General features: G+C 41.7%; 22 protein-coding genes, 8 long non-coding RNA genes and 2 pseudogenes across 45 annotated transcripts; 13 read left to right on the forward strand and 19 right to left on the reverse strand.

Moving 5' to 3' along the window:
• The first annotated feature begins 4,908 nt into the window (after positions 1-4,908).
• LOC134218155 (uncharacterized) lies at positions 4,909-6,734 on the forward strand. Its single transcript, XM_062697049.1, has 2 exons — positions 4,909-5,548; positions 5,608-6,734. The coding sequence occupies exon 2, from the start codon at positions 6,033-6,035 to the stop codon at positions 6,732-6,734; it is 702 nt and encodes a 233-aa protein (XP_062553033.1). The 5' UTR covers positions 4,909-5,548; positions 5,608-6,032.
• A 20,980-nt stretch (positions 6,735-27,714) lies between these two features.
• Positions 27,715-29,216, forward strand: LOC134203026 (transmembrane protease serine 11D-like). The gene is made up of 4 exons (XM_062678014.1): positions 27,715-28,057; positions 28,115-28,219; positions 28,497-28,881; positions 28,943-29,216. The coding sequence occupies exons 1-4, from the start codon at positions 27,780-27,782 to the stop codon at positions 29,138-29,140; spliced, it is 966 nt and encodes a 321-aa protein (XP_062533998.1). The 5' UTR covers positions 27,715-27,779; the 3' UTR covers positions 29,141-29,216.
• Positions 29,217-29,248: 32 nt separating this feature from the next.
• LOC134203004 (organic cation transporter protein) lies at positions 29,249-56,735 on the reverse strand. The gene is made up of 5 exons (XM_062678002.1): positions 55,740-56,735; positions 38,550-38,711; positions 38,046-38,491; positions 37,811-37,979; positions 29,249-30,093 (listed from the first exon to the last, which is right to left on the reverse strand). The coding sequence occupies exons 1-5, from the start codon at positions 55,913-55,915 to the stop codon at positions 29,259-29,261; spliced, it is 1,788 nt and encodes a 595-aa protein (XP_062533986.1). The 5' UTR covers positions 55,916-56,735; the 3' UTR covers positions 29,249-29,258.
• Positions 56,736-70,308: 13,573 nt separating this feature from the next.
• Positions 70,309-189,599, reverse strand: LOC134202906 (GIGYF family protein Gyf). Of its 2 annotated transcripts, none has more exons than XM_062677904.1 (9): positions 189,434-189,599; positions 110,641-110,902; positions 110,013-110,534; positions 109,785-109,940; positions 102,440-104,576; positions 99,979-102,207; positions 99,845-99,919; positions 99,626-99,780; positions 70,309-81,277 (listed from the first exon to the last, which is right to left on the reverse strand). In XM_062677904.1, exons 3-9 carry the CDS (start codon positions 110,484-110,486, stop codon positions 81,152-81,154), a joined length of 5,352 nt encoding a protein of 1,783 aa, XP_062533888.1. In that variant the 5' UTR covers positions 110,487-110,534; positions 110,641-110,902; positions 189,434-189,599; the 3' UTR covers positions 70,309-81,151. The 2 variants fall into 2 exon arrangements, with proteins under 2 accessions (XP_062533888.1, XP_062533899.1); XM_062677915.1 differs by having other exon boundaries at positions 110,013-110,518; positions 110,583-110,902.
• On the reverse strand, positions 95,817-99,615 carry LOC134202913 (uncharacterized). Its single transcript, XR_009977374.1, has 2 exons — positions 99,227-99,615; positions 95,817-97,225 (listed from the first exon to the last, which is right to left on the reverse strand). It is a non-coding gene; the product is annotated as an uncharacterized LOC134202913 (long non-coding RNA).
• On the reverse strand, positions 128,762-137,623 carry LOC134202903 (organic cation transporter protein-like). The gene has a single exon (XM_062677889.1). The coding sequence runs from the start codon at positions 137,180-137,182 to the stop codon at positions 135,452-135,454; it is 1,731 nt and encodes a 576-aa protein (XP_062533873.1). The 5' UTR covers positions 137,183-137,623; the 3' UTR covers positions 128,762-135,451.
• Positions 189,600-191,446: 1,847 nt separating the features above from the next.
• On the reverse strand, positions 191,447-192,682 carry LOC134206351 (uncharacterized). Its single transcript, XM_062682054.1, has one exon. It carries the CDS (start codon positions 192,680-192,682, stop codon positions 191,447-191,449), a length of 1,236 nt encoding a protein of 411 aa, XP_062538038.1.
• A 3,574-nt stretch (positions 192,683-196,256) lies between these two features.
• Positions 196,257-197,666, reverse strand: LOC134206352 (uncharacterized). Its single transcript, XM_062682056.1, has one exon. It carries the CDS (start codon positions 197,664-197,666, stop codon positions 196,257-196,259), a length of 1,410 nt encoding a protein of 469 aa, XP_062538040.1.
• A 2,359-nt stretch (positions 197,667-200,025) lies between these two features.
• LOC134206353 (DNA helicase MCM8-like) lies at positions 200,026-211,190 on the forward strand (annotated as a pseudogene).
• On the forward strand, positions 201,090-216,290 carry LOC134206354 (RNA-binding protein spenito-like). The gene is made up of 2 exons (XM_062682057.1): positions 201,090-201,230; positions 215,264-216,290. Exons 1-2 carry the CDS (start codon positions 201,090-201,092, stop codon positions 216,110-216,112), a joined length of 990 nt encoding a protein of 329 aa, XP_062538041.1. The 3' UTR covers positions 216,113-216,290.
• A 31-nt stretch (positions 216,291-216,321) lies between these two features.
• On the forward strand, positions 216,322-227,623 carry LOC134202919 (uncharacterized). Of its 2 annotated transcripts, none has more exons than XR_009977377.1 (3): positions 216,322-216,456; positions 217,103-217,539; positions 227,486-227,623. It is a non-coding gene; the product is annotated as an uncharacterized LOC134202919 (long non-coding RNA). The 2 variants fall into 2 exon arrangements; XR_009977375.1 differs by having other exon boundaries at positions 216,333-216,456; positions 217,061-217,539.
• LOC134202929 (uncharacterized) lies at positions 227,389-229,531 on the reverse strand. Its single transcript, XR_009977382.1, has 3 exons — positions 229,509-229,531; positions 228,044-228,607; positions 227,389-227,990 (listed from the first exon to the last, which is right to left on the reverse strand). It is a non-coding gene; the product is annotated as an uncharacterized LOC134202929 (long non-coding RNA).
• Positions 229,532-229,641: 110 nt separating this feature from the next.
• LOC134206355 (uncharacterized) lies at positions 229,642-230,546 on the reverse strand (annotated as a pseudogene).
• A 913-nt stretch (positions 230,547-231,459) lies between these two features.
• Positions 231,460-232,401, reverse strand: LOC134206356 (uncharacterized). Its single transcript, XM_062682058.1, has one exon. It carries the CDS (start codon positions 232,399-232,401, stop codon positions 231,460-231,462), a length of 942 nt encoding a protein of 313 aa, XP_062538042.1.
• A 7,155-nt stretch (positions 232,402-239,556) lies between these two features.
• Positions 239,557-241,200, forward strand: LOC134225338 (uncharacterized). Its single transcript, XR_009983228.1, has 4 exons — positions 239,557-239,664; positions 239,742-239,826; positions 239,899-240,294; positions 240,484-241,200. It is a non-coding gene; the product is annotated as an uncharacterized LOC134225338 (long non-coding RNA).
• Positions 241,201-252,755: 11,555 nt separating this feature from the next.
• Positions 252,756-253,989, forward strand: LOC134225380 (transcriptional adapter 1-like). Its single transcript, XM_062705443.1, has 2 exons — positions 252,756-253,724; positions 253,786-253,989. The coding sequence occupies exons 1-2, from the start codon at positions 252,928-252,930 to the stop codon at positions 253,910-253,912; spliced, it is 924 nt and encodes a 307-aa protein (XP_062561427.1). The 5' UTR covers positions 252,756-252,927; the 3' UTR covers positions 253,913-253,989.
• Positions 253,990-254,737: 748 nt separating this feature from the next.
• On the reverse strand, positions 254,738-266,424 carry LOC134202934 (delta(3,5)-Delta(2,4)-dienoyl-CoA isomerase, mitochondrial). Of its 2 annotated transcripts, XM_062677944.1 has the most exons (4): positions 266,305-266,424; positions 266,145-266,229; positions 266,032-266,076; positions 254,738-255,636 (listed from the first exon to the last, which is right to left on the reverse strand). In XM_062677944.1, exons 2-4 carry the CDS (start codon positions 266,191-266,193, stop codon positions 254,777-254,779), a joined length of 954 nt encoding a protein of 317 aa, XP_062533928.1. In that variant the 5' UTR covers positions 266,194-266,229; positions 266,305-266,424; the 3' UTR covers positions 254,738-254,776. The 2 variants fall into 2 exon arrangements, with proteins under 2 accessions (XP_062533928.1, XP_062533925.1); XM_062677941.1 differs by having other exon boundaries at positions 266,145-266,336.
• Positions 266,425-273,071: 6,647 nt separating this feature from the next.
• LOC134202951 (ileal sodium/bile acid cotransporter-like) lies at positions 273,072-292,131 on the forward strand. 5 transcript variants are annotated; one of them, XM_062677972.1, is made up of 4 exons: positions 273,072-273,492; positions 273,559-273,663; positions 290,437-291,817; positions 291,926-292,131. In XM_062677972.1, exons 3-4 carry the CDS (start codon positions 290,502-290,504, stop codon positions 292,005-292,007), a joined length of 1,398 nt encoding a protein of 465 aa, XP_062533956.1. In that variant the 5' UTR covers positions 273,072-273,492; positions 273,559-273,663; positions 290,437-290,501; the 3' UTR covers positions 292,008-292,131. The 5 variants fall into 5 exon arrangements, with proteins under 5 accessions (XP_062533956.1, XP_062533951.1, XP_062533945.1 ...); XM_062677967.1 differs by having other exon boundaries at positions 290,462-291,817; XM_062677961.1 differs by having other exon boundaries at positions 273,072-273,663.
• Positions 275,486-279,681, forward strand: LOC134225441 (uncharacterized). Its single transcript, XR_009983251.1, has 3 exons — positions 275,486-278,290; positions 278,353-278,899; positions 279,023-279,681. It is a non-coding gene; the product is annotated as an uncharacterized LOC134225441 (long non-coding RNA).
• LOC134225492 (uncharacterized) lies at positions 280,520-282,265 on the reverse strand. Of its 2 annotated transcripts, XR_009983267.1 has the most exons (4): positions 282,157-282,265; positions 281,759-282,014; positions 281,444-281,696; positions 280,520-281,349 (listed from the first exon to the last, which is right to left on the reverse strand). It is a non-coding gene; the product is annotated as an uncharacterized LOC134225492 (long non-coding RNA). The 2 variants fall into 2 exon arrangements; XR_009983261.1 differs by having other exon boundaries at positions 281,759-282,262.
• A 12,869-nt stretch (positions 292,132-305,000) lies between the features above and the next one.
• LOC134225552 (small nuclear ribonucleoprotein F) lies at positions 305,001-305,631 on the reverse strand. Of its 2 annotated transcripts, none has more exons than XM_062705851.1 (2): positions 305,511-305,631; positions 305,001-305,387 (listed from the first exon to the last, which is right to left on the reverse strand). In XM_062705851.1, the coding sequence occupies exon 2, from the start codon at positions 305,360-305,362 to the stop codon at positions 305,096-305,098; it is 267 nt and encodes an 88-aa protein (XP_062561835.1). In that variant the 5' UTR covers positions 305,363-305,387; positions 305,511-305,631; the 3' UTR covers positions 305,001-305,095. The 2 variants fall into 2 exon arrangements, with proteins under 2 accessions (XP_062561835.1, XP_062561755.1); XM_062705771.1 differs by having other exon boundaries at positions 305,460-305,618.
• Positions 305,632-308,304: 2,673 nt separating this feature from the next.
• LOC134202985 (uncharacterized) lies at positions 308,305-309,579 on the forward strand. The gene is made up of 3 exons (XM_062677987.1): positions 308,305-308,612; positions 308,704-309,059; positions 309,120-309,579. The coding sequence occupies exons 1-3, from the start codon at positions 308,418-308,420 to the stop codon at positions 309,145-309,147; spliced, it is 579 nt and encodes a 192-aa protein (XP_062533971.1). The 5' UTR covers positions 308,305-308,417; the 3' UTR covers positions 309,148-309,579.
• Positions 309,580-330,713: 21,134 nt separating this feature from the next.
• Positions 330,714-332,331, forward strand: LOC134203017 (TIP41-like protein). Its single transcript, XM_062678008.1, has 4 exons — positions 330,714-330,916; positions 331,069-331,238; positions 331,396-331,795; positions 331,865-332,331. The coding sequence occupies exons 1-4, from the start codon at positions 330,899-330,901 to the stop codon at positions 332,159-332,161; spliced, it is 885 nt and encodes a 294-aa protein (XP_062533992.1). The 5' UTR covers positions 330,714-330,898; the 3' UTR covers positions 332,162-332,331.
• On the reverse strand, positions 332,181-367,119 carry LOC134202994 (general transcription factor 3C polypeptide 1). Its single transcript, XM_062677997.1, has 7 exons — positions 366,953-367,119; positions 366,545-366,878; positions 365,619-366,485; positions 345,766-350,178; positions 332,746-332,938; positions 332,590-332,680; positions 332,181-332,529 (listed from the first exon to the last, which is right to left on the reverse strand). The coding sequence occupies exons 1-7, from the start codon at positions 367,029-367,031 to the stop codon at positions 332,363-332,365; spliced, it is 6,144 nt and encodes a 2,047-aa protein (XP_062533981.1). The 5' UTR covers positions 367,032-367,119; the 3' UTR covers positions 332,181-332,362.
• LOC134203037 (uncharacterized) lies at positions 352,081-352,563 on the reverse strand. The gene is made up of 3 exons (XR_009977410.1): positions 352,486-352,563; positions 352,331-352,410; positions 352,081-352,267 (listed from the first exon to the last, which is right to left on the reverse strand). It is a non-coding gene; the product is annotated as an uncharacterized LOC134203037 (long non-coding RNA).
• A 6,212-nt stretch (positions 367,120-373,331) lies between the features above and the next one.
• On the reverse strand, positions 373,332-441,029 carry LOC134203045 (baculoviral IAP repeat-containing protein 6). Of its 3 annotated transcripts, XM_062678032.1 has the most exons (22): positions 440,761-441,028; positions 439,470-439,824; positions 420,172-420,482; positions 417,455-419,895; positions 417,168-417,394; positions 416,875-417,096; positions 416,262-416,465; positions 402,779-403,202; positions 399,388-402,720; positions 398,642-399,317; positions 398,337-398,580; positions 377,756-381,223; positions 377,522-377,688; positions 376,373-377,056; positions 376,108-376,311; positions 375,872-376,046; positions 375,632-375,812; positions 375,327-375,568; positions 374,803-375,257; positions 374,543-374,731; positions 373,917-374,467; positions 373,332-373,735 (listed from the first exon to the last, which is right to left on the reverse strand). In XM_062678032.1, coding segments are annotated over exons 2-22 (14,580 nt in total). In that variant the 5' UTR covers positions 439,651-439,824; positions 440,761-441,028; the 3' UTR covers positions 373,332-373,734. The 3 variants fall into 3 exon arrangements, with proteins under 3 accessions (XP_062534016.1, XP_062534012.1, XP_062534022.1); XM_062678028.1 differs by having other exon boundaries at positions 373,332-374,467; positions 440,761-441,029; XM_062678038.1 differs by lacking the exon at positions 416,262-416,465 and having other exon boundaries at positions 373,332-374,467; positions 440,761-441,029.
• Positions 441,030-441,634: 605 nt separating this feature from the next.
• LOC134203089 (mediator of RNA polymerase II transcription subunit 27) lies at positions 441,635-442,946 on the reverse strand. The gene is made up of 4 exons (XM_062678068.1): positions 442,398-442,946; positions 442,255-442,342; positions 441,975-442,196; positions 441,635-441,910 (listed from the first exon to the last, which is right to left on the reverse strand). Exons 1-4 carry the CDS (start codon positions 442,838-442,840, stop codon positions 441,776-441,778), a joined length of 888 nt encoding a protein of 295 aa, XP_062534052.1. The 5' UTR covers positions 442,841-442,946; the 3' UTR covers positions 441,635-441,775.
• Positions 442,947-443,097: 151 nt separating this feature from the next.
• LOC134203067 (protein transport protein Sec23A) lies at positions 443,098-466,229 on the forward strand. Of its 2 annotated transcripts, XM_062678049.1 has the most exons (4): positions 443,099-443,283; positions 443,346-445,573; positions 445,796-445,813; positions 465,757-466,229. In XM_062678049.1, the coding sequence occupies exons 2-4, from the start codon at positions 443,348-443,350 to the stop codon at positions 465,844-465,846; spliced, it is 2,334 nt and encodes a 777-aa protein (XP_062534033.1). In that variant the 5' UTR covers positions 443,099-443,283; positions 443,346-443,347; the 3' UTR covers positions 465,847-466,229. The 2 variants fall into 2 exon arrangements, with proteins under 2 accessions (XP_062534038.1, XP_062534033.1); XM_062678054.1 differs by lacking the exon at positions 445,796-445,813 and having other exon boundaries at positions 443,098-443,283.
• Positions 466,230-466,267: 38 nt separating this feature from the next.
• On the reverse strand, positions 466,268-468,079 carry LOC134203101 (calcineurin B homologous protein 1). Its single transcript, XM_062678073.1, has 2 exons — positions 467,815-468,079; positions 466,268-467,111 (listed from the first exon to the last, which is right to left on the reverse strand). Exons 1-2 carry the CDS (start codon positions 467,879-467,881, stop codon positions 466,609-466,611), a joined length of 570 nt encoding a protein of 189 aa, XP_062534057.1. The 5' UTR covers positions 467,882-468,079; the 3' UTR covers positions 466,268-466,608.
• Positions 468,080-476,824: 8,745 nt separating this feature from the next.
• Positions 476,825-477,632, reverse strand: LOC134203196 (uncharacterized). Its single transcript, XR_009977529.1, has 3 exons — positions 477,421-477,632; positions 477,133-477,345; positions 476,825-477,075 (listed from the first exon to the last, which is right to left on the reverse strand). It is a non-coding gene; the product is annotated as an uncharacterized LOC134203196 (long non-coding RNA).
• A 78-nt stretch (positions 477,633-477,710) lies between these two features.
• On the forward strand, positions 477,711-499,109 carry LOC134203134 (prolyl 3-hydroxylase sudestada1-like). 3 transcript variants are annotated; one of them, XM_062678075.1, is made up of 6 exons: positions 477,711-477,952; positions 497,101-497,331; positions 497,399-497,599; positions 497,665-497,880; positions 497,933-498,408; positions 498,478-499,109. In XM_062678075.1, exons 1-6 carry the CDS (start codon positions 477,853-477,855, stop codon positions 498,943-498,945), a joined length of 1,692 nt encoding a protein of 563 aa, XP_062534059.1. In that variant the 5' UTR covers positions 477,711-477,852; the 3' UTR covers positions 498,946-499,109. The 3 variants fall into 3 exon arrangements, with proteins under 3 accessions (XP_062534059.1, XP_062534060.1, XP_062534061.1); XM_062678076.1 differs by lacking the exons at positions 497,101-497,331; positions 497,399-497,599; positions 497,665-497,880; positions 497,933-498,408; positions 498,478-499,109 and adding an exon at positions 478,282-479,841 and having other exon boundaries at positions 477,719-477,952; XM_062678077.1 differs by lacking the exons at positions 477,711-477,952; positions 497,101-497,331; positions 497,399-497,599; ... (1 more) ...; positions 497,933-498,408; positions 498,478-499,109 and adding exons at positions 478,020-478,216; positions 478,282-479,841.
• Positions 499,110-499,233: 124 nt separating this feature from the next.
• On the reverse strand, positions 499,234-516,456 carry LOC134203170 (uncharacterized). 2 transcript variants are annotated; one of them, XM_062678080.1, is made up of 5 exons: positions 516,275-516,456; positions 516,106-516,183; positions 499,654-499,737; positions 499,439-499,595; positions 499,234-499,377 (listed from the first exon to the last, which is right to left on the reverse strand). In XM_062678080.1, exons 1-5 carry the CDS (start codon positions 516,387-516,389, stop codon positions 499,323-499,325), a joined length of 489 nt encoding a protein of 162 aa, XP_062534064.1. In that variant the 5' UTR covers positions 516,390-516,456; the 3' UTR covers positions 499,234-499,322. The 2 variants fall into 2 exon arrangements, with proteins under 2 accessions (XP_062534064.1, XP_062534063.1); XM_062678079.1 differs by having other exon boundaries at positions 516,106-516,186.
• Between the last annotated feature and the right edge of the window lie 13,142 nt (positions 516,457-529,598).

The raw sequence follows: 529,598 nt of genomic DNA on the forward strand, positions 1-529,598 counted from the left end.
TCTCGTAATCAATGGTGTTGTCGACGCACTGCTGGAACCGCTGCCAGTTCACTCGATGGTAGTTTCGCCGTAACTGCTGGTGCCGATTGACCGAGGAGCCCACTTCCGCCACCACCGGATAGTGATCCGAACTGAGCTCCTGGTAGACGACCGGCTGCGAGACGTGATCATTCATGTTCGTTATGTATAGGTCGAGGGTTGCGTGGATACCGGACCGACTCAGCCGAGTGGGGGAATCCGGGCTCAAGATCGTGTAGTGGCCTTTCTCCATATCGTTGCTCCAGATGGTGCCGTTTCGATTGCCGCGACTGTTGCCCCAGGCTTGATGTTTGGCATTCAAGTCGCCGGCAATGATATACTGGCCTTGCCTCCGCGTCAGTTTGACGATGTCCCTCCGAAGGGCAGCCGATGACCCATCGCCGGCTTTGGCTTGCGTTGGACAGTACGCCGCGATGAGCGCGATTGTGCCGACAGAAGTGGTGATTTCGACACCGATGGCCTCGATGACACTGAGCTGGAAGCTTGGAAGCAGACGACAGTTGATGTTGTAGCGAAAAGCGATGGCCACACCGCCTCCCCTGGTCGGCCGGTAGTCGCACGATGCGGAAGTCCAGCTCAATTATTTTGCTCTTTAGCGAACAAGCGTTTTAGTTGACCAGCCCCACCCTAGCAGCCATTTTAAATGATGAACATGACAAGAGTTAAGACCTGGTCGAAGCGGGTTTTGCAGCCGCACAGCAGAGTGCGCGAAGATCGGCATCAGTTGCTCCGGAGTGTACAGCGGGGCAGATTCTTCCGGTGGAACGGCTTCGTTCTCCGACTGCCGACGGAACCCAGGAGGAGGGAGCGGGGGCCATTCGCTGGTGGATGGTGCCGACGATGCTGGAGCTTGGACCGATGCAGCTGCCGCTACCAGTCGCTTGTGCGGCTGTAGCGATGGGAGTATTGGAATCACACGACGGGGAGCCAGAATGGCTGGAAACTTCACCTCGTTGATTACAGAAACGCGGTTCTTCTTCGGAATGGTCCTGGTAGAAGCCTTCTTCCGGATTTCCAGGAACTCGACTCGCTTTGGGCAGCCCTTTGTGGTGCCCCGATGTTTATCGCCACAGTTGGCGCAGTTGGGATCGGCCACCTCCATTTTGTCGCACTTGTCAGTCGGATAGGGTTCGCCACACTTGTTGCAGCGCGGCTTCATGCGGCAGTTCATGGTGCCGTGCCCGAAATTGAAGCAGTTGGTACATTGCGTGACATCGCGGTGCACTGGCCGATATCGCTCCCAGTCAACGACTGTGTAATTTATAACGCCAACCAGCTTCAGGTCCTTCCAGGTAGTGGAGCCGTGCTCCAGATGAATCAGGTAAAGCTGGTCGCGGTATCTCCTCGCCTTGTCGTGACGAGCTTGAAGCTCTTCCTCTTTCATGTCGTGGAGTCCTCGCAGCAAACCCTTGAGCGGCTTCGTGCCGGAGTGGTCATGAGTGTAGTACTCATACTTGTGGACCTCGAGAAACTCCACGACGGATTGATGATGGTCCTTGTTTGCCGGTATCACTTTCACGCCCTCGCTGCGAATTTTTGGGCGTAAATCCTGCGGATCGCCCTTCACAAACACGGGCGGTTCCGCTCCGGTTGCACCTGTGGCAGCTGCGATTGCTGCTTCTTCCTCTTTTTCGGCGGATTGCCGGCGTCATCAAGCGGCCACAGCGAGAGCACGTTGCTCTGCAAAAGCTGCTTGGAGGGGTTACCCACACTTCCAAGAGCAGTGCGCTTAGGCACCTCTCCCGCGACTGAATCGGCCACTGAGTCTCCCATGACGGGTCCGGGAGAAAATAACGCCAACGCGATGAAGCGAAAACGTAAACACAGCAAACTAACGAGAAAAAACACTTGGAAAAAATGCGCGATCAAAAAACACGTCCGCACTATAGATAGTAGAATCTATAGATGAGCGAAAGCATGGCTGAGTCGAATTTTTTGCCCGTGCACACGCGCATATGACGTCACAGCCCTTAATGTTTCCATTGAAATCGTGACGTCATGCTCGTTTGGAGACACGTTTGACAGTTCGTATTCCACTATCTATAGTCCGCACGTGCTACTATCTCGAACTGGAATGCGTGTCTGCTCCTGTCCCCACACTGGTTCAAATGTCCCCAAAACGTGCGTTTTATAGTTTTAGACCTGAAAACTACGTTTTAGATAGAGTAGAGTGGGGCAAGAGTACGCGTGGGGTAAGAGTACGTTTTCGATTTTTTGAAGTAAGAAAAAAAGTTAAACTAGCACCACTGCTTCAGTTTGATAGGTATTCTGGTCAACTATTATCATGTGTAATTGTGAACGATTTGAATAAACAACATGGAAGATATGGAGTTAGATAACTTTTTGATCATTTTGCTAAAAATAATTGGATTTCCGCAACTAGTATTTCATTACCATATATACGTTCAATCAGGTGAACATTATAACATTTCGATAACCTATTGTATAGAGTACTTTATGGTACAGAACACCAATCCGGTTGGTTTTCCAAAAAGTCAAAACCATTACTTGAATAATTTTTGGGACTGTGGGGTAAAAGTACGCAGAACCGGTGGGGCAAGAGTACGCATATGAATCTTCAAGTTATGATGTCAAACCCGTATCTCCGGCTGAAATAAGACTTCTTCCAAAGCGTAAAGATCCACAACTAAGAAAAAAGGGACAGAATTCGAAATTATCACAAGTTTTTAGGATAAGTTGAAGTAATTCGGTGTTAGAAAGGACTTGGCGAACAAAGCACTGAAGCGAAATAATGAAATTGTATTAGGACTTGTTGTACACCTAAACATAGTACGAAAACACAATTTCATCTAAATGATAATTTAATTTAATCAAATTCATAAATTACGCAACGTTTAGCTGGGAGGGGTTGCGAGGTGTGTGACGATCCATATATTTTTTAGAGGATTCATACAAATAGTGTAAGATAGGGGGGAGGGGTGATGAAATAGCCAAATTTTACGTTACGTGATTGGTGGACTTTCTTTAAGGAAAATGCCTTTGTATACGCCACGCGAAACCTGATATATATTTTTACATCTGTAGTTTTTTTGTATATATAAAAAAACAATGTTTTTTCGTATACAAGTGCACATTTTTAGGACCCCCTCCCCCTTTAAGAGTTACGTAATCTTTAAACATTCCCTAATATGTGCTCATTAAACATCAATTAAATGTTATTAAATCTTATTTGTGTTAATATATACTTAAAGCACATGATTGGATAAATGCGTACTTTTACCCCACCCGATGCGCACTTTTACCCCACCGGTGGGGTAAGAGTGCGTTTTTCACTTGTCTTGCAATAAGGGTTCTACTAAAACGAATTTTTATAATTTCAATATTTTTTCCACTGGGTAACATAAAGGAAAAGTATATAAATCATCGACACAGATTTGATATGCAGAAGCTTGCTTCATAAGGGCCACATGATCGATTGAAAACTAAGTGCGTACTCTTGCCCCACTCTACTCTACATGGTGTCTTCAGAAGAGTTGAAGGATATTTCATGGGCTTTCTTTTGATAAGAAAACATCAATGATCTATCCTCCTTAAAGGGTGGTATGAAATTAAAAAAAATACGCAGATGTACAAAAGCAGTAGTTGTCCTCTAGAGATGGTCGGGTTTCACATTTTGTAAACCCGAACCCGACCCGAACCCGATTTGGAAATTCCTTTCAAACCCGGACCCAACCCGAACCCGGAATGATAAATCTTATCGAACCCGAACCCGACCCGTACCCGACAATTTTTGCAGTCTTAAACCCGAGCTGGACCCGAACTATGTTTTAGATGGAAAATTCAAACTAGATATTTTATATTTCTCCTTACACCCAAAAGGGTATAGGCCCAAACAACGAACAAGCCTTAAAATTACCAGAAACGAATAAAAAAAATTAAATACTTTATTTCTCAAACTCGTACCCGACCCAGACCCGACATTTTATCATCTCACAAACCCGTACCCGACCCGAACCCGACATTGTTCTAATTTTCCAAACCCGAACCCGACCCGAACCCGTCGGGTTCGGGTTCGGGTCGGGTTTCGGGTTTGAAAACCCGAAACCCGACCATCTCTATGTCCTCGGCAATGTTATAAAGAATGTGAATTGGAACATCTTTTGACACATCTGAAGACACAATATTGGAATAACGGTTTTGTAATAAGTTAGAGCACGTTTTGTATGAATAACCCCCAAAAATCATATTTTGAACCTAAATTTTTCGAAAATGATTTTAGCAGTATGGTTTATTCTAGAAAGTTGTTCATAATGACAAAAAACATGTTTGTCTAGAAGACTACTTTGATCTATCTTGAAACCTGTCAAAGTTATTGAGGAATCTTTAGAAAAAATAGTCAATTTTCACATCAACACACCATGAAAAGCGGCAAGAAGCGGCAAGCCAAACAGCCACCATCTGAAAGATTTGGTTTTAAGCTACCGAATGCACAATGTTTTGTTTAGTTCCGCCGTGTTCCACTATTATTTTGAATCAACTTAAAATAGTCCTTAATGTACGTTTTTCAGTACAACTGTTACGTAAACAATTAAAAAGTGGCCAAGATGATTAGTTATGTATTTATTGCATGGTTATTTTTTTTTGGCATACAAGCCAAATGTAACAAATATATTAAGTGGATATAACTAGTTGCTGCAATACCGGAAAGAAGGCACTCCAGAGGATTCAAAATAAAATTTTGAAAATGATTCTGAAGTTGCCTCCGTGGTATAGTACCAATGAACTTCATAGAATTTCTAATATTGAGACATTGCAACAAATATCCAACAAAATAATTTCCAATTTTAGACAAAAATCGTTGCGATTCTCTATTGCTCGATTAGCACTTTGTACCTGTTCGATCCATCCGTCACGAATAAAATATTTTGTGAGTGTATCGTTCAACGACAGTCTGCTGCTCTTTGTCTAACAACACGCAGCTGCACGAAGGATGCATCCTTCAACGCAACCACAACGCAGCAGCACGAAACGAGCGCGCAAGGAGCGCATCAAAGAAGAATACGCGATGGTTTTTTCCAACCGAGAAGGAAGACGCCATCACTGTACGCCGTGCCTTCAACTCGTTTAGACTTGTTACATATAATAAGCTTGAAGTGAATTCGATAACAAAGAAAATGTAATTAGTGTAAATATATTGTTTTCAACTAAGCAAAGGACTTCTTTATCCGGTATCCGAACTTCGTGGTTGGTTTTCCCAGAGAGTTCCGTCGGTCCGCCTATGTTGAGTTTTTTAAATACAGTCCACTCTCGAACATAATTTTGGTCCAGTCGAACCGGATCGTGCATAATGTAGTATCTCCTGTTCCGGAGCCGGAAGAAGAACCGTAAAGTGCAAAACTCAAAGTGTATTCCAAAAAAGTCGGAAAATTCAAACGATAATGGTGTGAGCAAGATGGCCGCCATCGAGGAAGTACAGTACTAGAGTGACGCCGCCATTTTGTGAAGTTTAAATATCGGTGTGCGGTCGCCATTTTGAAAAGTGATGATGGTAAAACCATAAGAGAAGTGAAATAAGCTAATAATTAAGTGCTTAACACGTGGGGTAAGGAAACCCGAAATAAGTGAAGATAGTTGCTTCGAAGCTAGTGATCTGGTTTGCCCACTTGGATCAGCAAGTGACCGGTTGCGTGAACATAGACTTGGCTGTGTTCCCAACCACCGTCGAGCATAAGGCTTGGCTTGATGTAGTGTCTACAGTGGCATGCCGGAAGAAAGTGTTTCGAAGCAGCAAAAAGCCGGAGACTCTGGAGCTAGTTCTGCACTTGGGCAGTCTACTCTAGATTCCTCCACTCCGTTAAGTAAGAAGCAGAAGAGAAAACTGAAATTGGTGGAAAAGTTAACTGCCATGGAGAACATCCAACGACTCGTCCGCCGTCGTGGGGCAGCGAAAGGTAAGGTGTCGCATTCTCAATACTATCCGCCCAAATGGAGATGAAGTGGTTCAGCTAACGGAAGCTGAGGTAAAGGTCTATATGACGAAATTGGAAGCAGCGTATAAGGACTACAATGATGCACACGATAAAATCATGGATGTAGTAGTGGACGATGAATACGAACAGCATGTGCCACAGTACGAAGAGTTCGATATTCTTCACGACACTGTTTCCATTTTGTTGGAGGAGCAGCTCAACAAGATTAAAGCAGCTACGGCGGTCATTGATGCTGCCACAAACGTAGGGCGTAGTAATCAAAACCAGCAAGCACCGATTGTTGTGCATCAACCGCTTCGTATGCCGGTTCCCACATTCGATGGCCGTTATGAGAGCTGGCCAAAGTTCAAGGCTATGTTCAAAGATCTCGTGGACAAGGGTCCAGATCAGCCGGCTGTTAAGTTATACCATCTGGATAAGGCTCTGGTTGGTAGTGCAGCGGGTCTTATCGACGCCAGGACGATCAACGAGGGCAATTACGCTCATGCGTGGCAAATATTGGAAGAGAGGTTCGAAAATAATCGTCACGCTATCGACTGTCATATTCATGGCTTGCTGAACCTTAAACGCATGACGAAGAAGAGCCATTTGGAGTTACGGAGTTTGGTGGATGAGTGCAGCAAGCATGTGGAAGGCCTTAAGTTTCTGGAGCGGGAGTTCGAGGGATTTCGTCATCCATCTGTTGGCTGCAGCATTGCACAACGATATACGCCACATGTGGGAGTCCACTATAAAACACGGTGAGCTCCCCGATTACGATGAGATGCTGACGTTCCTGAAGGAGCAAACGTTCATCTTGGAGAGAGTCGAAGCAAGCAACCCGAAGTCATCCTCGATGTCCGTTAAGTCGGTGCCTGCAGCCAATAAGCCGGCACAGAAAGTCCATGCAACCGTTTCATCAATTGAGACGGAAATGAAGTGTGATTTTTGCGGAAATTCACACGCTAATTACCATTGCGCTGCGTTCAAGGCGCTCTCGATTCCGCAAAGATTGGTCAAGGTAAGAGAGCGAAATGTGTGCTTTAATTGCTTGCGAAAAGGTCATCGAAGTGCCGAATGCTCGTCGGACAGATGCTGCCAAAGGTGCAAACGTCGGCATCATAGTCTACTACACGCCGAAGAAAAATGCAAGTCAGTTACAGATCAGTCAAGCAAGCCGTCCTCGAAGCCAGCGACTGAGCAAGAAGATTCACCATCGGAATCGACGCCGGCTACGTGTTCAAGCGTGGCTACCAAAACGCAACAAGTGTTGTTACTCACGGCGGTGATGTATGTATTGGACAAGACCTATAAACCCCATCCATGTAGAGTTCTATTGGATAGTGGATCCCAAGTCAATTTGGTTACACGAGCCGTAGCTGATAAATTGGGCTTGAAGCTGGATTCGTCGAATGTCACGATGTTCGGGGTGAACAAAACGAAGACCCAGTCATCGAGTTGCGGTGTGATTCATCTTTCGTCGAGGTACAGGGATTTCCGCGCTAAAGTCAAGTGTCTGGTAACTGACCAGGTGACAGCAGATCTCCCATCATCGGTTATCAATATCAGTGCATTGGAACTTCCCTGCTGGTGTTCAGCTAGCAGATCCGGAGTTGTTTCATCCAAGCAAGGTGGATATTCTCCTGGGTAACGAAGGGTTCCTCAAATTGTTGCTTCCCGGAGAGATTGCATTGTCCTGGGTCCTCCCATCCTGCGCGAAACTCAATTTCGTTGGGTTGTTGGTGGAGTGTTTGAAGAAGGTGCGTTTTCTGATGGAGTAGTTTATTCGCACACAGTCACGATGGATAATTTGAGCCAGTCTATTCAACGCTTCTGGGAAGTTGAAGATATCGCTGATGCCGATCAGCGTGACAGTGAAGAAGAGGAATGTGAAAGGCATTTCCAGACGACTCATCGTAGAGATGCTTCTGGTCGTTACATCGTAGAGCTGCCTCTAAAGGAGTGTGTCAGCGAGTTGGGAGATTCCAGGCCGTTGGCACTACGAAGATTTCATGCACTGGAGCGAAAGCTTTCGCAGCACCCGGATTTGAAGAAACAATATCAGGAGTTTATGAACGAGTACGAAGTTCTTGGTCACTGTGAAGAAGTTGATGTTAGTAAGGATAAGGCAGATATCATCACCTGGTATTTACCTCACCATGCCGTCCTGCGGCCATCGAATACCACTACTAAGTGTCGTGTGGTGTTTGATGCATCGGCGAAAGTGTCAGGGTTGTCGCTTAACGATGTGATGAAGATTGGTACCATCATTCAAAGTGATCTGCAATCCATCACGTGGCAAAAATGTACATGCAAGTCCTCGTCGATCGGCGGCATACGTCGCTATCTCGTGTGTTCTGGAGGAAGAATCCTTCCGATCCGCTGCGTGTCTTAGAGCTGACAACGGTCACTTATGGCACAGCTTCCGCCCCGTTTTTGGCAACGCGGGCACTTTTGCAACTGGCTATCGACGAAGGTTCCAAGTATCCTGTGGCAGCAGACATCTTGAAGAAGAGTTTCTACGTGGACAACGCATTGTTCGGGTTTGATGACTTGAATGAAGCAAGCGAAGCTCAGGTGCAGTTAATTGGTCTGCTCAAGGAGGGTGGATTTCATCTGCATAAATGGGCTTCCAACAATCCTGCATTGCTGGAACGGATTCCAGAAGGCGATCGTGACGAGTTGGTTAGCATCGACGATGAAGGCTCTAAAGAAATAATAAAATCGTTGGGACTAATGTGGAATCCAATTTTGGACGCATTGCAATTCATCTCCATTCGAACAGTGTGTGAAACCAGTACAACCAAGCGACAAATACTGTCACTTATATCAAGAATGTTCGACCCCTTGGGTCTTGTGGGGCCGGTTATCGTGATCGGTAAACTTTTACTGAAGAGCATCTGGCAGGAAGAGTTGGAATGGGATGAAGAGCTCAAGGGAGAGCTGAAGAAAAGGTGTGACAAATTCCTAAGCGCGTTGAGTGGTGTTACTATGCTTCGGATTCCTCGTCGCGTGGTGGCCACTGGGGCCATTGCATTTGAGTTACATGGATTTGGTGATGCAACATTAGAAGCTTATGGTGCCTGCGTGTACATCAGGTCGATTGTACCTGGTCAAGCTGCAGTACTGAAGTTATTGTGCGCAAAGTCGAAGATCGTTCCGAAGACTGTATTGACTATACCAAGAAAGGAACTTCTAGCAGCCCTTTTGCTGCACCGATTGGTGAAGAAGGTACTTGCAGCATTAGCGTTGTGCTTTCGAGACATTTTGTCATGGTCGGACAATCAAGTGGTGCTAGCTTGGCTAGCGAAGAACCCGGAACATTTAGAAGTGTTTGTTCGGAACCGGGTTAGTGAGATTAACTCTACTGGACATCAATTTAAGTGGAAATATGTAAGTACGCTGGAAAATCCAGCCGATGTAGTGTCGCGCGGCCAATCTGCCGACGCTCTTCAAAGGAACGATCTATGGTGGAATGGTCCGTTGTTTTTGCGCAGTGAAGATTATCAGATGGTGGTCCCGAAACCACTATCCGAGGAAGATGTTCCTGAGTTGCGGCAGACCACTGTATCTTCTTCGGTGGTTTCATTGGAGAAACTGCCGATGTTCTACAAGTACGAGTCATTCAGGAAGCTGCAGCGAGTTCTGGCATACGTCTTGCGTTTTTGCCAAAATGCCAAGAAGAAGGTGCATAACAGGAGAATTACTGAGCGATTTCCCACCGTTCTGGAAATGCGCCACTCGTTGGAGGTAATCGTCAGGGTGATACAATTACAGCATTTTGGTAACGAGGTAGCCATCATCAAGTCCGGTGAGTACTGTAAAAGATTCAAAACGTTAAATCCCTTTTTGGACGATGGAATGATTCGTGTCGGTGGACGACTACGACATTCAAGTTTGCCTTATGGTGTAAAGCATCAATGGATCTTACCTAAGAACGATGAAACCGTCCAACGGTTGATTCAAACTGTGCATCGAGAGAACCTGCATATAGGACCGTCGGCGCTGCTCGCCCAGCTTCGCCGGCAATTTTGGATTCTGGGAGCCCGTTCTGCTGTTCGCAAGGTGACACGAAATTGTGTGCGGTGTTTCCGGCTCAACCCTCCGTGCGCCAGTCAATTCATGGGGGATCTTCCCGTCGCAAGGTGCGACCAGGCTTCCTCATTCATGAAGGTTGGAGTTGACTTTGCGGGTCCCATTCTCATTAAACAAAGAGGAAGAAAGATGGCTCCTGTAAAGGGTTACGTGAGTGTTTTTGTTTGCATGGTCACCAAGGGCATTCACTTGGAGGTAGTAGAAGACCTTTCTACAGATGCGTTCATCGCCGCCCTGCAGCGATTCGTCTCTCGTCGTGGTGTCCCTGAGCAGATATTTTCCGACAATGGGACAAATTTCATCGGTGCTCGCAACGAGCTGAACGAGCTTTATCGGCTTTTCAAGCAGCAAGCCACCGAACTCAAGATTTTTGAATTCTGTCAACCTCGGCAGATTCAATGGAAGATGATTCCACCGAATTCCCCACACATGGGTGGGATCTGGGAGGCAGGTGTTAAGAGCGTCAAGACCATCCTTAAGAAGAAATGTCAGTCAAGCCTCCTAACGATGTCCGAGTTTTCGACTCTGCTTTGCCTGATCGAGGCTCAACTCAACTCTCGGCCGTTGTACGCTCCATCTGAAGATCCTTCGAATTTGAGCCGCTAACTCCGGCGCATTTTTTAATCGATCGTCCTCTGACTGCCACCCCGGACCCAAGCCATGCAGGAATCCCGGAACATCGTCTTTCCAGATGGCAGTATGTCCAGCGCCTGCGTCGAGAATTCTGGAAGCGCTGGTCCGATGAATATCTGCTGGAGTTGCAGGTACGACACAAGTGGAATAGGAAGAAAGAGAACATTCTACCTGGAACGGTGGTAGTTATAAAAAATGATAACTTACCGCCCCAACAATGGAAGTTGGGTAAGGTCGAGGCAAACTACACTGGATCGGATGGATTGGTCCGTGTGGTGGACGTTCGAACTAAAGCTGGTCTTCTGAAGCGTCCGATCCACAAGCTGGCCCCGCTACCTATACTGGACAACGAGCGCAAAGAACCCGTGGGGGAGGATGTTCGAGCCATCCGTCACGAATAAAATATTTTGTGAGTGTATCGTACAACGACAGTCTGCTGCTCTTGTCTAACAACACGCAGCTGCACGAAGGATACATCCTTCAACGCAACCACAACGCAGCAGCACGAAACGAGCGCGCAAGGAGCGCATCAAAGAAGAGTACGCGATGGTTTTTTCCAACCGAGAAGGAAGACGCCATCACTGTACGCCGTGCCTTCAACTCGTTTAGACTTGTTACATATAATAAGCTTGAAGTGAATTCGATAACAAAGAAAATGTAATTAGTGTAAATATATTGTTTTAAACTAAGCAAAGGACTTCTTTATCCGGTATCCGAACTTCGTGGTTGGTTTTCCCAGAGAGTTCCGTCGGTCCGCCTATGTTGAGTTTTTTAAATACAGTCCACTCTCGAACAGTACCCTTAGTATAAATTAGGTTAGGTTTAGTTTAAGTTTAAAACATTGTAATTCCTACATGGTTCAATTTAACCAGAGGAAAAATCCTAACTGCCAGAGGCAATTGAAATGTATTAATAATAACTAAAAATGTAACATAGCAAATAAGGATGATAGTGTTAAGAAAACACGGAACACCTAGTCTAAAAGATGAATGCATGTATTAGATAATTAGCGAATAAAAATAGTTAAAAAAAGTCTAAATCACTAACCATTTTCCACCGGTCTTCCAGACGCGCATTGTGATTTTGCAAACCACAAACCGATTTCCTAGGGGGTCCCGTAGCGTGATAGGCTGCACGTTTGCCTTACAAGCGGATGGTCATGTGTTCGAGTCCCAGCCTCTCCACCAAAACCTCGTCAGTTACCGGATACGCAGCCGATACGGTGGCGTTTTTGGGTACGTCACGGCTGCCTGATGACGACTGACAACTTGTCCTTCTCGGAAGCATTTCTCAAACGTTACCCGGATGAATGGCAACCGAACAATGTAACGATCATTGGATACATGATATGGACAAACGGACAAAATGGATTCACGATGAGAAGGGTGTCGTTGCTAGACAACAATAATAAGTAATGGAAATCTAAAAAAATAGATTTTGTGTGGATTCTGTACAGCAGATCTCGGCACAATAGCGGTCTTCCAGACGAGCCTTGTGATTTTGCAACTAAAATAATATCACTCTTTACAATTTAACCACTTGAACTACTCACCTCATGAAATCAGCGACAGGATCCAAAAAGTAGACTGGCAGGATCGCCAAAATGTGTGGCCCTAAACGGCCAGAACTAAATTATGAAAGAGACTCTCCGCGGATGCGTGTGCACTTCGCGAAGATCTGACCAGAAGAGGCAGAGTCATGGCTTGCTGCTGAAGGCATTTTACTCAAACCCCACAGCCCTGATGTTGGGAATTTGAACTCATCAGTACCCGCTGAGCTACGGAGAACGACGAAGGTTCTTCGCAGCTTAGTAGGTAAAGCACCTGTCTAGCGTACTGGGATCGTGGGATCAAACTGCACCGAAGGAAGTGGTTACCCTCTAATACATTTTTCAAATTAAATCTCTCACATGTAGGGTAACCGTACCCTTAGTGGAGGTAGCACCAATAGTGGAGGTAGTGAGGTTTTAATGAGATTTATCATATTTATACACTTTACGATGGTTTCAGTTGATGCGTCGTGTTTTAAATATCCTGTTAAATGCAACTTATCCTAAGATTTCGCTTCGAAAACTATTGAAAACAATGATTTTCCTTAACGAAATTGACTCTCTTGCACCTATAGTGGTGCAACTGTACCTCCACTAAAGGAACAGTGTACCCATAGTGGTGCAAGCAATATTCGGTAATTGTTAATGTTAAATGACATCTATCTCATTTTTGTTAGCAAATTTATTAGTTTATCTATTAGATAAGATATTAAAGCTGTAAATTTCCCATAATTATCAATTTTTAAAAAATATTTTCTTTCGTAGATCTACTAATACCTCCACTATTGGTACCGTTACCCTAGTGCAATTCGTTTCGGACATATAGTAATTAATTATCACTCCGGGTGGCTTATACCCGGAATATAGGCATTTAACTTTGATTGTACTGATAAAAATATAGGTCGGCAAACCTTACGGATACTGTAAGCCATGTAAACAGTTTGGAATACCTACCTGGATTTTCGAGAAATTGTTAAAATTAAACCAATATCAAACAATAAGAAATTGCGTAGTTATTCAAATATAATTTAATTTATAGTGAATATGTTTGAAGTGATGCTGAGTTGTGAAGCGAATTTCAAAACGATAAATCTGTTTTATCTTGAATTTGAGTAGAGTAATAATGTTTTCTAATTTTGTTCCTATTATTTTGAGTCTTGTGAATTCCCTCCCCTTGGATATGTTACCTTGCCGCGGTGAGTGGGCTTACGCCATTAGCACTGATATGGCAACCAAAGACATATCCTGTCGTGGTGGTATCACATGTTGACTATTTTTGTTTAATGCCGCGTTATAATCTGGCATTGATGCACTGATCGTACGGATGTGATCCAACGGACGTCAAGTCTTGGAACCTTGAATGGTAGTGCAGTCAGGCAGATCTCACCCCTCAGTGATAATGGTGGTAGATCTCTTCTTTTCTGCAATACTTTTCTGAAGCGTTCCCTGATTATGATGAGTCGTAGCCGCGCTTAATTCTAGCTAGATAGGTACAATTTTTTATTGAGTGTGATCAATTTTATCGACGGTAATAGGGAATTGACTGTTGGATTCACTGAGTAGAAGTTTTATCAAAACTAGGAACGTGGCGCCTTTTTTTGTTATGGCTCACTTTGAAGAACCATAATTGAAAATACCACAAATTAGGGTAAGGGAGGTATTTTGGACCACCAGTTCGACGGCTCATATTTTGGACCACTGAGTGCAAATTCCTCTTGGTGGTCCAAAATAAGAGCCCTCGTAAGGGTGGTCCAAAATACATCCTTTACCCTATAGCGATGGTATGCAAACAATATTATAATAGCTTCATTCTCGATAATTTTTACTAAAAGATAGGGAATAGGCGTGATGAAGCCTTACTTTGCCACCGAAAAGTGAATCTATAGCTCTGACCACGACCCACACAATTAAAGTTACGCTTGCTTTTAAGGCTTTAGGACAATTAGACAACTTAGGGACCATTTCTTCATCTTCGCATAACGCTTTAACTAGGTTTTTCGTCTAAGCAAAGCTAACCTTTAGTGATAAACAAATGGAGGCAATTTACTGACAGCTATACGCAACATAATCTACAACTAGCATAGATTTAAACTGAATAACGTAGGAAACATGTAATAACTAAGACAGACAAAATGATAGTAGAATTAAACATTGTAAGACGATATGACACCGTACTAAACATTTGACATAATTATGACTGAGGATACGAAAAGATTGACAATAGAAACATAGACGTGGAGATCAATCATAAGACTTCCTAAGCCCATCATCAAATTGAAGCTCATGAACTGTCGAATCTTGTTTGGAGGCAATTCCGATGCTGTCGAGGACTATCGTAGCCCACAATGATAGTATTCGGAGTTTTCTCGAAATGAAGTTCAGAATATGTAGTGATTAAAATTATGAGTAGAGAATTTTTGATGATTGCTTGATGAACGGTTCTAAACTGCGGCCCGCTTTGCCCTTTTAATGCAGTTTTAGAGGCTTTCACTAAATAATCTTCAAAATCTAATGCAACATTATAGTTAAAATACGTTTTCATTAGAGTTTCCTACTTCATCATCAATATCATTATATTTAGACTGAAACACGTGCGATTGATGATTAACTAATAATTTTTTAACGTACTTTTCGAGCTTCTGTTGCTTGATAGGAACATGACCCCAACGCTATTAATTTTAATTAGAACTAAATGTAAAACATATAATCATATATAATAACTGACATTTCTCCGCAGCTTAAGTATTCATCATAAAACTATCCCCAACCTGCCCCAACTCCTTAGACAGCGATATACTATGAGTATATCCCGCAAAACTTAAAACCCCCATGGTTAAAGATGTTGTGAAGCCTTATCCTTAAGTCCATGGTGTATCATGGACGATATGAATTCCAAATTCACATCGGTGACTTGGCCCCTGGCCCCCTTATAGATCAATGAAATTATATAAAATAAATAAAAAAAAATATTTTGAGTCTTGTGAATTAATACATTACTTAAACAAAGTTTCAAATAATATTCTGAACTATGAAGAATGTGTTCCATTCGTTATTGTGTATACATTCGATGCGAAATATTGGAATTAAATCTATTTTCAATTGGGTATATCGACGGTTGAGATGAATATACGGGCTGTTATTCAAATGGGGTATTTACTAATATGTAATCAATTAACACCGTATTGAATGACAACAGCCAACGATGCATGAACTTTGCATTCTCACACGGCATGATACTGCATCTTTTTTTCCCGCAAAAATGACACTAAGGTGCATCGAGATCAAGGAATCAAAAACACAAGAACAAATCGACAACGTTCTAATTGACAGTAATTAATTCTCTGACATCACGAGCGTTCAATCTGGGTGTGTTTCGCAGTTGATACAAATATTAATTCCCTCTTTTTTGTTGTTCTTTTATTTTTATCTCCAACTAACAAAGCAAGACATGCTGAAGGTGGCTGAATTCGATTCCCGGTCCGGTCCAGAAAACTTTCTCAACTTCCCTGGACATGATATACGAATGCAAAAAAATGGTAACATGGCTTAGAAACCTCGCAGTTAATAACTGTGCAAGTGCTTAGAGAACACTATACCCGTAATTCTGGGTAGACATCTTTAGGGTGAGACGGTATAATATGCCCACCCCCCCTAAGGCAACTCCTTGATAACTTTTTACTTTTCAACGCAATTTATGCAAACTTTAGGTTATTTGGTAGTACAGGAAGTCGCAAATGCATTGCCCGTGAGTAGTCATATAAAAATATTACAGATAACACGTAATAAAGCTTTTTTGAAAAGTCGTAAGAAAATGGATTTCAAAAGGTGCCTGGGCAATACGCCCCACCTTAACCAAAGACGTTTCATAGCCCTTCATTAGTATTTTATCAATCACATAATAGAAAGGTTACAAATTCTTATGTGCTTGACAATAAAAAAACCACATAAGTCCATTTAAGCAGGTTGGAATTACATTTCAATAGTTTCCATATAATTTGGAAGCAACTGATGCAAGCTCGCCGCGCTTGCGTCCAGTTGGTAAGGGCATATTGTCCTGCCTACACTGGGGCGTTTTGATCAGTGAAACATGTTTTTGGAAAACGTTACATTTTTGAAGATGGAAGCAATTTTATATTAGGATTAACCACTGAGAAAAGTTATTTTGTTGCCCAACTGAGTGTTCCAGTGCAAGTTTTACGGACAGTATGCTAGTGTCGCTCCAGAATGTTGAACAAACAAACATTAAAAGTTACATCAAAACTGTGACTTTTTGTATTTTGCAAATATTTTCATTATGTAATACAAAAATACTCCCATATTCACATAGGATGATGGTTTTATAAATATTTATAGGTACAAACTGAATTTGACCCTTAGTTATAGTTTTCTAGAAATCATAGTGGGGCGTTTTGGCCAGGTGGGGCGCATTATACCGTCTTACCCTACGTGGTATGTTACAGGCAAATCCTGACCTAATACTAAGGACACACCTGTGGTACTTGTACCATGGTACTAGAGGACAAGAAAATTATTTTAAGACTATGTTTAATAAAGACAATAATTGGTATGGTACTCATTTCAAGATTCTTGTACCATGGTAGTTATACCACCAGTGTTTTTTTTTTCTTCCTAAGTAATGGAGGGGGAATCTGCTCAACAGACATCCTGGGTTGTCCAGGAAGTGCGGGGTTAGGAACCACCTCCAATAACAAACGAGGGAGGCAGAACTACATCCCCGACCCGCTAAACCGTTTCTATTGCCGCCAACCCCATAGTCCCCCCCAACCAGAAAGTAATGCTTCAAAGGGGGGGGGGGCAGTGCACGACGCACCTTCAAGGTTAGCTGCGTGTCCTTGCAGCATCGAACATCGTGACTCGCTTTTTTAGAAGAACACCATGGTATCGTGCCAGCGCATTGCCGGCTTTTCCTATGTCCTCGAAAGGTGGGAAGGGTCGACTTCGCGCCTGCTTCCCTCTGCACGACTGGTATCAAGAATGATGATGCCGCGTGCACCCCAAATTGACCTCTCTGCGATAGAGTCTGTTCGCCAACATACAGAGTTACTTGCCGACGTGGTGCCTACGCCTGCCCCAGCCTTGACGAGGACCTCTTTCCGTCCTCGGGCTCGAAACCCGCCCAGTTGACCAACGCCGCGAAAGCGACGATACCATGTTGTTCTTCGCGCGGCCACTTGTTCGATAAAAGGATCGAGTTCGACCACAGGGCATGACCACCGGTATGACCCATGAAGCCGACTCCGAACCCTTGGACCACCTCTTGTTTGCGCCTGAACTAGCCATCCTTGAGTCCACGTGCCACCTAGCTCCGAGACGATTTGGACGATAGCCGATAAAACGGCGTTCCAGCCAACTTCATCTTTACACATCCTCCGAACTAGGTTGTCCGGGGTAGTGTCCAGACCACATGTGGCAAGCATGTGGTCACGCATTACGCGAAAACGTGGGCACACTAACAACACGTGTTCCGCCGTTTCCTCTAAACCTGCGCACACCAAACCAGCTATGGGAAAACTCACTCACTCACACGAATCACGCAGATTTTAAATCCCTATCCATCAGCGAACACACGATTGCAAAATGAATGCTACTCAACCCAGCAGCGAACCAACAAACGATTCATACCTACTGAGTGCCTCCCCAGCAGGAATAAGTGAAACCAAAGACAGTGCGAAAAGAAATCGAGAGATGAGGATAAACCGATGTGTAGTGAGTGCAGCAGAAAATACTGAGTTGGACTCAGAAGATTGATTCCATTTAGACTCAATGATTCGTTTTGCGGGCTGAATCTTTCTGCCGAATCCTCACTCACCACTCAATTGCGATTTCATTCGTTTACGAACCGAATGTAAACAAATACTCGGCTATGCATCATTTGCTATCTGTGGGAAAGATTCGGTGATGAATTTTGTCTGTTTGTTTTTGGCACGATTCGTTACTAACTGAAGCCAAACGGTAGACAATCGAAATCGAAAATATTGGAAGGGCTCGTGTACGTTTGTCTAATTTGCGATTGTGTGTAGAGGTGAGTGAAAGATTAACGCTAAATGAACCGATTTTTCCCATACCTGCACCAAACACTCGGGCGACGCCGAGCAAGCCAGCTGCGTTACCTGCACTGTGAATTTGCAGCACGCTTAAACGCCGGGCACTTCAAACCCCCCATGGGGTGCTTGCTGTTCACAGCTTTGCTGGAACAAATCAAACAATTGGGAGGGTTCGTGCAACATTGTGCCATATGTCCCTCCAATCCGCAGCGTCGACAGAGCTTGCTTCTGTCAGGGCATTCGTAGTCCCATTGTTTGTGCCCCGGTTCCAGGCACTTGAAGCGGATTGCTCGTTTATGCCCACAGGGCACACCGACCATCCCACCTTGTCGCTCCCTAACTTGACTACCTTGGAGGCATCCGCTGCAGATAGCCGAACCAATGCTACCTGCGCCCCTCCCGGACCTTTCCGTAGCCGAACGGCTGCGGTGGGCGTCTCCACTTCACACTGTCGCCGCAGTGCCGTGACGAGCTCTTCTACTTCGGTGATCTCGTCCAGGTCTTTAACCCTTAGATTCACCTCCGTCGTGAGTGTCCTCACCTTGACCGTCTCGCCTAGGACTTCCTCCGCAAACTTATTGTAGGCGGCGCCCTTTTGCGAGACGCCCCGCTTCAGCTCGAGGATCATCTCGCCCATCCGGGTACGTCTTATTCAACGTACGTCGGCGCCGTGTTCACCGAGCTTGACGTCACTCCTCATCGCCTTCAAGACGTCCGAGTACTTAGCCTCGTCCGCCGTGATGACTAGGGCATCGCCCCTGGAGCGATTGGCGCCTACCCTAGACTTCTTGCTACCCTCATTCGCCTGGACCTTCTTTTCGGCCCTTGACGTCTTGGGTTTCCTCTTGTTCTTGACCAGGGTCCAGGAGGCGTCATCCCCCTCTATTCCCCTGGTCTGGGGCGGCTGAGAGTTCTCAGCCTGCCGTAACCCCTTACCACCGTTTTTCCTGGGTGGACGAACCATTCCAGGTCCTTCCTCCCCCGGTTTGGGAGGTACCTGGCCGGGGTTCAGCTTCCCAGCCCCACTACCCTTGTTCGGGGTAGTAACCCTCCGCGTTTTGGAGCGGCCCCCAGGGAGCTCATCCCCTGGAGACTGTTTCCCCCGTTTTTGTGTCTGTTCCGTCGCCACCTCGCGGTTCATCGCCTTTACAAGCCATGGGCCGTCTATAACCTCTACCGGCGTAGCCTGGGAGATGGTTAAGTGACCCACGCTGGCGCTGCGCACCGAGCTGCCGACTATTGCTTCTGGCCTCCTAGGCGAAGACCTGAACAACCTACCTCTTGTGAAGGGTAATCGCCTAACTATTACCATTAATTGAAGAATTGCCTTGGTTTTCCATTTTGGTGCCACGAGTTGCTCGGGAAAAGAGGTCCACCACGCCAGAGCCCAGCATGACGCGGTAAGGGACAATTACTGTGAAGGGTGCCCAGATACCCCACAGGCTCCGTTAAAGGCCTAGCTCATTATTTCACCCCTGGCCATGCATCCCCTCGGCACGGGTCGCTTAACGCCTTGGGATTAGGGGTTTGGGACGATGGTCCCTTTGGTCGCACCCCCTCACTCTAGCTGATGTCAGAAGGACAACAGTGCCCAGGCTGCACTACCAGCTAAGTACAAAACCCTTAGCTGGCGGTCGATTGCCATCGGAAGACCCGTGGAAGCGTTAAATTGGAACTTGTGAGGACCAGAGCTGTGTAGGTCGCTCCTTCCCAGATGTCAACTCACCATTTCGCAGCCCATCATACCATCAGTGTGTCATTAGTATAACGAATACCTTCCCAATATCCAACTCCGTGGTACTTAGCAGGGTGTCGCTGAGTCAAGAGCCTCTATTTAAGTTTCCCATCAATATTTACTTCCTTCCCTTACTTTAGTTGCGGTACAGGTCCCCTCCTTTAGTTGCGGCGTCATCAAAAGTAATAATACAATTTATGGGTCCCGTTACGCTGGGATATGGATACTCTGAAGTAATGCGTAACGGTGTAAATCCGGTCATATCGACAGGCTCGGTTCGACTGATCATATGACGTACCAAAAACTCCAAGGCGAATGGGATTGGGGCTGTCCCTAGTTCGGTAGGGTAGTGCGTGGGCTGCTTCGGTAGTAGAGCGAGTGATCTTCTTGTGCCGAGGTAGGAGTGTAGGGGCTAAATGCATGGCAGAAGTTTTAGTGTGGACTGTGCATGCTGAGACAGGAGTGTCGTAGCGTAGTATCGTTGATTGCGTGATCGGCTTGTGCTGAGGAAGGACAGCTATCGTCACCCCGAGGCATGGCTAAAGTTTGTGCATATACTACACCTGCAGAGGTAGGAGTGTCTTAGCGTAGTATCTGTTAAAGTGAGCATCCAAGTAAGTCTCAAATGGTGTAAGTGCCTGTGTGAATGATTACATTAAGTACAGCCTATCCCCCAGAAGGCGTCAGCACCAGTGGTGGTAAAATCACTCATAAATCTCAATCAACGAGCGCTCCCGTGCGAACGAAATCGTCTGCGGTTTTAAAGGAATGCATCACGCTTGAATTTTTCATGCTAAAACGCATCATTTCACTCATTTGCTAAAAAATCATTTTGGTTCAAAAACACATTTGAAATCAATTTGGGGGCAATTTATTGCTTATATATAAAAGAGTGTCTAATATTTTCTGCGACAGATGTCAATTCACTGTTTTTAACGAAAGAGAACAAAAGAAAACTTACGATGATTCAAATGGATGATTCAACTCATCAATGAGTTTTTAGGTGCTGAGTTGGGTGCGTTTCAACTCACGCTTGATTTGATTCATCCATGAGTTTTGAGATTTTGAGTTTTTACCAACACTGGTCAGCACTACGAAGCTGATGTGGCAGACACCGGTGGTGGTATGGTAAAAAACCTAGGAGCACGCGCGCAGGACATACGACTTCCAGCTCCGAATCTCCAGGAAATCCAGGAGGCGATCGGCCGGCTGAAAAACAACAAAACCCCTGGAGTTGACCAACTACCAGAAGAGCTAGAGCGCTACACTGGGTAATTACCAACGTTTGGGAGGATTATGTTCTGCCGCAGGAGTGGATGGAAGGTGTCGTGTGTCCCATCTACAAAAAGGGTGATAAGCTGGATTGTAGCAACTACCGCGCAATCAAATTGCTGAACGCCGCCTACGGTACTCTCCCAAATTATATGCCGTCGACTAGCACCGATTGCAAGAGAGTTCGTGGGGCAGTATCAGGCGGGTTTTGTGGGCTAACGCTCCACCACCACGGACAAAGTGCCCACACATAATCTATTCATCGACTTCAGAGCCACATAGCAGCTAATGCACGAGCACGGATTTCCGGATAAACTGACACGGTTGATCAAAGCGACGATGGATCGGGTGATGTGCGTAGTTCGAGTTTCAGGGGCATTCTCGAGTCCCTTCGAAACGCGCAGAAGGTTACGGTAAGGTGATGGTATTTCGTGTCTGCTATTAAACATCGCTTTGGAGGGAGTAATACGAAGGGCAAGGATTGGCACGAGTGGTACGATTTTCACGAAGAACGTCCAGTTATTAGGTTTCGCAGACGACATTGATATTATGGCACGTAACATTAAGAGGGTGGAAGCAGCCTACATCAGACTGAAAAGCGAAGCTAAACGGATTGGACTGGTCATCAACACGTCGAAAACGAAGTACATGATAGGAAGAGGCTCAAGAGAGGTCAATGTGAGCCACCCACCACGAGTTTGTATTGGTGGTGACGAAATCGAGGTGGTTGAAGAATTCGTTTATATGGGCTCACTGGTGACCGCCGATAACGATACCAGCAGAGAAATTCGGATACGCATCATGGCAGGAAACCGTACGTACTTTGGACTCCGCAAAACGCTTTGTTCGAATAGAGTTCGCCGGCGCACCAAACTGACTATCTACAAAACGCTTATTAGATCGATAGATCTCTACAGGCACGAGACCTGGACGATGCTCGTAGAGGATCAACGCGCACTGGGAGTTTTCGAAAGGAAAGTGCTGCGTACCATCTATGGTGGGGTGCAGATAGCGGATGGTACGTGGAGGAGGCGAATGAATCACAATTTGCATCAGCTGTTGGGAGAACCATCCATCGTTCACACCGCTAAAATCAGAAGACTGCGGTGCGCCGGGCACGTAGCCAGAAAGTCGGACAGTAATCCGATGAAAATGGTTCTCGACAACGATCCGGCGGGAACATGAAGCCGAGGTGCACAGCGGGCAAGGTGGATCGATCAGGTGGAGGACGATTTGCGGACTCTCCACAGACTGCGTGGTTGGCGACGTGCAGCCATGGACCGAGTTGAATGGAGAAGACTTGTACAGCACAGGCCACTCCGTATTCTTTCATTATCGGATTCTTGAACAAATTGATGTTTCGGAAACAGTATGTTGTTGGCCCAAGGTTCCCTATCCACCGGGATAGGGCTGCCATCTTAGCCGGGGAATAGCATTTCATACTCAGCCGCTGGATGCCAGAACAGACGCTGTTGGAGCCGCACCTCCTTGGTGAACAGACGCTCGACCAGTCGGGTCAAATTTGTGTAAAGTCCCACCCAACACCAGGACTAGGCTAGTGCGCTTTGAGCGGCACACGCTTTGACGCTTTGACAGGGCCTACTTGGAGACACATGCAGCTTTTTATAGAAGTTCAACAGAGCCCACTGTCGAACCCCACCACATCCTAGGCAGACCCCACAGGACGCACCCTCTCACTCTAGCTGATGTCAGAAGGACAACAGTGCCCAGGCTACACTACCAGCTAAGTACGCAACCCTTAGCTGGCGGTCAATTGTCATCAGAAGACCCGTGGAAGCGTGAGTATTGGAACTTGGGCAAAGCGTGGGCAGACTCTCTGGCCGACGAAGAAGAGAGAGCCGCAGCAACCGGGGACATTCGCCTACTCTACGATATCTCACGACGCTTAAGCGGGGCGAAGATGAATGCAACGATGCCTGTGAAAGACGCGAATGATCAGTTATTGACCGACACAACTGACCAGCTGAAACGCTGGTTCGAGCACTTCGACCACCTTTTCAATTGCCAGCCAGGCTACCACCACCTCGGCATGATCTGCCTCGGATCCGACGTATAACACGCGTCAATATCGACGCGTGTAATACCAAAGGAAAAGTTGTTTCCAAATTCGTGGAAATCCCCTTAAAATCATTCTCTTAACTTAAACTATTTCTAATGATTTTTCACATTTTCCGTCTCTTCTACAAAGCAAATTTGTGAAATTTGCGACTTTTTGCAATTAAGGGAGTAATCACAAGTGGAAATATCTCTAAAAATATGTATAATTTAAAGATAACTTTTGTTGTATGTGAGATGGAATGTTACAATGTTCAGCAAAAACATGTAACTTTGCTTGTTCAACAACTTTGTAGAAGAAACGGAAAATGGGAAAAATCATTGGAAAGAGTTAGAATGAGAAATAAGATGTTTATGGGGTTTTTACGTAAATCGTCTTAAGTTTGTTATATATATAAGAGATAGAAACTCGGGATGTTCAGCAAAGTTGCTCGTATTAACATTTGCTACAACTTTACGGAATACTACGTGTCTATCTCATTCTGGAGGAAAAATAAATTTCTCAACTCACTTTTAGGGGGATTAATCATCAAACTCTTTTTATCGAAAGATGCGCTCATAAATATCTTGAAACTTCTGTGAATACCCTATATCCGAAATCAACACTTTACGAGTTTTTGTATTTCGATCGTGAAAATGACGAAATAAAACACTGTGCACCGGAGGTGTATAGGATCCATAAGTAAGTAAGTAACAGGCCACTCCGACCTTAGTCTGGAAATAAATAAATGAGTTGAATTGAGGACCATTGTCCGAAATGAGTATCTCTGGAACACCGAATTGTAAAATAATAATATTTTCTATCCAGCTTTCCACTTTCACCATACTGGCGGCTGCTATAAATAATTTTGACAGTAACTGCTTCCGGGCACTGAACTGGAATTTGACTCCAAGCAAACCATGATTCTGTGTAACTAGCGACTTGTTTATTATTTACTAGCAGACCCGACGAACTTCGTTTCGCCTAAAATTGATTTATTTTCTGATTAGATCTCGAGTTATGAAGAAATTGGTGTTTCATTTGTATGGGAGCCCCCCTTTCCAAAGCGGGGAGGGGTCTCGAACCATCTTAAGAACCTTCCCCGGCCCCAAAAACCTCTACTTACAAATTTTCACGTCGATCGGTTCAGTAGTTTCCGAGTCTATAAGGCACAGACAGACAGAAATTCATTTTTATGTATATAGAAGAAGATAAACAAGAAACCTTTTGCAGACGTAGAAGGGCCTCAAATTATATTCCAAATTTCAATGATTAAAAACAATTATATCTTTACAGGCCAACATCTTTGGTGAAGATCATAAGTCTCAACTATTGACATTCAAACGAAATTACGATTTTGTAAATCAAGATTGTATAAAACTACAACATTCTACACAAAAGTTATATTCGTTAACACCTTTTTTCTCATGGAACGTGGAGGCGGAACTCTAAACCTCATAAAAGAGTATTGTAGTAACGGTCTGCCGTTGATGAGCTGCAACATGCAAAATTCCGAAAACGCCGAATGGCTCGCAATACACAATTTGCATTTTTGAAATCTAATGCAGATAGCATATTCACGTAATAATCTTTTTTTGAAATTAATGACGAAATACTTATTCATCGAACCAATATTTTATTAAGAATACTGTAAATAAAAGAGACAAAGAAGAATGTTGGAACATCTGTTCTAATATTCGTTCAATTGTTTCGTGAATAATGTGATTCAATGAACGGCATTCAAGACATGATGTCTGATTCTCCCTGGATGAGATGTTTCATGTTCAGACAATCTACGAGAGTCATTTATTCAATGCAACTAAAACCTTGGAATCTGAAGAATAAAAGACAGCCTGGACACACTTCAGAGGGCGGTTATGATGACTACGAAGCTTCGAAGGGTTTATATGAGGAATCGAGCAGTTGCGGGCAAAATTATCCTCAAAATGTTCTAAGCCTCCATATCTTCATAAACTTCGCTATTGCCTGTAAGAAAATAATGGGTTTATCATTTAAAAATAAGATTTGCAATAAGTTTTGATTCTTTTGTACGTATGAAGTTAATCGAAACTTTTCATGTTCATAAATAACAAACAAATGCCTAGATACATACAATCATGGATTGCTGGGAGCTAAATTTCAGTTCAGTGTCTGGAAGCAGTTACTGTCAAAATTGTTTATAGCAGCCGCCATTATGGTGAGCGTGGAAAGCTGGATAAAGTTAATGAGTGTTGTAGTCTTTGTCTCTCTCATAGGTTGAATAACAACGAATTTTGAGAAAAGATCTGTGATTACGGAAATGGGCCGAGATGAGTTGCCACGGCATATCCGCGATTTTCTGTTTCCCCATGACCGAGGTTTGGTTTCTGTTAGGATGCTTCGACAATCGACATTTTACATATATCACAAGCTGCACAATATCTTCTGATTTCCGTACTCATTTTGGGCCAAAAGTATTTTTCTGGAATTTACCAAATTATGTTCGGCTTCTAAAATTGCGATTCTCTCTGAACTTGGTGGATAATATTTCCATATGAATCGTGGGTCAACCTGCACATCCTTAGCTAATATATCTACCACATAAATCCTTGACAATGCATCTTGTTCATGTTTAAACCTCCCTTTCTGTATTTCAGCTCAAAATCACGTTACTGAAGTTTGATTGCCCAGCGGACCAACCGTGCTGACTTTCCTTCTACGGAGACTTGATTGAGCCATTTTAATGACTGCGCATCCGTTATAACCTTGAACACTGTCCCTTCAATATAGTGTCGGAATCGCTCGGTGGCCAGAATTAATCTTATGCATTCTCGTTCTGTGACTGAATATTTTTGCTGAGCCGTTGATAATTTCTTTGCATAGAACGTAGTTGGTCTCTTAATGCCGTCTTGTATTTGCATAAGAACGGCCCCGACTGCATGCTCTGACGCATCCGAGTCTATGATGAATGTTTTTTTGAATTCTGGATGTGCTAGTATCGAAGGCGAAGTAAGTACACTCTTCAATTTTCTCAAAGCTAATTCTGCTTCCTTAGTCCATTTTAATTTAGTTTTTTTTTAACAGATCAGTTATGGGCGATAGAATCTCATTATAGTTAGGAATAAATTGTTTGAAGAATCCTATCATTCCTATTAAACTACGGATTTCCCTCATTGTTTTTGGAATCGGTAACTCAATATCGGGTCTTGTTTCTACTGTCTACACGCAAAAAAAGCGTTCCCGAATTCGTGATCAAGCAAAAATACACCTTGATTTAATTCATGGATTCGGGAACACCAGTCACGTTTTCCAGAACGTTCCAGAAAACGTGACTTAGTTCCCGAATCCGTGGCTGTTGTTCACGAAAAAATACACCGTGAACTTGTTAATTCACGAATTCATGAACGCTTTTTTTTGCGTGTATAGAGAGCCCCTCCTCTGAAATTACGTAACCTAGATATTGGACCTGCTTTTTGGCATATCTTCGAATTGTCTAGACTTATAGTCAGTCCAGCTTTTTTGATTCTCTGCTCGATTATTTCAAGTAATCTGAAGTGTTCTTGTAATGAGTTAGTTAAAATAATTATGTCGTCCATGTATATGAATACTGCAGGTTCTAAATCGAAACCTATTGCCTTATGCATTAGCTTCGTTTGTGTCGTTGGAGCACCTTTTAAACCAAAGGGCATCACGTTACTCCATTGATAGATTTCTCTTCAATATTTTCCTCTTATCAATGCACTAAATTTTTGGAGCTTACAGTAGATTTTCTGGTGGTAGCAACAATCACGGTTGTAACCTTTTAACCAGTTAAGTATTAACGAAACAAATACAATCTCATGCAGTTTCAAAAAACAAATAGTTCGATTGGATCCCCGTTTCTAACAAACGCATAAACTAAACCACAAGCCTATAAAAGGGAGTAGGGACCAGCAGAATCCAAACATGGTCCCTTTTGTATCTCACAACCAACCTTACGCTTTTTTAATAGCACTAAACTGTGACTGAACTCTATGATTCTTCAATCAATATAGTCTTAATTTTGTTTTACGTTTCCTTGACGAGTTTATTTATAAAATAAAGGGTTTACAGTTTTCCGTTGAACTTGAAATATGATCAGCTTGGCTTCTGAACAGTGTCACCTCGTTGACTAGCGGCAACATAGCGTTTTGATGATTTGATTACTTTGCCAACGCAATTTCGTTACACAGTAGGTACAAATAAACAGGTGATATTACAATACTTATTATAAACTGGATTGGATCGATCTACAAATATTTCACCCTACACGTGAGTAACTAGGTGAATGTTGCTATACCTGCCACAAAACGGTACCATTGTTTAAACAGCCGTTACAGCTTTCGTATTTTTGTTTTGTCTGAAATCGATACCAAATGGAAGTATATCCATGAAATAGACAAGTACAATGTACATACAACAACAATTTTGGAATTACTCGCGATCGTTTGCGGGGCAGCACTTACCCAAAATGGTTCGATCTTTTTATATTTTTATTTTACTCTCAATCAAAACTATATCTGGTCATCCGATTGTGCATGGTGAGCTTCCAGAAAATCCGTCGCAGTTCAGTTTCGCTGTTTCACTTCAACGAGCCCTCAACAATGGAACACTGGTGCATTTCTGTGGGGGTACCTATCTCGGCACAGGATGGATCCTGACCGCTAATCACTGCATCATTGGAAGGTAGGATTAGATTTTTTTTGTCATAAAATATTTTTAACTGCAAATGCGCTTTTTAAGTCAGAGAAATTCCGAAATCTATGCCTACATTGGAGGACATCCTATACCGAGTGTAGCAACCGTACATCGCATCCGGGAAGTGTTTTCCCACCCGAATTACAATAGGTGAGTTTTGACGCGAAGATTTTAAAATGTTCCTTTCTTATGTCGATTATACTACCAATACTACTACGAGTTTTGTTGAAAGTGAAATATTCGAAGGATGGGATTTCAATAATTATTAAACTTTTTATGTTTCAATTTTGACTTTCCGTTAAGTACGTGAAGGCTATATGATCAATCGTGATCGTTGGTAGGGAGTCTAAACCTTTCTATATTATTATTTAAAACTATTTAACTATTTAACTAATAATTGCCTATAACATTGTTTCAAAATCGGCAGCGTGACTCTGGGCGGTGATATCGCTCTACTACGATTCAACGTTGATGCATCTATTCAACAATTAGACAAGTTGGTCCACAGTACGCTTTTATTGCCCGCCAAAAGTAATCCAAACAGCGACAATGCGGCGATTGTCATTGGCGTCAGTGGCGACGAGCTAAATCTAGTGCTTGGTAACAGTAATCCAATCGATGCGATGGAGGAGTGTCATATTTTCGGGTACGGTTCTGGTTCATTCTACGGACCTACTAGCAACCGACTTCAATACGGACCCGTACAACCGCTCTCGTTTGATCGGTGCTTGAAAATGCTGGGACCGGTGGTAGCTCCGACCACGCCCAATTCTGGAATGTTTTGTGCGATCGGTTTAGCTGATGCATGTAGGGTGGGTGTCATTTTTAAATAAACTTAGAAATAATTCATAATTGCCGTTACATTATCAATAGGGAGATTCCGGTGGCGGAATGGTATGCCGACGGAAGAAACATTTAGGATCCTTTGGAGACGAAGCGAGACCGTACACATTGCAGGGAATTATTTCATATGGAGCAGGTTGCGGAGCTCCAGCTTCACCCGGGGTCTATACTAACGTAGGTTTCTACAAGACGTGGATTGACAAAATAATCGCAGCGACCAACTTATGATCACTCATGGTGAAATGCTGAATATTACGTCAACTGTTTTGATATACATGATAATTCTTCTTATTCTAAGTATAAATTTTGGCACACATTGGATCTGTACACGATAATATCACCCACCCTACGCTTTCATTGGCTCTCGGTCCTCGCTGGGATCCCCTTCTTGTTTGGCGTGGTCCTTCAGCACAGCATCCTTCGTTTCTGGATGCAACAAAGTCAAAAATCCGGCCAACAAAATCGTTATGCCACAGATTGTCGTTGGGATCCACCAGGCCAGCTGGCCCAGTAAATCCACAATATAGGGAGCGGCGATCGATCCGACATGTGCCATTGTCGAGCAGATTCCGAGAGCTGTGTTTCGGATTTCCGTTGGGAACAGTTCTGCTGTGTGAAGTGTGACCACCGCATAAACCGCTGTTATTCCTAACCGACCCAACATAGCTAACGTAACCAGCAGCGTTGTGTTTTCTTTAGAAATCGCCAATACCACAAGAAGGCAAACTCCGGCATAGAGGAAGAAGCAGAATGAAGTGCTTTTCCGGCCATAGTACGCGAGCACTATCATTGAAATAATGTATGCCAAAATATCCACTGAACCGGTTGTTGCGACGTACACGTTACGATTGGCGGCAAAGTTATCCGCGTTCAAAGCAGTTACGTAATAACACAACGAAGTAACGCACCACGTGAAGTGGCAAATCAACGCTCGCCGACAGAGGGTCGGTGTCCCGTACAGTTTGGTGAACTCGCTGAAAGATCGCTTTATGCGCGTCCCTAGCGGCACTTTTACCGGTTGGGCGTCCTTAGCTAGAACCGCAGCCACTTCCGCCGAACTAACTTGGTTCTTCTCTGCGCTATCACATAACTCCTTGGGGGCTTTTCGTCCGAACACCATCTGATACGCTTGACATTCACGCCCCTTACTCAGTAGCCATCGGGGTGATTCCACAAGGAAGCTGGAAAGGAGATAAAATATGTTTATTTTTATTACATTCAATACTAAGAAAATCCCTCATTCATTTATTGGTGATACTGTTTCCTAATTATTACCAAAAGTTTCTTAGATCTGAATAATTTCAAAAGTTTACAATATTAACACAGGCTACAAAGCTAATTAGCCATTAGAATTTCAACCATGGGTCACGTCATTGTAGGCACTATTCATGAGCTCAAGATTTAAGTGTTGATTATACCACGAACATGCTGGCTACACCTTAGGATGATTTTCGATGATAGATAGATGACTGAATAATATTTCGGCAATTATTTTTCCAACAGCATTCGGTTACACATCAATAGTATCAGCTACACGAAATCATTCGAATAGGAACAATTAACGGTTTTAACCCTAGCCCAGCAGGGTAAATTGGCACAACTTGCCAATGAGGCACGGCGCATGAAGCTTGAGATCCTGGGACTGAGTGAAGTCCGTTGGCCAAACTTTGGAGAACACAGAACGCCGTCGGGACAAGTTCTGCTATACTCGAGGTTTACGAGGTGAACACGCTCCCCGGCATCGCGGAGTTGGCTTCCTACTAAGCGCCCAGGCACAATCTGCGCTTATGGAGTGGGAACCTATAAGTGAAAGGATAATCGTTGCCAGATTTAGAAAACGGGCCCGAAACCTCCCAAGTAACTAAAAGCTGCTTAAGCGAAAAACGTACTCTTAAAGGAACTTTTGGTTGCTTGGGCTTATAATCCAATGTTATGCGCCAACCGATGCTGCCGATCTGCAAGACAAAGAGAACTTCTAAAGCCAACTCAATGCCGCCGTAGATAGAATTCCGAAGAGTGATATCAATATCTGTATAGGCGACTTTAATGCGAAGATCGGATCCGACAGCTCAAACTATGGGCGCATAATGGGACGGCATGGTCTCTTCCCTCATCGACCGGTTCACAAGGTCACGTGGGTCTCCCGTGACGGCTTTAAAGAAAATCAAATCGACCACATCTGCGTCAGCCGAAAATGAAAACGGAGCCTTGTACATACGGAATAAACGTAGTGCCGATATCGCGTCTGATCATCACGTCGTCATCGGCGAAATACGCCAGCGCGGATTCATCGGCAGGAGGAAAGAGTTGGACGACGGTTCAACACACGCCGACTGGAAGATGCCACGGTGAATGAAACGGTCCTTCGTTGAAGAACTGGAGAATCGTGCTGTGGATATTCGGTAAGGTGGCAGCGTGGAAGACCAGCGGGCCCCCATACAAAGGCCGGACAAAACCTAATATGTTGCTCGAATCTTTCATCAATGAGTAATTTTGGGACGCTAAATTCATTTTGAGGTTAGAATTGTTATCCAACATGTACTATGCTACTCGAGTACTTCTGGAGGCGCAAGCCTTAAGGTCTAAAGCATTAACAGCGTCCTCATTTTAGCATTGAAGCAGTCAATTTCCAGCTTTGGAGCAGCTATGAGCAAATCACCATCAAAATTTGTTCGGGAGATGCTTTACACTTACAGTATTAACTTCAATAAACCACCAAAAATTAAATTTACAAGCTACAATCATCAAATTTTGGAATCAGTTCATTCAATATATGTGTTAAAATTTAAAAAAATATGAGTTTTATTATGTTTTGTCCGGGTTTCCGCTATTTTGCGCCATCAAGAATGCCTTCATCGCCATCAGCGAGAATAATCTGAAGGAATAATCGATGAGACCTGGAGAAAGATAGAGGAGCGAAGAGAAGCCAAAGCCGCGATAGAGCGATCGAAAACCAGAGGAGCCAAAGTCTTAGCCCGTCAACGATACGCGGCTCTTGAGAAGGAAGTAAAACGCTCATGTCGACGGGACAAGCGAGCGTGGGCAGACTCTCTGGCCGACGAAGGAGAGAGAGCCGCCGCAACCGGGGACATTCGCCTCCTCTACGATATCTCACGACGCTTAAGCGGGGCGGAGATGAATGCAACGATGCCTGTGAAAGACGCGAATGATCAGTTATTGACCGACCCAACTGACCAGCTGAAACGCTGGTTCGAGCACTTCGAACAACTTTTTCAAGTGCCAGCCACGCCATCACCACCTCGGCATGATCTGCCTAGGATCCGACGTATAACACGCGTCAATACCAAAGCTCCATCACTGCTAGAGATTTAAACAGCCATCCAAAGCATGAAATCGAATAAAGCCCCAGGGGTCGATCGCATATCAGCCTAGATGCTTAAAGCTGACCCCATGGCATCCGCTCAACTACTGCATCGTTTATTTCGTAATATCTGGGACACCGCAACTTTCCCGGTCGACTGGATGCAAGGTATCTTAGTGAAGGTGCCCAAAAAGGGTGACCTGACTGTATGCGATAACTGGCGAGGCATTATGTTGCTGTGTACCGTTCTCAAAGTTCTGTGCAAAATTATCCTAGCCCGGATTCAGGAGAAGATCGATGCGACTCTCCGGCGGCAGCAAGCCGGATTCCGTGCCGGAAGATCCTGTGTGGACCATATTGTCACGCTCCGCATCATTCTGGAGCAGGTCAACGAATTCCAAGAGTCCCTTTGCTTGGTATTCATTGACTACGAAAAAGCTTTCGACCGTCTCAATCACGAGAATCACTGAGACGCAAGGGAGTTCCTGAGAAAATCATCGGCCTCATCGAGGCACAGTACAAGGCCTTCTCGTGTAGAGTGCTGCACACACTAAGTTTTTGTTACTCGAGCTCGGCAAAATCGGGCACCGCTGTAGCTCAGTAAATTCCAGAACTGAACTTCGGCAGAAAATTTGGTTTATTACTGATTTTCGGCAAAATATTTACCGTATCTCGGCAAATGAAACGTCACTTTTACTGAGATCTCGGCGGTGCCCACCTCGGGAAAATAAACAAAAAATGCTGAGATCTCGGCGAAAATTTTTAAGTGTGCACAATGGGGTCTTGTCCGACCCTATCCGGGTCGTAGCTGGTGTGAGGCAAGGATGTATTCTATCACCGTTACTGTTCCTCATCGTAATCGACGAGATTCTGGTAGATGCGATTGACCGTGTACCAAACCGCGGGCTGTTATGGCAGCCTATAACCATGGAGCACCTAAACGACTTCGAATTGGCGGATGATGTTGCACTCCTCGCGCAACGGCGCTCTAATATGCAGAGTAAGCTCAACGACCTTGCTGAGCGCTCCTCTTCGACCAAATCGTTGGATGTAAACACGGTGACCCCTTCCAGTTTTACAGTAGCCGGGCAACCAGTGGAGAATGTTGAAAGCTTCCAATATCTTGGTAGCCAAATGGCGTCAGACGGCAGTACCAAGATCGACATAGGCACACGCATCAAGAAAGCAAGAGCTGCTTTTGCGAGTTTGAAAAAATATCTGGAAAAACAGGCAGATAAGTGATCGCAGCAAAATAAGAATTTTCAACCCTAACGTGAAATCTGTGCTGTTATACGCTAGCGAAACATGGTGTGTATCAGCTGCTGCAGGTGTTCATCAACAGATGCCTGCGGTATATAATTCGGGCCTGGTGGCCTCACAACTGGATCTCAAACAACGAGGTTCATCGTCATTGTCACCAGAGGCCGATAGCAACAAAAATTCGGGATCGAAAGTGGGGCTGGGTCGGCCACACTCTACGTAGGGGAGGAAACGAAATTTGTAAAATTATTTATTTGTTATCACCGTCTCCAAAGTATTAAAAACTATTCTACAGACTGCACCTTAACGTAGATCCTTAATCCTATTTTTAAACACATTTTTTGACATATTGAAATCAAAAACATCGTTGAACAAACGAAGACATTGATCAAATGGATTGTTGTAACCATACACGGTTCTGCGGAGTCTAACGAATAATAGCTACGTTATCCAATAATTCAATGCAGTCGAGATTTCCGCTCAACAAGTCGTAGATGAAAACTCGTTGCATATTGGTCCGCCTTGCAGCGTCTCCAATGCAATGAGTTTGCAGCGGGCCGTGCCGTCGGGCAAATTATCTGGGTTCGACCATGTTAGTTTACGAAGGGCGTATCGGATAAAGGTACGTTGGACTCTCTCAATCCGAATATTCTGCGTTGTGTGATATGGGGACCACACGCATGCTGCATACTCCAAGATGCTGCGTACGTATGAACAATACAGCGCTTTAACTGCGTAGATATCATTAAAGCTACTGGTAATGTGTCGAACAAACCCAAGAGCTGCGAAAGCCTTTGCGATAGTAGTGCTCACATGTGTATTAAACCGAAGCTTGCTGCCAATCATTACTCCAAGGTCACGAATAGTCTCGACGCGTTCCAAGCTATCCAATCCGACTGAATATTCAAAATCAACGCGATACTGTCGACGAGTAAATGTGATTGACTTACACTTTTTGATGTTCAATCGATATACAACAACCTTAACTCCTCGATGTCAGCTTGCAGCGCGCAGCAGTCTAGGTGAGACTTTATGACTTTTCAGCTTTTAATCGAAAACATAGATCGTTAATAAACGAAACAAAAATAAAGTGGTCCCAAAATGCTGCCCTGGGGTACACCAGATGTAATAGCAAAAGTGCGAGAATTCGTGCCATTGATGTTAACGAACGCCTTACGCCCAGTCAGATAGGAGTGCAACCACTCGGTTATCCAGTGTGGAAAACCCAAATGCTTGAGTTTTGCAACCGTCAGCTCATGCGGAACTTTATCGAAAGCTTTGGAGAAATAAAAGTATATAGCGTCCACTTGCTGTTTGCTCTCGATTTCCGATGTTAGAAAATTGGCATGGGGATGACAAGCTAAGTTATCTTTGTCACATCTTTTCTGAGTCACCAATACGAGTGCACTGCGAATGAAACATAAACAATAGGACACTGCACGGACTGCTTTGTCTCTTTCTCGCTGCAAAGAAATTAGAAAACAACAAGGCCAGTAAACGTCAAAATGTATGAGGAACGAAAGAGAAAGAGATGTTTCCGTGCAGTGCCCTATTCCTAGGGTGAAAATTATATAAAACGAACAAAGGCATAGACAGTACCTTGTGCAAGTAGCATTCTGAATTATTGAGCAAATAAGGTGAACATTCTTAAGTTTAAAGCATGGAATCGAGTTCAAAATAGTTTGAATTTATAGTCCGTTAATTTTTTTCTCCATTTTCTCATGATTGTATCATGTTGCGTTATTGAGTGGTATGGGCGTTTTGCATCATATTCTCCTGTAAAAACGTAAACATTCAAAATTCGCGCACATACTATTGCAAAATAATACAGTATTGGGGTAGTTTGACACTGGGGAATAAATTTATCCCCCAAAAAAGAACGAGGCAAACCTGTCAAAATCCATAGTAAAAAAGTGGATGTCGGTGCTCTGAAAATTGGTGAACGCCATGAGATTCGTTGTTGTTGAGCGCTTCTTGCCAAAACCATATTGCATCCAAAAGGAACAGTAGCGCAGCATTGTAGAGAAACTTGTGAACAATTTCTTCAAACACTTTAGCCAGTCTTCATAGTATGGAAACTTCACGGTAGTTCTCAACAGCGTGGTTTGACCCGTTTTTGAAAATCGGACAGATGGAGGCGGTCTTCCACAGCGTCGGGAAAGTGTGATGACGGAGCGATTTATTGAAAATCAACGTCAACGGCATTTGCAGAGATTCGGCGCATTCCCGGACCCTTGGAAACATCCAGCTTACTCAATATGGACGAGACGTCATCGTGAGTAATGTCGAAAAGCGGAATATTTAAATTCAAAGTTGGGCAGTCTTTCAGCTTATCAGGTGAGAAAACTGGAGTGTTAGTGCTGTACACATTTTCGAAAAAATCGGCAAACAGGTTTTCTAGTCCACCCGGAGAATCTGTCGTCCTTTCGTCAAAAGTCATCTCAGCTGGGAATTGACTTGACCGCTTTTGGTTACGCACAAACTTCCAAAAAGAGGAAGGATCTTGCTTCGCTGTCGTCTCCATACGGAAAATGTAATGTAATTGTAATTGAGAGTGGCGACCTGGGAGCTGCGGACTCGATCGAATCAAATTTTCAAGATATTTTGCTTGAAACTCGCAAATTTCCTCCCAGTGTTCACTGTACACGTTAAGATTTTCTCACGTTGAATTATCATTACGTTTATCTTTATAAATTTAATTACAAAGATTCCGTCAATTTACCGCATCGTATATATTAACGTGTCGAATGTTAAATTAACTCATACCCTCTAGTTATGTTGAATCCGTCGATATATTTAAAATGACGCCAGTAAATTGATATTTGTTGAAAATGAGCTATATTTAGTATGAGTTGATTTATGCGTGTACTCTCTCGTCTACGCTCAAAATGCACAAAACCTCTCTCGGTGCGATGGATACTTTTTGACAGCTTACTTTGGAGATTCTTTGACATTCGTTTCGACTCTATCCGCAGCTCCCAGGTGGCGACATGTGCCGCATTTGACAGGTCTCCTGCTCGTTTGGAACACGATTTTTTATGGGAATGACAGATGAATTTTGTTCCAATTCTGACAGTGTCGCCACTCTTAATTACATACACTCTGGCTACGGTATGATTCGAGCTGGCGTTCATTGTAATGGGCTTCAATTGAACGAAGATTATCGCGGTGAACGGTGAAAGTGAACGCGCCCGAAAATAACGTTTACGAGACTTGCGAACAACGTTGCGAAGGTGCTGCAACTCTGCAGACCACCACAGCTGCTTGAATGAGTTTCGTCTGCGACGCCTACGTGGAACATGTGCATCCAGAATGCCATACAAAACGTCGTATAAAGTACATACAGTGTCAACAGTGTCTTTGTTGCGGAACAGTGCATCCCGATCGATGTTTGAAATGGCACTATTCAACTCTAGAAAGTTAAAGTCGTTTAAAGTCGAACTTTTCAATCCGATTCTGTGTCGAGGTGGGAAACTGCCTGTCCGTACCACCAAAGTCGATGCGAAGAACGAACGGTTTATGGTGGCTGTCAATACGTAGAAAAGGTAACGGCAGCTCAATTAGCTCAACTTCGCTTGGTTCGTTAACGAAAGCTAAACCTAAAAGAAAGTTAGATCACTAGACAACACACACACAAGCATTAGACTGGAACCCAGCGGGACATCGCAGCAGAGGCAGAACCAGAGGCTCTTGGTGGCGAAGCCTCAATAAAGAAATAAAAGAAGTGGACCGAAATCTAACCTGGCAACAGGTTAAAACGATAGCTGGGCAACGCTCAGGATAGAGATATTTCAAGTCGGCCCTTTGCACCTCTCCGGTGGTCATAAGTCAAAGTAAAAAGTCATAAGTAAAAAGTAAGTGATACGTCAACTAAGAAATCATGGACAGTCTAGGCAGTATACGAGAAAGGCAAAAAACTGACAAGTGCGGAACGCTGAAATAATTTCTAGTCTGGTCTAGTCTGGAAAGATCTGTGGCGAAATTAAAGGTTTTAGAGGTCGGCGGTATAGCTGAAGTGGACATCAAGCAATAGGATCGTGGATTATTTGATTACAAACAGACATCACCTAAGTTAGCCGAGCCTAGTTGATTGATAACACTATGGGACTCCTATGAAAAGGTCATTTTAGAAAGGTCATTCGTACACGTTGACGAACAGGCAAACAATTTTATTATTTCGCTCCGATTCATGTGAAATTGAGCAAGCTTGCAAACATTTTGTGTAGGATTTTTTAACACGGGTGTGTAAAAAAAATCCGTGGGATAACAATATCGGGTGGTACAGATTATTGCAAGTTAATGAAATAAATACTCACTATAGATGAATCACCAGGAAGAATGATGGAATCGTTAACGCGAGCGAAAGGTCTCTCCAAGGATGAATGTAGTAAGCTGCCAGCGCCAGAATCAACATTCCAATCGGATAGGAAAAATTGAATGCAATACTCATCCATGATCGATGGCGATTTCCGATGTTTTCCGTTACTAAAATAGGCACAATAAATATCAGATCAACAACAGTGGTTAAAATTGATTTAAAATTGAACTTACAAAGAGCAAAGGCGGGATAAAACACCCCCGACGCGGAAGAACCCAATCCAATCCGTCCAAGAAGCAGTAGAATATAAAACGGAGAAAATGTGGTCAACAAACTCGATACCACATAGAGTAGTGCCGCAATGGTAAAACTGCTCTTGCGTCCAAACTTATCAGACAGTATGCCGAACGTGGACGCTCCGAAGAATTTTCCCAGCGATAGCGCCACCTGCACTGTGGACCGCAAAGCGGTCCGTTCACAAATCAGATCCCACTCTGGAACGATGGAAATCCCTTCCGCCTGATGGTAGTACATTTCGAGATCGGGTTCTCGCAAGCAGGACACCGCACCGGGTTGCGGTTTATCTGCCACATATGCGAGCGCTTCCTGGTAGTTCATTTCACCCAGCTGGTTGTAGTCCCAGTTGAGCAAGGTACATGTGCCATTTTTCGTGATGCCTCTGGAATACAAATGAATAGTCAAATAGGTGCTATAATTAGGAGGTGATTTAAGCTTACGCAACGGTGGAAATGTTTCGGATCTCCTCGTGTGTCCACCCTCGCTGGACAAGGGTCGGCACGATGCAGTAATAGTTTTCCGGCATCTGACCGAGAAAGACATACGAAGACACGTGGAAACCATTGAGGATGTTTGGTGTGAGGCATAGGATGAACAGCACCCTGTAAAAAAGATAAAAATCGCAGATTATCATACACTGCACACATGCATTACACATTTAAAATGCCATCCATAACTGGTTTGAGGTAGGACAAGGTCGAGCAGTAATCGGCGCAATGTGATCGTCCGTTTACCTAAAAGCAAATAGCACTCAGACAATGCGTGAACTGCACCGGGTCGAATTGGCCGTGGGAAACTGCACTTCAAGTTCAAGTACATCAAGCCATTTTCAAGTGTCGTTTATTCTGATAATAAGTGAAGTTACTGTTAGGCATTGCAAACCCGGGAAATTTACATCACTTTGTGCGTTTTTGTTATCTTTGTGAATATAACAAAGACAGCCAAAGAAACATTTCTGATTTCATAACGGTCCTGGAAGCCATTATTGGCTTGATAAGACTTCTGTAAACCTAAATATTAGTAGAGAGTACCTACGCCAGCCCTTAAACGGATACTTTTATTATATTCGATCATATTGTTCAGTACAATGACAAATACAGTGCTTTAAATTGGTCAGATTAATCAAGAATAGTACATATTGTGATCTTAGTATAAGAATCAATATGTAGTCTTGTTTTTAACAATCTAGAGCGAGAAGGAAAAAAAAAATCAAATTTTAGTTGAACGAATTTGCCAACTATCGGCATAAATTTAAGAATAGATCTTAAATGTATGTCGATAGTCACTGTACTACGAGGTTCGTTCAATTATTTGCAAAACCAGGAAAATCATATAATCATTTGTTTTTATTTGGCAATCAAGAAAGCTTGGCGAACAGGTTTGATACAGTAGATTTATAGCTTTATTCAACATGAAACTGCAGTCAATAAACATTTAATTACTGTCGAACCTTTTATCACGCGTCGTAGACAGGCCTGTTATCTGTCGGGAATTGGGATTAAATTATACACGATGGCATTCTCTCGTTATCTGCTGCCTCTGGTCAGTTTTGAAAGTCGGTTTGTATGATGCCTATTGTAAAGCCAATAGCTCAGACATGAGACGCTCAGACTTGGACTAAACTGGAACGATTCTGAAATTACTTACAGTGGTAATTCCAGGAAGCGTAGTGCTTACTGCTTATTACTTAAAAAGTCATAAAAAACAACTGGTTTTAGAATACGTATGGGAGCTATGAAATGAAAAACCGGAACCGAAACCTTAAAGAAACCCAGCTGGTGCCAGAATTTCTTACAATGCTATCAGCCTTACAAAACATATAGGGTTTTGTGTGGCCTAAATCCGCCGAACGAGCTATCCGTTGATTTGATCGCTTGTGTGCTGTCTCCTCGAACGTGCAACTCCGGGCGTGCCCGACGAGGAAAGAGGCAAAGTCGTGGCCTGCTATTCACTAGTCAATGTTGGCAACCGAACCGTTATACGGATGATATTGACATGTCTGTCATCAATGCACGCTCAAAGTGGATTACCCAATTTCTATTAAATCTCACCCTCACATTCCCCTTCTTCTCTCATCAAAAAAGAGAAAAAAAAACGTTGACTTGCGATTTTCATAAAACAACTATTAAGGGTTTCTTACCCCATTCCCGGCCTAACATGCATACGACTGCATTGTTTAATTGACATTTATGACAGGCAGCAACTTTTCCTGAATTTCGTGGGCCGTGCAATACTGCAAAGGGGTTCACTTCTGGTTAAAAATAGCTTTTATTGGGAAACATCTTTTGAAAAACTTTTCTTTTGATTTAAATTAACGATGTACAGCACTCATTTCAGTCATAGCGATTGCATATCCGGCCCACTTCCAGACCAGTTCCCGGCCTAAGCAAAATATCACTCATAACTCAACACATTAAAATTAGCTACCCTATAACCAGAGACCGGCGGAGTGAAAAACTGTCGAAATGGCAACGTATGAAAATGCATGAAATCGTGACAATGATACTGGCAGCACTTGAACTTTTTGCTTGCTTCTTATGGATGCAAAAAGTAAACAAGTCGAAATGGAACCGCTTATGACGGTTTAATTGGAAACAAGATGGCGTCTTATTCTAGTATTTCTAATTAAAATCATTCTCTCTCGAGACGGTAGAAAATGCGACGTAAACAAAAATATGCACGTTCAACGCCGACATGATGCCAGATGGTATTATTTATAATTATTTTTATTTGGTTGAAAAGATATATTCACTCATCCAAATTACTTCCAAACGCTGTAAAAAACTATATTTTTTTCACTTTTTGAAATCGAGAGAATTATAAATAACATGATAGCGTCACCGATTAGATAGTTTTCCTATAAACGATGAAGGATTTTTTTCATACTAAAAAAGACTCCTGGCCTTTTGGCAGCACGGTGCGGCTAGAAGTTCTTAAGCCGAGGTGAAATTTTGTTCGGTTTGAGGATACATTTTTAAATGTATTTTAATATGTTTATATTAGTTCTAGTGAAACGAACAAATAGAAAAGATTAGAGTGCGTGAGTTTAGAAATATTGTGTGGTGATTAACAGCTTCAAGCAATGATTGTATCGAGAACTGTGACGATTTTCAGGTAGGTGTTTATATGAAAATACCGTTTTGTAAAAGTGGAAAGATTCACTCCGGCTCAGTGGTGTAGCAACGGAGACCAAATGTTCGGAATGTACATTTATATTTTCTATAATTGGACCAATTAGGAGTGAAATAAATAGTTGGAAAATATTGAGTATTGTGCGAAATAAATGGGAGACTTTTTAAAAATTATCAATCTTAACCTACGGCTTCCAAAAAGTATAAATCCGTAGTTTTCTGTGCAGTGAGCCGGGAATCGGGTCCATAGGCCCAAGTAGTGATTTACCCTACATAATTTTTTTTTCACGCATTTTTTTTTTACATTACAGCCAAATTTAATTTTACAATTCAGTATCCAATATACGTACTCAATTCCCTTATTCAAAATCATCCTAATTCAAATATTTCAATCCTACGTTTGATACGATTATCCAATCCATATGCAAATCCATATTTACTAAACAAATTAATCCAGCCTTTTTTCTGAGCCTTCTGAACTATCAACTTTTTTTTAATGTTCATGATCCTCTATCTGTATTCCTTCTTATTTTGTTTTGCAAATATATCCAGCATTGCAATCCAAAACCAAATAGAATTCGAGCCGGCAGACCATATCCAATACAATTTTGATGGCCTTCCAACAGGAAAAGTCAAAAACAATATCGGTGTCTCTCCAAACATACTCTGTATTGGTCCTTCAAGCTCAAGCCAATCAGTCCGGAACTCTCGCACAACACTTTTGAAATTCAAATTTGAAACGTTGCGCTCTAGTCCACCGCATTAAGATTTCTTTTACACGAACAATCCGCCCCTCTTCTACACAACCTTTACCATCAAAAGCTGCAACAATCCGATACTCTTCAAGAACACCTTTGGCAACACAATCAGAAAACCGATGATAAATCAAATAATTTATTCCGAAAACAATCATGTTTAATCGGACCCGATAAGAACAACAAATCATTCAATCTGGTACCTTCAACATTAGGGTGAAATCAGGAGTGATTCAGTTTGATTCTAAATTTTCGACCACTATTCTAGTTTGCATCTGGAGCAAAATAGAACAAACTCGCTGGTTTCCCCAGCAGTGTTCTATTCATGTTTTTCAAATTTTCAATTAATTGAAATCATTATGTTACTGCCAAGAAAGGCGCCGGAATTGCAAAGTGGATTGATCCGTAGATAAAATGACGCATCCATACACCAAAACAATTGAAAAATATTTGAATCTCGTGATTCAATCGTGGTTCAAATCTGCAGAAAATAGAACGGAGCGTTATACCAGTTTTATTTTTTGACAGTTGACTGGTATAAAAACTGAATCTAGAACAGCTGCTGGGAAGATTAATGTTTCAGATTCATATTCAAACTGACAGCCCCGAACGATTTGAATCACTGCTGATTTTACTCTTACAAGTGGAAACCGATGAGAAAACGAATCATTTGCTTCGACGCTATTTTAGAGTTTTTTCTTGATATTTAAACACGTTTAAGTCAAACCGATAAGAAAACAAATAAATTATTTCAGCGCTCTTCCAGAGCGTCTTTGAAGTCACAAGCCAAAACTGATGGGCAAATCATTCAATCCGGTGCTCTACCACAGCAGCTTATCACATCACATATAAAAACCGATGAGAAAATAAATCATTTATGCTGGCGCTCTTCCACAGCGCCTTCGACTGTTTTAAGTCGAAACCGTTGAGAAACAACTCATTTTTCAATCCAAAGTGGCTTCGACATCACAAACCAAAACCGACGAGCAAATCATTCAATGCGACGCACTTCCAGAGCGTCTTCGACATCTCAAGTCAAAACCGATAAAAAAAACATTCAATCCAACGCTCTTCCAGAGCGCCTTAGACACTACAAGTCGAAACCGATGAACAAATAATTTAAGCTGATGCCGTTCCAGAGCGTCTTTGACATCACAACTCGAAACCGATGAGACAATCATTCTATTCGACGCCATTCCAGAGCTTCTTTGACATCACATGCCGAAACCGATGAACAAATCATTCAATCCGATGCTCTTCCAGAGCTTCTTCGATATCACAAGTCGAAACCGATGAGCAAATCATTCAATCCGACGCTCTTCCAGAGCGTCTTCGACATCACAAGTCGAAACCGATGAGACAATCATTCAATCCGACGCTCTTCCAGAGCGTCTTCGATATTACAAGTCGAAACCGATGAGCAAATTATTCAATCCGACGCTCTTCCAGAGCGTCTTCGACATTACAAGTCGAAACCGATGGACAAATCATTCAATTTGACGCTCTTCCAGAGCTTCTTCGACATCACAAGTCGAAACCGATAAGCAAATCATTCAATTCGACACTCTTCCAGAGCGTCTTCGACATCACAAGTCGAAACCGATGAACAAATCATTCAATTCGACGCTCTTCCAGAGCGTCTTCGACATTACAAGTCGAAACCGATGAGCAAATCATTCAATCCGACGCTCTTCCAGAGCGTCTTCGACATCACAATTCGAAACCGATGAGAAAATTAATCAATCCGACGCTCTTCCAGAGCGTCTTCGACATTACAAGCCGAAACCGACGAGAAAACAATTAATTTATTCCGGCGATCTTCCCTTCGACATCACAAGTCGAAACCGAAGAAAAAAAATGTCCCAATCACGCCCACAGGATACTTACAGAACAATAATTTCCAACCAGGAACAACCTGGCAGGATCGCCAAATGTGTGGCCTAATTCCGCCGAACGAGCTATCCGTTGATTTGATCGCTTGTGTGCTGTCTCCTCGAGCGTGCAACTCCGGGCGTGCCCGACGAGGAAAGAGGCAAAGTCGTGGCTAGAGATGTCGCAAATTAATCGATTACTTCGATTAATCGATTCATCGTTGTGATAATCGATTAATTTTGAATCGATTATTACCCAACGATTAATCGATTCAATAATCGAGATGAATCGTGAGTAATCGATTAGTTACTAATCGATTAATCAGAATTTTACGACATCATAAGGATGTCGAAAATTAATTGATTATTTCAATTAATCGATTCATCGTTGTGATAATCGATTAATTTTGAATCGATTACTATACAATGATTAATCGATTCAATAATCGACAAGAATCAAGAGTAATCGATTAGTAACTAATCGATTAATCGGGATTTTACGACATCTCTAGTCGTGGCCTGCTATTCACTATAGTCAATGTTGGCAACCGAACCGTTATACGGATGATATTGACATGTCTGTCATCAATGCACGCTCAAAGTGGATTACCCAATTTCTATTAAATCTCACCCTCACAGGTTTGAGTGCTATTATGTATTTATTTTATATATTCAGACTAAGGCCGCAGTGGCATCTACAGTACACATCGTCTCCCTAGTCCCTTCAGTTCTGATCATGTCTACATGTTGCCATCCACGCAGTCTACGGGGGTCTGCAAATAGTCTTTCATCTGATCGATTTACCTTACTCGCTGCGCACCGTCGCGCTGCGGTCGGATATCATGAAATCATGGCGTTAATAAATAACTCCTTACACACTTAAAATAAATCGCCGAATTCGGTAAAATTTTACCGAAATCTCAACAGCAGAACAGTTCGGTAAATAATTTAACTGATTTTCGGTGATTTTGACAGTTGAGCAATGGAAAAAATTACAAAAAATCTGTAAAATAAATTACCGAACAGTTCTGCTGTTGAGATTTCGGTAAAATTTACCGAATACGGTGAAATGAGGTAAGTGTGTAGGGTTGCCTCATAGAAGTTTGATGTCTTCTACAAAGTTGTTGCATGATAAGTAGGCCTTGATATGTTGATAAAAAATAGTTCGGAACTCTCCCGCTAGGGCGGCGCTTCAGCTAACTTTTTATATGAGCATGATAGGATGATGATGTCTTCTGCAAAGTTTAAGAATTTAGTATTATGAGCAACTCTTGCGAAGGAACCATCTTTGAAAAGGTTTTTGATTCTGAGATACAATGCCTTTTTTGTAAAAAATGTACTTATATTCCCAAAATTTGACTATTTTTAGCTTATTTTGCATATGTGTACAATATTTATTGTCTTATTGTCTTGACCATCTTTGAAAAGGTTTTTGATTCTGAGATACAATGCCTTTTTTGTAAAAAATGTACTTATATTCCCAAAATTTGACTATTTTTAGCTTATTTTGCATATGTGTACAATATTTATTGTCACTTAAACTTTACGTATTCCAAAGAGTAGTATATGGTAGTGTCTGACCCGATTGAACCGACAAACAACCTAAAAAATGCCTCAATTATTGTAAAATATTTAAAATATATAGAAAAATTGGTTTATTTTCTCACTCCCTCAACCGAATTCGTGTGCGATACATTCTTTATAGCCCAAAGATTCTATCCGAGATAAAATTTAAGTGGGAAGTGAAGGGAGTAGAAAAATAAATCATATTTTTGAATATTTTACAAAAATAAAGGCACTCTCCAAGTTATTTAACGGTCAAATCGGCTCAGACACTACTATATATTACTCTCCGAGATACAGAAAAAAAATGTGAAAATAAATATTTCATATAGATACAGGAAGTTAGGGATGCCATTCAACAGTTAAAGACCAATAAAGCAGATGGGCCCGGAAAAGCTGGCCACTTTCCTGCACAAACTGATAGTGAGAATCTGGGAAACCGAACAGCTACCGGAGGAGTGGAAGGAAGGGGTTATATGCTCCATCTACAAGAAAGGCGACAAACTGGAGTGTGAGAACTTTCGAGCGATCACCATCCTTAATGCCGCCTACAAAGTGATATCCCAGATCGTCTTCCGTCTTCTGTCACCATTAGTGAACGAGTTCGTGGGAAGTTATCAAGCCGGCTTCGTTGGCATACGACAATATAGACCGCGTAGAGCTATGGAAAATTATGGACGAGAACAGCTTCCCTGGGAAGCTTACCAGACTGATCAAAGGAACGGTGGATGGTGTGCAAAACTGTGTGAAGATTTCGGGCGAACACTCCAGTTCGTTCGAATCGCGCCGGGAACTAAGACAAGGTGATGGACTTTCGTGCCTGTTGTTCAACATTGCGCTAGAAGGTGTCATGCGGAGAGCCGGGTGTAACAGCCGGGGTACGATTTTCAACAGATCCAGTCAATTTATTTGCTTCGCGGATGACATGAACATTGTCGGCCGAACATTTGCAAAGGTGACAGAACTGTACACCCGCCTGAAACGTGAAGCAACAAAAGTTGGACTGGTGGTGAATGCGTCAAAGACAAAATACATGCTTGTGGGCGGAACCGAGCGCGACAGGACCCGCCTGGGAAGCAGTGTTACGATAGGCGGGGATACCTTCGAGGTGGTCGAGGAGTTCGTCTACCTCGGATCCTTGCTAACGGCTGACAACAACGTTAGTCGTGAAATACGAAGGCGCATCATCTGTGGAAGTCGGGCCTACTACGGGCTCTAGAAGAAACTGCGGTCGAAAAAGATTCGCCACCGCACCAAATGTGTCATGTACAAGGCGCTTATCAGACCGGTTGTCCTCTACGGACATGAAACATGGACAATGCTCGAGGAGGACTTGCAAGCACTCGGAGTATTCGAGAGACGGGTGCTTAGGACCATCTTTGGCGGTGTGCAAGAAGACGGTGTGTGGCGGCGAAGAATGAACCATGAGCTCGCCCAACTCTACGGCGAACCCAGTATCCAGAAGGTAGCTAAAGCCGGAAGGGTACGATGGGCAGGACATGTTGCAAGAATGTCGGACAGCAACCCTGCAAAGATGGTGTTCGCTCCGATCCGGCAGGTACGAGACGGCGTGGAGCGCAGCGAGCGAGATGGGCAGACCAGGTGCAGAACGACTTGGCGAGCGTGGGGCGTATCCGAGGATGGAGAGATGCGGCTTCGAACCGTGTATTGTGGCGTCAAATTGTTGATTCGGTGTTATCTGTTTAGATGTTAACTAAATAAATGAAATGACATAGATACAAACTTAAACTAAAAATAATCAAATGTTTGATATAAACTAAAGCGTTTTGTAGATACTCAGTTTGGTACGGCGGCGAATTCTATTTGATCGGAGCGTCTTGCGGAGTACAAATGTGGGATGCCGTTATATGGGAAATACTATAGTCAAGATTTATGTGTGCCACACATAATGAATATGATTAAATTTTTGTCAGTGTTGGTTTGGCAAACTCCATGTGGCCATATGGATGTTCATGCGGGGTAAGAAATAAAGATGTCGTAACTAATCGATTACTCTCGATGCTTCTCGATTATTGAATCGATTAATCGCTGGGTAGTAACCGATTCAAAATTAATCGATTATTACAACGGTGAATCGATTAATCGAAGTTATCGATTAATTTGCGACATCTCTAGGAAGAAAGTGGTTCGGACCATACTGCGGGAGGCTGTAAAGTTTATGCATCGTTGACCGCAATATAAACCCGTCGGAAATTATAACGAACGTATCTGCTGAAGGGTCTTCAGTTGGCCTTTCAAGCAACGGCGCAGGATTGCCAATCCGGAGATGGCGAGTTTGATTTTCGATCCGACCTACACTGTGTCAAAAAATTGTCCGAAGAGCGATGGCTCGAATATAAAACCATTTATAAAACAATTGGGAAAATGACGGCTTCTGCAGGTTTTGTTCTATTTTTGTCAGGGGCACTAAAAATTCGTTGCATATCAAAGAATATTGTGGCCAAATTTAATAAAATTTGGTCAACAAAAAACCCCCCTGACAATAATATAACAAAACCTGCTGTTCGCGCGGACCAACCACTGTTATCGGATCGCTAAGTTAGAAATTATCATTATTGCCTTCAATCGTATTATTCGTATTCTATCTAATACCGTCGTGCGGGGCTTCCTTTGACTACGGGGGCTATACTTTGGATTTCTGATTTTCTAAAATAACTAAAAAAAATGCCAAATTTAAAACAGAAAGCTCCCATCCAACTATTAACAAGACACCTGAATGGTGGGCAGCAAAACAGCAGGGACTATGTCCAAGGGCTTGATAATCCATCCCCAGGCCATCTGCGAGTTGTGGTGCTTGCCTAGGATGTGGTGGGGTTTGAAGTGGGCCCTGTTAAGCTTCTATAAAAAGATGCATGTATCCGCAAGTAGGCTCCACCAAAGCGACCGTTTGTCGCTCAAAGCGCACAAGCACAAGTCCTGGTGTTATGTGGCACGCTAAACAGTCCTGACACGACGGCCCTCCGACGAGACAGGAGGTTTGCGCAGGCCCAATAAGCCGCCTTTACCACTACGAACGACATAGAAGATAATACGACTCGATACAATCGGCAACGATCAAGGCGACGAATATTTAAAGAATCACGATTGGAAGCTTGGAACATGGAACTGCAAGTCACTAGGCTTCGCAGGTTGCGACAGGATAATCTACGATGAATTACATCCCAGCAACTTCGACGTCGTAGCGCTGCAGGAAATCTGCTGGACAGGACAGAAACTGTGGAAAAGCGGGCATCGAGCGGCTACCTTCTACCAAAGATGTGGCACCACCAACGAGCTGGGAACCAGCTTCATAGTGCTGCTGGGAATAATGCGCCAACGCGTGATTGGGTGGCAGCCAATCAACGCAAGGATGTGCAAGCTGAAGATAAAAGGCCGATTCTTCAACTCAGCGTTTCTCAACCTTTTAATTGTGTGGTACCCCTTCAGGCCTTGGCATTGCTTGAGGTACCCCTAGGTATATTTGTTGGGAATTCGTTGAAATATTTTACTTTAAATAAGTGAAATTTTTTTTACAGTTGTTCTACATACAATGGCTTAACGTAAAAAGATTTAAAACAATACATGAATAATTGAATGCAATGCAATCAGCTTATATAAATTCCCATTGGACACATACCAGGGTACATTTAATATGGGACAAGGTTTGTTTGGTATTTTTTCACATTTCTCCCAAACAAAGTCTTATTAGTTCGGTTCCCTTCGTACGTTTTCCTAAACATGTTATGTAGTACATAACTGTCAAAACTAATGAATTTAGGGTTGTTTGGGAGATTTCATCACCGTGAGATGCTTGTTTGAATTATTCTTTGGCTTTTATCGAAGAACGACCAGTGACGCCAGCGGCAATCTTTCTCTTTGGCTTGTAACTTCTTTTCTCCAGGTTTATAGAGAGTAGTATTTTCAAACTTTTAGCAAACTTAAACATTTATGAAGCTTAAGCTTAAGAAATTCATGTTCCTCCACATATCATGAAATTGATCAGATTTTTTTCAAGAATCAGTTTTTGCAGGATACCTTAATATTTAAAATTGTTCAGCCAGAATTTACACAATTTTATGGTTGTTTATCGAAATTATTTTGATTTACTAAAAAATTCAATCGCAAATTTATATTGAAAGATCCTTTTGGAATGCCTAATAGTAGAAAAGTTTCCCCACTACTTTGTTCTGTAGATCAAAAGATATTTTAGTTACTAGATAAAGATTGTCGCTTCGGTTCCCTTTGTTCTGCTGTCCGAAACATGTGTGGTACATACCTGTCAAATCGTATGGATTTTCCTTCTTTGACATTTAGCTCCCCTATCCTCGCCAGCAAAAGATGTTCCGGACAGCGACGACAGCGACAATCTTTATCTAGTAACTAAAATATCTTTTTTTAGATCCTCTATGGTTTCTTTGGAAAAATCTTCCATCCAAAAATTTACCTAGAATTCTTCTAAATTTCCTCTAAAATGGGAAAGAAATTCTCTAATAAGGTTTCCAAAGAGCTCCTCTAAACAAATATGACCTTGAGCTTCTCAAAAGATTTGTGAGGAAGTGAAAACACTGAACAAGCTGCTGAGACTCGTTTAATAATGTATAAACCGATTTTCAGATTCCACTCGAAATATTATCCTATAAATATTTCTATAAAGATGCAGCCAAAAACTTTTTTAGATTCATCAATTAATTTCGTCAGATGTTTCTCTTGAAGCTTCTTCTTCAGCAATTTTTTCTTCAGTAAACTTCATCCAAAAATTCTTGTTTTCTGCAGCTTGCTTCGTAAATTACTTTAGATCGTGTTACAATTCTCGCGCTTAGTTTCATAGGGGCGTAACTGTATTGATCGATTTCTCTTAATCGATTTTATATTTGGTTAATAACTCAATTGTTTCAAAAGCTACAACCGTGATTATTGATTCTGGTGCAAGTTACATTCATCCTTTATCGCACCAAACTATTAAATCATCGACAAACTAGCGCAATTCGCTACAATAATAAAAAGAAAAAATCGACGAAAAGAAATCGATCAATACAGTTACGCCCCTATGAAACTAAGCGCGAGAATTCATCTCAAATGCTAATTTTGCAATAAGATATATCGAAATGTTTGGTGAACAAGTACATATCTGCAGAATGGAAGAAAGTTCTACCCAAAATAATATTATTAACTTATTCGGAAGCTACTGCGGGCTTTTTGTTTCCTAGCAGAAATTTTCATCATGGTTGTTAGCTACGGTCTAAAATCTGTGTCACTCGTAACATGCACAATAAGAAGAGGCAGATAACCGTGGTTTTGTGGTCCTCTATTAAACATTTTCTATGATCAGTAAATAGATCAGTAAAATGAAAAAAAGATCTGACCTGTTCAACAGCAGAATTCCTTTCGCCCATCCAGTCAACAAGCATAATTACAGAGTCAACATTCATCAATTTGTTTTTTGATACAACATCCGCCATTACGCGTTTCTGTCATAGGTACCCCCTGAGACCAGCGAAGGTACCCCCAGGGGTACATGTACCCCAGGTTGAGAACCGCTGAACTATAGCATCATCAACGTGCACAGGCCACACGAAGGGAGAATATCCACAAAGCCACATGGAAATCACCGTATCAGTTGTTAGCCGTCGCTCGTACTAATAAGACGTATAGTTATTTTGCTACCGTGCTTCATATCGTAGAAAATGAGTATTCGGGAAAATACATTGGTGGTGGACTTTAGTGTTCTTCCAGTGCGGCCTGACGTTGGCAAAGTGCATAAATTTCTGGAGAGCGAAATAAATTTGAATCTCGCAGACGTTCAAAGCAAGGATGTTAACGATCATTCAGTAAGGCGGCCCATCAAAAAATTTGAAAAAGTGTTTTTTGAGCCACCTTAATCCACATACACGGGAATCTTGAAACGCTTCTCATTACAAATGAAAACTCGCTTTATGTTATGCGCTTTTCGTAGCGCTGCGCAGTACCGTTGTCCACCATTTCAATAAATACACAATTGTGTGTATTGTGGAGTTGAATATTTTGATTCAAAGTATTCAACTCCACAATACACACAATTGTGTATTTATTGAAGTGGTGGACAGCTGTACTGCGCAGCGCTACGAAAAGCGCATAACATAAAGCGAGTTTTCATTTGTAATGAGAAGCGTTTCAAGATTCCCGTGTATGTGGATTAAGGTGGTTTCAAAAACTCAATTTTTTGATGGGCCGCCCTTTATTCGGTTCTATTTGATGCCTGATTTGACAATTTCAGCCAAAAAACTGTTAAATGTATGCAGAAATATCCTAAAACAGTGATTTGCAGTTGGACGGCACAATTTACGATCAAGAACCATGATACTCATTCAGGTCTTGTAGAATTAAATACAGAATGTTATGCTGATAACCGCGAGAAGATTAGAGTTTGTTAGGCAAAGATATTAGTATTTTACTGGAGTGTTGTAGGGGTGAATTTATTTCTTTTCAAAGGTAAAGAAACGAAATTTGCTCAAATCCCACTTCAGAGAAATGCTAATAACTTAGCCGGGCAAACTCTAATCTTCTCGTTGTTTTCATCATAACATTATGTATTAAATTCTTCAAGATCTGAATGAGTATCATAGTTCTTCAACGTAAGTTGTGACGTCCAACTGCAATTCACTGTTTTTGGATGTTTCTGCATACATTTTTGCATATAAACTTCCAACGAGTTTAGCACCGCCCAAATGTTGATCGATTTGGCTGAAATTTTGTCCAGAGCATCAGAGCATCAAATAGAACTGAATTAGTGGGCCCATCAAAAAAATTGAAAAAAGTTTTTCCCATACTAATTTGAGCCACCCTAATGTGGATAGTGAGGCAGTAACCGTCCGGGTGCACGATCTCCCTCCTTCCACACCACACGCGTCTATCGGCGAATTTATGAGACAGTTTGGTTATGTCATTTCAATTTAAAGTGAACGTTGGAAGCACTACTTCCCCGGAGTTCCAAATGGTGCACGAGTGCTGCAAATGAGGCTCAAACAGCCGTCCTTTATCACATTCGGCACAGACGCATCCGAATCAGCCGAAAACTTGTAGACGGTGTTCTAGACCAGTACATCTACAGCAAACTGAATAGGATCGAAACTGCAACACCACAAACAGCCCCCTCACCTTAAAGGAAAAACCATTCTCTGACGCAGATTTTCCCCCGGTTTAAAGCAATAAGGCATTTTATGAGACGTTTCGCGGTGGCCCGACTATTTACTTCTAATGTTTTGTTTTGGTATGATTCTGCGTGAACATTCCATTAGGTCCGAACACAAAATAATGTTTGTAACGTTTTACTTTTCATTCGTGTTTTCGTCAGCATTTCATGCTTAGAATGCAATGGTATGAATAATTCAACGACATGTTTTAAGAATCATATGAAAAACTTTGTTCTAAAGCCCTGGTAGACGAAAAGTTAAATAGGCAGAATTGATGATGGGACCCATCGGAATGTTCAGCGCGAAATTACCAAACAAACGGGCTCCCACTGATTGTCAAAGTAGATAAACACGAGAAAAACAGCTGTTTCGATCTGTCTCATAAAATGCCTTTACGTATAGTATACTACCTCCCAAGCAACCAGAAGTTCAGATTTTACTTAAATTTACTCTTAACCGAACTAATTGGTTCATTATGGTTCACATCAAGTTCCAAGCATCCTTAACGGAACTTTAAAGTTCCCTTAAAGTTCCGTTACATACAAAAAATTACTTAAAATGAGAGCTGATTAAGCCAAAATAGCCCTTCTTATCCGAACTTCTGGTTGCTTGGGCTTTCTCTGATTCGAGTGATGGGTGATGGACTCTCGTCAACGAGCAAAGGCGCGCTTGCTAAAGCAGACAATACCAACGACGACGATGACGACGATAAAGCATCCAGCTCAACGACAGAATCTGATTTCATCGAAGCGACAAACAAAAGGCGACTATCAAAGCGAATAGCAAACTTAAACAAGAAAGCACCGACAAACCGACGTGCCTTCCCATATACAGTTCTTCAAATTTCTTGGCAATTACTCTCCTTTCATTACCTAGCTCCATCTGTGCGATCTGTGTGACACAACACCCAACAAACAACGACAAGCTACAAATAAGCATCTAAGTTGAATTATTGTTTATTTGTAATCTTCATAGCAGAATAAAATGGATGCTGAATAATTCGCTAGACAGATTACATCTCAGCATTTGATCCAACTAATATTGGCCTATTTATTTGTTTATCACCTTTATTTAAGGTCGAACTAACGTTTTAGTTTTATAATATTTCAGCACATTGGGAAAGTTTATCAATGTGCTGAACTAATGATTTTCAAAATTCTCTGTTCGACTATGATGTGATGCTCTAAAAGTGTGGTCGAATTGAGTTTGAATAGTAGATTAATAAGCAAGCATTAGACATCCTTCTTAACCGTTGTTGGCACGAAAAAGTGCTGCAGTGATAAATAAATTTTGTTTACAACTGGGGTGGGTGGAAATGGGGTGTTAAAAATATGCCAGCTGACACATAATGTTGCCAGACTTGACGAAATGTTCATTTAATATCATAAGGGCATCTTTAGTAGAGTTATAAATCGTATGGGAGTTAGGAAATGAAATTGAAACTGTAAAAATGCCATCTTCAACAGACGTTATAGTTTTAAAAATTCGAACAGTTTCGTCGGGAAATTTATAACTGTAATACTGCTCAGTTGTATTTTCGCACGAATTTGCAACAGAATTTTCTCGAGTTTTATTTCGTTCAAAACAATAGAAGATGACGTCATCAGCTACAAAAAATACTATTTTATCGACATCATAACAGTTTTACATTTGAATTGGCCTCGGAAGACTATTTTTTTGTTTTCCAGTATAAAACATGTGCAGCTTATAACTGCTACTGAAGATGCATTTCATGTTTTATATCTTTGACAGTTATAAGATGTAAAACTCGGGAAATAAATGTAACTATAACTGTAACATTAGTAAAGATGCCCTAACACATGTTCACGGTGTATCAAATATAAAGGTATTTATCAGTTTAAAAAATTTTATACACTACATGAGCCGATTAAATAAATAAGAATTTAAACTTGTCATAAGACGAGTTAATACAATCGCATTGAATTCCACCACTTAACTGTATCTTGACAGATATGTATTTCGACCTCAACAGTAAGGCCGTCTTCAATGTCTCGTACTTGACTTGCTGGCTAGCAATTTGTTTGATTTGTGTTGTTTTAATTTCAAAGCCTACTTTTCATTTCCTTGACCGCAAAGCTTATTTTGAAGTATGTATATGGAACAGGATCAGGTATTTTTTTATAAATTATTTACCCTAAAACATTGATATGTCATGAGAGTCTCCAGTTAGCCTTGCGAGCAAAGGCGTAGGAGTGCCGTTTCCGGAGATGGCGAGTTCAATTCTCGGTCCGGTCTAGGATGTTTTCGGGTGGAAAACATTTTCGACTCCTTGGGCATAGTGTCTCCAGTGTACTTGCCACACAAGATACATACTCATGCATTGGCGGGCATAGAAAGCTTTCAATTAATAACTGAGGAAATGCCAATAGAATACTAGAATAATAGAAGTTGAAAAGCAGGTCAAGTTAAAGTTGGAATGTAGAGCCATTGAAGAAGAAGATGTAATATCGAAGACTTTGTACATAACTGATGTCAAATGCTTTTTGCCTTTCTCGTATACCATGGGGGCCCAAAATCCGATATTACATCTACCAAAGACCCCATATAGATTCAATAAAGATTACTACTGGTGTGCCGCTGTAAGCATGTTCAAAGCAGCTTATTTAACGCTTATGTTGCGAGTTATATGCGGCATACAAATTCTTGCCGTTGATGAGGTCTCCGTATCCCCCCAATGATCACAAATCGGCACGAAATAAACTGCTTTGGTAGCATTCTATTCCAAAACCCATTATTTTACTTTGTTCCAACCACTAATTGAGATGAACAAATGTATACATAATTAAACCACGACCTTGTGCACCAAGCATGAGTATAAAGCAATCATTTGTTGTCGGTGTCGCAACATAGTTAATGTCACTATGGTTGAATACTCCCGCCACGTTCCCTACTGGCAACGTCACGCCTTGCAAGCTCTTTCAGTCGTGCGTTTCCCTCGTATGTACTCGCTACAGTCTGTTCTAAATTTAAAAACATTCATTCCTTCCTGCTATTTACCCGATTTCTACATTCTAGCGTTCACATCTGTCGTCTATTCCGAACGTTTCCTTGACCGCGTGAACATGTGCGCGACCGCTCTTCGCCTCTACCTTGGCGCCTATAAAACAACATCCTACTCACCACAACCAGAGTCCTCGGTCGCCTTTCTTTTCCAAACCATCCAACACGATCTGCTTGAGATCCCCGGGTACCGATTGGATGTGCACTTTCTCTATCACCCCTCCGTTTTGCTGCTGCCCCGTCGCGCCATTCTCCACCTCCGGCAACGCATCCTTTTTCGACTCGTCTCCACTCATTGCTATGACAACGGTCCTGTCTAACTACGCACAATTTACAAACTTCGACTTTACCGAATTCTAGCGACGACACTGCAGATGTTCTCCGTTGCTTCTCGCAGGTGCCAGTGGACTAATCTAATCCTATTTTCGGATTATTTTCAAAACCATACAAAGAAGCCGTTCTTTGCATCTAGTTTGAAACATTAACCCCTAACACGCCATAGGAGCACCCGCCTTAGATATTAAACTGATATCTTCAACACTCCCGAATCACGCGATTTTCTCACAGGCTCACTAATCGCTGGAGGATTATCGATAATAATTGAGAAGCAATGCGTTTTATCAATCAGCTGTGCTGTAGCGAAAGATGGTGAATGTATTTCACTGTCGGACGACAGCTGCCACAACACTGTTGGCTCAACATATGATATGGTGCTCTCTACAAGCTTGTTGATAAAGGCGCACCTCGCGACGCGATGAGACGCTGAATAGCCGTTGTCCGTTCTTATCAGCTTCAGGATTCTACTGTCCCATGATTTCTGTTCTTTTATTTACCATGCAGCACTGTTTTGCTGGCGTCAATCACTATCATTTTAATCACTGAAAACAGCATTTAAAAATAGCTAAGAGCGAGGTTAATGAATTCATATTAACTTCGCGTTCCACAACGGTCGGACCGGTTGTATTGTATTTATGAATGCAGTGTCGATTGCGAAATATGTGGTTCTGGCTTTAAACTGGTGATTATTTCAAGAAAATCACTTTACTGTATCGACAGTAATGCGAGCAACCGCGAAAACGTTCACACGATCCGTTCGCGACGAGTACTGAATGGCCACTAACTAACTGATGTTGATGGACGTCGACTGATTTGGGTTTGTCGGTAGAGGGAATCTCGCGTATCGATCGATTCTACGCGCAAAAGCAGCGAGCGACGCTCCGCGGCGCCAACGAAGTTTCATTGATAAGAATCGTAAACAACAGTTTCTCACGCTCTCACGCACGCTGCTTCATTTGCTGCTAAGTGGGGGCGCATGGTATTTCAATTATGCTCATGTTCTGTAATACTCATTTTGACCAAAACCGGTAGCTACAGTGAGTATAGGATGACATATTGGCTCATCTTGTAAATGAATATAAAATTCAGCGATTATACATCGTTTTGTAAAGAAATATTTATCACTGCTGCTTCAAAAAAGTATATCAAGCACATTTTAGCTACATAGATGATTAAGGCAATAAACTTGCATGAAAAACCAAATCCAAAAAACTACTAGGAAAATGCTTCCTCTTTATCAATGTCATCAAAATAAAAAAAAAGTTCCACAAATTTTAAGAACATTCCAAATACGACCTGTCGCATGTTCAAAATAAATGCATGACAGTCTCACATGTGATGAATATATAAAATGCAATCTAAAATATAAAAATATTCGATCTATCCACTCATTGCAATGCCTAAAATGAAAATAACTTTTGGATGATTAATTCAAATATAATCATTGAAAATGATTACTCATTGTATAATCGAATGAAGAATGAATGCGTTTTATTCTGTAAAGCGTTCTATCACAAAGCAAAATAAAAACAATGTTTCAATTCAATCAACAAAAACTCATAGAATGCATGGCAGAACACGAAAACCGGCGTGACTCCGTTGTCGTTTCGTGCGTTCCACGCCAACGATCGCTGTTTTCATATATGTAGCATCTTGGTAATAAGCCCATATGATCACAAACCATGTTATTGTGTAACGCCATGAATAAACACCACAATATTTTTTTTATTTGATTGTTAGAAAACGCGATGAAAAACATTATTTATTATTGGCTCGCAGAACTTGAGGCAAAAGGAGTTAATATTTTTGACAAGTTCCAAGAATATTATTGAAGATATGAAAATCAATTTAGTGAATATATTTCACAAAAACATTCCAATACTTAAAATAGGGCATATTTTGACGTAAACTACGTCTAAGGGGAAGACTCGGATACAGGGTGTAAAATGAAAATTTCAAAATTGAGGACCGTCACGAAATCATGTAAGATTTGTAACATTAATAGGTCTTTTATCTTTCAATGAATTTTAATGATTTATATATCAATCGATTCATAAACTCTCCACCAATTTGCCAGTACTATTGAAACTTTTGAGTATCAACGCTAAACTATTGAAAATTTCAGTTCTTTCATGCATCATGCATTAGGGCAGTTCAAATTTCAAAAATGTTCGAAAATTCCAACTCCCACATGTCTATTAGCATCATTTTGATAATATAGGAGTCCTGGCAAAATTTCAAGCAATTCGGTGGCCATTTAGGGGTGGCGCGAAGTCAATTAATGTTTATATGGAAATTTGTATGGGAAAAACTTAAAATTTATTCAAGTCTCCCTACAATTGTCAAATTGGGATAAATTCAAATAAACATCCCCAACCTCCCTTTTTGGAATCTATATAAAGGAGACCTCCGGATAACACATTAGTTATGAGTGGATTGAACGGTTCTATTGACAGTATGAATATGATATAAATGGCTAAAATGGTGTAATTAGCCTCAACGTAGCAGTGGAAATATAAATCAAAATTAATGAGTTATCCACTGGTTGAGCTCAAATAGACTCCAAAAATGGAGGTTGGGGATGTTTATTTGAATTCATCACGATTTAAGAGTTGTAGGGGGATTTGAATAAATTTTAATCCTTTTCCATACAAATTTCCATATAAACATAAATTGACTTCGCGCCACCCCCAAATGGCCACCGAATTGCCTGAAATTTTGCCGTGACTCCTAAATTATCAAAATGATGCTAATAGACATATGGGAGTTGGAATTTTCGAACATTTTTGAAATGTGAACTGCCCTAATCATGCATCCTTTATGCAGCGCGTTTCAATCTTTGGTAATTGCCTACTTTTAGGGTATTATTAATTGTTGAACTGGGGTTGAACTGAACTGCTAGACAGTGGGGATCCTACTCCCTCACAGAGTGGGAGATGCGGCTAAAGCGGGGTAGTAGTGTCGGTGGGAATGTTCCTTCTCTTCTATATAGAGAGGAATAATTGGTTCAGTTTAATATATTTGGTTTTACGTAGTTTACGTCGAGCGGTCGTGTCTTGTATACAACCCCAACATTTTTTAATCATTGGAAAGAATAAAATTTGAAAATTTTCAGAAAGGATTAAACAGAAAGCTAATTATCTTTTTCACTTTCTCCGTGAGAAGAATATTCTTATATTTTCTTATTTCTGTCACACGGAATAAGACATAAGTGATTCGTTAAAATTTATCAGTTCAGTGGATATTTTCCCATACGGGTTAAAATGTTTGAAATTTTGAGTTTTGACAGATTGATAGTTATTTGGAACAAATTAGGTTTGGCGCCAATTTTTTCGCGAACAAGTTTAACTATCAAACTGTCAAACCATGCCCCGGAGCAGGGTTATTTTCAATTATTAATTAGAGAAATCGCCATCGAAAGTCAAATTTTAACTGAAATTTAAACTATTCGCTGGAATGTTTTACAGCCTTAAAAGATTTTTAAAGAAATTCAAGAATTATTCATTTGTTCTCATCGGTATCGGACGTCTCCTTCTCTGCCAGCGTTTTTCAATACTCTTTCTTGTCCTCTTCAATTACTGGGGGAATCACCTTCAATAATGCTGTTGTACGTTTTATATCGATCCCTCGCGGAAGCTGTTTGAAATGTAAATCTTGAAGCAGACCGAAACCGGTAGAGGACACCACTTTAAGTTGTTTAAGTATATTCCCGCTATACTGGGGATATAGATGTTGTAGTTACTTGCGCACTAGAGTGATTCAAATTTTGACTTTTTTGCCCCCCGATGTTTAAACGATTACATTTGCCATTTTAATAATCCTCTGAAATTTTTATCAATTTTGGATGCAATTTGACTGTGCACACGTTATTTAAAGTGACTTGCGGTGGCACTCCAATCTCTTTGTAGTTGTATTTAACTCCGTGAGGTTATTAATAATGATCGTAATGATCGACGATAAGCTCAATTTTACGAGCCACGTCTATTATGTATGCCAAACCCAACTAACAATTTCGGTGCTAAAAGCTTCAACTTCTAGCCTTTGGCTGTGTAATATTTGAAAAAAGCAGTCAGTGCTGAATAAAAGAAAAGCCTCCGCAAATAATCTCTTAAACTTCACCCACTATTACCCAAATATCTATCAGCTAGTCAGTTTGTGCCGAATATATTTCATCTTTTATCGTTTATGCAGCTTTCAAGTTCTTGGGCCGAGGTGAATTTTTGTTCGGTTTGAGAATACATTTTCAAATGTATTCTAGTATGTTTATATAAGTTCTAGTGATAAGAATGAAGTGCGTGTGTTTAGAATTATGGTGTGGTAATTAAAAGCTTGAAGCAATGATTGTATCGAGCACTGTGACGATTTCCAGGTAGGGACACGGCAGGTATTTCCGTCCATCGTCGTAAGGACTATAACCAACGAAAGCAACGTACATTTGCTAGAACTCCACTATTATTTAGGCTATCCATGAGGACATTCAGCGATAGGACTGACAATCGAAATCAGTTGTATGCAGTTGAACGGAACTCACTTCTGGTGTAAACCGCGCTTAACAATTTCTTTTGAATTGTTCTGTCAGTCCGTTCAGAATCTGTCAAAAAATCAATGTAAACAAAAATCGTCAGCTGTTCGCAGCTGTCTTATGGATTGCCTTATAGCAGAACGTTTCTCCTGAGCTTACAATTTGGTACGTATGAGTTTTACAAAAAAAAGCGTCTCTTATATTGGTTTTCGAGACTATGACGAACAGACGAAAATACCTGCTGTGTCCCTATCCCTAGGTGTTTATTCGATGATACCGTTTTGTAAAAGTGGAAAGAATCACTCCGGCTCAGTGGTGTGCCATCGGAGAGCGAAATTTTGAAATCTAAATTTTTATTTTTTACAATTGGATCAATCAGGAGTAAAACCAGTGATGGAAAAGTATTGAGTATTGTGAAAAATAAATTGGAGACTTTTTAAAAATTATCAATCATAAACCTACGGCTTCCAAACAGTATAAATCATTAGTTTTTTGTGCAGTGAGCCGGGAACCGGGTCCATAGGCCCAAGTACAAGTAGTGATTTACCCTAGTCATAAAACAGCTCTGTCTGAATTAGCAACAAAGCTTATCGATTAAGGTGAAGGTGGGTTGAGTACCAAAACAAAGTTTTGAAAGTATTGGTACAATAAAAACTGTCATATACTGTAGTAGTATTGGTGTCGTATTTATAAAAAAAAATTGGTAGGGTGGTTCAAAAAACGACCCAACTCCACCACGCTCACTCGATTCCGTTTCATGCTCCGAGTGTCCTTCAAAAACCGATTTGAACAAAAACTGGTTGAACACTAGCCGGTTCAAGTTGGTATGAAAACTAGTATGAGAAACTAAACCTTTCATCTGGCTACAACGCCTCCCCTCCAAACGCTGGCGAAAAGAGAACCCACATAGCTGGTAGCAACATTCCAGAGACTTCACTGAACGAAAACCGCACCGCAGGAAAGATTCATTAATTATGTAACACATTTTATACCCCGCTCACCACAATATCACACTTTTTGTATGAAGTATCTGCCCCTGGTGCGACAGATATCACAAACAAGTTCTGGCTATTTTGTTGAATTACACGTTTCACTGATGCCTTCTGAGAAGCCTAATTATCATGCTAAAGATTCGCAACCTCGATTGAAATCGACTCCCAACCATTGGAACGACGATTCAATGTCCATTGTCTATGGAGCTCTTGAATATTTCATCCAGTCATATGGTCTCCCCCTCGCCAGCGCCCAATGACGGAGTGCCACAATCAAAATAATGTAAAATTCAACCTCGCCATATCAACTGTCATACAAACCTGAAACGACCTGTGCACGGTAAGCCTCTATTCAAACCAACCCAAACCATTGGATGACACCCAAATTATGAATCATAATCGACTGAGCGCGGCGGAGCAAAATTATTTTTTGAACCACCCTAATTATTTGTTTGCTGCTGTCGCTGCCGGTGTTTACATTCGCTCCGCGGTCAGTTTTTAATCGTTTTTTTTTTTGGGCAAAAATAGCAGTTTATATTAAGTTTTCGGTTTAAACGAGTGAGTGATTTCATAAAGTGATGTTTAATTTGCATTCTATCAAAATTTCGGGCTGCTCATGTGCGGAGAAGTGAGTAAAAACTTGATTTATTCAATGTTCATTATCACGGGAAGTGAATAAATATGCTGTGAACAGGTTTGTAATTTGAATATTAAACTTTTGTTCGATGCTGTTCGATGCATTCGAATGTTGGTGGGAGAAGAGTGCGGGAGGTGTGGGGGTTGACCCGTGGGAGGTCCGGTGCCATATTGACTGCCATCATGGTACTCTTCCAACTATGTCCTTAAGAGCTCATGTATGCCACTCTGAAAAATCTTCACGTCATACTTCCCTGAAAACAAATGCGGTTCTCATCCACCATACTTTTCACGTAAGAGTGACCTGAAATGGCATAACCTGAACAAAATTTAGCTTCGTTGAGTTACGTGATTTATCAGGTGAATTTGACTGGATTTTCCAGTACTAATGACGTGAAGTTTGAAAGTAGTTACGTGTTTGATCAGGTGAACTTTACGTGATTTCTACGTACTAGTTACGTGAACTTTTAGTGAAAGCTACTTGACATCATGTAACCACTACATGGTTAGAAATGTATTACAATTTTTTTTTTCAAATCTATGCAAAATACAATAGTGACTGCCAACAGCCGTAAAAAGGAGACCTTTTCGCTTTGTGCTTAATGCGTTGAAATGCATTTGATGCAGAATGATGTTTTTATCATTAGACAGGGAGTACTTTCATTTGGCCATTGCGCTTCGGAGTTACCGCAAAAACACTGCTGGAGAACAAATCAAAGTTACTGACGAATGTCGAATGAAATTTATCATTTTTGTTGAGAAATGATGAAATTAGTGTCTTTCTCGAAAATTGCTGCTTATTCCGCTGTTAAATCAATCAAAAAGTTAACCCTCGAAAACTGAAATCTGGAATAGAAATTTTATACTAAGGGGGGTCCCGTAGCGTAGTTGGCTACACGTTCGCCTTTCAAGCGAATGGTCATGGGTTCGATTCCCAGCCCCTCCACCAAAACCCTCGTCAGTCGACGGATGCGCAGCCTATGCGGTGGCGTATTGGGGTGCACGCCTCACCGTCACGGCTGCTTGATGACGACTGACAATTTGTTCTTCTCGGAAGCATTCCTCCACGTTACCCGGATAAATGGCAACCGGCAATGCAACGATCATTGGATACACGACATGGACAAAACGAACACAATGGACTCACGACGAGATGGACCAGCAACGACAACAACAATGAATAATGGAAAAATCTAAAAATAGATTCTGTGTGGATTCTGGCTGCAGAATACACAGTAGATCTCGGCACAGTAGCGGTCAAGTAACACAGAATGCCTATCAAATAAATAGAGGAATAAAAAAAAAATTTATACTAACGCTACCGAAAAACTGTAGTTCTAGGCTACATGTCGCTTTATCTTTTTCCATATCACTTTTCACCGAATCTGATAAATTTCATCCGACTTCCGTTGATATTTTTTTCCAAAAAGAGAACATGCAGGCTCGGAAAACCCCCGCCTAGTGGCACTTGAAATATCTCTTACCTCGGCGAAGCGTAATTATGTTTAGGTTGTGTCATTCATTCTTACGTGAGTGTCGAGTCACTCTCACTTGAAAAGTATGGTGGATGAGAATCATATTTGTTTTCAGGTAAATCTGACGTGAAGATTGTTTACACTGCTGGTTTTCCGCAAATGCCGAAGTTGCAATAACACTAACACAATCTCATTTAAATTGTTTACGAGTACATACAAACATATTCACCAAGATTTTTATTAAAAGTTACGTGAATTTCAGGTGAACATTACTAACGTCACGTAACAATCGTCGTTTGTTCAAGACAGATCAGTTACGTGAGTTTTCACGTGAATATGACATGATGATTATTTAGAGTGTGTAATTGAGTTGCTTGTTAGCAACTTCCCATATTACGATGAGTAGCATTCACAATGAAAACATTTTCGCTGTTGTTATAGCACTAACAATACAGCGTAATGGTACTATAAATGAACTAACGAAGGGTTTAGGCAACTTTTGTTTCTTTGAAGATTACACAACGTTTAAGTAAACCTTATACTGCTTCTTTTAATAGCTTATCTGTATGGAACGTCAAAACCGCAATGTTTACTTTTGATTTTTGTTGTCGGAGCTGTGTATGAGCTATTGATTTCTGTAATGCAGCTACACAGCTCACCTGCTCTTATAGCAACTGACAAAGCGCTGTCATTAATGCTAGCAGATAGTGTAAGAAAACAAGCCATTTAGAAGCGATATTTCTGTTGACGGCTACTGTTAAACGATTCCCAGGCAGCACGCGCAACATCTTTCAAATAGGTGTTGGTTCCTAATAAATTGCATTGAAGACACTGGCAATACATCGAGTCACATTAAAGCCACTTCCAAGTTTCAGAAAAACAGAATGTTTCATTTCCGTTTAAGTGGCGTAGCAATATTCTACCCATTTGACTTCTTGGGTGGTTTAAAATTCAATGTGTTTCATATCAGAAACAAAACAGATAAGTTGCAGAATTAATAACACTTCGATTCATTGCTGTTACGACAATGTTTCTGATATGTTGCAAAACACTTTGAGCTCAGCTGAGCAGTATTTTATTTTTGACAGTCCTCTGCATGTTTCCGTATAAGGTACAATGAAGTTACAAATGACTTTGTTGTTTATGTAGTGCACTTGTAGCAAAATCTCCAAATAGAATTGATGGTGTGATGGTTATAGCAGAAGATTGCAAATCCCAAGGTCCATGGTTCAATTCCCGGTTGGTTTTTGTGTTTTTATTTTCATTGTAGCCCCAAGATGTTGCAAATAGGCTCCACCTCTTGCGCTTTTTGTGTCACAAAGGAGTTCCAAATACGACGAGTTGTGCATAAGTCAGACCTTTAGTAAGTCACACCACAGTTGTTGTTACTCACTGAGAAACAAGAGGTGTTGCTTGGGTAGCAGCAGAGTAGCATCTATACAAATCGAGAAAATGTTGCTTAAAAACAATTTCAGCGATTGATGAGGCATAAAAGTTAGCCTACAGAACATGCTGATAGATATTTGAATAATGGTTGAAATAATGCTAAAAGCATAATTTTTAAGCTTATGTGTTAAAAGCAGCATGTATGCCTCTTTCTAACGATTAAATGAATGAATGAATCTGAAAATAGCGTTAGTAAAAAAAACCTATAGGGTATGCGAAGAAGCACGTCCATAATTTTCTTTGTTATTTACATATGTCAAAGTGACGGTGACAGAGCAGCGGCCATTGAATCAGGAGATCAGGAGTTCGAATCTAGGTAGCAACAAAATTAATATTTCAGTTTTCACAAAAAAAACATTAGTGTAGCATTGTCTATTATCCGATACGACGTACCAGCATTGTCCAAAGCACTAGAGGCCGGGTGCAATGTTAAGAAATTAATCAGGGTACACCGGCTTATGTGTCTGCGGGTTGCAAGCGCATACCGCACCACATGTTATGAGGCGGTATGCGTCATTGCTGGGATGATGCCGATAGACATACTTTTGGAGGAAGATGTAGGGTGCTCCAACGACAGGGACTCGGTGCAAGTGCGACGTGTCAAGAGAGCAGCTCCAGAGAGTTGCTCAAATGGCAAAGAGTATGGGACACTGCAGTGGGAATTGGATTAGTAGAAAGCATGGTTAGGTCAACCCACCTATCACAGGTCTTGTCTGAACATGGCTGCTTTAAAAAGTTCCTGCATAGGTTCGGGTTCGTAGATTCTGCGGAGTGCCCGGAATGTGTAGGTGAGGTAGAATTGGCAGAGCATGTTATGTTTGCATGCCCGCGATTCGATGTTGAACGCCATGCCATGCTGCTTGTCAGCGGCATGGATACAACCCCGGACAACCTCGTTGAGAGGATGTGTCGGGAAGAAACATTCATTGATTCATTGATCGTACAGGCATAATATCATTTGTAGCTTGCCACCCCACGAACCGCAACAATAATGTGGGTGCAGTAGCAATTATGTATGCGATCGATACCGACCTATTGATTGAGTAGTTTACGCACTAATGACTATTAATGTATATATGAAAAATTAATACACATACCTTGCTAGACAATATATGAAGCCGTGCCATCTAAGAGTAGAAAATCTTACAACTTACCGACACATCCTTGAGAATCATAAGAAATATAGGTTAAACGTTTCTCTACATATCTGTCTCTTGAAAGTTGATGGTCGCCGACGGAGCCGTAATTCGAAATACCAACTACTCAGCTTAATATGCCTTGATCCATTATTCATACTTCCAAATGGTCCAGGTTCATCCACAATATAATAATGCACAGAGATCCATTCTTCTTTAGGTCCTGGTAGTCACCCAATCGCACATTTAGTTTTTTTTAAAGATGAGGGCATATCAAAAAATTTTGATAATTGACAGGACGTTAGAAACACTGCATCCTGCCTCTAGCTCAGCATACTACGATCCCTCTAAATAGTCCTCCCCTGATGTACTGCTTAATTTCGGGCCGGGGGATACGGACTGGCGAAAGGCTTTTGGTTTTAGTGGGTCAGGTGATCCCATCCCCACACTACCTGAGTTAACCTTCTCAGGTGCACTAATTAATGATTTTTGAGTGTGTTACTTCTACGTGAAGTTAAACGATTTACAATGATATGGAAATGCTAATATCATCTTCCAAACTTAGACGTACATGTTCATGATAGAATTAAAAGGCGAAAGTATAGAATTGATAAGTTCCGTTAGGATACGGCAGGCATGATGAATGTTTTTATAGAAGTCGATTTGAAAGCGAGCGGAGGGCAATATTTGTGATGACACATATCGCACGATCTTCCTTCTGCCAAGCTCCCGTATGAAGGGGAGGGAAGAATATCAGTGTGGAAGCTGATATATCTTCTCTGGCAAAAGGAAGGTGGTTTGATTTGCTAGACGGACGCAATAAGAAAACAGAACTGTGTAATAAGAATCCTATCCGACTAAATGCTGATGTCATATTAGAAATTTGGAGACAGTACTCGTCGATAGAAAATCCTTCCGTACGCGATGGCATATGAGCAAATCAAACCACCTTCCTTTTTGCCACTGGAGATACAGGGGTTAGACAAAAAGGTTAAGATAGGCAAAAATTTGTGGATGTTCAAATCAACAAAACTTTGCGTAGAATGATCCGATTTTGATGAAACTGGGACCATCGGACGCGGAAACTCTTCTAGTATACTGTCCCCAGGCAAAATCTTGGATCGGCGCTTGGCCACCGGAGATGTTCCGGGTTTTCCGAGGGTATGTTAAAAATGCATTTTTTCATCTGCTTGTCATTTTATATGACGTTTTCTGGCATCATGTTTTATGCTTTCCCCAGAAACTAGAACTAATATTCTGTCCAATGCTGGCTGCAGATCGAAAATCCGTTAGATATACGCAGAGATATGGCCATTTTCGTAAAAACGGTGCGGGATTGGTCATACTCCCTGAACAAATTTCACTTTCGCAGAACGCCCGGAACCTGTTACAAATAGGCCAGGGAATCTTACAGTCCTCAACATGTATCTTTAATAAAGGTCCTACATTCATCGTCTTGAAAAAACATGAATTTTGGCACCCATATATGCATGGTTCCAGATGGCGCCAAAACCGGCCCCTCCTGGAAGGCCCATGGAACCTGCTGTAAGGGTGGCAGTGGACACTATCATTCTGGAAATATTTCTGTAGTCATCGTCTCGCAAAGCCATGAAGTCAGATACTCATATTTGCATTATTCCGATCTGTTATCATTTCATCATGTTTCCGGAACCGTTTTTACGGAAATGGCCATGTCTCTGCGTAGTTTAGATGGATTCTCGATCTACAGCCACCATTGGTCGGCATATTAGTTCTAGTGTTTGGAGAAAGCATAAAACATGATGAAAGTAAATGTCACATAAAATGACAAGCAGTGGAAAAAATGCATCTTGAACATACTCTCGGAAAACCCGGAACATCTCCGGTGGCCAAGGACCAATCTCAGACTTTGCAGGGGGACAGTAAACTAGAAGAGTATCCGCTTCTGATGGTCCTGGTTTTATCAAAATCGGATTATTATACGCAAAGTTATGCTGATATGAATTTTGTCATAAATTTACCTTTCTCAACCTTTTTGTCTAACCTCTGTACAGCACAGCACCCTCATCAAATTAATTCATGAAAAAAATGTTACTTAGGTCCTTTTGAAAAGTTAAGCGAGATTTCTAGTTTCCTTCCGTCCAGCCGTTGAACGAGCTGAGGTGTTCTAGACGTTCCATGTAATTGGTAAATGAAGATCCTTTCACATAGTGATCCAATGTACCGAATGATGGCATTTTTTCACTACTGATTCTGATTAAATTAAATATCAATAAAAGGAATAGCAGACTTACGGTCAATGTTGAGGAGGTGATTTATATGCAGATGCACTCACACAGTCGATAGCAACCTTTGAGCTTAAACAGTATGGAGTCACAGCCGGAGGCCTTACTCACGACTCACTTGTATCCTCACTGCTCACTCACTAGGAATCTCTGATCCCCTCTCGCTGTGCCGCTGAACTCGCAGATAATGGAGACGCGGTCTTTGTGCGCCACACAATAGACTTAACTGATGTATTGCAGGCTTTGTACCACCAAGATATGGACACTACCGGCCGCTGTGAACAATAGAAGGAAACACGAGTTGAATAAAATTCTTAAGATATACGTTCGAAATACCAGTCAAGTTTTCACAAATCAAATATGCTTCAACACAATGACTCTACTGCAGTACTTAATCACTCTTTTCAACAGTCAACTGCACACCGTCTAAGCACAAGTTTCTCCAAGTATTACACTCTGCTAACTTTGCCGCACATATTCACGCTAGAATTTTCTTTGCTACAAGAAATATTCCGTTTGACTTAAATAATCCGATTTACCTTCGTCGCCACCTATTATGTTCTTGTATAACCGTTTACTAAAAGGTTAAACTATTTGACTCCGTGGGTATCCTGTCTTCAATAGTAAAAACAAACACGACTATTCTCTTTGCAGTCACAGATCGAACTGAGTACTTTATTACATCTTCTCACTTTGAAACACAGATGGGTTTTTCTGTTCACCCGAGAGCATTAGTTCAACTAATCGAATGCGTACTGCGTAGTACGCTACAAACTCATGTGTAATTTCCTGTTTAAACACAAGCTTTAACCGCTAGAAAAGAGTAAACATACAGCAGTTTCAGTGTACTAAAAAGTTGTGTGGGCCATTTTGCGCTGGAACAAGTTACACGATTCTAAAATACCCTTAGGAAGAACACATTTTCTCAAATAACTTTTCAATTTTAAAAGATAGAGCTTCGCAATGTTCTACAAAAACGTGTATTTCTGTTAGCCAAACAACTTTGTAGAAGAAACATAGAAAAAAAAAGTTATGCTCAAAAAACTGTTTTAAGGGATCTTCCACAGAGAACTGCACATATCTCGTACTATATAGGCCTATATAGATTTTCTCAAAGAAGGTGCTTTTCAAATCTAACATCTTCTCCGAACAAACGAGAAACAAAGCGAAAAAATCAACAGAAACGATGCTATGCTATGCTAAGCGCACGAAATCGGCAAAATGCAACACTGTGCGTGCACTGTAGCACAGTGATTGTATCTTGTGTTATGGCCGTAATTATTTCCAATTGTCGTTCTATCAGTTTCAGGGTTTCATAGTTGATTCCGTAAGGTCCATGTGCTGATGGTCCTTTTTGGGAGTAGAAACTTGTCCCATTTTTCCCTCGTCATGTTGTTTTGCTATTGTAGTTGTTCAACTTCTAGAGGAACTTCCTATTGTTGAATATATTTCAGTTACCAGAAAATTTATATTAATAGCGACAGATAACTTATTTTAGCAATAGAACATTGTCTACATCAATTCCCATAGCAACATTACTTACGATTGAAAGTACCATGGTCACAACTATTGATCGTGGGAAGACATCATCACACAAAAGCGTCTGCTAATTGGACAAAAGACAAGATTATTGATGAATGGAAGCAACATAGTCAAATACGGGCCCTATATTTTGGAATTTCATTCATGAGTTCTTCGTCTTCCCTATTTGACCGCCCGCAACCGTGTGGACACTCGTGATTGCCGAACAATGGAGTAATCTACGATGCGCGCGGTCCGTTACGGTGTGTATTTTTAGTTCCCCAGCACTCGAGTTGAGCACGTGTTTTTGTGTACAGGGTGTTCTTTCGTTTCCATTTCAAGCGATGAAGCCATTACGCAATTATGTTTTATTTTTTCAAGGATATATAACTTCTAATTTTTATTCCTTTTTTATATACGAAATTATGTAAATTATCATTTTCTGTTGTTGTTCTTGTAGTAGTTTAACTTCTTCTCTGTAGTTCTCGCTCTTAATTACAGTGTGTTCTTTTTCTTACTTTTACTGTTTTTTTTACTTCTCAAGTTTTTTATTGCGCTTCCGTGCGCTGCTTTTCTTCCGCATCGCGTCCGACGCCATCAAGGAAACATCATTTCAATAGAAAGGAAAATGATCGGTGTATAATAAGGGTAATATTTTTATCAGTTGATTTTTTTTATTATTTTTTTTAACAAATACAGTAAAACGATCAATCAATATTGGGTTTTGCAATCAGCATCAGCATCATAATCATCATCAGCAAGTTTAATAAGTGTGTTTAATTATTTCTGTGTAATATAATAGAATAATCCATCAGCTATCCTCACGATGGGGGATTGAACAATAGGTTTCCCTCTCTCGGTCTATGTTTTATTCTTGACTACTAAATTTCTTTTCCAATCCAATGAAAAAAAACGAACAATAGCAATCAATCAATCATCAATGTGCCAGCATAAAAGTTATGTTTCAACGTGTAACGCGCCAAAATTCTGCCCTTCATGTTGCTTCAACAATGTTTTCGGTCTCTGTGGTGGAAGCTCATATTGTTATTTTGGATCTTAGCTGCTGCTGCCACTATCTGTCCGCAAAAGATAGCCATTGTTTTTGGTCTTTTTGTTGGAGAATGATTTTTGAAATCACATACATCACTAAAAAATACGGTATACAAGCTGCAAAAATAAGAATCAATTTGCAACTGGAAGAATTATGTGTTTTCGATAATGAAAATCACTATGGAAGTTCTTAGTAATCTTAACATGTAAAGTTTGAACATCTGAATTAGATTCTTGAAAGTTTATCGTTCATAGATTTTCTTTTTACTCATAGATAAAAGGCCTTTTTGTTACATGACATGACTTCAGAAATGGAATACGCGCTGATAAATGTGTACGGTAGGGTGCCAATAAAAATCGTCTTTTCGAATTTCAAAAACGGGTTTTAAGCATTAGCATTAGCATTGTTACGGTGTAATTCGTAGATTGAACACTAGTGATACTCATGTTTTACTTTTGAGATCCTTATCTAGAATGCTATCAGAAATCAAGAAGGGGAGTGGTCCTTGATTCCAGTCTTAAACAAAAATAACAAAAGCCTGAGGATTACTACTCCTGGCCACACCCATCTTCACCGTAACTAGGGAGAGGAAGGAAGTGTTGATGTAGTACTTACTTAACGAGAGGCCACCTACTTAGCGACAGCCTCATAAGTACCACGGAGTTGGATAATGAGGAAGGTATTCGTTGGGTCAGGATTTGCCTGTAGCTGGCAATGTAACCGTGGTAGATCTTACCCCGTAACACACCACGTAAAGGTGTCTACCCAGCATTACGGGTAAACTTTTCGAATTTCAAAAACGGGTTGTGCTCAAAAGCTTCATCTCCTCGAAAAAAATTCCTATGCAAAATTTCACCGTACCGTACAGGTAAGTAGCAGTCACTGATTTGCTTAGGGAAAAAATATGAATCTACCTTTGATAGATGTAATTACATTTCTTCCATTTTATATTTGTCAAATCTAAGGATAAATTATCAAAACGACTGACTTATGATTTTGAAAACCTTTCAAAATGCTTATCCACTATATGAGATCATGCTCCATTGCGTCTAACAATAGGTATAGCAAACGAATTAAAAAATTCTACATGAAAAACTTTGGACCAAAAATTCACTGAATTGCTGCAGTTTTAATGACTCGATAATAGTCGAATTCGAAGCACATATCACGTGAGACGACAGTGTTATTTAAATGGGAGGTGTCGACAATAATTATCACCTCAAAAAATTAACTTTGCTTTTTGACTTCCACCATAGCCAGTTTCTTTGCCGACTTTCGAGAGATCATATGAGGAGTAGTACCTGCTCGTTCAAAGCAAAATTTATCACGGGTATGAATCGATATCGCTAAGAGGATCCAGTACTAGAACGGTTCAACCTGCAAAATAGTCTTGTCGCACGAAAAGCAGTTATCATAGATCAAGATTTGATCAACAATTACTACCATACTGCATGGGAGGTGCAAACATAACGTAACGAAGACAAACAGTGTCCCGTTGAGAAATACTTTAAGAAGTGTGAAGCCTTTAACCCTTTATAAAGCAGACGAATCTAAATAATAAATTAACAAAAAGAACAATAGGACACAATGTTGACATGATATTACACACAAATGTAGGTTTGTTATACATTAAACAGTTCAGAAACATTGAAAAATTGGTGGCAATATAGTTGCCACTGTCCGGCAAGCGGGAAAACAGGCAACGAGGCAACAACAAAAATAAACAAATAATTTTTAAAAATTAGGGTTTACGTAAAACAAGTCAAAACAAGACATGTTACATTTTTTTTTATGGAAGAGTCCTAGTCGGAAAACGCATTATAAGTGAAAAAAATTTGAGGGGGCAACAAAATAAAATTTGGATAATTTTGAGGATTTTCAAAACATTCTTTAACAAATCCTAGGAGTTTTTTGATTTTTATCATTTTAATATTTATTTTTTATTATCCCCCCCCTTGACCTCTCGGAGACCAGTGGGACAAAAAGTTAATGAAATATTTGTAACGGTCCTATTCGATAAAAAATATATATAAATCGAGATATCATGTCTATTTTGTGTGCTTTTAAAATTCTAACCCCTTAAACCAAGATTTTTTTTGAAAAACAACTTTATTTTTTTTATAACAAAAAAATATTTCATTTCCTATACCACACCGTGTGAAATTTCAATGATTCTATTTTTTTCTCGATGACATCTGGTGGTCTTCTCCTCCCCTATTCAACGAACACTATTTCTGCCAGGGCTGGTGACACCGAGAAGCAGACTCTGCTTTTGCCGGCAGTTGTCTTGACCAGCACTCCCTATCTATGCCGAGTGCTGTTCGAATCTGCTTCGCAGATGAATTTCATTACGAAGCTGTTCACAAATCTCCGACTGGGAGTGATAGAATTTATGGTAAGGTACCCCGGGCAAGTGAAAATACGGGGTAAGAGGATGGTAAGAGAGCACAACTATCAACGAATTCACCCCACGCACCATCTTCTTCTTCTTATTGGCATTACATCCCCACACTTGGACAGAGCCGCCTCGCAGCTTAGTGTTCATTAAGCACTTCCACAGTTCTTAACTGCGAGGTTTCTAAGCCAGGTTACCATTTTTGCATTCGTATATCATGAGGCTAACACGATGATACTTTTATGCCCAGGGAAGTCGAGACAATTTCCTATCCGAAAATTGTCTAGACCGGCACCGGGAATCGAACCCAGCCACCCTCAGCATGGTCTTGCTTTGTAGCCTACGCGTCTTACCGCACGGCTAAGGAGCGCCCCGGCACCATAATAATGCTATTACTTGATCGTGACTTCAAACGGGGGAAGCCCATATGGCATAATGTCATAAGGCCGTTTGGCATAATGCCATTTGGCATAACGATTTAAATGTGTAAAGGCCATTTGGCATAACGACCATTTGGCATAATTCGTTGAGTACCTCGAGGCCATTTGGCATTACGACCGTTTGGCATAATGACCATTTGGCATAATCCTCGAAAAATAAATTAAATACAACGGGCCGTTCAGCAATACTATTATTTGGCACAAAAAAGGTTAATCGTACGAATATATTGACATTGTTATTTCATAAGGGCGAAAGCCGCAAACGTAAACATTGACTTCTTCTGCTGATTTCAGGAAGATTAAAGACTTTTGGCGATATTTTCCACTTCTGTTTAATAGAAGGGAGCGCCACCAGTTTCAAGTGATTGTTAGCTGGAAGCGGTCCTAGTTGTTGAGAAATTTGCAGGAAAAGGCATTGTTTACGATTGCGAGTATGCATTTGCCCGGGATGAAGCAAAAAGAAGATGAATCCTTCTTTAAAAGTATGCATTTGCCCGGAATAAAGCAAAAAATAAGATGACTCCTTCTTTAAAAGTACGCATGTGCCCGGAATAATGCAAAAGAGTAGATGACTCCTTCTTTAAAAGTACGCATGTGCCCGGAATAAAGCAAAAAAGAAGATGACTCCTTCTTTAAAAGTACGCATGTGCCCGGAATAATGCAAAAGAGTAGATGACTCCTTCTTTAAAAGTACGAATTTGCCCGGAATAAAGCAAAAAAGAAGATGACTCCTTCTTTAAAAGTACGCATGTGCCCGGAATAATGCAAAAGAGTAGATGACTCCTTCTTTAAAAGTATGCATTTCCCCGGGATGAAGCAAAAAAGAAGATGACTCCTTCTTTCATGGTACGCATTTGCCCGGGATGAAGCAAAAGAGTAAATGACTCCTTCTTTAAAAGTACGCATTTACCCGAAATAAGGCAAGAGAAATATGACTTTAAGAATTGTCACACACACACTTTCACTCCAACACTGCTCACAACATGCCGTAGAAACAAAAAATACTGCGGCGCGCTTTGTAAATTTTTCAAGCGAACAAAGATCATGGGAAAAGTACACGGTCGAACATTTTAAACGTGAAAATGTTGTGAAAACTGCCAAAGCATTATTTGGTCTACTCAGCTCTATTGTATACAAAGGTGATTGTAATGCCAAAGCCACGAAGCAACTCATAAGCAGGATCAGAAGCAGCACGATGAACCACGGAACAATAATCCCATTTTTTGGTTGCCACCCATTAGGAGAATAAGTAAATCATTCCTTGAAATACGCATATGCCCAGAAAAAGGCAATAATACAGATGTAAATTGAGCTTCTTCCTACAGTTTTTATAATTCTTTTAGTTTTTATGCCAAATGTGCATGATGCCAAATGGCCCTAAAATCATTATGACTATTTTCCTGTATTATGCCAAACGGTCGTTATGCCAAATGGTCTTTATGCCAAAAGGCCCCTGGCTATTCAACTCGTTATGCCAAATGGCATTATGCCAAACGGACTTATGCCGAATGGAATTATGCCATTTGGGGTAGCCCCACTTCAAACTACTGGGAAAAGCTACTACTTTTAATTTAATTTCATGGATTTCCATCAAAATGGTCGTTTCTAAATTCATCATTGATGTGGAAAGCGAGCGATTAAATAACTATGTGACATGGAAATCGATTCAAAAGTTTTAAATAAAGCCAAAATCTGCAATTTTCACTTACCCCTGAGTTTTAACATACATGGGGCAAGTGGGATATATGTGAACGAGATTTTCAATAGAGCCAATTTACCTGTTTTAGATTGTTGCCTAGTGAAAAATAATTTCGACACTCATAATATCATATGGATCTGAATCAAATGCAGTTGATATCGATGGTTTCGTTGTTAAGAAGTATTGTACAGTTGTCTATTAATTGTATTTTACATTATGAAAATTATCTCCCGCGTGAAAAAGAACAATGAAAATAACGAAATTTATCGCTTACAGTGCAAATAATCTATTTATTCTACAATAGGTCAACAGGTTTTGTTGTTTTTAAACTTCGTATCAGATTTCTAGATTTCTAGATAAATAAAGTGCTTAAGACCTAAATTGGCAATTTTGTTCTATTACAAATTTACAGCACTGCGCATCGCCTGAATCAAAAACGTTCCTTTCGAAGTACTGTTTTATGTAATAATTTGTTTTCTTAATAGAGAAATATTCATACGAAAAATGAACAAAGATTTTCTTATCCTTTCCACCTAAAGCACTTGGTTCGAAAGTAAGCTTAGACAACAATTAAATAGTAAACTCTTGTTTTCATATCTGCTAACATTATAATCCCTTTCTTGTTGCAAAAACAAAAGTCCGACAAGCAATAAACCTCCATCCATGATCTGAAAATACTACGACTCAAAAATAATTAGAACAATGAACATTATATCAACACTCTTCAAATTAATTTCGTTCGACAGTATAAAGAATAGGTCCCACTTCCCCCATTTGAAGGGGTAAGTGGGTCCTACAGTTAAATTTATTCTTGTCACTGCCAATGTCACTATGTTTTGTAATTGAATAAATGGCGACCAACACGTCTACACTTCAACAATGGAATTATTATTATAATCTTTATTAACGAGATATTCAGCCCTTGGCCGGTTTATCTCGTAACAATGGAAGCATGAAAAGATGTATCCGTGGTTAATGTCCTCGAACACCCTGTTTTCTAGGTCCCACTTGCCCCGGGGTACCTTAGCTGAACTTAAAATTATCGCCGGGGTCCGCCTTTCAACCGTACGGCGGTTAATAATAAAATTATATCGAAAAGACGAACACAGGGGATAAATTTACACTCTGATCCCACAAATTGTAATCACTCCCAGTCGAACCCTTTCTTCAAGGTGCCGCGTAATACCGTCTTTGAGGCCAAATACATGGATGAGCAGCTGAAATTCTCTGATCCCAAATCCTAAGCTTTCTCCATCCTTAACCTCCCAACCTAACCTCGAGTCACCACGAGTACGTTGGTGTATATCCCCTTTTTACTAACTGATAATAATCATAATAAAGGGTTTTCAACATATCATAAAGGTCGTGGATCTGTAAAGTTGTATACACGTCTGAGCCTAGCAAATAGACGTATTTGAAAAAGATATCACTGCATCCCGTCCTAACTCATGTGCCATGACAACATTCGAATTCAATACATCACATGTTTGTGAAATATGTACTTTTATGCTCACTTATAAAACATTTCATTTCATGGTGTCTACTCATCTATAAAAAACAAAATTCCCTGATTTGTCCAGTTGTTTACATTAATTACCAGAGGTGCCATATATAGATTTTTGCCGATAATCGATTCAAACAAGTATATATTGCGAAAAACACTTTTCGAAAGAAATTATTAGTGGCAACATTTTTTCTCGTAAATTACTTAAGAAATTTTTTCAGGAATTCCTTCGCAAGTTCACCTCAAAATTCCTTCAGAAATCGCATCGGAAATTCCTCAAGGTATTCCTGTGTAAACTCCTCCATTGATTCCATCGGAAAATCCTTCGAAACTGATTTCAGAAATTCCCCCAAAGAAAGAACTCTAAGAATTGCTTCAGAATTTCCCTCGGAACTTCCTCCAAGATTCGAAAATTTCTTTGCAAAACCTTTAGAAAACATCTCAAAGAATTGTTCCGAAAATTCCAATATAGATGCATTAGACGATTCCTTTACGAATTTCTTTGGAAATTCCTTTAGGAACATCTTCGAAAATATCTTCAGAAAATACCTCGGATATATCTTAGCAAAATACTTTGCAGATTTCTTCATATATTTTACTGAAATTTGTTTAGGAATTCTTTCGGAAATTTCATCAGGAATTGCTTTGAATTTTCGGTTATTTTTTTTTAAATATACAAACTGAAAAGCCGAAACTACGCGAATAGTTTAGAGATTCTTTTGAAAAAAAAATCCTTCACAAACCCCTATACACTTTTTTTTCGAAAATCCCTCTAGATTTCCTTTCGGAAATTTCTCAAAAATCCATACGGAAATTCCTTTTGAAATTCATCCGGAATTACCTTCGGGTACTTATCTTGGAAATTCCCCCAGAAATAATTTGGAAAATTGCACTTATCATTCTTATGGACACTCTTTTAGTGATTTAATTAAAAAATCCTTCGGAAATTCCATGGAAAATTAATCCTGAAATTCCTTTGGAAGTTCCTTCAGGAATTGCTTTGGAAAATCCTTAGTGATTTTGAATTTTTTAATAAATTCTTGAAGAATTTCCGAGGGAATACTCAAAAGAATTTACAAACCAATCCCAAATTGATTTCCCGAATAAATTTCTAGATTTCTCCACAAATAGCTTCGGAAATTCTCCAGGAATTCCTTCGAAGATGGCAAACAAAACGTTTTTTTATTGGCTCGGAAGAGTACTTAGAGAGGCATAGAGGCGTCCTTAAGAGATGCTTAGAAGTGGCTTTTAAATCGATCGAAAGCCCCCTTTCAAGAGGCTCGGAATTCTTCTAATTTAAAATTTCAGTCAACTTTATGGAGAACCATATTCCCACTAATCGCATGTCAGTCCCGTCTGTATGTGGCATCCATATACATATGGGACTGACTTGCGGTTAGCGGCAGCATATATCCTGTTAGTTTTCAGGTCCATTTTTCACATATTTTATCTACGCTTATTTGCATTTACAGCTAACAAATATAGCGTACCTCAACTAACGCAAAAGTTCGAAGGGGTTACCTCTCAAGAAAAAGGTTAACAAACGCAGTTCTAAAAAAAAATGGAAATTAACAGACGATTACTCGACGATTACTGTAGCATGCTCATCCAAAGACAAGACTTTGCTTCAGTTCAACAGACCTGCAGAACCTGCTGCGAATTCGATTCAAATCTGATTAAATCAGTGATGCCCGTTTCAACGATTTTGTACGGTTTCTGCTGTGAAATTAGATACAACAAAATCTGCAAAGCCGCTTGTTTGGCAGCACTAAATTCTGGGGTCTCTGCAAAAGTGGCGTTAGTTAGCCGAAACTTACTGTGATTCCGGAGAAAACAATTAAGTCAATTTTGTTAGGCAAAAATCGAACATCCCGACAGTGGCAGCTGCTGCGATTGAATGGCTAGTTTGTGGGTACTCCTTTTCACTTCCGGTTTATCTTTTGTTTTCGATTGTTACTGTGTTTTATTTTTGTATTGTTTCTATTTAGAACTAGGTATGTTGTTGTGTGTAACAGCTTATTGTTTCGAAAGTTCTCTGCGCCTTTGCATTGATCAACTTATCGGAACTGGGTTCTATGATTTATTTCCGCTTACCTAACAATATATAATTGTTTTAACAGACCGCCCTTGGGCGGGATCGACTCGGGACAACACACATTTCGCTGACAATAAACGGGAATTTTTGTTTCTGTCTGTTATTCGAATAGTTATAAATTTCATTGGTTTTATATATTTTAATTTGGGTACGATACATGATTTAAATTGAACTATATTCTGATTTCCATGTAATATTTTGAAAAACATTGACGTTATATGATAAATAAACTAATAAATTAAAAGGAGGAACATAATTTTCTGCACTAGCAAACAGTATTAAGATCAAAATTATACGAACGTCAAATTTGTGTCTAAACAAAAACAAAATATAGAATGTATGGTTGAACATAACAATACTTCACTTGATTTGTGAATCAAAATTATCAATATTTTTTATTGCTATTTTGGGAAAAAAATCTGTTTTTATTCACATCTAATGTGAATAGAAAATAAAGTTAAGATATCATTTTTGTTTTGTTTTCTGATCTACTTCAAACGTATGTGTTTTCTATGTATCTATAAACGAACCGATGATTGCGCATAAATTTATAATTATTTGACTTTAATAAACTTGAAATTTGACCTTTCTCTAATAAGTTCTTTCGATAAGGAGCGACGCTGATCTTGAGTCAACATATTTGAACGGGTGTACAATCAACAAGTTTGATTGTGGAAAACGGACCTACAATTGCCGTTTAATGGCATTACTGACTTTAAAATAAATTATATTGCCTCTTCTGGATAACTCATTCTAGCTTAAATTTTCGATACTATGATGCTAGAAAGATCGAGTAAACGGAACTCGGGCGCATCATGAGAGCAGGGAAAGTCTCTTCTTTGGGAGAGGCAATCTTTATCCTAATCCTAAGGTCAAGTGAGGTTTTGAACATTTCATATGCGTTGATTTATTACACAAAATCACGCAGAAGAAAAAAATGCACTGATAAATCTACAGGATCCTCATTTCGAAGAAGATTTTGAACTCAAACATGCAGAAGGTAAATAATTGGAGAAAACGTATTTAAACTATCAATTACTGATAGAATCGTCCATAACAAAACAATCGGACGTCTACGGTGGGTCGAACAAGTAACCACAACAATCCGACAATTTTTTTGACTAGTACAATGAGCTGAATCACTCCGTGAGGAAGATAAACAAATCAGATTGAAGATTTGAGGAACTGTCGTGTAGATAACGTATCGTTGACATTTTGTGATCTTCGTATCCTGTGCAGGAATGGTTTCAATCATTTTGTCGGACTTTGGCTCGTTTGTCCATAACTAATTCCATAAGCTGATTTTGTGTCTACTCCTGTAATGAGTTTTTGGCAAACAAGTCAAACGCCGACAGAATAATTGAAACCATCCCTGAGTTATCAGTTGAGTCTACCACCCGAAAAAAAAACAACGCCGCCATTTGAATTCCGAACAAGTGCTTTGTAATTCAAAAACGCCATACAATCATGTCCATTCGATTCACAGTGATACAATGAAAAGTATTATTAGGATGACTAACGAAAACATAGACAAAACTGACTCCTAATTTTCTCACTATTATTATTATACATCGCACTACACCGCGGTATGTCGCTCGACATTCCTCCTGTTTGGATGGGCAAAACCGAAACCGAATATATGTTTTTTTTCAATGCTGTTGTGTAGTATGTCCTTTTAAAATTCCATATATTTTTGTTTACTATTCTCTTGGCTAAATGTGTTCGTTTATGATTTATTTCGTTTGTCCTATGCAACGCCAAAACTATTGTTTATGTATGTTTTATTTTTTTTTCCTATTTTAGGGAAAACGCAAATTGAAAGCACTTCATCATAACTTTCCTGTTTCATCGAAAGCGCTCACTGCACTTTTTATTACTGTGTCCTAGCATGAAAAAAAAAACTCCTATTTCAAACGTGCATGTAGTTGTGTTCCGCTCTTAATATGTAAGGGATCAGATCAGATCAACGGAAATGTGTGTTTCCCTTTTTGATTGCCTACCTTTTGGTGTTCGTGCCCGATTAGGCATTGTCACCGTAGTCGCGATCGCCGACATTCAGACGGTCCGGGGCAGCGGTCACCGAGAAGCCCAGACAACGATTGTCCAGCTTGGTCATCTTGTTTTTCTTCACCTTTTTGTTTTTGTTCTGGTTGGAGTAAACAACAATATTACATTAGTTCAATGTATTAAAATAAAAGAACGAATCATTTCATTTTTGGCAAGTTGACCATATGGGGCAAGATAGACAATACCTTGTCAGGGCAATGGTAGATAACCTGCTGACAACAGCTAGAATGAAAGGCAGTGATCAACAAGTTATTTGCCTCTTACACCAGATGAGGTGGAAACCATTAAGAAGCTACAAAATAATAAGACATTTCTTGGATGATCACTGACTGTGATGTTTTTTTTTGTGGTTTGAAATTCAGTTTATTTAGTCAAAATATCATGTTAATATTTACAATGTTATAGTATAGTTCAAAAATGTTAATCGTTAACATTTATTTTATCATTATTATTATGAACGAACCAGATGTAGTTTATTAGCAGTTTCAGAATTTTCACACGAGACGTCTCCATCCATCCATTACTTACGCTAGCTTCTGATGCAATATTTTCCAAGTCGGGCCAACACGAGCGCGAAAAGAGAATTTATGTTGAAGTTTTTCGGGTGTTTGATTTCCACGGTGTTGGCAATTCTCATCAGCTGATAAATTTTGATTTCCCGTTGACGAAGAGATAAAGTTGAGATCGTTGTGCTGACAGGAGCTCTTTCATACGGATGTTACGCCACGCGCGTGACCTTTGAGCGTTACGATGACACTGATTTCGTCGGCGTAGGCAATAAGGAAATCTTCCCCATACACTTGCTCGAGCCGGCACACCAGAAAATGAAGGTAGATGACGAAAGGGTGCATGGACAACGAGTCCTCTTGCCGCACAGAACGAGCAATCTCGAACGAACGAGAGAGGCGCCCATTAATGAGTAGTCGGGATAAAGACCTACTGGTAAAAGAGCGATCAGTTCCTCGTTGAAGCCGAGCGATCGCATGGTGTCGAAAAGGAATGAATGGCGCACCCGATCGATACTGGTTATCCGATCTTTCAGAGCGAGAGTGGCTTGGAATATGTTGCGCTCTGAGTTCGAACATTTTTGTCCGTCGCTCAAAACTCGGTGGGCTTGCAATACGCACTCTAGTCGAATATGCCGGGGAGAAGTTTATAATCGCTTCGCTGTTGAGCAGCGAAAGGCAGAGTTGTCTCCGCCTTTCTTTTTCACCAGTACGATAATGCCTTCCACGAAAGCATGAGGAAGATTGCCGACGAGTTCTTCATTGAGTAGCAGGCTCAACTCACGGTGGATGACGTTGAACATGCGGAGGTAAAACTCTCGTGGGATCCCGTCGGCTTCGACGCTGATGCGCATCGTGAAATTCCTCGAAAACGGCTCGAGATTTCCACTTGAAAAACGATTTGATTTTGGGCTTTTATGCCTTGTTCAGATTACAGCTGAATAACATGTTATTCGAAGGTGTTACTTCTGAATAACAAAACCGTTCGCACTAGCATTTTAGGTAATACTATTTGACAGCTGACAGCATGTGTCAAGCGCCAAATTTTTTCGAGCAGTTTGTTGTTTGTTTACAAATATGCAGCGAGATTCTTCAAATTAGAATTCAATTATTATTAAACAATTAATCTGTTTGCGATAAAGAACTGTTCAGCGGTAATGAGATTTATTAATTTTCTATTTTCTTCGTAATTGCAAGAAGCGGACCAAACTCCGAAGGCGTGAGTTCAGTATGGGATGAAACTGATAGTGGTTAGTGTGCGCTAAAAAGCCAGAAGTATTTGTGTGCTTCGTTTAAATTTTATTTTGCTCATTTTTCCTTCGGAAATCGGCTAGGAACTGTGGTTACACAAGTAGGTAATTTCATTAGCTTGTTTACTGATGTTGCTTTCTATATAAAATAGTGTGTATTGTTTGTCTTAGGTTTCGTCACCGGTGAACGGGATGTGAAGTCGAGGATTCCATAAATATTACACAGGCAGAAAGTATCAATGGAGCCTGGAAGGTCAAGATGAATCAGAAATAATACAATGTTTAGCAGCTGCAAGACGAGCCAACGTGAATTCAAGTTAAACAAAATTGTATCGCCAAAACAGTGTGACAATGGAATTCATGGAACAACTTCAGCGTAAGAAAACAGGATTCCTGGAACCCGAACTAACTCGAGAACTACGGTGGAAATTCCAAAAATATTCAGTGCTATCGTTTGGAGCGACCGACGGCTTTTTACTGGGGTAAGTCCGAAACAGTTTATTATGCAACATATTTTTGAAATTTTCGAAATAATGTTACTGACGATAATAATTTTATGTATTTAGATGCGTCTAGTCCTTGGACCCAATGGGAAGTGTCATCAGTGTTGGTTGTCCTCCCCTATTTGGTTGTATCGTTGATCGGATTATTCTGCACCTATTTTGTAGATCCAGTTTTGCTCAAAAGGTCACCAATCGGAAAACCACAAGTTGCGGGTAGTGATAGTATTATAATTGGTTTTAAGAGTAAGAAACCCACCGTCGTTTCACCCACAAGAGGATGTACGAAGTAACTTCCAATTTTTATATTAAAATAACAATTAAACAACGCAGGATGATATCGCACGTAATCATCATCAGAGGAGATGGTATTAGTTGCCAAAATCAGCTAAAACCATTCATCACATTCCATTTATATCTCAACTTAGGTGAACGAGGCCAGGCACGGAACTACGTTGTTGTGTTTCGCTAGGAATGGACCGTGGAGTACTACTAACTAAAATAGATACTAGAGTAAAATGATTCAAACGAAATAAAGATATTCAAACGCATTCACTTCTTCTTCATCTTTTTCTTCTTCTACGGGTCTAAATTCCAAGTGGAACCTGGCGCGTTTTTCAACTTGGTATCCTTCACCATTTTCTCAGTTAAAATTTGAAAGCTTTTCTATGCCCGCCATTGCATAAGTGTATGTCCTGTTTGGCAAGTACAATGGATACATTATGCCCAAGCAATCGAGATTGTTTTCCACTCGAAAACATACTAGACTTAACCGAAAATCAAACTTGTTAACTCTGGATTCGCAGTCCTACGCATTCAGTTGAAGGCAGATAGCTTAAGGGCTGAATATATTCAAGTCAATATGAATTAGACGGTTCAAATAAAATGTAAGGCATCCTAAAAATCTATTCTTGTTTTTATTAACTATGGATTCAATTCACTTTTAATCTAGCTTTATTTTTTATGAATTTTAAAATTATTTTTGAAAGTTTCCCAAGTAATACCGAATTTAAAAATTGATGTATAACGTGTTTGAAGTAAGTTTTGAAAAGGTTTCTGTTAAACATACAGCTTATTGATTGATAGAAGATGTTTTGTATTACATTCTCACGACTTTCTGATAACATGTAATTTTTTGATATTTGTTTGGTTTTTCAAAATATTTTGTTTTACACTCTCTAGACATAAAACATGCCACCAGGATGATTTCTCGAACTTACAATTAACATGTTCATTTTTTGACATTTGTTTTAGTTAGAAGATATGTAGTTATGGTCCACATGTATGTGTATTTTAATTTATTTTATCAAAATGGAATTCTAAAAAATGTTTGCATGTATTTTTTTCTTCCAATCCTGTAAATATTTTTATTTGAAATGAGACATTTGTCAACAGCTTTTGTTGTATTAAATTTACAGATCATATTATGTTGAGCGAATGAACATTTAATATTTAATATTGAATATTTAGTATTTAAAATTTAATATTTAATATTTATGTAGTATTTAATATTTAATTTTCAATGTTTTATATTAAATATTTAATATTTAATATTAATTATTAAACATTTAATATTAATTACATATTTATTATTAATTATTTACCATTCAATATTAATTACACATTTAATATTTAATATCAATTATTTAATATATGATATTAAATACATATTTAATATTTAATATTCAATTTTTTATTATTTAATATTTAAAATTTGATATTTAACATTTAATATTTAATATTTAATATTTTATATATTATATTTGATATGTAATATTTAATCAGGGTGTCGACTCAAATTTAAGAATTAAATTCCTTGACTTTCCCTGACTTTCCAGACCATTCCTCTAAGAATTCCAGGTATGAGAAATGTTTTTTTTTTTCAATTTCTAGAAGCGTATGAAAATCTCTTAGTGAATGAATCCTTGAAATCCATATGAGTTCCTGAGCTACTGGAAGCCTAACTTCTATCTAGAAACAGAACTTTAAGGATTTTTAGAATATCGTAGGTAGTTCCGGTCGTTCATAAAGTTTCAAGTAAATGCGCAGAACTCCTGAAAGATTTTCATAATCCACATCTTTCTAAAATTGGCTCCAATTAAAGTTATAATTTTTCTGGTGCCTTCATCCACCATTGGGAATTCTCACGGACTCCCTGGAGTCGCAATAGACCTCTAAGACTATTGACGGACTACTTCAAATCGTTGAAGTTTTCCTTATTATTCAGGAAATTTGTGTGAAATCTTTTGACACAACTTATGAATTCTTTCCAAACAGTCGTGGAAGTTTCTAGATATCCTTCTAATGCCGTTAAAAAATTTACGGATTAGGCATTTTCATGAACACCGAGAAACCTCCACTGGCTCTCAAGTATAGAATTCTTATTCACACTCTGTGGAGTTTTTGGACTTCTAAAAATATAATACCCAATACCCACAAGCTCACATAGATTTGCAGCACTTACAGTAAGCACAGCAAAATATTCTAACCACTGAAATACTTTCAATATTTTGATCTGTATACACTCAGGTCGTAAAGCAATGGTCCCATCCAAAATATGCATAGAATATTAGGTCGTGTTTATGGAGTAGTGGCATAACTAGTCTTAAATGCTAAGGGGAGCTACACCTACTCCATTTATTTTATTGATTTTATGTTACAAGGTTAAAAGACTATTATTCTTCCATATTCTTCCAAGACTTTCAAAAATGGTCTTGGAGTTTCAGTATTGCTTTATTTATAGAAAGGCAGACAACTGCAACAAGCAATTAAACTCAATAAGGAACATCTAATAGAGTTTTTTTAAGAACTCGTGAAAAAATGTTTAAAGACTCCTTGGCATATTTTTTATATGAATCCCTTCACGAAAACATTCAATTCAAATTTGAGTAAACACCATACAATCTACCAAGTTTTTGGAGCGGACCTTTTGAAAAAATCTACTGAACATCCATCGAGGAGCTTCAGGATAAAAACTATCGAGACAGCTTGTTTAAATCCTTTGAGATTTTTTTTATGTTTCAGTGAGAATTCTGAATTAATTTCTGGAGAAAATTCTCAAAGATCAACCAGAATACTTCCTGATAAAGTTGTTTAATAAACATCAAAAGCTGCGAATGTGAAAATGAAACATTATTATTGACAACAACTTTATCTTCCACTTGCATCCGAGCATGATTTTGGAGTATCGAGTAACGTTTAATTGAGAACATCGCCACCTACGTTCATGAGGGTAGTTCATGAGACCATATGTTGCTTTTATCCGTTGTCATTCTCTCTACATGACCATTAATTTGTCCACCTAAGGACTTGAGGATCGACTAATGACTTTATAAGCCCGTCATCAAATGGAAGTTCACGAAATGTTTTTAAAACGTTACCTACAGAATCTTGTTTGAAGATGATGCCGATACTGTGGAGTACCGTCGCAGGTCTACAAAGATACTATTCGGCGTTTTCTTTTAACAAGCTTCCAAATACTCTATGACAGACAAAGAAAAAAATGCTTCGAAATATCTAGTTGTTGGTTGGAGGTTGAACATGTTTGATGATTGTTTGTTGAACGGTTCTGAACCATGCCCTATTTCAGCCATTTGATTCAGTTTCGACTGCTTTCACTAGATATATTTGAGCGTTACATTTTCTTCAATAGGTAATGTGATATATTAGGTTTTTTATTAGAGTTGGTTACTAATCAGCAATTTGAATTTATCAAGATAGATCGCATTTAATGAATTTTTCATATATCATAAATACAACAACATAGTTTGATAAGGAATTGCTCTCGCGATTGATGATTAAGTATTTGAACAAACTTCCAGAACTTCTTGGTTGATGGGAACATGACTCAAACGCTACTAATAAGGAAACTGCAAAAAAATCAAATCAACTCCGACACAAAACCACACCGTCTAAATAATCTAAAATATTAAAGGGGACAATATGGATCAGGTCTCAACAGTGACCATTTGAGCAACGTGGCTTTGGGACGTGGCTGTTATTCCTTAGAGATTAATAGAAACAAACTCTATTACCATAGAGAACATGAAAAGGGTCCGGAGTATACTTTTAGTCTAGCGACTGCCAACGGCCACACAAAAAATAAGCTTTATAGCTTGATAGTGGAAGTGGTTGTCGACTGTAACTGCCTCGAAGTATTGTTTATCGGCTATAAAGTCTGATGAACAGCTAAAACGTTATATTAGTTCTGATCCGACGTTTTACCCAAGTAACACCAAGCATTACAATATTGCACATATATCAATCACAAATCGGCATGCTAAATGCTAATTGCATTAGATCTGTTTTAACGATGTGTTGTTGCATTTATTTATCAACTGTCAGCCAACGATACTCTAAATCAGCAGTACGAATGCAGCGATGCATTACTGGTGCTTTATTTCAACATGCCAAAGTAATGAACCATTAATTCGGTCTTATAATTGCCCTTTTCCTCTTTAAGTCAACTTTTAGGGCTGTGTTTTTTACATGCATATATAGCTTCATGGTTACTTGGGTAGTACCTTGATTTGTCCTTTTTTAATGGATTAAAATTGGTTCAGACTTTCATTGTCATAAGTGAGTTTAGTATATTGTTCGAATTAATAAAAAATCACTATAAATTTTCAATATTGGGTTTTGTGATTTTTTTCCCTGACCTCAATTAAAATTCCCTGACTTTCCCTGACATTCCAGGTCCAAAATGAAATTCCCTGACTTTCCCTGACTTTCCAGGTTTTTCCAGGTAGTCGACACCCTGTTAATATTTAATATTTAATATTTAATATTTAATATTTAATATTTAATATTTTATATTTAATATTTAATATTTAATATTTATTATTGAATATTTAATATTTTATATTTTATATTTAATATTTACATATTGTTTAATATTTAATATTTAATATTTAATATTTAATATTTATTATTTAATATTTAATACTTCAAATTGGTACTTAATGTTTAATATTTAATATTTAATATTTAATATTTAATATTTAATATTTAATATTTAATATTTAATATTTAATATTTGATATTTAATATTTAATATTTATTATTTAAAATTGAAAATTTAAAATTTATTATTCAATATTTAATATTTAAAATTAAATATTTAATTTTCAATATTTTATATTAAATATTTATAAATATTAAATTTTGAGTATTAAATATTAAATATTGAATATTAAATATTAAACATTAAATATTAAATATTAAATATTAAATGCGACAGTCCATCATGAAGTATACCTTGCCAATTTTCAGCTCCGTTGTTCTACACAGCTGATTGAAGAATCCGATAGAAAACGAATAGGAAATCAAAAATGACATTGCCGTATAATCCAATTGGACACGTGAAATGACCAACCACTTGAATGCAAGAAAACATGCGCAGGGCCTTCGGCCTTCAGTCGAGCAGCAAATTCGATCAGTTGTATCATGTTATTCGCAATAACATGTTATTCAAAGGTGTTATTCGGCTGTCAGAAATGTATGGGAATATTACCTTCGAAAAACATGTTATTGGCCGAATAACACCAAAGCGCGAATAACATGTTATTCGATCGTAGTGCGGATATAGCATTAGCCTGTGCTGCCGAGTTCAATCTTGCCACATATAATGGAACTCGACTATGTTGTCTTCGGTTAGAAGATGCGGTCGAAGAGTCCTGAAGCCGCGCTCGGGCTCGTGTCCTAGTAGGGGGGGACAGAGTTGTACTGTCAGCGCTTTGTGGTCTGTACGTGCGTGTAGGCGGACTGCAGCTTGTTTCATAGGCCGGCCCTTACATACATACGGTCAAGGGGAGATTACGCGTTTCAATTGACGTTCGTGAACCCAGGGTCAAGCGGACACAGCTTTTCCCACGCGTCAAGCAGCTGCAGCTGTTGGACGGCTGTTTTGAGAGACGGGCTTGTATTCGGGCTAGACGAGTCGCAAGCTTGCAGCACACAGTAAAATCGTTAGCGAGAATGATGTTGACAGTGGGGTGGCGGAGGTAGTAGGCCAGGGTGCTATTGAAGAATTCTTCTCTAGTAGCGCGCTGTGCAGTGCTGGAGGGAGCGTAAATGTTGCAAATTGTAGTGCCGTGCACTCTCAACGCAATCAGCTGGCTGTCGAGGCTTTTCTCGATGTGAGTGACCTGGATGTGCTCCTTCACTGCAACAGCGGTGCCTCTTCTCGTGTGATCCACATTAGCAAAAACGACAAAGCCAGGCAAGGAAAGCTATTCGTTCTCGACTTCTTGCAGACACATGATATCGACGCTTTGTCTACTGAGCTACTGATGAAGGTTTGGAGCACGTGGAGTTTCGTGGGGTTCGTTCGCCATTTATGGTAGAGAATTCACGCCCTGCTCTAAGTCACTGTCGTTGCATAGTTGCTTTTTGTCGGGTGGACTTCCTAGGCTTCCCCCGCTTTTTGTGTATGTTGACGAGTCATCCGTTTGGTTTGGCTCTGCGATCGAGTCACAGGCTTTTTTAACAAGTACGATCATGTACGTAGTGACGATGATAAGCTGCACGCGCTTTGCATGTTCAACAACGGGCTTGGGGACGTCGTTCTATCGATGCTCAGTGGCTGGCTGCCTGATATAATTGATGAGCCTGACGGTTCGGTCTGACTCGCTGGCTTCGGCAGCTCGGGGAAGGCTGGTGGTGGAGCGACAGTACGCTGTACAACCGGTTTAACGATCGAAAGTTTCACGTCACTTTAGTCCGTTTTGTAATATACGGAACGGAATATGGTACACGGAAAAATTAACTTGGGAAAGGGAAAGTTTAATTAGCAAATGTACTTAAGAATTTCACATGGTTTTATGTACCCAATCAAGCACACCACGACGCGAAACACTGTACCGATCACTCTTGACTCTTCTATAATTTGAAACGAAGTGGAACGACCAAAGCCAAAGATTGTCTTCAGATACCGGCAAATTTCCAGAGTTTCGGTTTCGAGGTTGCGAAATTGGACAAAGTCTAATTTCGCGAATGTCATATTGTTAGAAATGTACGAATCGATTGTACATTTATTATATATTGTTAGAAGTGTTAGCGAATCTGTAGTGAGTAGTTCATTCTTGTTCAAGCAGTGGTAGAAGTAACATCAATAAATAAGAAATTGTTCAACTCTTTAACCCGCTTGAATTACTTGATTGGTATGGGTGAACTCCCATACGTTATGGGCCCAGTCACAGATCACTGAAGCTGTCAAGATCTAGAATCATAGAAGTTCAAATCCTTATCAAGTTCTACCATGTCAGAGAAACTGGTGTCATTTCCAAGATTGAACGGATCCAACTATGACAACTGGAGTTTTCGGATGAAGCTTCTCTTGGTCAAAGAAGGATGTTGGAAGGCTGTCAAATAAGATAAACCTGAACCAGTGACTGAAGCGTGGACGAATAAAGATGAGTTGGCGTTGGCAACTATCGGGTTGGCTGTTGAAGACAATCAACTCGTCCACACACACTAAGTTTTTATTTCTGCAGCTCGGCAAAAATCCGCACAGCCGTGCGCCAGCAAAATAAAAAACTGATATTTCAGCAAAAATGGCGTTTGTTAGCTGATTTTCGGCAAAATATTTGCTAAAATCTCGGCATAAATCATGTTTGGTGGGGCACGGCTGTGCGAATCTCGGTAAAAGTTCAACATTTTGCTGAGATCCCGGTAAAAAAATTAAGTGTTCATTAAGAAAGCTAAGACAGCAAGTGAAGCTTGGGAAAACTTAGAAAAAATTCCATGTGAAGCGGACAATGAGTACAAAGGTATCCGTGATGCGAAAGATCTGTCAAATGCGCTTAGAAAAACAAGGAGATATGGAAACCCACATAGGGAAGCTAACTGACCTATTCGAAAAACTGAATGGCTTAGAACCGGAGAAGATATTGGATGACCAATGGCTTGTTGCGATCCTGTTTAGTAGTTTACCAGAAGAGTATGAAACGCTTCAGACATCAGAAGGCCAAATGTGAAAAGTTTATCAAATGGAAGCTGGAAAATCAAAGCAGAAGTATAAAAAAGAGAAGGCAAACACTGTTATGCAGGGCGATCACGAAACGGAGAACAACCAGTGGGTACTGGAATTTAGAGCTACGTGTCATATCGCAAATCGTCGTAATTTCTTCCATTTTTTTGATGACAAAGTGCAAGACGATGGTTGGGTGGCCAACGGAATGAAGGAAAGGTCAAAAGGTCGTGGGTCAGGCAAAATAACAGTTATTGATAATAACGAAAATCGTCGAGTAATTACTCTTGAAGATGTTTTGTTTGTCCCAAACATGAAATCGAATTTATTATCAGTGAAACGTTTGATACATAAAGGGTTCAATATTACGTTTGATGAAACTGGAGCAAAAACTCATCGAGATGGAATTGTTGGAGCTTTAGCTGAACTCTATGGAAATCTGTACATACTACGCCCAATAAATGAGAAAACTATCCAACCGTCTAAGACGAGTTCAGTACTCTCCATTTAATTCCACTACGTTTTGTTATCTTTGCAGATACGTATTTCGACCACATATGTGTGGTCGTCTTCAGTGTCTCGTACTTGACTTGACTTCGACTTCGACTTGAAGTCGAGTCAAGTACGAGACACTGAAGACGAACGTAAAGTTGTGGTCGAAATACGTATCTGCAAAGATAACAAAACATAGTGGCATTAAATGGAGAGAAATAAACTCGTCTCGACGGTTGAATACAATACCACTAAAAAGAGCTTGAAATATTTTTTCTGAGAAAACTATGTTGGTTAAAGCTTCTCAGGATTGTGTTCATATGTACCTACAAAAACCACAGGAAGGATTATCAGTTAGTTGGTAGGCATCGTTGGATCTGGATTCACTCTGATAAGCGATACGACCGTGCCATTCTTTATACACAGTGGTTTTACCTAACAATGATTTGGTCGTACAAATCAACCGGTGTCTTCGAAAGTGGTACATAAACCATTTTTGTTAATTTTGAGTTTTTTACACCAACGGCTTCTATTAGCAAAGATCTAGTAAGGGAATAACGAAAAATTGATTTTTGGCAACTAAATCTGGAGATATGCACATTTCATTTTCTGGTATATATCACAATGGCCATTTCCTTGCCAGAAAAAGTGGTACATATACAGTTCCACTCACTAAAATCAGCTTATTTAAAAGAAAATTTGGCAACATGACTGTTTTCACAACAGATTTTAATTATATTTTGAATTTCAAGATAGTTTAGTGCTGTTTAGAATGATTTTAAAAATGTACATGTACCACTTTTACTGTCAACGTTTTTCGGTTTCTGTTTCCTTTTGTTCCCATCAATAGTGGTACATGTGCAATTCGCTCCAATAAAATTGAAATTTGTCATAAACTTCGCTTATTTTTCACTACTATCTTTAGGCACATCAGTCATAACATGTTCGTACAGTTTAGTTGCAAAAAATTGCAAATAAGAATTTATTATTCGATGTTTTTGGAAAAATGCGTCTCCTGAAAAATTTACTCAATGTAACATGTACCACTTTCGATGGCACCGATTCAAATCAGAACAAACCAACTACCTGCACACCGAGCAGGAACACGATCAAACGCATATCTATTGATTTACTTCCCGACCGCACAAACTACAACGATACCAGATCGTTCGACGTGTCTATGAATCGAGCATGGACATTTTAGTCACCATGCATGCCCGATGGCATATGCAAACTGTGGAGGATCGCGTTTTTGATGACCGAACCGACGTGCAGTATTCTGTACTTACTTGCCCTTGCTTGACCGGAGCAAAGCGCAATACAAGCGCCGAATATCAAATGGATATTTTTCTTCCGCCCGAGACGAATAACACATTTACTGAACTTACTTTCCCGATGGCAAGCTATAGAAGATCGCACTTGTCTCGACCGAATCAAAGTGCAATACAAGCGCATTATTCGTCGAATATCAAAAAATATTTTTTTCTTCTGCCCGCGACGAATAACACACGCATTGTACTTACTTTCCCGATGGCTACTCTCGACGACCGGCCGATCCGATTACTGGAGAAACACGACTGGACAAGAAACAAACTTTTACTTTCTAATTTATTTACTCACCCGCTCAAAGCAGAACAAAATTACGGCGACCGCGTAAAGCAAAACTAACTTTCGACGATCGGTCGATCCGCCTACTGGAGAAACATGACTCACGTATCTTCCGACAAACTAAATACCATTTAGTCCATTCAAAGTTAATTGCCTATGTTCGGGGAATTAAGGCACCCGGACTGGAAATTGATTACTATTGTTGAAACTCGATATATGCACAACATGTGATAGATGTAGTTCGGACGAGCTCGGTGGTCTAGTGGCTATCGCCTCTTCCTTATAAGCAGGAGGTTGTGGGTTCAATTTCTGGCTCGTCCATTTCCTACTTTGTATTTCTATCTTTCTTAGTTCTTTCCGTGTTTCCGTTCTACCAAAACGATTCCTACTGTTATAACCTTTCACACAAACCCCAAAACCTTCCGTGGCACCTATGAGAGGTCGTAGAGTTCTCTGCATCTTTCTTAAGTAGGTGTCCAACAAACCATCCTTCTTCTTCCTCAGCATTCGCAAGGAAGTGTCCAGGACAGATCTCGACTATTGGAGAGTGGATTACTTTCATCTAAAAGATATTGATTAGTTCCAAATCAATATCTGTGGTAACGGATGAAAGTGATGCTACTCTCATACAATTATCTTGGCTTGTACCACCTACGAATTTGTGCGAAATGCTCAATGCTAATGCTAATGCTAACATGTGATAGATGTAGTTCGGAAAAGGTATTGGAGGATATTTTGGAATAAGGTCTGCTCACCAACTCTTGGCTTTCACGGATGTTTCGGGGAAACTCTAGATTTGCGTTCCGACTTCTCAAGTTGTTTTATGTCATTCGAGGGATGAAGTTCTTTAGTACTTCGCCGGTAGGGGCTTGAAGTCAATTCTGTCGCTTTCGCACGCCTTGTCTTCTTACGATTTTTCTTGGCGATTACCTTTGGTAAGGATTTTTTTCAGAAGTGACATCAGACACTTCTTCGAATGATAAGTTAGCAGTTGCCTGGCTGGAGCAAGGCATAGCCTCATCGATACGAACCCCACCGATGTTCTGGAAGATGGGTTAGTCGGATTCGTCGAATCCGAAGAAAAAGCCTACGTCGTCATCCTCGGTATGAAGTTCTAACGCTGGGTCTGGGCGTAGAAGTATTGGTTGCTCGGCGGATTGATCGACTTGCTCAGGATGCGGCAGTAATGTAAGACCGTCGATTTCGGTGGGTTGTTCCACGGCTTCCGGAGCATCAGTTACTTCAGACGGTGCGAAATCAGAGACAGTAAAAATTAAGCGATTAAAGGGTGCGATTCCCGTAGCTTTGAATCTACTCTGTGGCATGGAAGCTGTTGTGGTCTTTAAGTAGGCTTCTCCGAACAAGGCGCTCACATTATTGACTGCGAGCACCTTGCCCGAATTCCGCCTGAGGAAAGCTTCGATTGCTTTCGAAAAGTTCGATTTGAGGGGAGAAATAAAGCTCACACCGAGCGGCTGCATACGATGACTACTGCAATGAGGAGGCAAACTGACCACTGTGGTGTAGTTTTGTTGGACATTTTCGAGGAAGGATATGTCTTTGGTATGCGTGACGTGCCTATCTTAAATCAGCAACTCAACACTGGAGATGCAGCAGTCGAAAAGTTATCCACTTGCCTGCACAAATTGATAGTCAGAATCTGGGAAACTGAACGGCTACCGGGAGGAGGGGAAAGAATGGGTTATATGCCCCATCTACAAGAAAGGCGACAAGCTGGAGTGTGAGAACTTTCTAGCGACCAGGTCATCTTCCGTCGTCTGTCACCATTAGTGAATGAATTCGCGGGTAGTTATCAAGCCAGCTTCGTTGACGGCCGCTCGACAACGGACCAGACCTTTACAGATCTTTTTACGGCAAATCCTTCAAAAATGCCGTGAATACCAGGTCCCAACGCACCATCTGTTCGTTGATTTCAAGGCGGCATACGACAGTATAGACCGCGTAGAGCCTGAGCCGTTGACTTAGACGGAGACATATTATACTTGTTAAATATTTCAATTCGATGGTGTCAGGCCATTTGGCCGAAGGTCATTAGGCAGAATGGTCATTAGGCCGAACGGTCATTAGGCCGAATGGCCATTAGGCCGAATTAGCTTCTTTCTCTCGTCTCCCTTCTTTCTTTTTTCTTCCTTCTTTCTTCTTCTTTCTCCCTTATTCCTTCTTCCTTCTTTCTTCTTCTTTCTTCCTTCTTTCTTTTTCCTTCTTTCTTCTTCCTTCTTCATTCTTTCTTCTTCTTTCTTTCTTATTTCTTCTTCCTTCTTTCTTCTTCTTACTTCCTTCTTCCTTCTTCCTTCTTTCTTGTTCCTTCTTCCTTCTTCCTGTTTCTTTTTTCCTTCTTCCTTCTTTCTTATCCCTTTTTCTTTTTTTTTCTTCTTTCTTCTTTCTCTCGTCTCCCTTCTTTCTTTTTTCTTCCTTCTTCTTTCTTCCTTCTTTCTTCCTTCTTCCTTATTCCTTCTTCCTTCTTCTTTCTTCCTTCTTTCTTTTTCCTTCTTCCTTTTTTTTCTTTTTCCATCTTTCTTCTTCCTTCTTCATTCTCACGGAGCAGCAACCATAGATATGTGTAGTCAGTCAAAGCTAAGCTAAGCTAAGCTAAGCTAGCTAAGCTAAGCTAAGCTAAGCTTTCTTCTTCCTTCTTCATTCTTTCTTCTTCTTTCTCCTTTTACTTTCTTATATCTTCTTCCTTCTTTCTTCTTCTTACTTCCTTTTTTCTTTTTCCTTCTTCCGCTTTCCTTCTTTCCTTCTTCCTCCTTCTTTTCGTTTTTCTTCTTTCTTCCTTCTTCCTTCTTTCTTCTTTCTTATTCCTTCTTCCTTCTTCCTTGTTCCATCTTCCTTCTTTTTTCTCCCTTCTTCCATCTTCCATCTTCTTTCTTTCTTCTTCCTTCTTTCTTCTTCCATTTTCCTTCTTCCTTCTTACTTCTTCCTTCTCCCTTCTCCCTTCTTCCTTCTTCTTTCTTTTTTTTTCCTTCATACTTCTTCTTTCTTCCTTTATACTTCTTCTTTCTTCCTTCATACTTCTTCTTTCTTCCTTCATACTTCTTCTTTCTTCCTTCATACTTCTTCTTTCTTCCTTCATACATCTTCCTCCCTTTTCCTTTTTCTTTCTTCCTTCTCACACCCCAATTCTCATTCGGCCTAATGGCTATTAAGCCTAATGACCGTTCGGCCTAATGACCATTCGGCCTAATGACCATTCGGCCTAATGACCCAGCATCCAATTCGATAAAGAAGCCCCTTATACGGATACGGTAACATATTGTTTAAATAATTATTATTATCATCTTAGTGATAGTACATCACACTTCTTTCTTTATTATTCTTTCTTACATCTTTCTTCCTCGTTTTTCCTTCTTCTTTCTCCTATCTTCCCTTTTTCTTCCTTTTTTTCTTTTTACGTCGTCCTTCATCCTTCTTGCTTCTTCCTTGTCCATTCTTTCCCTTTCATTCTTCCCTTTTTCCTTCTTCCTTGTTCCTTTTTTCTTCTGATTTCTCCCTTTTCCCTCATTCCTTCTACCTTCATCCGTCTTGCTCCTTCCTTCTTACTTCTTTTTTCTTATTTTTCTTTTTTTATTCCTTATTCTCTATCCTTTATTTTCTATTCATTGTTCAGCACTCACTTTGTACTCCATCGTACGGTTGAGATTCATTGCATACCATTAATTTCAGCCTTTCGATACATTCCACCTAGAGTTTCCATCCCGGGACATCCCGGGACAAAAAATCCCGGGATTTAGGAAAATTCGGGATTTCCCGATTCCCGGGATATTAGTTTTTAAATCCCGAAAATCCCGGGATACCCGGGACAAAAAATACTGTTTCATTTCCGGTTCGCAAACAGTGTAATTTTTCTTCTTACAAAAGTTATTTGTTTTGAACGCGAAACCCAACTTAGGTGACAAGCTCATATCATATTTTTATACCTCCCATCAGACATGATTTTTTCAACTCGTTTATTTGGGATGCTCAGGCATGTATACGGAGCCAAAGTTCTTTGTGATGCACAATCGATATCATCTTATTATTAAATTAGTAAGAGAGGAAAAGACATGAAAATATTGGAGATAGTTAATAGAACACCTTCACAAAAAATATTAGATTCCTGGTATACTAAATGGAGGGCTACTGACTTATACTTTTTCCAGCAGCTACAGTTCTCTATTAATTAAACGACAAGTATCTACAGTACAAGATCAGCTACATCTATTTGGCACCTGCTTCCTACCCATCTCCCGTCTACAGCGAGGTTGTGTACACTAGCTGATATTCACCTTGCCTTGTCAGTCTTCCTGAGCTTCTTGCCTCCATAACAATTCTTGATCCAATTCATGTCCTTCTAATCGACGTTCGTACAACAAATTTTCCAGCACATGCGCAAGTACAAGTGGTCCTACCCCGATGCTCTGCCTATTTTTTTAATTTCTTACAGAGCCTTAGTTTTCCATAGTAAATAATCTGAGAATATTTTAATGTCTTAACTGTTTAATTTATTTTGATTAACCAAATTTCTATTTTGAAGATGCAAAACGATTATTTTATGACCAACAGTGAGGATAAAATTCCTCAGCCTAACCATTATACTGAACAGGGGACGAGGTTAGTTCACCAATTCATTGAGAGCATTTTTATTCGGTGCAGGTACTCTATGCCTAGAAAGCAGTAATGCAGGTCGCTGCATAAAATATTGTTTTAGATGGTTTCGTACGGCCGAGTTGCCGAATAATATGCAATAAGGTACCAGTCAAAACGATTAATGCAAGAGATGGCGTTTTTTCAATGGTAGTAAAATCGAAATTTCATCACTATTAGACTACTAATCAGTGCAAACTAAGTGCAGGAGACAATATTTTCACCTCATACTTCATTCCTTATCACCACTTTCTTCAAAAACACCACCATTTTCCATAAATTTGCAAAATACTTGATTTTCCCATACATTTTATCGATTTCCAACTACCATTCTTCCATGAGCTCATGGTGGAAAATGTGAAAATCTCAGAACATAGAGTAGCAGGCTTAACAACACAGATAGAAACGCCGGTATCGCCACTCAGTGACGAGTACCGTAAACATGGTGCACGGAAGGTTGTTGTCTACACTTTTTACGGCTGCTGCACCCTGGAAGTAAATGTCATCGAAGTAAACAGTCGGCCCTTATTGTTGTTTTAGAGCTTGGATCCCAACGATAAGAAGGATTGACAAAGAAAAAGACACCATGCGCCGGCGGTAGAAGCGTACATATATTGATGTACATCTGGCTGGGTAGTTCTTATCAGAACACCTATGCATATTCAAAACAATGCGAACAGTCAAGCCGACTTCAACCGCCAACGAACCCTTCTTCTCGGACTCGGCGAACCCTTCTTCTCATATATTCCAAAAGGGTACTCTACCTTCCGAGAAAAACGTGAATATTATTTGCTTTTAGAAGTAGTTTTTTTCTCGAAAGAATCGATTCAAATTAGAATTGAAATGAGTTTCAATTTGAACTCTGTATTATCTGGCTTTTCTAAAATATGAACTTTACCCCTGAATATTGAATAAAATCGTTTTTAAATTAAAAAAATAAGTTTTCTAAGGAAACATCTAAAAATCCCGGGATCCCGGGATTTCCCGGGATAAACGAACAAGTTTATCCCGAATCCCGGGACAACGAAAATGGCCGGGAAATGGAAACTCTAATTCCACCTGATACTTTACAGCCTTTTGATACTTTCAGCCTTGTGAGATTTTCAGTCTTTTGAGATTTCAGCCTTTTGAGTTCAGCATTTTGTAGGACACCCCAACCAGTAGTAATGTGTTAGAAATATTTGTAATTACTGTAAACTTTTTTCTACTTTGCATAACCCTGCTTTATACCCCGGATTATCGTAAGCATATTAAACGCATTTTGACTGAATAATCAGATCTATCAGACAAATAAAAGGGATTTTTTGAGAAACAGATCTTAGATGTTCCAAAGACGAATATCTTGCTCCATATGGTGAAAAATACCTTGAATGACAACTTCTACAAAATGTTGACACCATTCCAAACGGAACTAGTCTCAAGCGGTAAACCGCCATCAATACCAAGCGCTAAACCTACCTTGATCTCTTGGAAATCATTGGACGACGGGTTGATGGCCGGGGCCGGTTTGCACATGTCGTCAATATGGGCGTTCTTCTGGCGCATCTGGTTCTTGTACTTGGAGCGTCTCTCCAGGAACTGTTTGGCAAATTCTGCACATTCCTTCGTTTCGCCTGTGAATCGAGAAGATCAACGGTTTTCTTTCGACAGAATTATTGAATTCTGCTGTGTCCTTACCAAGATAGAGTCTTATGTAGTCCTTCACCTCGAACGGTGATTCAATGTCCTGCAGGAAACCAACGAACGTGGGAACTGAAAGGGAAAACAATATCACAAATTTCACGAATGTCCTCGAAAAAACTCAAACTCACTATCAACATTGCTGTTAAGCGAGGTCAATGCGCGGGTACACCACCCAGTGAACTCGTTGGTGTGATCGGCACCCTGACTACGCTCTCGGCGATCACCACCTGCACCGGAAGATCCTCCCGAGTTCTTACCCGCACCGGGGGCGCCCTTGGAAGCATTCTTATGCTGTTGCTGTTGCATTTGATTCTTCTGCTGCTGTTGCTTGGCTGCAGCTACGGCATTCGATGACGAAGCAGTCGAGATACTGCCCATAGTCTTGCTCTTGCTCAGCATTTGCTTCTGACTTTGGGCTTGCTGCTGTTGGGCAGCTTGCTGGTGGTTCTGCTTCTGACGACCGTTTTTGTTCGAAGGGTTCGGTTCTTCCCAGAAACCACCAGAGCTGAGACTGTTCTGTTCGTCACCGGAATTGGTCCACAGTTTAGTTGTGTTCCAGGTCAGAACGCTGCCTTGGCTCTGCCAAACGGCCGTTCCGAGTATTTCTTCCTTTTTGGCAGCCTTCGCAGCGGATGCAGCAATCGAAGCCGCAGTTAGCGCAGCGGCATTCTTTTCTCGAGCGCGATCCGCAGCTGCGGCTTCCTCAGCTTGAATTTCCGCCAGGGATTTCACATTTTGTGGTATCAAGTTTTGGGCATTCCACTTGAGCTTGCTATCTAGATGGGACTGGAGCTCGAGAATCTCTTGCTGATGTTGTTGTTCGCGGAGAGACTGTTCATGGCGGACCAAAGCGGCACGCCGTTCGCGTTCGGCTTTTTGAATTTCGTCCAGGCTTGGCCCGCTGTTGACCGTTTCGGCAACCGAAGCGGACCACGGAGCTACCTTCGTAACCGGACGTGGTTGCTGTTGCTCTTGAATCTTAATCGCTTCGCGCCGTTGAACCTCGAGAAGCTTGGCCTTCTTTTGGGCGTCCACCTCTTCTTGCTTCTTCTTTTCCTCGACCTGCTTGCGTTTAAGTTCCTCCTGTTGTTGCTTTTTCAACTCTTTCTGGCGTTTTTTCTCCTCCATCTCTTTCTTCATGTTGATGAATTCACCCTGATCATCATCAACATGGTGCTTATGCTGTTGGTTGGACTGCTGTTGTTTCTTGTTACCCTTCTGTTGGGGAAACTTTACAGCTTGTTGCTGTTGTGGCTGTTGTTGTTGTTGTTGTTGTTGGTGAACTGGTGGTTCTTCGACATCAACATTATTAACTGCCTTCTGTTGAGCAGGCTTTGATTGTTGCTTTTCTTGTTTGGCAGGTGGTTGGAAATGCCGTTGCTGCAGCTGTTGTTGGACTTGCTGCTGAGCGTGGAGCTCTTGCTCTTTCCTATCATCCTTCGATGGCTTCTGGGCATATTGTTGCTGCTGCTGCTGTTGTTGCTGTTGTTGTTGTTGTTGTTGCAAAATCTGCTGCTGTTGTTGTGTAACAGAATTTTCAACTTGCTGATGCTGTTGCTTTTGATGAGTACGTTCAAAGTGCTGTTGTTGCTGCTGATGATTTGTTGCTTGCGGTTGTTGCTGCTGTTGCTGATGCAGCTGATGATTATGATGCTGACTTTGTTGTTGTTGATGCTGCTGTTGCATTTGTTGTTGGTGTTGTAACTGCTGCTGCTGTTGCTGTTGCAAATGTTGCTGTTGCTGTTGGTGTGGTTCGGAAACCAGTTTCTCTTGATTCTGCTTTTCAGTTTGTTGATGATGTTTGAACAACGAAACAACTGATGGAGCCTGAGGTTCGTTAGCAGAGCTTGCATTCACCAGCGGATGACCCCCTAAATGCTGCGGTTGCGAAGCAGTTTGCTGCAAAAGCGAACCAAAAGAAGCACTCGTAGGGGGGAGATCTCCCCAACCGCTACTCAACGAGCGTAACGCTGGTTGCTGGGGTTGCTGTGGTGGCATTGTTTGCGTTTGTAACCACGGAGACATCAATTCCACTGGTGTTTTAGATGGCTGTGGCGGCTGTTGTTGTTGTTGCTGCTGCTGTTGTTTATGCATCGATAGTTGCATGAGCAGTGATTGAATTGGATCGTTTTCTATATTCGGTTTTGGTGCTTGGGATTGTTGGGATGGCTGCGACTGTTGTTGCTGCTGCTGTTGTTGTTGCTGCTGCGGTGTCAGGTTACCTATGAGGTTATGCTTCAACAACATATTGGAGCCAAGTGGAAGGTTTTGTACTGGAGGTTGATGATTAAAGTTAATGTTGTGAATCAGTTGCCCCAAATGATCATGACCGGCAGTGGGATCTACGTTTAAATTCCCTGAAAAAAAATGAATATGAAATTTTTATCTAGCCAAAAAGTATGGGCAACAGCATTTCTCGCTTTACTCGTAAACAACATGTACGTAAAGACTTAAAAAACTAACTTTTGATAGTTTATGTATCAATCAACTCAGTTTACTATTAACAACTTTAAACTTTCGTCATATAATCTTGACATTGTATATGCACGAGAAATTTATCATACACTGGTTCAATTGCATTTCACTTACCCAGCATTTGTCGCGCAGGCTGTGGCTGTCCGAAGTCGTGCATTTTTTGGAACGCATTACTGAGACTACTCGTTTTCTGCAGCTGCTCCAACACCGGATGCTGCCCAGGTTGCGGCTGTTGTTGCTGTGCTTGAACCTGCTGTACTTGATGCTGCTGTTGCTGCTGCGCCTGTTTGAGATTGACTAGCGAATCCTGCGGTGGGACGACACCCCCGAAAATACTTGCCGGATTCGGCGGATTCGATGAGCTGGTAGGCGTCGGAAGCGAGGGAGATATCAACATACTGTCGTTCAGCTGCAGTTGAGCCATATGCTGGGCAATAATTGCATTCTGCTGTTCCTGAGAGAGCAAAGTCCAGCCATCGGCCGAACTCAGCTTTTGCATTATCAGGCTCTGTTGACGCAACATATGGAGCTTTTTAGTGAACTGCAGCTGAGCCGTCAGATCCGTCTCGAGAGGTGGAGCTTGTTGCTGCAGATGCTGTAACGTGGAGGCAGGTTTCTGTTGTTGGAATGAGCTAGTGGGAGCTTGGGGTGGCTGAGGCTGGGGCTGCTGATGCTGTTGTTTTGAGTTAATACTACTACTCTTAATCGGTGGTATACTCATTGAGTTCAAAAATGGAATGGCACCGCCACAGAGAGCTACAAGTTGTCCGAGGGTCGTGTAAATTTCATCGCATGAACGACGCACAGAGAGCGAGTCATCAAAATAACCGGCCCTGTACCATTCGGTCATCTCTGATGCTGGAAAAGGACCTTGAACTTTTCCTTGCGGATCCCTGTAGTACCAAATATCCGTCCCGGTTTGATGGATTGGAGGCATCTGAGCACCTACGCCATGCAACCGATCCATGGAAAGCAGTATGTTACGATTGCCACTACTTGAACTACTACTTCCGAATAACTGTTGCATGGCTACAGGCTCCTTAGTCAGTAGTATGTTCATTGGAATTTGAGCACCAAGAACAGGCGATTTGTCCAACGACCTGGATACCGGACTGGGGTCCGTATCTCCTGCGCCCGTGTACTCATCGTCCATAATTAACTGAGCAACCATATCATCGGCCACCTCTTGCATCCGGTCAACACTTGAACTGGAAGCAGATTTCTTCGGCACATCTCTAGACTGCGTTTCACGACCTCTACTTGGACTCTCGCTAGCTTCTGTACTTACTTCAACAGTACTACTATTGCTATTGGCGGCCGTTTTATGGGTCTCGATTTCAGCCGCCACTTCTTGTGTTATCTTTGGAGTGTCCACCGATGAAGGATGGGGACTAACAGACTCTTTAGTAGACGACATGCCTTTTCCACTTGAGCTGTCCTCCATCGGTTTATTAGATTCAGCTGCCTCTTTTTGTTCCAGCACCTTTTGCTCCTCATTCACACTGGCTTTCTGGGGTTCTTCCGCCAATTCAGTTTTTTCCATCAAATGATTCGGGGTTGGTTCTTTGCTGGCACTACCTTCCTTCGACGATGCACTTCTCCTGGAACTTCCCGAAGAGCCTTCCTTTCTGTTCACATAGTTTTCCTTGTTTCCGTCGTCGTCTAGTCGACCATCGACGTCGTTATCGGAATCATGGAACGCCCCACTGGCATCGAAGCTTCCTCCATAGTCTGAAGGATTCTCCGTTGCCCATTCAGGAAGTTGATCTTCCGTATCCCAGTTACGTCGTAATGCACTCATAGGACCAGTTCCACCGCTGGTGCTCAAATCCCCAGTGCCTCCACTCAGCGCCGATAACCGAGGCTTGTACGCTCCCGAGCTCGGAATAATCCGTTCGCTACTAGTTGATGGATGAAGGCTGCTTATTCCAGTTCGACCTAAATCGTTGGTTCCACTATCCTCATCACGCCAGCTGGTAGAACGAGACCACTTATCCCGCATGCCCGTGCCGGACAAACCACTGCTGCCACCACTGGTGTTCAGATTACCACTGCGCCAGTCCGTTGCGCTAGGTTCGTCATCCGGGCGAGCCCGGCGCCAACTTTCCATGTTGGTCGTCCGTGGCCGTACCCCGAACTCCTTCCGGGGCGATGACGAAGTATTGTTCCAATCCACTTCGCCACCGCCGGTTCCTCCGCTGCCACCGAGGGGACCTCCGGTACCGTTGCGTTCCAGCCATGGTCGTTCACCCTGGAAATGAGGAGTGAAAATGAAGTGTTAAATAATATACGTTAGGAAACTCACAAATCATTGGTACCCTCTCTACAGTGACTATAATAGCAGGGCCGTCAAAATAACGCCAATAACCACCACAACCACAACGCCAATAAAATGCGCGTTTCAAACGAGCAGAACGCCTGTTTAACGTGGCTCAAGGCGGTACTCTTCCTACAGGACTCTACCCACTCCCACTCACAGTTCATATAAGACAAACAAAGCCACAAATCGGCCATTTTGAAGTCCATTGCGAACCAGTTAGCACAGTTAAAAAACAGTCCAGTTAAAAAGCGACCAGTTAGTGAACTGTTGCTGTATTTCAATCCCCAATCTTCATCCAATGGCAGTAGGGAAATTTCAGTTACTGCTCTCTTACATTCTCCTTTCATCGTTCTCAACGTGGCAACTCGAATAACATTATCCTGGCCCGGATGAAGAGCGGTGATTCTGGCGAGCTGCCAGTGCATTGGTGAAGTATTTTGCTCGATGATTAGCACTAGTGCATCGAGTCGTATTTTGGTAACCTTGAACCATTTTTGACGGTTTTGTAGTTCTGGTTAGTACTCGAAGGTCCATCGTCCAAAATCCCGAGTAGACGAAAATAGCTCAATAATATCAAATGTTGATAAGATAGGAAAATGAGATATGGACATGATTGATAAAAGAGATAAAAGATCAGACGACAATATCAATATTTTGCACTAAAATATCATAAGGAGATCAAGTTATGCTATTTGTAAGAAGTGATCAATATCAAGTGCCATTAGTTTGTTCTTATCCACAGCATATCTTGACATTTAAATGATATTTCGGTGCAAATTTTTGATATTGTTGTCTGTTCTTTTATCTCTTATATCAATCAAGTCCATATCATGTTTTGTTATTCTGTTTATGGCTTCTGCCTGGGAACTGCTGCTGCATCGCTTGTAGAAGTTGCCATCGTGATAATGTAGATTCCTTCAAGTTGAGGTAAGATGGTTCAGAGATACAATGCATTTCTCTACCAATGATGAAGTGCGCGGAAGTTATCGCGGTTAGATTGTTGGGGTCATCATTACATTGCGTCAGCGGTCGAGAGTTAAGTTGAGCCTCGATCTGCACCATCACCGTTGTCAATTCCTCGAATGTCAAGTTGCGAGAACTCAAAATACGCTTTAAGGAATTTTACGGATTTTACACCTGCTTCCCATATCTCAACGAAGGGGGGGCTCCTAGGCAGAATAAAGCTCCAATCTATCCCCTTGCTGCAGTAAAACTCGTTCACCTTCCTTGTATGTTGATCCTCGGCAAACAGCTTTGCAAGCTGCTCCAACTCAGTTTGCGATCCAACAAAATTAGTGGCATTATCGGAATAGATTTTAGTCATCAAACCTCTACCGCTTTTCTCAGCCCGGCGTGTGACTTAATGTGGAAAGGGCCAGCAAGTTGAGTAGTTTTCACTGGATTGTCTTTGATGCATTATCTAATAACCTTCCGCATGGTGGATTTTACATAGAGCGGCCGTAGACGGACTACTGCTAACAAAGCCTTCTGGCCTGCGTGTAGGTTTTCTTTGTGTTGGTGTCGAATCAATGCTTCAGTGAAAGGATGTTTCGCAAGTAACAAAATCTGGTGACGGTATAAACTCCCACTTAGTGCGACCGCTAACTCGCAAATTTCCATCCTCAGGGTCCATGAACGGGTTCAGATTTCGTAAGCGGTGTTTGGTTTCTAAATCATTCTGTAGCGCCAATATTTCTGGTCGGAAAGCTTCACATTGAACCAATCGCACAATAGTTTCAAAGCTTGAGTAGTTTCCTGAACAGTCGGTAGCCCTTTCACTATTTCACGTCTTTTCGACATGATATAGTAAGCAAAGCGCACGACGTAAACCAGCGTTGCGTTCTTCATCTTCATAAAGTTGCTCAACCTCCCAAATATTGGTAGCCTTTCTACGGTTACTGTCAAACAGGAACTTGGTCGTATCTCAGGTAATTCACTTTCCGGCAGGACCGGTACGCTCCGCAAAGCTATCGAGGAGAAATGAAGATCGACGGCATCAATAACTTTGGCCATTATACGAGATAATAAGACAGCTGCCATTAGCTCCGCTCTAGGGGTAGTTATAGCTTACCAGCCTTATAAGCTTCATGGTAACAGCACCGTTGATTTGCACAAGGCGTGTATAGAGACAGGCTCCATACGCATCGTCTGATAAATCTCCGAATCCGTGCAGCTCCAGACGATCCATGTTCCACCGTTGTATTTTCAGATTGTTCAGTACGTAGAGCTCCTCTCGAAAATTGCACCATCGTTTTGCCAGATGTTCGGGCACTTCGTCATCCCAATTGATGATCAGCATTCCAACTTCCCGAAATATCAACTTGGCTGCAGTAATTACTGGATCCACAAATCCCAGCGGATCAAAAATGTTCGCTATGTCGCTCAAAATCTTCTTACGGGAAATACCTTCGCTATAGTTCCTCGCTTGCTCCACGTGCATAGTAAACCATCCCTCAAAAAAAAATGTAGCAGCTTCTCGAGTTCTGTGCATAGCTTTACCGTTTCCTCAATTGTATGGCCACTGCTTAAAGTATTATCGATGTAACACGACCGCTTGATAACTGCTGCAGCCGCTGGAAACTTTTGTTGTTCGTCTTCCGCAAGTTTAAATAGTGGCTATGGTGCCCAGAAACGGCGATGAAGCTAAACCGTATGATACAGTTTGCAACTGGGAAATCTTCAGTAGAGAAGTGCGCTTTGATCGGTACAGTATACGCTGATATAAAGCATCGCTAGCAAGGACCGAAACCTGTCGGAACATTCTTAGAACATCTACAGTGAAGACTTACCGGAAGACTCGGAAATTCAGTAGAATAGATTCCAGATCGTTTTGCATGGTAGGTCCAACTTGCAATGCAACACATCGTTTATCAAAACGCCTGTGGATGTTGGCGCTGACCCATCGAAGACGTCTCTTAATTTGGTCATTATGCTACCCGGTGATGTGGCAAATAATAATTGGAAGCTGGAATAGCATTCACATTCGCTTCAATTTCTCGCATATGGCCGAGATCTTCGTATTCATTGATAAACGCGGAGTAACTCCTCTTTCATTTCCGGATGATGGTCCAACCTACGTTCCAAACCCAGGAAGCGCCTTTTCGCCATGTCGAATGTTTCCCCTAGCTCTTCTTTTCGCTCATTGAAAGACATCCGTACAGTAAATCTGTCTTCGGAATCTCGCTCGTGGGTACGCAAAAAATGTTCAATGCAGTCATTTGGCTTCTTTGTCGTCGTTGTGCAAAAGTTGTCTGCACCTTCAATACTCCAGAAACGCCGTAAGGTGGCATTCACATCTTGTTCTTCTATTACGTTACAGAACATTCTTGCTATGATTGATTTCTTTTCGGATAGCACACCTCTCACTGACCTCTGACCATACAAGTTCGGTAGCAGAGTGCAATGGAAGATTTTCAGCCAGCTTCATTCGTCCTTTTGTCATCAAATCCCAGAATGTTTCCGCACCTAATAGCATATCCACACGACTCTTCTTATTGGTCGGCCAGTGCGAGGTGTGCAGCCAAATTTCAGTGCGAAATGTCGAACGATTTTGACGGAAGCTCTCCGGTGATCCTCGGTGCGATTAGGAATTCAAGCTCTGTCGAATATTCCGAGACTTGATCGTAGTTCGAAGAACATGATGGATTCTAGTGGATCCGCCATTCAAGCTGTTGACTTGATAATCCGTAGCGTGCTTCTTTAGTGCCAACAAATTGGTGACGAAATTATACTGTGAACACGATTCGATTAGTGTTCGACACGTTCGACATAGAAATGATACGCTGCTTCGTCCGTAATCTTAATCTAGTATCACGCCGGAGTAACCACCGTTGTGCACATTGTGACATTCTGTTCACTATGGTCGGTTTCGGACGTGCAAGCAGAGGGCAGCTCAGAACGAGCTCTACGCTCGTCTGTCAAATAGGTACTCAAACCATCCGGGGACGTTTTCACCTGCGTTTCATCATGCTTCTTCTCTTCTGGGTGTCGCAAGGTATGATGCCTCTTACTGCATTTCCGACAAGAGTTCGAAGAAGAACAATCGGTCGTACGATGCCCTTTCGGCATACAGTTAAAACACAATCCAAACTTTCGGAGATGGTTAAATTCTTCATTAACACTGTTCTTTTAAAATTGTTCACACTTATACAGTTCGTGTTTGTAGTCACACACGATTTTACTGCCGGTCGGCGTCATGTTGTCCACTGTTTCAGAGTTGGCTTCAATTTTCTCCAGGATCCGGCACTGTTTCTTCAGGAACTCTATCGTTCCGAGGTAATCCAGAAGAATGCCGAACTTCTGTTTCCTTTCCCATGCCTTTCGTGTGTCATTGTTAATTTTAGACGACAGGAGATTAAATTCCATTCGTTCCCCTAACCTGACATTGGCAGACCTTTTTTCTTCAACGCTTCAACGTTTTTCACACACGTGTCCACAACCTTTCGGAGATCTACAGAGTTTTCCTTCTGAACTTTCGGTAGAGTGAACAGCGCCTCGATGTGTTTATCTTCGATCCGGCATTTATCCTCGAACCGCTCAATCAGAATCGCATATTCATTATTATTAATAATGTCTTGGTCAATTATGTCGGCTACTTTGCCGATGAGGGAATTGTGCAGTTGGTTCAATTTAATTGCGCGAGATTTGTTCTCGTACCGTGGCATAATCGAGAAGTTCCATAAGTTCCGTCAAAAAAATTCATTCGATTCCGCATGTGACAAAACTGGAATTGATTCATAATGAACGGGTCTACGACCTTTCTAATCCCCTCTCTAATAAAACAAACATAAAAATTAGCTAATTTCCTGTTTAGATGCGCTATACGATATTTTAGTACCACTTCCTCCAACCGGGAAAAGCCGGGAATCTGAAAATCTATTTTGAATGGAGGGTGTCCATAAAGATTCCAATTCCTAAGAGGTTTTAGGTAGTTTACGTCGAACGGTCGTGTCTTGTACACAACCCTTATAGTCTATTCAGATTACGAATTCATTGACTTGATAAAGAGTATGTTGATGTCAAAGTTCACTCATCTTATTTAATTTCTCATTGTCAATTACCATCCCAAATACCTCGTCAATGGTCGTAATCTGAATAGGCTATTAATTTTTTTTCATATCTATCAAATATGATACTCACTCTTCCCACGCTCCTGGATTCGTCGTCGTAGAAAGAGGTTGACCGCTGGTAGCCGAGATAGATGCCTCTACCACGACCCCTTCCCCGATCAACAGAACCACCACGAGCGCCACGTCCTGGCACGCCCAATGAAGTACTCCTTGTCTGCCATATACGCTGTAATGGCAGAAAAAACACAATATTAACCATTGAATTGACCAAACCATGTATCCGGCAGTAGAGGCTCACCCTGGTATCTGGTTCCGGTACCACATCATCGTCGGTGCAAGGGGTCAACGCCAGGGGACACTGCACCTTGTCAACATACAAATTTTTGAAGCTGACCAGTATCTCTGGCGTTTTGACCGCTTTCACGTCGAATAGTGCCAACATTTCCTCCCGCCCATACCGGAACTCGGCCAGTGCGTAACGGGTAGTCGTGGTGACTGCTGCGGCAAGTGCTGCTGCTGTTGTTGCTGCATTGACAGCCGTAAGAGTCGCCGAATAGCTGCCACCGCCACCGCCCCCAGCTGAACCGGAGCTACTGCTGTTGTTATTGTTGTTACTGTTGATCTGATTATTGCTGGTGCTGGAGCTGTTGCTACTACCTATATTGTTGTTGTTAACACTGTGGGGAGGTCCACCAATGCTGCTCATCGCGTTACTATCGAATGCAGCAACTTTGCGCAACCACGCAGGTCCAAAGTGGATAGTGTCACCCATGTTGCTACTGCTGTCGTATGCTTCGACTTGCCCTACCGTTGTTTACCGCTGTTTACAAAGCACCACAAGGTTGATTATCGGTTATTGAGTACTCACTCTTCCAAGGATCTTAAGATGGCTCTTCTTTTTCTATGTCAGGAGCTGACACCCCTACCTTCAACCCGGGCCTCGATGTCTGTTCCGAGGTTCAACTCGCAGACTCCGCAGAGAAGATTCTGTATTGCGCTTCAGGCCACACCCGGGACTATCACAAGAAACGACGACACAATGAATGTCCCGCACCAAGATGCTAGACGCTATCTTAGCTTAAACCCAATCGAAGCCGCAAACGGTTTCCTTTCTTCTACTGAAGATAATTCCACCCGGACCCCAGAGAAATCCGGTTAGAAACGAATCGAACACCCTCAGCCGGGAATCTGAAATGAAAAAATATAGGAAAGTCACGTTAAGAAATTGTTCAACAAGGGCTGTGTAAAATCGTCAATTGAAAAATGATGAGTTTTAAAAATGAACAATGCTAAAATACTGTTTTTTGTTTACTACACAATACATGCGCTTTATCCCCATACTGCAGTGCACATGGTTGCATACGCAGTTGATACATTATGTCAGCAACCAGATCGTCAATTAATTGTTGAACTCAGAATCATACCATTGGATAAAGTCTACATTCAGTCTAGTCAATTCAATCGAAACGCAATGGGTATCTTCAATTGACTTTAATTGGTCACCATCTGTGCGTGCTGAATTCTGGATACTGGGTTCATATTACAGGATTAATAGCATTTTCTAGCATAATAGCATTAAAATATAACATCAGCAAGAAGAGTCCACCACTGTTTTTTCTCCAATACATACAAGTTTAACATGAGCTAACAGTGCTGTTTGATGTGAAATGCCGAGGAGATTGTTCGTGACCATGCTACAGAACAAAAATGTACACGTCTTTCCTGGTAAGATGGTCGAATTGAGATGAGCTCTGCAAGTATGTGTCCGAATTTTTTAGTGTACAGTTTTAGGTGGCGTGATTTGATTTGTGATAAACATTTCAAACAACTGAATGACCTAGATTGCATCATACTGGTTTGTGCTTAGTTTCTTTTTTCAAAATAAGATTGAACGATGGTTCGATATTCATCGCGTGATTTGTCCATGCCATTCTGATCAAATCTTGGAAGAATACGATAAAATTAGTAACATGGAGAATCAGTAGCTCCGCGACATGGGAAAATTGATTTTATTCATTGGCATCTATCTAAAAAAGCTTTAGTGATAATTAGTATACGAATACTAATCAAATAAAGTACATATTTTTTATTAAAGTAAGTAAGAACGAGATCATCAGTGGTACTACCTTGTACAATATTTTAGTGTACGTTGGCCATACATCTGATTTGAAAAAGTAGTTAAATTCCGTCACCATTCCGCACCTCAATTAGGCGAAAAGATGCATTTGCTGGGATTTGGAAACATCTAGTTATTCTCACACACATGCTTGCCTAGTTTTTAATGTTCTTGTATTTTTATAGTGTCCTGTATCGCTTTACGGCGAATGCTGGGTAAAGCGTACCATTGGTACTTCGCGTACCTGAAGGAATAAAATAGACCCCATCTCGCGGTCCTTGGCCTCTTACCCAGCAACTCCTATCCGTACATCCCCGCGGTGCTGGCCGGGATACGAGCAACCTTAGGGAAGATCGGGTAACCAACCCCGGTGGGAACTATGGTCGTATGCTGACAGGGAAGGGGGGGTTTGCTCCTCTCCGGAGGTGCAAATCTTATTGAGCGTCTGTTTTCCATGTCAGGATCGGCTCACAACAGCGTCTGTTCTCCATGTTAGGGGCGGCTGATCATCGTCCGAGTGCCAGCGAGGGACTCTAAGTGAAACTGTGCACCATGGTCCACCGGGAATAAGGAGGAATGGGCCTCCGGAAATTTAGGGGGTTTGGTGTCAGGCCCTGAAAGCCAGCCTTTAAAAAACATACGTAACGAACAACCAACAAGAGAGTACGGACCTGAACCATCGGCAAAGACCACTGTGACGAAAAGGGACTAGCGATTGGAAACTCGGTTCGTGGAATTGCAAATCTCTCAACTTCATCGGGAGCACACGCATACTCGCCGATGTTCTCAAGGAACGTGGATTCGGCATCGTAGCATTGCAGGGGGTTTGTTGGAAGGGATCAATGATGCGAACGTTTAGAGGTAATCATACCATCATCTACCAGAGCTGCGGCAACACACACGAGCTGGGAACAGCTTTCATAGTGATGGGCGATATGCAAAGGCGCGTGATCGGGTGGTGGCCGATCAATGAAAGAATCTGCAGGTTGAGGATCAAAGGCCGGTTCTTCAACTTCAGCATAATCAACGTCCATAGCCCACACTCCGGACGCACTGATGATTATAAGGACGCATTCTACGCGCAGCTGGAACGTGAGTACGACAGCTGCCCGAGCCACGACGTCAAAATCATCATAGGAGATTTTAACGCTCAGGTTGGCCAAGAGGAGGACTTTAGACCGACTATCGGGAAGTTCAGCGCTTACTGGCTGACGAACGAAAACGACCTACGACTAATTGATTTCGCCGCCTCCAAGAATATTGCCATTCGCAGCACATACTTCCAACACAGCCTCCCGTATTGGTACACCTGGAGATAACCACTGCAGACAGAATCACAAATCGACCACGTCCTGATTGATGGACGGCACTTCTCCGACATTGTCGACGTCAGGACATATCGTGGCGCTAAAATCGATTCTGACCACTATCTGGTGATGGTTAAACTGCGCCAAAAACTATCCGTCATCAACAATGTTCGGTACCGACGACGGCCACGGTACGACCTAGAGAAGAAGACGATAGAAGCCATCCAACAGCTAAAGACCAATAAAGCAGCTGGTAAGGATGATATCGGAGTTGAGCTCATCAAGATGGGCCCAGAAAAGCTGCCACTTGCCTGCACAAACTGATGGTCAGAATCTGGGAAACTGAACAGCTACCGGAGGAGTAAAGGAAGGGGTTATATGCCCCATCTACAAGAAAGGCGACAAGCTGGAGTGTGAGAACTTTCGAACGAACACCATCCTTAATGCCGCCTATAAAGTGATATCCCAGATCATCTTCCGACGTCTGTCACCATTAGTGAATGAGTTCGTGGGAAGTAATCAAGCCGGCTTCGTTGACGGCCGCTCGACAACGGACCAGATCTTAACTGTACGGTTAATCCTTCAAAAATGCCGTGAATACATGGTCCCAACGCACCATCTGTTCATTGATTTTAAGTCGGCATACGGCACTATAGACCGCGTAGAGCTATGGAAAATTATGGACGAGAACAGCTTCTCTGGGAAGCTTACCATACTAATCAAAGCAAGATTTGGGGCGAACACGTTAGGGCCCTCCTTAGCCGTGCGGTAAGATGCGCGGCTACAAAGCAAGACCATGCTGAGGGTGGCTGGGTTCGATTCCCGGTGCCGGTCTAGACAATTTTCGGATTGGAAATTGTCTCGACTTCCTTGGGCATAAAAGTATCATCGTGTTAGCCTCATGATATACAAATGCAGAAATGGTAACTTGGCTTAGAAACCTCGCAGTTAATAACTGTGGAAGTGCTAATTGAACACTAAGCTGCGAGGAGGTAATGTCCCAGTGGGGGATGTAATGCCAATGAAGAAGAAGAAGACTCCAGATCGTTCGAATCACGCCAGGGACTAAAACAAGGTGATGGACTTTCGTGCCTGTTGTTCAACATTGCGCTAGAAGGTGTCATGCGGAGAGCCGGGTGTAACAGCCGGGGTAAGATTTTCAACAGATTCAGTCAATTTATTCGTTTCGCGGATGACATGGACATTGTTGGCCGAACGTTTGCAAAGGTGGCAGAAGCAACAACAGTTGGACTGGTGATGAATGCTTCAAAGGTAAAGTACATGCTGGTGGGCGGAGACAGGGCCCGCCTGGGAAGCAGTGTTACGATAGATGGGATACCTTCGAGGTGGTCGAGGAATTCATCTATCTTGGATCCTTGCTAACGACTGATAACAATGTTAGTCATGAAATACGAAGACGCATCATCTGTAGAAGTGGGGGCTTCAGAAAAAACTACGGTCAAAAAAGATTCGCCACCGCACCAAATGTGTCATGTACTTACTTGATACTTGATGGGCTACAGCTCTTCGATGAACCTACGCCGAATGGAGTATCCTTCTCCACTGGACTCGATCCTGGGCCAATCGCTTCCAGTCGCCCTGAACATTGAGCGCCCTCAGGTCCTCTTCAACTGCAAAAAGCCATCGTGTACGCGGCCTTCCACGAAGCCTGCGGCCTCTTCCGGGTTCTCTACTAAATATTATCTTCGCTTGTCGTTCTTCCGGCATACGAACAACGTGACCAGCCCACCGTAGTCTGCCGTGTTGTATAAGCTTAATAATATCCAGCCCTTTATACACCTGGTACAATTCGTGATTCATGCGACGCCGCCAGATACCGTTCTCCTGTTTACCGCCGAGTATTGTCCGCAGCACCTTACGCTCAAACACTTCGAAAGCTCTTCGATCAGCCTCCTTCAACGTCCATGTCTCATGGCCGTTTAATACCACGGGAAGAATCAGAGTAGTATACAGCGCGAGTTTTTTTTTCTTTTGCAGACTACGGGACTTAAGCTGGTTACGAAGTCCGTAATAAGCCCTATTTGCAGCTGCAATACGCCTTTTCACCTCGCGGGTAACATCATTATCGCACGTCACTAATGTTCCAAGATACACAAATTCTTCTACTACTTCAAATTTTTCACCATCCAGCACTATTTCGCTACCACCACCACTATTGAACCCACGTTGATTGCCAGCGACCATGTACTTCGTTTTGCTGGTATTGATCGTGAGTCCAATCCTCGCTGTCTCCCTCTTAAAAGGCGCAAAAGCCTCTTCCACGGCACGGCGATCAATTCCGATAATATCGATATCGTCCGCAAATCCCAGGAGCATATGCGATTTCGTGATAATGGTACCGCTTCTTTGCACACCAGCTCTCCTAATCGCTCCCTCGAGCGCTATATTGAACAGTAGGTTCGAGAGTGCATCACCCTGCTTTAATCCATCTAAGGTAACAAATGACGTCGATATTTCATCCGCAACCCTTACACTTGATTTCGATCCGTCCAACGTAATACGAATCAGCCGTATCAGTTTCGCCGGAAAACCATGTTCAAGCATAATTTGCCATAATTCATTCCGTTTCACTGAATCGTACGCCGCCTTGAAATCAATAAACAGATGATGTGTCTGCAAGTTGTACTCCCGGAATTTATCGAGGATTTGTCTTAGGGTAAACATTTGATCCGTCGTTGATCGGCCCTCACGAAAACCTGCTTGGTATTCGCCGACGAAGGACTCTTCAAGCGGTCTCAATCTGTTGAACAGAATACGGGACATAATTTTGTACGCCGAATTAAGGAGGGTTATTCCTCGGTAATTGGCGCACTCCAGTCTGTGTCCTTTCTTAAAGAGAGGGCAAATGAGGCCATCCAACCAGCTAGCATGCATTTCCTCGTCTTCCCATATTTTCGACATAATATGGTGCAGAACTTCGTAAAGCTGCTCACTGCCATGTTTGAGAAGTTCAGCCGGGAGCTGGTCCTTCCCCGCAGCCTTATTGTTTTTCAGCTCTTTGACAGCTTTTTTAACCTCATCTAGTGTAGGTGATTCCACAGCTTGTCCATCGTCGCTAATATTTATTCTGTTCTCCGATGCACCGTCACTTCCTCCATTCAACAAAGTCTCGAAGTGTTGCTTCCACCTGGCGCCACTTCAATTTCATCTGTCAGCAAATTCCCTTGTTGGTCGTTGCACATGATTGCACATGACGGAAGATGGCGCTGTCTTTCTCCGCACGCCATTGACAGACTCATAAAACCTCCGCATATCGTTCTACTCCATTTTTTCCTGCGCCTCACTAATCACTTGTTCTTCGTACTCTTTTTTCTTCCTGCGGTGGGTTCGTTTTTCGGCTGCTCTTGCTTCCTTGTACCGATCTCTATTCGATCGGGTACCTGACACCAACATCCGGCTTCTGGCAACGTTCTTCTCGTCTGTCACTCTTTGGCACTCCACATCGAACCAACCCGTCCTTGGTCGCCTCTGTGCAGTGCCTACCACTTCTCGTGCTGTTGTGCTCACCGCTCCATGGATCGACTCCCATAGATCGTTGATGTTGTCGCTAGCGTTGATTGCACTTATCCGTTCGTCGAGCTTCTGGCGGTACTCAGCCGATACTCCTTCCGCCGACAATCGCTGGATATTGTAACGCATCGTTCGCTGTGATCTTTCGTTCGATACAGTTGACAACCGTGATCGAATTTTACTGACAACAAGGTAGTGATCAGAGTCAATGTTCGGACCTCTGAATGTCCGCACATCGATAACATCCGAGAAATGGCGCCCATCCACCATAACATGGTCTATCTGGTTGCAAGTTTCACCATTTGGGTGTCTCCAGGTGTGCTTTCGGATGTTCTTTCGTGCAAAATAGGTGCTACTGATGGCCATCCCTCTAGCAGCAGCAAAATTTACTAGCCGTAGGCCGTTGTCATTTGTAGCGGAGTGAAGGCTCTCCCTACCGATTATGGGACGGAAAAAGTCCTCTCTACCGACCTGAGCGTTAGCGTCTCCGATAACAATTTTCACGTCATGCTTTGGGCACTCTCCATAGGCTTTATCAAGACATTCATAAAACGTGTCCTTCACGTCGTCGGATTTATCGTTTGTCGGTGCGTACACGTTGATTAGGCTGTAATTGAAGAATTTGCCCCGTATCCTCAACACACAGATTCGTTCGCTAATGGGTTTCCACCACATCACTCGCTTCATCTGCTTGCCCATCACTACGAAACCAACTCCATGCTCTGCTTTTTCACCGCCGCTGTGATAGATGTTATGCTTGAATGCAGTATTGGTCGTGGGGTCCACGGCTCGGAATTCACGTTCTCCGGATCTAGGCCATCGGACTTCTTGAATAGCAGCCACGTTCACTCCAACCTTCTGCAGTTCACGAGCCAGAAGGCTCACTCGTCCAGGTTCATTTAGGGTCCTGATATTCCAGGTACCGAGTTTCCAATCATAGTCCTTATTTCGTTGCCGGGTCGGTTGCCAAAAATAACGTTCTCTTTTTCTTCTATCTCCATTTTTCGTGGTATTTGTTATGTGTCATGTACAAGACGCTAATAAGACCGGTAGTCCTCTACGGACATGAAACATGGACAATGTTCGAAGCACTCGGAAGCAAAAAGAATGACCAAATTTTGGTCATACGGAATGATTTATTATCTCCACCCAATAAGCACCCCATTTGCCAAACCGGCCATATAGTGCTACTTCAATGCTTATAAGTTTTTGAATAGCCGTATATTGGCGAATTGGAGTGATTATTGTGCTTATTAATTACTTGGGCAGTGATGATGTGACTTCACATCGTTCGCGTTCCAAGCTTTGAAGATTCTAATACCGTTTGCTTCTATACATAACTATGTGATAGTGGATTTACAGCACATCGCCAGATAAAGACCAAAGCAAGAAATAGATTTGGCATTATGGACGATTTGAGACTCGAAACCTCGTATACTGAAGCTAGTATCACAAATGCAATTGTACAAAAATCGCACTAAATCACTACTGAGGAATGTAATATTTGAATGATAAAGGATATTGATATAAAATTACTTAAGAATACCGTCGTGCGGGGCTTCTTTTGATTCCGGGGGCTACTTTGGATTTTTGATTTTTTGAAAAAAATAAACGGAAAAAATACCATATTTGCAACAGAAAGTTGCCATCCAACTATCAACAAGACACCCGATTGGTGATAATGACAATTTTGTATTAATTTTCGTTATAATTCTTGTTTTAAAATGTCCAAAGTAGCCCCTGATTTGTCAAAAGAAGCCCCGCACGACGGTATGTGACAATGTGACATATTCAGGGGCCGTGGGCCACTTGGCTAGTCGTAAAGGAGGTCGCGATCCCGATTCCGCAAGGGTTGGGAATTATTGGTATAAAAAAATACAATCAAAGTTAATTGCCTACTTTCAGGGTATAAGCCACCCAGACTGGAAATTAATTACTATGTCTGAAGCTGCGGAGGACACCGGAGGTCCTTCGTAGTTCAAGGATGTTAACGATCATTCAGTAATTTGCGTTCGATCATTTAGTAGTTTGTCAATAACACATTCCAGAAGCTTAATTTCAAAATATGTTTCGCGAGACGTCTGTTTCTCTGTGGATTAAGTTTGAAAAATGTATTGGGGGTAACCACTTCCTTCGGTGGGGTTTGATCCCACGAAACCAGTACGCTAAACAGGTGCTTTCCCTACTAAACTACGACAAGGATGTTAACGATCATTCAGTAATTTGCGTTCGATCATTTAGTCGTTTGTCAATAACTCATTCCAGAAGCTGAATTTCAAAATGTGTTGTATGGTGGACTTCTAGTGCGAAGGTTTTTCTACAATTTTGCCTAATGGTTCGTTATTACAATTCAACTAATAACGGAGGTAGAGCGCTAGTTACAGTAACTTAAACTAAATGATAGGAATTTTGTTATCATTTAGTCTAAGTTACTGAAACTATAGCTATAACTCCGTTACTAGTGGAATTCAAACCACGAACCATTAGGCAGAGTTGTAGAAAAACCTTCGCACTAGAAGTCCACCATACAACACATTTTGAAATTCAGCTTCTGGAATGAGTTATTGACAAACGACTAAATGATCGAACGCAAATTACTGAATGATCGTTAACATCCTTGTCGTAGTTTAGTAGGGAAAGCACCTGTTTAGCGTACTGGTTTCGTGGGATCAAACCCCACCGAAGGAAGTGGTTACCCCCAATACATTTTTCAAACTTAATCCACAGAGAAACAGACGTCTCACTTAGAACAAAATGCAATCAAAATCATCGTCACGATAACATTATCGCCAAATGCTAAATTCACTGTGTGTGGCCAAGCGGCAACCAGATGGCGGTAGTGCGCAAACGTCAAACACAAGGAAAATCGATGGAAGCGCCATCGGTGGCCGATTGACCACCTACAAAAAATTGAATCCACCGTTAAAAAGGTGAACGATGGAACATGCGTTGAGTGAGATGTCTGTTTCTCTGTGCTTAATCTTTCACATGTTGTGCAATTGCACAAATCGAGTTCCAGACATAGTAATTAATTTCCTCTCTGGGATGCTTTTACCCTGAATGTAGGCAATTAACTTTGATTGTACTGATCTCGAGTGGCGATCTCTTTCCTCGCTAATGTGGTCGGGATGGAATCTGACGACAATACTGGTCCGATCACACAACCCTACTTCATGGAGCGCAGTTGCTGATAAAGCTGTGTGTGTATACCAGACACTACAAAATACTCATCCTACTCGGTTCGCATTGCTGACTACTTCTGTCTTTTGTACATTGGGGTACACTTTGCGAATGCGAAAATCTGAGACTGTCACGAAAATATGATAGACTATCTAAGTCGTTTCTGGATGGATTTCCAATTTTTTGGACCATTCGATCAAAGGAGAGTCAACGCTTCTTCGTATTTACCTTAGATTACTGATTATTATCGATAATTGGTAAAAAGTTTAGAAGTAGGTTAACCAACCAATCACGTACGTGCATCGCAAACACAGACATCAGAATCAAGCAACTTGCGGGTTTGGATCCAATCATTAGTTCGAACAAGATTTCACACAGAGCAAACCCAGCGGAGCGGACTCAGCAGCACGAAGGCGCTTGTAGCATTTTCAACGGAAAACCATCTCATTGGTGGTGGTCATCGAGGTAGTTGCTGCATATCATTGAACCTCAACTCCGAATCAGTATTTTATGTGAAAAAAATGGTTGGATTCAAAAAATGGCGTCTGTTGTGATCCCGCGCCACCAGTGGCGATGCTGAAAATTTATTCCAAATGGTGGCGTCTTAGTGCAAAAGCATCGAATGGCCGTCCGACAATAGCAGCACAAAGTTAAACCACAAACTCAATGTAAGGTTCCGACAAGCGTTTGGTTGCGCATTGTGAAAAATAAAATTATTCTTCCCAGGACCAGCATTTTTTGAATAGAAAGGGTTGGTTGAAAAAATGGATGGTTTCGGCGTTTGGCGTGGTAGCTTAGGAAACAATAATCCATCCATTTGAACAAAATTAATATATTATTTTCCTCCGATGCGTGATTCTGCAACCGAAGGGTCACTTTCAATCATCGCCAAACGATTAAGTATTGCACTTAGCAGTTCTGCACTATGAAAAAAATTCATCTCGGATCAACCTTCTTTTGGATAAAATGGGTGACCGGAAAAATCATTTTCAATCATTAACATTAACATTAACATTTAGTAGTTCGCACAAATTCGTAGGTGGTACAAGCCAAGACTATTGTATGAGAGTAGTACAACTTTCATTCGTTACCACAGATATTGATTTGGGACTAATCACTATCTCTTAAATGGAAGCAATGCACTCTCCAATAGTCGAGATCTGTCCTGGCCACGTCCTTGCGAATGCTGAGGAAGGGGAAGGATGGTTTGTTGGACACCTACTTAAGACAGATGCAGAGAACTCTACGACCTCTCATAGGTGCCACGGGAGGTTTTGGGATTTTGTGGAAGGTTATAACAGCAGGAATCGTTTTGGTATAAACGTGAAACACAGAAAGAATTAAGATAGAAATACAAAGTAGGAAAGGGACGAGCCTGGAATTGAACCCACGACCTCCTGCTTATAAGGCAGAAGCAATAGCCACTAGACCAGCGAGCTCGTCAAATCATTTTCAATCATTAACAGATACAAAATCAAAGAATCTTGCCAGAAAAGTTCAATTTCCGCCGACGACGCCAACTTAGTGGAAAATTTCGTTTAGCTGCTGTTAGTGTTTGAAGAGGCACATTATTGAAAATAAGGAATTGTCATTGTCGTTTAAGGCTCAAGACTCCATCACAATGTTTTGAAAATTAATAACTGTATCACTTGTTTGTAATAGTGATGCAATTGGTACGGAAAAGTGCAGCAGCGATAAATAAATGTTGTTTACAACTGGGGTGAGTGGAAATGGCGTGGTAAAAATATGCCAGCTGATGCATAATGTTGCCAGACTTGACGAATTGTTTATTTTATATCATAAGACATGTTCATGGTGTATCAAATACATGAGTATTTATCGGTTTAAAATTTGTTATACACCACTTGGAATGTAATAGAAGCTTACATACAGGATTTAAATATTTATTTTTGGTTTTATTGTTCAATCCGACAAACGGCAATGATTTTTTCCAATAAATAAATCTGGCAACGGTGAAGACATGATTATTTTCTTGTGTATGCACATCTTTGTTTGCGTTTTGGCTGGCGTTATACGTTGAATTGTTCGGATTGAATGAAGTTGCATCGCGTATATTTTGTACTCACCATTTCACTTATTGCGCTAGTGAATTTGAGTCTTCCGCATTTTATTGCATTCATACATACGGTCGTCAAATTTGTCTCTCACTTCGATTTTTGGAAAGCAGTTTTCGACAGTTATTGGGCGTGAAGTGAATTAATTGGAAGTCAAGATTGAAGAAAAATGTGAAACTTAGTTAGTGAATATGTTTTAGGAGTGATAAAATCAAGGAAACAATGGGAAAAGATCAAGTGAGTGTGTATGTGTTTGATCCGAACGTTCGAACGTTAGTATGCGATCGATGAACATACGAATATCGGCCTAGGAAAAACGCAGTTTTCAGCGTTTTCCTGCAATTCCTCTGAAATTGCTAGTTTTGACTTTTGACAAGTGAAAAATTAATATGGAAATGCCATGAATATATTATGATGGAGGGTAAGTCCGTAAATAGCCCCAAAATATTGAATTTAGTTCAAAACTTTATTAGTGTTAGTGCGGATTCTAATAAAATCATCGTCATTATCGGATTGATTACGGTTTATAGAGCCTTAAACGAAGAAAATTTAAGAAAACTTGAGCCGAATAGTCTGTTTGTCTGGGTGAAGATTCTTGCCAACGGTCAATACTTCTTCCTGGATAAATAGTTTTAGTCCTGAAAAGGACAAAAACCTAAAGTTAAAATTATAATATATATTTGCGATTGGTTCCGCGCTGCTTCCGATTCCGCTTATTTTTCCCTTTTTTGACATTTTGAAGGATGGTGTCTTCTGGGATTCCGATATCTTCCACTGAAAGCCAGATGAGTGGCTTCAGCGGCGATGGACGTCAGGAAAAATGGATTTCAGCATCCACCCGGACTGACCGGAATTCACAGATTCTTACTGAAAACTAAAACAAACGGCTCTTATCAGGACCAACCATCTATGATGAGGAAGAAAGAGTTGGTGGTTCAAATAAAAATGGTTCAAACGCTATTCACCACGTGGTTTGAAGAACAGAAAATGGAGCATCGTACAACGGAGGAACGCAGGATTAAAACAAAACAGCAAAGAGAGCACCCACATTCCGGTTTATCCTATGCTTATAGAGTAAACAGAAGTTAAAACCATAAGCCATAACTTCTATTTTGGCCATAAGTCATAACTTCTGAGCCCGTAGTCGTTTCCGGCCAATTTTTATTACGAAACAATTGGACAGGATTCCACGTGGAATGCAAATTCATAGAGTCTCACCGAAAACTAAAACAAACGGCTCTTATCAGGACCACCCATCTATGATGAGGAAGAAAGAGTTTATACTGAGATTTTCGAAAGAGCCTAATATCAATGCTTATAAAGAGACACAAACTATGATGACAAATACCATCCATTTCGTATAGCTACGTAGTCCTACGTCACCTTTGCGTACAACCCGATGGGGCTGCAGCTTTGAGTTTTTTAATTCTCTGGACTCTGGACTCAATCTAGCGGGCTTGGTAGTCATATGGCTACTGCTTCTGCCTCATACGCAGGAGGTCGTGGGTTCAATCCCAGGTCCGTTCCATTCTCCTACTTTGTATCTTCCTCTATATTTCTCATGTTCTAGCAATCGCTAGAACTGGAAATGGACTTTCATACCGTTTCCATTTTTATTCCTATACCTTCAACTTGAGTATTCTAACAGTAATCTGCTAGAATTGGAAATGAACTATAGAGCTCGTTTCCTACATCCAATTAGAAATTCCATCAGTTACCTTCTCCTATCTATCACATTGGCAGCTCGTTAACCAAGACGAACCTCTGCCTCTCCAACCTAACCCAGAAATTCCAACAAATTCCGCATGAACTCGTGGCAAGTGCAGAGGGCGAGTGATTGCATCATCATTTCCTCCCCTTCCCTACATTGACTTGCATTCTGACGTGGCAGGCGCCAGTATGACCTAACAAATGAGATCACCAGTACTTGTACATTGAAGATGTGTGCTAGTCCCAAGCAAACATCTGTTGGTTCCCTGTGCAAGAACAGCTGATCTGGTCATAATGGAGTAGCAACTACGAGCAGTCAATCAAGCTCAAGCTCAAGCTCTCTCTGGACTCTGGACTCAATCCCTGAACGTTTGACATGAATACCGAGGACCGCCGGTGATTTTACCATTTTTGATTTGAACACTTTTTAATTTGAACCCCGTTGGTTTGAATATCGTTCAAATTAAAAATGGTTCAAACGTCATTCATCACGTGGTTTGAAGAAAATAAAAATGGAACATCGTCCAGCGGAGGAACGCGGGATCAAAACAAAACGGCAAAGAGAGCAACCACAAGTCGGTTTATCTGATGCTTATAGAGTAAACAGAAGTTCAAATTAAAAAATGAACCTCGTTAACCCTTTATGAGGGAGACGAATCTAAACAATAAATTAACAAAAACAACAATAGGACACAATGTTGACATGGTATTAAACTCAAATGTATGTTTGTTATACATTAAACAGTTCAGAAACATTGTAAAATTTATGGCAATACAGTTGCCACTGCCCGTCAAGCGGGACAACATTAGTGGCAATATAGTTGCCACTGCCCGGCAAGCGGGAAAACAGGTGCCTCATTGTGCATCTCCTTTCGACAGCTCTTTCGTATGACAGTATGCATGGTTTGCTCGTTTCGAGTCGAGGTGCGCAATGCCACCCCAGGCAACAACAAAAATTAATAAAAGATTTTTAAAAATTAGGTTTTACGTAAAACCAGTCAAATCAAGGCACGTTACATTTTTTGGTGAAGAGTCCTAGTCGGAAAACGCATTAAAAGTGAAAACTAATTTTTTTTGCGCTTTTGTTTCCAAGGTCCCCCTTGGGAAAAAACATAATTTCGTGAAAAATCCAAAAACGAAATATACAGAAAGGTAAAGCTTTTTTCACGCTTATCACGTAGTAATCTAACACAGGAGATTCAAAATAATTAATACCAACGGGAAAAAATATATCTTTGTCGTTTTTTTAACGAATTATAACTGAAAATCCTTCTTGCACTCGAAACTTACTATCTGTTCGTAAAGAAAACTGTTCTCAAAGTGATATTCCAATTTTTTGTTATGGCTCAAATTCATCTGGGGTGTTACTAGGAAGCAAATAAAGCCACTACATGGGAAATAATAAGTAGAGCTCTTGTTAATAAATAGAAAAACATATAATTTGTTGGTGGCAATATACTTGCCACTGCCTTATGAAGGGTTAATATGAATGTGGTACCATATCGAGGGGGGGGGGGTCCACGGTACAAAGCAAAGAACTACCTTGGCAAATGTACATCTATAAACGAAATTGATTTTTGCCTTTCTCGTACCGAAAGGCTATCATTTCACTCTGGAAACGAACTTTTTACAGGAACATCTGATAGTAAAGTTTCTTATACCATTCGACTCAGTTTGATGAATCGAGGTGATGTCTGTATGTGTGTATGTTTGTGTGTCTGTATGGTCACTTTTTCAACCTCAAAAACTCACACGATTTTCATGTACTTAGACTTAACTGATTTTATCGCAACAAGTTGCATTCCGCAGAGCCACTCTTCTAATTTCATGCTATTACATTCATCAAGATTGATTAATGCGTTCGCAGCTGACAAGAAATATGGTTTAGGCAGTTTTCCATTTTTTCCCATATAATCGGGACTACGAGCATTGAGCAGCTACCATGCTATGATATATATTACGTTCGCTCGATGGGTTAGAATCCTCGCTACGGCAATATCGATAACGCTAACGCAACGAGCAAAGCTTTTCAAAGCTTGTAATGTGGAACGTGTTGAACACGAAAACTAATCGAAGAACAACGTACGCGCTTTTAAGTTTAGAGCCGATGATCTTTATTGCCATTATACTTTATCGGAGCATTCGCACCAACACAGTTGTAAGTTTCATCGTTGGCAACAGAAATTGCACTCGATAACGACACGATTAACTGCTGGTTCGTACGCTCGTGGCCATGGTGGTGTTTGCGTTTGTTTTGTGTCATACATTGGAAGGGGAAAAAGAGGGGTTTCATTGATGCTTCAACATCAGGCCTGGGAATTGTCGCGTTTGTCAGTGACACCTGACAAGATACATAAAAACATGGTCAGTCAAAAAAAACTTGTCAACTTCCAGTTTTCCGTCGCACGACTGGATCCCCACGACCAGATGACAACTTTTTCCAACCGCGACAATTTGCTTTTGTTGTATGTCTTGTTAGAGCACACATCTGCGACAAAAGTTTAACAACGCATGCACTTTCGGCTCTGTGCACGACACAACATTAATCCCGAAAGTAAGTTATGTCGCATCTTCTGGTTGTCCATCTGCGTGGAGGAGCAATAGCAGCGGACAAATTTGAAATATCATACTGAAAAGAGCACTTTATAATTAATTATTTCTTTGTTCTCTTGACAGATTTTCTGTTTAGAAATAAGACATTTTATTCAATTGTTGCGTTGTTACGTACATAATAATACATAAAAAAAACAAGTGTCTCTTGCACAGAGAAAGATCCCCCAGTGTAGAATAACTGAACCATTTAACGCAACGCAAGTTTGCTCGCTTTTCACGTGGTTTATGGAATTTTCGTACTTTTCAAACCTTTTCAAGGTTTTGTATTGATGCTGTTTTTTTAACCGATTTTGTTCACGTGGGTTTGAAAAAAAATCGGAGCATACGAAACAGCGATTTTTGATAAAGTCATTTTTACGCGGTTTTTGTAATTTACCCGGTTTTAACGGTACACGGTTTGTAGCAATTGCCTGATAGACGGTTATTTGACTGCAATATTTTATGTATAAGAGAAATACGGAATTTTATTTAAGCGTATATCCTACATTAGGGGCAATTTATTTAATTTATTTTAAATTACACATTATTTTTTATTTATATGGAGAGTAAGAAAATGATAGTACTCCTTCCATAAGTGCTTACGTAATAAGTGTACGGTTATGAAACGCTCATGAGGACTTGTTCATGCTATGTACAGCGTGATATGTTTTTTGGTTTATGATGTTCAAAATACAACAGCTTGTGTGCTCGAGTGTTAATGGCCCGCTTAAAAGATTTCCGGATATAGATAGTTTCAAACCATTCGTGATTTTTAAACATACATTTTAGATATGTAACTAAATGACGCATTTTGGTTAAACAGGAGGAGCTGGACTAAAATCACCAAAATTTGACACATTATTATTATGCCGTACATATTAGCCGTTTTTATAATGAGCTCGACTTCAACTGCTGTAAAGCCCAGAAACCACACCATTTCAGAGGTTTCCCCACATCTTGTCATCAATTCATAATGACAACATTTTGCTGACAACGACAACAATTATTGTCGCGACAAAACTCAAAGGTGACATGACGAACTTTTTTGTCAATAACCATGACAACTATTCTAATCCGTCTGGTTGTGCAAAATCTTAGTCGCGATGGAAAGCGTCACACGACAAATATATCGTAACAAAATAAGTATGTGACAAGATACAAAATGTCTTGTCGGAGCGAGAGACCAGTAGTACGCTGTATCGAGGTACGTTGGTTAGGTTGTGTTGCCCAGTTTGAGGTGACTGTTTTCTATTTGGTTTTGTCGCATGGTTTTTCTGTATGAAGGTGACAAATCCCAGGCCTGTTCAACATGCTGTTTGCTTTGGGTGGTGTGGAGTTATGGTGAAGTTTGGGTGATTTCAAGGGCAAATTTGAATATAGTTTTCGTTTTACACATCTCCTTATTTCCATATTATATTATGTATGCGGTTTTGTTAGTCTTCTATTTATATTTAGGAATCGTTCAAAAATGGCATCGGGGCCTTGGCGAAGGGGGTGGGGGTGTCGTTGGTTAAATAATCTTAAATGTATTTGACGTCATATTCTAGTCGGCCTTGAGAATAATTGGCTTAATTTTCAAAATGTTCGTGTACATTTCACTCCGAAATCGAACCTTTTATAGAACTCTTGGAGACCCATGATGTTATATACCAACCCATAAAAGTCATAAAAATTATATCAATATGTGTTACAAATAACAATACTGGAAATAATTTCTCTGTCAAAAATGGATGAAAGAAAATTTCACGATCGTCATAACTTGATTATAACATAATGTATTATGCTTATTTTACAGAAAAACAAAATTGCCAACATTTTTGGTAGATAGGAATTGGAAAAAAACGATTTAATCAGTATATCTTGATTTAATCGAGAAAGGCATCGTCACCGCTAGGTGGAATTATTTGGGTTTTTTACTCTAAATAGCATGATCAGTTTTTTTAACTTTCTTTTTGCATTATCGTTTACTGTAAAAGGAATGTATGGTATTAGGATGGTTGGGGTAAAAATATATTCGGAAGAACGACAGGATGTAATACACGTTTGTTTATGTGTCGTAGATAAGGCGTTCGAGAACATGCAAGCAACTCAAAATGAATAAAAAAAAATATGGATGGGGCATTATATCCTTATCATCGTAAATATTTCTGGAATGAGGGCCGCGTCTTATGCTCAAATTAAAGAATCGATCTTTGATCCTGGCAAATATTTTCGTGAGTCAGCAAATACTCGAATGACGATCATGTATTTCTGAATGTCACACACCACTGTGGAACCTGTTCCTACATTGTATGTGTTGTTGGAATTTTGGAAAATATTATTATTATAAATATTATTATTTCTAAAAGCTTGCATTGTGGATTATTCGCAGCATATATTCTGCAACACTACACTACTATTGTCGTAAAAGAGATGTTGGTGGTTCGGAGTGAACAGATTTTAGCTATCAAGGTGAATTCTTATCATGACCTATTATCACCTCCTAAGCTGAGTCATGTTACTGCTGTGATAGAAATAAATATCGAACACAAAATCATCCATTCAATATTGTTTCATTTTATTAGAGTCAATAGCTGATAGCAAAGTTGTATTTTTAATTATAACTAAAATATAATTTTTATAATCCTAATATATCGTAAGAAGTACGTTCGATTACAGTTTACCGGTACAATGAAATGATGTGATTGTTGATACTGATGAGTTACTAGAGGAAAGTTGCAAACTATAGCGCGACGAAAGCGGAACTGTTCATTTGGCATGACGTCTCACCTAATGACTTAAAACTAAAACAAGTACATAAAATATATTGGATTGTATTGCGCTCGATTGGCAGCTGATTTTTCCTTTCGTCTGTGCATATTGATTTGATTTACGGTCACACATTGATTGCGCATGAGCATGTTCTGCGCCTCGCAACCTATTAGTGGTTAATGATGAAATATAGTTCCTTTATTGATAGCGACGTGGCCAGCTGATTGGCGCCGATGTCTGATGATTTCAAAGTCTTTCTAGCGATAAAGTTTCACACGTATTATAAGTACCCGACATTTCTTTTAAGACTTGCTTACATAATGTGCATCGACAACAAAAACGCGTTGTCATCTGATCTGACCATTTCAATCAAGTGCAGGGGGCAAAGAGCCTTCTGATACTAACTATGTACTTTTATTGGTGTGACAGCGATAAGCGCGCATCATGCTGATCAATCAAAACAATCAACCCATATAAGGGGGGTTTGATATTGCTCCAACACCGGTGTATTGACCCGCGCCGGTATCTATCTATCGTTCGTGTCTGATGGTGTGGTCGTTTGATTTCTCCGAGTGGTTATGATGCGCACTGGTGCGATGACCACTTGGCAGGAGGAGCTAATAAAGTTAAAACCGATCGCTTAAAACACTAACTGGAATGTATGACATTTGGACGTGCCGTGTTCATTGAATCTCTTGTGGGTAAGTACGCAAAACGCGAATACAAATAATTGTTGAAAGGCGTGACGGTAGTATTTACGGATAACAGGGCCGGACTTAAGAGGATAGCAATTCGATTTCATCACGATTGTAGAACAGTTTACTAATTTGTAATCGTGATATAAAACCTTTTCAAGAATTATTTAAAAATCTTTGTTTTAGAATTCAAATACTGCATGTTCTGGAGATGATCTTTAACAGCTTAGAAGACGCATTCGTACAATTTAATTGTATTTCACAATTTCTTTTGCATCTCTAATGACCTCATTCGAATTTGGCCACTCATTGATAATTTCGAACATCACGAATATTATTTGTGTATCATTAAATTTCGCTGAAAATACATCCCGAAAAGGAATAGTCAAGACAATTACAAATCCGCGAGCAGATTAATTTTCAACAGATCTGAAAAAAGTTATTTCGTACAAATGTTTAATTTGCATTTTGATTAATAATTTACTAGTGGAAATCTGGCCCTGCGCTATCGTATATTTACTGTAACTATTTAGCTTAAAATAGGTCTTCTGTTTTTGTTTTCTTGCTTCTCTCCTGTTTCGCATGTGTTCATATTAGCGAATAAAAATTTGAGTAACGCTACCACGTGGAGCATGCAGAGCAATCGTACGATTCGGTTTGGCATGGTTTGGCGAACAACAAACCAACGAAGAAGGTGGCATTTCTGCGAATAATTATTCATTCCCCGAACAGGGAAGGTATCCGGTCTTGGAGCGCAAATAAGGCAAAAAGTGCATATTCTCCTCATTTTTTTTTCCACGGGAAAATTTGATTCACTGCGCGCACCTGGGGTCCATCCAGTGCTTTTAATGAACGGTGACAACTCGTTCGTTCATCATAATTTACGATAATGGAAAGAGGTTTGAATTCTGTTCGTGTACTCGGCTGAACTTGATGGTTCCAGGAAAGAGCCGGCATAATTTTCTGGCTATGTTGTGATTACACCACAGGTGGTTTCGGGGTTTGACTACCTTTCAAGGTTGCAAGCCCTGCGATTACGAGCTTTAATGTGTGGGTAGCAGCCGGTTTTCTACAGCATCTTGGCAGCAGTAGTTCGTCTCCCTTTTCATCTTGACCCACAGCATAGAGCGGCATGATAAGCAAACAAGCAAATACTAAATGTTTGTTTCAATTCACATTGAACTTAGAAAAAAAACTATTTTGATAAGGCAATCATCAAGGATGTAAATCTTTGAAAATAGTTTCCATGCCATCGTGATCAAATAAATCTCACCAAACAATGCCTCTTATAATAGCTTATTCCGGTTGAATTTTCTTTTTCCGAAAATATTCCGGTTGAAAACGCGAGTGAATTTCCGAAAACAATTTTGAAGAATTTTTCCGTGGAAAATCTGAATAATTGAGGTGCATATTCCGGTCAAAATCCAAAATGAGCAGATTTTTTGCCAACTGTGTGGGACAGCGGTTCTCAACCTTTTTCTTGAGAGGAACCCCTTCGATTTTTTGCATTAATTGAGGTACCCTCTCTCGAAAGTAGGCTTCCAATCCTCTTAAAAAACTAATTCCGAGGCCTTTGAAGGGAAGCTCCTTTCAGCTTTTGAATCCCTTTAAAGTAGGTTTCCGCACCTCTTGATTAAAGGCTTTTGAACCTCTTGTAAATAGGCTTCCGAACCTCTTGAAGGCGGTTTTCGAGTCACTTATAAGGAGGCTTCCTTTGCATCTTGAAAGGGCGCTTCTGAGCCTCTTGGAAGAAGAATTCCGAGCTTCTTGAAGTGAGGCTTCCAAACCACTTGAAAGTAGACTTCCGAGCCTCTTGAAAGCAGGTTTCCGAGCTTCTTAAAAGGAGCCTTACGAGCTTCTTGAAACGAGGCAACCTAACCACTTGAAAGGAGGCTTCCGAGCCTCTCGAAAGGAGCCTCTTGGAAAAAGGCTTCAGAGCCTCTTGAAAGGGTGCTTCTAAGCCTCTTCAAAGGAGGCTTCTGAGCCTCTTGGAAGGATGCTTCTGAGCCTCTTGAACCCAGGCTTCCCAGCCTCTTGGAAGGAGGAGTCTGAGCCTCTTGAACGGAGCCTTCCCAGTCTCTTGAAAGGATCTTGAAAGGAGGTTTCTGAGCCTCTTGAAAGGAGGCTTTTGAGCCTCTAGAAAAGAAGTCTTTTGAGCTTCTTGAAAGAAGGCTTCCGAGCCTCTTGAAAGAAGGCTTCCGAGCCTCTTGAAAGGAGGCTTACGAGCCTCTTGAAAGGAGGCATTAGAGCTGCTTGGAAGAGGGCTTCCGAGAAGCGTAGAAGGATGCTTCTAATCCTCTTCCAATTAAGCAAACGAGCTATAAGGGTCCATCCACAAAGTACGTCACGCTCTTAGGGGGGAGGGGGGGTTCCGAGCAGCGTGACGACTCATACAAAAATTTTAGAGTTTTAATACAAAAAGTGTGACGAAGGGGGGAGGGGGGGTTGAAAATCACATTTTTTTGCGTGACGTACTTTATGGATATTCCCTAATGGAAAAAAAATTATTTTGTTCGTTAGACGTTCTGTTCGTTTGATCTTTTGTTCCGCAGCCCTTTATACATTGTGCTAATTGTGGAAGGCAAGATTCAATTGGGATTTATTGATCGCATTGCTTATTATGTACAATATATTTTTTTTAATAAAAAATACACAATTATCAAAACTTTATCAATGAGTTTTAATTGGAAATGTAATACGTCCGCCATTACGCATTTTTGTCCGAGGTACCCCCTAGGGCCAGAGAAGGAACCCCATATACATATACCACAGATAGAGAACCGCTGGTGTAGGACATCTCTGGTTGAAAGATGTTTAGTCGAATATACCATTTAGCCGTACAAATCATTAGGGGTAAAACCCCATCTTGTCGAAAATGTCATGTAGCCGAAATAGACATACGGACGAAAATGTCGTTCTATCGAACAGGTTATTTGGCCGAAAATGCTGTTTGACCGAAATGGTCGTTTGGCAGGAAGGGCCATTTAACCAAAATGGATATACAACCGAAAGTTTCGTTCGCCGAACTGTTCAATTTGCAAATAAACTTCAAAGAATTTCCTATGGAATTTACGAAGAATTTTCAGTGGGAATTCAGAGGGACTTTTCGTTGAAATCCAAAAAAATTCTCGTTGAAATCGTATTTTTGAACGATGAAGGGCCGTTTCGACAAACATCATTCGATCGAAACACATTTGGTCGAAAGTTATTTAGCCGAATATGTCATTTAGCCGAACAAATTATTAGGAGTAGAAACCCATCTGATCGAAAATGTCATGTGGCCGAAATATGGAGACATACGGACGACAATGTCGTTCGATCGAACAAGGCGTTTGGCCGGAAATACTGTTTGACCGAAATGGTCGTTTGGCAGGGCTATTTGGCTGAAAATGACATTTGGTAAACGGATCGACATTTTTGACCATAAGACCTGCTAAACCGTTCGGAGAAATGGACCAGTTTGACCTATTGACATTTTCGTCCGTATGCCTATATGGCCAATTTATTCGGGTAAATGAAATATTCGGCCAAACAACTTTCGGCCTCGTGGCATTCGGCCGCATGATGTTTGGTCAAACGGCCTCCAACCATTCAAAAATTTGATTTCAACAAGATTTTTTTTGGATTTCTACGGAAAATCCGAAATGGACATACGACAAAAAACATCGTTCCTCCGAACAGGTAATTTGGCCAAAAATGACGTTTGGCAGAAGGGCTTTTCGGCCGAAAATTTCATTTAAACAAAATGGACATACAGTCAAAAGAGTCATTTTGCCGAAAAAGTCGTTTGACCGAGAATGCCGTTTGGACGAAATGATCGTTTGACAGAAAGGGCCATTTGGCTGAAACGGTCGACATTTTTGGCCATATGACCCGTTTAGTAAATTACATTTTTGGCCGTGTGAGTCGAGTCATTCGACTGATGTGTATGTGTAGACTAGACAAGACTAGTATGACTCGAGTCGTTCTACTGAACTGGGTATGTTGCCGATGTCTTTTTGTCCGAAAATTCGTCCAGTCAAATAGGTCATTTGACTGAAATGATTATTTGGCAGAAAGGGCCATTTAGCCCAAAATGTCATTTGGCCGAACGGTTCGATATTTTTGACTATTTGACCCGTTTATTAAATAACTCGGTCGTATGACGTATTCGGAACCTTTCTTAACGCGGTGAGATGCGCAGCTACAAAGCAAGACAATGCTGGCCGGGTTCGGTCTAGGAAATTTTCGGGTTGGACTTCCCTGGGCAAAAATTATAACTTGGCTTTGAAACCTCGCAGTAAATAACTATGAAAGTGTTGATCGAACATTAAGCTGCGGGGTGATTTAATGCCAATAATAAGAAGCATGTGTTCGGAACAATTCACATCTTCGGTCAAATGGCCATTTGTGCGAATAATCATTTCAACCAGACAGCATTTTCAGCCAAATGACCTGTTAGGAAAAACAGATGTTTCTGTCAAAATACCAGTTGGACTGTATGTCGCTTTCGGCCAAATGCCATTTTGATTGGAAACTAGTCGACCAGGTAGTAGTAGTAGTAGGCGAAAAATGCGCTTTGTGAACTGCCCATGCAAAATTTCCATAAGAATCTCGTAATTTTTGCATGAGGAAATATCATAAAAACCCGTCGGAAATAATAACGAACATATCAGCTGAATAAATGAAGAAAATCCACCCAGCCATGTTCGATATATAGATTCCGATGTCTGTCCATTGGAAATTCCGAAAAATACTCATTGGAAAATCCGACTTCCCGTGAAAATTCTGAGCAATTTCGTGTGAAACAATTTGCCTTGGAAGTTCTGAAGAATATTCCCGTGGAAATCAGGACAAACGAAGAAGATAGCATGTAGGTTCGAACTGTATGTGGAAGAGCCTGTTGAAGATTTCGATATGCTAAGGTCTACATGTTTAGATATCTAATGACGCCAAAGTGTACAAAATTATCGACTTTTCTTATTTTAATGAAAATCACAATTTATGTCATTTGGAGATGGTTGCAAAATTTCCAAGAAGAATATTTTCAAAAATTGAGCATTGAACATTTTTTTGTGTATTATTTTCTATTTTTATCTTTTTGCTCGGATTAATCTTAAAAAAATCTCTCGCGCGTACAAACCCTAATAATGGCCACCCTCCCATTTTTGGCAAGACGAATCCCAAACTAAAAAGAGGAAAAATCGTGCCTCTCTTTTTTTGCCGGGCATACCGCAATTCTTGTGCAACAGCTCCACAAGAGACCGGCAGTTCCTCTTTATTAGGATTCCCACCATCCCCGACTATTTCCCACTTCTAGCCCTCTCACCCCGAACCGGTACCCAGCAACAGCCGACCATCATCATTGCCATCTGACTGTGAGCGAATGACGAACGACCACCACAACAACAGTGACGGTAGAAATGAAAATCGAAAACCATCGTACGATATGCCTGCCAACCAATCATGCCAAGAGGAGGGAAAAACTACGCGAAACTCTCCCGGTCCCTGGTTCCTCTCTTCCTCTCCAGGCTTTCCGCTTGTCAGTCGAAAACTAATACACTTCTACACGGATGCCACTTCAGGTCTCCACTCTACTCAAATAAACCGATCGACGGCTCTGCTCGTTAATCTGCAGTTCATTCCTGTAGTGATTGAATTTAAGTTTACATAAATAATCTACACCTATCCTAGCGTAAACAGACACATATATCAGTTTGTAGTTACTAAGAGATACGTAATACTCGGTGCTGCTTGACAGGCTGCCCTACTTGTCATTCTGCTGCCCATCCCCAGCACTTCTACTCCTCAGTGCCATTCGCCCGTTTCTCATTAGTATTCTCCACGGCGTGAGTTGCGTCCCCATTCAGGTGGGCAGCATTCAGCACTTGCATCTCCTCGGCAGTCTTGTTCTCCACGTCCCCCCGGCGACCTTCCTCCCCTGGTATCACTTTCACCTTGCCGAAGTTTTCCCCATCGGCAATCGTCTCCGGTAGCTTTTGATTGTGCGTTTCCGGCAGAAGCAACGACAGAAGTCCTCCGGCAAATGACATGGCACCGAAAATTAGCAACGGCAGCGGGGTCCAGTAGTCACCCAAAAGGTTGAAGTACGGCGCCAGGATACCTCCGACACGAGCGGAAGTCGATGCAGCCCCGAGCGCCACATTTCGGATGACGGTGGGGAACTGTTCAGCGGAAAAGACGTACACCGTACCGTAGCTGGAAGTGATGGCTAATTTTCCCAGCATGGCGAGCACGATTATTAGCCATTGCATATTGTTCGGTACCAGCATCGTAGAAAGCAGCATCACACCGGCGAAGATCATGCATCCGCACAGGATAGTCCGACGACCCCAGCGGTTCAAGGTAAGCAGAAGGAAAGTGTAAGCAGGGATTTCCACAAAGCCGCTGATAACAAAATTGAGCAATGGATTACCACCGAGATTGTTGGTGTTCCAGGATAAGCCATAATACGTGCCGCTGTTGACAAACCAATCAAAGAAAATCAATAATGCTTTACGGCGCAGATTTGGATGCTTGAAGACATCCATCAGCGAGGGCTTTGGTTCATTCTTGTCGGTCTCCAAAGCGGCTTTGTCTTCTTCCACCAGTTTGTCCAATACATCTTCTGGGACGGTAACTTTGTTCGATTTGGCGACTTTCTTGATAAGAGTGATGGCTTCCGATGGGCGGTTGTTGGAGATTAGCCACCGCGAAGACTCCGGAATCAGCCACCAATAGGTCATAAACAGGATTCCAGGCAGTGTCAACGCAATCTGCAGTGAGCGCCAATCGTGAATGTAGTAAGCAAATGCCGCCGTCAGCATGTACCCCACCGAGAAGAACATCATGCAGACAACTCCGGCGTACAATCGATCTTTTGGTCCCACCATTTCCATTGCGATTACATACGCCACTAGAAACACTCCGGAAGTCGTTGCTCCAACCAATATCCTCGCTATGGTATACGTAAAGAATTCCGGCGCAATTCCAGCCAGTACTCCGAATATCACTTGGGTCACCAACGATGCGAAGAAAATAGGCTTGCGACCATATTTATCTGACAGCCACCCGAACACAATACTGCCCAACATGACACCAACCATAAAAAGTGAGTCGGCCGATGCTCGTAGAAAATTCCGGTCACACACCAAGTCCCATTCGGTGACGGTACTGCTTTCGAACTTTGTCCGATCGTAGATCCACTGGCTACAGCTGGTCACTTCCGTTGCCGGTGTCCCTCCTTGCAAATATTCCTCCGTAAAATTCGCATCGAAATAGGTACACGTGGAGTATTTTTTCGAGTACGAATCCATCGGGTAAGTCATCGACATCAGTTCCGGCGGAAGTTCGTACGTTGCATTGCTGGCCTCAAACGGCAATTTGCAGCGATAATCCGGCGTTGCCAGCAAGAACACTCCCGCTAGTTTGTGGAATGCACAGCTGATTGCCGGCAGACACAGCAAGACGTAGATTTTCTTCTGATATCGGCCGAAGCCACCCAGATGCGTTAGCACCTCGTCGTATCCCATTTTTGCTCCAAAAGTGGCACCAGTTCGTAATATCGATTATTTCACGTTTCTTCCGATGCGCACACTCTCCGCTGCCGGCACACCCGTTTATCGGAAGGTAATTGTATCTTGGCTTGAATTGCACGCACTTGGACTTTAGTCCGATTTCTCTCCCTCGCAAGTCTTTCTCGGGCAACCAACCGAAAAAAAAACACCTAAAATAGTTGAGCAGCCGCGTACGTCATAGCCGAAAATGTTTATTTTCCAATGAATGGGCACCTAAAAATAAGCACCACTTCACCACTTGCACAACTCCGGCACCAGGAGAATGAGATAGTTCTTGCCCGTCCGGCCGGAATACCCTTCTCTGTGTTACAAAACCCGCGTAGATCCCGCGCGCGCGCGAATGAAGGTCCGATCTGAACGCGTGTTGACGGAAGAATGTTGGAAGGCGCTCTCGCGAAGCGGCCAGCAAGTTCGATTCGATGCTCTATCGCCGTCAGCGAGCGCTTAGAAAACCGATGGTGAAGGGTGCGCTGCTGCTGGCCGCAATCACCAATACTGCTTCTAATGTTCAACACAAAAAGCTGGCGCTTGGTGAATCGGCATTGGATTGGGAAAATTTATTACACATGCAGTAGCTCTCTCAACACAACAACGGAAACCGGAGATGAAGAGGGCCGCATGTGGGGATTGAATGTGCTTGCACTGGGACTGGCTGAAAGCCTAAACTGGTAACTCTGGGAGTGCAGGATTGCCAGCAGTGATTATGTGCTACGAAATTAATCAGAAAATCACTATTTATATACTCAGACAGTATAGATCAGCGTTAATTAGTTCGATTATACGGTTTCAATGGGACAATACAGACCTCCCTATATTCGATTTTGACAACACGTTCGAAACATTTATGTTGCCAAAACCGAAAGGTTTTTGTTTTTTCATGATACTTCACATTTCTTCACTTATTGTAACATCAGACACACTGTGACGATTTTTTACGCGGATATTGAAATCTAAGCGTTTTTTCCTGGATTTTTTACGCGTTTTATTCTATACGTCGGTTAAGGGTTCTAACCAGTTTTTTACGCGGAATATGAGATTTACGAATCGAAATCGAATAGCTTTATTTTGTTGCTAAAATCGAATGGGATCTGCATCGTAATTCTTACTTTAGATCTGTGAACAAAGTTTAATCAATGTTGTGGATTGCTTCAATTTTTGAATGAAATATATGAAAATCGATTAAATCGATCACAGTTTATCTATCAGCTTATAACTAGTTGACAGCGAAAGGACAAATATTTAGCAAGACCGTTGAAAAACCATCATTTGGATGCAGATTCAGACTATCTGCAATAAATTGTATTTAGAAATTGGAGGAAATATAGAATTGAGGACAAGCAGAGGTTATTGAATATCACATTTATTTATTTATTTATTTATTTATTTCGTCAACCGACGTAGACTAGTACAAATACATATACATGTTTTTTATTTTCGTAGTGCTATAGTAGATTATGAAATACAATAAAAAACATTTTAAAAAATTTTTTTTTTGCTAAAGTTGTTTGTAATTATGAATTTAAATTGTTGAATTTCTTATGTTTGTTTTTTGAAAATATTGTTTAATGTTATGCCGAGACATTGTTAAGTCAATAGCTTCGCAGTGTTGATTTTAAACAGCCATCATTCGGTTAAGAGGTCCAAATTTGGCATAATTTGTTCGGCGGTGGTTAGTGAAAAATAATGTCCTATGTCGAAGTAACCGAGAAGGTATGTAAAAATTTAATTTCGACGAAGTTTCAGTTGAGTCAACACGTTGAGATATTATATCGTTAACAAATGAAACCGTTGCAAACTCTCGACGCTGCTTCAATGTTTGTATGTTTATAAGCATGCAACGTGATTCATAAGATGGAAGAGGAAATGACGTCCAACCTAATTTACGAAGAGCGTATAGTAGAAATTGTTTTTGTACTGATTCTATTCTTTCTTCATGTGTGGTTAAGTAAGGCGACCATACAATGCTACAATATTCCAGTATGGATCGTACATATGAAATATATAGTGTTTCGATTGTGTAGGGATCCTGAAAGTTGAAACAGAAGCGCTTGATAAAGCCTAGCATATTATTAGCTTTGTGAATGATTGTGTTATAGTGATCAACAAGAGTTAGTTTTGAATCTAAAATCACTCCTAAATCCCTAACTCTTTCACTTCTTTCTACAGTTTTGTTTCCTAGTACAATTTGTGTATTTGGTGTTGTTCTTTTTCTGCTGAATGATATGATGTGCATTTCTTTACATTTAGTTGCAATAGGCTTTTTCTGCACCATTTATAAAACATCTGTATTTCATTCTGGAATACGATAATGTCGCCTTCATTTTTTATTTCCATAAACTTTATGTCATCGGCATAAATTAAAAGCTTTATATTTTTGAGAATGAAGGAAATGTCATTTACATACAATATAAATAAAAGAGGGCCAAGATGGGAGCCTTGTGGAACTCCTGAAGTGACTTGAATGGGATTGGATTTCTTTCTATTAAATTTAATTATTTGTTGCCGGTCTGTGAGGTAAGATTCAAGCCATCTAAGGAGTCCTGGCTCAATTCCAATTTTTTGCAATTTGAAGAGTAATAATGGAATGTCAATGCGATCAAACGCCTTGCTAAAGTCAGTGTACAGAGCTTCCACGTAGTTACCATTATCCATCGCATGAAGAGTATAATCAATGAATTCTATTAAATTTGTAGCGGTTGAGCGACCTTTAAAAAATCCATGCTGTTTATTTGTAATTCTGTTTTTAAGTTGTGAAAATAATTTTTCATTAATAATAGATTCAAAAAGTTTGGGAATGCAAGAGATAATGGCTATTCCACGGTAATTACGAATGTCCGATTTTTTGCCCGATTTGAAGATGGGCACAAGGTAAGAGCTTTTCCATACCCTGGGAAAACTTCCGGATTCCAGTGACAATCTGAAGAGCCAAAATAAAGGTGCCGTCAACTCTTTAGCCAGACTCTTCAAAAATAACGGTGGAATGCCGTCAGGGCCAGAGCCTTTAAATGCATCTATGTTTTTTAAAGCGTTTAGAATATCGTTTACCATGATCTGATTAACACCAATATCCCTAGCAAATTATGGGACAGGCGCAAAAAAATCAAGGTCGCGATCTTGTTCCGAAAAGGTGGTGTATATTTCTTGGAAGAAATCTCCAAAGAGATTACAGATGTCTTCCGAGGAATTACCGACGCGTTCATCTAGATACATGGATGAGGGAAAATTGTCTGATTTTAATTTTGATTTTACGTAATTGAAGAAGTTCTTTTGGCATGACTTTATTTCGATTTCTGTTTTCGTATTCTACTCTTCATTACTTGAGTCAGCCTCATATTTATGAGTCATTAAAATAATCATGGTATGCAATGTTCGCCTATATGTTTTGTGACTTTGTTTTGCGATACGGTAGGATTTATTTTAATAATTCTTAACTATTGAAAGAAAGACAAAGACAGGAACACCATCTTCGACCAGAGGTCGTACATACTGAAAACATGAGACAACGGACAGAACACATAACACCCAATGAAACAGCGGAGAATTTTCCATTAACGAAAAGTTTCCTTCTTACCAGGGTGGTCATCCAACCCACACTCCATAGCACATGCGTCTAGACGATTGACGTCTCTAATCGCACGGTTACGAAGTTATTGAGGAAAGCATAGTATTATGAAGATTAAACTATCCGAACCATGTATAATACATAATATATATATATATATATATATCTATATATATAAAAATGAAATGGTCTGTGTTCGTATCCGCATAACTCGAAAACGGCTGGATGGATTTTCTTCATTCCTTCAGCAGATATGTTCGTTATAGTTTCCGACGGGTTTATATGATATTTCCTCATGTGAAAATCATGGGCAGGGTTAAGTAAATCATGAAAAACTAAAAATAACATTCATATGGGAATTTTGCATTAGCAGTTCACAACACACGCATTTCCGCCTACTATGCAGGACAACGTCTGCCGGGTCGACTAGTTATATTATAAGATCAATCAATTTCAATGTTCACCAAAAATATTGTGAGTTCTGTAGAGTTGGCAGAAGTCTATTAGCTCCATTGAAAATAATCAAAACATTTTTGATGATAGCTACTATTTGGCTAAGATATAAGCCATCCAATCTGAGAGAGTGTATTATTAATAATGGAGCTTTTCATCAATGACCGAAGAAGTTTACTCCAGCCAAATCTACCAAGCACGGATAACCCACTACGGAAGAAACACATCACCATAAATCGACTGGTGTTTTACAAGCCTCAATCGTGTCACTGATTTCGTTTACTTTAGCGCCCGGGCGAGACAGGATGGTACCATCACGGATCGTTACTTGCGCACGAATTATCACAGCTTCTACTCGAACGAAAGATAAATTAACGACATTAATATTTAATATTTCGGACAAAGGATTAAAATAAGAATCTTATTTGTCAGATGCACACTTTCCCTTGATTCCGAAAGAAATGGACGAGCTCAAATGTACGATTACCGATTACTTGGCTTGGGTTTGATGACATCTGAAGTGATTTTTTTCCCGATTCACACGCTTTGTGAATGCTAAAGGTCAACAATAAAGACAAATAATATTCAGTTAGTTACGTACTTTTCATCACGTACAGGGCTGGTAGCGACCGATGCAGCTCAAAAAAGTGACTTTAGTGACCAAAACTGACGAAAAAAGGGACCAAATAGTAACTTTCAGTTGCAGAAAAAGTGATCAAATAGTGACTTTCAGTTTCAGTTGCAAGTTCGATGAGACGAAAATAAGCGTTTTTGGGTCGAATGAGAATCATCTTTCACTCACCACTCTTTTGCCTTAGAACGAACTCAGAAGAGAAATGAAAATCGTACACGCTAACTTTTATCTACTCAGTAAAATTGTATTGGCCTTCCTTTTAATCCCACGGAAATTTTATTAAATATTTTATTAAATAGGGTAAATCACTACTTGGGCCTATGGACCCGGTTCCCGGCTCACTGCACAGAAAACTAATGATTTATACTGTTTGAAAGCCGTAGGTTCATGATTGATAATTTTTAAAAAGTCTCCCATTTATTTTTCACAATACTCAATATTTTTCAACCACTTGTTTTACTCCTAATTGATCCAATTGTAGAAAACAAAAATGCATATTTCAAAATTTTGCTCTCCGATGCCACACCACTGAGCCGGAGTGATTCTTTCCACTTTTACAAAACGGTATCATCAAATAAACACCTACCTGAAAACCGTCACAGTGCTCGATACAACCATTGCTTGAAGCTGTTAATCACCACACCATAATCCTAAACACACGCGCTTCAATTCTTCTTAATTTTTCGTTTCACTAGAACTTATTTAAACACATTAGAATACATTTTAAAATGTATCCTCAAACCGAACAAAAAATCACCTCGGCCTAAGAACTTCTTGCCGCACCGTGCTGCCAAAACGCCAGGAGTATGAAAATGATCCTTCATTGTTAATAGGAAAACTGTCTAATACGTTGACGCTATCATGTTATTTACAATTCTCTCGATTTCAAAAGGTGAAAAAAATATTGTTTTTAAGTATTTGTAAGAAATTTGGAAGAGTAAATATATCTTCACAACCAAATAAAAATGATTATGAATAATACCATCTGGCATCTTGTTGTCGTGGAACGTGCATATTTTTGTTTACGTCGCATTTTCTACCGTCCCGAGAGAGAAAGAGAGTGAAATGATGAGAGATTGTGCGAAATTTTGCTTAGGCCGGGAACTGGTTTGGAAGTGGGCCGGAAATTAAATCGCTATGACTGAAATGAGTGCTGCACCTCGTTAATTAAAATCAAATAAAAGCTTTTTTGAACGATATTTAGCACGGATAGCTATTTTTTAATCAGAAGTGAACCTCAATGCAGTATTATACAGCCCACAAAAATCAGGAAAAGTTGCTTCTTGTCATAAATATCAATTAAATAATGCAGTCGTATGCAAGATAGGCCGGGAATGGGATAAGAAACCCTATCAGTCAAAAGCAGTACTCAAAACTATGAGTAGTCTTCCGAGAAAATCAAATTTTTACGCCGCTGGAAGTGAGCGAAACATGGTTATAACTCATAAGACCTGTTTCCTTTTCTGAAAAATGATTTCTAGCAGGGGTCTGCGAAGCGGCCATGTTTATGATACCAGCATCAAAATCATCGATTAATTTAATACGAAGGCGTAATCATAATCGTTGAAACCTGCCATTGAAAATGTATTTTAAATATCATGATATTTTGGCGAAGTAGAGCGCTTGGTGCCGATTAAAGTATAAAAAACGAACAGTGGGTAATGTCTGTGACATAACCGCTAAGTGGACGTAGGACTTGACTTGACCATGCCTTTAAGATACATAATATGTCCAAATTTTTCACATCAACTATTTTGGATAAATAATTGGCGTGGCATACCATTCCTTGGCAAAATTAATCTTCTCATCAAACCGACACAGAAATCAAATCTACCTCGAACAAAAATCATCAAAAAAAATTCAGGAAGTATCTGTCTGTATTAGCCTCGACAGTGGCAACCTTCCCACTGAAGGACTGCCTGAAATAAACCACAAGTTGGCTCAGCAGGGGATGTAGACTGTATCTCAGCCCTTCTACTGAAGGGCCTTCTAATGCGTGCGATAGCGACTAAAGGAGAACATTATTTTTAACTTTTAGATCCTTGAAAAATGCTGTTTGCTTCGGCTTAGTGCAAAAAGTAGGAAAAAGATCTTTTCAAATAACCGCGAATTTCTAGTGATGGTATAAAAAAGACTGAATGCTCTGCGAGCGAATGCACTTTTCTTTTATACTACTTAATTTTGAATCACAGACAAACAGACATAACTCATTGAACATTCACTCATCAAATTCATCGTCATTCAAACACTAACGACATCTGTTGATTTCAGTTAGTTGGGCAAATCACGAACCAGATGGCGATAGTGAGCAAACGTCAGACTCGAGCAAATCCGATGCGAGCGCCACGAGTGATCGATTGAACAACTAATGATTATTTGAATCGACCAGTAAATCATTGGACGATGGAAATTTGACAAGAGTTATGTCTGTTTGTCTGTGTTTGAATCTTCTCTGCTTCCCAATTGGTGGGCCAATAGCTAGTGTCTTGTATCCCGCTTCTTTGTCAGCCAAAGCGTCATCATCATCAACGCGTTCGAGAAGGGCTTCTTCTTTTTCATGCTTGTTGCTCGCTGCTGGCGTCTATTTCTTAACGGGACTTTTCGCTTGATACAGGCCAATAAGTCGGGCAAGCGAGCTTAAAATTGCAGTTCCGGTGGGGAGTAGGGTGTTCTTTTCTGAGAGAGCATTGTTAGTAGTAGAAGGAAGGAAACACCCGGACATGGCATTTCGGGTGATAAGATTTAGAATTCATAACATGGGACGATCATTCAGTCACGTTCGCTTTGTGTGCGGTCAGTATCAAACAATGTTTTTCTACATTTTTTTTTATCAATGCCAATATTGCATTGATCAATGCATTGATATTTAACGTGTATTTGCTTAGAATTTAGTTTTGGGTCGCGCGGATTTGGCGCAGAATGGATTTTCATGTCGCGCGGAAATGGCGTGGATTTGATTTTAGTCGGCGCGGATTTGGCGCGGAAAATATTTCAGGATTTCCGTAACAACCCTGCAATTTCTATCCCGAAGGGAATTAAAAGCTTTGATATTGATCTCTATCATTGGCTCTCTGAAGAACCGTTTGTTTTTTGGACATACATGCTGCATCATGTGGCTTTTCTTCAGCCTGTCTCGGCTCATCACCGATGCCGGCCGGTCTCGGCTCGACTCTGCTGCTGCTGCCGGTATCTGCTCAGCATTGCTGCTTTGTCGGGTCTGTAGGGTGGACTGGTGCTGTACTGGCTAGGTTTCGGCTGATGATGGTGGCTTCGATGACTTAATTCCCTGCTAAAAGGTGTGAGTGCTGTTCAATCGATGATGCGGTTGCTTCGCTTGTCCCAGTCAGAATGAAAGGAAAAAATCGCGTTGCGCTATTTTATGGCTTCTCGGCAGACCCAGCGGCTGCTCATTCGCTGGTGTCTGCACCAATCAGAACGTGGTAATAGAATGATGCAAGAATTATGCGGTACCCATATTTATAGGTTCCCTTGATCTCAATGTTTTTCATTGAAAACAGTTTCATGCCTATTGAAACAAGTTTTTCGGGTCTTATCAAGCATGGACATGGAAGGCATACTTGAAATTTGTCGATTGAGGAGCTCACCGCAGAAATTCGTCCACTAAGACGAACGCTATTAACGTTTAAAATCTTTCAACACAGCGTAACGCGGTTGATTTGAATATTTTGAAATGACACCCGGTATAGTAAAGAGAGACGTAAGTCCTACGTCAAAATTATTAAAGACATCAATATTCTTGTTGAAATACACCTCGCATTCATACTTTCGCACAAGTTCTTGAAAAATGATGAAAAATAATTACGTCTATTTGGAAAAAATCACTTCTGAATAGTGGTTTGTTTACAAAATAGAATTGTCAGTGGGAAACCCAATTTCAATAGAACAATGGGATACTCAAAGATGTCAAACGTAGTGGGTAGGATTGGGGTGGCCAGATACATGATTTCTAGGCAAACATCTGCGTGAAGGAACATCCCATTCACGTGAGAATCAGTGAAAATTAAGTTCACTGGATTAGCTGAATACCTATTTAAGAAAGATGCACGATTTATCATAGGTGCCAAGGAAATTATTGGAATTCTCAGTGCACAAAAAACAACAGTACGGATCCGGGCAGGATTCCCTTCGGAATCCGGGCAGGATTCCCTTCGGAATCCGGGCAGGATTCCCTTCGGAATCCGGGCAGGATTCCCTTCGGAATCCGGGCAGGATTTCCTTCGGAATCCGAGCAGGATTCCCTTCGGAATCCGGGCAGGATTCCCGTCTGTAATCCGGGCAGGAATCCCGTCCGGAATCCGGGCAGGATTACCGTCTGGAATCCGGGCAAGACTACTGTCCGGAATCTGAGCAGGATTTCCTTCCCAAATCCGAGCAGGATTTCCTTCCCAAATCCGAGCAGGATTTCGTTCCAAAATCCGAGCAGGATTTCTTTCCAAAATCCGAGCAGGATTTCCTTCCCAAATCCGAGCAGGATTTCCTTCCCAAATCCGAGCAGGATTTCCTTCCAAAATCCGATCAGGATTTCCTTCCAAAATCCGAGTATGATTTCCTTCCCAAATCAGAGCAGGATTTCCTTTCCAATTCCGAGCAGGATTTCCTTTCCAAATCCGAGCAGGATTTCCTTCGGAATCCGGGCAAGATTCCCTTCGGAATCCAGGCAGGATTCCCTTCGGAATCCAGGCAGGATTCCCTTCGGAATCCAGGCAGGATTCCCTTCGGAATCCAGGCAGGATTCCCTTCGGAATCCGGGCAGGATTCCCTTCGGAATCCGAGCAGGATTTCCTTCGGAATCCGGGCAGGATTCCCTTCGGAATCCGTGCAGGATTCCCTTCGGAATCCGTGCAGGATTCCCGTCTGTAATCCAGGAAGGAATCCCGTCCGGAATCCGTGCAGGATTACCGTCTGGAATCCGGGCAAGACTACTATCCGGAATCCGAGCAGGATTTCCTTCCCAAATCCGAACAGGATTTCCTTCCAAAATCCGAGCATGATTTCCTTCCCAAATCCGAGCAGGATTTCCTTTCCAATTCCGAGCAGGATTTCCTTCCCAAATCCGAGCAGGATTTCCTTCCCAAATCCGAGCAGGATTTCCTTCCCAAATCCGAGCAGGATTTCCTTTCCAAATCCGAACAGGATTTCCTTCGGAATCCGGGCAAGATTCCCTTCGGAATCCAGGCAGGAATCCCTTCGGAATCCGGGCAGGATTCCCTTCGGAATCCGAGCAGGATTTCCTTCGGAATCCGGGCATGATTCCCTTCGGAATCCGGGCAGGATTCCCTTCGGAATTTGTGCAGGATTCCCGTCTGTAATCCAGGAAGGAATCCCGTCCGGAATCCGGGCAGGATTACCGTCTGGAATCCGGGCAAGACTACTGTCCGGAATCCGAGCAGTATTTCCTTCCCAAATCCGAGCAGGATTTCCTTCCCAAATCCGAGCAGGATTTCCTTTCCAAATCCGAGCAGGATTTCCTTCCCAAATCCGAGCAGGATTTCCTTCCCAAATCCGAGCAGGATTTCCTTCTCAAATCCGAGCAGGATTTTCTTCCCAAATTCGAGCAGGTTTTCCTTCCCAAATACGAGCAGGATTTCCTTCCCAAATCCGAGCAGGGTTTCCTTCCCAAATCCGAGCAGGATTTCCTTCCCAAATCCGAGCAGGGTTTCCTTCCCAAATCCGAGCAGGATTTTCTTCCCAAATCCGAGCATGATTTCCTTCCCATATCCGAGCAGGATTTTCTTCCCAAATCCGAGCAGGATTTCCTTCCCAAATCCAAGCAGGATTTTCTTCCAAAATCCGAGCAGGATTTCCTTCCCAATTCCGAGCAGGATTTCTTTCCCAAATCCGAGCAAGGTTTCCTTCCCAAATCCAAGCAGGATTTCCTTCCCAAATCCGAGCAGGATTTCCTTCCCAAATCCGAACAGGATTTCTTTCCCAAATCCGAGCAGGATTTTCTTCCCAAATCCGAGCAGGATTTCCTTCCCAAATCCGAGCAGGATTTCCTTCCCAAATCCAAGCAGGATTTCCTTCCCAATTCCGAGCAGGATTTCTTTCCCAAATCCGAGCAAGGTTTCCTTCCCAAGTGCGAGCAGTATTTCCTTCCCAAATCCGAGGAGGGTTTCCTTCCCAAATCCGAGCAGGTTTTCCTTCCCAAATCCGAGCAGGGTTTCCTTTCCAAATCCGAGCAGGATTTCCTTCCCAAATCCGAGCAGGATTTTCTTCCCAAATCCGAGCATGATTTCCTTCCCAAATCCGAGCAGGATTTCCTTCCCAAATCCAAGCAGGATTTCCTTCCCAAATCCAAGCAGGATTTTCTTCCAAAATCCGAGCAGGATTTCCTTCCCAATTCCGAGCAGGATTTCTTTCCCAAATCCGAGCAAGGTTTCCTTCCCAAATCCGAGCAGGATTTCCTTCCCAAATCCGAGCAGGATTTCCTTCCCAAATCCGAGCAGGATTTCCTTCCCAAATCCGAGCAGGATTTCCTTCCCAAATCCGAGCAGGATTTCCTTCCCAAATCCGAGCAGGATTTCCTTCCCAAATCCGAGCAGGATTTCCTTCCCAAATCCGAGCAGGATTTCCTTCCCAAATCCGAGCAGGATTTCCTTCCCAAATCCGAGCAGGATTTCCTTCCCAAATCCGAGCAGGATTTCCTTCCCAAATCCGAGCAGGATTTCCTTTCCAAATCCGGACAGGATTTCCTTCTCAAATCCGAGCAGGGTTTCCTTCCCAAATCCGAGCAGGATTTCCTTCCTAAATCCGAGCAGGATTTCCTTCCCAAATCCGAGAAGGATTTCCTTCCCAAATCCGAGCAGGTTTTCCTTCCCAAATACGAGCAGGATTTGCTTCTCAAATCCGAGCAGGATTTCCTTCCCAAATCCGAGCAGGATTTCTTTCCCAAGTCCGAGCAGGATTTTCTTCCCAAATCCGAGCAGGATTTCCTTCCCAAATCTGAGCAGGATTTCCTTCCCAAATCCGAGCAGGATTTCCTTCTCAAATCCAAGCAGCATTTCCTTCCCAATTCCGAGCAGGATTTCTTTCCCAAATCCGAGCAAGGTTTCCTTCCCAATTCCGAGCAGTATTTCCTTCCCAAATCCGAGCAGGATTTTCTTCCCAAATCCGAGCAGGATTTCCTTCCCAAATCCGAGCAGGATTTCCTTCCCAAATCCAAGCAGGATTTTCTTCCAAAATCCGAGCAGGATTTCCTTCCCAATTCCGAGCAGGATTTCTTTCCAAATCCGAGCAAGGTTTCCTTCCCAAATCCGAGCAGGGTTTCCTTCCAAAATCCGAACAGAATTTCCTTCCCAAATCCGAGCAGGATTTCCTTCCCAAATCCGAGCAGGGTTTTCTTCCCAAATCCGAGCAGGATTTCCTTCCCAAATCCAAGCAGGATTTCCTTCCTAAATCCGAGCAGGATTTCCTTCCCAAATCCGAGCAGGATTTCCTTCCCAAATCCGAGCAGGTTTTCCTTCCCAAATACGAGCAGAATTTCCTTCCCAAATCCGAGCAGGATTTTCTTCCCAAATCCGAGCAGCATTTCCTTCCCAAATCCGAGCAGGATTTCTTTCCCAAATCCGAGCAGGATTTTCTTCCCAAATTCGAGCAGGATTTTTTTCCCAAATCTGAGCAGGATTTCCTTCCCAAATCCGAGCAGGATTTCCTTCTCAAATCCAAGCAGGATTTCCTTCCCAAATCCGAGCAGGATTTCCTTCCCAAATCCGAGCAGGATTTCCTTCCCAAATCCGAGCAGGATTTTCTTCCCAAATCCGAGAAGAATTTCCTTCCGAAATCCGAGCAGGATTTCCTTCCGGAATCCGGATTAGATTTCCTTCCGGAATCCGGATTGGATTTCCTTCCGGAGTCCGGATTGGATTTCCTTCCGGAATCCGGATAGGATTCCCTTCCGGAGTCCGGATAGGATTCCCTTCCGGAGTCCGGATAGGATTCCCTTCCGGAGTCCGGATAGGATTCCCTTCCGGAGTCCGGATAGGATTCCCTTCCGGAATCCGGATAGGATTCCCTTCCGGAATCCGGATAGGATTTCCTTCCGGAATCCGGATAGGATTTCCTTCCGGAATCCGGATAGGATTGCCTTCCGGAATCCGGATAGGATTCCTTTCCGGAATCCGGATAGGATTCCTTTCCGGAATTCGGATAGGATTCCTTTCCGGAATTCGGATAGGATTCCTTTCCGGAATTCGGATAGGATTCCTTTCCGGAATTCGGATAGGATTCCTTTCCGGAATCCGGACAGGATTCCCTTCCGGAATCCGGACAGGATTCCCTTCGGAATCCGGACAGGATTCCCTTCGGAATCCGGACAGGATTCCCTTCGGAATCCGGACAGGATTCCCTTCGAAATCCGGACAGGATTCCCTTCGGAATCCGGACAGGATTCCCTTCGAAATTCGGACAGGATTTCCTTCGGAATTCGGACAGGATTCCCTTCGGTATCCGGACAGGATTCCCTTCGGAATCCGGACAGGATTTCCTTCGGAATCCGGACAGGATTTCCTTCGGAATCCGGACAGGATTCCCTTCGGAATCCGGACAGGATTCCCTTCGGAATCCGGACAGGATTCCCTTCGGAATCCGGACAGGATTCCCTTCGGAATCCGGACAGGATTCCCTTCGGAATCCGGACAGGATTCGCTTCGGAGTGCGGACAGGATTCCCTTCGGAATCCGGACAGGATTCCCTTCGGAATCCGGACAGGATTCCCTTCGGAATCCGGACAGGATTCCCTTCGGAATCCGGACAGGATTCCCTTCGGAATCCGGACAGGATTCCCTTCGGACTCCGAGCAGGATTCCCTTCGGAATCCGAGCAGGATTCCCTTCGGAATCCGAGCAGAATTCCCTTCGGAATCCGAGCAGGATTCCCTTCCGGAATCCAAGCAGGATTCCCAATCCGAGCAGGATTCCCTTCCGGAATCCTAGCAGGATTCCCTTCCGGAATCCGAGCAGGATTCCCTTCCAGAACCCGAGCTGGATTCCCTTCCGGAATCCGGGCGGGATTCCCTTCCGGAATCCGGGCAGGTTTCCCTTCCGGAATCCAGGAGGTTTCCCTTTCGGAATCCGGGCAGGTTTCCCATGCGGAATCCGGGTAGATTTCCCTTCCGGAATCCGAGAAGGATTCCCTTCTAGAATCCGGGCATGATTCCCTTATGAAATTCGGGCATGATTCTCTGGAATTCGGGCATTATTCCTCCGGAATATAGACAGGATTCTCTCCGATATGCGGGCACGATTTCTTTCGGAATCCAGGCAGAATTCTTCGATATTCGGGTAAGATTCCCTTCATTATCCGGGCAGGATTCCCTCCATTCATCAAAATATTTTTTGGAAATTATTCGAAATTTTTTCGGGAAATTCTTTGGAGCTTTCTCGGAAAATTCTACCGCTTTCTCGAGTATTTTCTCCGAAATTTCCTTGGAAGACTCATCGCAAATTTTTAGGAAAAATTCTTCAGAACATTCCTATAAAACTCTTAAACTTCTTAATAAGCCGTAAAGAGACGAAATAAGACGTAAAGTCAAGGCTATATGATCACTCCAAAACCGAACTTTTGATAGAAGGATCGGAGACCCATAGTGTTAAATATTAATCGACTCAACCCGACAAATTGAGGAGATGTCTGCTTGTGTGTATGTATGTATCTGTGAGTGTAAATGCACACAATTTTGTAGCACACTCTTCGAAACATAGCATTAGCCGATTTAATACTTGCAAGTTTAACTCGACAGGCCATCCTGTCCTATTGTTTACTTTTGAAAATTGGGCAGATCGAAATAGGGGCCTAAAAGTTATGGCCAAAATACTATTTTTATGCGTAAAACACGCTAAAAACATCTCACTCATATTTTTCGTAAATCTAATACACGAGAAAGGCACCAACGCCGCTAGGTGATTTATTGAGGGTTTTTCTCAAAACCATTGATATGAAATACTAGCAACAGTGCATATCAAGACAGTCATGTAATCTAACGGTGATAAAAGGATTTTAATAAACAAACATCACACGCTTCAAATCATACTATCAAAAGTTTGTCCGTAAGATTACTTCGAAAACGATTTTAAATCTGAGGCCATGAGAGTAGATTTTGATCTGTCTGTTAAAAAGTTAATTTGCTGTTATTACTATGATACACAACCAATTAGATGAATTAAAATTCATTCCCTCAACAAGAAAGCTTTTCTAATTCACAAAAGTTATTTTTTCCAATATTGTGATCTAATTTGTAGTGTGTGAGAAAAATCAAAAGAGCGAAGAGAAATTCAGAGAGCCGGAGTATCTTCAAGAGTACGTCGACCACATGGCAAGTCATCATCATCATCATTGACCGCGTATACGACAGCCAGTCAAGATTTTGCGCAACCGTTGTGGATGTATTCCGGTGACTCTATACCTACATTATTGCACAAGACTCAGCTCACAGTGCATCGAAGATAATGTTTACTGGTGTATCATGATGATACGAAACGAAAGGCAGAAAAACGTGGACGTGGAATAGTCAGCCGAGGAGTGTCGTGTGCCGTCCGCCGACGACATATGAATCACGGTTGTAATTGTTTGGATTGCCACCGTACGTTCATAGTGATTCTCAATTGACTGATATTATGTATGATCAATCGATATTTTTGACAGAATTTTATTCAATATCCATCAATGAGTTAAGCGTACTTCTTCTGATCGCCGCCTTACTCACTCAGAGATTATTCACAATTTGGATTTATGATACGAGTGAAGTGCAGTGAGTCGCGTCGTTATACCATTTTCATATGAGTTATTCAACTTGTCACACAGTACTCTACTTAAAGAATAGGACTGAATGTTACGCAAAATCTCTCTGCTATGTCACGTCTCATTCTCAGCTTTTCCCACTAGTTCAACGACGTCATTATCTTTGAATGTATTTATTCAGCAAAAGCTGCATTTATCAATTATTCAGCACCTTACGATGTGAATGTGTCACATCGTGAGTATGTTGATGTATTCTTGAGAAAAGCGAAACCAATACGTTTATATGACGGTTACCAACACTGGTCCGTGGCTACGTTGGCGAAACACAAGTGTTTTATCATTGCCGTCATAATCACATGTTGGGTCTTCTGTCTTTGGCCACATAGTGTGCTCGGAATCCGAAAATGTGACTGAATTCATACACCATCTGTGTTGGTGAATGTGATAGACTTTGTTTACATCTGGTAAAAACCACTACCAGAGAAAGCCAACATACGAAGCTCCCATCGAAGTGAAGACTTCGTAAGATTATTATAATCTCTGTAGTAAAGGAATCGATATTTTCGTCATTTGTGGACATTATTTATTCACTAGGGTCAATAATGAATTCATTGTAACAATTTTACTAAAATGAGCCTTCTATGACTGTTCAGTAAGCATTTCCACAGATATCCACTCATAATTATACTGAGGATTCCACTTATATGCAATCATGTATCGTATCACATCGTATAGTCATCAAATTGAATCTGTTTTAGACGAATGCAAACATGCGGAACGAAGTAAGACCCACAGATATTAAGCTAGCAGAAATGAACGTTTCGTTCAATTTTGAAAGCTATCTTTAATATGTGTTTCGAATGTTGTGGAAAAAAGCTACTAGAATTGGAAACTAACGATAGCTTGTTTCTAAAATATATCAAGAACACAATACTACCAAAAGTAAATTTAGATCTGTTGTACTTTCCATCCATATCATGTAATAAAAACATTCGCTCCGTGGCAGTTGTGGGTGAAACAGATGTATTGTTGTCTGAAATGGAAACACTACATTAACATTCGGATTCTAAGTAACTGTAAAGACTTGGCCGAAATATTCACTTATTCATTTCTTTCACAAAAAAGCCTGTTTGAGATCCCGTAACGAGATCAAGTTCTCTCAAATAAATATACAAATATATTTTAAGGTACTTATTTTATTTTCTTTTATAATTGCAACCTAACAGCACTCGCTGAGCTGCAGAGGACGACGGAGTTCCTTCGTAGCTTAGTAGGGAAAGCACCTGTATAGCGTACTGAGGACGGGGGATCAAACCCCACCGAAGGAAGTGGTTATTTTTTATCTTTTTCTATATTTCTCATGATCTAGCAATCGCTAGAACTGGAAATGGACTTCCATACCGTTTCCATCTCAATTCCTATACCTTCAACTTGAATATTCTAACAGTAATCTGCTAGAATTGGAAATGAACTATAAAGCGCGTTTCCAAACATCCAATTAGAAATTCCATCAGTTGCTTTCTCCTATCTATCACATTGGCAGCTAGTTAACCAAGACGGACCTCTGCCTCTCGAACCTAACCCAAAAAAATTCAACAAATTCCGCATGAACTCGTGGCAAGTGCAGAGGTATATTCGGCTTGCAGTGGGCGAGTGATTGCATCATCATTTCCTCCCCCTTCCCTACATTGACTTGCATTCTGGCGTGGCAGACGCGAGCACTTTGAAACTTGGATTCTGTCAGGAGTGACCTTAAAGTAGGCGCTATGAAAAACGCTTAAAACACCGAAGCCATGGTGACCACTTAACTTTCTTTTGCAAATTCCCGCATATTTCCCGATATAATTTTGAAGCTTTCAAATAAAAATCTCTATTCTAATCTCAAAAATAAAATCGCGAATAATTTTATTTTAATCTAAAAGTACTTTTAATTTAAGTTTTTTGTCATAAATTTATTTAGTTTTATTATCTCAGCCAATTCCTTGCCTAATATATTGTAAATTTTTGAAGCCTCTAACTATTTTGAAAATCGATAGTTCTAGATCAAAATTTGAAAAGCGTTTATCAGCCAACATTAATTCTTTCCAGTGCTTTGGTTATGTATGCAGACGAGGAACCAGAAAGAATATTTTTTACCGTTACGCTCCTTTCAAATGTTGATATAACCTTAAATAAATTGAAGAATCCGTTGAGAGAATAAACATTTTTGTGTCTCCCAATATTTTGGCATCCATCCTCCCCAAATCCTTCAAATTTCGTAGATAAGTCAGCCAAGGCTGCGTGCAAAATGTTTTTTTCGTGTGTGACGTCATCTCGAATGCAGCCATTTTCAGATGTTGAGTCAACAAATTATCTGCATGACAGGTCTCTTGCTCGATTGGCTGCTGTGTTTATGACAATTCGATTGGCGGCCCATTAGTATCCCCGTTTCTCCTATCCACGCCTCTAGTTGAGATGTGTGCCTGAACATAATTGGATATACTCGACTAATGTCAACAAGTCTCCAGACAAACCTCGAGTCGCTTTTAAGAGAAATCGATCAAGCATCTTCCGGAATCCACAAGCTGCAACAAAATGCTAATTAGCTTTTTCTAGGACTCTCGGAGATTTCCTTCGGCTCAGAAACATTCCGAAGCGTAGGTGCCATGTTGCTTTCCATCATCACTACAGCAATATCATTTTCATTATACTTTTGACAAAGCCGGATAGTTCCTCAAATAGTTTAAAACGTTACGTGGAAAAGCCTATGTCTTTAAAATAATAAATGTTGTTTTTCCATGCTTTACACTAGAATGATTTAATGATATGAACACCTGGTAACTTTTTTCCCGATTTTGCGTATAATTTAAAGAAATTCTCAACTTTTTCCCGCATGGACTTTCAATTCCCGCATGTTTTCTGCATTTCCCGATTTCCCGACTCACTGGTTACCCTGCTAAACCAGTGGAGACATGCATTGTGAACCCGTCTGTGGAAAAGCTTCTCTCCTCACTGACGTGCCCGTATTTGCTTGCAAAATATGGAGGTATGACCTCCGTACGAAGGAAGTCTTGTATTCTATGAGCCTCCTGCTTCATGGTCAAATAAAAGTTACAGAGTAAGAGTCAAAGAAATTAGCGCGATTGGTGTCCAACGAAGATGGTATTACCTCCAGCGTCATATACAAGTGGTTAATTCTCCTCACTGCTCGAACAAATCCATCAGTTTCGATGATGGATATGTCCGAGCAGCTTCTCGAAGTTGTCAATGATCAGATATTCATTGCTATGTATGCAGATTTAAATTTATTTAAACCACTATCTTCAACTTTTAACTAAAAAGCCGCACAGACGGATTTAACATAATTCAATTCTTATCTTATTAACTACCGTCATCGAGGGTGAAAATGAGCCAAACAGGTGGAAGGAGAATGGGTCACTGTTTTAACAACTTAAAATGTTTCTGTACATAGCCTGATGATGGACAACTTCGCCCCCGAAACCGGTCGACGTAAGAGGCAATTTTTAAAATCCTAGACGAGTGTAAAAACAAGTGTTATATCTTGTATCGTGGCGCGTTTTATTAGTGGACTTTTACTCCCTTAATAATTGCTTTGTATGTATCCTTAATACACCCAACCGGTGATTGTTAGATTTTCTAACAATTCTTTATAAAACCTGTATAAGAAAAAAACCTGTATAAGAACTGGTCGTATGCGAAAATGCTAGTTTCTTATGCAATAGTATGTGACCTTACAGTTTGTCAAGCTTCTTGTACAATATTTGTTTGCGAGCAAACATTTTTTCGTATAATAATCCAACAATTTCGCATATGCCCAGTTCTTATACAGGTTTTGGTAGGTTTATACAGAATTGTTAGAACATCACACGATCCATTTTTGTGACTGTGGAACTTTAGCGTGCAAAATGCAAAACATTTGATTTGCTCAAATTTCAACATCTCATAAAATTAAAAAATCTGATTGAATACAAGTTTCCGGATATAATAATATTCGGGTTCTGAATTATTAAACAATTAATAATTCAGGCTCGACTTTGGAAAAAATGTCTAACAGATCTAATAAGAACCTTGAAGAACTTGTTTAGCAAAAACAGCAGGACTGAAGTTGTACACACATGGAAAACATATTAGCTCTATATGATGCAGATAGATGGGCGTTGGATCTACATCTGAAATCATCTGCAATGGAAAAATACTTCGCATATGACGATCATTTAGCACTATTGCTAAGTGGAACAGACGTTGAAAATAGTTCGTTGGATGAGTTGTTTCAGTAAAAATATTCATCAAATGGTTTAGGTAGGAAATCGTAATATAATAAATGTATGTGTGCGTTCAATCTAATCTCCACATGGCTGACAGTGATATTATGGAAGAAAGCTGTATTACAGACAGCTTTAGTCCGGAAGTTAGAAAAAACAGCTCAAATGTCCCATTTCCGACTGCCTAGTTATTCATGACGACTTTTACTTACAATAAGCTCCGTCTATTTATGCTACCATAATCAATTGGATAATGGATCCATAAACAAACATATGAATTTCATTGCAGTGCGCATTTAATTTCAGAAATTTAAATAGCAATAAAAACATAATGAAACAATCCCAATTACCAAAATTAATCAATTTCCGACTCTTCTGTGGAGTCTCGTTGGGGCCATTAGTTAGTACCGTGACCGCAGAATAGTGCTACACTGCCCACAATCACACATTTATCCTATATGAATATGAAATACAGCAAATCTGGGTCTGTATTCATTCTGATAAGTTATAAGACCGATTAGACCGATTATCTACTAGTATACTAGCCAAAACTATCCGTCATCAACAATATTCGGTACCGACGACCGCCGGGGTACGACCTAGAGCGACTGAAGCAATCTGATATTGCATCTACATACGCGAAGCATCTAGATGTACCGTTACCAGGGTGAGCTTGATGGGGCCCCTCTTGAGGAGTGCTGAAATATAGTTCAAGCAGCCATCGACGACGCAGCTGTGTCATTCTCAAGAAACATTTCTATCAGAAGCTAAATGCATGCCGCAAAAGTTTCGTGTCGCGTTCCAAGATGAGAACAGTTGTACAACGATAAGAGTGGAAGTATATTTACACCCAAATGGTGCAGAGAATACAAGCATAGAAGGTTAAGGCAGCGAAGGACTACGTCAGATCAGCGGACGGTTGGAACCGACTAGCATCCACCTTGAGGGAAGTCAAAAACGCCATCCAATAGTTTAAAAACAATAAAGCAACTGATAATGATGGGAACAGCTACCGGAGGAGCTACAGAAAGGCGATAAGTTGGAGTGTGAGAACTTTCGAGGCATTCAGGATAATAATGCTAAGAAAATTATTTTGAGCTTTTTACTGGAATGTCTTTACTTGTCATAAGACGAGTTTGTACAATCCCATTTAATTCCACCACTTAATTGTACCTTGACAGATACGTATTTCGACCTCAACAGTAAGGTCGTCTTCAGTGTCTCGTACTTGACTCGATTTGTCACCAAGGAATGTAATTGTCGCTGAAAAATGCGAAAAACAAGCGACAAAAGAGAATAGCGATAACTCTTTGTCCTCATCTGCAGAGGATAAAGACATTGTTGCGTTCCGTTTTATTTGCAACAAACATGGAGAGGTAATTGTTGTGAACTTTTCAAACTGCGATAACTTGTATATTTCAGAAGTAAAACACAAACCATGTGTACAGATGGTTAAGTTTATGTCTAAGCTATGATAACTGATACTTATTTAATCAAAAACATCATCGTAAACCGACTACATCTCATAATGCGCGGCAGGCGATCATTGTCCTATTCTGTTGCAGTTTGGGACAAACGCTTATTGCGAGTTGAGTTTGTCCCAACATTTACAAGAGAGGACAATGTTGTTGTCATTGGCAATGTTGTTATTTTACATTCCTTGCTTGTCACGAAATACAAGACAAGTAAGAGACACTGTAGACGACCTTACGGTTGAGGTCGAAATACGTATCTGTCAAGGTACAATTAAGTAGTCATCTAGCGACCAAGTTCTAAACTAATCAATGCTTCATGTCAAAGCACAGGCTGTCCTACATAACCTTTTTGAAAAGGTGCAGTTTAAAGGGGTTACCCAACCGGCGGTTGTACGATTTTCCAACAATTCTGTATAAGAATCTACCAAAACCTGTAAAGAACTGGGCATATGCGAAATTGCTAGATTCTTATACAAATATTACTTTTCTTACATTTTTTGTATAAAAATCTAACAATTTCGCATATGCCCAGTTCTTATACAGGTTTTGGTAGATTCTTATACAGAATTGTTGGAAAATCTAACAACCGCCGGTTGGGTGTAGAATTTTCAGATATAAGTAAAATAAGCAATATCACTGTTTTTGTACTCTTTTTACAATCTTAGCCGTAGCCCATCTATGGTCAATCTTAGGTAACGTCCTGAAAGATAATTAAATCATCTTTCGAAACAGCCCAAAACATCTTAAATCGGCCAAACAATAAAAAAGTTATAACCATTTCAATTTGGGATCAACATGGCACGGCAAATGCTGAGTAAAGCGTACCATTGGTACTTCGCGTACCTGAAGTAATAAAATAAACCTCATCTCGCGGTCCTTAGCCTCTTACCCAGCAACTCCTATCCCTACCTCCTCGTGGGGCTGGCGAGCAACCTTAGGGAAGATCGGATAACCGCCGGATAACCCGGGTGGGAACTATGGTCGTATGCTGGCTGACAGGGAAGGGCGGATTTGCTCCTCTCCGGAGGTGCAAATCTTACTAAGCTTCTGTTCTCCATGTCAGGATCGGCTCACAAAGCGTCTGTTCTCCATGTTAGGGGTGCTGATCATCGTCCGAGTGTCAGTGAGGGACTCTAAACTAAACTGTGCTTGATTCAACGGCAACAGACCCGGCAACGAATAAAGGACAACCAAGTCGGATCTTGGAACGTGATAACTTTGAATGAACCTGCGCGTGTTGGGCTCCAGGCTCATGAGCTGCAGAAGGTCGGCGTGAGCATGGCAGCAATCCAGGAAATACGGTGGCCCAGAACTGGACAACGTGAATTCCCGGCGGTGGATCCCATCGCGAACACTTCATTCGAGTACCATATCTACTATAGCGGCGGTGACAGAGCAGAACGAGGAGCTGGGTTCATGGTGGTAGGGAAGCAGATGAAGCGTGTTATCCGATGGAAGCCGATAAGCTACCACATTTGCGTGTTAAGAATGAAGGGCAAATTCTTCAACTATAGTGAAGAATCATCTAATTACGTGAAGGATGAGTTCTATGAGAGCCTTGATAAGGCCTACGGAGAGTGTCCAACACACGATGTAAAGATTGTCATCGGGGATGCAAATGCGCATATCGGAAGAGAAAGTTTCTTTCGCCCTGTCATTGGTACGGAAAGCCTTCATTCCGCTATCAACGATAATGGTCTGCGACTTGTTGTAACCATTGCTGCTGGTAGAGGGATGACAATAAGCAGTACCTACTTCGCACGTAAAAATATCCGCAAATACACCTGGCAACATCCGAGTGGAGACACTTGCTCACAGATAGACCACGTGCTGGTCGACGGACGACATTTCTCGGATGTTATAGATGTAAGGTCCTTTAGAGGTCCGAACATCGACTCGGATCACTACCTTGTAGTTGCAAAAATTCGGGCGCGACTCTCCAGCGTCACGAATTCACGAAATAACAGAACGATGCGTTTCAAAACCCAACGCTTGTCAGTACCACCAAAAGCTAGATGAGCGGATAGGAGATGCGGCTTTGTGGATAGGGAACATATCCACAAAGCTGTGACTACAACAGCGCAGGAAGTGTTGGGCACTGCACAGCGATGCCAACGAAATGGTTGGTTTGATGAGGAGTGCCAGCGAGTGACGGACGAGAAAAATGTTGCTAGGAGTCGAATGCTAGTGGCTCGTACCCGTTCCAACAGAGAGCGATACAGTGTAGCAAGGGCAGAAGAGAAGCGAATCCATCGCAGAAAAAAAGGCAACAGAAAGAGAGTGTGATAGCTGAAGCGCAGGTGAACATGGATAGAAACGATATGCGGAGGTTGTACGCAACTGTCAATGGCGCGCGGCATAAGACTGTGCCAGTGCCTGCCATGTACAATGACCGAGAGGGGAATTTGCTGACAGACAAGACTATGGTGGCAGCCAAGTGGAAGGAGCACTTCGAAGATTTGTTGAACGGTGAAAATAAAGGTGTATTAAGGAGCAGGATGGACATAGTCGGCGACGGTCAAGCTGTGGAACCACCAACGCTGGACGAGGTTAATAAGGCTCTAAACGAGCTGAAAAACAGTAAAGCTGCTGGGAAGAACGAGATCCCGGTCGAGCTTCTCAAACACGGAAGTGAGCAGCTGCATCAATCAATCCACCACATTATCCAGAAAATATGGGAGGATGAAGAACTGCCTGCCGGCTGGTTGGATGGTCTCATATGCCCAATCTATAAGAAAGGGCACAGACTAGAGTATGCCAATCGGCGTACTCAACTCGGCGTACAAAATCCTGTTGCGTATCCTGTTTAACAGACTGAGACCGCTTGAGGTGTCCTTCGTCTGCGAATACCAGGCAAGTTTTCGAGAGGGCCGATCAACGACGGATCAGATGGGTTTTTTTTGCGGACGACATCGACCTTTTTGGAATCAATCGCAGAGCAGTAGTGGAGGCTTTTGTCCCATTGAAGAGGGAGACGGCGAGGATAAGCTTAACCATTAACTCTACCAAGACAAAGTACATGGTAGCAGGTAGAGATATAGGAAGACCTAGGGGGCTGTCCATCCATATAACAACCCCTAGTGATGTTGGTGCAGAAGTAGTGCTTGATGGGGATGTGTTTGAAGTTGTTGAAGAATTTGTTTACCTTGGAACGCTTGTGACATGTAACAATGACGTTTCCCGTGAAATGAAAGGACGTATTGCTGCTGCGAATAGGGCCTTTTACGGATCACGTAACCAGCTTAGGTCCCGCAACATGCAGACGGAAACGAAATTTGTTCTATACAAAACTTTGATTCTACCAGTGAATCTTACGGGGTTTTCGAGCAAAAAGTGCTGCGTACAATACTCGGAGGGAAACTAGAAAATGATGTGTGGCGCAGACGCATGAATCATGAGCTGTATCAAGTATACAAAGAAGAAAATATTGAGAATCGAATAAAATACGGCAGACTTCAGTAGGCTGGTCACTCAGTGCGACGAGGACTAGACACAAGAAATTGTTTTTTCGCCATAGTATCGTTTCGGCTCAGTTGGCAAGAAAAAAATCTAATCTACAATGATATGGAAATGCTAGTATCATATTCCAATCTTAGACGTGCATGTTTATGATAGAATTTGAGGCGAAATGACAGATTTGATAGTTCCGTTAGGATACGGCAGGCATGTAGATTTTTTATAGAACTGGATTTGAAAACGACCGAAAGGCAATATTTGTGACGATATAAATCACATGACCTCCCTTCTGCCAAGTATCCGTATGAAGAGGAAGGGAAGAATATCAATATGGAAGCTAATATCACTCCATTGGCCAAAGCGTCTAACTTCAAGCTGTTTCTCCAAATCAAGACAAAATCTTCAAAACGACTTATCTGCTTTTGTAAACAAAGATTCAAACGACGATTTGACGAATCTGATAGCTCTCCCACGCAAACTAACACCATCAACAGGTAGCGGAAACCTTCACCTACCTATTGGTGGTGTTGGTTTGCGTGGGAGAGCTATCAGATTCGTCAAATCGTCGTTTGAATCTTTGTTTACAAAAGCAGATAAGTCGTTTTGAAAATTTTGTCTTGAAATGATCATTTGTCGATTGATTCTGTAATTTAATTCTTATGTTTATTTTTTATGCTCCATTTTTTATGCTCCAAGTTCATTGTTCACTATACTGTCGTAGCAAATAATGAACGGGTGTCGAGAAAAAAACATATTGGGATTCTGAGCAGCATCCGCTCGAGATTCTAAAAGAAGCATCCCCTCACGATTCTGAACAAAATTTGTTCGAGATTCTAAACAGAGTTCGTCTGAAATACTAAACATAATCCCCTTGGGATTCTAAACAGTATCTTTGAGATTCTGAAAATAATTCGAATGGTAATCTGAACAGAATCCATAGCAGATAGTCAACGTATCTTTGAAGAATTACTAATCCAGAAAAAACTTCAGTTCAAATTTGCGAAAACTTAAATTATTTTGAAAAATAAAAGCATTCTTATTAAGGAGCAGTGTATGACAACATTATTTTTACTTGTAGTTTAACCTCTAGTTTCTTTAAATCTGCGATGCGATTAAATACAAATGTGTTATTATCATAACCCGGGGCGATAACATCTATGTATGAATAGGTATAAGAATTTCATGAATCATATTGATAAAAATATTCACTATATAAATCTGTTTCAACAGCATAGTGATGTGACTCTGATAAATTTCCGAGTATATCGAAATATTCGGAATGTCACATAATGATAACCATTGATAACCACATGTAGTGCATTCTCAGAAATCCTTCGCGGGGCACTGGGAAAGGCTTGGAGTGATCACTGGTGTAATTGATATAATTGAATGCATGTTGAAGCTTTGAGTACCAAAAATAACTTCTAACTAGCTGTAGATCTCAAGTCCCGAACTCAAGGATAATATGGATGACCCAGAATATCTAAATTATCTTGCAATATCCGTTGACCTCTCAGAAGGTATAATGAATAAAATTAAATAAACTCTAAGGAGGTGTAGTGGATATAATTGATTAATTGAATGAATATTGAAGCTTTGAGTGCTGAAAAAAAATGTTTTGCAGCCGTAGATCTCAAGTTCCATACTCAAGGACAATTTGGATGTCCCAGAATAAACCAGTACGATCTTACGATCTCTCTTGACGTCTCAGGTATATAATTGAATGCATATCGAAGCTTTGAGATCTGAAAAAAGATTTTCTTGCAGCTGTAGATCTCAAGTTAAGCACTCATAGGCAGTTTGGATTACATAAAATATCTCTTTAAACTATCTTAAGATATCTGTGGAGGTGGAATATTCATTTTTCACCATTGAATGCATAATGAAGCTTTGAGCACTGAAAAAAGATTTTCTTACAGCTGTGGACTAAAGGACAGTGTGGATGACCCAGAATATTCCAGAACGATCTTAAAATATATGTTGAACTTTAAGATGTAATGGATATAATGGAATGCATATCGAAGCTTTGAGTTCCGAGCTTCTAAGCAGCTGTAGATTTTAAGTCCCGAACTCAAGAATAGTTTGGATAACCCAGAATATCCCCGAACTACATTGCAGTGTTTTTCTCATATTCTATAAGATGTAATGAACACGGAATAAGTCTTTTTTGTAGTTATAGACTTTAACTCAAGGATAGTTTGGATGACCTAGGACGTCCAAGTTTTAATTTATTTATTGTATATCACTGTAGCTCTACGGATACGTTTAAATGAAAATCTTATTTTGAAATAATACAATCTGCTGCCAATGTACCTAATGTTTTCTTTTTCCTAACTTCACCGTGTTCATGCCGTTCTAGGTTCTCGTAAGGCCATGATCGCCTATGCCTGATATTTTTCCCTGATAGAGGAATTTATTTCAAGCAATTTTGCTGAACATAGTGTTCACTTTTATCCATCGTGCGATTTTATCATCCATTTTTCTGTTGAGGTCATATATGACCCCGTGAGCCTGAAAGGGTTTAAAGAAGAAAAAGATTGTCTAATAACCTCACAGGTTATCGCGATTACCTGGATTAAATGTTGAAATATTTTAAAATTTATGTCGGGATCTGTTAGATCCCATCAATTGCATGAAGGGAGGGCAAATCCGATGATGGCTAGGATTCTTGAGGTGTACACCTCAAAACGCTGGATACCAACGAACTTAATTTTAGTTTATCTACTGGGAAAACATAAATTAGCCAACAAAAACAAAATGCACGAGTCGTAATGAAAAGTGCGATGCAGCTTAATTGCAAATGTTCCAGATGTAATTTTTATCTGACCCAGCAGTCAAAAACATTGTGAATTGACCGGATACGTTAGTTTTAGAATAATTGAAGCCTCAAATTTAGAGAAACCGCTTTTTCGCCATTCTTTTGAAAGATATCGTTTCATATCTCAATTCGTCGTGCTTCGTCGTGCATTTCTGAAAGGGAAAAAATATCAGTAATTTACCTCGTACAAGCATGGAAATATCTTCAGTGAAACCAAATAGGTACTTCAATTCTTTAGGCTTCTGGGGTTCTGACAAGGTACCACATATAACGCATAACATTTTTTCTCTACACTCGTCAGCATCCTTTTGCTTCATGCATCGGCATTTTCTTTTGGGTTGTAGGATCCTTCGTTTATAGCCCAATAAATCCACATTGATTCACAAGTCATGGCTTACACTACACTCACCTTCTGATTTCACCAACAACTTCTAGATAATCCACTTTCCGATAGACAAACTAAATCCTAATTTATAACCACAATTCTTGATTTTAACACAGATCACTCGTTTATAACGAAAAATCGCTAATATCAACACTGGCCTATAGATGATTTCAACCTTTCACTTGTTTTCGATTATTCGCCAAAAATCTCACCTAAAAGAAAGAAGAGAAAACATGAAAAGGGATTAGTTTTTTTTCGCCACTTTTTGAACTAATATAATTTTTATTGAACATAATTTTCTTAGTTGCCTTGCAATAACACCCTTGAAGTTGTCCCACAACCAGCACGCACAAGATGCTTGTGAAGTTACATTATTATGCAGCACCTAAATCGAAAAAATTTACAACTGACCAGCGTTATTCAAGGACGACCGAAACCATTAGTCGCGCTAGGATGTATGAGCAATAATTTAGCAGGTAGCAAATCGGTGTGACAAAATAAACAAAACTCCACTCATTGATCATTTCCGCATGCGTTACGGGAAGCCTGGCAACAATCATAATTGAGCAAGGTACCTGTTTAGTCCAAATATAAACTTCTTGTAACAGATGCTGCCGCATCTATCGGATATATTACGTTGTTTCTATGTGCTCTTCGCGCGAGAGAGTACCGAAAAAATGGGAGCAAAAATAGCATAAGAATCGAATCAAAAATAGCATAACAATATCAGAAACCCATCTCGCGTTTCGCACCTCATCATCTATCCGTATATTCGGAGGACGGGAAAGACTGAATGACGAGTCGACGACACGAATGTAAATACGACGGTATTTCCACATTCGTCATAGGCTTGCTGTCCTGGATTCGAGCAGGTTTGCACCAACCAAGGAGGATATGTGGCGGAAATGTGGTACTTACTAATTGCGTAGATCTCCTATCAGAATAATAAGTACGCGAAATGAACATAAGTACTAAGTTGCACCGTAGACAAGCAGCTGCTCACTATCTTAGCTTATGTCATATCTATAGGACTGTAGTAGCACCTACTCGGCGACACATCACACATAACAAGACCAGATGAGGTAAGTGTATGCTGCTGCTGCTGCTGTATATGCTCTTTCCTGTTGAGGTTTGAGGTTCTTCGCTACAATAAATATTACACTTCTACGCGAGCGATGCCGACCACGTTGCTGTAGATGTGCTTGCACGTAGCACTAAAATTGCTACGACACAAATTTCAGTACGAAGACTACGAAAGGCTACCTGATCCACGGCTGATAGTGAACAGTGGGTTAACATGTTTGGTGATTAGAGGTCAAAACTTGGAATTAGTTACTATTATTATTCTTCGTTAGAACTTTAGAAGTCGTTCGCTGACCTAGAACGCATGGTTATTAAAGCCCTTTGCTGGTACATCTCGGACACAGTAATAAATATTTGAAGTATCTCGCTGGATTCAAACCCTAATCCGTATAACTGATATAATAGCTGCTGAATAGAATATCTTTTCATAAGTTAGAATTATATAAATTTGTCGTATCGGAAAACAGTTATCTAACGACACGAGACATGGACAATGCTAATGGAGGACCAACGCACATTTGGAGTTCGAAAGAAAAGTACTGGGTACCATCATAGATGGGGTGCACATGGAAGACGCTACATGGAGGAAACGAATGAACCTTCGACCGTTCACACCACAAAAAAACGGACGACTACAGCATGCCGGGCACGTAGCTAGAATGTCGGACGATCGTCCGGTGAAAACGGTTTTCTTTCCGTCGATTTGATAAGCTTAAGATAAGATAAGGCGAGGATCGCAGAGTGAAAGTTGATTGATCAGATGGAAGATCAAACCACATTGTACTCGCATGCAATGCCGTTTTCATTCTCTCTGCCGTAGGAAGTTCTTTACTACCTAAAGCAATTTTAATTTCAAAAGAACGTTCCAGTTCTATTTGTGCTTATTGATCAAGTTACGATCATTTTCTGGACCCGTGCCATCGTTTAACGTTGGACCCGTTTGCGAAAGCAATATTCCAACGAGCGGTAGTAACACTACACAAGAGCACCGTTCTGAAAAAAAAACCTCTGCGAAGGTCACGTCTCCGAGCTTTATCATGAGCATTAATAAAAACAAAAGAAAGGAAAAATCTCTGAATTATCTACTTCCTACGGAGAAACAAGGTTTCAAGACCGTCCTGTCTTAAGGCTGGTTTACATGTCACGAGATCTCTATCTTTCTTCGTTTTTTTGCCGCGCTTAAGAGTGGATTACAGTTCGGAAAACGTGTCACGGGATTTGGCCCCCCATGCATTTTCAAAGGGGCGGTATTTACGGGATTTGGGCACTGAAAACGAAATTCCCGCCTCTTTGAAAATACATGGGGGGCCAAATCCCGTGACACGTTTTCCGAACTGTAATTTACTCTTAAGCGCGGCAAAAAAACCGAAGAAAGATAGAGATTTCACATATTGTCTCTTACACTTATGTTGGAAATACATATTACTTTTCGTACCGTACTGTGTAATCACTTCGAATTGATTCATGGTAAATTCGAGCAAATCGAATCGACATTTTGCCCAGGAGATTCGAGTCATGCAAAAAAGCAAACGATTCCCCAATCGTGGTATCTGTTGCCGAGTTTTCTGGCTTTCTGAATGAGATTTTGAATAACCTTCGAGGGATCAAAGTTGATTGCCAGGAAGAAAGCCTGTCGAATTTTGTAAAAATCTTCTGTAGATCGCAAACGTCTTTTTCAGTAGTATTTAACTAAGAATCGTCATAAATTTTTCACTCATTACAACACTAAAAATGTTTGTCTAAAGTCATCTTGAAAAGTCTCCTCAGTGGTGATAAATCATTGGATAAGATTGAAATTAAAATTTATTGAAATCTTATGAACTATCATTTACAACCATGACCACGAATTGCATACATTTTCCCATTGTGGCACACAACAGCACAAAAATACTGCATGACGTCACAGTATGATTGTGTATAAAGCTTACTGCTGAACTGCACAATCTATCTGTCAAATGTTTCGTCCACGTCCTAAATTTTCCTTTTATTGCTGGATTCTAAATTCATGCTTCTATACGGAATCAACTATGTAATAGTTGAATCGTTATCAAACTGTACAAAATTCTAAATGAATATTGCTACCGATCATATTTAGATTGTGAATAAAACCGCTTTCGAAATTCTAATAGTTGACTAACCTGGTAAAAATGAAGATGATCTTGACCAACGTTCTTAGAACTCAATGTCCCGAACCGATGCAAACGAATAGTTTAGCACAATAATTATCGAGCAATTGTTACGAATTGTTCTCGTGAAACACCGCTGCTGCATAACAGAAGTGCCACAAATTTCGCGTCAACAGATGATCAAAGCAGAATGAACGGAAAAAGGGAAGGGAAACATTCATCCATCCATCGCGTATTATTCGCGTATCTTGCATCTATCGAATCGAACAGTCCCCGAAAGTTCACAGCATTTTGCACCCACCAGGAAAACGACGTCGGTCGTACACCCAACAGTGCCCCACGGGTCGTGCTTTTCCGTTGCTTGTCGTGGTTTTAGTTAGTTCAACGTTGCACAATGGGACAGCGGTGTTCTACTATTGGGTAAAAATAACTGTAAGTTCTAGTAAGGATGCATTTAGTGGGGCTTTCTGCAAAGTTCCCAAAAATTAGGATCACGGCGAAAAAGAGCCTTTGTTTGAGCAAGTCGCTCGACTTTAACGCGAATTGAATACCAAATGAAAACAGTTTATTGTGTGCAAAATACGACACGACAATGTTATTACACAATTATTATCAATGAACTATCAAATTGCACTATTGCGTAGAGTCTATTCCCTTTTGCAAGTCCGTTGAATTCAAAATTGCGTAGCTACTTTACTCGATCTGAACTTCTTTCGTCTATGCCAATTGTACACAAGAACATTGTGGTTGAGTCGACCAACCAACTGCTACAGTCAACTCTCCCTAATTCGACGTTCTGTACCTCGATGTTTTCCCGTTGCCGTTTGGCCGAATAGTTGAAAAAACTTAGATTGATAGTTGTAAAAAATAAGTAATGAAATGTGAGTAGTGATAAATGAAACGTGAGAAGTTAGAGGTGAGTAATTCGTAGTGAGAAGTGCGAGTAATTCTCTTCTTATACATAAAAATGAACTTCTTTCTGTCTAAACCTTATAGACTCGGAAACTACTGAACCGATCGGCGTGAAAATTTGTATGTAGAGATTTTTGGGGCCGGGGAAGGTTCTTAAGATGGTTCAAGGCCCCTTTCCACTTTGGAAATGGGGCTCCCATGCAAATGCAACAGAAATTTCTACATAACTCGAAGAGAAAAAAATCAATTTTAGGCGAAACGAAGCTCGTCGGGTCTGCTAGTGAAAAATAAAAAGTTTGATGTGAGAAGTAAGAAGTACAAACCGGAAAATGAAAAGTAAGAATTGAGAATTGAGAAGTAGCAAGTGCTAAGTGGTGGAGCAATGAGAAGAGGTGAGAAGTGAGAAATTCGAAGTGAAAAATGAGTGAGAAGTGAAAAGTGAGTAATGAGAAGAGAAAAGTGAGAAGAGGAAAGTTAGAAATGAAAGCGAGAAGTGAAAAGTTAGAAGTGAAAATCAAGACTTGCTACGTGAGAAGTGCTACACGCAGAGAAAATCTACCTTTTTGAACTAAAAAATAAAATTATTGAAATATTTTTTAAACTCAAATATGTTATTTTTAAAATCAAAACTGAAATATATTTAATTAAAAAATGTTCATTGTTGTTTCTACTGCAATCCAGTATAAATAATACCGTATATTTTAAACTAGTTTGTGAAGTAAATATTTGAAAAAAATACAAATATAATTATTGTGGTTTTATTTCGCACATTACGACTAATTAAAAATTAAATAATTGATAATCACAAGAAATTTAATATAACATTTAAAATAAATTTTTGATTACAATATTTATTGTTTTTTGATTTTAAGAAAAATATTATTGAAAGCAAAAAAATTTCTTTTTGGTTTAAAAATATTTTATGTACAAACAAAAAAATATATTGTAAATTCAACCATTTTTATTTTGAGTGCTGTTTTGGAACATTGTAGAAACAATAATATTTTTCGTCTAATCAAATCTGTTTTTTTATTGAATTCAACAAATAAAATTATTAGCCGAGGAACAATAATTATTTTTGTTGTTTTTATACATAATATCATTGAGTTTAAAAAACATTTCTCTGCGTGTAAGCGAGAAATGAGTAGCAAGCAGTGAGAAACGAAATGCGAAATGAGAAAAGTGAGAAGTTCGTAATTTAAAGTGAGAAGTGCGAAGCGAGAAGTGAAAAGTAAAAAAATGGAAAGTGAGAAAAGGGAAGTGATAAATGAAAAGTATGTAGTAAAATGTGAGAAGTGAAAAGTGAGATGTGAACAGTAAGAAGTGAGAATTGAGAAGTAAAACGTGAAAATAAATAAAACAGTGAGAAGTGAAAAAGGAGAAATGAGAAGCAAAAACAGGAAAGTGAGAAATGAGAAGAAGTAAAAAATGAGAAGTAAAAACTTAGAAGTGAGAAGTGAGTAGTGAGCAGTAAGAAGTTGAAAGTGAAACGAGAAGTGCGAAGTGAAAAGTGAGAAATGAGAAGTGAAAAAAGGAAAGTAATAAATCAGAAATAAGAAGTGAAAAGTAAGAAGTGAGACGTGAATAGTAAAAAGTGAGAATTTTACTTCTCAACGTGAAAATAAAGGCGAAAAGTGAGAAGTGAGTAAATCGCAGTGAGAAGAGAAAAAGGAGAAATGAAAAGTTAGAACAGGAAAGTTAGAAATAAGAAGAAGTAAAAAGTGAGAAGTGAAAACAAAGAAGTGAGTATTGTGTAATGAGAAGTTAGTTGTGAGCAGTAAGAAGTTGAAAGTGAAAAGAGAAGTGGGGAGCGATAAGTGAAAAGTAAGAAGTGAGAAGCGCAAAGTGAAAAGTGAGAAATGAGAAATGAAAAGTGAAAAGTGAGAAGAAAGTTAGAAGTGAGGAAAAAAGTGAAAAATAAAAATTGTGAATTGAGGAGTGAGATTTGCTAAGTGAGCTGAGATGTGAAAAATGAGGAGAAGTGAAAGATGAGAAGTGGAAAATGAGACGTGAGAAATGATAAGTTAGAGATAATAAATAAGAACTGACGACCGAGGAGTGAGAAGTGAGAAACGGTATGTGACTTGTGAGAAGAGAAAATTTGCAAAATTAATCCTCATTCTTTCCAACTTCCTTTTTGCCTTTCTCGTACAACAAAGTTGTACCGAAAGGCTATCATTTCACTCCAAAATCGAACTTTTTATAGAAGTCTCGGAGACCCATGATGTTATATACCAATCAACTCAGCTCATCAAACTGAACCAATGTCTGTCTGTCCGTGTGTATGTGTATCAGAGCTGTAAATATTCGATTATTTTTTATGAAGCCCACCGGCCTTCTTCGTCACTTCACTTCTAAACATATTCATATTCGACTCTGCACCGTCAATTTTCAGAATGAATATGGGTCAGAGAGTATTTATTTGAAAATCACAAATTATTAAATAGCTTTAGCTTAGCTTAGACTGACTGTACATATCAATGGTTGCTACTCCGTGATTGATCAGAACTGGTGCAAATTGCACTACGATCCAAGTGAATAGTGGTTGGGATTTACCAACTATTCTCGAAGTGCACGTTTCAGCAGCTCGCAAATGTTGATCAATAACGGCGCCGGCCAAGTCCTTACAGTCAGTTGGGAAAGGGAGGGAATGTGAGTGTGTGGTAATTGTTGCTACTAGAGACCGAGAATACCTCTGCATCTCCACATTTACCACGGGAAGGAAGTAGTGTTAGTTGGGTGGGGTAATCAGTAACATAGATCGGGATTCCCCATGGAAAATGATGTGACCTATGAAACTTCTACACAGCAGTATTAGCATTTCCCTAAATTTGTTCAATTGTTCATTCTTCGCAAGAATAAACAATCAATCGCTCAAAGTGAGCAATTGTTCATTTGAATTTCGGATTAGGCGCCCGCGTTATCATTTCATTAACGTTTTCTTACGTAAAAAAGAAACGGAATTAAAATTGAAAATAATTGATAGTAATCGGAAAGCTAATGTTATTCAGCAACCCTTATTTTATCTCTATTTGACGTTAATTAAGAATGTAAATTTACGTTCATTTTACATGCCGTTTGTCGCGCGCGTGTTTGTGTCACTTCCCTTGACCAGTATACCATAATCAGGATCTCACTGGTATTAATCCTGATGTGCCGGTTGGCACTCGTGTTGGGCTTGTGCGCTTTGAGCGGCACACGGTCGCTTCCCAGTCTACATAAAATCGCACATGGTGCAATACAAGATGCTAAATTGGAGACGATATACATACATGTTGTGTGGAAAAGTACCTCTATCACCTGCACTTCAGCATCCTACACGACACCATATACGTTCATGTGTTGACTGGGTTTGATAGGGCCTGCTTATGGACACATGCAGCTTTTTGTAGAGGTTTAACAGAGCCCACTGTCAAACCCCACCACATCCTAGGCAGGCCCCCTAACTCGCAGTGGCCATGGGGAGGGGTCGTCAAGCCCTTGGACATAGTCCATGCTGCCCCTCAATTATTTGAAAATCACAAATTATTAAATAATCGTAAAACTGAACACATTTTTGATGATTTAAATAAATACACGCATAGATCTAATCCCGACGTTCAATTGAGGGGCATTTCTAGCGCCAAATGTCAATATAATCAAGGCTAATTTTGTTTTTTTCGTGCGCAGTTACCATACTCAGTGGTAATCAATTGAATGAATTTATGAAAAAGTAAACTGAGTAAGTCATTCTATGTTTTGAATAATCAAAACACGAATATCAAAAGTCGGAGTGAATGTGCTTCATGAAATTGAATATTTCATGCTCTGATGTGTATAGTACTACGTCTGTCTTTCCTATATTGGGGTACGGGACCATCGTCCCTAATTCCTAATCCCAAGGCGTCAAGCGACCCGTGCCGAGGGAATGCATGGCCAGGGGGGTGAAATAATAAGCTAGGCCTTCAACGGAGCCTGTGAGGTACCTGGGCACCCTCCATAGTAATTGTCCCTTAGCGCGTCATGCTGGGCTCTGGCGTGGTGGACCTCTTTTCCCGAGCAACTCGTGGGGCCAAAATGGAAAACCAAGTTAATTCTTCAATTAGTGGTAGTAGTGTAGGCGACAACCCCTTCGCAAGAGGTGGGTTGTTCCGGTCTCCACCTAGGAGGCCGGAGGCAATAGTCGGCAGCTCAGTAGGCAGCGCCAGCGTGGGTCACTTAACCTTCCTCTCGGCTAAAAAAAACGCCGGTAGAGGTTATAGACGGCCCATGGCTTGTGGAGGCGATGAACCGCAAACGCGATGGGCTTTCGGCCTTCGAGGTGGCGACGGAACAGCTGGACGCCATCATCGACTTTGCGTCATAGAAGCATAATATCAGTAAAGACCTCAAGAGTAGCTTGCAGAAACTTCGAAAGTCGATGCTGGACGCCAAGATGGAGAGGGCGGTCGAGACGGCCAAGTGTAAACCCGTGAAATCGGTGGAGTCGAGGTCTACCCAGACTGAGGCCCAAGGATTCGCGGACTCGAGCAAGGTCGAATCGACCGAAGGCGTGCCAGCGAAGACGGTGGTACCAAAGTATACCCAGACTGAGGCTCAAGTATTTGCGGGTGCGTCGGGGGTGACTGCTCCAACGGAGCAGACACAAAAACGGGGGAGACAGTCTCCAGGGGATGAGCTCCCTGGGGGCCGCTCCAAAACGCGGAGGGTTACTACCCCGAACAAGGGCTGGGAAGCTGAACCCCGGCCAGGTACCTCCAGAACCGGGGGAGGAAGGACCTGGAAAGGTCCGTCCACTCAGGAAAGACGGTGGTAAGGGGTTACAGCAGGCTGAGAGCTCTCAGCCGCCCCAGACCAGGGAAAAAGAGGGGGATGACGCCTCCTGGACCCTGGTCAAAAACAAGAGGAAACCGAAGACGTCAAGGGCCGAAAAGAAGACCCAGGCGAATGAGGGTAGCAAGAAGTCTAGGGTAGGCGCCAATCGCTCCAGGGGCGATGCCCTAGTCATCACGGCGGACGAGGCTAAATACTCGGACGTCTTGAAGGCGATGAGGAGTGACGTCAAGCTCGGTGAACTCGGCGCCGACGTACGTCGAATAAGACGTACCCGGATGGGCGAGATGATCCTCGAGCTGAAGCGGGGCGTCTCGCAAAAAGGGCGCAGCCTACAAAAGGTTGGCGGAGGAAGTCCAAGGCGAGACGGTCAAGGTGAGGGCACTCACTACGGAGGTCAATCTAAGGGTTAAAGAACTGGACGAGATCACCGAAGTCGAAGAGCTCGTCACGGCACTGCGGCGACAGTGTGAAGTGGAGACGCCCACCGCAGCCGTTCGGCTACGGAAAGGTCCGGCAGGGACGCAGGTAGCATTGGTTCGGCTATCTGCAGCGGACGCCTCTAAGGTAGTCAAGTTAGGGAGCGTCAAGGTGGGATGGTCGGTATGCCCTGTGGTCATATACGAGCAACCCGAAGTTTGCTTCAAGTGCCTGGAACCGGGGCACAAGCAATGGGACAGCAAAGCCCCTGACAGAAGCAATCTCTGCCGACGCTGCGGATTGGAGGGACATAAGGCACAATGCTGCACGAGCCCTCCCAATTGTTTGATTTGTTCCAGCAAAGCTGTGAACAGCAAGCACCCCATTGGGGGTTCGATGTGCCCGGCGTTTAAGCGTGCTGCAAAATCACAGTGCAGGTAACGCAGCTGGCTTGCTCGGCCTCGCCCGAGTGTTTAGTGTGCGCAGGTTTAGAGGAAATGGCGGAACACGTGTTGTTCGTGTGCTCACGTTTTCGCGCAATGCGTGACCACATGCTTGCCACATGTGGTCTGGACACTACCCCGGACAACCTAGTTCGGAAGATGTGTAAAGATGAAGTTAGCTGGAACGCCGTTTTATCGGCTATCGCCCAAATCGTCTCGGAGCTACACAGAAGGTGGCGCGTGGACTCAAGGATGGCTAGTTCAGGCGCAAATAAGAGGTGGTCCAAGGGATCGGAGTCGGCTTCATGGGTCATACCGGTGGTCATGCTTTGTGGTCGAACTCGATCCTTTTATCGAACAAGTGCCCGCGCGAAGAACAACATGGTATCGTCGCTTTCGCGGCGTCGGTCAACCGGGCGGGTTCCGAGCCCGAGGACGGAAAGGGGTCCTCGTCAAGGCTGGAGCAGGCGTAGGCCTCGCGTCGGCAAGTCCCTCTGTGTGCTGGCGAATAGGCCCTATCGCAGAAAGGTCAATTTGGGGTGCACGCGGCATCATCATTCTTGATACCAGTCGTGCAGAGGGAAGCAGGCGCGAAATCGACCCTTCCCACCTTCCGAGGACATAGGGCGTGGTAAGGCCACCTGGAAAGCCGGCAACGCACAGGCACGATACCATGGTGTTCTTCTAAAAAAGCGAGTTACGATGTTCGGTGCTGCAAGGTGCTGCAGCTAACCTCGAGGGTGCGTTGTGCACTGGCCCCCCTTTGAAGCATTACTTTCTGGTTGTACCGAAGGGACTATGGGCTTGGCGGCAATGGAAACGGTTTAGCGGGTCGGGGATGTAGTCCTGCCTCCCTGGAGGTGATCCCTAATTCCGCACTTCCTGGACAACCCAGGATGTCTGTTGAGAAGATTCCCCCTCCATTGCTTAAGGCCAGTATCGACTTAAAAAGTAGAGAGGTTACGGAATTTTGTTCAATATTACCAAGAGGAATTTTGACAACTGATCTGCATGGAGCAAATTGTCACTTTTACTTACGGAATAATCGAGCAGAATATTTTTCCGAAAGTAAAGTGACAGCTCCCATTACTTTGCGTGGGAACCTTACAAATGCCAATTTTGTTTTTTGTTCTTTTCATGTGGATACTGTTGTAAGAATTTTGTATCGATTCTTTACTTCTCCGATTCAGTGAACGGAATTTAACATGTGATTGAGATAGAAAAAGAAATTTCTTTTGAACACGATACCAACCTTTAGGAAGAAAAAAAATATATATATATATATTGGGGTACACTTTACGATTGCAAAAAATCGAAAAACGTCATGAAAATATAATAGACCTTGATCGTTAATATCTCAGCCGTTTCTCGATGGATTTTCAATTTGCTTGAACCATTCGTTCAAAAAGGAATCAACTCTTCATTTCTAATGTACACTGAAGTCGTTTTTTACCCGGTTTTATAACACGAATCGCTTTTTATGCGTTTTTTCACCTGAATTTCGGGATTTCCGCGGTTCATTTAGACATATTTTGGAATTTACGTTCTTTCAATTAAAGCAGCCCATATCCTCCGCGTAAAACCGACTCCAGTGTGTTATAATATTTATGTATAATAATATTTACTATTGAAAACTTGCTAACAGTTAAGCAATCGGTGTCGGTAAATCAGGCAATCTCGTAAGTGCATCGCAAGCTTCTTCTTCCATATCACTACATTCCAATTGGAACTTGGCCTGCCTTTCAATATAGGAATCTATTATCAATTATTTAGTTATTAATTGAAAGCTTTACATTGCATTAATATGTATCTTCTTGTGAATCGTCCGTGAGTTTTGAGATTTTGAGTTTTTACCAACACTGGATACAATTATCGAACGATTCTTGCTCACTAGCATTTTTTTTATCAATTGACGATTTGGATATGTGATCGCTTGAGAGTGTTGTTCATCCTCGATTATTTTAAAAAATTATTTAATTTATCGTAATGCTCACTCAATCTCTGGAGTACAGGATAAACAACGAAAACAGATTCACCCTGGGCTTGAAAAACGCTTGCTTTGGCTCATCGAACAGAAAAGTCGAAAACCTGTACATTACATACAGCTACGTAGTTCAACGTCACCTTTGCGTACAACCCGATTGGGCTGCACCTTTGAGTTTTTTCATTAAGCAGAGGTCTCAAGTAGCAACGAGAATCGTTCCCTTCCTATATGACCGCAAGGACGTGGCCGGCGCCGTTATTGACTGAATATTATTTGAGCTCCTGAGTCCTGAAACGTGTACATTAAGAATCGGTACGTGTAACGTGTACATTAAGAATCGTGATGACAAAGATCTAGAACTGTCTTCGTGTTACGACGAAGTGGCGTAGTCCTACCATTGAGGACGCGGCTGGGAGTATTTTTGTAAACCTGGAGAATGTGGATCAGGCATTAAGAAAAATCAGATCATGAGTAAAAATCAGCAAAATTCATGCCAACTTGATGCTCTATTGCTGCCTAATCGCTGATGATTTCTAGATCGTTGAAATTTGGTGTTCGTTGATTCAATGTTTGAAGATCGAACTAAAATGCTCCGAGTTCATTGAAATCTCGCTTAACTTTTCAAAAGGTCTTAAGTAACATTTTTTTTCGTGAATTAATTTGAATAGCGCAATCAACAGAACAACATGAAAGCTTTTGATTGCAGTACTCAAATTCATTCATGAAAAAATGTTACTTATGTCCTTTTGAAAAGTTAAGCGAGAAATATTCATCGGCCCACAGCAGATGTCGCTTTTCCGACCGATAAGAAGAAGAATCGTGGAAAAAGAAGACGCTCGTGGTTAAGTCCAGTGACGTTCTATTTTTCGACATAAAATAGGTATACAAACACAAAAGGCTCAATAAATCTCAACTAATAACAAGTTTTCGCAAGTCAATTGCCGATAATTAGCACTAACTACATACGCGCCTGTCATCCAACAGGAGCAGTTGAATTGAGGTATACTGCCGTGCATAGCATATTTGTCCCATATGAATAGGAAACCCAGCAAAGATGGGACAGATATGCGAATCACGGCAATATACTACCCAGAAATCGGGTACCAAAAACCGAAGCACATACCAAACACGATGTTGGGTAGAGTGCCATATTACCGCGGATGACAGGCATTTCACCCTCCTGGTTGAAACAGAGCATTGAGAATTGAATACTTTAGAAAATGTTGCTTTTTATAATTGGATTTCACTAATTTGATCAACGGCAACGTAGACCTGGGCCAAATTGCAGATAGCGGTGTGTCCCTCAGATAAAAATATCGATCCAGACCACCGCGAACCGTTTGATGCAATTAGGGACACGGCAGGTATTTCCGTCCATCGTCGTAGTGGCTAAAACCAACGAAGGCAACGTACATTTACTAGAACTCCACTATAGCAGAACGTTTCTTCTGAGCTTATGATTTGGTACGTATGAGTTTTACAAAAAAGCGTATGTTTTATTGGTTTTCGAGACTATGACGAACAGACAAAAAAACCTGCCATGTCCCTACTTAATATCATGAAGAAAATTGAGATTTCGGTAACTACTTATTGGGCAGCGGAGTTAACTGAGTATTTGAAGAACGTTTTCCGATGCAGTCCCGACAGTTTGTGTTCAGGAAGTCAGTTTTGGAGACCGCAGCTTCTTCCTTCAATGGAGCTTCGAAACGGGTATACCCCTTTAGGCATAACGGGCGTAAGGTATTGAATGACCCAAAGAACAACTCATGGCACATGTCTAACGACCCCTTCGAAATAATGGAGCAATCACACTTGAACCTCAGCGATGTCCACTGTCAGGAACTACAAACGTTTAAACGTAGCAGACCTGGTTAATAGAGAAAATGTTATTCACGTCCTTCTTCTTGAGTGCCGCCATTTTTCGTATAGCTGCCATGATACCCCTTTTTGCGGTTGGTTTGCTTGCAGTCGCAACAAACATATAAGTGCAAAGGCAGACGTAATGCATTACAATCAGGGATTGAATCCTAAAGAGAAAAAGCAAGTCTCTCACTTATCATCTCTGTGTACATATACGATATGTAGCATACCGCGAAAAACTTATTTCGCAAGCTGTCATGATAGAGGACTGATTCGGGATGTTATACCCCATGATAAATTTCTTTTAGAAAGCTCCAAATGTTCTACACAGCTGTGCAGTAACCAACACGCAGCAGCTCAACTTGTTCTACACAGCTGTGCAGTAACCAACACGAAAGAAGCGAAAACAAAGCGAAAATCACCATTTTTCATTGGGGGCTGCCTATCCGATTTTGTTTTTTCGCAATTGTATTATACAAGTTTGATAAATTTGTTATCATGGCTTGTTATGATTCGGAACAGTTTTTGCCTCTCTTTTATCGTTGTTCGTTATCTATTGAGAGCGATTTCTGCAAACCCTGATTACAATACACTGTTAGCTTGGACCATAGAACTTTGTCTTTTCCTTGGAACCCGACGTGCTCGAGTCCACAAGTGAAACTCAGGCTCTTGATTGATCCGCCGTGATCTTTCCAGCTTCAGTTGAGGGTTGCTCCAGAAAATCGTCTGCTCCATTCTTCATTAACTGAAAACATTTGTAACGCTTGCTGAACAAAGAGATACGTACGTTGAACTATTTTTTCGTTGAATGCGTATTCCCGGGGGTGCTTTGGAAGCTTGTAGTTTACATATTTGTAGTGTAACGTCGGGCTGAGGCAAACCGAGACAACAGACACGTATTTTTCAGACGAAGAAATGCAGCCTGGAAGAAGCGGAGTGCGAGTAAATGAAACAGCTGCCGTTCTCAAGAGACACGCAAAGATTTTGTGCCGCGAGCCAAAATGTGGATTGTGCAGGGATAAGGATGGGACACAGGGTTCGCTCTCAATAGATAACGAACAACGATAAAAGAGAGACAAAAACTGTTCCGAATCATAACAAGCCATGATAACAAATTTATCAAACTTGTATGCAAGTGTAAAAAAACAAAATCGGATAGGCAGCCCCCACAGAAAAATGGTGATTCTCGCTTTGTTTCCGCTCCTTTCGTGTTGGTTATTGCACAGCTGGGTAGAACAAGTTGAAATCCATCATCAGAGCTAGTGCTCCCCGCATTTGGAGCATTCTAAAAGAAATTTATTATGGGGACAAATATGCGTATGACGGTAGTATAGCATCCCGAATCAGTTCTCTATCATGACAGCTTGCGAAAAAAGTCTTTCGCGGTATGCTACATATCGTATATGTATACAGAGATGATAAGTGAGAGACTTGTTCTTTCTCTTTAGGATTCAATCCCTGATGGGACATCATGGTGGACGAACATGTGGTGATCGAAAGGTGGAACAGCTGACGATGGAAGCCAACCACCTGTTAATGATGCCATTCAACAGGGAAGTTAATGATGCCATTCAACAGCTCAAGAACAATAAAGCTGCTGGTAAGGATGGAGTCGGAGCTGAACTCATTAATGTGGGCCTGGATATGCTGGGCAATTGCCTGCACAGACTGATAGTCAGAATCTGGGAAACAGAACAACTACCGGAGGAGTGGAAGGAAGGGGTCATATGTCCCATCTACAAGAAAGGCGACAAGTTGGAATGTGAGAACTTGCGAATGTTTACCACCCTAAATGCCGCCTACAAAGTGATATACCAGATCATCTTCCGCCGTCTGTCACCAATAGTGAACGAGTTTATCAAGATATCAAGCTGCCTTCGTTGACGACGGACGACGGACCAAATCTTTACTGTAAACGGCAAATCCACCATCTATTTATCGATTTCAAGGAAAATCATGGACGAAAACAGCTTCCCTGGAAAGCTTACGAGTCTGGTCAAAGCAACGACATTGATTTACAAAATTGTGTGAATATTTCGGGCGAGCAATCCATAGCGAGTTCGTTTGAATCTCGCCGAAGACTACGACAAGGTGATGGACTTTCGTGTCTGGTGTTCAATATTGCGCTAGAAGGTGTCATGCGGAGAGCCGGGTTTAACAGCTGGGGTACGATTTTCAACAGATCCAGTCAATTTATTTGTTTCGCGGATGATATGGACATTGTCGGCCAAACATTTGAAATGTTGGCAGAGCTTACTGTACACCCGCCTTAAACGAGAGGCAACAAAAATTGGACTGGTGGTCCGATAGACGGGGCACACTGGGACAGACCGCTATATTCGATGGACAAAACTTCTAGCACTCTTAGTATACGTTCTATAGTTTTTGGTATCTTCAGCACATTATCGCGGCTGACTCTAAGCTTCATTTTCATTAATTTTATTTTTATCTAGATAAGTTAAAACTTACCTAGATAAGTTTTATCTCTTGATAGAAACGAGATAGAGCAAAACGTTCTTTTACAAAGTTGTTTGTTTTGACATTTTGGACTTATGCTCCAAAGACACCTATGCTCTAAAACCTTTGTAGATGGCGCTGTACGTTATTTCCAATAAAAGCGATAAAATGGTTTTCTTCTCATTTTTTCGCGTAAAACCTCTGGTAAAAGTTTTACAGCAGTATTCGAAGTTCTGCACCATATTATGTCGAAAATATGGAGGATGAAGTGCGTGAATTACCGAAGAATAACTTTCTCTAATTCGGTATAAAAATCCTATAAAGCTCCTAACGTGTACCGGCAACTGCTATAAATTCTGCTTCAGAAGAAAAAAGTGCAACGCATGTTTGTTTCTTTGAACCCCAACTGATTGCTCCTCCTCCGAAAAATATTATGTGGCCTCTGTTTGATTTTCGATCGAGACGATCTTCTACCCAGTCAGCATCTACGGAAGAAGTCATGTTTGATTCATCTATTCCAGCGGTTCTCGACCTTTTTCTTGAGAGGTACCCCTTCGAAATTTAGCATTAATTGAGGTACCCCCTCTTGAATGTAGGCTTCCAAGCCTTTTGAAAGAATAATTCCGAGCCCCTTGAAGGAAGGCTTCCGACCGTCTTGAATCTTTTGAAAGTAGGATTCCGCAGCTCTTGATAGGAAAGATCCATTCATTACGTAACGCAGAGATTTTCCAATTTCAACCCCCCTCACCCTACGTCACACTTTTTGCATGAATTATTTTAAATTTTTGTATAGATTATCACACTTCGACCAAACTAACCCCCTCCCCCTCTTAGCGTTACGTAATTTAAAGATACTTCCTAAGAGGCTTTCGAGCCACTTGAAAGGTGGCTTATTATGCATTTTGAAAGGACGCTTTACTGCCCATGATCGCATATTTGTAACAATTGCATTTTTGTAGATTTTGAGATAAGCTCATGAATCATCTCCAAATTGCTTGTTCTTCCAGCTGACCAGATGAAATAAGAAAGTTTGTTCCAAAAAACTCGAGAAAACTATCAAGTTGTTTTGTAACATTGAGCAAAGTGACCGCATAACCGTAACACTAGAAAACTTTATTGACGGTACTCCATGTGCTGTGTACAAATATTTTCGAAATTAGTTTGCATTCAAATGCCAAGTAATGGAAATCTGTCTACCAAAGATTCCATCTGGATAAAGTGTTTGTGCATTTTTTAGGAATTTTTAGAAAATCATTGAGATTTGCATACTTATGCATACCACAAACTTCATCGTTCCATTTCTTCCATGCCTACTTTTGTCGATTGTTACAAATATGCAATCATAGGCAGTTTAGAGCCTCTTTAAAGTACGCTTCCAAGCCCCTTGAAACGAGAATTTCGAGCTTCTTGAAGGGAGGCTTGAGAGGCTCTTAAAAGGATTCCGATTCCCTTGAAAGAAGGCTTTCGAGCCTCTTAAAAGGAGTCTTCGAGAAGGCTTCTGGTCCTCTTAAAAGGAGGCTTCCGAGCCACTTGAAAGAAGCTTCTGAATCTGAAAGTATGCTTCCGCACCTCTTGATAAGAGGCTTCTGAACCCCTTGTAGAGAGGCTTTCGAGCATCTTTAATGGTGACTTTTGAGCTACTTAAAATGAGACTTCCTTTGCATCTTCAAAGGATGCTTCTAAATTTCTTGAAAGTATGATTCAAACCCTCTTGGAAGAAGAATCCCGAGCTTCTGGAAGGGAGGCATCCGAAGGTCCCAAAATGAGCCTTCCTAGCTTTTTGAAAGAAGGTTCTTTGCTCTCTTAAAAAGAGGCTCCTAAGCCTCTTGAAAGTAGTCATACGAGCCTCTTGAAAGGTGCCTTGAAAAAAGCCTTCATGTCCCTTAAAGGGAGACTTCCGAACCTTTAGATTCTACATTTTAGTTCAAAAGCATGTTTTTTATTTAATTCTACATTTTGTTTAAATCAAGTAGATTGCATTGAAGATTTTTTTAAATTTGCTCATTCGACGTTTTGTCCGTTTGATCTTTTGTTCCGCATAGAGATGGGCGCTCCGCTCAGGAGCTGTTCCAAATATTCGCTTCCCCACATTGAGCTGATGAGCCATGGATCTTTTTTAAAGAAGCCCAGCTCAGCAGCTCACTTTAAATTGATGAAATCATTGTCAAACACGCGCCTAGAGAAACTCCCTCGAGCGTACGAACTCGAGTACGCGCGCTGTTGTATTTTGTACAGCACAAACAAAAATACCACGCTCGCGGTACACGACACAAGCGAGCTTGTATGAGCATTCCAGTCCAGTACCACGCACGTGCTGATCGTTTATTATTTGCACCTCAAGCACCATCAAGCCAAGCGACAGCACCATCTAGCCAAGCAACAGAAATCATTTCTGCTGCAGAGAGGAATAAGAAATACACAAGCAAAAATAATCTAACTTGACGTCTATTTCTTAACCCATACCCACATACTCGGCGCTACGAACGGACACACAAAAATACCTAGTCGTGCGGTAGCGAACGAACCGTACCAAGCAAAAGATCCGAAGATCCGAACAACTCTCAGTTCCGCTCATGTCGTCGTCCAGCTCGAAATTGCTGTGACATGGAAGCGAGAGCTGCGCCACCAGCTCAGATTCGTGCGACACGGATCTCGATCCGGATCAGTCGCGACCGATTCTAGCGAGCGAACCGTGTGGTTCAAACGAACCGAACCGGGAGCTGTGTCTTGCACGGAGCGGATCTTTTACTTGCGACGGGTTTTCCCGCCAGCATACTGCTACATGTGCACTCGGTTTGTTTGTAGCACCGTGCTCTGTATTTTATTTACTCTCTTGTTTTTATTTCTCTCGCATTTCGGGAACCAATATAGATGAATGGGCTCGCTTGTATGAAAATGTCAACTACGCATGGTTAGAAGGGTGAGAAGCGCGCGCAAACAAGGCATTGATTTACTGCACCCAGTATGAAGAGAAAACTTATGACACGTGATATGGTTCATATACATATCAGAGACTAGGGACTGAATTATTCAACTTAATGATTTGAGAAACGTTATCAACGTTATCAATTAGAATTATGAATAGAAAATAATGTTGAGTTAGTTTTTGTATAGAAATAAATGTGATGGTTCTAAATGAATTCTTATACTTCAAAACTAGACGGTTAGAAAAAGCGTAATAAATGTTATTAGTTTAAAATTGTCGGTTTTTCAATAGAAATTATTACCTCACTGTTGCTTAACATTTTATAGATTTCAAAGTGAGGTAAATAGACGAATGATGAATGAATGAATAAATTAATGAACGACATAAATTTTTAAAATTTTTGAACAATAATTAAAATAATAATATTAACAATTATGTTTTAATATATGTAGCATTAAAGAACTGAAGAACTGATCCAAGGAGCTAACTCTTTTCAATGAGCTGAACGGATCAGATCCGCTCACTGCAATGAGCTGTTTTGCCCATCTCTAGTTCCGCAGCCCTTCATACGCTGTGCGAATTGTAATAGTTCGCCATTATGCATTTTTGTCCGAGGTACCCCCAGGGGTACATGTACCCCAGGTTGAGAACCGCTGATCTATTGCCAAATGGTAAGGTCATCTTCCTCTGCAAAAAGCCATCATGCACGCGGCCTTATATGAAGCCTACGGCGTCTTCGGGGTACTCTACCGTATATTATCTTCACTTGACACTCTTCCAGCATACGAACAACGTGTCAAGCACACCGTAGGCTGCCGTGTTATTCAAGCTTAACATTAATATCCAGCCCTTTATACACATGGTATAACTTGTGATTCACACGTCGTCAGATGCCATTCTCCTGTTTACCGCCGAGTATTGTCCACAGCACCTCGCTTACCATGTTTCATGGCCGTAGTAAACAGCGCGAATATTGTTTTCGTTTGCAGACTACGAGACTCCAGCTGGTTAAGAAGTCCGTAATAATCCCTATTCGCAGCTGCATACGCCTTTTTCTCCTCGTGGGTAACATCATTACCGCACGTCACTAGAGTTCCAAGGTGTACAAATAGTCCAACAAATGTTTCACCCTCCAGAACCACTGCACTACCAATTCACTACCACCACCACGAATGATCCCACGTTGATTACATTACCAACGATCATGTATTTCGTTTTACTGGTATTGGTCGTGAGTTCAATCCTCGCTGTCTCCCTCTTAAAAGGCACAAAATCCTCTTCCATGGCATGGCGCTCAATTCCAATATCGTAATCGTCAGCAAAGGCCAGAAGCATATACAATCTTGTGATAATGGTACTGCTTTTTTGAACGTCAGCCTTCCTAATCGCTTCCCCGAGCGCTATATTGAACAGTAAATTTCAGCCACGATGAGTCTCTGAATGTTTCTGTTGGTATCGTTATTGAAGGTCACTAGTGAGCCTAAGTACACGCATTCTTCAACGACCTTCATTTCGCCACCATTTTAGCATTAGCATTGTTACGGTGTAATTCGTAGATTGGACACTAGTGATACTCATGTTTTACTTTTGAGATCCTTATCTAGAATGCTATCAGAAATCAAGAAGGGGAGTGGTCCTTGATTACAGTCTTAAACAAAAATAACAAAAGCATGAGGATTACTACTCCTGGCCACGCCCATCTTCACCGTAACTAGGGAGAGGAAGGAAGTGTTGATGTAGTACTTACTTAACGAGAGGCCACCGACTTAGCGACACCCTCATAAGTACCACGGAGTTGGATAATGAGGAAGGTATTCGTTGGGTCAGGATTTGCCTGTAGCTGGCAATGTAACCGTGGTAGATCTAACCCCGTAACACACCACGTAAAGGTGTCGACCCAGCATTACGGGTCAACGACCTTCATTTCGCCACCATCGATAAAAACCCGTGGTGAGTGGCTAACGTTGTCTTCGCTTATTTACTTCGTCTTCGCCGTGTTGATGACAAGTCCGAACCGCTGAGCTCCGATCTTCAGTCTTCATGTAGGCTTCCTAAATTTTCCCAAAGTTACGTGCTAGATTATCTTTGTAGTCAGTGAAACCAAATAGCTGAACGGACTTCGTGGAAATCGTACCACTCGTGTCAATTCCTGACCTTCGTATTACTCCAACCAAAGCGATGTAGAATAGCAGGCACGAATGACCGCCACCGTAGCGTAACCCTCTGCGCGATTCAAATTGGCTCCAGAATGCCTCTGAAACTCGCACATCACCCGACTTATCGTCGCCTTGGTCAACTGCGTCAGTCTAACCGGAAGTCCGTGTTCGTGCATTAGCTTCCATAGCTGGTCTCGGTCGATTGTATCACATGCGATTTTGAAGTCTATAAATAGATGATGTGTGGGCACGTTGTATTCATGGCATATCTGCAATACCTAGCGTATGGCGAACATTTGATCCGTGGTGGAGCGTTCGCCCATAAATCCCGCTTGGTACTGCCCCACGAACTCTCTTGTAATTGGTGTAGACGGCAGTATGGGAGAGTACTTTGTAGGCGGTGTTCAGCAATGGGATTGCGCTATAGTTGCTACATCCAGCTTATCACCCTTTTTGTAGATGGGACACAACCACTACCATCTATTCTTCCGGCAGAATTTTATCTGCACAATCCTTGGTAATTACCCAGTGAAACGCTCTATCCAGTGTCTCACGACCGTGTTTAAATAGCTCTTCTGGATTTCCTGGAGATTCGGAGCTGAAAATCGTATGCCCTGTGTGCTCTCAGGTGCGTCATCACACCGCCATCGTTGTCTTCCACATCGCCGTTCAGGTACTCTTCGTAATGTTACCGCCATCTCTGGATCATCTCACACTCGTTCTTAGGGAAGTTCCCGCCTTACTTGAACGGTTCAACTTCTCATTGTACTTTCATGCGTTATTAGCGCGGTACCGTTGCTCCGTCTCTTCGCGGTCTCGATCTTCCTTCTGGTGCTTGTTCCTTCGGGAAATCGAGTTTCGTCTGTACCGCGCCCGTTTGTATCGTGCCTCATTCGCCATCATACGGTGTTGCAACAATCTCATCCATGCTGCATTCCTCTTCTACACTAACTGCTCACAATCGCCGTCATACCAGTCGTTTCTCTGATCCGGGAGCACCGTACTTTGCGGTGCGGTGCTGCCAAAATGCTGCACCGAGCTGCTCTTATTTTGGGAGTGGAGATGTCGCAAATGAATCGATTAGTTTAAATAATCGATTCATCGTTGTGATAACTACCCAACGATTAATCGATTCAATAATCGCCAAGAATCGACAGTAATCGATTAGTTACTAATCGATTATTCGGGATTTTACGACATCTCTAGTTGGGAGTGCTGCTTGCAGCTGTGCGCGCAGTCTATCGTTTTATATCCGCTCAATGGTAAGCCGCGGCGTTCGACTTCGACGCATGTTGCACACCGAACCATCGAGAGTTTAGAGCGCTGGCATACTGCAACGAGGTAATGGTCGGATTAAATGTTTGCACTGCGGTAAGGGTGGAGTTTTGTGATGTCGAAAAAAATTAATCGTCGATTAGAACGTGGTCTACTTGGTTTTCCGTTTATTGATTAAGTTATCTCCTTGTGGCCTTGTGGATATGTGGTGCTGCAGCTTTAGCAGAAGATAGCCGCTCGATTTCCACTGTCTGTGTCCAGCAAATTTCCTCGAAGTTGCGGGGAAGTTATTCATTGTAGATTATTCTGACCTGCAAAACCTAGCGACTTGCAGTTCCATGTTCCAAGCTTCCAATCGTAATCCTTCTTTTGTTGCCTAGGTCGTTGCCGATTGTGATGAAGCAAAAACTATCTTTGCAGGGTTACTATTCGGCATTATTACAACATGTCCTGCCCATCTATCCTTTGGCCTTCTAAATACTGGGTTCGCCATAGAGTTGAGCCACTTGTCTTATAAGGATTTTGTTCATGATACATTTGGTGCGGGTGTGAATCTTTTTTGACCGCAGTTGGCTTTGGAGCCCATCAATCATCTTAGCTTAATCACTCCCAAAGCTTCAACAATCAACACCCAATAATATAAACGGAGCGGTTGGTACGAGATGTATCCGTTCTAATATGGCTGAATTGTGAAATCAAGTTAAGAATTGATTCTCACAGCTCTTACAACAACGCTGCACAGCTTTTATGTCTGAACTACATTTATGATATGCTTCAAACATAAATAATGACAAGAAAAATGATAGATGTAGTCTGTCCCTTTCCAGGATTTTTTCACGAACTGGCTGTCTATGTGTAGACTAGACTAGCAGTTGCTTCTGGAGCCCATAGCAGACACGACTTCCACAAACGATGCGCCTTCGTATTTCACGACCCGTTATTGTCAGCCGTCGACAAGGACCCAAGGTATAGACGAATTCGTCGACCACCTCGAAAATATCTCCGTTACGTTACGCTGCTTCCTAGACAGGCCCTATGCTCCGTTCCATCCAAAAACATGTACTGTGTCTTTGACGCATTCACCACCTGTTTAATTTTTTAACAAGTTACATTCCATCACTCACTAATCATCGAGACCAAGACATAAAATCGCACTCGCCGCGTTTCCAATCAAATTATTGTGCAAAATAATTAGATGAATGGAGATAAAACTTTATAGATACTACATAAATTCAATACATTAGAAATTTCCATGTATTTTGTAATTCTTTTTATTTTGTTTTATTTATGATGGCCCTCAGGACAAAAAAGCAGTTAGGCAAATTATGTGCATGTTTAGAGCAACAAAATTTGGAACTATCGGACAGCATAAATATTGAAAATAAAATTATATAGCAATTTAGTCTAATATTGGCTAGTTCAAAAGCATTTGTTTTTTGTATGAAAGCAGCAAGATTAAAATTTAGCTACTAGGGGTCTCACTATTAGACATTTTACCTATCTGCTTCGTAATTAGAGCATGTCATGTTATGTTTACACCGGGCAAGTGATATCGATTATCTCAGTTGAATTCAATTCTATAAAAGATAAGTGTTCAACTGTCTTTCAAGTATTATGAGTTTAATGAAAGCTTCGCGTTGCTTAATTCACCTAAACTGTCTAATCGTCAATATTGCAATAGCATTATGATTTACCACCCAAACTGGCCACGATCCATCAGCACAATTGAACGATTCTTTCCCACTGTGCATTTCCTTTCACACAACCTCACGCACACACCCAACGTTTTGTGTGGTGTCCGGACAACGACGACGACGAAGAACAAGGAGGCAATGATGGAAGGCAAAGTAGTCGTAGAAAATTTTTCTCCTCGCAACTCGATTGGCTGCCTTTTGGTCCCAGCACCGTCCATTTTCGCGTGCAATTTGTGCAACTTTGCGAACGTCGCTTACCTGAATTCCACACGTAAACGATGCACCGCTCGTTGGAGAACACTTTCCGCACGAAATTGCACCCGTTTAATATGTCGCACTACCAAAAAACTCGCAATAATATTTCATCGGATTAAACCCCGAGAGCAAAAATACCGCCGCCTGCGTGTTTGAGAGACAACAAAAACACCATGAATGGAAAATTTAGTACTAACGTTGGACGACGGACGGAGAAGTTGAAACTTTTTTCTGTCGACGCAAAGAGCGCCTCTCTTGCCCGCTCGCTCAACTGGGGGATAGGAATCAAATTGTTCTAAACAGATCGCGTGCTCGTGTTTGACAGCTGCGAGCGGGCTAAAAGCACACACGGTAAGGAAAAATTAGCTCAACTCGGGTAAATCTCGGGAACTTTTTCAAATCGGCGTATGTAACATTTTGATCAAGCTGAGAAAATGAGCTTGGAAGTTGTCAGATTTTATTTTTATTCCTATTTAGAAACTAAAAATTTTTATTGCAATTGAATACACCTCAACGATACATTATGAAAAGGTTCATCGTCACTGACCCTGAAATCTGCACTGCGTGTGAACATTTCAGTTATTTTGATAAAAATATATGTTACAACGTTCTGCAACAGATAAATCACATACGTCGTTTTGATACGTCAGCATGACCGAGGTCATGCTACTTTCGTCGAAATGTTACGCTGCTCCGTACGCTGCATTGTTGATACGTCGAAATGTTGCGTCAAGTTGAAACGTTTCACGCAAAAATTTGCAACACTAACAACACGACGTAACAACATTTGCTGCAGAAAAACAACGTAAAATGTTTTTCTTAACGAAAATCAGAATATTCAAGCAACATGCTTAATTTTGAAATCAATGATGAAAAAGCACAAGCAGACGCACGTTTTAAACTATTTAGTTGTTCGAAAAAACTTTTTAAAGTACATTTTCTGCTATTTAAGCGGTGTATGTGCAATATTTTCAACAATGATGTTACACCGTTTTGCAAAAAAAATTATTTACATTTTTAAAAACACATTTTCATGTAGCTTTGAAGATATACACATTTTTAGATGAATTTGATGCCATATGCTGTTAAAAACGGGTTTGTTTACAATTTGCGACATACGCCGTGTTCTCGATGTTTGTAGGGTTAAGAACGTCCACCACAAGTAGATTTTCGTTCAGCAAATTACCACGCTTGATAGGGTTGGTTGTAACGTAGCTTTAGCTATAATTTTATTTTGCATGTTAGTTATAGGGTAATTTCAATATTTAACTTCTACTTACATAAATCTGTTTGCACGTATAGCTTAAAGGACAGTTCTACCGTACTATATGTGTTCCGTGTGTGTCCTGCATGATTATTTTAGGTTAGGTTAAGTTTTAACAATAGCTATAGTATAGACTTACTAATTGCATGGAATTCACACGATTTTATAGAGAACAAACCACTAATTTTAGTTAAGGATATTTAGCTCGTATTTAGCTGTAGGATAAATTCAATTTTTATAAAAGTTTCCTGAACAACAATATTTAATTAGTTCACCTTTCTGAAATGATACCGTTCGCTGCACGTTTTCGTTTCAATAAACAGCAAGAAGCCGAATTAATAATAGACAGGTTACCTTCATCAACCTGTCATCCTCCGTCATCCTGACAGGTCTGTCAACGGGTCAACCTGCCGTATCGGCCGTCGCATTAGCGTGACCAGAAGTGCTGCAAGTGTTAACATCCTCTCCCCCGTAATACTGGCCACCAGGTCCAGTCTTACTAACTTCATCCACCTCAAGTCCCGCTAGCCTAGCCACTGGCCTACGCACAAGACCCCTCGCAGTTTGGACCATAGCCTGCTCAACTCTCCCAAGCGCCCCGGGAATCGCTTTAACCACTTTGCTTCTGATCCATTCGTTTCGTTTCCTGTCTCCAACTACCAGTACTAACTGATCCTCCATTATAGCTTTTGCTTCACCACACCACTTTGGCCTCTTGGTCAGCGTAGGGAGGTAGTCCAGAATCCATCTTCTCAAAACACATCCAGCTGATGCTGTACTTGATGCCATGACGACCGTATACCTTGCGCTGCATCGGTTGCCTCGACCACTGGTTGCCGAACGGCACACGAGTTTCCCAGCAAGAAATGGTTCGGTGTGAGTGCCTCGCTCTCGTCCGACGTTAGTGGCAAATACGTTAGTGGTCGTGTATTAACGATAGCTTCGGCTTCCACCATGAATGTAATCAACGCTTCGTCATCCAGCTTGCGATGGTTGTTGTATGACGTCTCCACCGCCACTTTGATAGAGCGGACCATCCGCTCCCAGGCTCCACCCATGTGCGGAGTTCCAGGCGGATTGAATACCCAATTGGTAGTGGTCCCAGTGAAAGTTACGGCCAGGTCCTCAATTTGCTCCTTCAGTAGTCTAGCGGCTCCCACAAAATTCGTGCCGTTGTCTGAATAGATCTCGGCAGGTGCACCTCGGCGGCAGATGAAGCGTCGAATACATTTGACGCACGAGTCCGTAGTGAGATTATGAGCCACCTCGATGTGCACTGCCCGTATTGTCAAACACGTGAAAACGGCTATCCAGCGTTTAGCGCTGCTTCTACCTACCTTCACCGTCAACGGTCCAAAAAAGTCCAGGCCAGTATACGTAAAGGGTCTGGCGAATGACGCCATCCTGGCTAACGGGAGCGGCGCCATGCGGGGAATCTGCGGTAGGCTCTTGTACACGCGACACCACTGGCACGCTTTGGCCACGCTGTTAATCGCCCTTCTAAGTCTCGGAACATAATACAGCTGACGAACTTCGTTCACGACAGTTTCGGTGTTACCGTGTCGGTACTTACGGTGATAATATTCCAGCAGCAAGGTAGTGAACTTGTGACTCCTAGGAAGGATTACTGGAAACTTCATCTCCTTTCCGACATTTGGAGCCTCCGCTATTCTACTATCCATTCGAATGATGCCTTGTTCGTCTAATATTGGACTTAGCTGATAGAGAGCGCTGCTTTTTCCCACATAGATTCGCTCATTTGGAGGTTTCGTCTGGTTGCTTTTCAAGATCACCATCTCATCTGGGAAGCATTGCCACTGTGTCTCGCGGATTAGTAGACTTTCTCCCTTTCGTAGCTCTTCTGAGGATAATGGACCTACGAAAAGCTCCTGTCTTGCTAGCTTCTTCTTGATGTTGTTTATGAATCGGTACACGTAGGCAATGGACCGTATAGCACGTTTCAGTTGAGAAAATCTATCTAGTTCCATCAAACCTCCAGTAGTTTGAACTGTCCCATGAACGAAGCATGGACGTAGCTCTTCTTCGGTAGGTGACGTCAACGTTCGTTGTGTTGGCTATAAGAAGGGAACCCCCTCACGAAGAATAACAAATACTAGAGTTCCCTCTCTACACCACGGCAGGCTACTGACTGATACTTCTGCCAGCAGCTGCAGTTCTCTTTATTCAACAATAGGTATATACAATAATCCATAACAAACTTCCTTAATCTATACCAAAGAGCAACTACAACTAACCGGCGCCCGCTTCTTATCCATCTTCGATCTACAGCGAAGCGTCGCACACTACCTGATATTCCAACACTCCTCCTTAGTGTGCACGCCTCTCAACTCCCCTGGCTCCTTCTAACACCGAGCCTCCCGTCCAGAGCTCCACCTCGCCGAACAATTCCTCTCCTGGCCCAATCCGTTGCCCGTACAAATGGCCTCTATCCGACGTTTGCACAGCACCCTCTGTTGACCAGCTCCTGAATGTCTCGACGCTCCTCCTGGACGCTTGCTGACCAGCCAGCATCCCACCGAACGTTCCAACCTCCTGATGAATTTCGTCCGGCGCTACCCAAGACTTACGTGGCTGATCCATGATCCCACTGCGCCACGCGACTTATGCGGCCGATCCATGATCCCACTGCGATAACGTCGACGGCAATAACATCCCACTAAGATGGAGAACGGGAATCGTTCCTGGGCCCATAACCTGTTGGGCATAAGAGAGGAACCCCCTCACGAAGAATAACAAATACTAGAGTTCCCTCTCTACACCACGGCAGGCTACTGACTGATACTTCTGCCAGCAGCTGCAGTTCTCTTTATTCAACAATAGGTATATACAATAATCCATAACAAACTTCCTTAATCTATACCAAAGAGCAACTACAACTAACCGGCGCCCGCTTCTTATCCATCTTCGATCTACAGCGAAGCGTCGCACACTACCTGATATTCCAACACGTTGTACTGGCCATTCTGATTCCGCTAGTTGAAGGAACGCTGGTCCCTTGAACCAGACACTGTTTGCTTTTAGGTCTGGGCCATTTCCCCACTTCGTGGCAATGTCGGCTGGATTTTCTTTGGAGGGAACCCAACGCCAGTCCTCGACATCGGTGGTCGTAATTAATTCTCCTATTTTGCAGGCTACAAATTGTTTATATCTGCGATGATTAGCTCGCAGCCAGGAAAGAACTGTTGCGGAGTCGCTCCAGAAAACTTTTCGTGTAACTTTCAGTGTGTGGTTTTTTCGACGAACTGTGAGAGACGAGCACCGAGCACTGCGGCTAGCAGCTCCAAGCGAGGTATTGAAACAGTCTTCAGCGGGGCCACCTTTGTTTTCGCCGAGACAAGTGCACACTCGGGGAAACCGTCGGAGTTCGAAGTGCGAAAGTAGACTACTGCGCAATACGCAGATTCGCTGGCATCCACAAATATGTGCAGTTGGAGATTTCGGTACCGCTTTTTGATAGCATCTGGGAAGTAGCAGCGAGGTATCTTAAGACTTGCAGAATCCTTGAACAAGTTTGTCCAATTTCCCACCTTTGATGCAGACCGTCATTCACTTTTCGTCCCATTGTATCCCTTCTCTCCATACTTCTTGCAGCAAGATTTTGCCATGTACCACGAAGAGGCTCAGGAGGCCGAGTGGGTCTACGAGCGACATCAGACACTTCAACATCTGTCTTTTTGTAGGACGTTCATCGTCTCTTAACGAATTAACGATTTCAGGTTTCATTTCAGTTGAGAAACTGAAGGCGTCTTCCTGCGTCAACCACAAGAGCCGAGAACCCGATCCTAGTCTGTTTGTTTGTCCACAGTAAAAGCCTTATCTTGTCTGGGTGAATCCCTGAATGCCCCCAAAGCAATCATGAGGTCATTGCTGTTCGATAGCCAATTCCTCAGTTCGGAACCGGCTTGCTGGTGAACGAAACGCATTTGTTGGAAGACTTCGATTGATTTGTGAACATACTAAAAGCTCTCTGGGGAATCCTCCACGTAGTGTTTGTTAAGAACGTCTTCGACCGCTCGAGGATACAATTTTTGTTTTTCACATATTGAGCTGCCGCTGGGGAGCAAGTTCCCAAGTAACACCGAAAACATCATTATTAACTAAGATTCAATAACGATGTTGAATAAAGGTCGGGAAAATGAAATTCAAAACATGTTATGTTCAAGGAAAGCTATGATAAGGTTTTTTGCAAAACATACAGCAATTTGATCAGAGAAGAAGTTTCATACTACATTCTCACAACTTTGTGATAACATGTCATTTTTTGACATTTGTTTAGTTTTTTAAGATGTTTCGTTTTACATTCTCACAACATAAAACAGAAGATTTTACGAACAATGTCATAACATGTTCATTTTTAGACATTTGTTTCGTCAGAATATATACCGCAATGATAGAAGTTTAACGTAATTTCAACATCTTTTAAGATCAATGTTATAAACGTTCTTCATCGACCCTGTTGTTTATCGCAACTTGCCATACACCCAATATTTTTTTTACACGGTTGGTATTCTTTAATTTCCCGGTTAACCTGATTTTTCACAGCTTTTGAAATACCACCTGAATTTTCTTTGATTTTTTGTGAATTTTTTCATGGGGTTAACTCATAGTTTCATCAACGCTAAAGGTCGTAATCAACTAAAACCCACCCGTGTAAAAAAAGAATCGGGTGTATTGTTTTTCTTTCGCATATTCGAGAATTTGTTTACATATCAATTTCAAAATTATGCTTTGGCATAGATATATTTTTCTCCAATCAATGGCGCATGAATTTAGGAGAAGTAAAATGAAAAGTTAGCCAATGATACATAAGCCGCATATAATGTTTCGACCGAGACTTCAAAACAAATTTGATTTATTTATTCATTGTGTATATGTTTATTAATATTATTAAAATGGTGTTCATCATTTCATGCATGCTTGTCTTCATTCGTTTTTTGAATAAAATTTATTTCTTTGAACATGTTGGTCAGCATTTTTGTTTTGGTATTCAATTTGACAGAACCATGTTGAAAGTCGGTTACTGAAAACATCCTTAGTACTTAAGTTTAGTCTTGTGAATGTACAATCAAAACAAGGTTTCAACTGAAAGATGTTGAAAATATCGATAATTTTTGCGCTGTTTGGGTCGTGTGAAAGTAATCAAAGCAGTTTTTCATACCAAAACGTAACATACTATATGTTCGAAAGATGTATTTTTTACACTCATACAACAAACCGTGTTACTTGGGTTGAACCAAAGGTGGCTACATTCATGAAATACACCTCTGGTACGTCGGAAGGATCGTTGCGCCAAAGGAATCGTTGAGAGTGGCGGTCTTCTTTTCGTATGTAGATTTGATGGAACATTTCCTTTATATCTGAAGAAACTCCAACATTAAACTGACGGAAGCGCAATAGTACACCGGGAAGCGAGGTCAGCTGATCCGGACCTTTTATCAGCACTGAATTTAGTGAGATACCATTGACTGCCGCTCTTGCATCCCATATCATGCGAACCTTTCCCGGTCTACGAGGGTTAACAACTGCTCCTAGCGGTAGATATCACACACGGCGCATGTCGCCGTTAGCTAGTTCTTCTTTGGTTGGGCGATGGGCGTAGCCTTTCTGTTGGTAGTCTTCCAGTTGTTGTTGTAATGCTTCCTTCAGTTCTGGATTCCGGTTCATACGTCTTTCCAGGCACTCAAGCCGCCGCAGAGCCATGTTATAGCTTTCGGGGAGCTCTATGTGGTCGAATTTCCACAGAAGGCCGGTCTCGAAGTGGTGGCCTACCCGGACAGTTGACTCCTCTAGTATTCGTTGTGCACGCTTCTCTTCATCCGACACAAGTGGTGCTACTGGTTTCGCTCCAACTTCGTCCGTGGTGAAGAAATCTTTGACGAGATCGTGCAGCGTTTGATCGGCGACACACCCACAGGCATGGTAGTTGATCGACGCCATCTGACTGTAGTCCGCTGAACCACCATATATACACCAACCTAATCTTGTTTTCACAGCCACTGGTTCGCGTCTAATTCCTTCGCGCGTCTTCAATGGGACTATCAACTCCAGGTTGTTAACTCCGATCAGTAGTTTTGGAACTGCTTTGGTGTAGCTCGCCACCGGCAGTCCCTTGAGATGGCCGTACTGCTTCGACAGCTGATCGTACGAAAGTGTTTGCGTAGGTAATGATAGCTCCTTAACGGTTTGAACTTCTTCCAGTGAATACTTTCTCCCATCAGTCGACGAAACGATTAACGACAACTGCTTCGAATCGTTCTCCGTTCTAGTCATATTCCCCGTCCACAGCAAACATAGTGGCGCCTTAACACCATTAACACCAAGTTTCTTCGCCAGGCTATCCTCAATAAGTGTCAAGGACGACCCATCGTCGAGAAAGGCGAAGGTATTCACTTTCCCTTTTGGTCCATGCAAGGTAACCGGCACAATCCTAAAGAGCAGGGACTGTTTCACTTGTCGGTGAGTCTGGTTCTCCGCAATGTTCATCACTGATGGTGTCTTCACAACCGAACTGCCGCGCGACGAGTGTAGCAGTGGATGATGGCGAAAATCACAACCATTTGTACCGCAGGTGCTGGTTTTTCTACAACTTCTTCTGCCGTGAGAGTTCAAACAATTTCTGCAAAGTGCACTGGATTGTACAAACTTCCAACGTCCATCCACCGAGAGAGATTTGAACGCTTGGCATTCCTGGATACGATGACCAATTTTCTTGCAAGCCAGACACGCCTTGGCTTCCACCGCGTTGATTTCGGCTCTGATTTTAGGTTCACTGTGGTGCGCAATGATATTTCCTCTTGCCCTAGAATTGTTCTTCGTTGGAGCACTCGGTCTTACACTGCTGCTGGCGTACACGGTCACTTTGCTCACTGCTTTCACTACACTGGACATAAAACTTCCAAACGTTTTTAGATTCACTTCCGAAAATCCCTGGAGATATGAGCCCCATTCCATTTGTAGATGTGGTGGTAGTTTGGCAACGAGTTCCGCGAGGAGGGTAGGGTTTGACAGATGGACGGATTGACCAGCAACTTCTAAATGGTCACAGAGACTTTGTATAGACATTCCAAAATCGATAATGGTTTGGAATTTATCCACTTTCGGTGAAGGGGCTGATCGTACCTTTTCTAGAAGCGCTGAAATTAGCAACTCAGGCCTCCCATATAACAAATGCAGAGTTTCTATGATGTGTGGTACAGACATAGATATTGTCGGGCCGCCACCAAACCGGACCGCGCGATTGAGCACTCGCGCTGCGACGCGAGTCGCGACAATTTGAAATATTTCATTAGTAGTGCGCATCATGCACGCATGGATGTACTATCATGCGCACTAATCAGAAATGAGTTGCGACGTCTGATAACTGCAGATATTTCATTTTATTGAAAACAAATTTTCGATTTTCTACTATACACGGAATATAATAATCAAGATGTTGGGGTCACAGCAAATTAGTACTCATTTTGTGGTTCCAGTGTACTAATATTTCGGTACCCAGCGGTACCCGGTATGACTAAGCAATCCTTTGATGAAAATTTGAATTTGTTCTAATTGTCGTCACCATGGGTATCATCGTATTTGTTTGTTTATGATTTTCCTATGGAATTTCGTAATGTCGACTAATATCATTCATCCGATTATAAGTTTCTTATATTTACTAATTATTCTCTCATTTTAGTCAATAATCGGGGATCATTCGGAAGAACAAAACATACAAAAAATCTAGTGATGTTATGATTGACCAGCCCCGGAGCTATACCCTCTCAGGTCGGCGACAACTTACTGAAAGAGGACTCAACAACACTCATACGTGCGACCAGACCATATCAGTATACTACAGGGCTGACGTTGGTTGAACCGCTTGGCATTCGAAGCAAATTCTTTCGCCTTGGTTTATCCATTGACGAATACATAGACCGAAATGTCCGGTACAAAGCCATCAGAAAATCGGGCACCATGTCTTCTTCTTCATTTTGAAGAAAATACCCCTCGTGGGTGACGAATTACATTACATAAATAAATATTTTACGAGCGCTGACTTACCCCTCTCCTCGACGTTTTGACAGTTTGTCTGTTTGTTTTTCTCCCTCACCTTGCGTTGTTTTGTTTGCTCTCGCCATTATCTTTTTGCAAACGCTTTTGCCAGTGCGTGTTTGAATTTTTCGGAAATAATTGAATAAAGAAATCGAATTTACAATTAACGGGATGCCTGTATTTGGCTAATAATCTAGTTGTGATCTTGTGTTTATAAAATACTGTTTAGTATACTAATTGACCAGCAGAAGTATTTTCCGTGATACAGTATCCGTATAAAGTTTCGTATATCTGGAAGCAACGTTCTACGTCATTAACCCGGATACTGGATATATTCTGCTATTGCGTCCTCCAAAAGTGCCCCACAAACGGTAACTAATACAACATCTACGTGCTAAGTTTGATCATTAGATGCTCAATTATTTTTGCTTGTATTTTTGATCGTGTGATTTCGGCTTTCCACCAAAATCTTTGCGACATGTTTCAAAAATCCTTTTCGTTTAAAGAAAAATGACATGCTAATTTATTCGGTAAACATTTAGAATGAGTGCAAAATTGGAAAAACAATGTAAATCGTGTAAAAACAGAATCCAGTGTATATTAAAAGTGGAACTTTGTTTGTAACAATATTTTACCCTTATTATTTTCCATAGTGACGGTGAAGATGCCCTAATATAACATTGGAAATCTGACGACCGGGTCGACGGATAGACAGCGATGCAGATCTGCGCAGAAATAGTAAATATTGTTGAACGTAGCACGGGTAGCACGCCTTCCGCACAGTCACCAAGTGTTTCGCAACCCAGCAACAGCTACTACTACCGACTATAGAAAAAAAACGTGCGGGTATCCAGGATGGAAACTTTATTTATCTACCCCAGGATGGTAAGTGATTCTTTTCACTTAATTTTGGAGTGCTAAAAACTAATTTTCTAAAATTGATTTAGCTGAATCGTCGTCATGTAGTCTACATTGCAAAAAAATGAGCAGCCCAACGGCATTATGCTAGTCTCCGGAGCTGTACCTAATCTGGTAGGATCAAATAGAACTTTTGGGTCGAGCTAGACATTGCTGAGGGAGAGCAGATTACTCATTAATACATGAGCTTTCTAAGCTTATCAACAGGATTTAGTGGACAACCCAGAGCCAATTTTGACCATGACCATCAAGTGACACCAGTGACTTTTGTCACGAACTATAATTAGAGTTTGCAGGTAAGAAACTTATTTTAGTCTTTAGGGGAAAAATTTCTAAAATATTATTTTATTTTTTTAGGTAATCATTACTGACGTTCTCATTATGCCATGATATAGGATGGGAACTGCAAGTTGTACGGCGAACAAATGGAATGTTTTCCCTTCCTACATCCTGTCGAGAAGAATGTAAAGCAAGGAGTAATTCTATCCCCCTGCGATCATCGATTTTTTCACGAACCGAAGCCTTTCAAATCGTGCGACTGCAGGAATCCATACCCGGTGCTCGTTTGGGACATCGTCAGGTTTTTTAAAGAATCGAGGTATATAGCTCACTCATGAGTTAGAGGATGCAGTTTGTCTGGACGATTACGGTCACCATCACTGGATTTTTGAAGGGTCGGCGGAAAATAGTTCGAAGGCTCGAAATACTCGAATGTTCGATTCGATCGGACCCATGCCCGTTGTGTCCCATGATTTACGGCCTGAAATTAAAAAGACTGCGCTATCACTTGGCTTATTTGTCGGAGCGTACATTACTGAAGATCGCCGGTTAGAGATTCATGTTCTCATTATTGGCGATCCTGGCATTGGAAAAATTCAAATCATATGCAGTAGTGTCTCCAAGGAGCATTTTCGTATGTGGGAATAGTACTTCTAACGCTGGACTGATGGTGGTTGTTCGCACAGAAAAATACTCAGGGGGACCCTTGAAAGTGCGCGCATTAGTACTAGCAGATCAGAGTGCTTAGAGTATTGATGAATTTGTTAAAATGTCCGGAAACCATCAGATATTGCTGGAAGCCATGGAGCAGCAAGTTGGCTAGAGGAGTTATTTGTTTACTATCCGCAGGTACTTGTATCTTAGCGGCAGCCAAACTTTCTTTAGCCTACCTAAACAACTAGCTAGCGCTCGCGTTCAACGACTATGATACTCCAACAACCACAACCCCGGGTTTCTCCGGAATGGGTATGATAACTATTCACAATAAGAAGCACCTGTTAACGAACGATTGAAAATCAGAGCTAATGAAAAATGTATTTATTGCCGCTGGAACTTATTCAGAAATATATGCCGTATGGACGTAAGAAGGTCCATCCCAAGTTGACGAAAGATGCGGCATTAGAAATAAGACATTTTTACGCCAAAATGCGTCGGGCCCAGCAGGGTATGGATTCTATTCAGGTGACGACCCGTCAGCTTGAGACTTTTGTACGCCTCACACAAGGATGGATCTTGAAACAGCAACTCTACATCACGCTCAAGACGCGATCCCCATCCTGCGGTACAGTATGATAGATGTGTTCTGCAACGATTTTGGTGATCTAGAGCCGAATCGTTTGATGAACAGTACCGGTATCAGCCAGACCGGTTTAGTATAGCGTTTCGAGAGAACCTGCTCTAGCCTAAGGTGGAAACGCAGAGAACAAGACCATTTTCTCACTGGCTGAGCTGATGGCTGGTGTTTGACCGGATTTAAATCGGCTGCTGGACGCGTTGTTCATTCAAGAATTCCTGCTCAAAAAAGGACGCGAATTGTTTTAAAATTCATGTTTGATTAGGGGTAAGTAATGTTATTGTGGCCAATTTGTTCCAACTTTTTTTTTGACTTCAAGTAATTAAACAGATTGATTAAAAATAATGTTATCATTTTCCGTAAACTAGCAAAAGAAAAATTAAAATTGAAATACTAAATGTAGCTGGTACTACTGGCATACAACTGGCGTTAATTAAATTGTCAACATTTTTTTGAAGAATTTGCTTATCCCGTTTTGGTCTGACTTACACCTGTGCTCAGAATAATATAAGCGAAGGCCGATTTTCATACAAAATGGTTAACTTTGACAAGCTGTAACGTCGTACTCCGAAAACCGATTGAGCTAAAATTTTGACCGTGAGCTACAAATATGTTGAATTTTACATAAACTTATTTTTTTCCTTTCTCTCGTTAAAATATTACACACTAGGCCAAATTGTTCAAAATAATAGCTAAAACTGTATTTTTCTAACGAGTGGAAGGAAAGATTCGTAGTATTTGTAGATATTTGTAGTTCACTGCCAAAATTTTAGCTTAATCGGTCATTGGAGTACGAAGTTACAGCTTGTCAATGTTGACTATTTTGTATGAAAATCAGCCTCCGTTGCAATTATTCTGAACACAGGTGTATAAATCAATATAGAAATAACCCGTGTGGATTCAATTAATGTCCGATTGCCATGAAATTTTCAAAGAAGAGGAGTTATCTTGTCTAGATTTTGGTACAGGGCCTGACTTGACCATGGTGTTAATCTGGTCAGATTTATAAAACTACACAGCAAAAAATGTTGTTGAATATTACATCGAAAACGATGCAACCCATTGAATCCATCGGGTGGTGAATATCACACTGCGCGATGTACGCGACAGCTTGCTGTGTAATAAACAAAAGCTATGTAATTTTTCCCGATGTAAAAATTATTCGACGTAATCAAGGCGATGTAGAATAAAGCTACGTAAAATATGCCAACGTACATGGCATTTGCTCATTGCTCCGCATTGAGTTGTTTCGTGTTTTCTTCTTTCAATAAGTTGTATGCATAGTTTTTTTTAAAATAATTTGTATATTTATTATATTATTATATTAATATTAAATATTAAATATAACCAATTTTTGTCCACTATATCAGCTTTTTCTTGACGCAAATTTTTACGAAAGCGTTGTATCCCGTCGCCTTCAGAGATCACATGCAATGGCGATACACCCTCAACCGGTCAACGGCTTCATCTCTATCAGGCCGTAGCGTTCCACGAGCTGATGTCGGTACGCTTGTTTTCATCATATTCTGCCGAAGCTGGATCATCCTGGTGGTTCGTGGCCACTGCAAAACTTTTCGCAGATTGGGCGAGTTGACACTGGACAATTTCCTTCCATTTCACGAAAAACCATCCGGAATCCAGTATCGATTCACAGAACAAAGGTAGCCCTATCTTGCCGAAATACCTTCGCCGGAGTAATGTTGTACAAAGCTGCATGGAAAGCTTTAGCATTCAGAGGCGCTTCAAGGCTCCTAAAAAAATGAAAGAAAAATGTATTAGGAATAGGTACATTACAGTCTGGATCAAGTATGGGTTATATTGCTAGTTGCTTAAGCTTTTTGTTCAGGCGCTCACGTTGTTAGTTCTAGTTAGATCTGGTTTAGGCAGGATTCCAAATGCAAATAAAAAAAAACCTTCTGGATTATCCTCTCCTTCTTAGATTTCGATGAGAGTCTTTCAGGAATTCGAAAGGCAACGCGTCTAAAATTTCAAAAGAAATCTTTTTATTCTGTAGTGAACTTTCCTGAAACTTTTTCTCCCTTCCGGGTAGAACTCTTTTAGGGCATTCCCTTTGTCCTCCTGGGATTGCGATGAAAATCTTTCAGAAATTCCTGTGAAATCCCTTCTATAATAATTCATCACGGGTTCTGGAAGAAATTTGGTTTAAATCTGATGAGAATCATCGAGGATTCATAGAAAAACCTTCGGAGAGTACTAAAAAATCTACACTTACGAAAACAAAAAAATATTTTGAAATCAGTTATGTACGAGTTACTATCCCATTTATTTTCACCACTTAATTGTGACTTTACTGATACGTATTACGATCCTTAAAGTAAGGCCTTCATCAGTGTCTGGTTCTTGACTTGACTTGAAGTTGAAATACGTATCTGTAATGTTACAATCAAGTAGCTTTAATGGGTTAGATTCTACTAAAATCTAAATATTTGTTTTCATCTCCTGAGATTCCAAATCGAATCCTCAAGATACCAAATCTGATCCTTATGGGATTCCAAATGGAATATTGGTGATTTCATATGGAAGGTTCCACGAATTTTGTATGGAATCTTTCTTTTGGGTTTCGAAACGGAAAGCTCCTGGGATTCTAAATGAAGGCATTCTGGGATTTCAGATCAAATTCTTCTTTGATTCCAAATGAAAGGCTGAAGACTTCTAGGACGTTCTAGGATTTCAAATGGAATTATTCTGTGACTTCAAGTGGAAGTTCTTTGGGGATTCCAAATCTTCTTGGAATTCTTAAGTAATTTATTCTGTGACTTCAAATGCAAGGATTGAGGGGATTCCCAATCGAATCCTTCTTGGATTGCAAATAAAATCTTTCTATGATTTTAAATGGAAGGGGTTCTAAATGGAAGGTTGTAGGACAAAAGGTCGAAGGTCAAAAGGTCGAAGGACAAAAGGTCGAAGGTCAAAAGGTCGAAAGGACAAAAGGTCGAAGGGACAAAAGGTCGAAACAAAAAATCTGAGTCAAAAGGTCGAAAGGACAAAAGGTCGAAAGAACAAAAGGTTGAAAGGTCGAAGGTCAAAAGGTCGAAGGTCAAAATGTCGAAAGGACAAAAGGTCGAAAGGTCAAAAGGTCGAAACAAACCAATCTGAGCCAAAAGGTCAAAAGCTCGAAAGGGCGAAAGGTCAAATGTCGAAACAAAAAAAATCTGAGCCAAAAGGTCGTAGGACAAAATGTCAAAAGGTCGAAAGGTCAAAAGGTTGAAAGTAAAAACGTCGAAGGACAAATGGTCGAAAGAAAAAAGGTTAAAAGATGAAGGGTCGGAAGTGAAAAGGTCGAAAGACAAAAAGTTGAAAGAACAAAAGATAGAAATTGCGGTTGTTGGACAAAAGGTCGAAGGTCGAAAAAATTGGGCAAACGTCGAGTGTTGATCAACATTTATGTTTTACCTGATATTTCATTGTTGAATTTTTCCTTCTTTTAGTCATAGGCCGTTCTTTCTTGATTCACATATTTATATTTATTTGTGATTCGTGTAATTATATTTTATTTTTCCTTCTTTTAATCAAAGGCTTGTCATTCGAGTTTCGCACATTAATATTTATTTATGTTTAACCTTAATTTCATTGTTGATTCTTTCCATTCTTTTATTCATAACCTTTTCTTTCGAGTTTCGCATTTTTCTACCGCATATGAAATACCAACACTTGAATACATTTCATTCTAAAATTTTCTTTTTGTTGAAACATAGGGTATTCTTATTTTTATCATTTTATCATTTTTAGTCATTTTGAATCTGAATCTGAAACACGCATAACCCCAGCAGTCCCCTTCAGATTCATTTTTATAACAGTTGAGATACTCCTGGTTAAATCCTGGAGGAACTTCCGTAGGAATTCATGGAGGAACTTCCGTAGAAATTCCTGGAGGAACTTCCGTAGGAATTCCCGGAGGAACTTCCGTAGGAACTCCTGGAGGAACTTCCCTAGGAATTCCTGGAGGAACTTCCGGAGGAATTCCTGAAGGAACTTCCGTAGGAATTCCTGAAGGAACGTCCGTATGAATTCCTGAAGGAACTCCCGTAGGAATTCCTGAAGGAACTTTCGTTGGAATTCCTGAAGGAACTTCTGTAGGAATTCCTGAAGGAACTTCCGTAGGAATTCCTGATGGAACTTCCGGAGAAATTCCTGAAGGAACTTCCGGAGGAATTCCTGAAGGAACTTCCGGAGGAATTCCTGAAGGAACTTCCGGAGGAATTCCTGAAGGAAATTCCGGTGGAATTCCTGAAGGAACTTCCGGAGGAATTCCTGAAGGAACTTCCGTATGAATTCCTGAAGGAACTTCCGGAGGAATTCCTGAAGGAACTTCCGGAGGAATACCTGAAGGAACTTCCGGAGGAATTCCTGAAGGAACTTCCGGAGGAATTCCTGAAGGAACTTCCGGAGGAATTTCTGGAGGAACTTCCGTAGGAATTCTTGAAGGAACTTCCGTAGGAATTCCTGAAGGAACTTCCTTAGGAATTCCTGAAGGAACTTCCGGAGGAATTCCTGAAGGAACTTCCGGAGGCATTCCTGAATTCCTCCAGGAATTCCTCCTGAAGTTCCTCCAGGAATTCCTCCGGAAGTTCCTCCAGAAGAATTCCTCCGAAGTTCCTCCAGGAATTCCTCCGAAAGTTCCTCCAGGAATTCCTCCGGAAGTTCCTCCAGGAATTCCTCCGGAAGTTCCTCCAGGAATTCATCCGGAAGTTTCTCCAGGAATTCCTCCGGAAGTTCCTTAAGGAATTCCTACGGAAGTTCCTCCAGGAATGCCTACGGAAGTTCCTCCGGAAGTTCCTCCAGGAATTCCTACGGAAGTTCCTCCAGGATTTAACCTGGAAGGACCTCTCGATATTCCCCCGGAAGCTCCTCCTGTATATCTTTGAAACGGAAGTTCTCCTTGGAATTACTGGAGACTTACGGAGGGCTTTGAGAAGAATTCCTGGAGGAACTTCAGGAGGAACTTTCGGGGGAAATCCTAGAGAAACTGCCGGATGAATTCCTGGAGGAACTTCCGGAGGAATTCCTGGAAGAACTTCCGGAGGAATTCCTGGAAGAACTTCCGAGGGAATTCCTGGACGAACTTCCGAGGGAATTCCTGGACGAACTTCCGGAGGAATTCTTGGAGGAACTTCCGGAGGAATTCCTGGAGGAACTTCCGGAGGAATTCCTGGAGGAACTTCCGGAGGAATTCCTGGAGGAACTTCCGGAGGAATTCCTGGAGGAACTTCCGGAGGAATTCCTGGAGGAACTTCCGGAGGAATTCCTGGAGGAACTTCCGGAGGAATTCCTGGAGGAACTTCCGGAGGAATTCCTGGAGGAACTTCCGGAGGAATTCTTGGAGGAACTTCCGGAGGAATTTCTGGAGGAACTTCGGAGGAATTTCTGGAGGAACTTCCGGAGGAATTTCTGGAGGAATTTCTGCAGGAACTTCCGGAGGAATTTCTGAAGGAACTTCTTAAGGAAATCCTGAAGGAACTTCCGAAGAAATTACTAGAGGAATTTTCGAAGGAATGTCCGATGGAATTACTGGAGGAACTTCCGAAGGAATCTTGAGGAGCTTGCGGAGGAATTCGCGGAGAATCATTGGGAGGAATTGTTAGAGGAACTTACGGAGGATCTTTTGGAAGAACTTACGGAAATTCCGAAGGAATTTTTGCAGGAACTTCCGGTGAAATTCCTGAATGAATATCCGGATGAACTGCTGAAGGAACTTCTGGAGGAACTCCTGAAATTCTTGGAGGAGCTTCTTGCATTTTGAAGGAATTTGTGAAGGAACTTCTTAAGGAATTCTTGGAGGATTTTCCGAAGGAATTACTGAAGAAACTTCCGAAGGAATCTTGAAGAACAACTGGAGGAATTCCTGGAGGAGCTTCCGGAGAAATTCATGGAGGAACTTCCAGAGGAAGTTTTGGTAGAACTTATGGAGGAATTTCTGGAGGAACTTCCGCAGGAATTCCTGGAACAATGTCTGGAGCCACTTTCGAAGAAACTTCCGAAAGCAGCGCTGGAGGAACCCCGAAGGAATTTGTGAAGGAACTTTTGAAGGAATTGCTGGAGAAACTTTCAAATTATTCCTGGAGGAACCTTCTGTAGAATATGAAGGACCTTCCGGAGTACTTTAATTATTGTTTTTTGTTTTCATCACAATTAAGTACAACAAAACGGAGATTCCTGAGAACTTTTTGGAGGATTTTCCGGAGGAATTCCTAGGCAAACTTCCTGGGGAATTCTTAAAGGAACTTCCGAAGAAATTTCTGGAGAATCTTCATGTGGGAACTTCCGAAGGAATTCCTGGAGGTTTCTGAAGGCAAACTTCTTGGGGAATTCTTAAAGGAACTTCCGAAGAAATTTCTGGAGAATCTTCATGTAGGAACTTCTGAAGGAATTCCTGGAGGATTCTCCAGAGAAACATCCGGAGCGATTTCAGCAAAAACTTCCGAAACAATTTCTTGATGAACTTCCGGTGCAATTCCTGAAGGAACTTTTGAAGGGATTTGTGGTGGATCTTCTGGAGAAATTGGTGATGGAGCTTCCTGGAATTATGTACAACACTTCTGAGCTTCTGCATTTCCTGTAGGAACTTCTGGCGATTCAAGACATCAAAAAATAGTATTCCTACTGTTCTGATCAAGGCTCTGATATATTTAAAGCAGTCACTGAATCAACTAGAATTAATTTAAAAGTTTATTTAAATAATTGAAATTAAATCCTCTCTAGAAATAATCAAAATCATCTTTTAAAAAAATAAGAATTTCTTCAAAACGTGAAACGTCATATGAAATCTGTCCGGCAAATCCGCATGCATTGCGTTTTGCAACTGCGGCAATGATGCGGATTTTTTTAGTACAAACCGTCGACAAACCGCTTGCCGTTGCCGTTCCGTTACCGCACTCCATTGCGTTTCCCCCTTAAAGTACATATAAACTTTGAAAAATATTTAGAAGAAAGTGCAAATAGATGAAACTTTTTTTATAGGACATGTCTGCTCCTATTCGTCGCGGCAACCTTCCAAATCAAATAGTAAAAGCTCATCACTATCGTCGAAGTATTCCATAATTGGAATATATCCCGACTCGACAAATTCATCGTACGTATCCATCGCTATTACATAATACCTAAAATACAAATACCACTTATTCTTATAATAAAACTGTGCATCATAAAATAAAATTATAAAAAAATCTTTCAAATGCATTTCATTTTTATTTCCAAATAAAATTTATAAAACCAAAACTAATAGAAAATTTATTTCTGTTTTAGATATTGAACTATGACGGATAAACCACAGATAAACTTTGACTCAACAACGGTAGCTACGAGGAAAAATGTGCTATCAACATCATTGCACTCGTTTACAATTACAATGTTAACCACAGCGACGACGATGTCATTAGTTATAATGAAGAACATGACGGAAATGCTTACCATTCAAGAACCTATCACTAGATAACCATTCATTGCTACATCATTGATGATGAGAAACATTTTAGCAAATGCGCGTCCACAGGATAAGCTGCATATCATCATTGTGTGATTATACGAACAACTGATTTCATCTACAACATTTACCACCACGCGAATCATAATTACTACCTATCATGATGTCCTGATATCACGATGTGGGGCTACGCTGCGGTTGTTCCGGAACAAAAAGGATAGAGATTAACAAGATCATGAGTACGGCAACATTTTATATAATGAAGGACACTAGGATAAGAATTACATTTAATTCCAGACACTCACTCAATTCATTCTTCCCACTATTTCATTTCTCATGAACTGACCACTGGCAAGCAATGGAAAGCAATAATGAGAACATTAAAACTGTACATGATGAAAGTACGCTACGAGAGCACATAATCAGATATATTTTCACTTGTCATAAGACGAGTTTATACAATCCACTAAAAAGCTCAAAATAATTTTCTTATCAGATATATTTTGTTATGTTTTAATGTATGTATTATGTATTGTTGTAATTATGCATTAAAACATGATACATTTACATCGTATGGTGAGAAACCTTAGTGAAAATAAATCAATAAATCAATTCAAGCCAGTGCCGCTTCGTTTTTTTTGTGGTGATCCATTAGTACACTGTTTTTGTCATGTCATTATATAAAGCAATTTGCGCAACAGGGATTGGATTTAGTAGAACTATTGTTGGCTTTCCAGGTAATGGATTGCGTTCGTATTTTACTTCTGTATCATCGGGGAGTACGATATACTGCCGTTCTACGCATAATTGTCCCATGTTACCTTTGATGAAAAAATTCAAACTCGAGTCACTTTGTCCCACCAATTTAAGAATCGATTCGATTCTCAAATTTAGCAAATATTTTCGGGATGTTATGAGCGTAAGCAACACTTTTCCAGGACATAAAACGAATCCCTACTTATTTAAACGGTTTTCAGCCTCTATTATCATCAGACAACAACTTATTTTTTTCAGTGGGACAAATTGACTCGAGTTTGAGATTTTTCATCAAGGGTAACATGGGAGAATTATGCGTAGAAGGGCAGTATAGGAGGCATAACAATTCCTTGCATGCAACACTAAAATACCGATACTTTCTAGTGCAGCAATCGGAGAACATTATTAGTTCTTTCGAATGATACACTTGGTAACGTGTTCCCAACCGTTTTACATGGCTTTGAGTTTCCATGCTGGCTTACCATAATGGCGGTTATTAGCTAACGATTTATTGTCGTCTTTCTGATAACCCGATGTTTTGAAGTAAATTACAGCGAATTCTACTCACACTCAAAAGAGTTTATGTGTAATAAACGTATGTTGTAATAAATTGTCATTAACATTACCTTCTCGCAATGTGAAAAGTGTTTCCACCCGTGGGCTAATGGTTTTAATGTCCTTAAGCAGACCGGTAGGTTCCTCAATTTTTATCCTTGTAGTGTGCACCTGCTCTTACGCTGCCCGAAAAGGTGACGTATACGCCATTTTACGAAAATCATTCTTAAATCCTTTAACAGAGAAATGGTTAACTTGTATGTTGTAAATTGGCGCAGATTTCCTCTATTGAAGTAATAAAACGTAAATTTTAATTCAACAAAACCAAATTATCAAGCTTCTTTACTTTTTTACGTTTGAACTCATTTGTAATGCCCTCCCATTTTCCGGGAAATTAAATTGGATAGTGGTAATTCGTCTTTAGGACAAGAGAAAACATTCGCTCCAAAAATGTCCGAAACAAAACAGTCGATTATTAAAAGTGCATCTTCTGGCGCGTTTATTTTTCATGACATCGGACACTTTGTACCTTGTTAACGGGAGAACGGTTCTTGAATCGATCTAGTGATATGCATTAGCCAAGTAGATAAATCTCGAAAACAGAGATAAGTACGTAATGTTCCACTTGGAACTTCCATCGTCAAAATTAGAAAGAAGAATAATTAGAATAATAATTAGAAATAGGATCCAGAGACTCGCCCAATGTGAATGTTTTTAAAAATTATGTATGTCGATGACTACCTAGTACAGTGAGTTGCCAACGATGATAAAATAAAAACGAACTTACTAAAAACGCTCTGCTTCCTTGACCCCGTTAAGCTTCTGCATCTGGCCTTTAGCTGAATCGGATCATTTGTTGGTCATCACCGGGTATTGGTGAGCAGCGAGCTCACTTCTGCATCCGCAGCAGTAACTTTGGAGGCTGTACTTCATGAATGTTTACAAGCTGGTTGCTTTTGTCAGTGACGCAAATCAGCTGACGAATGCTTTATAAAATCGGTAGACCTCAAGGTAATACTCTTGCCGATCTTTCTTGCTCTGTTCTCCAGTGTTTTTTCTACAACTCAATGAACTCAGCAAAGCACGAACACCCAATTGGAGCTTCAGCGTGATAAAATGATTCCAGCGGTTTTAAGACAAAACAGCTCATCGGTGTTCACTGATCGGAGCAATCCTGGCGTGTTTTCCGTAGCAGCTTATGTTTGCCTTTCTAAAAAAAGAAAATGTTAGAATAAACTTACATACATACTTTTCCTAAAACGATTGCTCGACTCATACCTACACCAAAAGCATTGATTTTCCCCGAAATCGGATAACAATGATGGATCGTCGGCAGTTATAAATATAATCCGTGCCGTAATGAGGGTAAATATGACTGTTGGTAATAAAAGTTGTTTTTCTAAAACTTGCGATGCAAAATTCCAAACACCATCAGAGGTAAACAAAAATGGAAATGACAACTGTTGTCAAACTGACGTGATTCGAATTGAGGGGCTTCTCAATGGTCGAGTGATTGTAATAATTGTAATCCGTCACTCCCCAGGGGTATATAGTGGTGCCCGAAAAAATGGCCACCCCTCCGTCTATGTATTCGTCAATGGTTTATCAGTCGGTTTACGTGTGCCCGCTGTCGAAAGCAAGCCGCACTGGATAGGGTTCCCGGTAAGCGGGCACGAAATCACACAACCTTACCTGGTCCTGCTCCTCAGTAGCAAGCGTACTTGCCCACCAGCCGAGTCTGATCTTGCGAATTGGCTTCTGGGTCTCGCTAGTCACCGGTCAGTAAGTTGATGCTCATTATGTAGGTAGTCAGGGGCTGCGATTGCCCGCCGACGGACGCTAAACGCATCAGTTCAGATTCCAGCAAGCGAGCGCAAAACCACACAATCTTACTGGGTCCTAACCTCAAAAACGGACGTCCAGCGGTCACGTGACGTGTGGCCTAGCAAAATTGGCGAATGGTACTCGCGGCTCACTGGCAAGGAATGCTGAGTCGAATCGTGCGCGGTAATTCTTAAACTGGAACAACACTCCACTCCCGGCTATGAGGGTGTCAACGAGCTTCAATTTACGCGCAGTTACGTCCCAGAATTTGTTACGGGAAATTTTATCTTCAACGGACACCAGTAGCTTGGTGAACGGATTAACCTCGATTCCTCGGCTACTGTATTTTTCCCACATCCCAGTTCTCTCCATCCTTTGATAATAATTATTCTCCTTCCATTGTTATAGGCTTCCGTGTTGTCGTATCTCACTTCTTGTTCCCATAGAGTTGTACGGCGTTTTATAGTACTCAAGCATTTGTCAAATGCTTCCTCAATGAGGAGTATCATATTACAGTGTTATACAATTCAAATTAAAATTTAAAATAATAGGTATTTTCTTTATAGTATAAGGTTAGGGGCCCTCCTTAGCCGTGTGGTAAGACGCGCGGCTACAAAGCAAAACCATGCTGAGGGTGGCTGGGTTCGATTCCCGGTGCCAGTCTAGACAATTTTCGGATTGGAAATTGTCTCGACTTCCCTGGGCATAAAAGTATCATCGTGTTAGCCTCATGATATACGAATGCAAAAATGGTAACTTGGCTTAGAAACCTTGCAGTTGATAACTGTGGAAGTGCTTAATGAACACTAAGCTGCGAGGCGGCTCTGTCCCAGTGTGGGGATGTAATGCCAATAAGAAGAAGAAGAAAAAGATAAGGTTGATGAAGATTAAAAGCTAAAATTTAAAAAGGTAATCAATTACAATATATGTGTATGTAACCAAAACCAATCGGAGTTGCATCCACCTTGTGACGGCCGTTAACCGTAACAGTGGCTCGACTATCCCCGTTTTTAAATAATCGGGTATTTTGGTGGTTCACAACTTGCAACGAATAAACTTACAAACAATTCATCTTGTCCGTAGGCATTAACCATACGTATCAGATAAAAAAATGGGCTTGAAATCGCCAATCTCTACCCACCTAGTCCACCAGCGTTTTTGAATTCTGTGGATTTGCTAGTCACTGAAATACGCTGCAATTATCCGACATCATTCATCTCATCAATTACCAATCCAAGGGACGATGATGCCATCAGTTTAGACAAACATTCGTGGGCGCAAAACCTGATCAGGTCCGTCAATTACGCATTGGATGCTACTCCTAGGAGGGGCAAGTTAGTTTCAGTCTGCGATTTTGACTAATTTGCGACTAATTTCGGCTGTTGAGCTATTTTTTTCTTAATACTCGATTCGCTATCACTCTATTTTTGACTTACATGTGCTCCATGACCTTGCGTGTAACTAGTTTGACTCTTTGAGAAAATATTTACCGCAAACAACTAATGATTCAGAAACATATATTAAGCTCTTTTAGTGGAATGTATTCAACCGTCTAAGACGAATTAAGTACTCTCCATTTAATTCCACCAATTTTTTTCGATATCTTTGCAGATATGTATTTCGACCACAACTGTGTGGTCGTCTTCAGTGTCTTGACTTGACTCGACTCAAGTACGAGTACGAGTATGAGTACGAGTCAAGTACGAGACACTGAAGACGAACACACAGTTGTGGTCGAAATACGTATCTGCAAAGATATCGAAAATAATTGGTGGAAGTAAATGGAGAGTACTTAATTCATCTTAGACGGTTGAACTAATGATTAACTAAACAACAAAAGCAACAACACTGCAATTGAACGAATTGAAATCGTGGGGCTTATTCTACGAGTCGAGTGACGTGAGGCGAGTCGATTTTAGCAATTCTCACGTGAGGTGATCATGTTATTCAAATGGGGCTATACGACTCTTCTCACGTCATTCGAGCAATCTCACATCACTCCACTCGTAGAATAATCCCACGTATCTCAATAGCAGCCTATATGTAGGTAATGGGTTTCGGAGATATTTCTGAAATATGCTCGAATATATCTTGTGCTTCCAAAGAAGTCATGCAGAACCACGTACTTACATTATTTTTTGATATATCGACAGTAATCGGATATAAATGGAATAAATCGTATCGAATGTATGGCGTAGTCAACATCATGTTGGAACAACCGATACGAACGCTTTCAGGATATGTTAAACGTACATCTTCATAAAAGTAACCAATCAGGAATCTCATTTTTGTGAGCCATGGACTTCAGCCTGGATTTAAATCTAGCCACCTTTTCATTGGCAGCTAAGTAGCCTCGTATCATATCGACTAGAGTAGCCCTTATAAAAGGTAATCTTCAACATTATGAGCAAAAATAATTAATTTATGAAGTTCTTTGTTTTTTTTTTGGATGGGTAAAACATGTAAGCAGAGTATCGTTAGAAAAAAAAACTGTAGTTTCCATAACAAGCCACATTTGAAGTTGAGGAGTGCTGCAATATTCAGATTTCCACAAAATCTCAAAACAATCAACAGATTTGAAGTATCAGTCAGTATTCAGACAATCAAACATGCTAAGATCCAAATAATAAACGTATTCCTTTTGTCCGTCCCGGAGATGCTCCGGATTGAAACATCATTGCTCAACGGCGAAGTATCGTGGTGCGCTATACCAGCATCGGAGAAGGGCCACTTGTATATGCATGTGCTGAGAGATAGCCGAGCAATTTTCAGAATGTGGGCCATTTGTAACGGATGGAGCAGGAATTGTTTGATAAGGAGAATCTCAATAGGATGGAGAGCCAGACGAGTTGCGATGCATGCAAACTAAAAAGAAGTGTTATCTGGTAGTGTGCGACAGGTTAGGAGGCTTCCAACACTTCAACAGATATTACATTTTGCGGTATCTTTGGGTAAGAATTTTGACAAATCCGTAGTTTTGGATCGTTCGTCTGTGAATCGAAAAACTACTGAAAAATCAGTAGGACTACCGAGAAATCGGCAAGTCTGGCCACCATCTTTCGGTTTACATGATTGGGAAAATTGTTATGAATCCTCTACGTCAAAAATACTGGCATATTGGATGCACCGATGACAGAACAATAATGTAGCTAAAAAATAAAAATGTATAATTAAATTCAAGACAGTTGCAAAAATATTAGTTATTAAGTTTTTCCTGATCTATTTCCACGACAGTTGATTTCCATTTTCTTCAATTGTTGGATGAAAAATCACAACAAATAACGAAAGTGTTACCATTGACGAATACATAGACCTAAATGTCCGGTACAAAGCCATCAGAAAATCGGGCACCATGTCTTCTTCTTCATTTTGAAGAAAATACCCCTCGTGGGTGACGAATTACATAAATATTTTAGGAGCGCTGACTTACCCCTCTTGACGTTTTGACAGTTTGTTTGTTTTTCTCCCTCACCTTGTGACGTCGTTTCGGTTCGTTTGTTGTTTGTTCGTTTCGTTACTCAGTTGAAGCGTGAGTTCGACCGTTTTGGTGCCATCAAAAAGATCGAATATAACAAAGGGGACACCCAGGCCTACATTCTGTACGATTCTATTGATGCTGCTACGGCTGCTGTGAAGGAAATGCGTGGATTCCCGTTAGGGGCACCGGATCGTCGTATTCGTATCGATTTTGCTGACAACGGAACAACACCATCGTTCTCAAAGCGCAGTGGATGTTTTGAGGAAGGCGGTGAGTATCGTCGCGCCCCCGACTACGAATATCCGGAAGGTGGTGCATCATACGAGGAAAATTCATTGTACGGCTATGGTGGAAGACCGTTCCGCGGCAGAGGAGGATTCCGCGGGCGTGGTGGTTTCCGTGGCAGTTTTCATAGTGATGGCCCACCGCACCACGGGGACAATGATGAATGGCGTCGATCAGGAGCCGATGGCGAATATGATTCACGCCGTCGTTCTGGATCACGTGAACCAGGAATCGATAGATCTCGCTCCCGTTCACCGAGGCAACGCAGTCCGGCTGATTCGGATTCTGATTCGTCTTCTCATAGGAATGGCATGTTATCGAATGCAAGAACGTTACCAGAAGTCGCACGGAAATCTACCACATTCTGGCAAGGGGCGCTGATTTTGAAGAGTTCACTATTCCCCACCAAGTTGCACCTAACGGACGGAAACAACAAAATAGTGGACAGCCTGATGAAGGACGAGGAAGGTAAACACCACCTTCGTATTACTCAGCGACTACGCCTCGATCAACCCAAGTTGGAAGATGTGCAGTAGCGCATATCGACGTCATCGTCGCACGCAATCTTCCTCGGCCTGCCGGGATCGACGTCATCGGTAGCATCGTCGGATGATGCCAGCGTTCAGACGCGTCCACTGCGTAATCTCGTGTCCTACTTGAAGCAGAAAGAAGCGGCCGGCGTTATTTCCTTACTCAATAAGGAAACGGAAGCAACCGGTGTGTTTCTACTCATTCCCGCCAAGCAATTTTTCGACAGAATTGTTGAAACGAACATGTCAAAACCTCACCGAGGAGGGACTGAAGGAAGACCATCTGATAATCGTGGTGGTCCGAGGAGGAATCGCCTGAGTTGCGGATGAGGGCGCAGATAACACATAAGGTAAGATGATGATTAACGAACTGTAGAATAATTAGAAAATAGCAAGCATAATTTTCATAACGACGTATGTAACAATTATGAGGATTCGAGAATTCCTTTGCAGAAAGTTGGCAAAACTTTTCTAAAACTGTTTTAAAACTAAATCTTTTTCAATCCTTTTTCCGCTGGCATGCATCATTACATGACACGTAATAAGCGTGCTTCACAGCAAAGCTCAGTTCATTCAAATTCACTGTGAAAACGATAAAATTATTCATACACCGGTATGCTACACGTACGTCGATGTACATTGGTCGGTTTTCCATAGTTGCACGATTGACGCAACTGCAGTTTTGTTTTGTTTTGCTTTTTGTTACATAGGTCGCTCTCAGTTCCCATATGTTGAAGCGACGTATGTAACAGTGAGACTTCAAAAATAGAGAATTAAAGAATTTTAAGATCTGAAATCAGTAAAATCGATGCGTATTATATAAAGCCGCGTGTGATTGTCACGTTGTATTAAAAACCTCGTTTTGTTTACTTTTGTTACATACGTCGTTATGAAAAATTTTGCTTGAAAGGTTTAATTTTAATTTTTGTTATCAAAGACTTTTCGTTGCTGCAGCGTCTATCTACGGTAGTTTATTGTTTTTGCCATTTGATATAGGAGTGATCGGGGCAATATGGGCCACCTAAGGAAATCGTTCCGAAAAGCGCTGAAAAGCTCAACAAATCATCATCAGTTGGAAGATGTGCAGAAGCGCATATCGACGTCATCGTCGCACGCAATCTTCCTCGGCCTGCCGGGATCGACGTCATCGGTAGCATCGTCGGATGATGCCAGCGCTCAGACGCGTCCACTGCGTAATCTCGTGTCCTACCTGAAGCAGAAAGAAGCGGCCGGCGTTATATCCTTACTCAATAAGGAAACGGAAGCAACCGGTGTGCTCTACTCATTCCCGCCAAGCGATTTTTCGACAGAATTGTTGAAACGAACATGTCACAACCTCACCGAGGAGGGACTGAAGGAAGACCATCTGGTAATCGTGGTGGTCCGAGGAGGAACCGCCTGAGTTGCGGATGAGGGCGCAGATAACACATAAGGTAAGATGATGAATAACGAACTGTAGAATAATTAGAAAAAGGTTTAATTTTAATTTTTGTTATCAAATACTTTTTCGTTGCTGCAGCGTTTATCTACGGCAGTTTATTGTTTTGTCATTTGATATAAGATGCTTTTATTTACAACGAATAGGCATATCGGGGCCCTCCTTAGCCGTGCGGTAAGACGCGCGGCTACAAAGCAAGACCATGCTGAGGGTGGCTGGGTTCGATTCCCGGTGCCGGTCTAGACAATTTTCGGATTGGAAATTGCCTCGACTTCCCTGGGCATAAAAGTATCATCGTTTAGCCTCATGATAATCGTCAGAAGAAAGTTGTCCTCCCGGGTTCCAAGATCATAGGCATCGGAAAAAGTAAATACATATTTTTGTATAAACAGCAAAAAAAAAAGAAAATAAGGTTTCTTTGGCAGCTGCAAATTAGTTTTTTTTTACTAATTTTATTTGCTAATTATCTAATACATGCATTTATCTCTTGGACTAGGTGTTCCGTGTTTTCTTAACACTATCATCCTTATTTGCTATGTTACGCTTTTAGTTATTATTAATACATTTAAATTGCCTCTGGCAGTTAGGATATTTCCTCTGGTTGAATTAAACCATGTAGGAATTACAAAGTTTTCTACTTAAACTAAACTTAACCTAATTTTTACTAAGGGTACAAGGAGCTAATCGTTGCAATAGAAGATTGCAGAAGTTCTAAATATTAAGCTTCGCTAGACCAATTAATTGGAACCCCATTCATAGTGACAATATGTCTGCTAGAAGGTTTCAAATAAGAAACTCTCGGCTTATGTGGGAAAATTATAAACTGAGTTTTTGAAGCATTCGGGAAAATTTTCCATTTTGCAAGTAAGTGGAGATAATATCCAAACTTTTTTCAATCTACATACTACAAATGACACGAAGGCTTCGCCCTTTGGCTGAGAGACCTGTGTCATCTGCAAACAAAGATTTTTGACACCCTGGTGGTAAATCAGGTTAGTCAGAAGTAAAAATGTTATACAATATGGGCCCCAGTATGCTACCTTGGGGAACACCAGCTCTAACAGGTAATCTATCAGATTTAGAATTCTGATAGTTTACCTGCAGTGAGCGATCTGATAAATAATTTTGGATCAGTTTAATAGTTGGTTGGTTGTTTGCTCATTGTTTGTTGGCTGTTTAATTGTTTGTTGGTTGATTGATTGGTTAATAGGTTGATTGGTAGCTTGAATGGTTGGTTGTTTGATTAGTTAGTTGATTGATTCGTTGGTTATTTGTTTAGTTGGTTGCTGCTTGATTTGTTAGTTGGAATAATGGTTGATTGGTTGGTTTCTTTTTTGTTTATTGATTACTTGATTGGTTGGTAATTTGGCTGATTGGTTGTTTGACTGGTTGATTGATTGGTTGGTCGGCTGGTTAGTTGATTAGTTGTTTTGTTGGTTGCTTGAATGTCTGATTGTTTGGTTGCTTGATTGGTTGCTGGAATGGTTGATTAGTTAATTATTCAGTTGATTGATTGCTTGATTGGTTGGTTGATTGCTTGATTAGTTGGTTGGTTGATTGTTGGTCGGTTGCTTGATGGGTTGATTAGTTGATTTGTTGATTGCTTGATAGGTAGATTAGTTGATTGCTTGATTTGTTAGTTGGTAGAATGATTGATTGATTGGTTGGTTGCTGCTTGATTTGTTAGTTGGTAGAACTGTTGATTGGTTAATAGTTGATTGGTTGCTTGTCGGCTGGTTAGTTGATTAGTTGTTTTGTTATTTGGTTGATTGGTTGGTTATTTGATTGATAGGTTGCTTGACTGGTTGGTTAATTGGTTACTTGATTAGTTGGTCGGCTGGTTAGTTGATTAGTTGTTTTGTTGGTTGCTTGGATGGCTAATTGGTTGGTTGCTTGATTGATCGATTAGTTGGTAGGTTGGTTGATTGGTAGCATGCTTGAATGGATAGTCGTTTGATTGATTAGTAATTTGGTTTATGGGTTGCTGCTTGATTTGTTAGTTTGTAGAATGGTAATTGTTGGTTGGTTGCTTAACTGGTTGATTGGTTGGTTGCTTGATTGTTTAGTCAGCTGGTTAGTTGATTAATTGTTTTGTTGGTTGCTTGGCTGATTGGTTAATAAGTTGATTGGTAGCTTGCTTGAATGGTTGGTTGTTTGATTAGTTAGTTGATTGATTCGTTGGTTATTTGTTTAGTTGGTTGTTGCTTGATTTGTTAGTTGGAATAATGGTTGATTGGTTGGTTTCTTTTTGTTTATTGATTACTTGATTGGTTGGTAATTTGGTTGATTGGTTGCTTGAATGGTTGATTAGTTGGTTGGTTGAATGATTGCTTGGTTGATTGGTAGCTTGCTTGAATGGTGGGTTGCTTGATTGCTTGGTTGATTGGTAGTTTGCTTGAATGGTTGGTTATTTGATTGATTGCTGCTTGATTTGTTAGATGATAGAATAATTGATTGGTTGGTTGCTTGCTTGCTTGATTGGTTGGTCGGCTGGTTAGTTGACATGTTGTTTTGTTGGTTGCTTGGTTGGTTGATTAGTTGATTCGTTGCTTGATTGATTGGTTGCTTACTTAAACGGCTGATTGTTGGATTAGTTGGTTGGTTATTTGCTTGATGGGTTGCTTTACCGTTTGATTGAATGATTGGTCGGCTGGTTGGTTGACTAGTTGTTTTGTTGGTTTCTTGATTGGTTGATTAGTTGATTGATTGATTGATTAGTTAATTGGTTGGTTGTTGCTTGATTTGTTAGTAGGTAGAATTGTTGATTAGTTAGTTCCTTGATAGTTGGTTGGTTGCTTCATTGTTTGTTGGTTGATTGATTGGTTATTTAGTTCATTGGTTGCATGATTGGTTGGTTGGTTGATTGTTGGTTGGTAGAATGATTAATTGGTTGGTTGCTGCTTGGTTTGTTAGTTGGTAGAACTGTTGAATGGTTGGTTGCTTCATAGTTGGTTGGTTGCTTGATTGGTTGGTTATTTGGTTGATTGGTTGTTTGACTGGTTGATTGGTTGGTTGGTCGGCTGGTTAGTTGATTAGTTGTTTTGTTGGTTGCTTGAATGGCTGATTAGTTGATTGCTTGATTGGTTGGTTGCTGGAATCGTTGACTAGTTAATTATTCAGTTGATTGGTTGCCTGATTGGTTGATTGATTAGTTGATTGGTTGATTAGTTGGTTGGTTGATTGTTGGTCGGTTGCTTGATGGGTTGATTAGTTGTTTTGTTGATTACTTGATTGGTAGATTAGTTGGTTGGTTGCCTGATTATTGGTTGGTTGCTTGATTTGTTAGTTGGTAGAATGATTGATTGGTTGGTTGCTGCTTGATTTGTTAGTTGGTAGAACTGTTGAATGGTTTATAGTTGGTTGGTTGCTTAATTGGTTTGCTTCATTGTTGGTTGGTTGCTTAACTGGTTGATTGATTGTTGGTCGGCTGGTTAGTTGATTAGTTGTTTTGTTGGTTTCTTGGTTGATTGGTTAATATGTTGATTGCTAGGTTTCTTGATTGGTTAGTTGTTTGGTTGATGGGTTGGTTGATTGCTGCTTGATTTGTTAGTTGGTAGAATGGTTGATTGGATGGTTGCTTCATTGTTCGTTGATTGATTTATTGGTTGGTAATTTGGTTGATTGGTTGTTTGACTGGTTGATTGTTTGGTTGCTTGATTGGCTGGTCGGCTGGTTAGTTGATTAGTTGATTTGTTCGTTGCTTCAATGGTTGCTTGGTTGGTTGATTAGTTGATTCGATGCTTGATTGATTGGTAGCTTGCTTGAATGGCTGATTGCTGGATTAGCCAATCAAGCAACCAATCAATTAAATAACCAACCAAGCAAACCAATAAACAATGAAGCAACCAACCAACCAATTAAGCAACCAGCCAACTATCAAGGAATCAACTAATCAACAGTTCTACCAACTAACTAATCAAGCATAACAAACCAATCAATCGACTAATCAACCAATCAAGAAACCAACAAAACAACTAATCAACCAACCATTCAATCAAACGGTAAAGCAACCCATCAACCAAATAACCAACCAACTAATCCAGCAATCAGCCATTCAAGTAAGCCACCAATCAATCAAGCAACGAATCAACTAATCAACCAACCAAGCAACCAACAAAACAACATGTCAACTAACCAGCCGACCAACCAATCAAGCAAGCAATCAACCAACCAATCAATTATTCTACTATCTAACAAATCAAGCAGCAATCAATCAAATAACCAACCATTCAAGCAAACTACCAATCAATCAAGCAACCCACCATTCAAGCAAGCTACCAATCAACCAAGCAATCATTCAACCAACCAACTAATCAACCATTCAAGCAACCAATCAACCAAATTATGAACCAATCAAGTAATCAATAAACAAAAAGAAACCAATCAATCAACCATTATTCCAACTAACAAATCAAGCAGCAACCAACCAATCAATCAATCAATCAACTAATCAACCAATCAAGAAACCAAAAAACCAACTAATCAACCAATCAGCCGACCAACAATTCAATCAAACGGTAAAGCAACCAGAGCTTTAAATATTCGATTATTTTTAATGAAGCCCATCGGCCTTCCTTGTCACTTCACTTATAAACATATTCATGTTCGGCTCTGCATCGTCAATTTTCATGATGAATATGGGTCAGTGAGTATTTATTTGAATATCACAAATTATTAAATAATCGTAAAACTGAACACATTTTGATGATTTAAATATTTAACTACACGCATAGATCTAATCCCGACGTTCAATTGAGGGGCATTTTTAGCGTCAAATGTCAATATAATCAAGGCTAATTTTGTTTTTTTCGCGCGCAATTACCATACTCAGTGGTAATCAATTGAATGAATTTATGAAGAAGTAAACTGAGTAAGTCATTCTATGTTTTGAATAATAAAAACACGAATGTCAAAAGTCGGAGTGAATGTGCTTCATGAAAGTGAATATTTTATGCTCTGAAAGCAACCCATCAACCAAATAACCAACCAATTAAGCTACCAACCAACTAATCCAGCTATCAGCCATTCAAGCAAGCTACCAATCAATCAGGCAACAAATCAACTAATTAACCAACCAAGCAACCATTGAAGCAACCAACAAAACAACATATCAACTAACCAGCCGACCAGCCAATCAACCAGTAAAGCAAACCAATCCACCAAATTACCAACCAACCAAGCAATCAACCAACCAATCAACCATTCTACCAACTAACAAATCAAGCATCAATCAATCAAATAACCAACATTTAAAGCAAGCTACCAATCAACCAAGCAATCATTCAACCAACCAACTAATCAACCAGTCAAGCAACCAACAAAACAACATATGAACTAACGAGCCGACCAACCAATCAATCAACCAGTCAAGCAACCAATCAAACAAATTACCAACCAATCAAGGAATCATTAAAAAAAGCAACCAACCAATCAACCATTCTTCCAACTAACAAATCATGCAGCAACCAACTAACCAAATAACCAACGAATCAATCAACTAACCAATCAAACAACCAACCATTCAAGCAAGCTACCAATCAACTTATTAACCAATTAACCAAGCAACCAACAAAACAACTAAACAACTAACTAGCCGACTAACCAATCAAGCAACCAATCAATTAACCAGTCAAGCAACCAACCAACATTCAAGCAAGCTACCAATCAAACAACCAACCAGCTAATCATCCAATCAAGCAACCAACCAATAACCAATCAAACAACCAATCAACTAAATAACCAACCAATCCAGCAATCAACTTATTAACCAATCAACCAAGCAGCCAACAAAACAACTAATCAACTAACCAGCCTACTAACTAATCAATCAACCTGTCAAGCAACCAACCAATCAACCATACTACCAACTAACAAATCAAGCAGCAATCAACCAAATAATCAACCAAGCAATCAAGCAACCAACCAACTAATCAAGCAACCAACCAACCAATCAAGCAACCAATCAACTAATCAACTTGTCAATTAACGAGACGACCAACCAATCAAGCAACCAATCAACTAAATAACCACAACCAAGCAATCAAGTAAAGCAACCAATCAACCAAATAAGTAACCAACCATCAATCAATCAACTAATCCAGCAACCAACCAATCAAGCAAGCTACCAATCAAACAACTAACTAATCAACCAATCAACCAACAAGATAATCAACCAAATAAGCAACCAACCAATCAACCATTCAAGCAACCAACAAAACAACTACTCAACTAGCCAGCCGACCAACCATTCAATCAACCAGTAAAGCAAACAATCAACTAATCCAGCAATCAGCCATTCAGGCAAGCTACCAAACAACCAAACAATCAAGCAACCAACCAACTAATAATCAACCAAGCAACCAACAAAACAACATATGAACTAACCAGCCGACCAACCAATCAAGCAACTAATCAATCAACCAGTCAAGTAACCAATCAACCAAATAACCTTATTAGTTGGTATGATTGAGAACCAATCAACAATCAAGCAACCAACCAACCAACCATTCTACCACCTAACAAATCAAGCAGCAACCAATCAACCGATCAACCAAACAACCAACTAATCAATCAACCATCCAATCAAGCAATCTACCAATCAACCAATCAATTATTCAACCAACGAACTAATTAAGCAAGCAACAAAACAGTCGAGTGCGAGACACTGAATACGACCACACAGTTGTGGTCGAAATACGTATCTGAAAAGATATCAAAATAATTGGTGGAATCAAATGGAGAGTCCTAAACTCGTCTTAGACGGTTGAACAAAACAGTATCAACTAACCAGCCGACCAACCAATCAATCAACCAGTCAAGCAACCAATCAATCATATAACCTGATTGGTTTGTTGGATTGGCAACCAACCAACAATTAAGCAACCAACCAATCAACCATTCTTCCAACTAACAAATCAAGCTGCAACCAACCAACCAAATAACCAACGAATCAAGCAACCAACCATTCAAGCAAGCTACCAATCAACTTATTAACTAATCAACCAAGCAACCAACAAAACAAATAATCAACTAACCAGCCGACTAACCAATCAATTAACCTGTCAAGCAGCCAACCAATCAATCATACCATACTCAGGGATGGAATGCTCCTCAGAGCAAATCAAGAGAAGAAAAAAAATGCTCACTGCTCTCGACACACGAATCTTTGCTCTTCTCTTTTGTACCTTTGCGTTTTTCTCTTTTTCGGGTTGCTCCGAAATATATTCATTTCTCAATGATAACTAAATGGTTTGACTCAATGAGGTGAGGCAAAAGTTGCTCATTGAGTATCTTTGAGCCTCTTTTCTCGAAGGACGGAATTGGTGGTGGCGAATAAATTTATGATCATTAGTTGGCTAATCTAAAGGGTAGCCAGTAGGTAATTGTATTTATCGTGTTTGTTTAGAAAACAATTCAATCACTGTCATAATGCGGGTTAAGGACTGCTTCATTTTATTTTTACACGTTGAAGACATTCTCTTGAAAGAGCTTAGTATATTTTAATCAAAATTGAAGCAGTCGAACAAATCTTGTATTTATCGGTCAAAATGGTATACACTGGGGTCATGCGGTTTAACAAGACCGATTTGCAAGATTTCCTCACCAATCGATTCGGCTTGGGCTCCGCTGGTATTCAAAAAGTTTGCAAATCTGGTGGGGGGAGCTGGAAAACTGTCTAAATACAATATTAGGGCCAGTTGGGAGAAAACCCAATTCGATCGCACATAAAATTATCTAGAGTGCGGCGCTGCAATGAACACAACAATTGACAGGAATGCAAAATAATACAACCCCGAGTAAGCTCGGGTACGTTCAACTAGTCTCTATATACAAAACTGAGTTTGCATTTCCTTTGAGGCAATATAAATCACGAACGAGTGGACCAATTTACAAGATTCTCTCAGTAATCGATTCGTCTTGGGATCAACTGTATTTGTACATACTAATAGTTGATCTATTTGCTGGGGAAAGTTGGGAAGTTGTCTAAATGCAACGGATTAATAAGTTCTGAAGAAAGCCATCAAACTCGGAACTGAAATCGATCTAGAGTGCGACGCCTCAATCAACTAAATGATTGACAGATCAAAAATAAAACCCGAGAGAGATCGGACAGTTCGTCTAGTATAAGATAATTTCGTCAATAATCTCTGCACTTCAAATTGTAATTGCTAACCAGATAAATGTTAAATTGCCTACATCAAGCTGCCTGTTGTTTAGAAGCAGTAAATAATTAATGTAAAGATAGAATGGTGTTAATTTCTACCCGTTCATGGATGCTATACACGGTCCCTATTCTTATGCTGGTCTCATAAAAGTACGAATGTGTAAGACTGTTGTGCGGGTAGCGATGGTATGACAGAAGTGTGCTTTCATTTAACTGTACGTTCAGTTCGAAAGAACAACAAAAATGATGCTCCTCAAAGAGGCTCATTGAGACAAACGGTTTCTCTCAAAGAGAGCCGCTCCTCATTTTTCCCACAACGAAGAGCATCTTTTTTGTATGTTTTGATCATATCCGTGATATGTTGTTGCTCACTTTTGATGAACTTTTTTTTGCTCAATGAGCTCATTGTGCGAGCAAATGCCAAGCCTGAGTCCATACTACCAACTAACAAATCAAGCAGCAGCCAACCAAATAATCAACCAACCAATCAAGTAACCAACCAGTCAAACAAGCTACCAATCTACCAAGCAATCAAGCAACCAACCAACTAATCAACCAATCAAGCAACCAACCAACTAATTAACCAAGCAATCAGCAAAACAACTTATCAACTACCTAACCAGCCGACCAACTAATCAACCAATCAACTAAATAACCACAACCAATCAATCAACCAGTAAACCAACCAGTCAACCACTCAAGCAACCAACCATTCAACCATTAATTTGTTTGTTTTTGATGAGATGAACATCGGAGCCATGAGTTAAATCCAGGTGCAGTTCCCCTATTTATTACATCATATCAGTCAGTATCGCATTTATCTTTATATCTATCTTGCAGACTAGTGAACAACTATAACGATTTATTATATATTTAGACGGAATTAACTGGTCATTAATTTTATATTCATCCCTAAATCCGCACCGCTGTTACCCTATAAAATATATTTTTCATTGTGCAAGCCGGTGTTGGAGATGGTCACACTTTCAATACAATTTTGTCTCGTTTTTAACTTTTTCCAACTGTGTGTGAATGTTCTCTATCCGCTCATCCATCGGCTTGTCCGACAGGATTTCATTCAACACTGAGAGTAGCTTTACAGTTAAAATTACTATATTGTAGGGTTAAATTGAAAACACGCCACTAAATTTGTGCAGACTACAAACCGTGTTTATAACGAACACAAAATGCGTTAATTTTACTATGACTTCAAAGACAAACTTGGCAGTAAAAATTACTATGCTTTCTAGTTATCTGAATAACAATTCAGTATTTAGTTGTACAATTCGACGCATTTAAAATAAAAATGAGGTTTTTGTTATTTTAATTCATTTGGGATAATATCAAAGTCAAATGAAAAATTACTTTAACTTCACACAAATAAAAAATCGTTGGTGAAATTGAAAGAAACGTTGGTAAAATTAAGAAAATCAATTAGTGATTTTCAGTAGAAAGTATAAGATTGTTGAATTTACAATTCTAAATATGTCACTTCAAAATGAACTTTGACAAGAGCCGACTTTTCAAAATAACGATTTCCTCTAAAACTAAATGTGTATTTACCCTTTCAAAATAACATTTTACTCTCAGAACTAAATGTGTACTGAATTTCTCAAAATGATGGTTTTCTTTCATATTTAAATGTGTGTTAAATGCATTACATATTCGAACCAAGTGAAGTACGCTATACTAAACTGTCATGTTTATTATTAATTAAATCGAGAATTAAATATTATTCTGGGTAATAATCTTCTACTGACGATATCCTATATTCCAGGTCAATAATTGCTGGTGATGACGAGGCTTCAACGCTGGCGTTTGCCCTAAAGACAGCATTGCCAGCGGACGTTAATGTAGCTGCTCCATAGCATTAATCGCATCTCTTGATCTCCAACCGGGTTCTCGAGTGCTGCGATTCCTGATTGGGCTTGAATTACGGTGATAGTCGTCCTTGTTGGTAGTATCTTGGATCGGACCCGATGATCTTGAGAAGCTTGACCAGATCACGCAGCAGATTTCGGATTCGATTCGCGGTTACTCAACTGGGATTACTGATCCACATCTACGTCAACTAGCTGGATTGGCAGGTTATGAGTGAGTGCAACATCCTGAGTGCAACAACTTTTCGGTAGTGACTTTGTTTTTGGTTCCGTGTTGAGGCACAAGAAAGTTCAAGTTCCGGAGGAAATGGGCCACGCGCAACTCATGTGGATAAGGAACGTGCGCGCCTGGAGACCGCCTGTCCAGCTGTTTTCACGTACGGCCACAATTCCTTCCTTGACCTGAAAACAGTTTTTATTAATAATAAACCAATCATTAATTTCAAATTATTTACCATTTTCTTATTTTCTAAGTTAATGGCGTTTTGATTCCCTCTGGCTTTAATTGTGAATCATCCTTCTGTTTATTTGGCAAGGGAGTGCTCATATTGTTATCGGTTTTGTTCACCAGAACGTATCGCTTGTTTTTCTTTTATTTTTCAGGACGCGGTTGTTTGCTTGCTTCTCGAATGGGGCCTTCCGTTTCCACTGTGACCATACCGATCAAATGCTTCCAAACTCCACCTTTATTAATAACAATTGTGCTCTGACTGCTGAGGGTACTTGTGCAAACCCAATTCATCCGCCTCCGTAATCAACATGCAAGTCGGCAGGCACCGGATGTTTATTGTGCAAATTTTGCTTTAACTCGTGATTCATAGTCTCTTCGTCACCGTCGTCCACGTTGAACATCATCAGATGTCCGTCGTCCAATCCACCCGCCAGCTCAGTGTCAGAGATCCAGCATAAACAAATCAGCTTGCTTAGGCATTTGACTGTCCGAGATGAATAAGTTTTTTCCAAGGAAATTACATCAACTATGCGATCGTCCATCAAGACGAAGCTGTTGACCTGTTGACCTGGAAAATAGTTTTCATTAATAATGAATAAATAATTAATTAAATTCAAATTCAAGCATAATTTTTCATAAGGACGTATGTAATAAAAGTAAACAAAACGAGGTTTTTAATACAACATGATATTCACATGGTCGCTCTTAGTTCCCATATGTTAAAGCGACGTATGTAACAGTGAGACTTCAAAAATAGAAAATTCTACATACGTCGATTCGTAAAAAGATTGTATTAAAAAATTTTAAGATCTAAAATCAGTAAAATCGATGAGTATTATATAAAGTCGCGTGTGATTGTCATGTTGTATTCAAAATCTCGTTTTGTTTACTTTTGTTACATACGTCCTTATGAAAAATTATGCCTGATATGTTTAAAAACATTACATTCATATTGAATACATAAATTACTATGGCCTGCCCTCTAAATAACGAACCAAATCCCATTTTTTGAAATAGGAATTACCGAAATATAATTCTCATTTTTTATATAAATTTCTTTCAAGAGGACTTTTTTCGTACTTTGTATTGTTTTTAAGGCTTTGGTCCGATTCGCGAATTAAAATAAAATTAAACTTAAAAGTGACAATTCGGAAATTATGAAATCCCCGCTCATAAGAATGGCTGGTGCTACCCAGTAAGACCGTCAAAACATCTATCAAAAACGATTCAACATCGGTCAAAGTAATCTTGCTCTGCGAGTAGGGTTATTTGAAAATTATAAAAATTATAGAAAATTATATATAACTGTCATTTTTAAGTTTAATTTGATTTTAATTCGCGAATCGGACCAAAGCCTATGTGTTCAAAAGTAAAATCAATATGACATAATCAATCGAAACAACATTCACTTGTTTCTGGAGCTTTTGAAAAACTATACATAATTGTAAAAAGAAATGTCAATGGCTTACCGTAAATTAATATTAAAATTTCTTCTTGTTTCGTGGTACAGACGAAAGCGACTGATCCACGTTTCGGTTTTGGAGAAGCTTTCAAAACATTGAGAAATTTGTTTCGTTCATTTTCCTTGAAAAATAAAATGTCTTACCGGCGTTGACGGAATTTCTTCTTCCGCTGTGTCCCATTATTAGATCTAGCTGGTGCTGGTGCTGTTGCTGCTACTGGTGCAGTACTCGGCTGTGCCGGTACTTGTGCCGCTCGACAGCCCGGGGCACACGTATACGCCGTTCAGCTTCACATGGTCGAAGATTTTGTGCACCAGACATCCCATCCGGAATGCATACGCTGATCTTTGCATTCACCGCATTGGTAAACACGATCCCCAGTGTGTCCATTGAGGTGATCTTGTGAAGTGTATTTTACCGATGTGTCGGTCCAGGCCCAGGGTCTTAATATCCGAAAATATTCTGTTACAATATTCATATGCCATATCTTTGATCTGCTCTTCAATCCGTCGTGCGTCCACAATGTGGTCCTTGAGGTCCGACAACTCAAGCAGATTAAACAAACATCTGACTCCAGCGGTTCAACATTATAGTACTCTTGGTCATCCTTCAGCAGCTGCTCTTACCCCTCCGGCGCGTCGTCCGTGTAGGTCCCATCAAAGTCTAACGACACAATCGCAGGCATCCTCCTCCTCCTCCGTTAATCCAATTGCTTCCGAACTATCGTCGCCTACTTTTTGAGTATGTATAGTAAACATCCTGACCATCCACAATTACCGACGAAATGTATTGAACCGGCGGATCCGGGTCGGGAATCGCTCGAGGATGAATTTTCTTGGTGGGTACCACTTTAGCGCCATTGCTGGTACGTTTCACTCCCCGACCTCGAGTGTACCGCTGTTGTGTTTCTTGTTTTGGCTTCAGAACATTGGTTTCCACCGTGATTAAACAAACTCGTCTCGATTCATTGATTTTTGAATCAGAAACAGGAGGTAAACAAAAATGGAAATGACAACTGTTGTCAAACTGACGTGATTTGGATTGAGGGGCTTCTCAATGGTCGAGTGATTGTAATAATTGTAATCCGTCACTCCCCAGGGGTATATAGTGGTGCCCGAAAAAATGGCCACCACTCCGTCTATGTATTCGTCAATGGTGTTACCTAGACGACAGTGCTAAATCTTGTTCTAAAGGCCGTTCATAAATTACGAACAACGTTCTGAAATGACATTTCTGGGTACCGAGGATCGTTCAAAGTCTATGAAACTGGAACCATGAAAATATCGGCAGTTTCATATTGATTGTTGGTACAGATTCAGGCAAAAGCAAACGACTTTGAACAGCTTCGTATGCTGCGCCTTTCAAACTACGCTGAAGGCGACAAAGGTTTTCGGCGCTAGAGTACCCACAAGCGAGTGTAGTGTTCATAAAACTGCTTATGAATACTGGCCAATCAGCCGGATTGCCAGAAAAGGGGGGTAAATCACGCGGCATAACTTGCCTGGCGGCTAACTGCGAGGGGGAGGGGGCAAAGGTGGCTATCTTTGCATTAAGCAATGGTGATTGCGTGGGAGATAAGGCAATACTACCAAATTGCTTCATTAGATGTTGGATATTGGCATCGTTATTATTTTGCGGTACATGTAGAGGATTATTATCTGGCCTACCTGATGGTCCGAAGGGAGGGAAGGGGTAAGAGGCTGGTACAAACCCCGATGCTGGCACAGACCAGTTTGACGCCACCGGTTGATGCATGGGTGGTGGCTGGGGATTTGTTATGTGCGTCCAGGTAGCGACGCAGCCGACACTGCGTGTGGTCGTAACAGTCCTGTGGCGGTATGTGTAGGCGCTTGCAATTGCGATACCTGTACAAACCGCGGAGGCACTACAGATGCGTGTTCAGGTGCGGAAGGTGGAGGTGGCACCATTGAAGGTCCAGGTGCCGACGGCGGTGCTGCTACCGATGAAGTTCTGCCGGCGCGGAGGCTGTCATTGATGCTGGATGATGTTGCGATGAAGCAGCCCATACTGGTGGTTGAGGTAATGATGATGATTGCGGTGGAAGTACTACTTCAGAACCGCCTACCAATGAATCAGACTGTGTTTGAGTTGGAGTGGATTGAGCTAATGGCACTGTACCGGTGATCTTATTAAAAACCACGGATTCGACAACATTTTGTTTCGAACCTGTTTTAGAATCTGCTGCCATCGTTTTGACTGTAGTCAATTTTTGGGTGGGCAGAGCAGAATGTTTCAGAGGACTATGCAGGTTGACGTCTGAACACTGAACCGAAGTTTGGACTCCGACGATAGTTGGCGTAGCGATAAATGGACCGATCTGATGGGAGGATGCTGGTGGCAAGAAGGTGGGATGTACATCCGCGATTGTTGGAGCGTGCGGGGCTCCTGTTTGCTCTGCACAGCTGTTCACCCATTGAACAACCTTATCGATTTTAGACCGCTTACTCAATCGACTGCCTTTACTACGAACACTTTTGTTTTCTTCTTCCAACTCCAACTGAGATTCAAGTAGCTTATATTTGTCTTCGATGAATTTCTTCTGCATTGCTTGGAGCTCTTCCAGCTTCTCAAGCTGTAGATTCAATCTGGCTGAGTTTCCCGATTTTACGGAGTTGTGAGACGCATGTGATTTAGACGCTATGCTAGCTATTTCGTCCACCTGACAGTTTTCACATGACCAGGCACGGTTGTCGATCGAATCAGAAACCCCAGCACACGTGAAGTGCCACCAGGTTTGGCAAATATCACACTGCACCATACTTTCCTCGCCGTTTAGGCGATCGCACTTTACGCAATCTGACCGTAGTTCGTCGAGCGTGTGTGCGTGTTGCAAAGCAAGATCTTCATGCATGTCCGGAACCGATTTACTTGTTTCCATGACCGACGAGTTATTCGTAACTGCTGAAGATTTATCTAAAGTTTTGTTCTCGATGTTTGTAGGGTTAAGAACGTCCGCCACAAGTAGATTTTCGTTCAGCAAATTACAACGCTTGATAGGGTTGGTTGTAACGTAGCTTTAGCTATAATTTTATTTTGCATGTTAGTTATAGGGTAATTTCAATATTTAACTTCTACTTACATAAATCTGTTTGCACGTATAGCTTAAAGGACAGTTCTACCGTACTATATGTGTTCCGTGTGTGTCCTGCATGATTATTTTAGGTTAGGTTAAGTTTTAACAATAGCTATAGTAGACTTACTAATTGCATGGAATTCACACGATTTTATAGAGAACAAACCACTAATTTTAGTTAAGGATATTTAGCTCGGATTTCGCTGTAGGATAAATTCAATTTTTATAAAAGTTCCCTGAACAACAATATTTAATTAGTTCACCTTTCTGAAATGATACCGTTCGCTGCACGTTTTCGTTTCAATAAACAGCAAGAAGCCGAATTAATAATAGACAGGTTACCTTCATCAACCTGTCATCCTCCGTCATCCTGACAGGTCTGTCAACGGGTCAACCTGCCGTATCGGCCGTCGCATTAGCGTGACCAGAAGTGCTGCCAGTGTTAACACGCCGTTTGGAAAAAGTACCCGAGAAATGTTATCCTATTTGCACACACGGAAGCTTTCAAGTACCCATTAATGGGTATTATCGTACCCATTTTGAAGAAAAGCGGCATAACTCATTAAATGATGGGTATTCCCTTTAAACTTCATATAATGGGTAATTTTTGCCCCTGATTATTACTGGCGAAATGGGTAACTAAACCCATTTTTTATTTTTCTAGATTTGAGGTTATGTTATATAATTAATGTGTGTATTCAAATAAGTTCATATCTTGGTTCATATTGTATGATACGATCTTAACCGCAATTAAAGCACACTATGAATAAGGTATTTAATTTATTGTTGATTCAGAAATATTTTGATTACATTTTGGAGCCAATTCAGCCGACGGGAGACAATCTTAGCTTTTGTCCGTCTGACAATGTCATATTTCCTCTCGTGGGCCAAATGCGCGGAAAATATTTTCGATTCATCGGGCATCAGGTATCCCTTGCAGAGCATAGTATTAATGATGAAGAATTCAGGACACATCTGTATTCCACTGCAATGAACCAAAGAAATCCTATTGACATATTTATATTGTATTGCGAATACAAAACTTACCCTCTGCTCAACGAAATCCTATTTGATGTCCAGCTTCGCGGCCTGAAGAATTTCCGGATCGCACCGATAAAGATCGAGGCACACTTTTCGTACTTTTGATGATGACTTTTCACTCGACTTTTAAACAGCAAAATCCTTTGCTAAAAATATTGCGAGAAGATTGAAAAATTCGAACCGGGGTCCGACGGTCGACTGTCGGAAAACTGTTCTGCAAACGTCAAATCACTTGTTGCACGGTAAAAATTTTTGGTTTATTTTTTCGGTGTGAATGTTGATTATTAAAATCAACGAGAATATGCAACTTTAAACGAGTGTTACATGGCGCTATATTTTTTAAACAAGTTTTATGGTACTTTAAAAGCATTTTGTCATATATTTATGTGATTTTGAAACATTTTAGATTTCTCGAATCTTCTTGATATCAAGAAATTCATTTCATTTATTTAGTTAACATCTAAACAGATAACACTGAATCAACAATTTGACGCCACAATGCACGGTTCGAGGCCGCATCTCTCCATCCTCGGATACGCCCCACGCTCGCCAAGTCGTTCTGCACCTGGTCTGCCCATCTCGCTCGCTGCGCTCCACGCCGTCTCGTACCTGCCGGATCGGAAGCGAACACCATCTTTGCAGGGTTGCTGTCCGGCATTCTTGCAACATGTCCTGCCCATCGTACCCTTCCGGCTTTAGCTACCTTCTGGATACTGGGTTCGCCGTAGAGTTGGGCGAGATCATGGTTCATTCTTCGCCGCCACACACCGTCTTCTTGCACACCGCCAAAGATGGTCCTAAGCACCCGTCTCTCGAATACTCCGAATGCTTGCAAGTCCTCCTCGAGCATTGTCCATGTTTCATGTCCGTAGAGGACTACCGGTCTTATTAACGTCTTGTACATGACACATTTGGTGCGGTGGCGAATCTTTTTCGACCGCAGTTTCTTCTGGAGCCCGTAGTAGGCCCGACTTCCACAGATGATGCGCCTTCGTATTTCACGACTAACGTTGTTGTCAGCCGTTAGCAAGGATCCGAGGTAGACGAATTCCTCGACCACCTCGAAGGTATCCCCGTCTATCGTAACACTGCTTCCCAGGCGGGCCCTGTCGCGCTCGGTTCCGCCCACAAGCATGTACTTTGTCTTTGACGCATTCACCACCAGTCCAACTTTTGTTGCTTCACGTTTCAGGCGGGTGTACAGTTCTGCCACCTTTGCAAATGTTCGGCCGACAATGTCCATGTCATCCGCGAAGCAAATAAATTGACTGGATCTGTTGAAAATCGTACCCCGGCTGTTACACCCGGCTCTCCGCATGACACCTTCTAGCGCAATGTTGAACAACAGGCACGAAAGTCCATCACCTTGTCTTAGTCCCCGGCGCGATTCGAACGAACTGGAGTGTTCGCCCGAAATCTTCACACAGTTTTGTACACCATCCACCGTTGCTTTGATCAGTCTGGTGAGCTTCCCAGGGAAGCTGTTCTCGTCCATAATTTTCCATAGCTCTACGCGGTCTATACTGTCGTATGCCGCCTTGAAATCAACGAACAGATGGTGCGTTGGGACCTGGTATTCACGGCATTTTTGAAGGATTTGTCGTACAGTAAAGATCTGGTCCGTTGTCGAGCGGCCGTCAACGAAGCCGGCTTGATAACTTCCCACGAACTCGTTCACTAATGGTGACAGACGACGGAAGATGATCTGGGATATCACTTTGTAGGCGGCATTAAGGATGATGATCGCTCGAAAGTTCTCACACTCCAGTTTGTCGCCTTTCTTGTAGATGGGGCATATAACCCCTTCCTTCCACTCCTCCGGTAGCTGTTCGGTTTCCCAGATTCTGACTATCAGTATGTGCAGGCAAGTGGCCAGCTTTTCCGGGCCCATCTTGATGAGCTCAGCTCCGATACCATCCTTACCAGCTACTTTATTCGTCTTTAGCTGTTGAATGGCATCCTTAACTTCCCTCAAGGTGGGGGCTGGTTGGCTTCCATTGTCCGCTGAACTGACGTAGTCATCTCCTCCGCTGCCTTGACTTCCACTGCCTGTACTCTCAGCGCCATTCAGATGTTCCTCGTAGTGCTGCTTCCACCTTTCGATCACCACACGTTCGTCCGTCAAGATGCTCCCATCCTTATCCCGGCACATTTCGGCTCGCGGCACGAAGCCTTTGCGGGATGCGTTGAGCTTCTGATAGAACTTGCGTGTATCTTGAGAACGGCACAGCTGTTCCATCTCCTCGCACTCCGCTTCTTCCAGGCGGCGTTTCTTCACCTGAAAAGCGCGGGTCTGCTGTCTCCGCTTCCGTCTATAACGTTCCACGTTCTGCCGGGTACCTTGCTGCAGCGCGACCGCCCGCGCTGCGTCCTTCTCCTCCAGAATCTGTCTGCACTCTTCGTCGAACCAATCGTTCCGTCGACTTCGACCCATATACCCGACGTTGTTCTCCGCTGCGTCGTTAATGGCTGCTTTAACTGTACTCCAGCAGTCCTCAAGAGGGGCCCCATCGAGCTCACCCTCTTCCGGCAACGCTGCCTCGAGATGCTGCGCGTATGCAGTGGCGACATCAGGTTGCTTCAGTCGCTCTAGGTCGTACCGCGGCGGTCGTCGGTACCGAACATTGTTGATGACGGATAGTTTTGGGCGCAGTTTAACCATCACCAGATAGTGGTCCGAGTCGATGTTAGCGCCACGATATGTCCTGACGTCGATAATGTCGGAGAAGTGCCGTCCATCAATCAGAACGTGGTCGATTTGTGATTCTGTCTGCAGTGGTGATCTCCAGGTGTACCGATACGGGAGGCTGTGTTGGAAGTAGGTGCTACGAATGGCCATATTCTTGGAGGCGGCGAAATCAATTAGTCGTAGGCCGTTTTCGTTCGTCAGCCGGTGAGCGCTGAACTTTCCAATAGTCGGTCTAAACTCCTCCTCTTGGCCAACCTGAGCGTTCAAATCTCCTATGATGATTTTGACGTCGTGGCTTGGGCAGCTGTCGTACTCACGTTCCAGCTGCGCGTAGAATGCGTCCTTATCATCATCAGTGCTTCCGGAGTGTGGGCTATGGACGTTGATTATGCTGAAGTTGAAGAACCGGCCTTTGATCCTCAACCTGCACATTCTTTCATTGATCGGCCACCACCCGATCACGCGCCTTTGCATATCGCCCATCACTATGAAAGCTGTTCCCAGCTCGTGTGTGTTGCCGCAGCTCTGGTAGATGGTATGATTACCTCTAAACGTTCGCACCATTGATCCCTTCCAACAAACCTCCTGCAGCGCTACGATGCCGAATCCACGGTCCTTGAGCACATCGGCGAGTATGCGTCCCAAGCAGGGTTGTTAATCGTTAATTTATCGTTATCGCCGATAAAGTTGATTGTGATCAACGTTATCGGTTGCTACGATAACGATGAATCAACTGATTTATTATCATAGTTCGATAATTTAACGTAAGTTAACTCGATAATTTTGCGATAATGTGGTTACTAGATTACGCGAATAAAGTTGGTGTACAATTTTGACAGAAGTCGAGAATGGAACAAATTGTTTGCAGCTGGTTGATCAGAGTTAATTTTGATTGAAGCGGGGCACTCTAAAATTGTTGCTTAATGCATGCTGCTCTACCAGTACCGAGTGAACATTCTCTCAACAGATTGGTGAACTTACCTCGTCACCTATGAGTTGGTTAGACTAAGGAGTTTAGTCTCAACTGTGAGTCATAAAATATTCATATAACTGGGTGCTCCGGATCTTCAAAACAGAAGTTTTGTTAATAATGAAAGATTAAACATAAGTATAGATAGACATTAAAAATGCACTCAGATTCTCTACTATGGAGAACTGCGACTCTGTAAGAACTTTAATGATTGAACGAAATAATGTTTTGGTCAATTCGGTGACCTCCTTGAATACCAATTTAATTCCAAGATTTAAAGGCGTTCTCGAATATTGTAAGGCGATACAATATTTTTAAAATAGATATTGCAAATCCAACTTGTGAATATTTGCACTTCAAACTGTAGTACATGTTACAGTTAACTCGATAATTATCGATAAATCAACGAATACTCGATAACGATAACGTTAATTCAACGCTCATTTTATCGTCAACGAAGCATTATCGTAAAAGTGTTATCGTTATCGAAGTTGGCGTTAAATTAACGATGATAATTTATCGATTAACAACCCTGGTCCCAAGTAACCATGAAGCTATATATGCCTGTATAAAATACAGCCCTAAAAGTGGACTTAAAGTGGAAAAGGGCAATTATAAGACCGACTTAATGGTTAATTACTTTGGCATGTTGAAATAAAGCATCAGTAATGCTTCGCTGCATTCGTAATGCTGATTTAGAGTATCGTTGTCTGACAGTTGATCAATAAATGCAACTTCACATCGCTAAAACTGATCTAATGCAATTAGCATTTAGAATACCGGTTTATGATTGATTTATGTGCAATATTGTAATGCTTGGTGTTACTTGGGGTGTGCTCCCGATGAAGTTGAGAGATTTGCAGTTCCACGAACCGAGTTTCCAATCGCTAGTCCCTTTTCGTCGCAGTGGTCTTCGCCGATGGTTCCGGTCCGTACTCTCTTGTTGATTGTTCGTTGCTTATGATTTTTTAAAGGCTGGCTTGCAGGGCCTGACACCAAACCCCCTAAATTTCCGGAGGACCATTCCTCCTTATTTCCGGTGGACCATGGTGCACAGTTTCATTTAGAGTCCCTCGCTGGCACTCGGACGATGATCAGCCGCCCCTAACATGGAGAACAGACGCTGTTGTGAGCCGATCCTGACATGGAGAACAGACGCTCAATAAGATTTGCACCTCCGGAGAGGAGCAAACCCCCCCTTCCCTGTCAGCATACGACCATAGTTCCCACCGGGGTTGGTTACCCGATCTTCCCTAAGGTTGCTCGTATCCCGGCCAGCACCGCGGGGAGGTAGGGATAGGAGTTGCTGGGTAAGAGGCTAAGGACCGCGAGATGGGGTCTATTTTATTCCTTCAGGTACGCGAAGTACCAATGGTACGCTTTATACTAAAGACACACTGGTGGTACAAGTACCACGGTTATATACCCTAGTACATATTGTACCATGGTTTTCCACGTTGTACCAGCATGGTACAAGGTGACACACTAGTGGTACAACTTGTACCATGGTACGAATACCACCAGTGTGTCATTAGTATTACCCAGCATTTGCCGTGCCTCAAGAAATATCAACACTTTTCGTACAGTGCATGCCATTTTGAAGTTTCCGACACTCAGTCTGCTTCTTCTTCTTCTTTGCTTCGCAAAATTCTCTTTTCTCGCAATAATGGCTGCGTTGAACAAATATTTCACGGTTAATTTTTACGCATAATCATTGGTGGAAGGGAACGCGTTTATTGTGGTTAATTTACCCATTTTATATTGTCATAAAAAAGCCATTTTTTTGACATCTGTACACTGATTGAAAAAATGGGTACTCTTGACTCTTTTAATGGGTACTTCCAAATGTCCGTGCTGTACTTTTCAGCAGCGTACTATCCTCAAATATAGGTAAACTATTGTGAACGTGTAAACTATAAGCGAAATATTTATTTCCTATCCCTCTTGAACATTAGTACTAAAATCTCACGGACAGATAAATCAAGCCCACTCAGAAATAAATTAATACCAAATAGATTAAAAGTCATGCTAAATGACTATTCGCCTGGTTGACCCCTAACTCGTATTCGATCCAACAATACCTACACGCTTAGATCAATTTACCTATATATGGGTACTTCAATCACCCATATTTATAATGTTTAATTTACCTATAATATGGGTGAAATGTACGGAGTTTATCAGTAAATTTCACTCATATTGTTGATAAAGTGATTTTACCAATATATGGGTAAAAATATTTACCCATATTTGGGTGAAAAAAAATTAGTGTTCGCGTGTTTGTTTTCATCGTTTTCATAAAACTAAAGAAAACATAAAACATGTCCAGATTGAATTTATTTCGGTCGTCTGGCTGAACATTATGACGGTGAGTAAATTCAGGCTTATTAAATAATGGTTAACTGCATTTGCATTTATCTTATTCTGCATTTTGTCGTTTAAAAGGTACTGAACATGAGGTCACAAGAGGCTCGGACCAATCTGAACCTCCCGGGAACCAATGGAGTATCTGCACCCGTTGCATAAACAGGTAAGCCAATTTGTTATCCGCTTCTCTCACAGTAACACCGTAACAAATATATTATTCCTTCTCCTCTTCCAGCCGCGGAAACGGACACCTTCGACAACATCGCAAATAAATCCTGCCGGATCTCCAGCTGCGACCGCTCCGACAATAAGACACCTGTCTAGATGTTGCATTCCAAACCTTTTGCGGTCTACTCTATAGGAATACGGGAAGAAGGTGGGCTATTTTTTTGTTGCTTCAAGCCAGCGCGCAGTCGGGACCGCAGATACAACTGCGTCGGTGATGTAACCGCAGCCGGTGTGCTCCTCAGTGAAGTAAACAACTCACAATGCCACCATCAAACAGAACTTTAGCCCCCGGACCTTCAACACAGTGAAGTGCGAATGTTAGCCTATAATCTTTGAATCAGTATCCTTGCACCGATACCCTCCTATCAGTATTCAACCCCCGGACCCACCAAGTACCGTTGAGGTAAGTTTCGGTGAATTATTCTTAATGGAATTAGGAAGCTTTTTCACAATTTGTTTTGAATTATTCTTACTCCGGTAGTAGTACCATTAATCGTAAAATCGCAATAGAGAAGATTCCGATATTCACCAAATGAGTATTTGGTCCACAACTCTATTTTTACAATGTCTAAATTCCTTTCTCTTTTAACAGGAACTACCGACACCCGTGATTAAACACACCCATGTACAAGCAGCAAACCTGAGTATCCGGAAGCACTCCTACCACGGTGTAATTTCCGGCTCCTGCAGTTATATGAGCGAACTTATGTTGGTGCAGACTATAGATAGTAGAATCTATAGATGAGCGAAAGCATGGCTGAGTCGATTTTTTTGCCCGTGCACACGCGCATTTGACGTCACAGCCCTTAACGTTTCCATTGAAATCGTGACCAGGCCTGGGAATTGTCGCGTTTGTCAGTGACACCTGACAAGATACATAAAAACATGGTCAGTCAAAAAAAACTTGTCAACTTCCAGTTTTCCGTCGCACGACTGGATCCCCACGACCAGATGACAACTTTTTCCAACCGCGACAATTTGCTTTTGTTGTATGTCTTGTTAGAGCACACATCTGCGACAAAAGTTTAACAACGCATGCACTTTCGGCTCTGTGCACGACACAACATTAATCCCGAAAGTAAGTTATGTCGCATCTTCTGGTTGTCCATCTGCGTGGAGGAGCAATAGCAGCGGACAAATTTGAAATATCATACTGAAAAGAGCACTTTATAATTAATTATTTCTTTGTTCTCTTGACAGATTTTCTGTTTAGAAATAAGACATTTTATTCAATTGTTGCGTTGTTACGTACATAATAATACATAAAAAAAACAAGTGTCTCTTGCACAGAGAAAGATCCCCCAGTGTAGAATAACTGAACCATTTAACGCAACGCAAGTTTGCTCGCTTTTCACGTGGTTTATGGAATTTTCGTACTTTTCAAACCTTTTCAAGGTTTTGTATTGATGCTGTTTTTTTAACCGATTTTGTTCACGTGGGTTTGAAAAAAAAATCGGAGCATACGAAACAGCGATTTTTGATAAAGTCATTTTTACGCGGTTTTTGTAATTTACCCGGTTTTAACGGTACACGGTTTGTAGCAATTGCCTGATAGACGGTTATTTGACTGCAATATTTTATGTATAAGAGAAATACGGAATTTTATTTAAGCGTATATCCTACATTAGGGGCAATTTATTTAATTTATTTTAAATTACACATTATTTTTTATTTATATGGAGAGTAAGAAAATGATAGTACTCCTTCCATAAGTGCTTACGTAATAAGTGTACGGTTATGAAACGCTCATGAGGACTTGTTCATGCTATGTACAGCGTGATATGTTTTTTGGTTTATGATGTTCAAAATACAACAGCTTGTGTGCTCGAGTGTTAATGGCCCGCTTAAAAGATTTCCGGATATAGATAGTTTCAAACCATTCGTGATTTTTAAACATACATTTTAGATATGTAACTAAATGACGCATTTTGGTTAAACAGGAGGAGCTGGACTAAAATCACCAAAATTTGACACATTATTATTATGCCGTACATATTAGCCGTTTTTATAATGAGCTCGACTTCAACTGCTGTAAAGCCCAGAAACCACACCATTTCAGAGGTTTCCCCACATCTTGTCATCAATTCATAATGACAACATTTTGCTGACAACGACAACAATTATTGTCGCGACAAAACTCAAAGGTGACATGACGAACTTTTTTGTCAATAACCATGACAACTATTCTAATCCGTCTGGTTGTGCAAAATCTTAGTCGCGATGGAAAGCGTCACACGACAAATATATCGTAACAAAATAAGTATGTGACAAGATACAAAATGTCTTGTCGGAGCGAGAGACCAGTAGTACGCTGTATCGAGGTACGTTGGTTAGGTTGTGTTGCCCAGTTTGAGGTGACTGTTTTCTATTTGGTTTTGTCGCATGGTTTTTCTGTATGAAGGTGACAAATCCCAGGCCTGATCGTGACGTCATGCTCGTTTGGAGACACGTTTGACAGTTCGTTTGGAGACAGAGGATTTATCTTCGCTCATCTACACTGAAATCAAATACACAATATTTTTTATGTGCGTGAAACATATAGAAGCAAATCTGCTTTCCTAAACTCAATTTTATGTGCAGCATTTAAAGTCTACTAATTGCCAATAGAATTGAAAAGGAAACATATGAAATACGGATGTCAAGCATTTATGATTTATTAGATTTGATGATATATTTTAAATGTATTTACCCATAGTTGACCAGCTATCAATCCGCGCACATAAAAATCAAAAGTGTTTCAATAAATAATAATTATTATTAATCACCAAAATGGCGGTGGAGCGAGTTAGAAAGTTGCTCTTGCATTCTTAACATTTGTGTGTAGTTTATTAGAGGTAATGTTTCCTGATTTGATCCTGAAACATTGCCACAAAATTGTGCACAAGAGTTGGGCAGCGATCAATCATGTATTGTATCCACATATAACGACTGGGCAAAAAACGTAAGCTAAAAAACAAACATGTTATCCAATTTGCTATAAATATTTTTTAGATTATAGAACTTTAAATTACATATACCGCGTATTCCGCTTGCAGGTTGCTGGTAATCAATAGCTGATTTGGGTTGCAACCTCTGCGAACTTCAGTTCTACGCGAAATGCCGCATGTTTCCGCAGCAGTCAACACCGGCTGGGAAGTCCGTCGACGAATGGCAATAGACAACTTCTTCAATCCACTCATTCAGCGTAGAGGAATCAGCATTTCTAATAAAGCAAACATTGGTCTTCCGGTGCTGATAATCCGAGAGCGCAAATTAGCAACAACGAAGCAACAACAACAGTTGCCGAAGGAGTTATCCTCCTCCGGCAGCTGTTGTCGCTTCGCTAACTTTTGCTCCCGGATTATCAGCACCAAATCGTGAGAACAAACTAAGGCTTTGGTCCGATTCGTGAATTAAAATCGAATTAAACTTAAAAGTGACAGTTCGGAAATTATGAAATTCCCCGCTCATAAGAATGGCTGGTGCTACCCAGCAAGACCAACAAAACATCTATCAAAAATGATTCAATATCTGTCAAAAGTAATCTTGCTCTGCGAGCAGGGTTATTTGGAAATTTTTGAACTGTCACTTTTAAGTTTAATTCGATTTTAATTCACGAATCGGACCAAAGCCTAAATGATTCGAGATGAGATGAAGAATCATATTGAAGCTTTACTATCGTGGTTGGTTCGACTCGAAATTTCTGCTTGAAGCTTCGGATCTCCGGAAGCCGTTAAATAGGTTCAGTTTAAAGTATTCGAAATAGTGTTTGGAGCTCAAATACGTTGCCAATATCAACAGTAAAGGGGCGTGTTTCTACGATGGCCATCACTTAAAATAGCAACGGATTTGCTGGTTTTGGTAAAATAATTCAAAAAGGCGAATAATCGCGCAGCGTCTTCGTCTTCATCGGGTTCCTACAGCGGAAAAATCATCAACTATTGTAGATCCAGTTGAAAACCGAACTGAGGTCTCGCGACAATCGCATTTTCTCCTATCTCCAGATGTCGCAACTGCATTGCGAGTAGTGCGCATCTATGCCACAGCCGTGCGCCATCATGCGCACCACTCGCGATGCAGTTGCGACATTCGGAAATGGGAGAAAATGCGAATGTCGCGAAAGCTCAGTTCGGTTTTCAACTGGATCTACAATATCTCGTTGAGCCAGAAGGTTTCCATGTCGTATTTCGCCCAGTAAATGGAACAAGTCAGACCACCTGTCGAACCAAGGATGATTTGCAAAATATCGAAGCCAAACTCAGATTTGAAAATTTGTTAAAAACATCTTGTTTACGTTTCTCAATGTTTCCCAAACTGCAACATTTGCGAATATCTAAAATAAATATTTTCATCTTTGCGCAATTCTTATTTTTGTAAAATTCGAAAAAAAAAACAACTAAATCAGCTTGAAACGGTTTTAATAACAGGTCTAATGATTAATATTGGCTGCCGCACATAAAATATATTAAAAGGAGCCAATGAAAAATATTTCACATGCATTCAAATTTTATTTATGCTTGCACATAAAATATAAGAGTAGCAAAATTTCTAATTCTATGTGCGGCATTAATAAAGTACATATGCAAAGCTTGATTGCAAAAATATATGTGCAGTGCACATATATTTTAGATGCGAAATTATCTCAGTGTATATATTCCACTATCTATAGTGCAGACCAACTATTATTGTATTATATTTATTTTGTTAAAAATTATATTTTTTTGTTATAATAAAATGACAGATATTATGATTATTTTTAAAAGTAATATGTTTTTATTAGAAAAAGTAAGAATGGCTTCAAACAAAATAAAATCACCCAAATTTGGGTAAAGTTTACCAATAAATCATCTCCATTCAACTACCTATATATGGGTAAACCTCAGTTTACTCATATTTGGGTGTTGACCATTTCACCCATATCTAGGTATGTGCACTTTTTGAGGATTTTAGGTACTGTTCACCCATATTTGGGTGAACTGAACTAAGCGTGTAGATAGTATAACTTGAGAATATTGTGATTTAGTATAAATCAGATTTATCACTATTTAGCTTTTTTGGATCTGGTTCAATGTTTTGAGGTTATGTTGGTTTGTTTTCATTATTGTACTTATCTGAATAGTTTAAATAAAAGTAAAAATACATATTTTTCATCTTTATTGGTTCCTAAATCGGCATACAGAAAATTGAAGGAATTCTTGTCATATATTTTGCGGCACAAAATGCTCTCTTACCCCTGTCCTTCATGCCCCCTACGCAATGCAGCGGAACGGCCTCTGAAACGGCAAGATTAGACAGTTAGCCCATAGATTTTCAGTCAAATCTGCCGTTTCCGTCGCCGTTCCGTTGACATTGCGTTTGGGGCATTACGGATACTATTGAATCACTATTTTTGCACTTCAGAAAGTCTTATTGCAGATCAAATTCACTGATTCGTCCAAGCAATTTTCTACGAAATCCATTCCACAATTAATTAACACCCTCTCTGCAGTGCTAGCAAAGGACACATATCCTGATTTCGTAGTTTCGATGCAAGCGGGAAATCTCCTCCGATGATGCCGATTTATTTTAATCACGTCCTAATTCACACCGGGTTCGGATTGCGTTGAGGTTTCGCAGTGTGGAGCTTTACTTTTCCGGTCGTCATATGGCGGATCTACAAAGAGAAAATTGAAATAAACTTCCCATGTTTTACATTAAAACTCACAGTTTCTCACATTTTCAACTTTTTATCGAAATGTGCGGCGACCAGATTGAAACAAATCATGCGCGGAAAAAATACCAGCAGACAGTATGCGGAAGCAGAATATGTTTGCGTTATATTGCGCTTTTTGCACTTTATAAGAGTTCTGCGAGATTTTTTTTCTCACAGTCATCTTTTTCTCACACTCAATACACTCAAAAAAGTTTGATTTTCCGTGTATAATATTTGTGTGTGAGTGCTCAATCTGAAAACAAATAGCCGTCAAATCATGGCGGGAATCGATTTAGTGTACACGCTTACATGTGACTAACGAGTAATGGGTTATAATTGGGTAAATTTCAGTAACAAAAATCGATCAACCCGAAATGAGAGTGAGTGTGAGAAAAAGAAGCGGGCAAATCACAATCTACACATAACTCTTCGAATTGGTGAAATCGGCAAGCGCTTTTTGCACTTTATAAGAGTTCTGCGAGATTTTTTTTCTCACAGTCATCTTTTTCTCACACTCAATACACTCAAAAAAGTTTGATTTTCCGTGTATAATATTTGTGTGTGAGTGCTCAATCTGAAAACAAATAGCCGTCAAATCATGGCGGGAATCGATTTAGTGTACACGCTTACATGTGACTAACGAGTAATGGGTTATAATTGGGTAAATTTCAGTAACAAAAATCGATCAACCCGAAATGAGAGTGAGTGTGAGAAAAAGAAGCGGGCAAATCACAATCTACACATAAGTGCCCAAACACAATGTGAACGGCAATGCGGCAGAACGGTAACGGAAAATTTCCAACACATGGAACTATATGGTGCAGCCCACAATGACGGCGCTGCGGCAAAAGTGACATTGTACTAAATCTCAGAAATTTGAAACTTGGCGGAACAGCAAAGCGGTAAACGTCAAACGTCCCAATCAAGATCAACGAATGAGAATGCCTGAGGTACTTTTTAAGATGATTTGTAAACAAATATATTTTTGCCTAAAAATCTGCTCACGAATGTATATATTTTCGAAGAAACAGCAAGTCATGATGCCCTCCTTTTATTATACTAATAAAAGTGAAAATAATGACAATAATGTTACAAAAATAAACTGTTTGTGGCTATTTTGAACTGTCAGTATCGCCTTTGAACCGTTCACATTGTGGGTTGGTTAGCGGCAAAGCGGCAACGGCAGAACGGCAACGGCAGTTTTAGAACAATTCCGCTCTGCCGCAGTTCCGTTCTGCCGCATTGCCGTTCACATTGTGTTCGGGCACTAACTCTTCAAATTGGTGAAATCGGCAATATTGCCACAGTTTATATTATAATGGTAGATAGTATACATTTTTATACCAAACGATTATAAATTATGAAAATAACAAACAAGTTTAATTTTAAACCTTTCTTAGATTAATTATATCTCTGAGTGCAAGCCCAACATTTGAGTTCAATACACTCTGAGGAAAATCTATGCTAATTTCTATCAATTTCTTCATAACTTGCACTGTATGGATGGTGCATCTTCCTCCATATGGAGACGGTATGTGATAGGGCTACAGAAACATTTGATTGCACTGCCGGCGTTGTGTACAAATGTCTGACAAGTAATTTTGCAATTCTAAGCACATGCAGCCCGCAGTTGTAAATCGGAGATATGGTGGAATTATGGGCTTCATGAGGAATTCATTGCGATGGCCAACTTAAATTTTGCTTTAACAAAAATCAATCCCATCATCTATTTATTTATCATCAGACTAAGGCCGGAGTGGCCTGTGCTGCACATAAAAGACTTCTCCATTCAGCTCGGTTCATGGCTGCACTTCGCCAACCACGCAGTCTGCGGAGGGTCCGCAAGTCGTCCTCCACCTGATCGATCCACCTTGCCCGCTGTGCACCTCGCCTTCTTGTTCCCGTCGGATCGTTGTCGAGAACCATTTTTACCGGATTACTGTCCGACATTCTGGCTACGTGCCCGGCCCACCGCAGTCTTCCGATTTTCGCGGTGTGAACGATGGATGGTTCTCCCAACAGCTGATGCAACTCGTGGTTCATTCGCCTCCTCCACGTACCGTCCGCCATCTGCAACCCACCATAGATGGTACGCAACACTTTCCTTTCGAAGACTCCCAGTGCGCGTTGGTCCTCCACGAGCATCGTCCAGGTCTCGTGTCCGTAGAGAACTACCGGTCTTATAAGCGTTTTGTAGATAGTCAGTTTGGTACGGCGGCGAACTCTATTCGATCGAAGCGTCTTGCGGAGTCCAAAGTACGTACGATTTCCAGCCACTATGCGTCTCCGAATTTCTCTGCTGGTATCGTTATCGGCGGTCACCAGTGAGCCCAAGTACACGAATTCTTCAACCACCTCGATTTCGTCACCACCGATAGAAACTCGTGGTGGGTGGCTCACATTGACCTCTCTTGAGCCTCTTCCTATCATGTACTTCGTCTTCGACGTGTTGATGACTAGTCCAATCCGTTTAGCTTCGCTTTTCAGTCTGATGTAGGCTTCCTCCATCCTCTCAAAGTTACGTGCCATGATATCAATGTCGTCGGCGAAACCAAATAACTGGACGGACTTCGTGAAAATCGTACCACTCGTGCCAATCCCTGCCCTTCGTATTACTCCCTCCAAAGCGATGTTGAATAGCAGACACGAAAGACCATCGCCTTGCCGTAACCCTCTACGGGTTTCGAAGGGACTCGAGAATGCCCCTGAAACTCGAACTACGCACATCACCCGATCCATCGTCGCCTTGATCAACCGTATCAGTTTATCCGGAAATCCGTTTTCGTGCATTACCTGCCATAGCTGGTCCCGATCGATTGTATCATATGCGGCTTTGAAGTCGATAAATAGATGATGTGTGGGCACGTTGTATTCGCGGCATTTCTGCAATACCTGACGTATGGCGAACACCTGGTCTGTGGTAGAGCGTTCACCCATAAATCCCGCCTGGTACTGCCCCACGAACTCTCTTGCAATTGGTGTTAGTCGACGGCATAAAATTTGGGAGAGTACCTTGTAGGCGGCGTTCAGCAATGTGATTGCGCGGTAGTTGCTACAATCCAGCTTATCGCCCTTTTTGTAGATGGGACACACGACACCTTCCATCCACTCCTGCGGCAGAACCTCATCCTCCCAAACCTTGGTAATCACCCAGTGCAGCGCTCGAGCCAGTGCTTCACCACCGTGTTTAAATAGCTCTCCTGGTAGTTGGTCAACTCCAGGGGCTTTGTTGTTTTTCAGCCGGCCGATCTCCTCCTGGATTTCCTGGAGATTCGGAGCCGGAAGTCGCATGTCCTGCGCGCGTGCTCCTAGGTTCATTACCATACCGCCACCGTTGTCTGCCATATCGCCATTCAGGTGCTCTTCGTAGTGCTGCCGCCACCTTTGGATCACCTCACGCTCGTTCGTAAGAAGGTTCCCGTTTATGTCCTTACACATATCGGGCTGTGGCACGTGGCCCTTACGTGAACGGTTCAACTTCTCATAGAACTTTTGTGCGTTATTAGCGCGGTACAGTTCCTCCGTCTCTTCACGGTCTCGATCTTCCTGCTGGCGCTTTTTCCTCCGGAAAATCGAGTTTTGTCTGTTCCGCGCCCGTTTGTATCGTGCCTCGTTCGCCCTCGTGCGGTGTTGCAGCAATCTCGCCCATGCTGCATTCTTCTCCTCAACTAACTGCTCACATTCGCCGTCATACCAGTTGTTTCTCTGATCCGGAGCCACCGTGCCTAGTGCAGCGGTTGCGGTGCTTCCAATGGCGGATCGAATATCTCTCCAGCCATCTTCAAGAGATGCTGCGCCTAGCTGCTCTTCCGTTGGGAGTGCCACTTCCAGCTGCTGCGCGTAGTCTTGGGCTAGTCTAGCGTCTTGTAGCCGCCAAATGTTAAGCCGCGGCGGACGACTCCGACGCGTGTTGATCACCGTCGAGAGTTTTGAGCGCAGACATACTGCGACGAGGTAGTGGTCGGATTCAATATTCGCACTGCGGTAAGTGCGTACGTTCGTGATGTCGGAGAAGAATTTACCGTCGATTAGAACGTGGTCGATTTGGTTTTCCGTTACTTGATTAGGTGATTTCCATGTGGCCTTGTGGATATTCTTACGGGGAAGAAAGTGCTTCGGACTACCATTCCGCGGGAGGCTGCAAAGTTTATGCATCGTTGGCCGTTGTCGTTCGATACGGTATGCAGACTATCCGGTCCGATGACCGGTCTATACATTTCCTCCCTTCCTACCTGAGCGTTCATGTCACCGATGACGATTTTGACGTCCCGCAGTGGGCATCCATCGTATGTCTGCTCCAGCTGCGCATAGAACGCTTCTTTCTCGTCGTCGGATCTCCCTTCGTGTGGGCAGTGCACGTTGATGATGCTATAGTTGAAGAAACGGCATTTTATCCTCAGCTTGCACATCCTTGCGTTGATTGGCTGCCACCCAATCACGCGTTGGCGCATCTTTCCCAGCACTATGAAGCCGGTTCCCAGCTCGTTGGTGGTGCCACAGCTTTGGTAGAAGGTAGCCGCTCGATGCCCGCTTTTCCACACTTTCTGTCCTGTCCAGCAGATTTCCTGCAGCGCTACGACATCGAAGTTGCGGGGATGTAATTTATCGTAGATTATCCTGTCGCAACCTGCGAAGCCTAGCGACTTGCAGTTCCATGTTCCAAGCTTCCAATCGTGATCCTTTATTCGTCGCCTAGGTCGTTGCCGATTGTATCGAGTCGTATTATCTTCTATGTCGTTCGTAATAGTTGTTTTTAAAGGCGGCTTATTGGGCCTGCGCAACCCTTCTGTCTCGTCGGAGGGCCGTCGTGTCAGGGCTGTTTAGCGTCCCACCTAACACCAGGACTTGGGCTTGTGCGCTTTGAGTGGCACACGGTCGCTTTGGCGGAGCCTACTTGCGGATACATGCAGCTTTTTATAGAGGTTTAACAGGGCCCACTGTCAAACCCCACCACATCCTAGGCAGGCGCCACAACTCGCAGATGGCCTGGGGAGGGATCGTCAAGCCCTTGGACATAGTCCCTGCTGCCCCCATCATCTGTTATCTCTTAATAAATGGATAATAACAAAAAATACCTTTATTTTTAGGCTGTGAACCATTCCACCGATTCGTTTAACTTTTAGCTAAAATTTGACACTTCGATGGTTATTTTCTCATCGTGGTTAAAATTTTACTCCGAAGCCGACCCATTTGAGTTTTGACAGATTGATATAGTTATTCGGAACGAAATGGATTTGGCGCCAATTTTCTCGCGAACAAAGTTTAACAACCCGCATAGTTAGAAACGGTAACATTACTATCTACCATATTATTCATAACTATTTTCAGCCATACTTAAACTGCCTCACAGATAATCCAGAATAACCATGCGTCTACACTACCCAAAATTGTTTTGACAATATGGAAAATGGTAATTTGCCAAAATACAATATGTGGAAAGGGCGGTTAAGTTATGTTACCATAAAAAATCGTATTACATAAAAAATATATTGAACTGTCAAATCTAACCATGCTTCGGAGCAGGGTTATTTTTAACCACGGCGAAATAACCATCGAACTGTCAAATTTTAACTAAAACACAGACAAACAGACGTAACAGCTTGAACATTTTTCTGATAAATCTATCGCTCAACTCCTCTACCACCATCTTGCGAGCATGTTACACAAAACGATGTTTCGTATGACATCGTCACCAGAAGGCGCTGGAGTGAAATGTCAAACCCAAAGGATTACGACACTAGCGCCTCTAGTTGTGAATTGCGTAATCAATCAAATTCAAAGTGATCGTTGAAGTCATGGTCGATGGTATTTTCTCTAGTGTTACGTCTGTTTGTCTGTGACTAAAAGTTAAACGAATCGGTGGAATGGTTCACAGCCTTAATGAAAGAAATACCATATTATGCTTTATTAACAAATATAACTCATAAACCACAAACATAATTTTTATTTTGCTTCGACAAATAAATGTCATTAGACTCACACATAAATTTTATTCTACACAACAATATAGATTTAATTTGTTGGAAGCCTTATAACTTTAATAAGTCCGAACATACGTTTTATTTGGAAATTCTAATTGCAAAAATGCATATATGCAGCTTCACACATAACGTACACTGAAAAAAAATCCGTGGTAAAAACTAGAGGCCTGAATAAGAGAAACGCGGATAGAAAATATGACTCTGCCAACACTGCATTCATTCTTCTTCATCAAAGAACAACACATGAAAAGGAAGAAATGGTTTATGTAGATAAAGTCTCACAATCCGCTATTTAATGTGTCCACATAATTAAACAATAGAATCCAATAAACAATGCAATTTCATTTCATAATCTATAAATAACTTGCATATATTATTGCAAACTTATGTAAAATTTGTTTATTTAAAAATGGCATAAAATCGAATTTAGCCGTTTTCAGTATTTGAGCCAACATTTTGGCTGCTTGACAGGTCTCCTGCTCGATTGGCTGCTGTTTTTTGACGGTTCGATTGGCGGCACATACTTATCCGCGTTTCTCTTATTCAGGCCTCTAGTAAAAACTACTATTTTGTAGACTACGCCCTGTTTTTAAAACAACCATGAAATTTCAGTAAATTTTACCGTGGTTCCAGAGAAATTCACAACTGTTTCAGTTCAAGTGACAACATTCCGCATGGCCCACAGTTGATTTCTACTGAGCGCATGGTAAAATCAAACGGGTTTGTTATCTGCTGAAAATCGTCGGTGCGTATTCTTAAAATAACCCTCGGAATGGTAGTTTCGACTGTAATATTTATTTTTTTGCGTGTATATGCGGAAATTGGCCTCGGTGTAATTTTGATAAAATTTGAAGCATGGTACAAAAAAATAATATGCATTGTATATTTTATGCCATTTTAAAGAAAGTAACCATTTTTTTTTAATTTTAAATATTTTTCTCTATGCATTTATTTTGTTACGCGTAACAATATTTCGAAGGACCCCCACCCTCCATATTTTCTGCAACATATCGTAACAAAAATGAAACAACCCCCCACCCCCTATTGCGTTACGTAATATTTGACCCTAATATGAGGTCATCGACTTGGTCATCGATGATCGATCACCACTTGCGAGGTTGACATCCCCCCCTCAAATTTTTGAACGATCCCTAAGCAGAAAAATTTCAAAATTAGGTACTTTTTTTTCTTGGCGTGCACGGGTGCACGTCCGCAGCTGCAGCTCCGATCCGATCAAAGAAAAAACAAAAGAACGCACCTTCTGCATCTTTGTTTACTGTTTAGTGCGTTTAGTGCCGATTTTATTTTTATTTGAGAAATTTGGGACTAAATTTGTTGTCTGGTGATTTTAAGTAAATCAGATCATCTCAGTGTAGAAATAAATATGACCACCGCAGATGAAGTCGATCCAGTTCTAACGGTCAAGCAAACCCTCATGTTAGCTCTCGGTGAGAAATGGCCTTTCTATTTGGCCAACATGAAGCTGTGGTTCCGTAAAAAATCATCCAAGGAAGAGTTCGATCTCGAGTGTCGAAAGCTGTTCAGCTCGGATCAGATGCATCTTCACAATAAGTTTCTTTTGGCAATCCTGAACAAAATCGATGCTGTTTCTCCGCCTCAAAGCGTCAGTAGCTATGGATCTGCATCCGCCCATGCAGGTAAAAGTGGTAGCTCTAAGAAACGCAAGCGGTCTTCGAAATCCTCATCCGATCGGGCCACATTCGAACCGGCTACCGTGCATGATTTTATTCCAAAAGAATTGGTTGATTACGAGCAGGTGGCTAGTCAGAGCGCAACGGTTCCCTCAATCCGGTATGCAGCCCAAGAGCTGTTCCTCCCGGACAACGGGCTGGTCCTGGGTCGGCTGTTAGTCGGCGCATGGGAAAATGGTTTAATCAATGTCGACGAGAATGCAGTTGAACTGATAGTGCATGCCGTTCAAGTGCTGTTGAAGAACATCCTGATGGCAGTCATCACCAAGCGGAAGCATTTCCGTACAACCGCTAATGGTACATTTGCGTTCGACATTGGTCACCAGCTAGCCCACCCGTTCAATCGGAATACGGTAACCAAGGCAAAGATCGACGACGAGCCGATGGAATTGGACAAAGAGATCACCACTGTTTGCTACTTGAAGCCACCGCATGGGGAGTCGACATTTTTGGCTTCTTGTGGGGAACCGTAAGTGAAATCAGTTTGAAGATCTAGTAAGAACAGTAACAACATTTTATTTTTATTTTAGCTACCCCAACAAGATTAAGAAGATCTCGGTTTACGATGTGTACAGAACGCTGTTGAACAGAAATGTTATCCCTTCGCATTCCGTATATTCGATGAACATGGAGCGGATATCGAATTTGCTCTCCTAATTTTAGTGGTAAGTATTGGAACATTTTCTTTAATTTTTAAATTTAGTAAGTTTATAATATAGCGGGTATCACATGAATGTTTGAATATTTAAGCACTTTACGAGCATAAAAGAAAGCCAATTTCCCACTTCTATCACCCCGAACAATGTCTATTTTTTTATCTGCCTACAATTTTTAAAACACTGGCATTGAATCTTTATTCTTTTTGAGCCATAACGGCATTGATGAAGTCTTCTTTTTTCAAATTGACCATGTTCATCTTTCGAATTTGGTCCATCCACTCTTGATTGGATAGGAAACATATGTTGGCATATTTTCGAATTTGAAGTAAAAACAGAAGTTTCATCTTCATTTCAGTCTGTACTGTTGTATTCCACAAGCCCTTATACTGCGGCATTAACAATTTGGATTCGTATGGATTTTCGGATATTTTAAAACCTTTCACGAGCATAAAAGAAAGCCAAATACCCAATTCAATCACCCCAAAAATATGTCTATTTCTTTATCTGTCTACAATTTTGAAAACACCGGCATTGAATCTTTACTTTTTTTGAGCCATAACGGCATTGATGAAGTCTTCTTTTTTCAAATTGACCATGTTCATCTTTCGAATTTGGTCCATCCACTCTTGATTGGATAGAAAACGGTTTATGTTCTTACATATGTTGCCATATTTTCGAATTTGAAGTAAAAACAGAAGTTTCATCTTCATTTCAGTCTGTACTGTTATATTCCACAAGCCCTTATACTGCGGCATTAACAATTTGGATTCGTATGGATTTTCGGATATTTTAAAACCTTTCACGAGCATAAAAGAAAGCCAAATACCCAATTCCCCAAAAATATGTCTATTTCTTTATCTGTCTACAATTTTGAAAACACCGGCATTGAATCTTTACTCTGTTGAGCCATCACGCCATTAATGAAGTCTTCGCTCTGCAAATTGGCCATGTTCATCTCTCGAATTTGGTCCAGTCCCTCTTGATTGGTGTGATCCAACGAGTACACCATATTCTTCTTGGTACCCTGCACCGCAATCGGACTCTTAGTAGCCATCTGAGTTGCCAGTTCAATCGCTTGTTTCAGCATCGCTTCGCGTGACTCGAACACGTTCGAAACAAAACCGCAAGCAAGTGCCTCATCGCTCTTGAACTTCCTCGCCGTGAAGCACAGCTCTCTGGCCAGGCTTTGACTGCCGATCACTTTCGGTAGTCGTTGCAGTGTTCCCACGTCAGCGGCCATTCCAATGTCCACCTCTTTCACCTGGAACCAGGCGTCGCGCGTACAATACCGTACGTCGGCGGCTGTAATAAGATCAACACCAGCACCAACACATGCCGTATGTACCGCCGCTATCACCGGTTTGTAGCAGCGTTCCAGAGAGCTGATCGAGTCCTGGTATAGTTTAATCAGCCCTTCAAACAGTCGTGCCTTCCGACCGGTGTCTTCGATCTCCCCGAGCTGTTGCCCAAGTTTCAACATGTCCAGCAGATCGATGCCGGCCGTAAAATGCTTGGCACTACCACCGGACAACACGATGGCGCGGCAATCCGGATCATCATGCAGCTGGCTGAAGCATTGACCCAATTCAATCCACATGCGCTTGTTGAAAGAATTCAGCCGATCCGGGCGGTTCAGTTCCACGTGAACCACGAATGGTTGCGGCGTGGACAGTTTGAGAGTTTCAAAATTATACTTGCTAGCAGCAGAACACAACGAACGAGCTGAAATAAATAAATAAATAATTTAGAGAACCTCAAGTTTTTTCGGGTTGTTCTATTATTACTTTTAAATGACCTTTTTTGCGAAAATTTAAGGTAGGTACTTGATTTGTCCATCAAAGCTATTAATTTAGGAAAATTTGACAAAAACTACTAATTACAAGTCATATGTCCAAGGACTCCCCAGGCCATCTACGAGTTGTGGTGCCTGCTAGGATGTGGTGGGGTTTGACAGTGAGCTCGGTTAAACTTCTATAAAACGCCCAAGTCTTGGTGTTAAGCGGGACGCTAAACAGACGGCCCTCCGAAGAGACAGGAAGTTTGCGTAGGTCCAATAAGCCGCCTTTAAAACAACCATTACGAACGACATAGAAGATAATACTATATAATCGGCAACAACACGCGTCGGAGTCGTCCGCTGCGGCTAAACATTGGGCGGCTACAAGACGGTAGACTAGCCCAAGGCTACACGCAGCAGCTGGAAGTGGTATTCCCAACCGAAGACCAGCTAGGCGCAGCGTCTCTTGAAGATGGCTGGAGAGATATTCGCTCCGCCATTGGAAGCACCGCACCCGCTGCACTAGGCACGGTGTCCCCGGATCAGAGAGACGACTGGTATGACGGCAAATGTGAGCAGTAAGAATGCAGCATAGGCGAGATTGCTGCAACACCACACGAGGGCGAACGAGGCACGGTACAAACGGGGGCGGAACAGACAAAACTCGATTTTTCGGAGGAAAAACGGCAGCAGGAAAATCGAGGCCGTGAAGAGACGGAGCAACTAAACCGCGCTAGGGTCTACTACGAAAGGCCGAATCACAAAAGGCCGAATCACGAATGGCCGAATCACAAAAGGCCGAAAGCAAAAAAAGGCCGAATGCACAAAAGGCCGAAACCACAAAAGGCCGAAACCACAAAAGGCCGAATCACAAAAGGCCGAATAAAATCGGCAGACCAACAAAGTGGACCGGAGCGCGCGCGCGCTCGCTCCGGTCCACTTTGTTGGTCTGTTGATTTTATTCAGACTTTTTTTTATTCAAATACTTAATATAATTTAGAATATTCGAATTATTTTGTGTGATTTCTCAGTGAAGTCTTGTGAAGTAAGTTTCTCTTAAATTGGGAGAAAATGATATGCATTGAGGAACACCGCGTTACCACAAGTTATACAGCTTTTGGTCAAAAGCATAATAATTGAAAAAGGCTATTTCGTTTAGCTTCTGATGTCGCAATTAGATCATGAGTAGTGCGCATCATTAGCACAATGATTAACAAAGCATCATGAAGCGCACAGCTCCTATATTGATGCAAATCGGCAATTCGATTCTGTGAGCCATGAATCCGGTGGAATTTAACTCGGGCTCTTGCATTAGATTTGGGAATTTAACTTTTCCCAATACTACTGATAATGATTACTACGTCAGCAAAGGAAGAAAAAAGAGAGCTCTTAGATTACTCCGTTACTTTAAAGTGATAATATTTATACGTGTGTTCATGCTTTCATTACTGCAATGAAGATTGATCTATTATGCAATATATAAGGAATCAAATTGACTCTGTAAACACCTTCATGCAACTTCTTACAATTAAAAAATAGAGCTTCGACGTTGAACTGACGTTAAATACCTCAACTGAATAAGATTGATTAGATCGCTGCTAGTAGTTGCAAAACACGTGGACAAGTTTTTCTTAATGGGGCAGCATAATAAAAGTAAACGTAAATTTGTGAATATTCCAAGTTCTCTTAATTGAAAGATTGAAACTTTTGTAATGATTCGGCCTTTTGTGTTATTCGGCCTTTTGAGATTCGGCCTTTTGTATCATTCGGCCTTTTGTGGTTCGGCCTTCTGGGTTTTCGGCCTTTTGTGGTATGCTGCTAGAACATTTTCGGCCTTTTGTGATTCGGCCTTCTGTGGTTCGGCCTTTTGTGATTCGGCCTTTTGTACTGATCCCGTGTAAGGTCATAAACGGGAACCTTCTTACAAACGAGCGTGAGGTGATCCAAAAGTGGCGGCAACACTACGAGTAGCACCTGAATGGCGATGTTGCAGACAACGGTAGCGTCATGATAATGCACCTATGAGCACGCGCGCAGGACATGCGACTCCCGGCTCCGAAAATCCAGGAGGAGATCGACTGGCTGAAAAACAACAAAGCCCCTGGAGTTGACCAACTACCAGGAGAGCTGTTTAAACATGGTGGTGAGGCACTGGCTAAAGCGCTGCACTGGGTAATTACCATGATTTGGGAGGATGAGGTTCTGCCGCGAGAATGGATGGAAGGTGTCGTGTGCCCCATCTACAAAAAGGCCGACGACATTGATATTATGGCACGTAACTTTGAGAGGATGGAGGAAGCCTACATCAGACTGAGAAGCGAAGCTAAACTGATTGGACAAGTCATCAACACGTACATGATAGGAAGAGGCTCAAGAGAGGACAACGTAAGCCATCCACGACGAGTTTGTATTGGTGATGACGAAATCGCGGTCGTTAAAGAATTTGTATACTTGGGCTCACTGGTGAACTCCGATAACAATACCAGGAGAGTAATTCGGAGACGCATCATGGCAAGAAATCGTACGTACTTTGAAATCCGCAAAACGCTCCTATCGAATAAAGTTCGGCGCCGTTCCAAACTGACTATCTACAAAACGCTTATTTAGCCAGTAGCTCTCTACGGACATAAGACTCGAACGATGCTCGTGGAGTTTTTATGAGGAATGTGTTTCATACTGTTCAGTGGCGTTGCCAGAAAATTGGTCTGCCCCCCCCCCCAGGTTTTCTGAACATTTTTTTTCCAAAAAAAAATCTTCTAAAAATGTTGTCTCGGGGGGGGGGGGGGTGGTGAGGATGGTGGGGGTTATCCCCAAAACCACGCCCGTGGCTACGCCACTGATACTATTTAGGGAGGGATGCAGATGGAAGGTACATGATAAATGGAGGAGGCGAATGAACCACGAGCTACAACGAGGTTTAGAGTCATTTGGCCGAATAGTTGAACTATGTTTTCTTATTAAGAGTGTGAAGTGATTAGTGAGTAATGTAATAAGTCAGTCAGAAGTGATTAGTGAGTAGTGAAAAAAAAAGAAAGTAGTAGTAAGAATTGAGAACCTAGATGCTCGAAGAAGTAAGCAGTGAAAAGTAAGAAGTGTTTAATGAGAAGTTAGAAATGAGTAGTGTGAAGCGATTGGAGAGATGTGATAGGTAAGAAGTGATAAGTGAGAAGCGAGTGGTGAAAATCAAGAATTAACAAAGAAGAGGAGGAAGAAAAAAAGAATACGTAATATGAAAACAGGAGGAAGGATGAAGATAAAAAGATAAAATGGAAGAAAAAAAAGGAAGAAGAAAGAGGAAGAAGGATAAAGGAAGAGGGAAACATGATGAAGGAAGGAAGAATGAAGAAGGGAAAAAGAAAGATTGAAAAATGATGAAGGAAGATTGAATAAGGATAAAGGAAGAAGAGAAAAAGGAAGAAGAAAGGAGGAAAAAAGTAAATGGAAGAAAGAATAAAAAAGAAGAATGAAGGAAGAAGGATTATGAAAAAAAGGAGAAAAGAGAAGAAGAAAGAAGGAAGAGAAACGAAGAAATAAAGAAAAATGAGCATGAAGAAAATTAGAATAACGAAGAGGGAAGAAAAAGGAAGAAGAAAGCAAGAAGAACTAAGAAGGAAGTGGTAACAAAAAATACAAGAGAACGAAAATGAAGAAAGAAAGAGTAATGATAAATTTCTCACTTTTCAATATTCTTTTATTTTTCGCCTCTCTTATTCCACATCCCACTTCTCAGTTCTCAATTTTTACTTCGCAGTTCTTATATATCGCTTCTTGGATCTCACGACTTTTTACTTCATATTTCTTATTTCTTAGTTCTCATTTCTTATTTTCCAGTTCTCAGTTCACTTCTCACCTATCGAATCCCATTTCCCACTTCTCACTATCAAGAAAAGGTATATTGCAGATGAGTTCGTGGATAGCCCTAAAGAACACCCAACAAACATGAATAAAGCCAAAGTAAACAACAAAGCAACGGAAGCAAACTCCTTCACTAGTACAATTTTGGAGAGATGGAAATGAAGGAAACGAGTGGCAACAGGCAATGAGGAGAGTGCGAACGGTACGCCAATACCAGGGGACTGAAGAGAAGGCTAATACGCCTGCCCACCATTCATTCAATATGGCGTACAATGTTTTTGTTTTAATTTCGTTTGTTTCATGATAACAAAACTTCGGAAGTATCGACGAGCTATTTTTCGACATAAAGAAGCCATACAAACATAAAAGGATCGATGTACTTCAACCAATTGCAAGTTTTCGCCAGGAGAAGTTCCCAAGTAACACCAAGCATTACAATATTGCACATATATCAATCACAAATCGGCATGCTAAATGCTAATTGCATTAGATCAGTTTTAACGATGCGAAGTTGCATTTATTCATCAACTGTCAGACAACAATACTCTAAATTAGCATTACAAATGCAGCGATGCATTACTGATGCTTTATTTCAACATGTCAAAGTAATGAGCCATCAATTCGATCTTATAATTGCCCTTTTCCACTTTAAGTCAACTTTTAGGGCTGTGTTTCTTACAAGCATATATAGCTTCATGGTTACTTGGGTTAATTGCCGATAATGCGTACCAACCAATCACCCAAAATGAGCGCTGAATTCGGGTATACTACCCAGACACTGGGTACCAAAAACGATGTTGGGTAGAGTGCCATTGTACCGCGGATGACAGGTGTTTCACCCTCCTGGCCAATACTCCCATTGCACAGTGACGTCACGCATGACTTTTGACAGGTACTGGTCCTGTTGTTTACTGGCGATCCAATTTTAATTTCAAGATTTTTCTGTTACTCTTTGGATTACACGGTCGATTATTATCTATAGGTTTATAAACGTGGCCGTATTTCAATGCGGAGTGTGCAGAAAGTCTTCAACATCGGGAACTATGCAGATTTCTTTTGGAACAAATAAATCTAAGTCCGAAACGTAAACAACAGGACCAGTACCTGTCAAAATTGTGAGGTTAGGTTTGCCGCGCGCAATGACCTATATCCGGCAGGTAGCAGCATAATACGGTGGAGGTAGGACCGATGTACTTTACTACTTCTTCGGATTTTCACAGAAATTTCCTTCAAGAGCTCATTAGGAAACTCCTCCAGAAATTTCTTAGAATCCATCCAGGTACACCAAAAGGAATTTCCAAAAAGTTTCATAAAGAATTCCGAAAAACGCCCTTGAAGACTCCGTAAAAAAAAAAATTCGAACGGGATGAATTTCTGAATAAAATACCGTATTTCGGGAGGAATACGTAGAATAAGTTCTGAGAAAAATTTCAAAGGAATTCTAAATATTTCTTTCTAGAATTTTCGATGGAATGACTGGAGAAAATTCTAAAAAAAAAATTCTGGATGAATCTCTAATGAAATGTTTTGAAAGAAACGAATTTCCAAAGAAATTGTTGAAGAATTTTCCGGAGGAAAGGAATTTCCAAAGAAATTTCTGAAGAAATTACAAAAGAGATTCTTTAGGAGATTTCTGAAAAGGTACCTTAAAGGATTTCTTAAAAGAATATTCATTGAAATCCTTAATGAGTTTTTTGAAGGAACTTCCGAGGTAATTTCCGGAGAAAGTCATTGAGAAATTTTCTGAGGTTTTCCTAAAAGAATTTCCGATGGAATTCTTAAAATTTTCATTTCATTTCATTTATTTAGTCTACATCTAAACAGATAACACACAGATTCTTCTTTTGGCACGTTTCGTTCTACCTATTATTGTCAGGGGGGTTTTTGTCGACCGAATTTGATGAAATTTGTCCACAATATTCTTTGATATGCAAAGAATATGCATAATCAGTCATAAAAAAACCCCTGCCAATAATAGAACAAAACCTGCCAAAGCCGTAATTCCCCCTAGTACTCTGAAGAAATTTCGCAAGAACTTTTTAAAATAATTTCCGGAGTAATTCAATTTATGTTATCGAGGTCGTCGCTCCTGCTCGGTAATTGTTCAAACCAAGGGCCCCATACGCCTGTCACTGGCGAACAAAGCTCGTGTACTCTGCATCGAAGCTTAGAACCAGTGTTAGGGCGCAATCGTTAATGCGAACATTTTTATATTCGGTTAGTTACTGCAAATAAATTCTTTTTCGAGTCCCTATAATCAAGTAGGTATCTCAAGCATACCACATCGTTATATTGCTGCATGATTGAGTGTTAAATTTTGATAAAATATCGAAAACAAAAGTGTGCATAAAAATTGCCTCGCCATAACAAAAAGGTGGTAACTGCTGCTGCTGCTTCCTCCGGTGGCATGTTTGAGCAACTCATGTCTGAGAACAAATTCCTTTATAGTTATGATTAGGGAAGATTCATTAATTACGTAACGCAAAAATCAACCATTTTCAGCCCCCATGTCACACTTTTTGTTTGAAGGATCTGAAAATTTTGTATGGGTCGTCACACTTCGGGCAACTCCCCTCCCCCTCCAAGAGTTACGTAATTTATGGATTTTCCTTATTCTTTTTAAAATAGTATCAAATAATTTCTAGAAGGAAAAGAAGTCAGGGGGTCCCGTAGCGTAGTTGGCTACACGTTCGCCTTTCAAGGGAATGGTCATGGGTTCGATTCCCAGCCCCTTCACCAAAACCCTCGTCAGTCGCCGGTAGCGCAGCCTATGTGGTGGCGTATTGGGGTGCACGCCTCACCGTCACGGCTGCCTGATGACGACTGACAACTTGTTCTTCTCGGAGGCTTTCCTCCAACGTTACCAGGATAAATGGCAACCGGACAATGCAACGATCATTGGATACACGACATGGACAAAACGAACACAATGGACTCACGACGGTCCATCTCGACATCTCAGCAACGACAACAACAAAAATGAATAATGGAAAAATCTAAAAATAGATTATGTGTGCATTCTGGCTGTAGAATACCACAGTAGATCTCGGCACAGTAGCGGTTAAGTAATACAGAGTGCCAATCAAATAAATAAATAAAGGAATAAAAATAAAAAAGGCACTGTGTATGAGAAGAAGTTCGGTCGTAGTAACCAAAGCGATCGGTAGGGTTTTTTTGACGTCTCTGTTGTGTAATTTTCCAGTTGCATTTTTTTCAACGAAATAGTGTTCAAATCCTATAAAAAGAAAATGGAAATCGTTCTTCAGATTTCAAAAATATGGAAAGGAGGACCGTTAGTAACATGTGTAAATATCATCGCATTTGGACATCTCTGACTGAAAAAATGGCTTGTGGCGTAAACTGTGCATGGTGTATGGAACCGGTTCCCAATTTGTTAGTAGTGTCATAGTTTTGGTAGAAGAAATTACAGCTGATTCAAATTGCAATCGTTTTACGTTGAGAGACTCCGACGATGACATCATACTCGGAAGTAACGGAATAAACCATAGTCGACTGCTGTACGAAGATTGGCTTCCAGGAATGTGGTCATGTGCGTAATATTCCGGTGGATTGATACCAGCAAGGAGAACAAGATCAACATCTTTCATTCGGAGACTATTACGAGGCAATTGCGATGACCAGGCATCTAATGAGGATCTGAATGGAGGATGGGCATCAAAATCACATATGAACCCGGTGAGCTCGTTCCAGCACTTACTTTTATGCTTATATTATTGAATACTAAATACGTACAGGGCATTGTTTGCTGCTATTGTCGCGGATATTGTGGGAGTCCCAGGTATCCGGTTCAAGCTTTAGTTAGCAACGGTGGCTCTTCTTGACCTTCTATTCCCTGAGTAGTCAGTACGAATAAGGGCGTCCTTGTGAAGTTTTGCTGCACCTGTTGTGGATAGCTAGTACATCCCCATCCCCGAAAATCCTTTTTTAAAGTAGGGTTAGGCGGGGCAAGATGGGTCACGGGGTAAGATGGGTCAGGGCCGTTTTTGAGCAACGTGTACATTTTAATGTGGAGATTATGACTTTGTAGGAGGAATAATTTGGCTCTACTTTATTATTACTCGATTTGATGATAAAATTTTATTTTGGTAGAGTATGGCAAGGTAAAATATTTTTCAGCATTTTTTCTTATGCGAAACACACTTTCTATAAATCGTGTAATCTCGTCGAGCAATGTAAAATTTAAACATTTTTAGTAACATAGTGAACGTATTATAAATAATGTAGGTGATGTTATACTAATTGCGTTGGAATAAATAAATTTGATCGAAAATTAGACATTCTAACATGAACTTACAAATGGGGCAATTTGATGATAAAATTTTATTTTGGTAGAGTATGGCAAGGTAAAATATTTTTCAGCATTTTTTCTTATGCGAAACACACTTTCTATAAATCGTGTAATCTCGTCGAGCAATGTAAAATTTAAACATTTTTAGTAACATAGTGAACGTATTATAAATAATGTAGGTGATGTTATACTAATTGCGTTGGAATAAATAAATTTGATCGAAAATTAGACATTCTAACATGAACTTACAAATGGGGCAAGATGGGTTAGCACATACTGAAGGGCATAGTTCGTATTCAAAACATATTTTCCATTGCTGGTTTAATCATTTTAAGATTACTTCTGACATAATGATGTTAATTTGTTTATTGAAAATGTCTATTTTTTTTAGGAAAGCTATACTTGGACGGCTTGTTCTCATAAAAATTTGGAGACATTTTCAAATGTAGAGCCATTTCTTCATCCAAGGCTTAAAAATTAATTTTTACTCAATATAATCATTGGCAATAAAGCTATATATCTGTGTGTAATTCAATATTGAGAATAAAAACAATATTAATTGCAGTATTTAAAGGTGACCCATCTTGCCCCGCTGTTTGACCCATCTTACCCCGCCATTTTTTGACTGGCAGATAAATAGACTTCTACTTTAATGACTCGAAATGGAATAAAAAGTGGAGTTTTTGTTATTTCATACCCCTGACTTACAGATTATGAGCTATTTTTATTGATCCATGTTGAAAAGTTTAATTAAAATGTTTATGTTTTGAGATATTCAGGGTTCGCCTTAGGCGACCCATCTTGCCCCATCATACCCTACTAGTATTCATAACAAAAAGGGCACCATTACGGAGCATGCGATTTGATCAAATTATTCGTAGTGCTACTTGTTCAACGCCCCCGGTTGGGTGAAGGGTAGAGGATGACATACACACATACACACACATCAAATAATTTCTAGAAGGATATAGAGATCCCTGAAAGTTGAATCTTTGAAGTATAATTCAGTTGCTGTGTTACTAGAAGATTAATCACTTCAATTATCCAGTCTTTAGTAGTCCGGAAGTAATTGTGGACATCCAAAAAATATTCAAATCCACAGGGTGAACCTAAAAGTTAATCAGAATTTTGTCACTGGCTTCTTATAATGTTAGCTAGCACGGTGAATGCTAGGTAATGCGTGGTGCTTCGGTACTTCGTATATCTAAAATAAAAAAAGACCCATGTGAGTGGACCTCAACCTCGTGACCAGTAACTCCCATATCTCTACTTCCTTGTGATGCAAGATCATGATGCTTACAACAGCGTCTGTTCCCCATGATTATCATTTTTCGAGTGGCAGTGAGAGAATCGATGAAAAACTGCGCACTATGGTCCTCTGGAAATTTAAGGGGCTCGGTGCCAGCCTTTATAAAAATTAAGCAACAAATTATCAACGAGAGAATACGAACTTCAATACGGTTCTTCAACTTTAGCATTATCAATGTCCCCAGACCATACGTCGAAAGTATTGATGATGATAAGTACGCGCTGCTAGAACGTGAGTAAGACAGCTGCCGAAACCACGGTTTTAAAACCACCATAGGAGATTAAATGCTCAGGTTGGCCAGGGGAAGGAGATACTAGATAAGCGCCCACCAGGTGGAGAATGAAAACGGCCTACGACCGCCTTCAAGAATATGGCCATTCGCAACACCTACTTCCAACTCAGCCTTGCATATTGGTACACCTGGAGATCACTGTTGCAGACAGAATCACAAATTGACTACGTTCTTATTGATGGGTGGCACTTCTCCAGCATTATCGACATCAGGAGTTATATTTGCGCTAACATAGACTCTGTCTATACTATGTGATGATGGCCAAACTGCGCCCAAAACTATTCGTCATTAATAAGTTTTATCAGAAGCTCAACTCAACTTTCATATTATTAAAAATCACTATAATAAAGAAACAAAAAAATCACATTACAGCTGTTTACTCTAATCTCATATTCCAGTTCCCAATTAGTAATGCCAATTTGAGAACGACTAGTTCGTTAGGCATAGAGTTAGTAGCTGGGAGCTATCGATTAATAACCAGAACACTAAGACCAAAGGCAAGCAAAGCACCGGTAGAAATATAGTCACGACAAAACAAAACAAATATAACAAATTTAGTATAAACGTATACTTACCGGTCAGATGCTTCACCATGGTTGATGTAGGACCTGTTGAATGACCTTTGAATAAAGCACAATATACGGATCAGTATACATAGCAATTCTTCTGAGAATCTTTATCTCAATACCCAATAGTTTGGCTGATTTCTGCAAAGCGGACACGTAGTTCTTCATCATTTTCGGATAATTTAAAATAAGAACAAATGCAACAATCTAGAAAAATAACGAAAATTAATGTAGTTGCAGTGGACTTTGCACCTCATTGAACCGAGCCTAGTAAAAGTGTACCTTTGCCTTCTACTAGATAGCTGCTCTTTGTATTTATTGACAAGCGAGATGAAATAAATTAAAGTGCACGACACGTTGCTGTATGGAAGCTACCGCATTGGTATAGGTACAGTGCATAAGAACTGAAAAGCAAAAGGAACCTCCAAAAATACGGGCGAAATCCGATTAGACTGTGATACAACATATGAAACAGGATGATTATAATACAGGGTGGTAAGTTTCAAATATTTCTGATTGCCGTTATTTTTTCGACGTCATTTTTATTATATTTTTAGATTTAATATGCAAAAAGTTGATTAATGAAAAGATCACATCTATATTTCGAAATTTTAAAAGCTCTAATGATTCTGATTTATAGTTTACAGAAGAATTGATCACGCGACGCCTCTGGGCGAGGCACTTTGAGGATTGAAGGTGTTGGTGATGGATACGATAGACGTGATCGAGAGCTGGATGAACGGAGTTAAGCTACATATAGCTCACCACAAAACGGTGGTGCTACAATCAGGGGCTCGTACTGGGTTCGTACTTTTCGTTTCGATGAGACGAAATCCAGCGATTTTTTTGGCTCGAAGGGGAATCTTTTTTCATAGTTTCGAAGCTTCACTTCATTCACCACCTTTTTTAAGTAGAGCAAACCTGAAAGATAAACGAAAATCGTATCTACTTATTAGGTTATAAATTTAAAAAAAAATCGTTTCATATTTTCTAGCATAAACTTTTAATAGCTAACTAGCTTTATGTACCCGTCTTTGCTTGGGATTGAAAAAATAAATAATGCAATTCAATTGTCTAATTGCAGCACCAAACGGAAATGAGCAGATAGATTTACAAAAAGATAGATCGATAAATAGATGCAACTCGATGTGTACACTGCGATCAGTTTCTCAATAGGGTGACTGGTGACTGTATCGGTTTTTCTTTGATTGCACTTTAGTTTATTACTGCAGCAATAGGTTGAATAACGCAACTCTCGGGATGAATATAAGGGTTAGGCGGGCAAGATGGGTCATGGGGTAAGATGGATCAGGGCCGTTTTTGAGCATCCACATTTTAATGTGGAGATTATGACTTTGTAGGAGGAATAATTTGGTTCTACTTTATTGTCACTCGATTTGATGATAAAATTTCATTTTGGTAGAGTATGGCAAGGCAAAATATTTTTCAGCTTTGTTTCTTATGCGAAACACACTTTCTATAAAACGTATAATCTAGTCGAGCAATCCAAAATTTAAACATTTTTAGTAATATAGTGAAAGTATCATAAGGACGAGCTCGGTGGTCTAGTGGCTACCGCTTCTGCCTTATAAGCAGGAGTTCGTGGGTCCAATTCCTGGCTCGTCCTTTTCCTACTTTGTATTTGTATCTTAGTTTTTTCTGTGTTACACGTTCTACCGAAACAAGTCCTACTGTTATAACCTTCCACACAATCCCAAAACCTCCCGTGGCATCTATGAGAGGTCGTAGAGTTCTCTGCATCTTCCTTAAGTAGGTGTCCAATTAACCATCCTTCCCCTTCCTCAGCATTCGCAAGGACGTGGCCAGGATAGATCTCGACTATTGGAGGGTACATTGCTTCCATCTAAGGGATAGTGATTAGTCCCGAATCAATATCTGTGGTAACGGATGAAAGTGATGCTAGTCTCATACAATAGTCTTGGCTTGTACCACCTACGAATTTGTGCGAATTGTTCAATGCTAATGCTAATATAATGAAAGTATCAGAATTAATGGCACGGCAAATGCTGGGTAAAGCGTACCATTGGTACTTCGCGTACCTGAAGGAATAAAATAGACCCCATCTCGCGGTCCTTAGCCTCTTACCTCTTACCTCCCCGCGGTGCTGGCCGGGATACGAGCAACCTTAGGGAAAATCGGGTAACCAACCCCGGTGGGAACTATGGTCGTATGCTGACAGGGAAGGGGGGGTTTGCTACTCTCCGGAGGTGCAAATTTTATTGAGCGTCTGTTCTCCATGTTAGGGGCGGCTGATCATCGTCCGAGTGCCAGCGAGGGACTCTAAGTGAAACTGTGCACCATGGTCCACCGGAAATAAGGAGGAATGGTCCTCCGGAAATTCAGGGGGTTTGGTGTCAGGCCCTGCAAGCCAGCCAAAAAAAAAAAACTCACGCAACGAACAATCAACAAGAGAGTACGGACCAGAACCATCGGCAAAGACCACTGCGACGAAAAGGGACTAGCGATTGGAAACTCGGCTCGTGGAACTGCAAATCTCTCAACTTCATCGGGAGCACACGCATACTCGCCGATGTGCTCAAGGACCGTGGATTCGGCATCGTAGCGCTGCAGGAGGTTTGTTGGAAGGGATCAATGGTGCGAACGTTTTAGAGGAAATCATACCATCTACCAGAGCTGCGGCAACACACACGAGTTGGGAACAGCTTTCATAGTGATGGGCGATATGCAAAGGCGCGTGATCGGATGGTGGCCGAATCAATGAAAGAATGTGCAGGTTGAGGATCAAAGGCCGTTTCTTCAACTTCAGCATAATCAACGTGCATATCCCACACTCCGGAAGCACTGATGATGATAAGGACGCATTCTACGCGCAACTGGAACGTGAGTACGACAGCTGCCCAAGCCACGACGTCAACATCATCATAGAAGCGTCTGATCATCTGACGAACGAAAACGGCCTACGACTAATTGATTTCGCCGCCTCAAAGAATACAGTCATTCGCAGCACCTACTTCCAACACAGCCTCCCGTATCGGTACACCTGGAGATCACCACTGCAGACTGAATCACAAATCGACCACGTTCTGATTGATGGACGGCACTTCTCCGACATTATCGACGTCAGGACATATCGTGGTGCTAACATCGACTCTGACCACTATCTGGTGATGGTTAAACTGCGCCCAAAACTATCCGTCATCAACAATGTTCGGTACCGATGACCGCCGCGGTACCTAGAGCGACTGAAGCAACCTGATGTCGCTACTGCATATGCGCAGTATCTCGAGGCAGCGTTGCCGAAAGAGGGTGAGCTCGATGGGGCCCCTCTTGAGGACTGCTGGAATACAGTCAAAGCAGCCATTAACGACGCAGCGATAAGGACGCAGCGCGGGCGGTCGCGCTGCAGCAAGGTACCCGACAGCAGAGATGGAACAGCTGTGCCGTTCGCAAGAAACACGCAAGTTCTATCAGAAGCTCAACGCATCCTGTAAAGGCTTCGTGCCGCGAGCCGAAATGTGCCGGGATAAGGATGGGAGCATCTTGACGGACGGACGTGTGGTTATCGAAAGGTGGAAGCAGCACTACGAAGAACATCTGAATAGCGCTGAGAGTACAGGCAGTGAGAGTCAAGGCAGCGGAGGAGATGACCACGTCAGTTCAGAGGACGATGGAAGCCAATCAGTCCCCGCTTTGAGGGAAGTTAAGAATACCATCCAACAGCTAAAGACTAATAAAGCAGCTGGTAAGGATGGTATCGGAGCTGAGCTCATCAAGATGGGCCCGGAAAAGCTAGCCACTTGCCTGCACAAATTGATAGTCAGAATCTGGGAAACTGAACAGCTACCGGAGGAGTGGAAGGAAGGGGTTATATGCCCCATCTACAAGAAAGGCGACAAGCTGGAGTGTGATTACTTTCGAGCGATCACCATCCTTAATGCCGCCCACAAAGTGATATTCCAGATCATCTTCCGTCGTCTGTCACCATTAGTGAATGAGTTCGTGGGAAGTTATCAAGCCGTCTTCGTTGACGGCTGCTCGACAACGGACCAGATCTTTACTGTACGGTAAATCCTTCGAAAATGCCGTGAATACCAGGTCCCAACGCGCCATCTTTTCGTTGATTTCAAGGCGGCATACGACAGTATAGACCGCGTAGAGCTATGGAAAATTATGGACGAGAACAGCTTCCCTGGGAAGCTTACCAGACTGATCAAAGCAACGGTGGATGGTGTGCAAAACTGTGTGAAGATTTCGGGCGAACACTCCAGTTCGTTCGAATCGCGCCGGGGACTAATGACATGGACATTGTCGGATGACATGGACATTGTCGGCCGAACATTTGCAAAGGTGGCAGAACTGTACACCCGCCTGAAACGTGAAGCAACAAAAGTTGGACTGGTGGTGAATGCGTCAAAGACATAGTACATGCTTGTGGGCGGAACCGAGCGCGACAGGGCCCGCCTGGGAAGCAGTGTTACGATAGACGGGGATACCTTCGAGGTGGTCGAGGAATTCGTCTACCTCGGATCCTTGGATCGTATTCGAGGATGGAGAGATGCGGCCTCGAACCGTGTATTGTGGAGTCAAATTGTTGATTCAGTGTTATCTGTTTAGATGTAGACTAAATAAATGAAATGAAATGAAGGTACGTGGGTCAAGAGGCGCCATGGGGAAATCACTTTCCACCTGACCCAGGTCCTTACAGGCCATGGTTGCTTCAGACAGTATCTACACCGGTTCGGACACTCGGCCTCGCCCGAGTTTTAGAGGAAACGGCGGAACACGCGTTGTTTGTGTGCCCACGTTTTCGCACAATACGTGACCACATGCTTGCCACATGTGGTTTGGGCACTACCCCTGAGAACGTAGTCCGGAGGATGTGTAAAGATGAAGTTGGCTGAAACGCCGTTTTATCGAAGAAGGTGGCGCGTGGACTTGAGAAATGGCTAGTTCAGGCGCAAAAGAGGTAGTCCAAGGGTTCGGAGTCAGCTTCATGGGTCATAACGGTGCCCTGTGGTCGAACTCGATCCTTTTATCGAACAAGTGGCCGCGCGAAGAACAACATGGTATCGTCGCTTTCGCGGATTTCGGTCAGCCGGGCGGGTTCCGAGCCAGAGGGCGGAAAGGGGTCCTCGTCAAGGCTGGGGCAGGCGTAGGCACCGCGTCGATAAGTCCCTCTGTGTGTTGGCGATTAGGCCCTATTGCAGAGAGGTCAATTTGGGCTGCACGCGGCATCATCATTCTTGATACCAGCCGTGCAGAGGGAAGCAGGCGTGAAGTCGGCCCTTCTCACCTTCCGAGGACATAGGGCGTGGTAAGGCCAACTGGAAAGCCGGCAATGCGCTGGCACGATACCATGGTGTTTTTCTAATTATTGCTGATCAGCTTGAACCGAAATTTAGATTTATTAACGCATTTTGAATACAATTTTAATTATAATATAAACTCACAATTTTCAGTGCTTCTTTCCGTCCTTCTGAACTTGGTTTCAAACCTGAATAACTTTAAACTCTAATTCTTATTTTAAAATGCTATCTACTGTCGGCTATCGCTATCACTGTTCTTTCTCTTCTATCATATTCTTTTATCAACACAATTGTCACAATTCACATAGGGTGACTAGGGCATTATTCTCGCGCCAACACTCTTTGAACCAAAATAATCGTGAGGTCGAACTTTCGCTGTCTCAATATACACTGAACATCGAGATCAAGCCAACTTTTATCCTTATACTCAGCATGTGGTTTCTGTTCACGCTGAGCTGACTTTCGGACACATCCGTTATTGTTTTGGAGATGTACCGGCCCAATCAAACTGTCCATTGCTTGGAGTATCCAGATGTCTTACTGTCTTCGGCGTACTGTGAGAACGTCGAGCAGGGCTACGGCCGTGGCCCGGCGCGGGACCCTACTGGTGCGCTGACGCACACGCAAGCCAAACGGCGGAGACCGGACCCCCTCTGCGGCGACTGCTTCGGTCCTTTCACAGGGTTTCCCCTGACTTCAACCTGATCAGGCATAGTTCACCATCTTTCATCCTGCGCACTCGCAGCAACCAACCGGCCCCACATGCCGGGTACAACATCCGGGGATGAAGTGACAAGTTGAGAGCCGCGCCCGTAAACCCGCACAAGTTTGGCAAGATATGTTTTCTGCGCCTTTGGTGCTCAAGAAGACACGAACATTGGCTCGCCCGCAAGATAGACTTCTTGGTCCGTGTTTCAAGGCGGGTCCCGGAGGTACCTCAATTCTTTCACTGCCGATCGACGGAACTGAGCGTCGCACTTCTCTACGTTGCTGTCAATTGTCAATACCTCAACAGAGGTAGATTGGATCAAATTGGTTAGGTGTGGTGAAGTATCTCGTGAAGGCCAGCAGTAGCAAGTTGCTGAACGCAGGTTCAGTACGTGGCAAACCGCTGCGCTTCAGTGGATACTTTGACGCTGACTGGCGAAAACACGATGGATCGCATGTCTAATACAGGATACCTATTCTTACTTGATGATGCATCTGGGCAAGTCGTCGTAAGCAGTCTAGTGTGTCGCTTTCCAGCATGGAGCAGTTTCAGAAGGGTGCAAAGAACTTGTGTGGCTGCGCTGGATACCAAGACGCATAAGCATTGATGCATCAACGTCTTATGACTTGAATTGCTGGGAAAATTCCATACCATTTGTTAATTAAATTATAAGTGCAATTAGTTAATTAGTAAATGCGTTAAGTTTATCTTAGCTTCAATAAATTATTATATCAGGTCGACTACATTAAAATGGAATCTAAATCCTGTAGTGTCTTAACATCATTTTCCAACAACCAGATTTCGCTCGACTTTAGTTGACTCGTACCTATAGTTCTTTTATTCGCCCTCTCTGATTCACTTTCGTTTCCTTACATTTGCTTGTATATTTATCTACTATACGAAGCAACTGCAACTTGTTACTCTCATTGCTCTCAGGTCCGAAGGTATGGCCGTTCTCTCACACAGATAATTCCCATACGGGAACTGTCAGTGGATGTGCATATATGAAGCAATAAATAAAAACAGAGATCTCTTCAGCACATGCCACTTCTAGGTCGCAGTTAGTTGGCTTCAGGCAGCCGAAACATACACAGATCGTAGCAAGTATGTGCCTTGAACTATTTGCGTAGAACCGCAAGTTTTGCACTGCATCTCGACGAGCATTGCTGTAGCGAAAAGATTAGAAAGTGCTTATTCCTCGCGCTAGACGAGATCCAGCCAACGCTTCAGAGTAGGATAATCCAATTAAATTTGGAATTTCCCAGTTGTTAGTACTTTTAGGATAAACTGAGAGATAATGAGTCTATTCTTTTAAAAGTTCTCATAATATATTCCGAACCTTTAAAATGCTGATGCGACTAGTTTAGGTAGTACTTAACTTCAAGTGATGTAACGTGTCATATTTACTTACCTAGTTATATGCAACTATCGCTGAACGGTTACAAGTGCGAGTGATCAAATCAGAAGTGTTCGGTAAGAAGCAGTTTAGCCAGATAGTAAATAATAACTTTCGGAATTTGGCTAAGCCTAGACTTCAAGGTTACAGATAACAAATTGAGATGTCCGATAAAGTTTAGTCGTAGGGAGTGTACTTTTTATCCAGTCAAAAATTGATCACGCTCGGTGGTTTTTGGAATAGTATCGGTGAGTATCGAAATATCTTAGTTGGTAAAGTTTTCCCGATCGCAAATTGCGATGCAGTCTGAATGTACAATTCCATCAGTTTCGCACACTACATCCTTATTAATCATCAAGTGTTGCAGTGACTAGTGAATAAAAAAAAATCTGTGACCAGAGGCAAACAATAAATATTAGTGATAACGCGTAGGCCACAATTATCAACCGCACGTACCGGTCGTTAATTGTTATGTGAGCTGTTCATAATAGTGATAAAATCTTACATTCCTATCATGATTAAAATCTTTTTTTTTTCAATTCATTGAAAAAAGCACAGATGATGATGTTGAAAGTTAGCACAAGCTAAAGGCGAAGACTTGATTGGGTTTTCCCAAGTTATTCAAAACTATCCACTATCATTCCTGAATATGATGCAATGGAAGGGATGAATGAGTTAAATTAGATGATGTCGCCTGTGATACCATGAAAAAGATGTACGACCATTAAACATATAAGTCGGGCGGTCACGTTTTCAATTCAGATGAATAGGAAGTAAATTGTGTGTTTTCCAACCTGTTGCGAATTTCGTGTCAGATGCGATGCCAGTAGAGTATATATCGTGACCTGAGAGTATCATCAGGAATGAATATCAATTTTCATGATTGTGTATTCTCTTTTTTTTACTTTTTTTTTTGTTCGTAAATTTATGAAAGTTTGATTGTGATACAGATATCATTTGTGGATATTTTCTATTTGGTATCAACCTGAAAAAAATATGTATAGGTACCTAATACAATTAATAAGTAGTAAAGGGCCATAGATAACATCAAATTGTTGGTGTCAATTGGCGCAATTTGGATCAAGGATCCCAAATAGGATCGAAATCCTGGAAAAAAAAATCATAACCACTTTTTACTCGATTGTTACCGGGATCTGCTGCCTCCAATGACATTTCGATCAGCAGAGGGCAGTGCCACTCGCTTACCCGCTGTTTTTCAAAGTGATCGGAAATTCCACTGGTGCTCAGGCCTCCATGTCTGAGGTCCTGTAGGTTCGGATCTAGGAATGGGCACGACGCTATGGTCGTCTCCGCCCAGGTGCACCTCTCTCCGTCGCACATAGGAGTATGTAGTGTAGAAGCGTGGCCAAAACTATTTCACTCATTTTGTCGTCTGTAAATGCATTAATTGAACAGCAATGCGTTTTGTTTGTATGCTCTTTGTATTGATCTAGTAGGGGAGCATCCATAAATTACGTAACGCTTAGAGGGGAAGGGGGGTTGCCCGAAGTGTGATAATCCAAACAAAAAAATTTAATGATTCATACAAAAAGTGTGACATAGGGAGGAGGGAGGTTGAAAATGGCCATTTTTTTGCGTTACGTTATTAATGGATCTTCCCTAGTGAAATTATTGTTATTTGATAAAGCATCACTTGGCGCAAGTACGCTGCCTTTGAGAACTACAGCGTGCTTGCGACGAGTGGTGCCCACCTCTGACTCTGCCAATGAGTATGATTTTTATTTCCCGTTACGCTGGCGAACCGCTGGGAGGCGAACCCAGGTAGTGTGGGCATGGGATCACCACTCCCGACCCACTAAAACCTTCCTCTCCAGTCATTCCCCCGGCCCGCAATTAAGCAATACTTCGGGGGATGACTATTGGGAATTGCGTCCCCTCCATGACGTACACAAGTGCACGTATGCGCCTCAACTCTCCGACACTCCCCATGGAACACATTTGCACAAGACACACTGGCACCACATGTGCCCCAACACACACCTGCCTATGCCGCTTGAATGATTGCAAGAGGAGTAACAGGTACCCAGCAGGGGGTATCCCATGCCGCCATCTCACATAGACAGTCTTCATTCAGTATGGTGTTCACCCCGTCCTGCAACAGGGTGGCACCACTTGTCTACCAAGCCGGAGGCGACCCTAGGTTGGTGGCTCCTATGCCGCTCCTACCTCAGCTACGAGGCAGACCCTTTCATGTCTCCTATTTCTGAGGTGCCGCAGAAGCATCAACTCCCCGACACTCCTGCCAGTCATAGCGAGACTTCCTTTCCCCTACTTCTGAGGTGCCGCAGAGGTATCTGCCCCCCGACACTCCTGCCAGGCCTAGCAAGACTTCACTCAATCCGTCCCTGGCATCCGGATCACACTACTGCCTAAGCAGCCACTCTGACCATACGTACCATGCGAGTCTGACTTGTGTGCTCGCTCATACATTCAGTCCCAATCGCTTGCACCACTTGTGCACCACACTCTTGGCATTCATTCTCTCACTCAGTGGGGGTTGTAATACCCCGATCTCCCATTTATATCCACTACTAGTCGACCCGGCAGACGTTGTCCTGCATAGTAGGCGAAAAAGCGCGTTGTGAACTGCCCATGCGAAATTTCCATACAAATCTTTATTTTAATTTTTCACGATTTACTCAACCCTACTCATGATTTTCGCCTAAGGAAATATCATATAAACCCGTCGGAAACGATAACGAACATTTTTGCTGAAGAAATGAAGAAAATCCATCGAGCCGTTTTCGAGTTATGCGGATACGAACACAGACCATTTCATTTTTATTATATAGATGTGCACCTCCTGTGCATCGTTTGGGCGTGGAACACCCGGCACGTCACGCGTGCCTTACACTCACCTACCCGGGCTTTGATGCTGCCAATAGGTCTTGGACAGATGCTTTGGTGCAGGCAGCGCCCACCTATTGATATTTCGAAGCCCAGATAGTCCTCAGTCAGTGTGGTGGTCTCCCCATCCTGCAACGAGGTGGCACCACTTACCTTACATGTCTCCAATTTTTGAGGTGCCGCAGAAGCATCAACCCCCGACACTCCTGCCAGTCGTAGCGAGACTTTCGTGTCCCCTACTTCTGAGGTGCCGCAGAGGTATCTGCCCCCCGACACTCCTGCCAGGCCTAACCAGACTTCAGTCATTCTAACACTACCGACCATGCGTACCATGCGAGTCTTACTTGTGTGCTCACCCATACACTCAGTCCTTCACTCTGTGGGGGTATTACGAGTAATACCCCCAACTCCCATTCGTTTGCACCACATGTGCACAACTTGGGGGTGTGTGGGTACCACCCACTGCCACCCGCTTGCCGCCGAAGCAGCCCTCATTCTGTGGAACCTCCATAGGCTCCGTTAACGACCTGGCTAATTGTTTCACCCCCCAGGTCATTCATCCCCTCGGAACGGGTCGCCTGACACCTTGGGATTCGGGGTTAGGGACGCCATATTGTCAGCTTCAGTGTTGTACTGAGCCTGACGATATGGCCGGATTTACACCGTTACGCACTACTTCCAAGTATCCATATCCCAACGTAACGGGGAGCTTCCTCAGCATGTAGTATGAAGCAAATGTAAATAAACAATCCCACAAAATTTTTGTTGGTCAACAGTAGTAAAGATTAACTAACATCCTACAAGATTCCAATTCGAACAATGTTACACTTGTCAAGCGGGGTGATATATGTATGCATTATTTACATTTTATTATGCTATAAGCCATTTTACGAGACAGATTCGAACAGCTGATCGAAATTTTGAGTGGACGGCTCGGTCTTTGTTTTGGTAAATTTGCATGCAAACCATCATCAATTCGCCATCATCATCATCATTTCATTCCATTTTCGCAAATGTTCCTTGTAAAATGTAAATATTAGTGTTAGATCTCCTGTCACTTGAGCTTTTTATAAAATAGCTTATATGCATTATTTCCAGTGAAAACTAGATGTACAAACACTGATGTCAAGATGCTCTATATCAAGTGATATAGCTCATAATCTGAACGTACTATTAAGGGGGTTATCATCGACCAATACATAGACGGAATGGTGCCCAGTTTTCCGAGCACCACTCAGTACCCCTGGGGAGTGACCGATTACAATTATTATAATAACCTGACCGTTGAGAAGCCCCTCAATTCGAATTGCGTCAGTTTGACAACAATAGACCAATGCAAACTCTAACTTAACCTCACTTATTTTGACAGTTTACAGAGCTTGTTTACAAGGTGTTAGAAGAAAAATCGATGAAGGGAAAATTAAAATTCATATTTTTAGTTTAAAATTGCTGTGATCCGAATATTTTAGTGTTATTCTTTGCATTCAGCATGAAATCAATCGCAATGGACATCTACATGCGAATAAAATGACGAAACAATTTTATCAGAAGCTGCGCCGGAGGCTAAGTCCCGGAGAAAAAGCTCTGTGAACTGTCAACCTACGTCATCATGCACTGGTTTATTGTCAGTTATGCTCATTTATTTATTTTCTTACCTTTGTTTTGTTAATCGCGCTCAAAATTTTTGTGCGAAAGCGTTGTTAGTTAAAGATACATATATAAATAGGTTTCTTTTGGTTGGATAGGTTTCCATGAATGGAAACATTGATTCGGATTTGATATGCCAGCGGTTAATGGCAATGCAGATTCCACAAGATAATTACTTTACGATGAGAATTTCATACAAGTTTACCGTGCTGCCACTGGCGCTGCAGATTACTCAGATTGCGGAAAACCTGATGAACCGAACTTTACCCGGGTGTTGGACCGAGAAAAACGAATTCTTCCTGCATGCATTTACCGAAAAGGACTACATCGCGCCGGATAAGGCTCTCAGAGCTGGAACAGGTAAGTTCTTTTTTTAGATCGTCATTGAAGTCATTTATAGAATAATAAACTTCTTTAAACAGATTTTAATCAAGAGAAACCGGAAGCGGCTGCTGATCGCAGCAAACCTGAAAATAAGGCGGCATACTCTGGCGGCCTTGTGTTGAAAACGATAAAAGGATTGTACGGCAAATTTATCCTGCAAATGGATCACAGCTCCCTTTACCCCATATCATCCGGTCCGGGAGTACCACATTTCATTCACTACGGTGCTATCGCCGACGACCGATGCAGTAGATGGTGAGAACGCCACCAATCAGATCCTCCAAACAAGCCCTGGAATATTGCCCTGTCAAATTCTCAAACTCGACGAGAGCAGAAAGTCAGCGAAACAACTAATGAAAGCACCTGGTCTGTCACCGGAACTTAACATGCAGTGCAACATTTACCAGATGGCGCTCAAGCTTCCGGCTTCCGGTTGGCGCTACACTAGATCCTGATTCTATGCTCAGCACATGGCCGCTCTGACCACACTAAAAAGTCGGGAAATTCTTATGGATACCAAAAGCAGGAACTAATTACTAATTATTAGTTCCTGCCAAAAGCATCGTGGAAAAACTGAATTACCAGGTTGGTGTTTACATATCACGTTTCTAAATATTTTATTTTTGTGAGTCAACGCAGACCACTGCCTTTGACCACTTTTGCTGTTGAACACTCAATTAATTATCTTTTTCCTTTTCTGTCCAACAGCTTATCTATGGCAACACGATCAACACCAACAGCATCGATTGTGACGAGCTGTTCAAGATCGATGCTAACAACAAGCACATCGTCAATAAAACATTCAAATGCTTGGATCTGAACGTACTACAAGTAGAAAAAGAAGTACCTACGCGGCTGTTTCGATAGCCAAGATCTGGGAAAAATTCGAATGCACGCATGCATGACTTGCATAACTGCAGTTATAGAACGTCTATGTAGTGGTAGAGACTTGGAAAAATCATTATCAGCAGATTTGTGTTTTTATAACAGCGATCGTGTAAAGACTTTCTAGGTTAGGTTTTATAATCAATGGCTAAGAAGGGCCCCTAGTAGAATCCATGTTTGAGACGAATATTTGCTCGACTGGGAATACTGTCGTCCGGTCAAATTACTGCTACATATCGCCATCGACGAACTGGACTTACTGTTAATGAGCAAGCGCAACATCTACACTGCTCGCCTCACTATTCCAACCAGTTCTCAGCATTGGGGCCCTTTTCAATGCACTGGACAATATATGCGGATTTGAGACGCGGGCACTTGGAGACCGCTGTTCCATTTTGGCTGTCGTACAACTGACACAAATTCTTATTTGAGCTACAACACTATTTTTACCAATAACATAATATATACATATTATAAATAAATAAATAATTTCAAATTACATACAATAGTGCTGAATAATTCTCGCTTAACTTTTCAAAAGAACCTAAGTAACATTTTTTCATGAATTAATTTGAATACTGCAATCAATAGCTTTCATGTTGTTCTGTTGATTGCGCTATTCAAATTAATTCATAAAAAAAATGTTACTTAGGTCCTTTTGAAAAGTTAAGCGAGAATTCTCATGATTTCTCTCTCCTTCTCGCATAATAGAAAAACAATGTGGAATATTTTATTGAAATAGTTTTATTGAAAAAGTCGATATCCTCGAATGCTTATAATATGTGCTCAGTGGCGTAGCCAGAAAATTGGTCTGGGGGGGTTTTCTTAACAATTCTTCCGAGAATGTTGTCTCTGGGGGGGGGGGTTACGTCCAAAACCACCCCTGTGGCTACGCCACTGATGTGCCTAATAGTCTACCCACACTAAAAAACAATTAGTTTAAATTCAATATAATCGATAGAAGAAAACTTAAAAAAGCTATCAGCATGGGGTGGTATTGCAACGTAAATGAGTTTCACCATTATAATTAATTTCAGTCAAATTTAAAGCGACAAAGTAACATCATTTATACATAATCTTTTCAAGTAAAAAAATAATACCTAATGTTTTATTAAGTTCAAAACATTTTCGAAAATATTTTATGGACGTTGCTCGTCTTTCCCCGAGGTGGTGTCGAGTTTCGCCCCATACAGTAAATAAACGCATCGAAAAAACATATTTTTCAAAACCAATTAATAAGATCCTTAAACTGTAATAATCAATATCTCGCGCTAAGTTTCATAGGGGCGTAACTGTATTGATCGATTTATCTTCGTCGATGTTTTCTTTTTATTATTGTATCGAATTGCGCTAGTTTGTCGATGATTTAATGGTTTGGTGTGATAAAGGATGATTGTATCATGCACCAAAATCAATAATCATGGTTGTAGCTTTTGGAACAATTGAGTTATTAACTAAATATAAAATCGATTAAGAGAAATCGATCAATACAGTTACGCCCCTATGAAACTAAGCGCGAGATATGTTTCATGCTTATATTATAGGCAAGACACAATATAGAGATGACTAAAGAGACAAATCTGCAGGATGCGGAGGATTTATATTATTCCACAAGAACCAAAGTGTAGGGTGGTGATTGTGCCCCACTTTTCCCTAATTGAGGAAATGCTAATAGAATACTTGAAGTTGAATAGCAGCCATAGAAGAAAAAAAAAGAAACATTACATACCACATTTAGTTAGCGGTTTCAATCTATGATGTGAAAAAAGCTCGAACCCAATTGTGAAGGACTCGAACCCGAATCTTCCAATTCCCGGGCTAGCTACTTTGGTCTTTAGCTCGTAGTTCAGCAGCTCTAACGCTAATTCGAAAAACATATTTCCGGCATCGTTTAAACCGTTGTTCGAATCCAGTTGTCTATAGATATGCGGCACCTTCGTCAAGGAATATGTGCGGTAAATACGGTTAGTAACATTTCAAAGTTCCTTATTGTGCAGTCGAGGATGTAGTTCCCAATACTTCCTTTTGTAGAATGAAGATGCAACTTTTACGACCACCTACCGGCAAGTGTTATTTCGGTTTATGTCGTAGATATCCAACATATAGTCTCGTCCGTAGAATACGCTCTTGAAAAGTGGTATTAGACGGTTCTGAAATATAAAATGACTTGAAAAAACATTGATTAATCGTCAAATTAGCGGCACCAAACCATTTGAAAATTAATAATAAATATAGTAATGATACCTTGATTGCGGCTTGATCCCCTTAGACGGCCGTATGGACAGTATTAGACCCTGTCACCAGATGGCACTTCTTATTATGTGGTCAAACCTAAAACTCCATATAGTCGATGTCTATAAACCAATTCCCTGGTTTAGCGGTTTGGAAAGCAGCAGCATTTCTTCATACAAGTTTGATATTCGTCGGTGACATGTTGCTGTACTTTGCAAACAGCCAGTTGACGAACGATTTCCGTCATGCATTCAAGGTTACGAGCCTGGCCAAAAGAAAAACAAACCTACTAGGAACATCCTAAAAAATGAATAAATTTACTCTTACCCTTCTTGGTTTCCTGAAATCCAAATCGATTTCTTGTTCATCATATTTTAATTCCGGTTCGTGTTCCGCTTTTTTCCATCGGCAATGATTTGGTACTGCTTCGTGTTCTTTATGCCTATCGATGGATCTGCCTGATCTACATGGTGTAGCTGGCCTTTTTTATCGATCGAGTTGGTTATCTCCAGGGATATATTTTTGTAAGCTCGTGCAGTCGTGGGTAACCCGCTGCTGCTTTAAGATTGTAGTTGCTTCGTTTCTGAAAAAGTGGGAATACGCTGGAATCGTATCGACGGTTCCACACTCCGTTGTTCAAACGCGACGGCGATGATGGCGAGATAAAACCGACGGCTACGAAACCGAGACCGAACTGACGGTGCACCGGGTTCCAATCAACTTACAAATTCCACTGAAAGCACGCCACTCAAGCAAGTTTTCTTTAATCAAAAATTAAATTATTCATCACATGGTCAACATGACTGAACAAAACACCAAAAAAGAAACATCACTTCAGAGGAGCAAAACAAACGAACAAACTGTCAAAACGTCGAGAGGGGTAAGTCAAAGGCTTCATAAATTGAATGTATCGGAATGTAATTCGTCACCCACGAGGGGTATTTTTCTCAAAATAAAGAAGAAGACATGGTGCCCGAATTTTCAATGCTTTTGTACCGGACATTGCGGTCTATGTATTGGTCTATGGGGTTATGCTGAATTAATTTTAGCATATGGTAGCACAGGGACTATGTCCAAGGGCTTGACGATCCCTCCCCAGGCCATCTGCGAGTTGTGGGGCTTGCCTAGGATGTGGTGGGGTTTGACAGTGGGCCCTGTTAAACCTCTATAAAAAGCTGCATGTATCCGCAAGTAGGCCCCATCAAAGCGACCGTGTGCCGCTCAAAGCGCACAAGCCCAAGTCATGGTGTTAGGTGGGACGCGGGACGACGGAAAAGCGGGCATCGAGCGGCTACCTTCTACCAAAGCTGTGGCACCACCAACGAGCTGGGAACCGGCTTCATATAGTGCTGGGTAAGATGCACCATCGTGTGATTGGGTGCCAGACAATCAACGCAAGGATGTGCAAGCTGAGGATTAAAGGCCGTTTCTTCAACTATAGCATCATCAACGTGCACTGCCCACACGAAGGGAGACCCGACGACGAGAAAGAAGCGTTCTACGCACAGCTGGAGCAGACATACGATGGATGCCCACTGCGGGACGTCAAAATCATCACAGGTAGGAAGGGAGGAAATGTATAGACCGGTCATCGGACCTGATATTCTGCACACCGTAAAGAAATGACAACGGCCAACGATGCATAAACTTCGCAGCCTCCCGCGGAATGGTAGTCCGGAGCACCTTCTTTCCCCGCAAAAATATCCACAAGGCAACATGGAGATCACCTAACCAAAAAAATGGAAAACCAAATCGACCACGTTCTAATCGACGGTAAATTCTTCTCCGACATCACGAACGTCCGCCCCTACCGCATTGCGAATATTGAATCCGACCACTACCTCGTTGCAGTATGTCTGCGCTCAAAACTCTCGATGGTGTACAACACGCGTCGAAGTCGGACGCCGCGGCCTAACATTGGGCGGCTACAAGACGGTAGACTAGCCCAAGAATACGAGCAGCAGCTGGAAGTGGCACTCCCAATGGAAGAGCAGCTAGGCGCAGCGTCTCTTGAAGATGGCTGGAGAGATATTCGATCCGCCATTGGTAGCACCGCAACCGCTACACTTGGCACGGTGCCCCCGGATCAGAGAAACGACTGGTATGACGGCGAGTGTGAGCAGTTAATGGGAGAGAAGAATGCAGCATGGGCGAGATTGCTGCAACACCGCACGAGGGCGAACGAGGCACGATATAAACAGGCGCGGAACAGACAAAACTCGATTTTCCGGAGAAAAAAGCGCCAGCAGGAAGATCGAGACCGTGAAGAGACGGAGCAACTGTACCGCGCTAATAACACACGAAAGTTCTATGAGAAGTTAAACCGTTCACGTAAGGGCCACGTGCCACAGCCTGATATGTGTAAGGACATAAACGGAAACCTTCTTACGCACGAGCGAGAGGTGATCGAAAGTTGGCGGCAGCACTACGAAGAGCACCTGAATGGCGATGTGGCAGACGAAGATGGCGGTATGGTGATGTACCTGAGGGAACGCGCGCAGGACATAATTCTACCGGCTAAGGATCTCCAGGAAGTCCAGGAGGAGATTGGCCGGCTGAAGTACAACAAAGCCCCTGGGGTTGACCAACTACCAGGAGAGCTATTTAAACACGGTGGTGAGGCACTGGCTAGAGCGCTGCACTGGGTCATTACCAAGATTTGGGAGGAGGAAGTTGGCACGGCAAATGCTGGGTAAAGCGTACCATTGGTACTTCGCGTACCTGAAGGAATTGAATAGACCCCATCTCGCGGTCCTTAGCCTCTTACCCAGCAACTCCTATCCCTACCTCTCCGCGGTGCTGGCCGGGATACGAGCAACCTTAGGGAAAATCGGGTAACCAACCCCGGTGGGAACTATGGTCGTATGCTGACAGCAAGCCAGCCAAAAAAAACTCACGCAACGAACAATCAACAAGAGAGTACGGACCGGAACCATCGGCGAAGACCACTGCGACGAAAAGGAACTAGCGATTGGAAACTCGGTTCGTGGAACTGCAAATCTCTCAACTTTATCGGGAGCACACGCATACTCGCCGATGTGCTCAAGGACTGTGGATTCGGCATCGTAGCGCCGCAGGAGGTTTGTTGTAAGGGATCAATGGTGCGAACGTTTAGAGGTAATCATACCAGCTACCAGAGCTGCGGCAACACACACGAGCTGGGAACAGCTTTCATAGTGATGGGCGATATGCAAAGGCGCGTGATCGAGTGGTGGCCGATCAATGAAAGAATGTGCAGGTTGAGGATCAAAGGCCGGTTCTTCAACTTCAGCATAATCAACGTCCATAGCCCACACTCCGGAAGTACTGATGATGATAAGGACGCATTCTACGCGCAGCTGGAACGTGAGTACGACAGCTGCCCAAGCCACGACGTCAAAATCATCATAGGAGATTTGAACGCTCAGGTTGGCCAAGAGGAGGAGTTTAGACCGACTATTGGGAAGTTCAGCGCCCACCGGCTGACGAATGAAAACGGCCTACGACTAATTGATTTCGCTGCCTCCAAGAAAATGACCATTCGCAGCACCTACTTCCAACACAGCCTTCCGTATCGGTACTCCTGGAGATCACCACTGCAGACAGAATCACAAATCGACCACGTCCTGATGGATGGACGGCACTTCTCCGACATTATCGACGTCAGGACATATCGTGGCGCTAACATCGACTCTGACCACTATCTGGTGATGGTTAAACTGCGCCCAAAACTATCCGTCGTCAACAATGTTCGGTACCGACGACCACCGCGGTACGACCTAGAGCGACTGAAGCAACCTGATGTCGCCACTGCATAACAGCATCTCGAGGCAGCGTTGCCGGAAGAGGGTGAGCTCGATGGGGCCCCTCGTGAGGACTGCTGGAATACAGTCAAAGCAGCCATTAACGACGCAGCGGAGAACAACGTCGGGTATATGGGTCGAAGTCGACGGAACGATTGGTTCGACGAAGAGTGTAGACAGATTCTGGAGGAGAAGGACGCAGCGCGGGCGGTCGCGCTGCAGCAAGGTACCCGGCAGAACGTGGAACGTTATAGACGGAAGAGGAGACAGCAGACCCGCCTTTTCAGGAGAAGAAACGCCGCCTGGAAGAAGCGGAGTGCGAGGAGATGGAACAGCTGTGCCGTTCTCAAGATACACGCAAGTTCTATCAGAAGCTCAACGCATCCCGCAAAGGCTTCGTGCCGCGAGCCGAAATGTGCCGGGATAAGGATGGGAGCATCTTGACGGACGAACGTATGGTGATCGAAAGGTGGAAGCAGCACTACGAGGAACAACTAAATGGCGCTGAGAGTACAGGCAGTGGAAGTCAAGGCAGCGGAGGAGATGACTACGTCAGTTCAGCGGACGATGGAAGCCAACCAGTCCCCACCTTGAGGGAAGTTAAGGATGCCATTCAACAGCTAAAGACCAATAAAGCAGCTGGTAAGAATGGTGTCGGAGCTGAGCTCATCAAGATGGCCCCGGAAAAGCTGGCCACTTGCCTGCACAAACTGATAGTCAGAATCTGGGAAACCGAACAGCTACCGGAGGAGTGGAAAGAAGGGGTTATATGCCCCATCTACAAGAAAGGCGACAAACTGGAGTGTGAGAACTTTCGAGCGATCACCATCCTTAATGCCGCCTACAAAGTGATATCCCAGATCATCTTCCGTCGTCTGTCACCATTAGTGAACGAGTTCGTGGGAAGTTACCAAGCCGGCTTCGTTGACGGCCGCTCGACAACGGACCAGATCTTTACTGTACGGCAAATCCTTCAAAAATGCCGTGAATACCAGGTCCCAACGCACCATCTGTTCGTTGATTTCAAGGCGGCATACGACAGTATAGACCGCGTAGAGCTATGGAAAATTATGGACGAGAACAGCTTCCCTGGGAAGCTTACCAGACTGATCAAAGCAACGGTGGATGGTGTGCAAAACTATGTGAAGATTTCGGGCGAACACTCCAGTTCGTTCGAATCGCGCCGGGGACTAAGACAAGGTGATGGACTTTCGTGCCTTTCGATACCTTCGAGGTGGTCGAGGAATTCGTCTACCTAGGATCCTTGCTAACGGCTGACAACAACGTTATTCGTGAAATACGAAGGCGCATCATCTGTGGAAGTCGGGCCTACTACGAGCTCCAGAAGAAACTGCGGTCGAAAAAGATTCGCCACCGCACCAAATGTGTCATGTACAAGACGTTTATAAGACCGGTTGTCCTCTACGGGCATGAAACATGGATAATGCTCGAGGAGGACTGGAGACATGGCAAGCACGCGGAGTATTCGAGAGACGGGTGCTTAGGACCATCTTTGGCGGTGTACAAGAAGACGGTGTGTGGCGGCGAAGAATGAACCATGAGCTCGCCCAACTCTACGGCGAACCCAGTATCCAGAAGGTACTAAAGCCGGAAGGGTACGATGGACAGGACATGTTGACACGAGATGGGCAGACCAGGTGCAAAACGACTTGACGAGCGTGGGGCGTATCCGAGGATGGAGAGATGCGGCCTCGAACCGTGTATTGTGGCGTCAAATTGTTGATTCAGTGTTATCTGTTTAGATGTAAACTAAATAAATGAAATGAAGTTTTGCCGCAGGAGTGGATGGAAGGTGTCGTGTGTCCCATCTACAAAAAGGGCGTTAAGCTGGATTGCAGCAACTACCGCGCAATCACATTGCTGAACGCCGCCTACAAGGTACTCTCCCAAATTTTATGCCGTCGACTAGCACCAATTGCAAGGGAGTTCGTGGGGCAGTACCAGGCGGGTTTTATGGGCGAACGCTCCACCACGGACCAGGTGTTCGCCATTCGCCAAGTACTGCAGAAGTGCCGCGAATACAACGTGCCCACACATCATCTATTCATCGACTTCAAAGCCGCATATGATACAATCGATCGGGACCAGCTATGGCAGCTTATGCACGAAAACGGATTTCCGGATAAACTGACACGATTGATCAAAGCGACGATGGATCGGGTGATGTGCGTAGTTCGAGTTTCAGGGGCATTCTCGAGTCCCTTCGAAACCCGCAGAGGGTTACGGCAAGGTGATGGTCTTTCGTGTCTGCTATTCAACATCGCCTTGGAAGGGGTAATACGAAGAGCAAGGATTAACACGAGTGGTACAATTTTCAATAAGTCTGTCCAGCTATTTGGCTTCGCCGACGACATAGATATTATGGCTCGTAACTTTGAGAAGATGCAGGAAGCCTACATCAGACTGAAGAGGGAAGCCAAGCGGATCGGACTAGTCATCAACACGTCGAAGACGAAGCACATGATAGGAAGAGGTTCAAGAGAAGACAATGTAAGCCACCCACCGCGAGTTTGCATCGATGGTGACGAAATCGAGGTGGTGGAAGAATTTGTGTACTTGGGCTCACTGGTGACTGCCGAAAATGATACCAGCAGAGAAATTCGGAGACGCATAGTGGCTGAAAATCGTACGTACTTTGGACTCCGCAAGACGCTCCGATCGAATAGAGTTTGCCGCCGTACCAAACTGACAAACTACAAAACGCTCATTAGACCGGTAGTCCTCTACGGACACGAGACCTGGACGATGCTCGTGGAGGACCAACGGGCACTTGGAGTTTTCGAAAGGAAAGTGCTGCGTACCATCTATGGTGGGGTGCAGATGGCGGACGGTACGGGTCTTCCACGAAAGGCTGAATCACATAAGGCTGAAAACTCGTAAGGCTGAATACGAAAGGCTGAAAAGTAAAAATCTCACGTAAGGCTGAAAAATCGTGAGAAACCAATACATATTAGTGGAAGAATTCACATTTGACGTTAAAAGGGGCACAAACTAAAATGATCTGCAACCTTCTTGTGACTTCTTGTTGTCTTTCAATTTTTATACGGAATTCTTATTTTGTAGTCAATACAGCTCATAAAATTTTGAGGTACCGTCGTCGGGGGTGACAATGGGTCAAATGGGGGTGAAAATGAGTTACTGAATAAATGCTTGTAGAATGCATTGAATGTATCTGAGGGCAAGAAGACTAAAATATAAGAGACCTTTTTGAACGATTTTTCTCTACGACCTCCAGACTGCCGGTGAGAGCGAAGACCCATTCTCACTCCCAGACCCATTGTCACTCCCGATGGCGGTAACATAGAAGGGAACAAGACTTAATTGTTCTTGGTTCTTGTATTTACTTTTTGATTCTTGCTAGATTGCTTTCTATTTTTTTCTTCTCTCTTCTTCCTTCTTTATTTTCCTTTTTTATTTCATTATTTCTTCTTTCATCTTTATCTTACTTTTTCCTTCCTCTTTCTTCAATCTTTCATCTTTTCTCCTTCTCCCTTCTTCCGCCTTCTTTCTCTCTTCTTCCTTCTTCTTTCCTCCTTCCTTCGTCTCTGTGAAATTTTTATTCTTTATTCTTTATACTTTATACTTTATTCTTTATTCATTATTCTTTATTCTTTGTTCTTTATTCTTTATTATTTATTCTTCATTCTTTATTCTTTATTCTTTGTTCTTTATTCTTTATTCTTCATTCTTCATTATTTATTCTTTATACTTTATTCTTTATTTTTTATTCTTTATTCTTCATTCTTTATTCTTTATTCTTCATTCTTTACTCTTTATTCTTTATTATTTATTCTTCATTTTTTATTCTTGATTCTTTTTTATTCATTATTCTCTGTTCTTTATCAATCATTCACTATCCAACCACTCAACATGGTTGATCGTATGGTTGAGATTATTTTCACCCCATCAATTTCAGCCTTTCGATACGTTTCAGCCTTCTGATGCTTTCAGCCTTTTGAGACTTTCAGCCTTTCAGAATTTCAGCCTTATGAGCATTCAGCCTTATGTGTTTCAGCCTTTCGTAGGACACCCGACGGTACGTGGAGAAGGCGAATGAACCACGAGTTGCATGAGCTGCTGGGAGAACCATCCATCGTTGGATGGAAAATTGGACTGACTGCGGTGGGCCGGGCACGTAGCCAGAATGTCGGACAGTAACCCGGTGAAAATGGTTCTCGACAGCGATCCGACGGGTACAAGAAGGCGAATTATGAAGGATAATTATGAATAATCTCATTAAAACCCCACTACCTCTACTATTGGTGCTACCTCCACTAAGGGTACGGTTACCCTATTAGCATTAAACAACAGAATTTCCAAAAATTATTATTTTTTCCACGGAAAATTAAAAACTTTCCACGAAAAAAATAATAAAGAGCAATAAAAAAATATGAAAATTTCCATAAAGAAATATAAAAGGGAATAAAACTGAGCATTTTCAATTTTTAATGGAAAAAAAAAATTATTCTGTGGAAAATTTTGTAATTGTTCGGAGTTTTTTTTTCAATTTTTCCGTGGAACATGGATTTCTTTATGGAAAATTCTTCTTCCTTAATAATTGCATTTTAAAAGTGCTGCAATTTTTATTTTATGGAAATTTTCTAATTCTTCGTGGAAATTTTATTTTGCTGTTGTTTGAATAGGCTGTTACTTTTGGCTTGAATGCCTTCAATAAAAATTCAACAAAATAATGTTTGATCTAACATTTCGTTAGACCAATTATTATGAACCACATTCAGAGTAATAATATGTCTACGAGAAGGTAAATATCAATATCGGCCTTGTGGGGAAATTGTATCCTGACTCCTGAGTCTTGGGAGCACACTAGAAACAACACAAAGACTACTCTACTACAAATTAAACAATAATTTTCGACACCCAGGTGGAGAAAAATAATTCTTCCAAAAAATTAAATATACACCAGAGAATCAAAAACTAATATCGATTTCGTATAAACGTATTTGGTATCGAGGAAAGTTGCTAATCAACGAGAGATCGCGTGTTATTGATAAGCTCGTTAGCCGTTATCCTTTCCATCACCTACCGATGGAAACTAGCAGACAGCAAACATATTCCTTTGTCATCTCCCTTCTTTTTAATTCCTTCCATGAGCAGCTGATACCTAATAGCGATAAAGTAAACTTATCATTTAACCCCACTCCACAAATTGCCATCACTATTAACTACTTGACCGTTCATCAGTCTCTTTTCTTCATTATCCCATCAGTGAAATCCAAGCCGGTGTGCCGAGCACATTGAGAACCACGATGAGTTGCCCGCTGCTAAGTTTCGTCGTCTTCCTGGCCGTTGTGGTGTTCCAGTTCGCCAGCTATTGCAAAGCGACCCTAATCGATTCATCGGCAACATTCGGTCAGCCCAGAGACGGCTCGATTGACTGGACAGCCAAGTACGATCCGGCCACACTGCAGATGCACATGAACACCGTTTCGAACATTAGCCTACGCTTGGACGGTTTCACTGCCGAGGATTTGCAGGATAATCCGGACATTCAACTGAAGAGCGAACGCACTCATATTGCTACGGTGCTGCAGGGTATCATACCGATAGTGGAGATTAGAGATAATGGAATCTTCGAGGGTGAATTCGACATCTCGGGATCGTTTTTGGGGTCGACGAACTTGTACGTAGAACTACGTAGGAAAGACAATCAGACGGTGTTGTCTAATGAGAAACTTCCGATAACGGTTATCCGTGAGGAACGGGTTATCGATACGGTGTTTACGATATCGGTCGCAACTTTGGTTTCAATTTTGTATATTAATTTCGGTGCAGCGATGGATATCCCCACACTGAAAATCATCGCTCGCAGACCAATAGGACCGATAATTGGTTTCTTAGCTCAGTTCCTGTTTATGCCTCTGTTGAGCTACGGTCTGGGCCATGTACTGTTTCCGAATGACTACGAGTTGCAGTTGGGGCTGTTCTTCACAGGAGTTTCGCCAGCCGGTGGTGCCTCAAACATCTGGACCGTGGTACTTGGTGGAAATTTGAATCTCTCCTTGGCCATGACCACCATCAGCACATTTGCGGCGTTTGGAATGATGCCGTTGTGGATCTTTACTCTAGGAAAAACCATCTTCGACAAAGGCGAACTGAACGTTCCTTATGCCAATATTGCATCATTCGCCGTTGGGTTGGTTGTACCACTCGGAATTGGATTGCTGATCCAACGTTACAGTCCCAGAACGGCACGCATCTTGGTACGGATCCTTAAACCAATGTCGGCTCTTCTCATTCTGTTCATCGTCATCTTCGCTATAATTACGAACCTGTATCTGTTTGAATTGTTCTCATGGCAAATTATAGTAGCTGGGTTAGGCCTACCGTGGATCGGTTATATCTTCGGGTACATCGTGAGCAAGGTCTTCCGGCTGCCTACCACAGATGCTCTGGCCATCTCGGTTGAAACCGGAATCCAGAACACCGGTATTGCCATTTTTCTGCTGAGATTTTCACTGCCGCAACCGGAGGCCGACCTCACTACGGTGGTTCCGGTATCGAATGCCATTATGACTCCATTCCCGCTTATGGCGCTGTATCTGGCGATGAAGATTCGCGAAAGGTAAGTGTGTTGTGTCGTCTTATGTAGCGTGGGTAGGCTCGATATATGTGTTCATGTATGTGTGTTTCGCAAGTCGATCTGCCCACTCCAGGTCACGTTCCTTTCCAGATGTTCCGTACGCAAGGATGCACTGATACCCAAAGGGCCGAGTAGCGACGCAATCAGGGACGCTAATGATGAAACTCCCTAACTGATTGCTCTGCAAGTAAGAGATCTTCAAACGCATTTGCATGTGTACATACACTTATCGAAGGTATTGATTTTGTACTGATTTTATGAAAATAAATTATATTGTTTTGTAATAAGTGGTTGAACGTTGTAGGGTGTTCTTTATCCGAAATTCCGGTTCTAAATCGAATATAAACAAGAATAGATGTATGGATGATCAAATTATTCAAACAAATACAATTCGTTCGAAATATTTCCGCATTTGATTTTGTTGGCGTAAAAGAGAATTTAGTTTAGTTTAATTTAGTTTATTGAAAATAATCACGTGAACCTTATACATCAAATATTTAGGTAAGCTCAAGGAAGCAACCATGTTGAACTATGGAGATCTTCGCTACGCTGGACCTCGACGTGATCCTATAGACTCGCAACTAGTATTCAAGCAACACATCTCATTCAACAAAGCATCCAAATCTATGGGATTCATCTTCAGAGTTGCAACGAATTTCACCGACATACACCCAGGTTTTATTTTACACGGTTTGGTTTTAGTCGTTTAAGACCTTCAGCGTCAATGAAACAATGAGTTAACACCACGAAAAAAATCAAAGAAAATTTAGGTGATATTTAAAAATCTGTGAATGTTTGGGTTAACCGAGAAATTAATGAATTCCTACCGCGTAAAAAAAAACCTGGGTGTATACTGTTTAAAAGCTCTCTATTGCTCTCTGGTGCGCTCAACTCTAGAGTACTGTTCTGTTGTCTGGAGTCCGTCTTACAATAACGGTGCACAGAGATGTTCGAATTTGTTCAACGCCGTTTCATTCGATTCGCGCTTCGTAGGCTACCTTGGCAGGATCCGTTTCGCCTATCGAGCTACGAAGGCCTATATCAGCTGATCAATTTGGAGCTACTTCGCTCAAGGAGAGATGTAGACAAATCCATTATGATCGCCGATACCCTGCAGGGACGAATTGATTGTGGAGTGATGTTGGAACAAATAGACCTTGAACGTCCAGCCACGCACTTGAGGCTGCCCCTTCGTCGTACAAATTATGGCATACATGGAGCTATTTGTGGCCTACAGCGCGTCTTTAACAGAGTCGCATACCTTTTCGATTTCCACGTGACACGCAGCATGTTACGCCGAAGATTTTCATCGTCCTTCGCAGACATAAACAGACGAAGACAATGACAATGCACAGTGGGCCACGTCGTGGAATTAGGAGGAAAAAAATATTTCCACCATAATGATAATTTTTAGGATCAAAGTGTCTTCAGCAAAGACAAAGCTTATTATTTAAGCTTTATGTTGAAGTTTGTTGCAATAGGGTGGCCCCACTACATTTTGAGATAAAAATTTTAACTTCTATATTTCTAATTTTAGCATTGTACGATGTTCTAGAAAGTTGTTCCTTATTTAATTTTGAGGCATTTTGCTGAAGAAACCATTTTTGTACGTCGTTTGTGTCATTTGTTATGATAATTTTAAATAATTGTGTTAGGGTGTCCCTAAAAAATCAATATTTTGATTCTAACTTTTTAGTTTTAATTTTTATCGAATTGACGTCTTCTACAAAGTTTTAGAGCATAAAAAAATGCACGTTTTGGTTATATAACCAAGTAAATTCATTGGTGGGTTGCAGAGATATCACTGTTTTTCTTGAAAAAATCCGTTGTTTTCAAATGCCTGTATTTTTGAATGGGGGAAAAAGGGGGATCCATTTTTCCCTGGGTTAGACAGAGGAAGGGCTAAGGATTGCTTTGCATATTTTGGTATTGGGGAATTTGAGGGAATTTGAGGATTTCCATCATTTAAAAAAATGGCTTCATGTACGAGGAAATCAAAATCATCAGTTCTAGAAGTGTTATAAAACCGAAAATTCCGCCCAATTCGTCAAAAACAAAATGTTCATAGTAATCATAACTTCCTTATATATTTCCAGCGCATCTTCACTCACTATACCGATTGGTTGGATAACATGTTCAATAATATCAACGCTCATCAACGTGACAACCTCACTGAACAGACCGTAATCGTAGGTTGTTTACATCACTCGTTCAATCGATTTTACTTTTAAATCGCTAGGGTGGTATGGAAAATCGTTCGAATATTTAGTAATTGATTTTAATTTATGTTTTAGTTCTTTGGGGCTTATCGCGAAACTACTTCACAGGCAACATTGCTGCTCTTGGCGCGAAAGATAGCACTGACAAAATCAGGCTACTATGTTGTACCGCACGTATCAGTGATGCGCTTCGAGAAGTTCAATAATCATAACCAAAGATTCGCAAGCTGGATTAAAACCGATAACTAATTATTGGAACGATTAATCAACATGCGATTTTGGCCATGTGGGTTCTTTTTTCGCCAGCGCTGTATGGGGATGCGCCATAATCAGTAGGATGAAAAATCCACTTCCCCATACTAATTCCCATGCAAACTTGAAGGCTCGTGCTAAATCAGTTGTTATCCAATTTCGCTCAAATTCGCGGAGGACTCTCAGAACATGGGACAGAATTGAGTGATCGGTGTGGATAAAAATAGAATTTTGAACCACACTAATAATAGATAAAAGTAAGATAAAAAAACTATGCTCGAAAAATCTAATTTTCCATACCACCCTAACGATTTTAAAGTAATATCGATTGAACAAGTGATGTAATCAACCTACGATTACGATCTGTTCAGTGAAGTTGTTACGTTGATAAGCGTTGATATTATTGAACATGTTATCCTACCAATCGGTATATTGAGTGAAGATGCGCTGGAAATATATAAGGAACTTATGATTATTATAAACATTTTGTTTTTGACGAATTGGGCGGAATTTTCGGTTTTATAACACTTCTAGAACTGATGATTTTGATTTCCTCGTACATAAAGCCATTTTTTTAAATGATGGAAAAACCTCAAATTCCCTCAAATTCCCCAATACCAAAATATGCAGAGCAATCCTTAGCCCTTCCTCTGTCTAACCCAGGGAAAAATGGATCCCCCTTTTCCCCCATTCAAAAATACAGGCATTTGAAAACAACGGATTTTTTCAAGAAAAACAGTGATATCTCTGCAACCCACCAATGAATTTACTTGGTTATATAACCAAAACGTGCATTTTTTTATGCTCTGAAACTTTGTAGAAGACGTCAATTCGATAAAAATTAAAACTTAAAAGTTACAATCAAAATATTGATTTTTAAGGGTCACCCTAACATAATTATTTAAAATTATCATAACAAATGACACAAACGACGTACAAAAATGGTTTCTTCAGCAAAATTCCTCAAAACTAAATAAGGAACAACTTTCTAGAACATCGTACAATGCTAAAATTAGAAATATAGAAGTTAAAAAAATTATCTCAAAATGTAGTGGGGCCACCCTATTGCAACAAACTTCAAAAAGAAGCTTAAATAATAAGCTTTGACTTTGCTGAAGACACTTTGATCCTAAAATATTATCATTATGGTGAAAATAATTTTTTCCTCCTAAATTTACGACGTGGCCCAATGTGCAATGCTTGTTAAATGTTTTATACCTACTTTGTATTATCTCTGGACAACATTTTTCCTGTACACTTTTTTCAAATACTCATTGGGGCTAAATGTAGCCTGTTGAAGCAACAACAATAAAAAATGAAGAATAAAGAATCTTAAACTAAAGAAAAAATATGGATAGAAAAATACATTCTTAATAATTAACAAGGATTTTTTAAACATATTTAAGTTTGGTTTCAGTCGCGTTTCGAGAGGAATGCTATGCGAATAGAATGCGCATCAACATTAGTTAGAAAGCGTATTCGAACACAATCAAGAATACTACTAAACAATGCTATGGGGTAACGATTCGAGGGTGATAGTTTAAAATGTTTGGAAACTTGATATACATGGATTCTAATAACATTCCTTAGAAAACCATACCCCAGAAAGCCATTTCCCATATTTGTTCACACCTTTAGATTCCTGCAATGAAGAAAAACGATTTTGTTTCTATAAAACTAAATTAATTATTGAAAAAATGGACCTTATTACATTTGCGCCGTTGACCGAATGACATATGGGTGGTTATAAACGCATACCTAAAGCTATGTCCATTTAGAATCCGGAATGATAAAATCATCTGTATCTCGGTAACGGATTGACGTACAAAGAAGGTTAATACATCAAAACAAGAGTAATTCACTGTACTTTAAGGAAAAATTATTGATACAAATAATTTCTTCTTGTTTCTAGTGAAAATTCGCACCTTCTTCTTTATTCCTCTCATCAGAAGTTGCACACCTCCGGAGTCAACTTCCTTGGCACATTTGTTCCAGATTTTGGTCATCTGAGTCGCGTCCCGAGCTGTTTTTCCACTTTTTACATTTTTCCTAAGCTTCCGCTTCATTATTGCCCAAAATGTCTCGATGGGCCGGAGCTGTGGGCAGTTGCGTGGATTTATGTTTTTATCGATGAAATCTTCTTTATTATCCCGGTACCACTGGATGACTTCCCGGCAGTAGTGGCAACTCGCCAAATCTGGCCAAAACTTCACGGGACCTTTATGGGCTTTATGGAAGGTCGACCGCGGATTTTTGAGACATTCCTCCTTGTACAGCTTCGAGTCCATCGTCTTATTCGTCACAAACATTTTGGTCTTTTCCCCACAGTTGCATATCCCTTGCCATAATCATCCGTTTTTTTTTGCAAGTTTGTCCAAAAATCAAACTTAAACTACGCAAGAACTACTCCTCGTGCCGTCACAATGTAGAATTTTTGGCTAGGAAGCTGTCCGAAATCCATTTTGACGTAGGTTCCATCGTCGATGAGCAGGATTATCAACGTGGGTGTGCAGACTTTTTTCTCTCCTTTCGGCTTCCATCTGGAATAATTTTTGACACGTTGCACGAAACTTCGTGAAATTTATACCATAGCAAGTGGGCGCCTAGGTAGACAAACCGCTGTAAAAGAATTCTTGCAGCGGTCACTTTCCGTGCCGCTGCAATACAATAAATGATTCCGGATTCTAAATGGACATGGCTTTACATAAAATTTGATTGCAGATTTCTTTAAATTTTTGCAAAAAAAAACATTTTGAATTTTTATTAGTGCGGGTAAATTCATGTTTCAAAACAAGCCATAATCTACTTGTTTGTTTGAAGGCTTATTTCAGGAAAGTGCGAGAGTCAAAAGAATGTTCCACCAATTTGTCTTTTTGCGAGTAAATTCGTATTTTAAAAGAAAAGGAATCATCTATTCGTTAATTTTATTTCAAGCAAATTCGTGCTTTTCAAGAAGAAGGAATCACTTACTCATTTTTCTTTTTTCGGGCAAACGTGTGGAATAATCTACTTTGTTACCTTCTTCTTCTTCAATGGCTCTACATTGCAAATGGAACATGGCCTACTTTTCAACTTAGTACCGTGACCTGTCCTAATTCCACCCATCGCCTAATACCGTGGTTTTCATCAAAAATCAGAACCTGGCTATCATGGACATCGTATTATGTATTTGGTGATATGTTCAAACATATTATGTTTGACCATTTCACCAAATAATGTGATGTCCATGATAACCAGGTTCTGATTTTTTTTTATGAAAACCACGGTATTAGGCGATGCGTGGAATGAGGGCAGGTCACGGTATTCTAAGAGAATTTACTCAGTTATTAATTGGAAGCTTTTTTATGCTCGCCATTGCATGAGTATAATATGTATCTTGTGTAGCAAGTACAATGGATACACTATGCCTAAATGAGTCTATATTTTTTTTGTGCTACGTGTGTGTCCAAAACTTTTTCTTTGCCTTGCCTTGCAAGCAAATGCGTAGGATTGTCAATCCGGAGATGCCGAGTGCGATTCTTGGTCCGGTCTAGGATGTTTTCGGGTGAGATACAATCTCGGCTCCAGGCAAATGAACATACGAAACACATAAGGCAAAAATTATGAATCTACAAGATTGTTGAAAATTGTCAAAACATACGTCTCTTATGCTTTTCATCTTGAGCTCTTTAGATTTCATTAAGGGACGTATGTTGTTTATACGTTGCATGTGCATGTGTGAATTTCATAAGACACTTTTTAGTATTTTATTCAAAGCTGATTTGAAGGAAATCATAAGGCATTCTATGAAAGACATGATGCTCTTTTTAGTTACCTTAATCGGAAGAAAGGAGCTTCTGTCAAGAGAATCATGTTCTCACATATTGCAAAGTTTTCAAGTCGTGCGGTTGTATTGAATATCTAGGGGGTCTTGAAAAAAAGAATAGGTGTTCAAGTTTCAACGGTGAGTAATATAAGTTCAATGGTAAAATAATAATTGCATCATGTGCAAAGGAACAGTTTCCATTCGATTAAGATAAGTAATGCCGCTTATTCATTCATACCCCCTCGATGTGTTCGATACAACCGAAACGCGAATTTGAAATTACTTGTACATATATGCATAACAATGAATAAACCAAATTGTTTTAATATCTGACATTCAACACGTGCTCATAATTCAAGAAAATTTTCAGTATACTCGATTTAGAAATTCATAATGCAGCATTATGAATCGATTAATATATCTTAAAATGCTATAACGAATTCATAAATCTGCATTATGAATTAATTGAGATGCTGAACTTGCTAATTTAAATTTAAGTGAAAAAGTATTATGTAGAGAGATTTTACTGATACGGTTTTTTTTTTTCTCGCCCGCTTTTTGTTCTGTGGTTTTTTGTCGCTCTAAGTGATACATGAGAATATTGTCGGGCCGGCACCAAACCGGACCGCGCGATTGAGCACTCGCGCTGCGACGCGAGTCGCGACAATTTGAAATATTTCATTAGTAGTGCGCATCATGCATGCATGGATGTACTATCATGCGCACTAATCAGAAATGAGTTGCGACGTCTGATAACTGCAGATATTTCATTTTATTGAAAACAAATTTTCGATTTTCTACTATACACGGAATAATATTTCGCGTCCGGAAGAAGAAACAATTTTCAAACTGACATGCTGATTCCACACCGCCAGTGGCGCCGGGAGTGGGTGGGACAGGTAGGACATGTCCTACGCATGAATTTTCCTGGGTGGGACAGTCAAAGCATTGTCCTACCCATGATTATGGTAAGAATATATGAAGTCATTCGATGGTAAGAATTTGTGTGTTAGCAGAAGGTTATTTTAAAACCCGACTTAATCCACCTACAGTGAACGCAACCCTTCTTACACTTTTGAATGGTTGTGTGTGCCCAGTGCATATTACAATTTCTATGCATATGACCTTCAATTGAATATAAAATAACTGATATTATCATGCTTTTATCGATTTCAAAATAAAAAAGGAATATTTCTGGAAATTTAACAATTTCTAAAAATTACAAAAAGACTGCAGATTTGATTTGCCGCCTTAAATGGCAATATTACAGCTTCTGTTTAAGCCCAAAAGAGTTCAAATCGGGTCAAAGACGGCTGAGATATTGGTGTGACAATTTTTCATTAGTAGTCTGAAAATATGTCTCATATTCGTATTTCACAGATATCTCTGAAACCGAATTTCCGATTGCAGAAAAAGTAATGCGTACAATGACAAAGTCATAGCTTTCGTTTAGTGTTAAAATCGTGCAAATCGGTCCACGGACGGCTGAGATCTTGTTGGGACATATTTTACCAATGTGTGAAGTTGATACGTCTAATGCTTTATGTTCGTATTTCAGAGATATCTCCGGAACCCAATGTCTAATTGCAAAAACAAAATACAATGGGTTCAATGGCAAAGTCATAGCTTTCGTTCAAAGATAAAATCATGCAAATTGGTTTACAGACGGCTGAGATATTCATGTGACATTATTTTGTTAGTTTTCTGAAGATGCACTTCATGTTCGTATTTCTCACATATCTCTGGAACCAAATGTCCGATTGCAAAAAAAAAATGAACTCGTACAATGACAAAGTCATAGCTTTCGTTTAGTCTTAAAATCGTGCAAATCGGTACACGGACGGCTGAGATCTTGATGTGAGATTTTTGTAACGCACACACATACGCACACACGCACACACGCACACACACACACACACACATACATACATATGCTCAGTTCGTCGAGCTGAGTTGATTGGTATATACGACTTGGGTCTCCGAGCCTCGGATAAAAAGTTGGTTTTTCAAGCGATCTTTATACCCTTCTTAGGGTGTAAGAAGGGTAAAAAGGGATATTTCTGGAAATTTAACAATTTTTAAAAATACAAAAGACTGCAGATTTGATTTGCCGCCTTAAATGGCAATATTACAGCTTCTGTTTAAGCCCAAAAGAGTTCAAATCGGGTCATAGACGGCTGAGATATTGGTGTGACAATTCTTCATTAGTAGTCTGAAAATATGTCTCATATTCGTATTTCACAGATATCTCTGAAACCGAATTTCCAATTGCAGAAAAAATGAATGGGTCCAATGACAAAAACATAGCTTTCGTTTAAAGATAAAATCGCACAAATCGGTCCAAGGACGACTGAGATCTTGATGGGACATATTTTACCAATGTGTGAAGTTGATACGTCTAATGCTTTATGTTCGTATTTCAGAGATATCTCCGGAACCCAATGTCTAATTGCAAAAACAAAATACAATGGGTTCAATGGCAAAGTCATAGCTTTCGTTTAAAGATAAAATCATGCAAATTGGTTTACAGACGGCTGAGATATTCATGTGACATTATTTTGTTGGTTTTCTGAAAATGCACTTCATGTTTGTATTTCTCACATATCTCTGGAACCAAATGTCCGATTGCAAAAACAATTGAACTCGTACAATGACAAAGTCATAGCTTTCGTTTAGTGTTAAAATCGTGCAAATCGATACACGGACGGCTGAGATCTTGATGTGAGATTTTTGTAACGCACACACATACGCACACACGCACACACGCACACACACACATACATACATGTGCTCAGTTCGTCGAGCTGAGTTGATTGGTATATACGACTTGGGTCTCCGAGCCTCGGATAAAAAGTCGGTTTTTCAAGCGATCTTTATACCCTTCTTAGGGTGTAAGAAGGGTAAAACAATAATCATATATGTTTTTGGGATCCTATAACAATAGACTGATTGTTCTTTGGGACCTCAGGCACTTTATAATCCCTAAAGCGCTCAAAGATGTCTAAACTTTACTTCTCAGACTCTAAACGTTTTACAGAGGTAAATAGAAGTTGTTGAAATCCGCGAATATTTTTTTAGGATGTTATGATAAAGCACGATTATTAGAAGACCACGGAAATTTTTTTCTTTAAACCTTAATAGATCTATTGAAATTTGAGAAACCAGAAACATACCGAAGTCCGCTCTAAATCTAATCCGTAAGGGATTCTAAACTCCTAAAGCAGATTCTTTGGCAATCATGCGATTTTTTGGTAGTTTGACTTATATCTAGATCCATAACATTTTCTATAATCCTAGCAGTTAGCAATAATTGATTAAAACCATTGAGTATTTTTTTTCAAATTTCTGTAACCTCTGACTTCTTTTTGAAGCTTGTAAAGAGATATTACATAATCGATAATGGAAAAGCAATATTTGTCCTAAAAATCGAAGAAATTTTCTCAAATTATATAAATATTCTAGTCGTAAGAACTTTTCAAGTACTGATTATTTTTAAAATTGATTTCATTGCAACTTTCCCATAACGAAATGCATTTCATATCAACATAGAACAATTATGCTTTCAGTGGTAGTACTAACACTAAGTATAGTTAGAATGTGCATCGATTTCTCATTACCAGAATTGTTGTCCGAGCTCAGTGATCTAGTGGCTTTAGTTTCTTCCTATAAGCAGGAGGTCATGGGTTCGATCGCAGGCTTGTCCTTTTTCTATTCTGTATGTCTTAGTTCTTTTTGTGTTTCACGTTCTACCAAAACTATTCCTACAGTTATACCACACTAACAGTTCCATAACCTCCCGTGGCACCGATGAGAGGACGTAGCTCCTTTCTTAAGTATAGATATCCCAATTAATAATTCTTTTCCCTCCACCATTCCCAAAACGTGACCAGGACTGATCTCGACTGTTGGTGTTAAAGAGTGCCTTGCTTCCGTCTAAGAAATAGTGATTAGTCTTAAATCATTATTTGTGTTAACGGATGGAAGTGATGGTACTTCCATACAATAGTCTACCCAAGTAACATTTTTTATTTAATAACGATCTTCAAAGCCATAATTTGCTCTTCATGACCTTAATAAAACCAGCATTAAACCAAAATATTACTAGAGCAGGTTAGCAACACCTGCGAATTTATACGAATCGCTTAATGTTACCGATAATACCAGATTTTCGCCCAAATCGGCATTTTCTATTTGTCCTACCCACGACTCGGAACGTGGATGCGCCTCTGCACACCGTCTACAATGTGACCCCTATCCAATAAATGACAAAAAGGAAAAACCCCTTAAACGAACTCCTTAACTTGTAGCATCTACTGAAAATCGCCGGAAAAATCGTTTCTGTGGTCGTCGTTGTTCGCGTATCCTGCTGAATTGCGGAGCTGGTTGATGGAGAAGAAAAAAACACTTGAATCTGGTGAGAAAGTTCCAATTGTTTCCTTTAACCCTCTAAGACCCAAATGTCCGTATTCGCTCAAAACCATTTTTACTTCCATCTTGTCAAATTCAGATTTTAAACTTTTAGAATTGTGTTGCTATAGTTTTTCATACTTGGACATAATTTCTATCATATTAAAAGAATTATGTATCTTTTAAGCTCTTTATGATAACGGATTTATTGTGGAAGAATACTAACCACAAATATTTCACTCATCAAAATAATACAAATTTAATCTTGTAATCTTGTAATATCAACGCACCCTCTGACCATAGCCTATCTGCGTTGTATTTAAATACCGCTGAGCGATACGTCTACTGGGCAACACGTCCGGTGTGCACTGCACTAAGATCTCCTTAGATGCAACCGGACCGAGATCTTACTCAAGGCTCCGAAGGGTCCCATTTCGCTGTGATATGTTGCCATAAAATAGTAATTTATGCACTTGCTTTTCTAATCTACGGGAATATTTAAATTTACTAATGATATTGATTATTCACGATGTATCTAAATATGTGGCAAGTCAATTCATTCACCGAACAGATTAGAACGAGCTCAGTGCAATTAAAATATAAACGCAATACTTATCTGCAATTCACAGAGGATGTTGGGATTGTCCTTGAAGTATTCTCGTTGTGAACACAGACTTCCTGTATTGACGGTGGTTGTAGGTAGTATTAGTTATGAATACCACTGCTGATACCGGAACTATATGGTTTTCTTGAAGTCTGGAAGTCTTCTTCATCATTGGTCGTTGTTCTTGCTCCAGTCAAACTGCCGAGACTCATCAAAATAATACAAATTTAAATACTAAAATATAAAAATAAAACCAACTTATGAAACACATTACATAAAAACTACTATGTTATTTTTAATAAAGCTTCTTAAAGTTACTCTGAAATACACTTTGATTGACTTCAATGTCAACAAAATGAATTATGAATTTTAATTATTTAAAAACTAAAAACATCCATCTAAAGGCGATCTTGGGAATTAGAGAGTTAATTGTATTATATTTTTGATACCTCATTTGTATCTATTATATTTTTGTTACCTCATATATTGCCAACTAAATACGTACAGGGCATCGTTTGCTACTATTGCTGCGGATATTGTGGGAGTCCCAGGTATCCGGTTCACGCTTTAGTTGGCAGCGGTGGCTCTTCTCGACCTTCTACTCCCTGAGTAGTCAGTACGAATAAGGGCGTCCTTGTGAAGTTTTGCTGTACCTGTTATGGCTAGCTAGTGCATCCCCATCCCCTACACTCTCTGAAGACACCCTTCTTGCTTCAGCAGTGATTCCTTTTTACAGCACTAGTCTTCATAACTAAAAGGGCACCATTACGGAGCATGAGATATGATCAAATTATTCGTAGTATGTACTACTTGACCAACACCGCCAACACCCCCAGCTGGGTGAGGGATAGAGGATGACACACACACACATTATGAATTAATTAAGATGCTTCCTTAAAATTTATACGAAATTATGGCCTACTGGCCTAAAATATACAAAATTATACGTGGTTATGGCCTCCAAATGCTACTTCCGTAATTCATAAGGCAGGGTTACGTGTCTAGCGTACAGGTTCATAAATGCTTCATTGTGATTTCATAAATGTGCCTTAAGAAAATGTTATGCTTTGTATTGACCATGAAAATTTATTTCATAATGAGTCCTTTTGAATTTTAAATCTAAAACTTGTGGCAAATATCCGAAAGGCAGAATTATGATATTCAATAGCCAATTTGCAAATAGCCAGCAGGAAACCACTCTTCTACATTTAATTTTGTAGTTGCACTATATTTTCTCACATGAAAATTCTTAAACCTCGCGGAAACTGTGTGGTTTTTACAATGACATTTTGCTCCCGTGCAACCCATTCAGCAAAAGATGTTCCGGACAGCGACAACGACAACCCTTTGCAGTCTTTCTCTGTAGTTTATAATCTCTTTTGTAGCTATCTGACGATTTTGATAGACAGGAGCAACTGCATAGTGGTCTGAAGGCGATTTCTGTCACCAACCAACCCACTATAGCATGTATAGTGATTCCGTCCATCAACAGACTCATTCCAGAGTTTGATGTTATTAAGCCGAATAAGTCGGATAGCGATTCCGAACATCGATCACACCACTTCAGAGCTGATTTTCAATGACAGTATACTAGGTCCAGATGTGTTCCCAAATCATCCAACTCATCAAGATAAATGCTTTTATGTATAATGTGTATGGTCTTGCAATGTTTAATAAGAGAACAAGAAAATTAAACCACTTTCATATGGGGATTGGTTTTTGTGGAATGAAATTCTGGGATATGGTTCTCTGGGGAATAGTATAGAACCGCATAAAGCATTACTCCTTGTGCAAAAGTATCATTGTACATAGTACGCTAATAGCAAAACATAACGTAATCCTTTGTAAAAATGTTTGTGATAAAAGTTTCAACACTACTTCTATTTTACTTATTCTTCCTATACAGTTTATTTCTCCCAAGTTACCTTAATCCTAACTGTCTCAATTCACCCCCTGCTGCACGTACGTACATTCTAGTCCCTCATTTCGCCTTCCTCATCATCGTCGTCTATGCCCCGGATGTACAGCACATTATTACACCGGATTAGCACCTCCCCCAGGTGACCGGTGTTCTGTCCGTCCACAAATTCTTCGGTGTTGGCCAGCTGCATGTTCATGTATCCGTCCACGGAGACTAGAAAACCTTTGTACTCGTGACCCCACTTCAGTTTGATGATCACCGGCTTACCGGTCAGTCCGTTCAGGAACGGCTTCGGGTTGATTGGCATAGCAGTCGTCATCTTGCCCGGTGTGAATTGAGGTTAGCTACAAAACAGGATCAAGAAAATTGCGGAGTGGAAAAACCCTAATACTTTAGACTATTTAAAAAGTACTTACCAATTGAAAATTAAATTGATGAATCAAAATACACTTTTTTATGTATTTTACCTTATTTTACTAGAAAAAAATATATTTCTAGAGAAGAAACGAGCGCGTCCGCTTTCCGAAGAATGTCAACAAAACGTTTTGATACAAAAGTAGAAGAAAGACACACAAAGAAAAACGAAAAAGCAAACCGCAAGAGCTACACTAAGCAAAAACACATATCAATTTTCCAATTTTTATTAAAACGATTTTTGCCTCCAGCAGCCGAATTCGGAAGGTTCAAGGAAAAAAATAAAAATTTCTCTATAAGGCTTTGGTCCGATTCGTGAATTAAAATCGAATTAAACTTAAAAGTGACAGTATGAAAATTTTCAAATAACCATGCTTGCAGAGCAAGATTACTTTTGACAGATATTGAATCATTTTTGATAGATGTTTTGTTGGTTTTGCTGGGTAGCACCAGCCATTCTTATGAGCGGGGGATTTCATAATTTCCGAACTGTCACTTTTGAGTTCAATTTTTTTCAATTCAGGAATCGGACCAAAGCCTAAATAGAGATTTATAAATTCTCTTTCTCGTTCCAAAAATTTCTTCTCTCTATTGAACATTCATAAAGTACGTCACGCAAAAATTGGCGATTTTCAACCCCCCCTCCCCCCTTCGTCACACTTTTTGTATTGCAACTCTAAAATTTTTGTATGATTCGTCACGCTGCTCGGAACCCCCCCTCCCCCCTAGGAGCGTGACGTACTTTGTGGATGGCCCCATACCGTATTCCAATAGACTGAAGAGAAAGAAACAACTAAAATTTCTTGTAAAGAAAAATATTAGTTCACATATTTTCCACTAGATGTCTTTTGACAACTATTTGCATACCGATTGTTCAAAACATCCTCATATCGAAAATAAAATTTGCTTTCGCTTATTGCTACCGAAATAATGAAGGGAAAGGGAAAAGGGAAAAAATGATAGTTATTCAATCTATAGTGATGAAAATATGCAGTAACAGCAACATTGTTATGATGTCCTATACTGTCTGAAAATAACGAAAAAATGCTCTAGCTTTATTACCTCGAAAACACCGAACTATCAACATTTGGCTTAGCTTTAGCCAGATGTGCTCCAGTAAAGGTGTGGGCCAAAGTCCTAAACATTGCTAAAGTTGAAAAACATTGCTACCCATAGTGGGTGGGCGGAATGAAACGTCACGTCTGTTATAAAAATTGTATTGAGTATGCCAGACGTGACGTCACATTCGGCCATCTTCGGCAACCCAGCTGAGAGTTTCTCTCTCAAAAGAGCGAATTTTCGTTAAACAAATACTACTTTGGGGTTTGGCCCACACCTGTAGTAAAGCACATCGGCTTTAGCCCTTGCTTTAGCCTTACTTTTGAAATCTGCGTCTTTTTTATTATGATAGTTGATTGTGCACATATGTATCATTATATTTAAATGATTCGGATCTTTTGGAATGTTTGCCTTGAAAATATGTAATCAAATAATCAATCAAATACGATTCTTCTTCTGTCTCAATGACTCTACATTCCATCTGGAACTTGGCCTGATTTTTAAGCGTTCTATCATCATTTCCACAGTTATTTAATGAATGCTTTTCTATGCTTGCCATTGCTTGAGTATGTATCTTGAGTGTTAATTAAGTACAATGGATGCATGCCCAGGGAACCGAGAATATTTTTCACATTATTTTACACTCATTATGGGATTAAAGACTCAATTATACTATCAAATTTCATCCCAGAAAAATCTCTTATCGAATTTATCCCACAAAAATTTGGAAGAAACTTAAGGTGGTTATACAACAAAGCCACAAATCGGTCATCTTGGAAACCACGTGCTTTTTCTGGTGATTTTTCAAGAGCACGGATTGAGAGAACCACAACGACCACGGGGATGAAACATCCGTAGATGGTTTGCTTACTCATGCTAAACAATTGACTTTAATTTCAGCATTGTACGAAAATTATTACGCTCGATTTGAACCTTTGATATAAGAAGTAGAAAACCGTGTGGTGAATTTGAAATTCACCACATGGCTTGATTGTATAATCACCTTAAGGTGAAATACAATCAAGCCATGTGGTGAATTTCAAATTCACCACACGGTTTTCTACTTCTTATATCAAAGGTTCAAATCGAGCGTAATAATTTTCGTACAAAGCTGAAACCATTGACGAATACATAGACGGAGGGGTGGCCATTTTTCCGGGCACCACTATATACCCCTGGGGAGTGACGGATTACAATTATTACAATCACTCGACCATTGAGAAGCCCCTCAATTCGAACCACGTCAGTTTGACAACAGTTGTCATTTTCATTTTTGTTTATGTTTTGTTATGTTTTTCTGTTTTTCCCTCGCGTGCCGCACATCAACAACTTTTTCGGTTGTTCTTTTTTATTTATTTAAACGAGGTCGTCTACTGATCCGCCAGCAGCAGATAAAGAATGGAAGTGACTCATCATCGTCCGGTCAGCAGTACGGGTCCGACTTGGACACGCTAGATGTAACGAACATGTACCCGCAAAACTTATTGACGATTCCGGCGCACCATCATTTTGAAAGGCAAATTTCCGAACCGATCATTCCAACATCGCCGGCCGTATCGTCTCCACCGGAAGCGCGATCAGCACCCGCGGATCGTTAACACGGCGAACATCATCTCACCGTATCTCAGCAGCCATATCTTGCAAGAACATGTGAAACAACACTCCCACCCATTGTTGTCAAGGCGTTTCAGGCTATTTCGTCATACCCACCACACAAAGCTCAACTCCGTTGACCCTGGTCACCAGTAGTAGTGGGTCCACCCACTATCTAACGCCGTCCTCCTCTGAAAACCGATTCGGACGATGAACCGTCGACACCCGTACCCCCAATTCCACAAATCCGACAAATCCACCTGAAAACCGATCGCACATCGAGTCCAAAGGTTGTTCTCGTTTCCGATATGGAATCGCTCCAACAGCAGCGCCAGCACCATTTATCGGGAAGTGCGGTTGCCAGTACAAGCACCTATCACAACGATCACCAGAACCAGCACCACCAGCTCCATCGTCGCAGCGCTACTTGCCGACCTGAGTTCATCAACAGTTCAATTCGCATAAAAGGCGACGAATTGTCGCAGTCTGCTTCATCTCCTTTGGTAAGTGTTAACATTTCCTGAATCAAAATTTACCTTTGTTTTGTACTTAAATGCCAGTATTTACAGTGAATTGATCTATCTTCTCATACAGATGAGCAGCCTATCGAAGGAAATACACGGCCTGGACAGCCAACGGTCTAGCCACTGTCCGGTGGTACGGGAGGGTCCCGCGCTGGGTTGCAATTTCTGCTGGAACACAAGGAGGATACTGCGACGGAAAACCAAGTACCACTGTCCCGAGTGCCATACGAACTTGTGCATTGCGCCCTGCTTCCAGGAGTATCACGAACGACAATCGGCGGAGAACCCTGCCCCCACCAGCAACGACAGCGGAAGCGCCTGTGTGTATGGTGTAGGTGGATTGTTCATTCTGCCAAAAACGTACGAACGTTCATTCTGCCAAAAATTACTCGCACCGCCATTATCTTTTTACAAACTGTTTGCCCAGTGCGTGTTTACAACCTACTGAAATAATTTCGATTCTAATCTAATTTAATTTCGTTCCAGGCCTAATTCAATCAAGCGCACAACATGAAAAAAAACGAATCTACAGTAAAAGCCAAAAGCACCGTTATACGTCATGAACCCGGATACCTGCTTTTGCGCCCTCTAAAAGTGTCCCGTAAAGAAAACTAATACGGCCTCCACTGTGCTAAGTTTGTCCACAAGAACAGACAGAACTTGTCGTTCTCGAAAACGGACGTTAAAATCATCTAACGGAAAAATCACGACGGAAACTCCGGCACGCAAAATCTCTGATTGTTAAGGTGAGACCGTTATTTGTAATAATTTAATTATATATTCAATACCCTCATGGGGGTGACAATGGGTCTGGGGGTGAGAATGGGTCATCGCTCTTACCGACAGCCTGGAGGTCGGATTACAAAATCGTTCAAAAAGGTCTCTTATATTTTAGTTTTCTCTCCCACAGATATATTCAACCTGTTCTACAAGCATTCTTAGTAGTTGAAACAGTTACCCATTCTTACCCCATTTGACCCATTGTCACCCCTAACGACGGTACATATGATTTTAAAACACTTTTATGTATAATAACCTCATGATCAAAAAGTGCAAACTCGAGTCAATTGGTCCGGTTTTTTTTAATCGAATGGGTCTGAAGAAATCAGGTTGTTTTGGAATCTAATAAGCATAGATAACACAGAATATTAGATGGGTCAAACCTGGTCAAACGTTAAGTAGATAGATATTGTCATGCCTCGTTTGTAAGAAGTGATATCATATGATAAAGAGTAACTTGATGCCAATACGTATACATATACATAATAATATAATAAATAATAATATTCATACACTTCGAGTTTGCATTATTTAAACATAAAACATAGGACATAGGACTATTGTGCATAGAAGGGCAGTTATGGCATATAAGCTATGACGAGCTATGACCTACTATAAGGGATGTTCTTTATGGTTCGTTTGCTTCTAATGTTAAGAAACTATAGCTTTGTTATCAGTATGTTTATAACTAAAACCGTAGTGTTCAGTATGTTGATTAGGTACTAAAATGTTTTTTTCTTATCTATTGCAGTCGAATTACTTGGGAGAATCCAGAAACAGCTGATAGTGGAGCTTAATGCGGAATTGAGAACGCTCCTGTTGCACTCCCCTGGATATCAGCATCTCCGCCGTTTGTATTTGTACTACAAACTGCTCCTAGAACATTCATCATACAGCATCATACATAGGAAGAGCAGCATCATACATGCTGTCATCCGTGTCAGGGGGCCTCTGTTAATACGGAATCGTTCCTGCCTGGCCATCTCAACTGGCATGCAACGACAGAACTGAAGAACATTGTACGCCACAAGTGCATAAAATACTAAACCATCTGGAGTTTTCAGAAAGCCAAACTGACCCATCACATAAGCACAGTAAAATCAGTCAAATCGACTAGACTGACTGGGCCTGTCCTGCTAAACTGCGATTTGTGTGACTTAATAGATGCCATGTTTAACTAGGTCCACAAACTGCTGGGTTTTGCTCTCCGTTCCGGTGAGATGTGTGCGGTAACCGCTTCTCAAAGGAATAATTGTTGAAGGCTTCAACTCGAAACAGCACATATAATGTAAACCAGCGCTGAAGGAGGAGACGTACGCCTGCAAGGAATGCGATCGTTCGTAAGTATGTTAGAAACGTAGAAAGGAATAATGTAGGGTAAAGAAGCATTTTTGTAGTACCTCCTATTCCCGTCCCAAACGTTTTATACTCAACTAAATTGTTTGATTTTTGATACATCACCGGGCAGTAAACGTTGGGGACAGTAAAAGGGTATTGTCAAATGGCCCCACCATTTGTAACAGACAGCTATTTGCTGTCTCTTACGATCAAAAGTTTTCAATGTAAATCAATATTTATTTGTTCAAATTTAATTCAAGTTCTTTTGACGTGTTTCAGCCTCGGTACGTGCCATTACTAAAATGTTCGAGAAACCCATACACGGTCTAAGTGCCAGCTGCGATGTCTCCGCCAAAGTATTCACACTGGAGATCCACTGATACCAGTACATCCAGGAGGGGATGGCGGCGCTGAATTGCCAGTGTAAGTCCTGGTGGATAAAGAACGCAGTCATTCGAAGCGGTGCAGATCCAAGCCGTTTACGTGAGAAATTTGCGACATCATCACAAAACGACTACTCCGATCCTGATGGGCACAGACGAGCGCACACAATGTAGTTGACATCACTAAACTTACGTAATTCACAAAGGTACTATCAGCAATCGTATATTGAAATGCGTAAGGCAAAAGTTATCTTGTTTTACTTATATATTGCAGTCAAGTTACTTCCGGAACTACTGTAGACCATAGTGGCCAAGACAGCTCTTGTGAACGACAGCGAGAATTCAAAGACAGCATCGAGCTGTAAGCAATTATTTAATACGACAGCTCGTCACAGTTGCTTTCGATGTCAAGGGAATCGGGCAATGAATTTGTTCAAGATTACCACGAAGTCACTCTTGCCAACATCAGTTTGGAATATTTATTGGTGACTGGATGTCATTTTATATGTTACACGAGCGACCGTAACGAAGTATGACGATTTACCTAATAACCGTAACGACGGTACCCGATTTCATGTTCCTGTTCGGGTGTTCACATTCCCGCGCGTAGGGTTACAAGATTATTAGCCCACTACTCCATTACAGTTAACTGTAGGAAAGGAGAAAGGAAGGAGAAAGCTTTTTAGATCCCTGAAAATAAATTATGTGGTCCGAATAAAGACTTAAATAATTACAAAACGGTTCCATAATTTTTCCATTTCTTAGTTCAAATTTTAATTTTGATTTGAATAGAACAAAACTATTTACATACCTTTTAAACAAGTATTTCATAAAGCAGGCTTAGAAATTTCATAAGGTAAATCAATGGAAATTTTAAAGCAACACGAAGACAAACATATGTTTAAGGTTCCCCCAAACACACGCGACGCGACAGTCGCGACGCGATTCTATCGCTTGGCGACCGCGATTCTGTCGCCATTGGTATGGAAGCGTAGATAGAAAATTGCCTGCAGCGACCCAACGATAGAATCGCGGCGACTAGTTGTCGCCGTCGCGGCGATGAAATCGCTTAGGTCTGGGGGAGCCTTTACATTATGGGCATAATTCATTCAGGTTCATCCAGTTGCATAAGGCAACCTTATGATTTTCAATCAATATTATTTTGGCCAAATTTCATAAGGCAAGTCAATGAACTTCTTTAAGTTTTTTCGGGCAGTGATACTCAGATTTACCTGGACCGTTTTACTGTATTCGGATTTTCTTTGAAATAATCAACCAAGAGGCGGAAAAAGTATACAATTATTAACGAAGATGTTTTACAAATCAAATTCGGTAGAAAAACACACAAATCTGATAGAAGGCGACGATGATCGTAATCCCTTTTGTCGGCGGAGTGACCGGTTGGAGGTTCAGGTCATATTTTGCAAGTTTTCCCGTACAATATAAAATATTTGGACGAGAATTGCTTCCGAACCCAGCCACCCTCAGCATGGTCTTGCTTTGTAGCCGCGAGTCTTACCGCACGGCTAAGGAGGGCCCTTAATTATTACGAATACATATCTTAGGATCACTTAAAAACGAACTTTTAATAGGATATCCGGAAATCCACATAATACATCAATCGACTCAGCTCGATAAATTAATTGATTGGTTTGTTGCCTAATTGATTGCTAATTTGCTTGATTGCTTTATTAGTTGGTTGGTTGCTTGATTGATCGTAGCTTGCTTGAATGGTACAATGGTGAGTTCCTTGATTGGTTGCTTGATTTGTTAGTTGGTTAATTGGTTGGCTGCTTGATTAATTGGTTGCTTAATTGGTGGGTTATTTGGTTGGTCGGCTTGTTAGTTGATTAGTTGATTTGTTGGTTGCTTGAATGGGTGATTGGTTAGTTGGTTGGTTGATTGATTGATTTGTTAGTTGGTGAAATGATTATTTGCTTGATAAGTTAGTTGGTTGATTGATAGCTTGTTTGATTCGTTAGTTGCTTGATTGGTTAATGGTTGCTTGATTGATTGGAAGTGGTCTTGAATGATTGTTTGCTTGATTGGTTAGTTGTTTGATTGGTTGGTTGCTTAATTGGTTGGTTAGTTGCTTGATAGGTTAATTGGTTGCTTGATTTATTTTTAATTGATTGATCATTCAACCATTCAAGCAAGCTACCAATCAACCAACCAACCATTCAACTTCTTATTAGCATTACATCCCCACACTGGGGCAGAGATGCCTCGCAGCTTAGTGTTCATTAAGCACATCCACAGTTATTAACTGTGAGGTTTCTAAGCCAGGTTACCATTTTTACATTCGTATATAATGAGGCTAAGATGGTAATACTTTTATGCCCAGGAAGTCGAGACAATTCCCAATCCGAAAATTGCCTAGACTGGCACCGGGAATTGAACCCAGCCATCCTCAGCATGGTCTTGCTTTGTAGCCGCGCCTCCTACCGCACGGCTAAGGATGGCCCCTGCTTGATTTGTTAGTTGGCTGAATGGTTGGTTGCTTAATTGGTAGTTGCTTGGTAGGTTGGTTGTCTAATTGGTTTATTGTTTGGTTAGTTCTTTGGTAGCTTGCCTAAATGATTGATTGCTTGATTTGTTGGTTGATTGGTTTATTGCTTGATTGATTGGATGGTTGCTTAATTGATGGGTTGGTTGATTGATTAGTTGCTTGATTGGTTAATTGGTTGCTTGAGTGATTGAAAGTGGGCTTGAATGGTTGGTTGCTCGATTAGTTAGTTGCTTATTTGGTTGCTTGTTTAGTTGAATAGTAGTTTTATTGATTGCTTGAATGGTGAATTGATTGGTTCTTTGATTGGTTGATTAGTTGGTTGGTTCATTGATTGCTTGGTTGATTGGTAGCTAGCTCACTAATAACTGTGGAAGTGCTTAATGAACACTACGCTGCGAGGCGGCTCTGTCCCAGTGTGGGGTGTAATGCCAATAAGAAGAAGAAGGTATTGGTTACCAAAGTTTCATGCACACTTAGCTCATTTTACAGTATTCGGTAAATTTTACCGAAATCTCAACCGCTGAACTGTTCGGTAAATTAATTTACAGATTTTTTGTAATTTTTTCCATTGCTCAACTGTCAAAATCACCGAAAATCAGTAAAATAATTTACCGAACAGTTCAGCGGTTGAGATTTCGGTAAAATTTTACCGAAGTCGGCGATTTATTTTAAGTGTGTGGTTTGCTAAGAACGGAATTTCAGTTCAATGTCTGGAAGCAGTTACGGTTTTACCTAGTCATTCGATAATAAATAGAAACCGGAAGCAGCTGGAAACCGTCGCAAACCTAAAAATAAGGTGGCATACTCCGACGGCCTTGTGTTGGAACCAATAAAGGGGTTCAGGAATATAACATTTGCTTTACTACGACTACCGATGCAGAAGATTATGAGAACGCCGGCGCTCAGATCCTCCAAAGAAGCAAAATGGGAATATTGTCTCGCCAAATTCGGAAACTCGTCGAGAGCAGAAAATTAGTGAAACAGCAAATGAAAACAATATTCGCCAGATGCGCTCAATTTTCATTTTCATTGATTATATTTACGGAGATTCATTTGCATGACTTGGGCATTGCTGCCCACACTACCGTAAAATGTAATAAATTACCTTAATGATTACGAATACATACCTATTTCAAGATCACTTCAAAACGAACTTTTGTTGAGAGGCCCGAAGATCCATATTGTTACACATCAATCGACTCAGCTAAGATGTTGGATTGATTGATTGGTATGGTAGCTTGCTTGAATTGTTGAATGGTTGGTTGCTTGAGTGGTTGACTGTTTTTTTCACTGGTTGATTGATTGGTTGTGGTTATTTAGTTGATTGGTTGATTAGTTGGTCGGCTGGTAAGTTGATAAGTTGTTTTGTTGATTGCTTGGTTAATTAGTTGTTTGGTTGCTTGATTGGTTGATTAGTTGGTTGGTTGCTTGATTGCTTGGTAGATTGATAGCTTGTTTGACTGGTTGGTTACTTGATTGATTGGTTGATTATTTGGTTGGCTGCTGCTTGATTTGTTAGTTGGTAGTATGGTATGGTTGATTGGTTGGTTGCTTGACAGGCTGATTGATTGGTTGGTTGCTTGACAGGCTGATTGATTGGTTAGTCGGCTGGTTAGTTGATTAGTTGTTTTGTTGGTTGCTTATTTGATTGATTAGCTTGTTGGTTGATTGAATGGTTGGTCGGCTGGTTAGTTCAGTTTTGTTGGTTGCTTGGTTAATGATTAGTTGGTTGGTTGCTTGATTGCTTGGTTGATTGGTAGCTTGCCTGAATGGCTGATTGCTGGATTAGTTGGTTGGTTGCTCAATTGGTTGATTGTTTGCTTTACTGGTTGATTGAATAGTTGATCAGCTGGTTAGTTGATTAGTTGTTTTGTTGGTTGCTTGAATATTTGATTGGTTGGTTGCTTATTTGGTTGATTAGCTTGTTGGTTTGCTTGCTTTGTAAGATGATTGATTGGTTGGTTATTTGGTTTCTTGATTGGTTGACTGGTTGGTTGCTTGCTTGCTTGATTTGTTAGTTGGTTGAATGGTTATTTGCTTAATTGGTTGATTAGTGGCTTAATTGATTGATTGGTAGGTTATTTGGTTGTTTGGTTGCTTGACTGATTGATTGATTGGTTGGTCGGCTTGTTGGTTGATTAGTTGTTTTGTTGGTTGCTTATTTGATTGATTAGCTTGTTGGCTGATTGGTTGATTAGTTAGTTGGTTGATTGGTAGCTTGCTTGATTGGTTGGTTGCTGGATTAGTTGATTGATTGATGGTTGGTTACTTATTTTGTTGATTGGTTGCTTTACTTGATTGATTGGTTGTGGTTATTTAGTTGATTGGTTGCTTCATTGGTTGGTCGTCTCGTTAATTGATAAGTTGTTTAGTTGATTGGTTAATTAGTTGCTTAGTTGCTTGATTGATTGGTTGCTTGCTTGATTGATTGGTTGGTTGCTTGATTAGTTGGTTGGTTGCTTGATTGCTTGGTTGATTGCTGCTTGATTTTTAGTTGGTAGTATGGTTGATTGGTTGGTTGCTTGACATGTTGATTGATTGGTTAGTAGGCTGGTTAGTTGATTAGTTGTTTTGTTGACTGCTTGGTTGATTGGTTAATAAGTTGATTGCTGGATTGGTTGGTTGTTTAGTTGATTGATTATTGGTTGGTTGCTTGATTGTTGGTTGGTTGCTTGATTGGTTGGTTGCTTGTTGGTTAGTAGGCTGGTTAGTTGATTCGTTGTTTTGTTGATTGCTTGATTGGTTAGTTGATTGATTGGTTAGTTATTTGGTTGATGGGTTGGTTGCTGCTTGATTTGTTAGTTGGTAGAATGGTTGATTGGTTGGTTGCTTCATTGTTGGTTGATTTATTAATTGGTTGGTAATTTGGTTGATTAATTGCTTGACTGGTTGATTGGCTGGTTAGCTGATATGTTGTTTTGTTGGTTGCTTGGTTGGTTGATTAGTTGATTCGTTGCTTGATTGATTGGTAGCTTGCTTGAATGGCTGATTGCTGGATTAGTTGGTTGGTTATTTGGTTGATGGGTTGCTTTTCACCGGTTGGTTGAATGGTTGGTCGGCTGATTGGTTGATTAGTTGTTTTTTTGGTTTCTTGATTGGTTGATTGGTTGGTTGTTGCTTGATTTGTTAGTTGGTAGAACTGTTGATTAGTTGGTTCCTTGATAGTTGGCTGGTTGCTTAATTGGTTGCTTCATTGTTTGTTGGTTGCTTGGTTGGTTATTTAGTTGATTGATTGCTTGATTGGCTAATCCAGCAATCAGCCATTCAAGCAAGCTACCAATCAATCAAGCAACGAATCAACTAATGAACCAACCAAGCAACCAATAAAACAACATATCAACTAACCAGCCGTTCAGCCAATCAAGCAACCAAACAATCAACCAGTCAAGCAACCAATTAACCAAATTACCAATCAATCAACCAACAATGAAGCAACCAACCAATCAACCATTCTATCAACTAACAAATCAAGCAGCAACCAACCAACCCATCAACAAAATAACTAACCAATCAAGCAACCTAGCAATCAACTTATTAACCAATCAACCAAGCAATCAACAAAACAACTAATCAACCTAACCAGCCTGCTAAACAACAACAAGCAACCAACCAATCAACCAGTCAACCAACCAACCAACATGAAGTAACCAACCAACAATCACAAACCAATCAATCAACCATACTTAACTGACAACCAAGCAGCAAGCAACCAATCAAGTAAGCTACCAATCAAGCAACCAACCAACTAATTAACCAATTAACTAAACAACACCAATTAACGAAACGACCAACCAATCAACTAAATAACCACAACCAATCAATCAAGTAAAGCAACCAATCAACCAAATAAGTAACCAACCACCAATCAATCAACTAATCCAGCAACCAACCAATAAGGCAAGCTACCAATCAACCAACTAACTAATCAACCAATCAACCAACAAGCTAATCAACCAAATAAGCAACCAACCAATCAACCATTCAAGCAACCAACAAAACAACTAATCAACTAACGAGCCGACCAACCATTCAATCAACCAGTAAAGCAAACAATCAACCAAATAACCAACCAATTAAGCAACCAACCAACTAATCCAACAATCAGCCATTCAGGCAAGCTACCAATCAATCAAGCAATCAAGCAACCAACCAACTTATCATCAACCAAGCAACCATTGAAGCAACCAACAAAACAACATATGAACTAACCAGCCTGCCAACCAATCAAGCAACTAATCAATCAACCAGTCAATCAATCAACCAAATAACCTGATAAGTTGGTAAGATTGAGAACCAATCAACAATCAAGCAACCAACCAACCAATCAACCATTCTACCAACTAACAAATCAAGCAGCAACCAATCAACCGATCAACCAAATAACCAACCAATCAATCAACCAACCAATCAAGCAATTTACCAATCAACCAATCAATTATCCAACCTACGAACTAATCAAGCAAGCAACAAAACAGTCGAGTCAAGTACGAGACACTGAATACGACCACACAGTTGTGGTCGAAATACGTATCTGCAAAGATGTCAAAATAATTGGTGGAATTAAATGGAGAGTCCTAAACTCGACCAACCAATCAATCAACCAGGCAAGCAACCAATCAATCAAATAACCTGATTGGTTGGTTGTATTGGCAACCAACCAACAATCAATTGGTTGATTAGTTGTTTTTGTTTTTGGTTTCTTGATTGGTTGATTAGTTGATTGATTGATTGATTGGTTGGATACACACCAAAATCATAAAAAGTTTTTCAGCAAAATGCTTTACTGAAAAATTATCAGCAATTTTGAAACTTACTGAAAATCAGTATACCGATTTGTCTTAACTGAAAATCAGCATACTTTTCTAGATTACTGATCGTTCAGCGTTTTTTTCGACGGGCACTGCTGTCAAACTTTAGGAAAAATTAGCCATTTTAGCTTAGTGATTTCTTTTTACAATTATTGTTTTTTGTAATATTTGTCATTTTAATCCATGATGAAACCGGTAAGTAGGGGAAATGACGGGGTTTTTATGACTGACTAGGCTCAAATTTGGCCTAAACATTCTTTGCATATCAAAGAATATTGTGGCCAAATTTCATAAAATTTGGTCCACAAAAACCCCCCTGCCAATAATAGAACAAAACCTGCCAAAGCCGTCAATGCTGAAACTAAAGTCGATTGTTTAGCATGAGTAAGCAAACCATCTACGGATGTTTCATCCCCGTGGTCGTTGTGGTTCTCTCAATCCGTGTTCTTGAAAAATCACTAGAAAAAGCACGTGGTTTCCAAGATGGCCGATTTGTGGCTTTGTTGTATAACCACCTTAAATTCTTGTTTTCTTTTTCATCTGTCAAAAAAATTCTTCCACACTTTCGTCGTAATTCCAAAATAAGAAAATTTTGAAAATCTCTTCGAGAATTTCTTTTCTTACAAGAGCTTTTATGACCGGAATTCGGCTGCCAGTACAATCAATACACGCAAAAATGTACACATAAACGAATTATCTCATATATGCTACGTTTTAACAGGGCAAGTGAATTAAACAACTCAGTTGAATTCAACTGACTTGCCAAAAGTTGAACATAATATGAATATTATTCAACTTTCTTTTCGATCAAGTGAATTGAATTAGGGCTGTGATTAAGGTACACGCACAGAGAAACAGACGTCTCACTCAACTCATGTTCCATCGTTCATGTTTTTAACGGTGGATTTAAATGTTTGTAGGTGGTCTAACAGCCACAGATGACACTTGCATCGATTCTGCTTGTTTCTAACGTTTGCACACTACCGCCACCTGGTTGCCGCTTGACCGCTCACAGTGCATTTAGCATTGGGCGTAAATGTTTTCGTGACGATGATTTTTATTAAATATTGTTCTAAGTGGAACGTCTGTTTCTCTGTGATGGCACTCTACCCAACATCGTTTTTGGTACTTCGGTTTTTGATACCCGATTTCTGGGTGGTATACCCTAATTCAGTTGCTCATGTTGGGTGACAGGCTCGTACGTAGTTAGTGCTAATTATCGGCAATTAACTTTTCCTGGCGAAAATTTGTTATAATTTGAGATTTATCTAGCCTTTTGTGTTTGTATACCTATTTTGTGTCGAGAAATAGCGCGTCAACCCGTCTGAAGTTTTGTTATCATGAATTAAACGAAATAATAACAAAAACATTGTACGCCATATATTGCTTGAATAATGGGTAGACGAATAAGCCACCTCTTCAGTCCCCTCACGTAAAAAAATAACCTTATATGTTATGGCAAAAACCATTCCAAAATACTTATACTCTTCATTATGCCACCTAACGAGTGATCCCATATCAAAAAGCTAATAACATTCATAAGTTAATGAAAAGTATAAGTTTCCGAATGTATGTGACTAATGCGATGTATAAGTTTTTTCTTATAATAAATGTCATTATGCGCTTGCTTTGGCAAAAAAAAGTATTAGAAATATTAATAATAAACAACATTACATTTTTCTACGTGATGGTATTAACCTGGGAGCTGCGGACTCGATCGATTCTAATTTTCAAGATATTTTGCTTGAAACCCGCAAATTTCCTCTCAGTGTTCAATGTACACGCTACGATTTTTTCACATTGAATTATCATTATGTTTATCTTTTAAAAATTAATTTCAAAGATTTCGTCGATTTACTGCATTGCATAAATTATTGTGCCGATCGTAAAATTAAATCATGCTGTTCACTTTAAAAAAATCCTCAACAGGTTTGAAATTACACCAAATAATTGAGTTTTGTTAAAAATAAACTACAATTAGTATGAGTTGATTTACACGTGTACTCTCTCGTCTGCGCTCAGAAGGCTCACAAGCTCTCTCGATGCGATGGATACTTTTTGACAGCTTGCTTTGGAGATTTTTTGATAATCGTTTTGACTCTATCCGCAGCTCCCAGGTATTAACCACGGGACTGACACTTGTATACCTCCACCACAGTTCATTTCGTAGCCAACATAGAAAATTCCGCACTGACAGCCATAAGAAGAATCATGGGAAAGAAAGAGATAGGTGCGTTCCACACTGACAGTTCCATAAACAACAAGCAGAAGAAACGAGACTGCATCTACACTACGAAAACACAACCAAAACATCAGACCCCCGGTATTAACATAATAAATAATCATAAAACATGTTGTTTTTCATTATGCGGACGATTCGATGAATGGTAAATTCCGATTCGGGTTATACAGGGTGTTTGTTTCCTGAGTGTGCATATTTTGGGGGCAGCTTGGGGACCCCAAAACATGGAAAAGTGCCCATGGAACATAGGGTCGGAAATCACTGCTAAGTGAGTTATTCAAAATTCTATGTTTTAATTTTTGGTCAACTTTACCAACCTCTATACATTAACCATTGATCGCATAATCTCAGTCAGCACACAGAACGAAAGCTTAAAGTCTAAGCTTTTTTAGCTTCGTTGACCTTATGTTGATAAAAGTGGTTTTAAGTACAGTAATTATGCAAACTTTCGAAAAAGTGTCAAAAATAACGTGCTTTTTTCTTATAATTTAGTGATTTTTTCATCAATACATTCGATATTATGAAAAAATTTCTTCTACAAAACATTCTTATGCTTCTTTGCTTCCAAAATGTCCTTTGGTGGAACATTGTATGGTTTGTAGTTTACCCGTAATTTTCAATTTAAAATAATTAAAAAATCATCGAACAGCAATTTTCATCGCGATGTTTGCTTCAAAATGTTGGTTGGCAACCCTACCTGTTCGGGCGTTCGTTGCTTGCACGTGGTGCGATCGTTTGTAAACACCATGCATGCCACTAATGCCGTGCAGAAGTGAGGTTCAAAAAACAATGGATCAGCTGATAGAAAAATTGGTTAGTTTTTAACCAGGGCGTAAATTGTTTAAATAAATCGCACGTTTGTGTGATTAACTTTGAAGAGCATAAGTTTTAAATTTGCAAACTATCCACGCTGTCTGATGTAAGGCTTATCTGTTAGAAGCGGCCATAATTTATTTACAGATAATGCTTTTTCATCAGTAATTAACTATCATTTTTATTTTGTTTTCGCCCAAATCGGATGATACCTTGATAATAAAATCCGACGCATGTAGGCAAACGATTGACGAATGACTTCGTATTTGACTTGGTTGCTTCTGGTAGGGGGGGTGGAAAATTTTCATTCAGTTGTAGTCGTCCTGCGGTGACGATATGGCATGATTTGTTTATGTGGGTGCTTTACTTTTTGGAATTATTTTAATTTCAGTGATTCCGGGTCATGGACATTTTAGTGTATTCTTAAACTAAACAAAATGGTATTTATGGGAATCCGATTAAGAGTCGTCCGTGGGTACTTTCAGGAGGAGTGATGCATGAGAATTCGATTAATCAATTTATTTTTAAAATTTCTATGAATTTGTGGGTTTTTGGGCTCTGGTAAATTTCTGTGAATTCAGGTTGTTCTAATGAAACTACAATCCGCTTTTTAGAAATACGATTGAATCTCCTGAGAGTCTTTGTGGGTTTTGGGAATCCGGGTGCATGTGGATAGATTTATAAGGCTCTGGATGGATTCTGGAGAAACCTGCGTGGATTCGTAAAAATCCGGAAACAATGAGTTTTTGGTGACATTTTCATTTTAAAATTTCCGCGTTCAAAAATCCCGGAGGATTCTAAGGAATCCCGGAGGATTCTAAGGAATCCCGGAGGATTCTAAGGAATCCCGGAGGATTCTAAGGAATCCCGGAGGATTCTAAGGAATCCCGGAGGATTCTAAGGAATCCCGGAGGATTCTAAGGAATCCCGGAGGATTCTAAGGAATCCCGGAGGATTCTAAGGAATCCCGGAGGATTCTAAGGAATCCCGGAGGATTCTAAGGAATCCCGGAGGATTCTAAGGAATCCCGGAGGATTCTAAGGAATCCCGGAGGATTCTAAGGAATCCCGGAGGATTCTAAGGAATCCCGGAGGATTCTAAGGAATCCCGGAGGATTCTAAGGAATCCCGGAGGATTCTAAGGAATCCCGGAGGATTCTAAGGAATCCCGGAGGATTCTAAGGAATCCCGGAGGATTCTAAGGAATCCCGGAGGATTCTAAGGAATCCCGGAGGATTCTAAGGAATCCCGGAGGATTCTAAGGAATCCCGGAGGATTCTAAGGAATCCCGGAGGATTCTAAGGAATCCCGGAGGATTCTAAGGAATCGGAGGATTCTAAGGAATCCCGGAGGATTCTAAGGAATCCCGGAGGATTCTAAGGAATCCCGGAGGATTCTAAGGAATCCCGGAGAGTTCTAAGGAATCCCGGAGGATTCTAAGGAATCCCGGAGGATTCTAAGGAATCCCGGAGGATTCTAAGGAATCCCGGAGGATTCTAAGGAATCCCGGAGGATTCTAAGGAATCCCGGAGGATTCTAAGGAATCCCGGAGGATTCTAAGGAATCCCGGAGGATTCTAAGGAATCCCGGAGGATTCTAAGGAATCCCGGAGGATTCTAAGGAATCCCGGAGTTCTAAGGAATCCCGGAGGATTCTAAGGAATCGGAGGATTCTAAGGAATCCCGGAGGATTCTAAGGAATCCCGGAGGATTCTAAGGAATCGGAGGATTCTAAGGAATCCCGGAGGATTCTAAGGAATCCCGGAGGATTCTAAGGAATCCCGGAGGATTCTAAGGAATCCCGGAGGATTCTAAGGAATCCCGGAGAATTCTAAGGAATCCCGGAGGATTCTAAGGAATCCCGGAGGATTCTAAGGAATCCCGGAGGATTCTAAGGAATCCCGGAGGATTCTAAGGAATCCCGGAGGATTCTAAGGAATCCCGGAGGATTCTAAGGAATCCCGGAGGATTCTAAGGAATCCCGGAGGATTCTAAGGAATCCCGGAGGATTCTAAGGAATCCCGGAGGATTCTAAGGAATCCCGGAGGATTCTAAGGAATCCCGGAGGATTCTAAGGAATCCCGGAGGCTTCTAAGGAATCCCGGAGGATTCTAAGGAATCCCGGAGGATTCTAAGGAATCCCGGAGGATTCTAAGGAATCCCGGAGGATTCTAAGGAATCCCGGAGGAGTCTAAGGAATCCCGGAGGATTCTAAGGAATCCCGGAGGATTCTAAGGAATCCCGGAGGATTCTAAGGAATCCCGGAGGATTCTAAGGAATCCCGGAGGATTCTAAGGAATCCCGGAGGATTCTAAGGAATCGGAGGATTCTAAGGAATCCCGGAGGATTCTAAGGAATCCCGGAGGAGTTCTAAGGAATCCCGGAGGATTCTAAGGAATCCCGGAGGATTCTAAGGAATCCCGGAGGATTCTAAGGAATCGGAGGATTCTAAGGAATCCCGGAGGATTCTAAGGAATCCCGGAGGATTCTAAGGAATCCCGGAGGATTCTAAGGAATCCCGGAGGATTCTAAGTATTTTCGGGCGGTTGTCAGGATTCCCGGAGGATTCTAAGGAATCCCGGAGGATTCTAAGGAATCCCGGAGGATTCTAAGGAATCCCGGAGGATTCTAAGGAATCCCGGAGGATTCTAAGGAATCCCGGAGGATTCTAAGGAATCCCGGAGGATTCTAAGGAATCCCGGAGGATTCTAAGGAATCCCGGAGGATTCTAAGGAATCCCGGAGGATTCTAAGGAATCCCGGAGGATTCTAAGGAATCCCGGAGGATTCTAAGGAATCCCGGAGTTCTAAGGAATCCCGGAGGATTCTAAGGAATCCCGGAGGATTCTAAGGAATCCCGGAGGAATCCCGGAGGATTCTAAGGAATCCCGGAGGATTCTAAGGAATCCCGGAGGATTCTAAGGAATCCCGGAGGATTCTAAGGAATCCCGGAGGATTCTAAGGAATCCCGGAGGATTCTAAGGAATCCCGGAGGATTCTAAGGAATCCCGGAGGATTCTAAGGAATCCCGGAGGATTCTAAGGAATCCCGGAGGATTCTAAGGAATCCCGGAGGATTCTAAGGAATCCCGGAGGATTCTAAGGAATCCCGGAGGATTCTAAGGAATCCCGGAGGATTCTAAGGAATCCCGGAGGATTCTAAGGAATCCCGGAGGATTCTAAGGAATCCCGGAGGATTCTAAGGAATCCCGGAGGATTCTAAGGAATCCCGGAGGATTCTAAGGAATCCCGGAGGATTCTAAGGAATCCCGGAGGATTCTAAGGAATCCCGGAGGATTCTAAGGAATCCCGGAGGATTCTAAGGAATCCCGGAGGATTCTAAAGGAATCCCGGAGGATTCTAAGGAATCCCGGAGGATTCTAAGGAATCCCGGAGGATTCTAAGGAATCCCGGAGATTCTAAGGAATCCCGGAGGATTCTAAGGAATCCCGGAGGATTCTAAGGAATCCCGGAGGATTCTAAGGAATCCCGGAGGATTCTAAGGAATCCCGGAGGATTCTAAGGAATCCCGGAGGATTCTAAGGAATCCCGGAGGATTCTAAGATCCAGATTCAAGGAATCCAAGAGGATTCTAAGGAATCCCGGAGGATTCTAAGGAATCCCGGAGGATTCTAAGGAATCCCGGAGGATTCTAAGGAATCCCGGAGGATTCTAAGGAATCCCGGAGGATTCTAAGGAATCCCGGAGGATTCTAAGAATCCTCCGGGATTCCTAAGAATCCTCCGGGATTCCTAAGAATCCTCCGGGATTCCTAAGAATCCTCCGGGATTCCTAAGAATCCTCCGGGATTCCTAAGAGTCCTCCGGGATTCTAAGAACCTCCGGATTCCCAAGAATCCTCCGGGATTCCTAAGAATCCTCCGGGATTCTAAGAATCCTCCGGGATTCCTAAGAATCCTCGGATTCCTAAGAATCCTCCGATTCTAAGAATCCTCCGGATTCTAAGAACTCCGGGATTCCAGAATCCTCCGATTCCTAAGAATCCTCCGGGATTCCTAAGAATCCTCCGGGATTCCTAAGAATCCTCCGGGATTCCTAAGAATCCTCCGGATTCCTAAGAATCCTCCGGGATTCCTAAGAATCCTCCGGGATTCTAAGAATCCTCCGGGTTCAGGAATCCTCCGGGATTCTAGAATCCTCCGGGATTCCTAGAATCCTCCGGGTTCTAAGAATCCTCCGGGTTCTAAGAATCCGGGTTCCAGGAATCCTCCGGGTTCCTAAGAATCCTCCGGGATTCCTAAGAATCCTCCGGGTTCTAAGAATCCTCCGGGATTCTAAGAATCCTCCGGGTTCTAAGAATCTCCGGGGTTCCTAAGAATCCTCCGGGATTCAGGTTCAGAATCCTCCGGGTTCCTAGAATCCTCCGGGTTCCTGGGAACTTCCGAGGTTCCTCCTCCGGGATTCTCGAATCCTCCGGGATTCTAAGAATCCTCCGGGATTCAGAATCCTCCGGGTTCTGGAATCCTCCGGGATTCGCCAGAATCCTCCGGGATTCGGGTTCCTTAGAATCCTCGGGATTCCTTAGAATCCTCCGGGTTCTGGGATCCTCCGGGTTCAGAATCCTCCGGGTTCCTTAGAATCCTCCGGGATTCCTTAGAATCCTCCGGATTCGTTAGAATCCTCGGGATTCTTAATCCTCCGGGATTCCTTAGAATCCTCCGGGATTCAGGAATCCTCCGGGAGTTAGAATCCTCCGGGATTCGTTAGAATCCTCCGGGTTCTAGAATCCTCCGGGATCTGAATCCTCCGGGATTCAGAATCCTCCGGGATTGTTAGAATCCTCCGGGATTCGTTAGAATCCTCCGGGATCGTTAGAATCCTCCGATTCGTTAGAATCCTCCGGGATCTGTTAGAATCTCCGGGATTCAGAATCCTCCGGGATTCGTTAGAATCCTCCGGGATTCGTTAGAATCCTCCGGGATTCGTTAGAATCCTCCGGGATTCGTTAGAATCCTCCGGGATCGTTAGAATCCTCCGGGATTCGTTAGAATCTCCGGGATCGTTAGAATCCTCCGGGATTCGTTAGAATCCACCGGGATTCGTTAGAATCCTCCGGCAGTCGTTAGAATCCTCCGGGTTCGATTAGAATCCTCCGGGATTCGTTAGAATCCTCCGGGATTCGTTAGAATCCTCCGGATTCGTTAGAAGCGTCCGGGATTCGTTAGAATCCTCCGGGATTCGTTAGAATCCTCCGGGATTCGTTAGAATCCTCCGGGATTCGTTAGAATCCTCCGGGATTCGTTAGAATCCTCCGGGATTCGTTAGAATCCTCCGGGATTCGTTAGAATCCTCCGGGATTCGCTCGAATCCTCCGGGATTCGTTGGGAATCCTCCGGGATCTGATTAGAATCCTCCGGGATTCGGTAGATCCCTCGGGGATTCGTTAGAATCCTCCGGGATTCGTTAGACTCCTCCGGGATTCGTTAGAATCCTCCGGGATTCGTTAGAATCCTCCGGGATTCGTTAGATCCTCCGGGATTCGTTAGAATCCTCCGGGATTCGTTAGAATCCTCCGGATTCAAGAATCCTCCGGGATTCGTTAGAATCCTCCGGGATCTGTTAGAATCCTCCGGGATCTGTTAGATCCTCCGGGATTCGTTAGAATCCTCCGGGATTCGTTAGAATCCTCCGGGATCGTTAGAATCCTCCGGGATTCGTTAGAATCCTCCGGGATCGTTAGAATCCTCCGGGATTCGTTAGAATCCTCCGGGATTCAGTTAATCCTCCGGGATTCGTTAGAATCCTCCGGGATTCGTTAGAATCCTCCGGGATTCGTTAGAATCCTCCGGGATTCGTTAGAATCCTCCGGGATTCGTTAGAATCCTCCGGGATTCGTTAGAATCCTCCGGGATTCGTTAGAATCCTCCGGGATTCGTTAGAATCCTCCGGGATTCGTTAGAATCCTCCGGGATTCGTTAGAATCCTCCGGGATTCGTTAGAATCCTCGCGGATCCGTTAGAATCCTCCCGGATTCGGTAGAATCCGCCGGGATTCGTTAGCATCCTCCGGGATTCGTATGAATCGGCCGGCACCCGTAACAACCCTCCGGCCTTCGTCGGAACCCTCCGGGACTCGTTAGAATCCTCCGGGATTCGTTAGAATCCTCCGGGATTCGTTAGAATCCTCCGGGATTCGTTAGAATCCTCCGGGATCGTTAGAATCCTCCGGGATTCGTTAGAATCCTCCGGATTCGTTAGAATCCTCCGGGATTCGTTAGAATCGTCCGGGATCGTTAGAATCCTCCGGGATTCGTTAGAATCCTCCGGGATTCGTTAGAATCCTCCGGGATTCGTTAGAATCCTCCGGGATTCGTTAGAATCCTCCGGGATTCGTTAGAATCCTCCGGGATTCGTTAGAATCCTCCGGGATTCGTTAGAATCCTCCGGGATTCGTTAGAATCCTCCGGGATTCGTTAGAATCCTCCGGGATTCGTTAGAATCCTCCGGGATTCGTTAGAATCCTCCGGGATTCGTTAGAATCCTCCGGGATTCGTTAGAATCCTCCGGGATTCGTTAGAATCCTCCGGGATTCGATTAGAATCCTCCGGGATTCGTTAGAATCCTCCGGGATTCGTTAGAATCCTCCGGGATTCGTTAGAATCCTCCGGGATTCGTTAGAATCCTCCGGGATTCGTTAGAATCCTCCGGGATTCGTTAGAATCCTCCGGGATTCGTTAGAAGCCGCCGTGATTGGTTAGAACCCGCCGCTGTTCGTTAGAAGCCTGCGGGTTCCGTTAGAATCCTCCGGGATTCGTTAGAATCCTCCGGGATTCGTTAGAATCCTCCGGGATTCGTTAGAATCCTCCGCGATTCGTTAGAATCCTCCGGGATTCGTTAGAATCCTCCGGGATTCGTTAGAATCCTCCGGGATTCGTTAGAATCCTCCGGGATTCCTTAGAATCCTCCGGGTTCATTAGAATCCTCCGGGATTCGTTAGAATCCTCCGGGATTCGTTAGAATCCTCCGGGATTCTTAGAATCCTCCGGGATTCCTTAGAATCCTCCGGGATTCCTTAGAATCCTCCGATTCCTTAGAATCCTCCGGGATTCATAGAATCCTCCGGGATTCCTTAGAATCCTCCGGGATTCCTTAGAATCCTCCGGGATTCCTTAGAATCCTCCAGGATTCATAGAATCCTCCGGGATTCCTTAGAATCCTCCGGGATTCCTTAGAATCCTCCGGGATTCCTTAGAATCCTCCGGGATTCCTTAGAATCCTCCAGGATTCCTTAGAATCCTCCGGGATTCCTTAGAATCCTCCGGGTTCCTTAGAATCCTCCGGGATTCCTTAGAATCCTCCGGGATTCCTTAGAATCCTCCGGGATTCATAGAATCCTCCGGGATTCCTTAGAATCCTCCAGGATTCCTTAGAATCCTCCGGGATTCCTTAGAATCCTCCGGGATTCCTTAGAATCCTCCGGGATTCCTTAGAATCCTCCGGGTTCCTTAGAATCCTCCGGGATTCATAGAATCCTCCGGGATTCCTTAGAATCCTCCGGGATTCCTTAGAATCCTCCGGGATTCCTTAGAATCCTCCGGGTTCATAGAATCCTCCGGGATTCCTTAGAATCCTCCGGGATTCCTTAGAATCCTCCGGGATTCCTTAGAATCCTCCGGGATTCCTTAGAATCCTCCGGGATTCCTTAGAATCCTCCGGGATTCCTTAGAATCCTCCGGGATTTTTGAACGCGGAAATTTTAAAATGAAAATGTCACCAAAAACTCATTGTTTCCGGATTTTTACGAATCCACGCAGGTTTCTCCAGAATCCATCCAGAGCCTTATAAATCTATCCACATGCACCCGGATTCCCAAAACCCACAAAGACTCTCAGGAGATTCAATCGTATTTCTAAAAAGCGGATTGTAGTTTCATTAGAACAACCGAATTCACAGAAATTTACCAGAGCCCAAAAAACCCCACAAATTCATAGAAATTTTAAAAATAAATTGATTAATCGAATTCTCATGCATCACTCCTCCCGAAAGTACCCACGGACGACTCTTAATCGGATTCCCATAAATACCATTTTGTTTAGTTTAAGAATACACTAAAATGTCCATGACCCGGAATCACTGAAATTAAAATAATTCCAAAAAAGTAAAGCACCCACATAAACAAATCATGCCATATCGTCACCGCAGGACGACTACAACTGAATGAAAATTTTCCACCCCCCTACCAGAAGCAACCAAGTCAAATACGAAGTCATTCGTCAATCGTTTGCCTACATGCGTCGGATTTTATTATCAAGGTATCATCCGATTTGGGCGAAAACAAAATAAAAATGATAGTTAATTACTGATGAAAAAGCATTATCTGTAAATAAATTATGGCCGCTTCTAACAGATAAGCCTTACATCAGACAGCGTGGATAGTTTGCAAATTTAAAACTTATGCTCTTCAAAGTTAATCACACAAACGTGCGATTTATTTAAACAATTTACGCCCTGGTTAAAAACTAACCAATTTTTCTATCAGCTGATCCATTGTTTTTTTGAACCTCACTTCTGCACGGCATTAGTGGCATGCATGGTGTTTACAAACGATCGCACCACGTGCAAGCAACGAACGCCCGAACAGGTAGGGTTGCCAACCAACATTTTGAAGCAAACATCGCGATGAAAATTGATGTTCGATGATTTTTTTTAATTATTTTAAATTGAAAATTACGGGTAAACTACAAACCATACAATGTTCCACCAAAGGACATTTTGGAAGCAAAGAAGCATAAGAATGTTTCGTAGAAGAAATTTTTCATAATATCGAATGTATTGATGAAAAATCACTAAATTATAAGAAAAAAGCACGTTATTTTTGACACTTTTTCGAAAGTTTGCATAATTACTGTACTTAAAACCACTTTTATCAACATAAGGTCAACGAAGCTAAAAAAGCTTAGACTTTAAGCTTTCGTTCCGTGTGCTGACTGAGATTATACGATCAATGGTTAATGAGATAGAGGTTGGTAAAGTTGACCAAAAATTAAAACATAGAATTTTGAATAACTCACTTAGCAGTGATTTCCGACCCTATGTTCCATGGGCACTTTTTCATGTTTTGGGGTCCCCAAGCTGCCCCCAAAATATGCACACTCAGGAAACAAACACCCTGTATACCTAAACAACCCAATCATATGCAAGGTGTTTTAGATCAGTGTTTTAGCTAAGCAACCCCCCAAATTCGCCTCTGTGTGACAATTACTGTCATGTGAAAAACAGCGCAAAGCAAAACCGCGGTTCCGAAGCAAAACAAAAACATTTAAAAATTCCAAAAAATTGAAATAATCCATAATTTGGCTTTAACAGTTTAAGAAAGGCTCAAAAATCTAAACTTTGATACGTAGACTGTTTAGCATAAAATAGTTTCCACCGATAGTATGGAGATGAAACAAATTGTAAGTTCACAAACTCAAATTGTTGATTCAGTGTTATCTGTATAGATGTAGACTAAATAAATGAAATGGAAATAAATGAATGAAGTTCACAAACTTATTAATATATAATAGCACTCGTTTCTATGTGTACATAATGAATCTAATGATTACAGATTCAAACGGAGGTAACGGATAATGGACCAGTCCGGTTACCGGTCGACAGCGAAAGCCACACTTTTGACGATTGGACAATTTCGTATACCAAATCGCACATTTTGAAAAGCGTCTGTATCAATGATAACAAATGCGTCCAGGGGGATGCCGGCTGCTGTGAATTATGTGTGTAAGTTGAGTAGCATTTTAGTTCCTAAGTCCAGTATTTGATACGAGGTCTGAAAGAACTCTCAAACTTGTGTTGATTAAACCGTTCTGAAAGAGAAAATGTTCGCAAGCATAAGCGATGATCAAAGCATTAATAATAACATAAACTATTCCGACAGATACAATTTTGCCTTGGAGTTGCCGCATCTACCGGATATGGTCTTCCACAGGAATATCCTAACGATTAGTCATAAAAACGGCGCTCGTCTCGAGTTCAATCCAATAGATGCGCTCAAGCTGGTTCGAAATGAGAAGCTGGATTTGAAGGTAGCCTGTTCGGACGAGTGGAAGGAAAGTCGTTCGTCCGCGGACACCCAAGAAAAAGTTAAACCGTTCGACTGGTCCTTCACGACGGAATACAAAGGTACCGTCAATGAGGGCATTTTGGTGCAGGCAACCGATCAGAAGATCGACATGTTCAAGCTAATGAAACGGGAACCGATCCTGTTCTATCACGATCTCACTCTGTTCGAAGATGAGCTGCACGATCACGGGATATCCGTGTTGTCTGTGAAAGTGGTGAGTAATTTCTTATTTTGCGGATTCAGAACTTCAGATTAAAAACTTTTAACTTTTACATTATTTCAGCGAGTTATGCCATCCGGTTTCTTCATTCTTCAGCGTTTTTTCCTACGTGTTGACCACGTTTTGATACGGATCAACGATACTCGATTCCACTATGAGAAAGGCAACGACTATCTACTAAGGGAGTACACCCACCGTGAGGCGAAAATCGAACAACTGAAGCGAGTTCCACCGGCGCTGTTCACTAGTCCAAACGAAATCGCCGAGCATTTGCCGGTGGTTTCGAAACTGACTGAGAAGTTAATTCTCACGCCAACAGCAATCGACGCTGCTGAGGCAACTGTGGAGATGTCATCATAAAATCGATAGAGACGCTCCATTTTATCGCATGAATAATTTTATTTTTTAGCAGTATCACATCAACGAACCTCGCCCCGCTATCAAAATTGTAGGTTTTTGTGTAGCAAAGTTGGCTCGTAAATAATCCGAATTATGGTTGCGATTTAAATAATGAACATGACTTTCACTTACCATTTTAGTTTGGAATGCGATGACACGTCCCTATTCATCGGATAGCTCCGCATCCTGATACTCGTTTGATTTCAAAGGAGATAAGAATTCCTCCTGGAATTTGGGGTAGTCTCCGATGAGGGCGGTTAAGGTGCTGAGAGCGTTTGCACTGGTTTCTACGTATGTGCATTCATCGCCGTCAAATTCAGTGGCCACACCTGTGGAATATATTTACCATGAACCTTAGATCCGCATTCTTGTTTGAAGAAAGTACATACCAACTTTCACCGGTCGATAAGTGGAGAACAGTGTTTTCTTTTTTCTTACTTCCATCGAGTACATCTTCAGACAGCCGAACTCCTGTAGTATCTGTTGGGTCAAGCAAATTTTCAAAATAGCAGTTGATTACTCTTTAGATGAGTTTATGTGGTTACCTCCAGTAGATAATACATGTGCACCGGGGCCATCATGTTGAACCGAGCATAGATGACGTTCAGCTGCACCCCCGGGTGGGACATACAATAGAGTAGCAACGTGGTCATCCATCGGTACAGCAGTTTGCGGTTGATCGTTCCACCAATTTTTATCCATGGTGTCATCGATAGAGATAGGTTTTTCTTTGGTTTGCTGTTTGAAAAAGAATATAAATAAAGCATGTATTTACAATAATCATCCACGATTTTTGCGAACTATGTACAACAAAGTTGTGGCAAAAAGCACAGTGAATCCCAAAAACAATTTCTTGATAGGATGAGGCTCTGTATCATTAGTTCTTACAAACTACTGTGGCAACTAACTTTTCTGTCGCAACCATCGCTGATGGCCATCACCACTACCCAGGGCCGGATTTAGCCGGAAAGGGGCCCCGGGGCCGACGGTATGTGGGGGCCCCAAAATTGACAAAAAAGGTTGGTTTTGGTACATAAGATTTGTGGGGGCCCGGGGCCACGCCCCCCCAGCCCCCCAGAAATCCGGTCCTGCCACTACTTATGCTATCATTGTTATTGAATTTTCTGTCGATTTGAAGAAAATTAATCTTGAATTAACTCTCTTCTGTTAAATATGGTGGTCCTGACAAGAAACGATTAAGGCTCAAATTACCGTCATCTAGTCATTGACGAGAAAGACAGCCACGTGCTCGTACCATCCCCAGTAATAAAACCACCCACCGAGGAGAAAAGGCAGTTTCCATCTGGATGGGGAAAGTATTTTTGTTTCAAAACTTCATCATCCTAAAGCGAAGACGTAATTATATCCGGTGGATGCTTCATTTGGTTGTACAGTCCCTTTCCGATTTTGGCAACACGACCGGATTTTAATGTTGCCAAAATGGGGATTGTTGCGACGGATTTGTCCTGGCTTGATAGAAACGGTTTTGACAGCAGTGTCCATTTCACACAGCTTCAAAGCTGTAATTTATTATCTAATTATTATTAAATTCATTATATGTATAAAGTAACTTACAAACTAGTTTCACCAAATTTACAAGCAACAGCCACTCTAAACCATTCTAATCGAACCCTTTTGCCTCTGTATTGAAATATAATATGCATTTAATTGCCAGTGTTACCAGTTTCACAACATTTTTGGAACTAAACTTAACACTCCCACCCGTGAAACTAGTAACAAACTGGTACATTACGCATTTCTAAACTGCACCTTCTCAAAAAATGTTCCTCAACTAGTCCCACCTGGATCGAATATGGTTTTCACAGAACGATCCACAATTTCTCTAACATTTTTCTTCTTTACATCAATCAAATCGCTTAGCTTCTGATTGCACACCAAATCGGTCTTAGCCCCTGTGTGAATGGATTTCTTTCTGCCCTTATTCTGTGCGTCGGTGCACAAACTGATGAATTCATCCGAGCGTGTGCGATGATCAGGACGGTGCACGATTGTCGTCGCTGCATTAGTACTGCTTTGCAGCACTTGACCTACCGGTTCAAATTCAATTTTTTCACCCGACACGCACATAAACAAAACGGATTGTGTTTGGTGGGTAGCAGTTTCCAATACATCCGTAACGGTATATGCGGCGCACAAAGATTCGAGCAGTATTTTGATTGATGCGTTATTACGATGAGAAACTGCGGCACCATCGAATTCATCGTGTGATTTTGTTCTGCCACTGTTTGAGTCTTGTTCTTCCTTCACCAATTTTTCAGAGATTTTTCGCCTGCTGTATTTAAGTATTATTTCTTCTCTTTTTGCACTAAATTCTGAATCAATTTTCGCTGCAGCCGCCTCGAAATCTTCATTCACTTTCTTCAACTTACGTTCGTAATCCAGGGGCTCATTCACAAATTACATAACGCAAAAAACACAGATTTGAACCCCCACCCACCCCTCCGTGACTTGTTTGTAACATTTCCTTCATACCCACCCACCCCCATCTGTGACGCATAACGTCTTAGTAAAATTTCACAAGAATGATAAATTGGTATTTTTAGTGAACTCTTCCTTAACTTCCTTCATAGTACATAATAATACTGTAAAATTTGAATATAATTAGAAATTTCGTTTTTTATATTATTTTATTATTCATGTTACCCGTAACAAAACTAAACAAACCCACCCACCCCCTAGACAAACCGTAACGTTTTGTAACGCAATATTGTGTACCCACCCACCCCTTGATGCGTTATGTAATTTGTGAATGAGCCCCAGCTGGATTCTCTTTTCATGCTCGTGCTGTTGAGCCCGCCATACTTTGTTTCGCTCCTCTAGCAGCTCAAGCTTTCTTCTCAATTCGTCCATGGCGACTCCTTCCGACTTCAGAGATAGTTTCTTTGAAGAATGTTGCGATGATTTTTGTCTGGTGCGAATGAAACTCTTTTGACAGCAGTGTGCTTCATTTTACACAGCTTCAAAGAATCTAGTTTCAATTCTATATTCACACAACAGACTTCTCACAACTCTAAACTCATTCCAATCTAAATTGATCTCCTCTTAATGGAAGCATATATCATTGCCAGTGTTACCAGTTTCGCAAAACTTATCAGCCCTTCTCAACAGGGATGTTGCCAAAAACGGGAAAAAAATTTCATACAAAATTTCAATTTTTTTTGTTTGCCTGATTGAAGCTTCTTCTTCTTCTTTTTCTTGGCATTACATCCCCAAACTGGGACAGAGCCGCCTCGCAGCTTAGTGTTCATTAAGCACTTCCACAGTTATTAACTGCGAGGTTTCTAAGCCAGGTTACCATTTTTGCATTCGTATATCATGAGGCTAACACGATGATACTTTTATGCCCAGGGAAGTCGAGACAATTTCCAATCCGAAAATTGTCTAGACCGGCACCAGGAATCGAACCCAGCCACCCTCAGCATGGTCTTGCTTTGTAGCCGCGCGTCTTACCGCACGGCTAAAGAGGGCCCCGCCTGATTGAAGCTAAATACTTAGAATATGTACTACAAAGTATGTGGAGTGTGTTAAGTGATGCATGGCATCATAATTGTCATTTTTGCGATATTATTCAGAACTTGGAGATTGTAGCTCAAACAAAATTAAAAAAAAACTCAAGAATGGTTATCAAAACATAATGTAACTAATTAGCCAATTTCATAATACAAATTAAATAATAAATAAGATTTGAAATTAACAATAGCGTTGGCCATGTCCTTAAAAAAATTGTAGTAATAAAAAAATGTTTCTATGCTGACTTCAATCTGACATCTCATATAAATTTTAGTCCACCGAAAGTGCTTGTTTTTATCATAATTCTCTATATAAATCAAATAGCGATCCGACGGATACAAGATGACTAAATGTGCTACAAATTTCGGATTCTTATATAATTGATTTTTATGGAGGCAAACTTTCTTGTGATCGGAGTGAGTAAAGTTCTGTGTACAATTTTCGCTGACATTATGGAAAAAACGAACGCAAGGCATAATACCTTCCATTGTTTTAGAAAATGGTAACGGAAATCTTCATTCTGCACATTGGTCAAGCGTATCCAATGTAGTGTGAGTATGGGTTAACTACACTCGACTCACTAAAACCAAATCCCTTTGCACTAGTCGGTCTCCTAGCACTCAACCCAGGTATATTTCAGGCGGCAATGACTGATCCATGCGCACTATGTGCACCTCGCACTACGAGTGATGGTGTGGCCAAGTGGAAGCTGGAAGACCATTTGCGACATGCCACCTCTGACACTTGGGCTCACTTGACCTCCGATAACGATATCAGCAGACAAATTCGGAGACGCAACGTGGCAGGAAAGCGTACGTACGAGATCTGGAAAATGCTTGTGGAGGATCAACGAGCACTTGGAGTAAAATTGGTTCTCTACAATGATCCGACAGGCACAATAAGGCGAGGCGCTCAAGGTAGATTGTTCAGGTGGAAGACGATGTACGGTCCCTCCGTAGACTGCGTGACTGGTAACGTACAGCAGTAGACGAAGACGACTGTTATGTACCGCAGAGGCCTCTCCGGCCTTAGGCTGAATAAATAATAATAAAACCACATGTGACGCATCACTCGCCTATCGAAGCAGCTAGAATTACACCAGCGATCTCATGGGAACTTCACAGGAGGTACTCCACTTCTGATACTTCGCCATCATAAACAGAACACACGAGAGCAGGCATTGGAAGTGTGAGTGAGCATTGTGAGCATTGATCGTTTGCAATCTATGCTACATCCATAGCCAATAAGTGAACTGCCTCACTCAGATGGATGTCAAACAATGAGTAGGAGCGATCGTTGCTGTGATAAACAATGAGCAACACCGTCTAACAAGCCAAGCCGTAGTAAGGTAAGCATGTAAGCAATGATTTTTGCATTCGTACCCCGCTTGCTCTAGTACAATGAAACCAAACAATCAAAACACATCATGTGTTCTCCTTTATTCGCCCTTCTTTCAAGGTGCTAAGATAGTCGAGAGAAGTATCAACGCCTCTCATTCAGTTTACTAGAGTTTCAGACTCATGGAGGTCTTCATTTTTAGAATGCTTGAATGACTTCTTCTATCAGCGCACCGGAACGACGCTCATTGTTGTGTTACTAAGTGATTCGCTTCACTCAATCAGCTTCCATTGGTGAGCGTTGAAGATCAATAAACGATGAATCATCGAACATTCAATTTCAAAGATCTTAGGAAGCTCATAACTTGTCCCACGGCAGAGCATCAAGTAGGCTTAGATTATCCCGATTTTTTCTCATGACCTGATTTAAGTCAATGCCTGCTCGAGAGCCTTACGGTTACATGTTACCAAACTCTTACCATTACTATTGAACTGTTGGCAAACATTATTATTTATTCAGACTAAGGCCGAAGTGGCCTGTGCGGTATATAAGAGTCTTCTCCATTCGGCTCGGTCCATGGCTACACGTCGCCAACCACGCAGTCTACGGAGGGTCCGCAAGTCATCTTCCACCTGATCGATCCACCTTGCCCGCTGCGCACCTCGCCTTCTTGTGCCCGTCGGATCGTTGTCGAGAACCATTTTCACCGGGTTACTGTCCGACATTCTGGCTACGTGCCCGGCCCATCGCAGTCGTCCGATTTTCGCGGTGTGAACGATGGATGGTTCTCCCAACAGTTGATGCAATTCGTGGTTCATTCGCCTCCTCCACGTACCGTCCGCCATCTGCACCCCACCATAGATGGTACGCAGCACTTTCCTTTCGAAAACTCCAAGTGCGCGTTGGTCCTCCACGAGCATCGTCCAGGTCTCGTGTCCGTAGAGGACTACCGGTCTAATTAGCGTTTTGTAGATTGTCAGTTTGGTACGGCGGCGAACTCTATTCGATCGGAGCGTCTTGCGGAGTCCAAAGTACGTACGATTTCCAGCCACTATGCGTCTCCGAATTTCTCTGCTGGTGTCATTTTCGGCAGTCACCAGTGAGCCCAAGTACACAAATTCTTCTACCACCTCGATTTCGTCACCACCGATGCAAACTCGCGGTGGGTGGCTCACATTGTCTTCTCTTGAACCTCTTCCTATCATGTACTTCGTCTTCGACGTGTTGATGACTAGTCCGATCCGCTTAGCTTCCCTCTTCAGTCTGATGTAGGCTTCCTCCATCTTCTCAAAGTTACGTGCCATAATATCTATGTCGTCGGCGAAACCAAATAGCTGGACGGACTTATGAAAATTGTACCACTCGTGTTAATCCCTGCTCTTCGTATTACCCCTTCCAAAGCGATGTTGAATAGCAAACACGAAAGACCATCACCTTGCCGTAACCCTCTGCGGGTTTCGAAGGGACTCGAGAATGCCCCTGAAACTCGAACTACGCACATCACCCGATCCATCGTCGCTTTGATCAACCGTGTCAGTTTATCCGGAAAACCGTGTTCGTGCATTAGCTGCCATAGCTGGTCCCGATCGATTGTATCATATGCGGCTTTGAAGTCGATGAATAGATGATGTGTGGGCACGTTGTATTCGCGGCATTTCTGCAGTACCTGACGTATGGCGAACACCTGATCTGTGGTAGAGCGTTCACCAATAAATCCCGCCTGGTACTGCCCCACGAACTCTCTTGCAATTGGTGTTAGTCGGCGGCATAAAATTTGGGAGAGTACCTTGTAGGCGGCGTTCAGCAATGTGATTGCGCGGTAGTTGCTACAATCCAGCTTATCGCCCTTTTTGTAGATGGGACATACGACACCTTCCATCAACTCCTGCGGCAGAACCTCATCCTCCCAAACCTTGGTAATCACCCAATGCAGCGCTCTATCCAGTGCTTCACCACCGTGTTTAAACAGCTCTCCTGGTAGTTGGTCAACTCCAGGGGCTTTTTTGTTTTTCTGCCGGCCGATCTCCTCCTGGATTTCCTGGAGATTCGGAGCCGGAAGTAGCATGTCCTGCGCGCGTGCTCCTAGGTTCATTACCATACCGCCACCGTTGTCTGCCATATCGCCATTCAGGTGCTCTTCGTAGTGCTGCCGCCACCTTTGGATCACCTCACGCTCGTTCGTAAGAAGGTTCCCGTTTATGTCCTTACACATATCGAGCTGTGGCACGTGGCCCTTACGTGAACGGTTCAACTTCTCATGGAGCTTTCGTGCGTTATTAGCGCGGTACAGTTCCTCCGTCTCTTCACGGTCTCGATCTTCCTGCTGGCGCTTTTTCCTCCGGAAAATCGAGTTTTGTCTGTTCCGCGCCCGTTTGTATCGTGCCTCGTTCGCCCTCGTGCGGTGTTGCAGCAATCTCGCCCATGCTGCATTCTTCTCCTCAACTAAATGCTCACATTCGCCGTCATACCAGTCGTTTCTTTGGTCCGGAGCCACCGTGCCTAGTGCAGCGGTTGCGGTGCTTCCAATGGCGGATCGAATATCTCTCCAGCCATCTTCAAGAGATGCTGCGCCTAGCTGCTCTTCCGTTGGGAGTGCCACTTCCAGCTGCTGCGCGTAGTCTTGGGCTAGTCTACCGTCTTGTAGCCGCCCAATGTTAAGCCGCGGCGGGCGACTCCGACGCGTGTTGTACACCGTCGAGAGTTTTGAGCGCAGACATACTGCGACGAGATAGTGGTCGGATTCAATATTCGCACTGCGGTAAGTGCGTACGTTCGTGATGTCGGAGAAGAAATTACCGTCGATTAGAACGTGGTCGATTTGGTTTTCCGTTACTTGATTAGATGATTTCCATGTGGCCTTGTGGATATTCTTACGGGGGAAGAAAGTGCTTCGGACTACCATTCCGCGGGAGGCTGCAAAGTTTATGCATCGTTGGCCGTTGTCGTTCGATACGGTATGCAGACTATCCGGTCCGATGACCGGTCTATACATTTCCTCCCTTCCTATCTGAGCGTTCATGTCACCGATGACGATTTTGACGTCCCGCAGTGGGCATCCATCGTATGTCTGCTCCAGCTGCGCATAGAACGCTTCTTTCTCGTCGTCGGATCTCCCTTCGTGTGGGCAGTGCACGTTGATGATGCTATAGTTGAAAAAACGGCCTTTTATCCTCAGCTTGCACATCCTTGCGTTGATTGGCTGCCACCCAATCACGCGTTGGCGCATCTTTCCCAGCACTATGAAGCCGGTTCCCAGCTCGTTGGTGGTGCCACAGCTTTGGTAGAAGGTAGCCGCTCGATGCCCGCTTTTCCACACTTTCTGTCCTGTCCAGCAGATTTCCTGCAGCGCTACGACATCGAAGTTGCGGGGATGTAATTCATCGTAGATCATCCTGTCGCAACCTGCGAAGCCTAGCGACTTGCAGTTCCATGTTCCAAGCTTCCAATCGTGATCCTTTATTCGTCGCCTAGGTCGTTGCCGATTGTATCGAGTCGTATTATCTTCTATGTCGTTCGTAATAGTTGTTTTTAAAGGCGGCTTATTGGGCCTGCGCAAACCTCCTGTCTCGTCGGACCAGGACTTGGGCTCCTAACACCAGGACTTGGGCTTGTGCGCTTTGAGCGGCACACGGTCGCTTTGGCGGAGCCTACTTGCGGATACATGCAGCTTTTTATAGAGGTTTAACAGGGCCCACTGTCAAACCCCACCACATCCTAGGCAGGCGCCACAACTCGCAGATGGCCTGGGGAGGGATCGTCAAGCCCTTGGACATAGTCCCTGCTGCCCCCGAAAAAAGGAAAGAAGCTGATACGAATTTGGTGGATCTGTTAAACCCTCTGACTGATTAGAGCTCTGTGTAAAGGTGATATTCCAAAATTCCAAATCCAATGAAAACATGTGATGAACTGTACAAAAACGAATTCGGAACTCATAACAAGAAGTAAAAATATGTTTCACATAAGGCTGAAAAAGTAATCTCACATAAGACTGAAATAACAAAAGTCTGAAACTCGAAAGGCTGAAAAATTGTGAGAAACCGATCTTAGTGAAAGAATTCACATTTGACAAACTAAAACAAAAAAAAATGGCTAAAAAAAATTTGGATGTAACATAGAAAGGATGGTAAAGAAAGGTAAGATGCGCGGCTACAAAGCAAGACCATGCTGAGGGTGGCTGGGTTCGATTCCCGGTGCCGGTCTAGGCAGTTTTCGGATTGGAAATTGTCTCGACTTCCCTGGGCATAAAAGTATCATCGTGTTAGCCTCATGATATACAAATGCAAAAATGGTAACTTGGCTTAGAAACCTCGCAGTTAATAACTGTGGAAGTGCTTAATGAACACTAAGCTGCAAGGGGGCTCTGTCCCAGTGTGGGGATGTAATGCCAATACGAAGAAGAAGAAGAAGATAGAAAGGAACAAGACTGTATTCTTCTTGGTTCTTGTATATGGTTTTTGATGCTTGCCAAGATTACTTTCATAATTTTTATTTTTTATTCTTCTCTCTTCTTTTTCCTTCTTTCTTCTTCTTTTTACTTCTTTATTCTTCTTTTCTCCTACTTTCTTCTCCTCTTTCCTTCTGTTTTCTTCCCTTTTTCTTTCTTTTCTCCTTTCTTCCTTCTTTCTTCTTCAATACTTACTAGTTCTTTCTTCCTGTTTCTTTCTTCATTGTTCGTTATACCTTCTTTCTTCTTAGTTCTTCCTTCTTAATTCCTCCTTCCTTGTTCATATTTCTTCTGCCTTCTTTGTTCCTTCTTTCTTCTTCCTACTTTTTTCTGTTTTCTTCATTTTTTGTTCTTCTCCCTTCTTCATTATTCCCTTTTGCTTTCTTATTTCTTACTTCTTCCTTTTCCTTATTTTTTTCTTTCTTTTTTTCCTTGTTTCTTTCTTTCTTCTACCTTCTTTCTTTCTGTCTTCTTTCCTCTACCTTCTTCCTTTTCCTAGTTACTTTTTTCCTTATTCATTTTTCTCTATTCTTTATTCATTCTACCTTCTTCCTTTTTTCTTCTTTTTTCTTTCGTCCTTTCTTCTTCCTTCTTATCTTCCTTCTTCCTTGTCCCTTGTTTCTTCATCTTTCTTTTTTTTCGTACTGCTTTCTTCTTTCTTGTTTCGTCCTGTTTTCTTCTTCCTTCATTTTCCTTCCTTTTTCCTTCTTCTTTCTTTCTTCTACTTTCTTCCTTTTCTTTTTTCTTCATTCTCGTTCCTTCTTCTTTCTTCCATCTCTATCCCTCCTTCTTAATTAATTGTTTATTCGTCTTCGATTGGATCGTACAGACTACTCTTATTCTAAGTTCCTTATTCTAAATTTGAAACAATACTTGGACACATTAAAATCAAACAAATTACAAACATTATTAAAAGCTCTAAGGCAGGAGCTAAAGGGATTATTGTATCCGTACGTTGTTCGGTGGGTTGGGACAGCGAGTAAATCAGCGTGACGCAGGCTATGACTAGGTATGCTCAACTGTACATCCACGAGCAAGTCCGGACAGTCTATGTTACTGCTGATGATGTCATACACTACAAGTTTCTTCCTTGTTTCTTCTTGATTTATTATTATTCCTTTTTCCATCTGTGTCTTATTTACTCTTACTTGTTTTTTTTTCTTCCGTCTTCATTATACCTTCTTCCATCTTTATCTTACTTTTTCCTTCTTTATTCTTCTATGTTCTTTCTTCGAACTTTCATCTTTTTTCCTTCTCCCTTCATCCGTCTTCTTTCTCCCTTCTTCCGTCTTCTTTCTTTCGTTTTCCTTCTGTCTTCCTCTTCCTTGTTTCTTCTTGCTTCATAATTATTCCATATTTATCTTACTTTTCTTTCTTCCTTCTATGTTATTTTTTTAATTTTATTTATTTATTATTTATTATTTATTTATTACATCAACAGACTTGATACAGCCTCAATGATGGTTAAAAAAAATATAAATACAATATCACATCACTACATTAAAAACATTGTCAATACAATCACAAATACACAAATACACAACTATAGTCTATGTTCGTCAACTGTTCTGGTCGGTGAAAAATGATGTGAAGAAACGGCGGAGGACATCTCGCGTCAAGTGGAAATCAAACAACGACGCCACTCTACTGAAAACACGCTGCATACCATGGAGACCACTGCGCAGTCCATAGTTTGTGCGACGAAAAGGAAGTCTTAGCATTAGGTTACTCCGCAGTTGTCGGGGTTGTGCGTTGATGTTTATTTGTCGCAGAAGAGTGTCACAATCTATTCTTCCTTGCAAAATATCGGCGACGGTTAATGCTCTGCATACATCCCTTCGGATACACAGAGGTTCTAAGCTGATCAGCTGGCAACGGCTCTCGTAGCGAAGAAGTCGTAGAGGATCTATCCAGGGAAAGTTGCGGAGTGCGTACCGTATAAATCGACGTTGAACGGATTCGATGCGTTCGACACCATTATTATAGTTTGGACTCCAGACCGCAGACCAGTATTCTAACGTAGATCGCACGAGAGAGCAAAACAGTTTTTTCAAACAGTAGATGTCTGTGAAAGTCTTTGTCACTTTGATCACAAATCCAAGAAACCTGGATGCTTTATCAACAACATATGAAATGTGATCCGAGTATGTCAGTTTGGAGTCCAATAGAACACCGAGATCTTTCACACAGTGCACTCTTTCAATAGTCGTTCCGAACAGGCAGTAGTTGAAGGTAATCGGTTGTTTCTTTCGAGAAAAAGTTATGATCGAGCATTTTTTCGGGTTAACTACAGTCGATTTAGATCGCACCAATGAGCGAAAGCATCGATCTGGTCTTGTAGTAAGTGACAATCGGTTATTGAGCAGATGCGCAAAAACATATAAAGATCATCTGCAAATGATAATCGCGGTCCTTTTAGAACTAGATGTACGTCGTTAAAGTAGAGAAGGAATATCAACGGTCCTAGATGGCTACCCTGCGGTATGCCAGACATCGCAAAGAAGCTTTCCGAGCGACAATCGCCTAGAGCAACTGTGGAACGTTTTTCCATAAAGCCATGTGTTCAGTACCTACTGATATAATGTTTACAGTGACAATTTAGAGAATCCATGACGACCAGCTCAAACAACTTCGATACAGCGCATAGCGACGTGATTCCTCGATAATTATTTATATCGCGCTTGCTTCCCTTTTTGTACACAGGAAACATTTCAGATGTCTTCCAGGACGGAAATACACCATTAGAAAGGGAGAGCTGGAAGATTCGATGAAGTGGATCCAGAAGGCATGAAATGTTCGTTTTTAGGAAAACCGACGGAACACCGTTAGGTCCCGATTTGTACGACGTTTTTAGCCGCGTAACTGCTCTCGCTATGGCATCTGTACTTACATCGACAGCGCTTAGCGTTTGATTCGTTAAGGGTACATTGCCCGCTGCGCTGGTTAAGGAGTCATTGGAGAGGCGCTCATTGACAAACACGCTAGCAAACTTGGCCGAGAATAGGTTACAAATCTCTTGTTGAGTTGACGCCATGACTCCATTTGTCATCCACGGCACCCTAGAGTCGGTATGGGAAATCTTCTTTGGAACATGTCTGTCAATGACATATGCCAAGACATGAGTAAAAATTTGTGCAGCGATATTTGTATCGGCCGGGTCGAGGATACTCTGCCAATCCAAGCTGGACAGCACTTCGGCAATACTGCACGTTCTTCAATCTTTCATCTTTTATTCTTCTCACTTCTTCCGTCTTCGTTCTTCCTTTCTCCGTCTTCTTCCTTTTTCCGTCTTCTTCCTTCTGTTTTCCTCCTTCCTTCTTCCCTGTGCAATTTTTATTATTTACTAGCAGACTCGACGAACTTCGTTTCACCCAAAATTGTTTTATACTTTGATTAGAGTTAAGCAGAAATTTCAGTTTGATTTGTATGGGAGCCCCCCTTTCCAAAGTGGGGAGGGGTCTTGAACCATCTTAAGAACCTTCCCCGGCCCCAAAAACCTCTGCACGCCGATCGGTTTAGTAGTTTCCGAGTTTATAAGGTTCAAACAGACAGAAATTCATTTTTATGTATATAAGATTCATTGCTCTTCATTCTTTATTGTTAATTTTTTATTTTTTTATCTTTATTTTTTATTCTTTATTCTTATTTTTTTTATTCTTTATTTTTATTCCTTTTCCTTTTTTTATTCTTTATTCTTTGCTCTTCATTCTATATTTTTTATTCATTATTCACTATTCAACCATTCAACATGGTTGGTACTGACAACACTCGTATGGTTGAGATTCATTTCATCCCATCGATTTCAGCCATTTGATACATTTCAGCCTTCTGATACTTTCAGCCTTTTTAGACTTTCAGCTTTTAGGGATTTCAGCCTTTCGTAGGACACCCGTTTGAACTTCAGTACCGTTGGTCAAAATCAGTATTATACCAGTTTTTGTTGAAGCCAACTGATTGAGGGGGGCGTCTTTGAGAGTTGCCACCTCTTGAAGGGTATCTTTTAATCAATCTATGTACCATTGTGGGTTCTGTGCTGTAATAACCTACAGCCCTGGATATTTGAATTGCGTAATTAACTTGTCAATCCCGAGCAAAGCCGGGTACATTTATCTAGTTTCTTATAAAGTGAGAAGTAAGAAAAGTCTAATTTCTCATTTATCACTTCACACTGTTTTCGCTAGCCATTGTGCTAGCCAAACTGCCCTGTAAACATACATACAAAAAAAAAAAACTAATAAGACTTTATACTTACAAGCGGTACCTCTCCTCAACCACTGCAATCCTCCGATTCAGCTCATCACGTCGGGTTTTCGGTGGTGGTCCCATTTCCTCGTTGTCGGCGCTTTCTACCAGCACATCATCGTCCTCGTCATCGGTTGATCGATAACTGTCCGAGTCTACACGTTTCTGGTGCGAGGTGCCGGGTTCCTGCTTGATGCGCATTACGGGCGGATCGTCTCGCACAATGCAAGTGGTGCGCAGCAGCCACGGACTAACGTGCTGCCAGTGGACATAGGTGACATGCCGGAAGCCAGTTCGCAGGATGAACTTGAAGTTGAGCAACACTTTAAGGTCGTCTGCCAGTGCGGTATGGTCGGGGAAGTTGGCGGCCAACTGTTGCGCGGTGGCCCCTTGTTCGGCTTTGCATTCGATGAAGTAAGCAATCGACCATAGACGCTGGTTCTTGTGGATCAAAGGAGTAGCTTGTTCCAACAGGGGTCTCAGCTCGTCGTGGGGGGGCCACAATGTGTCGTTCGCCATTTTGGTTAGCATGTCCTGTCGATAATTAAACGTTGGCGGAAGGAACACGGCGGGTATCGAGCGATTGTCTAAGGTAACTCGGTGGTTTAGGTCGCCGGGGTTTTGATAGAGGAGTCGGATACTTATTTTCAGATAGTTCACGACGTAGAAGTTGTGCAGTTTATAGACTTTTTCGGTCAGATCGTCGGTGCCGGTTTTATCATTTTCCGGATCCATCAGTAAACCATTGCCGTCCTCCAGGTGGGTTACTTCGTAGCGATCTAACCAGTTAAAATCCTGAACATTTTGGAACTGTATGATATCGTATGCCAAATCAACCATGTTGATGGGTGTCGTGATTCCCTCCGCAATTCGACCAAGATCACGCTTCTGAAAATCTCCTCGAGTCTTGTTGTATTCCTTGACGGTTTTCATAAAGTACTGTGCGATGTTATCTTCCCGGATTACTAATAGTGGTGTCATATCTATACGAGAAGTTCGAATCGCTTTGATACGTTCAATGATATCTCGATTGCCTAATGCAATCGAAACGCATTTTTGAACTATGTTCCGATCCTTACTTTGGAATATGCAGTCAGGCGTTGAGCAAATGTTGGATGTTTCATCGATTTTAATCGCTCGAAGCAGGGCCCCTTCGTTCAAGCTGTTAAGAACACAGAAGAAGTGCAAATATTCCGCTGGCACTTTGTTGAGCTTCTCGGTTGGGTGCATTACGTAGTTGAAATACACATCGCTGGAGGTATCGAAACGTATCTTCGCGGCCGAACGAGGTTCGTTTTTGATATGCTTAGCCGGGCCTACCGTTGTGAGTTCTGCGGATAGCGCGAATTCAGCGAATCCACTGCCGAAATCGTCTTGCGCGAGCTCGGGGTCTGTGTTTCTGAGGTCAGGGTTCATGCGTATAAATTCGGTGGGAGATTCTAACTCGAGTTCGATAACATTGGTGGTTGCAAGTTCGCCCAGTAGCAGCACCAATCCCTGGCTGCCATCTTCGAATACCAGCGGTTCGTCGTAATTTGGACGGTCGAGTAGTTGAATGTAATTATTGTACACGTATGTGAACATTTCGAAAGGAATCCTAGTCGAGATTTGATTTAGATACGAAATGGAAATGTGATAAGGGTTATCCCCCACGGAAGATGGCATTAAGCTGCTTTGGATACTTGATCCAGCTTTCAGTTTGCGGGACAGAGAGATAAGTCGGAAAAGGCGAACCATTTTCATCGCTGCCGAAAGGTGCTTTTCGGAGTAATTTTTGTAAATGTTGAAGAGTTGAACGCTGAAGGATGTTCTCGCTCTAGCATTCACTACGGCGCTGTGGATAAGGGTGGCCAATTTGTATGTTATAATTTCCTCATGAGTGGTTGGGTTTGAGCTAAAGTTGATTTCTTCTGTTGTGTCGAAGTCGTGTGTTTGCAGCATATTGTAGCCTTGTTCGAATTCAGCAACTGTATCCGGAATGAACTGACGTTTTGCAGAGGACACGTTTGCGCCTTCAATCGGACGGAGACCTTCATGCATCTTCAACTTGGTAAGCGTACTTCGCAACATAAAGACCAGCTCAATAAAATGAATTTTAAGAGCCATGGCGTACTTCTCCCCTGTGGGATATACCGATTTTAGGCGAACTACGAAATGTTTTCCAAACCGCTCCTCCAGGAGTGGATTCAGTCGAGCTTCCTCAACGCAGAGCTTTACATTCGCAGCCACTCCACTTTTGCGTTTTACCATGTAATTAATCCTCCGCTGACAAGAACGGGCGGTTTTGTTGCATGACTCCGGAATGGTCCAGTGAAGGATGTCCCGATAAAGGACCGAATTGATAATACTGTTCATTTTGGTGTTTTCTCCGTACATGTACTTCAATGCAATACGGCAAAGCAAGAGTACGGTATCTTCATTCCGATTCCAATCTACTCTTAATTTTTTCATCAATTTCAACGCCGTGCGGTCGACATCATCATAGATGTTCCTCTTCCGAGGGCCTCCTCTTGTACGCTTTTCAATTCGACGAACTTTGATGGTGTATTTTTTCTCAGCCAACCGCTTGAAAGTAGAAGCGAATGGCTTCACGGATAGTTTAGTCTTGAGACATAATTTCTTCTCCTTCAGCACAGGTATCCTTTTGGTGTTCATATTTTTACTAGTTTGGGCTGGTTTGTGCATGGTTGAGATCTTTCTCAGATTCTTCAATCGTTTTAGTTTGGCTATTTGGCTCTTTAAAGCAGGGGCATAGTTCATCACTTTGCTCCAGTTGGCTTTCAAATGAACAAACATTGCGGTATCCATTCCTGCTGCACCACGGTTGTCACCCGGCGGCAACCTGAATACATCATTTGCAATAGCCTGCTCCGGAGTCCGAGCCTTGCACGCTTCCACAATGTCCGGCTTAAGTTGCAGCTGCTGTACCATAATTTCCTTACCAAACGCCACGCTTCTCCTGTTTAGTCGAGTACCAACAGCGATTTTGTATAAATTTTCCCAATAGTTTTGCACATCATCCAAAGTAGCAAACGTAAATGACTCCCACGGATATTCCTTCTCCTCGATCTCGTGGTATCCAATAGCTGATTCTCTAGTGTCCAGCAATGATGCGTGTCTGTTGACGTAAATGAAAGTCTGGTCGCGATCCTTCAGCCTCTGCGGACCAAACTGAATCAAACCGGCGTAACACAGTTTCTGGCACAGTTCGAAGATGTTGAAAATATATTTCCTCTTGCGGAACAGCTGCAGCCGAATCCCTTTCGGTAGCTGTTTTACAAGCATGTGCTGTCGAATCGGATGATTCAACCAATGGTCCAGTTCTTTCGTGTAGAATCCAAAAGTGCATATCTGGCAAAATATCGACAGCGGCAGTCGAAGAGTAATGTCCGTTAACAACGCCCACCCTTGTCCGTAGCTCTCATACATATTCAAAGGCGGGATGAATAGTTTCCACCCATCCACACTGTATATCGGACCAATCTCTTCTCCAACGGTACTCAAATCCAAAACATCCAATTCCTCAGCTTGTAGTGGTGCTGCATCTGACGGGAACTGGTAAATCAAATAGTACACAAATTCATGGAATAGCTTCATCCTCAAACACTTGGCAAGCGTCCCCTCGTAGCTTGTTCCGACAACCGCAGACAATGGTTCATTTTCGTTCGGAAACTTCCGCACGCTGTGTTGGCCTACAACCGACATCATCATTCTGGCCTTCGCCGCTTCGATCTTTCCCTTCAGGATCGGACTATTCACGTCCACCGTCAGGTCACAGGCGTACACCACATTTGCGACTCTCTCATCCTTAGCCAGCCTAACATTAGCGATTTTCAGGTACTTATCCATTCCCAGTTTGGCAATTAGCCGCAGAACCGATTTTTGGCATGCCTCTGCTTTGTAGCCCAACTCTTTTTCGAAACGGGCAATTTTCTTGAGCACTTCTCGTGGCTCGATCACGGTGAACTTCTTCACCAGCTCCAATATCATGTTGCACCGTTTGAGTACCTTCGCACTGATGTGTTTGGTGTTCATCATGGCAGAAATGCCACCCGGCACTTTAATTCCGCTAACCTCGTCACATAAGTTGATCTGAACATCAATCGAATCCAGCATCGTGCTGTTGGTCGTTGCGTACAAGTTCGGAGCCATTCTGAACTTTTCTTCTTCGTCATCGTCCATGTCGTCCTGGTCCATTGACGTACTGAAGTTGCTCGATTCACTGAAGTTAAGCACGCTGGAAGTGGATGCTGCTGGTGTTGATGGTAGCTGAGCTGGAAATAGCTCTGCTTGCTGACCTTGTGAAGACTGCTGCGGCTGTTGGTCCTGGGCGTTCGCGGAGATCGAGTGGTGGCTGCTCATTAGCTGGGTTATTTCTTTGTCGAGTGTGATGGTTCGTTGAGTCATCCCCGGGATGAAGTATCTGGAAACAAAAAAAGAAATCGTCATTGCGAGGATCCGGTTTGAACCAATCGTGGTATTATGTATCAACAATCTTTATACACAAGTTTGTAACTTATGGTTTCGAGGGGAAGAGCGGTCACGAAACATCCGGCTGTGGAAGGCTCAAACAGTGATCTGGAGATTAATTATGGTTAAGGATTATATGGCCAAATGCCGATTGGTCAGACGCCGTTTTGTAGAATAGTTGTAAAAGTTCTCAGGTCTCAATTTTTATTCCCACGAAAAAGACATGATAAGTGAGAAGTAAAATACGAGCAGTATGTAGTAGGACATGAGATGTTCAAGTGCTGAGAGAAAGCAGAAGAAGAAAAGGTAAATAAAAATATAAGGTAGAAAGCAGAACAAAAAACAAGAATAGAAAAACCAAGAGGAAAAAGGGTAGAAGGAATAAGAAATAAAGATATAACGAAGACGTAGAATGAAAAAATAAGAAGAAAAACGAAGAAAGAAGGAGAAATAAAGGAGGAAGGAAGAAAAAATAAGAAAGTGATAAGTTTGTTTTATTTCATTCTTTTTGCCTTTCTCGTATACTCAGCATACGTAAAGGCTATATGTTCACTCCAAAAACAAACTTTTTATGAGCTCCGGAGACCCATAGTGTTATATGCCGATCAACTCAGCTCGACGAATTGAGGTGATGTCTGTGTGTGTTTTTTTACAAGGGTAAGGCTATGAAAAAATCTGCGCGACAGACACCTGAGCACATCCACACTATGCTCGAATGCGAACAGGGATGGGCTCCTCCCGACCTGCTAAAAATGTGTCTCCCGGATAAACCGAATCCCTTATCCTCCTTGAAGGGTCTGTGCTCAGGCACTTCTTCTAAAATTCCGGCCCCTAACTTAGCTGAGTGCCCACACCGAGAGTGTGTTTGTGTGTGTGTGCGGGTCCCTTATTCTCCTTCCTCGATCCCCCCGGGACTACGGGATGCTGCGACTACTTCGCGGAGGGGGGGAGTTGTCTGTGCTCATGCACTTCTTCTAAAATTCCGGCCCCTAGCTTCTTTCTTCAGCAGGTTTGAGGTTCGAGTGCCGAGGTCGGTCCGACGATTCCGGTTGGCAGAAGACTTCCGGTTCGCTGGCGCCCCGACGACTCGAGACCAAATACTGGTCACTGTGCTGGATTTCCCTCCAAACCGACGCTTACTTGCTGGTCCCTTCTGCATCGACGCTGCAGCTGTGACAGTATTTGCCTCACGACTCTGCTTACCGCATTCCACATATCATCATCGTCACACATTCGCTCTGCTATGTTGTCCACGCTTAGGGCGGCATTCCTCTACGTGCTTCCGCAAACCTCGGACAATCGAATAACACGTGCTCTAGAGTCTCCTCTACGTTGATACACGCCGGGCAGAATGGCGATGACGCATGGCCACACCGGTGCAGATATTGGCGGAAACAACCGTGTCCAGATTGGAACTGAGTGAGGTGAAAGTTCACCTCTCCATGCTCTCTGTTCATCCACGCCGACACATTGGGAATGAGCCGGTGGGTTCACCTTCCACTATCTGCATTGTCCCACTGCTGCTGCCACTTCGCCATAGAGTTCAGTCTCACCGTCTCCCTCACATTTCTGGTACCTCTTCGTTGGTAGCACTCGATATCCTCTGCTAAGGTTATGCAGATTGGAATCATCCCTGCGATAACGCAAACTGCCTCTGACGAAATGGTTCGGTACGCACTCGCCACTCGAATGGCCATTAGACGAAACCTGAGAGAGAGAAGACAGATCGCTTTATTTACGTTCATCCTAATGTCACCGCGATCCAGTCACTGCGAACCGAAAAAGTAAACACTGCGATGCAACTTAAAATGGTCGTAACTGTTCCCGAAGGGAATCCAAAATTTCTGAAGCAGCACACTTTTTTTGTGGCGATGCTCAAAACTGTAATTATTTATTTTACTCAATACAAATTTACAGCTTAATCTAATCAATGACTTACAAGTAGTGGTTTCCTTCTACCCACTAGGTTCGACTATACTTCCAGGTGTCAACTATAGGTTCACCTACCCTACTTGGATCTCGCGAATTTGGTCGGACAGTTGCTGTTCAAATGGTTTATAAATAAGCCATGTTTTTCATTGCATTTCGTTTTAGGGCTTACTTACGATTTACTCAACCGTTACAGCGATTCTACGGCGGTTTTCCAAAAACTTCCTAAGGTCGCACTATCCAATAATCACCGAATCTACAGGTAAGTATTTACAATATCAATATTCATTCTTTCTAATCATTTTCTTCTTTTTTTACAGGTCCTACTCACTTGGTTCTTTCGATACCACTAACCGACGATTTATCCGGATTATTTTGTAGTATTTTTCACTACCAAGCTCACAAATTCAATTTCGAAATAAAACTCTATTATCATCGAACTAAACACTCTCGACTTTACTTTTCGATCGCAAAATCTTTATTTACCTTTTCTGCCCTTGTTTGCGTCTTTTCTCTCTACTACTTCTACATCCTACACACACTCTCCCTCTATCTACCATTACTATTGGCGCAAGCTGTCATGTTGCAGCTATGTTGCGCGTTAGGCCTGTTCACCGCTAGACCTGTTCAATGCGGCGTCGCAACAGTAACCAAAATTATTTATTTGGCGATTTATGTTCGCAACTTTTCTTATATCTGCTACAGTGAATTAAACCCGTAATTATCCATGTGAATGATCCCGTATTATGAGAAATCGGTTTTGTTCCACGTTATGAAGTTCATAACCATTAAAATCAGTCAATTTTAACAAGTTTTTATTGGAGTGAAAAATGTTGCTTCCGACGTTATGAAATGTTACTATGATTTGTTGAGTTTCCACGGTTTCTACACAAATAAAGAAGAAGAAGACATAGTAAATAAACGATCTGTCAGTGAGCTGGCTTCTCTCTCTCTGGACGAAACACGCTATTCAACTTCCTGCGATTACGTTTCGTCTTGAGCGCAGCTCCCCAGGCTGGAACGCCGTACGTTAGTATTGAAGGTGATACGGTCGCCAGAAGACGCCTACTGCTGCCTTTCGGTCTACCGACGTTCGGCATGATCCTTGCAAGCGAAGTGATCATCTTAGCCGCCTTCTCGCAGGAAAAGTCGACATGGGTGTTGAAATTCAAAGGGTCGTCGATCATTACTCCTAGATGTCTCAAAGCCCGCACGGACGGTAGTGCTCTCCGACGATAATCTGCATTCGCTGCATGATTCGCCAGTTGCTGACCAGCATCACTTCTGTTTTGTGGTGAGCAAGCTGCAGCTTGACTCCATTCATCCAGTTTTCAACTGCGTCGGTCGTCTCCGCCACCAGCATATCTCGTCGTTGGAGATTTCCATACCTGCAATGGTGACTCAGTTTTCATCTTCGAACGGTGTAGGCGGCCACATCGTAGAATCATGCTGCGGGAAAAGACCGTCAACGATGATCTTCAGCTTTTCCGGACACATCTCCACTGGCGTCGCTGGACCCTTGATTTTCGATATTGCCACACGATAAGCATTGCCCCAAAGGATCAGTGTCAGCTTCGTGGCACAACTGCTTGAAGCAGTTGGACTTGCTGACTTTGATCTCCTGTTTGAAAGCCGCTCTAGCTTCCCGTAAAACTATCTTACGCTCTTCTCTTACCGTTTTAGACCTTGCCCTCTGAAAACGTCTCCTGACCATGAGACAGACAGCACGAAGATTGGCAAGAGATTCGTTCCACCAGTAATTTGGACGTCGGCTGTCCAATGGCTCCAGTTTCCTTGGTATCGACGCATCGCAAGCCCTCGCTAACGTTTCTGTCAGTTCATCTGCTTCCAGATTTGTTGCGCCGCTGTCAACTCGAAGTGCTTTGATGAAAAGCTCCTTGTCGAAGTCCTTCGTCTTCCATCTTCGCCCGGTAGTCCTTGTCCCTCTCCGCGTCATCGGACCTTTCCAGTTTCGCGCCTGGTGTCCAAACGCCATGCATTTGAAGCATCGCTCCATCTCTTTGCTGACCCGCGGAGTGAGTCAACGGGCACACCGACCATCCGACTTTCACCTTGCCCACCGCCACCATTTTGTTGGCAGCAACTGCTGGTAATCGTATCGCTGCTACTTGTGTACCACCGTACGCTTTCCTCAGCCGGATCGTCATCTGCACCTCACTTAGCATACATTGCGAGACAAGAGCCTCCCTCAGTTCGTGTTCCGACGTTATCTCGTCCAGGTCTCTGCACTCGACTACTGCCTCCTGTGTAAGAGCTCTTACGTTTGCATCACTGCCCAAGAAATTGGCAACGAGCTCCCGGAAGGCCGAGCTTTTGATTGTTGGATCTTTCTTCAGCTCGAACAGCAACTCCCCCTTCTGGGGGAGTCCTTGAGATCCGGGTTTTCTCTAACTTTCCTTAGGATTGCTGCATACGTCGTCCTATCGCTCGCTTCGATAATCAGGGCGTCGCCCTTGACCCTCTCTTGAGGAGATCGACGTTTTTCTTTCTTCTTCTGTTCCTTCTTCTTTTCCACAGTCACCTTCTGGTTCTTCCTCTTCTCTCGCTGGCTTTCCACGATTTGCCAATCACCGTAGGGGGACTGTTCCGTTTTCCATCTCACTGAACATATATTCATCTCATCGCGAAACAAAGAAATACGGCATCAATTTCGTCGCTTCTTTTTGCTAACACGCCTGCTCACTCCTGAAAAAATCACAAAAATAATAAACAAACCAAATATCTTTTCATTGCTTTGTTTTTCGTGAGACCAATATCGGAGCTATGAGATGAAGTCCAGGAGCTGTAACCCTATATGTTGAAACATTTTTTAGAATAGGCTGGTCCATAAACCTTTATGATCATCTTTACAGAAAGTGCGGGTTCGCAATAATTTTGGTTAAAAAAAACTATAGAGAATGTTGTTCATTGGTGGGTTCGCTATAAATAATTGGCAAGAATGCGTAAGCGGGTTCGCTAGGATCTAATGAAAACATGATCAAGCGGGTTCGCTAAAACATCTTCTTCTTCTTCTTCTTATTGGCATTACATCCCCTCACTGGGACAGAGCCGCCTCGCAGCTTAGTGTTCATTAAGCACTTCCACAGTTATTGACTGCGAGGTTTCTAAGCCAGGTTACCATTTTTGCATTCGTATATCATGAGGCTAGCACGACGATACTTTTATGCCCAGGGAAGTCGAGACAATTTCCAATCCGAAAATTGTCTAGACCGGCACCGGGAATCGAACCCAGCCACCCTCAGCATGGTCTTGCTTTGTAGCCGCGCGTCTTACCGCACGGCTAAGGAAGGCCCCACTAAAAACATAATGTAAATGGAGGAGGAGGGCCCCACTAAAAACATAATGCGCTAAAACATAATGTAAATAAATTAACAAGCGGGTTCGCTTACTGTTAATAAGAAATGAATTAACTAAAATTGAGAAATCACATATTCTATTTGATGATGGAGATTGATTTATAATAGACGAGTTTGGCATAAAATTTATATGAAAGAAACAAAAATGAAATAATATTGGATTGATGTGTAGCTAATGTTTAAATAATAAACACATTTTTGAATTGTGATTATTGACTGTTTTACATTTGAATGGCTGGTTAATTCAAAATAGGGCCAGCGGTGAAATACGAATCAAGTCTTTTCAAACCCATCAACATTCGTCACAACTTACGTTAGCATGGGCTAAGTGGAAAAGGGACTTGGAATGTTATTTCGAGACTGAGAAAATTTGTTCTCAATACGATAAACGGTCAAAACTTCTATATCTTGGTGGCTCGGATCTCCGTGATATTTATGACAACCTACCAGAGGTCGAGAACATTTCATAATGCTTTGAAAGATCCATCTTATATTGTAATTGTCAAACTAGGTGCGAATACGACAAGCCAGAAGAAATGATTTTGGATAAAATGGAGAAATGTACGTCAGAAAAACTCAAGCAGAAGATGTTGAAAAGGATTGGGAACAAGCCTGGAGGAAACTCAGCGCAAAGTGAAGGAGTTGCGAAACGTGTCTCACGGTGATCAAATCGGTAATGTGACGAAAAAAATAGTGGATGGAAATTGTGGTATCCTGAGTTAAGCGTGTATCTGGTTGTTGGGCAAACTGACAGTAGTGTGTAGACTCGAGGAAAGAGGGAGCTAAATAAATGTAGTGTTCCAGAATGTACTTACGAAATATGTGTTTAATGAGAATCAACCAATATGACTATTCCCAAGAATATCACAGAAATTACAACAAAATAAATAGAAACCGTATCAACTTCAAAGGTGTCGTGAATCGACAATTTGAAGGAAGTAAAAGTTCGTCCATAAGGGTGGCTCTGTCGCTGTATGTTTTTTATGTGACAAACGAGGCCATGTGAAGGAAGCCGATATTTGTCCAGCAAAGAATAAATCTTGCTTAACTTTTCAAAAGGACCTAAGTAACATTTTTTTCATGAATTAATTTGAATAGCGCAATCAACAGAGCAACATGAAAGCTATCGATTACTGTATTCAAATTAACTCATGAAAAAAATGTTACTTAGGTCCTTTTGAAAAGTTAAGCGAGAAATCATGTCTGAAATGCGGTGGAGTGCGTGGAGTGGGACACTTTGCGAAGCAGTGTATGAAGCGAGCAAACAATGAAGAGAGAGCTGCGGTAGCTTCTAAGCGGATTCGAGCTGTACATGAGGATTTGGAACTTGATACAGAAAAGGATAACATATTCTATGCTATGGGAAAGAATACGTTCCTATTCAAAGTAGGAGCCGTGGAAATCCCCATGGATTATTGACTCGGGTGCAGCAGCAAACATCATTAACCAAAAGGCTTGGGAACGAATGAAACAACTGAAAGCACATGTTTGGGATATTTTCACTGTAGTGGATCGAAATTTCACTTGTTATGCATTAAACAAGCCTATGGAGATAACAGGCTGCTTTATGGCGGAAGTAGAAGCCGGTGGAAGAAAAGTAGATGCTAAATTCTACGTTGCTAATTAAGGGCAACAGTGTTTGGTGATCAGACTGCAAATTCACTCAATGGTATGATTTGATATCGCAAGAATCGACCTGAATTTCCCAAATTCAAAAGGGTAACGGTTGAGATCCCAATTGATGACAATGTTCAGCCGGTGCAGCAGGCGTATCGCCGGGTCCCGTACGCTCTAGAGAGGAAGATGGATGAGAAGCTACAGATGCTACTAGATCAAGGAATCATTGAGAAGGTTACAGGATCATCGCCATGGGTGTCTCTAATGCTACCCGTGCTCAAAGACTCAGGAGATGTTCGTTTATGTGTGGACATGCGACGAGCAAATCAAGCTGTGATTCGTGATACTCATCCGTTGCCGTTGGTTGACGAAATCCTGGGGTCAGTAAATAGGGTGAAGTTCTTCTCCAAAGTGGACGTAAAGGACGCTTACCATCAACTCGAGTTATCTGAAAGATCTCGGCCAATCACAACGTTTGTTACCAAAAATGGTCTATTCAGGTATTTTTGTAACATTACGAAAATAAGTTTGAATTAAAAAAAAAAAAATTGCTGATGTATATTTGTGTTTTTATGGTGATAATGTTATAGATAACCAAGGGCTTATGTTTGGAGTAAGCTGCTGTGCTAGCTGGGTTTGGGTTTTTTTTATCGTAAAGGTAAAACCAAGTTGATTGTCGATGCTAGTCCGGAAGGTTTGGGAGCTGTTATACCACAAGAGGACAAGGATGGTCAACATAGAATTATCTCGTTCGCCAGCAAATCGCTTACGGATTTGGAACGTAAATATTGTCAGACAGAGCGTGAAGCGTTGGCAATAGTATAGAGAGTGGAGAAATTTAATTTGTACCTTCTTAGATCGAAATTTCAACTCATCACCGACATTGAAGTTTTTGTTCAAACCGCGATCTCGCCCATGTCCGAGAATTGAGCGTTGGGTACTGAGAATCCAGTCGTATAGCTACGACATCAAGTACGAACCAGGAGTCACAAACCTAGCGGATGCTCTATCTCGGGTATCAATATCTGAAGCTTACGATTTTGACATACCAGTAAATCGTTACATCAATCAACTTTTGGATCAGGAATTCTGATAGGATGATTTCCTGTTGGAAATCCGATCGGATGAATTCCTATCGGAATTCGGATAAATTCCTGTCAAAATTAGGATGAATTCCTGTTGAATTTCGGATAAATTCTTGTCGAAACTCCGATGAATTTTAGTTGGAATTCGGATGAATTCCTGTCGAAATTTGGAAGAATTCATGTCGAAATTCGGATGAATTGAATTCCTGTCGCAATTCGGAAGAATTCCTGTAGTAATTGGGATGAATTCCTGCCGGAATTCGGATGAATTTTCGTCGGAATTCTGATATAGGTTCTGTAGGAAATCGGAAGACTTCCTGACGGAATTCGAATCAGTTTGTGTCATTTCTGTCGGAATAACGATAAATTCTGGTTTGATTCCGGACTGATGAACCCTTTTGCAATTCTGATGAATTTCTTTCGGAATTTGAATGAATTCCTGTCGGAATTGGAATAAATTCCTGTCGGAATTTGAATGAATTCCTGCCAAAATTTGAGTGTATTCCTGCCGGAATTGAAATGAATTCCTGTCGGAATTCGAATGAATTACTGTCACAATTCGAATGAATTCCTGTCGGAATTCGGGTGAATTTTTGTCAGAATTCGGATGAATTTCTATCGGAATTCAGATGTATTTTTGCCGGAATTAGAATGAATTCCTTTAGAATTGGGATGAAATTCGGACAATTCGGACAATTCCATGTCGGAATTTGGATAAATTCATGTAAGAATTCGAATGAATTCTTGTTGGAATTCGAATGAATTACTGTCGGAATTCGAATGAATTACTGTCGGAATTCGAATGAATTCCTGTCGGGTTTAGAAGGAACTCCTGTCGGAATTCGAATGAATTCCTGTCGGAATTCGAATGAATTCCTGTCGGGATTCGAATGAATTCCTGTCGGAATTCGGGTGAATTTTTGTCAGAATTCGGATGAATTCCTATCGGAATTCAGATGTATTTTTGCCGGAATTAGGATGAATTCCTTTAGAATTGGGATGAAATTCGGACAATTCGGACAATTTCATGTCGGAATTCGGATTAATTCATGTAAGAATTCGAATGAATTCCTGTCGGAATTCGAATGAATTCCTGTCGGAATTCGAATGAATTCCTGTCGGAATTCGAATGAATTCCTGTCGGGTCGAATGAATTCCTGTCGAATTCAGATGAATTCCTGTCGGAATTCGAATGAATTCCTGTCGAATTCGAATGAATTCCTGTCGGAATTCAGAATGAATTCCTGTCGGAATTCGAATGAATTCCTGTCGAATTCAGATGAATTCCTGTGGGAATTCGGATGAATTCCTGTCGGAATTCGGATGAACTCCTGTCGGAATTCGGATGAATTCCTGTCGGAATTCGGATGAATTCCTGTCGGAATTCGGATGAATTCCTGTCGGAATTCGGATGAATTCCTGTCGGAATTCGGAATTCCTTTCGGAATTCGGATGAATTCCTGTCAGAATTCGAATAAATTCTTGTCAGAATTCGGATGAATTTCTGTCGGAATTCAGATGAATTTCTGTCGGAATTCAGATGAATTCCTGTCGGAATTCAGATGAATTTCTGTCGGAATTCAGATGAATTTCTGTTGGAATTCAGATGAATTTCTGTCGGAATTCGAACGAATTTCTGTCGGAATTCGAAAGCATTCCTGTCGGAATTCGAATGAATTATTGTCGGAATTCGAATGAATTCCTGTCGGAATTCGAATGAATTTCTGTTGAAACTCGGATGAAATCCTGTCAAAACCGGATGAATTCTTATCGGAATAAGAATGAATTCTCGTCGGAATTCGAATGAAATCCCGTCGGAATTCAGATTGATCTACGCCGGAATTCGAATCAATTCCTGTCGGATGAGGGATGAATGCTGGTCGGAATTCGGATGAACTCTGTCGCAATTCGAATTAGGTTATGCAGCATGACGTCACGAATGAATTCGGTCCTCGTCAAATGAACTTTTTTGACAGTTCAGTAGTACTTTCCACTGACTCCTACGAGAACTCCGACAAGGGTCGAGTTCAACATTGCTTGGCTGCCCCTGCGTCCAACAAGACATACTACTAATCTGTCACCAGATTGAGGTTACATACTGTTGCTGCAAAGCCTAATGAATTCCTGTCGGAATTCGGATGAACTACTGTCGAAATTCGGATTAATTCCTGTTGGAATTGTGTTGAATTTCTGTCGAAATTTTGATGAATTTCTGTCGAAATTTTGATGAATTTCTGTCGAAATTTTGATGAATTTCTGTCGAAATTTTGATGAATTTTTGTCGCAATCCAGATGGAAACTTTTCGGAATTCGGATAGGGTGTCGACTCGAGAGATTTGACTATGCGTCCAATTTGGGAAGCTCGTGCTCATTCAGTAGCCGCTAGGTTACGAAGGCCGACGGAGGTTCTTCGTAGCTTAGTTGGTTAAAGCACCAGTCTAGCGTACTGTAGGGTCATGGGTTCGAGTTCCGTCGAAGAGAAAGTGGTTACCTCCAATACATTTTCCAAATCAATATCTTCCACACATCTAATGTACATATTCACATATGAGTTTTCCCAACATTGTAGATTAATGTCCAAGTTGGGTGGTTTAATCCCCGGAAATAGGCAATTAACTTCACGAAAATCTACCTTTTTGAACTAAAAAATAAAATTATTGAAATATTTTTTGAACTCAAATATTTTATTTTTAAAATCAAAACTGAAATATATTTAATTCAAAAAAATTCATTGTTGTTTCTATTGCAATCCAGTATAAATAATACAGTACATTATAAATTAGTTGGTGAAGTAAATATTTGAAAAAAAATTGGGGTTGTATACAAGACACGACCACACGACGTAAACTACGTAAAGGAAGTAACCATCCCTCCAACACTACTTTAGCAACAACTCCAACTCTGTGGGAGTAGAGACACCACTGTCTAGCAGCTGGTCCACCCTATTCTTAAAACCCAAACCAAAAATTGATAATACCCTAAAAGTAGGCAATTACCAACGATTTGAACGCGCTGTACAGGAAATGCATGATGCATTAAAGAACAGAAATTTTCAATAGTTTGGCGATGATAATCAAAACTTGCAATACTATTGGCAAATTGGTAGAGAGTTTGCGAATCGATTGATATATAAATCTTTAGAATCCATTGAGAGATAAAGGACCTATTAATGTTACAAATCTTACATGATTTCGTGACGGTCTCCAGTTTTGAAATTTTCATTTTACACCCTGTATCCGAGTCTTCCCCTTAGACGTAGTTTACGTCAAAAAATTACAAATTTAATTATTGTGGTTTTATTTTCCACACAAAGCCTAATCAAAAATAAAATAATTGATAATCACAAGAAATTTATTATAACATTTAAAATGAATTTTTGATTACTATATATATTTTTTTTAATTTAAGCAAAATATTGTTGAAAGCAAAAACAAATCTTTTTGAATTAACAATATTTTTGTACAAACAAAAAAATATATTGTAAATTCAACAATTTTTATTTTGAGTGCTGTTTTGGAACATTGTAGAAACAACAATATTTTTCGTCTAATCAAATCTGTTTTTTGTTGAATTCAACAAATAAAATTATTAGCCGGGGAACAATAATTATTTTTGTTGTTTTTATACATAATATCATTGAGTTTAAAAAACATTTCTCTGTGTGTTTGATTGAACTGACCTTTGTTATTGTTTAGTGATTAATATAAACAAACTCTATTACCATGGGGAGCATGAAAAGGGCCCGGAGTAGACCTTTAGTCTAGAGATTGCCAACGGCCACAAAAAAAAAAAACCTTTATAGCTTGATAGTGGAGGTGGTTTTCGACTGTAACTGCCGCCGAGTATTGTTTATCGGCTATGCAGTCTGATGACCAGCAGTTATATTAATTCTGATTCGACGTTTCAGTACTTTTAATGGTCCAATGCACCAAATGAACACAATGACGTTTGAGACGGGCGCTGTTTACTAAAAATGAACACTTGCATGAACTCGATGAATGAAAAAGTATTCATTCTTAGTAAACAGCGCACCGCTCAAACGTCAATGATGAACTCGGTGCATTGGACCATGGTCCCTTTTTCAATGGATTAAAACTGGTTTAGCGTTTCATTGTCATAAGTGTTCTCAGTTTAGTATGTTGCTCGGATTTAAAAAAAAAAGTACTAAATTAAAAATAAATTTTCAATATTGGGTTTTGTGATTTTTTCCCTGACCTCAATCAAAATTAGGAAATGGTGAATTGACATCCGGGAAGGAGCGCCTAACATAGCTCTGGTCCTCACAAGTTCCAATATTCACGCTTCTATGTGTCTTCCGATGACAATTGACCGCCAGCTAAGGGTTGCGTACATAGCTGGTAGTGTAGCCTGGACATTGATCTCCTTCTGACATCAGCTAGAGTGAGAGGGTGTGTCCTGTGGAGTCTGCCTAGGTTGTGGTGGGGTTAGACAGTGGGCTCTGTTGAACTTCTATAAAAAGCTGCATGTGACCCCAAGCAGACCCTATCAAAGCGACCGTGTGCCGCTCAAAGCGCACTAGCCTAGTCCTGGTGTTGGGTGAGACTTTAAACAAATTTGATCCGACTGATTGAGCGTCTGTTCACCAAGGAGGTGCGGCTCCAACAGCGTCTGTTCTGGCATCCAGCTTCTGAGTATGAAATGCTATTCCCCGGAAGCTATGCCTAAGATGGCAGCCCTATCCCGGTGGAAAGAAAACCTTGGGCTAACAACCTACTGTTTCCGAAACATCAATTTGTTCGAGAATCCGACAATGAAAGAATACGGACTGATTTCACGGCGACGACTCTTAGCGCGAAACAACGGACACGAATAGGAACGTGGAACGTTTTAACCCTAGCCCAGCAGGGCAAATTGGCACAACTTGCCAATGAGGAACGCCACATGAAGCTTGAGATCCTGGGACTGAGTTAAGTCCGTTGGCCAAACTTTGGAGAACACAGAACGCCGTCGGGATAAGTTATGCTATACTCTTGTTCACGAGGTGGATACGCTCCCCGACATCACGGAGTTGGCTTCCTACTAAGCGCTCAGGTACACTCTGCGCTTATGAAGTGGGAACCTATAAGTGAAAGGATGATCGTTGCCAGATTTAGAACACGGGTCCGAAACCTTACTATAATCCAATGTTATGCGCCAACCGATGCTGCTGATCTGAAAGACAAAGAGAACTTCTACAGTCAACTCAATGCCGTCGTAGATAGAATTCCGATATCAAGTGATATCAAGATCTGTTTGGGCGACTTCAATGCAAAGATCGGGTCCGACAACTCGAACCATGAGCGCATTATGGGACACCATGGTCTCGGAGAAATGAGCGAAAACGGAGAGCTGTTCACAGAATCACGTGGGTCTCCCCGACCACATCTGCATCAGCCGAAAACGGAAACGGAGCCTTCTTGCTGTACGGAACAAACGTAGTGCCGATATCGCGTCTGATCATCACCTCCTCATACGCCTGCGCATTGCGCGGATTCGTCGGCGGGAGAAGTGAGTTGGACGACGGTTCAACACACGCCGACTGGAATATGCCACGGTGAAACGGTCCTTCGTTGAAGAACTGGAGACGCGTGCTGCAGATATTCCGGAAGGTGGCAGCGTGGAAGACCAATGGACCGCCATCAAGAATGCCTTCATCACCACCAGCGAGAACAATCTGGGCGAACTACGCACCCAGAGAAAACAATGGATCACCGATGAGACCTGGAGAAAGATAGAGGAGCGAAGAGAAGCCAAAGCCGCGATAGAGCGATCGAAAACCAGAGGAGCCAAAGTCTTAGCCCGTCAACGATACGCGGCTCTTGAGAAGGAAGTGAAACGCGAGCGACGAAGGAGAGAGAGCCGCAGCAACCGGGGACATACGCTTTCGCTTAAGCGGGATGAAGATGAATGCAACGATGCCTGTGAAAGACGCGAATGATCAGTTATTGACCGACCCAACTGACCAGCTGAACCGCTGACTCGAGCACTTCGAACAACTTTTTCAAGTGCCAGCCAACCTACCACCACCTCGGCATGATCTGCCTAGGATCCGACGTATAGCAAGCGTCAATACCGAAGCTTCACCACTGCTAGAGATTCAAACAGCCATCCAAAGCATGAAATCGAATAAAGTCTTAGGGGTCGATCGCATATCAGCCGAGATGCTCAAAGCTGACCACATGACATCCGCTCAACTACTCCATCGTTTATTTTGTAATATCTGGGACACCGCAATTTTCCCGGTCGATGCAAGGTATCTTAGTGAAGGTGCCCAAAAAGAGTGACCTGGCTGTATGCGATAACTGTCGAGGCATTATGTTGCTGTGTACCGTTCTCAAAGTTCTATGCAAAGTTATCCTAGCCCGGATTCAGGAGAAGATCGATGCGACTCTCCGGCGGCGGCAGGCCGGATTCCGTGCCGGTGGATCCTGTGTGGACCATATTGTCACGCCCCGTATCATTTTGGAGCAGGTCAACGAATTCCAGGAGTCCCTTTACTTGGTATTCATTGACTACGACAAAGCTTTCGACCTTAATAACAAGGATATGTGGGGCGCTTTAAGACGCAAGGAGGTGAGAAAATCATCGGCCTCATCGAAGCAAAGTACGAGGCCTTCACGTGTAGAGTGCAGCACAATTGGGTCTTGTCCGACCCTATCCGGGTCGTAGCTGGTGTAAGACAAGGATGTATTCTATCACCGTTGCGATTGACCGTGAATCAAACCGCAGGCTGCTATGCCAGCCTATTACCATGGAGCACCTAAACGACTTCGATATGCAGAGTAAGTTCAACGACCCTGCAGAGCGCTCCTCTTCGGCAGGTTTAGTCATCAACGCCAACAAAACCAAATCTTTGAATGTAAGCACGGTAAGACGGCGTCAGACGGCGGTACCACGATCGACATAAGCGCACGGATCAAGAAAGCAATAAAAAATAAAAATAAATCGAAAACACTCAACGGCTGCAGGTGTTCATCGACCGAAATCTAACGTGGCAACAGGTTAAAGCGATAGCCGAGCAACGCTCAGGATGGAGATCTTTCAAGTTGGCCCTTTGCACCACCGGAGTGTACAGGATCCATAAGTAAAAAAAAACTGCCTCATAAGGCATAGTGCAGCCCCTGTAATATTTTCCCTGCGTTGAAATTGAAGCGTACAGATGCCTTATGTGTCCAGTGTAATTTAACCACTGATGTTAGCAGAAAATACATATGTGAACGCCATCGAGCAGAAATCGAGCCCAAAGAAAGCACATTTATAAACATCGAGTCCCACTTGAACTCATTAGTTAGAAAGTAAACTCAAGCTCCTTTCAAAGCTACCTACTGCCAAGGTAAAAATGTGATAACGCCGCATACATATTAGTAAATCCTGATATTACTCACTTTGTCGTCCGTTGTCGGCCCTCGTCCACGGCGCTTCCCTGGATGGCTTTGATGCGCATCAAATTTTTCACCAAAGCACGCGCATTCAAACGGTCCAATCCCATCTTAACAGCTAGCGAGGACTGCGAAATGCCCTGTTCGCTTGAATGTGCGATCATGTTGTACGCCTGCTGCAGCAAGGGCACATCAATGTACGCCTTCTGGGAATCCAAAAATCCATCCTTCTGATCCTCTTCCGTTTGCTCCTCCTTGTACCAGAGATCGTACACATCGGCGTTTGGGTCAACCAGTCTCATAATACGGATTTGTTTCTCTTCGTTCTTCTTATTCTTCAGCATGTATTCACGGGGGTCCGCATCGGGATAGAGCGTACGGTATGAAACACTTTCGTCAGTTCTAACGAATTTAGTAAATTCATTACCACGAAACCATTTTCGTGCTTCAGATCGACCCAAAACGAGTATTTTAATCTCATCGTAATCTGCCATAAAATTTTGGCGATTTTTCAAAATGTTGACCACTTTTTCAGTTATAACCAATGCCTTTGGTTTCATCTCACAATAGTATCGAGGTAAATGGAAAACCATTCCCTGAATACTGGTGTCACCAGTCCTTTGACAGAGAGCTTGGCGGGTTATCAACTTGCAATCGGTTAGAAATTTTCTGTTGTAATAAAGAATGCTGGAGTCCTTCGTAAGTTCTACCAAAGAATATTTGCCTTGAGAGGTTTCTCCATTGAAACGAGACCGACCAATCCACTCCAGCATACAATATTGGATTATAGTCAACTCAGCAGTACAGTTGGGTTCAATGATAAATGATTCTCGCATTTTCTGAGAAGCCACAATTGCGAATGCATTAGGCCACCTAAAACAAATTAATCTTGTCAGTGCAGGAAACAGAAAAAAAAGTAACCAATTCCATACCTATTCTCAACATCCTGGTATGTCATTGTGGCCAATTCCTCGCGGGAAACGACTTGCCGGTTATGAAAGGACTCACAAGAACCCCTAATTCCGCTTATCATGATAGGATTGTACTTGAATCGGTGCCCGGGAAACTCTCGGGGCTCCTTCATGACTCCGGTTGCCGGATCAACTTGTTCCATTCGATCGAAATAAACAAAAGATTTGCGCGGTTCCGGAAGCTGGTAGAACATGTATTCATTACTCAGCAGAACCAATGACCATATGCTATGGCAGAACTTCTCCGGAACCGGAAGCTTTATCTTCAGACGAATCGACAAGCGATTCCATAGAGCTGTGAGGAGCGAATAGTAAACAAAAGAAAGTCAATCGAAAAATAGTGTTTTTCGTAATATAATATTTACTTACTATCGAAAGTTGTGCCCTCCAGACCTTCTAAGGCCACTTCCTCGTTGAGAACAGCTGATAGCGGAGCGTTCCGAAGCATTTTACGCGTAAAATTTTATAATTTACCGCGGAACAATCTGTTGTTGACATTCGTTTTATTTTGTTTTTGCACTTTTTCTCATCGGTATCAGAGTGGCTGGTGCTATCAGCCACGTCAGTCACCGTCAGCCACACAGACCAATCACAACTTACGTAACGCTGTATCTTACACGGAGAAAAAATATGATACAGTACAGTATACCCCCGCTGATCCGACAAATATATGTCCGGATTATCGGGGTTTCTCTCGTTAATCCGACTGTCAAATCCATACAAATGAACAAAAACAATTTCACAGCACAAATTTGAAACCTGACAGCATAATTTGTTTAATGGGTGTTGATACTTTTTAATCCGGAAAATTCCGAATTAGCGAGATCCGGACTATACGAGTCGTCGGACTAACGAGGTCCGGATAAGCGGGGGGATACTGTATATTGAGAGCAAGATTACCGGTGGTGGTTCAAGCCGAGGTTCAAGCCGTTTGGCAGCGCAGTATCATTACTTGACACTTTACCGGTCGCTACTAAGGGTCTGTCTCATTTGGAGAGTTAAACTTAAAAGTGACAGTTCGAAAATTAGTAAATAACCCAGTCATAAGAATGGCTGGTGCTACCCAGCAATTCCAATAAGACATCGATGCAAAATGATTCGATATCTGTCAAAAGTAATCTTGCTCTGCGAGCAGGGTTATTTGATAATTATTGAAATGTCACTTTTAAGTTTATTTTCAGTTTAATTCTCCAAATGAGACAGACCCTAAACGTGCTGCTATAACAGTAGCGCGACTGACAGGTGACCAAATTTGGTAGCGCTGCTATTTGATGAAATGTCAACTGTCAAACGTCACCAGTATGGAATACAGCAACCAAATTGACGCCGGTTGACGTTCAAAGCTGCGAAGTTGGCCCTTAACAAGGCCATCAGTAGCAGTAAGAGGAAGTGGTTTGACAACCTATGCCTGAACGCCAATGCTAATCCTTGGGGCGATGCCTACAGGATAGTAATGGCGAAGACCAGAGGGGGGCTGGCGCCTCTCGAACGGTCGCCGGAAAGGTTGAATCGCATTATCGAGGTTCTCTTCCCGTCCCATGCCACAAGCCCTTGGCCACCTCCAGCACCGCAGAACGCGAGTGCTGAAGTGGCTGAAGTGGCAGCGGTGACGAACGAAGAGTTGCTTGCGGTGGCCCGAACCCTTGATACGAACAAAGCTCCGGGGCCCGACGGAGTGCCAAACCTCGCTCTGAAGGCAGCGATCATGGCTAACCCTGACATGTTCAGGACAGCCATGCAGAGATGCCTGGACTAACGCAGCATCCCCGATAGGTGGAAGAGACAGAAGCTGGTGCTGTTGCCAAAGCCCGGGAAACCACCAGGTGACCCATCGGCGTACAGACCAATCTGCCTACTGGAAACCACAGGGAAGTTGCTTGAGAGGATTATCTTCAACAGGCTTACCCCGTACACCGAAGGTACGAAAGGCGTGTCAAGCAATCAGTTTGGGTTTCGTAAGGGTAGGTCCACGGTGGATGCTATCAACTCGCTGGTGAAAACTGCGGAAGTAGCGATACTACGCAAGCGGAGGGGAACTCGATTCTGTGCGATAATGACGTCAAGAACGCATTCAACACCGCTAGCTGGGATGCCATCGCGCTCTCGTTACTCCGGTTGGGCATTCCGGTGGGCCTGTACTACATTTTGGAAAGCTATTTTCAGAATCGCGTACTCGTACGAGACCGATGAAGGGTAGGGTAGTGCTTCTATCACCGCAGGAGTCCCTCAGGGATCTATCCTGGGCCCGGTGCTATGGAACACTATGTACGATAGTGTTTTAAGACTGAAGTTTCCCCCAGGTGTTAAGATCGTTGGCTTCGCCGACGACATAACGCTGGAGATTTACGGAGAGTCGATTGATGAGGTGGAACTGACGGCGGCCCACGCTGAGGCTAGCTCATCACAAAACGGAGTTGGTTGTTGTTAACAGCCGTAAGTCGGTACAGGAGGCAGTGGTTCGCGTGGGCGACTGTGAGATCATTTCCAAGCGGGAGGTGAAGCTCCTCGGGGTGCTGACCGACGATAGACTAAACTTCGGCAGTCACGTAGATTACGCCTGCAGGAGAGCTTCGACAGCTATTGCGGCATGGGGAAGTTCACTTCCATCTGACACAGTTCCTGTCAGGCCATGGCTGATTTAGGTGGTACCTACATAGGTTTGGGCATACGGACTCTCCCGTCTGGGGACGGGGGTCGACGAAACTGCCGAGCACGTACTATTCGTATGTCCTCGTTTCGTCGATGTTAGGAGCGGAATGCTTGAGGTGTGCGGGAGGGACACTACTCCGGATAATCTTATCCAGAGGATGTGTCAAGAGTAGGGTGGCTCAAATTAGTATGAGAAAAACTTTTTTCATTTTTTTTTATGGGCCGCCCTCTTATTCCATTCTATTTGATGCCCTGATGCTCTGGACAAAATTTCAGTCAAATCGGTCAGCGTTTGGGCGGTGCTAAACTCGTTGGAAGTTTATATGCAAAAATGTATGCAGAAACATCCAAAAACAGTAAATTGCAGCTGGACGACACAACTTACTATGAAAAACTATGATACCCATTCAGATCTTGGAGAATTTAATACAGAAAGTTATGCAGAAAACCGCGAGAAGATTAGAGTTTGCCCGGCTAAGTTATTAGCATTTTTCTGAAGTGGGGTTTGAGCAAATTTCGTTTCTTTTTCCTTTGAAAAGAAATATATTCAACCCTACAACACTCCAGTAAAATGCTAATATCTTTGCGTAATAAACTCTAATCTTCTCGCGGTTTTCAGCATAACATTCTGTATTTAATTCTACAAGAACTGAATGGGTATCATGGTTCTTTATCGTAAATTGTGCCTTCCAACTGCAAATCACTGCTATTGGATGTTTCTGCATACATTTTTCCATATAAACTTCCAACGAGTTTAGCACCGCCCAAACGTTGACCGATTTGGCTGAAATTTTGTCCAGATAATCAGGGCATCAAATAGAACCGAATAAGAGGGCGGCCCATCAAAAAAATTTAAAAAGTGTTTTTTGAGCCACCCTAGTCAAGAGGTTGAAAAGTGAAACGCGGTCTCGGCCGCTACCACTCAGATTGCCATCATGTTGCAGCGCAATTAGCGCACCGAGCAGCAGTCGGATAGCGCCGACTAGTGGGTAGCTAGTCTCGAGGGTGAGGTACCAGCGGGTAGTTAGTTAAGTAGTCGAGGAATTAGTGGGTAGCTAGTTATGAGGTAGAGGAACTAGTGGGTAGCTAGTTGTGATTTGAATACAGAATCTGGATACAGATTCCCACCTTACTGAAAAAAAGGTTTGTGGCAAGCTAAGCATGAAGTTCCGAGTGAAGCGAGCATAGTTTCTACCGTTCGACTTATAATTTCCAGATTCTTCTGGACGACCACCGGATCACAATAGGCTGATAGTCAAGCTTTATCACAAAGGGGTGGCTAAGGATATGGTGAGGCAGTGAAAATGAGTTGCGATAGCTGTAGTGGCTGTACTACATTTCGCACATAGTGGTGTCGGTGGTCTGCCTTTGGTGTAAAGTATTTACATCGCAATCGTCTTTATCCTTCGCGGATGGCTTTACTACCAGTGTTTGGGAGCTGGTCATTACCTTCCTTCCGACGTAGACTGTATTTAGGTGGGTTGGTTGTGATTATAGATTAACGCAAAATGAACTCCCCCAAGAAATTAAGACGCTTGAGCGGGTCGCATAATGAACGCAAAATGAACTTTTGTTCGAGAAGACGACCCGCTCAAATGTCAAAATCCATCGGGTGAGTGAATTAGATGAACTCCTGCACAGGTCTATTGGTTGTTGAGTTGGACCTAGGAGGCCTTATCATTCCTTTGGGTGTTTCGGTGTGTTTTCTTCGGTATTCTCCATAATATAACTTGAACATTCACACAACTTATTTATTTATAGTCCATTACACATTACATTTGCTACTGAAACTACACTTTATTGCACGACATTTTATTTATTCTTACTAATCAAATATATACTCTTGGGTCAAGTTTCGAAAACATTTGGTTTCAGATTTCGTCTGATCCGATCGGCGACGTATCCAACTTAATACTAATATGGTTGACTTCGTGTCGTGATAGCTGCAATCGTCTTCGTCCTTCTTACGAAGGAATGCACATTTGTTCCATTGCTCCAACCGAGCTCATTCGCAACGAACGCTGATGTCGACGGGACAAGCGAGCGTGGACGAACTATCTGGCCGACGAAGGAGCGAGAGCCGCAGCAACCGGGGACATTCGCCTCCAATCCTCCAAAAAGGGTGACCTCACTGTATGCGATAACTGGCGAAGCATTATATGTTGCTGTGTACCGTTCTCAAAGTTCTGTGCAAAGTTATCCTATATTCAGGAGAAGATCGATGCGACTCTCGGAGGCATCAGGCCGGATTCTGTGCCGGAAGATCCTGTGTGGACCATATTATCACGCTCCGTATCATTCAACGAATTCTACTACGTCTACGTCTCAATCAGAATATGTGGGGCGCCCTGAGACGCAAGGGGGTTCCTGAGAAAATCATCGGCTTCATCGTGGTACAGTACGAGACCTTCTCGTGTTCTATCACCGTTACTGTTCTTCATGGTAATCGACGAGATTCTGGTAGGTGCGATTGACCGTGGACCAAACCGCGGGCTGCTTTGATGGCAGCCTATAACCATGGAGCACCTAAACGAATTCGAATTGGCTGATCAACGGCGCTCAACGATCATGCCGAGCGATCCTCTTCGGCAGGTTTGGTCATCAACGTCAACAAAACCAAATCGTTAAATGTAAACACGGCGACCCCTTCCAGTTTCACAGTAGCCAGGCATTCAATGGAGAATGTTAAAGCTTCCAATATCTTGGTAGCCAAATGGCGTCAGACGGCGGTACCAAGATAGACACTAGCGCATGGAGCAAGAAATCAAGAGCTGCCTTTGCGAGTTTAAGAAAAACAGGCAGATAAGTGAACGAACCAAAATCCTAATTTTTAACTCTCAACCTCACAACTGGTTCTCAAACGACGAGCTCCATCGTCGTTATCATCAGAGGTCGTTAGCAACAGAAATTCGGAATTAAAAGTGGGGCAGGATCGGCCATACCTAACTTAGGGGCGAAAACGAAATTTGTTAAAAAAAGCCTTAGACTGGAACCCAGCGGGACATCGCAGCCAAGGCAGACCCAGAAATCTAACGTGGCAACATGTTATTAACGCCTTATTAGTAATGGAACAAATACACCATAGTAATAAATATAAGAAAATTTCGGCATTCAAAAACGAAGAAACATTTTTTTTATTTCAATTAATTTATTAGTAAGTATTACTAGTTCATAATATCCATATAAGATTTTCTGTTGTATAATTTCCGCGTTTCAGCTATATTTAATTGTGTTTGTGTATTTCTCACACCCACTAGATGTATCCGCTACCATACTACATTTAACCAGAAATTGTTTTCTCGTTTTCCTCAGCAGCACTTTACCAATTGCTTTTTTATATCAATAATGTAGGTATATACGATAGTTTACCCTCAATTCTCATTTTTAATCGCAATTATTAGAAGTGTGCTGAAAACTGGTTGGATTTTACAAACTAATAAAATTATTCCAAAAAGCGTATGGTTCCAATTTAATAATTTAGCTAACATAAAAAAGGCAAAGCAGAGCAATCCTATCCTTTATTTTGTATATGTAATGGTATGGATTGAACAGTCCACCAATTTGTAGCATCAGTACGAGTAATGAGTCGTCCTTACCTATATTTGCAAAAGTAGATGGGGCACAATATATTGTCTATAAATTCATAACAGTCCCGGAATTCTTCATAATATTTTTGAAATAATACAAACAGAAGTCAAATGCACTTTGGACAATGAAATATGCGTCATTCATCTGCTGTTACTAGAAGATATTATATCTGCATTTACACAGTTTTCACTAAGAGAAACTCATCTTTGCAATCAGGGAAAACTATTTGATTATTTTTGGTATGCTACACTATCAGAGTGACTTGCTATGTTCACTATTTGCAATCTAACACATCAAATAGAGTAATCTAAAACCAAAATAAAAAAGCTAAGCAAATTTTGTTTTTATCAGCTTCCTTATACGAATAGCGACCGCATTCAATTCCCTCTCACTTGTCGGTGGAAACTCTTATTTCAAATTTATGATTGTTTAAAAACTCAAACAGCAGAATTTTCTAGTTGGACTGATATGCATTTTTAGACAAATATTGTTGCGTTCCAAAAACGCTGAATTCTCATTAATAAATAGATAATAATCAAATATACTCAAAAAGTATAAAAACTTAAATGGAATCACTATTTTCTCGATCTTAGAGCACGGCTATTTTTATTTCTTTTGATTCGACGCATTCATATCGATAGCTAGGAAATATTCTATCGATTTTACATATATCGCGAGTGTTATCCGGTCTTCTGAATAATGCTAAGTTCTGTCTTCTACGGGTTGCTTTTTTGCTCTGCTCTCTTCTATTATTATGGATTTTGATTTTCTACTTACGGAGTTTGATAACAAATGTCCAGCGTATTATTTTTTCTGCTCATCAAAACAAACCTAGCCTCCAATGCTTGCCACTAACTGAGTTGTGTTTTGCGATTATAGAAAGAGAGACGGGGCTGCAAAGCGGTTGCCTCTGATCTGAAAAATCATCGAAAAAATGTGCTTTCTTAGAAGCCAACCGCCACAAACATGTACACACGGATTTTACATGTAAGAATCTGGTCCTCCCCAAGTTTTATCCGAACTTTGTAAAACACGGACGATACAGCGACAACATACATGCAGTTTCACACGGAGCACGAGGCGAAGCCCAACTTACCACACCATCGAGAGGACGATCTCCTCCGGGGATAGATCCGGGTTTTCTTCCTGAACGTCATCCGGAATGCTGGTTCCTTTATCGTTGCTACTGCTACTACTGCCCACAGCAACATCATCTACATCAGCCTTGATGATCACTTCGTCGTCGACGTATTCGTCATCCATCACGATTGCATCCTCGCTGGATTGCAGAAGGAGCTCACACTCATCGTCCTTGTCGTCCAATGCTAGTGGCTTTTCGGGTGGCGTGCTGGCCGAAGTATCACCGGCACCACCATTGTTCGAACCACCGGCACCAATCTGCGTGGATGGAGTTGTCGGGGTGATGCCCGTGACGAACGGGTAATCCACATCGTCAAGTCCCTCCGGTGGCTTCAATTTGGCAAATTCTTCGCGCAGTTGACGATACTGTCGCCGGAGTACCATCGCATTGAAGGATATCGTTCGCCCAGTCCGTTCGTTCTGCAACGGTTTACTTAGCTCGGCGATCCAGTCTTCGATTTGTGCACAAATTTCGTTTCGTTTTAACCAAAAATGAGTGTGAATAACCTGGAATGAATTGAGAGTTTAAATACGAACCAAAGTACAAATCACTATCTGAATGAAATAAAACTTATGTTTTACCTCTTTGAAGCACGGGCATGGATTTTTCAGCTGCTCAAGCATTGCATAGCGCACGCACGCCTGGTAGATATTGCTGTTATACTCCCGCGAGCTGTGCGTGCCAGTTGGCGTTCCACGACTGCGTTCAAACCCTGGCTCGTTAAAGTATGGCTCCGGAACCAGGATGAGACTTTGAATTGAGACTAGTACCTACGGTTGGACGGAAAGGACATCAGTGATTGATTGCATCAACGTTAAACCAATTAGCCAAAGTGACTGACCTGTAGGAAACTCGACGTGTGTGCATTCCACTTCTCCTCGGGCCGACCATGCCAGGTATTCAGCACGGATAAGCACACCTTGCCATCATTGTACAGATTCGGATTGAATCGGACCGTGTTCCTACCGGTCGTCTCCAGGTTAATCATCATTGGCGAATTAGGATAGTCGGGCGGAAAGTAAACATCGAATTCGAAGCAACCGTTGGCGTACGGCGTCTCGGCCGGTCCGGTGATTAATACTTTCATTATATCTAATCTATCGGTATCACAGCGTACAAACACAGAACTACTGTAGGACAGTGGCAAACTAGTGGACAGGGTGACTGTTTCTTGTGCCAACCGTTTCACTCGTCCCGGGTGGCCACGATCACCTGCCATGCGAACATTCGTTTCAAAATGGTGCGAAATGGTGAAGCGATAGCCATTCTCCGTTTCCGCAATCATTTCAAAAGTATCTACAAGCACAAAGTAATTTGAAGGTTAGTGATCTAATTCTGCTACTGGACAATTGTTGCTTAACTTACCGAATTGCAATGCCTTCATCAGTTCCATATACTTCTCCTCGACCGACTTTGCCATCGGTCGCGGAATGACTTCTTTATGCTCTTCCTCCACGGTTATCGTTTCTACATTGGTGGCGTTCTGAACTAGCAGCGACGTCTCCTGAATGTCCGGAATCAGAAGCGCCAATCCCTCGTCATCGCCGTCATCCAAGCTAACTGTTATCTTCTGGGTCTGACCCTTGAGATTGGACTTTTTGTTCACCCTAAAATAAATGCAACGTGAAAAAATGGTCCCAATTGCAAGAAGACTTGATCGACTATCATACTTCAATCGACTGGCATATGTGTCCACGCAGGCTTTCATGTTGGCCAACAGTGCCGCTATCGAAATTTTTCCCTCATTGTTCTTGTTGACCAGTAGGGAAACTAACTGGTTCGAAAGCGAAATAGCTCTCAGCAACTGCAGAATCGCTCTGTACAACGGAATGTGACGCGTGATATCCAACACTAGAAAAATGAGAAAGATTAATAATTGCTTTCGAGATAAAAGTTATAGACGAAAATACCAGAATCGTTTCTCAGGTAAGAACTAAGCGCAGGAATCATGCAAGACTGCTGCAATAGATCAAGAAAGATCGGCGGTAATTCGGGCAATGTCTCACTGCATTCGCGATAACTGAGAACCTCGCTGTCCAAGTTTGAAGGAATCTTGTCTCCTGGATTGATGTAGCTTGACAACACCTAGAAAACGTTTTTAATTTTTACTTTTTAATGTATGATTGGACGCCAAATTAAAACGAACCTGAAGCAACACGGTGACATGTTCTTCTTCGCTTTTCTGCCGAAGTAGGGCTTGTTCCACGTTCCAGGACTGCTGCGTTGAGCCTGTACCAAATCCTGTTCCCTTTGCCCAATACATGTGGCTTTTGTCGTCCGAGTTTAGTTGGTCGTCCGTTCCGTTTGCGGTGGCCCCATTGGAAGCAGTTTTGTTGCCAGCCGCTTGGATCTAGAATAGACCAAAGGTTTTTTAATCTATGCATTCTTTATTTCCCTTTCCAATGCCTTACATTATCCGATGAGTTCGAATTGCTGCTCACTCCTGCATTATTATGGTGGGTGAAGATACTCAAACAGTTCAAAACCAAGTGGATAGCTCCGACTTCGATAACCATTCGCCGAAGAAGCACACCATCATCCGTAGTCAGTGGAGAACTATCCAACAGCTGACGGAACACTTCGAATGGTAGGGTTGGCAGTGAAGACGACAGTGCCAAACTGTAGATCTCGTTCCCTTCGCCGTCCCCGGTAACGCCCAGTATCAACCGCAGCAGACACTGTGCCCGCACCTTATCACGTAGAAGCACTTCCGAGTAGGCAGGCAATTTCAGGAACAACGCAAACGCTGCCAACGAATGCTGCGGTACGGCGGATATGGCTTGCGTTTTGGGCGAAGAATCCGCCAGAATGTCATCCAAATCTTCGTAGATTTCTTCGTTCTGTTCGACTTTTACCCAATCGCCACCTGGCGGGCTCTTGTCTTTGTCGCCCAGCTGTTGCGGTGATTTGGGTGATTCCGGATAAACCATGGGCAGATAATGTGCCAATAGCGAGAGTCCACCACGACTAGAGAATATTTGCAGAGGCGAAGACAGCGGAATGAAGTCAGCCGCCTTGAGGAGCGGTGAAGCAGTTGCAGAACTGCTGCCTTCGCAGCTGAATTCTACGTCTGGTTGTTTGTTTTTGGCAAGGCTCTGCGGATATAAAAAGTTCGGAGAAAACTGGATATTAAAAGGGGTGTAGATGTAGGTCACATATGGCATAATTCCGTTTGGCTAAAGCATTTAGGCCATTTAGCATAACGAGTTAAATTGTTGGGTACTTCAAGCCGATTTGACTTAACGACCATTTGGCATAATCATTGGAAAATAGTGTCAAATACGATTTGTAGTTTGGCGTAATGACCATTTGGCATTTGCGTAGTTATTATAACTAATTAGGGATTATGATTAGGGATTAAGGATTGGGATTAGGGATTGAAATGCACATTTCTTTTTAAATGGAACAAAATAGATCATTCCTTCGTTTGAAACACGCATTTTCCCGGAAAATGGCTGTAGTATATGATTTCTTCTTTAAATTTCAATGCTATTATTATGGTATTTCATGCCAAACGGTCATTGTGCCAAATAAAGAGGGATTGCATAGTTGTGACTCACCAGATTGAGGTTTATACATGGCGTTGACAATGGAATCCCTGATGTTTTCAACATGGCAAGAACTTGTGAGATGGTGGTATCACTTGTGATCAATCCATTGGGAATGGCCGTATGGCGAAGAATCACTCCATCCGGTGCAGTCAGCTTAGGATCATCGATTTTCATTTCTGGAAATACGCAACATACTTCAATTAATTGGATCGAAACTTCGACCATTTGAATCGTTCTACTCACTGAACATCGAAAGGATATCCTTCTGCTTCATGGTGGTTGCTTGGTTTTTGGCTTCCTTCAGGCGTTTGTCTTTGGCCGTTACGCCGGCAGCCACACTAAGAAACTCCATACCAAGTCCCATCTCCCACAATTCCTTCCGATTGTCGCTACCGCTGGCGGTGGACCCGGCATTGGATGGTCCTATCAAAACTTCGCCCACCCGACTGTCCGATGGAAGATTGGGAATGATCCGGTTGTACGCCGTGACGCATTGGTCTAAAATCTCCTGGCATTTCGAGTTGGTACTCAAATAGAACAACCGGAAGTGAGTATTCGGTCGTTTCGATGGATGATTGCTTAGATTGTACGGATTGGGATCTTTGTTTTGTAGGGGAAGTTCGCTTTGAATGGCCACCATGACTTTCTCGCTTTCTAACAGAATCTGCAGTACTAATCGTCTCGTAAATCCGGATATGCACGACTTGGTACCGTTATTTGGTCGATTGTTAACTCCAGTCTGGTTCGAGCTGCTACCATTAGCAGTTGAGGCACTACTACTTACGACGACATTCGAAGAATCCGATTTTCGAATCACAGAGATCAAGTTTAGGGTTAAAACTTCTTGGTTTTTCGGATGACAGGACGTAACTTTGGACAGGAACTTGATAAGGCATTCTTCTAGATCGAGGCATGCTTGGGGTGTGACCTCTTGAGAAATGTGTGCCAGTTTGTTGTTGCATAGTAGCAAAAGTAGAGGTTCCCAAAAAATAGAACCCTCGAAACAACCTAACCAGTCGCGCATATGACCTTCGGAACAAACTTCGGAAAAGAATCCCAGTATTTCCGTTACCTTTTTAATGTTGACCATGGGGTATACAACATCCTTGGAACAGGTTCCCGAGAATTTACTCTGATGTTCTTTATCTGCATCTGTCATGCATGAACTCGAATCATCTGCGTTATCAACAACAGAAGAAGCAGCTGCAGCTTGCTCTTCTTCGAAAACTTCACGATTATCGCGTTCGACATTGCCACCGGCCGTCCCCGTATCCTTTTGACGCTGATTGATACTGTTAAGCGCTCGGTGGCAAAATTCTAAAATTACTGAAGTCAACAGATTCGGCAGACCGGAATCGATTAACTGCTGCACGGCGAGCGGCGACTGACAAGCCATAGAAATGGTAGACAAATGAGCTTTTGACAAATGCAAACGGGTCAGATCCTCGATCACCAGATGACTGTACCATTCAGCCGCATCGGATTCCTCCTGTTTGATATCGTCCGTGATGCACTCCCCATCTTTGCGATCGTCGGAGATGGACGCAGTCAAATCGGTGGATAAGTTAGGCACCAATACGCCCATGCGTTTCAGCAGCATAGTAAACAGCTCCGGCCTAATGCAGCAAACGGAACACAACATGGCATCGATTGCCTTCTTCAATGGTTCATCGTGCTCCAATTGCTGGTTCCAATCGTAGAGTGTTTCAAACAGTTCCTTTGTGATCATGTTCGGGAGATCCGGGATAAGATCAGTTGCATACGATTGCCATAGGATCGATGACAAACACCGGATAAAGCCACTGTAAGGGTTTGTTGCATGCAGAACAAATCTATTCACATGGTTCTGATGGTAGCGTTCGTACAATCGCTGAACCCACGACAACATCGCCTCCACTCGATCACCCGTGTACTCGTTGTGAGTGGTGCACAAATGGTAGAGAAGATCCGAAATAGAGTCATTGCACAACTGGAACGTTTGCGGTATACTTTCCTTAAGGAGAATATTTATCAAATTCAAACCACATTCTCTGCTGAAAAGTCCAATTTTCAACAAGACTGATTCTAGGTTGTTCAGAGCAATATTCGGACACAGCGGAGCAATGTTCAATAACGAGCAGCAAGCTTCTAGAAATCCTGGAACCTCCGTCGCAGCCATGATCACCCGGTTGGCGAGCTGCCGATCAGAGTTGTACATTACCAAGCTGGAGCACTGAGCAAGTATCCGCAGCCAACCAAGGCTGGTTTTGGCAGCTTTATCGTCCTCATTGGACAATTCGCCAGTGCCATCCGTTGCGGATTTCACCACTGGGGCCGTCGATGTTCCAGCAGCCCAACTTGGTCCAGCCAGAGAGCTACCATTCACATCGCTGAACGTCGTCGTCCCTAGAACCGATATTTGCGTTAGTCCAATATTGGTGGCGTCACGTGGTCTGTACAAGCGAATGATAACGCTCGTTGCGATTTCCGGCTGGGCGAACTTCAACCGGATGCAGGTCATCCCAACGGTGGAAATCGGTTGAGTGATCGGTATCGGGCCAAGATTACTGTCGCGCGTGATTTCAATCGCCACCGCCGAAGGGCAGGAAGCAAGCGTGGAGAGATGAGGCTGAAGTTGAACTTCTTTCAGTAGTACGGCCGTTGGTAGCGTGATAGTCAAATCCACGTGCGATTCGTTCGGATAGAACAAATAACTCCAGGCCGGATTCCGAGCTCGCCTATGCGAGGCTATTGGTGCCTGGATTAGTACGTCAGCAGGTTGGGCGGTTTGATTTTCGGAGGAAATGGTACAGTACGGAGCAAAATTGATGAGACCATCTTCGCTCCGCGTGGCAGCCATTGAACTTTTTTTTGACGAACTGGAAAACGTTGTTTGCAGATTGGAGGACTTGGACAGGCGTTGCATGATCATCGATACTAGACTCGGTTGAGTGTTGATGAGGGCGCGATTGCTTCGCACCAAACTCTCACAGAGCACCTTGATTCCACCCATCTCTGTGAATATCGCAATCGACGAAGAGTTGTCCAGCACTTTCAGAACAAACCATAGGAACGGCTCGGACAGGTGTAGTTTGGGCATGGCGTGGCGCATGCTTGACGCATTGTTGATATAATCAAACAGAGGTTTAACCACCAGAACGTTTTGTGTGGCTGCCCGACAAATGTAAAGCAAAAGTTGAAATACGGCATCCGCAACGGTTTGTGGTTCGGTTAGACTGTTGCTTTTTGAATCATTAATAGAAGCGCAGTACATGGATGAGGCGACCAGCATTGCAAACGAGGAGGTGGGGCAGTGCGACAAGGTGCTCAACAAACGAGTCATCGTTGGCGAATGTTGTAGTACTGTGTCAGCGAAGCACGGAGTCTTTGGTCTGGGTTCAATGTTTTGTTGTTCCGCTTTGATTTCATCCGTTTGGCTCTCATTGGATGTGTTCAGTTCATTGAATGTGGCGTTTTCGTATGTTGTGGCATTGTCACCATCACCAGTGCGTGGGTTTTTTGTGTTGACAAGGATAGAAGCAAGCTTCAGCAGATCAATCAGCAGTGTGCTATCCGTAACGGTTTTGGACTGACGGGCGTTTTCTGGACCGAGAACAGTAGCAAACAAACTGCCGAATCGTGTGGCGTACATGTTATTGGAGTGGCTGTTTTCGGAAGCTCGATAGCAGTATAATTTTTCTACGTTGACGATGTTATTGTACACTAAGTTGGCTGTGGGGAGAAAGCATGCAATTAGGATAAGCGTTTACTTTTCATACATGATATTGGATACAATCGTTTGTATGCACAATGAGGGACATGTTTTGTATATAAATATAGTCGTTAAAGACATGCAACATATAGATGAGGGACTTCCACATAAGCATAAGCTACAAAAAATCGAGTGAAGCATCCGACATTGTTCCTTTGGCCAGACAAAGTGACTTTAATCGGTCGCCTCATATGTCGCCAAGGGTGATCGACAGAGAGGAGCGTCAGTCGAGATCAAAATGAATAGCTCAACTCTGACCAAGGTCATTAACGAGACTATGACCAGCCACCAGGAGGGCCGAGGCCAGAAAATTGAGCTGCTCACGCACATCTCGGACGTGCTATTGTCCTTTCTGGATAACCGCGGTAAATACAGCAGGTATTTGAAGATGTCTGTGATGACTCTCTGCAACATCATTGTAGAGGCAAAGCAGGAAGAGGCCATTAAGGAGGCGGAACGAAAGATCCGACTACTTACTGCGGAGAAGGAGTTGGCAGTGAGCCAGGCTATGGAGCCCAGGAAGGAGACCGAATTGAAAAGCTACGCCGATGTACTGAGGGCCATGAGAAGCGATGAAAAAAAAACTCGAGGATGTCAACTGCATCCAAAGAATCAAGGAGGAGAGTACAAGTTTTTCAATTGGTCAAGTTTTTGAAGCAGGATGGTATTCAGCAGCAGTTTACGACAGCTTACAGGCCACAGAAGAACGGAGTTGCGGAGCGCAAGAATCGTTCTCTGGTGGGGATGGCGCGGTGTATGATCATTGAATCTGTATTGCATTACCGGTACTGGGCTGAGGCGGTGAATTCAGCCAACTATCTGCAGAACATACTGCCAACGAAGCCGGTGCAGGAGACGTCCTTTGAGATTTGGTACGGGACTAAGCCAAACATAAGTATGATCCAGGTGTTCGATTCGGAGGCGTACGTGTTCATCCCGAAGGAGAAGCGGTCAAAGGTCCAGCCGAAGGCGACAAAGATGACGTTCGTCAAATACTCTCAGCAGCACAAAGCGTGGCGTTTTATTGACTTGAAGAGAAACAAAATCGTTTTCTGTCGAGATGCTCGTTTATTGAAGTTGGTGATCAAGTTGCCGCAGGTACCAGCGAAGCCAAAGAGCAGAATGAGTTGGATGCGTCCGACACGGAATCCATCGACGACGGTGAAGATGAAGAAGGTCTCCGAGGTTTCGATGAGGTGCAGCTGGGACACGAATTTGACGATTCAGGTAACCAGAGTGTGTATGAAGATGCCAGTGGAAGCGATGTGCCAAGCCGGCTCGCGTCCAGGAGGAGTAATTCGCAGATACACCTTGCCGTTCTGAAAGGTAATCTTACACAGTATGAGGCAAGAATAGTGGCGCAAGGTTTCAATCAACGGCACGGCTTGGATTACGACTAGGTGTTCGCTCCTGTTGCAAAGCAGTTGACGCTGCGGACGCTGTTGACCATCGCCGGACGTGATCGAATGCAGGTTAGACACGTTGACGTGAAAACGGCGAGCTGAAGGAGACAATGTATATGCGGGCACCACCAGGACTGCAAGCTGGAAGTGACAAGGTGTGTTGGTTGCGCAAGATCATTTACGGATTGAAGCAATCAGCCAGGGTTTGGAACCAAAAGCTGACTGACGTTCTTAAGCGACTTGGTTTCAAACAGGCAGACGCTGTTCCCTGTTTGTACGTGCGAAAGCGAAATGGCAGAACAGTGTAGGGGTATCTGGGGTAATATGCACCCCCGGGGCAAAACGACCTTTTGTTATTTTTAGCGGTGTTTCTGGAATATTTTCAAGAATGTTTACTATTGGATTGATAGTTCGAGATCCGAACTATATGCGCTATAGTAAATACTCTGGAAAAAATGCCGAAAAAGTACTCAAAAATGCCAAAGGGTCATTTTGCTCCTTGAGTGCTTATTACCCCAGTTTCCTCTTCATCCTAGTTTATGTGGATGATATGCTGGATCGTCACATCCAACGACAAGTAATACGATGGAGTTGTAAAGGCTTTGGCAGGAAAGTTCCAGATAACAACGCTTGGCGAGGTGAAACATTTTTTGGGTTTGAGAGTGATGAAGAAGGACAACCAGTGCAACGCCTACTGCTTGGACCAAAAATTCTACATCGACAAGTTGGTTGAACAGTTTGGACCAAGATGAATACACAGCTAGGTGTTGCAGTCTGCCCAATTTATGGACGAGAAGAGGGCGGGGGTGAAAAATTCATTTTCGGTGCAAAACATAAACAAACCGGCTGGCTCTCCCATACTAAAATCCAAAATGGCTGATTCGTGAATTTGGCAGATTGGAACACCTAGTGGTGTATTCATCTTGGTTTGGACTGACCGAAGTCAAAGGATCACGGATTCCCATGGATGTTGGATATTTACAGCGAAAGGAGGAGTCGGAGAGTCTGCCGAACAACGAAAAGTTCCAGAGCTTTGTCGACGATTTGCTGTATGTATCTGTCAATACCCGGCCAGATATTACCATAAGCACGTCGATTCTTGGAAGGCAGGTAAGCAAGCCAACGAATGCGGACTGGATGGAGGCAAAGAGAGTGCCGCGTTACCAAGCGAAATGAAGCTGGAACTGGGTACCAACGAAAGAGAACTTCATGGGTATGCGGACGCGTACTGGGCCGGAAATGTATGGGTGGTGGCACAATTTCGTGGTGTGCCAGAAAGCAACAATGCGTGGCACTTTCATCGACCGAGGCGGAGTTTATCTCATTGGCTGAAAGTTGCCGGGTGCTTCATACGACCTAAGCTAAGTAGCGAGAAAAATAGCCAAGACCATAAGCAATAAGGATAACTTATCGTTCAATGTCTTAGGGGGGAGCCCATATGGCATAATGTCATTTAGCATAAGTCCGTTTGGCTTAACGATTTAAATGTCTAAAGGCCATTTGGCATAACGACCATTTGGCATAATTTGTTGGGTACCTCGAGGCCATTTGGCATAATCCTTGAAAAAAAAATATCAAATATAATGGGCCGTTTGGCAAAACGACCATTTAGCACAAAAAAGGTTAACCGTAGGAATATATGATTTCCGTTTTTAGGCAAAAGAGTAGATGACTTCTTATTTAACCTTCCGGCGGGACTCGCATAGTCCTGGATCAATCACGCAGTCTCGCCACTCTTGTTAACGACAAGAGTGCTTTTTATCGACGGTGTTGTACTTTTTACAACGGCGCGAGTCCCGGAAGGTTAAAAGCACCGTATTTGTCCGGAATAAGTCAAAAGAGTAGATGACCTCTACTTTAAAAGTACGCATTTGCCCGGTGTAAGGCAAAATAGTAGATGACTCCTTTTTAAAAGTACGAATTTGCCCGGAATAAGGCGATAGAGTGGGCCATCCTTAGCCGTGAGATAAGACGCGCGGCTACAAAGCAAGACCAAGCTGAGGGTGGCTGGGTTCGATTCTCGGTGCCGGTTTAGGTAATTTTCGGATTGGAAATTGTCTCGACTTACCTGGGCATAAAAGTATTATCGTGCAAGCCTCATGATATACGAATGCAAAAATGGTATCCTGGCTTAGAAACCTTGCGGTTAATAACTGTGGAAGTGCATAATGAACACTAAGCTGCGAGACGGCTCTGTCCCAGTGTGAGGATGTAATGCCAAAAAGAAGAAGAAGAAGGCGAAAGAGTAGATGACTCCTTTAAATGTACGCATTTGCCCGGGATGAAGCAAAAGAGTAGATGACTTTTTCTTAGAAAGTACGTATTTGCCCGGAAAAAGGCAAAAGAGTAAATGGCTCATTCTTTAAAAGTACGTATTTGAACGGAATAAGGCGAAAGAGTTGATGACTCCTTCTTTAAAAGTACGCATTTTCCCGGGATGAAGCAGAGTAGATGGCTTCTTTAAAAGTTTGCATTTGCCCGGAATAGGGCAAAAAAGTAGATGATCCCCTTTTAAAAAGTATGCATTTGCCCGGAAAAAAGGCAAAATGTATATGACCACATCATCACAAGAACGCCTTTTCCGGACAGAATACAAGATGACCCATTTATCTAAAGAACGCAAATGTCGAAGCGTATTGGGCCAAACACAATTGATACGTTTGCGTGCGTTTTGACAGTTTTGCCATGGGAAAACTGTCAAAACGCACGCAAACATATCAATTGTGTTTGGCCCATATATGATTTCTTTTCTACGCATACGATCGGAATAAGATAAATAAGCTGATGATTCCATCTTTTAAAGCACTTGATTTCTTCTTATAACAAGAAAGCATGCATGCATTTGGTTGGAAGAATTCTAACGAGTAAATCATTCCTCCATTCGAAACACGCATTTGAAAAAAAAAACTTTAAAAGATAGCATTTTTTAGGAATATTATTCCTTCATTCAAATTAAAATTTACACGGATTCAGGCGAAAAAGTAAATCACTCCTAAAAAGCGCATATATCCAGGATAAGGCAATAATACAGATGTAAATTGAGCTTCTTTCTAGAGTTTTTATAATTCTTTTAATTTTCATGCCAAATGGTCGTTATGCCAAATGTCGCTAAAATCATTATGACTATTTTTCTCTATTATGCCAAACGGCCGTTATGCCAAATGGCCACTGGGTATTCAACTCGTTATACCAGATGGCATTATGCCAAACGGCGATATCTCCTGCAGCCAAAAAATCAATTCAAACACAATATAGCTCGGAAAATTCGTAACACACAACCATGGAAGATGGCTGCCTACGTCCAAATTACAAGTGCTACGACAGTATTCTACTGACAATACAGACATACTCGCCGCTATCTGTGAAATAGACCTGTGGTTGGTTTGGGAACAATCTCTCCTATGCTTTTGACTTCCGAATATTGAGTTTTTAGTTCAATATCCAAAAAATATGACACATCTATCTTGAACCGACATAAAGAGCTATCAAACCGATTGTCTGAAAATATCAAACGATCCCGTGCAGCGAGTATGAGCAAACATTAAAAGTATCATAATACTAGGTAATAGAATGAATAAATCCTTTTATTTTTGAGTTATGGAGAGAAAAAGCTGAAGAGTGTTGCAAGTCACCCTGTTTGACGGTACTTGGTTTGTTTACTCGGCACAGCAGTTTTGCCAGATGAGTTATACTATCGACAGACATATGATTTCTGCACAATGATTTTCGTATCACGCTGTACGCGTACAGTGACATAATGACACACATCTTTTCTTTCCACCGTTGTATTTATTTGACAGCTTGTTTTGAAAAATGTATAGAAATCATATACTGTTACCTACTGTTACTATAATTTTGATGAGTATTACACAATATTTGTGAATTCGCGTCAGCAGTTCATTCATCGATACGAAAACGTCATAGTTTTCCAATTCTTCGTATACAGGGTGTCGACTCAAATTTGAGAATGAAATTCCCTGACTTTCCCTGACTTTCCAGACCATTTCTCAAAAAGTTCCAGGTATGAAAAATGTTTTTTTTTTCTATTCCTAGAAGCACATGAAAATCTCTGCATGTTTGATTCCTATCCATATGAGTTCCTGAGTTACTTATGACTTCTAGTAGCAGAACATTAAGGATATGTAGAGTTTCGTAAGAAATTCTGGTCGTTCACAAAGAATCAAGTAAATGCGCAGAACTCCTGAAAAGTTTTCATAATTCACATCTATCCAAAATTTACTCCAAATTCCCACCGACTTTCTGGAGTCGCAATAGATCTCCAAGACTACTGACACGACGCTTTTGACACGACTTTTGAACAACTTTTTAACTATCGTGGGAGCTTCTAGAAATCCTTCTAATTCCGTTAAAAAAAACTTACGGGTTAGGTATTTCTGTAGACATCGAGAAACCTCCATTGAGTCTCAAGAATACTTACGAAGTAAGAATTCTTATTCACTCTCTGTGGAGTTAATGGACTTCTAAAAATAATCACGAACGCTGCAATTTTACAGATAATCAAGAATACAATCCCCACAAGATCACATAAATCCATGCAGCACTTACAGCCTAGAAAAACATTCTAGCCATGCAATACTATAAATATGTTGGTCTGAATACACTCAGGTCGTTTAATATCTGTCGATTGTGGCCTTTGCCAATGGCCCCATGGAAAAATATAAAAAAGGTCATGTTTGTGAAGAAGTGCTATAACTAGTCTCATATGCTAAGGAGTGCTACACCTACTCAATATATTTTATCGAATTTTAGTTGTTTGCCAAAAGTGAATCGATTGTCTTGACATTCCAGGATTGTTTTATTTATAAAAAGTTCAACTACTATCAACTAGATGTCAGACAAGTACAACAAGCAATGATACTTTATAAGGAACATCTAATGGAGTGTTTTGAAGAACTCGTGGAAACATGTTTGAAGATTCCTTGGTATATTTTTCATATGAATACCTCCACGAAGACATTTCAATTCAAATTTGAATAACACCATACAATCTAGCAAATTTATGGAGCGGAGCTTTGAAAAAAAATATCTATTAAACATCCATCAAGGAGCTCCAGGATTAAACTATTGAGCGAGCTCTTAACCCAAGAAACAATTATTGTTTAAAGAAATGTCTCTTACAGCTACGCTATTCAGCTGTATGTTTAATTATGATTGATTTATTGCATTTGATACTACTATACCAATCTTGTTCGCCCAAAAATGGAGAATCTATTCAACAACAGTAGTTCTATTAGCATGTTGAAATAAATGTTTAAGCTATCACCTTGCCTCGATTGTTCAACTGCAAAAACAATAAAAGAGCTACAACAACATTAATTCAACGCTTGTTACTACAAAGTTTATTACCCGAACTAATAAAGCTTTTGTTCAACGTTTTACAAATAAGGCTGTTTGTGTAACATAGAAGATTGGAGGAAACTATTATTCAACATTAGTTTGAGAAAAAGTCTCGAATACAAGTTGAATAACGTTGGTTTTGGTGGCATTTAAATTGTTGTAAGGAATATCTCAAATAAAACTTATTACAAGTTTCTACAACAAGATTTTTTTTTATAAAAATGTTAAAAGAGGACTAATGCTTACAGATAATTTTTATCTTCATATTATTGTATGGCTTTCATGAACTATCGATTTTTCAACTAATTAATTTATAGTACTGTGACTGTGACATCTACTAGTCATTACTACAGTTATCACAATCTCGAACGATGTGAGGCTCGAACCCAGGACCCTTCGATTGACATCCGCCTGCTCTTCCGGTGCTCCATGCAAGGTCATATAAATCGACCATGTTAAATGTAGTTATAAATTATTTAACACCATATTGAACAATTTATTGCACAAACATTGCATAAATAACATTTGAACATGTTTATTAAATAGAGTGTATATGACAACAATATTGTTGAAAACCTTTTGCACATTAACGTTTATACAAATTCAAATGAGCATAGATGGTAGTTGCCCCGATTGCAGTTTAAGAATCGTTGAATAAAGAATTCTGAAACAATCTGCTTCCAATAGTCAATCCGTGCGCGCATCCGTTGCCCATCACTGTCAGAACAGCAACAACAAACAGTTTTGGTCTGAAATTATGCTTTTTAGTATAATTGTATGATATTAAGTAAAAACAAGCTTTATACCATTCGTAGGATCTGGTACAGCTTTAAATTCTGCGAATGTCGCTGCATTTCCAACTGTTTTGTGTTGTACTTGTAGCGTCCTACACAACAACCGGTGTGTTTCACTAACCACTGATATGATATGTACCACTCGTTTTGAACTTTTTGAAAGATTTATTCATTTTCAAAATAAAATCAATTGAGATTCTCACGTTCGAATGTGTGAGTGGCGGTAAAAGGAAAACAAACACTCTTAGATGGTGCTACTCAGCAAAGTTTGGGTAAAAATGAGTATATTTCCATATATTTTTTGACTCCTTCGCAACCATCGTGATGACTCGATCAATTTTGAGGCTATGAGCAGAAGGAAAACAAGCATGTATTTACACATGCCGAATTGCACATCTGTGTGCGAGCGTTAAACGTCACTCATCTCTATGCACAGTGACATCCGCACAGCCAGATTATTATTATTTATTCAGACTAAGGCCGAAGTGGCCTGTGCGGTATATAAGAGTCTTCTCCATTCGGCTCGGTCCATGGCTACACGTCGCCAACCACGCAGTCTACGGAGGGTCCGCAAGTCATCTTCCACCTGATCGATCCACCTTGCCCGCTGCGCACCTCGCCTTCTTGTGCCCGTCGGATCGTTGTCGAGAACCATTTTCACCGGGTTACTGTCCGACATTCTGGCTACGTGCCCGGCCCATCGCAGTCGTCCGATTTTCGCGGTGTGAACGATGGATGGTTCTCCCAACAGCTGATGCAATTCGTGGTTCATTCGCCTCCTCCACGTACCGTCCGCCATCTGCACCCCACCATAGATGGTACGCAGCACTTTCCTTTCGAAAACTCCAAGTGCGCGTTGGTCCTCCACGAGCATCGTCCAGGTCTCGTGTCCGTAGAGGACTACCGGTCTAATTAGCGTTTTGTAGATTGTCAGTTTGGTACGGCGGCGAACTCTATTCGATCGGAGCGTCTTGCGGAGTCCAAAGTACGTACGATTTCCAGCCACTATGCGTCTCCGAATTTCTCTGCTGGTGTCATTTTCGGCTGTCACCAGTGAGCCCAAGTACACAAACTCTTCTACCACCTCGATTCCGTCACCACCGATGCAAACTCGCGGTGGGTGGCTCACATTGTCTTCTCTTGAACCTCTGCCTATCATGTACTTCGTCTTCGACGTGTTGATGACTAGTCCGATCCGCTTAGCTTCCTCTTCAGTCTGATGTAGGCTTCCTCCATCTTCTCAAAGTTACGTGCCATAATATCTATGTCGTCGGCGAAACCAAATAGCTGGACGGACTTATTGAAAATTGTACCACTCGTGTTAATCCCTGCTCTTCGTATTACCCCTTCCAAAGCGATGTTGAATAGCAAACACGAAAGACCATCACCTTGCCGTAACCCTCTGCGGGTTTCGAAGGGACTCGAGAATGCCCCTGAAACTCGAACTACGCACATCACCCGATCCATCGTCGCTTTGATCAATCGTGTCAGTTTATCCGGAAAACCGTGTTCGTGCATTAGCTGCCATAGCTGGTCCCGATCGATTGTATCATATGCTGCTTTGAAGTCGATAATAGATGATGTGTGGGCACGTTGTATTCGCGGCATTTCTGTAGTACTTGGCGAATGGCGAACACCTGGTCCGTGGTGGAGCGTTCGCCCATAAAACCCGCCTGGTACTGCCCCACGAACTCCCTTGCAGTTGGTGCTAGTCGACGGCATAAAATTTGGGAGAGTACCTTGTAGGCGGCGTTCAGCAATGTGATTGCGCGGTAGTTGCTACAATCCAGCTTATCGCCCTTTTGTAGATGGGACACACGACACCTTCCATCCACTCCTGCGGCAAAACTTCCTCCTCCCAAATCTTGGTAATGACCCAGTGTAGCGCTCTAGCCAGTGCCTCACCACCGTGTTTAAATAGCTCTCCTGGTAGTTGGTCAACCCCAGGGCTTTGTTGTTCTTCAGCCGGCCAATCTCCTCCTGGATTTCCTGGAGATCCGGAGCCGGTAGAATTATGTCCTGCGCGCGTTCTCCCAGGTCCATCACCATACCGCCATCTTCGTCTGCCACATCGCCATTCAGGTGCTCTTCGTAGTGCTGCCGCCACCTTTGGATCACCTCACGCTCGTTCGTAAGAAGGTTCCCGTTTATGTCCTTACACATATCAGGCTGTGGCACGTGGCCCTTACGTGGACGGTTTAACTTCTCATAGAACTTTCGTGCGTTATTAGCGCGGTACAGTTGATCCGTCTCTTCACGGTCTCGATCTTCTTGCTGACGCTTTATCCTCCGGAAAATCGAGTTTTGTCTGTTCCGCGCCTGTTTATATCGTGCCTCGTTCGCCCTCGTGCGGTGCTGCAGCAATCTCGCCCATGCTGCATTCTTCTGTTCTACTAACTGCTCACATTCGCCGTCATACCAGTCGTTTCTCTGATCCCGGGGCACCGTGCCTACTGCAGCGGTTGCGGTGCTACCAATGGCGGATCGAATATCTCTCCAGCCATCTTCAAGAGACGCTGCGCCTAGCTGCTCTTCCGTTGGAAGTGCCATTTCCAGCTGCTGCGCGTATTCTTGGGCTAGTCTACCGTCTTGTAGCCGCCCAATGTTAAGCCGCGGCGTCCGACTTCGACGCGTGTTGTACACCGTCGAGAGTTTTGAGCGCAGGCATACTGCAACGAGGTAGTGGTCGGATTCAATATTCGCACTGCGGTAAGTGCGGACATTCGTGATGTCGGAGAAGAATTTACCGTCGATTAGAACGTGATCGATTTGGTTTTCCGTTTCTTGGTTAGGTGATCTCCATGTGGCCTTGTGGATATTTTTGCGGGGAAAGAAGGTGCTTCGGACTACCATTCCGCGGGAGGCTGTGAAGTTTATGCATCGTTGGCCGTTGTCATTCGATACGGTGTGCAGACTATCCGGTCCGATGACCGGTCTATACATTTCCTCCTTCCTACCTGTGCGTTCATGTCACCGATGACGATTTTAACGTCCCGCAGTGGGCATCCATCGTATGTCTGCTCCAGCTGTGCGTAGAACGCTTCTTTCTCGTCGTCGGGTCTCCCTTCGTGTGGGCAGTGCACGTTGATGATGCTATAGTTGAAGAAACGGCCTTTAATCCTCAGCTTGCACATCCTTGCGTTGATTGGCTGCCACCCAATCACGCGTTGGCGCATCTTACCCAGCACTATGAAGCCGGTTCCCAGCTCGTTGGTGGTGCCACAGCTTTGGTAGAAGGTAGCCGCTCGATGCCCGCTTTTCCACACTTTCTGTCCTGTCCAGCAAATCTCCTGCAGCGCCACGACGTCGAAGTTGCGGGGATGTAATTCATCGTAGATCATCCTGTCGCACTGTCCGCACAGCCAGATACGACATACATAATTGATTTTGTCAACAATGATGAATCAACAGCAATTATGTTGTGTTGAACAACATTTGAAAGAACATCACTATAATTAACAGTTATCATACAGTAAACTTATTTCACAATTAATCAACATGTTTGGTTCAAAGGCTTACAATCTAATATAAGACAAACTACTTAATTGAATTGTACAACTTCGGCAGCGCTGTTGAGTAACAAATTCTAACAAATGTTATTAAGCATCACATAAACATGTTATTCAATATCAACTTGATTACACAAAATAGGATTTACTTTGGTGGAATAAAGCATATTCACAGTGAATAATACAACTGTACTTCATCCTGTCAGGGAAATTTTCGGGGTAACATTTGTTAAACTTTTATTCGATGCTTTATTCAAATAACAACAAAACAGGGAACTAATACGGTGATTTCAATCAGTATAACATTTATTAAACAACTTCTTAAACATGCTTTATTGTTCAACTACCATCCCTTCTATACAACAATTGTTCAACAAGCTTGTTGATTTATGGCTCTGAATTGTTTCTTGGGTTGGAAATCCACTAGGATTTTTCTTTATGTTTCAGTGAGAATTCTAAAGTAATTTAGAAAATTTTCTGAAGGGAATAATTATTTTCACAAGATATCCTAAAGCATTTTCACTGGAGTAATTTCTGAACAAAATTCTCAAAGATCTACCAGACTATTTCCTGATAAAATTGTTTTATAAACATCAGAAGGAGCGAATGTAAAACTGAAACATTCTTGCGTCCGACTATGGTTATGGAGTATCGAGAAAACGTTTTATGGAGACCATCGCCACCTACGTACATGAGGTAGTTTATATGATGCTTTAATCCACTGTCATTCTCTCTACATGACTAGTACCTAAGGACGTGATGATCGACCAATGACCTTAAAAGCCCATCATCAAATGAAAGTTCACAAAATGTTTTTAAAACATTCCCTACAGAATCTTGTTTGGGGATGATGCCGATGCTGTGTTGTGTTGTCAAAGGTACACAAAGATGATGTTCGGCGTTTATTTCAACAAGCCTTTGAATATCTAGTTTTTTTATTGTAGGTAAACATTATTGATGATTATTTGTGGATCGGTTCTGAACTATGGCAAAATTCAGCCATTTGATTCAGTTTAGATTGCTTAGACTAGATAATTTTCAAAAAAATTGGCGCTGAATTTTCATCAAAGGGAAATATGATATATTGTTAGTTACTAATCAGCAATTTAAATTTATCAAGATAGATCGCGTTTCTTCCAATATCATAAGCACATTAATTTTTTTTTTTTTTTTTTTTTTTCGAGAGTTGACCAGTTGTAGTCTTAATAGACTGGTATCTCGGCTGGGCTCTCCATGTGATACACAATACTAGCAGACGACTCAAGCTATGTTGCTCACTAGGTCACTGCGGCCTGGGTTTGTATTGTGATCATACCGATACATTATTCTTTCTATCTACAGTCTGTCAATTATAAACCGAACAAATAATGGAAGCTCAACATGTACAAAGATGTTTTCTGAATAAGTAGTTAACATGTAATCTTAATTATTAGTTACTTGGAGCCGACATTCAATACCTAATGGTAGTCTATGTTGACAACGGTGGTACTGTTGCCATTTCAAGTAATAATTTCGAATAAAGATGAAATGATATCATTCTGGTAGGGTAGTTTCAAAATAGATTAATTTAAGTATTATTGTAATAAATGGACACATTGAAGAGCTTCCCTTATTTTAACACGGTTGAGTATCGGATGTTTGTCAATACGTCGTCGAGTTAATTGTATCCTATCAGTCACAGTAATGTCATATGTTAAAGTTTCAGTAGTCTAATAGTGATCATTATACAAAATTTCTGTCCAGTTGTTCCGTAATTGCTTTTTTTTGGTCAAGTTCTACCTTTCTAATATTCAAACCTTTATTATTTATTAAAATAATGAGGTCTAAAATTCAGTTATTCAGATTCAGGGTATACAATATTCAATATAATAGTGGATGAACGCATCATATGGTCTATCCTCATTTCCGTAAGTGGTCAAGTTATTAGTCTTGTAGCAATAATAGTGGTACTAGTTATTCTCTATCTTGTGAGTGCAATGGTCTCAATTAACTATTCTAAACAGAACTCTGTCTCTTGTCTTCCTCTTTCTTTCCACCGATGGTCATGTATTTATTTTCGTTTTTATTATTTATTTGATATCATTAAATTTCAGTCATTTATTTTACTATCGGTCATTTATTTTATTATAAGGTAAAGGTCAGCGAATTTGTCTTAATACGAGAAACACTAAGTTATGTCCCCTATATATCCGCTAATTTTTCTAACTAACCTAATAGAAGGAAGAGAGAAACAGTTTTTTTGCGTTGATTTATGCAGCATGCAGAGACTAAAATAAAAAGATTATCGAGAAGATATAATAGATACATTCACTATCTGCAATGCCTAATTAGTAAATCTACAAATTCTACTTTTCACTACTAAAATTCTACTTCAGCTATACGGGTACAAAATGAATTATTGTTAGCTACTACTACAAGTATAAATAGATGTATGCTATTTGGATAAGCGTTTGTTTCAGGGTCTTGTTAGTATTAGAGTTATGTTAGTTAGACCCCTACTGAGCCCTGCCGGCACCTCCAAATTTACCAATAGGCAGTTGTTGTTAGATCGTGCGACACTAACTATTAGTTAACTTGGAGGCATGGTACCTCAAGTGTTTGGTATAACTGTTGACCTTATTTAAGTAAGATGTGATAAAAGTTTCTCTACGGAGCTTATTTTCAAACCATTACCATTAAAATAACGATATTCTTGTAAAGGAGATATAAAAAAATGGAAAAATATCTTAATTTTTTAATTTAGTGTTGAACTTAACCTTTGTTTGAAAAAAGCACTCTATTAAACAACAAAAATAAAAATAAAATAAAAATCTTTTTAAGACACTTGAAATATCAACGTCAAGCCCCTTATCCATGGACAGGGAATATCATAAGCACATTAATATAATTTTATTAAGACTCTCGCGATGGATGATTAAATATTTGAACGTTAGATGAGGAAACTGCAAAAAAAAATCAAAAACGACTCTGACACAAAACCACGCAATCTATTTGTATCAGGCCTCAACAGTGATCATTTGAACAACATGGATTTGGAACCTGTGTTATTGCTTAGAGATTAATAGAAACAAACTCGATTACCAAGGGTACATGGAATGGGCCCGGAGTAAACTTTTAATCTAGAAACTGTCAACGGTCACACAAAAAAGAGTTAAAGCTTGATAGTGAAAGTGGTTGTCGATTGTAACTGCCTCGGAGTATTGTTTTGTTTATCGGCTATGCAGTCTGATTACCAGCTAAAACGCTTTATTAATTCTGATCCGAAGTTTCGGTACTTTTATTGATCCTATTTCAATGAATTAAAATGGTTCAGCGTTTCATTGTCACAAGTGTGTAGTATACTGCCCGAAATAAAAAAAATCACTATAAATTTTCAACATTGGGTTTTGTAATTTTTTCCCTGACCTCAATCGAAATTCCCTGACTTTCCCTGACATTCCAGGTCCAAATTGGAATTCCCTGACTTTCCCTGACTTTCCAGGTTTTCCCAGGTAGTCGACACCCTGGTATAGGTATTTTAGCAGAAATATGCGAGTTCTTGCAAATATTCCGCAGGGCATTATTTCTGCAGACGTTAATCACTCTATTCTATGGTTTGGGGTGATTTCAGTGCAAACCGCACTGATCGTTTAATTCATTTGGACATTTTGAAAGATAAAGCCAGCACCATTGAAATCGTGACGTCATGCTCGTTTGGAGACACGTTTGACAGCTCGTTTGGAGACAGAGGATTTATCTTCGCTCATCTATATATTCCACTATCTATACCTGTAACCAGAGCTTAAAATATTCATCTTCATGAAGCAACTTCGGTCCGAATTTTGACAAACATCGCATGAATATTCAAAACATAGAATGACATAGTCAGACGACTACTCCACGAACTCATTCATTCGCCTGTCACTGAGTGTGTTTACTATGTGCAGAAAAAAACATAATTAGCATTGTTTATGTTGATGTTTACCGTTGAAAGTGCCTCGCGGATGAAAATCGGATTCAGTCCTGTGTGATAAATCAATGAAATAAATCAATGAAACGTGTTCAGATTTCAGATAATTTATCAATTTTTAAAATGTGCATAAATATTCAATGACTAATATTCAACTGAATATTGACTGTCCAGAGCCGACTATGAATGTGTCGGAAGTGAACTGACAAATGAACAAAAATAGACTTCACCAAAAATTTTCGATTATTTTACACTCTGCCTGTAACAGCTTTATTCGGACACGGAACTCTGGGTTTTTCAAACACTTATTTACTATGCACTGACTACCGTTTATTTCTGCACCCCACTTTTATCTCCACGAGATCCTCCTCTCCTCTCCTCCCTCCCTCTCCAACACTACAGATCCAATTTTGAATTTGTCCAAAACAACGGTACAAAACATTCTTCCCATCTAAAAAAGTAGATGTGGACTAATGGCAAATCAAAGAGCCCGCATTCTTCCCTCCCAATCCCCAGACCTCATTTCAATTAAAATCCATGGGATCCTTGCACAAAATGTTCGAAATCACACGATACAGAACTCAAACCATTGTATATCATGCAAAAGTGACGATAGATCTTTCCCGGAAACAACCCATAAGAACTGGCAAAATCAATAGGAAGACATCTTCCGAGCGTAATTGTAGCAAATAATGGGCTTATAAGTGATTATTTTACCAACGTTGTGAAAAATATTATAAATTCAGTAGAAAATCGAATTATAGCCGCTATTGAAATTGGATTTTTCTCACAATCTATACGTTAAACCTAATTTCGGAAGTAGTGCGCTGTATAGCACATCACCAAATAAAAACAGCGCATTACTTCCGAAGTTAGGTTTAACGTACGAATTGTGAGAAAAATCCAACTTTGTTAGCGGCTATAATTCGGATTTGCACTGAATTTGTAATATCATCCGGAATTGCAGAAAAACGAATTTTACTCAGTCAGCTTGCAAATGTTTGTTTTTATTTCATATGTCAAACGGCGTATTTGACATTTCAAAACAACAAATTATGTTCTGTTTCGTACAATACAACGGTCGCAGGGCAGGGTACGGAAATCATCGTGCTATCGTGATACCAGCGTGATTCTGGGTGACAGACATATGATTTTATGCTGTACAGTGATATTGGTATCATATATGTGTCACAAGTATTACTTACATAGGGTAAGACACCCAGAAATCGCCCTCCCCCCAGTTTTCGCCCACCTATTTTAAAACCTTCATTTCTCGAAAACTAGTTGATGGAAACAGTTAAAGTTCAGGTTTTTCATAATTGATTGATGCTTGTATGGAAATATTTTAACTGTAACTGTTTTCAACAACTAGTTTACGAGAAATGAAGATTTTAAAATAGGTGGGCGAAAACTGGGGGGAGGGCGATTTCTGGGTGTCTTACCCTACGATGATAGAAAAGATATTTTAGTTACTAGATAAAGATTGTCGCTTCGATTCCCTTTGTTCTGCTGTCCGAAACATGTTGGGTACCAAGCTGTCAAATCGTATGGATTTTCCTTCTTTGACATTTAGCTCCCCTATCCTCGCCAGCAAAAGATGTTCCGGACAGCGACGACAGCGACAATCTTTATCTAGTAACTAAAATATCTTTTGATGAGAGCCCCGCGTTGTTAAAAAGAACTACAACTACAAAAAGAACTACAAAGTCACTCAGGACATGATCAGAAGCCTTTGTAAACAAAGGCTTTAGGACTATTTTCCAACACTCACGAGAAGGAACCAAATGTTTTTCGTCTGGGTCAGCTATCAGTACTAATGACATATTTGGCAATTTTCAACCCCCGCTCTCCCCTATATTGCACTTTTTATATGCAACATCTAAGCCAAAGTACTCGTTTCGGAGTCAGAACTCGTGCAAAATTGCGTAAATATAAAAACAATCTTTTGGAATGTAGTTACGTTGGCACTGAGAAGAAACGAATTTAACAACGTCAACAATTAACACACACATTGTGCATACATACAACGAATAAATTAGAAAATGAAATCCATTACTTACACACGCATTCAATAATGCTCATGGCCACCCCAAGATCACTTTTCTCATACGAAAACGATAATAGCTCTTTGATCAACTGACTTTGAGCATCGATTGGACCTTGCTGACTTGAAATCGCACCACCGAACTGTACCAGATGCAAAATAACTCTCAGTAAAATTTCCTTCAGTTTCTCCTTCACATAGCACTTTAGCTCCAACCAGATAAACAGTTCTAGTACCAACTTGCACACTGTTGGACCAGCCTGCGAAAAAAAAATACATTCGCATTTTCCGCAAAACCAAAAAGAACAATTCCACACTTACGTATCGATTACTATCCAGCGAAGAGATCGATTGATCCACTCCGGCGAAAAATCGAAGTAGCATCTTTTCGAAATTTTCATCGCCCACAATGATGTTGCCCATCCTACGGAAATGATTGTCGCTGGTTGTTGAATTGGAATCTATGTAGTCTGCCTCGAAATGTGGCTTGCAGGCAAGGATTAAACATTGGAACCCAAGACACCATGCTCGTAGCTTGATGTTGGGATGGGTAGCCAGCGCCTTCAACAGTCCATGAACCGCACGATCTCCAAACGGTATTTTTGGAAACGAGTATGCATTCAAGCCGGGGGCATTGCTACCAGGGACCTGTTCCAACGTTTCCCCATTGAGTGTCAACCACAGTTGCAGAATCTTTTCCAGGTTCAGCCACGAGTCCACCAAGTGGAGGTCGCACAGTATGTTGTCAAACACCTCCGTTAGCATCGTGTTGGTTTCCAAACCCTGTTGGTATTCTTCACCGGACCAGGCTTCGACGATCGATTCCGGCCATGCCGGCAACTCGACCTGACTTGGATCGAGCGGATCTGCGGCAGTTACTTGAGGAAGGCTAGCGATTAGATTGAAAGTAGCCTTCATGGCTAGCCGTCTGAGGGTTATCTCCACATTGGTATCCAACCCGGTTTCCAGTCGTGCATCCATGGCCGAAGACACAGTCCTATGGTGGGAAAAACATAGAAATATAAATTACAAACTATCCAATATCGAAACGATTATGTATTACATACTTGTACAAAACCGTCAACCCATTTCTTCCGCCTCCAACGCTTGCACTGGTGTCCTTCTTGAAGACTCGTTTTTCTCGCTCCAAAATGTCATCAAGAATCAGGATATCTTCCATGTCGGCATCGTCACACTCCATCAGCGAAGGAAGTTGATTTTTGACGGCATCCGCGTAGCTGATGTCCTTCGAAACCTGAACGCTATGCGTTACGGGTTTGAACGCAGTGTCGGGAACTGGGGGTCGAGCCGATGTGCCAGCTTCCGATGAGGAAGTCGCTTCATCTCCGGAGGAATTGCCGGAATCGTTCTCGTCATCTTTGTAGTTCTTGTCCGCCTCCAGAACATCTTGCAGTAGGCACGTGATTGCGTGTACGGACCATGGTTGCTGCTGGTTCTCCCAAACCGCTATCCGCACTAGTTGCAGCAGTTGATTGGTTGTGATGATCTTGGAGAGCTGAACCACGGGCCGGCAGGCCGAAACCAATCGTGCAATAATTTTGCATGTGATTAGAAAAAGATCCATGTTGCAGGTGAAGTCCATACTCAGGATCAATCCGATTAATCCACGTATCACGACTATTATGTTTCCTATCTTCAGTGACTTCAACCCCTTATCGAAAGCCGTTTCGTTTTCCGAACTGTCGGAGCTGTTGTCTTTCGTGCCGCTAGCGCTACTTCCGGAATGTGAGCTTCGGGATGCCCCATCTCCACTGGAAATTCTAACTGACTTCGCTTTAGTGATTTCGTTGAAATAATCTCCAAACGATTGCTTGACGCTATTTTGCAGCTTTTTCAGCTGATTCTCATGTTGTTTCAGAGCCATCTCCAACTTGCTGGCCGGGGTTTGCAGTGGGTCCGAGTTCATCATGTACATTTTTTCGTTCACGGTACTACCGTTGCCTCCGGTTAGTCCGGAGCTATAGTGTTTGCTCTGTAGAAACCGCTTTTTGAATGTCCTGGTTAATGTCCTCAGCCCGCCACTACCCAGATTCAGTCGCGCCTTAACCATGTCAGTTTCGCCGGACATGAAATCCCACCGTAGATTGCTCTGATCTTTCTTTCCATCCGTGATACCATCATCCAAGCAGACGGACAGAAACAGCAAAATCCATCCGAGTAAATTGAGATCCGTGTTACACCAGATGTTGAGACCACTGGCACTATTTTGCGATAGAGGAGCAAGCAGGGTCGCCAGGCTCTTCAGAATAGCGTCGATCACGATGGATCGATAACTTCCCATAGATATGCTTTTGCGTCCAAGGTATGTCAAAAGGAAAAATACTCGATCCTGCGGGAATATACGGCTGTTTTGGGACGAGTATAGTTTAAGGAACTTGTCGGCAAGAAATTCACCCCACCATGGTTGGAAACAGCACATCCGAACCAACATCGAGCAGGTCGCCAGCTGAATGTGCGTGTCCCCATTGATGACTAAAGTATCGAACAGCAAATTGCACGTTTCCAAATCAAAGTACGGATAGATGTTGGCTACATTTTGTACACCATATGTCGTGATAAGGTGCAGGAGAGTTTCTATTAGGCACTCACTTAAAACTCGCAGCTTATCGGTATAAACGGGTGCCAGATCTGCACCGGGTTTGAGGTACTTCGGGAGATCGGATGTCGTCGTGGGCACTTTAATACGATCGATCACACGTTTGATGATATTCAGTTGATGCTGGAAAGCCATGCACTCCTCGTAGACTGCATATACTTTGGTGTTATCTTGGAAAGAAGATGCGTTGGAGTTCCCAGGCCCAGTTTGATCTCCACTGCTTTCTTTGATTCGATTAAGGAATGCTTGCATGTGGGCTATATTAGAAGATTCGCTATTGATCAGTGGTTGTAGCAAATCCATGAGCTTACTGCTAGACAAACAGTACCGGCAGTGAACGTCTTCATACAGTGCTTTGAGAATTTTTACTTGAGCTGGCAGATTGTTTTTCTTGTTCTTAAGATATTTCATAACGGGATCGGCATATCCCTCTTGATCGAGAATAACAATATGCCCATAGAATGATCCCATGGGAATGCGACATCGGGTGGCGGACATTCCATACCGTCCGGTGATGGTGATTTTTAGATAACGACATATTGGCGGTGGCTGCAGATCGCTCAATACCAACGTACGGGATCCAATGTCTTGAGAAACGACCAATCGCACACTATCGGCTTCCTCTTCGAAGCACCAGATATCAATGAATAACGAAGCCAAATCCGAACAGGCTGGAATGATAAAATCAGTCAACATGATGGGTGCACCGAAGTCTAGCGTTATGTAGCGCATCGCTCCTGAGTGCATTCGTTCCACCACAATCATCTGTTTTGGCGGTGTACTGAGCAACTTGTGCCACGGTAACCCATTTGCATTTTCATCGGCGTTGTTGTCTTCAAAGAATTCTTGAATTTTGTTATTCAGAGCGATCGATGCTTGCGGTTTTTCCTCTATAATAGATGGGTCATTGCCGTTGCCACCGACAAATACCATCCTTGGCTCATTTGATGGACCCCAGCTCTCGATTTCGGTGAAGTTTTCATTCTGAGCATCGATTTCTTCAGCGGATTTTTTGGCTTCGTTGAAATCATCCTTCATCTTATGCTTCTTCAATGCAGAATAGAAAATCTTGTCCACCAAAATGTTCTTGACATTGTTCATCATATCGTCGTCCAGATTTTCCTTCTCGTCCAGCTTGATGTGATTTTGTACCGGCTCGACGTTGTTCTGTGCCATGTTTTCCATTAGGAAATCATCGATGATGTTGGTAGCTTGAATATTATTGGAATCGACGTTTTCCAGCCGGGTTGCATCCGAAGTCGAACTACAAACATAATGCAGGGATTCCACTTCGAGCAGTCCCTTGAAATGATTGCCAATACCTCTGCGTCTAAGCTGCAAAGGGAGGAATTTCAACTCGGAGCCATCTGCAATGCACACCGATCGCAGATCAATCGATTGATTATTCGCATTTGTTCCAGTGGTTTTCGTTATCGAACAGGTGTACGTCACGTTCGTGTTCTTGGACGTCAACGGTTGTGAATCAAATATTTCCGACTCGAACGGTGACCCATACAGTCCGAAGCGCGTCCGCAACAGTGCAGTGTAGGGATTGCTTCGCTTTCGCATCTCGCTTGCCACGTCCTTCAACAATGAAATACATTTCTCGGAAATTGGTCCATGGGAATCGCACGTGGATGTGCCTGAAATTAGTAACGTAAACCATCGCAGGGCACCTGCATGGTTGGAATTGATAATCTCCGGCAGACACGTAATAATCGCTTGCTTCAGTGACTTCTCAAACGAATTGCACACATCTTTATCGATCATGTTCTGCGCTCCTCTGAAATAACGATTATTGCAAATACGGAATCGAAACATAATTGATAAGAAATACTTACTCCAACGCAACGCTCACAAACTTGACGCACTTATGTGCAATACTCCTGTTGCCCCTCACCACGCAATGGCGAATGATTTCCTCCAAGTTGCTTTCCACAATTTGGATGCACTCGGACTGTTGCACGTTGATGTCGCTGGAGGCCACATCCTTGATTTCCGCCACCGGCGGTGTCTTCTTGGCAAAGGGGTTCTTCGGGTAGCGATAGCGCACCATTCGGATCGATACGATCCAGATCAGTATATCGAACATCACGTTTTGGTGCATCTGGGCGGTTTCCTCAGCACTGTAGAGCAGTTTTAGCAAGTTTCTCAGCAGTAGGTTGGAATCCATCATGGCCAACCGTTGGGCCCGTTCGTTCTCCAGTTTGTACACCAGACGGGTAGAGCGGACGGTGATAGAAATTTCGTTCAACCAATCGCAACCTGAAAGTGGGTTAGATGAGGGAAGATCGTTGTAAGTTTGACAGTAATTGTTATTGTAAAATTTAAATAATAATTAACTGGGTAAAAAGATAGAACACCTCTTTCTGTTATGCATAGGAATTATTAGTTTTAGCACACATTTGCACAAACCATGGTTAAAGTTAAATAAAAGCGGAACACTTATGAACAGCAAAATAAGATTCATTATGCCCTAATTTGGCACAGTAGGGCACAGTAGCGGCGGGCCCTTATGGAACGCAACTTGCAAAATAGAAGTCTTCTGGATTCCGACGTTGAATTGAAAGTAACATGCCTCTCTATAAGAAAATAAAAAAAAAGTAACAAATCTCAAGCTCTATCTGGAATGAGGGCGAATGTCGCAAGAGACGATTCGCTTCGTCGACTTCCCCTCTTAATAAAAGTGACAAGCAGCGGATTTCGTTGTGGTTTATCAGCTCAGCACGATAGAAAACAATGCGAACTTGCATTCTGAGGTGATAAACTGGAAAGAAATCCTCCGCTTGTCATTTTTATTTCAAAGAGGGGAAGTCGACGAAGAGAATTCTCTCTTGCGACATTCGCCCTTTTACCAGATAGAGCTTGATTCTTCTGTGTGTCCGTCAGACCCAGTAGATATTAAAATGTACGACCATTGTTTAGTCGGAATGGTATGCCCCTATATTTAAGCCCTGGAACTTTGTTTAGATTTTACTTTACGATTTTTAGTTCACACAAGTTATAATTCCTAATATATCGTTTCCTTCTGTAATATGAACCATATTTTAGGAAAAAAAGGCATTGTATGTATGAGCAATGTTTAGCTGGTGTATTGAAAAAAGTTATAACTTTCGAGACATCTTCAATATAGTTTTATCTACTTAAGAATAGCATCATTTTACACATCGGATTACTTCTGAAGTTGGGAAAGTTGCCTGTATCTGGAGAAAAATCCAACTTCGGTATAAAAGGCGGTATAACTTTGTTCTGGATAGACAATACAAAGCGTATGGAATGAACTCTTCGGATTCTATTCAGTGTAAAACTGTCGATTCCTGTGCTTTTGTTTTGATAGAATGTTGCAAATGAAACTACGAAACAACAATAAACGACCTCAGAGCTTTGATCATCCACGATAAGTTTATTATCTTCGCAGTCGTTGAGAATATCATCCACATAAATGAGGACAAAAATCCATGTTCCATCGACAACCTTTCTTACAGACAGGGATCGACCTTTCTTTGTTGAAATCCGGCATGCAACAACACCTCATGGATACGTTTGTTTCAGCAGCGTGCCTACTGTTTTAAACTGTATACACTCTTTCGCAAACGACACTAATTTCTCTTTTCCCACAGGCACGAAGCCGGTAGGTTGGCGCATATGAATATCCTCCTTCAAATATCCATACAATTAGGCTGTCTGCAGAGAAGCCACAGCCGATAACGTACGGAGCGTTGCCTACTGGACAACTGGTGCAAAGACCTCGTTATAATCCAACCCGTAACGTTGATTGAATCTTTGTGACATCAACCTAGCTTTGTTCTTGACGACTTCTCCAGATGCATTCCGTTTGAGCTCAAAAACCCATCTATAACCATGTACCTTCTTATTCGCTGGTGGCTCTACAAGCTCCCACGTTTGATTTGAGTAATTGGAACTGATTTCACTTTTCTTTGTTTCGTTGAAAGTTGATGGTTTGATTCGTAGCAAAAACGTTTCGGTGGTACCCCTTTATTACTTCGTGCTGATCGTCTCGGAAATTCTATTAAAAATTCCTCCTCGCTTGATGTACACTCGTGGACTGTTTCATCTGTTTCTGCGAAATCGTTTCCAAATCGTTCCAAATTTGAATCATACTCTTGAAAAATGGCCGAATCGGGAATCGTCACCTTTCGTTCGTACTTGACTTCGATTTTTGAAGTTTCTGGTTCACGCATCGGATAGTCACTACCGGTCTCACATAATCTACCATCTCTACTCATATGAATTGTATCTTTGCTGCGATCCAAGAATCTAAAACCTCTCCGGTGCTCGTCGTATCCAACAAAAGTCATTGATACAGCCTTCACATCACACTTTTGTCGCTTTTCTTTGGGTACATATGCCAGAGTTTCGCAGCCAAACACATGGAAATGCTTATAGGGAGGTAACTTTCCCGTCCACAATTCGTATGGTGTTCTAGAAAACTGGAAGACGGTTTTGAAGAAAATTCGCAGTCATCACTGCTTCACCCCAGTATCTCTTCTCCATTCCAGCTACAGCTAGCAGGCAACGCATCATTTCCAGTAAGCTTCGATTGTTTCTCTCAGCAACCCCGTTCTTCCGAGGACTGTAGGGGACCGTTTGCTGCAGGATGATACCATTATCTGTAAAGAAATGCTGGAATGACTTCCCTGAGTACTCTTCACCGTTAGTTGCACGTATACATTTGGTCTTTGATTGTATAAAAGAGTAACATACTCTCTAGTTCTCTCTTCTGTGTTAATAAATACACGGGTACACCATAGTGAAAGGAGAAAAATTATCGATCATCGACATCATGAATCGTTTTCTTCGTAGTGTGCTCACTTCCAGTGACCCACATAGATCGGTCTTTATCAGATCCAAAACGGCGTTTGTATTGGTTTCAGATACGGCGAACGGTGCTCTACTCATTTTACCTTCGCTGCAGACTTTACAGATTGATCGAATTCAGAAAACTAGCTTCAGGTGCGCTCCCATTTCCTCTCGTACGATGCGCTCGATAGCTCTCGGTTCACGATGACCGAGTTTACGGTGCCATATATGCTGACAGTTATCTTGATGTTCAACCGCAGCCAGCAGAACCTTTCCGTGTTTCTTCAGCTGGCACAAACTAGCTTTTCGTTCACCAACAGCAATAATGTTTCCATTCTTGATCAGCTTGCAAACATTCTTATTGAAAATTACTTCACAACCTTCGTTCGTCATCTTGCTGACCGAATGGCACATGCAGAACTCCTTTGACCAAAATGTTCCGAGAATTTCCTTCTCCATCAACGGGAGTCAACCGCACATCACCAGATCCATTCGATGAAACCTTGTTTCCATTCGCCAATGTGATCGATACACCAGCATTTGACACTGCCTTTAAATTAAAAACGTCGCTTGCCATATGCGACGTAGGTCCAGAATCCAGATATCATGCAACATTGTTTTGTACCACTTCACCACTGGCGTATTTGTGTTTGCATAGAGTATTTATGAATGTGGTTATGTTGACTCCGTTTATCTGTTTGATCGTGTTGTAATTTGATCGACCTATGATAGCGTTTGCTCGTGGGATAATCAGGGTCTTCGATTTTTCGTTGGATCTTTAGCTCGGCTTATTATAGGAGCTCCATGTATGAGTCTGGGAACAAGCATGGTGTTTAAAATCCGCAGTAGTGATCTTCCACCTGCTCCGAAATTTGTACTGCTTATACTTTTCATCAGGGCTAATATTCGTTTACACTCATCTCGTTTCGGTTGAATATGATGTTTGAAGTTGAGTTGTGGTCTAGCCATATCCTAGCAGTTTGGTCTTTTTTTGTTAGTTTAATTGGTTCTTTATCAAATATTGCAGGAGGTTGTTTAAGAAGCTTTTTCCGATTTCCCAAGTGCATAATTGACAACTTTTGAGTAGTGATGGTGAATCCAGTTTCAGTGCACCAGTCATTGATTCAGTCCAGGATTTATTGTATCTTAAAATGGGTCCATCTTTCGCATCGTGTGATTACGGCGATGGTGACGTCGTCTGCATATAGTTCGACAATGGTGTTTTTGGGTTGGAGTTAACGATTGGAGTTAATGCTACTGATAGCAACTAGGAAGAATGTGACAGCAAGTACTGACCTTTGTGGTACTCCATTTTGTTGAATTTGTTGTGAGATTTGCCCTTGATAAAGCACCTTGAAACGTCTTTCTTCGAGGGATTGTTGACAGAAGGTAGCCATATGTCCTACTATGCCAGTTTTTGATAGATTTTTTAGTATCATATAGCGCCAGGTTCTGTCGTATGCCTTTCTAGGTCAAGGCAAAGGAGTTCTCTTTGTTTTTCTCATGTATGGCTTGAGATTTTTCTCGAGTTCATTAGTCTGTGATTAACCATTCTGTCGAAAAGATTCATCACACAGCTTGTTAGGTATATGGGACGAAGATTTTTTGAACCGTTTGTGTGTTTTCATGGTTTAGGGATTGGGATCAGGTGAGATTCTCTCCAGGTGTTGGGGAAAATTGCGTTGATCCAAATGTGGCTGTGTGATGCAAGTGGATATCGTCGGGGCCAGGAGAGGATCCTTTCAGTGTGTCCATGTGGTACAGAAGTTCTTCCAAAGTAAACTCATTGTTGTACAGTGAATTTCTTGCTGTGGGGAAGTTCATTGGCTGCTGTTCTTCGAACCCAGAATAGTAACAATAATAGCTGTGGGATGCGCTCACTCTAGCCACACCACCACGCTATCTGTATGAAAGCATTAAGTTATTTGTTCCACATAAGCTACTACAATTTGCATTTATGATGCCACGAAAAGACTCGAATATGAAAGAAAAAGAGCAAACCAACGTTAAGCGGCAATCGAAGTGAGCGAAAAATTGTTATCACTCTCCAGGCCAAGATGAATACACAGCTAGGTGTTTCAACCTGTCCAATTTATGGAAGAGAAGAAGGCGGGGATGAAAAATTCATTTTCGGTGCAAAACATAAACAAACCGGCTGGCTCTCCCATACTAAAATCCAAGATGGCTGAATCGTGAATTTGGCAGATTGGAACACCTAGTGGTGTATTCATCTTGCTCCAGGCCAGGGTTCTTATATCAGGGTTCACTCACTTCGACAGTAGATGGGAGAGACTAGTGCGGGGGTGAAAAATTCATTTTCAGTGCAAAACATAAACAAACTCGGTGGCTGCCCCATATAAAAATCCAAGATGGCTGAATCATGTAATTGGCATACTGCTACACCTGCTTGTATTCACCTTGCTCCAGGCTGTTTTTCTTTCCCGAAAAGCGACTTCTCCCCGAAAACTTTTGTGAGGGAAAATCATGTGCTACTGAGATTGAATGAGCATTACGAACCCTGGTGTTAATTTATCTCAGAAGTGAATTGTTCCCACGATTTCTGTTTTTCTACTTCGATAATTTTCCTTGCTTCGTATCTGTGTTTACGAAAATTGTCTTGAATCATTTGGTAATCAGGGTGGTCAATAGGTATTATTTTTAGTTTTCTAAAAGATTTTCGCCCTCGTTTCACTGCTTCCCGCGTTTACGGATTTTTTTTGTACAACTTCTGATGTTCTTGGGATTGATGCTAGTGCGGCATATCTGATGTAAGTTGTTAAAGATTCTATTGAGTATTCCTCATTTGGGTTTATTTGATCTTCGAGAATCTCTTTGAATTTTTTCTAGTCTGTGTTGTTTATATTTTTTTTGGCCGAGTGTATGAAGGTTATTTGTCCATCATTTAGCGTCAATAATCCATGATCTTCTATTGTTTTGACATTTTTTTGCCTCTGGAATTCTGGTATTTCAGATCCCATTGAGCGTGGTGAGGGTTTAAGTCACCGGCCATTATTAGTGGCTTCGTAAGGTGTTTAGCACTTAAATTTAGTTTAGTTTATTATTTCTAATCAACAGGCTTTTGTTGCCCCAATGATGTGTATGTAGTAGAACATAGTGTTAAAAAACTAACATCTCAAAACAAACTTAAATTTGATCATAATATAATTTTCACCAGATAGTTCGTAGCATGTATGTTAACGTTACTGATTAGAGTTCCGTGATGGTCGCCAGGTTCCATCGAAACGACTCTTGAATTCACGGCAGCGTATCCCCTTTGGCCAGTTGTAGTTTTGTAGCGTAGAATTGCCTGTTTTAATGATCACTTGGTATGACACATAATCCAATGATGACTAATCCTTCCAAGGCGATATTAGACATTTTATTGAGATAACGTGATCCGATCCTACTGTTTGGTTTACCATGGCCCTCACTTCATCTTCCGTGGCATCACGCAGAGAAATGTTTTTTAAACTCAATGATATTATGTATAAAAACAACAAAAACAATTATTGTTCCCCGGCTAATAATTTTATTTGTTGAATTCAACAAAAAATCAGATTTGATTAGACGAAAAATATTGTTGTTTCTACAATGTTCCAAAACAGCACTCAAAATAAAAATTGTTGAATTTACAATATATTTTTTTGTTAGTACAAAAAATATGTTTAATCCAAAAAGAAAAATTTTTGCTTTCAACAATATTTTTCTTAAATTCAAAAAAAAATAAATATTATAATCAAAAATTTATTTTAAATGTTATATAAAATTTGTGATTATCAATTATTTTATTCTTGGGTAGGCTTCGTGTGGAAAATAAAACCACAATAATTACACGCAGAGAAAATCTACCTTTTTGAACTAAAAAATAAAATTATTGAATTATTTTTTAAACCCAAATATTTTATTTTTAAAATCAAAACTGAAATATATTTAAATCAAAAATTTTTATTGTTGTTTCTACTGCAATCCAGTGTAACTAGTTTGTGGAGTAAATATTTGAAAAAAATACAAATATAATTATTGTGGTTTTATTTTCCACACGAAGCCTACCCAAGAATAAAATAATTGATAATCACAAATTTTATATAACATTTAAAATTAATTTTTGATTATAATAGGGGGAAAGACGGCTTTGGCAGGTTTTGTTCTATTATTGGCAGGGGGGTTTTTGTCGACCAAATTTTATGAAATTTGGCCACAATATTCTTTGATATGCAAAGAATGTTTAGGACAAATTTGAGCCTAGTCAGTCATAAAAAACCCCCCTGCCAATAATAGAATAAAACCTGCCAAAGCCGTAATTTCCCCTATTTATTTTTTTTTGAATTTAAGAAAAATATTGTTGAAAGCAAAAATTTTTCTTTTTGGATTAAACATATTTTTTGTACTAACAAAAAAATATATTGTAAATTCAACAATTTTTATTTTGAGTGCTGTTTTGGAACATTGTAGAAACAACAATATTTTTCGTCTAATCAAATCTGATTTTTTGTTGAATTCAACAAATAAAATTATTAGCCGGGGAACAATAATTGTTTTTGTTGTTTTTATACATAATATCATTGAGTTTAAAAAACATTTCTCTGCGTGTATATTTGTATTTTTTTCAAATATTTACTCCACAAACTAGTTACACTGGATTGCAGTAGAAACAACAATAAAAAATTTTGATTTAAATATATTTCAGTTTTGATTTTAAAAATAAAATATTTGGGTTTAAAAAATAATTCAATAATTTTATTTTTTAGTTCAAAAAGGTAGATTTTCTCTGCGTGATCGTTTGCTATATTAGAGACAGACAGTGATTTATTAGCAGTTTGGTCGACATGTAGCACTACTGGTTCGATCCTCGGAGACGTAAGTAACGGTGGAATTTCATATGCATCATGAATTTCACAATTATCTTTCGGTTTGCCATGTGATGAGTCAAATGAAGCGAATCGTTGTACTAGTGATTCTATCGATGAGTGTAGTTTGCGAATTTCAATCTTAAGATAGTCATTATCTTTTGCATCAGATACCTTCAGCTCTTCTTTATGAATACGGGAAAGTTTAGATTCAAACGCATTACGGCATCTGTTACACACCCAAAAAATATTCCGGTGGAGGCAAGCAATTCCTTCTTCGACACAAAGTCCTACACACACAGCGTGGTACCGGTTGGCATTGTCACAAAAAGCGCTGCATTTAACAACGGGATCCTTACGTGTGATTCCTTGTTTGCATTCATGATAACTCGATGCTTCCATACTGCGGTTGTGCAGACCCCAGCAAATCTATTTATTTCTTCGCGTCTCAGTTACAGCACACACAGATAAACGCACTCTTCTGATGATGATGCGTCCGGAGCCAAAATTAAAAAATTCTTGCAAAGCTGAATGATGACCACGATTATTTTTCACAGATTAAATTGATCCAACGACGATTAGTGCCACAATAATAGTATCCTCTTATGCAGAGCAACTTATACTCTCGAATGAATCGTAATATGGCAATAATTTGGTTCTACAGCAGTAACAGTTCAAATTTATGTACAAGAGTATTAATCAACATGTACTTAACAAAGCAACAAACTACAATCGACAATCGACATTCACCTAATCATCGAATCATTGGATACCTAAATCAGTAAGTCACTAAATCGCCCAAAACGGGTAACAAATTTTAATAAATCACTCATTTGTAACCGTAATTCTTTGGTATCCAGTGTATTATTTAGTGGAATGTATATTGATGCAATTGTCATTTTGAAAGGTGTACAGCGATGATTTCCAGGTTTTTGTTTGTATTACGGAAAAAAAAGAAAAATTTGGATGACTCCGCGGAAATAACGCGCAGAGGTAAATCCCCGCATAGAACAAATCGTACATAGTGTGCGATGACTTGATTTCAAATATCAACATAATTCAACTGTCATAGTGCATAAAAATTGAATCTGCAATGGCTTAGCGTTTATGGCAGCTAAGCATCGATGTCATGCCAGATTTGAAAGAACGTTAGCGTATAGTTTCATGTCATCAAACTTTCATGTGTCCGTGATTATTGGTTTTACATAGGGCTTATGAGATCTGCGCAAACCTTCAATCTCGCAGGGGGCGTTGAGTCAGGTCTATCGTGTCACCCACCTAACCCCAGGATTTGAGATAGTGCGATCTGAGCACGCTTGCTTGGTAGGGTATATTTGATTATATATGCAGATTTTCATGGACGTTCAACAGGGCTCATTGTCAAACCCCATCACATTCTATAGGCAATCCCCACAACTCGCAGTGGCCAGGGTACGGGTTGTCATCCCTGCCGCCCCCTAAAATCCAAACATCTTATTTGTCATAGACTATGTGTTTTCTAATTGTTCATTCTCCACCGAATGATTAGGGACGATTTAGATATAGAAATGTCATAAATATTAATATATATTCATTGGAAGCGCTTTGAATTTTCCAGGTTTCCAAATTTTTCTTGCAATGCGTAATATTTGTACTGGGGTGAAAGGGATTCCCTTCTTTATAAGCATAGCTACCCCTCCTTGATCAGATGGTCGATGCTCAAATATCGAGTTGTATCCTTTTATATTAAAATCTGTCTTGGGGTTTGTTCTGGTTTCTTGTAAGGCCAGGAAAAAAGGCTAATGTTCACTTATTAGAAGTTGAAGTTCTGCGTGTTTGCACCGTATTCCGTTACAGTTCTATTGTATAAGCGTGGTCATATTTAAGTTTGGTTTTATTGTTGTTATTATCAATTGTCGTCGTTGAGTTTCTCAGTTTCCATGTCTGAGGAATCCGTTTTTCTTTGTTTGTTGTTGTTCTTGTAATTGGATTGAATTATCTTCATTTTCAACCCTAGTCCGTTTCATCTCGTTGTTTATGCGGTTGCTTTTCCTTCTTGGGGTGCCTTCTCTGGTTTCTCTGTCTGGAGATGATATGATCGGTTTGTCAGTTTTTATTTTTTTGCCATGTTTATATTTAGTTGAGATCGTTTTCTGGGTCTACTGCTCAACTTTTTGTAACTCGTTCGTTAACTTGCCACAGTGCGTTTCCATTTCTTCAACATCTTTTCGCATTCTGTTCAGTATGTCCAATTTTCAATCCTCAATGACGATCGCAGGACTTATGTTTACCACTGGTAAAACAAAACTCTTTATTTTCTCCTTCGCTAACTTTTGCTTTGTGCTCTTTCTCCTTCCGATACTGTGCAAGCGTATGATGATCCTTGCGAAAATGTCCCTCAAGCTTGCAGTAATGACACGTTTTCTTCGTTTCTCGCTTTCCAGAATTTTTTTCACTGTCCACCCTCAAAGCTTTGTTCTGGAGAATTGAGCTTTCATCACGTCTTCTCCACTTGTCCAAGAGCTTTCCTTTGACGTACTCCAGAACCAGTTTGTCGTCCTTTCTTGAATCAATTTCAATCTGAGTCATGATTCTCCAGTTAGTGCGACCGGTCGACGAAATTTAGTTCTACTTTGCGCGGGGGAGTAAATTAATCAGAAAGGGAAAATTGTTTCTTGTCCAGTCGTGTTTCTCCAGTAAGCACATCTGCCGGTAATCGAAATTTAGTTTTGCTTTGTGCGGAAAGCAAAACGATCGGCCGGTCACCGAAATTATGTTCTGTATTATGTGGGTGAGTTCCTAAATTAATCAGAAAGTGTAAATTTGTTTCTTGTCCAGTCGTAATTCTCCAGTAAGCGGATTGGCCGGTCTTCGAAATTTAGTTTTTCTTTGTGCGGAAAACAAAACGATCGGCCGGTCACCGAAATTATGTTCTGTATTATGCGGGTGAGTTCCTAAATTATTCAGAAATTTGTAAATTTATTTCTTGTCCAGTCGTGATTCTCCAGTAAGCAAACCAGAACCAGGTCGTCGATGTTTTAGTTTTGCTTTTTGCGGGTGAGTAAATTAATCAGAAAGTGATTCCAGTAAGAGAGTAGCCATCGAGCAAGCTTTGTGCAGTGCGTGTTTTAGTCGTCGCAAAGTAATTAAGATGTCGAATCAGTCTTCGGGAAAATACGTAAGACACGCGTTGCTTTTCAATGCTTACCAAGGCGATTTCCAATATATTTCATTCCCAACTAACATACTATCCCTTTCCAGTGCGCTTATGGAGATGCAGAGGATTCCTCGGTCTCTTGTAGCAATGAGTGTCGAACTAATTGTCTTCCCCTTATCTTAGTTGGCTATGAGGATGTGGCCGGCATCGTTATTGGTCTTGGATTAAAGAAACTCCGAAGCATGTACAGTAGGGTGGCTCAAATCAGTATGGAAAAAAACTTTTCTGACATTTTTCGATGGGCCACCCTCTTATTCGGTTCTATTTGATGCCCTGATGCTCTGGACAAAATTTCAGCCAAATCGGTCAACGTTTGGGCGGTGCTAAACTCGTTGGAAGTTTATATGGGAAAATGTATGCAGAAACATCCAAAAACAGTGAATTGCAGTTGGACGGCACAACTTACGATGAAGAACTATGATACTCATTCAGATCATGAAGAATTTTATACAGAATGGTATGCAGAAAACCGCGAGAAGATTAGAGTTTGCCCGGCTAAGTTATTAGCAATTGTCTGAAGTGGGGTTTGAGCAAATTTCGTTTCTTTTACCTTTGAAAAGAAATAAATTCACCCCTACAACACTCCAGTAAAATGCTAATATCTTTGCCTAATAAACTTCAATCTTCTCGCGGTTTTCAGCATAACATTCTGTATTTAATTCTACAAGAACTGAATGAGTATCATGGTTCTTGATCGTAAATTGTGCCACCCAACTGCAAATCACTGTTTTAGGATGTTTTTGCATACATTTTTCCATATAAACTTTCAACGAGTTTAGCACCGCCCAAACGTTGACCGATTTGGCTGAAATTTTGTCCAGAGCATCAAGGCATCAAAAAGAACCGAATAAAAAGGCGGCCCATCGAAAAATTTGAAAAAGTGTTTTTTGAGCCACCCTAATGTACAGTGAGAATAGCTTTCTAATCCCGAGAAAACTATTCAATTGGTGAGCTGTGCATTATTTGTTGTTTCTTGGCCAATCATAAAATATAACACCATTCTTCATCAGCACAATCTCACTTGAGAATGGATTGAAATAAAATGGATTGCAAGTGATTTGACTTTCAAATTCAAATTCAATAATTAACTATGTTTATCAAAATTCTTTTTGGAATATTTATGGACTTACTATTTTTAATCTGAATACTTCTTAACTTGAGCTCCGATTGTTAATTGATCAAATTAAAAATGGTTTAAACATCATTTAGAGTTACTTAGAAATTTAAAAACGAACCCCGTTATTTTGAATGAAGTCAAGTACCGTGACCTGCCCTAATTCCGTACATCGCCTAATACCGTGGTTTTCATGAAAAAACAGAACCTGGTTATCATGGACATCACATTATAAATGTTTATGGACATCACATAATATGTTTGAACATTTCACCAAATAATACGATGTCCATGATAGCCAGGTTCTGATTTTTGTTGAAAACCACGGTATTAGGCGATGCGCGGAATTAGGGCAGGTCACGGTATCTCCAATATTATATTTATTCTTTTTTATAATTTTCAAAATTTTTAGAGCTGAGACATCAATCAATGCCATCTGAATACTCAAAACGTTATGAACTCTAAGAATCTTATTTTTACGGATATAAAAATGGTTTAAACATACTGCAAAACCAAACAAATGGTCAAAACAGAGATATGTAAAAATAAATAGATGGTTCGAACTACTTAATTTCAAAAATGATAAATACAAATTTCTTCGCCAGATATTGCCAGATTTTTTAGATGACTTTTCCCAAAAAGTAGTCTCGACAAGATGCTGATGTTATATTAGACATTTATAGAGAGACCTCGTCGATAGAAACCCTTCCCTTCCTTCCGCGCGATGGTATATGAACAAGTCAAACCAAATTTGTTCCTGGCTTACTGACCGCGATTAACATTTGTACCTCCACCGATTTTCCGTAAGAATATAGAAACATTTAGGGTTTCTTGTTCTTTTCCATAGCTTCCATCGATTTTTTAAAATAAAAATGGAACGACCCGTTCTGACGATGCCGTTGTGTATATTACTCCCACCAACATCAACTATTTGAAAAAAAAAATCGTTAGGTATTTCAGTTGACGTTGGATGGAAGATATTAGATCGGTTTCCGATAACGACTCTTCACTGTGCAGCAAATACTTGTTAAAGGATGATGAACGATAGTCTCCATCGTACAGAAGCTCAAATAACTAATAGGTAACAGGAAACGCCGTGTGACCTTGCTCAAAAATTTCGGGTCATATCTGCAGCTCTATCTCTGCTTCAAAATCGGTGTAATGGTTAAGACAGATTTGTTAATAATTTTAAAACAAACACAAAGCACTTGTCAAGCATTCGGTTAGCTGCAACACAAAGAGGGCTAAAGCACAATCGTAATAATCAACCAGTTAATTGAAAACAGGAAATGGAAGAGAAAGATCGCCCAGATGGTTAGACCGGGTGCAAAATTTTGTTCAGTTACCTATATAAAAGTCATTTTTGCGCGTCTTGTTATTGTTGAGACCGGTGGCGGAGTCGGGAAAGAAGCTGACGCCGTCCTTGCCCGTCGTTCCACCGGTCCCGGCCGTTGCGTGGTTGTTGGTCGTAGCAGTGTTGTGATTTTGTTGCGAAATATTTGCGAATGATGTTAGCAGGATACTGGTTATGCCCTTCTTACGCACTGGAACTAGCGATGTGTGTATGTATGTGGGATGCGGCCATCGGACACAGACACCGAAGAGAGGCAGAGAGCACGATATAAAAAGAAGAAAAGACACAAAAGGAAGGAGGCCATTCGCAGGCCAATTAGCTTCTTCGGTGGTTCGGATTCTTATGATCGGAGGATGGGTAACTGGATGGGATGTTTTTTTGATCGGAGGAGGGAAAACCAGTGCGACGAAAGGGAATGATTTATGCTAAAGCGTGATAACCGCGATTGGTGAACACACATAGCTAGTGTTTGTTGAGCCGGGATTAGGGTTCGAGAAGATACGGTTTAGGGTGGATTCGTGAAAAATGCGGTATTCAAAGCACCAACTCCGTTATAGGGAATGATATGAGCGACAAACAGAAATGCATTCAAGCGTTTGACATACCTCTTGTTTTGGCTTGTCCATCTTTAGACAAATCAGTCATAGTTTTGATGTGGAGGAGATAATTACGGCCCTTAGATTTGAGCAACTTTGGGCTGGTAAGCGTCACAGATCCGGCCTGCTCACTGAGATCCATACAGGCTGCAAGCTCGATTGGTCCTACCAGAATCTCCGCATTTCTGGCCTGCAAGTACTCCTCGCTCAAAACGGGATTTTCTATAGAATCTAAAAATAAAACACTCGTCAGCTTACGGAAGTCAACATAATTCATGTTCCAGTAAAAAAAACAAGCTTACTTTTACCATCAGTGGAACCGATATTGAAATTGATCGATTCATCAACTCGATTGATGGACTGCGTTTTGCGTCGCGAACAAAGTCCAATAGACTTTTGTTTCAGCAGCGTGACTTGAATGGCCGGTGGGTTGGTACAGGGTTGATAAAGAGAAAATTTGAAATCTATGTGACCCAATGAAGTACACTTTGGTAGGTTCAGTTCGATTAAGTGCTCATCCCACGTGGTGCTGTGGAAGGTAAATAACACTATACTAAATGAATGACAGATTGTTATGTTCAAAACTCACGCATCGTTGTGCAACCTCCATGTCTTGGTTAGATGGGTATCGTCACCCGGCCGTAGATGTTGTGGATGACGGCGCTGCTTCTGCGCTTGCTCCAACTCGCTCCAACAGCCTGGCACTTCGGCAGAGTACGGAGTCAACATTTCATTGAACAGTGTCAGCGAGTGTAACACCTTCAGTGTTGGCAACGATAGCTCCGTCTTGTAAGCCAAAAGAATATCCACCGGTTGATTTTCTCCTACAACGGCACCGCCCGCTGCTAGCGAGGTCGGTATTTGTGGAGGGGACGATGAAGTTGAGGGAGTGGCATCATATTTCAGTAGATTTACAGCTGCACTAGAAGTAGCGCCATCTACGTCGACATATTGTAAACGTTCTGTACCCGATGTTGCCTTATTGCCGTTGTTAACAACGACCGTCACATCGTCATCTCGTTCGTCACTTGAATCTGCATCCAAATCGTAGAAAGAATAGAAATGGAGACAACCTTTGACTGTGCAACCGCACAAGCGTTCCAAACTCTTGCAGTACGTTGCCGATACAAAGCGGTCATCCTTCACGCTAGCTTCCGATACCACAGCCAACGTTTTCAGCGAAACTATCCTCAATTTTCCATCTTCACACGTCATCACGAATATACCGTTTTCGGTGTCTGAACCACCAAAGCTGCGTCCACTACTATCGCATTTCGGCAACATTACAATCTCAACTGGAGTTTCGTCATCCGTCAACCATTTCACCAAAGGACTATCGGTTTTTACCAGTCCATCTTTGTTAAGATAGTACAAATACAAAACAGTTTTCCATTCATCGTCTTCTTCAATATCTTCTGCCGTATCTTCCTTTTGCTCTTCTTTTTCTTCATCGTCACATTTTTCGGTCGCTTCCTTTTCCAAAAGTTTTTCGTCTAGCGCTTTTTGCTTCAACCGCAAGACCACCAACAGGTACTTGTTGTCGCTCGACGGAATAACTTCGGCGATGCGATAATTGTCGTGCGACTCCGGGTACATCTGAGGAATCTCGATGTACTGCAGAGGAATGCAGTTAATGTCGATGATGGTAGACGACAGCAGGGCGGACGGCACATTCGTATTCGTAGTGCTGTTAGGAGCACTATCCGACTGTGACGACTTGACAGCGACAAGCTGTGTTGATGAATTGCTACCACTACTGAAATCCGAAGCGGAAGATGATGGCGTGAACGCGATGCTGCTGGGTGCCTTCAAAACCTCGACGAGATTCATTGAAGAAGGTGGCAGTTCATCCGATGATAGTTTCTCCACTGAATCGACCGACGCTGAACCGGATGCTTCGATCAATTTTCGCAACGTGTCATCTAGCTTTGCATTGATCTGCTGGCAAAGCGAAGATTCGCTTTTCTTTGCACCCAAGTGAATTAACTTGTCGATCGATTCCAGCAATTGGGACTCGGTGTTACCGGAGAGATATTTGATGAAGTCATCTTCGTACTTTTCGTCAATGGTGCTGAGGGGGGATTTTTTCGCTTGTGGAACAACGGGAGCATTGGCAACTTGATTAAGCTGTTTATTCTCACTATCATCGCTTAACGTTGATTCTTCCATATTGTAAACGATAAGCAGTAAGGTGGTTTCTGACTGCTCCTTTTCAACTTCCGGTTCGGTGCTGTTTACTCGAATACCGCAAATAATTTTAGATCCGATCATTTTAGGTTTTAGTGAAAGGGACGCTAGTTTAGATTTATTGCTCATTCCTGAGTGTTTGGTGTAGTACGTCGCAAGAGCAGTCAGTTCAATGCTGTTCACCACGGCGTTGCAACTGATGGTAGTCGTCGTAAGGATATCCGGATGTAGTTTCACTTTGAAATCATAAACCTTGGTCAGCTGGCGTTCAACGTTCCACACGGTCACATCTGCTGAAGAATTTCCTGTGCAAAGCACAGTTCCTCGATCACCGGACGATATAATAGAAAACCCGGCTGTGGAAACCGCCGGACTCGTTGCGTAGGTAACCGAGAGCGGAACATTTTGGGTAAATTCTCCTTTCACAAATGGACATTCCGGCGAATGTCGTTCGTGTTCACTCCACGGTTCGTCGGTTTTCTCCCAGCAAACCAAGCACACGTTGCACGTAAAACACATCGCCCTGTCGTCATTTCCATTGTCTCCCGGATAGTGATAGAAGCCTGCCTGGGCCATCTGATCCGGCAGAACCCATTTATAGTCCATGTGAGGCCAGCCTTCAAACGTTTGCCGCCTTGTGGCCTCCGAGAACATGTAGAACCGATTCAAGGCGGACGGTTCCGTGACACGAGCACCCTCCAACAGATCAATCAACCGTTCATTGATGGCGGATGCTATGGCCAACGCTGGTATGTGGCGATCGAGTCGTTTCAGTTGCATCACCATTTCGCCAGCCACCATTCGGAGCGACGAATGGGACAGCTCCAAACATATGGTTTCCCACTGTAGAAGAAAATAGAAGTCAGTGATTTCATATAACGTTTGATGCATTATAAATAAGGATTAGTGGTGTGTGGCTGCAATGCAATCTCACGTAGTCTTGCTTTCTGGAACATGTTACGGTTGGATTTTTTGTTGTACATAGTGATTGATGGCTCTAACAGGTGAAACGTTTTCTTATCAACCGAACCGAGGGGATTTTATAGAGTACCCTGATTGGTAATACAACATTCCAGGAAGTAGAATTTCGTAACACGAAAACTCAATACATGTACGTACCTTCTGCGCCTTGATCCCCCGCTTGGCATGCTGCTGTGCTTCGCCGATTTTCAACGTCAGCTCGTTGGTAACGTCGGCCGTATTTTCCAATCCATGCTGTTCGAGGTTTTGCAAGCACTGTAGAAAAAGAACCGCTTCCGACAGAAGCAGCTCTATTCGGATGGTATCGTCGGCCTGCGACACGGGGGCTTGCAGGATGGTGTCGAGCAGCAGGACGCCATTGTAATCGCCTCGCAGCGATACGTTCCGGCCGTTCCAAAACAGGATTTTGTCCTGATCCGGCAAATAGCGACATTGTGCTGGGAGATCATCTGTAAAGTAAATCATTAAATTTATTAGCACGAAATTGTAAGGTATGTGATTTATTTGATACTATGGAACCTGTACAAGAAGTTATCATATAAGGACTGTCCATATACCACGTGTACAGGTTTTGATCAGTTTCAGATACCCACCTCCCCCAGCGTGGACAATTGCTCAAATAAATTTTCAAAAAAATGTATGAATCGTGGACATTCGCCTATTTCTCCAAAACTGTTCACGTGGTATATGGACAACCCCTGATGGTATTCTCATGTATCTACTACGCAAATCAAACAAGTATTGGTCTACTAAATCGTCGGTTATGTCGTCGGGGGTGGCAATAGGTCCAATGGGGGTGAGAATGTCACTGACCCATTATCACCCACGATGGCGGTTCCCTTTATTATTATAATTTCGGCTCTGTGTGTTAACATTTCATTCCAAGGGTGGGCGGGTCGCAAAGCTGTGAGGTGAGGAGGTTATAACAATGAAGAAGCATATGTCGGACTGACATCCATCCTATCTATCTATGAGCAAGCTCTCTACCAGACGTTTTCTACCGTTGAACCTTTCATACTAACAATTCCAAACTATTTTAACCCTTAAAATCGCAAGGCGATTTTTTTAGAAATCGCCGGAAATATTTTTAACGTAAATAACCATTGAAATTATAAACATTGAACGTATTTCCGGTTGGTTGTTTTAAAACAACATTGCGCATTTAAGGGTTAACGACACTTTGGAAGGATGCTGGTTTCTGCGCCTACACCCTTTCTAAGTATGCGTCGGAAAATGGAAAGCCTGGGAAAGTTGATGAAAGCGGTGCTGACCCTTCAAAGGAGATCGGTTGGTTCGTTGGAGATCGAAGAAGGTTTCCAGTACAAACTGGGAGCCATGATAATGTATCGTTTTTTATCTAGAGTGATCAAGGCGGTCGCGTTGACGCCGCAGGATGCATTTACGGTTCAGAAGAAATGCTGTACGGAAGACGCTTTGTTCTGCAAACTGATCGCCATCGTCTCCTTAAGATGTTCGATTCGTAGATGGGTATCCCTGACGTTTCAACAGCAAATTTTGTTTACGCTATCGTCCTATCTTTGTCGATGGCAAGCCAAATCAGACCAAATGAAGACCACGTGGTTGCAGCCGTACTAGTGGACCACTAACGTGCAACATGGATGGCACGTCACTGAAACACAGAAGGATGTCACGCTTAAGAAGATTAGGTTCCTTCCCAACGGCTCCGATAGCGACATCGTGGTCATCCTGGTATGGGTTGTTGCTCCGTTGCCCAAAATTACGTGGACGACGTAATCTACATTGATTGCCAGATTTTTTTTTCGGATATGCACTATCGCCGTTACCGTTACCATCAAAATCTAATTACTTCGTGCGACGTTCACCAGCTACAGAATTTTGAAACACTAGTGTCGGAAAACTTAACACATTTAATAAGCGAGAAGTTCCAGCAGTTCTGCTGTAGCCATGAACAGTTTCGAATTGCTCCATATCATCTACACTCATTGAATCTCCAAACATTCCTCGACTCCAAACAAGAACTAACACCACATGATGGCTCCAGCAGAAGCATTTCCTGGTAGGCTAGTGAGAATGACTTTGGATCTACTGGAGAACACAATACCAGATTCAACCATTTCGAACGAGAAGCAAAATCAGAAGTTCAATCTGCAACATGAAGCAATTCGTCTTAATTTCCAGAAGTTGTGGAAACCGAGTTCGATCAATGAACGCAAAAAATCCGTGAACTACAACGTGCTTTTGGACCATGGTGAACGCAACAATCCGTGCCCACATAATCTAATTCGTCCTTGTAAAGATACAGTTGAGTCGCTGTCAGTACTTCCTGATGCCCAGTTCTCATGGAAGATCTTTATTGAAGAATTTGGAACGACCACGATACTTCAGTCAGCGCCAAGATTTGCGGAAATTCAAGAAATTTCCTCGACGGTACCCGATCAAAACGAAAAGAAAAATAGCAGTAATATTGCTGATTCTGATAAGCACCATTACAGCTGAAGAAAATCTACCGATAGACTACCCGAGCAAAGTCTGAAAATATAATGAGAGCATATAGAAAATATATTTTGATATTGACATCAAATTGAAATCAAATCATAATTTGTTTTCAAATATGAATCAGCATGATTAATTAAATATTTTCAAAATAGGCTCATTTTGCTGTAGATTTCTAAATCGTATGATCTAACATCAAACTTAGTACTTATTTTGTTATCGGAACCAACATCAAAATTAGTTTTCGATTTGCTCTCATCGATAGCAGGAATAGTTTGTTATTTGATGTCACAGTAAGAATTTTGTGTTATACGTTTTGTTATTTTATCCGTTAAAACGACCAAAAAGATATCAATTTAAGTAGGGGCAATATGAGCCACCCTCATTTTGAGCTTATTGACAAGTTTTATCATGTAAAAGTTATATGATCTTTAAGAGGATGCTCCACATATGCATCAACGTGAAAACCGCATTAAAATTCAATTCAGTAGTCAAATACAAGAATATTATCATAATGTAAGATTCATTACGGAAAAATTACAACAGCGCATTACTGCGATTGAAACATGAAATGTGGCTGTTCAAACGGTGAAGAGTGACAAATCGGTGCAGTCCGCTGTTGTGCGGTTTTTTAATTTTATTTGGTATGGAATACTTACAACTGTTGTAGGAATATCATATTCTTCCATATTACGATACTTTTTTTGCCTAAATAAAGGTTTCGGATGGGTGGCCCATACTGCCCCAAATGGTGGCTCATATTGCCCCGTATAGTCGGGAACACACATTGAAATTAATACATTTTCAAAAGTGCATTCCAACAATTTCCAAACGCATTTTCCGTCATTCATCGACGTAATATGAAAGGTAACATTCTCTAGTATAAGTCAACTACATTTAAACGATGTTCTTTTGAGTTTTTCGGCGCTTTTCGGAACGATTTCCTTAGGTGGCCTATATTTCCCCGATCACCCCTAATCATAATCGGCGATTTCACAACACCAAAACAAGTTATCCATTTGCTTTCAAGCCTTGCTCGGGTATCCATCCCCGTACGACGACGTTCGTACACTCTGAAAAATCTTCACGTCATGTTTACCTGAAAACAAATGTGGTTCTCATCCACCACACTTTTCACGTAAGAGTGACCTGAATGGCATGTAACCTGAACAAAACTTAGCTTCGGTGAGTTACGTGATTTATCAGGTGAATCTGACTGGATTTTCCAGTACTAATGACGTGAAGTTTGAAAGTAGTTACGTGTTTGATCAAGTGAACCTTACGTGATTGCTACGTACTGGTTACGTGAACTTTTAGTGAAAGCTACATGATATCAGGTATGCTTTGAAATATATTACAACATTGTTTTTTTTTTAGATGAATGCAAAATAAGTTAGTAACTGCCAGCTTCCGTAAATAGGAAACCTCTTCGCGTTGCTGATGCGCTTGATGCGTTGAAATGCATTTGATGCAAAATGATGTCTTTAATATTAAACAAGGAATGCTGTCATTCGGCAATTGCACTTCGGAGTTATCGTTAAAACACTGTTGGAGAACAAATCAACGAATGTCGAATGAAATTTATCATTTTTTTACAGCAATGTTGAAACTAGATTCTTTCACAAACATTGCTGCTATTTCCGATGTTGAACCAATCAAAAGGTAGTCCATCCTTGGACGTTGAAATCTGAAATAAATTTTTTATGCTAACGCTACCGAAAAACTGTAGTTCTAGACTTCATGTATCAGAACGTCGGCTAGTTCTAGACTTCATGTAGCTTAAACTTCTTCCAAATCACTTTTCTACGAATCTTCTAAATTTCATGCGACTTCCATTGATATTTTTTCCAAGGAGGGAACTAAAGGTTCGGAAAATTCTCGCCTAGTTGCACCTAAAATATCCTTTACCTCTGCGAAGCCTAACTATGTTTAGGTTATGTATCATTCATTCTTACGTGATTGTCAAGTCACTTCCACGTGAAAAGTATGGTGGATGATAACCACGTTTGTTTTCAGGTAAATTTGACGTGAAGATTGTTTACAATGCTGGTTATCCGTAAATGCCGAAGCTGCAATCACACTAACACAATCTCACTTAAGTTGTTTACGAGTACATACAAACATATTCACCAAGATTTTTAGTAAAAGTTACGTGAATTTCAGGTGAACATTACCAACGTCACGTAACAATCGTCGTTTGTTCAAGACAGTTCAGTTACGTGATTTTTCACGTGAATATGACGTGATGATTATTTAGAGTGTAGGCACCTACAAAGGCAGCAACAAAACGGCTAAGTACCTATTCGCTTTGTATTGTTTGCATGCGGTGGAGTTGGGTACACTTTTTTCTCGACAGAAAGAATCTGCGTGCGTCTTTTTGTACCCAGAGTTTTCAATGAATCGCCTGCTTTGAGCGTGCTTACAGCGGCACACGAGGAGTTAACTTTCTGAAATCAGTTTGGCGAAAGACATCTAAGGTTCGATTTCTCAAAATTAAGCACCTTCATCGAAAAAACTATTTGGTAAGGACACCATCCTTCATAACCGGTACCAAATAGTTTTTCATGAAAAGGTCCTAATTTTGAGATAAGCCGAGTTAGATGTCTTTCGCCATACAAATTTCTGGCGGTTAACTCTTGCTGGCTATTTGGGCATATACCATAGCGCCTGGATGTGAAAGCGGCGGGTAGAAAATCAGCCACTGCCAATAATTCATTGTACCAACTGCAAACAGTTGGGGCACACTGCCGAGTTTTGCGACAATAAGCCTCGTTGTGGCAAATGTTTTGAAAAGCATAGAGAGGAGTCCTGCCAACAACAAGTTACAAAGTGCGCTTATTGTGACATGGACCCTCCCCATGGTTTGCAAGAATGTCCGGTGTACAAGAAGCGCACCCAAAAAGTTAGGCGTTCCGTTAGTACAGCGCTCTAAGCAGTTGTATGGAGAAATGGTGAAGTCGCAAGACACATCTGCAACTGCCAACGCAACGGCTACTATTTCAGCTGCCGTTCAAGTAAGTGATTTTTATGATGTCACTTCCATAGACGAATCGGACTCTGACGTAGCCGATATGGATGATTCTGCAGAGGTACACGTACCCAAAAAGAGGAAGAAACTGTCTTCCCCGGGATTGCGCCGTAAGAAAACAAAAATCATCCCTAGAAGCTTGCCGAAATCTGATGGTAATGGGGGATTTAAAGTTCCGAAGCAGCCTGTCTATACTGCTCCTTTTGACCCATGTTGCAGTAAGACATTCCCGCCATTGCCTAAAACTGATGTTACAAAGAAACATCAGTCAAGGAATATCTCTGAGCAGAAAACTGCTACTCGCAATTCCAAGAATAGAATCTCGTCCAAGCGAGGATTGATATTCTTTAAGGACCTTGTGGATCATATTTTGAACTTATTCAATATTCCGAATTCATTGAGGCCAATCATTGACCTCTTTATTCCAACAGTTGAAAGTTATCTGAAGCAATCGACTGTTTCATTCCTTCTTGCAGGAATTGTATATCTTTCGATGGATAATACAGCCATACAAGATACAATCACGGTGCTGCAGTGGAACTGTCATAGTCTGAAACATAAATTGGACGTGTAAGTTTTTGATTCGCAACTCCGATTGCGATATATTTGCACTCTGTGAAACATGGCTTTCTTCTGAAGATGAAATCAACTTCCACGATTTTAACATTATTCGCCAAGATCGGAATGATCATTATGGTGACGTTCTTTTGGGAATCAAAAAATGTCACACTTTCTACAGAATTCCCATTCCGACTGTTAATGGTTTAGAAATCGTCGCTTGCCAAGTAAATGTAAAGAATAAAGACCTTTGCATAGCTTCAGTGTATATTCCCCCAAATGCCTCACTTAATCGTCGGCATCTTTGGAGCGCAGTCTCTCTTTTATCATCCCCAGTTTTAATACTGGGTGATATGAATGCACATGGTATTGCATGGGGCGAAACTAGAGTTGATAACAGAGCGCCTATTTTCTATGATTTGTGCGACGATTTCAACTTGAATATTTTGAACACAGGCGAAGGAACTCGAATAGGACCTCAAGGTCAGGAAAGTCGAATAGATCTGTCTTTATGCTCTAATTCACTATCATTAGATTGCACGTGGAAGGTAATCCAAGATCTCCATGGTAGTGACCACATGCCAATAGTCGCCACAATCAAAAGCGGCTATCAACGATCAGTGTCAGTTAATGTCCCTTTCGACCTCACGAAAAACATGGACTGGCAAAAATTTGCATCGGCGGTAAAAATTGGTATTGAATCAACAGATATTCTTCCTCCACTGGATGAGTATCGATTCCTTACCGAATTGATTCATAAAAGCGCACAAGAAGCTCAGAAACGACGCGTTCCAAGTACATCTGTCATAAGAAGACCAGCCACTCCTGGATGGGATGATGAATGTACTAAGTTGTATTCCGAGAAATCTGATGCCTTCAAGGCTTTCCGTAAATACGGAAGGTCTGAGCTTTTCGAAGAGTGAAAGAATGCTCAAAAATCTCCCCAAGGCTAAAAAACGTAGCTACTGGCGACGTTTTGTCGAGGGACTATCACGAGAAACCTCAGTGACAACACTGCAAAACACCCCGCAACATGCGGAACCGCATTTCCACCAACGAGAGTGAAGAATACTCCAATCGATGGATATTCAACTTCTCAAAAAAGGTCTGTCCCTATTCCGTACCAGCTGAACCGCTATTTCGAGAATCAACGCTTGATCCCGGTTCTTTGGGTGGACCATTCTCAATGCTGGAACTATCTATGCCTCTTCTTTCACTTCTCAAAAACCTCCCAGATATCGCTTAAAGACGATTACTTGACCTGTACAACTGTTTCATGGAGTACAACATCGTACCACCAGAATGGCGACAGGTCAAAGTAATAGCTATTCAAAAGCCTGGGAAACCAGTGTCTGATCACAATTCATACCGACCGATTGCCATGCTATTGTGCATGAGGAAATTATTGGAGAAAATGATCCTTTCAAGAATTGACCATTGGGTCGAGCAAAATGCATTACTGTCAAATACTCAATTCGGTTTTCGAAAAGGTAAAGGAACAAATGATTGTCTAGCGTTGCTCTCTTCAGATATACAGCTGGCCTATGCGCACAAGGAGCAACTGGCTTCAGTTTTCTTGGATATTAAGGGCGCCTTTGATTCAGTTTCCATAGAAGTACTGTCGGAATATCTGCACAGTAGTGGATTAACCGTTATTTGATATAATTTCTTGTACAATTTGTTATCAGTAAAACATATGAACTCTGCACTCTGACAACTTCCAGAAATAGCTACATGGGCCTTCCCCAAGGTTCATGTTTAAGTCTCTTGCTTTACAATTTCTATGTTAAAGATATTGTCAATTGTTTGGAAGGACAATGCACGCTTAGACAACTCGCAGATGATGCCGTGAAAAAACTATTGCAAAATTCCCTAAATAACCAGACATTTAGGGATCGAGTTCTCTCCGCAACTCAATTGGTAGTGTTTACTAAGAAGCGATACCCAGCTCAACTGAAACTAAAGCTGTTGAAAGATGACATAAACAAATCTTTATCTTCTAAATACCTTGGGGTCTGATTGATTCCAAGTGTACCTGGAAAACCCATATTGATTATTTGTTAGAGAAATGCCGAAAAAGGATCCACTTTCTCCGTTCTATCTCCGGAACTTGGTGGGGCAATCACCCGGAAGACCTCATCAAACTATATAAAACGACTATTTTCTCTGTTTTAGAGTATGGCTCTTTCTGCTTCCTCTCAGCAGCTGAGTGCCACCTAATTAAACTGGAACGAATTCAATATCGTTGTTTGCGTATTGCACTTGGCTGTATGCATTCAACGCATAACATAAGCCTGGAGGTGCTTGCTGGAGTCACTTCTTCAAAGTACCGTTACTGGGAGCTCTCACTTAGAATACTGATCAAATGTGAAACAAGTTACACACTTGTATTAAAAAACTTCGATAATATGCTTGAACTGGCTCGTTCAAGATACCTGCGAGTCTATCTCAACCACATATCGTCAGATCTCTGTCTTCCATGTTATAATACACCTCGAGTTCACTTCGTCAACGACAGTTCCTCAATTGAATACGATCTGTCCATGAAACACGTTATTCAAGAAATACCAGATCATCTTCGACAAATATCTATCCCTTCCATTTTTTTCTGGAAAATATGAACATGTCAATAGATATTTCACTGATGGTTCCCCCATTAACGGATCCACTGGCTTCGGTGTTTTCAACGTAAGTTCAACCACCTTCCGAAAACTTCAAGAACCGTGTTCGGTTTATGTTGCTGAGCTGGCAGCAATTAGAGTAGAGTGGGCAAGAGTACGCACTTAGTTTTCAATCGATCATGTGGCCCTTATGAAGCAAGCTTCTGCATATCAAATCAGTGTCGATGATTCATATACTCTTCCTTCATGTTACCCAGTGGAATAAATATTGAAATTATTGAGATTCGTTTTAGTAGAACCCTTATTACAAGACAAGTGAAAAACTCACTCTTATACCCCACCGGTGGGTAAAAGTGCGCATCGAGTGGGGTAAGAGTACGCATTTATCCAATCATGTGCTTTAAGTATACATTGACACAAATAAGAGTTAATAACATTTAATTGATGTTTAATGAGCATATATTAGGGAATGTTTGAAGATTACGTAACTCTTAAAGGGGGAGGGGGTCCTAAAAATGTGCACTTTCATACGAAAAACCATTGTTTTTTTATTTATACAAAAAACTACAGAGGTAAAAATATATATCATGTTTCGCGAGGCATATACAAACGCATTTTCCTTAAAGAAAGTCCACCAATCACGTAACGTAAAATTTGGATATTTCATCACCCCTCCCCCCCCCTATCTTACACTATTTGTATGAATCCTCTAAAAATTATATGGATCCACACACATCTCGCAACCCCTCCCAGCTAAACGTTGCGTAATTTATGAATGATTCTTTTGATCAAATGAAATTATCATTTAGATGAAATTGTGTTTTCGTACTATGCTTTGTTGTACAACAAGTCCTAATACAATTTCATTATTTCGCTTCAGTGCTTTGTTCGCTAAGTCCTTTCTAACACCGAATTACTTCAACTTATCCTAAAAACTTGTGATAATTTCAAATTCTGTCCCTTTTTTCTTAGTTGTGAATCTTTACGCTTTGGAAGAAGTCTTATTTCGCCAGATATACGGGTTTGACATCATAACTTGAAGATTCATATGCGTACTCTTGCCCCACCGGTTCCTGCGTACTTTTACCCCACACAGTCCCAAAAATTATTCAAGTAATGGTTTTGACTTCCTTGGAAAACCAACCGCATTGGTGTTCTGTACCATAAAGTACTCTATACATTAGGTTATCGAAATGGTATAATGTTCACCTGATTGAACGTGTATATGGTAATGAAATACTAGTTGCGGAAATCCAATTATTTTTAGCAAAATGATCAAAAAGTTATCTAACTCCATATCTTCCTTGTTGTTTATTCAAATCGTTTACAATTACGCATGATATTGTGGATTTACTTGACCAATGGATTCGAAGGTCGGTTCACTTGCCTATTTCAAACTCGATTTCAAACGTTCGTTTTTCCAGCAAGGTTTGCCAAACACAATAAATGTTTGGTAGATTACCTTGTTTTTTGCTCCTTGTCTATCAAAACAGATGTCAAAACATCGGAAAAAGAAAGAGAAGTCCGAGGGAAACAGCAAAAAGCACGTGGCAGACTTGTTATTTTTGACAGATTTTACTATGAAGATGGGTGTGAAGGTGAAAACGGCGATTTCAACGACCGTTCAAGGAGCGACTATTTCGAACGGTCGGGTCCAATAGGGAAATCCACGTACAATAATAGTTGGCCAGAATACCTGTCAAACTGATGCAGTGCTGCTAGTTTATCTTTTTTTATTACTTCAAAAAATCGAAAACGTACTCCTACCCCACGCGCACTCTTGCCCCACTCTACTCTAATTTCTCTTTGGGGATAAATTCCGATCAGCCCGTAGACCATTATTTCATCTTCTCGGATAGTCTTAGTTCTATCGAGGCACTCCGGTCGATGAAACCTGTTAAGGACATAGTTGGAAGAGTACCACGATGGCAGACAATATGGCACCGACCTTCCACGGGTCAACCCCACACCTCCCGCACTCCTCTCCCATCAACATTCGAATGCATCGAACAAAAGTATAATATTCAAATTACTAACCTGTTCACAGCATATTTATTCACTTCCCGTGATAATGAACATGTTTCTTCAAAGAGTCCTATGAATTTCGGCTCGAATTTCATCCTAAATCAGTTTCAGCAGTTTCGTGCCAATTTAGTAGCCGTTCGCGATTCGGTGGGCTTATCATTGCACTTCACTTCTTCTCAAAGGGCATAGAAAAATCAAGTTTTAACTCACTTCTCCGCACATGAGCAGCCAGAAATGTTGATAGAATGCAAATTAAATATCACTTTTTGAAATCAGTCACTCCGTCAGCTTATTCAGCTTATTCGAAAGGGAATTTTGCAAAGAATTCAGTGAGTGCTGTTTCATGGACGTGGAACGCTTCTGTATGTAGTTATTGAGCTAGTAGTTTTGAATAGCACCGATGCCAAACATTTCCAAATTATACCCGATAGCAGAACTAGACAAGAATAGTCATATGTTATGAGTCTTGATGTGATCATAGATAGGAGGTGATGGGAGATACTCTTTTTTCTTACCTTTTTGCCCAAATTCCCCTATGAAATAACATAGCTCAATGATTCTGAGCAAGGAAATGATGTAGTAATGCTAATTTAATTGATATTTTCCAATGATATAATGAAAATAACAAATAATCATATAATTCATTAAACATATTAAATTATAGGGGATTTAGGGGTCGTACAGCTCATTTAATGTAACTTTTTATATATAATAGGATAACTTTTCTCACGAGCGACTCACAGATAAGGTTAAGGGCTTATTCGAAAGCGAATTTTCCAAGAAATTTAGTGAGTGATGTTTTATAGACATGAGACACTTTTGTATGTAGTTATTGAGCTGGTTTGCCCCAATGTCCCATACATCAAAATTTGTCATATTTTGGTACTTATCTTTCAAAAATTACACTGAAATTCTGTTTTCCTCTTCATTGTAGACCCATATATAGCACTTTACATATTTTGTTGGACAAAGTTGGAAATTTAAGGGATTCTGAGGTTTTTTTTTTAATCTTTATTAAGGTGTTTTTTTAATTACAGATTAAGTTCAACACCGCGGGATTCTGAGGTCAAATAATCATCAAACTGCATCTATGTGAATTTTTCATGTATTCTGTAAAAAATAATAATACCCAAGAAATCATTTGCACTATATTATGTCGAATGACCATTTAGGGTTAATATACGGTGATTTAAAAACTTGTAAGCATTGATGTAGCTCTACATATGGTCAATTTTGGCATTTAGGCAATTGACAATCTACAGCCTGTTGATTATTCAGATATTTACAGATAATAGTTGATATTATTGTCATAAATTGTTTTAACAGAAATTGATACCATAAAAAAAAAACAAATATCTATATATTACATTAAAAATGGATTTTTAAGGCATTTGGGGACAAATAAGTGGAAAAAAAACCTTTAATCATGTATCTAAAAAAAAAGATCTGACCCCTGAAACCTTTTTCAATACAATCTACGAATATTTGTTATTTTTATAGTATCATTCACACATTATAATTGAATCAATGTTACTCTATCAATTCTTAACACAAAATCATTGAGCTATATTATTTCATAAGAGGAATTTGGGTGAAACGTCATGAGAAAAGAATATTTCCTATCTACTCCTATCTATTATTACATCAATTTATATATTTACTCTCATGTAGTTGTGCAAACGGGTATGGTTTGGGCATGTTTGGCATCGGCACTTTTCAGAAGCATTTAAAAATCGGGTTGTACCCAATAAATCACAAAACACTTGCGAAATGATTTACTTCATTAGTTATTGTTTCGCATACATTTATCAATGTCTGTAAAACATTTTGGGAGTAATAATAATATTATAATATTTTTATAAATTTTTACAGAATTCATGATTCACGTAAAGTGCAATTTAATACTTAGGTTACCCCAAAACCCCTAAATTTCCAACTTTTACCAACAAAGCATGTATAGTGCTTTTCTATGGATCTATAATGAAGAGGAGAACACATCTTTAGTACAATACTTGGAAGATAAAAGCACGAAAAATATGGTAAACTGTGATGTATGGCGGGGCCCTCCTTAGCCGTGCGGTAAGACGCGCGGCTACAAAGCAAGACCATGCTGAGGGTGGCTGGGTTCGATTCCCGGTGTCGGTCTAGGCAATTTTCGGATTGGAAATTGTCTCGACTTCCCTGGGCATAAAAGTATCATCGTGCTAGCCTCATGGTATACGAATGCAAAAATGGTAACCTGGCTTAGAAACCTCGCAGTTAATAACTGTGGAAGTTCTTAATGAACACTAAGCTGCGAGGCGGCTCTGTCCCAGTGTGGGGATGTAATGCCAAGAAGAAGAAGAAGAAGAAGATGTATGGGACATTGAGGCAAAACGAGCTTAATAACTACATACAGAAGTGTCTCACGTCTGTAAAACATCTCTCACTGAATTTCTTGAAAATCTTCCTTTCGAATAAGCCCTTAATCTTCTATGTGTGTCGTCCGTGAAAAATGTTATCCTATTTTGAATGAAAAATTACATTAAATAAGCTGTATGACCCCTAAATCCCCTATAATTCAATATTTTTAATGAATTATATGATTATTTGTTATTTTCATTATATCATTGGAAAATATCAATCAAATTAACATTACTACATCATTTCCTTGCTCAAAATCATTGAGCTATATTATTTCATAGGGGAATTTGGGTAAAAAGATAGGAAAAAAGAGTGTCTCCCATCACCTCCTATCTTTGATCACATCAAGACCCAGACCATATGACTATTCTTGTCTAGTTGTGCTATCGGGTATGGTTTGGAAATGTTTGACATCGGTGCAATTATTTTTTTTTTAAATCGTTTTTTACTCAATAAATAACCAAATAAAACATTTGTGAAACAATTTATTTCATTAATTTTTGTTCGGCAAACATTTGTCAATATCTGTTCAACACTTTGAGACAATAATATCAACACTTATCTGTGAATATTCATATTTTTACAGAATACATGAAAATTGCACATAAAAGGCACTTTGATGCTTATTTGACCCCAAAATCGCTTAAATTTTCAACTTTTACCAACAAAATATATTTAGTGCCCTTCTGTGGATACACATTGAAGAGATAAACACAATTTTAGAACAATGTCTTAAAGATAAAATGATAAATAGTTTGGAAACTCGCGATATATGAAGCATTAGGGCAAAACGAGCTCAATAACTACATACAGAAGCGTTGTACGTCCATGAAGCAGCACTCACTGAATTCTTTGCAAAATTCCCTTTCGAATAAGCTCTTGATCTCTTCTGTAAGTTGTTCGTGAAGAAAGTTATTATTTTTTTCCACCTTTGAAATCAGATTTCCCCATTGTGCAGCGGAGGAGATGACTATCACTCTGAAAAATCTTCACGTCATATTTACCTGAAAACAAATGTGGTTCTCATCCACCCTACTTTTCACGTAAGAGTGACCTGAATGACAAGTAACCTAAACAAAATTTAGTTTCCTTGAGTTACGTGATTTTTCCGGTGACTTTGACTGGATCTTCCAGTACTAATGACGTGAAGCTTGAAAGTAGTTACGTGTTTGACCAGGTGAACCTGACGTGATTTGTACGTACTGGTTACGTGAAATTTTAGTGAAAGCTACAAGACAGCAGGTAACCACTACATGTTTTGAAATGTATTGCAATATAATGATTTTGGAATGAATGCAAAAATGAACAGGGACTGGCCATAAATGAGAATCTTTTTCGCGTTGTTGATGCATTGATACAGGGAATGCCGCGGCGGATGTTGAATGAAATTTATCAGATTTGTTGCTCGAAAACTGCTAATATTGCCGCTGTTAATTAAGCAAAAAATAGTGGAACCTAGATTATGAATGTTATACTAACGCGACTGGAAAACTGTAGCTCCTTCCATGCAACCTCCGTTGCTTTTTCCCAAAGAGGAGAAATGCAGGCACGGAAAATATCCGCCTAGATGCATCTGAAATAACACTTACCTCGGCCCGCGAAGTCTCATTATGTTTAGGTTATGTATCATTCATTCTTGTTTACAATGCAGGTCTTCCGGGTCTTCCGCAAATGCCGAAGCTGCAATCACACTAACACAATCTCACTTAAATTAATTACGTGGATATACAGTCATATTCACCAAGATTTTTAGTAAAAGTTACGTGAATTTCTGGTGAGCATTACTAACGTCACGTAACAACCGTCGTTTGTTCAAAACAGATCAGTTACGTGATTTTTCACGTGAATATGACGTGATGATTTTTTAGAGTGTACGTCAGTTCAGCGGACGATGGAAGCCAACCAGCCCCCACCTTGAGGGAAGTTAAGGAGGTCATCCAACAGCTGAAGACCAATAAAGCAGCTGGCAAGGATGGTATCGGAGCTGAGCTCATCAAGATGGGTCCGGAAAAGCAAGCCACTTCCCTGCACAAATTGATAGTTAGAATCTGGGAAACTGAACAGCTACCGGAGGAGTGGAAGGAAGGGGTTATTTGCCCCATTTACAAGAAAGGCGACAAGCTGGAGTGTGAGAACTTTCGAGCGATCACCATCCTTAATGCTGCATACAAAGTGATTTCCCAGATCATCTTCCGTTGGCTGTCACCATTAGTGAATGAGTTTGTGGGAAGTTATCAAGCCGGCTTCGTTGACGGTCGCTCGACAACGGACCAGATCTTTACTGTACGGCAAATCCTTCAAAAATGCCGTGAATACCAGGTCCGAACGCATCATCTGTTCGTTGATTTCAAGGCGGCATACCGCGTAGAGCTATGAAAAATCATGGACGAGAACAGCTTCCCTGGGAAGCTTACCAGACTGATCAAAGCAACGGTGGATGGTGTGCAAAACTGTGTGAAGATTTCGGGCGAACACTCCAGTTCGTTCGAATCGCGCCGGGGACTAAGACAAGGTGATGGACTTTCGTGCCTGTTGTTCAACATTGCGCTAGAAGGTGTCATGCGGAGAGCCGGGTGTAACAGCCGGGGTACGGTTTTCAACAGATCCAGTCAATTTATTTGTTTTGCGGATGACATGGACATTGTCGGCCGAACATTTGCAAAGGTGGCAGAACTGTACACCCGTGAAACGTGAAGCAATAAAAGTTGGACTGGTGGTGAATGCGTCAAAGACAAAGTACATGCTTGTGGGCGGAGCCGAGCGTGACAGGGCCCGCCTGGGAAGCAGTGTTACGATAGACGGGGATACCTTCGAGGTGGTCGAGGAATTCGTCTACCTCGGATCCTTGCTAACGGCTGATAACATTGTTAGTCGTGAAATACGAAGGCGCATCATCTGTGGAAGTCGGGTCTACTACGGGCTCCAGAAGAAACTGTGGTCAAAAAAGATTCGCCACCGCACCAAATGTGTCATGTACAAGACGTTAATAAGACCGGTTGTCCTCTACGGACATGAAACATGGACAATGCTCGAGGAGGACTTGCAAGCACTCGGAGTATTCGAGAGACGGGTGCTTAGGACCATCTTTGGTGGTGTGCAAGAAGACGGTGTGTGGCGGCGAAGAATGAACCATGAGCTCGCCCAGCTCTACGGCGAACCTAGTAGGTAGAAGGTACAAGGTCCAGAAGGTAGCTAAAACCGGAAGGGTACGATGGGCAGGACATGTTGCAAGAATGCCGGACAGCAACCCTGCAAAGACGGTGTTCGCTTCCGATCCGGCAGGTACGAGACGGCGTGGAGCGCAGCTAGCGAGATGGGCAGACCAGGTGCAGAACGACTTGGCGAGCGTGGGGCTCATACTTGAGAATTGCGGCTCCGCAAAGTGTCACACACGACTGAGCCTACCAAATAAATGAACTGGTTAAAAAAAGCAGAGGCTGAACGAATTGAATCAGCATCGAAGCTATATACTGAAACTACGAAAGGTCAGTGTTTGCTTTCAGCTGCCGTTTTGACCGCTTACGGAAGTACTGGATTACCGTTCCCGTGCAGAACACTTCTCGATTCTGCCTCACAGACACATTTTGTCACTGAACAGTTTGCTAACGTTTTGGATTTGCAATAGGAACCTGCTGACTACCTAGTCAGTGGTTTTGATGGGAAAAACACACGGAAAAGGTTCAAGAATTACGTCTCGAATCACCAACTACAGCATTCTACTCGACTGCCTCGTTACGCCCAAAATTATTGGTGACCTGCCGATGCAGTGTCCGGATATTCGTGAATGGCCACTCCCAAGCGGAGTTCAACTAGCAGACCCATCGTTTTTCAAGAAGCAACGGATCGACATTTTGATTGGCGCTGACGTCTTCTGGGACCTGATGAAACCAAACCGATTTAAATTGGATCCAGATCTTCCAACTATAACGAAAACTGAACTTGGTTGGATTGTTGGCGGATCTTTTCCGACATCCAAGAAACAGCATCATCGAACTTTCTGCACAGTAATCGAAATTATAATCTCGACTACTTGCTGAACAAGTTTTGGGAAATCGAAGGACTTGAAGATCAACGGAGCATCACGATGACAGATGAAGAATGTCTGGAGCATTTTCGGATCACCTATCAAGGTGACGATGAGGGCCGATGCCACGTTCCACTAAGGGGACTGCAATCAGACGGTTCTTGAACTTGGAGCGAAAGTTGGATAAAGATCCTTCATTGAAACATCAGTACGTGAATTTCATTAATGAATATCAGCGATTGGGTCATATGCTGGAAGTCGATTCATCGGATGATGTGGATGGGGTGTTCTATCTTCCACACCACTGCGTCATCAAGCCGTCGAGTATAACGACAAAACTAGGAGTTGTGTTCGACGCATCAGCTAAATCTTCCAGTGGAATCTCCACGACGCACTAATTCCGGGACGTATTTCGACCTTAACAGTAAGGCCGTCTTCAGTGTCTCGTACTTGACTCGACTTACAAACTGTGACTTATGGGCTTGCGTCGTCTCCTTTTCTGGCCACAATGGCTGCATGCTGAAGAGTATCCTTTGGCAGCGGCGGCAATCGAAAAATGTTTCTATATTGACGACGCTCGAATGATTTTGATTTTAAACCAAACGACCCTTCGTCATTTGAAAATTTTCTCGTAGAATTTTGTCCATTAGTAAGGACAACATAAAAAATTTCACGTAGAAATCCAAAGAAATTTCGAAAAAATTCCGTTGGAAACAGTTTTTAAAAAAATCACAAGGAAATTCTTTTTAGTGGAAACTCCGGAAAATTATCGACGAGAAAAAAATTCGAAGCATGCATGCCCGGTGGCATAGGCAAACTTCTAAACAATTTCCCGCGAAAATGTCAACGAAATACCGGTGAAAACTCTGTTGAAAATTCGAAAAACTCCTGAGACAGTTCATTAGATTTTCCCTGCGAAATAAAAAGATTCTCCCGTTAATGTCTTAAAAATATCCTGACAAAAAAATTTACGTAGCGAACGTAATAAATAAATCGTCAAGCCTTCGCCGACAGGAATTACGACAAACGGTGCCGCCGAAGATTTTCGGATCGGCGCTGACCTCTAACGGTAGGCAGAACCTATGAACGGACCAACGGGATATTTTATTAGATTTTATATAACTAGAATAAAGAATATTTGAGCAAAAACTAAATTTTCAGCGACAACAAAAAATGGCTCGATTATCCCGGAGGGTTCGATTATCCGGAGTGAATTTTTTTTTCAACACTCCGGATAATAGAGTCCGGCCTGTATTCATACACTTTTCTCTGATCTAAACAAAAAATAAAGAACATGTTTTCGGTATTCAGTATCGTTTTCAACATAGTTTTACAAAATCCGTTTGGCTACTTCGCCTCTGAAATTCATATTAATATGGAACGTTACTCTAATGGGAAGAAAAAAGCCTACATCAGACGGGAAAGAAAAGCTAAGCTTTTTGGACAATGTCAGCCACCCACCACGAGTTTGCTTTGGTGACTGTAAAAACGAATCAAGATAAAAAATAACGCAACAAAGTCTTCACTGCCTGAAAAATTGTCTACTTCTAGCATGGAAAGATGGGATTCCTTTATTTCCAAAATATTGTTGACATCAATATATCCATCGGTCTAGCAATTACCGAATAGTAATACGAGAGCGTCGTCTTAGTTGGAACATATAAACATCATAAACAAGTCTCGGGTACTTATTCAAAAGGACGTATGTGATTTTGTAAACAAAGATTCAAACGTCGATTTGTCCGATCTGATGGCACTCCCACGCAAACCATTACCATAGACAGATAGGGGGAGGCTTCGGCTACCTGGTGGTGGTGTTGGTTTGCGTGGGAGTGCCATCAGATCGGACAAATCAACGTTTGAATCTTTGTTTACAAAATCACATACGTCCTTTTGAATAAATACCCGAGAAGTGTAGCATTGCATTCTGGCATAAGTACAAATCCATATGCTTCCGCCTTCAGTGAAAAACTTAGCTACGATCTTTAAAAAACGAATACATAATGATATTACGTGAATTAATCCAACCTGTCCTGTACAGCGTTGACAACTCCTACAGATAAGAGCCATTGTACTAACAAAAACAGTCACAATTAGCGAAAGCTTTTTTGCCTATGGAACATTAGTGCATAAGCATCCTGCCGAAATCATTGAAATACTTTCTGTTGCTCACTAAATCGAATGAATATTGAGCACATAATACTAGACACATAACTAATGCAACTTTTCTACATTCTTTATCGACGTTAATTTGTTCGCATTTTCGCTGGTTATTGAATTTTGAAGCTCTGATAATACTCACCGGAAACTCGATAACTTTGCAGAATCACCCCGGAATTCACGTCCAGCACTTTAACTTCCCCGTCCCGGGTAAACACTAAAATCACATTCAGAAACGGATGGTACACAATCCGTACCGATTCGGTGTCCACATTCAGGTAGCCATCCTCTTTCAGCCACTGGTCATCGGCACCGTTGGCCATCGCCAACCTTCCTTTCCCTTCGTAGCGTCGACTACGAGGTGAGAAAAACGCCCTCTTTTTCTTTCGCTGGCACTACACTCGCTGCTCTACGCACTATGTGTCACTAAAGCTAGAAATAGGTAGTCACTTCCTGTTTGTGAAATAGAAAATTTGCACTAACTCCGTATCCTCTTCCTGATGTGGGGGGTGGTGGTGTTGCGTAGTGCAGCGTCGTGATGTTTTCGTAACATGAAAAGATCAGAAGGGTAGAGAGGTTCACATTAGTGGATTCGATATGTGTGGATGCTGGTTGGTTGGAAAGAACTGAAAACCGTGCAGTCGGATGTCGAATTATCGCGGAAAAACAGATGCTTTCGACATCCGCCATTCGGGTTTTCCACGAAGAAAAAAACTACGGCTTGGAAAAATAAAGAAACCTGCTCCTGATGGCTAACGTCAAAAAATGATTTTGCACTCATCGAGACGTTGGCGTGACACTTGAGAAGGGATTAAACGAAAATAAAGAATGAAAAAAACCTTGTTTTGGGTGAAAGGCAAAAATTAGTGATGCGTCAAGAGTCGCGATTGTGTATTTAAAATTCAAGCACAATTCTTTTATGTGTTACAAACAACATGAAGGAACGATGATTAAGAATTGAATATGATTTTTCTAACATCATTTTGTTAGGCACAACTATCTGTCTCTGTTGATAAATTGTGCATATTTGTTCTTAATTTCAAAATACATGAAGAGCCAAATTCCGTGGGCAACATTTGATGGTTGACTGCCTGGTTAAAGTAAATTGAGATTCGTCACTGCGGAACGGACTTTTAATCGTTTCTCCAGTCTCAAATCTAATCTAAGGAGCAAAGGATTTTTTCATGTCATACTAGTAACCGTTTTCGAGCTGACTGTGTGTATAAAAATTTCATAACTGTTAGAAATGCTGAACACATTTTAACTACGCTCGAATCATCGGACCATTTTTATATTGTGCCATCGTCAGCACCCAATCATGTAAACAAAACCTTCAAAGGTATTTCGCAATCTGCTGCGGTGCGGCTGGCAACCCGACTCGAAGAAGAACACTACTCGCACAGAAAGACTGGAAGAGTGGGAAGAAAACTTACACATTTTTCTCGTGCACAGGCGGCCACTTTTCCTCGACGACGAAACGAAATTCGCGAACCGAGGCACAGTAATCCAGTTCCGCCGTCCAAATCCGTTTGCCACCGGTGGTACCGGATTTCGGGCACACTTTGCACCACTTTGAGACAACTTTCCGAACGTGTAACAAAGTGAATTTTACGCGTGAAAAAATTTACCTTTTTCCGAGTTCTTTTCTGAATGGCAGACGTCGCGAGAATTTTCCTTTCCTTTCGTGCTCTGCTTCGTTGTGGCGATGATGGCGAAACGTCGAAATGACGGCAGCCAGAGCGGGACAGCGCTGTACACAAAAAGGGACGGAAATGTGACGTTGGGGCCGGTCTAGTAAAAATTGCATTTTGATAGTACACGGAAAATAATATTAATTCAGAAAAATTTAAATTATTTTTATAAATTTCTAAAATTCGAATACAGTAATATCTTGATTTTATAACCGTTCCGCCCCCCTTGTGAATTTTGGGGTGATGGAAATGTGGCAAAATCGGAAAAATTATATTCAATTTTTTAATATGTTTCACAAATATGAATCAGTTTATGTCTTGGAAAGGCAAAATATGTAAGCGGATCGCGTAATTTCTGTTCGAAAAGACTTACAAAATTCGTGTCAGGTACTCAGAAATGCGGTTTGCGATATTATTTAGACAAATAAAAAGAAAGACTATTTAAAATTTTCATTTTTGTTTTGGGTGCCAAATCGGGTCGAAAACGTAATAAAATCGGGGGTAGACAAAATTGGGTCAATACTGTATTACTTAAGTTTCAAATTTCTAATGAATTTCTGGAATTTCTTTTCTGTTTGAAAAAGATATGCGATTAGAAAAAAAAAATGCAGAATCATTTATCGATTGACGGCATAGTTTATTTTTATTCATATAAGAATATTATGGAGATGAAAATTGTAAGCACCTTAAGATGGGTATAAAATTAGGTGAAACATGATGAGAAAAAAGAACGGACAAAAAAGTCCAAATCCCATTATTACTGCTTACACTCTTCATGGAATGGTTCTAATGTCCGCAGATCTCTCCACGTTGGGGGCAATGTGTTATGCAAATGTTTTCCACATTTTTTACACGGATCGGTAAATAATGACACATAGCTGCGAAACCACGTCTAAAAGAAGAAACGAATTATACTCAAATCAATAACTCCAACAGACCCGCAACAGTCCACTCACGATGAAGCTCCGAATTGCCAATTCCGGCAGGGTGGGCGAAAAAAAGTGCAACATCGCCGAGTGGGCATGATCCTGGACCTTGCGGAAAACTTGATGCCGCGACAGCGTCCAGTGCTCGTCGACAGCATCCAGCAGGGACTCGTCGTAGCCCTTGACGGTGACCCACTCAATGAGCAGCCCCTTGAGGATGACGGCCGCCCGAACGGCGCGCGCCAAAGTGATCTGTAAGAAGCGAACGTTAATCTACCGAATTTGGAACTACGAATGAAGGTTCACTTACGTGAAGAATTGCGTTAGTCATAAAAGGCCGGACGATTTTTAGGTTCATGTTCGCGAAGTGGATACTCCCGATGAGGTTGTCTACGGTTCTGAAATCAGATTTTTTTATGATAATTTAATGGAGTTGATTTTACGCAAACTTACTGTGGCGATGCCAAATGGCTTGAGGGAAGCGAACGCCTCCGCTTCGTATTGGTATAGTAGGACCGTTTGAGGGTATTCTGCTGCAGCAGCGTCGATGCGAAGGCACTGTACTCGTGCAGCTTGTCGTGCCACTTGTAGCTCTGCACCAGGTGCGGATACAGGGCCTGGCGTTCCAGATTCGTTTCCAGCGAGAGGTAAGCCGTGTTGGCCAGATTGAACGGTGCTTGCGGTGGCGTCAGGTCGTTGATGCAGGTTTCGAACTCCCGTAGGTTCGAGTTGACTCCGTTCAGTTGCTCCTGCAGCTCCTGGAGGAACTTTTGCTCTTTGCCTTCTTCGCCGTGTTCGGCGCGGACTCCACTCCCGAGCGTTTCGAACACTTGGCCCACGCTGGACCGCAGCATCCGCAGGTTCGAAAGTGCGTTGTTGATCGGTTCCAAGTTCATTTTCAAGGTAAATTGCACTGATTTTTGTAAAACTTGAGAAAGAGAAACTGCAAAACAAAACTCCTGCAAGCCGGCGCCTCAGAAAAAAGTTTGGACAAAACAAAATGAAACGTCAAAGTACTGATCATCATCATCAATGATGGGCGAACGTAAATAATACGAGAGCTGGTGGTATTAAAATATGGCACAAAATAAAACAAAATGATTCTGAAGGGCGGCGGGCGAAATGACGTGTTTGATGGCGAAAATACTTTTTGACGGATTCTGTCTGACGTGTTTTTCACCTCTGCGTGGATCGTTCTTGTGGATTGGAATCGATTCCGTAGCTATCTTCGGAAACTTTTCACCAGTTAATTATGCTGCTTAAGTGTTAATTTACGTGAAAAGGTGATAAAAATCAATCATCGAATAGTGGGACACCGAATCGTATTAAATATAGCAAGGTAAGCCCTTTAAACAATGCAATAAAAAACGAATGACCGTGAACTTTTGCTCCCCATCATAGCGATGACGACCTACGAGGAGTTCATCCAGCAGAACGAGGACCGCGATGGCATCCGGTTTACGTGGAACGTCTGGCCGTCGAGCCGGATCGATGCCGGCCGGCTGGTGGTCCCGCTCGGATGTTTATACCAACCGTTGAAGGAGCGCCCGGACCTGCCTCCGATCATGTACGATCCGGTCGTATGCACCCGGACCACTTGTCGGGCGATCCTGAATCCGATGTGTCAGGTTGATTACCGTGCCAAGCTGTGGGTGTGTAACTTCTGCTTCCAGCGGAACCCGTTCCCTCCGCAGTATGCGGCTATTTCGGAACAGCATCAACCGGCGGAGCTGATCGCGGGATTCAGTACCATCGAGTACACGATAACCCGGGCCCCGTGCCTTCCCCCGGTGTTCCTGTTCGTGGTCGATACTTGTATGGACGAAGAGGAATTGAATGCCTTGAAGGATTCCCTTCAAATGTCGCTGAGCTTGCTTCCGGCGAATGCGCTCGTTGGACTAATTACCTTCGGTAAGATGGTTCAAGTGCATGAGCTCGGAACGGATGGTTGCTCGAAGAGCTACGTATTCCGAGGAACGAAGGATCTTTCAGCCAAGCAGATCCAAGACATGTTGGGAATTGGACGCGGTCCGGGGCCCAATCAACCCGGACAACCTCAGCAGCAGATGAGGGTGCCGGCTGGCCCAGTACCTCCAGCAAACCGCTTCCTCCAGCCACTCAACAAGTGCGATATGGCGTTGACAGATTTGCTTGGGGAACTACAACGCGACCCGTGGCCAGTTCAGCAAGGAAAACGTTTCCTTAGGTCTACAGGCGCCGCCTTATCAATCGCCGTTGGACTGCTGGAATGCACCTATCCCAACACTGGTGCTCGGATTATGATGTTCCTTGGTGGCCCATGCTCTCAAGGACCCGGTCAAGTGGTCGATGATGAACTGAAGCACCCCATTCGTTCGCATCACGACATCCAGAAGGACAATGCCAAGTTCATGAAAAAAGCGATCAAACACTACGAAGGCCTGGCACTGAGAACTGCCACAAACGGACACTGCATTGACATTTACTCCTGTGCCCTGGATCAAACCGGTTTGATGGAAATGAAACAGTGCTGCAACTCCACCGGTGGACACATGGTCATGGGAGATTCATTCAATTCATCCTTATTCAAACAAACCTACCAGAGAGTATTTGCGGTGGACCAGAAAGGAGATCTGAAGATGGCCTTCAACGGCACCTTGGAGATCAAATGTTCCCGCGAGTTGAAGATCGAAGGCGGGATTGGATCGTGCGTGTCCCTCAACGTCAAGAATGCGTCCGTATCTGACTCGGAGATTGGAATGGGTAACACGGCCCAGTGGAAGCTCTGCACGATGACACCCAACAGTACGATGGCATTTTTCTTCGAAGTGGCCAATCAGCATGCGGCGCCCATCCCACAAGGCGGACGCGGTTGTCTTCAGTTCATTTCTCAATATCAACATTCCAGTGGACAGCGGAGAATTCGTGTCACCACCGTCGCACGGAGTTGGGCTGACGCGACCTCCAACCTGCACATGATCAGTGCAGGCTTTGATCAGGAAGCCGCTGCCGTACTCATGTCTCGAATGGTTGTCTACCGAGCGGAATCGGACGATGGCCCCGACACTCTCCGCTGGGTCGATCGCCAGCTCATTCGTCTCTGTCAGAAATTTGGCGAATATGGCAAAGACGACCCGAACAGCTTCCGTCTGGCGGAGAACTTCTCCCTCTTCCCACAGTTCATGTACCACCTCCGACGGTCCCAATTCCTCCAGGTGTTCAACAACTCACCGGACGAAACGACCTTCTATCGGCACATGCTCATGCGGGAAGACCTCACCCAGTCGCTGATCATGATTCAGCCCATCCTGTACTCATACTCCTTCAACGGTCCACCGGAACCGGTACTGCTGGACACCTCGTCGATCCAGCCGGATCGGATCCTGCTCATGGACACCTTCTTCCAAATACTGATTTTCCACGGCGAAACCATCGCCCAGTGGCGCAGCCTCAAGTACCAGGACATGCCCGAGTACGAGAACTTCAAACAGCTGCTGCAAGCCCCGGTGGACGATGCCCAGGAAATCCTGCAGACGCGTTTCCCCATGCCGCGGTACATCGACACGGAGCAGGGCGGATCGCAGGCGCGCTTCCTGCTGTCCAAGGTCAACCCCTCGCAGACGCACAACAACATGTACGCGTACGGACAGGTGAGTTCTTTGATTGTGCTGCGTTGTGTGATCGATTTCATAAAGTAGCATGTGTTTGATTATGTTTGTTTCCGATTTGACCGTACCACTCGAAACCATTCCCAATTCCTGACTGGACTCCATCCACACACGCTATTGCTCTCTGCGATGAACGATGACCCCTTTGTGTGTTGAACATTGAACCCTGGTGTAATTTCTGGGTGTTTTTTGTTGCTGCTGCAGACGGCTGCTCCCATGGCGGTAGATATCATTTTTTTTATATTTTGGGTTCTGGGTGAGGGTGATTGGGGGTAGGGTAGAAGTTTAGGGCTACATAGACGGATTTGGTTTACCTTTTACTTTCATTTAATCTCCTAACATTCAATGCTTATCAAAACACTAACAACTCATAATATGTGCTCGGTGGTTTAACGACAACGGTATTCTGTTAATAACAATCAATATAATTTTCTTTGATATCATGTACCTATCGTTCAATAGCATTTATTTGGCATCTGGTTATTCACATATTGCACATTATACAGTTTCATCATTACACAAGCAGATAAAGTCATTTTACGATAAGTTCAATCAACGATGTAAAACAAAACTCTTCGATCGGTTTACAAGGACACGTTACTTAACTGAAAATTAAATTGACAACATTTGTATCAACCGACAAAAGAAATCTAGATGTGGGGAATGATTATAGTGTAGGGGCATTAGGGGCAATATGAACATACGGGGCAATATGAGCCACCCTTATTTTGAGCTTATTGACAAGCTCTATTATGTAAAAGTTATATGATCTTTAAGAGGATGCTCCACATATGCATTAACGTGAAAACCGCAATAAAATTCAATTCAAACATAAAAATACACTTGAAAATGTAAATTTTCGCTGCATAGGCAAAATTATTATAAGATTTGGAGTTTATAAATAAGGTTTTGACACAAAACTGATTAAAATACAGGTCAAAAATACACCACAATCAAAAGATATATTAAAATTGAATGCAATATGGGCATACCTGCACAGAGCAAGATATCTGCTGATTGCAATATTCAAATTAAATCATGAAAAAAATGTTACTTAGGTCCTTTTGAAAAGTTAAGCGAGATTTCCTTAGGTGGCCCATATTGCCCCGATCACCCCTACATATTGCCGCGTCTAGTCATCATCTATTCATCGACATATAATCCACATCGCGATCTCCCAATACACCGCTTATTTTCCAGAAGGGTTGTTTACCAGGCCAGAAGTGTATCCAATCCTCTAGGGAAGCCTCTATCCCTCTCAACGCAGTCGAGCCCCTCCTGTCAGCGACCAACAGCAGTCCCGGTCCTGCGTCTGAGTTCGGAGATGAGGTCTTCCGAACTCCATCTTCAGCCATGTACAATCAGCGTCCAATTCGATGCTCCGATTTCCAGTGTTCTATCGTCCGAATACCCGAGTTCCAATGTCACTATAATATAGGTGCATACTACAAAAATGTTGGAGGGATGAGTAGTCTTATTGAAGACTAACTTCTAGCCGCTCTGGACCAATGCTACGACATCATCGTACTCCGGACATGGCTGGATTTAGAACGCTATCTGGTTACGTTTTCGGGAACGGATACGAGGTATTCCGATGTGACCGCAACTCAAACGACAGTGCGAAAGCTATAGGAGGCGGAGTGCTTGCCATCGCTGTTAGTACGAGACTAAGGGCGAAAGCGGTCGAGGATGACGCCTGGATTTCCGTTGAACAGGGTTGTCGCGCAACGCAGCTTCTTGTGACAAAATTGTGATATTGTGGGACTTCAACCTTGCGGGCGTTGCTAGCACTCCGATTCATGGTTGTTTTCTTCTGTCCAGATCATGCTTTTCATCCTGGAACTATCAAGTTTCTTGACAGCTAATAGCTCTGCAGATATGTTCCAGGTCAATAACGTGACGTGACTAAATAAGAACAACCGATAGTTGGATAGTTTCAACTGCACCATTTTTTTTTTAATACGTTTATTTGTCGATTTATGATTATAACACTATTTACAAATAGGTAATTGGGGCCCTCCTTAGCCGTGCGGTAAGACGCGCGGCTACAAAGCAAGACCATTGTGAGGGTGGCTGGGTTCGATTCCCGGTGTCGGTCTAGGCAATTTTCGGATTGGAAATTGTCTCGACTTCCCTGGGCATAAAAGTATCATCGTGTTAGCCTCATGATATACGAATGCAAAAATGGTAACCTGGCTTAGAAACCTCGCAGTTAATAACTTTGGAAGTGCTTAATGAACACTAAGCTGAGAGGCGGCTCTGTCCCAGTGTGGGGATGTAATGCCAATAAGAAGAAGAAGAAGAATTGTTTAAACTCCGACTTCAAGAATGAAATTCAGTTCATCAGTATCTATTCCTCCATTGCTTCTATCAATAAAACTATTATAATTCACCAAATAATTTAATAGTGATACTTTCGTCATCTTTCGAAGACGATACAGTGTGGGCCGCATCAGATTTTCATGGTTGAAACACTGGCCGCCTGTTTTCTCATGCAACTTTCGTTTCAGTAGTCGATAAGCGTCGATTACTCTTGGACAAGCAAAGAATTTGTGTTGTATTGTTTCTATGTTCCGCATACAGTTTTTACACTGTTCTCCGTTCGTTCGTTGCATCCTGAAGAGCAGTCGACGATGTGGCACTTTCTGATTTACCCACATGTAGAGAATACTTCTATGGGAAGGCAGAAGATCAGGGATTGAAATGTTTTTCCAAATTCGAATCCAGTTGTAGTTTGGATTATTAGTTTCTACTTTTGGCGTGTCTGTCATACGCTCGATGAAAAAACGATGCAGATGGCTGGCGCAGGGATTTTGACGGATTTGGAAGGGTATACAGTCAAACCTCCATGAGTCGATGTTCTATGACTCGTTATCGACTCATGGAAGCAAATTATGCCATATTAAAAAATATTTTCCGGGTTACTGTGATGGTCCTTTGAAACAGCTTTCCAAAGAAATTCTCTTCCACATCTCGATATTTCCATGAGTCGATGGTCAATATCGACTCATGGAGGTTTTACTGTAATAGGGTAATTATTTATGAGAGCTTTTAGGCAAGGAAGATCAGAGAGACAATTTGGGTTTAGGAGATTTACGGCATTTACACAGGATTTATAATAAGGCATGATATCCAGTTCGCGCATGTGCCTGTTAAGCAGCAAGGAGGTGCTTTTAATCTTTGGAATCTGCAATCCGACACCCCCGTTTTCCTTGCTGCGTGCAAGTTGATGCATTGGAACCGTTGCAGGTACTCCGCGAAAGAGGTATCGTCTCATAGTAGCCGTCACTTTCGCCACATGTGCTGCAGTTGGAGCCAATTGGGCGGAAATGTACCACATCCTGGATGATATGAAGGTGTTCAGAAGTGTAACTTTCTGATGAAGCGACAGACTTCGCTGAGAATGGAGCCATACTTGCCGCGTGAAGTTTGTGACAAGCGTATCCCAGTTTAGTTTCACCATTTCAACGACTGAGTTGGTAAAAACAACACCAAGAATTTTGATTTTGCTCTCTGTTCTTAGCCACGTAACGGTCGGGGGATTATTTATCAAGCCTACGTTGATTGATGTCGTTTTTAATTCATTGAGGTGTGCTCCTGCTATTTTTCCAAAACGCCTGAATATTTAAATCTCTCATTGAGTTTAACTGCACCACACTGCTTACTATTTCACTGATATCGTCGGCGTATGCGACAATTAAATTGCCATCACACACACGTTCCAGCTGTTTTAGAAGGGGATGCAGGTATAAAACAAACAGGTGCATCGAGAGCGGATACCCTTGACGGACCGATTGCTGTATCGGAAAAGGAGCAGATAAAAATCCATTTATAAGCAGACGAGATGAGGACGAGTTTGCTATACGAGATAGTAGATTTACCATCCCTGCATCGAAACCAAGAGCACGCATTGTGTTAAACAGAAAGTTATGGTCTACCCGATCGAAAGCATGATCTAGATCAAAGCCGATCAGCTTAGCTGTTGTATCGTTTGCTTTCAGCTGAGCAATTTTAACTTTTAAAGTGAGAGTCGCTTGAAAAATGTTATTCCCGGCATTAGAGCACTTCTGTGAGCCGGTTAGAATGTTGTGGGTACGAAATACATTTTCAAGTCGTCTCTTCAGTATTCTTGATAGAATTTTATAATCAAAATTTACCAAGCCGTATCTCCTGCACCGCGTTTTTTGACCAACACGATTACTCCGTCGACGAATTGTGTTGGGAAGTTTGAATTGAGAGCCTCATTCATAATTAAGTTTAGCTCCCGGTGAATCACATCGAACGATCGTAGATAAAATTCTTTTGGCAGTCCGTCGGGTCCAGGCGATTTTTTGGAAGAGCTCGTTCGGATTGCTAAGATAATATCGGTTGTTGAGATTTCGCTCATGCAGGCTGCGTTTGTATCATCCTCGGCGGGAATTATTCTCTCGCATCGAAAAGTATTTTCTTCTTCTTCTGCTTCTGCTAAATCCTCTCGTGCGTAGATATCGGAGAAATACTGCACGATATGATTTCGGATAGCACCAGGATCATTGATTTCCTCGTCTCGTTCGTTCGTTCGTAGCTGCTCGATTATGGTCTTTCTTCTTGTGCGTTCTTCTAGCTGGTACGTGGATAGTGGCTCACCAGCAATCAGAGTTTCATTCAGTGGCGCCGGGGGTGGGTGGGACAGGTAGGACATGTCCTACGCATGAATTATCCTGGGTGGGACAGTCAAAGCATTGTCCTACCCATGATTATGGTAAGAATATATGAAGTCCATCGATATGGTAAGAATTTGTGTGTTAACAGAAGGTTATTTTAAAGCTCAGAGTCCAAACAATTAATCATAGATGTTTTCGGGATCCTAAACAATAGACTGACTGTTCTTCAGGACCTCAGGCACTTTATAATCCTCAAAACGCTTAAAGATGCCCAATTTTTACTTTTCAGATTCTAAACGTTTTACAGCGGTAAAATAGAAGTTATTGAAATCTGCGAATACATTTTTTTAGAAGTTTTGATAAAGCACGATTATCAGAAGACCACGGAAAAAGTTTTTTTCAAACCTTAATAGATCTATTGAAATTTGAGAAACCAGAAACATACCGAAGTCCGCTATAAATCTGATACGTAAGGGATTCTGAGGTCCTAAAGCAGATTTTTTGGCAATCATGCGATTTTCTGGTTGTTTTTTTTTACATCTAGATCCATAACATTTTCTATAATCCTAACAGTTAGCAATAATTTATTATAAAACCATTAAGGGTCTGTCTCATTTGGAGAATTAAACTGAAATTGAACTTAAAAGTGACATTTCAATAATTATCAAATAACCCTGCTCGCAGAGCAAGATTACTTTTGACAGATATCGAATCATTTTGCATCGATGTCTTATTGGAATTGCTGGGCAGCACCAGCCATTCTTATTACCGGGTTATTTGCTAATTTTCGAACTGTCACTTTTAAGTTTAATTCTCCAAATGAGACAGACCCTAAGTATTTTTTTTCAAATTATATGAAATATTCGATAGTCGATAATGGAAAAGCAACATTTGTCCTGAAAATCGAGGAAATTTTCTCAAATTACATAAATATTCTGGTCGTAAGAACTTTTCAAGTCCTGATTATTTTTAAAAGTGATTACATTGCAAACATAACTTTCCCATAACGAAATGAATTTCATATCAACATGGAACAGTTATGCTTTCAGTGGTAGTACTAAATATAGTTAGAATGTGCATCGATTTCCCATTACCAGAATTTTTGCCCATGCGGAGACAAGCTCAGTGGTCTAGTTGCTATAGTTTCTGCCTATAAGCAGGAGGTCATGGGTTCGATCGCAGGCTTGTCCTTTTCCTATTCTATATGTCTTAGTTCTTTTTGTGTTTCACGTTCTACTAAAACTATTCCTACCACACTAACAGTTCCATAACCTCCCGTGGCACCGATGAGAGGACGTAGCTCATTTCTTAAGTATAGATGTCTCAATTAATAATTCTTTTTCCTCCACCATTCACAAAAACGTGACCAGGACTGATCTCGACTGTTGAAGAGTGCCTTGCTTCCATCTAAGAGATAGTGATTAGTCCTCAATAATTATTTGTGTTAACGGATGGAAGTGATGCTACTTCCATACCCATGTAACATTTTTAATTTAATAACGATCTTCAAAACCATAATTTGCTCTTTATGACCTTCATAAAACCAGTATTAAATCAAAATGTTACTAGAGTAGGCTTGTAACACCTGAAAATTTATACGAATCGCTTAATGTTACCGCTAATACCAGACTGTAGCCCAAATCGGCATTTTCCATTTGTCCTACCCACGACTCGGAACGTGGATGCGCCTCTGGTTTCATTGATCCGGACAAACAGAGAAGCGACGCTGATGAGAAAGCATTTCTGCTTTCACACGGTTTATGGTGGCAAGCATGGCACGGTTGTGATGATAGCCATCATACGCGAGACGTAGTTGTACGTAGAGACGTTGTTGCTCATGGTGGAAAGCATCGAAAGCAAGTTTCGATTTCCACCGAAAAAAAGATTTGATCTTATGCTTGGCGAATGATATCCACCAATCCATCCATGAACGATAATTGCGTCTCTGTCGGGTCCAATATTGCCAATTTATTTGAAGCTCTTCGATGTTTTCGGGGGTCAAGAGATGTGGACGTAGGGACCAAAAGCCACGGCCTGGTGCTCTGTCGGGAAGACATACTCTAACAGTTACAGCTTTGTGGTCCGTGAAGCAGCAGACATGAACAGCTGTTTCTCTTAGATGTTCCCGAAGGCTAGTGCTGACGTATATTCGATCAAGCCTGGATGAAGAGTTGTGAGTTATATATGTGTAACCCGTCTCGCGCGATCGGAGACATTGCCACACATCGGTTAGCCGAAGCTGTTGAACAGTGGATTGAATTGCTGGACTGGAATTCACACGCGTCGCATCGCACTGACGAATAACACAATTAAAATCGCCTCCGAGGATGACGTTGTCGGTACGATGCCGTAGATAGTAGGCAACGATGCTGTTATAGAAACGCTCTCTTTCGGCTCGGAGAGCAGATCCCGATGGGGCATACACATTACACAGGGTTGTGTTTTGTACTCGCAAGGCGTCTTCCATCCAGGCTCTTTTCGACGTGTGTGAACTTTATATGTTCCTTGAGAGCGATTGCTGTTCCTCTTCTTGCATGATCGATATTGCACACCACGTTATAACCGGGGAGGGAAAGCTGATTGTTTTCTACCTCTCGCAAGAATATTATGTCCAATTCAGTCGTTCGTATGAAGTTTCGTAGAGCGTTGATCTTGGTAGTGTTGGTTATTGTGTTGATGTTGATGGTTCCGATGTTTACGCTGATGTGCTCTATTGTTGCTGTACATCGTCCCCGGCAGCTCGTGCGTGTTCGGAAGTGGCTTCGTCGCTGTGTCGCATTTTCTTCCCAGGTGGTGATCGTCTGCTACGTAAACGCCGGCTGCTAGAGTCATTTGATGCTTGCGAGTTGTCCGTTTCGTTGCCGTCTATCTTTCTAGATGGCTGCGCTTCTGTTGGCCGGCTGCGGTGGATAATAGGTGCAGTAGGGGGAGCCATTGGTTTTGCAGGCTGGATTACTGCGGAATGAGATTCGTTCGGCTTGACATGTGGTGACCGAAACGAGTTGGGCTGTGTTTGTGTCTCCTGTACTTGCGGTAAAGAGTTTGTTTTGGCCGGTTTCTTTGGCAGCGCCGGCTGTTTAGCGACGTTAGCGTATGATTGGTCTGCTACGAGCTTCTGCACCAACAGTTTTTTGTTTTGAACACACGGAATGCCGACGTGTACGTATTCTTTACAATGTAAACACGTCTGCCGCTGCCCCTTGTAGCCGACCGATGTGTCTTCCCCACGAATCGTTACGAGAGAGGGGATATTCTTTTTCACTATCATCCGAGCGATACGAACTACGGTTTTGATTCCGCTGAATCGGGACCGTTCATCCCACAGCAGGTCGCGAATGTTGAGAACCTCGCTGTACTCGGAGAGGAATTCAGCTATCTGCTCGTTCGAGACATCATTGGAAAGGTCGAACAGGCTCACTTCCACTGCTCCATCCTCCATCAGTATACGTAGCTTGTAAGCCTTTCGGTCGTAGATGTATTCGTGTTTGTTGTCATGCTGTTGCACGATTGCCTCTGCGAGTTCGAGGCTAGTGACCTCTACGAAGGTACAGCCAAGCCGCCTGCTTGGCTGTAGGAGAAGAACATTCTCGCGCGTGAGCCCCAATTCTTCCCCGATGAATTTATGAATTTCATCATGGGAGAGTAATTTTGGGAATTGCGAATAGTCGACGCGAAACGTATTTTCGCGACGCGGCATCGCGCGGACAATGCGACGCGGCGAATGCGACACTTGCAGCGACGGTGAATTAAACCAACAAAAAACGTACTGAATAGTCTGTGAACGACTCCCGAGATTCGCTTGTTCGAAAACATCGACCGCTTGGCTCGGTAGTTGAGTGCTAACTGAATCCATTACTAAAGCTCGTTCCACATCATCACGCGCTGGTTATTGCGGTTAATGATTATAGCTCTTTTGCATTCTCCACCGCTTCAACGGCAGTTGAATATAGAAGCTGTGTTGTCTAATTTGAATTGGGAGTATATTCTGGTTCCGGACGACGCCAATCTCGCTGCACAAACTTTCTCGCACGTCTTGGCTTATGTTGTAGATAGGCATGTTCCGAACAAGATTATCCGCGATGGCTCCTGTGTACCTTGGATGACAAATGAATTGCGTATGCTGAAAAGAACGAAGAAGGCCGTACTCAAAAGATTCACCAAATATCGATCTCGCTCAAACAACTCTATGTTTGGCTCAACTACGAATACAAACGCTTGAGTAAGACCTCTTATCATCGATACGTGCAGGGAACTCATTTGCGGCTCCGATCACATCCGAAATCCTTTTGGAATTACGTAAATGAGCAACGCAAGGAGAAAGGATTGCCATCATCTATCTATGGTATTCGACGAAGTATCGGCCTCGACACAACACGATATTTGCAGTTTGTTTGCTACAAAGTTTTCCAGCGGAGTCGATGCTATTCAATTGCAAGCAGTATCTGAGCGATGATCAACAAGGTTTCGTTGTCGGTCGATCCAGTTTATAAGAATGAACTCAAACGGATGTTTTTCACTTTTTGTAGCCGCGCATCTTAACGCACGGGCCCTTCTTAGCCGTGCGGTAAGATCCGCGGCTACAAAGCAAGACCATGCTGAGGGTGGCTGGGCTCGATTCTCGGATTGGAAATTGTCTCGACTTCCCTGGGCATAAAAGTATCATCGTGCTGGCCTCATGATATATACAAATGCAGAAATGGTAACTTGGCTTAGAAACCTCGCAGATTATAACTGTGGAAGTGCCCCCAGTGGGGGATGTAATGCCAATGAAGAATTATTATTTATTCAGACTAAGGCCGAAGTGGCCTGTGCGGTACATGAGAGTCTTCTCCATTTGGCTCGGTCCTTGGCTATTGGCTACACGACGCCAACCACGCAGTCTACGGAGGGTCCGCAAGTCATCTTCCACCTGATCGATCCACCTCGCCCGTTGCGTATCTCGCCTTTTTGTGTCCTTCGGCGTTGTCGAGAACCATTTTCACCGGGTTACTGTCCGACATTGGCTACGTGCCCGGCCCACCGTCCGATTTTCGCGGTGTGGAACGATGGATAGTTCTCCCAGTAGCTCATGCAACTCGTGGTTCATTCGCCTCCTCCACGTACCGTCCGCCATTTGCATCCCACCATAGATGGTACGCAGCACTTTCCTTTCGAAAACTCCAATTGCGCGTTGGTCCTCCACGAGCATCGTCCAGGTCTCGTGTCCGTAGAGGACTACCGATCTAATGAGCGTTTTGTAGATAGTCAGTTTGGTACGGCGGCGAACTCTATTCGATCGAAGCGTCTTGCAGAGTCCAAAGTACGTACGATTTCCAGCCACTATGCGTCTCCGAATTTCTCTGGTGGTATCATTTTCGGCAGTCACCAGTGAGCCCAAGTACACAAATTCTTCTACCACCTCGATTTCGTCACCACCGATGCAAACTCGAGGTGGGTGGCTCACATTGTTTTCTCTTGAACCCCTTCCTATCATGTACTTCGTCTTCGACGTGTTGATGACTAGTCCGATCCGCGTAGCTTCCCTCTTCAGTCTGATGTAGGTTTCCTCCATCTTCTCAAAGTTACGTGCCATAATATCTATGTCGTCGGCGAAGCCAAATAGCTGGACGGACTTATTGAAAATTGTGCCACTCGTGTTAATCCCTGCTCTTCGTATTACCCCTTCCAAAGCGATGTTGAATAGCAGACACGAAAGACCATCACCTTGCCGTAACCCTCTGCGGGTTTCGAAGGGACTCGAGAATGCCCCTGAAACTCGAACTACGCACATCACCCGATCCATCGTCGCTTTGATCAACCGTGTCAGTTTATCCGGAAAACCGTTTTCGTGCATTAGCTGCCATAGCTGGTCCCGATCGATTGTATCATATGCGGCTTTGAAGTCGATGGATAGATGATGTACGGGCACGTTGTATTCGCGGCATTTCTGCAGTACTTGGCGAATGGCGAACACCTGGTCCGTGGTGGAGCGTTCGCCCATAAAAACCGCCTGGTACTGCCCCACGAACTCCCTTGCAATTGGTGTTAGTCGGCGGCATAAAATTTGGGAGAGTACCTTGTAGGCGGCGTTCAGCAATGTGATTGCGCGGTACTGCTACAATCCAGCTTATCGCCCTTTTTGTAGATGAAACACACGATACCTTCCATCCACTCCTGCGGCAAAACTTCCTCCTCCCAAATCTTGAATCGCCGGCCAATCTCCTCCTGGATTTTCTGGAGATCCGGAGCCGGTAAAATTATGTCCTGCACGCGTTCTCCCAGGTCCATCACCATACCACCATCTTCGTCTGCCACATCCCCATTCAGGTGTTCTTCGTATTGCTGCCGCCACCTTTGGATCACCTCACGCTCGTTCGTTTATGTCCTTACATATATCAGGCTGTGGCCCCTACGTGAACGGTTCAACTTCTCATAAAACTTTCGTGCGTTATTAGCGCGGTACAGTTGCTCCGTCTCTTCACGGTCTCGATCTTCCTGCTGGCGCTTTTCCTCCGGAAAATCGTGTTTTGCCTGTTCCGCGCCCGTTTATATCGTGCCTCGTTCGCCCTCGTGCGGTGTTGCACCAATCTCGCCCATGCTGCATTCTTCTCTTCCATTAACTGCTCACATTCGCCGTCATACCAGTCGTTTCTCTGATCCGGGGGCACCGTGCCTAGTGCAGCGGTTGCGGTGCTTCCAATGGCGGATCGAATATCTCTCCAGCCGTCTTCAAGAAACGTGCGTTATCCGCCTTATTCAGGAGAAGAAACGCCGCCTGGAAAAAGCGGAGTGCGAGGAGATGGAAGAGCTGTGCCGTTCTCAAGAAACACGCAAGTTCTATCAGAAGCTCAACGCATCCCGAAAAGGCTTCGTGCCGCGAGCCGAAATGTGCCGGGATAAGGATGGGAGCATCTTGATGGACGAACGTGTGGTGATCGAAAGGTGGAAGCAGCACTACGAGGAACATCTGAATGGCGCGGAGAGTACAGGCAGTGAAAGTCAAGGCAGCGGAGGAGATGACTACGTCAGTTCAACGGACGATGGAAGCCAACCAGTCCCCACCTTGAGGGAAGTTAAGGATGCCATCCAACAGCTAAAGACCAATAAATCAGCTGGTAAGGATGGTATCGGAGCTGAGCTCATCAAGATGGGCCCGGAAAAGCTAGCCAATTGCCTGCACAAATTGATAGTCAGAATCTGGGAAACTGAACAGCTACCGGAGAAGTGGAAGGAAGGGGTTATATGCCCCATCTACAAGAAAGGCGACAAGCTGGAGTGTGAGAACTTTCGAGCGATCACCATTCTTAATGTCGCCTACAAAGTGATATCCCAGATCATCTTCCGTCGTCTGTCACCATTAGTGAACGAGTTCGTGGGAAGTTATCAAGCCGGCTTCGTTGACGGCCGCTCGACAACGGAACAGATCTTTACTGTACGGCAAATCCTCCAAAAATGCCGTGAATACCGGGTCCCAACGCACCATCTGTTTGTTGATTTCAAGGCGGCATACGACAGTATAGACCGCGTAGAGCTATGGAAAATTAAGGACGAGAGCAGCTTCCCTGGGAAGCTTACCAGACTGATAAAAGCAACGGTGGATGGTGTGCAAAACTGTGTGAAGATTTCTGGCGAACACTCCAGTTCGTTCGAATCGCGCCGGGGACTAAGACAAGGTGATGGACTTTCGTGCCTGTTGTAAAACATTGCGCTAGAAGGTGTCATGCGGAGAGCCGGGTGTAACAGCCGGGGTACGATTTTCAACAGATCCAGTCAATTTATTTGTTTCGCGGATGACATGGACATTGTCGGCCGAACATTTGCAAAGGTGGCAGAACTGTACACCCGCCTGAAACGTGAAGCAACAAAAGTTGGACTGGTGGTGAATGCGTCAAAGACGATAGACGGGAATACCTTCGAGGTGGTCGAGGAATTCGTCTACCTCGGATCCTTGCTAACGGCTGATAACAATGGACCATCTTTGGCGGTGTGCAAGGAGACGGTGTATGGCGGCGAAGAATGAACCACGAGCTCGACCAACTCTATGGCGAGCCCAGTATTCAGAAGGTAGCTGAAGCCGGAAGGGTACGATGGGCAGGACATGTTGCAAGAATGCCGGACAGCAACCCCGCAAAGATGGTGTTCGCTTCCGATCCGGCAGGTATGAGACGGCGTGGAGCGCAGCGAGCGAGATGGGCAGACCAGGTGCAGAACGACTTGGCAAGCGTGGGGCGTATTCGAGGATGGAGAGATGCGGCCACGAACCGTGTATTGTGGCGTCAAATTGTTGATTTAGTGTTATCTGTTTAGATGTAATTTAAATAAATAAAATGAATCCATTGAATGATACAATTTCTTCAAGAAGGGGCCATGAAACAGTCAATTGCTTCAGATAACTTTCCACTGTTGGTATAAAAAGGGTCAATGATTGGCCTCAATTTATTCGGAATATTGAACAAGTTAAAAAAACGGTCCACAAGGTCCATAAAGGAGATTAATCCTCGCTTGTACGGAATACTTTTTCTAGAAGTGCGAGTTGCTTTTTTTCTTTTGTTGATTCTCTTGGCCGGATGTCGAAACATCGGATTTAGGCAATGACGAGAATGTCTTACTGCAACTAGGATCAAAAGAAGCAGTAGGGACAGGTTGCTTTGGAATTTTAAATAAACCCCCATTACCTTCAGCTTTTGGCAAGCTCTTATGGATGATTTTTGTTCTCTTACGGCCTTCTCCCGGGGAAGACGGTTGCTTCCTCTTTTCGGGCACGTGTACCTCCGCAGAATCATTCATATCCGCTACGTCAGAGTCCAATTCGTCAATGGATATGCAATCATAATACACAGGATTTTGTTTTTACACGATTTTTTTTCGCTCGTATTTTTGATCGTGTGATTTCAATTTGCCACCAAACTCTTCGCAACATGTTTCAAAAAATCCAGATTAAATCAAAGAAAAATCACATGATAATTAATATACGTTAAACATTTAGGATGAGTGGAAAATTGAGAAAATGTAAATCGCGTAAAAACAAAATCCAGTGTAATCACTTACACGATACCTACCTACCTGGATATCTGGTTGGCTACAGTGTCGATACACCTATGCCTGGCGTATTGTAGAGCTCCATAATCGTCGGGCGATGTTCCTCCAGTTTCCTTGAACGTTTAGGGTCCCAGGCCCGATTCCACCGCGTGCAGCCAGCGTGTTCGTGGCCTTCAATGAAGTCGCCGGTCTCTATCTGGTTCTTTGTTGAATATTGTTTGTCGCTATTCTTTCTTCCGACATTCGCACTAAATGACCAGCCCACTGAAGTCTGCCGTATTTTATACGATTCACAATATTTTCTGCTTTGTATACTTGATACAGCTCATGATTCATGCGTCTGCGCCACACACCATTTTCTAGTTTTCCTCCGAGTAAAAAAAACCCGAAAGCTCTCCGGTCCGCCTCTTTTAACGTCCACGCTTCATGTACATAAACGGCCACTGGTAAAATCAGAGCTTTGTATAGAGCTTATTTAGTTTCCGTCTACATGTTGCGGGACCTAAGCTGGTTACGTAATCCGTAAAAAGCCCTTTTCGCAGCAGCAATACGTCTTTTCACTTCACGGGAAACGTAATTGTCACATGTCATAAGCGTTCCAAGGTAAACAAATTATTCAACAACTTCAATCTTACAGGAACGGTGGCTAAAATAGCAGCCGTTGCGTTGGCAGTTGCAGATGTGTTTTGCGATTTAACCATTTCCGCATACGATTGGAGCGCTTTACCAACGAGCGCTTCACTTTTTGGGTGCGCTTTTTGTACACTGGGCATTCTTGCAAACCATAGGGAGGTTTCAAACCACAATAAGAACATTCTGCTTGTTGCTGGCAGAACTCCTCCCGATACCTTTCGGAACATTTACCACAACGTGGGTTGTTGTCACAAAACTCGGCAGTGTGATCAAGTTGTTTGCGTTGGTACAATTAAATACCTTTGACAGAAAAAGACGCACCGGAACAACATATAGTTTCTATATCGACATATTTTGGAAGCATCGAAGCAAGCCTGACTTGGACTTGGAACAAACATTTTTACGATTTACCGTGGCTGCTGAATGCAATTCCTTGCAGTCCAGAAGATCCACGGTAGATTGCAGGGCATTCTTTAGGCGACCTTTCCTTACAAGGATAAATCCTTGCAAGTCATGCTCGCTGCGTTGATTACACCTCCTCTCTCGACCTCCCGCGAGGGCACATAAACACTTTCGCAGTTTCTTTCGCCTTGGTATGTAGGTGCGGTGATACGTAATTTGTTGCGTTGCGTTGGTAACGGAGTATTTCGTAGATTGCATACTGGAAGCTGTCATGTTATTAACTTTAACACTCTTAATCTGAATGCTTATGGAGAGCTGTTGGGGAAGAAACAGCTGTCCAATCAAAAGGCAGAGTAGGAAAAGCATGAAAACTTCCATTGCCGGCCACGCCCATCTTCTCCGTTACGAGGAAGGGTAGGATAATGATGATATGACACCTACTTAAAGAGGGGCCAGCGACTCACCGACGCCCTCATAGGTGTCAAGGAGTTGGTTGGAGAAGGAGAAGGGAATGGTCGTTTGGAATTCACCATAAGCGAGTGACACGACCGGTTTTTGATTTAATGTGTTAGGTGAATATATGTAATGTGAGTGTCATTTATACGGCATTTTAATATGTTACTGTACTGTCGTCGTAACGATGTGACGATGTCGTTGGGAGTGGCAAAGCTAAGAGGGTTAATGCCACTCCTTGGTAATCCAGCATCCAGGGATGGGACATAGGTATTTCCTCCGTATGTCCTGGTTTTCAAGATCCCCGCATACAAGACACGTCTGCGCCGCACTCGGCAGTTTTCCTATGGTGAAATCTTCAGACGCAACACAGACGCACCATGTGTACGAGGTTCTCTATGCCTAGGCTTAAGCGCCTTTACTCGCTCTCTGGAACGAAATTAAGAAAAAAATACTACCTCCTTCCCATAACATTTAATTGATTTATATGATAATATGATGTATAGTTAACAATAATATAATTCAGAAAGATCTCACCGGTTTGTCTGATGTTAGATAAGGAGGTGCAAATATCTTCGTTTCTTCAATAATGGTAATGATTCGAATCGTCCGGGGCTCGACACAGGACATTTTCCGAAAGAGAGCACTGTCATTTGCCATCAGCCAATAATATGCGTTGGGCTATGAGTGGTTGCCTGCTGAGCTAATTATAAGGGTTAGTGTATAGTGTATATAACATCATTCAACCTTGACCTCCTCACAAATAAGTATCTGTTAGTAAAATATCCCTCCATTCAGCAGGGAATTGTCTCGTCTATTGGTAAATCAATTTTGCCCAACTGTCTTATCTGCTCAAATCCCTCATCTTCGTGTTCTCAATTCTCCTAGTAAACTTCCTCAAAAACAAGTATTTTCATTCCTAAACATCTTCAAATATGTTATCAAATTCGCTCCACCCCATATGTAAAATCAAATGAATTAGAGATGAGAAATAAAAACATCACTAAAAATTGCTTACCAAACAAGAGTGTCCGGCTTCCATCACAGCGCTGGGGTCGTTTCATATGGACGTCCGAGGTTTGAAGGGGAAGATAGTCCAAGATTATGCGACAATACATGTACTGCCGTTGGACGCATAAATGTCACATGTTACATTTTAACATTTTTGAGGTTTTGATGTCTAACGTCATAATTTGATACGTATTTTTGAAATATTTTGTCAAAACAGAGGTTTTATTCTAGAAAACTCGAAAAAAATCCGAAGTCAATTTGTCACATTTGAACAAATGGACGCATGTTTGTCACACTGGGATAAATGGACGCATATTTGTCACACTAAAAATAGAGATATAACGATTACACAAAGAGACACATAACACACCGTGAGGACCGTCCATAAAATATGCCATGCTTTTAGGGGCCATCTACAATCTACGTGGATAGTTTAAAATGGTGACGGGTAGGTATGCACGGTCCTTTCCTAACTTTTAGAATTCATATGGACGGTTGTCCAAAAAGGAGGAGTGGAGGTATTATATTGTCTAACATCGCTCCTCCTATAATGCGAACGGCCTCTTAGGAGAAGGCGATGTGAAACTGTGACATACTTAAAATATTGAAGGCCCGTAAAAACTGATAAAAAGGAACCCTTAAACAAACCCATTATTTTCCTGAATAAAACTCATAATTATTGTGACATGTTATAGCGATAATATTTATTTAATGTAAGAAACAAGCATAGAGATTAATCAGAAGCAGGTATACAGAAAAGCTAAGAAAAATGGGAGGGGGCTTGTGTGAAGGGGGATTGAAAAATCCCAATAAGTAGTGAACGTCATACAGTACAGGTATACAGTAGCAGGTATACAGAAAAGCTAAGAAAAATGGGGGGGGGCTTGTGTGAAGGGGGATTGAAAAATCCCAATAAGTAGTGAACGTCATATTTGAATCACCTCTTTTTGTTTCATCAGATAAATCTCAGCAAATACACATTTCTAGGGATGTTAACCACCCTCAGGATCGTCATGACCACCCATTTCGGTTGTGCTCGTTGTATTGTAATTATATACTCGCATTATTACAATGATTTTATAATTTCAGTTTTATTTGGTTCAAGATAATAATTGATAATAATGTCACAGACAAACAGACGTAACAGCTAGAACAATTTGTTTCAAAATTCATCGCCCAGTTATTTTACCACCACCTAACGTGCATGTGGTACGAAACAAAGTTTAGTACGACAATGTCAACAGAAGGCGCTAGTGTAAGATGTCAAATACAAAGGTATACGATGCGCGCGCCTCTGGATGTGAAACTCGCAAGCAGTTGAATTTAAAACGACCGTTGAGCTCATGGTCGATGGGAATTTTCTCAGTGTTACGTCTGTTTATCTGTGATAATGTTATGCGTCTAGGTCGGATTCGTCAGTTGATTCAAGCTTCAGATATATTTCGTCGATTTTCTTATGTAGCTTCTCTTTATCCTTGGATATCTCTTCCCATTCCGCATATGAAAGATCACCATATCGTTTCATGTTCGCGATTATGGTGTCCCACCAGGTGAACGCGGGGCGACACGGCCGTAAACGACGAGCAAACAGATTAGATGCCGCGCGTAGTGGATTATTCAATGGACGGCGCATAACATGACCCCAAAAACGTAGCTGGTGCGCCCGAACTTTTTTCGTGATTCTGCGTTTTCTAAGGAGAATATCTACCGACCGTCGTAGATTTAATCCATCCTCATGATAGCAAAGTGATGCCATTTCTCGCACTATCTGACGTTCGTAGTTGCGTAGCGAGGTCCTGCTATATTTTGTTAGAGTAGCTATTTGAGTTCCGTATAACATGGCTGGAGCCAACACGGTCTCATATATTACGCGGCCAAGTTCCCAGCTGGGATTTCGTTTTCGCAGAAAGTCCATTACTGCCTTTGACACCCGAACAGTGTTTCTACATCGAGCTCTTACAGTTAAAGGACGATCCAATTGTGAGGTTATTTGGATGCCAAGATATTTAAGGGAGCGTTGAACCTGGTATTTTTTACCTAAAATCTCGACTTCACTAGGTGCTTCTCCCGAAGGATTTCGCACCACCACCTGACACTTTAAATCGTTTATGTGCAGGCCCACAATGGAGAGATGCTTCTTTAAACTTGATAAGATTATCTCTAAATCATCGATCGACTCCACCACGATTATAATATCGTCTGCGTAGACTAGAATGATGGGCAGTGTTATCTGATGATCCTGATTCAGTTGGAACATCTGAACCTCTTCTTCAACCCTGGATAGAACTGCGTCCATCATAACATTGAATATAAAAGGACTCAATGGGCATCCTTGCTTTATTCCTATTCTCCTCCACAATACTTGTTCTATGTCTCCGCTTAGACAAGGAACGACACGGTTGATCACACAATCTGGGACGCCTTTGTCTGAAGAAAATTTGAATTGAGATTTATTTGTTATAAGACGAGTTAATACCATCCCATTGAATTCCACCACTTAATTGTATCTTGACAGATACGTATTTCAAAAAGCTCAAAATAATTTTCTTATTGAGATTTATGTTATTGGTAATATTTAGTACGTACCTCTCAAAATATCAGGCAAGCTTATTAGATTGATACGATCGAAAGCCTTTTCAACGTCAATAGACATAACGCCTATAGGAGTTCCCTCATTCCACTTCTCTTGCAATATTCTTTGAACTACGAAGAGATGATCCGCTGTTGACCTATCTGGAAGGAATGCCGCTTGATGGCTTCCGAACTCACCCACGTAGCTTTGTAATTGCTCGAGTATCCACATAGCGTATATTTTATACCCAGTACTCGACAGGCATATCCGACGGTATTGTGATGGTGTAGTTGGATTACGGCACTTCGGAATCGGTACTACGATATTCTGTTTCCAGTCCGACGGATGCTCATTCGTAGACCAAACAGTATCCACTATCCATCACCCGCTGTAGTTGCCTCAAAACAGTTTCATCAGCATACTTGAGCAGCTCCGTTGAAAGTTGATCCTGGCCCGGAGATTTCCCGTTATGCATCTTATTTAAGATACGCTGGATGGTGCGGTGATACGTAATTTGTTTCGATTAACTTGATTGAATTCGGTTGTCGGAAAACGATGCGTCAAATCACGTTTAATTGTGGTTTTTTCTTAAAGAAAAACGGATCTAAAATCCACTCGTCCGAAATTCCGAAACACTTCCACATTTTCGGACGACAAAAGGACTCGGAACATTCTGATGGGGTTGCTTTGAAACAGCTTGACGCTCAACAGCTTTGTTTTGCATTGGCAGTAACTAAAGTGACAAAGTGACATTGTCATATAACTATTGGGATTGCTTTGTTTTCCGGTTGGTATCATGCCTATTCTTCGTCCTACCTTTAGTTTAAAAAAAAACAACCACCACATTTTTCTAGTTTCTCCGCCGTAAAATCTCATGAAGAAATGTTTATTAGATTTTACACAAATTGGTTTAACTAGTACTTGCGAATAAATAATGCCAGTAGAAATCCATCAGTGATGAACTTAATATTATAATTAAAAAATCACTCTAATAAAGACTTTAAAAAATCCATCAATGGGTAGAACGTATACAATTTACTTCGCGAATCAGGATCGTACTGGCCCGATCTGGCAGTGCGCACAAAACTGGAACAAACTGGATTTTCCATTTTTAGTCTTATTCGCGTGTTTGCTAGAATTGAAATCTAATTTTTCTCCTTTCGTACTTCTCAAGTATACAACTATGCAAAACCGGAATGAATTGGATTTTGGTCATATGTACATATGTGGAATAAAAAGAAGAGTATTCAACTAACTGACTTTCGGAAGAATAATATTAATTGACTTTAAATGGGCGAATGGTGTAAACGGATAGTTTATACAATTTATCTAGTAGCGGTGTCTAACATTTACAAATAAATTCGGTATAAATCATGACTAATATCTGCCAACCTAATCTATTCCACGGTATCACGTTTTCCTTAATTCCACAGGATGGCGGAGCCCCGGTCCTCACTGATGATGTATCACTGCAAGTATTCATGGAACATTTGAAGAAGTTGGCTGTCTCATCTACCACCTAATCATCGAGATGGAAACATGATGGTTTGATGTGAAAAAAGTGGAATATTAGATCAACTCAATTCAGCATGAAAAAATGTGGCGACAATTATTTCATCATCTACTGTTCTAATGCAACATTGGAAGTTCACCGTTGATGAGTTTTGTTATGTAATCAATGATTGACTGTGTTGGACCGTTCATTAACGTAGTGTGGATAATAAATATGTAATAGGAACGCAAGAAACGATGATGCCATTCAATTGAAATGGATTGTGTCGCAATGGCAAGACAGACGGTTGAAAGCGAAGAGGTAATTGAGAGAATTGTGTTTCTAGATTATTAATGTTGGTAAACAAGTCTATATAACTGCTTAAGTCTATATAAATTGCGATAAGGGACACGAGTGGATTCTGGTTGTTTCTTTAGAAAGAAATGTCACCCTTTTTGATTTGGATACACACATGCTAGATCTAACTTTATTTGTAATACTCTTTCTGTTAATTCACTTACTACACACTTAGCTCCGGTACATATGACATAATCACAGAGGTAAACCTCTGTAGACGGCATGCACCGAATTATACATACTTTTACACATCATGTAGGTACAAACATTGAAATTATCTTCTTTGGAAACGTCCCGTATCAATCGTATTCAATTTACCGCCCAGTTTTCGCTCGTCGTGTGCATTAGTTCCAATTTTCGAAATAAATACATTCCAATAACAAGAACCCTACGATTGCCCTAAATTGGCAAACCAATCACACCACGAGCGACGGCTTCAGTTCAGGAACCGAATAGACATCTTCTGCTCGACGTCGGTGCGCTCCAAGGCACGGCAAAAGTCCTCGAACGTGATCTTGCCCTGACCCATCGAGTCCGCCTCGACGATCGTCCGCTCGGCGATGCTGTTCAGCTGGTCCTGGCTTATGTTCGCGCCGACCATCATCTGCAGAATGCTCAGCAGCTCGTCCCGCGAGATATTGTCGTCGTCGTCCAAGTCGTACATCTTGAAGGCAAAGCGGAGCTTCTCCTCGCGGCTGTTCAGCTTGTTCTCCTTGTTGGGCTTGATCGGCCGGAAGTGGGCCAACACTTGGGTGAACTGGCGGAAGTTGACCCGGTCGTCACTGCTGTCGGCGAAGAACGAATGAACGATCCGTTCACACAACGGGTTTATGGCCAGCTCCGGGATGCGCAGGAAATCCTCCCGGGTCAATGTTCCGCAGTCACTGCGATCCAGCGAAGTGAATCGCGAATACAAACGCTCGATCTGGTTTGGAGTAACTGAATAGAGCAAGAAATGGTACGATGCTGTTAATCAAAGTTATGCAAAGCGACCCAGCATATGTAAAACTAGGAACAAAATACAGGTGACTTTAGAAGAGAACCGATAACTTAAGACGAAAGCCGAAATAGGAGATCACTACTACTGAGTGACTACTGTGTGGAAAACGTTTTCATGCTGACTATACCCGGTTTAATCGTAAGAAAGTCTGGAGTCAACACGGATGGTTATCTAAGTATGATCCATTGTTAAAAAATTGCATTTTTAAGCCAAAATGTAAAACACTAATCAATAACCATAGGTGTAGTAAAAGTGACCAAAAGCCATTTTTTATCATCTGCTCATAGTTACGTCCCACATTCCAAGCAATTAACTTTTAGTTCCCCACAGCGTAATTAAAAATGACAATCAATGTCTAACTGCACAAATTAAGTGAGTATATATACCTACATCAATATGTACCGTACCTACGTTGTTTCAACGTAGATAAGAATAAGATGCATTTGTGATAAGGCACCTCGCCAATTCCCTGCTACGAACTGGAAGCATACACCTGTAAGGTAATCACCTTCCTACCACTACGACATAGAGCAAGCTATCCAACTTTTCAATTAACCAAGGCACTATTTGTACAATTTCAATTAAACGAACTGCCTCCAGCCGTCGAAGGTCGAAACCTTCGTCACGGATCCAAATACTCACATCCCGTCTCCTCATGAATCTGAGCGATTTCCTCTTCGCGTAGCAGCAGCGATGATTTATTTCCCATTGTTTTGGGTTAGTTGTGCAAACGTTATCAAAATCGGGGGAGTCAAAGTTCAAAATTGGTCGAAGTTTAGTGGTAACGGAGCAGGAAAAAACACACTGGAAGCGCAGAAGATGTTCCGTTTAGCACAGTTGTAAATTTGACCGAATAAAACCCGAACAAAACGGATCGGACGAACATTGACGACTGAGGATGCTTCGGCTCGTGCGTTCGTCAAAACAAAACTCACGTTCAGCCATTCAGAATTTTTTTCGCCTGAAAGCAGCGTCCGTACACGGACAGATAAATCAACCCAAACTTTGAGTTCAATATACGCACTAATGAGAATATCGTAGAAAAAATTTACCCAAATTTGCGTAGTTTTCCCTATACACGCCCGTTTGAAACCACTCAAAATTGAGTGGAAAACCACTCATTTTCAGTAAAAGTGGAACAAGTCAAAAATTGAGTAAACCAAGGTTTACTCATTTTTGAGTAAAGACCGGATGATGTCAAAAAATGACTACAATCTACTCAAATTCATCAATGAAGAAAAATGTAATATTGATTACTTTTCACTCAAATTTGACTAAGTATATTTTTTTAATTTTTGCAATTTCACCTGATTAAATAATATTCAAACCAAACTGTAGGAAAAGAGTAATCATTGTCATTTATTGGAAAAAAATATTACAAAACGTTTCCATCTATGGGATTGCATCAAATACATATTTAATTTTATACTTGGTGCACTCACAAAAAATTCCGCATTATATTTATGAGTTTACACATGGATTTTTGCAATGGGGGTTGCCAAATGCATTCCATATTTTTGACACATATTGTAGGTCCAATAGAAAACCGAACTGAGCTCTCGCAAAAATCGCATTTTGTCCCATTTCCGGATGTCGCAACTGCATCGTGAGTGCTGCGCATGGTGGCGCACGGCTATGACATAGATGCGCACTACTCGCGATGTAGTTGCGACATCCGGAAATGGGAGAAAATGCGATTGTCGCGAGAGCTAAGTTCGGTTTTCAACTGGATATACAATATATTTCATGCGCCCGCATGAATTACATGAGCGTTCATACATACTATCTATGTGGGTCATCGTATCCATGTGTGAATTTGTATGCAATTTGGTATGTGCCGAAACATGATATGCATATTTCAAAATACATGGATTTTTGCCATAAAGTATGTGTCGATTTTCCTGCGTGTGTATTTGCCCGTTCTGTATCCATTATTTGTGCTACAGTCCTGTCCTCCAGCATGAAGACCTGAGAGTTTTCATCGCATTCGTTGATATATGTATGAGTTTATTTTTCAGAGTCAGGGAAAAACTGTAATTGAAGAAGTTAGGAAAAGAAATAGTATATTATATTAATTGATTTTACTTACCTTCAGTAGAAAATGAACACACCAACTGGTCCTCCATAAAGTGGCTTCTATGCTCCTTTGGGCTGCAATATCAAGAGATTAAAACATGTTTTTAGCTTTATGGGAATACTTCTAGTTTATTCTTAATACAACTTACCTTTAATATCCTCAACGATTTCCGGTTATTGCCTTGATTATTGCAGATTAATTCAAATTTTAAGAAGAATGATTTTCAAAGTAACTATTCTTTATGTCCTCACTTTAATGACAACTTAAAATTTTCACTCAATTTATCTTTTCTGCATTCATTAATAATATGACTATTTATTACCCAATTCATAAAATTAATTTACTCATTTTTTGACATATGACGCGAATTTACAAAATTGAGTAAAAGTTAAACATGAATTGAGTGGAATCTAATGGGCGTGTAGATAGGGTAAAGTGCCCAATAGTGGACCCCCAACCAATAGTGGACCCTCCAGCCATTTTTGCATTATTACAGCACAATGTAAACATTTTGCTATGAAATTCAATCGGGAGAACCTACCTTACAGTTCTATGATTTGATTACATGCATTGTAAATGCTATGGAAAGTAAAAATAGATGATTTTTTACAATTCTATAAAAAATAAACACGAGTGTGTTCATTATAGGAATATATTGGGGGGTCCATAATAGGGAAGAGAACGTCTCGAAACGGAACATGAAAATCAAATGAAGTGTCGACTATAGGGAAGCAATTTCCTATTATGGACCCCCAGGGGGTCTACTATAGGGCGAATTCAATCAGACTTTAAAATGTTAATTTCAACGAATAACCTCGAGTATTTGCGTGTTTCATGTATGTATCGTGAAGAGGAGATGCAGAGCTTGATATTAGATATCACGCAGAATTAATATTTTGAAAATTTCCACTCCTTATGCCAGGAAGAGCAAAATTTCCCTACTAGGGGGTCCACTATTGGGCATTTTACCCTAGTACACGTAAAAAAAGTAATTATTTTATTAATTAAATTTGATTCATATCTTTCATTATGACCATACATATACATTTCATTTCATGGGATATAATCTTCATAACATATTTGCAAACAATATATTTATGGTGCTCATATATTGCATTCCACTTCGACATGAAAAGTATAAGTTTTGTCTAATAGCAAAAAAGTATTAGATAAAACTTATACTTTTGATTATAATCGGAATTGAAAAAAGCAACGTGGTACTCGCGCAAGTTGGAGAATTTCGATCGGGTAATTTTGTTTGAATCTTTCAAAACCACAGTTTTTCTACTATCAAAGCTGTATTAATTTATTTTCAGAACGATCGATTTGATGATTTATTGTCGGCGTAGCACCAAGTTAGAATTCGGAAGTCGGGACTTGAGGAAGTGAGGCAAACGATTAGGCAGCATTGAAAAGCGCCGATTTTTGGTGTTTATCATCCGAAGCGACTTTTTCATTTCCCCAACTGAAAAGGTAATATTATGTTGCAAAATAAGTATACTCCTAAATGAAATTGGATTTCTAAAATTTCCAGATGACTGACAATATAATCAAGAGTTTTATGCTATCCCCAAAAAAAGCAACAAAATTTCATCCAGTTCGCTGCTGTTTTCCCACCGATCCTCCACAAAGGAAAGTATTGCGATGTTCGTTTTTGTTGCACTGAGCTTGTACACAGGAAAGCTCTGTGATTATGTATAAAGGAAGACCAATAAAAGCATTGATTTGATGATGGCTTACCGCTCTTTTTTTCATTCTGAGAATGGGAATAATCCTTGCAAGTACATAATAACCTATAATAATGATATATATACACAAACCTACACAGAAAGAAAAATCATTGATAGAATTAAAAAAACCATTGGTAAATTTAAAAAGTTGCGTTGGTTCTTTTTCGTAGAGAGTTCCGTATGGTCAAAATAAAAGTACGCCAACTGTTGCAACAATCATGGTTCAAAAGTTGTATGACGCTCTAAAATTAAAAGTTTGAACATTCAAAACTAAATTGTAGAACTGTCAGATGAAAATGTACACACTGTAGAAAATATAGTAACATATTTTTATTCAGAAAAGAGAAATTTTCCAATTAAAGGTTTTCTTCTGGCCCCCTCTCTCGTACCCTTTATCTTTCAATTTTAAATTAAAATAAACAAATCGCAAGGAACAGCTTATAATTTTTATTCCATGATTGCATGTATTTTTTTCACTGGTTGTGAAACATCTCTCACAACACGGTGGCTCTCGTGGCTCTTTGTACATTCCAGCATAGTATCCGGTCCGTAGCCAGGATGAGGGTGCGCATCGTATCCATCTGTGGGTTTTGCGCCATGAGTTCCCTGTCGATTATCTATAAAAAGGAAAAATTCTCTTAAATATTGTCAACCAACTCCGGTGCTTCAATACCCAAATTTTGCTCACTCAAGTAACGAAGCGTGAGCTCCAGTATCTACAACACTTCATATTCTTGTTTAAAAAATGTCACCTACCTTTGTATTTCGTGATGATCAGTGCCGATTTCCACTGCCAAGACACCGATATCGACCAAGATCAAGTATTTTTATTTGTTTCATGCTGTCTTTTTTCCGGTCGCGGGCATTCGGATTTTCAACTTCTGCCGCAGCGGTCTTCGAATTGGTGTTTTTTTCTCGCCAAAGTTCTCGCCTGTATTGTGGGTCGCCGAAATCTTCATGATATTGTCCCAGGAAGCAAATTAAATTGTTCAACGGGACGTTCCTGCCGTTTCTGCAATTAAACGACAAAAGACGTCATTAGATTCTATCGAATGTTTAAAGATGCACCCGGACTACTGTATATGTATTCATAAGAAATCAGAATAAATTTTATTTACTTACCATGAGAACGATCCTTAAAAACGGCTGTTTTTTTACATTATTCGCCAGGGGCGGGCCACGGAACAGAACAGAGGCCATCGCAACTGGACTTTCTAAACCGCAGTGCGAACTCGGCAACCCGACAAATTGTTCTCGCGCGGAATGTAAATAAACATATGCGAGCCACCTCGTCTGAACTATGGGCGAACAGTAAAATAACAGGTGGCCTAAAAGATATATAGCTCACATCAATATATCATTATATCCACATGAAACTAAAAATGCACATATGAAAAATGCAATAAGAATCATTCAAACCTTTCTATAATTTTATGTTGTATTATATAGTTAGGAAATTATTCTATTTATAGTTAGGAAATTATTCGGAGACATTTTTTTGGTCTCGTATCGGCATCCATAGTGCAGTGAAATTTTCTTATTTCTTCCGTTTTGTGCCGTTTGTGCCAGATGATTTGACACTTCTACAATTCTTAAGTTCAGAGTGGAAACTTTTAAATTTTTACTTTTAACAAGTAAAAAACACTTTCAAATCAAATACATTACTTTTACTGTAAGCAATCTTACTTTCAAAATTAACAAAATTAAATACTTTTCAGTTGTAAAGTACGAATTTTTTATAGTAATCAATGTTTGTTTTTTCTGTGCAGATGTGCCGAAAGTGTGCCGAACTGTGCCGCGGGCACATTGTGCCGAGTGGTTTACCCCTTGGGCAAGCACTATATCAGCCAAATAATTCGCCAAAAGCGGCTTTTGAGCAGCACTTGAGTATAATGTAGGGCTCATTAGCACTGTTGACCAGGTTTTTAATGCGACTATAGAACCGAAATAAAGTCGATTTTAACTGCTTAATGGTTACTTGGGGTGGATAAAGTCCAAGATGAAATCCCAAATTGAAGAATATATCGCAAGAAAACATTGCAATGCATACAATGTAAGGAAAGCAAGTCTAAATAGTAAGCATCGATAAGAATATAAGTCGAAAAATGTTGGAAGAGAATATATTATAAGCTAAATGGCTTTTTCATTTTTCTCCGTGTAGATGCCCAGAAAGCTCCATGTGAAAATTCAAAAATGTTCTTTTCGAAAGTCAAATAGGATTCTGTTCAGAAGTCCAATAGAATTCCGTTCAGAATCCTCAAACAATTTTGTTCGGAAGTCCAACAAATATGCTTTAAAATAATAGTAGGACACTGGCGGCGCCAGCTATTGTCATTTGGTGGGGCACCACTTAGCGCAAGAACAATAGCCTATGAGAACAATGGTGTGATTGCATCGTGTGGTGCCCCACCTCTGTCTCCGCCAGTGGTAGGAAGCTTCCCGCATGGAAGGATGTCTAAAAGCGAACAGGAATCTACCTCGAAAAGACGCAAACCACCTTACCCAGCAAGGAAGGTTACTCTAACTTGACCCTAATATGAGTGTAACCTGTTAGAAAGTTACTCTAATATTCTCACTAACTTTAGGGTAAAATGAGACTAAAATTAGACAGATCTGCAACACTTTTGTTAGGTATGTTTATGTTTGTTGCATGATTTGATCTAACATGTTAGTCTAACTTTAGAGTGAAGTTAGTTATGTTTCGCAGTGGGCGGTTAGGGTTTTGTTAGGGTTGTTTGAAAAGGGCTTTTATGCTGATTTATTTACATCCAGCTGTCATTCATGGCAGAATGATTATGTACTTGTGAAAATCGTGAAAATACATAACCAAACTGCCTCGAATGACAATGGGATGTAAATGAAATATCAAACAAGATTAACAGGAAGTTTTTTTTTTACATAAATTACATTTTCCGGAGATTCCTCCAGAAGTTCCGTCAGAGATTCGTATGAGTTCCTTCGGAGATTCCCCCAGGAATTTTTTCAAAGATTCCCGCAGAAGTTCCTTCGGGGATTCCTCCAGGAATTCCTGGAAGATTTTTCCTCCAGGAAATTCTTCTGAGATTCCTCCAGAAAATCCTTCAGTGGAAGAAAATCCGATAAGATTTCCCTCGGAGATTTCTCCAAGAATTAAGATTCCTCTCGATATTCCTGAGGGATCCCTCTAACAGTTCCTTTGGATATTCCTCCAGGAATTCCTGGAAGATTTTTCCTTCCCAGAAATCCCTTTCCCAGAAATTCCTTCGGGGACTCCCACTGGATTCCCCTACGGTCTCCTTGAGAGATTCCTGCAAAAGTTTCTTCGGGGATTCCACAAGAGTTTTTTTTCGGAGATTCCTCCGCGGGTTCCTTCGAAGGTTACTCCAGGAGTTACTTTGGAGTTTGCGCCTGTTATTCCTTTAAAGATTTCTGCAGGAATTTCTTCGGATATTAATCCAGAAGTTCCTTCGAAGATTCCTTCAGAAGTTCCTCCGATGATTCCTATAGGAGCTCATTCGGAGATTCTTCCAGAAGTTATTTTGGATATTTCTCCAGAAGCTTCCTACTGGAAGCCTTGCCAAATACCTAAAACAAAACACTTCCAGAAGTTAGTTCCCCTTTCCTGACTATTTGGATCCAATCTTACCACTTAGTGATGATAGTTGCATTGCTGAGCTTCATTTATCCTTATAAGTTTTATTTTAATGTCAATTATTGTCGGTCGAAGAAGCGCTGGGAAACCACGAGAAACAAACACGTGAAATCAATTTTACTTTTTTCCTTTCTTTTCTTCAGTATCTGTGCACCGACCGAAGCCGGTCGGCAGAGTGAAAAGAAAAGAACTGTCAAAATTTAAAGAAAAAATGGAATCAGCATAAAAGCATAAAAATGGTTATGTATTCGATCCGTAACATAACTAACAGACCCTAACCAGTGTCTAACTTCTCACAGATTGTTACTCTGGGTAGTCAAGATTCATTTATACGTGGGCCCGTGTAATAGTACTTTCGGGTATTTACAATTGTGTGTGTATCTACCGGTGCACTCGTCGAAACGGTTCAAAGGCCACGCGCCACGTTGGAGACTTTACTAAACCTTGTCACTCACATTCCAGACTTATTGCTTGATTTATGTCTATCGTGGTCGGGGTCTCACATCCTTAAACATAATTTAATATTTATACGCACTTCATTGAATGAAAGTAAGATTGGTAAACAGTTTGCCAGTTCACTTTTAAAGAAACTGTTTTTGACCATCGCCTTGTATGAGTTGTTTGTATGGTGCAATGGCTCAGCTGTTATTGTTTTATTTTTTTGACATTTCTTCAAAAGATGATCGATTAAAATTAACAGTGTACTAGTTCGGTTTTTGTTCACTTGCGGCGCTTATCGTGTCTCCGTAAAATCATAGAAGTCGGGTATCTTGTTGCTTCTTGCCATCTTTGATGCAATGCTGATCAGCCCTGTTGATACAAGCCGAATAAGGGAATTATCTTTTCTAATTTAGAGCTACAATCTATGACGTTTGAGTGCAATCAATAACAATAACGCATAGAATTTCATAATCTGTCTTTTTTACTCGCATTTGAAACAGAGATTGTTTTTCAACCTGTGATGTATGCCATTAATTATGATAACGATGATTATCATTTGTATAGAGAAAGAAAACTGCAGCATGTTGCAAGGAATATGCCTGAGGAATGATTAATGAGCTGTAGATTTAGTCTAGAGCGATATTTATTATTTATCACTTAAAGAATTATGCTTTATAAATACTAGAAAATTTCCATGTAAATTAATTAAAGATTCATCATGTTTTGGATGGACAAAAATGGATCGTGCAAAAATAAAAAACCAAAAGAAGAATCAGGCGGGAGGATTGACAAAACGAGTTCTAGGTTTAGATAATGATTGGATTTAGAAGATAGCTCCGAAAAATGTGCTGGACCGAGGAATTTCAACTGTTTTGAAGACGAAATTTCAAAATCGACTAAAAGATTTGTCAGTTTTGATTTTTTTAGTGAGACAACACACTTAATCACGAATTTCTTGTTCGGTAATTTTTTTTACTGATCTAAACTGTAAATCAAAAAAAATACCGAAAAAGTCGTCATTTTTTCAAAATATTACGGTTCATTCAGTAAGAAGCCTACTGAATTACTGAAACTGTAATAGTCATGTTGTTTACAGTATAGAACCAAATCCAGAGGTCGCACATGTTGCACGGTTAGATGACTTTACCATTAAAATGGGTAGTGGCGCTTTTTCAAGAAAATGGGTGAATTTTTCACGGTGGGAATAATATCAACAATAACATAGTACCCATTAATGGGTAAAGTCATCTAACCGTGTGGGGTATTTATGAAAAGATATTTTAGTTACTAGATAAAGATTGTCGCTACTGTTCCCTTTGTTCTGCTGTCCGAAACATGTGTGGTACATACCTGTCAAATCGTATGGATTTTCCTTCTTTGACATTTAGCTCCCCTATCCTCGCCAGCAAAAGATGTTCCGGACAGCGACGACAGCGACAATCTTTATCTAGTAACTAAAATATCTTTTTATTTATGTTTCAGTGCTCCGCCTTCTCCCTCTGGATTCAGCTGGATTCACACTGTGCCACCAAAGTACTCTTTAATGGGTAAAAAAATACCCACTATGAAGTTAAATAGTTCAACTCATTAAAAGAGTTAACTGTGTTTACTCATTAATGGGTAAAGGAACTGTACGTCAAATTCAAGAGTAACTTTTACTCATTATTCGAAATTAGAAATTGACGAAAATGGGTGTTTTTTACTCTTGCTGGCAATTAAAAAAGCATTTATTATTTCAATTTAGTTAAAACAAGCAACGCGTTAATATGGGGTTTATGGAAAAAATCTTTATTAATAATTCAAATATTAGCAGTGAAAATTGACACTCGATAAAGACTTGTTTTTGCTTTGGCCTATTTAGCCTCGTCGGATCGCACATCATATTGCATCTGTTATAGGAGAAACCTTTTTCCTGATCCTATCGCCATCAGTCAAAGGACGTCCTTCCAATTCCTGGAATCGATGGCTATTTATAGCAGTGGTGGTCAGGATACAGAAGTAACCAACCCGACGTTATTCGATTACTGCGGAAAAGAACCAGTTAGTTGAAAAAGGCATTTATCTGGAAGTATCAAAATTACCGTATAAAATTCCTCTCCGGTTTGTATACTACTGGCAGCCGACTGAGCACAGTGCAGGATCTCCTGATTTGGCTCCAAATGGTGGAGATCTGCCCTGATGTATGCCAACAAGATATTGATTCGAGGATGGACCAGTTTACTGGAATTATGCTGCGCCAGTGGGTGTTCCGAATGCGTTGTCTGCGAATAGGCGTCTGCTTTCTCGTTTTCTAACTGGAATAGAAATATAGATTATTTGATTATTTCAAATATTATATTAAATATTAATTATTTCATAAAAACTCTTACCATTCTGCCAACAGTTCCTCCAGTCGTTTGTTAGTAACTTAACTTATTTTTCACTCATTAATGGGTAAGAACAAGGAACATGAAAGTGGGCACAATTTACGCATTATTATCAAAAATAAATTACTCTTTATTTTGACAGCTTCATATATCGGTAAAAAATGTTCATTTTTTACTCTTTAATGAGTATTGCTGGGTTTACAGTGCAGCCGATTCTTCGTAGCCCTTCAGAATGTTCGAAACTGCAGCAACCACCAAACCAAGTTCGACTCTGGATCGGATGGACAAGCTTGACATTAAAAAAAATCAAAAACACGCGACTCGGTTTACTTTCTTTGGGAGCGGCTTTAATTTTTCGCTTTTAAAATCAAAATTATAATAATATCGCTTTTTACTGGTACAAGTGGTGGTATTGATTCTTTTCCCGTCTTTGCAATGGACGATTTAAAAGCAAACGTCGATCAGCAGCCGTCGTCGGAACCAAAGAACCCAACTGAAGAAAGCACGAAAACAACAGATACGACAACGCATGATGGTAAATATTCCTTTTTCTACCTATAATTAATATGTTAGCTTCGTACGGTGCTTTAACTTTTAAATTCCTGGTTCAAAATTGATCGGAGCATGTTAGAACGTTAAGATAGTGTTTAAGTTTGTCACACGAAAATACCAGCATTTTTGCCGGATCCTAACTCAAACTGATGTCGGTATGTTTCGAATCGCAAATCCGTGACGAATGTTCTCATTAAGTCCAAGTGCCTCTCTTTCCGCGTCATTGAGAAGTCTGGAAAAATGATGGGTGAGTGTGATTTTTCTATAGAGTGGATATCTAACCGTTTTGATTGTGCTGCTGGTTTGTTTTAGGTCCAAAAAGGGTGGCAGAGGATGAGCCGGAAATCAATCGAAACAAGTTGCTCCGGCTGGAGGACAAACCAATAGCGATTAGTGGAAAATATTTAGAGCAGAGCTTCCGGAAGGAATTCAGTCAGAGTTGGTCGCAGAGTGAACCTCTACGGGGGAGTGACTTCCAGCTTAGAAGTGATCCGTTTCAGGTTGCCAGCCTACAGGGATTTTTGGAAGAAGATGAAGTCGGCTGCGATGTGACCCGCGGCTTGGAACGCGAATTTGCCGAGATGGATTGGAAGCGGAAACAGATGGATCTGTACGAGTTTTATCAGACGTTGGATTTGTGTTCGGTGACGAAGAAGTTTCTGTCGGGGTTTTACAACAACCTGAAGGAAAATGTATTGCCATTGATGCAGGAGCTGACAGGGATTCGTTTGACCCATGTGTCGGCTTCGTGTTCGATGTACAACGCTGGAGATTATTTGCTGGTACATGATGATCTGCTTACCGATCGAAGGATTGCTTTCGTGTTCTATTTGAGTCCTTGGGAAGCTCACCGAGAGTGGTCTGAAAAACACGGTGGGGCATTGGAACTGTTTAAAGCCGATGAAAATATTTTACCGGTTTTTCCGGTAACCGATTGCATCTATCCAAAAAATAATCAGCTGGTATTCTTCAAAGTTTGTGAGAGATCATTTCACCAAGTAGGGGAAGTCACGACCTTCGAATATCCTAGATTAACAATCAATGGTTGGTTCCACGGACCGATCGATGACGAAACCGCTCCACATACCTCAATAATAGTTGACACGCATTACTTTGGACCGGAACCGGAAGGAATGCATCTTTCAGAGTGGATAAATAACGTGTATCTGATTGACGAAGTCAAGCACAATGTTCAGAAAAAGGTGGAAATGTTCTCCGAGGTGTCGTTGGAGGAGTTTCTTATTACTGATATTTTTGACGTCATGTCGGTAACGCTACAGACAAGCCCTGACCTTACGTGGATTATCAAAGGACCAGCGCATCTGCGGAAGTACGACATATTAGATTTCAGCACCATAAAGTCCGGTCCATTGTCGGACCTGTACAAGTTATTTACCAGTAGAGACATGTTCCGTCTGTTGTACGAATATACCGAATTGGATTTGGCTGGCTCAAAATCGAAGCATCCCAAATGTGCCATTGAGTTGCAGCGGTGGCAAAAGGGCTGCTATACCATCATTGGCGATCCGTCGTCATACTCGGATTGTACCCTGGACGTGCTTTTATATCTGAATGCCCAGGAGAATGTTGGGGTGGTGACTTATCTGGTGCCGGATGGGGAACAACAGCCTAGCAGTAATTCTGAAGATCCAGACGAGGACGACCCAATGCTGTTGACCGTATATCCGAACGATAATGTGCTGAACGTGGTTTACCGAGCGGAGGGAACGACCAAATTTACCAAGTACGTATCGAAGAATATGTACCTGGAACAGGAACAACAGAACGATGGTGGCCATCCTTACACGTATATTTTGTCTTGTAGCTATAGGGAATAAAGAATTGATCAGCTTTGTCTGCAGTTGTAAGAAATGTGCTGTGCTTATTGATTCGAAAATTTGTCCAAGGTGTTTTATTTGTCACTTTTTGTAATATTTCGAGAGTTTAAAAAGGAAGAGAGAGAGAGTAATGCACAATAATAATTAATCACATGTTAATAAGTAATTACATGTTTCACTTCACGTGATCGATATTTTTCTTGAGTAACTGTTGGGAATCCGGATCTCCAGTTAGCCTTGCGTGCAAAAGCGTACATGAAATACCGATCAAACTTCCCCCTCCTTCTGTCAAAAATCGACTTGCAGAAGTTCAATGGGGACTTTTCACGGTGGATTTCGTTTAGCGTCATGTTCGCGCCCCATCCGGAAGAATATTGGGACTTGCCACTCATCTACCTGCTCTAGCGCAAGTTGGATCACGCCACACTGCGCGAAAAATGGTACCTCCACCAAGGATGATACCAGAGGATCGCCGGGAGGAAAGCCTGCCATGGACGGAGGTCGTGAACCCTAAAAAGATAGAAAGCGAAAAGATAGAGGCGAAGCGATTATCGTAAAGACTGACGATAAAAACTATGCCGATGTCTCAAAGACTATGAGAGCCAACGAGAAGCTCTCTAGTCTAAGAGGGGATGTCAACTGCATCAGAAGAACGCGGAAAGGCGAGATGATTCTCGACTTGAAGCGGGATGCTGCTCGGAAGAGTTCCGAGTATAAAAAGTTGACAGAGGAGGTCCTGGGTGATGGGGTGCAAGTTAGTGCCCCTTGCCCAGTTTTGAACATCCAGTGCAAGGGCATGGATGAGATAACCGAAGCCGAAGACCTGGTAGACGCATTGAGGGATCAGTGCAATGTCGAGATCCAGGAATTCGCGATTCGGTTACGCAAAGGCTTTGCGGGAATGCAGATTGCCTCATTCCAAGTACCTATGGCCGAAACCAAGAAGGTAAAACTGAAGGTGGGGTGGTCGGTGTGCTCGTTGAGCACAAGCCAACCCAATCAGGCCTGTTACAGGTGCCTTGGCCATGGTCATAAATCCTATGACTGCAAGGGCCCTGACCGTATAGTAAGCTACGGCACGGAGCCGAAAACCACCAGGCTCGCACCTGTCAGGCTGTACCAAGATGTCTGATCTGTCCTCCGGGAGCAGACAACAGGCATCTCACCGGTGCTCAGGCCTGTCCGGCCTCTAGTTAAACTTGAACCACTGCGAGGCGGCTCAACTGCTGCTACAACAGTCGGTTATCGAGTGTAAAGCTGATGTTGCCTTGCTGTCCGACCCATACCGCATCCCTGCTGGAAAAGAGAAGTTGGATTGCGGACAAGTCCGATAAGGTGGGAATTTGGAATTGTGGGCGATACCCCATCCAGAAGATGATAGCATCTCCCGACGATGAGGGTTTTGTCATAGCAAAGGTAAACGGAATTTACTTTTGTAGCTGCTACTGTCCTCCTAGATGGAGTATAGAGCAGTACACTAGTGTAGTTGATGTTCTTGCGGCGAAACTAACTGACCTAAAACCAGTAGTTGTAGCAGGTGACTTCAATGCGTGGGCAGTGGACTGGGGTTCCCGGTTCACTAACGCTAGAGGCTATATCCTGCTAGAGTCACTAGCGGTATTGAACGTAGTCCTGCTGAACGAAGGCCAAGTGCCAACGTTTAGAGGACCGAGCGGTGATTCATGTATCGACGTCACCTTCTGCAGCGCAGGATGGATGGTCTACGAGTGTCATACTTCTAGCGACCATCAAGAGGTACGTTTCATGGTCGAGTATACCCGGAAAAGTACGACAAGAAGAGGCGGTTCAACTGATCCCGGACGGCGCACCTCACAGTTCAATCAGGAACTGTTGGAGGAAGCGCTGCCCTGGGAAAGTCGGACTACAGGACTGAGCGGTAACGAATTGACAGAGGTACTAACACGTGCCTGTGATATAGCGATGCCATGGAAACCCCAGCCCCCAGGTAATCGACAACCAGTGTATCGCAGATCTTCGTAGAACCTGTCTTAGACGTGGGGTATTCCAGACAGCGAGCAGAGATGTTAGCTCCCTAGAGAGATCCCCAAGATCCCCAGAGATGTTAGCCGGAATAGTAGAAGGATTGTTTCCGAGACATGAACCATCCCGCCTTAAACACGCCGTTCTTGCTGATCCAGATATGGTCAGGAGCTGCCTCCAGAGATGCATGGACGAAGGAAACTTCCCAGATCGATGGAAACGGCAAAAATTGGTGCTATTACCGAAGCCCGGCAAACAGCCGTGGGACCCTTCGGCATACAGACCAATTTGCCTACTCGACACAGCTGGGAAGCCGCATCTGAATAGATTTTATTATTATTTATTATTTATTCAGACTAAGGCCAAAGTGGCCTGTGCGGTATATAAGAGTCTTCTCCATTCGGCTCGGTCCATGGCTACACGTCGCCAACCACGCAGTCTACGGAGGGTCCGCAAGTCATCTTCCACCTGATCGATCCACCTTGCCCGCTGCGCACCTCGCCTTCTTGTGCCCGTCGGATCGTTGTCGAGAACCATTTTCACCGGGTTACTGTCCGACATTCTGGCTACGTGCCCGGCCCACCGCAGTCCGATTTTCGCGGTGTGAACGATGGATGGTTCTCCCAACAGCTGATGCAACTCGTGGTTCATTCGCCTCCTCCACGTACCGTCCGCCATCTGCACCCCACCATAGATGGTGTCGCAACAATACAGATTACAACGCACCTGCTATCGCACAGCACCTTGATTCGCACGACAACTAGAGCTGACCCTGAGCTACCTGACAACTACCATGTCAGCAACACACCGAGCTGCCATTGCCATCATTACAAACAATTTGCATGACTATTGTTAGTGTATGAAACTTGTGCAGTTAGAATATTGAGGCATTACCAAGTGTAGCGGTCGCTTTTAAAATCGATAATTTATTAACAAAAACAACGGTACAACCAAGACGGAATTGCTAGTAGGACAGACAAGAATAGGTAGAAATATACTAAACGTAAGTAACAGCTTAAAATGAATTTAAAACAAGGTCCTAAATCTACTAAAACGACCCAAGTTTGTCCAAGAATCCGCTAATATGCAATCAAAGCTCATATATTTATGTCTCTTTTCATTTGCTTTAAAGGGATTTTTTAACCCTCACCTACCATCCACAAATATACGAGTGTTATAAAATCGGAAATATTTCTTTGATTTACCTGTCTGTTCGCTGTCGCAACATTAAAAAATCCGTTTACGATCGGGGGCTTAAGTCGATATGTCTAAGAAGGGTGATAGTCAGAAGCGGGGGACGTCTCCGGCGCTAGCTGTAAGCTGTGACGTATGCCGGCAACCGGATAACAGTCGAATGGTGGCTTGTGACTCGTGTGGGCAGTGGTTTCATTTTGCGTGTGTTCATGTGGATTCGAGTGTGCAGGACCTGGAGTGGATTTGCGAAAAATGTCACGAGAAGACAGGTCAACATACTACCAACGCATCTACACCAGTCAAAGAGACGGGGACCATACCAAAGTCAGGAAACAACAAGCCAGCTGAGCATCATCTGGAGGAATATCTACAAAAGCAGTTAGAAGCCATGCAGAAGAAATTCGAACGGATGTTGAAAGAGAAAGACAACCAGCATATGCAAGAGCTGACCGAACAGCGGAAGAAGTATGATCAGCAGCTGAGAGATACCGAGAGGCGCGTACTGGAGCGGATACAACACCAATATCAGGCAACTAATTTAGGAACCGGAGGCGGATTAACGGCGAGTTCGATTGGTATTCAGCCCGCTCAAGGTGCCTTCGAAGGAGGATCAACATCAACCATGATTGGTATCCAACAAGCGCAGATGGAAGAAGGAGCCGGTTCAACGAGTAGCAGTGCGGAGAATCACCAACCTCAGTGGGAACTGGGAGTTGGACCGACAGCGAGTTCAACGGGTCACCCACTGCCTCAAATCAACATACACGACGTGAACCAAGGAAGTGCAGGAGATGAGGCTGGAAGAATCCTAGTGCAGGAGATGAAATTATTGGAGGAAAGGCAGGCGTTAGAGAAGAAGCATGTGGAGGAACGATCTATACTGTTACAGCGATTTGCTACGTCAGACGGAGGTGCAGCAGGTTCAAGTGTTGGACTGAATCCTCAGGCTGCAGCATTTCAACCGAGTATCAGTGGCGTCTTCGGGGCTTCATTGCTTAGCCAAAGCCAGATCTCAGCGCGCCAAGCTATCACCAAGGAACTTCCCATATTTTCTGGAAGCCCAGAAGAATGGCCGCTTTTCTTAGCAAGCTACGAGAACTCGACGAGAATTTGCGGATTTAGTGACGAGGAGAATATGTTGCGACTTCAGAGAAGCCTGAAGGGGAAGGCCATGGATGCTGTTCGTTACCGGTTGTTGCATCCTGCAAGTCTACCTGGAGTAATATTGACGTTGAAGACTCTATTCGGACGTCCGGAGATAATCGTCTATTCGTTAATTAATAAAATCCGAGAAATGCCATCGCCGAAGGTGGAAAAATTACAAACGCTGATCGACTTCGGTGTAGCCGTGCAAAATGTATGTGCCACTATAACTGCTACAGGGTTAGATGAGTATATGTGTAACGTGGCATTACTTCAAGAGCTAACCGAGAGGTTGCCACCATCAATAAAATTGAATTGGGCATACCATCGTCAGACGTTGGGTAGAGTCACACTCTCGGAGTTCGGTGATTGGCTTGGGAAATTGGTCGAGGCTGCGAGCATTGTTACGATTCCATCGATAAGTATGCCAAAAGCCGAAAAACGCGGAAAAAGAGAAGACAACTTTATTAACCTGCATACAGAAAGTAACTCTAACTTCGAAGATCCTTCCGATGACGTTCGAGCCTCTGTTTTAAAAGGTTGTCTTGTTTGCCAAAACAGATGCGGTAATCCAGAGACGTGCCCAAGGTTTCTAGAAATGGATATCGGATCCCGTTGGGTGGTTGTCAAACAGCAGAAGTTATGCAGGAAGTGCCTGGGCAAACATTTCGGCGCCTGTTCGGTTAAAACACCTTGTGGGAGAAACGGATGTTCCTTCATGCATAATAAACTGCTACATGATGACAAGCGATACAACAAGCCTGTCATACATGAATCGGCTAGGCCGATAAGCGAGAATTCGACGGTACAGAACTGTAACACTCATTCGAAACCGACTACTAAAGTCCTGTTCCGGTATGTGCCAGTGACGATCTACGGAAAAGGAAAACAAGTTACAACTTATGCTTTCCTCGACGATGGATCTTCAGCAACGTTGATGGAAAACAGTCTTCTCGTGGAGTTGGGACTTGAAGGATTACCTTATCCATTATGTCTCGATTGGACGGGTGGTCAACAACGAGAGGAGAACGAGTCGGTTGTGCTCTCCCTGAAAATTTCAGGAGTGAATAACACCAGCGAGGTGTTCGATTTGCCAGAAGTCCATACAGTTCGCGATCTTTATCTCCGAAGCAGTCGGTTTCAATCTCGAAAATGATAGCCAAATACAACTACCTTGAAGGGTTGCCTTTGGAATCATACGACTGTGCATCCCCCCGAATCCTAATAGGCATGAACAATTGCCGTTTAGGTCATGCCTTGAGAAGTGTTGAAGGAGGTGATAACGAACCTGTAGTGTCCAAAACACGTCTGGGATGGATTGTCTATGGACCTTGTGAGATGGAGTCGGGCGCAACGTATTCTGGCTACAGCGGTCATTATAGTTTCCATATCTGTCCGTGTGCCAAGGAAGAAATTAGTGATATTAATGCTGCTTTGAAGGAGTATTTTGCCATTGAATCTTTAGGTATCTGTGGATCAGTCAAATCGTTAGCCTCGAAGGATGAGGAAAGAGCAATGAAGATCCTGTCCGCTGAAACACATTTGATTGGAAACCGCTATGAGACTGGTCTCCTGTGGCGGTTTGATCGGGTACAGTTACCCGACAGCAAAGGAATGGCATTGAAACGGCTAGCGTGTCTACAGAAACGATTGAAACGAGACCCGGAGTTAGACAAGGCGATGCGTGCAAAAATGATCGAGTACGAAGAAAAGGGGTACATTCGACGACTGTCGGCAGCGGAGAAGGCAGAAAAGCATCCCAATGACTGGTATCTGCCGATATTTCCCGTAATCAACGTGAACAAACCCGGCAAGATGCGGATTGTGTTTGACGCAGCTTCGAAAGTTAACGGTGTTTCACTCAATTCGTTTCTCCTCACGGGGCCAGATCAACTAGTGTCCTTGCCTGCCGTTTTGTATAAGTTTCGTGAATTCCGGGTCGCTGTTGTGGGTGACATTCGAGAAATGTTTTTCCAAGTTAAGATGAAGACGCAAGATCAGCGGAGCCAAATGATTTTATGGGGAAGTGGTGCCTCTGGAGACGAACCTGAAGTGTACGCTGTGGTAGTCATGACCTTTGGGGCGGCATGCTCACCGAGCTGCGCACATTATGTAAAAAATCTGAATGCAGATAGGTTCGAGACACAGTTCCCAAGAGCAGTCGAATGTATTAAATACGAACACTATGTTGACGACATGCTAGCAAGTGTTGAGACTGAAGAAGAAGCTGTGAAGCTAGCCAGCGATGTACGAACCATCCACTCTCAAGGAGGCTTCGAGATCCGCAATTGGCTATCGAACTCCCGTTCCGTCTTAAAAGGCCTACACGAAAACTATACAATGGAAAAGAATATGAGTTTCTGTGCGGAAATGTCTACCGAAAAAGTGCTAGGAATGTGGTGGAATACAACTACGGATACATTCACGTTTAAGCTGTCGCCTAAGCATGATGTGGATTTACTTTCTGGTACAAGAATGCCTACAAAGCGCGAGGTTTTAAGGACATTGATGGCCATATACGATCCCATGGGGCTCATCGCCAATTTCCTAATATATTTGAAGATTCTGCTTCAGGAAATTTTGAAACGCCAAATTGCGGCTGGGATGACGAAATCACTGGAAAATTGGCAGAAAGATGGTTGACATGGGTCGAAGCGCTTCCTAACGTCCGTCAAGTTTGTATTCCCCGTTGTTACCGAACAGTTACTTCCAACAAACAACGTGGAATTGCACATTTTCTGCGATGCCAGTGAGAATGGTATGGCTGCTGTAGCCTTCTTCAGGTTCGAAGAAGAAGGAATAGTAGAGTGTGCATTGATAGGATCGAAAACACGTGTGGCCCCCCTAAAATTTCTTTCTATTCCCCGTCTCGAACTTCAAGCTGCTGTGATCGGAGCTCGTCTTGCTGATTCCATTTCCAAATCACATCGAATGAAAATCACACGCCGAGTTTTCTGGACCGATTCCCGTGACGTAGTTTGCTGGCTGAGATCTGATCATCGACGATACAGCCAATTCGTGGCTTTCAGGGTGAGTGAACTACTCGATACAACAGAAGTGGAAGAATGGAGATGGCTTCCATCCAAGAAGAACGTAGCAGACGACGGTACGAAATGGCAACGGTTGCCGGACCTACAGCCAAACAGTAGGTGGTTCCGTGGACCGGAATTCTTGTGGGACCTCGAAAGAGAGTGGCCTAGTGATAGTGGTGATCACGGTACTACCTTAGAAGAAATACGTGCTAGTATTCTTCACCATTCAAGTATCGAGCGCTTTTCAAAGTGGAAACGACTACTAAGGTCAGTAGCATATGTCCATCGGTTTGTTATAAATGCTCGTAAGCGGACCAGAAGGGAGACTGTCAATTTAGGACCATTAATGCAAGAAGAACTGGAACTAGCTGAGAACACCATCTACCAGATAGTACAACAACAAGCTTATCCGGACGAAATTCAATTGATTCGTAATTCGAGTGCAGTGCCTTGTAACTGAAAACATGTGTTACCGAAAACCAGTCCTTTGTACAAACTGAGTCCATCGATGGATGAAAAGGGTGTTCTACGAATGCAAGGGCGTATCAATGCTTGCGAATGGGTAGGCGAAGCTACCAAGAACCCAATTCTGCTTCCTAGGCGAAATTACGTAACCGGCCTAGTAATTGCCGATTACCACAAAAAGTACCGCCATCAGAACCACAACACGGCCTTGAACGCAATTCGTCTGAAGTACAACATTTCCCGTCTTCGTTCGGAATTCGCTCACGTTCGCAGAAATTGCCAGCATTGTAAAATCCGCCTGGCATGTCCTCGTCCACCAGCAATGGGAAATCTTCCACATGCCCGTTTAGCAGCATACCAACACCCGTTTGCATACACCGGCGTCGACTATTTTGGCCCGATGTCAGTGCTCGTAGGCAGACACACCGAGAAAAGGTGGGGCGTTCTTCTCACCTGTATGACAACCAGAGCAGTGCACATCGAAATTGCACACTCGCTGTCAACAGATTCGTGTATTTTAGCACTACGCAATTTCATCGCGCGAAGAGGATTGCCAATAGAGTTTATAAGCGACCGAGGAACAAATTTCATTGGAGCTTCCAGAGAACTGCGAGAGGCCTTGGAAGGAGTTAACCAACAGAAGATTATGGTTGAATTCGTCAGTCCAGACACAAAGTGGACGTTCAACCCTCCGGCCGCACCACATTTCGGTGGCTGTTGGGAGCGATTGATTCAATCAGTCAAAAGAACGATGAAAGACTTCAACCTTCCACGACTACCGTCGGATGAAATACTGCGGTCGGTGTTAATGGAGATCGAGATGATCCTTAACTCAAGACCCCTCACTGACATTCCGCTCGACAACGACTTTGAACTGCCCTTAACACCAAATCACTTTCTTTTGGGGTCACCAAATGGGATTAAGCCCCCGATCGCCTTTGATGACAGACCTATGGTACTGAAGAGATCATGGAGAATGGCCCAGCTATACGCAGACAAGTTTTGGAAAAAATGGGTATCAGAGTATTTGCCTACATTAACACGGAAAACAAAATGGTTCCAACCAGTGAAACCCATCAAGGAAGGCGACGTAGCATTGATCGTAGATTGCAATCTACCGAGAAACTGTTGGCCGCGAGGACGTGTGGTTCAAGTGATACAAGCCGAGGACGGACAGGTCCGTCGTGTAACTGTGCAAACAGCCAGTGGACTTCTGGAGAGACCAGCCACCAAGGTTGCAGTGCTGGACGTTGGTGCAAACGATGATACGCCACCTGTACAACAGTGGCATACCGAGGGGGAGTGTCGCAACAATACAGATTGCAACGCACCTGCTATCGCACAGCACCTTGATTCGCACGACAACTAGAGCTGACCCTGAGCTACCTGACAACTACCATGTCAGCAACACACCGAGCTGCCATTGCCATCATTACAAACAATTTGCATGACTATTGTTAGTGTATGAAACTTGTGCAGTTAGAATATTGAGGCATTACCAAGTGTAGCGGTCGCTTTTAAAATCGATAATTTATTAACAAAAACAACGGTACAACCAAGACGGAATTGCTAGTAGGACAGACAAGAATAGGTAGAAATATACTAAACGTAAGTAACAGCTTAAAATGAATTTAAAACAAGGTCCTAAATCTACTAAAACGACCCAAGTTTGTCCAAGAATCCGCTAATATGCAATCAAAGCTCATATATTTATGTCTCTTTTCATTTGCTTTAAAGGGATTTTTTAACCCTCACCTACCATCCACAAATATACGAGTGTTATAAAATCGGAAATATTTCTTTGATTTACCTGTCTGTTCGCTGTCGCAACAGATGGTATGCAGCACTTTCCTTTCGAAAACTCCAAGTGCGCGTTGGTCCTCCACGAGCATCGTCCAGGTCTCGTGTCCGTTGAGGACTACCGGTCTAATGAGCGTTTTGTAGATTGTCAGTTTGGTACGGCGGCGAACTCTATTCGATCGGAGCGTCTTGTGGAGTCCAAAGTACGTACGATTTCCAGCCACTCCGAATTTCTCTGCTGGTGTCATTTTCGGCAGTCACCAGTGAGCCCAAGTACACAAATTCTTCAACCACCTTGATTTCGTCACCACCGATGCAAACTCGCGGTGGGTGGCTCACGTTGTCTTCTCTTGAACCTCTTCCTATCATGTACTTCGTCTTCGACGTGTTGATGACTAGTCCGATCCGCTTAGCTTCCCTCTTCAGTCTGATGTAGGCTTCCTCCATCTTCTCAAAGTTACGTGCCATAATATCTATGTCGTCGGCGAAGCCAAATAGCTGGACGGACTTATTGAAAATTGTACCACTCGTGTTAATCCCTGCTCTTCGTATTACCCCTTCCAAAACGATGTTGAATAGAAGACACGAAAGACCATCACCTTGCCGTAACCCTCTGCGGGTTTCGAAGGGACTCGAGAATGCCCCTGAAACTCGAACTACGCACATCACCCGATCCATCGTAGCTTTGATCAACCGTGTCAGTTTATCCGGAAAACCGTGTTCGTGCATTAGCTTGCATAGCTGGTCCCGATCGATTGTATCATATGCGGCTTTGAAGTCGATGATGATGATGTGTGGGCACGTTGTATTCGCGGCATTTCTGCAGTACTTGGCGAATGGCGAACACCTGATCCGTGGCGGAGCGTTCGTCCATAAAACCCGCCTGGTACTGCCCCACGAACTGCCTTGCAGTTGGTGCTAGTCGATGGCATAAAATTTGGGATAGTACCTTGTAGGCGGCGTTCAGTGATTGTGATTGCGCGGTAGTTGCTAAAATCCAGCTTATCGCCCTTTTTGTAGATGGGACACACGATACCTTCCATCCACTCCTGCGGCAAAACTTCCTCATCCCAAATCTTGGCAATGACCCAGTGCAGTGCTCTAGCCAGTGCCTCATCACCGTGTTTAAATAGCTCTCCTGGTAGTTGGTCAACCCCAGGGGTTTGGTGTTCTTCAGCCAGCCAATCTCCTCCTGGATTTCCTGGAGATCCGGAGCCGGTAAAATTATGTCCTGCGCGCGTTCTCCCAGGTTTATCATCATACCGCCATCTTCGTCTGCCACATCGCCATTAAGGTGTTCTTCGTAGTGCTGCCGCCACCTTTGGATCACCTCACGCTCGTTCGTAAGAAGGTTCCCGTTTATGTCCTTACACATATCAGGCTGTGGCACGTGGCCCTTACGTGAACGGTTTAACTTCTCATAGAACTTTCGTGTGTTATTAGCGCGGTACAGTAGCTCCGTCTCTTCACGGTCTCGATCTTCCTGCTCCTCCGGAAAATCGAGTTTTGTCTGTTCCGCGCCTGTTTATATCGTGCCTCGTTCGCCCTCGTGCGGTGTTGCAGCAATCTCGCCCATGCTGCATTCTTCTCTTCCACTAACTGCTCACATTCGCCGTCACACCAGTCGTTTCTCTGATCCGAGGGCACCGTGCCAAGTGCAGCGGTTGCGGTGCTACCAATGGCGGATCGAATATCTCTCCAGCCATCTTCAAGAGACGCTGCGCCTAGCTGCTCTTCCGTTGGGAGTGCCACTTCCAGCTGCTGCGCGTATTCTTGGGCTAGTCTACCGTCTTGTAGTCGCCCAATGTAAAGCCGCGGCGCCCGACTTCGACGCGTGTTGTACACCGTGGAGAGTTTTGAGCGCAGACATACTGCAACGAGGTAGTGGTCGGATTCAATATTCGCACTGCGGTAAGTGCGGACGTTCGTGACGTCGGAGAAGAATTTACCGTCGATTAGAACGTGGTCGATTTGGTTTTCCGTTTCTTGGTTAGGTGATCTCCATGTGGCCTTGTGGATATTTTTGCGGGGAAAGAAGTGGCTTCGGACTACCATTCCGCGGGAGGCTGCGAAGTTTATGCATCGTTGGCCGTTGTCAATCGATACGGTGTGCAGACTATCCGGTCCGATGACCGGTCTATACATTTCCTCCCTTCCTACCTGTGCGTTCATGTCACCGATGACGATTTTGACGTCCCGCAGTGGGCATCCATCGTATGTCTGCTCCAGCTGTGCGTAGAACGCTTCTTTCTCATCGTCGAGTCTCCCTTCGTGTGGCCAGTGCACGTTGATGATGCTATAGTTGAAGAAACGGCCTTTAATTCTCAGCTTGCACATCCTTGCGTTGATTAGCTGCCACCCAATCACACGATGGCGCATCTTGTCCAGCACTATGAAGCCGGTTCCCAGATCGTTGGTGGTGCCACAGCTTTGGTAGAAGGTAGCCGCTCGATGCCCGCTTTTCCACACTTTCTGTCCTGTCCAGCAAATCGCCTGCAGCGCCACGACGTCTAAAATGCGGGGATGTAACTCATGGTAGATCATCCTGTCGCAACCTGCAAAACCTATCGACTTGCAGTTCCATGTTCCAAGCTTCCAATCGTGATCCTGTATTCGTCGCCTAGGTCTTTGCCGATTAGATCGAGTCGCATTATCTCTTATATTGTTCGTAATTATTGGTTTTCCAGGCGGCTTATTGGGCCTGCGCAAACTTCCTGTCTCGTCGGAGGGCCGTCGTATCAGGGCTGTTTAGAGTCCCACCTAACACCAGGACCTGGGCTTGTGCGCTTTGAGCGGCCTACTTGCTGATATATGCAGCTTTTTATAGAGGTTTAACAGGGCCCACTGTCAAACCCCACCACATCCTAGGCAAGCCCCACAACTCGCAGATGGCCTGGGGAGGGATCGTCAAACCCTTGGACATAGTCTCCCTGCTGCCCTGCTGCTCCTGCTCGCCTACACGCATAATGATCATTTTTTAAAAGTGATTGATACGTATATTTTAACGAAGTTTTTACGACGGATGATTTAGTATGAACAAATTTTCATTTTATATTTATTGGGGCACATATAAGCTATAACTTTCGCCTCGATGATCACGCAGAAAAAACTACGTTAAAAACAAACATATTCTAGGTAAATCCAAACATAAATTCAGTTTGTCCTGGCATCAAAAATAAATCTGTTTGGAACAAACATATTGTTGCATTTGAAGCGAACAAAAACTTTTTATTGAATCAATATGCGTTTCAAGTTGTTTTAACCAGCTAAATGTTTGAGATCCTAAAATATTTTCCGCGCCAAATCCGCGCCGACTAAAATCAAATCCGCGCCATTTCCGCGCGACGTGAAATCCATTCCGCGCCAAATCCGCGCGATCCAGATCTAAATTCTAAGCAAATACACGTTAAATGTCAATTTTTGTATAACAATTTATTAAACGTCTTCTCTTTAAGATCTTTTCTTACAATATTACTGATTTCAAATATGATTTTAAACTGCAACATATGTTTGTATCGAAATGCTAATATGACTAATAAAACCGCAATAACAACCCTACTAAATGTCCTTATTCACCACTAAAAGTACTGAATCTAAGGGAACAAGAACTAAACAGTCAAAATTATTTGCATAAGCACCGCTATTTGGATTAGATTATGGCTTTGGCATGTTTTGTTCCGTTATTGTCAGGGTTTTTTTGTTAATAGAACTTTAAAAAATTCAGCACAAGGTACGTTGATATACAAATGAATGTTGGCCAGATTTGATCATAATTGATTAAAGATAAACGTGGCAAATATTTAAAAAATCTGTCAAAACCGCAATTTCTTTTGAAGTAATTAATTATGCAGCTTTGTAGTAGTTATTGACAAGACAAACTTGCGTAGATATTAAGAAATAAGACAATGAAGCTAAGTTTTTTAAACAAAACTTCTGTAAAACAAATATTTGAATTCATATCAAGAAACAAATAGTACAAAATCTAAAATAGTTGCTCAAGCTCCGTTTATTTTTTAAGTTAGAATCAAGCGTAAATTCCTTCAAAGATTCCAGACAAATATTTTTAGAAATTTCAGAAGATATTTCTTTGGAAATACGGCAGAATAATATGCGTAAACTCCAACAGAAATTAATCCGTCATTTCTCCTTCAATTCTTGTAACAAGCTTTTTTTAAAGTTCATGCAGAAATTTGTTTGACCATTCTTACTGGAATTTATCTTTCGTGCGCAGATTCATCCCAAAAATTTCTGCGGGTCATCCTCCGGAAATTTTCATAGAAATGTTTGCTGAAATCCAACTGCCATTGAATCTGCTGATGTACAGAAGTCGCTCCAAATTATCTGTGGGAATTCCTCCGAGTATTCTTACAAAAATTCCCTGGGAAATTATTTTGTAATTCATTTCAGAATTTTATCATGACTTCAAGTAAACTCTCCTCAAATAACCTGCGGAAAATCTTCAGAGCTTACTTGCAGAAATCCCTTCATGAATTCCTGCGGAAATCGCTTCAAAAAATCTTGCTGAAATTGATTGGTGACTTCCTGCGGAAAAACTCCCGGTTCTATTATTGAAAAATTATTAAAGAAATTTCTGTGATCATCGCTATAACTCTTTTGTAAATTCAAGGCGGCATTCTTTTCGATTTTCATTCCTGAGGTCACCGCTCCAGGAAATTCCTCCAAAAATGTATTTATAATTTTTCGGGTTTTTAATGCTGCAGAAATCCTTTTTACGCTGTGGAAATTTATTTGCAAGGAATTTATACAAGGATCACCATAGGGTCCTTGTGGAAAATTCTTTAGGAATTTTCTTTGTTTTCTGTTGGTAATCCTGTAAAATCGGAGTTAACCGAAAACATCATAAAAAACCCGCCAGAAATAACTTTTGAGAATCATTTTCTAATTTTTGATCGACTTTCTGCGGAAGAACTTATTAAAATGAGGCATCTGCATTAAATTACAGAACATTTTTATGTTTTCAATTGTTGTATAAACCCTTATTCGTTCTAGATGAATGTTATAAAGGAAATATAAAATGTTCCAATATTATGAAAGAATTCTTGACTACTTTTGAAGAATGATATAATATATCATGCTGAGTGGTTCATCGTAAAAGAAACAACCAATTAGAAACTGACAAACATTTTGGAATTACAAAGAAATTGACAAGATAAAAATGGGTGTTCATGTCCTTCAATAGACAACATGGTTTGTGTGCGTCGTGTTTTAGAATGGATTAAAAATGACAACAAGTGGCGTATCTCTCCTCACAACATTTGTTTTAATAATGCTTGAGAGTATAATACATGCCATTAAATAAGGACTTGTACATATCCGAAAAATAATGTTAAATAACCTTGAAACGTAAATTTTTTTTCAACACCATTGTAAAAGAAAATAAAGCCCATCTATAGATAGGCATCAAACTAATTTTCAAATAAACTTCCTTAGATTTAGCATTTTATTTATTAAATTTCCACCTAAAACTAAATCCGCGCCAAATCCGCGCGAAACCCTAAAATCGTTATGTAAATCCGCGCCAAATCCGCGAAAACCGCGAAATCCGCGAAAATCGCGAAATCCGCGTAGTCGTAACAACCCTGTACTTTGAAACTTTTTTGTGTAGTTTACAAAAGTTTGAGTCGCGAACACAGGTATACATTAGTGCTGTCCAATGAGAGCTTGAAGTTGCTCGAAGTTTCTCCCTGTCCTGCTCATGCCCATTTGTTGACAAAAAAGAGCGAGCAGGACGGGTACAACTTCGAGCTGCTCATTGGACAGCATTATTATTTCGATATCAATATTGCTTGTTTCGAGCCGATGGAATGATTCCTTGGATTAGTAGTAAGCATTCTGGTCGATTGTTTTGTATTCGCGTCCATTGCCGAAACTTTTGATATCGACGGAGCGGTAACATAATATTTGGTTTCTGTGTTGTCGTACATTAAATTGAACTCTGAACGATACTTACGAGTTATTATCTGCGACTTGTATTAGTGCTGTCCAATGAGCAGCTCGAAGTAGCTCGAAGTTGTTCCTGTCACGCTCATGCCCGTTTGTTGACAAAAAAGAACGAGCAGGACGGGAACAACTTCGAGCTACTTCGAGCTGCTCATTGGACAGCATTATTATGACTTGGGCCCTCTTTAGTAAGATGCGCGGCTACAAAGCAAGACCATGCTGAAGGTGGCTGGGTTCGATTCCCGGTGCCGGTCTAGGTAATTTTCGGTTTGGAAATTGTCTCGACTTCCCGTGGCATAAAAGTATCATCGTGTTAGCCTCATGATATACGAATGCAGAAATGGTAGCTTGGCTTAGAAACCTCGCATTTAATAACTGTGGAAGTGCTTAATGAACACTAAGCTGCAAGGCGGCAATGTTCCAGTGGGGAATGTAATGCCAATGAAGAAGATTATGACTTGAAACGCGTTTTATGGTGAAACTTTTGAAATCTGTCCCAGAGGTATCACAAGTTTTTCATTTTTCATTAACTGTAAGTATTTCTACTGATATTTACAAAAGGTTGAAAGCTCATTTTTTCAATTATGTTTTTTGCTGTATAGTAATGGATTTTTTTAGGAATTTATGTCTGTAAAATATTCGGGTTGTTTTTAATCATATAAATTGATCTTAATTAAATATCTTAACGATAACTCGTCCAGCTCAAACATTTGTAGAAGAATGTGGCGGGACCATCATCATCATCATCTTACTTCCAACTCTTCTCTTCTCTTTACTCACTTCTCACTACTCAACTTCCTCCTCACTCATTTCTCACATTTCACTTCTCATTTCTCACTTTTCACTTTTCGATTCTCACTTTTCGCTTCTCACTTATCACTTCACACGTCTCGCTACTTACTTTCAAGTTCTCACTTTTAACTTCTCACTTCGCATTTTTCGCTCCTCACTAATCTCTTCTTATTTATCACTTCTCACTTCCTCCTCACTCACTTCTCACATTTCACTTCTCATTTTTCATTTTTCGATCCTCACTTTGCGCTTCTCACTTATCACTTCACACTTCTCGCTACTTACTTCTTTATTCTCACTTCTTATTTCTCACTTCTCACTCTTCTCTTCTCATTTTCACTTCTTATTTCTCACTTGTAACTTCCTCCTTGCTCACTTCTCACATTTCACTTCTCATTTCTCACTTTTCGATTCTCACCTTTGGCTTCTCATTTATCATTTCATACTTCTCGTTACTTGCTTCTCACATTCCACTTCTCATTTCTCACTTCTCACTTTTGGATTCTCACTTTTCGCTCCTTACTTCACACTTCTCGCTGCTTACTTCTTAGTTCCCACTTCTTACTTCTCACTTTTCACAACAGTAACAGAAACTTCTATGCAACATATCTGTTGCTCGGGACACACACACACACACGGACAGACAGGCATTTGCTTAGTTCGTTGAGCTGATTCGATTATAACACGAGGGGTCTCTGAGCCTTCCATAACAAGGTTCGTTTTTTGGAGAGGTTCGGTGCAACTTTGTTGTACGCCAAAGGCAAAAAATACCATGTTGGATGGAGTTCGAACAAATTGCAACAAAACGCCATCCTCAACGTCCGAAATAATGTCAAATTCTCCTTTAACGCGCTTCACATAGCGTTGCAAACTGATCTTTCAACAACCCTCTTTTTTACTTGCAGATACTATCCACTTTTATGCTACGATAGCCTTTATCGTGGTTATCATCGTAATTGGTGTCCCCATGTGGTGGAAAACCACCGAAGTTTACCGGGTTCCGTTGCCGTATGCTGAAATTGAGAGCCTGGATGACGTTCCAATAAAAGCTACCATACGGATGGGATTGTTCGTAAAATCCCAAGAACGGCGGGACATACTTTTGTTTGAACTGAGCAAAAAATTTGAAAACAATTGTAAGTGATGGAAATGGCCATTCTTAAAGTATGGAATAATCATTGAATTTTTGTTTTACTCACGTAGTTGCGTTCAACCTCCAACTGGAGGAGTTTACATTAGATCCATCGCTCGTCGACGCGGCAAAGACTCCAGCTGCGTTAGAAGCTGCTATTCTCAAAAAGTATCCGTTGGGTTTGGGGGATTTTGTCCTAATTGAGTGGAACAAACTGGAGGATGATGTCTTAGTAACATCCGAACGTACGGCTTTCATTTCAGAGAGTGCAAGTAGGTTTATCTTGGTGTTATTGATCAACTCTAAAGCGTAGGTATAACTCATTTATCCTTTTTAGCGTCCTTGAAGATTTACCAAGTTCTATCGTCTTGGATTTTGCAAGAGTACAAACTCAAGGCAATCCTTGGCTCACGCGACCTTCAAACAAGTAAAAATCGACAACTTCGACTAAACACGGCTCCGATGCAACCGCATTACGAGATTCTTATTTCAGTGCTGAACCCCCGCCCGGATATTCAGAAGGTTCACTGGAATGCACGTGCTGCGGCTGAAAGTAGGTTTCCCTTATCTGTTGGTTGTTCGATCTAACAAAATTAAGTTTTTAGATTACATTGCTCCATTCTTGGATGGTCTATCGACGATCGCCAATTTCACCGTCAAAACCCAGTGGGTTTATCAGGTGGAAATCCAAAATCCCCAGAAGCAGATTCCGGATGAAAGTCGGTTACGGCGACATTATGCCATCCAGGAAGACGCTTTGCCACATGTGATAACCGCCTTCGAGAAGAAACTCGGAAACCAAATTTCCAACGATCCGGCGATCCACCTAGTGGTTTACGTTCCTCCGTGTGGGCTTGCCCCATTACGAATCTACCGGAGAGATGGATCGCGAGCGTCGGCGAACAATGTCGAAGCGTTCACTTCGGCCAAATGGGGCGGCATTGTGCTGGCCAATCCAACGGAGGATGCCATTGCCAAGTGTTTGGAGGGTAGTGGTACCACCGAGTTCCACTTAAGCTCCCAGGATGTTATGCCGGTGCTCTTGTATCAACTGAGAAAGATTTTCGACCTGGAAAACAATGTGAGTAGTCGGAAATTTGTCGATTATGGCTTTTAACAAAATTTGAATAATCCTCGTTATCATTCATAGATCCCCCTCCTGGATTCAAGTATAACCCCGTTCAACTCGATTGAACCCCGCATCTGGGAGGTGGACAACTTTATTCGGTGCAACACCATTTACCGCATCCACTCAGCGACCCTTACGTTGCAATCGCTGATCCAGCTGCTCGGCGGTATCGATTACATCGTCATCGCTGATCAGGTTGGGGCGGCCATTAAGGACGCCCATGAGCGAATCGTGCTGGCAAAACGGCTCCTGCTGGACAACAAACTGTTGGAGGCTGCCGCTGAAGCAAAGCAGGCCTACGTTTCCGCCGAGCGAGCGTTCTTCGACCCAAGCATGCTGGCCTTGCTGTATTTCCCCAGTGAACAAAAGTACGCCATCTACATTCCGTTGTTCCTTCCGATTATGATTCCGGTGTTCTTTTCGTTCAACTCGATTAGTAAGTTCTTAAGAAAGAGATTTGGTTCCCAAAAGAAACAGAAGACTGAGTGATGATGTGTGGCTGTGGTCTGAAACGCAGGGAAGTCATCATATAGAAGGAAAATGAAAATCCAGTACGGCTTTGTTTTAAGTGTTGGAACTCCCTAATTTAATTTAAATTTGAACGAGTGAGTGTGTATTTACAGAACAGAACATAGGTAGTGTACTAAAATCCATATTGATGTTTTTGGATGTAATGCCTTGTTTTGAAGATATCCATCACACTAGAAACGGCAGAACTCGGCATGCTTCTGCGGTGTTATCAGAAGAGCTAATGATTTACAAGTTTGGTAAGTGTACATTATTTTCCTTGATGGCAAGGAGGTTGATGAGTGTGCTTGATACGTTGGGGTTCAGTAAAGAACTCATGATAACTGGAGAGACTGCAGTTAGGCGGCCGGTCGGTTGATTGCCGGCGGTCGGTAACTGTTTGGAATAACTCGCCTGCAAGCGGGTAAGTACTTTTTAATTCAACTCTTTCATATTAAATCAATTCCTGTTTTACACTCTATTGGCCGCCGGTATAGCCCAGCTGAGGATTGCTCCTGGGCTTCGCTTTGGTGTAATTCGCGAAAAAACGATCCGCGCCGCCCCCTTATTTGGTTCCTCATCGCGGTCATCGGTCATCAATACTTCAGGTGCATCTTTGTTTATCATCATGTCTGTGAAGAAGGAAGTCATTGAGATATGTTTGTTTTGTTTCACGCGTAGGCAACTCACTTTTGTACTTATTAAAGGTGCGTTTATCATACGAATCGTAGAGATGGTAATCGGTCAAGGGAGATACTGGAGTTCGGTAAAAGACTAGAACAAATAAAACATCAGTTTATTCATTATGCTGTAACTATTCTAAATAGGCCATTCAAACTTAGAGCTTCATAAGTTGATAAAGATTACTCTTGATACCAAACAAGAGACGGAGAAACTGTACCGCACTAAAACGATAGTTCTATGAGAAGTAAGGGTCATTTGTTTTTTTTTTAACGAATATAATGGAAATCTGCAACCACAGACACCTGGGGAGGCGAACCCAGGTAGTGTGGGGATGGGGTCACCACTCCCGACCCACTAAAACCAACTCCTTCCTCTCCAGTCATTCCCCCGGCCCGCAATTAAGCAATACTTCGGGGGATGACTTTTGGGCAATGCGCCCCCTACATGACGTAAACAAGTGCACGTATGCGCCTCGACTCTCCGACACTCCCCATGCAACACATTTGCACAAGACACACTGGCACCACATGTGCCCCAACACTCTCCAGCCTATGTTGCTCGAGTTACAGCAAGGGATGCTACGGGTAACCTGCAGGGGGTACCCCATGCTGCAATCTCACAATACAGACAGTCCTCATTCAGTATGATGTTCACCCCGTCCTGCATCAGGGTGGCACCACTTGTCTACCAAGCCGGAGGCGACCCTAGGTTGGTGGCTCCGAAGCCGCTCCTACCTCAGCTACGAGGCAGACCCTTTCATGTCTCCTATTTCTGAGGTGCCGCAGAAGCATCAACCCCCCGATACTCCTGCCAGGAATCACCAAACTTCAGTCATTTTAACACTACTACCGACCATGCGTACCATGCGAGTCTTACTTGTCACCCATGCACTCGGTCCCTCACTCTGTGGGGGTATTACGAGAAATACCCCCAACTCCCATTCGCTTGCACCACTTGGGGGTGTGTGTGTACCACCAACTGCCACCCGCTTGCCGCCGAAGCTGGCCTCACTCTGTGGAACCTCCACAGGCTCCGTCAACGACCTGGCTAATAGTTTCACCCCCAGGACATTCATCCCCTCGGCACGGGTCGCTTGACACCTTGGGATTCGGGGTTAGGGGCGCCATATTGTCAGCTTCAGTGTTACATTGAGCCTGACAATATGGCCGAATTTACACCGTTACGCACTACTTGCAAGTATCCATATCCCAACGTAACGGGTGGCATTGTGGCAGACACCGATGGCGTATGGTGGCGTATGGTGGACTGAAACAACAATGTTCGCGTTGTTGGATGCAACAATCGAAATAGTTGCTTCAATCGTACAAGATTATTCTGCGTGTGGGTAACTTGGTTATCGAATTTGAAAGCTTTAAAATTGAACACTCCCGTGCACAATAGAAAAAATGGAGGTATTTTTGGCCAACATTATGAATCCTGCAATAAATGGTTTTTATTTATCATCAGACTAAGACCGGAGTGGCCTGTGCTGCACATAAAAGACTTCTCCATTCAGCTCGGTCCATGACTGCACTTCGCCAACCACGCAGTCTGCGGAGGGTCCGCAAATCGTCCTCCACCTGATTGATCCACCTTGCCCGCTGTGCACCTCGCCTTCTTGTTCCCGTCGGATCGTTGTCGAGAACCATTTTCACCGGATTACTGTCCGACATTCTGGCTACGTGCCCGGCCCACCGCAGTCTTCCGATTTTCGCGGTGTGAACGATGGATGGTTCTCCCAACAGCTGATGCAGCTCGTGGTTCATTCGCCTCCTCCACGTACCGTCCGCCATCTGCACTCCACCATAGATGGTACGCAACACTTTCCTTTCGAAAACTCCCAGTGCGCGTTGGTCCTCCACGAGCATCGTCCAGGTCTCGTGTCCGTAGAGAACTACCGGTCTTATAAGCGTTTTGTAGATAGTCAGTTTGGTACGGCGGCGAACTCTATTCGATCGGAGCGTCTTGCGGAGTCCAAAGTACGTACGATTTCCAGCCACTATGCGTCTCCGAATTTCTCTGCTGGTATCGTTATCGGTGGTCACCAGTGAGCCCAAGTACACGAATTCTTCAACCACCCCGATTTCGTCACCACCAATAGAAACTTGTGGTGGGTGGCTCACATTGACCTCTCTTGAGCCTCTTCCTATCATGTACTTCGTCTTCGACGTGTTGGTGACTAGTCCAATCCGTTTAGCTTCGCTTTTCAGTCTGATGTAGGCTTCCTCCATCCTCTCAAAGTTACGTGCCATGATATCAATGTCGTCGGCGAAACCAAATAACTGGACGAACTTCGTCAAAATCGTACCACTCGTGTCAATCCCTGCGCTTCGTATTACTCCTTCCAGAGCGATGTTGAATAGCAGACACGAAAGACCATCACCTTGCCGTAACCCTCTACGCGTTTCGAAGGGACTCGAGAATGCCCCTGAAACCCGAACTACGCACATCACCCGATCCATCGTCGCCTTGATCAGCCGTATCAGTTTATCCGGAAATCCGTTTTCGTGCATTAGCTGCCATAGCTGGTCCCGATCAATAAATGGTGGTATTCATCATAAAAACATAGGGTAAAGTGCCCAATAGTGGACCCCCAACCAATAGTGGACCCTCCAGCCATTTTTTCATTATAACAGCACAATGTAAACATTTTGTTATGAAATTCCATCGGGAGAACCTACCTTACAGTCCTATGATTTAATTACATGCAATGGAAATGCCATAGAAAGTAAAATTAAATGATTTTTTACAATTCTATAAAAAATAAACACGAGAGTGTCCATTATAGGAATATTTTGGGGGGTCCATGATAGGGAAGAAGAACGTCCCGAAACGGAACATAAAAATCAAATGAAGTGTCGACTATAGGGAAGCAAATTCCTATTATGGACCCCCAGGGGGTCTACTATAGGGCGAATTCAGTCAGACTTTAAAATGTAAATTTCAACGAATAACGTCGTGTATTTGAGTGTTTTATGTATGTATCGTGAAGAGGAGATGCAGAACTTGGTATTAGATGTCAAGCAGAATTAATATTTTGAAAATTTCTACTCCTTATGACAAAAAGAGCAAAGTTTCGCTACTAGGGGGTCCACTATTGGGCATTTTACTCTAGATAGAAAAGAAAAATATATTTTCTGAGGCTTCAATGGGGTATGAGACCAATTTTCGGCATAGTATCGATTTTTGTCATATTTTACAAAACCAACAGAATTTGGCCACTTTTTGACTTGCAATAAGCCTGTTTGATGCAGGATAAAATACTAATGGTCATATAAAGGTTGACCGATACATTCGTGTCACAGACAAATGAACGCAACACAGATTTCCTAAAATAATCAAAAAAGCACTATTAGTTACTGGTGTTGAAAATTCACTGAGTAGAACAGATTCAATTAGAGGCATATTGTGACATCAACGAAATAGAATTTCATTTATTTTATATTTCATTAAGATTACTTTCATAATTTTAAAAATGTATTCTAGAAAGGAGTTATTCAACACACTATTCATCCAACACGTTATGGTTAAATCTATAATTCGCTTCTTTTATGTAGTAATGTCAAAATTGAAAATTTTGAGCCCCTTCCCTTCTCACTGCGTAACGCTTTTTATGTGATAGATGATAGATAGATGATTTTTTATTGAATTAGGCGCAACGTTAAGACATAACTCTCTGCCTCAAAATGTAATGTAAAATGTGTTCGTCGTCATATTCAATTAAAGTGGCATTATTGAGTAACTCAGATGAAAATTGAAAAAAAGGAGTTTACCAAAAAAAATCTGATTATCCTCCTAACGGTAATGTTGTATTTCTCGTGCATTATAAAAAAGTGTATTTTGGTCATAACTTTTGAGCCCATAGTCCGATCAAGCCTGTTTGAGTAGGGAATAATGGAATAACATTCTCTGACGAATGAAAGTTGTTGCGAGTAAATCGGTTTAGGGTGAGTGCCTTTAAAAAATTAAGATCATTTTTGTTTACATACATACAGACATTCACACACACAAACAGACCTGGGCTGCGAAATGGTGAGTTGACATCTGGGAAGGAGCGACCTACACAGCTCTGGTCCTCACAAGTTCCAATCTCACGCTTCCACGGGTCTGCCGATGACAATCGACCGCCAGCTAAGGGTTTTGTACTTAGCTGGTAGTGCAGCCTGGGCACTGTTGTCCTTCTGACATCAGCTAGAGTGAGTGGGTGCGACCAAGGGGACCATCGTCCCTAACCCCTAATCCCAAGGCGTTAAGGGATCCGTGCCGAGGGGATGCATGGCCAGGGGGTGAAACAATGAGCTAGGCCTTTAACGGAGCCTGTGGGGTACCTGGGCACCCTCCACAGTAATTGTCCCTTACCGCGTCATGCTGGGCTCTGGCGTGGTGGACCTCTTTTCCCGAGCAACTCGTGGGACCAAAATGGAAAACCAAGTCAATTCTTCAATTAGTGGTAGTAGTGTAGGCGACAACCCATTCGCAAGAGGTGAGTTGTTCCGGTCTCCGCCTAGGAGGCCAGAGGCAATAGTCGGCAGCTCGGTGCGCAGCGCCAGCGTGGGTCACTTAACCTTCTCCCCGGCTCAAGTATTCGCGGGGACGTCTGGGATGACTGCTCCAACGGAGCAGACACAAAAACGGGGGAGACAGATGAGCTCTCTTGGGGCCGCTCCAAAACGCGGAGGGTTACTACCCCGAACAAGGGTAGTGGGGTTGGGAAGCTGAACCCCGGCCAGGTACCTCCCAAACCGGGGGAGGATGGACCTGGAAAGGTCCGTCCACCCAGGAAAGACGGTGGTAAGGGGTTACGGCAGGCTGAGAACTCTCAGCCGCACCAGACCAGGGAAATAGAGGGGGATGACGCCTCCTGGACCCTGGTCAAGAACAAGAGGAAACCGAAGACGTCAATCGCCGAAAAGCAGGCCCAGGCGTATGAGGGTATCAAGAAGTCTAGGGTTGGCGCCAATCGCTCCAGGGGCGATGCCCTAGTCATCAAGACGGACGAGGCTAAGTACTCGGACGTCTTGAAGGCGATGAGGAGTGACGTCAAGCTCGGTGAACTCGGCGCCGACGTACGCCGAATAAGACGTACCCGGATGGGTGAGATGATCCTCGAGCTGAAGCGGGGCGTCTCGCAAAAGGGTGCCACCTACAAGAAGTTGGCGGAGGAAATCCTAGGCGAGACGGTCAAGGTGAGGGCACTCACGACGGAAGTGAATCTAAGGGTTAACGACCTGGACGAGATCACCGAAGTCGAAGAGCTCGTCACGGCACTGCGGCGACAGTGTGAAGTGGAGACGCCCACCGCAGCCGTTCGGCTACGGAAAGGTTCGGCAGGGACACAGGTAGCATTGGTTCGGCTATCTGCAGCGGATGCCTCCAAGGTAGTCAAGTTAGGGAGCGTCAAGGTGGGATGGTCGGTGAGCTCTGTGGGCATATACGAGCAACCCGAAGTTTGCTTCAAGTGCCTGGCACCGGGGCACAAGCAATGGGACTGCAAAGGCCCTGACAGAAGCAAGCTCTTTCGACGCTGCGGATTGGAGGGACATAAGGCACAATGCTGCACGAACCCTCGCAATTGTTTGATTTGTTCCAGCAAAGCTGTGAACAGCAAGTACCCCATGGGGGGTTCGAAGTGCCCGGCGTTTAAGCGTGCTGCAAATTCACAGTGCAGGTAACGCAGCTGGCTTGCTTGGCCTCGCACTTCCTGCACACCCCAGGACACCCCGCACTTCCTGGACACCCCAGGATGTCTGTTGAGCAGATTCCCCCTCCATTGCTTAGGAAGAAAAAAAAACACACGCACACGCACATACACACTTTATTGCTGAGCCGTACCGGATTCCTTCTGACAACGACAACTGGGTGGCGGATTAGAGATGGTCGGGTTTGGAAAATTAGAACAATGTCGGGTTCGGGTCGGGTACGGGTTTGGGAGTTGATAAAATGTCGGATCTGGGTCGGGTACGAGTTTAAAAAATAAAGTATTGCATATTTTTTTATTCTTTTCTGGCTCGTTTGTTGTTCGGGCATATACCCTTTTAGGTGTAAAGAGAAATATAAATTATCTAGTTTGAGTTTTCCGCCAAAAAAATAAGTTCGGGTCCAACTCGGGTTTAAGACTGCAAAAATTGTCGGGTACGGGTCGGGTTCGGGTTTGGTAAGATTTTTCATTCCGGGTTCGGGTCGGGTCCGGGTTTGAAAGGAATTTCTGAGTCGGGTTCGGGTTTACAAAATGTGATACCCGACCATCTCTATGGCGGATGCTACGGGGTTTGCGGCTATCCAAGTGATGGGCAGATTCCCTGTCCAAGAGGTGGTAGACAGTTCAAGCGAGGGTTTCGTAATCGCCAAAATTAACGGGATCTTTGTGTATAGCTGTTACGCACCCCCAAGGTGGACTTTGGAGCAGTATAACCGGATGCTGGACTCACTCGCGGAGAAGCTGATCGGCCGAAAACCGGTGATCATCGGAGGCGATTTCAACGCTTGGAAAAGCAGACTGACTAACGCCAGATGTTACAGTTTGCTGGAGGCGCTCGCTAAGCTGGAAGTAAGATTGGGCAACAAAAGTACCGTTAGTACACTTCGCAGAGATGGCAGGGAGGCCATCATCGATGTCACGTTCTGCAGTCCGTCGATGGCGAGGAACATGAACTGGAGAGTTTGTGAAGAATATACCCATAGCGATCACCAGGCGATCCGATATAGTGTTGGAACACGAACGCCGACGGTACGACGGGAGATGAGGTCTAGTTGGCGAAGATGGAAGACGAAAGACTTCGATAAGGATCTTTTCATCGAAGCACTTCGAGCGGACAACGACGCTACAAACCTTGACGCAGACCTTCTTCTTCTTCTTCGTTGGCATTACATCCCCCACTGGGACATTGCCGCCTCGCAGCTTAGTGTTCATTAAGCACTTCTACAGTTATTAACTGCGAGGTTTCTAAGCCAAGTTACCATTTCTGCATTCGTATATCATGAGGCTAACACGATGATACCTTTATGCCCAGGGAAGTCGAGACAATTTCCAATCCGAAAATTGCCTAGACCGGCACCGGGAATCGAACCCAGCCACCCTCAGCATGGTCTTGCTTTGTAGCCGCGCGTCTTACCGCACAGCTAAGGAGGGCCCCTTGACGCAGACCAGCTGACGGAAACGCTACCGAGGGCTTGCGATGCGACGATGCCGAGGAAATTGGAACCAACGAATAGCCGGCGACCAAGTTACTGGTGGAACGAAAATCTAGGAGACACGTTCAGAGGGCACGGTCTGAAATGGTGAGAGAGGAGCGAAAGATAGTTTTCCGTGAAGCTAGAGCGCTTTCAAACGGGCGATCCAAATCAGCAAGTCCAGCTGCTTCAAGGAGTTGTGCCGGGAAGCTGATGCTGATCCTTGGGGTAACGCTTATCGAGTCGGGACAAAGAAAATCAGGGGTCCTGCGACGCCAGCCGAAATGTGTCCGGACAAGCTGAAGATCATCGTGGACGGCCTTTTCCCGCAGCATGGTTCTACGACGTGGCCGCGTACGCCGGACGAAGATGAAGACCGAGTAACCGCTGCAAGTATGCAAGTTTCCAATGACGAGCTATTATCAGTGGGGAAAGGTTTGAAGATGAAGAAAGCTCCGGGTCCGGATGGAATTCCAAATGTGGCTTTGAAATCCGCGATTTTGGCGTTCCCGGACCTGTTCAGGATGGTGCTGCAGAAGTGTGTAGTAGATGGTAATTTTCGGATACGTGGAAGATCCAGAAACTGGTGCTGCTGCCGAAACCAGGAAAACCGCCGGGGAATCCAGCATCGTATAGGCCTAGAGTAGAGTGGGGCAAGAGTACGCACTTAGTTTTCAATCGATCATGTGGCCCTTATGAAGCAAGCTTCTGCATATCAAATTAGTGTCGATGATTCATATACTCTTTCTTTATGTTACCCAGTGGAAAAAATATTGAAATTTTTGAGATTCGTTTTAGTAGAACCCTTATTGCAAGACAAGTGAAAAACGCACTCTTACCCCACCGGTGGGGTAAAAGTGCGCATCGGGTGGGGTAAGAGTACGCATTTATCCAATCATGTGCTTTAAGTATATATTAACACAAATAAGAGTTAATAACATTTAATTGATGTTTAATGAGCATATATTAGGGAATATTTAAAGATTACGTAACTCTTGAAGGGGGATGGGGACCTAAAAATGTGCACTTTCATATGAAAACCATTGTTTTTTTTTATATATACAAAAAACTACAGAGGTAAAAATATATATCAGGTTTCGCGTGGCGTATGCAAAGGCATTTTCCTTAAAGAAAGTCCACCAATCACGTAACGTAAAATTTGGCAATTCCATCACTCCTCCCCCCTATCTTACACAATTTGTATGAATCTTCTAAAAATTATATGGATCATCACACATCTCGCAACCCCTCCCAGCTAAACGTCGCGTAATTTATGAATGTTTCTTTTGATTAAATGAAATTATGTTTTCGTATGTTTAGGTGTACAACAAGTGCTAATACAATTTCGTTATTTCGCTTCAGTGCTTTGTTCGCTAAGTCCTTTCTAACACCGAATTACTTCAACTTATCCTAAAAACTTGTGATAATTTCGAATTCTGTCCCTTTCTTCTTAGTTGTGGATCTTAACGCTCTGAAAGAAGTCTTATTTCGGCCGGAGATACGGGTTTGACATCATAACTTGAAGATTCATATGCGTACTCTTGCCCCACCGGTTCCTGCGTACTTTTACCCCACAGTCCCAAAAATTATTCAAGTAATGGTTTTGACTTCTTGGAAAACCAACCGGATTGGTGTTCTGTACCATAGAGTACTCTATACAATACACGCTTAGATAAGATTACCTAAAATTAGGTTTTTATTTTACCTAAAATTAGGTAATGGATGTTTACTAGAAATATCGGTAAAAATTAGCGATAATTTAGGTATTTGACGTTTTTAGACGATGACGTTATTTTTTACCTAAAATTAGATTTTTCTTGACTTTGTAAATACAAGTGCTTCTTCCGGCTCTTTGCTGTGCAGCCCATCAAAACCTATTTGTTCCTGCCGCTGAAGTTCGGGCAACATCGAGATAATCAACGATTTTAAACTGATGGTAAGTGGTTGATTGATAAGGGACAACTTCCGGGAATAATATATCAACTTCTACATATTTATTTTCAGAATCACGGAAAATGGTTTTCCGAGAAACTTCCAGGATGGATCAGGGCTCGAACGCCTGTCACTTTCAATGAGGTCTCCGTTGGTTGGCAATTTTGGTCACGGGTTTGCTCGCTGGCATTCGGACAATGATCAGCCGCCCTTAGCGTGGGGAACAGACGCTCCTACCAAGAAGAACAGAGGTTCGATCAGGTTAACACCTCCGGAGTGGAGCAAACCCCCCTCCCTGTTAGCATACGACCTTAGTTTCCACCGGGATTAGTTACCTGATCTTCCCAACACTTCCAAGACGCTCGATAAGGTTCACATCTCCGGAGAGGAGCCAACTACCACATCCTCCCTCCCTGTTTGCATGCGACAAAAGTTCCCATCGTGGTTAGTTACCTGGGTGCTCGTATCCCAGGTAAAGATGCTCGTATCCCGGCCAGCACCACGGGGAGTTAGGTAAGAGGCTAAGGACCCAGTATTTGCAATGCCATACAACAGGGACCATAATTCGGTGGAAAGCCGGTTTTTAAATTTACTCAATAAAAAATAAATGAATCAATTGAAGAATTTTGTTTTTCTTTTAACAAAACACTAGAAAATAACCTAATAATCGGTAATTTTCAACGTTTTTGCGTGACCAAAACAAACATCCAAAACCTATTTTTAGGTAAAAATAAACGACCGAAATCGGTAATTTTTAACGATAATTCTTGATAACCACCACTACCTAACTTTAGGTAATCGATGATTACCTACATTTTAGGGATGTGCACTTTAGTTCGATTATCGGTATTTTTTACCGACTTTTAGATTATCCTAACTAAGCGTGTAGGTTATCGAAATGGTATAATGTTCACCTGATTGAACGTATATATGGTAATGAAATGCTAGTTGCGGAAACCCAATTATTTTTAGCAAAATGACCAAAAAGTCATCTAACTCCATATCTCCCTTGTTGTTTATTCAAATCGTTTACAATTACACATGATAATAGTTGGCCAGAATACCTGTCAAACTGATTGCTAGTTTATCTAGTTGCTAGTTTATCTTTTTTTATTACTTCAAAAAATCGAAAACGTACTCTTACCCCATGCGCACTCTTGCCCCACTCTACTATATATGTCTGCTGGATACACTGGGAGAAGCTTCCCCAGGGTTATGCTTAATAGGCTTACACAGTTCACGGAGGGTGAGACTGGCTTATCGGAAAAGCAGTTCGGATTCCGTTAAGGCAGATCGACTGTGGATGCAATCAGGATTGTCATTGAAGATGCAGAGAAGGCGAGGAAGAAGAAGAGGATCGGCAATCGGTTCTGCGCGGTAGTGACGATTGACGTCAAAAACGCGTTCAATAGTGCCAGCTGGGAGGCCATCGCCGCAGCGCTGCATGGAATGCGAATCCCCGACGTCCTATGTAAGATCCTTAGGAGTTGCTTCCTAAACCGGATTCTGGTTTACGACACGATCTCGGGCAGAAATCTATCAGGGTTACGGCGGGCGTTCCACAAGGGTCCATACTAGGCCCGACGTTATGGAATGTGATGTACAACGGGGTGATGATGCTGAAGTTGCCATAGGTGTAAAGATTTACGGATTGGCGGATGATGTCGTCCTAACGATAACCGGTGAGTCACTGGAGGAGGTGGAAATGCTGGTGGCGGAAGCGACTGACGCAGTAGAAACCTGGATGAATGGAGTCAAGCTGTAGCTGGCTCATCACAAAACGGAAGTGATGCTGGTCAGCAACTGCAAAGTAATCCAGTGGATGCAGATTACCATCGGAGGGCACGACATCCCGTCGGTGCGAACTCTGAGACATCTAGGTGTGATGATTGATGACCGGTTGAACTTCAACACCCACGTGGACTATTCCTGTGAAAAGGAGGCTAAAATGATCAGTGCGTTAGCAAGGATCATGCCGAACGTCGGTGGTTCGAAAGGCAGCAGTAGGCGTCTTCTTGCGACAGTAACATCCTTGATACTAAGGTACGGAGTGTGTAGTACTTAGTCGAGTCAAGTACGAGACACTGAAGACGGCCTTACTTTTGAGGTCGAAATACGTATCTGTCAAGATACAATTAAGTGGTGGAATTCAATGGGATTGTATAAACTCGTCTTATGACAGGACTATACGATGACATCAACAAAAGAGTAAAAGGTGACAGAAACAAAATCGAATTAGTGACACGAGGAGTGAGAGTCATTCACCTTACCAGTGCTCCATGCACACTTCGTGTAGGTCGGATGATTTATGTTGATTAGTTTATGCAATTTTTTCTTATAATGAAATGATTGTTGAAAGAACGATACTAATGTTGTTTCAATCATGCGATACATCGGATTGAAACGAAAATTATATTGGATTGAACACAGATAACAGATATTGAGGCTGGCATTTGATACGTGTGTAAACATCCGCAACCATTAATTCAAATGTATTTTAAATTAGGACCGCGTTTGGCAATCGATTGGAGATGGCGCAAGGATCATTGTTATTGAAAACGCAGCCCGAATGCGGCTGTCAAATGCATTGGCTGCATTCAACGGTTGTTAATCAGCTGCGTTCGTATGTACCCCCCGGGACCACGGGATGCTGCGACTACTTCGGGGGGGAGGGGGTGTGCTCATTATTATTTTATTATTTATTCAGACTAAGGCCGAAGTGGCCTGTGCCGTATATAAGAGTCTTCTCCATTCGGCTCGGTCCATGGCTACACGTCGCCAACCACGCAGTCTACGGAGGGTCCGCAAGTCATCTTCCACCTGATCGATCCACCTTGCCCGCTGCGCACCTCGCCTTCTTGTGCCCGTCGGATCGTTGTCGAGAACCATTTTCACCGGGTTACTGTCCGACATTCTGGCTACGTGCCCGGCCCATCGCAGTCGTCCGATTTTCGCGGTGTGAACGATGGATGGTTCTCCCAACAGCTGATGCAATTCGTGGTTCATTCGCCTCCTCCACGTACCGTCCGCCATATGCACCATAGATGGTACGCAGCACTTTCCTTTCGAAAACTCCAAGTGCGCGTTGGTCCTCCACGAGCATCGTCCAGGTCTCGTGTCCGTAGAGGACTACCGGTCTAATTAGCGTTGTGTAGATTGTCAGTTTGGTACGGCGGCGAACTCTATTCGATCGGAGCGTCTTGCGGAGTCCAAAGTACGTACGATTTTCAGCCACTATGCGTCTCCGAATTTCTCTGCTGGTGTCATTTTCGGCAGTCACCAGTGAGCCCAAGTACACAAATTCTTCAATCACCTCGATGTCGTCACCACCGATGCAAACTCGCGGTGGGTGGCTCACATTGGCTTCTCTTGAACCTCTTCCTATCATGTACTTCGTCTTCGACGTGTTGATAACTAGTCCGATCCGCTTAGCTTCGCTCTTCAGTCTGATGTAGGCTTTCTCCATCTTCTCAAAGTTACGTGCCATAATATCTATGTCGTCGGCGAAACCAAATAGCTGGACGGACTTGTTGAAAATTGTACCACTCGTGTTTATCCCTGCTCTTCGTATTACCCCTTCCAAAGCGATGTTGAATAGCAAACACGAAAGACCATCACCTTGCCGTAACCCTCTGCGGGTTTCGAAGGGACTCGAGAATGCCCCTGAAACTCGAACTACGCACATCACCCGATCCATCGTCGCTTTGATCAACCGTGTCAGTTTATCCGGAAAACCGTGTTCGTGCATTAGCTGCCATAGCTGGTCCCGATCGATTGTATCATATGCGGCTTTGAAGTCGATGAATAGATGATGTGTGGGCACGTTGTATTCGCGGCACTTCTGCAGTACTTGGCGAATGGCGAACACCTGGTCCGTGGTGGAGCGTTCGCCCATAAAACCCGCCTGGTACTGCCCCACGAACTCCCTTGCAATTGGTGCTAGTCGACGGCATAAAATTTAGGAGAGTACCTTGTAGGCGGCGTTCAGCAATGTGATTGCGCGGTAGTTGCTACAATCCAGCTTATCGCCCTTTCTGTAGATGGGGCACACGACACCTTCCATCCACTCCTGCAGCAAAACTTCCTCCTCCCAAATCTTGGTAATGACCCAGTGCAGCGCTCTAGCCAGTGCCTCACCACCGTGTTTAAATAGCTCTCCTGGTAGTTGGTCAACCCCAGGGGCTTTGTTGTTCTTCAGCCGGCCAATCTCCTCCTGGATTTCCTGGAGATCCGGAGCCGGTAGAATTATGTCCTGCGCGACTTAGTCGAGTCAAGTACGAGACACTGAAGACGGCCTTACTTTTGAGGTCGAAATACATATCTGTCAAGATACAATTAAGTGGTGGAATTCAATGGGATTGTATAAACTCGTCTTATGACAGGTGGAAACATTCCACTAAAAAGCTCAAAATAATTTTCTTATCGTATAGTCGATAAAGTAGTTTCGTGGCATTTTCGAAAGTTAAAACAACCATGGATTACAGTGACTATAATAACAGTGTCGTCAAGTGTCAGAATTGGAACAGAATCGTCTGTCAGCTCCATACAATTGCGCGTTCCAAACGAGCAGGAGACCTGTCAAACGTGGCAAATGACGTTACTCTTCTTATAGGACTCTTCCAAGGATATTGTTGTTTTCTGATGTATTATTTGACAGTGACAGCTGAAAAGCATGGTCGAAACAAATATATACGAGAGTTGAAACAACTATCGCGTATGGTTGAATCCATTCTATTTGTACAACAACCAAAAATGTTGTTATTTATAAATCAATGCAAAAATATTGTTGATTTGAAGCAGAATATGGTTGATTCTATTACAATTTTTTCTCCGTGATGGCGAATTTGGGTAGAATTTTATTCATGGTCATCAAAGCTTAAGAGTTCAACAGTGTAGTGCATGATGTTTTACTGCGGGGTATTGCGGGATACCAAACTGTTTTGTTCGTTAAATATTGCGTAGAATATGCTTTTACAAACCTACTAAAAAAATTCTGGACGGAGCTATTATTACATTATTAAGCATATTGCATAGATCTATTCAAGAGCTTTGCACCGATATATAAATATGTTACTTTTGAGACGAAAATATGGCAAAGCAGTCCCTTTTCTTAAAAGCCCAGATTAATCCACCTAGCGACGATGATGCCTTTCTCGTGCATCGTAAAATGTACTGAAAAAATCACATAAGAAAGGTCAAAAAAGCACTTTAGGGGAATAGATCGCATATTTTCTATTATCTTGCATGTTTTTGCATTAAGGTGGTTATACAACAAAGCCACAAATCGGCCATCTTGGAAACCACGTGCTTTTTCTAGTGATTTTTCAAGAGCACGAATTGAGAGAACCATAACCCCCACGGGAATGAAACATCCGTAGATTGTTTGCTTACTCATGCTAAACAATCGACTTTAATTTCAGCATTGTACGACAATTATTACGCTAGATTTGAACTTTTGATAATAGGAGTAGAAACCCGTGTGGTGAATTTGAAATTCACCACAGGGCCCGATTGTATAATGTCCGATCGGGCCAATTTTCAATAGCAAACAATGGGACCGCATTCCCCGTCGAATGAAACTTCTTGCGAGTAAATCGGGTAATGTTAAGTTCCAAAAAGTGTGTCTACAAAATTTGTACACATACACACACATACATACACACATACAGACATCACCTCGATTCGTCGAACTGAGTCGATCGGTATATAACACTATGGGTCTCCGGGCCTTCTATCAGAAGTTGTTTTTTGGAGTAGTCCTATAGCCTTTCGGTACAACTTTGTTGTACGAGAAAGGCAAAAACGTAAAAATAACATTTCTAGGAGGGGCCAGTTGAAACGCCCTCCACCCATCCCTAACAAATCTTGAAAATGAAAACCGCCCTGATTATAAAAATATTGGTTATAAGCTGTGTATTTATAACATTTTACACGCCCAAATCGAAAATTGGCCTTTTGGTAGTTTTGGGTTGGCCACTCCTTTATATGGGGCTGTCCTATTGTGCCGTGGAGTCAATTCAAGGGTTGAACAAAAATGAATGAATGTTACCAATATAATAACATGAGCCTCATTCAGAATCAGTGTAAGGGTCTGTTCACAAATTACGTAACGCAAAAATCCGAGTTTTTGACCCCCTCCCTCCCCCTTGTAACAAAAAGTAACATTTTTGGTACCCCCTCCCTCCCCTATATAACGCTTAACTGTGAAAATTTTAAAGTCATATTTTTTTCCTTCTCTGGAACATGTATTTTTGGTATTTTTTGAACACTGTTATAGGACGGCACATGATCAAAAACCAAGGATATCAAGAATGCAGCTAGTAGAAATGAAAATAGAATTTGCGATTTTAAATAGTTTAGTGGGACTGTTCTGTCGAGAAATACAATATTCGCTTGGTATGTTTACGCATATCAGTCCCGCTATGTGCTTGATTTTGATAATGACTAATATACGATTACGATAAACATATAATTTTTAAATTGGACTAGTTGCAGTGGTTGAGCTAAAATGCAATAGTTTAGAATGAAAACTCCCTTGCCTCTATTAACTTTAGCTTGGAGATTTAATCATGAAATACAATACCGATAAAAGCTTCGTTCTCGAGGTCGTTGCATAAAATAATATAATGTGTAGAAATCGTGAATATTCATCGTGAGACAAAAATGCCTTGAAATTTAGTTACAATTTTCGAACTAAACTCGCTGTCTTTTAGAATAAAAAAAATTCAATACAAATAAAAATACAAATGTGTAATGCAATTTCTTCAATCAGTAAATAAAAAAAAACATTTTAATATTTTTTTATTCGCGTTGTTCGTAACATTTGGTGGTACCCACCCCCTCCCCCACCTTTTAGTGTAACAAAGTATAACGCAAGTTGGACCTCCCCCCTCCCCCCAAAAGCGTTACGTAATTTGTGAACAGTCCCTAAGTAGATCCTCTTTGCGCAACTTTAGTATTAGAAACTTTGACCCAATTTTTTTTTCAAACAAAAATAAATTGGCAAATTAAATACACTAGGGTCGGTTGTTATGCGTTTTTTTACGCGACTTTTATCACGCAGATTTTGGGATTTACGCATTTTTTTTAAAAGTTTTTTTATGTGATTCATTTAAATGGTCGCGGTCTTTGGGATTGACGCATTTTTTACGCGGAATGTATCCCCCTTGTTACAACTAACCTCAGTGTCAACGTGAATTGACGAAATTGAGCAATAGGTACTCGTAACTCGTCAGTTTAACTGAAATGCTTCAAGACACCTTGTTGTTATACTAATTCTGAACTTAATCGTATTTGGTTCTATTTGTTTAACGTACTTTCTAATAGAGACAACAGAAACATAACATCAACACCTACACAGCTTGGGTTCACTAAAAATCTCTTCATTCGCCAGGGCTCCATAATCCTCGTCCTCATTCTTATTCCGAAGCAAATCTGCTATGCAAGTAAGAGGTATATATAAAGAAATCACTTCATTAGATCACGCACACTTCATGTCAAACAGCAAACTCCTTCGAATATCCACCTTTGAATAAGTTAATTCCGTTCGGGTTGGCCAACGCTGTCTGATTGCAACTAAACAGCACAACCACCAGCTGGAGGAGCCCTCCCAGCCAAAGGTATTTCCGACCTATTTCCATGTTTTCCCCAAAATGGAAACAGATTATTAAGCGCACAATGTTCACCACTGTTGTCGGATTCGTTTCCGGTGACACTACAGAATGAAAAGGTTCGGCGGTGGCATTCGGCTTATATAGAGAACAGCAACCAGTAGGGCAGCACGTGCATCCCCCGTTACGTATTGCGCCCTTTTTTGTATTGTCCTGGTAGCGAGGAGGAAGACCTATGCATCTGCAGATGACAGTGACATTTATTGCGTTTGGATATTTGTTCCATCGCGTCATGGCCAGTAGATCTCGTTGCTTTGGTATCCCCATAAAAATGCTGTCTTATTGATTGCAGCAAAAACTACAAGTAATGCGCAACAATAAAATTTCAAAAAATATAAAAGAAAGTTTCAATTCTGTCAATAAATGATACTTTCATTGGTAATTTATTAATCCATAACGTAACAAGTTTGGTTCCTTATTTTGTAAATTCCTATTATTTCCGGTAGCTTTTTGCAAACATGAAGCTTGAACGTCAAAAGAGGCAGATCCGGATTTTTGGATTTTATAACATACGGTAGATTTTTTATCTTCCTTTATCTATGTGAATTTTTAAATTTTAAGTCCTTCACTCGTCAAGAGCACCAAGGCCAGAGGCGCTTGCGAGGGGGAGGGGCAGGATGGCCTCCCTCAGGTCCAACCGCGGGACCTTCCATTGGCAAATTTTGATTTATATAAACTTAATACTAACATTTTAAAACTTAATACTAACACTTTAAAATTTGTCTAAAACTGGTTAGTGAATAAAAATGGTCGACGAAACGGAGACTATGACGTAGCGTAATAAACTAGAGTCGACTTTCTACATCTCGATTTTCTATATCTCGATATCTCTCTCTATGTCGATGGATTTCTCAGTCCCTTCAATCTCCATATATTTGAACTTTCCCTCTATCTCGATGTGTTCTGAACATATTTTGTTCAGGATTCACTCTCCTTATGTCGATATGTTCAAATTTTTAGGCTACTAGACCATCTTTGGATAATAACAAACACAACAAGAACAGAAAACGACATTTGTTTTGTTGTCGTTTTTCATAGCAACGAGCTTTTTTGGATATACCCATATCGATTTTCCTTCTATTCCTCGATCTCTCCCTATCTCGATGGTTCCTTCAATATCGAGATGTAGAGAGGCGACTGTATGAGGTTTAAACTCGATCTCCAGGAAAGAAGTACGGGAAATCTTTGGTTGTATTAATTCAGGTCCAGGTGTCCGGATGTGGAGATCCAGGAACATCCCAGTTCTCTTGTACGGCTTTCCTTATCCAGGTTTTGAAAGGTTGCAGCCAGGGTTTTGCAGAAATCGCTCTTAATATATAACGAACAACGATAAAAGAGAGGCAAAAACTTCTTCGAATCATAACAAGCCATGAAAACAAAACTATCGCACTTGTTTACAAGTTGAAAATCATATATACTTAGTATACGAGCACGGCATACAAAAAACAAGGCAAGCTCATCACGTATGTAAACAATCAGTTTGAATGTAAACATGTGACGTCACTGCTATCTTCACACAAGCTGGACCAAGACAATGCTCTACGGTCGCAGCATGCTTACTTTTGCACTCCAACATGTGGCGATAAAATATGCGTCACATTCGAAGTGTCATTTTTCTAACGAGCCTACCTTGTTTTCTGTATACCGTGGTATACGAGAAAGGCAAAAAAAACTGATTCGGATAGGCGGCCATATTTTTTTTCGCACAGCTGTGTAAAACAAGAGTAAATGCATCATCAGAACCGGTGCCCTCCGCAATTGGGGCTTATTAAAATAAATTGGGTCATCATGGGTTGTAGCCCCCCGAATCAGTTCATTATCGTAACAGCTACCGAAAAACGTCTCTCACGGTATGCTACCTATCGAGAGTGTATACAGACATGATAAGTGAGAGATTTTCTCATTCTTCTTTGGATTCAAACCCTGGTTGCAGCAACTTGATTGTGACTAAATCTGGTCACATATGAGTGTCAGTAGCTTGCACGCTTAAAATCAATAACACAGAGATGTGTTTGCTTCACACAAAGCGGACCTAATGCAGAACATCCCCTAGATGAGCGACAGTTACACAGGTACAAAAATGCCTCGTACGGTCGTGATAACGGTCCTTTTCAACATGTAAACGTTTGTACAGATTCCTTGTTTCATGAGGAACCAAATACTGTTGAAAATAATGAAATCCAAGCTTCAATAAAACCACACGAGCTATTTTTGTGGCTGTGTAACTGTCGTTCATCTAGGGGATGTTCTGCATTAGGTCCGTTTTGTGTGAAGCAAACATATTTCTGTGTTATTGATTTTAAGCGTGTGTGTTGAACATTGTGCTGTAAGGGCTGTTTCCTCTGGAAAGGTCCTCGAACGTTGATTACCAATCATTACTTGAAAAGAGCGCCCTGTGAGGAAATTCCGGACAAAAGCAAGGAGGTTGCCGGAAAATCCCCACCCTTTTAACTGTTGGGGGCCGAAGGGGGTCCAAGTCCACGAGCTTGCCGTCGTTGTAGGCATTCTGTAGTATATCTCCCAGGTATGCGAAATAAGTGCCCGTGCCGTATCCCAGGCGGAACGCGTGTTGGCGATAGCCGAACCTCGGGAGGGAATGTTGTTCTTGGGGATGGGTACAACGAGGGCATTTCCGCCACTCGACTGGAAAGATTTGATCAGGCCATGCTTGGTTGATCATCTCCAAAAACCGGATTTTAGCGGAGGGAGAAAGGTTTTTGATCATGGGATAATCAACCCCATCGGGATCTGATGATTTTCCATTATCCATTGAGAGTGCAAATCCCAAATAAAAAACATAAATTCTGTCAGATTTTCTTGATAGGATGCTTGCGAACCTCTTGAAAAAAGGCTTCCTAGCCACTTGAAGGGAGGCTTCCGAGTGCTTTTGAAATTGGGCTCCCGAGTCTCTTGAAATGGAACATTCAAGCCTATTGAAATGGGGCTTCTGATTCTCTTAAAAGGGGGCTGCCAACCCTCTTGAAAAGGAAGCTTCTGAGCCTCCTGAAAGAGGGCTTTCGAGTCTCTTGAATAAGGCTTTCCGGGGCTTCCAAATCTCTTGAAGGCTTACGACCTGCATTCGAGACGCGTAGATAAAGCTTTACAAGAGTTGGCCAGTTACCAGCCAGTTACTTTGAATAAATATAATTTTAACTTAGATAATATTTCAAAACAAATTAAATTTCTTACCTAAATTGCTTCTAATGAATTGAAATAAATTTATTTTGGGCAATCATCAATCAAAGCACAGAACGGGCTTGATATTCATATGGCTACCGATTCTGCCTCATAAGCAGGAGGTCATGGGTTCAATCCCAGGTTCGTTTCATTCTCCTACTTTGTATCTTTCTCTATATTTCTCATGTTCTCGGCAGTTTTCAAAAGTTCCTTTGCAATTCGTTGCATTGATGCAAAATCCAAGGAGCAGGAATTAAACTTGGAGTTTTGATGATCCGGAGGGACTCGAAAGTTGGAGAGAGACGAAGATCTACTGGTGATAGCCCGCTGAAAATCAGCTAGATAGTCGTTGACGGAGACTAAATCGGCAAAATATTCTCCGAGAGAGATTGGATATAGTACGTTCCAGTGTATCGAGATGGATGGGGGGAAGACGTTCGCTTACCACTAAGTGCGTTTACTTTTCCTCAGAGTTCGGCCGCGGATTGACTGGGGTTGACCGAGTCGAGAAAATTCTCCCACTGTTTTCTCTTTGCTTCTAGAATCACTGACCTGCATTCATAGTGTTTTTTATAGTCCTGAAGGGCACTTGCTTTGTTAGGGTGACCGGCGGGAAGTCTCCGCAGTGCTCGGAGGGCCTTCTTTCTCGCCTTAACCGCCCGGCGCGTATCGTCCGACCACCAGCGGAACGCCTTTCGTACTGGCCGAGTGCTAGTTTGTGGTATGCAACGGTCGAAGGTGGTGGTCATATGCCTCCCAGTCGGCTGCATCGTAGCGCCATCTTGGTCTCCGGGTGATGTCCGGGGGTGAAGCGTGGACAGTGACCGAAATCAGATAATGATTGCTAAAATCAAAACTTTGTCTTAAGAACAAACTTTTGATTTACAAACAAATTTTTAGACCTGCCATGTTGTATGCTGTGCCAATATGGACTAGTTGCTGCAATACCAGAAAGAATGCACTCCAGAGGATTCAAAATAAAATTTTGAAAATGATTCTGAAGTTGCCTCCGTGGTATAGTACCAATGAACTTCATAGAATTTCTAATATTGAGACATTGCAACAAATGTCCAACAAAATAATTTCCAATTTTAGACAAAAATCGTTGCAATCTTCTATTGCAACGATTAACTCCTTGTACCCTTAGTATAAAATAGGTTAAGATTAGTTTAAGTTGAAAACATTGTAATTCCTACATGGTTCAATTCAACCAGAGGAAAAATTCTAACTGCCAGAGGCAATTGAAATGTATTAATAATAACTAAAAATATAACATAGCAAATAAGGATGATAGTGTTAAGAAAACACGGAACACCTAGTCTAAGAGATGAATGCATGTATTAGATAATTAGCAAATAAAATTAGTTAAAAAAAAAAAAGAAAAAAAAAAGATAATGATTGCTCCCTAATAGGTTGGAGGACACTTCCCAAGTGATGGGAATATGGACCGACTGGCTACAGTCACATTGATGGCGGTGGCCGTGCGAATGCTGGCGAACCATTGTTAAGAGTCACTAGGCCCGCGTTCTCAAAAGATTCGAGAAGAGCGATACTACGGGGATCAGACATCGGATCACCCCAGGGTGGAGGTTGCGCGTTCATATCCCCCATGAGGAGAATAGGGGCGGGTGAGTTGTTAATGATATCGCTTGCCTTTCTCTCGATGCCCGGTAGAGGGCCACAGGGTAAATAAAGATTTACCACGCTGACTTGTTAATTTAACTCGGATACTCCGACAACTGGAAGGTCTGCGTCGAGCTAAAGTACATCGAACGGGATATCCCGAAGAACCCCAATCGTCATCGAATGCCGGGTATTCGAACATATCTTGAAGGTCCATTTGTCCTTCCATCCAAGAGAGCGGTCCATGGAGTCAAGTACAACCCGATTGACCTCCTGAAGGCCACTCCACTGGTCCACTAAGTGTTGTGTAAATGTTCTGTCCGATGTCACATGCTAGATGTTAAGTGTTCAGTCTGTGCGACATCAGGTCGAAGACAGTGATTCTGTCTTTTTTATATTCTCAGTGTCATCAGTTTTTGTTATTGTTCGGTTGGACAGGTTGCTTTTCGATGGCTTGTCTCTCACGTCGTCCATCGGGGAAAAATAACGCGTCCCGAGAAGCAGCGGCTTGAAACCTTGCGCTTGACAGTTGGCTTGCAGGGGAAAGTGCGTTTCTGTTCCGTCCATCCCCGGGCGCCGGGGGGTTTCCCCCAGTTCATATGTGGGAAGGACGTTCGCACTGGGGGCCCAATCACCGGGGGATCTGGACAAGTTCTTCTTGTTTGACATTTCTGCGTCCAATAGGTGCGGGGTCGATCCGGTCGTTCTAACAGCGCCCTCACTACCCAGGGTACCGTTATTGTGCTCTTCGTCCGAGACCGTTCCCGGACGCCGTGGTCTGTTCAAAGGTTTCGGTTGAGATATGGCTTCCGATCCTAAGGTGGTTAATGTTTAGCGGAAGGTCCGCCACCCTTTTTGTTGGTGACACGCTGGGCTTTTGGGATATTTCTGGGGGCTAGGGGTGAGGGGATGTGCTGGTGAGACTTCTTTTAGGGGTATTGGAAACCCTGAAGCTGATTCCGACATTGGAAGTTGTGATTTTAGCCACATAGGCTAAATCTTTGCTTGAAGTTTTCGGTTGTGGAGAGTAGAAAACTTCTTTATCTGGCGAGATTTTGGACATGTTGGCGTTACTGTTGTGCAAAGTCTAGGGGTGGAGAGGGTGGTAGGAGAGCCGTTGTTGGAAACCGCCTTCAATAGAGTGGCGCTAGTTGTTGGCTTGGACGTTAGCGGAGGTATCCCGGATAAAAAAAATACAATAGTGTTGGGAACCGCTGTTGAACATCATGAATACGATACTAGCGATTATTGCGCTTGTCTGTCTAGAGGTGATCGTTCCAGTAAACATGCACCGGTCGATGTCAAGAAGTTGGTGGAATGAGGAATCGCAGCAGATATGGGAAAAACACCAATTGGGCACATTGAGATAGATTGTGAATGACAAACTAAACACTACATTTCTAAAACTTACACTTACACAGTTGGAGGTTAGACTCGATGTACGTATACACCTTATTAAGAATGAGCGCCTATTATAATAAAAAATGTAGCTTTTAGCAACTTCATGCACCACAAAAACTAACGGAGCTTGCTCAAAGGAGGTCCGAACCACCCGAACAATACGTCCCCAACAATCTACAAGATCGATTCGTTATCGATTATAAGAGAATGGACATTTGCGGGGTATGCGACGTCCAGAAAAATTTTGCCATGGCCCAGTGTGACCGATGCAACACTTGGTTGCACTTCAGGTGCGTCGGTGTTTTATCTGCCCCAAGTGCGAGAATTCCACTTCGTTGCCACAGTCGCAGCCCACAACTGGCGTAGCGCTAATGCCACCCATTGATAGCATATCTCTGACGTCCAGAAAATCGTCCGTTTCGAACGCGAGTGCGCGAGCTCGTCTAAACCTAGAGAAACTCGAGTTAAGAAAGCCCTAGCAGAGAAAACGTTAAATCTGGATTGAAGGAGAACTGGAACGAAAGAAGCTTGAATTGCAACGGGAATATGAAGAAGAGAGGATTCGATTGATGGAGGAAGAGCTAGTGGAAGAAGAGGAACGTAGCGTACGTTCTCAGCAAAGCAGCAGTAGTAAGGTACGACAGTGGAGAAATCAATGGCAGCTCTGTTCGACGATGCGATACCATGCAGCGAATGAGGCACGAGGCTTCTGGTGTACTGAAGAAGCAGCAAGTAACCACCAGAAATCCGGTGACGCTGGCAACGGATTTAAGGTACAGGTCCTGCTGAAAGCGAAGACGTGTAATGCACGGAAACAAATGCATACCCACAGGCATGAATAAAAAATCATGAAATCATGAATCAGGTCAGTTCATGAAACCATGATTGTAATTCATGATTTCAGGAACATTATTCATGGTACTAGGCGTTCCTCATCAGTCAACAATATGCATAACCGGTTATACTTCGAGCACTCCATATCCAAGAAGTAAGAAAGGCTGAGAGGTAGCACGCCGGACTCTCGCTCAGTGGACTCGAGCTCAAATCCCCTGTTGAACTTTTTTTTATTCTGTTGATCTTAACAACCAAATTGTAACGCATTGGTTGCGTTACGCGAAAATAAATCATGAAATCATGATTTATATTCATGGTGTATTTTCATAGCATGAAAACACGACAGATTCATGGAATCATGAATTATTTTCTCATTTCTGGGAACGGATTTTTACCCGTGTGGGACTGGAGCAGTTCCAAAACAGCTCCCAACCAGCACACCGACTGGCGAAATAGTAAAGTCTTTCCCTCCCCCACTGATGCCTTCGTAAGTGCTCACCCGAGTGGAGTTGGAATAGAGAAATCACACACTAGACTAGCTACCAGTAGACATACTACAGGGACAGGTACGCCAGGATACCCAGTCAATTTATTCCTTTCTTTATTTGGTATACCTGTAGGCACTCTGTGTTTCTTAATCGCTACTGTGCCGAGATAAACTGTGGTATTCTGCTGTACAGAAGGTACAGAATCAACACAGAATATATCTGTAGATTTCCATTACTCATTATTGTTGTCGTTGCTAGTCCATCTCATCGTGAGTCCATTGTGTCCGTTTGTCCATGTCGTCCATCCAATGATCGTTGCATTGTTCGGTTGCCATTTATCCGAGTAACGTTGGAGGAATGCCTCCGAGAAGAACAAGTTGTCAGTCGTCATCAGGCAGCCGTGACGGTAAGGCGCGTACTCCAAACGCCACCGTATGGGCTGCGGATCCGGTGACTGACGAGGGTTTGGTAGAGGGGCTCGGAATCGAACCCATGACCATCCGCTTGTAAGGCGAACGTGTAGCCAACTACGCTACGGGGGTTAATTGTTGAAGAAGGTTTCTTGTTCAAGAACGAACTTAAACTCGTTCATTTCGCTTCCATAATGGCTGGCAGCAAGAAGTTTTGCGAGTTTACAGTTCAAGTACTTAGTTTGAGTTTGAGTAAAGTTGAGTCTATTGAGGTAAATAAAGTGATTGGAGTGATTTTGTACGTGAGTGTGATTTGTTTTTTTCGTTATTTTGATTTTATTCTGTTGTCGGTGTAGCCGACCCTCGCAAATTTCTAATTTAAAAAGTGTATTGTACCAAAAAAGGTAAAATTTTTATCGATCTACTCGTTTTCTTTTGAAATATTAATTTATGTTTCGCGTTGGACTTCCAGCGCGTGGCGCTTTTTTGGTACGGGCTGGAATTCTCGAAGTCGACCGGAGTCGAAGAAAAGGGGTTTTGCGTCATTTCGGTCGCGTGAAGTTTGAAGGAGTTTTTTTTGTGGAGTCCGTGCGCTCGTAAAGGCACGCCCTTCGGTGTAGCGAAACGGAGTGTGGTGAAGTTTCGTCGAAAGGTGAAGCGAAAAGTGAACCGTCGATCGTCAATTGATCGACGGTGGGCCAAACCGTTCCAAACCCTACGCACCGTTTGGAGAGATCAGCGTGTGGAATACGTCGCCAATTGCATACCACAGTGCCATATTGGAATTGAAGGCGAGGGTTCATTTCATCACTGGCGGTCACAGCCGTAAACAGTGAAGCCGTGTTGAGGTACGTTGGCCCTTGTCCGGAGGGTAAGATCAACCCGGGAAGCGCGACGCTGCTCTCTCGAGGAAATCGGAGGCCTTCCGTCCAGCCGCCACCCACCTTTCGGCCATATTTGCACGGACTCGTCAGCTGCACGCCATTCTTCAGCTAGGCGATTCTTCTGTTGCCGCTCTCGTTAAAAACAGCTTCGCCGTCATCGCCACGAACAGGTTCGACACAACCGTTCCGAACCGGCTTGCCATCATCGCGCCGGTGAAACTCAATGTGACTAGTGTGTAGAGGTGGCCATGATCTGGAAACGTTTCCATTTCCGTACCAACCCTAAATACGTGTTCAACCCGAAGCAAATAAACCCAATGAATTGTCGAGAAAGAAGATCGAGGAGTTCCGTTTAAGTTTTTTAGTTGGAGTATTCACTCCAACCGTTTGCTTTTCCGTTCCGTTTCGTTGTTTACGTCGATCATTCGCTTCGCATAATTTCTGCCGGGATTTGTTAGCGGGTTGGAAGAGTTTGGGAGTTCCAAGTGGGGGTAAAATCAATTGGGAGGTGGCCAAGTGGATAGGAACAATTGGCGCAAAGCGTAATTTTAGGTTTCAGCCAGCGACCGTTCGAGTGACCTCAGAGGAGAGAAGTCGAGGAGTAGTCGGGCAAAACAACTCGACCGGTGGTTTTCTGGATTCCATAAGTTACCGGTTATAATTAAGCCACCGGTTATAATTAAACCTCGAGCTGAAGCAACGAACGGTTACATTGGCGCCCAACGTTAAAATTATATCTTTCTTTCCGTTGTTGGATCAAATATTTAAAACTTTATATTACACGAGCAGACCCGACGAACTTCGTTTCGCCTAAAATTGATGTATTGATTGATTGATTGATTGATTCTCATGTTATGAAGAAATTGATGTTTTAATTGTATGGGAGCCCCCGTTTGCAAAGGGGGGAGGGGTCTCGAACCATCTTAAGAACCTTCCACAGTCCCAAAAACCTCTGCATACAAATTTTCACGCCGATTGGTTCTGTAGTTTCTGAGTCTATAAGGTTCAGACAGACAGAAATTCATTTTTATGTACATAGAAGAAGATTAAATTAATTGAATTTTCTTGAAATGGTTTTTAATTTAATTTTTTATCTAAGATAATTTTATTTTATATTTTCATAGGTTAATTTGAATTTGATTTTTTTGGATTGAATTGGATTGAACTTTTAGTTTAAGTTTAGGTTTATTATTTTGAATTTATTTGAGCTTTAAATAATTTAAATATATAAGCAAAAATGAAAAAAAAAAATCTTTGCGACCGCCGAACACCTCTTGGAGGAGGAGATCGATTATCGTTTATCTTTTATTGAGAGGGAAAAGCCGGCGGGAGTGGAGTTTAGGAAATATTACGCTCCTTCTCCCGTAGGCATAAAACCTGATTGTGAACTGTTGTTGAGAAAAACGAGACCAGATAGGAGAGAAAGCTTGGAGGACAAAAGACGTTTATTGGGTAGATTAGTGAACGAAGATAGGAAGCTCAAACCGTCGTATCCTCCGATTCGGAATATTATGGAGGATAACTTAAAAATCGTGATAAGAATCGCGGAGATATAAGAAGTGTTGAGCAAGAAAGTTGATCGCGCGTCAGTGTCCAGACTTCGACACTACTTGGCTCGAACCATTAAAGCGGCAACGGTTGACGACGTGGAAAGAAGTATTCAGTATGATCTTAGTTATCGCATTCAAGTTTAGTTTAAAAGGTATAAATTAGAGCTGAGAAACACCGATGGTGAACCTGATAGCGATCAGGAAACTAGAGCAGAAAAAGGGGCTAAGAAGAAAGAACTGGATAAAAACCCTCCTTCTTTGGTATAGAATTAGAAAAAGAAACAAGATAGGAAAGAGTTAAATAAGGGAATGACTAAGAAGAAAGAGCCGGAGAAGAAGTAGAAAAGATTGAGAGTGATGGGGTATCAAATCCCGAGATGATGAAGAAGTTAACTTGGAAAAAGAACAGACCAAGTTTCAAAGAGGCTAAGAAAAAGTAAGGTATGAAGAAACGAGAGAAGTTGATCGGCATGTACAAGATGTACAAAATCAAATTTGAAAGAAGAACTCGGAAGCAGCGATGCCAGATTGCTTCAACGTCAATTCCGTAGATTCGCTCAAAAAATTTGGCTGGGCCTATTTCGGCGCTCATCCACAATCCTATTAATATACAGGACATTACACGGACGATCTCTAACTTTTTCTCAATGTATAAAAATTAAATACAAATTAATAACTACTGGTGTTGTTATTTCTCAACATTCATGAAACACTAAAAAGAAAGAGATTCATACGCGCAGTGCCCTATACAGTTTTCTACGCTCGCCATAATGGCAGTGGCTATAAATATTTGTGACAGAAACTGTTTTCAACACTCCGGAGTCAAAAGCAGCCCCACACGACGGTACCATATTCGCATAGTTTGCTTATTGACCTCTGTTATAAATTTCGAAAAACTCAGTTTAATATTATTATTTTTTTTTTCTTTTTGAGTGAAGTTCATCACTTAAGCTCCGCAAGGGGGTGTAAGCGTGTGATGGTACAGAACAAATAAAAATGCATCCTTTCTACTACTTGTGCCTGTTGGAGAGAACCCAGTTTGGCTATGTTCCTGATAGTTTTGTTTTCTCAAATTGATGCAGATATCTCTTTAGTTTAGGCCAATGAATAAGTTTGTATCAAAGGAAATCATCTGGATCCTTGTAAATAAGTACGTTAGGACTGACGGTTGCAGAGTTCTGGTTATGTTGGTTCACCATCTATTTTGGTGAAATCAATTGACCTTTCCCGTCAACATTTTTTATTGACCATTCCCAAAGAACCTATATTTTTTGACGCCTCTAAGTATTTTTAAAATTTAAAACAAAAATCGAAAAAGTGCTGTTTTTCCAAATTGGCCTGACATTTACCCGTTATAGTTAATGAGTTTATGAGTTCTTTGGGAAAGTTTACCTTAAATAAGCTGTATGATCAGGGTAAGAAAGGTACTTATTCCAAAACCGGGGCCATCAATCAATCAGCAGCATAAAGATGAACACATGTGGGTATTTGCTTCCAGTTTTCAACATAGGTAATATTTTGGATCACATTCAACACTTTACTTATCACATTCAAGTCTAACACACACAGCGTTTATTAAACTAATTAAAACTTATGATTTATTCTTTGAACTTAATTTACTTTCTTCTTAAATTCTAACACTTCATGAAAAAAGCACATATCGATACGTTCTCGTGAAATCAAACATTCAGGCGAGACAAATTAGACCGATCCCAGCGAGGTAGATAGTGGCAACTGATCTTCGGTGATATTCTATCGGTCTATCTAGCAATCCATAGGTAGACGACGCTGTTTTCGTACCGTTGAACTGCTGCCGAATCGTTGGTTCTCCCGCTCTCTATTAGCATCACTGCTCCAGCTCGTAGACCTAGATTGCTCCATCGCGTCGCCCCATCGTATATTGCTCTCCACCGGTCATCCGACATGGCTATACATACTATCGTAGGTTCAAACTGCCTGTTTACGTCGTGTTGGTGGTGGCACGTGGTTGGTGATTAGTCTGCGTTGTTGAACCAAATTGTAGCACCGCTTGTACAGTCGTATATTGGTCCACTCATATGCAAACAAAAGCCAAAGAATCGACCGAAACAATAAAATGACAAACAATTTTTGACGGGAAATGTTAATTCGGTCATAATTTGGCGTCTTCAGTAAGAATTGTAAGGTCAGAATAAGTCCAATACGGAAATAAAACAAAACCCTATTTTTTCTCTGAAATTTGAACTGCATACCAAGAAAACCCCCTAAAATATCGATATTGTGATCGATCCATTACCATACTTCTATTTGATGCAGGAGTTCTTCTAGAAATAGTAAGTTCCGTAAAGAATTCTTCCGGATATACAAAAAATACTTTAGTAATATCTTCAGAAACTCAATCAGGAATTAATTCAGAAATAATTTCATTAATTCCTAAGGTACTCTGAAAATTCCATTGCTTCGTAAATATATCCAGTAGTTTTTATTTTAATTTGCACCGGGACATTTTAGGATGAAATTCTTGGAATATCCGAACGAATTACAAAAGGAAGAAATCATGAAAAATACAAATTTTGTTTCTAGAACTTTCTCCAGAAACTCCATTAGGAATTCTTTTCGATATTCCTCACGAAATACCTTTAGAATATTTTTCAAATATTTCTATAGACATTCAGATATTCCTTCAGGAATCCTTTCAGGAATCTTTTCAGAACTTTATTTAAAGTTCTCATTCTTCAATGAATTTCCGGAAGAACTCATACAGGAATCGCGGGAAGAATTCCTTATTCCTTAATTTTATATGGATTTATTTTTTATTTTTCAGAGGATTTCT

This window comes from Armigeres subalbatus, chromosome 1, assembly GCF_024139115.2.
Source record: "Armigeres subalbatus isolate Guangzhou_Male chromosome 1, GZ_Asu_2, whole genome shotgun sequence".
In the NCBI taxonomy this organism is placed as follows: domain Eukaryota; kingdom Metazoa; phylum Arthropoda; class Insecta; order Diptera; family Culicidae; genus Armigeres; species Armigeres subalbatus.

Bases quoted from the DNA above. Each gene is read 5' to 3' on its own strand.
- LOC134203017 (XM_062678008.1), top strand. The intron at 331,239-331,395 runs GTAAGTTGAGTA...CTATTCCGACAG, and splicing joins GGCTGCTGTGAATTATGTGT to ATACAATTTTGCCTTGGAGT. The intron at 331,796-331,864 runs GTGAGTAATTTC...ACATTATTTCAG, and splicing joins CCGTGTTGTCTGTGAAAGTG to CGAGTTATGCCATCCGGTTT.
- LOC134202985 (XM_062677987.1), top strand. From the start codon at position 308,418: ATGGAATCGCTCCAACAGCAGCGCCAGCACCATTTATCGGGAAGTGCG. The intron at 308,613-308,703 runs GTAAGTGTTAAC...CTTCTCATACAG, and splicing joins AGTCTGCTTCATCTCCTTTG to ATGAGCAGCCTATCGAAGGA. The intron at 309,060-309,119 runs GTGCGTGTTTAC...ATTTCGTTCCAG, and splicing joins TTTTACAAACTGTTTGCCCA to GCCTAATTCAATCAAGCGCA.
- LOC134206356 (XM_062682058.1), bottom strand. From the start codon at position 232,401: ATGGAAACAAGTAAATCGGTTCCGGACATGCATGAAGATCTTGCTTTG.
- LOC134203045 (XM_062678028.1), bottom strand. From the start codon at position 439,650: ATGGCCAACGGTGCCGATGACCAGTGGCTGAAAGAGGATGGCTACCTG. The intron at 416,466-416,874 runs GTATGTCAAACG...ACACATCGCTAG, and splicing joins TGGACAAGCCAAAACAAGAG to TTCCAGTGCGTAAGAAGGGC. The intron at 403,203-416,261 runs GTAACTGAACAA...ACCCACTTTCAG, and splicing joins CAAAAATGACTTTTATATAG to GTTGCGATTGGTTGAACGAA.
- LOC134202951 (XM_062677961.1), top strand. From the start codon at position 290,502: ATGAGTTGCCCGCTGCTAAGTTTCGTCGTCTTCCTGGCCGTTGTGGTG. The intron at 291,818-291,925 runs GTAAGTGTGTTG...GTTCCTTTCCAG, and splicing joins GCGATGAAGATTCGCGAAAG to ATGTTCCGTACGCAAGGATG.
- LOC134202934 (XM_062677944.1), bottom strand. From the start codon at position 266,193: ATGATGAAGAACTACGTGTCCGCTTTGCAGAAATCAGCCAAACTATTG. The intron at 266,077-266,144 runs GTATTGAGATAA...CTTTATTCAAAG, and splicing joins GAAATCAGCCAAACTATTGG to GTCATTCAACAGGTCCTACA. The intron at 255,637-266,031 runs GTAAGTATACGT...TATTTATTTCAG, and splicing joins CATGGTGAAGCATCTGACCG to CTCGTTCGTTGTGTTCTGCT.
- LOC134203101 (XM_062678073.1), bottom strand. From the start codon at position 467,881: ATGGGAAATAAATCATCGCTGCTGCTACGCGAAGAGGAAATCGCTCAG. The intron at 467,112-467,814 runs GTGAGTATTTGG...TGCTCTATTCAG, and splicing joins GATTCATGAGGAGACGGGAT to TTACTCCAAACCAGATCGAG.
- LOC134202906 (XM_062677904.1), bottom strand. From the start codon at position 110,486: ATGGGTGACACTATCCACTTTGGACCTGCGTGGTTGCGCAAAGTTGCT. The intron at 104,577-109,784 runs GTGAGTATCATA...CCTCATTTCCAG, and splicing joins AATCCAGGAGCGTGGGAAGA to GGTGAACGACCATGGCTGGA. The intron at 81,278-99,625 runs GTAGGTTTAGCG...TACTCCAACCAG, and splicing joins ATGATTTCCAAGAGATCAAG to AACAAAAACAAAAAGGTGAA.
- LOC134218155 (XM_062697049.1), top strand. From the start codon at position 6,033: ATGACGAAATTGGAAGCAGCGTATAAGGACTACAATGATGCACACGAT.
- LOC134202903 (XM_062677889.1), bottom strand. From the start codon at position 137,182: ATGGGATACGACGAGGTGCTAACGCATCTGGGTGGCTTCGGCCGATAT.
- LOC134203004 (XM_062678002.1), bottom strand. From the start codon at position 55,915: ATGAGTGGAGACGAGTCGAAAAAGGATGCGTTGCCGGAGGTGGAGAAT. The intron at 38,712-55,739 runs GTGAGTAGGATG...TCTTTTTTACAG, and splicing joins GACCGAGGACTCTGGTTGTG to GGTGCTGTTCATCCTATGCC. The intron at 30,094-37,810 runs GTGAGTATTTAT...TCTCCTTTCCAG, and splicing joins TTCCTGGTGATTCATCTATA to CTTCCTTGTGGAATCACCCC.
- LOC134203067 (XM_062678049.1), top strand. From the start codon at position 443,348: ATGACGACCTACGAGGAGTTCATCCAGCAGAACGAGGACCGCGATGGC.
- LOC134206354 (XM_062682057.1), top strand. From the start codon at position 201,090: ATGCGTCGGGCCCAGCAGGGTATGGATTCTATTCAGGTGACGACCCGT. The intron at 201,231-215,263 runs GTATGATAGATG...ACGTTTTGACAG, and splicing joins GATCCCCATCCTGCGGTACA to TTTGTTTGTTTTTCTCCCTC.
- LOC134225380 (XM_062705443.1), top strand. From the start codon at position 252,928: ATGACCACCGCAGATGAAGTCGATCCAGTTCTAACGGTCAAGCAAACC. The intron at 253,725-253,785 runs GTAAGTGAAATC...TTTTTATTTTAG, and splicing joins TTGGCTTCTTGTGGGGAACC to CTACCCCAACAAGATTAAGA.
- LOC134203089 (XM_062678068.1), bottom strand. From the start codon at position 442,840: ATGAACTTGGAACCGATCAACAACGCACTTTCGAACCTGCGGATGCTG. The intron at 442,197-442,254 runs GTAAGTGAACCT...CGCTTCTTACAG, and splicing joins TGACTAACGCAATTCTTCAC to ATCACTTTGGCGCGCGCCGT. The intron at 441,911-441,974 runs GTGAGTGGACTG...TTCTTCTTTTAG, and splicing joins TGGCAATTCGGAGCTTCATC to ACGTGGTTTCGCAGCTATGT.
- LOC134203134 (XM_062678075.1), top strand. From the start codon at position 477,853: ATGGACGATTTAAAAGCAAACGTCGATCAGCAGCCGTCGTCGGAACCA. The intron at 477,953-497,100 runs GTAAATATTCCT...TTTTACTTGCAG, and splicing joins AGATACGACAACGCATGATG to ATACTATCCACTTTTATGCT. The intron at 498,409-498,477 runs GTGAGTAGTCGG...TATCATTCATAG, and splicing joins TTTTCGACCTGGAAAACAAT to ATCCCCCTCCTGGATTCAAG.
- LOC134203170 (XM_062678079.1), bottom strand. From the start codon at position 516,389: ATGGAAATAGGTCGGAAATACCTTTGGCTGGGAGGGCTCCTCCAGCTG. The intron at 516,187-516,274 runs GTGGATATTCGA...TTACTTGCATAG, and splicing joins CGGAATTAACTTATTCAAAG to CAGATTTGCTTCGGAATAAG. The intron at 499,738-516,105 runs GTAGGTGTTGAT...TATTTGTTCTAG, and splicing joins TTTTAGTGAACCCAAGCTGT to TCTTTTACCGAACTCCAGTA.
- LOC134206352 (XM_062682056.1), bottom strand. From the start codon at position 197,666: ATGGAATGGGGCTCATATCTCCAGGGATTTTCGGAAGTGAATCTAAAA.
- LOC134203026 (XM_062678014.1), top strand. From the start codon at position 27,780: ATGTACATACAACAACAATTTTGGAATTACTCGCGATCGTTTGCGGGG. The intron at 28,058-28,114 runs GTAGGATTAGAT...GCGCTTTTTAAG, and splicing joins AATCACTGCATCATTGGAAG to TCAGAGAAATTCCGAAATCT. The intron at 28,220-28,496 runs GTGAGTTTTGAC...CAAAATCGGCAG, and splicing joins TCCCACCCGAATTACAATAG to CGTGACTCTGGGCGGTGATA.
- LOC134206351 (XM_062682054.1), bottom strand. From the start codon at position 192,682: ATGGAACTAGATAGATTTTCTCAACTGAAACGTGCTATACGGTCCATT.
- LOC134225552 (XM_062705851.1), bottom strand. From the start codon at position 305,362: ATGACGACTGCTATGCCAATCAACCCGAAGCCGTTCCTGAACGGACTG.
- LOC134202994 (XM_062677997.1), bottom strand. From the start codon at position 367,031: ATGCTTCGGAACGCTCCGCTATCAGCTGTTCTCAACGAGGAAGTGGCC. The intron at 366,879-366,952 runs GTAAGTAAATAT...CGCTCCTCACAG, and splicing joins GGAGGGCACAACTTTCGATA to CTCTATGGAATCGCTTGTCG. The intron at 332,681-332,745 runs GTAACCACATAA...TTGACCCAACAG, and splicing joins ACATGTATTATCTACTGGAG to ATACTACAGGAGTTCGGCTG.